This window comes from Lissotriton vulgaris, chromosome 6 (assembly GCF_964263255.1).
Source record: "Lissotriton vulgaris chromosome 6, aLisVul1.2, whole genome shotgun sequence".
NCBI classification, from domain to species: Eukaryota; Metazoa; Chordata; class Amphibia; order Caudata; family Salamandridae; genus Lissotriton; species Lissotriton vulgaris.
In genome coordinates, this window is record NC_141694.1 from 1641714035 (window position 1) to 1642290750 (window position 576716).

Sequence of the window (576716 nt, forward strand, 5' to 3'; positions counted from 1 at the left end):
TCTCACAGACGCCTTCTCAACATTCCATGGAACAGATAACGTGGGGTGGGAGGAGGAGGGGGTTTGGAACATACCATTAACAGATGGCAAAATAGATAAGATTACAAAACATCTCCCTCTGTACGGGATAAACAATTTATATGATAGGTCCTCCAGAGAGGAAACATTTTAAGCAACTTAAGTTACATAGTCTTTCTGCCAACTAGGTGGCTGACGCATCCTGGTCACTCTGGTTCCCTGACTGTCCGCTGAATTACCATCCTGGTTTTCCTCGCCAATGTCCATTGGCACACACACATCGGGGCAGGCACTTACATTGTCTATGCTCCATGTGCTTCCGTCTTCCAGCACCAGCGAGTTATTGTTCACTCTCTGTATCCTTACAGGTTTTGAGAAAGAGGACACTTTTGCTCGTCCTACAGCAGGTCTTTTGACCACTACCCATTGTCCAACAGAGAACTTCCTGAAAGTGGTTCCCCATTTCTGGTCATATTTGGTTTTGTACTCCCTTTGATGTAGTTCCACTTTGTCTTTCACAGACATCCTGTCCACCCACACTGGACTGCCCCCATTCAACCAGTTGGGGTTGAGTTTAGATCCTGGGTTTCTCCCCTTTAGGGAAACAAATGGGGATACTCCTGTCACAGCATTCGGGAGGAATGATACGACCATAGTGTTTTCCTAACTGTCTCCTCTACAGGTTCACGCATTGTAACTGCCATTTGAATAGAGTTCTTCACAATCCTGTTCACCCTTTCCACCATACCATTAGCTTTAGGACAGTAAAAAGGTGTTCTTATGTGTGATATGGCTAATTCTGACAAGAACTTTTTCATAACCTCTGACGTAAATTGGACCCCATTGTCTGTAACCAAGGTGCTGGGGATACCTTCTGTAGCAAACACTTCCTTCAGGAATTCTACCATATCCTGTGTGGTTATTGAGGGGACGAACTTAGTACTGATCCAATGAGAATGGTAATCTACAATTACAAACATAAACCTCTGGTTGGCATTGAGTAAATTCATAGGTCCTATTATGTCAATCCCCAGCTTGTCCCATGGTTTACTTGGAACTTCTACTGGAATGAGGGGGGCCTTATGTACCACTTTAGATTTGTCACTTCTACCACACGCTTCACAGTCTTTTACCATGCTCTCCACCAATCCATCCATACCTGGAAACCAATAGTGTTGTCTCACTTTACTCTTCGTCATGCTCCTTCCCGGGTGACCCTCATGTGCTAACACAATGATCCTGTTTCTCATGCCACCCGGGGGAATGACCTTGTTCCCTCTCCAAATCTGACCATTCATGCTGGATATTTCATTCCTCACTGTCCAGTATGGTTTGAGGTTTTCAGCTAACTCACTGTTGTGCTCAGGCCACCCTTCCTCAACCAACTTCCTCAGTTCCTTTAACACCGGGTCACTTTGGGATTCACTCTCCCATTCCTCCTTACTGATAGCTGGATGTTCCACTGCAAGAATGGCTTCGTCTGGTGGTTCAACCACATTGTCTACTCCTTGTATAGGCAATCTAGACATGCAATCTGCAATGGTATTTTTCTCTCCAGCCACATAACACATTGAAAAATTGTACCCTTGTAATGCCAATATCCATTTGGCAATACGCGGAGTGGCCCTCTCTATGTTCTTGGTGGAAAATAATGGGATTAACGGTTGATGGTCAGACCTTAGTGTGACGGGGATACCCCACAGAAAGAATTTAAAGTGGTTTATGGCCCAATAGCACGCCAGGGCCTCTCGTTCGATAGTAGAGTAATTAGACTCTGGGTCCTTCAGTGTCCTGGAAGCGAAAGCGATTACTCTCTCGCATCCCCCAATCCTTTGAGTGAGGGATGCCCCTAGGCCCTTACTACTAGCATCTGTAGTCAGCGTGGTTTTTTCATTAGGATCAAACATCCCCAAAGTGGGTGCTTTTGCGATGGCTGACTTAATATACATGAACTCCTTTTTGCACTCCTCATTCCAACCAAAGGTACTACCCTTTTTCAAAAGCTCCCTCATGTTGCTTGTGTGGCTAGAAAAATTTTCAACGAACTTACTCATGTACTCAACTAATCCCAAGAAGGATCTGAGCTCCTCTTTGGTTGACGGAGCGGGTGCCAGCGATACTGCATCTACCAGGCTGGTTTTTGGTTTTATTCCCTCGCCTGATATGGTATGCCCCAAGTAAGTCACAGATTTGACCCCTATCTTGCACTTGTCCTTTTGTGTGGTAAAACCAGCCTTACTCAATTTGCACAAGACTTCTCTTAGGATAGAGTTGTGTTCACTCTCTGAGTCTCCATAAATCAGTATATCGTCCTGAAAGCATAGGACCTTACTGAGGTCTTCCAGGATATGTTGCATGATGCGTTGGAAAACCGCCGCCGCGGACGCCAACCCGAAAGGCATACGATTATACTGGTATGCTCCGAATGGCGTAATGAAAGAAGTGAGGCTTTTGGACTCCGGATGAAGAGCAACCTGGTGGTATGCCGCCGAGAGGTCCAACACACTGAAAAATTTCACCCCCTTTATCACACTAAGCATCTCGTTTATTCTGGGGAGAGGATGCCTCTCTACCCAGATGTTGGCATTAAGATCCCTGAGATCCACACATAACCGAATCCCTTTTCCACCACCTTTCGAAGCTACTACAATGGGGGCGAGCCACTCAGAACTCTCAATTTTTTCAATCACCCCCATTGACTCCAATTTTCCTAGTTCTTTCTGCAGGGAGTCTCTCACCACCAATGGCACTGATCTAGCTCTATGTACCGTGGGCTTGCAATTTTTTTTCAATTTTATTTTATGAAGGAATCCTTTTAATAACCCCAACTCACTGGAAAATACCTCAGGAAATTCCTCACACACCTCATTGCCAATACTAGGTTGATCTATCAGGTATACGGGTTCTGAGGCATTGGGGTCTAATTTTATACCTAGGTTCTTTTGATGTTTCCACCCCAGTAAACATGAACCTTTCTTTGTTAGATACACTTTACCCACAGTGGCTCTCTCTTTGAATCGGATGTGCATAATGATCATTCCCACCAATGGTATAGTGTCATGATTGTAACCTCCTGGGTTGATGTCTGGGGGCAACACTTCATAATCTTTGTCCACAGACCTGGTTTTAAATGTAGTTTCGTTTATAAGTGTGTATGGTGAACACGAGTCCGCAAATACATTATAAGCTACATTATCAAGCATGATCTCACATTCTGGGTAGCTACATTCTGCATTCTCAAGCAATTCATTAACCATGAATACAATGTCCCCCCTTGGCTCCTCATCATCCCAAATCATATGGGTCACTTCTTTTTTCATATCATGACACACCTTGGTGAAATGTCCCTTTTTGTTGCACTTCTTGCACATGGCACCCCTTGCTGGACATTTTACACTATTGGCAAGATGATTAGGATTACCACAACGGAAACATTTCATCTTTTGGGGCTCGTCCTTCAGGATTGAACTTCCTTTTTGTACATATTTGCCCTTGTCTTGCCATTTGGACACTTTCAGTACTTCCTCTTCACACACCTGTTTCACCTCAACTGCCTCTTTCATTTCATTCATGCAGAATGCCGTGTGTTCGATGCTTTTTGCTATATCTACTGCTTGCTTCAAATCGGGGGCATCGGCAAGCAATTTCTCTTGTATTTTCCTATCTGAAGTGCATCTGACCAACTGGTCTCTGATCAGAGAATCGGTGAGGTTACCAAAATCACAGGTGGAAGACAACCCTCTTGAGGAAATATAAATTTTTGGTCATGTTATGTTCCCTAGCGCGTACCCCACCAACTCCATGTAACAGCTTAAAGTACATGTAACTTCCCTCCTGTGTCAGCTATGAAGACGCAAATACATTTGCGTCCAACGTTAACTTGTCCTCTTTCAGATCCACCCTGAATGGATTAAATGGTCCATTCCTAAGTATGCTATGCCACCGTCTTTTTGAAGTGTACTTTATATGTTTTTCTGCTCTGGCAAAGTAGGCCCTGAATTTCTGCCATCGAGCCTATTTTCTGGCTTTTGTCTCTGACAGCCTCTGCCCAGGCTGCCTCTGTACCCGTGAACTCTGACTTACTTCCAGCGCGGCCCCTCGCGCTCAGCTCAGCCTGTTTTCTGCCAAGACTGACTATAACCTTCGAGTTATCTGTTCCGCTCCTCAAGAATGCATTCCTGCCTACTAGCTTCAGTAAACATCCTCCCCAGCTGCAGAGCCAAAGGGCCGACCCGTCTCAGTGCAAGTAATTCATAGCTTCTGTTACCATGCTTCCATGGAAGGCCCCGTGCCCCCACGCTTCTCATGCAGACACTTAGGCGCTTATACACGCATCCACAGTTAGCATAGAATAGTTTCTGCCCTAGAGACCTTTCCGCCCAGATAATATGGTTCCTAAACATCAAATATCAGATATGATAGAAGTACAAGTTGATCTGACATGCCAGACTTCTGTCTCTTTCCGTCAGTGTAAATGTCAAGTCCCCTGCACCCTCCAGCTTCACGTCATTCACACGTCATGCAGCTGCGCGCGCATCCAAGCTTCCGATTTCTGCTGACATTGCAACAATTCTGTTAGTGCCACCCCTTTGTGACACCTATCTGTGACGTTTCTAGCACACACCTCCAGTTCACGCCTAGTTCACGCCTCTTGGTTACGTACCAGTACCACGTGTATACTGTTATCTTGTCTTCTCTCAACTGTTACGCCTCCTGCACTGTTGCTTATGATATGAATTAAGTATATAAGCTATGTATTGTCAATAAAATGCAGCGCGCTCTATCCCTTCTGACACCCCTGTGGTGGTCAGAATCAGATATCCTGGTCATGACCATTCCTTTTTAAGGAATAAAACCCCTAAGAACTCTAACACCACGGACTCTGGTTTTTTCTTTCCGATCTGAGTTATTATTGATTAAGTACTTACCTGCATAGAAATTAAGAGAGTAAATTAATTATTTACGTCATTTTGGCGCCCGAATAGGGACCCCTCCCCCACCTCACGCGCCGGTTGGCGCATTGCAAGCTCTGTCCCCTGCCATCAGTTAGATGGAACCTACGCGTACCGGCAGGATTTCCTGCATCTCCCTCTGACCCACGGAGGTGACGAAGACTGCGATCAGTGCCCAGACGAGGCGGTGAGGAGTGCGGAGGATCCCGACCAGAGCCTAGCCGAAAGAAGCAAGGTCCGAGGTGTCAAGAGGCCCACCAGGTTTCCGAAGTTTTCCGAAGTTTTCCGAAGTACCGAGTCGAGTCCAGTCGAGTTTTCCGAGGCCTTCTGTTTCCGTGCTTCCCGGTGAGTACCATTGCTGGGACGTATCTAGACGGGTTTGGGTACACAAGTCCGGTCTGCACTGTTTTTAGGCAGTGTATCTGTACTGTTTAGCAGTATATCTAGTATTCTGAATTTCTGAATTTCTGCACTGTTATACCAGTGTATCTGTATTGTTTAGCAGTACATCCAGTATAGAGGGTAGTCATCTATGTCTCAAATGTCTTTTCATGTGATTAATGTCGTGGTATGAATGTGACCGTTTAAATGTGCATTATTGTGTTTCTCGTATAAACTAGCTGTAACCAGTATTAAGGAGTAAGGATTGAGTATTCAGTAATAAGTAAACAAGATGCCGTTTTTCAACAAGTTAAAGCAGATAGGAACTAGGAAAGGGATACTGGAGGAAGAAATTCCTATCCCCCCTAGGGACACTCCAGGTAACTTTATGTATCATAAACATGGCATAGATGCCATATTGTATCTAGACTTATGGGCCGACTATACCAAGCATCTAGACGAAAGATACAGATGGCCCACTACCGGAACATGGGATGCCGAGTGCATCATGAAGGTAGAAGAAGCATTATGGAAAAAGAAAGCTAGACAATCTCTGAAAGACGCCATAGAATTTTGGCGTAAGGAATCACATAAGCGTGCTGAGAAAGCACTCCGTAGAGAAGACAGACTTAAAGAATCAGAAAAAGCCCAAGAAAACGAATTAGTTATTGAAGGGATCCGAGTAAAAACAGAACAAATAGACCGTGCCCGAAACAATGTCGTAAACGGTATGTATCTCGCGGCTGAGGGTTCACCTGAGGCCCTATCAGAAATACCGAAAAACTTACCGCCACCATTAGTTCCAACTAAAGTAATGCATAAGACTACTAAAGACATATTCCTAAATTCTTATCTAGAGGATGTAGCACCAGCTTACACCAATTTGCCTGTTCGTGCCCTGCCTCCTGACAGGGACGGGGGTGGCACTCCGCCCCCAGATCATGTTCCGCCGGTACCGCGACAGACCTCCCCCGCTCCGCCAGCCCCGCCACTTCCCGCACCCAAAATTGACCTACCGAAGCAAGGCCTACCTGATCCTACTAAACGACAAATTCAAGTTCAGATCCAGACTCCGCAGGGAGATAATGCCCAAGCATCCGCTTCAGGAGGTGCGACCGCGGGTCTTCGGACCCCGCCATTAACACCCAGATTCAATCTCAGGGACATGCAGAGTCCTCTCACGTTCAAGTCTCCTCGTCTTGACGCACTCAGAGAAAACATTTCCGTTTGTAGATATGATCCAGTACCCGGTAAAAACGATCTAATGATATTGGCATCACTACGGTTAAGATCTGCCACTGATATCTTGCTATGCTATGTAGGGATGAAGGACCGTCTAGATAGAATATATGAGTTTGTTCAGACAGGGAAAGACCCTGACAGTATCAAGGATGCAATGGAGAAACAGAAGGTGGACATTCAAGCACAGATACTACGATTTTTCATAAATTGTTTAATAAGAGAACGAGACAGGCCCGGAACAGATCAAAGTGAATTAGATGCACTGAACAAGTGGGGTCAAAATATAGCCGATGGAAAACATGACAGGGGGGCTTGCATAGCCAGTATGTACAAGAAAATTAGAAAAGCAGTGATAACGGTACACCAGAAAGGGAAAGACAAAGCTTCCTCCGAGGAGGAAGAAGAACTTGAAGAACCAGAACGAGCTACAGATACTATAGCATATGTAGGTAAGGGAACTTACCTTAGGAAGGGCATCCGTCAGGAAAACAAGAGAGTTTTTCTCTCTGCTTTAACAAACCCGAATTCTTCTGAACACCAGTTCCAGGAGACCGATAAAAGACTACGAGAAAGAATGGGGTACCATGTACTCAATTCGATGGATGAACAAGAACTAGCCCGGTCAGCCATCTTATGGGCCGAAAATCCAGACATATATAATGATGATACCTTAGCACAGACGTTTCTAAACCTTTCCCCAGACGAACAGAAATTAGCAGGTGTATACATGATTCAGCACCTCCTCACGAAATACAGAAATAAACATTCCGATCCAGGTCCCTTACACGAAACATTAGAAGCACTACTCATGGATAGATGGAGAGGTTTCAGTACCAAGTTAATACAAATAATTCTAGAACAACGACATAAATATAACACCTTCATAAGCTCTGAATATGTTCCCGCCCCACCTCCAGAAAGGAAAACGTACCACATGCAATGCGGGAGTGGCATTGAAAGTCAGAACCCCTTACGGGAAGTACACCCAGTTATGGGTGCGGATCACGCCTTGAAACGCGTATATGTGCACACGCCACTGACTAAGTTAGAACTGTTAGAAATGAAGAAACTAGTTCCGTGTCATGATAAAGACCCTGCAGGTTTTCACAGAGAGCTTAAAGACATGTTACTGATGGGGGATTACACGTATGATGATATCATGAAAATGTTGAAGGTGCTGTTGCCCACGGGCATTTACGAGAAATTAAAGGAAAAAGAATGGGAGGTGGGGGACACAAAGATTGCATGGGCAGAAATAGAAGACGAAGAAAGCAAACGGGTCCCAGGGGTAGGCCTTGGGGACAAGACTAAAGCATTACCCGGATTAATAGTACAGGTTCTGCCAAGATTGTTGACAACTAGAAAGGAAGATTGGGACGCCATCTCGTCCTGTAAACAGAAACATGATGAAGATACTAGTGACTTCTATTCAAGATTCGAGAAATGTTTCATTATGAATAGTGGCCTACAACCAAGCAGCGAATCATATCCACACCTTTTTGTATCAAAACTAGTCGAGAACTCCCTACCATTAGTTAAAAATAGAGTGTACAAAGTTGAAAGTACTTGGCAGGCAAATACGCCATCCCAGATGTTACAAATGTTACAGTATCATCAGAACAGAATTAGAGAAGAACAAGATCAGGAACAGAAACGTATGAAAGACACAAAGATGAAAATGTTAGTAGCTCAGACGGTCCCAGCCGACGGACAGAGAAAAGGTGGGACCCAGACAAGTCACACTACAGCTCCCGTTAAAGGGACATGTAATTACTGTAAACAGCCAGGTCATTACGTACATGAATGCCCAGTCCTGAAACATAACATAGCAACAGGTAAAACTAAAGAAAGACCGCATCCGCCTAGACAAAACCAGGTCCAGCAACAGACCTCACAAAATGTACAGCCAATGCAGAATACACAGCCTATGCATGCTCCATCCCATACAGCACAGACAGTAGCAGGACCACAGCCCATTGCCGCGACTCAGCAAGTTTCGCAACAGATGTACCAGTATGCCCAATCTGCATATCCAGATTACCCCCGATATACATGAAACAGCCTAGAGAGGGAAGGTGGTTTGCCTCTTATTGAAATTCCTGTAGATCAAGAAGGTCCTTATGTACACAGTCACGTATTGGGAAAAGACAGAAAGTTTTTAATTGACACAGGGGCAAGCCGCACCACAATCAGTCATAATGAAGTCCCAGGGGCACCCCTCTCAGGCTCACAGAATGTTTCCCTTGGATTTTCAGGACAGCCTATTGTAAATGAAGTATCGGAACCAGTACCCTTGGCTGTGGGTCCATTATCACGAGTTACAGATTTGTTACTTACGAACTCATGCCCAGAAAACCTGTTAGGAATTAAAACTCTGAAGGCTCTAGGAGCTATAATATGCTGTTCCCCGGAGGGAGTTAGACTCTTTCTACGGGATTTCAAGGGTCATTATGTTTTACGAGAATTTGATGTCAGATTGAAAAATGTACCAGATCACCTATGGGCAAAAGGCCCAGCTGACGTAGGTTGTATGCATATCACTCCATACCGTGTTACACTCAAGACAGGAGTTGTTCTACCCAGAATCAGACAATACAAGTTACCACCCGATGCTGTAGTGGCTTTACTGAAAATTGTTGAAGAGCTTATTGCCCAGGGAGTGGTCGTAGAGACCGACTCCAATATCTGTAATTCACCCATCATTCCAATTCTTAAACGTACTGACCCCAATGCACCGCCAGTATATCGGCTGGTGATTGATCTTCGAGAATTGAACAAATGCATTGTACCACAGTACCCTGTGGTCCCCGATATCTCTTCCCTATTGACTGCTATTGATTCAGAAGCAACGTTCTTTACTGTAATTGATCTCAAGAACGCTTTCTTCAGTGTACCTATTGATCCGGAGAGCCAATATCTCTTCGGATTCAGTTTAAATGGACGAAGTTTCAAATTTTCCCGCGCACCTCAAGGATTCACAGAAAGCCCCAGCATCTATAGTCAAGCACTGAAAAGACAACTAGATTGTATTCAAATGCCAGTTAACACCGCTTTACTGCAATACGTCGATGATCTACTGATCACCGCACGAAGTGAGCCCGAATGTGAACAAGCATCACTGACAGTTTTACATTTCCTGGCCGACAAGGGACACAAGGTGTCTCCTTCGAAGCTACAATTCTGTGTTCAGCAAGTTGTATACTTGGGTCACTTGCTGTCCAAAGTGGGGAGACAGCTCACTCCCGATCGCATTCAGTTAATTGTAAACATGCCACGACCCCAGACACAAAAGGAAGTGCGGGCCTTTATAGGCCTCACCTCGTACTGCAGACAATGGATTCCTCAATATGCATTTCTAGCTAAACCACTCATCCAGTTAACGACGCAGGAGGCAGCAACTTCGACTGCCCTCCCTTGGACTCAGGAACACACACAAGCCTTTGAGGAATTAAAGAAAGCACTATGTCAAGCACCAGTTTTAGCGACACCATGTTACAACAAACCGTTTACACTTTTTGTTACAGAACGTGACGGTACAGCATTGTCTGTCCTCACTCAAGATCAGGCAGGTTCACATAAGCCTTGCGCTTATTTTTCAAGTACATTGGATTCCGTAGCCCAGGCACTCCCTGCATGCTTAAAGTCAGTAGCTGCAACAGCGTTAGCAATAAGACAAAGTGATTCAATTGTTTTAGGACATCAGTTAACAGTACAAGTACCACACTCTGTAGAGGTTCTTTTAAACAGGACCCAAACTCAGCACCTGACTATAGCACGACTGACAGGTTACGAATTAACACTATTCCAGCCACACATAGAAATCAGACGCTGCAGCATCCTGAACCCAGCAACACTGTTACCTACAATTATGACAGATCCAGCTCCACATGATTGCATAGAGATCATTAATGCTGTAACAAAGCCCCGACGAGACTTAACAGATGTTCCGTTGACAAATCCTGACCTGACACTTTATGTGGATGGTTCATGTATGCGAACAAGTACAGGAGAGTTAGTGGCCGCGTATGCAGTGACCACTGAAACTGAAGTTAAAGAAACACATCGTATTGATACACTGTCTGCTCAAGCGGCAGAGCTCATCGCTCTGATCCGAGCCTGTATTCTAGCCAAGAACAGAAATGTCAACATATACACTGATTCCCGTTATGCGTTCGGAGTTGTACACGACTTCGGCATGTTATGGCAAGAACGAGGTTTCCTGACCTCTCACGGTGCCAAGATCCAACATGGTCCCCTCATTCAAGCACTGTTAGAAGCAATACATCTGCCTTCAGGAATATCCGTCATGAAGTGTAAAGCACATACTAAAGTCACAGATTCTGTTTCCCAGGGTAACGACCTGGCAGACCAGACAGCAAAACATACAGCATCGACTCACACTCAGACAATTGATACGACAAAGACAACAGGACCGACACACTGCATGACAGTCAGGGATCCCACACTAGATGTTATCGACATTCAGACACATGCTACTCCAGAAGAAATAAAGAAATGGATTGAACAAGGAGGGATCCAAACAGATCAAGGTTGGGTGACGAAGGGAAAATCTACATGGTTTCTCCCTGACTCTATGGTTCAAGTCATGATAAATACAGCACATAGCCCAGCACACCTAGGAGAAAAAGCGATGTTAGACAGTTTACAAAATCTTTGGAACAATAAACACTTACGAGCAGCAGCGAAACAGAAAGTGCGTACTTGCATGATCTGTTGTCAGTTCAATCCAGGTAAAAGCGTCCCTGTAGAGCAAGGTGGATTTCATCCTCCCGATCACCCTTTTGAAGTCCTCCAGATGGATTATATCCAGATGGACCGTTGTCGAGGATTTAAATATGTTCTCGTAGTTGTCTGTGCTCTGTCCCGCTGGACCGAAGCATACCCAGTCCCAGATTACACTGCTCCGACCACTGCCAAGCAGCTGGTTCGTGAATTCTTCCCACGATACGGCTTGCCTCGTGTCGTGTATTCAGATAACGGTCAGCCATTCTCATCTGCATTAATGAAAGAAGTTTCTTTATTACTGGGATACCAGTGGAAATTCCATTGTGTCCGACATCCTGAAGCCGCAGGCCTGGTAGAAAGGCATAACCAGACACTAAAGATACGCCTTGCAAAAATATGTCAGGAGAAAGGGGTCGACTGGATAGTCGCCCTGCCAGTGGCACTATTCTACATGAGAATGGTTGCCCATTCGAGATCAGGGCTATCCCCGTACGAGGTGGTCTTTGGCAAACCACCGAATATGTGGGGGACGCCCATTCTGAAAAAGATTACTGATGTTGATTGTAACATGTTAACAGATTACCTTGCCTCCTTGATGTCTGCACTCCAATCATGTCGTTCACAGGTTGCCGCAGCCTTCCCTGACAACACTGATGTAAAGCCACATGACGTCCGTCCTGGGGACCTCGTATTAGTACGCAACTTTGATAGAAAGAGTCCGTTGGAGCCCCGCTGGAAATCGCCGAAGACCGTCCTTCTCACCACGAGGACCGCCGTGAAGATCGAAGGGAGAAAGGGGTGGGTTCACACGAGTCATGTGAAAAAAATTTTTGGACTGAAACCTGATCGAGACTCGTCCACCCCCACCAAAGACTGTGAAGAGCCAAAAGACTTTTCAGAAACTGAACGAGAAAAAACTCCCCAAGAAGAGTACCGTATGAAACTCCGATCTAGCAAGTCAGACAGTTTAATTGTTTAAGTCCTCCCCTAGGTGAATCGGTTAAATAGTTTCTGACATGTATCCCCTAGATCGAGATAGAGAGAGAGAGAGAGAAGCCAAGAAACGTACATACTGTAAATCACTTCGTAGTCACTGTATAGTGACACTATTAATCATGTTTATTCTGAGTATTTTAACTATTGTTGCTAGCATCCTTTTACCTATCTACTACCCTATTTTCAAGCGTGAACAATCTGCTTACAATGTTTCTGCTGAACACACTTTTAGTGAGTTACCTCCACACGAACTTTCCTACAGACTTGCGCTGCGCAACAACACATTTATTAGTATGCTACACCATTCTCATCAAACTAACAATGCTACAGATTGCTGGATATGTGGCCGACTCCCTCCCTACCAGAATTACAAGGGAGCTCTGCCCCTCTTTCCGTACCCATTCACTCACAATGGCTCTTGCGGTGCATGGTTTAAAATAATTAATTCCTTAGATCCTGATATTGCTGTTTTCGATGGGGGCTGGGTTTGGGGAAACCTGAACTTAGTCCTGCTCGACGTCTGTTACCCTGATAAGGAGGGACTCCCCACTAGAATAGGAACTGATCTAGAAAATGAAGTATATGGATTAGGTGATTATACAATTAGCCTTATGATTCTTACTGTTGAATCCGAAGACGCACCTGTTATACCTACTATGTCAGTATTGCCAGTCACTGGTGAATTATGTATCAGGAAGAAAGGTTCAGTACATTTAGGTCATAGTAAATGCACTACTGTGGTCGAATTCAGCGATCATGGAAAATCGTCCTTTAAAGCTATTAGTCATTCTTACTTTGTTTGTGGTCATACCGCATACATACGTCTACCTCCAGATTGGGATGGTACCTGTTACATTGCATTCCTTCTGCCACCTGTTTTCCTAGCTCCCCCTGATTACCATAGAAATACCAATCTAGTAAAGAATAGACCCAGAAGAGATATCCCACTTGTCGACTACACAGAAACGGCATGGGAACAGTACACCGATTTTAATAAAGGATTCTTTTTCTTTTTAGGACCTGTTCAGAATAGTAAATTAATACGTAGATTAACTAGAACGCTTGAAGCAGTAGTGAATGAAACTGCCTCCGCCTTAGGTAACTTAACAGAAGAACAGTCCGCCATGCGGGTTGTTGTCCTTCAGAACCGTCTTGTTATTGACGTCATCTTGGCAGATAGAGGTGGAGCTTGTAAGGTCATCGGGTCAAGTTGCTGTGTTTTCATACCACAAAATGCACCATCTGTATATCAAGCTATTACCCGTCTCCATAAAATTGCAAATCAGATACACCAGAATCCAGGCACCTGGACTTGGTCCGGTTGGTTCTGGACAACGTTAACCGCTTGGGGATGGAAGATCCTATCCTTCCTAGGCATTGGCCTAGTCCTAGTATTCAGTTGCTGCCTGTGCCTGCAGTGTGGGCCAGCGATTTGTGGACTATGTGCCACCTCTTGTATTGAACATTCCAGTTTTCTCTCAAAACGTAAACGAAAGAAAGAAGAACAAATGATGTTACAAGAACAAACTGATCGATTCATGAGGATCGAGATTTCATGAAGGGTCCGTAGGGAACAAGGAGGGAATGAGGAAATATAAATTTTTGGTCATGTTATGTTCCCTAGCGCGTACCCCACCGACTCCATGTAACAGCTTAAAGTACATGTAACTTCCCTCCTGTGTCAGCTATGAAGACGCAAATACATTTGCGTCCAACGTTAACTTGTCCTCTTTCAGATCCACCCTGAATGGATTAAATGGTCCATTCCTAAGTATGCTATGCCACCGTCTTTTTGAAGTGTACTTTATATGTTTTTCTGCTCTGGCAAAGTAGGCCCTGAATTTCTGCCATCAAGCCTATTTTCTGGCTTTTGACTCTGACAGCCTCTGCCCAGGCTGCCTCTGTACCCGTGAACTCTGACTTACTTCCAGCGCGGCCCCTCGCGCTCAGCTCAGCCTGTTTTCTGCCAAGACTGACTATAACCTTCGAGTTATCTGTTCCGCTCCTCGAGAATGCATTCCTGCCTACTAGCTTCAGTAAACATCCTCCCCAGCTGCAGAGCCAAAGGGCCGACCCGTCTCAGTGCAAGTAATTCACAGCTTCTGTTACCATGCTTCCATGGAAGGCCCCGTGCCCCCACGCTTCTCATGCAGACACTTAGGCGCTTATACACGCATCCACAGTTAGCATAGAATAGTTTCTGCCCTAGAGACCTTTCCGCCCAGATAATATGGTTCCTAAACATCAAATATCAGATATGATAGAAGTACAAGTTGATCTGACATGCCAGACATCTGTCTCTTTCCGTCAGTGTAAATGTCAAGTCCCCTGCACCCTCCAGCTTCACGTCATTCACACGTCATGCAGCTGCGCGCGCATCCAAGCTTCCGATTTCTGCTGACATTGCAACAATTCTGTTAGTGCCACCCCTTTGTGACACCTATCTGTGACGTTTCTAGCACACACCTCCAGTTCACGCCTAGTTCACGCCTCTTGGTTACGTACCAGTACCACGTGTATACTGTTATCTTGTCTTCTCTCAACTGTTACGCCTCCTGCACTGTTGCTTATGATATGAATTAAGTATATAAGCTATGTATTGTCAATAAAATGCAGCGCGCTCTATCCCTTCTGACACCCCTGTGGTGGTCAGAATCAGATATCCTGGTCATGACCATTCCTTTTTAAGGAATAAAACCCCTAAGAACTCTAACACCACGGACTCTGGTTTTTTCTTTCCGATCTGAGTTATTATTGATTAAGTACTTACCTGCATAGAAATTAAGAGAGTAAATTAATTATTTACGTCACTCTAAGGACTGCTATGTAATTCACCACCCTTTCTTGTTTCCCTTGAGACCTTGAAAAGAATTTATGTCGCTCCAATACAACATTAATTTTCTTACCAAACTGCACTTCTAATTTCTTCAAGGCAATAAGGTACACATCTGGTGGAGCATCACCTTCTCCCCCTCCACCACTGCTTTCAATCTCAATTTCCGGTAAATTATCATACATTTCTCTGGCATGCTTGCCCAAATTGTGTAACAATATGTGCAATTTCCTTACAGATGAAAATCTATTGCCACCAATAGCTATCAAATAAGATTCAAAAATCCTCTCCCAATTCTTCCATGGAGTGAGTGGTTCCCCATCATCATTGAGAAAGGGAGGGGGTTGTGACATCGACATTGCTGTAGCCATATTACTAACTCTTTAATGCTTTAGCTCACCCCCGTACAATACTAAGCTAGGATGGCACAAAAATGAGAGGATTGAACACCACCTGTGCTAACACCTCAACATATACAACTCTTTCAAGGATAACATTTAAGGATTAATGCTTGAAGAATATCAACAAAGTCAAAAGGAGCACCCACGAGTCTCATGTAACTGTGCCTATCCGTATGTGATGTGAAAGTTCCTTGGATGTAGGATGTAAGCTGTGCCTGTCAGCGTGATCAAAACAGCAGGCTCCTGAACTGCATGGTAATTCAATACCGTGTGATACTCCAATACTACATCTGTGCTTATCAGCGTGATGCACAACAAACAACTCTGACAAGCTTCAAAGACGTAAGCTGTGCCTGTCAGCGTGATCAAAACAACAAGCTCCTGAACCACATGGTAATTCAATGCCGTGTGATACTCCAATGGGCTTTCACTCATGTAATGATGCTGGGTTCTCGTTCCCCTTGGCTTCCCTCGAAGGATCTGTCTATTCGCCAGGTGCTATAGCGTTCCTCACGCACATAACCTATGTGCCAGCATCCTCTAGAAACGTAGATACCTCAGCACCTCACACAACTGATGGCAACACTGATTACCGTCAATGCACAATATCAGAAGCGCTCGCCCTGCAGTAACGGCTGTTGACACAGGGTGGCGTCAGGGTTGCAATTTCAGCTGACTGATATCCTGAAGGAAACTTCACGTCACTGTCACACACGGGAGATTGTGAAAGGAACACAGCCGTTTAGACTTTATGCCGGCATCGTGATCTGGTGAATAACCACGAACACGGATAAGTCCTTTATTCAGACAATTCCCTCAGACAGTTCGTGAAGCGGCCGATGCGCCAATATCAAAAGCGCAAGCCTCAAGTTACACACGCCTTCAGATTCCCTCAGACAGTTCATAGAGCGGCCGATGCGCAGTTGTCAAAAGCGCCGGCCTCAGTCACAAACGCCTTCAGAACAATGAGAAAGTAAACCACTTCAGGAGCCGAGTGCGGAGCACAGCGGAAAGGATTTAAACGCGCTTAGGCTCTGATACTACTCGCTAGCGAAACACAGTTTGCGCATCCCTTGAAGACTCACGGTTACTTTTCACTGAAGCGTCGTGGTTCACGGCAGTGCTGAATAAACGGGGGAAGACCCGGACCTGCCCCCCGCGCAGCCCCGTCGCCAATTTGTTAGAATAATACACAGCCACACGTTGATGAAGAAGTGCTGGTTTATTCACGTCCGGTCTCATGCACTCCGCTCACCTCAGTGAACGTTCTCTCACAGACGCCTTCTCAACATTCCATGGAACAGATAACGTGGGGTGGGAGGAGGAGGGGGTTTGGAACATACCATTAACAGATGGCAAATTAGATAAGATTACAACACATATATCATCCTTTCATCTCTGATCTTGACACCCCTAACTTGGAAGTTACAATACTGGGAGCTGAGTGGGTTACCCATTTCACAGGCATATTTTAACCTACTGAAAGTGAGATGCTTCAAAATAGGGTTTTAAATTCCTTCCTTCAGCCAGCCACAACCCCAGCACCTGTTGAAATCCTTAGATAGATAATGTGCCCCTGGAAAAGCACCAGGCCTGGATGAGGTCCCAGTTAACAATTTTAAATCAAATATTGGTTTATGGGGTCCTGTATTAACAAATGTCTTATGAAGTGCCATGGAGGGGAAAATCTCTGGGTCATGGAGATCGGCCACCTTTGTCCCCATTTTCAAAAAGAAGACAAACTATGCCCACCTGTTATAGGCCAATTTCCTTAATTTGTGCAACAGCAAAATTCTTGGTAGGTGACCCTTGCCCAAATTGAGACATAGGCAGAAGAGAACAAGGTTTTAACTCCCATCCAGTATGGGTTCAGGCCCGGTATAGGGACTGTTGAACAAATATTAAATTTAAATCTGATTACCAGGAAATACTTGAGGGGTAAAGGGGGCACCATTAACATGGCGTACATTGACCTATAAAGCACTTTTGATTTAGTCAATAGGGACTAATTATGGGAGGTTATGGAGAAAATTGGGTTAAACCAAATCTGCTCACCCTAATAAAACACTTACACAATGACCTTGAAGTTTAGTTCTGATATGGCCCACTAGTGGAATTATCGTCTTAAAAAAAGTCTGTGAAAGGTGTTAGACAAGGATGTATTTTAGCACGTTTTTTGTTTTTGGTCTGTATCAATGGTATTACAGAACTTCGTCACAGGCGGGTGTGGACTTTCCAAAGATATGAGATCAATCTGTGCCCATACCTTTATACTCAGATGATGCGTTCCTCATTGTTCGCATCTCGAATGCACTGCAGAAGTTGTTAGATATTTTCACTGAGTATATTAAAGGCCTGGACTTGATAGTGAATTATTTAAAATCAGATCCCATGACATGCGAGCCACTAGGCACGAAATTCATATACTTTAAAATGGGGGACAAACTAATGATTTTAGCTTCATAGGTATTGTTTATAGCTCATCCTTAGGTTGAAATCACACCTTATGAAAGCACAAATAATGGGTAGGAATATGGAGGATATTTTTATCTTTGCAAGTTCATTAAGACATAAACCTTTGGCAGAGATGATAGCCCTGTATAAATCAAAATGCTTCACCTCTGTCATATATGGGGCAGGGGTATCAAAAAACAGACAAACATCAATATATTGAAAATGGTTTCAAACACAGAATGCTTGCAGTACCAAAAATACTGCAAATGTTGTATGTCATGAAGAGTTGGTCCTTCCCTATACATATGACCAAATAAAAATGACACCACTCATCTGGTTGATTAAGTGTTGGCAAAACCCAGAGGCAGAGTTATTTCGAGCTTGTATGTTAGACTGTTCAGCCTTCGATAATCTGAATACAATACCGTGGTTGATGTATGTAAAATCAGGGCCCTTATTTATGAGGCCTTGCGTCAGTTTTGCTCCGCCGGTGCGTCACTTTTTGTGACACACCAGCGGCGTAAAACATGCGCCTTGTTGCGCCATATTTAAAAAGTGACGCATCTTGGTAGATGCGTCACTTTTTAAACCCCTGCGCCACATTATACTTGCGTCAGGTATAATGTATGCAGAGGGGGCGTTCCCCCTCAAAAAGCCTCGTAATAGTGACGCAGTGAAATCTATGAGATTTCACTGCGTCACTTTTCGGATGCTGTTGCGTCAAAATCTTGCGGCTGCCTCACAGCAGGCGTAAGACTGACGCAAGCCCTTTCACCTGGGGCTTTCTCCATGTGAAAGGACGCATTGCTGGAGTTGCGTCACTTTTGTGACACACTCCAGCAATGCGTCACTTTTGCGCTTACAGATACGTCAGAAATACTGACGTATCTGTAAGTCCTTGCGACATGATGCGTCATACATAAAATATGACGCATCATTTTTGTCGCAAGGAGTGCGCAGTGAAAAGTGACGCATCGCTGTTTTCACGCAGCGATGCGTCACTTTTCATAAATGAGGCCCCTGGTCTTTACAAATTGGCCTAATAGAAATGTTCAAATCCCTTAATCATCTTCCACCGAATGCTAAGATGATCGTGAAATCCAAGTATGTCAGACATTGTTTGGAGGAAAGGTTATGAGACACTTTGGATATGAAAACAGTTGAATGTTACTTGTTAATCTCTACATTTAAATTAATTAAACCATATTTTCGATTGATTGAGAATGTACATCTTCTACTACTTTTTCCTTTTATCATACTTCAGATTTAACTTAATTCACTTTAAATTTGTTTTTCTGTTACAATGCGCTTGACAGCGGGAATTACCCCCATGCCATTGTGATAATGCCACCAAACAAAGCACATCACATTATCTTATTTTGTCCACTTTATTCAGGTCCAAGAAGTACCTTTCTGATTCCTTTGTTGCACCAGGTAGATATTTGGCAATACCGGTCAGCAATGACATTTTTGCAAAAAACTTATCACAATAGACAGGTGCGATGCAATGTTAAATTTTTATTAGGAGTGCGATCTGGATTTTAACTGAGGCCTTCTTTTAAATGAGAATTATACTCTCTTCTGATTTTCAGAGGTGTCATTTAATGTAATATTTTATTTGTTTTAATGGCTGCTACTGTCTTTTATTTAGACGTATTCATGTTATATGTTATGTGCTTTTTATGGCAACTTGCCACAATATAGATGCATTGACTGATTGACAGACTCACCATCCATATTCTCCGCTCTTGACCTCTCCTAACTTTAAAGCATGCATCTAAACCCTTGCTACAGGATTTCAATCAGTGATGGTTTCCCCTCCTGTCAGTCTGCAAGCCCGTAAACCCTGACATTCTCAAATACAATAGGAAGCGTGTTTGCATTATGAACTTTGAGAAACAATAGGAAGAGATTTTACTTCGTGAAGTCCTTGCCAAACATCTTATGAAGGACTTTTAAATTGTGAACTTTATGACACATATCCTAGGAAGAGGTTTTACATTGCTTACTCAGGCAAATGCAATAAGGAGGGGTTGGCAACTCTGGAAAATGTAATAGGAAAGGATTTTACAATGTAAACCTTCTGGCAACTTCAGTACGAAGACATTTGACATTATGAACTCTGACAATCACAGTAAAAAATATTGTTAAATTATGAACTCTGAGAAATGCAACAGAAAGTCGTTTTCCTCTGCCAAATACATGATTTGAGGGCCACAGGATATGAAAATCATATTGAACATATATGTATACCATAAGTGACCATATAAATAAGCAGTATGGTGTCATGCAAAAGAATTAGATAATATAGCATACACCTTCATAGCAATGGCGAAACATAGTAGTTACATATATTGTCATAATAGGTTAAATTCACGGAGGATCAAATGAAAATGATGAGGCATCTAGGGATTTCCAGAGCTTCCGGTGAGTCTTACGCCATGGAGAGGAGTGAAGAGCCGGGTTGACTGCACCTCTTAAGAAGGACAGCCCTTCCTGGCAAATTCTAAAAGACACGTCTTTAGCATTTTTCCATTTGCACAATATGACTTCACAGGCTAAGGTGAGCAAGAGGTCGATCAAGTGTCGATCGTTATCATTGACCAGTGCTGGAACAAGGACGCCTAATAAAATATATGAGAACTCCCCGGGAGGATGGGTGTTGAAAATGTGACCTATACATTTGTAAACTTTGTCCCAATATACCTGTAGTGTGGGGCAGGTGAAGAGCATTTGAGCGAGATCACCAACAGTAGAGTTACACTTCCACCATGTCGGACAGTCGTTTAGGCAAAGTTTGAAACGTTTTACCGGAGTCCAATGTGACCTATTGAGTAACATGTATTTAGTCTGTGATAGAATAGGGGATATTTTATTCGAGAAGGCCTTGCTATATATGTTATCCCATTCAAATGAGATATTAGTGGAATTAGGTTCGGATTCCCATTTGACCTTGTTTTGTTTATGCATTTTCCTTGGATTAGGTAATAGGAGTTTGTATATTCTGGAGATGGTGTGACCTGCTCTTAGCATTAGTGACAATTGAGACACTAATGACGGATCAAAGGGTTTAATAGAGCGTACAGAGAGGAGAGCTTTCAATTTTAAATCCATGGGGGTTAGGTTTTGTTGGCTCTGAAGGACTGACAGAGGTATCGGGTTGGGCCCTGTATAGAGGTCTTTTACTAGGTTTATTCCTTTTTGGGACCAGAGCTCCCAGTAGAGGGGTAATCTTTTAGTATTAAGGAGAACATATCGTGAGTGAGGAAGGTGGGAGAGGTCCATGGTGAGGAGGGCAGATAAAGGTATTTTTTTCTAGGAGTGACCTTTATAAATCCAGCTAAACTGGAGTATAGTCCGAATGTTCGGTCAGCCAGTTTGCTCCTTGCTTGCAGAGTAAAGCCGTTATTTCCTAAAGTTAGGAAGACCCAGACCGCCTTTTTCTTTAGATGGCTGTAGCTTACTCAGTGATATTCTGGGTTTCTTACCCTGCCAGAGGATCGTGTTGAAGAGCTTACAGACCTTGTCCAGAAAAACAGAGGAGAAAGCCATTGGAAGCATACTAGCTAGATAATTAGCCAAAGGAGTCACCATCATTTTCAGAGTTTCGGCCCTGCCCCACCATCAGAGATATTTAGGGAACCACCCTTCCAATAATGTGGATATCTTTTTGTATACTAAGGTTTCATTAGTGTGAAGGGTTGAGATCAGATCTTTATCGAAGTCAAGGCCCAGATATTTTAAACATTTGGGTTGCCATGAAAGGCCAAAGTCTCCCATAATCTCTTTGCTTCTGAGGTTTTTTAGGAGTTTTACTTCAGTCTTATCTTTGTTTAGCTTACATATGGATACCCTAGAGAAGCTTTCTATCGAGGACATGAGAGCAGGGATAGCCTTATCTGCTTCTTCAGAAATCACTAAAACATCGGCGTAAGCGGTAATCTTGACTGTATAATCATTAAAGTGGACCCCTGATATACGCTCATTGTTCCTAATGTGATATAAGAACGGCTCAATAGCGAGTAAAGCGAGTAAAAATAGTGAGGGAGAGAGGGGGCAGCCCTGTCTAGTACCCTGTTGGACATTACCATGCGCGTGAAATTTTCGCCTAGCCCAAATTTATTCAGTGCTGCTTTTAGATATGTCCAATCAACTTTGTCGAATGCTTTTTCAGCATCGAGCGTGATGGCTACTATAGGCGAGTTGGTAAGTTTAGCCTTTTCCAAGACTTGGGCTAGGACCCTGGTATTATCGCTAGATAGTCTATTCTTTAAATATCCAACCTGTGATGGGTGAATAAGTTTTGGCAGGAATTTTTGTAGACGGTTAGCCAGAATCATTGCAAAAAGCTTACAATCTAGGTTGAGGGAGATCGGCCTGTAATTTTTGGGTAGTGTCGGGTTGTTCCCGTCTTTAGGCAATACTGCAATGATAGCTTCAGCTAATGTTCCTATGACGTTGCCTGCCTCACTAAATTGGTGGAACAGATGTAAAAGTGGTGGAACTAAAAGCGACGGGAAACACTTATAAAATTTTGCTCTAAACCCATCGGGTCCAGGGGCCTTCCCACATTTAAGTGATTTAATTGACTTATCAATTTCCAGGGTGGGTATTGGGCTGTTGAGTTCTGACTGCTCTGAATCTGAAAGGGCTGGGAGGTCGCACCTTGAAATAATCCTGAATTTTAATGTTGTCTACATCTTTATTTTTAGAATATAAGGTATTATAAAAATCTTTAAAAATTTCGGTAATCTTGTCTGGGTCAGAATGGACTACACCATTGTGATCTTTTATGCTATTAATCGTGTACTTCAAATTTTAAGTATGCAGCTAGGTTTTTGCCTGCGTTATTTGATTCACAGAGCCTGAACTTCCTGTACTTATTAAGCCATATTCCAGCTCTATTACTTATTATTTTATTATACTCATACTTTTTGTTCACTAGTTTGTTTATTGTTGACACATCTCTAGATGCTAGGGTTGAGATTTCATTTTCTAATTAGTCAAGTATTCCTTATTTATGACTGACCTAATTTTAATAATTTCACCCCTAATGGTGCTTTTCAGAGCCTCCCAGCGGGTTAGTTCAGAAATGTCCATCCTTTTATTGTTCAGGAGGTTTGCATTTTCTATGATTTTCCTATGTTGTTCCCTCTCTAACATTACATCATTCAGTCTTCAAAGGGACTGACGAGTGGTCGGTTTTACATTAGATATAAATAGGGAGATACAGGAGTGATCTGATACCACCCTGGGTTCAATTGACTTCTCTACGATTCTAGCAGTGGCATTACTGGTAATAAATAGGTAGTCAATACATGTGCACATGGGGAGGGGCCCCACTGGCTCTGAAGGGAGCAAGAAAATGCCAGAAAAAACATGGGAACAAGGAAATGCCTTTGCAGAAATGTAGTTCAATTATGTTCATGGAGGACTGAATTTTAAGGCATCATACTTGTCCTATATATATATATATATATATATATATATATATATATATATATATATATATATATATATATATATATATATATATATATATATATATATATATATATATATATATATGTGTATGTATGTATGTATGTATATATGTGTATGTATGTATGTATGTATATATATATATGTATGTATGTATGTATATATATATATATATATGTATGTATATATATGTATATATGTATGTATATATATGTATATATATATATATGTATGTATATATATATATGAAATACAAGGTCCTCCTCGAATTTCGCAGCGTTTCAGGCAGCAGCGCACGCCGGCAAACGAGGGAGACGGACCACAGGAATCAGCAAGGATGGTTTACTGTTGCAACCACTCAGAGAACAGCTACGCGTTTCAGGCTAACTCGCCCTTGTTCACACTGCAACATTACAACACACGAAATGCTCATTTTATATTTGCTCAACTGTGTGTACATATATATACATATACACACCCTTTTAGTGATGTACAAACGATACAGCCGTCTTTAAACCGTTAATTTATGATAGTGTAGGACTTCTGTAAAGGCCATGAATATTTTCTTCCATGAATTTATGATATCTCTAAATGGTGATATGACTTTGACCTCCAATAAACATTTGCACTAGGGCGGAGCAGAACTCCACGAAATTCCACAGAGTTTTTATGCAGTTCCATGGAATTCCACATAGTACGACTCCGTAAGCTTCGCCCACCCCTAGGTCTGATGCCGCCTGTTCTTTGGCTCACAAACAGATTTAAAGGCAGTACTTAAAACTTCACCACGTAATACCTCAAATGTCAAAAAGGCTAGGTAAGAGTACAAGACTGATGTGGAGAAAAAGAAGAGGGCAAGAAGGGATGAGGCCTGGGAAGAGTTAGGCCCATGGCTCATCATTACGGGATATTGCTAGGTTCTGGGACGTCATATTGTTAGAATAATACACAGCCACACGTTGATGAAGAAGTGCTGGTTTATTCACGTCCGGTCTCATGCACTCCGCTCACCTCAGTGAACGTTCTCTCACAGATGCCTTCTCAACATTCCATGGAACAGATAACGTGGGGTGGGAGGAGGAGGGGGTTTGGAACATACCATTAACAGATGGCAAATTAGATAAGATTACAACACATCTCCCTCTGTACGGGATAAACAATTTATATGATAGGTCCTCCAGAGAGGAAACATTTTAAGCAACTTAAGTTACATAGTCTTTCTGCCAACTAGGTGGCTGACGCATCCTGGTCACTCTGGTTCCCTGACTGTCCGCTGAATTACCATCCTGGTTTTCCTCGCCAATGGCCATTGGCACACACACATCGGGGCAGGCACTTACATTGTCTATGCTCCATGTGCTTCCGTCTTCCAGCACCAGCGAGTTATTGTTCACTCTCTGTATCCTTACAGGTTTTGAGAAAGAGGACACTTTTGCTCGTCCTACAGCAGGTCTTTTGACCACTACCCATTGTCCAACAGAGAACTTCCTGAAAGTGGTTCCCCATTTCTGGTCATATTTGGTTTTGTACTCCCTTTGATGTAGTTCCACTTTGTCTTTCACAGACATCCTGTCCACCCACACTGGACTGCCCCCATTCAACCAGTTGGGGTTGAGTTTAGATCCTGGGTTTCTCCCCTTTAGGGAAACAAACGGGGATACTCCTGTCACAGCATTCGGGAGGAATGATACGACCATAGTGTTTTCCTAACTGTCTCCTCTACAGGTTCACGCATTGTAACTGCCATTTGAATAGAGTTCTTCACAATCCTGTTCGCCCTTTCCACCATACCATTAGCTTTAGGACAGTAAAAAGGTGTTCTTATGTGTGATATGGCTAATTCTGACAAGAACTTTTTCATAACCTCTGACGTAAATTGGACCCCATTGTCTGTAACCAAGGTGCTGGGGATACCTTCTGTAGCAAACACTTCCTTCAGGAATTCTACCATATCCTGTGTGGTTATTGAGGGGACGAACTTAGTACTGATCCAATGAGAATGGTAATCTATAATTACAAACATAAACCTCTGGTTGGCATTGAGTAAATTCATAGGACCTATTATGTCAATCCCCAACTTGTCCCATGGTTTACTTGGAACTTCTACTGGAATGAGGGGGGCCTTATGTACCACTTTAGATTTGTCACTTCTACCACACGCTTCACAGTCTTTTACCATGCTCTCCACCAATCCATCCATACCTGGAAACCAATAGTGTTGTCTCACTTTACTCTTCGTCATGCTCCTTCCCGGGTGACCCTCATGTGCTAACACAATGATCCTGTTTCTCATGCCACCCGGGGGAATGACCTTGTTCCCTCTCCAAATCTGACCATTCATGCTGGATATTTCATTCCTCACTGTCCAGTATGGTTTGAGGTTTTCAGCTAACTCACTGTTGTGCTCAGGCCACCCTTCCTCAACCAACTTCCTCAGTTCCTTTAACACCGGGTCACTTTGGGATTCACTCTCCCATTCCTCCTTACTGATAGCTGGATGTTCCACTGCAAGAATGGCTTCGTCTGGTGGTTCAACCACATTGTCTACTCCTTGTATAGGCAATCTAGACATGCAATCTGCAATGGTATTTTTCTCTCCAGCCACATAACACATTGAAAAATTGTACCCTTGTAATGCCAATATCCATTTGGCAATACGCGGAGTGGCCCTCTCTATGTTCTTGGTGGAAAATAATGGGATTAACGGTTGATGGTCAGACCTTAGTGTGAAGGGGATACCCCACAGAAAGAATTTAAAGTGGTTTATGGCCCAATAGCACGCCAGGGCCTCTCGTTCGATAGTAGAGTAATTAGACTCTGGGTCCTTCAGTGTGCTGGAAGCGAAAGCGATTACTCTCTCACATCCCCCAATCCTTTGAGTGAGGGATGCCCCTAGGCCCTTACTACTAGCATCTGTAGTCAGCGTGGTTTTTTCATTAGGATCAAACATCCCCAAAGTGGGTGCTTTTGCGATGGCTGACTTAATATACATGAACTCCTTTTTGCACTCCTCATTCCAACCGAAGGTACTACCCTTTTTCAAAAGCTCCCTCATGTTGCTTGTGTGGCTAGAAAAATTTTCAACGAACTTACTCATGTACTCAACTAATCCCAAGAAGGATCTGAGCTCCTCTTTGGTTGACGGAGCGGGTGCCAGCGATACTGCATCTACCAGGCTGGTTTTTGGTTTTATTCCCTCGCCTGATATGGTATGCCCCAAGTAAGTCACAGATTTGACCCCTATCTTGCACTTGTCCTTTTGTGTGGTAAAACCAGCCTTACTCAATTTGCACAAGACTTCTCTTAGGATACAGTTGTGTTCACTCTCTGAGTCTCCATAAATCAGTATATCGTCCTGAAAGCATAGGACCTTACTGAGGTCTTCCAGGATATGTTGCATGATGCGTTGGAAAACCGCCGCCGCGGACGCCAACCCGAAAGGCATACGATTATACTGGTATGCTCCGAATGGCGTAATGAAAGAAGTGAGGCTTTTGGACTCCGGATGAAGAGCAACCTGGTGGTATGCCGCCGAGAGGTCCAACACACTGAAAAATTTCGCCCCCTTTATCACACTAAGCATCTCGTTTATTCTGGGGAGAGGATGCCTCTCTACCCAGATGTTGGCATTAAGATCCCTGAGATCCACACATAACCGAATCCCTTTTCCACCACCTTTCGAAGCTACTACAATGGGGGCGAGCCACTCAGAACTCTCAATTTTTTCAATCACCCCCATTGACTCCAATTTTCCTAGTTCTTTCTGCAGGGAGTCTCTCACCACCAATGGCACTGATCTAGCTCTATGTACCGTGGGCTTGCAATTTTTTTTCAATTTTATTTTATGAAGGAATCCTTTTAATAACCCCAACTCACTGGAAAATACCTCAGGAAATTCCTCACACACCTCATTGCCAATACTAGGTTGATCTATCAGGTATACGGGTTCTGAGGCATTGGGGTCTAATTTTATACCTAGGTCCTTTTGATGTTTCCACCCCAGTAAACATGAACCTTTCTTTGTTAGATACACTTTACCCACAGTGGCTCTCTCTTTGAATCGGATGTGCATAATGATCATTCCCACCAATGGTATAGTGTCATGATTGTAACCTCCTGGGTTGATGTCTGGGGGCAACACTTCATAATCTTTGTCCACAGACCTGGTTTTAAATGTAGTTTCGTTTATAAGTGTGTATGGTGAACACGAGTCCGCAAATACATTATAAGCTACATTATCAAGCATGATCTCACATTCTGGGTAGCTACATTCTGCATTCTCAAGCAATTCATTAACCATGAATACAATGTCCCCCCTTGGCTCCTCATCATCCCAAATCATATGGGTCACTTCTTTTTTCATATCATGACACACCTTGGTGAAATGTCCCTTTTTGTTGCACTTCTTGCACATGGCACCCCTTGCTGGACATTTTACACTATTGGCAAGATGATTAGGATTACCACAACGGAAACATTTCATCTTTTGGGGCTCGTCCTTCAGGATTGAACTTCCTTTTTGTACATATTTGCCCTTGTCTTGCCATTTGGACACTTTCAGTACTTCCTCTTCACACACCTGTTTCACCTCAACTGCCTCTTTCATTTCATTCATGCAGAATGCCGTGTGTTCGATGCTTTTTGCTATATCTACTGCTTGCTTCAAATCGGGGGCATCGGCAAGCAATTTCTCTTGTATTTTCCTATCTGAAGTGCATCTGACCAACTGGTCTCTGATCAGAGAATCGGTGAGGTTACCAAAATCACAGGTGGAAGACAACCCTCTAAGGACTGCTATGTAATTCACCACCCTTTCTTGTTTCCCTTGAGACCTTGAAAAGAATTTATGTCGCTCCAATACAACATTAATTTTCTTACCAAACTGCACTTCTAATTTCTTCAAGGCAATAAGGTACACATCTGGTGGAGCATCACCTTCTCCCCCTCCACCACTGCTTTCAATCTCAATTTCCGGTAAATTATCATACATTTCTCTGGCATGCTTGCCCAAATTGTGTAACAATATGTGCAATTTCCTTACAGATGAAAATCTATTGCCACCAATAGCTATCAAATAAGATTCAAAAATCCTCTCCCAATTCTTCCATGGAGTGAGTGGTTCCCCATCATCATTGAGAAAGGGAGGGGGTTGTGACATCGACATTGCTGTAGCCATATTACTAACTCTTTAATGCTTTAGCTCACCCCCGTACAATACTAAGCTAGGATGGCACAAAAATGAGAGGATTGAACACCACCTGTGCTAACACCTCAACATATACAACTCTTTCAAGGATAACATTTAAGGATTAATGCTTGAAGAATATCAACAAAGTCAAAAGGAGCACCCACGAGTCTCATGTAACTGTGCCTATCCGTATGTGATGTGAAAGTTCCTTGGATGTAGGATGTAAGCTGTGCCTGTCAGCGTGATCAAAACAACAGGCTCCTGAACTGCATGGTAATTCAATACCGTGTGATACTCCAATACTACATCTGTGCTTATCAGCGTGATGCACAACGAACAACTCTGACAAGCTTCAAAGACGTAAGCTGTGCCTGTCAGCGTGATCAAAACAACAAGCTCCTGAACCACATGGTAATTCAATGCCGTGTGATACTCCAATGGGCTTTCACTCATGTAATGATGCTGGGTTCTCGTTCCCCTTGGCTTCCCTCGAAGGATCTGTCTATTCGCCAGGTGCTATAGCGTTCCTCACGCACATAACCTATGTGCCAGCATCCTCTAGAAACGTAGATACCTCAGCACCTCACACAACTGATGGCAACACTGATTACCGTCAATGCACAATATCAGAAGCGCTCGCCCTGCAGTAACGGCTGTTGACACAGGGTGGCGTCAGGGTTGCAATTTCAGCTGACTGATATCCTGAAGGAAACTTCACGTCACTGTCACACACGGGAGATTGTGAAAGGAACACAGCCGTTTAGACTTTATGCCGGCATCGTGATCTGGTGAATAACCACGAACACGGATAAGTCCTTTATTCAGACAATTCCCTCAGACAGTTCGTGAAGCGGCCGATGCGCCAATATCAAAAGCGCAAGCCTCAAGTTACACACGCCTTCAGATTCCCTCAGACAGTTCATAGAGCGGCCGATGCGCAGTTGTCAAAAGCGCCGGCCTCAGTCACAAACGCCTTCAGAACACTGAGAAAGTAAACCACTTCAGGAGCCGAGTGCGGAGCACAGCGGAAAGGATTTAAACGCGCTTAGGCTCTGATACTACTCGCTAGCGAAACACAGTTTGCGCATCCCTTGAAGACTCACGGTTACTTTTCACTGAAGCGTCGTGGTTCACGGCAGTGCTGGATAAACGGGGGAAGACCGGACCTGCCCCCCGCGCAGCCCCGTCGCCAATTTGTTAGAATAATACACAGCCACACGTTGATGAAGAAGTGCTGGTTTATTCACGTCCGGTCTCATGCACTCCGCTCACCTCAGTGAACGTTCTCTCACAGACGCCTTCTCAACATTCCATGGAACAGATAACGTGGGGTGGGAGGAGGAGGGGGTTTGGAACATACCATTAACAGATGGCAAATTAGATAAGATTACAACACATATATCATCCTTTCATCTCTGATCTTGACACCCCTAACTTGGAAGTTACAATACTGGGAGCTGAGTGGGTTACCCATTTCACAGGCATATTTTAACCTACTGAAAGTGAGATGCTTTAAAATAGGGTTTTAAATTCCTTCCTTCAGCCAGCCACAACCCCAGCACCTGTTGAAATCCTTAGATAGATAATGTGCCCCTGGAAAAGCACCAGGCCTGGATGAGGTCCCAGTTAACAATTTTAAATCAAATATTGGTTTATGGGGTCCTGTATTAACAAATGTCTTATGAAGTGCCATGGAGGGGAAAATCTCTGGGTCATGGAGATCGGCCACCTTTGTTCCCATTTTCAAAAAGAAGACAAACTATGCCCACCTGTTATAGGCCAATTTCCTTAATTTGTGCAACAGCAAAATTCTTGGTAGGTGACCCTTGCCCAAATTGAGACATAGGCAGAAGAGAACAAGGTTTTAACTCCCATCCAGTATGGGTTCAGGCCCGGTATAGGGACTGTTGAACAAATATTAAATTTAAATCTGATTACCAGGAAATACTTGAGGGGTAAAGGGGGCACCATTAACATGGCGTACATTGACCTATAAAGCACTTTTGATTTAGTCAATAGGGACTAATTATGGGAGGTTATGGAGAAAATTGGGTTAAACCAAATCTGCTCACCCTAATAAAACACTTACACAATGACCTTGAAGTTTAGTTCTGATATGGCCCACTAGTGGAATTATCGTCTTAAAAAAAGTCTGTGAAAGGTGTTAGACAAGGATGTATTTTAGCACGTTTTTTGTTTTTGGTCTGTATCAATGGTATTACAGAACTTCGTCACAGGCGGGTGTGGACTTTCCAAAGATATGAGATCAATCTGTGCCCATACCTTTATACTCAGATGATGCGTTCCTCATTGTTCGCATCTCGAATGCACTGCAGAAGTTGTTAGATATTTTCACTGAGTATATTAAAGGCCTGGACTTGATAGTGAATTATTTAAAATCAGATCCCATGACATGCGAGCCACTAGGCACGAAATTCATATACTTTAAAATGGGGGACAAACTAATGATTTTAGCTTCATAGGTATTGTTTATAGCTCATCCTTAGGTTGAAATCACACCTTATGAAAGCACAAATAATGGGTAGGAATATGGAGGATATTTTTATCTTTGCAAGTTCATTAAGACATAAACCTTTGGCAGAGATGATAGCCCTGTATAAATCAAAATGCTTCACCTCTGTCATATATGGGGCAGGGGTATCAAAAAACAGACAAACATCAATATATTGAAAATGGTTTCAAACACAGAATGCTTGCAGTACCAAAAATACTGCAAATGTTGTATGTCATGAAGAGTTGGTCCTTCCCTATACATATGACCAAATAAAAATTACACCACTCATCTGGTTGATTAAGTGTTGGCAAAACCCAGAGGCAGAGTTATTTCGAGCTTGTATGTTAGACTGTTCAGCCTTCGATAATCTGAATACAATACCGTGGTTGATGTATGTAAAATCAGGGCCCTTATTTATGAGGCCTTGCGTCAGTTTTGCTCCGCCGGTGCGTCACTTTTTGTGACACACCAGCGGCGTAAAACATGCGCCTTGTTGCGCCATATTTAAAAAGTGACGCATCTAGGTAGATGCGTCACTTTTTAAACCCCTGCGCCACATTATACTTGCGTCAGGTATAATGTATGCAGAGGGGGCGTTCCCCCTCAAAAAGCCTCGTAATAGTGACGCAGTGAAATCTATGAGATTTCACTGCGTCACTTTTCGGATGCTGTTGCGTCAAAATCTTGCGGCTGCCTCACAGCAGGCGTAAGACTGACGCAAGCCCTTTCACATGGGGCTTTCTCCATGTGAAAGGACGCATTGCTGGAGTTGCGTCACTTTTGTGACACACTCCAGCAATGCGTCACTTTTGCGCTTACAGATACGTCAGAAATACTGACGTATCTGTAAGTCCTTGCGACATGATGCGTCATACATTAAATATGACGCATCATTTTTGTCGCAAGGAGTGCGCAGTGAAAAGTGACGCATCGCTGTTTTCACGCAGCGATGCGTCACTTTTCATAAATGAGGCCCCTGGTCTTTACAAATTGGCCTAATAGAAATGTTCAAATCCCTTAATCATCTTCCACCGAATGCTAAGATGATCGTGAAATCCAAGTATGTCAGACATTGTTTGGAGGAAAGGTTATGAGGCACTTTGGATATGAAAACAGTTGAATGTTACTTGTAAATCTCTACATTTAAATTAATTAAACCATATTTTCGATTGATTGAGAATGTACATCTTCTACTACTTTTTCCTTTTATCATACTTCAGATTTAACTTAATTCACTTTAAATTTGTTTTTCTGTTACAATGCGCTTGACAGCGGGAATTACCCCCATGCCATTGTGATAATGCCACCAAACAAAGCACATCACATTATCTTATTTTGTCCACTTTATTCAGGTCCAAGAAGTACCTTTCTGATTCCTTTGTTGCACCAGGTAGATATTTGGCAATACCGGTCAGCAATGACATTTTTGCAAAAAACTTATCACAATAGACAGGTGCGATGCAATGTTAAATTTTTATTAGGAGTGCGATCTGGATTTTAACTGAGGCCTTCTTTTAAATGAGAATTATACTCTCTTCTGATTTTCAGAGGTGTCATTTAATGTAATATTTTATTTGTTTTAATGGCCGCTACTGTCTTTTATTTAGACGTATTCATGTTATATGTTATGTGCTTTTTATGGCAACTTGCCACAATATAGATGCATTGACTGATTGACAGACTCACCATCCATATTCTCCGCTCTTGACCTCTCCTAACTTTAAAGCATGCATCTAAACCCTTGCTACAGGATTTCAATCAGTGATGGTTTCCCCTCCTGTCAGTCTGCAAGCCCGTAAACCCTGACATTCTCAAATACAATAGGAAGCGTGTTTGCATTATGAACTTTGAGAAACAATAGGAAGAGATTTTACTTCGTGAAGTCCTTGCCAAACATCTTATGAAGGACTTTTAAATTGTGAACTTTATGACACATATCCTAGGAAGAGGTTTTACATTGCTTACTCAGGCAAATGCAATAAGGAGGGGTTGGCAACTCTGGAAAATGTAATAGGAAAGGATTTTACAATGTAAACCTTCTGGCAACTTCAGTACGAAGACATTTGACATTATGAACTCTGACAATCACAGTAAAAAATATTGTTAAATTATGAACTCTGAGAAATGCAACAGAAAGTCGTTTTCCTCTGCCAAATACATGATTTGAGGGCCACAGGATATGAAAATAATATTGAACATATATGTATACCATAAGTGACCATATAAATAAGCAGTATGGTGTCATGCAAAAGAATTAGATAATATAGCATACACCTTCATAGCAATGGCGAAACATAGTAGTTACAAATATTGTCATAATAGGTTAAATTCACGGAGGATCAAATGAAAATGATGAGGCATCTAGGGATTTCCAGAGCTTCCGGTGAGTCTTACGCCATGGAGAGGAGTGAAGAGCCGGGTTGACTGCACCTCTTAAGAAGGACAGCCCTTCCTGGCAAATTCTAAAAGACACGTCTTTAGCATTTTTCCATTTGCACAATATGACTTCACAGGCTAAGGTGAGCAAGAGGTCGATCAAGTGTCGATCGTTATCATTGACCAGTGCTGGAACAAGGACGCCTAATAAAATATATGAGAACTCCCCGGGAGGATGGGTGTTGAAAATGTGACCTATACATTTGTAAACTTTGTCCCAATATACCTGTAGTGTGGGGCAGGTGAAGAGCATTTGAGCGAGATCACCAACAGTAGAGTTACAGTTCCACCATGTCGGACAGTCGTTTAGGCAAAGTTTGAAACGTTTTACCGGAGTCCAATGTGACCTATTGAGTAACATGTATTTAGTCTGTGATAGAATAGGGGATATTTTATTCGAGAAGGCCTTGCTATATATGTTATCCCATTCAAATGAGATATTAGTGGAATTAGGTTCGGATTCCCATTTGACCTTGTTTTGTTTATGCATTTTCCTTGGATTAGGTAATAGGAGTTTGTATATTCTGGAGATGGTGTGACCTGCTCTTAGCATTAGTGACAATTGAGACACTAATGATGGATCAAAGGGTTTAATAGAGCGTACAGAGAGGAGAGCTTTCAATTTTAAATCCATGGGGGTTAGGTTTTGTTGGCTCTGAAGGACTGACAGAGGTATCGGGTTGGGCCCTGTATAGAGGTCTTTTACTAGGTTTATTCCTTTTTGGGACCAGAGCTCCCAGTAGAGGGGTAATCTTTTAGTATTAAGGAGAACATATCGTGAGTGAGGAAGGTGGGAGAGGTCCATGGTGAGGAGGGCAGATAAAGGTATTTTTTTCTAGGAGTGACCTTTATAAATCCAGCTAAACTGGAGTATAGTCCGAATGTTCGGTCAGCCAGTTTGCTCCTTGCTTGCAGAGTAAAGCCGTTATTTCCTAAAGTTAGGAAGACCCAGACCGCCTTTTTCTTTAGATGGCTGTAGCTTACTCAGTGATATTCTGGGTTTCTTACCCTGCCAGAGGATCGTGTTGAAGAGCTTACAGACCTTGTCCAGAAAAACAGAGGAGAAAGCCATTGGAAGCATACTAGCTAGATAATTAGCCAAAGGAGTCACCATCATTTTCAGAGTTTCGGCCCTGCCCCACCATCAGAGATATTTAGGGAACCACCCTTCCAATAATGTGGATATCTTTTTGTATACTAAGGTTTCATTAGTGTGAAGGGTTGAGATCAGATCTTTATCGAAGTCAAGGCCCAGATATTTTAAACATTTGGGTTGCCATGAAAGGCCAAAGTCTCCCATAATCTCTTTGCTTCTGAGGTTTTTTAGGAGTTTTACTTCAGTCTTATCTTTGTTTAGCTTACATATGGATACCCTAGAGAAGCTTTCTATCGAGGACATGAGAGCAGGGATAGCCTTATCTGCTTCTTCAGAAATCACTAAAACATCGGCGTAAGCGGTAATCTTGACTGTATAATCATTAAAGTGGACCCCTGATATACGCTCATTGTTCCTAATGTGATATAAGAACGGCTCAATAGCGAGTAAATCGAGTAAAAATAGTGAGGGAGAGAGGGGGCAGCCCTGTCTAGTACCCTGTTGGACATTACCATGCGCGTGAAATTTTCGCCTAGCCCAAATTTATTCAGTGCTGCTTCTAGATATGTCCAATCAACTTTGTCGAATGCTTTTTCAGCATCGAGCGTGATGGCTACTATAGGCGAGTTGGTAAGTTTAGCCTTTTCCAAGACTTGGGCTAGGACCCTGGTATTATCGCTAGATAGTCTATTCTTTAAATATCCAACCTGTGATGGGTGAATAAGTTTTGGCAGGAATTTTTGTAGACGGTTAGCCAGAATCATTGCAAAAAGCTTACAATCTAGGTTGAGGGAGATCGGCCTGTAATTTTTGGGTAGTGTCGGGTTGTTCCCGTCTTTAGGCAATACTGCAATGATAGCTTCAGCTAATGTTCCTATGACGTTGCCTGCCTCACTAAATTGGTGGAACAGATGTAAAAGTGGTGGAACTAAAAGCGACGGGAAACACTTATAAAATTTTGCTCTAAACCCATCGGGTCCAGGGGCCTTCCCACATTTAAGTGATTTAATTGACTTATCAATTTCCAGGGTGGGTATTGGGCTGTTGAGTTCTGACTGCTCTGAATCTGAAAGGGCTGGGAGGTCGCACCTTGAAATAATCCTGAATTTTAATGTTGTCTACATCTTTATTTTTAGAATATAAGGTATTATAAAAATCTTTAAAAATTTCGGTAATCTTGTCTGGGTCAGAATGGACTACCAAAACACATACAGTAAGGGGGACCCGTGGGCAGTTTAATGACCAGCTCCGAATACAAGCCCAACTAACAGTATTCACAACAGAGTACCAGAGGGTCAGTAATAAGATAGGCTAGTTAAAGAAGACAGAACAGGTGTAGCGCTCCCACTGTCCATATGATTACGGGGCAAATGCTAAAAAATATATATATATATCTATGCCAGATCAAGATCAGTATCTGGTCTCTGGCTCCCATCAGTCACCACTCGGAACCGCCCTTCATCATTTGGGGCCCCGAGGACCAACACTGTACCAGATCTTGGTATATTAACAGAAAGAGAGGATCTTCCTGTTAGTCTGTATGTGTTGGTGTTATGGTTGAAACCATATGTGTTGGTGGAGTAACTGATAGGGTTGGAGAGAAATCTAATGTGCAGTGCAAGAAAAAACCAGAAAAAGAATTAGGGTGAAATAAAATTGGTTTAAGGAGCAGAAAATAATTTAATGGGGTATAACTCCTAGCACCAATGTTAAAAAATAGCTCAGACAGGGTGAATTTATAACCTGTCTAGTGGTGTGACGTGGTCGACATGTTTCAGCAAACCTGGCTATTGGCCTTGCTTTCTTCAGGACCTATTAATTACAGCTACTGCAAACAAAGAAACCCAACGTGACAAATAAGTAAAAAGGTAAAATGTAGTGTAGGAACGACACAGAAAAGTCACCTGAACCTCCAGGTTGTGTCTGTTCCAGACCTCTTCATACACTCAGCGGTGGGCTGAAATAAAAAGCATGGCGTGAGCTAATCCCCCCATACCTGTCTTCAACAAACCTATCTGATATACCTCGTGCAATTTATCCACATAGGTGTAGTCCAAAACTTGGACTCTGAACAGGCACACTGACCAAGTTTTAGTAAAAACGTGAAAAATGAAACATTTCAAGTCTCACAGAGTACCCCTTACCTGATTAGTAAGAAGTATACACCTCACCTCGCCTGGCTGCGGCTCAGGACTGGTGAAGCACCGCTCTATAAAAGGGGGTGAATAAATTCAAAGACAAGAATCATTCACCATGTAGTGCCTGAACTTGATCAATGAGAGCACTAATCATAGCTGGATGTTAGCAAATAATGGGGAGTGGTAGAGATGTCATAGCCGTTTTTACATAGAATGCATCTAATTTACAAATTATCTGTCGTTGCAAGGCCCAATTATTAAGTGTGCAAAGCCAGGTAGTGTGTGGCAGTAGGTATCACATAACCGCTTGACCATAGAGTGTATTCAATGTTGTAGGACTCAAATGCCAGAAGCGCTTGTATCAGAGCGTGAGACCCTCAGAGGTCCAAGGTTTCTAGGAGCAATACTGCGTTCCCCATGGACTACAGAACTGTGAACGCGTGGGAAAACGAGGACCCGATGGACCCGTTTACCAACGGCTTAACTGCTTAGAAACACGAGCTGAGGCTCTAATAAATGCGCGCTGTTGCCCAGGAAGCGTAACGCGCACTCACCTGTCCCTCGGTACTTCCTCGCGGCATCTGTGCCGTCTGGGGAGGTACCGGCGGAGTGTTTACAAAATGATTATATAGCGCGTGCCCTCATTGGTCCATTGCGCTCACGTGACGCGCCAAACAGAGCGTCACGCGTCCGTAATGAAACGGGGCCCCTGATAGGGGCAGCGTCCCGGCTAGGTAACCAATGGCGAGCCTAGTCGAGGACAATAATAACATAGAGCTTGATCCCTCGGTACCGTAAAGGAGTTTAAACAGCTCAAAACGGAGCGCAGCAGTTAACATTACTCGTTTATCAGGATAACCACCGTAGCGAGGACCTTGATCTAAATAAGAATATAAAGATGATCAGGATAATACCAGAGCTCGCAATATGAGGGGTCTGACAGGATGCGCAGTCACCCCGGAGTAATATCTATGGGATGAGACAAGTGTCATATAAGCCTCAAGAACGTCCACTGGCCTAGAGTAGCATATAATGGCCATGAGGGCATATTTGACAAAGTCTGATCACTATGCTGAGTCAGATACACAACACTGGGATGACTCAAAACGAGGACCAGGGGATATCATCATTCAACCCCGTTCGGTCAGTCCCCAACCTTAGTACCCATTTCTGTTCCTTCTTGTGTAAGAAATCGCTCACATTGGTGATATGGGATGGAATGAATGGTTTCTCCAAAACTGTCCATTTGAAGGACGTGGGTGTATGATTCTGCGTGATGAAATGATTAGTGAGTTTGGTGGCCTGTCTCCTGCAATTAATAGTACTTCTGTGCTCAGATAGCCGCACCTTTATTTTGCGGGTGGTCATCCCGACATACCTGAGTTGACAAGGGCAGGTTATGAGATAGATTAACTTGTCGCTATTACAGTTCGTGAACTTCAGTTGTTTCCAGGGTTTAGAAGTCCCGATGTCTATCTCATTCGTCCTGGATGTTTAGGCACATGATTGGCAAGTGCCACACGGGTGGTGGCCAGACACAGGGGGTAGATCCCAAAGGGTGCCTACAGCTCTAGGGGTCTCACCGGGGGGTCTGGTGTGTACCATCCTATCCCGCAGATTGGGACCCCTTTTGAAGGAGAACAGTGGTTGTGGAATAGAATGTGGGCCTGAGTTCAAGATGGGCCAGCGTTTCTTAACCGCTTTCTTAATACTGTGGGACAGTGTGCCAAAGGTGTGTACAAAGGTTAGCCTCTCAAGGGGTGCTTTGGGAATAGTAGGTTCTAACAGTGCTTCCCTATTGTTGTTCCTGGCACGTTTCAAAGCTCGATGTACCAAGCGGGGTGGGTATTTCCTTGCAACAAGCTGGCTTTTGAGTGCAGTGGAATGCGTTCCGAAGGCAATGTCAGTGGAGCAGTTTCTTTGGACTCGCAGGAACTGTCCAAACGGAAGATTGTCCCGCAAGGACTTAGGATGGTGACTGTCATATAACAACAGAGAGTTTCTGGACATAGGCTTTCTGTACAGCTCGGATTCCAAACCCGTAGACGTGGCTTTAATCAAGAGATCCAGAAAGGCTAGCTTGTCTTCGCCAATCTCAATGGTGAAACGTAAAAAAGCATTCCTGCTATTCAACCAACCAAGGAAGTCTTGACAGCTGTCTTTGGAGCCCCGCCACACCACCAGGATGTCATCAATGTATCGTCTCCATGTTCTTATCTGATCACGATAAGGATTGGACTCATTGAGGACAAACCGCTGTTCGAAATAATGCACGTAGAGGTTTGCCAAGCTGGGGGCATAAACGCTCCCCATGCTTGTTCCAGACACTTGTAAATAGATGTTGTCTTCGAACTGGAAGAAGTTCTTCTTCATGGCTAGAGTGGCACAAGCCATGATAAAATGTATCGGAGTGATGGTATCTCTCTCGGTAGTGTCCAGTAGTGAATGAATGACCTCCAGGGTTTCGTCCTGGGGTATAGAGGTGTATAACGCCTCTACATCAAACGAGACCAAAAGGTCCGTGTTGATGTCAAAATCGAGATCAGGTAATATGCGTAAGACATCGGTTGTGTCCTTGAGGTAAGTTGGCATAGTTTGGACCATAGGGCGTAGAAAGTGGTCGACAAACGTGGATAAGGGTTCCAGAACGGACCCTATGCCCGAGATGATAGGTCTACCTGGTGGTGGGCGTTTCTCCTTATGTACTTTAGGTAGGTAGTAGGTAGTATATAAAAGTAGTAGTAGGTACTTTTATATACTACCTAAAGTACATAAGGAGAAACGCCCACCACCAGGTAGACCTATCATCTCGGGCATAGGGTCCGTTCTGGAACCCTTATCCACGTTTGTCGACCACTTTCTACGCCCTATGGTCCAAACTATGCCAACTTACCTCAAGGACACAACCGATGTCTTACGCATATTACCTGATCTCGATTTTGACATCAACACGGACCTTTTGGTCTCGTTTGATGTAGAGGCGTTATACACCTCTATACCCCAGGACGAAACCCTGGAGGTCATTCATTCACTACTGGACACTACCGAGAGAGATACCATCACTCCGATACATTTTATCATGGCTTGTGCCACTCTAGCCATGAAGAAGAACTTCTTCCAGTTCGAAGACAACATCTATTTACAAGTGTCTGGAACAAGCATGGGGAGCGTTTATACCCCCAGCTTGGCAAACCTCTACGTGCATTATTTCGAACAGCGGTTTGTCCTCAATGAGTCCAATCCTTATCGTGATCAGATAAGAACATGGAGACGATACATTGATGACATCCTGGTGGTGTGGCGGGGCTCCAAAGACAGCTGTCAAGACTTCCTTGGTTGGTTGAATAGCAGGAATGCTTTTTTACGTTTCACCATTGAGATTGGCGAAGACAAGCTAGCCTTTCTGGATCTCTTGATTAAAGCCACGTCTACGGGTTTGGAATCCGAGCTGTACAGAAAGCCTATGTCCAGAAACTCTCTGTTGTTATATGACAGTCACCATCCTAAGTCCTTGCGGGACAATCTTCCGTTTGGACAGTTCCTGCGAGTCCAAAGAAACTGCTCCACTGACATTGCCTTCGGAACGCATTCCACTGCACTCAAAAGCCAGCTTGTTGCAAGGAAATACCCACCCCGCTTGGTACATCGAGCTTTGAAACGTGCCAGGAACAACAATAGGGAAGCACTGTTAGAACCTACTATTCCCAAAGCACCCCTTGAGAGGCTAACCTTTGTACACACCTTTGGCACACTGTCCCACAGTATTAAGAAAGCGGTTAAGAAACGCTGGCCCATCTTGAACTCAGGCCCACATTCTATTCCACAACCACTGTTCTCCTTCAAAAGGGGTCCCAATCTGCGGGATAGGATGGTACACACCAGACCCCCCGGTGAGACCCCTAGAGCTGTAGGCACCCTTTGGGATCTACCCCCTGTGTCTGGCCACCACCCGTGTGGCACTTGCCAATCATGTGCCTAAACATCCAGGACGAATGAGATAGACATCGGGACTTCTAAACCCTGGAAACAACTGAAGTTCACGAACTGTAATAGCGACAAGTTAATCTATCTCATAACCTGCCCTTGTCAACTCAGGTATGTCGGGATGACCACCCGCAAAATAAAGGTGCGGCTATCTGAGCACAGAAGTACTATTAATTGCAGGAGACAGGCCACCAAACTCACTAATCATTTCATCACGCAGAATCATACACCCACGTCCTTCAAATGGACAGTTTTGGAGAAACCATTCATTCCATCCCATATCACCAATGTGAGCGATTTCTTACACAAGAAGGAACAGAAATGGGTACTAAGGTTGGGGACTGACCGAACGGGGTTGAATGATGATATCCCCTGGTCCTCGTTTTGAGTCATCCCAGTGTTGTGTATCTGACTCAGCATAGTGATCAGACTTTGTCAAATATGCCCTCATGGCCATTATATGCTACTCTAGGCCAGTGGACGTTCTTGAGGCTTATATGACACTTGTCTCATCCCATAGATATTACTCCGGGGTGACTGCGCATCCTGTCAGACCCCTCATATTGCGAGCTCTGGTATTATCCTGATCATCTTTATATTCTTATTTAGATCAAGGTCCTCGCTACGGTGGTTATCCTGATAAACGAGTAATGTTAACTGCTGCGCTCCGTTTTGAGCTGTTTAAACTCCTTTACGGTACCGAGGGATCAAGCTCTATGTTATTATTGTCCTCGACTAGGCTCGCCATTGGTTACCTAGCCGGGACGCTGCCCCTATCAGGGGCCCCGTTTCATTACGGACGCGTGACGCTCTGTTTGGCGCGTCACGTGAGCGCAATGGACCAATGAGGGCACGCGCTATATAATCATTTTGTAAACACTCCGCCGGTACCTCCCCAGACGGCACAGATGCCGCGAGGAAGTACCGAGGGACAGGTGAGTGCGCGTTACGCTTCCTGGGCAACAGCGCGCATTTATTAGAGCCTCAGCTCGTGTTTCTAAGCAGTTAAGCCGTTGGTAAACGGGTCCATCGGGTCCTCGTTTTCCCACGCGTTCACAGTTCTGTAGTCCATGGGGAACGCAGTATTGCTCCTAGAAACCTTGGACCTCTGAGGGTCTCACGCTCTGATACAAGCGCTTCTGGCATTTGAGTCCTACAACATTGAATACACTCTATGGTCAAGCGGTTATGTGATACCTACTGCCACACACTACCTGGCTTTGCACACTTAATAATTGGGCCTTGCAACGACAGATAATTTGTAAATTAGATGCATTCTATGTAAAAACGGCTATGACATCTCTACCACTCCCCATTATTTGCTAACATCCAGCTATGATTAGTGCTCTCATTGATCAAGTTCAGGCACTACATGGTGAATGATTCTTGTCTTTGAATTTATTCACCCCCTTTTATAGAGCGGTGCTTCACCAGTCCTGAGCCGCAGCCAGGCGAGGTGAGGTGTATACTTCTTACTAATCAGGTAAGGGGTACTCTGTGAGACTTGAAATGTTTCATTTTTCACGTTTTTACTAAAACTTGGTCAGTGTGCCTGTTCAGAGTCCAAGTTTTGGACTACACCTATGTGGATAAATTGCACGAGGTATATCAGATAGGTTTGTTGAAGACAGGTATGGGGGGATTAGCTCACGCCATGCTTTTTATTTCAGCCCACCGCTGAGTGTATGAAGAGGTCTGGAACAGACACAACCTGGAGGTTCAGGTGACTTTTCTGTGTCGTTCCTACACTACATTTTACCTTTTTACTTATTTGTCACGTTGGGTTTCTTTGTTTGCAGTAGCTGTAATTAATAGGTCCTGAAGAAAGCAAGGCCAATAGCCAGGTTTGCTGAAACATGTCGACCACGTCACACCACTAGACAGGTTATAAATTCACCCTGTCTGAGCTATTTTTTAACATTGGTGCTAGGAGTTATACCCCATTAAATTATTTTCTGCTCCTTAAACCAATTTTATTTCACCCTAATTCTTTTTCTGTTTTTTTCTTGCACTGCACATTAGATTTCTCTCCAACCCTATCAGTTACTCCACCAACACATATGGTTTCAACCATAACACCAACACATACAGACTAACAGGAAGATCCTCTCTTTCTGTTAATATACCAAGATCTGGTACAGTGTTGGTCCTCGGGGCCCCAAATGATGAAGGGCGGTTCCGAGTGGTGACTGATGGGAGCCAGAGACCAGATACTGATCTTGATCTGGCATAGATATATATATATATATTTTAGCATTTGCCCCGTAATCATATGGACAGTGGGAGCGCTACACCTGTTCTGTCTTCTTTAACTAGCCTATCTTATTACTGACCCTCTGGTACTCTGTTGTGAATTCAGAATGGACTACACCATTGTGATCTTTTATGCTATTAATCGTGTACTTCAAATTTTAAGTATGCAGCTAGGTTTTTGCCTGCGTTATTTGATTCACAGAGCCTGAACTTCCTGTACTTATTAAGCCATATTCCAGCTCTATTACCTATTATTTTATTATACTCATACTTTTTGTTCACTAGTTTGTTTATTGTTGACACATCTCTAGATGCTAGGGTTGAGATTTCATTTTCTAATTAGTCAAGTATTCCTTATTTATGACTGACCTAATTTTAATAATTTCACCCCTAATGGTGCTTTTCAGAGCCTCCCAGCGGGTTAGTTCAGAAATGTCCATCCTTTTATTGTTCAGGAGGTTTGCATTTTCTATGATTTTCCTATGTTGTTCCCTCTCTAACATTACATCATTCAGTCTCCAAAGGGACTGACGAGTGGTCGGTTTTACATTAGATATAAATAGGGAGATACAGGAGTGATCTGATACCACCCTGGGTTCAATTGACTTCTCTACGATTCTAGCAGTGGCATTACTGGTAATAAATAGGTAGTCAATACATGTGTAGGAATTGTGAGGTGGTGAGTAAAAGGAGTATTCTCTAACAGTGGGGTTTTGTAATCTCCGGGAATCCAGCAGATTGAAGCGGGAACAGAGGTTAGTAAAGGCTTTATGGGAGATGTTACTGCAAAAAGCACACCGTGAGTCCCTGTCTAGAGCTGGGTCGAAAGGCAGATTAAAATCTCCTGCCAGGCTATGCATAGCCGAATCTGGGATAGTCTCGATCTGTTTAGATAGGTCATTCCAGAAGTCTAATTCGATAGCGTAGATGTTGGTGAATAAGAATTCTGTGTTGTCCTTGATCAATTTAGTCGTGACTGAACTCCCATTAGTATCGGTCGTGTGTGCTCCTATTTCAATGTTTGATTTTTTCTCTATTAGGGTCAGAACACCATTTTTCTTGCCCACCGCCTCAGACCCAGCAAATTCCTTGTAAAATCTATTTAAGTGTATTGAACTGTTTGGCATCAACATTTATTTCTTGTAAAAGGACAATGTCCCCTTTCTGTCTCTGGAGGTAGTCCAGAATCTTCCTCCGCTTAACCAGGTGATTAATATCAGGCTCTGCTTTCCAGCCTCTTCGGGGCTGTGCTGAGAGTCCAATACCTGCCCCTTCTGAACTACCCCAAAGTCCGAATGCAATGATACAGACAACCGAGACAGTTCAGCCGGCGCGGGAAAGGAAGGGGACAGCGGGGAAGGAGATCTGAAATGACAAAGAACAGGGAATTAGATCACCCCACCTCCCTGAATCTATAAATGTCACCTTCTTTCTGTCCCTTACGAGAAAAACCCAAATGTGAGGAGGCTATACCTGTAAAGGAAAATACAAAGGACCAAATCCAATGGAGACAGTGGCTTGAAGAGGTATCAGGAACTATACCCAACTGTGAAGACAAAACAATACACATTCAAGGTCCTCTGATAGGTAGAAGCAATTCCAGGCTATCATGCGTGAGGTTGTAATACACATACCATTTACTATGCAACAAATCTCTTTGTATGGGTACTTCACTGTTCCAATACTTCAATACCCCTCATGTCTCCTGAATAAACGAGATAAGTAAATATTAATGAACCCTGCATGTAGAAGGAATCCACAAAGAGAATACAGGAGTGCAGGTTCCTTTAGCACCTTGTAAATACTTCACACAATGGAGTATCTTCCCCCTGTTAACTTGAACACACAATAGTTCTGAATACTCAGGCTCCGTTTAGCTGGACTGCGAGGCTCAGTGTTACTCTCACACGTATGAGTCCTATCGCACCACTCTTCTCCTCTTTGTAACAAAGTACCTGGTATTTACAATATTGGGCAAAAGCAGTTATCGCAGGGTTTTGCCACACACACAAGGGTCTCTATCCCTGTGGCCGAAGTTGCCCAAACAAACGCTCCGGTATCTCTACTGACTGCCTGAGATACCTGTGTTTCTCTCAGCCGAGAGAAACCACCAAGACGACACAGCAGGCAGGGTGCGCTGTTGGGATCGGTGGAACCAACGCCTCGCACCCCCAATAGAACAAGTTACTCACGGTCACGAAGGACTTGGGAAACAAGTCAGGAATCCTACCGCTACTTGTTCCTGAACCAAGAACGCCTCCACAGAAACTAATTATCGGCGTTTCCCTGCCGCTTGCAGCAGCCCTTTATTTCCTGGTTTGCGCGCGCATCTCACGTTGTTGCGTGACGTATGCACGGCATGCCGGGAAATGTAGTCTTTGATGCTGAAGGCCCGTTTTTGCCGATGTCCCCCCATCACCGACGCCGCAGAACTTGACAATTAAGGCATTTGACGTTAAGTGAAAGTATTTTCAGGTTATTCAGAGTGGAAATTCCTGAGGGGCTATTGGGTGTAGTGTGTGACATCATAAGTATATGATAAATATGATCCAACTAAACCAATGCCACTGCTGTACTTTAAATAGCAATGGTGGTGCTAACAGTTTATAAAGCGAAGGGCCCTCCTACCAATTCAAATTATAACATCTGACAACCCATGTATAAAGTAGCTCATCAGTTTAGTTTTTGGAAACAAAGAGACGAGGCAAAAACGGAAACTGTATTTTAAAATTCTATTTGTGGAAGAAACATATTTGCTTGGTTATCAGGTATTAGGTGCCAAATGTTAAGTTAGAAAGCTTACCAACGGGATAGCCCCCAGGTTGTAAGGAGTTGGTACAGTTTAGGCATGCAGGATGCCGATGTATTTATACTGAGTGCAGTATTGAAAGCTCCATGTGCACATTAGTGTGTCTAGCTAGAAGATCTCCGATTGGGCCATATAGTATATAGTATCTCTATAGAAAAATAAAAAATAGCTGCGTGAGGCAAGCTTTCACTTTAGCCTGCTGCTTGATAGCAAGTTGTGAAAGGCAATATAGAGTTAGAACTAGCTCTAAAATCATTCTAAAATTGTTAGGAGTTTCTGAAAGGAGCCAGTGCTATCAGCTAGGTGTGTTAAGAAATATTAAAGACATAATATTGATATTGTAAAAAAATGAACTTGGCATACAAACCTTTACTAAAAGGACAGTGGACCTGTGTTACCCAGATCTCATGATGGATATGAATGACATTTTTTGATTTGGATTTGAAGAAGTCTGGAAGGATACCATTGAGAGAGCCTTGGTATGTGAGGTATTCTGTGGTTAATAATGATATTACAAATGTCGAACTGAAAGAATAAGACCCTTCAGTATACATTAAAGTGAGATGACTCATGGCAGGAGTGATTAATTGAATTAAGATTTAATAAATTAGCTCTGCAGTGTTTTTATGCTGGTATACTTTGTATAGGAATCCTGTGAGATGACAACATTAAATCACATGTGTTATCAAAAGAGACTGTGTGAGAGGGGATTCCCTTCTCATATATGCGCTTAGATTTTGCAGCCAATGCTTCCAGGAGTAAAGCAGTAAGGGGTTGACCAGCTTTTCTGGTCAGAGCCTGCCTTTTACCTGTTGCACCATCCTCGTACTCCGGTAGTATGAGAAACACTTAGAGAAACACCTTAGTGAGTGTAACACATAGCCTGGATTACACTCCTTTTTAACCTGCACTACACTCTATTTTAAAAAGGTCCTGAGGAAAGCCAGATTTAGTTTAAGGCATTGCCTGAAACATGTCGACCAACTGATGGATGTAGGAGGTAGTAACTCGCCTCCCTTAAACATCCCCAAGCCTTATTTTAACCGCTGACGGGGGCCCAGTTATTAAAATTTAATTCACCCTCTGGTACTGGGACCCTCGCCAAGCCGTTTTAACTCACACTTCACACCTCACACTGCACTCTCAGTAAAATACCAGCTACGCTGTAATCAGGCGTCACAGCACACCCGGGACACATTAGGTGTCACTGGGTGGGCCAGATGATGAAGCATGCCACCAACCAGATTGGTGGGTGAGGGCTTCATGAACTCACCAACGAGGTGCCACTGCTGTCCAGTGCCAAAGTGCAAGTGCTCCCTATGGTAAATTGATATATGGATTAGTGATTCAATCATTGGTTGGTTTGGTTTTCTTGTAAGACTCTAGTACAGTGCACTGAGTGTGCCCAGGGCTTGTAAACCAAATGCTGCTGGTGGGCTTGCAGCACTGGTTATGCCACCCACAGAAGCAGCCTGTAAAAGTGTGTCTCAGGTCTGCCATTGCAGAGCTTGTGTGCAGTTTGGTACTGCCATGTTGACTGGGCAAGTGCACCCACTTGCCAGTCCCTATACCTTCCCTTTTCTGCATATTAGTCAACCCTATGGTAGGCCCAAAAGCAGGGTGCATTGTAGGTAACAGGTAGGACAAGCCCTGATGTGTGTGGCATGTCCTAATAGTGAATTACAGCCATTTTCGTTTTTCACTATTGCAAGGCTACCTGTTCCCCATAGGCCAGAATGGGCAGTTTGATTATTACATCTTATAATCCTAACTGACTCGGGGAACTAGGTAGAAATTCGAGTTTAGTATGCCTGAACTCAGAATGATAAAATGCATCTTTTAGGGAAGTTAGTTTTAATATTCTGTGTTTGAAAATACCACTTTTAGAAAGTAGGTATTTTCTTGTCTAAATATCCAAGCCTGCCCCTGCTAGGTTGTGCATTCCATGTCTGGAGTTTGAGTACCAGGGGCTGGGGGATTCCAGGAGACAGGGTGAGTCAGCACAGGGCTGAATAGGGAGATCTGCATGTAGATGGGAGGGAGGAGTTTCACCTGGGACCTGAATAGGACTGTGCCTTCCCTCCACAATGCTGCCTCCACCTTATGTGATGCAGCTGATGTCCCTGCCCTGCAATGTGAAAGGAAAGAAGGAGTCATGTAAACGGAGTGCTCCAGGACTGACAAGAACTGGTTTGGACTAGGCAAAGGCCTCTCTGCCATCAGAGAACAAAGAGAAACTGTGTATAAAAGAGGGGACCCAGACCCCAGAACTTTAGATCACTTGTGGGAAACAAGAAGAAACCTTTGCTGAGGAGAGGAACCAGAGAGACTGAGGAGAGACTATCCCTAAGCTGAAGTGTTGCTTGGGGGATTGGCCTGCACTGGTTGCTTGACTGCCAAAGAAAGGAGAGAGGAACTTTGTGTGTACTTTCATCAACTTGTGAAGGATCTCCAAGGGCTTGAGAAAGAGCCTTCCTCCTGCTGAAGTGTCAGGCACAACAGACTTCACCCACCAGCTCCCCAAGGGTTCTTTGGAAGTGCCTGCAGTTGTGTTGGGCTTTCTGAGGGACTGTGTGTCGCAAGGAGTTGGAAGAGCGACTCATGAAGGAGAAGCGTGTCGCCGATCTGCCACAGTCGTTTCACAATGCAAAATCGCCTTGCATCGCCGGAAAAGAGGATCGACGTCGCAGTAGATGCCACCGCATAATCTGAGAAGCGTGTCGCAGCCGCATCGCTGGGAAAGTGTGTTGCCGCTGCAAGCTGTCGCATCATTGCCGAAGCACTTCGCATCGCCGAAGAGGATAGACGTCTCATCAGACGCCGCCGCATCATCGGGAAGCGTGTTGCAGGGCCTGTCGCGGCTCAGAAGAGTCGTGGAGTCGCCACACGGCTGTCGGGCTTGCACGCATCGTGTCGCATCCAAGAGAAGACGCCATCTTTGTTTCATTGCACCAGATCTTCATCGCATCACGGCGTTGCGGGCCGCTTCACCACGGAAGCGCAGTAAGAAACCGACGCATCATCTCCCCTCGCTGAGAAAAACCAACGCATCCCCTACGCATCAGTAGGAACCCGACCCATCACCGTTCTTGTGTGTAAGGAACTGATACCTCACCTTCCCTGCAACTTTCGTTGTATAGCCTTACGCATTCTAAGGTACATTGACTCAAAGTGTTGCATTTTACATCTTAAGAGAACTAAGCTAATTTTACAGTTTTTAAAGTACAGCATTGTGGGTTTTTGTCGTTTGTGGTCTTGCGTTAAGTCTATATAAAAATACTAATTTTTATACTACAACTTGTATGGTGTCTATCTGTAGTGTTGTCACTGGGTTACTGTATGTGTTCACAAATGCTTTACACACTGCCTCCGAGGTAAGCTCGTGCCAAGCTATCAAGGGGGTCAGCAGGGGATATTTTAGGAGTGTACAAAGGTACCTACCTCTGCCAACTAGAGACCCACAAATCTAACAACATAACAGTGAAAATACACTAGGTTACAAAAATAAGCTTGATTTATTGAACAAAGCAAGACCAAAACTAGAAAAATCCAAGTAGTACTGGAGCTATGTATTTTGAACGATCAAATTGAAATATTGTGCTTAAAAGTTGTTAGCGCTTAAAGTCAAGCTGACTGCGATGGTGCTTAGATCATATACAGAAGTCACGCAGGCCTGCTGAAAACAATACCTTTCCAGAGGATATGTAGACATCGAGGAGCAACTGCATCGATTCTGAGCCACAGACAGGTCCTGTGTCGTTGTCGAGCCCCTTTACAAGGATTGCACTGCGTTGTCAATGAGTCTCCCAGTCGGGATCCACGACGTCGTCAAGCCCCCTTATGATGAAGATACTGCATCATTGTCGAGCCTCTCAGTTCGGTTCTGCGTCATCATAGAACCACTTACGGTGAAGAATCTGTGTCATCGTTGAGTCATGCTGTCAACACTGTTGAGTCTCTATAGAAACACTTCATCGGCATCGAAGGCCAATGCATTAGTTTTGGATTTTGTCAGAAAGCAGCTGCAGTAGTCCTCTTGAAGGCACATGATGTGATTGGCCCATCTTTGTAGGGCAGGACTCACAGTTGGCAGAGTCCAGCGGCTGAAGCAGCCTTGAATGAAATTTATGATGTTTGTGAAACTTCAGAACAGTAGGCAAGCCAGAAAGCCCTTGGAGTCACTTGGTTCTGGGGATGTAAAGAGTCAGGTCCAATCTCCAATCCTTCTCACCACCAGACAAGGGGGGCAGTCGGGCAAGCATGGCAGAGCAGGAGTCCAGCACATCCAGCATAGTCTAACCAAGTGACAGTCCTTTTAGCAGCACAGCAGTCCTTCTTGGCAGAGTGTCCTCAGGTCCAGAGTGTACTGAGTTGCGGCTGTCAGGAGTAACGTACTTACATCCAGTTGCGCCTTTCAAGTGGGGGAGACTTCAAGAGATGCTTTTGAAGTCCACAAGGTCCTTGCCCTTCCTTCCCAGGCTCCAGACTTACTACAAGGGGTTATGCAGCTCTTTGTGTGGGGACAGGTACAGTCCTAGTCAGGTGCAAGTGTCAACTCCTCCCTCCAACATAGCCCATGGGCCTTCAGGATGTGAATGTCACACCTCAGCTCCCTTTGTATGTGACTGTATAGAGGGAATGCATACAGTGCAGCTGGCACCCCAGGTGTGTATTAAGAGACAGGGAGAGGAGCAGAAAAAGAAAATGCCAACATTCTAAAAGTGCAAAAAGAACAATCAATCAATTTGTAAAGTGCTCTACTCACCCGTGAGGGTCTCAAGGCGCTGAAAGGAGGGGGGGGGGTCGCTACTGCTCGAATAGCCAGGTTTTGAGGTGTTTCCTGAAGGTGGGATGGTCCTGGGTCACGCGTAGGTGTGCGGGGAGGGAGTTCCATGTCTTGGCTGCCAGGTAGGAGAACGATCTTCCTCTGGTGGTGGTTCTGCGAATTTGAGGGACGGTGGCAAGGGCGAGGCTGGTGGAGCGGAGCTGGCGGGTGGGAGTGTAGAATGACAGGTGGTTGTTGAGGTACTTGGGGCCAGAGTCGTGGAACGCTTTGTGTGCGTGGGTGAGCAGCCTGAACGTGATCCTCATGCTGATGGGGAGCCAGTGCAAGTTTCTTAGGTGGGCAGATATGTGGCTGTGGTGAGAGATGTCGAGGACGAGTCGTGCGGAGGAGTTCTGTATGCGTTGAAGGCGTTTCTGAAGTTTGGCTGTGGTTCCTGCGTACAGGGCGTTTCCGTAGTCCAGCTGGCTGGTGACGAGGGCCTGGGTGACCGTCTTTCTGGTTTCGGTGGAGATCCACCAGAAGATATTTCGGAGCATGCGCAGGGTGTTGAAACATGAGGACGAGACTGCATTGACTTGCTTGGTCTTCGTGAAGGTGAAGTCCAGGATGAATCCCAGGTTGCGTGCGTGGTCCATGGGTATCTGTGTGGTGCCCAGCATCGTGGGCCACCAGGAGTCGTCCCAGGCGAATGGGGATTGTCCGAGGATGAGGACTTCCGTCTTGTCCGAGTTGAGCTTCAGACGGCTGAACTACATCCATTCTGCGACATCTTTCATTCCGTCCTGGAAGTTGGCTTTGGCGGTGAGGGGGTCTTTGGTGAGGGAGAGTATCAGTTGGGTGTCGTCGGCGTAAGAGATGATGTTGATGTTGTGTTTGCGTGCGATGGCGGCGAGGGGGCTCATGAAGATGTTGAAGAGGGTAGGGCTGAGTGAGGAGTCCTGTGGTACGCCGCAGATGATCTTGGAGGCCTTGGAGCGGAAGGGTGGGAGGCGGACTCTCTGGGTTCTGTCGGAGAGGAACAATGTGATCCAGTCTAGGGCCTTTCCTTGGATCCCAGTGTTGTAGAGGCGGGTTATTAGGGTGCGGTGGCAGACGGTGTCAAAGGCTGCCGAGAGGTCGAGGAGGATGAGGGCGGCTGTCTCTCCGTTGTCCATCAGGGTCCTGATGTCATCGGTGGCTGCGATGAGGGCGGTCTCGGTGCTGTGGTTGGCTCGGAATTCGGACTGGGATGGGTCGAGTTGTTTTCTTCGAGGAATGCTGTCAGCTGTTTGTTGACGGTCTTCTCGATGACTTTAGCCGGGAAGGGGAGGAGAGAGATGGGGCGGAAGTTCTTGAGGTCTGTGGGGTCCACTGTTGGTTTCTTCAGTAGGGCGTTGATTTCTGCGTGTTTCCAGCTTTCAGGGAATGTGGCTGACGTGAGGGAGTTGTTAAAGACGTTCCGGAGGTGGGGTGCGATGATGGTGTCGGCTTTGTTGAAGATATGATGAGGGCATGGGTCGAAGGGGGAGCCGGAGTGGATGCTATTCATGACGCGGGTGGTGTCTTCAGTGCTGATGGCGGTCCATGCGTTGAGGGTGGGGGTCGTTGGTTTGGTGGTTGGAGGCGGGGTCTGGGGTCCGAAGCTGTTGTGTATGTCTGTGATCTTGCGGTAGAAGAATGTGGCAAGGGAGTTGCAGAGGTCTTGTGACGGTGAGATGTCGTTGTGCTTGGCGCTGGGATTGGAGAGCTCTTTGGCGATGCTGAAGAGTTCCTTGCTGTTGTGGTCGTTGTTGTCCAGCCGCTCTTTGAATGATGTCCTTTTGGTGGTGCGGATCATCTGGTGGTATTCGCGGGTGGCGCTCTTGAGGGCTGTCATGTTTTCTTGTGTCTGCTTGTGGCGCCAGGCTTTTTCGAGGGTTCTGCACAATTTCTTTGCGATTTTGAGGGCGTCTGTGAACCATGCGGTTTTTCTGTTGCTAGTCTTGCCTGTGGGGGGTTTCTTCAGAAGGGCGAGGTCGTCCGCGCAGTTGGTGATCCACTGTGCGAGGTTGTGCGCTGCGTCGTTGGTGTCAGGGGTGTCGGTAGGTGGGTTCTGGCTCAGCGATGCGGTCAGTTGGTCTGTGGTGACTTTGCTCTAGCTTCTGCGGGGGTCTGTGGTGTCTGGTGGTGGGAGGTGTCTTTTTGAAGGTGAAGTGGATGCAGCTGTGGTTGGTCCAGTGTAGTCCGGAGGAGTGGCTGAAGGAGACGTGGTTGCTGGCGGAAAAGATGGGGTAGTGTGTGGCCGGCGAGGTGGGTGGGCGTGTCCACCAGTTGCTTGAGTCCGAGGTTGGCGAGGTTGTCGAGCAGGGTGGTGGTGTTGCTGTCGTCGTTTTTCTCCAGGTGGAAGTTCAGGTCCCCTAGGAGGATGTACTCTGCAGAGGCTAGGGCGTGCGGGCTGATGAAGTCGGCGATGGTCTCGCTGAATTGTGTTCGTGGGCCCGGGGTTGGGTAGATGAGGGTTCCTCTGAGGGTGGTCTGGGGGTCGGTGTGGATCTGGAAGTGTAGGTGTTCGGCGGCGGTGAGTGTGTCTTCGGCATTGGTCGTGACGCTGATGATGTTCCTGTAAAAGATGGTGGCGACTCCTCCGGTTTTTTTGACCCGGTCCTTCCGGGTGATTTTGTAGCCGTCCGGGAGGGCTATGGCGATGACGGGGGCCGAGGAGGCGTTCATCCAGGTTTCCGTGAGGAAGGCGACGTCTGGAGCTGTCGTGTCGAGGAGTTCCCAGAGTTCAACGGCATGTTTGTGGACGGAGCGGGTGTTGAGCAAGATGCACTTGAGGTGGTTGTTTTTGTTGTTGCTGTGTTTGGTGGGTGGGGTGCAGGTACGGAGGCTGGTGAATTTGCAGGCTTGGCAGGTGAAGGGTCCATGGGTGCGCTTTGGGATGGCTTGGTAGCAGGCGGGTGGTCGTCCGGTGTTGAGTGCGTTGAGGGCGGCGGAGACGTATCTTAGTCGGGCAGCTTGGCCTCGGCGGGGGCCAGGGGTTCTGGCGCTGGGCGCGGTCCAGGCATGGACGGGCGCTGATGGGCTTGCCTTTGGTGCGCCTGCGGCGCGGCAGCGGCACTCCCGCTGAGAAGACGCGCAGTGGCCTCCATTAAGAAAGGGCGAGGGAGGGAGGAGCAGGTGGGAGGGGAAGCGGGGATCCAATCAGGCACGGGGGCGGGGCCGCAGGGGAGGCAGCGGCAGGAGCGGGAGGCGGGAGAAAAAACAGCAGGAAAGTAGAGGCAGCAAGGGGGCACCAAGGGTGGGGGAGCGACCTGGCCTGTGACCAGGGTTGAGGGTCGCTCCCTTAGTGCGCTGCGCCCTCCCTTAAGAAGGGGCGAGGGAGGAGCAGGTGAGAGGGGGAGCAGGGGTCCAATCAGGCACGGGGGCGGGGCCGCAGGGGAGGCAGCGGCGGGAGGTGGGAGAAAAAACAGCGGGAAAGTAGAGGCAGCAAGGGGGCAGCAAGGGTGGTGCTGACGTGGTGGGGGAGCGACCTGGCCTGTGACCAGGGTCTAGGGTCGTTCCCTTAGTGCGCAGCGCCCTCCCTTAAGAAGGGGCGAGGGAGGGAGGAGCAGGTGGGGGTCCAATCAGTCGTGGGGGGCAGGGCCGCAGGGGAGGCAGCGGCGGGAGAAAAACGGCAGGAAAGTAGAGGCAGCAAGGGGGCAGCAAGGGTGGTGCTGACGTGGTGGGGGAGCAACCTGGCCTGTGACTAGGGTCGAGCAGGTGGGAGGTGGAGCGGAGGACTAATCAGGCGCGGGGGCAGGGCCGTAGGGGAGGCAGCGGCAGGAGCGGGAGGCAGCAGAAAAAACGCCGGGAAAGTAGAGGCAGCAAGGGTGGTGCTGACGCGGTGGGGGATCGACCTGGCCTGTGACCAGGGTTGAGGGTCGCTCCCTTAGTGCACAGTGCCCTCCCTTAGGAAGGGGCGAGGGAGGGAGGAGCAGGTGGGAGGGGCAGCGGGGGTCCAATCAGGCACGGGGGCGGGGCCGCAGGGGAGGCAGCGGTGGGAGAAAAAACGGTGGGAAAGTAGAGGCAGCAAGGGGGCAGCAAGGGTGATGCTGACGCGGTGGGGAGCGACCTGGCCTGTCACCAACAATTGATGGAGGGAATGCTGAACAATGTCAATAATTCAACCCCACCATAGAGAGATCTGGGCCTATATCCATTGTTTTTTTGTTCACCCTGCCATTCCAGTTTAGACCCAGCCATATGCAAATCAGACTCGACTCTGCTCCCCATGGAAACAGTTCAGCCTGAACTGCCAGGCCATGTCCTCCCTGGACCGAAAAAAAGCATTCTGGTTCCTGTTTCATCAGCCAGGCATGCTTGAATCCAGTGGCACAGTGAGCACGGAACCCATGTAGGGCAACAAATGCAAAAAGAACAATTAATGGACGGAATGCTGTACAGTGTCAAACAGTCACCCCCAGTACAGAGATCTGGGCCTATATCTATCATTGTATTGCTCACCATGCCATTCCAATTTAAACACAGCCATATGCAAATCAGTCTTGACCTTGCTCCCCTTGGGAACAATCGAACCTGAATTGCCAGGCCAGGTCCTCTGTACCAAAAGCAAGCATCCTTGGACCAGTTTTGGAGCATCAACCCTCATTAGCCAGGCAGCTTGAATCCAGTGGCACAGTGAGCACTGGACCCACGTCTGGGCATACCCTTCCCACTTAGGGCGACAAATGCAAAAAGAACAATTGATGGACAGAATGCTGAACAATGTCAAACATTCACCCCCAGTCCAGATATCTTGGTCTATATCCATTGTGTATTTTTGCTCACCATGCCATTCCAGTTTAGACCCAGCTATATGCAAAATAGTTTTAACCCTGCTCCCCATGGGAACAGTCTAGCCCAAACTGCCAGGCCAGGTCTTCCCCGGACCTGAAACAAGCTTCCTAGGACCAGTTTCAGGGTACCACTTCTCATCAGCCAGGCTAGCTTGAATCCAGTGGCTCAATGAGGACGCGATCCACATCTGGGCAAACCCTTCCCACTTAGGGCGACAAATGCAAAAAGAACAATTAATGTACGCAATACTGAACAATGTCAAACTTTCACCCCCCAGTACAGAGATCTGGGCCGATATCCATGGTTTCTTTGCTCAACATGCCATTCTAGTTTAGACCCAGCCATATGCAAATCAGTCTTGTTTAAGGATTCCTGCCACAGCTCACCTCTTTTTGCTATCATAGTATACCGGCATGACCCATATCATTCCTCCCAACACCTATAAATAAAAAAACATCTTGTACCCTGAATTTCGCCCATATTAAATGCTGTTGGTAATAGCTAGCTGCAGCCGGTGTTCCCCAGTTTGTTTCAAAAGGCTTAATAGCTTTTGCAAATGTTTCACCATGCATATGCAAGGTCAGGTTTCAGGCGCCAGGGAAACATCCAATAAATCCACCAGAATAAGTATCAAGGAAACGGCATATATGACCTCAGCGTGAACCTTCTGGAAGACAGTCCTCGTCAAATTAATCCCCTGCACCTGTTCCCCGTTATAAACATTTAGAATGTGACCTTTATGAACGTTCTAAAGCAGTCTTATTTAAAGACCATCCACACTCCTCCCCTTCACTTAGCCTCTTCGTCTGCCACTTACCTGTTTACCGGCTTCCAGGACTCTGTCTTGCCAGCTAACTCGATCCTCCCACTTCGACCTTACCACAAAGAACGCCCTGCTTTAGTCTCACACCTGGATGGAAAAAAAAACAAGAAGAAAAGGAGAGACTTATTAACAGACTTGATATTACTACGTGCTGAGCCCAGTCGCAACATCATTTTGCCAATTAAGGTAACCACTGTTGTTGTTCAAATTGTACATACTGTTGGGAGGGCTCTGCCATAGAGGACTTGGGTGAAGCTAACCCCATCCAAATTTCCTTGTGGGTTTAATGCTGAAATCCTACTCACTACAGTTTTGAAGATTTTAATAAAGGAGACGCTATGGACAATCTAATTGAAAACAAAACAACAAAACTAAGGGTTGGTTGAGATTTGGAAAGTTTTCGTGAGGTGATGCCTTAAGAAATAGAGATAATAGTAGACTAAGGCATTATTATTTATTTGTTTATAGGTACCATATCTGCTGGTATTATTCATCAGAATGGTGTGAATGCCTGCTTCAGTGTTGCTGTATACGAGCCAGAGCATCTTCGACTCTACACGTTTCCTCCATCCCAACCCTCTTCCAACTGCGATTTGCCATCAGTGCAGTGTCTCCTGTAAACTGATGGCAAGTCTTGGGAGGATTCAGGCACTAGCATCGGCGCCCCATTGAAAACATCTAGGATCCAGGCAGATGGCTTATGATGTCTTGACCCTGCTCCCCATGTGAACAGTTCAGCCTTAACTGCCAGGCCCAGCCCTCCCTGGACCAGTTTCAGGGTATCACCCCTCATCAGCCAGGCTAGTTTGAAGCCAGTGGCACAGTGAGTACAGAACCCACGTCTGGGTACACCATTCTCACTTAGGGTGACAAATGCAAAAAGAAGGACTTATGGATCGAATTCTGAGCAATATTCACACATAAAGGGTGCTGAGGTGTGAACATTCACCCCAGTACAGATATCTGTTCCTATATCCATTGTTTTGTTGCTCACCATGCCATTCCAGTTTATACCCACCCATATGCAAATCAGCCTTGATCCTGCTACCCACAGGGATAGTCCAGCCCGTACTGCCAAGCCAAGTCCTTTTTGCAACCTACTAAAAATGGCATTTTCAGATTTACAATTTAAAATCTGACTTTACCATAAGTTTTGATTTTAAATTTTGAGTCCAGAGACACCAAACTCGAAATTTCTGTTTTGTTCCAATTGAAAATCACACTTATAAGATGCAACAAGGCAATCCTAACGTTAACCTATGGGCCAGATAGGCTTGCAGTAATAAAAAACAAATATAAGAGTTTTTCACTACCTGGTCATGAAAAAGTACATGTCCAACTTTTTACTGCACCCTGCTCTTGCATAAGCTCAAGCAAAATATATGCACAAGTGAACACATACGTATACATTTACAAATCCTTACTACGCATTCTTACTTAGTACGGATGCTAGTTACAAACAAAAACTTAATTCAAGGAGCAATCCGAAAAAAAGGTAGTTGTCCAGTCCACACTTGAGGAACGAAAACAACCCTCCACAAACTACAAAAAGTATGTAATCAAATTTTTATATATCAGTCATGGTCTGTGGGACTCCTCCATGCTGTAGGGTTGAGGCGTTTCGGCTCATTAATTCGGGCCTCATTAGGACAAGGGCAAAAGGAATACAATGCCTACAAAATAACATGCAAATAAATATCATCTCTATTGCATAACTTCAATGACAATGCAAAAAGAATATACATGACAAATCAGTATCTCACTTTAACAGGCCACCAAGGGTGCAAGGCAAATAACACCAACCACAGTGATGTATTAAGAAAAAGAAAGTGACAAAATAATGTTTCAAAACTGTAAATACGAAAATGTGTCTCGTATAAAGAAATTACAGCTTAAAAACATATACCAGTGTATACTCCGTAAGCACTAGCCACCAGTGTCTGATAAAAAGAACCAAGTATCCCCCAACCCAGATAGATGGCCAAAACAAGTATAAAACTCTACCTTTTCTTTTTCTCCGCAAAGATTCAACACTTCATATAAATACTATTGGAAAATTCTCCGCTGAGATGTCTGAATAATAGTTCAAGTTCAAGTTCGGGCATTTATATAGCGCACTTCTCACCCAGAGGGTCTCAAGGCGCTTGGGGAAGGGGTTCATTATTTGTCGAATAGCCAGGTTTTAAGTTCTTTTCTGAAGGAGATGTGGTTTTGAGTAAGGCGGAGGTGGGTGGGGAGTGAGTTCCAGGTCTTGGCAGCCAGGAAGGAGAAGGATCTGCCACCCATGGTGGATTTTTTTCTGTAATTTTCCTGTGATTCCGGCGTATAGTGTGTTACCATAATCCAGTCGGCTCGTGACCAGTGCGTGGGTGACAGTCTTTCTTGTCTCGAGGGGGATCCAGCGGATGATCTTTTTGAGAATGCGAAGTACGTTGAAGCAGGAGGATGAGACTGCGTTGACTTGTCTGGACATCGAGAGAGAGGAGTCTAGGATGAAGCCAAGGTTACGTGCGTGAACTGTGGGTGTGGGTGCTGTGCCCAGAGCGGAAGGCCACTAAGAGTCGTCCCAGGCAGAGGGGGAAGATCCTAGGATGAGCACCTCCGTTTTGTCTGAGTTTAGTTTTAGGCGGCTATGTTTCATCCATTCGGCTACTTCTTTCATGCCTTCGTGAAGATTGGTTTTGGCGGTGTTAGGGTCTTTGGTGAGGGAAAGGATTAATTGGGTGTCGTCGGCGTAGGAGATGATGTTGAGGTTGTGTTGGCGAGCGATGGATGCGAGTGGGCTCATGTAAACGTTGAAGAGGGTGGGACTGAGTGATGATCCTTGTGGTACTCCACAGATGACTTCAGTGGCCTCTGAGTTGAATGGGGGAAGTCGGACTCTTTGAGTTCTCCCGGCGAGGAACGAGGTGATCCAGCCCAAGGCTTTTCCTTGTATGCCGATGTTGTTGAGGCTTTGTGTAAGGGTGCTGTGGCAGACTGTGTCGAAAGCGGCGGAGAGGTCGAGTAGAATGAGGGCCACTGTTTCTCCGTTATCCAGTAGTGTTCGGATGTCGTCTGTCGCTGCAATGAGGGCGGTTTCGGTGCTGTGTTTGGCTCGAAAACCGGATTGAGATGGATCGAGGGATTTGTTGGATTCAAGGAAGGCGGCGAGCTGGCTGTTGACGGCTTTCTCAATGACTTTGGTGGGGAAAGGGAGGAGGGATATGGGTCGGTAGTTTTTGAGTTCAGAGGGGTCTGCTGTGGGTTTTTTCAGGAGGGTGCTGAGTTCGGCGTGTTTCCAGCTTTCTGGGAAGGTGGCAGAGTTGAACGAGCAGTTGATGACATCACGGAGATGGGGTGCGATGATGGAGTCAGCTTTGTTGAAGATGTGGTGGGGCAGGGGTCGGTTGGCGAGCCAGAGTGGATTGAGTTCATTAGGCGGATGGTGTCTTCAGTGGTGATTGGGTTCCAGGCGCTAAGGTTGTTAGTTGGCGGAGTAGGATCTGAGGGGGGTGGGGAGGGTTGATCGCTGGGAGTGTTCTCGAAGCTGTTGTGGATGTCGGCAATTTTGTTGTAGAAGAAGGAGGATAACGCATCGCAGAGGTCTTGGGAGGGAGTGATGTTGTTAGATGCTGCAGTGGGGTTGGTGAATTCTTTGACGATGTTGAAAAGTTCCTTGCTGTTGTGGGTGTTGTTGTCGAGACGATCCTTGAATGCTGATTTCTTGGCGGATCGAATCAGTTGGTGGTGTTTGCGGGTGGCTGCCTTGAGGGTGGCCATGTTGTCGGTGGTTGGGTTTTTTCTCCATGTTTTCTCCAGGGAGCGGCATAGTTTCTTGGATTTTTTAAGGTCATCATTGAACCAGGGAGCCTTTTTGCTGGCTGATTTTATCTGGTGCTTTTACAGGGGTGCTAATTCGTCAGCGCTGTGGGTGATCCATTGCTTGAGATTGGTGGCCGCTTGGTTTGGGTCCAATGAGAGGGTGGGAGGGTTTTGGTTGAGTGATGTGAGGAGTTGGTCGGAGGTGATTTTGTTCCAGTATCTCCGAGGAATAGGTTGTGGGCGGTTGTGGGTCAGGGTGGTTTTGTAGCTGAAGTGAACACAGCTGTGGTCCGTCCAATGGAGAGCTGTGGTGCGATCGAAGGAAATGTGCTTGCTGGAGGTGAAGATAGGGTCAAGCGTGTGTCCGGCTACATGGGTGGAGGTGTCAACAAGTTCTTTGAGTCCGAGATTGGCCAGGTTGTCCAGGAGGGTGGAGGTGTTGCTGTCGTGTTTGTTTTCAAGGTGGTAGTTGAGGTCTCCTAAAATAATGTAGTTCTCGGAGGCGAGGGCATGTGGGCTAACGAAGTCAGTGATGTCATCGCTGAATTGAGTGCGGGTTCCTGGGGGCCTGTAGATGAGGGTGCCTCTAAGTGTGGTCCTAGGGTCGGTGTGGATCTGAAAGTGGAGATGTTCTGCGGTTGCAAGATTATCGTCGGAGCTGGTTGTGATTTTGATGGTGTTCCTACGGATGATGGCGAGGCCTCCTCCTGTTTGGTTGGTGCGGTCTTTTCGGATAATCTTCTAGGCGTCCCGTATGGCTATGGCGATGTCGGGTGCTGATGATGTGTTCATCCATGTTTCTGTAAGGAAGGCGATGTCCGGTGACGCAGTGTCGAGTAGGTCCCAGAGTGTAGTTGCGTGTCTGTGGACCGAGCGGGTGTTCAGCAGGATGCACTTCAGGCGGTTAGAGTCGGAGCTGTGTATGGAGGGTGTGGATTTGGTGAGGTTCCTGAAGCAGTTGAACTTGCAGGAGAAGCAGGCGAATGGGCCGTGGGTACGTCCTGGGGTTGTCTTCGCAGCATTGTGGTGTGCGTCCGGGGTTGAGGGCGAGGAGAGTTGCGGCATCATATGAGAATCTAGTGGATTGGGTGCGGCGGGGACCAGGGGGTCTGGCGCTGGGAGCGGTCCAGGCGCGGACGGGCGTAGATGGGCTTACCTTTGGCGCACCTTCGGCGCGAATGGGGCGCGACCGCTGCGCGTGAACGCTGCACGCAAATGCATCTGTCATAAGTGGAGAAGTGGAGGGGGAGGGAGGGTCAGCAGGGAGGCGGGATCGGGCGGAGAGGACGGGTTCCGAGGCACAAACAACAAACAAAATGGCATCCAAGTGAAATTGGCAACAGGATGGGGCACACCGAGTGAATGGCGACTTAAACACACTCAGTATGTATTAAAAAACACTTGACAATGCGTTTAGCACTCAAGCGCTATTCTAAGTAGCAGCTAGCAGAGACAACAGCTGGGCTTGCGCATGTAAAACCAGGATAGTGCTAAAATCGGCAAAGCGCTATTATTAAATAATATACACACGCTTGGGGCTTCTATTAATTCAGCGCTATGACAAGCAGCAAAGTATTACAAAACGAGTATCACAGAGCAAAGCAGCGAGTTCAGCAACAAAAAATTCTCTGAATAAGATGGTGCCAAGAGTCCAAAACTACTGGTCTGTATTGCGACCAGCCTGTAATATGAAGCGTTTCAACACTGCTCAGTGAGTGGTGCTAATTTCAAACATCTATCCAGTAGGGGAATGCTACACAAACACAAGCATGGACAATAATTAAACCACAGTCCTGGATTGCTCTTTCAGTGCTGAAGATCAAAAGGGGAGGCCAATTGTATCTACTTACCCGAACACTCAGAAATAATTATTTACAGCTGCTCTCCTTGCACTGTGATACTACAATATCATACACGCAGAAGTAAGGTTGCCAAGATTACTAAAACCTTCGGACTGCGTCCGAGGTGCCAGGAATCTGGTCACATGGTGCAAACGGACGTCTGCATATGTGCTATTGAAGTAGCACATTCTCTAGGGTCTAAACAAAAAAAGGAGGACTACAGGATCGTAGAGCAACTTTCTCAAATATACGTACATAATGGAATAGAAAGATTACAGTGGCTAGAAAAAGAGGTGAAAATTCTTTCTAACACTGCTTGGTCCTACACTAAGGGTGCAAAAAGGAAAAAATTATGAATAAAAATATATATTTTAAAAAAGAAACAAAAGAAAAATAGAGCCATCTCCCGTCAAGTCACCCAAGGCAGGCAGTCTAAGTAAATCAAGTAGCATTTAATTTACAGGCCCTGGGCACATTTGGTGCACTTCACTAGGGACTTCAAAGTAATTTAAATATGCCAATTGTGGATAAGCCAATACTACTGTGTTTAGGGAGAGAGCACATGCATTTAGCACTAGTTAGCTGCGGTAAAGTGCCCAGAATAGTAAAGTCAATAAAAATAAATTCAGCAAAAAGAGGATGAGGGAGGCAAATATTTTGGGGGTGACTCTGCAGAAAGGGCCATTTCCAACACATTCCAACAACCATGATATGCTTTACCAGCATGATCTCGAAGACAAACAGGTTCTAGAAACAATTTAAGCCCAGATAAGCTCCTTTGCTGCAAAGGTTCTTACCCGCATTTTAAGAGGCTATGTTGCACTAACAACCCCATTATATTGCAGCCAGACATGTCTTATTGGATAACTTACCATCCCCCACACTAAAGTGAGCAGAGAGCCCCTTCAGTCTGTGCAGCCTAGGCAACTTCATCTGTATCTGCAATTCCATACTACCATGGCTTATGTACCCGATCTTATTTGTTTCAGGTAGGACAGACTCATGGGTTTTGTGCAGGCCTGCTAGGCTATGACTATCAGCATGTGCTCCTGATAACTTTACTGGCCCTACATTCAACCTACAGACAAAGGTCTGTGTGTGGAGACCCAGGCTTGACTCCTCCCCCACACCAGCTCACGTGAATTCTCAGGAGAGAATAATACCCAAAGGAAACAATCCTACAAAGTCCCATTTCACAGTGTCCTCAGCTACTTCATAGTCAAGTGGGCCATGTGTATTCATTTATGGAACATTGGATGAGTGTGGCTTTTGGCCACTGAAGGTGTGCTCACTAGCTCTGGTGTTTAAGTCAGAGAGCTACAGGTGGTTGTCCTTGGTTTCAGACAGTATTGTTGGGTGACAAGCATACTTACAGTAATATCTTATTCTAATCCTCAGAACTGGACAAGATCAGCAGAGAGGGTGTTGATGAGCACCAGAGAGCTCCAGATGCTTCCAGGGGCTGAGAGACCCTGCTATCCACTCTGGCCTATTTGGCTGGTGAAAGTGAGAGCGCTCCAGTTAAACTAAGTGTTATTAAGCCATTAATCCACCATGATGTATTCACATCATTAATTAAATGGAGCTTTCATCCCAGTCAGGGGTTTGCAGGATGGACATAAGAGTTCCCCTGAAGAGAAGAAGGTATTTAGAAAATGTTTGGGACAGTTCTGTTTATTTACTGATGGGTGTTTATGAAATGACTCTTTTACTGCTTCTAAACTGTTGAATGGTGTCTGGGCAGAAAATGTCCAATGTAATATTGCAAAGTTTCACCTGTCACTGTTGCTGGGATTCTGCTCAGGAGCAGAACTATGCTTGGGACCATAAAATGTCGGCAGTATCTATGAGCCCAAGTCTGATTAGCTATAGTGCCTAACCTTTCCAGAGAAACAAGTGAGTTGGCACCCCAGAACACAACACTCTACCAGGATACACCCTTCCACTCGCTCACTCGTACTTGTCCATCATAAGATAAACAAGAGACACAAAGGAAGTTTAGAATATTTATTTAAACTATAGTGTCCTAAGATGCAGTGTTTGCTCCACAATTAGAAACTAAATGGTTAGCAAAAATATTGCTTGCATGGGTAACAAACCATATACCATAAAAAAAGCCCTGTCATGTTACAGGACAGATTAGCATAAATGCCTGCCCCTTTCCTACTGAAGCTAAATGATTATATACCAAAGATCTCTGGGATTTGTAGGGGACCTAGTACCTTAGCATACATAGATAGACGTTCTACATCTCAGCTCATTGGGTAATCTTGCCTCAGGACCTTTGCTCAGTGGGTGCATTTTAGAACTCTTTCCTCAGTTATAGGACAACATGTTTGCTCTAAAACAGAAGCAGCATTCTCATGTTATGTCTAGGTGCTAGTGTCTGACCAGAGAGAACAACAAGGGACATTGTTGTTTGACCTTGTCTATGGTGTTCAGATTAAATCCCAGGAAAAGGGCAGAACATGAAAACATATGCAGTTTCTGTGTGAAGATACAATGTGGCACAAAAGTGAGCATGCTTATGTAGTAATGTGTGCTAAAGAAATGCATCCTACAACGCTTACAACTAGGCTAAGATAGGGAAAACAACAATGGGCCATGCAGGAAACACACAACACCCTCCCGTTGGCCAGGTTAATAGCTCAATAAAAAATACTAAATAAAATAAATATAATTAGAAGGTAAACAAACTCAAAGTGCAATTTGAGAAGAAGACATGCTGGAAACAATAACGGCAATGACAATTTAGAAAAATATTCAAATCATGGTGTTTCAAAGGAATCTGTTGTGTCACTCGCCAATTCAAAGGCTTAGGACTCCATGAAGTGTATATCATGATTGGTCAACAGTCCAAGTCACGAGCTCCAGAGAAGAAACTTGATCTAAGATCTCAGCTGATGCTGAGCTGAGAGAGTCACCGGGCAGCCTGCAACCATGTTAGTAGAATCGGTTTCCTTTGACTCATGTGACGATACACATAGTTCCTCAAAGGTGAGTGTCTCGAACTTTGCATTGTTTAAAAGTTGCAAATCTAAAGGACAGGTCTGAAAATGGGTCAAAATGGGACTCATCAGCAGTCCAAGTAGCAAGTGTCTGCGAAGCCAGGCAAATATCCGGTGCCCATTCAAAGGGGCACCAGACCAGAGATAGCGAAAAACAGGTTGCACACAGGTAAACTAAGCAGGCCGGAATGTTAAGGATCAATTAAGATCCTGTTCTAGCAGTAGAAATATTCCAAAGATCTGAAGAATATGCTCACCGTAGTGTTGGAGCAGTTCTAGTTCCAGTGGGCCTGCTAATGGAATATTGTGGTGATCTAGTTTCATTACATCATTACTCCTTGTCATTAGGATCTAGAATGTTTTATGTCATTCCAGGTACAATGTTTCTATGTTTCACAGTTACTTGGGGACTGTGGCATTTATCTACTAATATCTCACTACAAATATCTATTGTGGAAAAGCAGGAACAGGATGGAATCCTCCGAATACACTATAAAAAATGGTGCGGATAAAATCTGGGATTACTCTCAAGATAGTTTGGAATCAACTAACAAGGACAGTGTTTACAATCTTTAAAAAAAGAGGGCGAGGCAGGCCGTACTAAAAAGTGGATGCACTAATTCTCCGAAATACAGAGGAAAGGTTGTATTTAACAACAAGGTATTTTACTGGAGGTTCTAGCCACATGCAAATGTAATGTTTTGTGAGCAGATGTGAGAGCTACTTCTTGTTGGAGCAATAATGCTTTGAGTCTGCTTAGCTTGTTGAAGTCTGCCTTCAAAGTTGGAATGGAAGGCCACAACAAGCTAACTATGATCCCATGTGGGTGGGGAAACAAGACATTGTTGCAGTAAGTGACTAACTGGGAAATATATAAACTATTCGGTACTCCAGCTTGCATTCCACAACAATCTTGATCACTAAGCATTAAATAACTCCCATTAAAGAGTGCTGTGATAAAGGGGAGAATTGTGGGAATCTGAATTCCTTTTAAATAACAGGCCAAATTGGGCGCTGAAATTTTACAGGCACCATGGATTTTCATGTTTACAAATGAGTGAATGTCCAACAGTAGAGCTGCATTCATCGCCAGTACTAAAATTGTCCTTGTTTGCACATTCACAACGATATGTAAAAGGCAGTGACCATAATTCATTAATGAAGCTGGTTCCAAGGGGTTCATATCTACCTGCAGGGAAATGTTTCATGCAAGCTGTGAAATTAAATGTTTAGATAGGCAGAGAAATAACTATGGGCCCGATGTAGGTGGCCAATACCGGTCGGAAACGGACGAATTCGGCCGTTTCCGACCGGTATTTGGCCTTTTGAGATGTAGGGGACCTTTTTTTCTCCGATTCGGTATTTTACTGATTCGGTAAAATTACCGATTCGGAAAAATACCGAATCAGTAAGTTTACCGATTTTAAATAATCTGGATGTAGGTGGGACTACTTTCAGTCCCACAGGCCCTTCAGATTCGGTATTTTAACACCCAATCCAATTGGGTGTTAAAATACCGAATCCAGGTGTGCATGCACATGTGTACATGCACACCTATGCCATGTGACAGACAGACATGCCCTTAGGGCATGTCTGTGTGCCACATGGCACACAAGCCAGTATTGGGGGTGCTAGAGGGTGTCAAAGTGACACCCCCTGCACCCTTGCAGAAATTGGTAATTACCGAATCAGTAAATACCGATTCGGTAATGCACATTGATTCCTATGGGCTTCAAGGCCCATAGGAATCAATGGGGGATACCGATTCGGTATTTACAGAATCGGTAAATACCGAATCTTACAGATTCGGTATTTACCGATTCTGAAATACCCACATCTCCCCCCCTCCAATTTACCACTTCTTAAATACCGAATCGGTATGATTCGGTATTTAAGAAGTGGTAAATTGGAGTTTACCTACATCGGGCCCTATGTGTATTAACCACACAGCCCAAGGAGTTTCGGCTATAGTGAATGGAAGTTTCTTTTTTTTTTTTAAATGTAGCATTGTGTAGGTTGCGCCTTTCATGACTATCAATTGTTGTGTGTGATGATGAATTAAAAGGCAGAAATAAATCACTGTAATTTTAAGTAATGTCATGGAACACATCAATTTGAGAGTTTTAAGTGTTTGGCTAAACTGCATATTAGACCGTGCCCATGATACAGTGTTGGCATGTCAGTCTGTACAATATTGATAACAGACAACAAAATGTTGTTTAGATTGTAAATACAAGATGACAACGTATTAATACTATTATCAACAGCAGCAAGCACTTTATCCAAATTATCTTGCTCAATTGGTCTTAAACATGCAGCACCTTCCATCTGGGATATTTAACAGATTTCATTGTCTGTAGCATATATAAATCTTTTAGAAAGTAGAGATTTGTGACCTAAAAGTAAATCTGATAAATTCATGTCTTCGGACAGGAGGGAAAGATGTTGCTTCATTGCAGACAGTATGGAATGAAGCAACCATTGTTGATATCAATTCTACCAAATAGATGGTAATACCAGAATGTGTTGACTGAGTTTATCGGGGATCAGGTCTCTGATTTGAATCCAGGTGTGGAATTAAGAAAGCGAGCGTGGCAACCATTACTGTCTACTGGGCACAACAACCACCCGGCAGGACTTGAAAATGAGGAATTAAATGTACCATTCTGCCCCATGTATTTAATTGTTCTTCTGTGTAATTTGTGAATCTCTGGCAGTTATCAAAGCAGGCAATAGCGGGAATTGTTGGTGTGTTCATTTCTTTAATTGTTGCCAATCCCAGACAGGTTGTCTGCTGCATCATTCATTTTGTTGAAGAAAATTATTTGTGTGGGAATTAAACAGGCTAAAAATAATGTTTCCGTTCCCTGAACGTGCCAAGATTTGGTTTCCCAAAACAACTTCAAATCAATGGTGTCCTTCCAGTAATCATAGCCTTTAAAGGCTAACTGGTTGAGAACGAAGCTGTAAATATGACATTAGTTTGAGTGAACATATATTTTTGGGTGGGGTAGCAACTAATTTGAAATATGGTGCAGGATCCGAAGTATCATATCCTGTAAAATATGCGATTTCGTTGTTTTTGCTTTTTGAAACTCCTTTGTGGGCGAGTTGGACAATGTTCCGATTGTGTATAATTAAATGTGGATGCTGACCACTGGCTCTGTGCAGAAAATTATGTCCTCAACAATGATAACGGAGCATATCTGCATGGTTAGCAGAATTAAGATATAGGTCCTCTAATTCAGAAACAGTATAATACTCTGTTAGGCCTGGCACCATTGGTGTGGGTCTCCTCTGCATTTTCCCTTTTACCTCCTGTATTTTTGCTCTGTGTTGGACTTAGTTTTGCTGGTCTAGATGCTTAGGCACTTAGCCACTGCTGTTCAGTGCCAAAGTGCAAGCACTCCCTTTTAAAATTGTTGTTATGGATTAGTGATTCCATGATTGGATCCTAGTACAGTGCTCTGTGTGTGCCCAGGGCCTGTTAATCAAATGCTGCTGGTGTGCTGCATTACTGATTATGCCACCCACAGAAGCAGCCTGTAAAAGGCGACTCTGGCCTGCCATTGCAGAGCCTGTGTGCAGTCTAGTACTGCCATGTCGACTTGGCAAGTGCACCCACTTGCCAGGCCCTAACCTTCCCTTTTCATACATGTCAGTCACCCCTAAGGTAGGCCCAAGGTACCCCTGTGGGCAGGATGCAGTGTATGTGAAAGGTAGGACATGCCCTGGTGTGTGTGGCATGTCCTGATAGTGAATTACTGCCAATTTCGTTTTTCACTATTGCAAGGCTACCTGTTCCCGTAGAATGGGGAGTTTGTTTATAACATCTTATAAACATAACTGGCCGTGGGAACATGGTAGGAAATTAAAGTTTAGTATGCCGAAACTCAGAATGTTGAGATGCATCTTTTAGTGAGGTTGATTTTTAAATTCTGTTAGAAAATACCACTTTTAGAAATGTGGCCTTTTCTTGCCTTACCATCGAGTGTGCCTCTGCTAGGGTTGTGTACTGCATGTCTGACTTTTTGGATGACAGGCGCTGGAGAGGGGCAGTGACTCCAGACATCTGACGAGTCAGGGTTGGGCTGAATAGACCTGGGCTGTATTTAGAGTGGGCGGAAGAGAATTCTTTTCACCTGAATGGGCCTGGTGTGCCTTCAACAATGCTGTCTTCACCTCCTGCCAGGAAGGTGCACTAGTGAGGACAGAAGTGGTTTAGTTTGGGTATGGACCTGCAGTGGCTAACTGCTGCCAAGGAAAGGAGAAAAGAACTTTGCTGTTTGCTTTGTCACCTGTTTGAGGAAAAGATCTCCAAGGGCTTGAAATTGAGCTTGCCTTGTGTTCAGAGACACAAAGACTTAATTTCTTCTGTCTCTCTGCATCTAGAACTGCTGTTTCAACTGCCACAGAAGGAAATTTCAACACTGACTAGCGACGCAGAAACCTGTATCGAAGCCGTGGGCACCGCTAGTGAAGAGCACGACGCACCGTCCCGACTTGCACCGTGGGCCCAACGCCTGCTGATGCTGCGCTGCATCCACTCTGAAGCGGTCACAGAGGCCGCTGCCTGCATCGGATCCGAGGACACCACTCATGAGGTCCATGATGCATCGTCCCGACTAGCAATGCCGCCTGACTCCACTGACGTTGGTGCTTCATCAATGCAGAGCCGATGCTCGACGTGGGTAACTCCCGAATCCATCGACACAGCGCCGTCGTAAGAAACCGACGCCTCACCGCCACCGTGATGTCACCTCCCCAACACAGTAAGGATCCGACGCCTCACCTCCCCTGCACCGGAGTAAGGAACCAAGGCTTCACCTTCCCCAGGGATGTAAGCAACCAACACCGACCGGCACCAATGAAGCATCACCTCCGATGTCGTGCACCTTCTTTGCTTTCATCAATCCCAAGGTACTGTTCTTTGAAGGTCTGCTTGACTCCGTGCCCGACTATATATGAATGACATGGCAAGGGGTATCCTTATTAGGACATGGGTGGAGTTCGTGGAGTTCCTCTATGAGGAACTTCACAAAGTGACAAAAACTCCACGGACGTCCGCAAGCAGTGGAGTGCAGTGCAAACTGCCATTTGCGCTGATCTTCCTGCTGCTCGGGTAGAAATTCTACACTAGCGGCAACTTGCGCTCACCAACTTACCGTTGACAAGCACAAGCGGGGATAAACTGTGCTGCACTATGCAGAGCGGAGTTTTCTGCACTCCGCGAGCGCGAACAGAGCAGAGTTCACCGCCCAGGCCTAATCCTTATCCCAACCAGTATGGTTACGATAAAGTGCAGGGGCCAATACAAGAGCCCATTCAGATGCATAAGCTTGTTTGACCTGGTGAGGGACAAGGTCTGAAAAAGAAGGGAGAAGTACATCCTCACCTTGGGAGGATTCAAGAACAAAAGGTGGGGTCCAATCGACCTCCACCAGTATGTCAGAAGATGTAGTTCAGTTATCCAAAGTATTGCTTTGATCGTGTGCTTAACGTCACCTTCAATTTGAGTATCCAAGTGATATAGTCTGTCCAGACTACGCGGGTGTTCGCTCTTCAACCGTAATAGATGTTTCAGTTGCTTTTACTACCAGAAAATGGTGAAGAGTCCGGTCTATTATAATGACTTCTGCCAAGCTGTCAAGGAGAGTCACCACCCAACTCTTGTTCATGAGGAGGGTGCTCACCATCTGTGGTATATTTAGCAACTAAAGCAGCAACTTTCTTTTTCTGAAAAGGGGGTTTGTATGGAGGAGGGCTGTCCTCCTTTATCTTCATGTCAGATGAGCGTTGTATCTCCCTTTTGTATGCAAGCGTAGACAATGCATGCGCTGTCTGGAAGACCTCTTGTAGTAGGAAAGAACTGGAAAGGAGTTATGGCCCGCCTGCTTGCTTCCCTCCTATTGGTTTAATGCCTTTTCCCTCCTCTTTGCCGCCTCCTTAATGGTTAAACGGTGGATACCTCACTTCTGTTTAATGAACAGCAGCACCAACCTACAGTTACTCTCTGCCTGCATTGTTCATCTGTTCCTCAGACGTACTCTTTTTCCTGTTTTTGGTGTGCAACGATCATGACACCCTTCAAGGACTATTATGCTCATAAAATTTTATAATCACGGGCTCCACGCTATATGTTTTACCACAGCACCCACTTTTGTCTTGTTTATCACCATGGGGCCCTTCACGGACAGCCATGAGCATACCTTTAATGCACACAGGCACTGCGCTGTATGCTTTAGCACGGCGCCCATATCCAGGCTATCGCTGGGCGCCACTCATTTTCGATGCTCCATATTCAGCAGTCAAAGTAGCCAGAGACAGCTGCAGGGCACAGGCTGATGGAGGTGATTTTCCCTCACCACTCGATTGCTTGTTTTCTATTTATTTACTCTTTTTTTCTTACATTGGCAGCACCCGTGCTTTGCCTTTTAACATGTTAAGCTAAAGCGTGGATGCTTTACACACCAGTTTTCATTAAATAAAAATCTTGCACTTTGGTTTCATTTTAGTTACAACTCGGATCAGTAATTGAAAAGAAAATAAATATTTGCAGCACCCGTGCTTTATCTTTAAACATACTAAGCTAAAACTCAGGTGGCGCGATTTCTTCAAAAGAAATAGCAAAAACATATGTTTTTTTCTATTTCTTTACTTTTGCAACAATCACGGGACCCGCGATTGTAACAAAAGTAAACATAGAAACAAAAAGCATGCAGCCACCCTGTTTTTCTATTTGTTTCATCTTGTTAAAATTGTGGCACCTGCACTTTACCTCTAAACATGTTAGGCTAAAGCCCGGGTGACGTGATTGCTGCAAAAGTAAAGAAAGACATTTCTTCTATCTCTTTACTTTTTCAGCAATCGCGGCACCCGCACTTTAGCTTAACATGTTTAAAGGTAAAGCGCTGGTGCCGTGAATAACTTTTTTCTTTTTAATTATTGATCCAAGTTGTAACTAAAATGAAACCAAAGTTCAAAAACGTTTTTTTAACGAAAACTGGTGTGGGGGAAGCAACAAGCGGTGAGGATGGATGGTTACTGTAGAACATCTTCCAAACTTCATACATTATATGAAGACGAACATACTTTGGAAATGCTGTTTCAGAAAATGGCTACTGGAAAGAATCCAAAAGCAAAGTCTGAAGCATGGTTTAAATAATCCAATGTCTGTAGCGTATGCTTCAACTTCCAAACATTTCACATTCACGGAACTGAATGAAATGGAATACCTTCCCCTTGGCAAGAGCAAGTGAAGAGGAGAAGCGTGCAGCTCACTGTAAGCTTTTCATTCTACCAATACAAACAGCCTGTGATCTGTGGTGCACTCTCACTACCACAAACTGTTTACCTTATGCTAATACTACGGTCCGAGGTGTAGCTACAGTGAGCCGGACACCCACAGTGCAAGTCAAAGTAATATAGCAATTTGATTGGGCTTGTCACATTCTATGAGGAAACAGGTCATTGGAAATACTATTTTATCTTTGCTGGCTCAGGAGCTAATTTTCTCATTCTGAAATTGTTCTTTGAACATTTCTTCTTTTGATGAAATCGAACAGAATACCTACTAGTTCCTGATTTTTCTGTATTTTTTAATTTGGTTTATGAATGAGCCCTTGACAGTGGAATTATTGTCTATTAAAACATGATTTATTTGTTATTCTTAATTGTCAGCCTCTGTTTCAACGTACACATCTAAGGTAAAGCTCCTCTTTCAGAAAAAGCGCGTAATCCACTTACATTTAGTAGCTGAAATGATGGTCATTAAAGTCGGTCATACCATACCGCGTATGCACCACAACACCATTTTGTACGTCCTCAATAAACATTCACTGTGCAATGGAAATTCCTCTTAAGTTGTCCCTGAGCCTATGAGCTAATATTTTTCATCAGACCAAGCGTTACATTGGCTATTGCTTTGTTCCAGTGAGCATTAAGCATTAGCAGTTATTTTAATAGGACAGAAGTGTCCTATGTCGACAAGACAGTTTTGGCACAGTGTTAAAAGTGTTTAAGTTTGGATTATCCCTCAGTGTGATTAACAGGTGTTTATTGTTCCCGACTCAGTGGTACTCATTTTATCTTCCTCAGGAGGATGAACGCTTGCCGGTTGCAGTCCTATACCAAAATAAGTCTGGCCTGCAGGAAGCAAAGGCAACTCAGTAAAGGGAGGGAAGCTAAGCTCTTAGTTTAGCTGACCATGCACAAGCAACAGTTGTAAAAGTACGGCGTCTATTTCTTAAATAGATTAACAACTCCAATTGCTCTAACTTTTGACAATGTGAGAGCTATTGCATTGCAAATGCGTGTAGCTTCATGTACTCTTCTTGCCTGCAGTCAGATCAACCTCCTTTGTCTTACTGCTGATCAGACAATTCCACAAAGGAACAAGGGGAACGTGTATCAGGACCCTGTTACCTGTATTAAGTGTTTATTTTAGTGCAATCCCAAAAATTGTATTGTATTTCAGAGGTCTCCCAGGATGGAGAACCTCCTACCTTTCTGTTGTTTAGATTCATGCCATGGGTTTTTAGCAAACTCACGGGTTGGTCTGGTATCCTTCTCAGAGCTCTGTTTGCCAAGTGATGGTACTGAAGTTCTGGTTCCCAAACTATTGCGTCCTAAAGATGTATGAACATTAGCAATGATACCTGGCACCTCACGTTCACTTCTGTATAGCCAAAGACGCTGCTTCACCTTTAGCATTAGAAAGAATAATTTCAGACACAGCAGGAAAGTTACCCATAGGTTTCATCCTCAAATCGAGGGCAGAACCGGCTACATGCTCATTCTGTATTTGTTTAAGGATGTTTCAATAGAACGGCCATCAAGGGAGTCGCATGACCAAGAGTGTATACTGTGGCAAATAAAGTCCCCACGTATTGCTGTCAGCTGGAGTGGGAACCAGTCCAGTGGGTAGGCACATGGTTAAAATTCTGTGCTTGTCTTGTGGTCCCACAAAGGGAAACACAGCTTCAAGTTGATTGATTTTTTTGCGCAATCCAAAACTGTATTTCCTCACGATTAGTGGTCAGTTTGCCCATAACCGAATGAATAACAGGACTTAATATAGGTGCTGTGGAAAAATGAGCTTGCGCATGCAGCCCAAGTCTATTTGGACCAGCTAGTAATGTATCTGAAATAAATAAAGTCAGACCTCGATATAGGACGACAAGAGCATTATACAAACCATGGGTTTGCACTAGATTTAAGTTACCTAAATGTGGACATGGTGTATATCCAGCCAATGATGGCCAAGTGGTCCCATCATTATTGAGAGGACCAATTGGAACAGGCCAAGGCCCATGGGGAAGGGCACAGTTAAACCAAGTCTGGTTTTCCCAGACTGTAAGAGAAATTTAAACAGGTGCTTAAGATCAATATGCTGCAAAAGTCTGGGATATAGTTTATACATAAAAAGTGTTAGTGTTAGCATCCACAGCTGTAAATGTGACCCAGGAATATAAAACCTCAAAGTGGAATGCAGCATCCGCTTCCACAACAATTATACGAGCTCCCGCAATAGGGACTCCATGTTGTTGTAAATGGGCATAGACTTCTGGGAGCCTGGGGCCGCAAATGCAATGGGTTGAGCCATAAGTAATTTATAATAGATTAAAAATGTAGCGCAAACAGGGTATATAAACCTTTTTATATCCAAACTTGAGAAACTATGAACTAGGTGTTACTTAAAAACTGGAGGTTCCACAACACCACGGATGTCTCCAATACAAAGGTAGGAGAGTATTGTGGACAATCAAAAGCACGACTCAACGTTCCTGCAAGTAAGTGCCTGACCAAAATGTTGGCCGCGCCATGTTGCTGGTATTCTGCCCAGGAACAGAACTATGCTTGGGACCATAGAACATTGGACTGTAGGAACTGAGTCACCATACTACCTCAATATCAATGAGCCCGACTCAGAGTAGCCATAGTACCTCATTTGCCCTCCTAACCTTTTCACAGAAACAATGAATTCTCCCTCAAGAACACAACACTCTTACTTATCCACAATTAGATAAACACGAAGGAAGTTTAGACTATTTAGTTAAACTATCCTGCCCTAAATATTTGCCCCACAATTAGAAACAAAATGATTAGCAAAAATAATGCTAGCATGGTTAACAAACCATATACCATAAAATGCCCTGTCATGTAATAAAACAGATTAGCCTAAACCCCCCCTTTCCTACTGGAGCCAAAGCTTTTATTTCAAAGATCTCTGGGATTAATGGTGGACCGCATACCTTACAGACATAGATGGATGTTCTAAATCTCAGCTAATGTGGTAATCTTCCCTCACGACCTTCGCTTAGTGTGTGCATTTTTAGACCTCCTGTCCTCAGTTATAGGGCAAGACATGTTTGCTCACAAACAGCAGCTACATTCTCATATTATGTGTCTGACCAGAGAGAATAACAAAGGGCATTGCTGTTTGACCTGGTCTGTGGTTTTCAGACTAAATCCTAGCAAAAGAATATGAAAACATATGCCGGTTCTGTGTAAAAATACAATGTGGCAGAAAAACGAGCGTGTTTATGTAGTAATATGTGCAAAAAGAAATGCGGATTACAATGTGTACAACTAGGCTATCATAGGCAGAAATGACAATGGGGCACGCAGGAAACACACAGCACCACTGCTTAGCCATGCAGCTGAAAAATCACTGACAAGTCTTCCTGACCATAAGTCCACATTACTATTGCCAACCAATCCAAGAATCCAGATGCATGCCAAACTAACTTTAACTAAGTGTATCCTCTTTTCCACCTGGAATAAGAAGAAGACCCTTTTAGCTGGAAGACTCAGATGGTTTTCGGATTGAGATAATGATTCAGGGTTCAATTGAAAGTGAATGGGACTATCTTTGATAAGTTTTCAGTTTGGTATTAACAAGCTGTCCTGACAGTTGATTGCTGGGCAACACACTGGTTTACTTAGTGAGTTTGGCTATGAGTAATGGGCTCTTGCTCATGTGTTGGACCGCAGGGACATAACTTTAATTCATCTTACAAAAGTAGAGATTAGTTTGACCTGGCTTACTGCGGCTTGGTGTCAACAACCACCCTTGCAGTCCACTGGATTGACGCTCACTCACAGGTTGGAATAATTGCCCAAACTGTCAGTCTGCCACTGAAAGTCTTTTGCATGAGTTCAGAAGACTGACCAGCATGTCTTAGTTCCACCTAGTGACTCACATTCTTGCTGCATGATTCCTTGTGGTGCAGGACAGTACCACACTCAAAGTTTGACGTGTGGAACATCTTCATCACAGTACACCCTTGGCTACAGTGAGGGGATACTGCCCTCTCCTACATCAATACCAAGAGCAGCAATAGGCCTCCACACCTTGCTATATTTTTAGTGCACCAGTCTGTGCATGGGGCTTTGGATTTTTTCCCAGTAATTGATTATTGAAGTAAGTTTCACACTGATTTAGTCTTACAAGTCACTTGCACAGAGCTCCGTTTAATTGACCTGGGCCATCCCAGAATAACCAGTTGCCACTAGGTGGGACATTCTCATGCATTTAGGAGCAACATAGGCTGAGTATCCCTACTCGGAAACATTATTTCTTTGCAGGGGTTTCCAAACCAGAACTCACAGCCTTCGTGGCATATGGCCCCAAGAGCACACTCCGCACTGAGAGACTACTGTCACTTAGCGGGCCATATTATCTCTATAACTGCGGGACAGAAAAGGCATATCTTGGCATTGTGAAAGTTTGGGTGTCATAGATTATTGCACTTGATTCAACGAAATGTAAATGTCTCTGGATTATAAACATTGCACCAAACTTGCTTGCACGAGTACTCGGGTGAATATAAGAAACCTAAACAGCACACAGCTGAATACAGTTCTTGCTGGCCGAGTCCCCAGGTCCCATTCAAGGGCTTTTTTATGGCGCACCCCCGCCCCGTTACAGCTCCAGATTGGTTGATATTTAATTACAGGCTGCCTGTATGAAGGCTTGGTTGCTTAGAGTGTAATAATGGAGGCTTTGGCTGACAGTGGAAAAAAGCATGCAGCAACACATGGACTGCTTTATGAAAAGAAAACTAGATCATTGATGTTGTTTGGCTTGTTGGTTGCAGTCTAAATAATGAGATCATACAATTTATTTGGACAGATGTTCCTGCTGCCAGCTCGGATTCCACATTCTCCTCAAAGATACACAAACACTGTGGGACTTGTGGTTGAGAGGCGGAGGCTGAAAACGGAGATGGATGGACTCAGGTGAGGCATGCTTTCATACCACGTGCACTTACTGCAACTCTAAATGACGGAAATAGGACCCACAATGCTAATATCTGGGAGGATCATATAAGCTACTTGTATGGATCCCCGTCAGTAGTCAAGACTTCATCCAAGGACATCCCAAAGGAATCGATCTCCAGGTAAAACTGAGGGTGAAGTAGGAGGTAGGCACTACGAAAACAGCAGAACCCTACCATGGCACCCAGTAGGTGTTCAACATTGTTCTCTTTCACCATGGTGTTGCTTGAACAGAAAGAGACATCAGCATGCCTTAAACAAATGAGGAGTAATGGAGTGCCGGGTCCAAACCGCTTGCCAAACACCAAAACACTTACAGGCCAACTTATGGTCACTGGTGTTGACTCCCTCTAATATAAAGTCATCTTGAACAAGACTGTTGCAGAGTCATGGTAAGGAAGTATCATGCAGTCTAGCTATAAGAGCGGCACACCAGAATCACCCACAAATGATAGATTAATTGCTCTAACAGACTTAGAGGCATAAGGTTTTGCCTCTTGCCTCCTAGAGGAGCTAGAAGCCTGGGCAGCTGCAGCACATTTTATTCCACTGAATTGAACTGGATTTCGCTAGGGCCTGTCGATTACTTCTAACTTGCTTGCCCGGACGCTCCTAGCCGAGTTATGTTATGTTATGTTATGTTATGTTATGTTATAACGTTTTATTGAGCGCGAACAGCTGCCCCAGCAACGAGGCGTCCCGGCGCTGAACTATAACGATAACCTGAGGGGGGAGAAGGAAAGGAAGGGCTGTAAGAGATTAAGATGGGGAGAATAGAAATGTTTTGATTGCTTTGCCTGCCTTATCAATGAAATACAAACGTTACATCTGTCTCATTGATTTAAAGGCAGTCTTTGACACCGTTCCCAGGGATTTGCTATGGCAAAAGTTAGCCACAGGTGGTGCCCACCAAAACTTCTGGACATCATAATATGTTATGTTATGTTATATGGGCTTGTATAGCGCACAGCTGCCCCAGCCAAGGGGCGTCCCGGCGCTTACTGTAAGAGACGTGAACAGAGGGAGGGGTCAGGAGAAGGAAGGAGACTAGCAAAAGAGGTGAGTTTTTATCGCTTTCCTAAAGGACTTCAGGTCCTGTATCCCTCTGATAGGGTCAGGGAGGTCGTTCCAGAGCTTTGCGGCCAGGTACTTGAAGGAACGGCCGCCCATCCTGGATAATTTGATACGAGGTACTGTTGCCAGATTTTGGCCTTCTGAGCGTAACGTACGTCGGGGAACGTAGTTAGACAGGAGGGGGCTGAGCATGGGTGGAGAAGCCATTTTTAGAATTTTAAATGCTAGGCACAGTGTTTTGAAATTAATTAGTTTCTCCATTGGGAGCCAGTGGAGTTTAGTGAGAGTACTGGTTACATTTATATATAATACACTTTTATATGAACACTTGGGTTCAGATGAAGATGGGGGATGAAATTAAGGGTGTGCTGTAAATTCTGCTCCGTGGATGGAGTTAGAGTTTTGTTGCTCTTTGTTCCGCTTGGAGCACAGAGTACAACTAAAACTCCACCCATGCTGCGTAGCGCAGTTAGCTGGCACACGCCCACCTCATACAACCACACCTACGGAATATAGAGCTGCACAATTGGCTGGGAGGGTGAAAGAGCCTATTAAGTGTTCCGGGCTGCCTGGGACTATAGCACTCACCCTGCTGTAGTCAGGGCAGGAGCCTGCAGGGAGCTGCACATTTAGGAAAAGGGGAGTGAGCTGCCCAGGCAATGTATTGGGCCAGATTGCAGTGAGACAACAGATTTTACTTGCTTTTGTCAGTCAGAATACTTTATTTCGATAAATCAATATAATAAAAAGACAATAGTACTACACAGAATTTACATGATATACAGTTACAATAATTGTACACACTAAAAACAGAATTAATTTATACAAAGTTGACTTTACACAATGAAAATATCAAACTTTTTTAAAAAAACTTTAAAATTCATAAACATTTCATAAAATTTCCTACAATAAGATCATAATGTAAAAAATTTAAAAGGATCTTTCAATATTTAAAATGGATCTTTCATTTTAATTACCCTAAACTGCTATTTCGTATTGCGAATAGTTATACCAGATTTCATCTCAGTTCATTTCTATACATTTACGGGTTCTCATTCATGTTCTTCTTTTTAATCCTGACTGCACCCACTAAAAAACTAGCAACGTGGAAGATAATCCTAGGGGTCTGTAATAATTGCAGATACAAAAGTGCAGGCTTAACATGTAGAAACCCAGCCTCCTTTAAAATAGGGACCAAAAATGTTAACCTTAATTCCGTATAATGACCACAGAACATCAGGAAATGCATTGTGTTCTGGGTAGAAAAGTTGTCACAGGATCACTGAGTTGCATTTTCAGGGGTACTCCAGTTAGGGAAATATCAGAGGTTCAAATGAATCATATTAAAACGGAATCGGGTTAAAAGAAACCTATGATATGAGCGATTCACTAATTTAAGATAGATTTCAGGTCCTTGTTGACTGGATATGATAAGATTGGTCCTCACAGTAGGTTCTCAACTCCAATTCTACCCTTTCCAAACTTATCATATGTCTCATTGCACCCTTGATTAGTGCAATGTCCTTTGATGTTATTGTCTCTGGTGAGAAAAAAAGCTCTGGTCTCCCTAGCTTGACAAAACTGTTTTTAATGTATGTCAGCCACTAAATCTTATTATTATTGTCTAGGTGTAGACAATCTTTCAGAATAATATGATTCAGGGGGATTTCCTGATTTAACCAGGTGTTCATCCAGGATATTAAAGGGGCCATTTTTATCCTATCTGAAATAAAGCCTTCCCCAAGTTCGGTGTGGATAGTATATGAGGGAGTAGACTGTGGCACTGAGAGGACAGATCTCAAAAATTTATTTTCAGCAGTCTGCAGACAATCCAGGGAACGATATCCCCAGATTGAACTACCATAAGTGGCCACTGCGAGGCATTTAGCTTTGTAAATTTTCATTAAAGCTACTATGGGCCTTGCCCCAATCGTTTGGAAAAACCCTGGAGAGCAGAGGTAGTTCTTGCGAGGGAAATGTTTCTATTTTTTAACTGCGGTCCCCAGTTCCCTCTTTCATCAAACGTTATCCCCAAATAGGGGAATGTAGTAACTCTGCAGAGTTCTTCTTTTCCACAGGTGAATATTTTAGAGTACTTCTTCCTAGAACACTTTCCCATGATCATGATCTGGGACTTCTTAGCATTAATTTTAAGATCCAAGGAACCCATAAAATTCTCATAAACATCCAGCAGGCGTTGTAATCCAACCCCGGTCCGCAAAAGGACAGAGTCATCCGCGTAGAGGAGAACTGGAATACCAAGTTCTCCTACACACGGGATGTCAAGGGTGGCCTCCTTTAGTACAGGTTCCAAAGCGTTTATGTATATCGTAAAAAGAAGGGGAGCCAGGATGCACCCTTGCCTCACCCCCCTCTCTGAGTTAAAATGGGTGGTGCATCGGCCCTCCGTGGTGACCTTGACGGAGGCTAACAATCCAGAATGTAAATCAGCCAAAAGGTTAACTAGGGCCCTGTCAAGACCAATATTAAGTAAAATTTTCCACAGCTTTGACCGATTTACAAGGTCAAAAGCTGACGAGAGGTCCATGAACCCCAAGTACATGGACCCCTTCTTGGCCATAGTGTATTTATTCAGGAGCAGGTGTAAGTTAAGACATTGGTCTAGAGTACTCCTTTTTGGTCTAAACCCATATTGCACATTGGACAAGACCCCTTTTTCATTCACCCATTCATTCAAGTTAAACAAAATGACCAGCCCCAAAATTTTAACAGAGGAGTCAATTATTGAGATGGGTCTATAACAAGAGGGGTCCTGCCTGTTTCCCTTCTTGAAGACTGGGATAATGATTGATTTTTTCCACGAGGCCGGAATGTTATCCTGGTTTAAAGCATTAAAAACATTACACAAAATCTTTGACCAGAATTTCGGTGCGCATTTAAATACGTCTGCAGGGACCCCATCGGGGCCAGGAGCCTTATTTTTTAGGGTCAGATCTATCGCTTTTTCCACTTCTGAGACCTCGAAGGTTACATTGGAACCCTCGATTGGAACCCTCGATTCTAAGAGGGATGTCCCCCATTTGTGTATGATTGCTAGGGTCGGAGTATATTTTTCCAAAATGTTTTATCCATCCCTCATCTGGAATGTTATCCTCAAGTGGGGAATTCTCCTCACCCGAGAATAACGGTTGGTTTACTATTTTCCAGAACAGACCGCTATTTTTTAGGGTATCCGGGGCAAGTAGTTGGTCCCATGCTTCATCTTTTAGCTCTTTTCTCCTGTCTAAGATAGCTTTCTTATACGCAGATCTTGAGCTAACTATTTGAGCTCGATCTTTAGGTGTGCCTTCAGGGCCCTAAGGGCCCTAAGTAGGGCCCCATGTGCCTTAGAGCATGTTTTATTAAACCATCTCGTGCCATAATGCGTCTTCTGTCTTAAGCATATAAGTAAACTTTTATTTATTTCCCTGCAGATATTGTCAAAAGCAAAAACCCCCTCTTGATTTCGTCTCGTTTGCTAAACATACGGCCACCTCGTCCTCAACTTTGTCCAATACCTCTACTAGGAAGGTTTCAGGGACTATGTTTGACCATTTTAGCCTGCGTCCTTGGTCTTTAACAGTCACATTTAGTCCACCCTTGTGTGACACCGTTTTCATGGAAAATATGTCCATAGACATTATCTCCATGAACACCGGGTTATGATCACTGAAGACCGAGACCTCCGTTTTATATATTAAAACTTTACACAACAGAAAGGAAGACTTGCTTTTGGTATTCCTGGTTCAGGATGACCTGCTGAGACCCTTGCACCCTGCACCACGTGACTGCTGCACAACCCAGAGTCTGGAGTGGCTGAACATCTTGTCGCAAGATCCAACCTTCCCATGTGATGAGCATGGTTTACCACCACCCCTTCCTGGCACCACAAGGACTGGACTTCCTTCTTCCCTCCCTTGGCGCTGCCCCATGGCGGGACAGCTATCTCTCTGCCGGGTACCCTTACTTCGCCTATAATGGAGCCGCTGGTGTGGGCAGCTGAAGCAGGAAAGCCTTTTTCCACTCTGAGTTATCAGGTGGCCACGCACCTCTGGCCGCTCAAGGAGGCGATGGACAACGAACCCAAGGTGCAACTGGTAGCCAAGGATTTGGGGACCAGTTCCACAAATGGTGCTCAGAGATGGTGGGTGTCTGCTCAGATCTAATTTTTCTTTCAGTTCTCCCAGTGCCTGCACTCCAACCCTGCACTGTACTGCAATTGGCTTATCCACCCACTTCCCTAAACACAACTAGTAAATATGTGACCTGCATTTGGGGAATTGTTTTCTCCTCTCCTTAGCTAAGCCAGCAGTTAATAGGAGTATAAATTATGAAATAGGTATCACACAACTCTGTAATTCAGACAAAATGTCTTCTGAGGGCATCACATGTCAAAACAAAGGTAATGGTGTCCTCCTTATTGAGTAGCATTAAGTAGGGTAATAGAATAATCACAGTTGTAAAATGAAGTGCTATATTAAACAATTCCTTTTTAATAATATTAGACGTTTAACCCATAGTTGCATGTTCTGGGGCTTTATATTTGAACTTCTGCAGTTTGCGTTTACTCAGGACGAGTATTTTATGGCTATATTATCTTCTGCCCTTGTTTTCAGTCGACATACCATCTAAAATTGTTTGCAGGCAGTTTTAAAAACGTGCTCCTTAGGGTGCAGCGTGTGAAATAAAATACATTATTCTCAGCGTTTTCATTACGTTATTATGATTGCATTGCCTATTTTCAATAGTGCCAGGGCCGGCTCTAGGCTCATGGTGGCCCTGTGCAGGGAGCGTAGGTGGGGGCCCCGGAAGAGGGGGTCCGGACCCTCATGGACATCGATTCGCCAAAATGTTATGGGTGACAAAAGCGACATGTCACTCCCTTTCACACCCAGTGACATCACAGGCGTGTCTAACCTTGGACTTTCGACAGCCTCTTATTTACTGCTTGAGGTGTTATGGAAAGAGCAAGAAATGGAGACAACAGAAAAGTAAACAAAGCTCTATGGGCCCTCTTTAGTTTCTGTTCTCTCTGTCAGTCAGTCTCTCTCTCTGTCAGTCTCTCTCTCTGTCAGTCTCTCTCTCTGTCAGTCTATCTCTCTCTGACAGTCTCTCTCTCAGCCAGTAAGTCTCCCAGTCTCTCTCTCTCTCTCTCTTAGTCTCTCTCTCTGTCAGCCAGTCTCGCTCTCTCCCAGTCAGTCTCTCTCTCTCCCAGTCAGTCAGTCTCTCTCAGTCAGTCATTCTCTCTCTACCTCAGTCAGTCTCTCTCTCTCTCTCCCTGTCAGTCCCCCTCTCAGTCAGTCTCTCTCTCTCTCTGTCAGTCTCTCTGTCAGTCAGTCTCTCTCAGTCAGTCAGTCTCTCTCGCAGTCAATCAGTCTATCTCTCTCAGTCAGTCAGTCTCTGCCTCTCTCTCTGTCTCTCTCTCTGTCAGTCAGTATCTCTCTACCTCAGTCAGTCAGTATCTCTCTACCTCAGTCAGTCTCTCTCTCTGCCAGTCAGTCTCACTCTCAATCAGTCTCTCTCTCTCTGTTAGTCAGTCAGTCACTCTCTTAGTCAGCCAATCTTGCTCTCTCTCTCTCTGTCAGTTTCCTAGCCAGTCAGTCTCTCAGTCAGTCAGTATTCAGTCTCTGAGTCAGTCAGTCAGTCAGTCTCTCTCTCTCTCAACTCTCTCTCTCTCTCCATTCTCTCTCTCAACTCTGTCCACTCCATCTCCACTGTCTCTCCACTCTCTCTCCACTGTCTCTCTCTCCACTTTCTCTCTCTCTACTCTCTCTCCACTCTCTCTCCACTATCTCCCTCCACTGTCTCCCTCCACTCTCTCTACTCTCCCTCCACTCTCCCCCACTCTCTCCCCACTCTCTCTCTCCACTCTCTCCATCCTCTCTCCCTTCACACTCTCTCTCTACTTTCTCTCCACTCTCTCTTTCTCTCCGCTCTCTCTCTCCCTCTCTCTCTACACTCTCTCACTCCACTCTCTCACTCTCTCTCTCACTCTCTGTCTCACTCTCTTTCCACCCTCTATCTACTCTCTCCACCCTCTTTCTACTCTCTCTCCACTCCCTCTTCACTCTCTCTCCACTCTCTCCACACTCTCTCTCTGCACTGTCTCCTCCACTGTCTCCCTCCACTCTCTCCCTCCACTCTACCTCCACTCTCTCTCCACTCTCTATGCACTCTCTCTCCTCAATCTCTTCTCTCTCTCTCTCCACTCTCCACTCTCTCTCTCTTCTACCTCTCTCTCCACTGTCTCCTCCACTGTCTCCCTCCACTCTCTCTCCACTCCCTCTCCACTGTCTCTCCACTCCCTCTCCACTCTCTATCTCCTGTCTCTCTCCTCTCTCTCTCTCCACTCTCTCTCTCTCCTCTCTCTCTCTCCACTCTCTCTCTCTCTCCACTCTCTCTCTCCAATCTCTCTCTCCACTCTCTCTCTCCACTGTCTCTCTCTCCACTTTCTCTCTCTCTCTCCACTGTCTAGCTCCACTCCCTCCACTCTCTCTCTCTCTCTCTCTCTCTCTCTCTCTACACTCTCTCTCTCTCTTCACTCTCTCTCTCTTCACTGTCTCTCTCACCACTTTCTCTCTCTCTCTACTCTCTATCCACTGTCTAGCTCCACTTTCTCTCCACTCTCTCTCTCTACTCTTTCTCCACTCTCTCTCTCTACTCTCTCTCCACTCTCTCTCTCCACTATCTCTCTCCCTCCACTCTCTCTCCCTCCACTCTCTCTCCCTCCACTCTCTATCTACTCTCTCTCCACTCTCTCTCTACTCTCTCTCCACTGTATTTCTCTCCACTCTCTCTCCACTGTCTCCCTCCACTCTCTTGCTCACCCTCTCCACTGTCTCTATGCTCTTTCCACTCTCTCTCTCTCCACTGTCTAGCTCCACTCTCTCTCCACTCTCTCTCTCTCTCTACTCTCTCTCCACTCTCTCTCTCTCTACTCTCTCTCCACGCTCTCTCTCCACTCTCCACTCTCTCTCTACACCCTCTCTCCCTCCACTCTCTCTCTCTACTCTCTCCACTCTCTCTCTCCACCCTCTCTCTCCACTCTCTCTCTACTCTCGCTCCACTGTCTTTCTCTCCACTTTCTCTACTTTCTCTACTCTCTCTCCACTCTCTCTCCACTGACTCTCTCTCTCTACTCTCTCGCTACTCTCTCTCTCCACTCTCTCTATACTCTCTCTCCACTGCCTCACTCCACTCTTTCTCCACTCTCTCTCCACTCTCTCTCTCCACCCTCTCTCTCCACCCTCACTCTCTCTCCACTCTCTCTCTACTCTCGCTCTCTACTCTCGCTCTCTACTCTCTCTCTCCACACTCTCTCTCCACTCTCTCTCTCTCCACTCTCTCCCACTCTCTCTCACAAAGTAGTGTGCGTTCCATGAGCATCCGCAGAAATGTTTCCGGGGGGGGGGCACATTTTTAACTTCATCTCCATCCCTCTGCCTTGCAGCACCCTTCTCGCCCTCCCCCTTGCACCCTTCTCCCCCTCCCCCTTGCACCCTTCTCCACCTCCGCCTTGCACCCTTTTCTACCTTGCACCATTCTCCCCTCTGCCTTGCACCCTTCTCCCCTCTGCCTTGCACCCTTCTCCTCTCTGCCTTGCACCCTTCTCCCCTCTGCCTTGCACCCTTCTCCCCTCTGCCTTGCAGCACCCTTCTCGCCCTCCCCCTTGCACCCTTCTCCCCCTCCCCCTTGCACCCTTCTCCACCTCCGCCTTGCACCCTTTTCTACCTTGCACCATTCTCCCCTCTGCCTTGCACCCTTCTCCCCTCTGCCTTGCACCCTTCTCCTCTCTGCCTTGCACCCTTCTCCCCTCTGCCTTGCACCCTTCTCCCATCTGCCTTGCACCCTTCTCCCCTCTGCCTTGCACCCTTCTCCCCTCTGCCTTGCACCCTTCTCCTCTCTGCCTTGCACCCTTCTCCCCTCTGCCTTGCACCCTTCTCCTCTCTGCCTTGCAGCCTTCTCTACCATGCACCCTTCTCCTCTCTGCCTTGCACCCTTCTCCTCTCTGCCTTGCACCCTTCTCCTCTCCACCTTGCACCCTTCTCCCCTCCGCCTTGCACCCTTCTCCCCCGCCCGTTGCACCATTCTCCCCTCTTCCTTGCACCCTTCTCCTCTCCACCTTGCACCCTTCTCCTCTCTGCCTTGCACCCTTCTCCCTTCTACCTTGCACCCTTCTCCCCTCCGCCTTGCACCCTTCTCCTCTCTGCCTTGCGCCCTTCTCCTCTCTGCCTTGCGCCCTTCTCCCCTCTGCCTTGCACCCTTCTCCTCTCTGCCTTGCGCCCTTCTCCCCTCTGCCTTGCACCCTTCTCCTCTCTGCCTTGCACCCTTCTCCCCTCTGCCTTGCACCCTTCTCCTCTCTGCCTTGCATCCTTCTCCCCTCTGCCTTGCACCCTTTTCCCCTCCACCTTGCACCCTTCTCCCCTCCGCCTTGCACCCTTCTCCCCCTCCCCGTTGCACCATTCTCCCCTCTTCCTTGCACCCTTCTCCCCTCTGCCTTTCACCCTTCTCCTCTCTGCCTTGCACCCTTCTCCCCTCTGCCTTGCACCTTCTCCCCTCTGCCTTGCACCCTTCTCCTCTCTGCCTTGCACCCTTCTCCCCTCTGCCTTGCACCCTTCTCCCCTCCGCCTTGCACCCTTCTCCTCTCTGCCTTGCATCCTACTCCCCTCTGCCTTGCACCCTTCTCCTCTCTGCCTTGCACCCTTCTCCTCTCTGCCTTGCAACCTTCTACCCTCTGCCTTGCAACCTTCTCCCCTCTGCCTTGCACCCTTCTCTACCGTGCACCCTTTCTACTCTCTGCCTTGCACCCTTCTCCCCTCTGCCTTGCACCCTTCTCCCCTCCGCCTTGCTCCCTTCTCTACTTTGCACCCTTCTCTACCTTGCACCCTTCTCCTCTCTGCCTTCCACCTTTCTCCCCTCTGCCTTGCACCCTTCTCCTCTCTGCCGTGCACCCTTCTCCTCTCTGCCTTGCGCCCTTCTCCTCTCTGCCTTGCGCCCTTCTCCTCTCTGCCTTGCGCCCTTCTCCCCTCTGCCTTGCACCCTTCTCCCCTCTGCCTTGCACCCTTCTCCCCTCTGCCTTGCACCCTTCTCCCCCTCCGCCTGGACTCCAAAACGTAAGCTGATCACTTTCTTCAAACAAAATAATTTTGACCTAATTGACAAGCTTTTTATTTTTAGTAAATGCATGGCAGGTGCTCTACTATCAGTGTGCAGTTTTCATCCAGTATCCATATGTACTCTGGCTATACAAGGAAAGTGCCACCATCCCAAGCTAAGGATACACACTAAATACTAAGAACTACCAACAATATATCGGCCAAACAAGGGTGGGCAGAGAGCACATCACCCTCACATGCATTCATGTTTTAATGAGGATGCTTTTCTCTCACAATAAAATTAATGTTTGTACAAATGCCATTTTGACACCTCTATGTGCTGTACATAACGATTGTCACTGTAACTCAGCTTACCGAACTCAGAGGGAAGGTTGACTTGGTACACCGAGAGAATAACAAATGACTCGGAGGACTTAAACAGATGTCAGGGTGAGCGTGAAACGGACTACAATAAAGCAAGCAATTAAAATTGTATTTTGTTTAAAAGAACCATGACTTGTCGGAAAACACAGTTTCTATTATGTATAAAAGTTCCTAAAAATGTCACAGTGATTACAAACTATATTACACAGGCACGTATGTTGGAGAAAGGACCTACAGGCTGTCTGAACAGAGATCAGATAATCTTCCCTTACTTGCAGGCCCGTTATCCCATTCCACCGAGACCTCTGTTTCACCTTTCAACAATAAAAATACACTTACTCACTGTCTCGTTCCTTGTCCCAAACTTGGTGGCTGAGGAAGTGCTTCTGCATCTGGAGCGTTCTTTCTAATAATTATAATTCACCATGGGCCAACCTGTGCACAATCACATAGCAGAACACTGCGTCTTCGCCACATTCCAGCATGCCAGCTCTCCACATTTACCGAGGCCCACTCAAGAGGGGTGTGCAAATCGCTTTCACTTTCGCAATGTTAGACATGCGTAGTCGAGCCGGCTAAAATCATCCAGAAAATGTAAGCATGCTTTTAAAATGCTGATGTGGAAACAGAGCCAGCTTCAACATTGTAATTGTGTCTTTAGATAACTTGTAGGGGAGGCAGGGAAGCAGTTTTTTTTAAGGGTGCCACAATCACATTAAGAGGTCCCCAGCCCATGTAGGCCCCCAAACCCTGACAACCCCTCACCCCTCACAGACAGCCCTGGCCTCCTCCCTTCTCAAAGGAATAGTGCCCTGAGGAGAATGCACCATCCTAGGGCCCCCACCCCCGCCTCTTTCCGGGCCTGGCTCGTGGCTTTGACTGAAGAGAAACAATGGAAGTTGATACTTTGTTTCTCTTCAGTCAAAGGTCAGCAGCGCCGCGAGGAGCTCCTAGGAGCAGGCTGCCGGCAGCAGCAGCTGCTTTAGAGAGAGAGACACAGCTCTCTACCGGAGGGCTCAGCTGAGGGGCCCCCTTTAACTACTGGAGACTGCCAAATCCTGCCAGGGGGTGCCAGTGATCCTTCTGATCTGATCCTCGTCGTGGCGGCCCCCGGGGTTTGGCGGCCCTGTGCAGGTGCACAGTTTGCACATGCCTAGGGCCGGCCCTGATAGTGCAAATGCAAATGTGCTGCGCTGAGGCCCCTGGCTGACAGTTCTGAGATACATATAAAAATACAGGCCTAAGTCTAATTTACTCCTCCAGATTGCAGAACTCCACAGAATCTGAGTTTTTCGGTCACCCCGTAGAATTCCGCTGAGTAAAACTCTGCGAGCCCCGCCCAGGCCTAGATGAAACATCTCCCATCCAGAGAATGGAACCACCAAACAGTTTAAACAGAGGCGTGTTTTCGGTCTTTTTATACATCTCTTTATGGCAGACCTCAATCAACTTTTGGAAACATCTAATTCTCACCCTCCTAAACTGTCTAACAATCCCTTAAAATACCTTCAATATGCAGATGATACAGTTTTACTTAGTCAAATACGTATAGGTTTGCAACAATTAATCAACTCTTTTGATCAATATACATTAGCCAACTATCTTGAAATTAATATTACAAAAACTATAGTCATGTCAAATGGAATATTGCCATTCAGATCACAGTCCGGGTACTCAAGAAGGAAACTAAATGAAACAGTTAAAAGCTGTAAGTACCTTTGCATCCTGTTCGACAAACAAGTTGCATCAGAAGCCACTTTGATTTACTCAGGGATAAAGCTTCTACTAACACCTTTAAGGCTCTTCATGACAAACTGGCATGGTCATCTTATGCTCACCTTGTGAATATAATGTCATCTTAATTCCAGCCCTAATTTATGGCTCGTTTATTTTTTGAGGGAAAGATGCCAAATTATTGGACCTGCGACAGTTGTAGGCAGTAAAATCATTCTTTAGGTTTCCAACAGATATTGGCCATGCCCAGATTCGACCAGAGTTTGGTCTTCGAAGGCAGGATCTAGCTCACCATGCAGCATTCTTGAACCACTCTTATTCTCTGGCCTCATCGGAAACGGGATCTCTTGCCAACATGTGCTGGTTAGCAATCACCAACTCTACCCATGCAGGCCAACACCAGATTATATGGTGCAGTGCTTCCTAACCTTAGGCCTAAGGAATCATTGGCCTGCTCAAATAACTGAAGCTTGCTTCAAGCGCAGTGTGAATCAATCAACACATTTTTTTCATTCCAATTGGTCAAAGGACCTATTGCAGCAGAAAAGCATGCCTGGTCACTTATCAATTCGTATGAAATGCTGGGCATCCAGCCTTTCCTTACCACACATTTTTCTCCATACATGTTAGATGCATTCCTGAGGCTAAGACTTGGTGTTTTTCCAACTAAGGAGGGGGCCCCAGTATGGATCCATGATTGGCCAAACAGTAAAAGCAGGCTTTATGGCTACAAGGAAATAAAACTACTGCATATAGTGTGTGTTTGTCCAAATCTATAAACTCTAGTCAGATTTTGCTGATACCCTTTTTCTCAGAAGCAGGGGTAAAGACTATGTCGGCAAGCTCTGACTTTATGTTTATCTGGTACATATATTCCACTCAACTTCCAGTTTGTCAACTTTTTGTCTGAGGCCCAAACAAAACTGTCAGTTTCAGAGCCACCACAGGAAGTGTTTTGCTTTACACTTTAACATGCTTCCTAGCTGAGGACTTTGCTGTTTATTCATTAATAGCCTACTAACTGAATTAATTATTTTCTAGGTCCTTTAAGTCACTGCAGTTTTTTGTTGAATTGGTGTTGTTTTAGGGAATATCATTAAATAGTATATACCTTAGCACATTTTCAACTGTTTTGTCAATGTTTTGCACATGTTTGTCTACCAAGCAACGTCTGGTTATAATTTAATGGGCTTAGAACTTTGAACTTCTGAAATCATTTGGTTTTATGAACTGCAGACAATTTGTACAATTTATTAACACCTTGGCTGCGGCGTGAATTCCACCGCGGTGCTGGACATTCCATTCTATATGCATTTGTTTTACATTTGTTCTACATACCTGTTGGGTTTGAACACTGAAGAACTGCACTTTGGACTCCAACGTTGCTCATAATAATGTTGCATATATGGTCATACCAGCTTCTAATGGACATTGTATTTTAAGGTATATTTTAAATGAGTCTGTGTTATTCATGTGATTGTAACGAATTTGATTAATCAAACAATAAATAGCTACACATACATATACTGCAGCTCCACCATTTTACATTATCAAATAAACAGCTAACCTCCATCTCGCCTCAGTAAAGAACTGTATCCCCCCCCTTTTCTTGGCTACGTAAAATGGAAGTCTGTGTTTGCAGCTTTCCCAGGATCAACAGTTTCTGAATGTATTTTCAGTTTTAAAATGATATAATATACAGTTTAATAATTTAAAACATTCACAATGTTCAGCTGAATACCATGAACACTAATGGCACGAGCATTAAAGTTTGTTGTGAGGTACTCAATGCTAAAAACGGCAGGGTAAAACTCCTGCAACCACTCCTCTCCAAAGGGAGTGTTATGTTATACATAATATACGTACGCACTCATGCTTTTACTCGGACCATCACAAGATATTTTCGAAAGACTGTTCTTGATGTTAACTAACTCAGTACGTACGCCAAGGTATGCAGCCCTCTGTGTACACACAGCAATTTGGTTCCCTCACGATATGCGCGAAACGAGCACCTTTCTTTAGCAGTATTTATACCCTGTCCCAAATGTTAAACACCTGTGATTCTACCGCGGTGCCTCGCATCGCGCAATAAGAACAATCCACACCTTAATATATTTAGAAAAAAAGGTCACTTTTATTAAGACAGTCAAAACAGATAATCCTTTTTACTTGAACTTGATAAGAGAGAAAGAACACATTTTACGAAATTTTCTCAAACATTTTTTCCCCAAATATATAACCAAAACATTTCCAACAATAAAACCCCCAATACTGTACAATCCCAACATTTTCTCTCTCCCTATTATATTTCCATAACCATTTTTCCCCCTACCCTCCCCCCACCCCCAGAAGGAAAGCATAAGCCTGCTCTAGACTATCCAGACCCCCCCACAAAGCACCTAAAACCTATAAACAACAAAAGGATCACTGAAAACTGTCTTAAAGTGACAAGATTTTTTTTTTAACAAAATAAATAAATCACAAAATTAAAAAGGAGGGAACCTTGGGTGGGATAAACAACGAAGCCACACTCCTCGAGACACCCTTCCTAGTGACGTCATTCCCGCCCGGCTCCTAAAACCACCTTCACCTAATCCCGCCCTCGACCACCGCCTTGCCCAATCACGCTAGGTGGATTGTTCCACCGCGCGAAACCCCCCAGGGGGACACCGGCTCGCGCCGAGGTCCCCCTGGGTCCCAGTCACATCATCTACACATAACGACAGACGCCATCTTATAAGGTGCAAAATCTTTCACTACCCAAATTTGTCATTTTCACCATTATTTAGCCAGGTTTTGAAATTCAATTATCGGATTGCTTATATCCCCGTGAGCGCAAAGCGCCCCTTATATCAGCCAGTAAGGCACCATATTTCAAAGTCGCAGATTTCTATTTAGACACATTATATAGCCCTTACTTACTCAGAGACGCTGTTGTTCAAAATCAGCAAACTATACCATAACAACTGAAAGCCTTGTCACTATCAAGTCCTGATAGGTTAACTCCCAAAAACGATACAAATCAATCTTTTGTCGCGTATCTCTTTCGAGTCGACATCGTTTTCTCTTGGAATTATGTGGCCATACCATTAAGTCGACTCAAGGTCTTGGTGTCTTATTATTCATTGTTATACCCACAGCTTCATCTGATCTCCACGTTCCTGGTTTTGTAACCACTCATAAAAAAAAGACAACATACAGCTATCTCTTATATTCATAAGCAGCCGATCGTGACGCTAGGGTACAGAGTTATCATTTCCTTCGCAAAGAGTTGGTAATAAGGTATCGGGTCATCAAAAGGCTATCACCCATCACTAGGTATCCTGTCCAATACATGGTTTATACACTTTGTTCTTTTGTATGAAAATGCATTCCTGTCTTACTTATAAGTCCAAAATATGGGCAATAAGATTTCTTTATTATCACCCCCTACTGATTATAAGCAAACACCACTAGTCAAATTCAACCATATTGAAACCACTTATCCTACATGTCATATTTTGATACATTGTACTTTTCAACATCAGTGATGATTCTAACTATTATCAGCAATCTTCAACATTTAACATCAAAGATATGGAACAGTCATTAGGATGTTTTACATGGCTGATCTGCAGAGAGCAATATCTAAGTTTATTTACCTTTTTACAAAAAGTGATGAAATGCTTTATTACAGTTGAGGCCAGATGTGACAGCTGTCAACCGACAAATCCACATTGCCTCGGTCTGTCTCAATAGAGTAGTTCTATCACCACCCCTTGCACTACCTTTCACTTGATCTAATGCATGAAATGTTATCCCTAGTTGATCTGGGTGTGCTGCCATTATATGCTAGGCTACTGGAGAAAGCTCATCTTTGTTTTTAATATCTCTCACGTGTTCTTGTATGCAGATTTTTAAACATCTAATGCTGCTCCCTACATAGATTCGGCTGCAAGCACACCTCAATACATAAACTACATGAGTCGTGTTGCAATTGATAAAAGAGAATATCCTGTACTCTTTTCTATTATTGTATTGGAAGCTAGTACATTTTTTGAGTCCCAGCTTACAAACACAGCAATTCCCACATGTATAGAAACTAAGTGGTTTTTCCGGTAGCCACGCTTGTAATGTCACCTTAGGTTCTCTAACATGGCTAGGGCACAACATATTCCTTAATGTTTTGGATTGCAAAAGGTGGTAGTTTTTATGTAAAATATTGTATATATGTCCACTATACATATTATATTCTGTGATGAATATAACTGGATCTCGAACACTCTCATCTGTCTTAGCAACTCTTGCCACAAGTGTGTCCTTTCTGTTTAATCTTTTTGCTTTTTCCTCAGCCTTTTTGAGGCAATTCCGGTTATATCCTCTTTTAAATCTGTTTGAATCCCTTTGATTGTCCTGTCAAAGTTTTATTTATTTTAGGTAATTATAAAGCGCGCAGCTACCCCAACAGGGTGTCCTGGCGCTAGTAGACAGACAGCAATTGGCGCAGGACAAGGACACACCTAATCCTGGCGGCAGAATAGCCAGGTCTTGAGAGATTGACGAAACTCAAGTTCCGAATGGATCAGGTGGAGGTGGGCAGGAGTTTGATCCATCGTTGGGTGGCACCCACCTCGAAAGATTTACCTCCCGATCCTCTCGTTTTTTAAAATCTGGGGGTGACAAGTAGATGCTTGGTGTTAGATGTAAAGCTCTAGAGTGATTGGCGGGCCGGGTCCTGTCTAAGGTAGGCTGGTCCTAGACCTTTAGCTGCCCGAAAGGCCAATGTCAGTGCTTTGAACTAGATTATTTTGGTTATGGGGAGCCAGTGCAGCTTCCGCAGGAAGGGGGCTATATGTTGTCTGAGCGAGACGCGGCAGACCAGGCGGTCTGCAGAATTTTGGACTGTCTGGAATCTGTGGCGCAGGCCCTCTGACAGACCCAGGTAAAGTCCATTCGCATAGTCTAGGTGCGATGTAATAAGTGCATGGACCACAGTTTTTCGAGTATCACTGGGCAGGTAGTCAATGAATTATTTTATCATTTTAATTTTGCTAAAGCAGGCGGCAGAGACTGTCTGAACCTGAGTGGCAAAGGACAGACAGTTGTCCCATCTGACGCCCAAGTTCCTGACCGACTCTTTGGGAAGAGGAGCAACACTCAATTCTTCTGGCCACCATTAGTTGGAGGCAAGGGGAGATGGTTGGTTAAAGAAAAAGACCTCTGTCTTGTCCACATTGAGTTTTAGAAAATTGCGGTCCATCCAGGTCGCAATATTCCTGAGACATTTTTTGAGAGGGTCAAAGGTGGCAGCGGATACATCATTATAGGTGAATAAAAGCTGTGTATCATCAGCGTAGGATGTTACTTTGATTCCCGATTTAGAGATCATTTCGGCCAACGGGGTGAGATATACATTAAAAAGAAGCGGACTTAATGCTGAATCCTGCGGGACACTCCATTTTACGGGTCTCACTGTGGACGTGTAGGGATGGGTTCCAACCTGCTGTTTGCAGTCTGAGAGGACGGAAGAAAACCAAGTCAATACTGTGCCCTGGACTCCTATGGACTTCAGGCGGTTCAGGAGGATGGGATGGGAGACGGTGTCGAATGCTGCAGACAAGTCTAACAGCACTAACACTGCTTTAGAGCTTCCATCTAAAGCCCATCAGTATTGAGTCAGCCATTTCAATAAGGGCTGACTCCGTACTGTAACCGGAGCGAAACCCAGATTGAGAGTCATAGAGAAGACCTCTGGACTTAATAAAACTGGCCAGTTGTTGATGGACCAGCTTCTCCAAAATCTTGGCTGGCGCAGGTAGTAGAGAAATGGGCCTATAATTACAAGGGGCCTCTGGTTAGCTTTTTTTTAGATGGGTACTAGGAATGCATGTTTCCACGCTGCCGGGTAGATACCGGACCTCAACGATGAGTTCCAAATAAGATTTAGATGGGGATTAAGAAGTCCTGCCAGGGCCTTATATTGTTTAGCTGGCAAGAGGTCGCCAGGTGAGCCAGACTTGCATTTTTGTAATTCCCGAAGAGAGATTTCCTCTGAAATTTCCGTAAATTCTGCGACTACCGATCAAGGGGTCTGTTCCACCATTTGTTCTTCAAAGATCTGGGGGTCGTCATGCAACTTGGAAAAGTATGTATAAATCAGTGCAATTTTATCTTCGAAAAATTCGGAGAGTTTGTTACATAGAACTTGTGAAGTAGGATGAGTAGGAGTCAGCGCCTGTGGATCGGTAAAGGATTTGACAATCTTAAAAATCTCTCTGGAAGTGTTGCTTGCATTATTAATCCTATCAGATAGAAAGGCTCTTTTGTTCTTTATAAGAAGTTTGCGGTATTCTTTGAGAGCTATAAGATAGTCAGCTTTGCTTTCTACAGAATATGTGAGTCTCCAGCTGCGTTCAAGAACCTTACAGGTGGACTTTTTTTCTCTAAGCTCTTCAGAGTACCAAGGAGCTGAGGAGGAGGATCTGGGGGATTTTACCAATTTCTGAGGTGCTAGGTAATCAAGAGCTTTTTGCCACTCACTCATTTAAATTCGAGATGCTAGACTCAACGGGGCCGGTTTAGAATCCTTCATGTAATTTGATAGTGATTCCGGGGCGATTTTGCGCCAGTTCCTCCCAAACTCCTTAGGGATCGAGGTGGCTTTATCAGTATGGGTCCATTGAAAATGAAAGGGGATAAGAAAATGATCAGACCAAATTACTGGCCAAGGAGCCTGGACCGTTATGTCGGAGAGATTAGAGCATATCAGATCCAGTGTGTGGCCAGCTTTATGTGTGGGGAGGGAAACTAATTGCGTGAGGTTGCATCCTGCCAGGGTGGCAATAAAGTTTGAGCTGTGTGGGCAGGATTCGTCGTCCACATGTAAGTTCAGATCCCCCAGTATTGTGAATTTTGCGTTCCAAATGCATGCTTGAGTGATATAATCAGCCAAGGCAGGCAAATGGGTCGGGCTAGAGTTAGGAGATCGATAGAGCAAGAGGCCGGAGCAGGAGATGGACACGGAAAGCTTGATGCAGAAAGAAAGGCCTTCTATACATTCAATCTGCTCAAAGTGAGGTGATGTGATCCCCCATTTAGTTTTGTAGATGATAGCCACACCGCTCCCCGGTTTCCCATTTTGCCTATTGACACACAGAATACCGTAGTATTTGGGAATAACCAATGTCAAAGTTGGATTAGTGTCATCGCGAAGTCAGATGAGAGGTCCCAATCGTTATCTTTGATGGACTGCACGATGTCAAGTGAGTGTTTAAGTGAGTGTTTAACCAAGGATCTACAATTTATTAACCCAGCTTTTAGAGATTAGGTCAAAGCAGAAGAGGAAGAGTGTATGGTATGGGGTGAGAGGCTTCTGCCCTGACTAGAATTATTTGAGAGAAACCACAATGCATGCATACATACATACTTAATCTCAACCTCTCCAAGTGTCTGTGCCGCGAGGTGTTGGCACCGATTAGGCCTAAGAGCAGTCATATCAGTATGGCTATAGGTGATGCTGCGAGGAGTAGGGGGATCGGGTGGCATCTCTGGCCCGATCGGTCGTGGACGGGCTTGCCTTTGGCGCGGTGCGCCCACTGCGTGCGTCCGCTGCAGTATGTACAATCTCAAGTCCAGGTACATGATCTCTTTTTTGGAGCTGCTGATGGTCAATTTGACATTAAAGATGTTATCCTTAAGGCACATAAAATACTGATTTAAAGATTCATCACTGCCCTTCCAAACTAGCAGGATGTCCTCAATATATCTGACGTAAAATAAAATGTTCTCAATCCAGTTCCGTGCCCCTGGGCCCCAGGCGTGCTCCATCTCGTAAAGCCCCATGAACAGGTTAGCGTATGATGGAGCAAACCTGGAGCCCATAGCAGTCCCCTGCTGTTGTAAGAACCATTTCTCACCAGGCATAAAAGCATTTTGTGACAGAATAAGATTTGCCATCTTCAACAACATTTGCGTGTGTTCCAAGTGGCAAGCATTCCTCTTGTACAAAAAGTAAGTAAGTGTGCGTACTCCCAGATTGATCTCTATACGTGTGTACAACCTCTCCACATCCATGGTCACGAATGTGAAGACATCAGTTTCCCACTGGAGATCTTCCAATTTGCAAAGCAGTTCTCTACTGTCCTTTATATAAGACGGGAGATTCCTAACAAAGGGTTGAAGAAAAGTATCTACATACTCCGCCAGATGTTCAGTAGGTCCTCCATTACCAGATATTATAGGTCGGCCCGGGGGGAAATATCCCCCCTTGTGTATTTTGGGGGAGTATATAGATGCATGGTTGTCTCGAGTTCTGTGCTAGGAGATACTTATATTCAACGTCATAGATCAGACCTGACTCCTTCCAATCTAACAATTTGACATTGATGTTTAGATTAGAGTTTAGCCTTTTGTAACAGCATTCCTGATTCAACTGTCGATCAATCTCAGAGACATAGTCTATATAGTCCATCAGAATTATATTTCCTCCCTTATCTGCTTTGCGGATTATGATATTGGAATTATCTTTCAAAGATTTCAAAAACATGTTCTCCTTGGTTAGATTTTACGTGCGTTTACAACTACTCTGGAAACCATGTGATTCCTCCAAGCGGTACAGATCTTGTGTGACTCTCTGCGAGAATTAATCTAATACAGAGTTGGTGTGATTAGGAGGTATGAATTTAGAAGTGCTTTGAAGACCACTATCTATCGTTGTATCTTCCATACCTGCCAAATTACGGGCAAAATCTATTAAGTTACTGGTATAACCTTCATCATTTAAAGTCGCTTCACATGTGACACATTAATGTCTGCAATGGTAAAGTCCGAATTATAAACAGTTCCCCGAGACACATTACATGTAGCCGGATGTTCTGCAAAGAACTGTTTTAATCGTAGTTTACGTACAAATTTGTAAAGGTCCAGGTGTACATTTTCCAAATATGGTTTCTCAGTTGGACAATAATTCAAACCTTTACACAATATTGCTACTTCTTCTTCACTCAAAATTATTGAAGATAAATTAATAACATTTAAGGCATTCGTATTAGTCTCCACATCTACACTGCCCACATCATGGTTCACAATCTCATTATTCACTTGTTTTGCCCATTCGCAATTCTTGCTTTTGAACCGGCCCGTGTGTTTTTTGCCACCCCGCCTTGTTCGTTTACTGGATTGTTCTTTTTGTTTCCAAGGCAGAAGCGCTGGACCTCACGCAAAAAAACAGATGGTTGGTCTAAATTGGCCGTGCTGGAACTGGGCACCTCACTTAGCTCACTTTCTATTGAGGAAAGAGACGGGGAACTAGATGATATATTCGTTTCCTTAGTTACACTATTGGGGACCTGTGTCAGTTGGTTAGTAAGATAGTCATACTTCCTGGCGAAAGTAAAAATACGCCCTCTCTCACAGTCCCCCTGGTCTCGTTCTATAACATAATTCTTCTGAATCACGTTGGTCAGATTTTTTCATTCATTTTCTTCTCCAAGGATATTATATCATCCCTGATCTTTTTCACCTTACGTTCTGAGTTCCTAATCAATATGTCCATCATCTTATAGGACGCATCGTACAGTCCATCCTACCACTCCCCTAGGTGGTCTGGGTCCAAATCCTCATAATTTGGGAAAATAAGAATCTGGAGACCCCGTGGGATTCTCCTATTGTCCAGATATTTCCTCAATGTCGCCCTGCCCCACCATTTGGCGAGTTCTTGCTTTTTTTAGTCTAACTGTACAAATTTGCTTTTTAGGCCTACAGTCCGTAGTGTCTTTGTAGCTGCCTGTGCAGCATTACTATCTTGTTTGCCAAATAAGTCTCCCAGTAGCTCCTCCCTATTGTTGTCAAAATCCATTTTATCAAATTGTATCGGGCTCTTGTGCGGAATGTGCTGGTAAGCTCAAAATTAAGGAAAAGAAACACTACAAGAGGTCAAAGCTGTGCGAGTCCAGCACCAAGTGTCGCGATTAGTTTGAGCCTGTCAGATCTACTCTAAAACCCTGTGCGTTAGGTCTGGGATGTGACCCACATACATCGCACCAACGGTGATTACAAAATCACCACTATCGAAAAAAAACAAATGGCCCCGCACCCGGTTACAACGGTCTGTATTAAATATATATGTCCTAGTACATCATATCTGAGCAAAAACACAATATATCAGTAAACAGCTTCCCAGACGAACAGATGGTCGCAATACTGGATTGTTATTAGTTTATTCCTTTTATTCAGAGGCACTGTATTCCTTTAAAACATCACACAATTGCTTGCCATCAACGCGTTTCATCCCTCATGGGACTTCTTCAGGGCTAAAAGCAATTTACAAAAATACAATATTTACACAATATATACAATAAAACATTCAATATACAAGAACAGTGCCATTCATTGTAATTCATTTTTAAGCTAAACACGTATTGCCTATTAGTCGCTGTCCTTATGAGACGCCACTCATACTCAATATTAAATCCACGGGAAGCTGTGCAGAACATCTTATGGTCATATTATCCTTACCATTTACATGAAAGGGAGGAGACTTATTCAGTGAACATACAATTATAGCACTTCATATTGTAGCTAGTATAATTAATTGTGTCTTACATCAAAAACTAGCCTCTATGTAAAAAACACCCAATGTTGGTCTTACTCAATTAGCATTAAGTTTAAAAATGATATGTGCATTTTATATCGTACCTTAATCAGAATTTGTGTCTGTGGATGTCATTTGACGGAAGTTCATGTCACATTTAAAAACAACAACGATCCAGAGACCATGTATCTATAAATAAACATTAAAAATATTCAAAATATCAGTGAGTGCTTATATGTACATAATAAAACAAAATTCAAAATTGGACCAATATCCAAATTGCTGATTCTATTAAACCTCAACATGAACAGAGAGGGTTAAGGACATCATACAAATTACAAATTCATTTAAGATGTCTTTGTACTTAGAGAGGAGTCTCAGAGTTACTTTGTAAGGATTCTATTCTGGTTCTGTCTCTTCTTATTATTTTAATAATTAGCCAAAAGTTCTCCCATTTTATTTTGACCCCCAGATTAAGGAGTACTGCTTTTCAATAAATAGGATGAAGCAGCATCCCTTGTTAGAAGTGAGTTCATCAATATGATTCTGTAAGAAAAACTCATTATTGGAGTGAAAGTAAGTATATTCCAATTTTTTTAAAATTTTGTTAAGTAGTTGATTGGATTGGGCATCCATAGATTTTTTTGTGTTTAAGATTTCTTTTGATTATAAAACCCCTATATGCTGCCTTAAAGGAGTCCCAAATCATTGCAAAAGAAGAGTTCGGTGTAGTGGTAATAATTCAGAAGCAAAGGTTCCAAACAAACTGGGTTATAAATTAAGGATCTAAAAGTAAGGAGTTATTAAAAAGCCATCTACCAGCTTGAGGTGAAAAGGGTATAATGTCAAGGTCTGCGCATACAGGTGCGTGATCTGATATTAAAATTGATCCTGTTTCAGACTAAAGGACATGTTGGGCCAAAGATTTATTTAGAAAAAGATAATCTATAAAGGATTGTGAGTGGTGAGGGATTGAATAAAAACAATATTCCTGTAGATCTGGGTGGCTTTATCGCCAAATATCACCTAATGAATTACACACTATTGTGGATTTAAATTGTGAATCCATTTCTGGTATGAACAAACTTGACTGTTGAATGTCTGTCCAGTATGGGATCATGAATTTGATTGTATTCACCACCAAATATATATTCATCATCACATAAAAGAAATTTATCAGGAATTTTGGTCCAACAGAGACTGGACCATACACATTAAAAATAGTTTAAGGTATGTTATCAATAAGGAGTTTAACAATAATACAATTCCTGATGAACTACTGTACCATCTGGTTTTTTTATGGCAAATAATCAGTGCTCCAGGTTTCCTCCTTAACGCTGGAGAAAAAACTAATTACTTACCTGTACAGTATGGTTCTCCAGTATTATCTTTCATAGATTCACATGCTTGTATTTTCCCCGTCGTCATGGTGGGAGTCTCCCGGTAATAGAATAACCATAGCAGTAGAAGAAAAAACTGCCTGGAAACAATAGAGTAGTGAAACAATAGGTAACCTCTCCTCCTCATTATGTGGCCCAAATACATCCAATAAGCTGCCAGCACCAGCCTACACCATTCCCAGCAGAGCCACCATACCTCCGATTTTTCCAACAGCCCAAGAGGGAGCTTTGTAAGAAACCAGAGATAAAAGGTGGTCTACCTATCAGAAACGGGGAGGTGGGCAGGCGCATGTGAATCTATGAAAGATAATACTGGAGAACCATAGTGTACAGGTAAGTAACTAGTTTTTTCTCCAGGATTCAATCTTTCATAGATTCACATGCTTGTATCAGAATAGAAAGCAGTCCTTTTTGCAAGAGTGTTTTTAGGCTAGACCCCCTTTTTTCTCTCAGGGCTGTGTGCCATACGCTTTTTTTTTTTAAAAGACTCATTGAGAATCTAAAGGCATGAAACACCAAAAGTCATTAAAAACGTTTGTGCATAAACAACCTTACAGAAAACAACTGTAAATTCATAAACATGTACCCTATTTAAAAAGAAGTCACAGAACTGCTTGTCTTGCTGCATCTGCTTTCCATGCTGTGTCCAGACAGTAATGTTTGGTGAATGTATGAACATTCGACCAAGTTGCTGCTCTGCATATGTCTGGAAGGGATACACCTGCGAGCAATGCAGATGACGTTGCCATTTTCCAGGTATCGTGAGCACGGACTTTCGTGTCGAGAGGTCTTCCTGCTTTCTCTTGACAGAAGACTATGGCGGATGCAATCCATCTAGAAATAGAGGATCTTGAAAGAGCCAAACCTTTCCTAGGCCCTGAGTAAGCAACAAACAATTGGTTTGATTTGCGAAAGGGTTTTGTCTTTTCAATGTAGAATTTTAGACATCTGCCTATGTCCGAAGTATGGAGAGCTTTTTCTGCCACTGTAGAAGGATTCTTGAAATATGTAGGCAGAATCACCGGTTCATTTAGATGAAAGGAAGAAGGTATTTTAGGAATAAAATTGGATTAGTTCTTAACAGCACCTTATCAGATCTGAATTGTATGAAGGGATCTTGTATTGAAAAGGCTTGAATTTCACCGACTCTCCTGGCTGATGTGAGTGCCAGGAGTAATGCTATTTTCCATGACAGGAATTGCAACTCTGATTTGTGGATTGGCTCCAAAAGGTGCTTTCATGAGTTGCGACAAGACCGTGTTGATCTGTCAAGGAGGTGGAGGACGTTTTATTGGAGGAAACTTTCTGAATAACCTTTTAAAAATTCTTTAATTAATCTTTGGGACCAAAGAGATGGACATCCTGGAGATCTTCGATATCTGGATATTGCTGCTAAATGGACTTTAATTGATGAATGCGAAAGTCCTGAACTGGCTAATTGCAGCAGATAAGGAAGGATTTGCTCAGGTGGAGAAGAAAAGGGATGCACCTTATGAGCAAGGCACCAATTACAGAATTGTTTCCATTTTGCAGTGTATGTCTTGTTAGTAGACCGTGCTGCAGAATTTTTCAATATTTTGCGACATTCCTGAGGGATATCTAGTGACTGGAATTCATGCTCAAAAGGTTCCAAGCCGACAATTTTAGAGAGGTCAATTGTGGGTGAAGTACTTGGCCTCTGTTATTGGAATCAACGTTTTGGTTATTGGAAACTGTACCCTTGGCTCCACTGACAATTGGAGAAGTTCTGTATACCAAAATTGTCTCAGCCAGGCTGGGGCTATTAGAATTATTTGGCAAGGTTCCGATCTCATCTTTCTCAATATTCTCGGAATTAGAGGAAAGGGAGGGAAGACATAAGCGAACATCCCTGTCCATCGGAGATGAAGAGCATTCCATCTCGAACCCTTCTGAGGGAACCTGCTGGCATAATGCTTGCATTTTTTGTTGTTCCGAGTTGCAAACAAGTCCAAACTTGGCTTGCCCCACAATTGGAAGATCCGATTCAGTTGGTCTTGATTTAACTCCCATTCGTGACAAATGTCGGAAGATCTGCTTAAAAGATCCGCTCTTGTATTGTCTATGCCCGGAACATGCTCCACTTGCAGAGCTATGTTGTGACGAAGAAGCCAAGTCCAAATTTTCTGAGCAAGTGCCGATAGTGGCTTTGATCTTGTGCCACCATGCTTTCGAAGGTAGAACATTGTAGCAGTGCTGTCTGTCCTTACTAAGACCGATGATCCTTGAATTCTGAGAAGAAAAGCCTGAAGGCCCAGGTAAACTGCTTTCAATTCCAAGAGATTGATGTGAAGTTTTGCCTCTTGAGGAGACCAAAGGCCTTGAATCTCTAGGTCTTGCAGGTGTGCTCCCCAACCTCGCAATGAAGCGTCTGATGTCATGATGTAACTTGGAGACTGAGGTTCGAATAACAGGCCCTTTGTCAGGTTGCACCTGATACCCCACCATGACATTGCTCGTTTGATTTGACAGGTTATGACCAGCTTGTCGTCAAAGGAACCTAGAGCTTGAACCCATTGTTTGTCTAGGGCCTCTTGCAGCGGTCTCATATGTAAACGGCAGTTGGGAATCAATGGGATACAAGAGGACATCATCCCCAGTAATGATTTGAAGATCCTGATGGAAGTTGACTTTTTTGATGCCAGAGATGCTGTCAGATGTAGGATTTTCGTTACGCGTTCCTCCGATGGAAACGCTTTTACTTCCTGAGTTTTTAATATTGCTCCGAGGAATTGCAGTGAACGTGTCGGGAGAAGAAATGATTTTTCTTTGTTTATCCGAAGGACCAATCTTTGAAAGAGGTCCATACAAATCTGTAAAGACTCTTGCGTTGCTTGGTACGATGGTCCTTTTATTAACCAGTCGTCCAAATAGGGAAAGATTTGGAGACCTTGCTGCCTTAGATGTGCTGCTATCGGAGCCATGCATTTTGTGAAAACTCTTGGGGCAGACTTCAGGCCGAAAGGCACTTTGAACTGGTAATGACGCCCGCCACCATGAATCGAAGATACTTTTTGTGCTTTGTGTGGATCGGAATATGGAAGTATGCATCCAACAGGTCTAGAGAGACCATGTAGTCTCCTTTGCGAAGCAAGAGAAGAATTTCCTGTAGGGACAGCATGTGGAATGAGATTTTCTTTATGTATTTGTTCAGATCTCAGAGGTCCAGTACCTGCCTCCATTTGGAAGATTGTCTCTTCTTTATTAGAAAGAAGTGCGAATAGAAGCCTGTCCCTTGCTGGCCTGTTGGGACTTCTTCTATCGCTCCTTTCTTCTATCGCTCCTTTCAATATGAGAGATAAAACCTCTGCTTTGAGTGCTGCAAGATGTTGTTGAGCTCTGCAGAGAGGTGGGCGATTTGGAGGTTTTTGTGAGAACTCCAGGGTGTGACCCTGTGTAATGATGTCTAATACCCATCTGTCCGATGTTATGGACTGCCAATGTGGTAGAAATTGATAAAGGTAATGGAACTGATCGATCTGAAACGGTGTCAGAGGCGCCTGAAGAAAATCACTGTCTACGACCAGAGTCTTGTTTTCCTCTGGCAGCAGATGTTCTCCTTCCTTGTTGAAAAGAAGTATTCGAAGATCGATACTGCTGGTTGGAGGAGTACTGACAGTACCCCTACTGATTGTAAGGTTGGTACCTATTAGACTGATAAGAGGAGCGTTGCTGAAAATGTCCTCTGGATCCTCTGCCGCGAAATGACTAGTAACGGCCTTGCTGCAATGATCCCAAAGATCTAGCAGTATTGGTATCTGCTTTTATTCCTTGGAGTGCCTCATCAATATGTTTACCAAAGAGGCTTTCGCCATCAAATGGCATGTCCAAGATTTTAGACTGGACTTCGGGTCTAAAGGAGGTTGACTTGAGCCACCCCGGTCTCCGTAGAGCTACCGCTCCAGCCATCTAACGGAAAGCTATAGATGCTATGTCCATTGCTACGTCTATGGACTCAGACGCTGCCCTGGCTCCATCCTGCAAGATCGTATTTGCTTCCTCTTTCTTATCCTCCGGGAGATGCAATAGAATTGGCGCGATGTCAGACCACATCTGTCTATTAAATCGGCTCAGAAGTGCAATTGCGTTGGCCGCTTTGATTGATGCTGCTGCCATGACTGCAAAGCGTTTGCCTATACCGTCCATTATCTTGCCCTCCTTATCAGGATGTGCCATGCATGTTTGCATCAGTTTTTTGGAGCGCTTTTGCACTGCTTGGGTCACAACCGAGTTTCTGGAGCGCAGTATTTCTTATCCAGCTTTCGTATTGAAGCTGGAACTGAAGCCGGATTTTATCAGCTTGATTCCTTCATCCCAGATATGCTGAATAATTGGGATAGATCTTACTGACTTCCTAGCCGACTCTTTGAAGTCATAAAGAAAGCAGTCACTTTCCTTAACCGGCACATTAAGTTGAAATCTCTTAGCAGCCTTTTCAATCAGATCATGAAAGCTGGCTATATCCTCTGGCGGAGAACTTGCTTGCGGTAATGAGGACACCAGGGAAGTTGGAACAATATATTGGTCCCATTCGTCCCCAATCACATCATCTTGAGGAATTTCCCCTTCCTCAGCTTGATCGTCATGATCTGAATCAGTTAAATCATCTCAAATTGTAATAACTTTTGGAACGTCCGTACATTGAACTGGAGGAGGTGAATGAACTAGAGGTGTTTCTCTCACAGGCTGAGACACATTTGCAGAGGCAGTCGTGGAGGCTGGAGCATTATCTTCCGGAAAGCGACGGTAATAACCGTCAATCATGTGCCTCAAGTCTGATATCAAAGAGACGGGCACTGACAGAGCCACTTCCTGAACAGATGGATTCACTTCCTCTTCACCCTCTTAGTGATAAGCTTGATGGAAGGACTCATACCGCTTCGGGCCTCTTACCGGGCGATCTTTAAAAAAAAAATGCTCTAGAACCTCTTGGAAGTCTTCCTCTTCAGAGTCCTGACTCTTAATATGAAGTTGCGAGGGACTATAGACAACTCCATTGGGACCTTCCTCCTCGGATTCCTGGCAATCCAGTATGGTAAATGGAAGCAGATGGGAAATCTTTGGTGTGGAAAACTCTCCTTTTTTGCTCGCAGACGAGCCCGTCGACGGAGCAATCCTTGTAATGGAAATGTAGGTTGAGGTCATCATCGTTGGAGATCCAACTGCTGGCACCGTCAACGATTTTCTCATCGTCGACGAGAGTCTGGCACTCACCGTCGACTGAGTCATAGTCGTCATCGTCGTCAACGAAGCTGTCGTCGTCGAGATAGTCATCGACGAGATCGTAGTCTGGGTCGTCGACTGCTTAGTCGACGATCTGACTGGAATTTCAGAAGATTTCGTCGACGGTAATGATGACGGAGCCTTCTTTTCTGAAGTAGGCTTGAGAGGAGTTGGAGGAAGAGAAGAAGAAGGTTCACCCTCCTTGATTTTTCCAGCTTTTTGTCTTTTCAAATCTCCTTTTTCCTCAGAGGACTCTCTCATGTTTTTTAGAGGTGTGTCCTTTGGCTTCCCCCTCAGAATCGGAGTCTGTTGATTTTTTCTTTTGAAGCCATAACAGGAGACGAGCTTCTCTATCCTTAGGGGGTTTTGGCAGAGAAGGTCCGGCAATATTTGCAGTCCTTAGGAACATGCTTGGGGTACAAGCGGTACAAGCATTCCTTATGTGGGTCCTCAGAAAATAATCTGGCCTTGCCACAGGACTTGCAAGCTCTGAAAAGTCTTCTTGGAGCCTTCAGACATTTTTAATGAAATAATCTTGACAAAATCAGTACCTTACTTTCAACTGTAGAAGGTCAAAAGTTCAGTAGAGAGAGAAAACTGAGCTGAGCTCAGGGAGACTCCTTCTCACACGAAAGCGGTTGGAAATCTGAGGTATGGTGCCTCTGCTGGGAATGGTGTACGCTGGTGCTGGCAGCTGATTGGCTGTAGTTTGGGCCACACAATGAGGAGGAGAGGTTACCTATTGTTTCACTACTCTATGGTTTCCAGGCAGTTTTTTCTTCTACTGCTATGGTTATTCTTTTACCGGGAGACTCCTACCATGATGACGGGGAAGATGCAAGCATGTGAATCTATGAAAGATTGAATAACTGAGCAGCCTCAAGCTCAGAAAGATGTGAATCCTGTGAATCCTGAAGCAATGCAATATCAGTTTTTAATTTAGCTAAATAAGATAACACCCTTTGCCTTTTAATAGGGTTACCTAACCCTTTAATTCTCCAAGTGGTAACCCGGAATATAAAACTAAAACAGTAGCATGACCAATCAATATGTCAATAGCAAGAAAAATTGATAACAAGATCAAATATTGAAAGGAATAAGAATACAACTTTGGCTTGGTGAGGAAAAGAAAGGAAACATGGATTACAAAATGGAGGATAGGAACGAAGGTAGAACCATATAAGGGAACAATATAAGTCATACAAATGACGACTTAAGCACATACCTACAAAACACAAAAACAAAAGGGAGGGTGGTGAGAGAGCGTAATTTGAATAAAAATTATGTATGAACCATATTTACAAGCATATCGCATAAACGTAGAATCTATAACGTGAGGTTAACACTTGTAGCGTAAAGTTAGCCGATGTAACATGAATAATAGGAAATGTATTTTGTATTCACTTTAGAATGTATTAGGATTTAGAAGGCCCGTATACATAGTGGGCTAATGTAGTAATGTGTAGAAATGCTTATGAACAGAAGAACGTGCAAAGTAGAATCCATGTACGTGTAATTATTAAACGGAGAAAGAAGACGACGAAAACGTAAAGCGAAGAATTGTGTCAAACATGTATAACACGGTGTAACGAACGAGAATATAAAAGTTGTATTTTATGTAAAATGTATTCACGTATAATCAAAGGATTTGCTAAATACGATTATATATAAATGTGTGTTAAAGGTTATAATGTGTAGAAGAGTTTGTAAGAATGTTAGGGAAGGTTTAGGTCATGTGTGATTTTAACCTAACTGACCAAGGGTTCGCAGGAGTGTAGTCCGCTGTATGTAATTTAGTGGGCTCACAGGAGTCGTGAATAGCTTGATCGAATGTGCGAGCCGAGAGTCAAAAGGTCTTGTTAGATTTAAGGTGACAATGTTGGACGAAGTTTATGGCCTAAACGTGATAGGAGACGCTTGGAATTTGAGTCTTGTTTTGAAATGACCATTCACAGGACCAAAGAAGGTTACGAATACAGTCGTAAAGAGTAGAGTTCTGCTGAGGTGATAGACTTTTGCTTGGAAAGTGTCAATTGGAATGTCAATGAAGTCACCAGCACGAAGACGAAGATGGCGCTGAGAAGAGGGGTCAACTTAACGGACGATGCGAAGAGATGAAGTAATGGAAAAACCCAAGATGTGTAAATGTACACGTGGTGGGCGTCACGGGGCGTTCCACCCATACTGTGATTGTGTATTTAGGGACAGCACCCCGGGGAGAAGATAGCAAAAGGCGAAGAGCTCAGAGCGCAAGAGAGCTAAGAGAGAACAGAGCGCGAGAGAGCAGTAGGCCGAGGACCCTTAGAGAGCGGATGGGTAGGCAGAGAGGGTACTGCTTCTCGATATAAGTTACCATTAAAGGCTAAGAGAGTTTGAACTTCTTTGGAAGTCAAACTGCTGACACCTTTTTTAGGTAAGGAACTTGTGAAGTAGGGATGTCACCTAGCATAGAGTAGGGACAGATTTAACTTGTTTATTCTTTCTTTAGATGACGCAACGGGACCACTTTATGCTTTAATCTGTAAATTCTGGAAATTGATAATGATCGCGTACTTGTTGATTATATCCTGAGAGGATTGTATATGCCTATAACTCTGATTTTATATAAAATCTTAAAACTTCATCAGTTGTAAGTGGTTCTTCAGAGTTGTGTCCGTTTATTGGGGTTAATTTGATCTATGCGGGGTTTTGTCTTTTACTCAATGACAGAAAACAATCGATCCAAATTTGACGAATGAGATAGGTATCAAAGTGATCAAAAAGGGTATCAAAATCTCATTCCCCGCAGTTGGTAGCAGAGAAAGATGGTTTTCTTCTTGAGGAAGACAACCTAGGTCAGGTCTAGATTACCCCAAGGTTCCTAGTCATCGACGACCAGAAGAAGAATCCCTGCCGAAGACGGTGCTGACGGTGCGTCAAGAGAAAAGCAGCAGAGTCGGTCGAGAGTGAGTATAAGGGTCATGCGTTGTAAGATTGCGGTGTTTTATGTTGTACTTGTGTTGTAATGTCAAGCGGAGTTGAATGCCTGTAGTGTGATTGAGGGAAGGTTGTGAGCGCGCGCAACCGGATAAAATCTTAAGTTCAAGGAGAGCTTGAGTGGTTCGGGTGTATCGAACACCCAGAGTAATTGTTCACCATTGTAAAGGGGGTCATGAGGTACCATTGATCGCCCGAAGGACCGATGATAGGGGGAGCGTAAGAGTGAGTGTATGAGTAACGGACGCTGGTCGTACGTTTACTGTGTGTAAGTAACCTATCAGTTAAGGCGAGCGTCTGACCGTGAGAGGAAAGACGTCTCGTCAGTTGAGGTGACAATTACAGTTAGACTGTGGCCGTACAGTCAGAGAAAAGTGATCCCTTGGACGGAAGTAGTCATTTTTCAGTGTATGAATGAGACGCATGCAAGACCGCGAGACGAGTTGAGAAAGGGGAACTGCTGCAGAGGGGACGAGTGACGTCAGCATAGAGCCGCGCTGAGATTGGTCGGTCAGTGTAGAGTCGCGCTGGGATAGGCTGATCAGCGAGAGCCGTGTAGGGATTGGTTGGTTGTCATCGGGACGTAAATAAGGAAGAGAAATAAGGAAAATCGTAGATTTCGAAAATGAAGTGCTTTAAGCGTTTAAGGGCGATCTTTAAGAGAGATAGAAGAAATTTGTATGCAGGAGAAGAAGCTCCACCAGAAGGCACACCAGCTTATCATATGGCAGTAAATGTAGGCTTACACTCGATACTATGGATCTCCGAGTGGAATAAGCTAACAGAAGGGAATAAGGAACTGACGTTTCCGAGATACGGAACGTTTAAGTTAGAAGTTTTGAACCAACTGAAAGCGGTAATGCTCGCAACGAGACCTCTACCGAGGCCAACACAGTTCGAAGCCCTTAGTGCATGGTTTAGAGCAGCACACGAAAAGAGCTTAAAGAGGCGCCAAGAAAGAGTGAGATGATCAGTAAAGGCAGTGCAGGATGCTAAATGGGACGATGAAGCTAAAAAGTGGAGGGTGCAAAAGATAGAAGCAGACAAACTGTTCACCATGATAGAGGCTACGGGAGAAAAGAAACCTCTAGAAGAAGATGAGGATAGCGAGCCAGATGAGGATCTGATAGAGAGGCTATTAACAGATAGACCACCTCCATACAACAGCGAAGTCGCAAGTCCCGTACTACAGCAAGGGGACGGAGCTAGATGGGGAGAATATAAATCGCTCCCAGTAACAGAGTGGGATCATAGGAAAGGTGACGAAGTGCCTCAAGCAAGTTCTGAACAGAGAGTAGTAGGAAGATTCGTGGTCCAGAAGGTACCAGAAACGCAGCATGTAAGGTCGTACCAATTTCCAGATGCTCTACAAGTACCTGTTACCATAGGTCCTATAGTATCAATCTACAACCCGGAGGGAGTCCAGCAGGAGGAACAGGTACAATGGGACAGGGAAAGGGCAGAGATGGAGAATAGGAATAGGACGATCAATTCCCAAAGGCAGTCGCTAGGACCAATGAGTCGGAGTACCCCATTAGATTCAGCAACGTGTCCCAGGATAGAACAAGGGGGTCAAAGAGGACAGATGGATTTGAGGGGACCGAAACCGAAATCCTATAAGGAATTAAGGGAATATTTGAGAGAATGGGATGCTGCCGAAGAGACTCAGAATAAAAGATTAGAAACAGAAGCAGAATGGAGAGATCAGGATAACAGGATTCTCTCGCACTGTGGAGCTGGCGAAAGCAGCCCGGAGTGGGAGAGAGGGAGTCAAGGAAGCAAAGGAGATACTTGCCATACCACCAGTGGCAGTAGGCAAGTGTGCGACGACAGGAATACAGGGTGTGGGGGAGTGCCTCGCGTTATCCTTAGTGAGGGAGAACGAAAGACGCAGGATTACCGAGATAGTTTCATGTGCACTCATCATGCCCCGGGAGAAAATGCGCGACATTGGAGTCACGAGAATATAGAGAGTCGCGAAACGTCTCGCCATACATCCGGTGATCACGGACGAGATCACGGGAACATGGAGGACCGTAAAGGACCCTTCATTTTATTGAGTGACACCAGACAGCAAGGGAATTTCAGTGGGTTAGAACAGAACGATGGATCCTATCTCGTATCTGGAGAAACTGAGCCGAGAAGACAGAACGTAGTGATGGGGGATAGAGCATTGTTCCACCATACCCCAAGGGAAGATGGAAAGGCTTGGGATCTAGAGAGGTGGGAACAAAGAGATGGAAGAAGAACTTCTCATAGCTCACCTGTGCGTAGGCGTAGGGCGCATAGTGGAGGCGAAAGGAACATACACGAACAACCTAGGACTGATGTACTGAGAGCTGAAATAAAAGCCAGACGGCTCGATGTAATGAGTTTAAAATCAGACTTGGATGAGATAATTGACGGCACAGTGGCAATAGAAAGGTTAGAGCTGTATGAACCAGATGAAATACTGTTTTTATCTAAGGATGTTACTCGAAAAGCAAGGGCAGCTCATGGAAAATTATCTGAATTAGCAGACAGGTATATGATAGACATGTCACGAACTAAAGCTTTACAAGCAAACCATAGGCTAAATTGCACGGATCAGGATCTAGATGAGCGTAGGACGATTGGGCTAAGAGTACACATAAGGGAACTAATCATGTGTATCAGAATATGGAGGGATCTGGATAGATGGGAGGAAAGATGGTCCAAGAGGGGAACCGTCAGAAGGAGTACACTTGCGAAGTCCCAGGATGGAGACCTAATGCGAATGGAAGCTTTCCCTTTGCGAGAAATCGCGAACGGAAACTACGTTCATGTGCCCTGGAGTAGGGGGGATTTAGCGGCCTTCACTAATTCCTTTCCAAAGTTGAGAGAGAATCCCGTGGAGTGGTACAAGCAGGTAGAGAGATTTGTGAAGATCTCTACGGTACTGTGGATCGATTTGAACACTCTGTTCGATATCGTAGTACCCGGAGATTTGTGGACGGCATGCAAACTTAGTATCGAATGGCCCACTTGTGAGCCTCCGAGGGATGCTCAGACGAACGGTCCATCAGATAGAGTCATGGAAAAGTACGAGAGAGTCATTGCATGGTTAAAAGAGAAAGTGCCTGTGCAAGACATAGACTGGGTTAAGATAGATCGAACAACTCAGGAGCCTAAAGAGACAGTTCACGAGTTCTATGAGAGATTGCTGAAAGCATTCAAACAGTACAGTGGTTTGGATGTGATGGATCCTAAAGACATAGGACAGTTTGTGTCGAAGTTCGTTCTGGGATTGAGACCAGACATAAGCTTAATGATACAACAGCACTTGATTTGTTGGCAAAATAAACCTTTAGATGAGATTCTGAGGTATGCGAGGTACTGTAGCGATGAAATAGATTCAAAGGCAAAGAAACTTAAGGAAAAGCTGATGTTGGTGCAAATGCAGTCAGTTGGAAAGGGTGGACAGCGACAACAGGGAACAGGAACACAAGGAAAGAAACAGAATACTCAAAACAGAGATGAGGAAGAAAGACCGAGACCGAGAATAGATATCGTGACACTGAAAAAGACAACGAGATGCCATCAGTGTAACGAGGTGGGACATTGGAGACGCGAGTGTCCTTATAATGTTGAGACAGGGGAATTAGAACAGGAGGAGGATGAGGTTCAGAACAACGTGGTTAAGGGAGCAGCAGTCCAGAAGGGAAGGTTTGTCAAAGGGGGGACTCAGACTCCTCGAGCCCCGTTTCCTCAACCGCCTCGCATTACAAATGGAGGGAAAACCTATAGACAAATGCCATTGTTCGTAGGAGGAGAAGAATGCTACTACGTTGATCCTCTTACAGGGCAACGAGTGAATAGGGAAGAAGACTGTACTCTAGGAGCAGCTCTGGAGGTAGATCAGAGAGGACCATACGTAGAAGCTGAAGTGGCTGGATGTCCTACGACCTTTTTGGTAGACACGGGGGCCACCCGATCCACATTGAGATCAGCGGTAGTCCCAGGTTTGCCAATGTCGGGAGAAAAGATTCAGGTGGTAGGAGTCGCAAACAGGAGAATGACAAATCCTTTAACAGAACCAGTGTCAGTGAAGATAGGGAATTACAGTGACGAACATCAGTTTGTGATCTGTGATTCTAGCCCTGTGTGTCTGTTAGGAAGAGATCTGTTGTGTAAATTGAATTGCACAATACATTGCACACCTGAAGGAGTAGAAGTGCAGACCAACGATGAGGATGCTGATTTTAAGGTTGTAAACTCGCAGGAATGCGTGGAACTATATCCTACCTTGACAGTGGAGAAGCTTCCACAGGACTTGAGGGAGAAAGTGTCAGCTGAGGTGTGGGATTTTACCGGAGAGGAAATAGGATTGATCAAAGGGGTAGAACCAGTAAAGATCCTGGTAAGACCCAATGCTGAGTATCCGAGAACACCACAATACAAGTTGACACCGGAGACTATTGCAGGAATAAAGCCTGTGATCGAGTCCATGATTAAACAGGGAATACTGAAGGAGATCGTGGGTAGTCCATGTAACTCCCCGATTATGGGTTTGCAGAAGCCTAGTGGGAAATACAGAATAGTGCAGGATCTTCGAAAGATTAATAATATCGTTGTCTCATGTTGTCCAGTGGTACCGAATCCATCAGTGATAGTGTTTCAGATACCGTTCCAAGCTAAATGGTTCACAGTGATAGACTTGTGCCAGGCTTTCTTTTCGATTCCTTTAGATGAGGAGAGCCAGTATTTGTTCGCTTTTAAGCTGGAAAATCGCGTTTTAACATGGTGTCGTATTCCCCAGGGGTATACAGAAAGCCCATCGATTTTTAACCAGCTGCTGAAGAAAAATCTTGAAAGTCTAGTACTGCCCAAGAACTCAGTTCTAGTCTAGTACATAGACGACCTCCTAGTTGCGTCAGAAACTGAGGAAGCTTGCAAGGTAGACACCATCACCTTACTAAATCACTTGGCCGAGAACGGACACAAGGTGTCTCCAAGTAAATTGCTATATTGTTTGACTGAAGTGCAATACTTGGGCCACAGGATTGAAAAGGGAAAACGGAAGGTGTCTCCAGACAGAATAGAGGCGATCATGAAAATGAACGCGCCTAAAACACAAAGAGAAGTCAGGATGTTTCTAGGCATGGTCGGTTATTGTCGGCAGTGGATAGCCAACTTTTCACTGAAGGCAAAACCTTTATTACAACTGACGCACAAAGGAGTGAGTGATCCGGTACCATGGGACAAGGATTGTTTGATGGCATTTTTGCAGCTGAGGGAGGACTTGTGTCGTGCCCCGGCTTTGGGAATGCCTGACTATGAAAAACCATTTTTGCTTTATTGCTGCGAAAGAGAGGGTTGCGCTTTAGCAGTTTTGGCCCAGATACACGGAGATGCGCGTAGGCCAGTTGCTTACTTTTCGGCTACATTAGACCCAGTAGCCGCAGCGTTGCCCGGATGTCTCAAATCCGTAGCTGCAACGGGTGTCAGCATTGAAAGGAGTGAAAGTGTGGTAATGGGACATCAGTTAGTGGTGTACGTACCGCATTCTGTGTAATTGTTAATGACCAGGACTAAGACTCAGCATCTGACGAATAGCAGGCTCACACGCTACGAGCAAGTCATATTGGCTGCCGAGAATGTGACCCTAAAGAGATGCTCCGTCTTGAATCCTGCTACGTTGATGCCACTTCCAAATGATATTGATGATGAAATTTGTACAGATCATGACTGCCTTGATGTGACTGAACTATGCACCAAACCGAGACCTGATATCGTAGATGAGCCATTGACTGACCCCGATGAAATTTTCTTTGTTGATGGTTCATGCGTAAGAGACGATATCGGTCAGCTGAGAGCAGCATATGCAGTTTGTACTATTACCAGAGTTGTGGAAGCCGCTTGCCTGGAAGGAGTACATTCCGCTCAGGTAGCTGAAATTATTGCTTTGACGCGTGCCTCTTTAGCAGGTAACAAAATTCGAGTCACCATATACACCGATAGCCAGTATGGTTTCGGGGTAGTTCACGATTAAGGGCAGTTATGGTCTCAAAGAGGTTACATGACCTCCTCGGGTTCTCCTATTAGGAATGGAGAATTCGTGAGACTATTGTTAGAGGCATTGCAAGGCCCGACAGCCATAGCTGTAGTCAAATGTGCCGCGCACACGAAGAATGTAGACTTTGTGTCGCAAGGAAATCATTATGCAGATGAAGTTGCACGTTACTGTGCAGAACAGGGATATTCTCACACCAATGTAGAAGTGGGGGGAATACAGCAAAGAACTGAATTGACAATGTTGTTAGACACTGTAGATACGTGGGACGAGTTAAAATGTGTTCAGGAAAATGCACCAGATGATGAGAAAAAGGGCTGGGAAACAGCTGGATGTACTAAAAGTGAGATGAACTTTTGGATCTCTGCAGATGGGAGAGCAGTTTTACCAAACAAACTTGTTAGTCCAATGACAAGGAAATTGCATGGATCAGCACACATAGGTAGAGATGCCATGGTGAGAGTATTCAGACAAACGTGGTTTAATCCAAAGTTTAGAGTAGCGGCAGAAGCAGTGTGTCAGCGTTGTGCAATCTGTCAGCAACTAAACGTGGGAAAGAGAACAACAGTTACTTTGAGTCACATAGGAAGGTCTGGGGGGCCTTTCAATAGGATGCAGTTGGATTTTATTGAAATGCCAAGGTGCAATAGACTCAGATACGTTTTAGTGATAGTCTGTATATTTTCTAGATGGGTCGAAGCTTATCCTACACGTAGGTGCGATACACTTACAGTAGCGAAATTGTTACTTAGAGAGTTGATACCGAGGTTCGGGTTGCCATCCTCTTTGGAATCGGACAGAGGAACTCATTTCAATAGCGAAATAGTGAAGATGCTATGTTCCGCTTTGAGTATCGATCAGAAGTTACACTGCAGCTATCGACCAGAAGCTTCAGGGATCGTAGAGCAAATCAACAGTACGATAAAGTCTAGACTCGTCAAAGTTTGCTCATCGACGTCTCTGAGTTGGCCTGATGCACTTCCATTGGTTCTGATGAGCATACGCAGCACACCAGACAGAAAAACAGGTCTCTCTCCACACGAAGTGCTAATGGGGAGAGCTATGAGATTGCCATCGGTTCCGACTGCAGCGTTGTTGAACATCACAGACGATTTGATCTTGGACTACTGCAAGGGACTATCTGATGCCATTAATTCTGTGTCCCTCCAGGTCCAGGCTGCAGAGGTTCCATCAGCACAAGACCTGTGCCATGACCTGTGTCCGGGGGACTGGGTCCTGGTGAAGAAGCACGTCAGGAAGAGCTGTCTAGACGTGCGCTGGCGAGGACCATTTCAAGTCATACTAGTTACGAACACTGCAGTAAAGTGTGGAGGCTTGCCCAACTGGATACACGCCTCACACACCCGAAGAGTTCCAGCACCTCTGGAAGAAACAGCTCCTCTCTCGGATGAGAATCCAGCAGAAAGCGGAGAAGCCACAGAGAGGGAAAGCCAAGCTGTAGAGGTGACCGAAGAGGCTGAGCCTGTGTCAGAGCAAGTTGACGACGGTCAGGACACCAGTGGGACCGAAGTCGTCTCGGAAGAAGAAAACAGCTGGGAGTTCGAGTCGGATACCGAACAAGCTGTAAGTGAACAAGAGACAAGTCCAAGGACAAGGAGCAGGAGGACAAGGAGCGACGAAGCTAGTTGGCCGGAGAGAAGGAGAAGGCCAAGCTTAAAAGCAAGTCAAGAGAGAACCCTTGTCCCGATTTCTGAAGAGTCGGATCAAGAAGAAGAAACTACAGATTCAGGATCTGAGAGTCCGAGAAGATCAAGAAGGGTACGTGTGCCCTGCAGAAGGTACGCCACCCCTGAATGGACTTATCTAGCAGATGTCTTGGGGACAGAAATCTGGGAGAGTGAGAGAAGTGAAGGTAATCGATCTCGATCCATTTGTGGCAGTGGAGATATGGATGTTGACGCCTGAACTCGAGACTGAGGGGTTACTGACTTTCACACTTCCCATACCCCCTTACCTGAGTCGGATCAAAGATCTAGTGCTAAATAGATTACAGTTTCCGACTTTTGGTCATCAAATACCACAAGAAGAAGAAAAAGTTGTACGTTTTGAACTATTGGAACATGTTAATAAAGCTGCAGGTACGAGAATAATTGTAGATGCATAAAGACTTTTGTGTTTAAGCTATAAAGAAGAAGATAACCTAGCGCCGAGTGGAAAGAAGAATAAAATTAGGGATTACATTTAGAGGACGGAGAAGGGTTAGGGTTGTCTGTTGCAAAGAGAAAAAAGACATTGTTGCGAAAAAGAGACTTTGTTGATTAAGAGCATTTTACAGACTGAGAAAGCAAACAGCAAACAAGGAACTGAAGAAGAAAACTTTTCCTCGCAAAGGAAGGAGTGACGCTGTTTGATAACATGGAGAACGGCAACCCAAACCGAAAAGCCAAATGCATAATAGGTACACTAATAGCAGTAGTAATTTTTCTCATAATTACAGTAGTAACCATATCATACATAGTAGGACATGAAAGTGAAAAAGAAACAACAGATGTAAAGCCTGTAACGACTATAAAACCTGCTCTTGTTGGGAAGAAGGAGGAGAGCAATGTCATCCGTGAAAAAGCGTTACTGGCAGATGAAGCTCGTAGGTTACACGTAGACGAGTCACAGGGAAATTTTAGATCAAATGCATATGCCAAACTATTGTATGAGTATATCGATGCCATGGAGGCCAAAGAATGTTATGTTTGTATGCAATTGCCGGCTTCCGTAGACGAAGGTATCAGATATCATCATCTCCCATTGACTTATGGGATAACATGTAGTTTACTGCTGAGTATATTTTATGGTAGAGAAGGATTCGAGTACTACTTTTCAAATTATGATTCGGTACTGCCTGAAGTCCCGAATTATAAACAAATCAACAAGTGGGACTATCACAAAAAGGAAGATAGATTAGCTAAGTTCTTTCTTCCTTGGGATACATTAGATACATCATACGCACGCAGAAATAATCTGACTTGCAAAGTGTCAGAGGTTGAGAAAAAGTTCATAGGACAAGTAGATGACCGATACAGAAGGCAGAAGATTTTAAAAATGTCAGGACAGTGGAAAACTGATTGGACTGAAGAAGAAAAGGCACATAAAAAGAAAGGTAGCAATGGTCCAATAGCTTTGGATAGAACGCAGAAAGGGAAGTTATGTTTAACTCGAAGCAAGACGTATTATGAAAGTGTATTTGTAGGTGAAGTAAATTGCGAACATGCTTTTCGTTTAGAGTACTATACGAAAGATTTTATGAAAGGGATGCAAGCGATTCCTAATGTACATTTTGTATGTGGAAGAAATGCCTATGTAAAACTGCCTGACAATTGGTATGGTTCGTGTTACTTGGCAATTGTCTTCCCCAAAATATATCATGCAAAGGATTTAGCGATCATAGAAGGAAAGGCTTCGATAAGAGCGAAAAGGGAAGTAGGTGATGCAGAAGTAGTTGGAGACATATTTGGAGCAATGTTTCCTATGTTAGGTTTAATACTTAACGATGTTAAGATCAGGAGACTAGCTACAGTTGTAGATAGATTATCTGCAAGTACTGCAAGGTCATTAATGCTAGTAGAAGGAGAGATGCAGTCGATTAGAGCAATGGTTCTTCAGAACCGTCTTGCTTTAGATGTTCTGCTAGCAAAAGAGGGCGGAGTCTGCAAGGCTTTGAAGGTCCAAGAATGTTGTACTTACATTCCAGACAATTCAAAACCACTTGAGAAGGTCATACGGAATATTACACGGATACATAAAGAAATCGAAGATTTAACAAAAGTAAATGTTTGGGAAAAAGTAGGCCATGGAGTAGGAAAGGTTGGGAGTTGGTTCGCCAATCTTGGTAAAAGCATTATATGGTACATATTAAAGCCTGTATTAATAGTATTGATTTGCATAATCACATTGTTAGGTTTAGTGAAATTGTATAAATGGTATAGGTCGAACAGGTTACAAGGGTCCATGAGAGAGCAGAAAAGGAGATTAGCTGCCTTACAAGACCAACAGTATAAAAGTTTAAGAGCTCTCGAAACGATAAAAAGAGGGAACCTTGTAACTAGTTCTGTGTAAAAGTGTTATTCAAATTGCATTTTAGTGATGACTCCTAAAAGTCATCAAAGGGGGGAACTGAGAGAGCGTAATTTGAATAAAAATTATGTATGAACCATATTTACAAGCATATCGCATAAACGTAGAATCTATAACGTGAGGTTAACACTTGTAGCGTAAAGTTAGCCGATGTAACATGAATAATAGGAAATGTATTTTGTATTCACTTTAGAATGTATTAGGATTTAGAAGGCCCGTATACATAGTGGGCTAATGTAGTAATGTGTAGAAATGCTTATGAACAGAAGAACGTGCAAAGTAGAATCCATGTACGTGTAATTATTAAACAGAGAAAGAAGACGACGAAAACGTAAAGCGAAGAATTGTGTCAAACATGTATAACAAGGTGTAACGAACGAGAATATAAAAGTTGTATTTTATGTAAAATGTATTCACGTATAATCAAAGGATTTGCTAAATACGATTATATATAAATGTGTGTTAAAGGTTATAATGTGTAGAAGAGTTTGTAAGAATGTTAGGGAAGGTTTAGGTCATGTGTGATTTTAACCTAACTGACCAAGGGTTCGCAGGAGTGTAGTCCGCTGTATGTAATTTAGTGGGCTCACAGGAGTCGTGAATAGCTTGATCGAATGTGCGAGCCGAGAGTCAAAAGGTCTTGTTAGATTTAAGGTGACAATGTTGGACGAAGTTTATGGCCTAAACGTGATAGGAGACGCTTGGAATTTGAGTCTTGTTTTGAAATGACCATTCACAGGACCAAAGAAGGTTACAAATACAGTCGTAAAGAGTAGAGTTCTGCTGAGGTGATAGACTTTTGCTTGGAAAGTGTCAATTGGAATGTCAATGAAGTCACCAGCACGAAGACGAAGATGGCGCCGAGAAGAGGGGTCAACTTAACGGACGATGCGAAGAGATGAAGTAATGGAAAAACCCAAGATGTGTAAATGTACACGTGGTGGGCGTCACGGGGCGTTCCACCCATACTGTGATTGTGTATTTAGGGACAGCACCCCGGGGAGAAGATAGCAAAAGGCGAAGAGCTCAGAGCGCAAGAGAGCTAAGAGACAACAGAGCGCGAGAGAGCAGTAGGCCGAGGACCCTTAGAGAGCGGATGGGTAGGCAGAGAGGGTACTGCTTCTCAATATAAGTTACCATTAAAGGCTAAGAGAGTTTGAACTTCTTTGGAAGTCAAACTGCTGACACCTTTTTTAGGTAAGGAACTTGTGAAGTAGGGATGTCACCTAGCATAGAGTAGGGACAGATTTAACTTGTTTATTCTTTCTTTAGATGACGCAACGGGACCACTTTATGCTTTAATCTGTAAATTCTGGAAATTGATATTGATCGCGTACTTGTTGATTATATCCTGAGAGGATTGTATATGCCTATAACTCTGATTTTATATAAAATCTTAAAACTTCATCAGTTGTAAGTGGTTCTTCAGAGTTGTGTCCGTTTATTGGGGTTAATTTGATCTATGCGGGGTTTTGTCTTTTACTCAATGACAGAAAACAATCGATCCAAATTTGACGAATGAGATAGGTATCAAAGTGATCAAAAAGGGTATCAAAATCTCATTCCCCGCAGTGGCAACACCAGAAGACGACGGCGACAGCACAGGAACTCCACAGTATGTCCGGGCAGTCTTCAATTTAATGAAAACATCAAATGCAGATGAGACTGCAGCACAGGAGACTGAAGCACAGGAGAATGTATAGAAACACTCCAAGTTATGAGAAGTTCTGAAGACACGAAACTGCATTGTCCATTTTGCCCTCAAGTAATTGAAAAAGAAAAGCTCATAAAAGTGTTGGAGTAATCTATATTACTGAAGCCATTAACATTATTAGTCACATCTTGCAAAAAGATATTCCACAGAGTGCAACAAAATGCTGAGGTAAAGAGGCTCCTTGGTCATGAAGAGCAGAGTGTTGTATTAGAAGTCAAGCCAAAAAGAAAAATCATTTGCAGACAAAGAAAAAAGGCAGAAATGGTAGAATTGGCTTTAAAACGTGAGCATGGTATATGCTTGCCACCTCATTAAAGAATGGAGTGCTATCGCCGCTCAAAATAGTGGGCATAGCCTTGCATGTGAGGAGAAAGCCCCAAGGGCACCCGCAGCTAGAAAACAATGCGTAGAGGAGTTATGTAAAACTCCAGCAGAACACCATGTCGTGAGGGACAGATGCCATATTGCCCTTACCCTCTCCAAGCACTGGAGCAATCACCGGATGATAAAGGGCTCGTTGTTCCTCAGGAGCTCAGCACTGCGCCGCCATCTTAGTCTGGCGCCACAACCATGCCCTCCATTTATGAAAGTCCTGTGTCACTTTTGCACTACATAAAGTGGTGCATGCGTGCACTAGTGTCTGCATAAAGATTTATGAAGCCAAGCAAAACCACCCTGCGTGTCTTTGAGTGGCTTCATAAATCATGAGTTGGGCGGCGCAGTTCAAACCTCTGAGTCGCCTTCCTCTGTACCTGGGAGGCATTCCGTGGTTGTTGTGGTGGGTTTTCCCATGCAACACTCACGCTCTGCCACATTTACAAAGTGATATGAACCTGGAGAAAGCATCAAATCCGTACACCTCCCAAAGTGAGGCATAACAAGGAGAAATATATTTATTTTTCTTTGTATTTTCATCATTCCATTCTGCAGCACACATAGAAAGTGGAAAACGCCTTGCAGGATTGTTTCCCTTTCCTTTCCTGCATAAAAACCCTGCATGTAACAGAGGCACCCTTGCTCCAGGGTGCAAGGATGCCTACATTGCCGCTAAGCTGCGAAAACGGAATCCGCGTAAGCGTAAATACAGTGCATTCCTGTCTTTTTCCTGTGCTGTGGGGCAGCACACCAAGGTGCCTTGCTGCACTGCCTTACGCCAAAATGTCATAAATGAGGCGCCACTTCCCCTGGGGCACTTGAACATTTTCTTCGAATGGAACAGTGCATTTTTTTGGTATTTAGAACATGACCTTCTTGTAAAACTGCAAGACAGATGTACACACAGCAGTTCAATCATATGATATTTATTTAAATTGTGCTAATGACATTTACATATTCTCATAGCATTTTCAACTTTATGGTAATAGAACAAATAATTTACATATTGTTCATATTGTTTGATACTACTAATAGATGGAATTAGAGTATAGCATTTGAATATAGGTCAATGTTGGATTCAGTTCATATGAATGTTTGGACACTTGCATCTTTTCATGATGTCTTGTCTGGATGGCTTGGTTGTCATAGGGGACTTTTGCCAGGGATAGGCTGGAATTCCACCAGTATAATTTGGAAGCAGCCTAGTGTTCTAACTCAAGCCAAAAGCGCTGTTGTGATTCCAAATAAGCTCAGGTGGTCTGGAGCAGATTTAAAGACTTCCAGCCTCATTGCTAACATGGCCATCATCGCCAAGTAGTATATATTTGTATTTTCTGCATTCATAGTTTTGTTTATCATCATTAATCTAATTTAAATGCACAAAATGAAAGTTCAATACGATGTCTTGGTCACAGGAAGCAACATTTTAGTCATTGGTGACTGGTATTTTCCAGCAATAATGTGCTTCAAGCACAGATGCTTTTCATTATGCTTAAGGATTTGCCACGTGAAATGCATTTTGAGTTATGAAGACTAGAGGTTGGCATATGCAGTACATTTTTTAAGTTATAATTGTATTAGAAAAAATCGTGCTGCAACCTGTAGACAAAAAGGAAATGACAATTGCTTTCTCTCACTCACACGTTTCAGAGCAATAAGTCTAGAATAAGCATAACATTATTTTGATGGCTTAGTACAGACGTTTCACATTAGCCCCACTCCCACTTTGAATCTATAAGTTCAGAGAGGCAGAGAGTGATAACTATGAATAGCTTTTATGTCATTAAGCCGGATAACGTATTTTGACGAATGGTTAATGATGAATGGTGTGTCAAGTTTCCTCCTATACATCACTTAACAACTTTGTTTTTTCTCTTTTTTCTCTTCCTAATAATAAAATCACACAGTAAAAACAGTTAATACAGCAACATATGCATTATATATGGGGACAGAAGAGCAGCCAAGGACCGTCCAACACTGTCATTTTCTCTTTGATTAACTATACACAGTCTACAAAAAACAGTAAAGATTGTTCTCTTGCTATGATCTGTTTTCTTTTAAATTATTTGTAAAGAGGACCTATCGCCTACTTTGTGCTTAGAAACTATTTTCCTTTTCCTTGAACCCCCTTTTGAATCTTACCCATTTTAAAATTCTTACGTTTTATTTATTATTATTTGTTTTAATTAATTATTCTCCATAGTGTTATCAGTACCCCACAGGGTCTTGTTGATACTTGAAAGGGACAAATATGCACATATGTAAACAGGACATGCTTTCTATTATAGTAATATATATTACCTACTGGCGGTCGCCAGTAGGCAATATATATTATAGGATCTATTTTCCATAGGAAATATGCAACATTCTATTTGGAATAACTTTGGCGCCGGTGTACGACTCGTCGTGAAATTTTCAAAACGTATGGCCCACTCCGGTCCGCTCCTATCCTGAAAGTCTTGAGCTGATTTGCCAAGCAGGGGCAGAGAAAAAAGGGGGGTCCCAAAACGTGTTTTCCCCATGCAATTTCCCATAGGAACTTTTAATCGCAGTTACAGCCCGAACTGCAGAACGAAATTACACCAAATTTGGCAGAGAGGTAGCCCTTGATTCAGAGTCATGCCTTTTGCTTAAATGGTGTAAATCCGTTCAGTAGTTCCTGAGAACATCAAAAGTAAAATCACATATATATATATCTATGGCCGCAGAGAATGCGCTCACCCTAAGTGCACCCTGCTGAGCAAGAGCTGTATTCTAATTGGCTGTCAACACTCCAAATCAGGAAGTGTTGGCAGCCATCTTGTGCCTCGGTAGAATCAAGGCACAAGAAACCTAAGAAAAAAACGTAAAAAAAACACGAAAAGGGGGCTGGGTGGAAACACCCTAGGCCTATTTTTTTTAAAGAAATCAGCAAAATCCGCGGAGGGAGCGCAGATGTTGGCAGTAAAAAAAATAACCTGAACCGCTGGCTCCCGTCTTTGATGCCAATTAGCCCCCGGGGAGGGCCAAATCTCAGGGTCATGTTAAAAATAAAGTGTGGTGGGGCCAATCCCCGCCCACTGCGCCAGGGACCATCACCCCCCCCCCCGGGCAAAAGCATGATTAATTGCAGAGTGGCACACAGCCCCCCAAGACCCGGGGACCGCCACCCCCGGGGCTCAACTTAATTGAGATTGCGGGAAGGCACACTGACCCCCCCCCCGCGCAGGTTCGGGGACCGCCACCCGAGGCTTTTTTTGAAAAAAAATACCCTGTGTTGGGGGGGCCCAAGCCCCCCCCAACATGCCCCAGTGACCGCCACCTCCCCGATACACAAAACATACAAATTGAGGGGTCTGTGACGGACTCCCCAGCCCCGAGGACCACCACCCCTGGGGCTTTGTAAAGTATGAAAGGGGGGCCGCACGGCCCCCCTCCTGGAGCCTGGTCATGGCCCTGGGGACCGCCACCTCCCAGGGCCGGCTCCTGCAGTATCCCGGGGTGCCCACTCGCATTGTCCTTGCAGCTCCCACCCTGTCATTGTAAACCGTTTTATTTCATTGAAGCGAGAGCAGTGAAACCTGCTCTTGCTTCAATAAAGCAAAGCAGATTGCTTTTCCACATGGGGAGCAGCATGTTAGCTGCTCCCCATGTGGAAAAGCAATGCCAGCTCCGCAGGAGGCAGGGGGCTGGCTGGGACTGTGGGGGAATTGGGGACCCCCCACGGTCCCCAATGGAGAGGGCAGCTCTGTGATGGTTACTGGATTTACCTAGTGGGCTAGTTGGACCCTAGGGACCCTCAGGATTGAAGGGGATTTATTTCCCCAAATTAAAACGCACCACAGGCCGTGTTTGCACAGGGGTGAAGGGAGGGGATGGTGTAGGAAAGTGGCTCTATATATACTGGACCCAAGTAAAAATCAGTCGAACTACGAATTCCGATTTACTCACCTGTTATCAGGAGATACCTCAGTACTGCATCTTTGAGCCCAGTACTGATCCTGAAAAGTAATTCTAACCGTACCTACCAGTAACTTGAATTTCCTTACATAGCATATCATTGCCTGCTTTTTGGTGAAAAATTGTCGATTTTTGAAACTTACATATATTCCCCTAAAATCTAAGCATGGGCTGAAAATGCGTTCCGCTCGTAGAATTTGCGGATTTTCCGTGATTCTCGCGAAATTGCGGTAAAATCCGCGAATCAGCAGGGACGAATTTTCAGCCAAGCACTTACAGGGTTACAGCAGCAGGTGCAAAAGTTGAAGCTAATTTTTTGTAACCTTTTACAAAAGGGTTACAAAGAAATTAACTACAACTTGGGCACCTGCTGCTATAAGCCTGTAAGTGCTTCCTTTGCAAAAACAACAGGTGATAGACCGAATGAGGATCAATGTCACACATTCAACCCAGTCAAAAGATCTGGGTCCTAATCCATCGTTTTTTTGCACTCCACACCACCCTGGGTTAGACAATGGCGATATGCAAATCAGCTCTGACCCTGTGCCCCATGGGAACAGTCCAGTCCGAACTACAAAAGCCATGTCCTTCCCAGAACGGAATCACGCATCCGAGGACCGGACCGGTTTCGAGGTAACACCTCTCATCAGCCCGGGCACAGGGTCAGAGCTGATTTTGACTGGGTTGAATGTGTGACATTGATCCACATTCGGTCCATCACCTGTTGTTTTTGCAATTACCGCTCTAAGTGTACTGGGGATGCCCAGACGTGGGTCCCAGGCACTCCACACCACTGGAGTCAAGCTAGCCGGGCTGATGAGAGGTGTTACCTCGAAACCGGTCCGGTCCTCGGATGCTTGATTCCGTTCTGGGAAGGACATGACTTTTGTAGTTCGGACTGGACTGTTCCCATGGGGCACAGGGTCAGAGCTGATTTGCATATCGCCATTGTCTAACCCGGGGTGGTGTGGAGTGCAAAAAAACGATGGATTAGGACCCAGATCTTTTGACTGGGTTGAATGTGTGACATTGATCCACATTCGGTCCATCACCTGTTGTTTTTGCAATTACCACTCTAAGTGTACTGGGGATGCCCAGACGTGGGTCCCAGGCACTCCACACCACTGGAGTCAAGCTAGCCGGGCTGATGAGAGGTGTTACCTCGAAACCGGTCCGGTCCTCGGATGCTTGATTCCGTTCTGGGAAGGACATGGCTTTTGTAGTTCGGACTGGACTGTTCCCATGGGGCACAGGGTCAGAGCTGATTTGCATATCGCCATTGTCTAACCCGGGGTGGTGTGGAGTGCAAAAAAACGATGGATTAGGACCCAGATCTTTTGACTGGGTTGAATGTGTGACATTGATCCACATTCGGTCCATCACCTGTTGTTTTTGCAATTACCGCTGTAAGTGCTTCCTGGCACCTCGTTGCCTACTTGCAACTATTCTCTGACCCTGCTCTGACCCCTGAAGCAGGGTCAGAGAATAGTTACAAGTAGGCAATGAGGCGCCTGTCACGAAAATTAAACCTCAACAGGAAGCACTGACAGATATAAAAACAAGCATTTGCAATGCAATAGGTCTCGCATTACTAAAGTTTGAGCTATTGGTCTTGTAAATGACATTTTTTTATTATGTGTTGGTTTTGAAAATAGCTAAATTAATAGCTGTCATTTACAATGCCAATAGTTATAACTTTCGCAAATGTGACACCTATAGCATTTGTAAGGCAACATGTTTTGTATTCACGTGACTTAGATGTATTGATATTATAAATTACAATGGCTTTTAATTTTTTTAAATAATACTTAAATAAAATTGATTTTAATTTATAATGGCAATAGCTTAAACTTTTGTAAATGACTTTTGTTAAGATTATGTTCAGTGTATTTTATTGTGACGAAAATCCAAGAACAGAAGTGAAACATTAACATCTTTTTATGACATTTGTAATAAAGCTTGAAACATTGAGAGAACATATTTGAACCAGTTGTTGTTGAATGGTTTGCGCAGATTGATGCTGGGGTGGCGCTGAGTGGTGCTGTGGTGATGCTGAGTGGTGCGGTGGTGGTGTGGTGGTGCTGAGTGATACTGGGATGGTGCTGAGTGATGCTGGGGTGGTGCTGAGTGATGCTGGGGTGGCCCTGAGTGGTGCTGAGGTGGCCCTGAGTGGTGCTGGGGTGGCCCTGAGTGGTGCTGGGGTGGCCCTGAGTGGTGCTGGGGTGGCGCTGAGTGGTGCTGTGGTGGCCCTGAGTGGTGCTGTGGTGGCCCTGAGTGGTGCTGTGGTGGCCCTGAGTGGTGCTGTGGTGGCCCTGAGTGGTGCTGTGGTGGCGCTGAGTGATGCTGTGGTGGCGCTGAGTGATGCTGTGGTGGCGCTGAGTGATGCTGTGGTGGCGCTGAGTGATGCTGTGGTGGCGCTGAGTGATGCTGTGGTGGTGCTGAGTGGTGCTGTGGTGGTGCTGAGTGGTGCTGTGGTGGTGCTGAGTGATGCTGGTGTAGCGCTGAGTCATGATATGTGATGCAGAGGGCAGAAAGGCACAAAAAGCAGTCTAACAGGAAAGAAGGGCAGAAAAACAAGGGAACAACGAGTCTAACAGAGGGCAGAGAGCAAGCGCGACGCAGCTCCAGCAATGCTCTGTGGGGCCCCATCTCCCCAATGCTGCGTCAAGCCTTGCGCCTGCTTCAAGCAGGCGCAGGGTTTTGACGCAGCATTGGCCTAAAAGTGACTGAGTGAAATCTTGTAGATTTCACTCAGCCACTTTTAGGAGGCGTTCCTGCGCAGGAACGCCCTACCCTGCACCGGAACGCCTCCTGATGGCGCAGGGCTGCACCAGAACGCCTCCTGATGGCGCAGGGCTTTACATCTGAGAGATGCGTCACTTTCTTAATACCCAGCACCATGGCGCATCTTGTGCTGCGTCACAAAAGTGACGCAACTGCGGCGCAAAAGAGGCGCAAGCGGCTTGTAAATCTGCCCCATAGTTCTTTTACTACACTGTAGCTGCGTAAAAGGCAAGAAGATGTGTCTCCAGTAACCATGTGGCACACATGGTCACTGGAGACACATCTTCTGGCCCTTTACACAGCTGCAGTGTAGTAAAAGCACTATACATTTACCCAATGAGGGAGCACTTACTGGATTAGCCAGTAGAAAGTACTCCAGGGCAAATCTAAAAAAAATCTGCGATTTCGCGGGAAAATTCGCAAATCTTTTTTGTGATTTCACGGGGAAATCCGCGAAATCGCGGAATGCGAATTCGCAAATTTTGCCCATGCTTACTAAAATCAGCCGAACTATGAATTCCAATTTACTCACCTGTTATCAGGAGAGACTTCAGTGCTGCATCTTTGAGTCCAATACTGAGCCTGAAAAGTAATTTATAACCGTACTAACCAGTAACTTGAATTTCCTTCCATAGGATATCATTGCCTGCTATATAAAATATATATATAAATATAATTCAAAAAATATAAACTAAAAAAATATATTAGAATTTCAATATTTTGAAACATTTTTTTCAATTTATATTAAAAATTTGTAATGTAATTCAAAAAATAAAATATCTAAAAATAAATAGTTTAAAAAAATGAAGTAAATCAGTATCAAAAAAAGAAATCTAACAATACATTTAAAAATTGTCATTTACAAAACCTTTGAAATTCACTGAAAAAACCATAGGTTTCAGACATTATCTAGTTAGGAATAAGCATTTAAAAAACCTTGTAAATTCACTGAAAAAAACGATAGGTTTTAGGGGTGTTATTGTTAGCTGAACATTTCATTGAAATTCCTCTGTTATTTTTAGTTGTACTAACTATAACTCGAGCGCCCGCAATCCACTGCTGATGATGTCACATATTACATCATTCATGACATGGTCAGTGACATCATTGATGACATCACAGATGACATCTCAAATGACATCACTGAGATGTCATCAGTGATGTCATCAATGATGTCACTGAACAGGTCATCATTGATGTAATATGTGACATCATCAGCAGTGGATTGCGGGCGCGCAAGTTATAGTTAGTTCAACTAACTATAACAGAGGAATTTCAATGGTTTTGTACGAGTGAAATGTTCGGCTAACTATAACACCCCTAAAACCTATGTTTTTTTTAGTGAATATATATATATAAATAATTAATGCTGTTCTCTATTGTATGTATGTGTGTATAGATGTGTATGTATAACAGCATGGTAACATACATAAACCATTCTGGTCTATTTAGTTTAAAAGCTACAGGTAGTATTCACCACTAGGGCAGCTTAAATATGTATTATTATTTGTATGTTTGAGGTCTTCAATAACGAATTATCCAGGACGTCAGATAGGACATTAACAATATGGTTATATGTTGAAATGTTTAAGGAGCAAAAGGGGTTTCAGGTGGGATGCGGAAGAGAGGTCCTGTTTTCATCTCCTGAGGAAAAGTTTTCCATATGTCTTATACAAAGGAGGTCCTAAGTGGAGCCTGTACTTGCTGCAGAGGTGTCTTTTCCTTCTCTTTGGATTAGTTTTTTTTTCATAAAACAAATGATCATTAAAGATTTCCGGGACGTGTTTATTTTTAGTCATCTTCATATAGCTGTTTACAACTAATTTTTCATATTTTCTTTTAGCCACCTGGAATCCTGTAGTTTATGATAATTAAGTTCTGAGAAGTTTAATTTAACACACATGCTGTCGGGTGCTATGAATAAAACAAACACGTAGCAACACCCACTCATCCCTAAAGAATTAATAAAATGTGCAATATGTAAACATGTAATTTATATTGAAACTGGCAATATCTTGCCTACGTATCAGTTTTTCGATTTTTCATTTTCTTTTACAAATTAAATTACGTAGATTTGCACAAGTGCTGGTGCCAATTTCAGATTACCTAGTTTGCAGTGGAACTGGATGTAACTAAGAATGTGCACCACCTAAAAGTGCAACAATGGCCACTTAATTTAAATATATCTAATCTCATAATTATACTCAGTTGTAGCATCACCATCAGTGCAACCTATATTTTCTGGTCCAGTCAACAGAATATGATACTGGGATGTGGATTGATGCTGCTGTTTTCTGACTCTGTGCCCTGGGACATTGCTAAACGGCTCTCCATGAAGGTGCTCTGACCCCTAAAACATGTTGAATTGGTTAACACCTATTTGGCACATTTAACTTTCCTATAAGTTCATTGCATATGGTGCCCAAAATACATGCATGGAAAGTTATATGTTACCTATAGACTATGATGTCATTCAATTGTGTGACCAGGCAAACATGACTCCAGGCCTGCCACTTCAGCAAGGCAGCTGCACCTTAATCCCGCCCCTCGACCTGCCAAAATAAACCCTTTTTACAGGAGAAAACCTTCCTTTTAAATATTAATGCCACCCCTATGTAGACCTTGAAGTCCTTCAGGCAGGGTTTATGGTATTTAAAAGTAGAACATTTAGAAATTTAAAATTAATTTAAAGTTAACATAATGTCCGTACGCCGAGTATACCCAAAATAAGTTTTGCTGGCCCATAAAGAAACACTGAGAAGCAATATTAGATGATACAGTTGCTATCTCAAGTTAGGTACCAGCTAGAAACATAATTCAAAGACCATTTTTAAATCATTTTTAAAAGCCCAATTTAACGACAATGTTGGATTTGTATTAAATATTAAGGAGCGGCACTTGTATAAATTGACCCTTTCCCTGCCTGAAGATCCTAAAGGCTCATTTGCATTAGACCCAGGTGGTGAAGAGCCCCGCTGAGGAGTCAAAAGAGCAAAGACAAAGGCCTGAGTCTGGAGATATGTTGTTCCTCTGGCAGGAAGACCAATTGAGTAGTGCCTAGGAAGCTTGTTTATTTAAAAGGGGCCTCCCTTGTCACGAACGGAGGCTAATGTAGCTCATACCTACACAGGCCCTCCCTTTTATCCTCCCAATCAGGCAGTCACCAAATCCAGTGGGGAGAGAGCTATATCCAGAACTGATGTGGAGTGACCAAGGACCTTATTGATTAAGGAGGGGCTAGGGGTCACCCTCCAATCACAAGCTAGTATCAGGCATAAATGTGGCATTCTCTGGCACCTTCTTCAGAACAATACAGGGCCTGTGGAAGACCAGAATACAGACTGTACATGTTATTTGAGTCCTATGATGCAATCTGAAGGTCTAGACCTGCTCTCACTGGTACCCAAGCCAAAGCAGTAGGGGCAGTTGGCTGACCTCCTGTGTAAGCATCAGTGTCACAACAAGCTGCAGGAGGCCTTTTCCCTAAGATTCTAGTTGACCAGTATCAACTAGACCTGACCTGGACGCGGCTGGTTGCCTCTGCTGGAGTGAGTCTTGACCTCCAAGTGCTGTTCTTGAGTTCCTGCGACCCTTGGCTGTGCCTAACTGGATGACATTTAACATCCCTGAAATCCTGGGATATCAAGCTCTCCAGAGGACTAGAACGTTTTTGGACTGCAAGACCATCAGAAGACAGGGGTAAACCTGCCACTAGGTAGAAGAAACATGTTTCCTCTCCCAGATCTTTTCTGCAGCAGCAAATCCAATTTAGCTGGACCTTACAGAGAAAGTATCCAGAATCAGGAGGACCTCAGCCTTGCCCCGCTGGAGGATTCAAAACTCCAAAAAGACTAATTCTGGAGAGAGGCAAAGGCACCAAAAGTGTATGGCTAGCATGATAACTTCCCTGGGCACGAATTACACATTTCCATGCTAAAACCAACAACTTCACCAGAACCTTGTCCAATGCTTGTCTGATATTGTCATACCATCTTCAAAAACAGTCTGCTGCCCTGCTATGCTGAAAGATTTTGACTTCCAGTGATAAGACTAAGCTCCATGAGAAAACCTCCGACCAGGTTGAACCTGGTTGGTGCATTTGACCAGCAGTCCATCACAGACTGAAATTACACCTAGGTCCCAGTCTCCTTTAACCGCTGACTACTATTGACACTTTGCACTTTTTTAGTACTATTTTTACTTAAAACCTTAAAATTCATAAATCTGGCTCTCCTTATTGGATTTTTGTTGATTGTGTGTCATTTTACTCATTAAATTATTCTCTATATTTATAACTGAAAGAGGAATTTTTATTGTGTTGTGTTTTCACCTTATTAAACCTTGTTGTTACTTCTAAATGCTTTACATGTTGATTAAGGTACGCCTGTCTGCTCGGTTCCATAGCTATTAAGTGCTTAACCCAGGTTTATATTTCTGAAACCTTTAACTGAAACAAAACGAGATAGTGCCCTCATTTTTTGTGGTTGACAACCATCCTCCCTAATTAATCACTCACTTTCTTGCCAGACTTGCATTGTTTTAACTTTGCCATAAACGTAAACATGGTGGACTTTTATGCACATTCTTGATTTCAATCTGGCTTGGAAAATGTTGCAACTTGATACTTCATTTAAAATGTGCTTTGCCAGAAAATGAGTGACCTTACCATACGCTCAACCAACAAATTGTCAGAAAACCTTTGATGAGCAAACAAGAACAGGCTTGAAGTAATATATGATATCTGAATCATCTATTACACATCAACCTCAGTTTGTTTTTCATGTATTCTCAGTATTTTGGCCCTAAATGAAAGGCCACCACCCTTTGGCACAGGCTGCATTCATAGTATGAATAAACAGCTACTAGAAGCTGCCTGTGATTATGGCAGCTCTGTTTGTCCTTTTGTTATGAGCTGTACCAAACAGGCAACATTGAGGTTTACAATTTCAGTGTTTCCCTGATTAATCCCTTTCGTCTCGTGTACAATTTAAGGAGAAATTCCAAGCGTAGAGAAAACTTTTTTTTTTAACAAACAATAGTGATGTGACCAAAATGGTTGTCACCCAAAAATGATAATTTTTTATTGTGCCACTACCATTAAACTGATTCAAAAAAATAGAAAAATGCCGCTGTTTTATATTGATTTTTTAAAAAATAAATGTAAAGCTGCATTTTCGCAAATCAGTGCACAATCCTAAGGAGACCAAACGGACTGGATGCTGGAGCAGTCATAGCACCAACCCCTTATAAGCAAACCAGTGCTTCTACATTTCAGATGTAGATAAGACACTACAATAGAACAAACTTTCCTACTCATAATTGATAAATGCAAGAAAGCTGTATATCAAGGTTGGTAACGTAAACATAATACTAATTCAAATACAGCTTCAATGCCCAGAAAAGAAAAAGTTAAGCAACTTTGCTCCTAAAGAGAAAGACGTCAAACAAAAAAATATGAAAATCACACAATCTGAAACAGAACTCTTCAGTCACTTCTTCTGTTGAGACTCACAAATACAAAAAAGTAAACACAAAAGCCCACCAACAGGGGAAACAGCATTTACAATGCTGACATTACATCGCAGTCCTATTACAACGCGGTCATTACAACGACTGCGTTGTTAGTACGCGATGCATTTACATTGCAAGTCATTACAATGACTTGCTCGAGAGGGCGCTCAGGAATTGGAAAGGAATTCCAACACCTTCCCTACTGTTGACAAACTGGAGTTGGAATAGTAAATAATACTATTCCTAATGTCCAGCGCGCCCCCTTCTGCAAGTCATTGTAATGACTTGCAATCTAAATGCATCGCGTAGTAACAACGCAATCTTTGTAATGACCGCGTTGTAAAAGCACGCGAAGTAATAGATCGTGTTGTAATGTACTATATTCCAAAAAGAACAATTGATGGACAGAATGCAGAACAATGTCATACATTCCCCCTAGTACAGAGATCTGGGCCTAAATCCATCGTTTTTGTTCTCACCATGCCATTTCAGTTTGGACGCAAATCAGTCTTGATCCTGCACCCAATGGGAACAGTCCAACCCGAACTGCCAGGCCAGGTCCACCTTGGACTGGAGACTAGCATCCTAGTTTCGGGCTTTCAGCCTTCATCAGCCAGGATAGCTTGACTCCAGTGGCAACGAGAGCACGGGATCCACGTCTGGGCATACCCGTCCGACTTGGGGTGACGAATACAAAAAGAACAACTGCTTGAAAAAAATGCAGAACAATGTCATAGATTCACCCCAGTACAGAGATTTGGGCCTAAATCCATAGTTTGTTTTGCTCACTTTGCCATTCCAGTTTGGAGCCAGCCATATGCAAATCAGTCTTGACCCTGCACCCAATGGGAGCAGTCGAGCCTGAACTGCCGGGCCAGGCCCTCCCTGGACTGGAAACAAGCATCCTAGGACCAGTTTCTGGTTTTCAGCTCTCTTCAGCCAGGATAGCTTGACTCCAGTGGCATGGAGAGCACAGGACTCTGAGTCTTGACCCTGAGCTAAAGAATGATGATGGATTCAACCCAGATCTGTGACTGGGGGTGAGTGTCTGAAAAGTTTCAGCGCTCCTTCCATCATCTCCTTGTGTTTGCTTTGTTTGCCCTAAGTCGTCAGGGTATGCCCAGACGTGGGTCCCTTGCTCACTTTGCCACTGGATTTAAGCTAGGCTGGCTGATGAAGGGTGTTTCCCAGAACCAGTCCTAGGATGCTTGTTTCCGGTTCAAGGAAGACCTGGCTTTGTAGTTCAGGCTGGACTGTTCCCATAAGGCACAGGGTCAAGACTGATTTGCATATAGCTGGATCTGAACTGAGGTGCTGAAGTGAGCTAAAGAATGATGATGGATTAAGCCCAGATCTGTGACTGGGGGTGAGTGTCTGAAAAGTTTCAGCGCTCAGTCCATCATCTCCTTGTCCTTGTGTTTGATATGTACTATATTCCACCAACAGTTCAAAATCATAGATTTATTTTACTTCATTTAACCCATATGTTATAGTTATATCTTACTACAAATAGCAGCAACCATTATGGCACATTTTATGCAATATTGTAAAGAAAATCAACTTCTGTTCAATTAAGGATAGATATATTGTTCAGAAAGTAAATTTAAATTGTTTGAATTGTTCCATTTCAAAATAGAAAGGAAAAGTAACCAATAATGATTTAATCTAAGCCATACAACTGAACACAACCAACCAGCCTCTGCATCAGAAATAAAAACAGTAGTGTAATTATTAAAAACACAAATCTACTTATTCCCACCTGTGCACTCTGCAGCTACCAGCCTTGTGCGGCACTGAGCTGGCCCTGGTGCTGTAAACCGTTCTCTGTGTGCAGGAGAGCCAAGGCAATGGGGAAAACTAGCATAGAGAACATCTGACCCCATTCAGATCACCCGGCTCAGCAAGGTGGCAAAGTAGAAAAGCTAGAGGAGTGTAGGATCAAGAGATGAGCCCAACGCTGCCCTCCTCCATCTTGGAGACTGAAACATTCTGGCTGATGGAGCCAACAGTGTTCTCCATGGTGAACCTGCGGCTCATCTACGGTCGGGCTAATTTTTTAAGACTGTCTCTACTGCCTCTAATACTATTGCCTGCCCGTTCCACCTGTTCGCACTGCCCAAGTCTCTCTGCATCAACGTCGTCAAGCAGCGCACCACAGTCTGGCCGACTCCAGTCTCACTCACTGCACCAAACCAATGACTACCTTTCCTTGATTTAGGAACTCCCCTACACAGCGAAGGTGCCTTCATGCACTACAGCACATGCTACCCCTATTCCCATAGTTGGTACACAGCATGAGCTCAAGAACAGACCCGGGCTCCAGCAAGCTGCCTTCACCCACCACCAACCGCCATTCTACCTCTATGGCCAGCACCAACTCGGGGATCCCTCTAGGCCCACTGCTTGTGAGTGTAACAGCACCCTGAAGGCCTGGCTGAATGAGCACTGCAAGAACCTGTGCTATGGCAAGAAGATCATTCTCAACAAATATGTAATATATATTTGTCCAACCCTAATCGCTTCAACATTTTCTAATATGTATTCTTGAGTGAATATGCAACTTGTACATATGTATCGGTAACTACAAGTATCTGTAGACATATCTACTCACTACCATTCTTTTTAAGTTTAGAGTTTGTATCTTTTATGTAATTCATGTACTTCATGTACCCTGAAGTCCTTATGTAATGTAACTGGTTCTATTCTAAAGCTCTCGGACACCTTTGGATAAAGAGTGTGCTATATAAAAACACATAAATACATACATTAATTTGACAGAAATAAACAGGGGAAATATTAAAACAGTGTAAATACACCCACCACTTTCACTCGTTCCCTAAGGTAACTATAACTTGAGACCTTGTAAAGCACTGCTACTTCTCCAACATATTACATCAGTAATGACATCTTGTATGGCATCACTCATTATATAACTGCAACATTTGCAATAAAATTTATATATATATATATATATATATATATATATATATATATATATATATATATATATATATATATATATTCACTGAAAAAACCATAGGTTTCACACCAGTTATAGTTAGCTGGAAATTTTACTGATATAAAACCATTGAAATTCCCATGTTATAGTTAGATGGACTCACTATAACTTGCGCGTGCAATGCACTGCTGATGACGTCACATATTACATCACTCATGACATGGTCAGTGACATCACTCATGACATCACTGATGACACCATCCAGTGAATGTGTGTCTTTCTGAAAAATAAATATATTTTATATATGTATATGTAAAAGTTGATGGAAGAATAAATGTTTAAATAAGTGTCTAAATGGATGATTTTTAAAAATTGATTGGTTAACTGGCTTAATAAGACATCATCAGCAGTGCATTGCACGCGCAAGTTATAATGAGTCCATCTAACTATAACGTGGGAATTTCAATGGTTTTATATCAGTAAAATTTCCAGCTAACTATAACTGGTGTGAAACCTATGGTTTTTTCAGTGAATTTAATAGGTTTTTTAAATGCTAATTCCTAACTATAACTGGTGTGAAACCTATGGTTTTTTCAGTGAATTTCATAGGTTTTTTAAATGCTAATTCCTTTGTATATCGAGTTTCTAACCTTTTTTTTTTTTTACAATTTGCTGTTTTTTTTTAAGTATTCATTTTTTTTATATAATTTTTTTCTTTTGCGCTCTGGGTGCGCGCTCCGGGAAGCTTTCAGCTAAGCTCTCCGGTAAGCTTTTCCGAGAGCTCATCTGAAAGCGCACCCAGAGCGCAACTGTCGTTCGTGAAAAAAAATATGAATGAAAAGTTAATAATAATGCAAAACATTTCGTACCATACAAATAAAATTAGTTTTTTTTAATAAGGAAAATGATTATGCATTTCTATAAAAGATTGATGACGTCACTTCGGCGCGCAACGTAAGTGCCCTCGGAAGCGCCTACGTTCGCGGCGCATAAACGCACGCAAAAGCGCCTACGATCGCGCCACGTTTGCGCCCCGGAAGCGCCTACGATCGCGCTGCGTAAACGCACCGGAAGTGCTCCGGAGCGCGCAGCGTAAACGCGTCGGGTCATGTGACCCTAAAATAACACTTTTCATTGGTTGCTAACAGTTTTTTTTTACAATGAATGAAATCCCCACCCATTTCCTTCACTTCTTCTTTCACTTTTGTGACTGAAAGACCTGCCTTTTTTGCTGCTCCATATTCCTGGATTAATCATGGCTGCCAGACCATCCAGCAGTGAAGATGACTCCAATGATTTCATTGATGAAGAGCCTCCTCAGCCGAAGGTCAAAGAACATTTCATCTGGAAATTTTTTAAGTTTCCAGCAGACCAGAAGAAGGTGAATGCACCAAAAGTAGAGTGCAGGATCTGCAAACAGGTCCTGTCACGGGGTAACCCCCAAAAAAAATACTCTTTTGGCAACTTCACCATGATTCGCCATGTGGAGAGGAGGCACCCCCAGAATTTTGCCCGGGAAAGTGTCAGGGCTCTGGCACAAGAGGTTCCCAGAGATGGGGCCTCTACATCAACAGGAGGAGCAACTTCTTCTGGAAGAGAACAATCACAGGAGCAGGTAGCAAACATACAACCTGCATTTAACCATGGGGTCGTCAGATGCAGATACTGCAATCAACTCCTCACCTATGGGGAGCAAAGTGTCCTGCTCATGGTTCGGGCATTGGAGAACCATCGCTGCCCTTCCCACCCCTAATTTTTTTCTTTTCTTTTTGCTCCTGTTGAGCAGTTTCTATTCCCTGTTTTTGTTCCTGTTCAGTTAAAAGAAGAAAACCAAAAGTTCTTTTCAGAACTACCTCCAATTCTCATCAAAGAGCTATATTCTTAAAAAATGAAGAGTAAGTGAAATATAGTGCATTGATAATTGAAAGGAGAATGAGTAAGAAAGAACAGAAAGGTATGAGAGGTGAAAGGAAGTGAAGTAGGAGGAATGAAAGAAGGTGAGTGTTAGAAAAGAAAGTTATGACACAGTGAATAAACTGGAGGCCTCATTTCTGAAAAGTGACGCATCGCTACGTGAAAACAGCGATGCGTCACTTTTCTGGACGCACTCCTTATGACATTCCAGATATGTCATATTTAATATATGACTAATCAATTCGCAAGGAGTTACAGATATGTCAGTATTTCTTCACATGGAAAAAGCACCATGTGAAAGGTTTGCTGTGAAGCAGGCGCAAGATTTTGGCGCAACAGCATCCTAAAAGTGACGCACTGCGTCATTATTACCAAGCTTTTTGCAAGGAACACCCCCTCTGCATGCATTATACCTGACACTATTTTTTAAAAAGTGACGCATCTAGGTACATGGGTCACTTTTTAAAACTCTGCGCCACATTGTATCTGCATCAGGTATAATGTATGCAGAGGGGGCAATCCCTCGCAAAAAGCTTGGTAATAACGACGTACTGAAATCTATGAGATTTCTCTGCGTCACTTTTAGGATGCTGTTGCGTCAAAATCTTGCGCCTGCCTCGCGTCACTTTCATGTTTACAGATATGTGAGAAATACTGACGTATCTGTAACTCCTTGCAACATGATTCGTCATACATTAAATATGACACATCTGGAATGTCATAAGGAGTGCGCACAGAAAAGTGACGCATAACACCAGCAGTGTAATAAAATGTGCCTCGTTGCACTATATTTAAAAAGTGACGCATCTAGATAGATGCGTCACTTTTTAAATATTGCATAACAATGCGCATTTTTTTACACCGCTGGTGCGTCACAAAAATTGACGCACAGGAGGCGCAAAACTAACAGCGCAAGGCCTTCATAAATATGGTCCTGGATTTTCCCCGTGCTTCGCCGGTGCGCGTACCATGCGCTTCCCCCGCGCAAAACGAAAAAATTTTTTTAATGCCCTGCAGGACCCTATTTTAGTCCCTACATCAAACCTAGGGGGTCAGAGGGGGTCTACTCTTCCCCCTTATGGTCATTTGCCCCTTTTTTTTTCAAACCCCTTGTGTCTCGATTTTACCGAGACACAAGATGGCGGCCGCTCCAGACTGTTTAGAATGTTTACAGACACCCAAGAGCCAATCAGCTTTCTGCGCGCAAGTCGCGTGTCGCGCCTGGAGCGCACTCCGGTGCCCGCACCGGAGAGCGCCTATAGATATATATATTTTTTTGAACCTAAATTACTCAAAATCCACTGAAGCACATATCTTGAGACATAGCAAAGGCACATCGGGCTACCAGTCCCTACAATTTTGCCAAGTTTGATGGAAATCCATTCAGCCGTTCGAGCTAAAAGTGAAATCGACCGCCCTATGGAAATTAACATGGGGAAAACGCGTTTTGGGACCCCCCTTTTATCTCGGCCCCCGCTTGACGTATCCCCCCCAAACTTTCAAGGAAGGACCGGAGCTCGAGGAGGCCATTTTCAGGAAATTTTCAGGCAGATTCGTCAACCGGTGCCAAAGTTATTCCAAATAGAATTTTGAGATTTAACATTGAAAAAAATCCTAACTATAACTACCTACTGGCGACCGCCAGTAGGTAATATATATATATATATATATATATATATATATATATATATATATATATATATATATATATATATATATATATATATATATATATATATATATATATATATATTCACTGAAAAAACCATAGGTTATAGACCATATATAGTTAGGGATTAGCATTTAAAAAACCTTATTTTATTTGCACAAAACCATTGAAATTCCATATATAGTTAGTTGCACTAACTATATATCGCGGACCCGCAATCCACTGCTAATGATGTCACATATTACATCATTCATGACATGGTCAGTGACATCACTGATGACATCACTGATGACATCTCAAATGACATCACTGATGACATCACTGATGACAACACCCAGTGACTGTATGTTTCTGTAAAGTTAAAATATGTCTTACATATTGAAGAATGAGTGGATGTATAAGTGTCTGGATGAAGGATTTAGTAGGTGCATGACTGACTGTATGAGAGAATGATTAAATGTGTCTCACTGAGTGCATGGGTTAGTGATTAAAGTGTCTTAATTTGGCAATCATTATTTATGTTCTTCTGTAAACTGCTGCATGTTTAAATCAGTAGCTATATCAGTAACTATATGGGTTATTGAATGGTTGCCCAAGTATTTGTATGGGAGACTGAGTATGTGTGTGGGTGGCTGGGAGGTGTATAACTCTGTGCATAGATGTGTGAGCAGTTGATTCCCTAGGTGTATGGCTTCAAAAGTGCATGTAGAAACAGCTGTATGGACAGTTGACTGTGTGCATGAGTATATTGGTTAGTGAATGGATATCTCAGTTCTACATGTCAAAGTAAGTACATATGTAAAACACACTCCATGTGAGAGTTGACATATATAAATAACTGAACATAAGACCCAGTGAATGTGAGAGTGGCTGTATGAATCATTGTGAACTTGTATCAAGGATTGTATAAGAGAGTAAATATGTGTTAGTATATGTTTGAATAAGTAAGGTGTGTATAACTGTATAGTTGAGGAAATGGAGGTGTGATTGATTCTTTGCATGACTGACTAGGTGTGTGAGTAACTCCATGGATGTGTGACAGTCTGTGAGTGCCTGTTTACACTGAGTGTATCTAAGGTTATATTAGAGTCTGAAGATGCATTATCACATAAATGATATCATCAGTGATGTAATCAGTAATGTCAAATGAGATGTCAGTGATGTCATCAGTGATGTCATTTGAGATGTCATCAGTGATGTCATCAGTGATGTCATTTGAGATGTCATCAGTGATGTCATCAGTGATGTCACTGACCATGTCATGAATGATGTAATATGTGACATCATTAGCAGTGGATTGCGGGTCCGCGATATATAGTTAGTGCAACTAACTATATATGGAATTTCAATGGTTTTGTGCAAATAAAATAAGGTTTTTTAAATGCTAATCCCTAACTATATATGGTCTATAACCTATGGTTTTTTCAGTGAATTTTCAAGGTTTTGTAAATGCAAATTCCTAACTATATATGGTCTATAACCTATGGTTTTTTCTGTGAATTTCATTGGTTTTTTAAAAGCTAATATCTATAGCTGTAAAATATATTCTTTATTAAGTGACGTATCACGTAGCCCGTGAGACGCCTCATGATGCATCGCATAACCGTGACGTATCGTCTCTGCAGCGCAAACCAAACCCAAAACATAAGCGCGCCAAAACACTCTTAAAGTTATATATATATTTTTTTAACCTTAATTAGACAAAATCCACACGTGCACATATCACAAACGTTCAAAAAACACAATATGTCGGACTCCCGTTACGCTGCCGGTTAGCTGCCCGGTTAACGTACCAGGAAGCACCTTTACCGCGAAAAATCACATTTTTTTTTTCACCCCCCAGGGAACTTTAATAGCCCCCTCATCAATCCTAGGGGTTCAGGAGGGGTCTGCCTTACCCCTTTCATTCATTTACACCTTTTTTCCACCTCTTGTCTCTCGATCCCACAGAGAGACAAGATGGCGGCCGCTCCAGACTGTTTACAATGATAACAGCCAATCAGCTTCTCCTCAGACTCCCGTTACACTGCCGGTTAGCTGCCCGGTTCGCGTACCAAGACGCGTCTCTACGGCGAAAAAATCGGATTTTTTTTTTTTCGGCCCAGCGTGGCTCTATAATATCCCCTCATCAATCCTAGGGGGTCAGAAGGGGTCTACCTTGCCCCTTTCCTTCATTTCCCCCTTTGTTTTGGCCTCCTCTTGTCTCTCGATCCTACCAAGAGACAAGATGGCGGCCGCTCCGAACTGTTTACAATGTTGACAGCCAATCAGCTACTCGTCAGACTCCCGTTACACTGCCGGTTAGCTTCCCGGTTAGACGCGTCTCTACGGCGAAAAAAACAGATTTTTTTTTTTTTTTTTTTTGGGCCCAGCGTGGCTCTATAATATCCCCTCATCAATCCTAGGGGGTCAGAAGGGGTCTACCTTGCCCCCTTTCCTTCATTTCCTCCTTTGTTTTGGCCTCCTCTTGTCTCTCGATCCTACCGAGAGACAAGATGGCGGCCGCACCAGACTGTTTAGAATGTTGACAGACACCGGAGAGCCAATCAGCTTCGCTTCGCAAAGTTCCGATAAGCGAAAAGTACGCGAACCGGATCGCTGCCCGGAGCGCTGTTACAGATATATATCTTGATTTAAACGTTAATTTCTCAAAATCCACTGAAGCACATATATTGAGACCTAGCAAAGGCACATCGGGCTAACAGTCCCTACAATTTTGCCAAGTTTCGTGCAAATCCATTCAGCCGTTCGAGCTAAAAGTGAGTCCAACCGCCCTATGGAAAACTCAATGTTAAAAACGCGTTTTGGGACCCCCCTTTTTTCTCAGCCCCCCCTTGACGAAACCCCCCCAAATTTCCAGGAGCTGCTCAGAAACAAAATGTGCCATTTTCCTGAAAATTTCAGCCGATTCCGTCCACAAACGCCAAAGTTATTAGACATAGAATTTTCAGAAATCCCATAGGGAAAAAATCCTAACTATATATACCTACTGGCGACCGCCAGTAGGTAATATATATATATATATATATATCATTCGGTTTTTCCCACAAAGGAAGGTTTTTCCTCATGCACTCCCGTGTGTTGAAATCAGGAAACCACACCGGGTTTGGAGTAAATTCACAATTTTCTTTTTTTATTAGTACAGCATCCAGCAAAACCCAACGCGTTTCGGTCTCTACCTGTGAGCAAGGTCTCCGTAGAGACCGAAACGCGTTGGGTTTTGCTGGATGCTGTACTAATAAAAAAAGAAAATTGCAAATTTACTCCAAACCCGGTGTGGTTTCCTGATTTCAACACACGGGAGTGCATGAGGAAAAACCTTCCTTTGTGGGAAAAACCGAATGATTTGATCGCAGCGGGTCCTGCTGCGCCTCGCGTGCACCGCCCTAGAGCGCCCGAGAGCCTCCGCATCTGGGCCAGACGGAATCGATATATATATATATATATATATATATATATATATATATATATATATATATATATATATATATACATATATATATATATCCTACTGGCGGTCCACAGTAGGTAGTTATAGTTAGGATTTTTTTCAATGCAAAATCTCAAAATTCTATTTGGAATAACTTTGGCGCCGGTTGACGAATCTACCTGAAAATTTCCTCAAATTTGCCTAGTTGAGCTCTGGTCCTTCCCTTAAAGTTTAGGGAGGATTCGTCAAACGGGGTCCGAGATAAAAGGGGGGTCCCAAAACGTGTTTTCCCCATGTTAAATTTCCATAGGCCAGTCAAACTCACTTTTAGCCCGAACGGCTGAATGGATTTCCACCAAACTTGGCAAAATTGTAGGGACTGGTAGCCCGATGTGCCTTTGCTATGTCTCAAGATATGTGCTCCAGTGGATTTTGAGTAATTTAGGTTAAAAAAATATATATATCTATGGCCGCGCCCCGGTACGTGCACCGGGGAGCGCAGCGGGCGCGACACGCGAGGTGCGCACGGAAAGCTGATTGGCTCTCGGGTGTCTGTAAACATTCCAAACAGTCCGGAGCGGCCGCCATCTTGTGTCTCGGTAGGATCGAGACACAAGAGGTGGCCAAAACAAAGGGGGAAAACACCATAAGGGGGCAGAGTAGACCCCCCTTGACACCCTAGGTTTGATGTGGGGGTTATAAAAGGGCCCCGCGGGGCAACATTTTTTTAAATTTTTTTTGATTTGCGCGGGGGGAGCGCCCGGTACGCGCACCAGGGAGAGGCCCATGGGGAAAGAAGAATGACAGAGTTTTAAAAAAATTTAGCCTTGATTTATAAATTGGAGGTAGTTCTAAAAAGAACTGTTTTTTTTCTTCTTTTTGTTGTTTTATATTTTTTTGTGTTTTATGAACATTTGTACTTTTTTTGGCTTTTATGAACTATTTTTTTTTGATATTTTTATGGGGAGAAACAAAAAACAGGGAATTGAAAATGGCTCAACTGGAGCAAAAAACAAAAAACGTAAAAAATTAGAGTTTTTTGGGGCAATTGTGATTGTCACCAGCAAGGATGATGAGCTTTACGCTCTTTTCCCCATAGGAGATCAGCTTGCCACAATGAATGCATGTAATTCTAAAAAATCTTCAAATCGTTGTTGAATACAAGGCATCGTCTCCGTTGTTTCTGGTCCCGATGGAGTGGGTTGCTTTCTTTTGGAGGTGGTCCTTGAAGACTGGGGGAGGTTACTGGCCAGTTCCCTGAACTCTGCAGCAGAATAGTTGTTTGGATGCTGGCGGGTCATATGCCTAATCATGGTATTGTTACCAAATGAATATTTTTGTTTGGGTTGCCCCTTGAGAGTTCCATGCCACAGATTAGGCAAGTTACCTTGGCCGCATTGACTTTTTTCTTGCCCTCTGGGATTGAAAAAAACTCCCATACAATGTGTGGTTTGGGCTGGTATGGGGTATTCTGTTCAGGCAGCCATCTTCTCCCCTCCTCCTCTTCCTCTTCCTCTTCCTCCTCCTCCTCCTCTTCTTGACCACCAATGTACTGTTGTGGTGGTCCTCTTGCTGGTGGTGGTGGTGGTGCAGATGCTCCAGCTGTTGCTGGTACAGTAGCCATTTGAAAGTACAAAATTGTTCTCTGTATTGTTGAAACAGGTCTTCCTCAGTCAAAGGACAAAGTCGGAATAAGGAAAAAAGGTGGGGTCTTTCATCATTTGGAAAAAAGAACTGTTCTGGACCAATGAGAAGTGTTATTTTCAGGTCACAAGACCAGGGATTTCATCATTATGGAACCAAAACTGTTCTGCACCAATAAAAAGTTATTTTCAGGTCACATGACCGACGCGCTTACGCGGCGCGCCCCCGGGCGCGTCGCGTAAGCGCGTCACATGTTTACGTTGCACGATCGTATTCGCTCGAGTGCTTCTGGGTGCGCTTACGCCGTGCGTATCACGTGGACGCGGCTACGAGATACGTCACAATGATGTTTTCGTTCGCGGCAATAGCGCTAACGGGACGCTCTTTTGGAGCGCGCCATGGGGAGCTTCAAAAGACTACTCTTTCTGGGGCGCTCACCGTGGCGCGCCCCAGGATCGCTCCAGGGTAAAAAAAAATATATATATATATATATATATACATTAAAAAAATTGTTTTCAATACAAATAAAATTTAGGATTCATTTATTTTCAAAAATATTACATTTTATAGCTATAGACATTTGCTATTAACAAAATTTTGAAATTCAAAAGGAAAAAACATAGGTTTGGGGCCTTATATAAAGTTAGGAATTAGCATTTAAAAAACCTATGAAATTCACTGAAAAAACCATAGGTTTTACACCAGTTATAGTTAGGAATTAGCATTTAAAAAACCTTTGAAATTCACTGAAAAAACCATAGGTTTCACACCAGTTATAGTTAGGAATTAGCATTTAGAAAACCTATTAAATTCACTGAAAAAACCATAGGTTTCACACCAGTTATAGTTAGCTGGAAGTTTTACTCGCATAAAACCATTGAAATTCCCACGTTATAGTTAGTTGGACTCACTATAACTTGCGCGTGCAATGCACTGCTGATGACGTCACATATTACATCACTCATGACATCACTGATGACAGCATCCTTGTGACAGAGTGACAGACCTCCTTTCGCTGTAATGTAACCCTTGAAACACATATTCAAAAATACAAACTAAAAATTTCAAAACAATGCAGATACCCATACCAGTTACAACAACAAAATCAATAATTCCAGCCTCTATATACACATCCACTCATTCACCAACAGTTCTATATAGTCACTCATACATGTACTCACTCATGACATGTAGTGATACACCTATACATCCTGTTACACACCAACAGTCACCCAAAAGTTACTCACACACACTCACACATACAAATAAACTATTGAACATCTATTTATTTGCATATACAGCTATACACACACTACCACTTTACTTCTAAGGAAACTTACACATACTCACTCTTAAACAATCACTTATAGAAACAAATACTAATTTAAACAGGAACTCTTACAATCCCTCACTCTCACATGTACTCACTTATATACATCAATATTCACATATACTAGATTAAAACATATATAGTTATTGATAAAGACACTACTGAGACAGTCATTCACTCACTAACATATACACACTCATCCACCCATACAGTCCTGCACATATGCTGTCTTCAAAACACATACAAACACAGAATCAGTCACTCATGCATCTATGTGCTAAGTAATACCGCCATCAAACCATATAGACACTCATACTGATATTAAAAAAAAATCGAATAACCCATATACATACACATGTAGCTACTCACCAACCCATGCAGCCACTTATACACAAAGTGAAACACTAATACATATAATTAAATATTTAAATATTACTCACTAATATTTATTTTTCAGAAAGACACACATTCACTGGATGGTGTCATCAGTGATGTCATGAGTGATGTCACTGACCATGTCATGAGTGATATAATATACGACGTCCTCAGCAGTGCATTGCACGCGCAAGTTACGGTGAGTCCAACTAACTATAACGTGGGTATTTCAATGGTTTTATGCGAGTAAAACTTCCAGCTAACTATAACTGGTGTGAAACCTATGTTTTTTTCAGTGAATATATATATATATATATATATATATATATATATATATATATATATATATATATATATATATATATATATATATTACCTACTGGCGTCTCGCCAGTAGGTATATATAGTTAGGATTTTTTGTCTATGGGACTTTTGAAAATTCTATGTCTAATAACTTTGGCGTTTGTGGACTGAATCAGCTGAAATTTTCAGGAAAATGGCACATTTTGTTTCTGAGCAGCCCCTGAAAATTTGGGGGGGTTTCGTCAAGGGGGGGCCGAGAAAAAAGGGGGGTCCCAAAACGCGTTTTTCCCATGTTAATTTCCATAGGGCCTTTGGCCTCACTTTTAGCTCGAACGGCTGAATGGATTTGCACGAAACTTGGCAAAATTGTAGGGACTGTTAGCCCGATGTGCCTTTGCTAGGTCTCAATATATGTACTCCAGTGGATTTTGAGAAATTAACGTTCAAAACAAGATATATATCTGTAACAGCGCTCCGGGCTGCGCTCCGGTCCGCTTACTTTTCGCGAAACGGAACTTTGCGATGCGAAGCTGATTGGCTCCCCGGTGTCTGTCAACATTCTAAACAGTCCTGAGCGGCCGCCATCTTATCTCTCGGTAGGATCGAGAGAGAAGAAGAGGTGAAAAACGAAGGGGGAATTTAATGAAAGGGGGCAAGGTATACCCCTCTTGACCCCCTAGGAATGTTGTTGGGGTTATTAAAAGGGTCCCGTGGGGAAAATAAAAAATAAAATTTTCACGGTAGAAGCGCTTCACGGGCCGCGAACTGGGCCGCAAACTGGTAGCGAAACGGGAATTCGCCATTTTGTGCTTCGTTTTAATTAAATTACTAGGTATAAGGGGGTGCGGGAGACGTATCCTAATCCCTTATGTTTTCTGAGGGTGGCCGAGGAGGCTCATATATGTTGATACATGTCTTCCAGCGGCAGTGCGTGTTTTTTTTTTGCTGCGTGACGTCTGTTAACGTTCGATTCGATGGAAATCAGGAAGTGTTGACCGCCAATTTGTCACTGCGATAAAATATTTTGTTATAAATGAATCCTTATTGATAAACATTGTCTGCGCCATCTTGCCTTTTTTCCAATGCCACAATTTTGTCGTGCACGGCAGCCATTTTAGATGCCAGGCCGGTCCCAGGCTATCACCTAGCCCTGCGGATGTAGTTTATGGCCCCAGCTGTAGAGAATCCAGACATGCCAACCCTCCCGATTCAGGCGTGAGACTACTGATTTCAGTGCTAGTCTCCCGCCTCCCGATTTCTGCAAGCAAAAACCCGGGGGCATATTACCAAGAACTAGCGATAATTTTTGTCTCTAACTTGTTTAGAGACAAAAATTATCGCCACACATCGGCGATTTTTATCGCAGATAAACCTTGCTATTAGCAAGGTTTATCGCAAATGCGATAAAAAACGGCCGCAATGCATGAATATCGCTGAAAAGTCAGCGATATTCATGCATTATCGAGCAAATGCTCTTAGCCATGTTATCCACCTCCCATTGGATAACATGGCTAAGAACTGCTCAGGGCAGGTGTTAGCTTTTTGAGATATTCGCGCTTAGCGCGAATATCTCCAAAAGTTGGTAATAGGAGATAGCGATGTTAGGGACTGTTTCCAGTCGCTAACATCTTGGCACGCCCACTTTGCATGTCATTAGTGATAAATATCACTGACATGCAAAGCGGGGCCCAAGATGGTCGCTATCTCCTTTTAGCTGTCACTAACTGGTGTTAGCGACAGCTTGGTAATAGGGAGATAATTTTATCTCCGCTTTCTTGGCTTTTAAAGCCAAAAAAGCGGAGATAAACCCCCTTGATAATATGCCCCACGATTCCTCGGGGGTTTCAGCTGACAAGGCTTGGTATTGTGTTACGTGGTAATTCTTCCAGGAAACGTCAGAGGGTCAATGCAGGGGTTCTAGAAGGGGCGATAAACCATTTAAGCCTAATGAACAAGCGCATGGTCTTTTAAAGATCTGTGAAGTACTCGGGGCGGCGGTGTGTGTGTGTCCTCTTTCAGGAGCGGGCGGGGGGGGGGGCACTGCCAGCAACTTGCCAGGCCAGGCAGTGTTCAACACTTGCATCACCCTTTCTCTGCCTGCTATTGCGCTCCATGCTTCGGAAAGGTAAGAAAAAGAACGTGCATTTGAGTTTGAAATGTCCGATCCTGTAGCAGTACACTTGCAAAGCCCACACATGACAATAATCCGATTCAAGGCCCCATTCACCCGATTTTTTAAAAATATATAGCACTCCAACAAAGTAGGATTATAAAACTTTATTAACTTTTAAATATAACGAACGGAACAAAAACTGTTTAAACATTTTTGACAAAAAAAAGCAACAATGGTCAGAAGCTGTCTTTTGTGCGAATAGTCCCAAGGCAGCACAACGTGCTGAGTTCTGGACGGCACCCAGGTGATGTCACCTGGGTGCCGCACTGGTTTTTGGGATCCTACAATGCAGCTCAGAAAAACAGCGTGGGGCGTCCCGGGTGGTGCGGGGGGAGGCCTCGTCAGTAGCGGTCTGTTGTGCGAATAGTCCCAAGGCAGCAGAACGCGCTGAGATGTGGATGGCACCCAGGTGATGTCCAGTAAACTGCCGCACTGGTTTTGGTATCCTACAATGCTGCTCCGAAAATTGGCGTGGGGCGGCCTGGGGGGGGGGCGTGGGGGAGGCGGCGTGAACGGGCCTACCCAGGTGGCGGCCATCCAGCTGAGTTGCGCCCGCTCTTGCGGCTACAGCGTCTCGCTCACCATGTAGTTGAGTTGCTCCCACTCTTGCAGTGCAGCAATAGGCGGCTGCCACAGGACTCTTAAAATGGCGGCCGGCTCTTCGGTTTTGGGCCTGGTCCACTAAAATGGCCCTGGGACACCTTGGAACTCGGACGCTTGCCTGCTAGGGCTTGGGCTCCATTCTCGAAAGCGTCCCCTCAGCCGTGAAGATTCTACAAAAGTCTTGGGGGCCCTCGACTCCTGCAGGCTTCCGGTGGGGAGCGGCTGCCATGATTGCTCGCGGAATGACCACGACGGAGACACGAGATGGTGGTGCTCTCATGCTGACGCCAGCTTCAGTCTGAATCATCCAGAAACAAGGTGGGGCTTTCATCGTTTGGGGAAAAAAAATGTTCTAAACCAATGAAAAGTGTTATTTTTAGGTCATATGACCAAGCCTTCCATCTTTAGGAAACCAAAAGTAAAATGAACCAATGAAAAGTTTTATAAACAAGTCACATGATCTGTTATGCGGCATAGGGCTACAAAAAGCGTAGAAAATCCGTTGGCACGTGAGGCGGCGTCAGTAGCGGACCGATGTGCGAATAGGCCGAAGGCAGCACAACGCGCCAAGATCCGGATGGCACCGAGGTTGTGTCCAGCAAGTTGCCGCACTGGTGTGGCCATCCTACAATGCTGCGCCGAAAGTCGGCGTGGGGTGCCCCGTTGGCTTATGAGGTGATGTCAGTAGTGGACCGATGTGTGAATAGGTCGGAACCAGCACAAGGCGCCAAGATCCGAATGGCAAGTCCTGGATGTTGAGTGCCATAGTTGAGAGTTCTGAGCAGTGCTTGTAAGACTATCTGAAGCTTATTTGCATCTGCTGCAGCTTCACTATTGCCCGAGGTGGTGTCCAGCAAATTGCCGCACTAGTGTGGCCATCCCACAATGCTGCGCCGAAAGACGGCGTGTCCAGCTGAGTTTCTCCCGCTCTTGCGGTACAGTGACTCGAACGCGCCGAGATCCGGATGGCACCGAGGTTGTGTCCAGCAAATTGCCGCACTGGTGTGGCCATCCTACAATGCTGCGCCGAAAGTCGGTGTGGGGTGCCCCGTTGCCTTATGAGGTGATGTCAGTAGTGGACCGATGTGTGAATAGGTCGGAACCAGCACAAGGCGCCAAGATCCGGATGGCAAGTCCTGGATGTTGAGTGCCATCGTTGAGAGTTCTGAGCAGTGCTTGTAAGACTGTCTGAAGCTTATTTGAACCTGCTGCAGCTTCACTATTGCCCTGGTGTGGCCAAAGATCGCCCATGACATAGGCGGCCGGCTCCCGAGGTCCGGCGGAACTTTTTTCCTTTTCCTTTCTGCTTCTTGTCCCACAATCCGTTTCACCTGAAGACACGACCAGGTCCCTGAATGTGTGCAGGGGGACACTATTGATTGAATGAAAATGGCGGCTTGACACAAAGCTGACTCAAGCGTTGCTGTTGATGCTATACAGACAAAAATTGGTTTTCAGTTTGTACATTCTTCAGGATTTTTTTTCCATCCAAGGCTGATTGAGAGTTTGTAGAAAAATGGCTTCAGATTTTCCACATATTACTCTTCAACATTCTTCCTAAATGTAACAATGTGAGACTCACTAGGAGAACGGCTGTTTATCTTTCCTTTCGAAATGCTGCCAACAATATTTTATGAATGGAAGACACCATCTTGTAGCATAAAGGGCCGAAAGGGGTTCTGGTCTGGTCGATGGTTGGTGGAGACATTTTTACTATATCTTGGACCTGCCCAGCCTCGCCCAAAATGGCGCCGGTATAAATGGGACTCGTAACTCCTTGTTGTGTACTGGTTGAACAACCTTGATATCACAAGATATGAATGCAGTTTTGATGCTCATGGCGGGCGGGGACGAGAATTGATTGAATATTTCGACATCCCTATTGATATTAAGTTCTGATGTGTTATTGATTACTGTACTATTGAAAGTTCGAATTAACGTCACCCATGGTACTTGCACGCAAATGTATATCTAGATAACTTTTTTGTAAGTGGCCCTGTCGTATTTTAATTACAAAATGTACGTCCACCGATTTCGCAACTGTTAGATACCTTAGTTCTTGCAACCTAATGGCTCGTTCGTTACGTTCCTCTATAATGTAAATGTCTCCTCATCATATACGATTTCAGTTTGCTCCGTGGCCGGCCCACGTGGTTATAGGCCCGTATTTGTATACTGACATTTTCACAATAAAGGTTTTTAAAACAAAACATGGTAGTAGTATTTACATTGGTAAAGTTTTTACTTTTAGTCACTGTTTTCGAATCAGTAAAAGGCAAGTGAAATAAAGCAGTCCAATTACATGACGGATAAAAGGTATAATATGTAGGAACGCAGTAAAGATAAATGGTCAAGGGCAGTTGTGTTTTCCACTCCTGCAACATAAAGTGATCGATAAGAATCTGATAATCAGGCGTATCGGCGACTAAGACAGCAGGCCGAGTCTCTTTTACTCAACGGCTCCGTCATGGAACGAAGAAACGCCCTTTTTCTCGAAAAAGGAATATATTTTACTTGCAGGACAGTTGAAATTTTTCCGGGAAAGTACATTAGCCTGGAATATTATAACATATATGTTATAAAAAAAAAGTTCGAAATCAATAAAAAGCGTATTTTTTAGGTCATATGACCAAGCTTTTCATTATTAAAATAACAAAAGTAAAATGAACCAATAAAAAGTTTTATTAACAAGTCACATGACCTGTTATGCTTACGTTACGCGCTGCGCGCCGCGCCCCGGATCACTTCCGGGTGCGCTAACGCGGCGTGTCATATAACGCATTACGCGACAACGTAGGTCAAGAATATAGTCAAAATGTCTCCACCAACCAGCGTTCGGAACACAACCCCTTTCAGCAGTCCAAAAAGTTCTGTAAAATGACAACAGAGGGGACAGGCAATAAGAACCATCAGTCAAAGAGGGGAGGGCAAGTTCTTCTCTACCGGGTCATGTTGGGGCGCTACCGGAACTGATCGAATTGGTAGTCTACAGTGTTTCTGGATGTTTCAGACTAAAGCTGGCGTCAGCATGAGAGCACTACCATCTCGTAGCTCCGTCGTGGCCATTCCACGAGCAGACATGGCAGCCGCTCCCCACCAGAAGCCTGCGGGAGTCGGTGGCCCCCAAGACTTTTGTAGAATCTTCACGGCTGAGGGGACGCTTTCGAGAATGGGACCCAAGCCCTATCAGGGAAGCGTCCGAAATCCAAGGTGTCCCAGGGCCATTTTAGTGGACCACGCCCAAATCTGAAGAGCCGGCCGCCATTTTGAGAGTCCTGTGGCAGCCGCCTATCGCTGCATCGCAAGAGCGGGAGCAACTCAACTACATGGTGAGCGAGACGCTGTAGTCGCAAGAGCGGGCGGTAAACAGCTGAATGGCGGAAGAGGCACAGTGTAGCAAAAGCGGGCGGAATGGCAACTAAAACGGTAAAGGGGCGCCCCACTACAGCGTGTCTTCAGGTCAAACGGATTGTGGGACAAGGTCCAGAATAGAAGAGTCATCAAAAGGCAAAAAGTTCCGCCGGACCCCGGGAGCCGGCCGCCTATGTCGGGGGCGATCTCAGGCTAAACCGGTGCTATAAGACTTGGGGAGGGGGTCGGAGCCAAGCGTCTTCTTCGAGTCAGTGCCATCACACCGCCCCTCGGGGGCCTCCGTCAAGCGGTTTAGGGAGGTACCATATCACATTGTTTTCAAATGCAGTCAGGTCCACAAACGACACTCACTTACTTTGAGAATAGTGAAGCTGCAGTAGGTGGAAATAAGCTTCAGACAGTGTTACAAGCGCTGCTCAGAACTCTGAACTATGGCACCCAACATCCAGAACTTATGCCATTTGAGAATGGCAGTGACATTGAAGCAACTCAGGGACCAAAACCATTAACGTACTTTCACGTATGAAAATCTTACTTGGGGAGGGGGCAGGAGCGAAGCGCCCCCTCCCAGTCCGCGCCACCACACTGTATGTTGAAAATCTGAAGCCATCGTTCTACAAACTCAACCAACCTTGGATGGAAAAATCTAGGAAAATGTACAAACTGAAAACCAGTTTTGGTCTGCATAGCATCAGTAGCAACGCTTGCTATCAGAGTGCATGAGTTTCATGCTCGATCGATTGAGCTAGCCGGATCGGGCAATAAAAAGTATAAAACAGTTATGTAAATAGTTATTTAATAAAATGTTTTACCCTGTTTCTTTGCTGGTGTGTTGTCTATATTTTTAATATTTGCATAGGGTTTGTCGTTATTTTGGGCGGGGTGGGTGACGGAGCCGAGCTGTCTTGCAGCCCTCATGGTGTGGAGCTCAGTTCATCTCACTATTTTCGTATTTCTCATGAAGGGTTGTTCCTAATATTTCTATTTTAGCGAGGTCAAAAAGAGATCCAATTAGTGGCCTACTGATTTTGCTCGATTAATTTTATTTTTTTACACGATTTTTCACTATCTGCAAAGACTAAACAGAGTATTGCGACTTTGTGCTTGTTTGTAAATAGAGAATGAACCAAAGAGAATCAATTGTAAAACAGTAAATGCTTGGATAACAATCAATCAAATGGAGAGACAAGCAGGCACGACGGATTACAGCGGGGGTAAAGGCCTGCTTTAACTACTCTTCACTATCTGCAAAGAGAGAGTACTACTAAGAGAAAAGAGGGGAGGGGGGCAGCGTTCAAAGCACATCAGCGTGCATAAACACGAAAAAGTTTTTACCTATCACGTACTTGACATTTTACAGCTTTTGATATTTGCTATTAAAAAACCAATGAAATTCACTGAAAAAACCATAGGTTATAGGCCATATATAGTTAGGAATTTGCATTTACAAAACCTTGAAAATTCACTGAAAAAAACATTGGTTATAGACCATATATAGTTAGGGATTAGCCTTTTCAAAATCTTATTTTACTCACACAAAACCATTGAAATTTCATATATAGTTAGTTCCACTAAATATATATCGCGCACCCGCAATCCACTGCTGATGATGTCACATATTACATCATTCATGACATGGTTAGTGACATCACTGATGACATCACTGATGACATCTCAAATGACATCACTGATGACATCTCAAATGACATCACTGATGACATCTCAAATGACATCACTGATAAAATCACTGATAACATCTCATTTGACATGACTGATCACATCACTGATATCATTCATGTGATAATACCATGAACCTCTTCAGACTCTAATATAACCTTAGATACAATCAGTGTAAACAGACAGTCAAAGACTGTCACTCATCCATGGAGTTACTCACACACCTAGTCAGTTATGCAAAAAATCAATCACACCTCCATTTTCTCAACTATACAGTTATACAAACCTTACTTATTCAAACATATACTAACACATATTTACTTTACTCTCTTATACAATCCCTGATACATGTTCACAATGATCCATACAGCCACTCACACATTCACTGGCTCTTATGCACAGTTATTTATATATGTCAACTCTCACATGTACTGTGTTTTACATATGTACTTACTTTGACATGTAGCACTGAGATATCCATTCACTCACTAATACACTCATGCACAGTCAACCGCCCATACAGCTGTTTCCACATGCACTTTTGAACCCATACATATAGTGAATCAACTACTCAAACATCTATGTACAGAGTCACACACCTCCCAGCCACCCATACACACACACTCAGTCTCCCATACAAATACTTGGACAACCAATCAATAACCCATACAGTTACTCATATAGCTACTGATCAACATATGTAGCAGTTTGTAGAACAACAGATATAATGATGCACAAATTAAAACAGTTTAGTCACTAACCCATGCACTCAGTGAGACACATTTAATCACTCACTCATACAGTCAGTCATGCACCTACTAAATCCTTCATCCAGACACTTATACATCCACTCATTCTTCAATATGTAAGACATATTTTAACTTTACAGAAACATACAGTCACTGGATGTTGTCATCAGTGATGTCATCAGTGATGTCATTTGAGATGTCATCAGTGATGTCATCAGTGATGTCACTAACCATGTCATGAATGATGTAATATGTGACATCATCAGCAGTGGATTGCGGGTGCGCGATATATAGTTAGTGGAACTAACTATATATGAAATTTCAATGGTTTTGTGTGAGTAAAATAAGGTTTTGAAAAGGCTAATCCCTAACTATATATGGTCTATAACCAATTTTTTTTTCAGTGAATTTTCAAGGTTTTGTAAATGCAAATTCCTAACTATATATGGCCTACAACCTACGGTTTTTTCAGTGAAATATATATATATATATATATATATATATATATATATATATATATATATATGTATATATATATCCACGAGAAAATGTCCCAAGCGGGGGGAGCGTTCTCTAGCTGGCGGCAAGGAGTGGGACAGACTCGCTATACTTTTCGAATCAAGATCCTCATCAAAGAAGACGCCGCGCACCACTTCAAGTTGGTTTAAGTGCTTTATTTTCTGCAGGTTTCTCCCACCTACGCTTTTCGGATTCTATTGGTGAAGTTTATACCAATACTGATCTGTTACCTCATATAATATGTAGGAAACAGTTTTAGATGACAGACAGTAAACAATTTGTTACAAGTTGTCCATTAGTTAAGTTTCTGGTTGAGTGCCTGATTATAACTTGACCCTATAAGCAAATGTAACTCAGACTCTTGGCATTTTGATAAATAAATAAAGTTTCACGATTCTGCTTTTCTACCACATTAATTCATACTGTGCATTGAGGATACATTGAATTTTAGGTCTTATACATGATTTTATAATTTTTTCTATATTTACACCAATATTTACCCTAATTGAATTGCATAGACTAACTTTGCTAACTCAAAGCATATCGATAATTGTTGAAAATCAACGGAACACTGCAATTGCCTACGACACCCACAATGCATCGTAAGTGAACATGTGGGCGTTTTTGTATAAATTCGCAAAACAAACAAGGGACTACTGTTTGTATACCGTGATCAGGGACTGGTAGAGTCCGAAACGCTTAGGTGGGAGAAACCTACAGAAAATAAAGCACTTAAACCAATATATATATATATATATATATATATATATATATATATATATATATATATATATATATATATATATATATATATATATAATTCACAGAAAAAAACATAGGTTATAGACCATATATTGTTAGGGATTAGCATTTACAAAACCTTATTTTACTCGCACAAAACCATTGAAATTCGCATATATAGTTAGTTGCACTAACTATATATCGCGCACCCGCAATCCACTGCTGATGATGTCACATATTACATCATTCATGACATGGTCAGTGACATCACTGATGACATCACTGATGACATCTCAAATGACATCACTGATGACATCACTGATGACATCTCAAATGACATCACTGATGACATCACTGTTGACAACTCAAATGACATCACTGATCACATCACTGATGACATCACTCATGTGATAATACAATGAACCTCTTCAGACTCTAATATAACCTTAGATACACTCGGTGTTAGCACACACTCACAGACTGTCACTCATCCATGGAGTTACTCACACACCTAATCAGTCATGCAAAGAATCAATCAAACCTCCATTTCCTCAACTATACAGTTATACACACCTTACTTATTCAAACATATACTAACACATATTTACTCTCTTATACAATCCCTGATACAAGCTCACAATGATCCATACAGCCACTCACACATTCACTGGCTCTTATGCACAGTTATTTATATATGTCAACTCTCACATGTACTGTGTTTTACATATATACTTACTTTGACATGTAGCACTGAGATATCCATTCACTCACCAATACACTCATGCACACAGTCAACTGTCCATACAGCTGTTTCCACCTGCACTTTTGAACCCATACATCTAGTGAATCAACTGCTCACACATCTATGCACAGAGTCATACACCTCCCAGCCACCCACACACATACTCAGTCTCCCATACAAATACTTGGGCAACCAATCAATAACCCATATAGTTACTCATATAGCTACTGATTTAAACATGCAGCAGTTTACAGAACAACAGACATAATGATGCACAAATTAAGACAGTTTAGTCACTAACCCATGCACCCAGTGAGACACATTTAATCATTTTCTCATACAGTCAGTCATGCACCTACTAAATCCTTCATCCAGACACTTATATATCCACTCATTCTTCAATATGTAAGACATAATTTAACTTTACAGAAACATACAGTCAGTGGATGATGTCATCAGTGATGTCATCAGTGATGTCATTTGAGATGTCATCAGTGATGTCACAGACCATGTCATGAATAATGTAATATGTGACATCATCAGTAGTGGATTGCGGGTGCGCGATATATAGTTAGTGCAACTAACTATATATGCGAATTTCAATGGTTTTGTGCGAGTAAAATAAGGTTTTGTAAATGCTAATCCCTAACTATATATGGTCTATAACCTATGGTTTTTTCAGTGAATTTTCAAGGTTTTGTAAATGCTAATTCCTAACTATATATGGTGTATAACCTATGGTTTTTTCAGTGAATTTCAATGGTTTTTTAACAGCAAATATCAAAAGATGTAAAATGTATTCTTTTTTTTTTCTTCACCAAAGTACGCTCCCCGGTTAGCTTACCAGTGCGCGTACCGAGCGCTCCCCCCGCGAAATTTGTAAATTTTTTTTCTTAATTTTTGCATGTATCAGCATCCTAATCCTCCCTCCGAAAACCTAGAGGGTCACAAAGTGTCTACCGTGTCCCCTTCTACCCATTCCGTACATTGTTTGTCCTCCATCTTATGTCTCAATTCTACCAATACACAAAATGGAGGACTCCCGTAACGCTGCGGGTTCGCGTACCGGGGAGCGCACCGGTAAGCGCTCGATAAAAAAAGGTGGGAAAGTAATTTACAGAAAAACCACTACAGACACTTTCATCAAATATAGAATAGCCCCTACTACATAGCAGTCCCTACCATTTCCCCAAATTTGATGGAATTTCATTGTGAAAATTATGCTGTAAGCCTGTTTAAATATCCTGAGGTAAATTACCTAACCAAAACACTTATGAAGTGTTAGAATTGACAACCAATCAAAATGCTACTTTCAATATCTTCTATTATTTTATGACATTTGATTGGTTATGTACCTGAATATATATAAAGAAAGAGAGACAAACACAGCCATTTTGACTACTACTTCTTGAAGTACATAGCAAGTACATTTCAACTGATAACTTGAAGTTCTATTTGAAAGGTAAGATGTTATTTTAAAAACTGAACTAAGTTCTGTACTGTAAGCTAATTAGGAAAACATTTTCTGATAGTTATATACTATCCCTCTGTAATACTTATAGAATAAAATAGACTTCTCTGTTTTAGTTATGGGTGGAGTTAGACTTGTCTTGTATAATTAAGAATTGACTTAGAGTTTATTTAATACATTTTTTGATATTTCTACTTCCAGTTTGATACCATACACTGCCCAACGAGAAAATCACTGTTTAAAAACCAAACTACCTGTCTGTACTTAAACCCAACAGTGCCCTATCTGTATATCAGAATTCTTTGATGAATCAATGGACATAGAACTTCTGCAATGTGTTGAAGCTGTGGATTTCTTAATTGAAAATGAGTCAAAATCTGACCAAGAATTATTAGAAGTTCTTTTTAATTTTGAAAATAATTCAGAATAATAAATTTATATACAACAATTAAAAAAAATTGAGACATTATTCATTTTTATATGTATTTTTTAAACTAGTAGCAAATTGATTTTAATGTAAAATCAGACTTTAAATATACTGTGCAACTTTAAGTTTGCTCATAGTTACTTCCTTTCTTCCACTATATCATCTCCAATGTGTATTTAACATCTCTTTATCATCTCCTGCCTCCATGGTATTTCTGCTTTCCTGACAGACTACGCTATGAGTTCCATATACCTCAATAACTTCTGAAACAACTTGCAAGATATCTACAAAGGAAACAATGTATTTTTATTTTTAGACTCTGCATTGGTACCTACATGTTGGTACTTAAATAAAATAAATAAAAAAAAAAAAAATAACAATCAATAAACATACAATATTTGAACATTCTTTCATCCTATTTTCCCAATATTACGCTTTCCGGACCGCTTCCCGGTTTACGTACCGAGCGCTCCCCCCGCAAAAAAAACGATAGGAAAATTATTATTTTTTAACCCCGCGAGGCCCTTTTAAAGCCCCCTCATCAAACTCAGGGGGTCAGGGAGGATGTACTCTGCCCCCTTATGCTCATTTCCCACTTTGTTTTTCCCACCTCTTGTGTCTCGATCCTACCAAGACACAAGATGGCGGCCGCTCTTGACTGTTTAGAATGTTTACAGACACCGGAAAGCCAATCAGCTTCGCTTCGCGAAGTTCTGTTACGCGTCAGGTACGCGAACGGGAGCGCTAACCGGAGCGCTGTCACAGATATATCTGTTTTTTAAAACGTTAATTTCTCAAAATCCACTGGAACACATATATTGAGACATAGCAAAGGCACGTCGGGCAAACCATATCTACAATTTTTCCAAGTTTTGTGTAAATCCATTCAGCCGTTCGAGCTAAAAGTGAGTCCAACCGCCCTATGGAAAACTCAATGTTAAAAATGCGTTTTGGGACCCCCTTTTTTCTCGGCCCCCCCCTTGACGAAACCCCCCCACATTTTCAAGGGCTGCTCAGAAACAAAATGTGCCATTTTCCTGAAAATTTCAGCCAATTCCGTCCACAAACGCCAAAGTTAATCGACATAGGATTTTTTTCCTATGGGATTTTTGAAAATTCTAACTATATATACCTACTGGCGACCGCCAGTAGGTAATATATATATATATATATATATATATATATATATATATATATATATATAAATCCACTCGTACAGAAAGTACAACGCACTCCTCACAGATGAAAATCGAACACAATGCCGTCTGCTTGGTCAAATCTTTGGTTTGACCAAGCAGACGGCATTGTGTCCGATTTTCATCTGTGTGGAGTGCGTTGTACTTTCTGTACGAGTGGATTTGCATATATTCGGGATCCTCCAAACCCGACCGCACCGCCAGCGAAGAGTCCCGGTTTCACATGGAGGAAGTGAAAAGTGAAATATATATATATATATATATATATATATATATATATATATATATGTATTCTTCAAACAAACTCCATTACTTGAGAAATAAAACTCACTGGTGCCGTAGCCTCGGTATAAGCGGTATTTATTTACAGCAATGGGTAGATCATTTCCTTCAGCCCTTTGTACAACGGCTGTCCACTTATGTGAAGGATACCAGTGATTTTTTGAAGATGCTGAAGGAAATTTAGTGGAAGAAAGGATACCTGATTATAAGTATGGAAGTGTGTAGTCTCTATACAAGCATTCCACCGGTGATTTTTTGAAGATGCTTAAGGAAATTTAGTGGAAGAAAGGATACCTACTTATAAGTATGGAAGTGTGTAGTCTCTATACAAGCATTCCACAAGATGCAGGAGTGGATGCTTGTAGACATTTTCTAAAAGGACGGTCTTTATCATGATATTGGAAATGATAACGATTTGATTGAAAAACAACGTTTTCCTTTTCAATAAAGTTTTATACAAACAGACCCAGGGGACGGCAATGGGAACCAGCTTTGCCCCCAGCTTTGCAGGTCTATACCTCGGCTTGTGGGAGGAGCAGGTTGTCCGGGACATCAGTCAATATCATGATCATGTCGTCCTCTGGGTACGGTACATTGACGACATATTCTGCATCTGGGATGGAAATCGAACACAGGCAGATGAAATTGTCCAGACACTGAACCAAAACTGATTGAATTTACAATTTGCAAGTGAGACTAGTGAAGAGAGAATGGAGTTCTTAGACCTTGAACTACAGATTGTGAATAATAAATTATGCAGTAAGCTACATAGAAAGAAAACTGCCACCAATAGTTTACTAGAAGCCCAAACCTGCCACCCTAAAAACCTTATAAATAGCATCCCTTTTGGGGAACTATTGCGTGCGAAACGCAACTGTAGTGCAGAGAAAGATTACGAAAAGGAGGAACTAGTTCTGATCACAAGATTTAAAGATCATGGCTATAGTTCAGCTTCTATCAAATCAGCAGTTGACAAAGTGAGTAAAATAAAAAGGGATGAAATGTTTAGTATAAAAGAACCTAAACAAACTAACAATGAGGTAAGATTTATAACTACATACCATAACCAGGCTTGGGCGGTACTTAGAAGTTTGAAAAAATTCTGGGAGGTCCTTAAAACATCTGAGGACTTAAATGATAACCTGGGGCTACATCCTTTGATGACATTCAGAAGGAACAAAGCATTGAAGGATACACTGATGACAAGTAGCATTAAGGAGACTAAAAAAAACTGAATCCTATACAAGGTTTTCTCACCTGCACAAAGTGCAAAGCATGCAGATATAGTCAAAACTGTAACACGGTAAAATAATGTAAAGATAAAGCAGCATTTAAGATCATGCGACACTTTACCTGGGATACTGAATATGCAGTGTACGCACTAACGTGCCCCTGCAATTTGTTTTACATTGGGAGTACCATCAACAGGGCCAAGTTGCGTATTCTTGAGCACCTACGTGCAATTACTAAAAATGATAAACAATACCCTGTTGCCCGCCATTTCAGTGCTAAACACAACCTGAACCAAAATCTCCTGAAGTTCTGTGTATTGCATTCAATACCACCAAGAGAAAGAGGCGGGAACCGTACACTAGAACTAGGGAAACTTGAATCAAAAATTATTAAATTTAATACACCGAGTCCCTTCTGTTTGAACCTTGATGAGATGTCGATACACCTGAGATGAAAGAAATAGTCCATAGTTCTACCCTTTTGTAACTGTTCTTCTTTTAAAGTTTTTAACAAGTTTTTGTTTATGTTTGATATAGGAGTTCAAAAGTTTTATAACACTTAGTATATTCTATTTTGTGGCAGAAATGAAGAACCTGAAGAATATGGTCGATTCTATATGAACACAATGATATTAGCTCACTTGAACATGATTGCAACACCATTGTTCGGGCAAAATATCGGACTAAACTGTAATTTAAACCCACTGTGGTTGAACAATTGAGTTTGAATAGTATAAAGATGCCTGCGAGTAACTTTATCATGCATTTGCCAAATTGCCCATTTTACAAGACCCTCTTGGGTAAAATGTGGATTGCTGTGAATATTGATTTACAAATTATTTTCGTTTATAATTTGAGAAATGTAAGTTCTATTTTTATTTAAAAATGACCAAGAATTATTTGGAAAGATTGTAAAATCATGTTGGATAGTATGTTTACTATATCTATTGTAACAAACGTAAATGAACTCTGCCCTGCTCTCTCTTCCAAATACCAAAGCGGATTGCTTTTCCACATGGGGAGCTGCATCTTCGCAACTCCCCATGTGGAATAGCGGAGCCGACAGAACCGTGGGAGATAGTGGGGACCCCCACGGTCCCCAATGGAGAGGGTCAGCCCTGGGGGATGGGGTCCCGGGGGCTATTAGTGGCCGGGGAGAAGGGCCACGCAGCCCCCCTCCTCAAATATGCAAAAAAATTAAAAAACAAAGGCCGGCCACGGGGGATGGGGTCCCCGGGCCATAAATGACCTAAGGAGGGGGCAAGGCAGCCCCTCTCCAAAAAGAAAAACAAAGTTAAAAAATGGCCATGCCCCAGGGAATGGGGTCCCTGGGGCAGATTATGGCCTCGGGAGGGGGGCTGCGCAGCCCCCTTCCCAATTTTTGTATTTAAAAAAAAGAATTGGGGGTAGGCCCTGGGGGATGGGGTCCCCAGAGCCAAGATTAAAAGGAAAAGGGGGGACCACACAGCCCAGCTGGTGCGTTTGAAGACGGGGAATGGATTCCCCTTGAATACTGGGGGTCCCTAGGGGCCAACTAGCCCACCAGGAACCTCCAGTATGCGCCAGGGGGCAGGGTTGCAGAGAGGTGTTCTGAGGCCACGCCCCTTTTTACACCTCTCTGCAACGTGGCTCTGTGGCACTTAATGGAGGTAGCTGGTGGGCTATTTGCACCCCAGGGTCCCTCAGGATTCAAGGGGGCTTAATCCGCCAACTTAAAATGCGCCACAGGGCGAGTTTTGCACAGTGGTGAAGGGAGGGGGAAGGGCCTGAGGTGACATGTGTGCTAACAAGCCCTATGGCGCGTTTTAAGTTGGGGAATTAATTCCTCTTCAATCCTGAAGTCCCCTGGGGGCCAACTAGACCACCAGGTACCTCCAATAAGCACCACAGAGCTGTGTTGCAAAAAGAGGCAAGGCCTCTGAACATCTCTCTGCAACACAGCTCCCTGGCGCATGTTGGAGGTACCTGGTGGGCTAGTTGGCCCCCAGGGACCCTCAGGATTGAAGAGGAATTAATTTCCCAACTTGAAATGCGCCAGAAGGCATATTTGCATACATGTCAGCTCAGGCCTTGCCCTCTTTCTTCACGATTGTGCAAGAGCGCCCTGTGGAGAGTTGCAAGTTGGGGAATTAATTCTCTTTCAATACCGAGGGTCCCTGAGGGCGAACTAGACCAACAGGTATGTCCAGTATGCACCCGGGAGCAGCGTTGCAGACAGGTGTGCAGAGGCCACGCTCCTTTTTACACCTCTCTGCAACGCAGTTCTGTGGCGCTTACTGGAGGTACCTAGATGGCTAGTTGGACCCTAGGGACCCTTAGGATTCAAGGGGACTTAATCACTCAAATTTGAACCGCCACAGTGCACGTTTAAAAGGTGGTGAAGGGAGGGGACGGGGCCTGAAGTGACATGTGCAAACACGTCCTGTGGCGCGTTTTAAGTTGGGGAAATAATTTCCCTTCAATCCAGAGGGACCCTGGGGGCCAACTAGCCCACCAGGTGCTTCCAGTAAGCGCCACTGCGCTGCATTGCAGAGAGGTGGTGCTGGCCGTGCCCCTCTTTACACCTGTTTGCAATGGCGCTTATTGGAGGTACTTAGAGGGCTAATTTAACTCTAGGAACCCAAGGGATTCAAGGGGACTTAATCCCCCAACTTAAAACGGCCACAGGGCTTGTTTACACAGTGGGGATGGGACGGGGCCTGAGGTGACATGTGTGAACATGCCCTGTGGCGCATTTTAAGTTGAGGAAATAATTCCCCTTCAATTTTGAGGGCCTATGGGGGCCAACTAGCCCACCAGCTGCTTCCAGTAACTGCCACTGCGCTGCGATGCAGAGAGGTGGTCCAGGCTGTGTCCCTTTTTACACCTCTGTGCATCGCAGCTCTGTGGCGCTTACTGGAGGTACCTAGTGGGCTAGTTCGACCCCAGGGACCCTCTGGATTTGAGGGGACCTAATCCCTCAACTTAAAATGTACCACAGTGCGTGTTTGCACACATGTGACCTCAGGCCCCCCCCTCCCTTCACCAGTGTGCAAATGCGCCCATGGCACGTTTTAAGTGGTAGTTTTAAACCCCCTGCCCTATTATATACTAGGGTCTTACAGAGGAGGTGATGCTAATCACAGGGAGACCCCAACGCATAGTCAAGTCAAAGATGCTTTATTCGAGTTTCTCATAAAACCAGATACAATCACAAATATAAAACATCGTTAAAAAAAGCACCAATACCTTCCAGAAACATTAATACATATATAACATTTTCATAAGATATACAGATAAAATAAAATACAGACGATCCCTGAGAGCAATAAAAACAATCAGTTGCCTAAAACCATCTGTCTGATAGTCCATGTCCATCCAAGATATTTAGCTGTAGCTATGACTAAAGGCAACAAAGTGCTAGTGCAAATAATTCTTAAGGCTACATCACTTCTAGTGGTACCTAGGTTTTTGCACACTGGAGTTAACCAAATGCGCCTGAGTTCAGCATAGGATTTACAAGCAAACAGGAAATTACCAATTGTTTCCTTGTTTGCTCCACAGGCTGGACAGTTGCTATTGGATGAACCCCCCCCACCTGCCCGTTAAAGACCTAAGGGGGAGAGCACCAGCTCTAGTTTGAAAAAAGAGCTTCCTGTTGCTTGTATCCCAATAAAGTTCTAGGCTGGGGTACAATTTAGCTTCTAAAAAAACTTCTGTCATAGAACCAGCCTTGGTGGCTCTCCAATTCCGGGTCGCCGCTAATTCCCAATACATTTCTTTTAAGGTTTTTTTACTTGGGAATGGGACACCTGCCGGGTCCATCCCAGAGTGGTTGGGGACCAAGATCACCCTGCATGGTCCTAAGGACTTTTAGCCAGCCTATTTCATGGAACACATCCGCTTTAATTATAGATTGAAATACCTCGGCATAATGATGGAGCTCAGGAGTGGTCCAGAGCCTCCTACAGTATAGAATTGGACGGAGTCTCGCTAGATCTACTACAGCCTTTCTACCCAGATCGTACCTGAGAGTAAAGGAGTGCTTTTGGGGAGACCTGTGATTGCCCTTAGAAACTTGTTTTCTGATATTTGTAATGACTCAAGCTTCTCGAAGCCCCACAACTCGGCACCATATAGTGCAGAGCTGAGGGCCTTGGCCTCGTAGACCTTCAGAGCTGGCTTAACTGGTTTAGTCCTAGATTTTCTGTGCTCTGAGCAAATAGCACCGGCCAATTGTCTATGCCTTAAGACTGCAATATTTATGTGCTGGGACCATTTAAAATATGGCTGAGATACCCGCCACCCCCTCTCAACACAATCCCCAAAGGAGGGAAACTGGAAACAGTTCTTGAAGTTTTTGGAAGAGGGAGGGAGTAACCCTCCCGGCCGTATTTATTAAAACAAAATTAAAACATTAAATCAACATTTTATATTATGTACAATTTCATTACCACATTGCGATGTTTGGCTAACCTTAACAGATTCTCTAATACAGAGGTTCTCCTAGCCGAACTAACATCCTACACACATTGACTTGAAATTATGAAATTGTACATCCTAACGTTTAAGGGCCAACGGCAAGGTCGTAACCGGTGTCAAGATCCCTAACCAGAAATACCCCCCCCACTTGTGAGGGGCGACAGCACTGAGGCGTACCTCAAGTGCAACTACCAATTTCCCTTTGACTTGACGGGGGCATCAATAAAACTCGACGCCACTTAAAGGTCGTTCGAGGACTCGTGTGAGGTATCTAGAAGGTAGCGTAGACCCCCCCCAAAAACCCCGCACAACTTACCACATCTGCCGTCGCAGACGTCACTGGCCCCGGGAAATTCCCCAGGAGGGGGCTGTAACCCCTCCTACACAGGAAGGGGCCTTGACCGCCTTTCCTTTTCTTTCGGCGACCCATCCTTAGAAGGGACCGCCTCCCCGTTGAGGGGCCAATGGCCACCTCTCCCGAGCGCTCCCATCCGTGTTGGGTGACGCCCACTCATAGGGATCTTCCAATTAGTGCTCACCGATCATGACCTTACCGCCCGACCAAAATAAATACGACAATGCTAACTAAATGACTAAACTAAATTTACAGTAGCAACTATACTTTCATTAAAAGTATGCTACCAATGAACACTAAAGCAGAATTTCTTTATTTGCAAAACGTACCACAAATCGACATTCTTTATTACATACTTAAAATCATCACGATAATACCACAACCTGTAAACGAAAATCAGAGTTGTCCATCAACTTTATTCAAAACCACTTGCTGTCATCAGGGGCTGGTGGGTGGGTCAAAATTGGCTCTTCGTTCCGTCTCGAGCTCACGTGCAGCGAGGAGGTGCAGCTTCAGAGCACAGGAACAAGAGGATGCCTTCCGGTCTTGCGTCCCCTTTTATCCGTCTTCAGGGCGGGCGTAAACCCGCCCCTGCCTGCCCCGAGGGCGTGGCCAGCCGCGTCAGTGTCTAGGCCGGCCCACTCTAGGGCGGGAAAAAGCGCGCCCCGGCTACGCCGCTTCGGGCATACCAGCCGAGACACGCCTCCCGCCCAAGATGGCTTCCCGGGGGGATCGTGGTACTCTGCCATACGTGCGGGGGGACCGAGTGGTCGCCCCTTTCCATTATCTGTTATAAAAAATACCTAGATACATAAAAGCTTTGACTATCTCTAGAGGGCGATCATTCATACTCAGCTTTGATCTAAATCCTCGATGGGGGTTGAAGGTCATTAACTTGGTTTTCACCACGTTGACTTCTAAGCCATGCACCCCACAAAAGTTATCAAAGATGAGTATTGCACGCTGCTGGCCGCTCGGAGTCTTAGATAAAATCAGGGTATCATCTGCAAACATTAAAATCGGTATCTTAGTACCAGCCAAAGAGGGGGCATCCACGATAGCAGACAACATGCGAGTCACTACACCGTTAATAAACAGGGAAAAAAGTGTGGGGGCCATTGAACATCCAACGCATAGTGTTCCCTAGTGTATGTAGGTGTTTTCACTGTATTCTAAGTGTCTTAACATAGCACTGGCTCTAGGACTGGTTAGTCAGAGTCAGTTACCACCAGTACCCGTCTGAAAAAGTTGAGGGTACAGGATGATTTTCAACAAGGCTTCTTTCTGCTCTTCTGTTTGTTCTTTCTGCACGTTTTCTTTCTTCCTGCACTTTTCTTCCTCTTTGTTGACTTCTGTTGCTTCTTTCTGCATTTTTTTCTTTCTGTGCGTTTCTTCACATGCTCTGTAGGCATAGTTAGAAATTAGCATTTAAAAAACCTTTGAAATTCACTGAAAAAAACATAGGTTTCAGGGGCATTCTATTTACCTGGACATTTCACTTGTACAAAACCATTGAAATGTCCCTGTTATAGTTAGTTCGGCTAACTATAACTCTGGCACCTGCAATGCACTTCTTATGATGTTGCATATTACATCACTCATGACATGGTCAGTGACATCCCTCATGACATCACTGATGACATGGAGTGATGTAAGATTCATTTTTAAATATAATTTAATATGGCGGGGAGGTGGGCGGCTGGCGGGTGTCGCGTAACGGAAATATGTGGAGAGGCACGGAGATTGGTTCAATCTCCGTGCCTCTCCGCGAAAGTCCATTACGCAACTTTCGCCCACCCCTAATTACAGCTTTGAAGTGGTAAAATATTAATTCCAACAGTATACTTCTTTAGTTATTATTTTGGCTGGGTGTACATGCAGAGAAGGCTCAGTACTGTAAGGGATACCTGAATTGTCATCTGAATATCAAAGGCTGCATGCTGAAAAGCTCCTGTACACGCACTACCTCCGATTCAAGTCCCCTTGCAGTGAACTTGCATGGATTTATTAGAAAGGGTGGACCTGCCTGGGACAGAACAACAGTACTAATTGACTACACCACTCGCTGCCAAGAAGCCCAGAACACCCTAGAGAAGTATTATAACAGTGGAACCAGGCTTAGAACCTTAGAAAAAGGTGACAATGTTCTTGTATTACAACCAACCGGTCAACCTTGAAGCTGAGGAATTGGGTTTGAATCTTGGCAGGGACATTAAACCTCCTGTGATTCTGGGAAAATCACTTACTCACCCTGTGCCTAATAAAATGAATGTGTTCATCTGTAACACAACTGTTGTTAATGTAAAGCACTCTGATACCTTCGGGTCGAGTTTGCGCTATATAAATCTAGAAAAATAAAATGTTGTTGGACCAGTGGCATAGACCATAAGAAGAGAAGAAGAAAGTAGGAAAAATGACTTATAAAATTTCCTAGCCCTGTAGAAAACCTACTTCCAAGTTGTAGCATATCAACATATTTAAATAAATGGAAACAACTGGGGGAAAATGTGAAAAACTGGAAGTGAATTGATAGGTGAGCGTCACTAACTCACAAGTCACAATTCAGGTTGACATGCATCCTGTACTGTCTCCGAATTCATGTGAGGACTGGATCCAGAAGCCTGATGTGACTCCATCAGGCTTCCGCAGACCTTTGATGGCTCATTCAAATGGTAGGATCAGTAGTCTCCATTCTCTTTCAGAAAACCTGATTGATTAATCACCAGATCATAACTAATGAAGAATTGAAACTCTGGATCAGGCCTTATTGTATCAATCAAGCTGTTATGCAACAGAATAAAAGCATTATACAGTTACAGGGGTTCTCCTATAGTGCTAGTGACAATATCTGATTGATAAATTCATAAAGTATCACCTTTCAGCAAATTAACAACATATTTGATTCTTATCCAATGCCTCAAATATACAGGCCTATTGAAAGATTGTCATCGGCAGAGTACAACAGCACCCTTGAACTCACAAAGGATTTTGATACCCTGGGGACCCCATCCTGCAGGGCAGTAATTTTTTTAAAGGGGACCAGCTACCCTCCCTGAGCCTCATTAGGCCCCTGGGATCCCATCTCCTGGGACCATATGTTGTTTTATTAAAGGGGCGGGGCCATGCATCTCCCCCCACCCCAAGCCTTCTCATGCCCAGAAGACCCCATCCCTGGGTCTGCCTATTTGTTTTTATATGAGTGGGCTGCATGGCACCCTCCCTGACCCTCATTAGGCCCTGGAGACCACATCCCCCTGGGATAAATAATTGTAAACCGTAAACTCCCCGAGTAGACAAAAAACTGCCTTCTCCATGTCCTAGGACTCTTCCAGTTTGCTTTATCATTTGGTTTACATGAGGCTTCAGCAACCTTTCAGTGAGTAATGGACAAGATCCTAACTCCACATCAAAACTATTCTTCAGCATCATATGATGTGCCGGTCTTACTCAACCTGAGAGTAGCATTTGTTCTGCTACAGAAAGTATTAGAAAAAAACACAGTTGATGGACAGAATGTAGAACAATGTCATACATTCACCCCAGTACAACTAGAGTTATGCATTTTCAGATTTCTTAGTGAAAGGTAGCATCTAAATGATCAAACCGGCAACTGCGGACATATAGTCGTATGAGACCAGGGCAAAGTAAAATGTTTTGGCTGGGTGCAATGGAGCACGGTTTGGATTGACGCAGTGGATTAAGCCCAATGTTCTCTTACCTTTGGATTTAGAAGAAATTATGTAGAAAAATGTCTGAAAATGTAAAGTTCAATGAGGCAAGGCAGCCGGGGGTGCCCAAGAGGAAGGTGTCATCGTCGGGGAGCTGCTGGACGAAGTAGTGATGGAGATTTCTACTTTCAGACTTTGTCACTTTTTAGAAAGTTGAAAATCTTCAGTGGGACAAAACTATAGCCCGTAGCTGATAAGAGCGCCATGTGGCTGGATACCTTTTCCGAAAGGAGCCGTTGAAGAGTTTTTGCTGCTGCAAAGAAGAACATTGTGGGAGCTAATGCAAAGACAGTACCTTGATTGGATTGGCAAGCAGGTAGGTCCCAGTCTCCTGTTGGCTCTCTGGGAGTTATTTGGTGGAAAATGTTCCAATTCCCAAATTTATGTTTTTGGGCTGTTTGGGTACCTTAAGCACCAATTCCAAGGATCTAGGAATGGTGGTGCACCACTAGGAGGGCAGAACTCACTTCAGGCAGGGACTAGGTACAGGTGAGTTTACGGTTGTTGGAGCCTGTGTCCCAATGATTCAGAACAGGCCAGCGAACTAGACCTTAAATCATAGTGTCGAGATAAAGCAACAAGGCAGGCATCAAACAAAAGGGCGGTCCTCTGAGGGTAGAAGGCAGGCTTCAATTCAGTTCACTTATAGAGCTCTATTTCTCTATTCCCAATCGAAAGTGAGCACTTCAATTAAATGTAATAAGGTAACCCAATGTTATCCTATGGAAGAGGTAGGCCTCACAGTAATGTACATCGAGTTTGGGAGTTTTTCTGTACCCAGGCATGTAATAATTAAAAATGACCCATCTTTTAAATACAATACACCCTGCCTTATGAGCGGTATAAGGCCTACCTTTGGGGCAAATTATATGCATTAAAAAAGGAGCTTTAGGCCTGACAAAGGGTTTATTTGTTCAGGTTGAATTGGCAGTTTAAAATTGCACACAGGCTGCAAAGGCAGACCTGAGACATTTTTAAAGGACTACTTAAGTGGGTGGCATGATATGTGCTGCAGGCCCACTAGTAGCATTTTATTTACAAGCCCTGAATACATGTTTTAGTAAAATTTACCAGGGCCTTGTAAGTAAATTAAATGTGCCATTTGGGTGTACGATGTTTAACACTTTTGCACTAGCTAGCAGTGGTAAAGTGCACAACAAAAATGTAATTTAGGAAAACAGGCAAGGAGAATTCAAAACGTTTGGGTTGGACTGTCTAGAGAGGGTCAAATGCAACATTTGGGATATAACTGGATGGTTTAATAATAGGTTGAAAAACTGTATACCCTTTCCTTGTACCAGGAAGAATGTTAGGGCATTTTCCATGGTTCACTTGTTACTCCTGTAGATTTATTTTCCATGTTTCTGCCTAGCAGCTTCCCTGACAGCCTTTTAGCAAAATTATCATATTATGGTATGACGCTACTGCCTTCTTAGTTCTAAAATACCTGTATTACAATGTCACAAATTGTAGACTGACAATCCAAGAATGTAGTGATGGAGAAAATCCCATTTTATTTACCATTAGAGGACCATTCAAAAATGAAACAGCACATACTACAATCGAAAAATTGTGCTTTGTTATAAAATGGGCAATTGGTGGAGTCCGGAATTATCTGTTAGGGTGACATATATATGACCTTACAGACAATGCTACTCTTACCTAGTTATCCGTTTTTAGCCCTTACCATTCTTGTTTTCTGTCAGACAACAGCCAGGATGGCTACAGGAAAATATTGATTTCCTCTCCATAGTTTCGGTCTCATCCATGACCCATTGTCGGGGTTTTATTGGTGATATGTCTAAAGGGACAGATTTCACACCACCAGAACATACATCCCTCACTAGACTGGGAAAATGTAGAAAAGAGGCGGTGAAGATATCCCAAAGCAAATTTGGGACAAACCATGCTATGGGTCATGGGAATAAAGATTGGGATATTTGTTTACCTGCTTCTCATGACTCAAGAAATCGGGAAAAAACGGCTGAGAAAAAGCTGACAAATTCGCTACTGCAACAGAGTAACATGTAATTCTGTTGGACCTGCGGCTCTCTTAGCAGATATTCTAGTGGTTCAAGGCCAAGGGGAAAGAATACAAAAACAAATGAAATGCGTGATTAATCTCAGGCACTAGCAATTACTCTGGGATGCATCCCATTCCACTGTTTTTGCCCACCATGCCAACTCAGATTAGACCCAGCCATGTGCAAGCCAGTCTTGGTTCTTCTCTAGTAGGGTAAAGGGGAAGACCTGGACCAAGGCCAGGTAGGGCATGCCCCCATGTCAGTTCTCTGATCAGGAAGAAGCCTTTTTGTTAACAGAAGTGGAGATGGGTACCTCTTTAGCAAAGATAGGAGTGTGCGGACGGGACTGAAGGAGCAGTCAATGGGCCCATTACGATGTCGGGCAGATTGCCCCCACCAGGCTGGTGGTAGCCACCGCCGGCCCGGCGGGGGCAATCCGCCCGACATACACTCCCGAATGCCCCCCCCCATATTAGTATGGCGGAGGGGACAGTGGCGGACGGAAAGACCGTCCGCCGCTTTTCCGCCCCGGTCGCCTTGTGGCCGGGGCGGAAAAGGATTAATATGGTGGCGGTGTCTCATAGACACCGCCAGCCATATTAGGATGGGGCAAACCGCATGCCGTTCCGTGGCGGAGATGCCCTGCGGGCCCCCAGAGTGAAGGAGGGGTGGGGGGTGCACACGGGGGTACCTGTGGTACGCCCCAGCATTTGCATAAACAAAGAGGCAGGCACCGCGCAGTGCCTGCCGCTTTGTTTATGCAAATGCGCACATTCATTTTTAACATTGTGGTGGGCAGTGCAGTGAGCACCGCCCGCCACAATGTTAAAAATGGAGGATGCGGCCGCTACTGTGGCGGGCGCATCCTAATGCAGACATCGGGTCCCCAGCCCTTGAGGCGAGCGGTTCCGTTTTCCGCAAGGGTGGCGGACAGGCAAAGCCTGCCCGCCATCCTAATGGGACCAAAGTTCGTACACATATCCTTCCCAAGGAACATACGGCAAGAGGAGTTAAATCACTGCCTTTAAAGATATGCAAGAGGGAAACCGCATTCAGTGAGTGGGATGAGATGAGGTGAAGGACATAAAGGGGCAGTTGGAAGGAACTGTTACAATTTGGAATGAGGTTAGAAATAATGTGATGGGAGTGAAAGTGTTTCCACTGATCCCAATCCTTTCAAGAAGACGCAGGATTCAAAAAAGGGACAAAGCACTTTGTCCCAATGCAGTAGCCATACAATAAATTAGACATTGATACAAAAAAAATGACTGAACAGGATTACAGTAACTTTAGCATAAACTAGATTTTTAACGAGAAAGCATGCTTTTTCTGATTTGCGTAAACCTGTTCAGCCTTTGTGTAGAAATTAAGGTTGAAATAATTGATATCTGGACGGTTCGTGCCTCGGAAGCCCAGAGGGAATCCCGCGGTAACTTAAATAAAAAAAAGTCCAGCATTTTAATTAGCCACAAAGGCTTCCCCCCCCCCCCCCCCCCCCCCCCCCCCATCTGCCAGTTTGGACAGTTTCACCACAATGTAACACATATTTTGGAGACTTTGTATGTCCCCAGCTTCAGAATTCTGAAGAATAAGATGGGAACATACAAACTCTACAAAATAAGTTGTACATTGTGGAGAAATTGTCCAGACGTGGGCACTTTAAATGGTGGGAGAGCACTTTATTAAAGAGATTCCAGTTTGGAAATAAAAAATACTAACACTTTCCTGCAGTTATGCCGGGACCTTTTTGTAGAGTGACTGGGGAGGATTTGTGGATTTATAGAATCGGTGGAACTAGCCCCGAAGAAAATCCGAGGACCACTTTTCGCTTTGTATGCAGATCAATAAACTACTACTTGCCCTGCATATAAATATATATTAACTACTGCCAATAACCAGTAGGTAGTTATAGAAGGACCAAAATATCCATAGGAAAAGCGTTTTTTGATTTGCCAATATCTTTGGTGCCGCTTGACGAATCTCCACAAAAGTTTCCCAGAACTTCCCCTTTTCGGTTCAGCTGCCGTGTTGAAAGTTTTTGAGCTGATCCGTCAAGCAGGGGCTTTAAAAAAAAGGGGGGATACCAAAACACATTTCCCCATGTTAACTTTATAGGGATATATTTTTTTTTTAACACGACTACAGCCCGAACTAATGAACAGTGTTACATCAAATTTGGCGGAAATCTTGAAGTTGGTCTAGAAAATGTGCTTTTTATGATGTGGTGTAAATCCGTTCTGTAGTTTTTCAGACATCTAACTTAAAAAAATAAAGAAATCTGGCTACGCGAGTCCTTGCAGTGGACCTGCGGATCATACTAAAATTTGATTGGCTGCCAACACTTCAATCAGGAAGGGCTGCCAGCCATCTTGGGACTCTGTTTGATGCCAAGTCCCAGAAAGAAAGTTAAAAATAAAGGAAAGGGGGCATGTTATGAATACCCTGACCCCCCAGATACGATGGAGGTCCTTCAGGTCCCATGCCGGGGATAAAAAGCGGGTGGATCTGCTGCAAATGTTTTTTTAAAAGCAAGCACAGGCTCCAGCGTTTACTTTAGACTAACCTCCGGTTGGGCGAGGTCCCGGAGGCATATATCGAATATGGGAAAGGGTGCACATTGCCCCCTCCTCATGCTATTCAAAAACCTAGGGACCGCCACCTTCCTGGGGCACTTTTAGTTATGGGCCCGCAACCCTGGGGATGGCCACCTCCCCAGGGCACTTTTAAATGATGAATGCGGGTGGGTCCACTTGGCCCACCTCAGGCCCGGGGGCTGGCACTTCCAGAGGCAAATTGAAATTATATTGGAGGGCCTCAGGAAGCCCCACAACCCTAGGGACCACCACCTCCCAGGGGCTAATTAAAACTATGTAGGGGGCCACACGGACCCCCCTGTCCTGGTGAGGTGTTTTTTTAATGTAAGTAATGTGGTTGAGGCTGTAGGGCCTCCCACACTACTCCGGGGACCGCCACCTCCCCTGGCACACATGAAAAATTAGGAGGCAAATTTGAACAGAGGAGTGGAGCCACGCGGCCCCCCCTCCAGGAGCCCTACATGGCCCTGAGGACTGCCACTCCCAGGGCTAGCTCCAGCAATATCCCAGGGTGCCCACCCCAGGACATTGCAGTTTGCTATGGCATGGCGGGAGCACTGAAAGCGGAACACTTTGCTTTTGCACACAGGGAGCTGCATGTCAGCAGCTCTGTGCCTAAAAGTAATTCTGGCTCCCACTCCCCTCCTGTTATCTCTAATAAGTTCCACAGAGCGGGATTGCTAAGAGGTCTTCGGAGGCCACGCACCCTTTCTCCACCACTCTGAAAATGCATCTTGGGGAGCACTACTGGTTGGGAGATGAAATCCACTTTACTCCTGAGGGACCTCCTATAAGTCCTATGCAGCAGGATTCCTGAGAGCTGGTCCGAGGCCCAGCCCCCTTTCTCCACCACTCTGCAAACGTGACTTCTAGTTAAAAAAACATAAAAATTCATTGAAAAACCAAAGGGTATTGGGACTGAATAGTTAGGAATTAGCATTTAAAACACCTTATAAATTTACTGGAAAAAAACAAAAGGTTACAGTGACCTAGTTAGGAAATTGAATTTTTTTTAAACGTAGAAATTGACTGAAAAAAACAAAGGCTACAGAGACGTTATTGTTAGGCTCAGTTTCACTCGTACCAAACAATAGAAATTCAGGAGTTATAGTTAGCTGAGCTAACTATAAATTGTGCCGCAATGCATTGCTTATGACCTCACATTACATCACTCATGACATGGTCAGCGACATCACTCATGACATCACTGACGTGTACCCCGCGATTTTTCCCCCCAAAAAATTGGGCCTTGGGGGTCCTTGTGGGACCCCCTGAGCTGGCCTAGGGGGTCAGGGTGTTTCTACCCTGCCCCCTTTTTGTGTTCTACACGTTTGTTTTTCTGATTTCTTGTGTCTCGGTCTACCAAGCCGAAGATGGCTGCCAACACTTCCTGGTTTGGAGTGTTGACAGCCAATGAGCATGCAGCTCGTGTTTGGAAAGGTACGCGTACGGTAAGCGCCTATAGATATATCTATGATTTTACTTTTGATTTTCTCAGGAACTACTGAACGGATTTACACCATTTAACAAAAAGCATGATCTGCGAACAGAACTCCACCTTTTTGCCAAATTTGGTGTAATTCCGTTCAGCCGTTCGGGCTGTAGCCCTGGCTAAAGGTCCTATGGAAATTGCATGAGGAAAACACATTTTGGGACCCCCCTTTTCGGGGGCCGAGAAAAAAGGGAGGTCCCAAAACATGTTTTCCTCATGCAATTTTCCATAGGGACCTTTAGCCAGGGCTACATCCCGAACGGCTGAACGGAATTACACGAAATTTGGCAGAGCGGTAGAGTTATGTTCGCAGATTGTGCTTTTTGTTAAATGGTGTAAATCTGTTCAGTAGTTTGAGAAAATTGCAAGTAAAATCATAGCGATATCTAGAGACTGAGTTCAGCACGCGCACTGAAATCTGTTATTACGAGCGCGAGCTGCATGCTGATTGGCTGTGAACTGTCTGTCAACACTCGAAACCAGGAAGTGTTGGCGGCATTCTTGTGCCTCGCTAGAACAGAGTCACAAGAAAACAGAAAAACAAAGTTGAGAAATAAGGGAAGGGGATAGGCTAGAGACATTCTGACCCTCTAGGCTTGCTCAGGGGGTCGTACATGGATGTTTAGGCTCTATTTTTAAATTTTATTTTTTAAAGAAAAATCGCAGCGTACGTGTATGGAAATACGTACAATTATGAGTAGGAGCTGCATGCTGATTGGCTGTCAATACTCCAAACCAGGAATTGTTGGCCGTCATGTTGTTTGTCGGGAGAGGAGAGTCACAAGAAAACAGAAAAAACAAAGTTGAGAAATAAGGAAACGGGGCAGGGTGGAAAGATTCTGAGGCTATAGTCTTGGTCAGGGGGTGGTACAAGGATCTTTAGGCTCAATTTTTATTTTGTTTAAATAAAAAATGGCGGGGTACTTGTGCAGTACTGGTACGCGGTGGAAAAGGTGAAAAAAAGTAGTACGTTTTATTCATTAGGTCTCGGGAGGGGGGGGCAAATTATGGGGGCAATTTTTTTGCATAATGGGGGCATGTAAGGTGCCCGAGCACTGGGGAACGACACGCCTCTGGTTTTATTTTGAAGTATGCGGGGGGGGGAACGGTCCTACTCCCCGCAGTCTCCTTGAGCGGCACCCCTGTTGTGGGAAGTAATCGATGACACCAGAATAGATGAAAGATGTATTTATTATGAATGTAACAAGGGCCCACAGGGAGCCAGAAGATAAGGGTGCATTCTCAACAACCCCTCTGGTCTTTTCTAAAAAAAAATATGTTTTGAGCTCTCTCTCTCCCCGTACACGTCGCGGGGAACACCACATTTCTGGGGCAGTGATAGGTAAAATGACCTTCCAGCTCCAGGTACCTGCATTATCTGGAGTTTTTTATTAATGTTGGGAGGGTGGGCTTGATAATACGTCTTAGTAAATTCCAATAGAAGCCTATGTTCTAGTGTTAACGTGGGCTTTTATGGGAAATACCAAGGCCGTATTATCATGGTCATTATCGCCGTTTTATCAGCAGTTTCTTGCCAATAAAACGGCGATAATTTTAACACCGGTCCTTGATAATATGCACCTAAGTTTACTGGTCAAACAAAAGAGCAATGGGCCATATTATCAACAAAAGGCGATACATTATCGTCGCTTTTATTGGCTGGAAACTGTCGATAAAGCGGCGATAATGGGCTTGATAATATGCCCTTGTGAATAATCATAGCAACCTAGGTTAACATCAGAACTTGGGCTGTTATGGGAATTTACAAGGGCCTATGGTTTTTATTAATGTTGGGAGAGTGGGCTTGATATTACGTCCTTTTTAATTGCCATAGAAGCCTATGTTCTGGTGTTAACATGGGCTTCTATGGGAAATAACAAGGCCGTATTATCATGGTCATAATCGCCGTTTTATCAGCAGTTTCTTGCCAATAAAACGGCGATAATTGTAACACCGGTCTTTGATAATATGCACCTAAGTTTACTGGTCAAAAAAAGAGCAATGAGTCATGATATCCACAAAAGGCGATACATAATCGTCGTTTTTATCCGCAGGAAACTGACGATAAAGCGGCGATAATGGGCTTCATAATATGCCCTTGTGAATAAACATAGGAGCCTACGTTAGTACCAGAATCTGGGTTGCTATGGGAAGTTACAAGGGCCTATTATCAAGCCTATTATCACCGCTTTATCAGCAGTTTCCTGTCGATAAAAGCGGCGATAATGTATCGCCTTTTGTTGATAAAATGCTCTTTCATTTCTATGATAGTATGTAAAGCTTTCCTTTCCTTTTGGTGTAGCAGTTGTACTCTCTTCGCATGCTCAGCGTCGTTTCGAAGCCCACGTTTTCTTTTTCTTCAAGTTCAACAAGCAAACCTTTCTTTGTATCAGTTAGTAAATCTGCCGCTTTCTTTTCCCGGTTCGTGTGTGTCATCCGCTCAATTATAACTATATTAGAACTGGAAAAATAACTTTGTTATAAACAAATTGTGAAATGGGTTCCAAAAGGTGTCCAATTGGTAATCGGTAAAAGAAAATTAGAATTTAGAATTATGTAGATGTGAGTAAATGAGCTAAAGCATTACCGGGCATATTATCTATAACGGCGATAAAATTATTGCTGTTTCAGCGGCAGGAAACTGCAGCTAAAGCGGCGACAATGGGCTTGATAATATGCTGTTGTGAATCCCCATAGCAGTGCAGGTTCTGGTGTTAAACTGGGCTACTATGGGAATTTAGAAGGGCATATTATCAAGCCCATTAACGCCGCTTTAGTGGCAGTTTCTTGCCGCTGAAACGGCGATAATTTTATTGCCGTTATTGATACTATGCCCCTACAAGTTTTGGTAACTCTACGGTTTTACGTGTGCAGTGTGACTCGTACATTCCAGTTCTGTTATAGTGCTGCGTTCAAGTAGTGTCTATATGGAAGTGCCTACTGCGTTACTAATGCCCGTTATGCCGAAATATTTCTAATGCATTCCTATAAAGGATTTGTAGATCTAGGCCTCTGTGCTTACCTTGCGGCAAATGCACATAAGCAAGTACACTTCACAACTTCACTTCAACAATTCTTCTACAAATCCAAGCAGACAGCAGTGTCTAAGTTTAAGAGAGAAAGAGAAATTATGTCACAGAGTGAGAGAGAAAGAGAAAACAACATTAAAACTGTGTCGCAGAGTCTGGAGTGAAGATTTTTTCCTTGCATCACTTTAACCATGTTAAAAGTGACTCAAAAGTGGTGTAATAAGGTTATAGATCTGTTTGTCAGACTGTTGTAACCTATCTGTTGTCATTGCTCGGAGGTAATTATAGAATTTAAAAAGAAGCTGCTGTACAGGAAGCACTCTGGGCCATAATATCAAGCCTTAGCGACAAAATTATCGCCACTTTATCGGCAGGAAAGAGTCGCTAAACTGGCGATAATTGGTTTGATAATATGCTCTATGGAATTCCAATCGAAGCTCATGTTAGATGTCCTTCACATCTAACATGAGCTTCGATTGGAATTCGATAGAGCAGATTATCAAACCCATTATCGCCACTTTCCTGCTGATAAAGTGGCGATAATTGTCGCCCAGGCTTGATAATATGGCCCTCTCTCGTTTCACAAATAAAGCTAACACTACAGTTTTATGAGTGCAGTGTACCTGGTATATTTCAGTTGTTATAGTGCCACATTCAAGTGGTGTCTATATGGAAGTGCCTACTGCCTTACTGACGCCCATTATGCCGACTTATTTCTAATGCATTCCTTTGGAGATCTAGGCTGCTGTGCTTACCTTGTATAAAAAGGTGCGGCCACCGGAGTTCACCACTCCACTTGAACTCTGCTTCTATACGTCAAAGTATATTCAATTAGTTGCAGAGAATTCCATTGCTGTTGATCGATAGGCCGTGGTAGCTTCTGAACGATGTTTGCTGAAGGAAACAAAAGGACATGTTGCATAACTACTATCAAAAGTGAATTTTTATGTGGGTTCCTAATATTCCGTAGTCAAGACTGTTGCAGGTCCAGCAAACCAAGGAAGATCAATAAGTTATAGAGGCCTGGGACGGCCTTGTGACGCTGAAAAAAAAAATACTATCATGGACGCAGAATTAATAATAATAATAGAGGCCTAAGCATGTGGCGTAGTACAGAAATACGACAAATGTATGCACACACAATTTTTAAGATTAGAGGTGTATAGGACCTCGTGACTTACAAAGAAATATTTCAATTATGCATGTACAATTTAAAACCATTGAGGGGTAGGAAAGCCATATGAAAAATAAAAAAAATAGTATTATGCATATACAATTTACAGTGGAGGCTGATGTTGTGACGTCTTCCCTTACCTTTGTTTTTGTCGTCTTTTGTCGTGTCTTGAAAGGCTGGTTCGCTGAGTCTGGGGTGTTTGACAGTCTGTGTGTTATTGCAGCAGAGGCAGGCAAAAGAGAGCGTGCTCACGTTTGTGCTGACGTTAGTGCCCGCATTATATGGGAACCGCGGGGGCTGACCAAACCAAGCTCTGGGCTGTTATTGGTAGCGTTTTTGCTGTCTGTAAGAATGATGGCCCTGGGGGACATCCCATTGGCTAATGTATTGGTTTCCAGGCTAAATAAAAGCAAGCATGTGTGGTGGTGGCATGTGTGTAGTGTGGGCCGGCGTGCACCACGCATGTGCAAGTATGAGTGTGTGCACTAACAATTAACAATAGAGAGAGATGGGGGCGGTGTTATAATGTACGCAGAGGCAGGCCCAGTATCGGATCTGCAATGAGTCAGCACTTCTAATCATTCTCCTTAGCGTGCCCTGAGCTCTGATTTGTCACTGAAAGGTGATCACACCATAGTTTGTACTGCTGATCATACTCAGCGTGTACCCGCGCATACAGTACGAATATGCTTTGACGTTACGCGTCGCATTAAAGCTTCGGTGTGACTTAATGTGCGGCATTCTGAATGCGAAAGGGGCAATGTTTCTACTTGGTTTAAAACATGTATGTGTTTAATGTACATACTAAGGACGGATGTTGCACGAGAACCCACCTGCTGCTACACCAAGCACATCAACTGCGGCAGCAGATTTTCAGCAAGCATTCCACACCCACATATTGATTCTGACTTTGCTAAAGTTAAAATTCTATGCATTTATTGCGATAAACTATTGTGTTATAGGGAACAGTCTATAGACTTGATGAAACGCAGGATGCAGGATCATTGCTGTCCTCGACATTAGTTGTTCTTTTTTTCGTTCTTTTGTTCCGCTTGGAATTTGTTGAGAAAACACAAAAAAAAATACAAAACAAAAAAAAAGTTCTTTTTAGAACTACCTTCACTGGTCAAAGAAAGAACTATATTTCTAGGTTAGTGTGTAAAAGTTTCTCAGAACGAATGTGTAGTTCATAAATGAATGAATGTATATATTACTGTGTTTAGTCCCTCAGGTGCGTCGTCCAAGAGCCCGTCGGCCCAAAGCTCAAGGGAACCATATTGTGTTTAGTCATCAATGGAGCGCACACCACTAGCCCCTCCTTCGGATCGCCCCTCGGGACTCTGGTACTTGCAGTTCTTTAGTGTATCACCCAGGTGGGTGCAAGTCGGTACTTGTAGGACTGATGAATCTCTAGACCTGATACATGTCCCGGGTTTTAGGGTATCGCCCAAGACATATCTCGGGTTTCGGGATATATTACTGTGCATGGAGAAAGTGAAAGTGCAGAACTATAAGGAACTGCTACAGCATAAATCTATAAGGTTTTTATCTATAGTATACTGTAATATACTGTAGTATATCCGAATCACTTGAATGTATCATATGTACATAAATATGTTACAAGTCTATGTTTCAATTTACGCTGCTGGTGTAAGTGCCTGGGTGAATTTGTAAGTCTAAGGGGTGGATTTACAATCCCCTTGTGCCTCTTTTACACAGCCGTTGTGTCACTTTTGTGACACAGCGGTGGTGCAAAAGTTGTGCCATGGTGTGTGGTATTAACAATGTGACGCATCTGGAGGGTGTATTACATTATAAAGCGCTGCGCCAGAAGAGGGTTTCTTGTGCAGAAGGGGGTGCAGCAAGGCCTCCTAAAAGTGACTGAGTGAAATGTATAACATTTCATTCAGTGACTTTTGCGCTTATATTGCTTCAAAACCTTGCACAGGCTTGAAGCAGGTGTAAGGATTGATACAGCATTGTGAGCATAGGGCCCTAAGAGAATTGCTGGAGCGGTGTTATACTTGCAACCGACATCAAGCAATAATTCTTCCAAAAATGACTTTCCAATTTAGTTTTGTTATTATTTTATAATAAGAAGAATATGAAATATAATCTAAAAAATAAAATATAAATATTTATATTAAAAACATAAGAACTTAGTATAAAAAGAAAGACATAATTAATACATTCATAAATTATCATTTACAAAACCTATGAAATTCACAGAAAAAAAACCATAGGTGTCACACACGTTATAGTTCGGAATTAGCATTTAAAAAACCATGCAAATTCATTGAAAAAACCATAGGTTTCACACGTTATAATTAGCTGAACATTTCTCATACAAAACCTTTGTAATTCCTCTGTTATAGTTAGCTCAGCTAACTATAACTTGCGTGCCCGCAGTGCACTGCTGATGACGTCACATATTAAATCACTCATGACATGGTCAGTGACATCACTCATGACATCACTGAGGAAATCTCAAATGACATCCCTGATGACATCGGCCAGCACCAGCAGCCGCACGAGCGCCCTGCCACCAAGGGCACATCCTCCCCGCTCGCCTACTGCTGAGCCCTTGCTCTTATTCCATCGTGGCGACCCCAAGGTATGCACTCCGTGCCACCGAACATACCACTTGGCATCACTGTAGCACCGGTTTTAATTGAGTTAATTGCTTCCTCCAGTTATCCCACTGGGACACCGCCCTTGAGCCTCCCCCTTGGCACACTGATGCCAATCCTTTTCATGGTAAGCACTTATTGTACTAGCTCTACTACTGTGCGCTCCCAGTTGGTTACCCGTGTTACGACACTCCACCCTTAAATTTTAGCACTTACGTTATCACTCATAACCACGCCATTCCCTCCACTCACTTACAAATTTGCGTCTTGCACCCCCAATCCCCGCGGGTCACGCGTTGTTTACGCTTAGATACAGCACCGACCGCTCTCGGGCGTCGTTCTCATGTCGGAATTGGCCACCTCACCTATTCAATGTATTACCATCTGCCCAGACATTCACTCACTACGAACCACGTGGACAATTTTTCACTCCCTGCCCCACACCAGCATATGACTCACGACGTAGGCACGACTCGATTCTTGGCCTTGCTATCACCCTTAACTGTTGACTGTATTACGGTCTCTTATAGGTTTAATTATATGTTGTCTTGCTGTCTCTCATAGACAAATTCTTCCTTTTCCTTCCCCTTTTACTGTATTCTGAAAGGTATAAATTGTTTCAAAAACACCAGGCAAATGTAATGATCTAGTCCTGATGATGATCCCGTTTTATCTATGAGCATGGGATCGAAACGTCGACAGTTGTAAATAGTACCACATAAAAATGTCTATTATGTCTCAGTATTGTGGTGGCTATTTTGGCTAAACTTGCTATAATTTAATTCTGAACGCAAGTTGCCACAGCTCAAAGAATTTACCTGTATTTCTGTATCATTCTTTGTTTTTTGTTCTGTTTAATTTGTACGTATTGTTCTCCCATTTCCCCACACTTCCCCCATGACGAAGGGTACAGGCTTGTGCCCCACTATTTATGTTTTTCGAAGTATCGGTTTTTGATCCCAAACATTGTAAAAATAAACTTCCTTGTCCGGCTGGACATTGGATCTATATAGCAACCCCACAAGGTATATATTCTATCTTCCTTTGTTAACCTACTATTTGCTTAGGACCATTATTTTACAAAGAACAATCAGCCAATTTTTTCGGGTCCCCTTGTTTGTTTAAATATTATCCTTGTGGCAGACCTCCTCTTACTGTAATTTAACCTTTGATACACACAATCAAAATAGAAACTAAAATGTTCAAAAAAATGGATACCAATTCCAGTTAGAACAACCTATTGAGTAATCCCAAAATCTACATACACACCCACTCATTCACCAACAGTTCTATATAGTCACTAATACATGTACTCCATCATATGTACTCATACACCTATATATCCTGTTATACACCGACACTCATCTATAAAGTTACTCACACACATACTCACACATGCAAATAAACTATCAAATATCCATTTACTTGCATATACAGCTATATACCCACCACTACACTAACTTCTACAGAATCGTAGACATACTTACTCTCTTACACAATCACTTATAGTAACACATTTATGTATACAGGAAGTCTTAGAATCTGTCGCTCTCAGATATACTCACTTATATACATCAATACATATGTTTTAAACTAGTATATTTGAGTAGTTACTCTTTTCAGACGGCCATTTGCTTGTTTTCTTTTCCGCGCCAGGATACTCTGGTAGTAATAGAGCGCGCTATAAAACAGCTAAAATAAAATAAATAAATAAATAAATACATAAAGATACTATTGAGACAGTCATTCACTCACTAACACACCCATACACATAGTCATTCACCCATACAGTCCTGCACACATACTGTCTTCAAAACACATACAAACAGCGAGTCAGTCATTCATGCATCTGTGCGCTAAGTAATACTCCCCACCGAACCGTACAAACACTCATTTTGGTAATCAAAAAAACAACTAATAACCCATATACACACTCATGTAGCTACTCACCAACCCATGCAGCCACGTATATACAAAGTGAGACACCGATACAGATATTTAAATATTTAAAGATCACTCGCTAGTACACCTATTCAGTAAGATATACTTAATAAGTCAGTTATACAAAGAATTTTACCAAAAAAACATCCATTTAGACACTTATTTACCCATTTATTCTTCCATCGACCTTTAGATATACATATATAAAAAAAATATCTTTCAGAAAGACACACATTCACTGGATAATGTCATCAGTGATGCCATCAGGGATGACATCTCAAATGACATCAGTGATGTCATGAATTATGTCAATGACCATGTCATGAGTGATGTAATATGTGATGTCATCAGCAGTGCATTGCGGGCGCGCAAGTTATAGTTAACTCAGCTAACTATAACGGAGGAATTTCAAAGGTTATGTATGAGAGAAATGATCAGCTAACTAGAACGTGTGTGAAACCTGTGTTTTTTTCAGTGAGATTTATATATTTATATATCTCCATCTATACTAATATAATAAAGAGAGCCCAAACCTTTGAGGCGGGTAATCTCAGGAACCACAGCACCCAATACAGCGTTGGAAATGGCAGTTGCAGCAGAAGGACATAGGTTATGCAGACGCCCACCATATACATCTAAAAGGTAAAAGAACCGTGCCAGCAAAGTAGTCCCTTGTGGGCGTGTCTGCTTTGTGCTGTGGGTGTGTGCTGGGGGCGTGTGGTACGTTCCGCCCTTTATGCCATGTCTCATATCGTGTGCTAATCCCACCATGCTCCCTTTGAATACCCCTGCACCCCATAATCATAACCCACCTTACTCCTTAAAATGCCCCAACACCCTTAAACACTAACCCATCTTAACCCTATAAATATACTCTGTACCCCCAAACCTAAACCCTAAAAATACCCCTGTACCCCAACACCAAAACATAGCCCTGAACCCTATACTACCCCTGTACGTCAAAACCCAAACCTACCCCTGAACCCTAAAAATATCCCTGTACCCCGAAACCCAAACCTAGCCCTGAAACCTAAAATACCCCTGTACCCCAAAACCCAAACCTAGCCCTGAACCCTTAAAATAACCCTGTACCCCTGAACCATTAAAATAACCCTGTACCCCTGAACTCAAACCTAACCCTAAAAATACCCCTGTACCTCAAAACCCAATCCTAGCCCTGAACCCTAAAAATAACCCTGTACCCAAAAACCCAAACCTACACCTGAACCCTAAAATAACCCTGTACCCCAAAACCCAAACCTACCCCTGAACCCAAACCTAACCCTGTACCCCAAAACCCAAACCTAACCCTAAAAATACCCCTGAACCTCAAAACCCAAACCTAGCCCTGAACCCTTAAAATACCCCCTATATAGATGTGTAGGATAAGTGGGCACTTTTCAGCAGGTGAACGTTCATTCAAATCCATCCTGGGGTACAGTTAAAGGGGGAGGGTGGTCAAAAACAGTGTGTTTTCAATGTTGACTCCCATAGATGTTTTCACTCTCTGCTACAGCCCCAACCGTAGAATGGAATTACCCCAAATTTCCAACCTGGCATAATACTTTACTCAGACTGGTGCTTTTTAGGTTTATTTTAAATATGGTAAATAGTTATGTTTGCTGTACATAAAGGTGGAGACTAGACTACAGAGGGTTACTCCGCTAAGGGGCCCATTAGTATCATGAGCGGATCGCCACCGCCCGTATGGCGGTGGAGATCCGCCCGTGATCCTACCCTGCCCGACACCCAAATCCCCCTGCCATATTACTATGGCGGGGGGCCGCGGCGGACGGAAAGACCATCCGACGCTTTTCTGCCCGGTCAAGGAGTTGAAAGGGTTTAATAGGTTGGCGGTGTCAATTCATGTTATAATGCAGGCGGGTACATGCCTTTCTGTGGCGGCAACGCCGCCATGGAAAGGCATGTGGTGTTAGACATTGGGGGCCCGTTGTGGGCCTCCAGGGACTCTGGGGGGTGCACAGCAGTTCCATGCACAACATGGCAGGCACCCCGCGGTGCCTGCCATGTTGTGCATAGAAGTGCACAACATGCCTTCCTGGCTTTGTGGCGGGCTGTGCTGGGTGCACCGCCCGCCACAATGACAGGAATGCAGGATGCGCCCACCACCATGGCGGGCGCATCCTAATTGCCCCCAGGGGACCCCCGCCCTTATGGCCAGGGGTCCCATTTACCGATAGGTCATCCTAATGGGGCCCTAAGTGTTTTTCTCTATCTGTACCATTAGTTTATTAACAATCAGCTTTCCTGTGTTTGAGAAATACACAATTTTACTGTCAGGTAGCAATTGATTTGTTTTGTTTCAGCGGGTATTGCATAATGGAAGGCATGAAAGCTTTTGTACTGAAATGAAGGGGCATTAGGAGTATCCTCTGATCCGAGAGAGGATGTGGAGCAAACAGAATGGCAGATACTGACTGTCCAATAAAGCCCTCTATTGTTGTCACAGTGTTGGAAGGCTCACATGAGTTTATGGTCCCTGGTATGGGTCGTGGACTCAAAATTGAATCCACAAATTTGATATAATGTTGTTAGCTTTTCTAAAATAATCCAGAAAAACACAATAAAAACATACAAGATCAAAGACCATGTGCAATGAACACTGTGTACATGAGGCAAGTTGAGGTTTCTGAGCCCAGAGCCTACTGCACACAGCCAAAGGCTGTGTTGATCTGGTTATGTGGAGTAGATCTGGTGCACAGTTGAGCCTGGTTGCGTGCAGGTGCTTTACATGAAGGCTGTATACTAGGTTGGGTGAAAGCCTTTCAGTAAACCTTCCTTTCTTTGAAAGTGGGCAAGTGATTTCTCCCATGGGTAGATGCTGTTTTGAGTGTTCATAGAGCCTGCTGTGTTCTGCTTAAGGGTGTCCTAGGGAAGCAGAATAAATGTGTGCCACGTCCTTAGTGGCACACATCTAAAAAGAAAACACAGAAAAGCTGGACAGTAGCTCCAATCCACCAGAGTCAATCTATGCCAGCATACCATCAGGGTTATCCATACATCCTCCTATCACTCATCAACCTACAATAAACACATAAACTTACTTTTAACTTGTGATAAAACTTGTAACTCTGCGCACTTTAGGGCACGGTAGAGCGGACCTAGCGCCCACGTGACCCGAGCACCGGCTGCCTTCGCCGCTGGACACGCCCACCTTGAGGCCACGCCCACTTCCCGCCCTTAAAAGCGCTGATACGCTAGCGCTCGAACAGAAGCTAAGACTCCTGAGGCGGAAGCCGGGAGAGGTCGCATTTGCTACTTTGCACAGATTGTTTTAAAACTTACTTTTAACTTGTGATAAAACTTGTAACTCTGCGCACTTTAGGGCACGGTAGAGCGGACCTAGCGCCCACGTGACCCGAGCACCGGCTGCCTTCGCCGCTGGACACGCCCACCTTGAGGCCACGCCCACTTCCCGCCCTTAAAAGCGCTGATACGCTAGCGCTCGAACAGAAGCTAAGACTCCTGAGGCGGAAGCCGGGAGAGGTCGCATTTGCTACTTTGCACAGATTGTTTTAAAACTTACTTTTAACTTGTGATAAAACTTGTAACTCTGCGCACTTTAGGGCACGGTAGAGCGGACCTAGCGCCCACGTGACCCGAGCACCGGCTGCCTTCGCCGCTGGACACGCCCACCTTGAGGCCACGCCCACTTCCCGCCTTACGGCCCACAAATATGTGTAACCCCAGAACGCGCAGCGGACGAGCGCAGCGGGCGCGCCGTTTGCGCGCCGAAGGCGCGCCTAAGGCAAGCCCGTCTGCGCCCGTCCGCGACCTGCCGGGACCCGGGACCACACACCCTGGCTCCCATGACGTCCATAGCGGGGCATACAGCTCAGCAGCCCTACATAGCATAGGTGGGACTGCCACTTCTCAGTGTTCCCACACTTTTGCTCCGTTAGAGCTACCCGATCGATGTCCAGGGTGCAAGCACACATTCCGCAAATCCCCGCCAGCCATAGCACTAACGTACCGTATGTACGTATTAAACTGCCGCTCTCTGCCCAAGCACAGCTTACAGATTGCCATGCTGCTTGAAGAACATAGGCCAGACGTGGTGTTTCTAACAGAAACGTGGCTTACCGGGCACTCTGAGCCGGACGTCGTTCAAGCCTTACCCGTAGGATATCATATCCTTAGAGTAGATAGACCGGTAGGAAGAGGCGGAGGGCTGGCAATCATTCTGAAGAACCAGTTCCGATGTCGCTCCACAGCAGAGACCATTCCTGAATGTGAGAGCTTAGCATTTCATATAGAGTTCAACGCGAACAACACTTTCTCCGGTACCCTGATCTACCGCCCACCAGAGCCTGTAAAAGAGTTTCACAGGCATCTTCCTGAGATTACAGCGGGAAGAATTTTGTCCGCTGCCAACTACACGATTTTAGGAGACCTTAACCTCCACTTTAATTCCCCTTCGGACCACATTGCCCAGGAACTACTAGAGGATCTGGAAGCCCTCCAACTGTCCCAACTGGTTTCTGCCCCGACCCATGAAAAGGGCAACTTACTTGACCCTATATTCAGCAACTGTCCGGATTTAACGGTTGATCAACCCATCCCCCTCCCGTGGTCGGACCACTTCCTAGTTCCATTCACCTGGGTCAAACACAAAACCCCCCAGCTCCCTCCCCAAGGTTCCTCTAGAAGGAACTGGTCCAAACTTTCACTGGAGGCCTGGCTACATAAACTAGACTCCACTTGCCCTTCACCCTGCCCGGATCCCAACGTGGCTAACTCCAACTACGAAAAATGGATTACCCAGTCGCTAGACTCGATTCTCCCGACCCACAAATCATCCTTTAACAGACTAAAGAAAACCGCCCCCTGGTTTTCCGACTCTCTCAGACAACTAAAACGCCTTTGCAGGCAACGAGAGCGAGCCTGGCGTTTAGACTTTCTTCCAGACAAAAAGGCCTCTTATAAAGAGGCGATTAAAGTCTATAGAGAGGGGATCAGAACAGCCCAGGCAACTTATTATTCTGAGAAAATTTTAGAAGCCAAATCTAAACCTAAAGAAATTTTCCAGATAATAAAGCATTGCTCCACTACCAGCACAGCACCTCCACCTAACAAAACCAAGGATCAATGTAACGAGCTTGCGGACTTCTTCCATAATAAAGTCACAAAAATTTACTCCACCTTTCCCACCTCAGACACTACTCTGGATGTATCCCTCGCCCACCCCCCTAGAACACCTCTGCACTCAGATCAGCCTGCTCTGGATCACTTTTTACCTCTGGATCTTGACACTTTAAGCAAAGTGGCAAAACAAGTAAAATCCGGTTCTCCCCGTGACCCTGCTCCTCCAGAAGTCCTCATGAAGGCAAGTATAGCTACTCTGCCTGTCATTCTGGATCTTCTAAATACCTCCATATCAGCATGCTCAGTCCCCACACCCTGGAAACAGGCTATGGTGAGGGCGCTGCTGAAGAAGCCCAGCCTGGACCCAGATGACCATGCTAGCTATCGTCCCATCTCTCTTCTCCCTTGGGCCAGCAAGGTATTAGAGAAACACATAAACACGCAGCTGGTCCAGTTCCTGGAGGACCACTCTCTCCTACACAAATCCCAGACCGGTTTTCGACCAAAACACGGTACTGAGACCGCCTTGCTGGCTGTCACCGAAGAGACTCGAAGGTTACTGGATCAGGGAGGATCAGTGGCAGTGATCCTCCTTGATCTAAGTGCGGCCTTCGATACGGTCAGCCACACCACCTTGCTGGACCGTCTCCATAACACCGGAGTCTCAGGTGACGCCTTAAGGTGGTTCGAATCCTTCCTGTCTGGGAGGTCGTTCCAGATTTTTGACGGAGAGATGGTGTCCTCGAGTAAACCCCTGAGCTGTGGAGTTCCACAGGGCTCCTCTCTAAGCCCTGTACTGTTCAACGTCTACATGGGGCCGCTGGCGGGTGTTGTCGAGCCATATGACATCAAAATTGTGTCATATGCCGACGACACCCAGCTGGTGGTCTCACTGGCCACTAAGAACAGTAGACACTCCGCAGCCGACCTTCTAAATTGCCTAGTGGATGTCAAGGGATGGATGTCCAACTCCTCCCTAAAACTCAACGGTGATAAGACGGAGCTTATGCTTCTAGGTCCTACCTCTCCCGTACCATTCACCTCATTGTGGCCCAGTGTTTTGGGCACTCCCCCCACCCCAAAGGACAGCGTTAAAAGCTTGGGGATATGGCTTGACAACAAACTCTCCTTTTCTATTCAAGCCAAAAAACTGTCCTCCACCTGCTTTGGCCTACTTAGGATCCTGAGGAAGGTCCTCCCGCTACTCCCCCTGGAGGCCAAAAAGGTGGCGGTACAAGGCCTTATCCAGTCTCGCCTGGACTCTAACAATGCTTTGTATCTAGGGGCACCAGAGATGACCTTCCGGAAATTACAGGTCATCCAAAATTGCGCAGCCCGCACCGTGTTGGAACTCCCGCGCAGTCAATCAGCCAGACCTGCTCTGAAAACTCTCCACTGGTTGCCAGTGAGGCAGAGAGTGACCTTCAAGGCGCTGTGCTTGGCGCACCGCGCCTTTTGGAGAACAGCCCCAGCCATCAATACTGACCTTATCACTCCTTATCAACCTAACAGGAACCTCAGGTCGACAGACGCGTTCCTCGCGGTTGTCCCCAGAGTGAAGCGAGCCAGGTCCGGGGGCAGGATGTTCTCCTTGAACACCGCCAAGCTCTGGAATGCTCTCCCCTTCTCACTTCGGTCTAACTCGGACTTACTCTCGTTCCGTAAAAGTCTGAAGACCCTGCTGTTCGTTAACTCCGATTCCCCCTAGATCCCCTCCAGGTACTCCTGCTTCTACTTAGCGCTTGGACGCTCTTGGGCAGCATCGCGCTCTATAAATGCTTTTACAATTACAATTACAATTACAATTACAATGGAGTCTGAAAATCGCAATGCCTGTCATCCAAGGATGGAGATTGACAATCTCAACTGGCAATCCATCAAGACTTATAAAGCCATGCTATCCACTATTAGAGACATGAAGACCCTTCTACTCTTATCTGAAAAATGCCTATCAAAATTGGATCTCCTACAGAAATCCACTCACGAAACACAGAATAAAGTAAAGTCTATCCCAATGGTAGGGGCAAACTGACTCTTCCGTCCTCGTGATCAACTTAGTTATCTAACAGACAATGAGATACAAACCCAATTGCTATCATATGAACCATCCCCCATTCCTCCAACTAAAGTAGATGAGCACAGTATTTGGTCAGTCCCAATGAACGCTTGCAGAACTGCAAATACTAGCAATAGAATGCTCAACCAGAACAACCTAAAAAATGTGTTAATAATTCCTGAAAAGCAAGACTCGCCAACGATCAAAACATAGAAACACATTTGGTGTATACTACTAAAATGCCGGTCAGCAAAGAAACATGTGTCAGACATAGGCAACCTCATACTAAACCAGGAAATTGATGTAACTATACTAACAGAAACATGGCTAGCTGACTCTTCTTCCCCATGTCTAGATCTACTAGTCCCCCCAAACTATTGCATTATGAGACTAGACAGGCCAATAAAAAAGGGGAAGGCATCGCCTGCATACATAGATCTGACATTGCCATTATGAAAATACAATCTGACACCATAGAGTCTTGTGAATATCGTGGTATGTCGTTAAGATCCTCTGACAATCAAAACTGCAAACTTCACACTTTCTACCACCCCCAGGAAAAAATACCAGGTTCATAGATCTTCTCACTCCAATGATATTTTCTTGAGAGACTTTAATCTTCATTGGGAGGATCATACTAATAATCATATCAATTCACTCAAAGCCTTCCTCAAAGATCAGTCGCTGGTCCAAGAAGGTCATCTACAAACCCACTCCAAAGGCTCTCCCTTAGACTGGATCATAGCTAAAGGAAAAGCTATCGATAAAATCATCCCCTGCGACTGGTCTGACCATCACATCATTACCTTCCAAATACCCTTCATGAAAAGCAAAGCCTCGTCACAACCAATAAAACACAGAAAAGTGATTCATGATTGATGACACTCAAGGGCTCAATATGGATAACATCACAGCACGCCGTGAGACAGAACTGCAACCTACTAGTAATATGGTGGATGTTAGTGACCTCACGGTGTTGTACAACAATAAATATCGAATAATATTGAAGACATACTCCAGTTAAAATTCAAAAGGATCCCTGACCAAGACAAAAACCTGTGGTTTAATGGTGCCCTCAATGAAGAAAGACGTTCACTAAGATCCACAGAGCGGAAACGGCGACAAAACCCTTCCTCACCCCATCTAATCCAACAAAGACAGGCCCGAAAAGCATACAATAAAAGCATTCTAAACTCATTAAAAGACTTTCAGGAAAGAACTGGATAATTTAAAAAAACAGACCAAGGACACTATTCGATCTGCTAAAAGATTAATCCAATAAAACGGCCAAATCTGCACCAACAACTAAAATAGAATATAAGCAGTGAAAACTTCTCCTCCTTCACTGCCAAAGCAAAATTGATGGAAGTGGAACTCCAAAAAGCTGCTGAATGCCTTTGGATCACTAAGAGCACCCCAGATGAGCATCAATCTCAACCAGAGCTGGAAACGCCTAAAAAAAAAAAAGTGCTGGACGGTCAGAATTCAAATTAATGATCTAGACATTACAAAGATCATCTCGTCCACTAAACCAAACAATCACTACAACGATCCTCTACTGGCAAAGTGTTGGTCTACAATAAAGCATATGCTCATACCCTCATGGACAAAGATTATTAACACTTCGCTAGCACAAGGCTCAATAACGGACTGGATAAAAACAGGGCAAGTCACTCCAATTCTAAATAAACCAACAGAGAACCCTGCTGACCTTAACAATTTCATATCAGTAATAAACATTCCCATGCTAGCCAAAGTCCTGGAAAAATGTGTACAACAATTGAGCCAACATATCTCGGGATTCAATCTGTTGAGTGAATTCAATCTGTTGAGTGACTTCCAATCAGGATTTAGAACAAACCATAGTACTGAAATATCAATTCTGCACATCTTGGATGACACTGTACTTTCCCTCGACCGCAAAGAAACCTGCCTTCTAATCCTGCTCGACCTTTCTTCCGCATTAAATATGGTAAACCATGCTAAAATACTAGATCGCATTAAAAATAGGATCAGATTAGATGGGACAGTCCTAAAATGGTTTAGTTCATTCTTAGAGAATAGATCGCAAAAATTTATAGTCAACCAAACATTATCAACTTCATCCAGTAATGCAATCGGAGTTCCTCAGGGCTCAACTCTATCCCCTGCGTTATTCAATCTGTACGTAGAGCCACTCACAAAAACCTCACAACAAGTAAACATTTTGTTCCACATGTACACAGATGACACACAGCTTACATCAAGATTACATCGGCAGAGGAGATAGATATCATGAACTAGGCACTAAAGAGAACCATCCATTGGCTAACCAGTAATCACCTGAAGTTCAACCCACATAAAACCGAATTCCTGTTGATTTACCCCAGAAAGAGCACTACAAACATTCTAGAATGGACCAAACTGATCACAGCACTAAACTGTACTCAGAGGATCGTCGATTTGACCACATCTTTGGGAATTGTACTAGGCAAAACTCTGAACATGTTATCACATATTAACATGATGGCAAAAAATGCCTGGATCCAGGTTACCTCAGAAAACTGAAACCACAAATCAGACCTAAAAACAGCAGTCCAGGCACTAGTAATATCAAGGAATGAGGGGGTTGTACAACTCTAGCAAGTCTCCCCAAGATCTCAACAGCCCCTCTGAAAGCCTGCCTCAATGCACCCAGAAGAATTGTAACCGGCTCCAGAAAATTTGACTGCATCACACCCCCCATCTGAAGGCACTTACCTGGCTGCCTTATGAAGCAAGAATACATCTGAAAATAGCATGTCTCACTCACAAAGCGATACATTACAAAACACCAGTGTACCTAGCCCAGAAAATCACACTATCAGGGGGATGCAGTGTCTCCCAGAGTCATGAATACCTACTATTGAAACTGGCCCGTGTCCGTAAGAAAAGAACTTATGTCTGAGCTTTCTCGGGTGCAGCCCCTAGAATTTGGAATGCTCTCCCCCCAACATTAGGAGAATGTCGTCCATCTCCACTTTTAAATATGAAGCCAAATCTTTTTATATGAGTAAATATCTCCCATAATCTCAGTCACTCCATTTTCATTGATCAGCCAAGATCATACAAATGCTAATTCTCATCGAACTTTAACCTTGTTGTTATGGTTCGTACATATGTATATTAAGCCTTAATGTTTTTCTCAAAAATAATGTACAACTACTGATTTTTGATGACTTGACTGGTAACAGAACCGTTTCTTGATATGTAAATGTAAAGCCCTCTGATACCCTACTCTGGGTCATGTTTGCGCTATATAAAAACACCAAATAAATAAATAAATACAATCTAGTACATGTCTCCAGAATTCTTTTGCCGCATTCATGCCTAATTAATATAGTGCTTGAACACCGACAAAAGGATTCTTCCTTTTCCATGAAAATGGAAGAACACCACATTGAGATTGCTTGGGAACCCGGAAAAGGTAATCAGTGAAGGGGTCCCGCAAATCCTAGCCTCTGCATGAATAAAATAAATATGCCATGGGAAATCAAAACTGACGCTAGCAGCTTTTGTGCTCCTTGTGTACTGTTCATAACATAAGCCTTTGTTCTCCTCATTAGAAGAGTTATCGATTTTCCACCTTTCATGTTGACTGTCTTCTGCTGAATCTTTTTTTTAGTTAAATATTTTTTATTTAAGATTAAAGGTAATAAAAAACAATACATTTGTCAAGCATAAAGAGTTAAACATATTACATAGTTGACAAACTTCTCAGTAGAGGAACCCCTTGGAAATCGTAAAAGATTATGAAATATAAAGCAACAAGTGGGAAATAGTAAGTGGATCGGTAATATATATCTGTATACATACTTTTTTACATAAAAGAAAAAAGGGAAAAAAAGAACAGATAGAACAAAGAAGAGAAAAAAGAGGGAAGGGAAGGAACTTACAAGATAGATTTAGGCAAATGATGAGTGTGAAGATAGAAAAGTAGTGAAAGGTAGCCAAAGTATATCAGATTTAATTTTTTGAGATATCAAAGAAGAGACAGTCAATAATCTATGTGCATCACAAATAAGATTCCACCAACTTAATATACATATTTTAGAATTATCTTTCCAACAAGTTAATATAACTTTAAAAGCAAGTGCAATAAAAAGATCAAATAGTACTGGTTTTGGAGAAAGGTTCTTAAAATCTGCAGACACAGGTCCAAGAAAAACATTTTGAATAGATGTAACATTGCATGAAAATTTAATTAAATCTTTTGACCAACCATATTTCTAAAACTCAGCCACTTTAAGAAAATAGTATAATAGGTGGGTTAAAGTACCATCAGAGGAGCGACATGACCAGCATTGGGGAGAGACAGTCGAATCTATTTTATGGATAAGAAAGGGGTAATAACCGCTCAAATGTACACAAAAAAATATATAGATTGAGTCATACTGGCAGCTTTAGAGGTAATAAATATTGTACGCCACAAATGATCCCATTTGTGAACATATAATCATAGAGAAAGGCCCGTCTCCCATAATAATTCAAACGAGGATTTATTTCTCATAGTGATAGGAGAAGACAGATGCTTATGTATGAGAGATGCTTTGGGGGTGGAATAATAAGTAAGATTGTATAATAGCGTCAAAAGAGTGAATGGGGTAGAATCAAATGAAAAATTATTGTTTCATAAAAAGGATTGAAGTACAGGTAATAATTGGTTATACTGCTGTGGGAAGGAATTAGGCAAGTTATACCGCTCTTGTAATTGAGCGTAAAACTGAGTTTCGAGAGAACAAATGATTAACATAAAAAATACCCATTCTTTCCAATATTTAAAATAAAATGATTTAGGACGAAATTTAATACATTTATTGTACCAAATAGAAGATGCAAGAAAAGATTGAAAAAGTCAGAACCCTGGGTAAATATTGTGTGTAGTAAATGTTGGGAGTATAAATGTACAATTAGAGATGAAAACAACATCATAAAATGAAAAATTATGACCTAAGGAGTGCTCAAAAGTAATTCATTGTAAAACAGGAGAGTCAGAGTAGTCTTTGGCCAGAGCATAAAATTGTCTAATTAAAAGGCAGTATGATATAACTTAAAGTTGGGTAAACGTACACCACCTTCAGTCTTTGGCCAAATTAGTTTGGATAAAGCAATACGGGTATGTTTGTTATTCCAAAGGAATTTAGTGCAAATAGAAGTATTTTCTGAGAAATAGTAATTAGGAATTTTAACAGGTAACTTAGAGAGCATAAAAAGCACAATCATCATTTTAATGGTATCCTATCTGCCCCACCAGGACAAAAATAAGGGAGACCAGGATGAAAATAAACTTTGAGGTTTATGTTTTAGGGTAGTAAAATTATGAGCAAGTGTCCTAGAAATGGTGGAAGAAAACCAGACACCCAAATACTTCATCTTAGAGGAGCACCATGCAAAGTTAGCATTATCAAACATGTAACGGTAACAGGAAGAGCTTAACTGTAAAATCGCAGTTTTAGAAAATGTAATTTGTAATCAGAGATAGCAGAGTATAAATCACTCTCTTGTAAAAACGGTTTTAGGGAAGTGAGGGGATTGGATATATAGAACAGAATGTCATCTGATGAAGCTGAGAGTTTGATTTCTAGAAAATTCTATTTAAATTCAGATATAATTACAGGATTACATTGAATGTGCTTAATGAAGGGCTCCAAGCAAAGGAGAAAAAGCAAAGGTGAAAGAGGACAACCTTGTCTAGTTCCTCTATATAAATTAAAATAGGGGGAGAAAGGGCCATTGACAAAAATACAGGCACAGGATTTAACATATAATAGTTTGATAAAGGAAAAAAACTTTGGGCCAAAATCAAATCAATGCAGAGTGGTAAACATAAATTGCCAATTTATACGATCAAAAGCTTTTTCAACATCAAGTCAGAGGGCAGCAAGAGGAGATGGATATTTTTCCCCAGAGGCAAAGACATTAGTGAACATTCTAGCATTATCAGAGGCAAACCTGCCTTTAATAAAAACCAACATGGTCAGGCTTAACAAGGTGGGGAACAACATCCTCCAAACAAGATGCCAGCATTTTAGCAAGAGTTTTACAATCATAGTTAATTAACGAAATTGGCCTATATGTTTTACAGATCGTAGGATCTTTATCCAGTTTAAGGATGACGCCAATAAGAGCATCCAAAAGGAAACACTGGCTTTAGAGCTAAGCAAAAAATAATTTAAAAGTTCTAATAATTTAGGGGCAAAAATAGAGCAAAAGGAGGAAATAAGTTAATTGGAGAAGCCATCTGGACCAGGAGCTTTGGCCTTTTTCAAAGACTTAATAGCATCGATAACTTCCCGAAGAGTAACATCTTTTTCAAGAGTTAAGAGTATCAGGAATAGAGGGGGGTTAGGGAGGTCACGAAAAAAGTCTTAAACTCGCACTCAGAAGGAGTTGTATCCTTTGTATATAAAAGTTAATGATAGGATTGGAAAGCAGTAACATTATCAGAGTTAGAAGACATTATAGTGTTGTTGTGTTCATTATGAATAGGAACAATATTTTTCAGTTCCAATTTGATTTTTAAAGAATTAGCCAACATTTTGCCAGTTTTATTTTGGCTACCATGATATTTAGGTTTAATTTTTAGGAGGACGCTGCAAGCATCAATCGTAGAAATCCTATTCAGGGCAGAATTGGCTTTAATCATTTCCAACAAGTTAGCGGAAGATTTGAAGGTGAAGTATGTATTCTCAAAAACTTTGAAATGTTGGAGAGCTGAAAGGTATTTAGAATCTAAAATTTTTCCTTTTAGCAGAGTAGGCAATAGTGAAGGCCCTAAAAGAAGCCTTGAAAGCATCCCAATTATTATAAACAGTAGGGTCTTTAGGGTGATTAAGTTGAAAAAAATCATTAATAAAAGGTAGTTGCTTCCAAAATAAAGGCTTGTTCGGATAGTAAGGAGTTATTAAATCGCCAATGTCCCGGTTTAGAAGTGTAAAGAGACATGTCAAAGGAGGGTAAAACAGGGGCATGGCAATTCCAGAGGAAGCAGGAAAAAAATCGAGACTCTCGCGTGTGTGAAGAAAATCACCGCCACAGCACCGTGATCCTTAAAAACATACCTCAGTGACACTTTTTGAATTTCCAGGTGCAGCGACGCCCAGGAGTTGCAATCCCCACCCCATTTAGTTAAGCTTTTGAATCCCAGATTAAAATGATTTACAAACTCGTGAAGAACATGTGGAAAATCCAAGTGTTGTGCATTACTGTGTTACTTCTCTTGCTCTCTACGAGCTATCTCTGGGATCATTGTTGAATCCGGTCTGTTTCCCCTCTGCGTTTATTTTTGTATTCACACAAAAATGCCAGGACGAATTTACAGCTGACAGACAATTCCTGAGAAAGCAGGAAATCCAAGACGGGAGCAGAGCGCTAGAAAATGGCTGCCTGCATGTGTGAAGGAAATCACTGTTGCGGCCTAAGTAAATCTTTTGGAAGTTTGAGGTGCCGCGACATACAGTAGTTGAAAACCTCAACGGGTGGAGAAAGGAATGGTAAAAGAAAGCTGAAAACAATGACGAAGCTTTGTGTTCACAACGGAGCTCAGCAGTCCGGCGCCATCTTGCTGCAGTGCTGAAGCCGCGCCCCCCCCCCCCATCCTTCTGCTGAATCTGGAGGAGAAATAGCTAGAAATTGAAGTTTTTATCTTACTATGCCAAATGCAGCTAGCACACCTGCATTAGTTGCACTGTAGTGATTCTGAGCCCATGACAGGTTTGATGAAAACATCTTGAAAATTGATATTTCTAAGAAATGTGTATCTCAGCACCAGATATGGTTGATTTATTATTGCTATGATAGGCATGTGAAATGTTAACACGTGCCTGAAACATGTGGGAGAAACAAAAATATGCATTCATTACATGGTATCACTTATTCTTATTCTAAGGTTTTATGTTCGAAAGACCATGAGACACCTTCATGGGTGATTTTACAGAGGCAGGAATGAAGAATACCATAACAAATGCCCAGTTCTCTCATCCGGAGATGAAGGGCTAGGAATTATTTTCGACGAGCATTAGCTGCATTGGAAATAGCTTGAGAAATGAATTGGTTATGACCAAACCAGACAACGTTTTTCCTTAGCAGTTTTCAAAACACGCATCAAGTCAGTGAATTCCAACAAGAGCTTTAGGATAGCACGCGTCTTAGTTGAATGGGGTTGAAGACGGCCAGAGAGATGTGCACATTGAATGTTAAGAGAAAGTGTAGATTGAAGGCCAAGAAGATCAGGTAAAAACTTCTTCAGGAAAGTCAGGACCTTAAAGGTTCTCAGGAAGACCGTAAAGGTGAAGATTGTTCCTTCTGTTTCGATGTTTAAGGTCCTCAGTATGTAATTTGAGATGTTTGATTCCTTATTCCAGCATAAGTATTTTAATAGTCATATCTTGAAGGTCACCAACACACTATTCCAACTCAGATATCTTGCCCTCCATGACAATCCAGCAGTCTTCAATTTGTTTTAGTTTTTCATTAGTTGGGCACATAAAAGGTTTAAGACCTCACACCCATCCAAAATAGTGTCTAAAACCTGATTATGGGACAACAGAATTGGAGAGGGAGGGACATTTTTTGCTCGCTTTGTTTTTGTACCAGAAGAAAGTGGTTTGGAAGATGTATGTGAGTCACTGGCCAGCTTGACAAAATGGATTGATTTTTATTTTAAAAGATCAAATCCTGCCCATGCACAAAAAAAACGGATTGTAGAGGTGTAAAAAGTTTAAAATAGAGTGATATATATAGAAATATCAACACAAATTATATCATTATATCATATTTTCACATATTTCACTGTCATTTCTGCATGTAGATTACATGGGAACTTCCTTAGTCATCTATCAATAAGTGGAGAAAGTTGAAATCTGGGCCAACCTGGAGTAAAGGGTCAATCCAGGAAAGACATACTTGAAGAAAAGTTGCCCAATAAACCTGAGGAGGCTGGATGTCAGCCTGTCCGTATGTAAGGAGAGGAGTTCTCCGCTACAGCACCAAGAGTTAAGGAGAGCACTTCAACAGCTGGAAATGGTGCACAAAATTACAGCTAACAGGCAATTCCAGAGGAAACAGGAAAAAAAACCAAGACTCTTGCGTGTGTGAAGAAAATCACCGCCAGCTACGTCCGGGCTGTGCCTTGTGGCGCTCTGTACTTTGTGGTGGCTTGGCCTTTATCGTAGAAACACATTCCTTGGTCTGTGTTACTTCTCTTGCTCTCTACTAGCTATCTCGGTGATCATTGTTGAATCTGGTGCCGCGACATCCAGGAGTTGAAAACCCCACCCCATTTAGTCAAGCTTTTGAATCCCAGATTAAAATGATTTACAAACTTGTGAAGAACTTGTGGAAAATCCTAGTGTTGTGCATTAGTAAAGTCAGATGAATTGTTGTAAAAATTCTGAAAAGAAACTACAAACTGATTTGGTGAGAAGGTGGAAAGATATCTGTAATAAACTTGCTAGGCCATGCAGTAATGAGCTACGTCCGGGCTGTGCCTTGTGGCGCTCTGTACTTTGTGGTGGCTTGGCCTTTATCGTAGAAACACATTCCTTGGTCTGTGTTACTTCTCTTGCTCTCTACTAGCTATCTCGGTGATCATTGTTGAATCCGGTCTGTTTCCCCTCTGCTTTCATTTTTGTATTCACACAAATATGCCAGGACGAATTTACAGTTGACAGAGAATTCTGAGAAAGCAGGAAATCCAAGACCGGAGCAGAGCGCTAGAAAATGGCTGCTCGCATGTGTGAAGGAAATCACTGTTGCGGCACCAGGAGCCCTGAAAACATACCCAAGTAAATATTTTGGAAGTTTGAGGTGCCACGACATACAGGAGTTGAAAACCTCAGCGGTGGAGAAAGGAATGGTAAAATAAGGCTGAAAACAATGACTAAGCTTTGTGTTCGCAACGGAGCTCAGCAGTCCGGCGCCATCTTGCTGCAGTGTTGAAGCCGCGCCCCCCCTTCTGCTGAATCTTGAGGAGAAATAGCTAGAAATTGAAGTTTTTATCTTACTATGCCAAATGCAGCTAGTACACCTGCATTAGTTGTACTGTAGCGAATCTTTGATTCTAAGCCCATGACAGGTTTGATGAAAACGTCTTGAAAATTAATATTTTTAAGAAATGTGTATCTCAGCACCAGATATGGTTGATTTATTATTGCTATGATAGGCATGTGAAATGTTAACACATGCCTGAAACATATGGGAGAAATAAAAATATGCATTCATTACATGGTATTACTTATTCCAAAGTTTTATGTTCTACCTAGCTTCTAATGCTACTTCTGATATTCCTGCCTTCATCATTCGACGTAGGAAAATGTTGGAAGTTACTTAACCTGTATTATTGGGTAAGGTGCATACATAGGAATGAGCTTTAACACCTTGGCTGCTAGTGATATTTTCCTCCTGTGCTGACTACTATGTTTTCCAATTGTTCATGATGAGCTCAGCTCGTCATGAGCACAGCTCAACTGTGCCTCATGACGAGCTGAGCTCTTCATGAGCAACGAAGGGGTTAAGAGATATATAGAATGAAAGGCTGCTGAGGAGATGCCACAGGCAGTGGAAACATATGAACTTTGGTATCCGTATACAATGGCCTTCAGTTTTTATTGCTTCCACCTGTTATTTCATGGACAGCCTGTACACAAACGAGCATAACGTGTTCCTGTTGCTTTTCAGATTCATTTAGAGACATTTGGACTGTGTGGTGGTCCAGTTTGCTGACTTCTTTCTATTATTCTCCACCACCCCTCCAAATCAACAAGACACTCTTTTTAGCACTTTCTTTCTTTACAACACAGAAGGTCTGTAACCTGGCAGTCACCTTCCATAACAAACTTTCTTTTGAACTTTAATTCAATGATGTTATTAAAGTCGATTTATATTTGGTATGCACCCGAGGGATATCCATCTTTTCATCCTTCCAAAATAATAGGCAAAACTAGTCGACACAGTGATGACGGGCCACATGTATCAACCAATTTTGCGTTCGCAAACTGGACGATTTGCAGAATTGGCCTGTTTGCGAATGCAAAAAAGGCTTTTTACATGTATCAAACCATATTTTGCAATTCAGTAACCTGTTACCAAATCACAAAATGGGTTTATGATTCAGTATTTGGAAGGGGCGTGTTTAGGGTGTTCCTTCCAAATAACAAATCCTAATGGTCTGTATGAATGTTTTGTGACCGTGAATGTGGTCGCAAATCATTCACATTTTACCACCTAATTCAAATAGGTGGTAACTCATTTGCAAATGGAATTCGGAATGGTTGTAAAAACATTTAAGAGAAGGCAGTGTTCCCAGGGACCACTGCCTGCCCTTTAAAATTTAAAGAAAAAGCTTTATTTTTTTAAAGAAAACGAACTGCATTTGAAAATTAAAATTGCTTTATATAAAAGCGATCATGGACATGGTGGTCTGCTGACCCCAGCAGGCCACCATCCCTGTGATTTTAGCAAATCCTACAGGGTCACAAATTGCGATCTCTCTCCTTAATATTAATGAGGTAGGTCAATTTACGACAAACTAGAAATAGGTATATGAAACTCATTGAGTTTCATACATTGGAAATTGCAATTACCTAATTGCGATTCTCAGAAAATTAGGTATTTGATACATGTGGCCCTATGTCTCTATCTGCAGACACATTATGACATCAACATAAGTCTCCTTGCAAAATTTGTCTGAAGATTTGTAAGAGCCCAAAACCTGGGTGTAAAACCTAACACAACATGTATTTGTAAAGTGCACCTTCACCAGTAGGCCTCTTGGCAGTTGTTAGAAATGGGATCTCTGGTTGGCTAAGGCTTGTTCCAAAGCCAGGCAGAGACCACCGCTCCAGTCAGTGCAAGGGAGTTACACGCCAAAGATAACCCACGCTCACCCCCTTGGTAGCTTGTCACAAGCAGTCAGGCTTATCCCGGAGGCCATGTGTAAAGCATTTGCGCACGCACACAGCAACAACATCCCAGGCACACTACAAAAGGAACTCCACACAAGGATACATCAAAAATAGCCTTTGTATTCTCATAACACATTAGAATATTAAACACATAATATACATGGTGCCACCTGGCACTGGGTCAAATCTACAAGGGATTATATACACCAGACAGGCCCACTGAACCACTGTCAGAACCATCACAAAGCGAACGTAGTACACACAGGCACACTCAGGAGGGCCGTCCGAATTCTCCCTGCATTTCCGTGCTATGTCCCGTACAGGGTGGCCTGGAATCTATGGTCTCTTCACCCGAGCCCCCTCCTGGGACTCGGCAATTCCGTGGGCATGAGGCTTCTCCCTTGAAAGCGGAAGGCCCGCCCGACATCAGGCAACACATTGCCTGACTTCCGGTTTTCCGCGTTCTCTGCGGCTCGGGCACGCAGCAGTGAATTCTTTCCGGCGGTAATGAGGGGTAGGCTCCCTCCTAAATTGAAATGTAAAGTGGGGTGGGCACCCTCATTTGAATTAAAGTAAAGCAGAGTGGGCACCCGCAATTTTGAATAGAAAAATAAGCATGGTGGGCACCCGCGATTGCAGAATCACTCTTGGTGGGCACCCGCAATCAAGGCATTACGGGGAAATCCATATCCTGGGGATTCCCTCGAAGACGATCGCAGCTCAGCACAGAGGCCCCTTCTCGCAATAAAGGGGCAAATTAAGTCACAGTGCTCCCAGGCACTAGAGGAAAAAGCACAAAGTCCCTTTAAGGTCCTGGAGGTCAGGAACAGAGCAGGCAAAGACCAAGGAAGGGGTTCAGGGGCAGAGCTGGGCCCAGGGGTCAGTACACTGGGCCCTCCAGCAGGGAGGCAGCCCCCATGGTGGTCCCTCCTGGGCCCCAACACCAGCAAGCTCCCTACGTCAGGAACAGAACAGGAACACTGAACAAATTCATGGGGACACAGCCCCTATATTTATATTAGCAACTCCCTTTGTGTCGCAGCACAGGGTTTAGGGATACCAGTTAGAACGGGTATAGGGGAGCTTTGGAGCACTTTGTTTTGCTCAGCTTCTCTCTCATTGGTCAGGTGAGGGCTCAGGGATTAGATGCACCACAGGGGGCGGAGCCGGCATTGTGGAGGGAAGGCACAGTCCTATTTAGGTCCCAGGTGCAACTCCTCCCTCCCATCTACATGCAGATCTCCCTATTCACCACTGGGCAGACTCCCCTCTTTCTCCTGGAGCCACCCACACCTCTCACCTCCTGTCAATCACAAGCAACTCACATCAGGCAGGCAGACACACGGGACACAGAAATGCCAACTTCTAAAAGTGGCATTTCTCCACCAGACACCATAAATCTGCACACACCATTGCGCAGTATTTATTCTCACGAGTTCACACATACTAAACTCGCCCCTGCACTCCTATCACACCAGGAATTACCATGGACACACATATCCCCCATGCATTCCTATGGTAAGGCAGCCCAATCCACCATACACACTCAGAGAGCGCCCGCACTTTACACTGGGCCACAGTGCTAAAGTGCGCAGAGGCCTAAAATCACTACCACTATGAGCTCAAGTCACAAAGTTCAGAGGTGAACCGGCCAAAACGGCCAAGTCCAACAGCAGTGGATAACAGATGTTTATTGTTACCCAGCTGTACTCATTTTATTGACCAGAGAAGGATGAAAGACTGAGTGGATCCACCGAAATTTTAACCTGTGTTATGTTATGTTATGTTATATTTACTTTTGTATAGCGCGCGGCTACTCAAAAAGAGTGTCCCGGCGCTTTGAGTGAGGAGGGCTACAGCACAATAACATAACACAGTTAAAAGAAGAAGAAGACCACAAGCAGAGAGGACACATAACAGCAAGGCGGCCTACTGGGTAAACAACCAGGTTTTGAGACCTTTTCTAAAAGCAAGTAGGCTGGTGGCTCCCCGGACCTTGAGGTCGAACACAGCCCCGTGCAGGGGATGCATTAGTCCACTAAGCCACCATCACTCCTATCACTGCTTTCTACTGGCCTCTCTTTAAGTATCGAGTTGACTTCAAAGCCCTCTCTACTCTCAAGCTAATCAATAGCCTTGAAATATTGACGGCTAGCCAGAAGCCTAAGGCAACCTACTTATTATACTCTCCATAAAACGCCATATAATCAATATAACAGATGTTTTATTGAAGGGCAAGGCTCTACTCTCTGCCACTTTTCCTCTTCTGAAACTCTGGCTTGAGTTCCAGAAGAGCGACAACATCAGTGTTGCACTAAAGCAACAAAACATTTTAATGTCCAGGAGCTACGTGTGTAGATAAATACATGAATAAAAGTGTGCTTCCACAACCACATCCACGAAGGCGAAATGGTCTAAGAAACGACGGTTTTCTTCTTGTGATAGAGGCTTTTCTGAAACTCACTGTGAAATGTTTGTATCTACATTTAATTTACAAACTTTTATTAGAGGATTGAAGAAAGATGTGTCTGGGAAATAAACATACTCTATGCCGGATGTTTTCTAATTTGAAGAACCTAATTGTCACATTCGGATTCACAACACTTTATATTCTGCTTGGTGTTAAACAACAAGGAAGACATTAAAAAGGGGTGTTGACAGCCTAATATACTTTAATTCGCAGAAGGAAGATGATAAAAAAAGATGCACCATGTTCTCGCTCAGTCTAATTAACACACAGTGTGCTAATTACGGTATAAAACCCATATGTGCAGCTAAGAGGATATGAAGCAAGCCCTTGTTAGTAGGTAATTAGTGGGGTGTAGACAGTTTTTTCTAAAACTTTATATATACATCTGTTATGATTGTAGTATAGGGGAGAAGCACTGCATACAGACTCCGATGTTTGCATCGGATGTTGCAGCTTGAAGGTGTGAATGTTACCTTCAGATGTAAAGTTTTTTTGTTGCAGCTGAATGCTTCCCCAGAAGAGGATTACAATTCGACCTCAAACTGGAGAGAATCCAGTCTGCCTATAATATAGCGATTGCATGTGGTCTAAAATTTATATTTTCGAATCTGTGCCATACTCGGTAGAATGAAAGAGTAATCAAGTTAGCCATATAAGGTGGTTTATTTTAGTGGATATCTTTGCTTGATCGATAAAATATGTAAATTGTATCCGTGCTTGTATAGATAGGTAATGTGAGTCTCTTAGAACAGGGGTGATATCACATTTCCTTTCGAGAAAATGAGTCTTGTGAGTGATTGGGTTTTTGGTTGAGTGGGGTGGAAGCCCTGCTCAAGCAACAGCCACAATCCCCGTTGGCGTGAACCACTGAAGTCATTAAATTAACCTGTGCTTAAGACTTTGGTAGCTTGGAACAAAAGCAGTCAGGCTTAACTTAGAGTTAATGTATAAAGCATGTATGCAGCACACAAACAGTTATAAAGTGAAGACACAACACAAGAAAAAGCACACATTGATATAGAAAAATAGTGTACATTTTTATAAAAATGATTTGACATCAAAACAATAAAAAAAATCAATTAGTAGAGTTATCCTTTTTTAAAGTTTACGGTAAAAAACGAGCACATAAATGGCAAAAGCAGCAACAGCGGACACCTAATCTCGCGAGGCTAGGTCAAAGTTGAAAAATATGGCAAACCACAGTGGAGCATGGATAAATATAAGAAGCTTATTGGGCCCGGTCAGTGCTTATCTTCGGATTTAGAAGAAGTTTCAACAAAAACTGTCTGAGGAGGTAAAGGACAGCAGGTCAAGGCTTCAGTCAGTATTCGGGGAGGAGGTGTCATCGTGGAGCCGCTGGACAAAGCCGTTTTCAAAATGTCTACATTCAGGCTTAGTCTCTTTTTCAGAAGTCGAAACACTCCAGTGGGACAAGGCTGGAGGCTGTAGCCGATGAGCGCTCCATGAGGTCGGGTACCCCCTCTGCAAAGGCGTGCTGAACAGGATTTGCTGATGTGGATAACAATGTAATGGGCACTGCTGCAAGGTCGGACCGACTAGTGGTGCACCTTGGACTGATAGACGTGCAGGTAGGTCCTGGTCTCTCGGTTCCTAGAGCAGTTTTTATCCCCAAAACATCTGAATCCCAAGTTTTAGATTTTGGTTATCTGGCACCTTTTGCCCCACTTCCAAGGGTCCAGAACTGGAGAAGAGCCACTTGGAAGGGCAGGACTCACTCAGGCTGGATTCAGTTTTTTGTCCCTGATTAGGAGGCCAGTATCCCATGGAGTCACTTTCGTAGCCCTTGTTTCAGGAAGTAGAACTTGACTCAAGCACTAGGGCAGGCTTTTGAGGGTTCAAGGTATGCTTCAGGCAGCAGGGCAGTCCTTCCAGGTGCAGCAAAGCAGTCTTATGAAGTACACAGCAGGTCACAGCAGCAAATGGTCTAATGAGAGTCCTTCTGCAGGTACAGAAAGTGAATTGAAGTGTGGGTCAGAGGGTCCTATTTTTATACCTGGTGCCTTCTTTGAAGTAGAAGTTTTTAGAGATTCCCTTTGAAGAGTGCTTGGAATTTCCCACCTCCCGGCGCTAGCTCCAGCATGGCTGCAGGCACAATGGATTACTGTGAAGTTCTTTGTGTGAAGACAGGCCACAACCCATTAACATGTAAGTGGGGCAGTGCCCTGCTCGGTCCCCCCATCCTGCCAGAGAGGGCCCACCTAGTCCCTCTATTGTGACACTGTCTCGGAGGATAACACAAAGGCCAACTGTCAATGGCAGCTACTCATGTGACCTAGAAAGAGGCTGCGGGCAACAAATGGTTAGGAGAAGAAAATGCCAACTTCCTAGCTTGTTTCTGGTCCAGGGAGGACCTGGCTTAGCAGTTTGAGCTGGACTGTTCCAATGAAGAGCAAGGTCAAGACTGATTTGCATATGGCTGGGTCCAAACTGGGGTGGCGTAGTGAGCAAAAGAACAGTGGATTTAACCCACATGTCTTGACTGGGGGTGACCGTTTGATTTATTCAGCATTCCTTCCATCATTTGTTGCTGCAGCAACTTTCTAGAAGTAGCATTTTCAAAATTGTGACTCGAAACCCACTACCATTTTAGAGAATTTTAAATTACAATTTCTCAGACACCAAACAGGACTTTCCTACCTGTTCCCAATTAAAAGTTAGCATCTTTAAAATGGAATAAGGTAATACAATGTTATCCTATGAAAGAGGTAGGCCTCACAAAAGAGAAAAAAGAGTTTCTCACGATCAGGACATGTAAAACCTAAAAAGTACATGTCTAACCTTTTACTTACAATGCTCCATGCTCAATGGGCTGTCTAGGGCCTAACTTAGGGGTGACTTATATGCAATAAAAGTGTAGTTTAAGGCTAGGCAAGGTTTATTTTTTGCCAAGTCGAATTGGCAGTATAAAACTGCATTCAGTGTGCAGTGGCAGACCTGAGACATGTTTTAAGGGACTACTTAAGTGGTGCTACATATCCACTAGTAGCATTTAATTTACAGGCCCAGGTTATATGGTATACTACTTTACTAGGCAGACCCTCTAGCATTTTGTGATTTCACGATCTGGGAAATTGTCGGAAAATCAGCTCAGGAGCATGATGTCCGTGATATTTATCTTCTGGCCTCAAAACGCCGGGACATCATGTTCCTAGCTTGCATTCGCTGCCTTCTTTGGCTGTGTGGATCTAGAGTTGTGCACGCCTCACAGAATGAAGGGAAAAGCAATGCTGTTGAAAGAAAGACGAGAAAACTTAAGTAGCTTTTCCAATGGCAAACTCTGTAAAGTGGCGCAAATGTGTTTGAGTGTGAATAAAACCAATCTGGCCACTTGGTCTAGTTTTATTTATTTGACGGAATAAAAAAAAAATAGGCGTTCTTTTTTTCTTCTGTCCCAAGGCTGCACTTTGGAAGGGAAAAATGTCCGAAAAGGATAACATTTTTAGCAAGTTGTATTTCTTTTCTCTTTTGGATCCACTTCACAGGGCAACAAATGAAGTAAAGGAGATGAAAAAGAAGGTAAGACCTGCTTTTTAAAGTCGTGTTTTACAGTAGATGAGGAGGATTGAGATAGTGACTGTTGGACTTGGCCCTTTTTGGCTAAAAGTTCCTTAAACTTGTTGCCTTTCTCCTAGACCTTTTTCTGATAATATTTTGCCGACTTAGATGCTTTGGGCACTTTGCCACTGCTGATCAGTGTCAAAGTGCAAGTGCTCCATGTATAAAGTGTTAGGGAAATTGGTTGTCCATAATTAGTATGTTTGCCTTACTAGTAAAGTCCCTAGTAAAGTGCACTATGTGTGCCAGGGCTGGTAATGCAAATGCTACTAGTGGGCCTGCAGCACTAATTGTGCCACCCACACAAGTAGCCCTAAGAAATGATCTCAGTACCTGCATGCAGTTTGTTACCTGCCTTGTTGTTCTGGCAAGTGCACCCACTTAACAGGCCGTAACTTCCTTTTTATGCACATCCTACAATCCCTATAGTAGACCCAATGTTTCCCCCTGGGCAGGGTGCAGTGTATGTGAAAGGTAGGACATGTACTGAGGTGTGTACCATGTCCTGACAGTGAAAAACTAAATTTGGCAGTATTTCACTGTTACAAGGCCATCTTGCCCAAAGGACAGCATGGGGAATGCTGTGTCCCATGTTTCCAGCCTATCTTCCCATAGGCATAAGATGGAGAGATGGAGTTTAGTGTGCCTCAATGCAGAATTTAAAAGCATATCTTTTTTTGAAGATGATTTTTTAATTTTGTGTTTAGAAACCACGCATTTAGAAGTGTTCAGTTTCTTGTCTTACACCATCCTGTCTGCCTCTGCCTGGTTGTGTATTGCCTGTCTGGGTTTGGATGCGACAGGGTCTGGGAAGAAACCTGACCCCAGGGAGGAGTAGGTGAGACAGCAACAGGCTGGCGTGCGTTTGATGTGGGGGGAGGAGTAGCCCCGCTGGATGTGAAAAGGGCTGTGTTGCTGCCACCAATGGATGGCTCCACCTCCTGCTGAGCATCTGGGCCCCAGACCCCTGACTATCAAAGGAAGTGTGTGCACTGGCAGAGATACCCAGGTCTGGTTTGGACCAGGGTCAGAGAGCCCCCTGAACACAAAGGCTTCAAAGGCATTTAGGGGTATAAATGTAAGAGCTGAAACCCCTGAACTCAAGACTGGAATCCATACTGAAAAAGGATTGAAACTACTTCGTGATCAAGAGGGACCTCTGCCAAAGCAGAACAGCTGAAAAGACTGAAAAGAAGGACTGCCCTTGCTGTGTGTTCTGGGGCTGGCCTGCAGTTTGCTGATCTGACTAAAGAGAGGACAAAGGACTTTGCAGTGTGCTGTGCCCCCCTGCTTGAGAGGACTTTGCTGTGTACTGTGTCCAGAAATAACTGGTCTTCAAGGGCCCGAGGAGAGCTGCTCCCCTGTGGTGGAAACTCAGGAACATAAAAGTTTTCAAGTGTGTCTCAGCGACGCTGTGTGCGTGTCTTTTTGCACGGCTGAGACTGCTGTGTGGTCCGTGGTGCGGTTTACGAGGTGCCCCATGACCGCACTGCCCCCGCAGCGTGAAACATCGTATAACCTGCTGCATTGCTATTTGTGGGCTGAGCTGTAATAGTAACTGAGGCTGTGAGTAAAGATCGCTGCCGCCGGCCCAAGCCGCAATGTTCTAAAGCTTTACTTGAAACTAGGGACCGTGTCTCAGCAACGCTTGGTGTGTGTGCTTTTTGCATGCCTGAGACTACCATGTGGTCCATGGTGCTATTTACAAGGTGCCCCGTGACCTCATTCCCCCGCAGCATGAAACATCATCCACACTGCTGCATCGCCGGCCCGAGTTATCATCGCAACTGAGGCTGGGAGCGAGGATCGCCGCCGCCGGCCCGAGCTGCAATGTGCTAAAGGATTTCTTGAAGCTAAGGAAGCTACAAGGTAAAAGGGATTGTGATTGTTCGTCAAAAGGAATCTGCCCTAGATCGTCACAGAAGGAAAAGGCAGCGCCGTAACCAGTCTGGCTACAGCACGACTAGCAACAGAGCTGCAACGTGATCGGGATGGCCCAGCGATACAGCGCACCCCCCCCAGGTAAGGCTTGGACTCCGGTCGGGAGCTGCAAGTGTGTGTGGCCTGGGGGATCTATGCAGGAGGAGTACAGGAGTGCTCCGATCTATCTCCCGCTGCGCCGTGTTAAACGTGCAGAGTCCTTGAGCGGCCTGTACCTGCCTAGCAGTACCGGAGCTGCCCCTTTAAGCTCACAACCATTCTCTCTGCTGTTGGGGCCTAGTGGCGCCAGAGTTGACCGTGCACATTGGTTTATAGCAGTATTCTTGCATTATGAACTGCCTGATTCTTGCATTACGAACCGCATTATTCTTGCATTACGAACTGCATTATATTTGCATTACGAACTGCCCGATTCTTGCATTACGAACCGCATTATTCTTACATTACGAACTGTCTGATTCTTGCATTAAGGACTGTCTGATTCTTGGATTATAAATTGCATTATTCCTGCGTTACGAACTGCATTATTCCTGGGTTACGAACTGCATTAGTAGGTGCATTTAGGACTGTCTTATTTCTAGGTTAAGAACTGCATAGCATTGCATTAGGACTGCACTAGAGGTCGTGCATTGCTCATTAATACCGCAAGAACCTACAAGCGATTGCTGGCCTAATAACTGGCAAAGTGAAATATAACGAATACGCATATGTTGGATTTCTATTGTTTTGTCTCATCTTATTCCTTTTTATGAAACTAGTGTGGTGTCCATTTGTTGTGCCATCACTGTGTTACTAGGAGTGTGGTTGCAAATGCTTTACACATTGCTTTGGAGATAAGCCTGGCTACTCGTGCCAAGCTACCATGGGGTGAGCAGGGGTTATCTAAGAGTGGGTCCCTCCTTACCCTGACTAGAAGCAAGGGTCCCTATTTGGACTAAGGTACCTACCTCAGCCAACTAGAGTCCCCATGTTCTAACAGTGACAGAATAAGGGTACAGAGAAAGAGAGAGAGCTGCCAGCGGCCTCAATGACAAATTGACACTTGTGCGCTGAAAGCGAATAGTATCACAGTAAGATCAAGGCTTTGTTTTGTGTCAGTGGCAAGCAGTGTTTAGGGTACATGTGGACATTGTGGCAGCTCTTTTAAGAGTTATTTGCATAAACCTGCCTCAGACTGCCCCTAAAATACACATGTGATACACCTCCTTCCCAAGACACCTGAGTGCTCTGTCTCTTAACCACTCTGTGTGTAAGTCTGTTGTCTCGTCTCCTGAGAGCACTGACTTGCAATTAGGGGGCGTGGCTTGCCTGGCTGCAAGATGGCCGCACCTTGAGTGGGCTCTGCCGGCCAAGCTTCTTAATGTGGAAGAATCTGCAAGGCATATGCATACCTCCTGCATCTAAACACGATTCCCCGACTCTGTGTGGCAAGGGGAAATCGCCTGATCCATCTTCTGCCTCTCTACCTGTGCTCCTCGTGTTCGGCGCTGGGCACACACGTCTGTTCGAGGGGGCCGCTCCCATTCCCACCGGAGCAGCACGGGCCCTGGGCGCCCCACGGGGACGGCGGGAGATCCTGTGTTCCTGAGCTGTGGGGACTGGTGAGTCGCGCTGTCCTGGGGGTTTGGGCTGGCGGTGTTGGGGGACATCATGCTGCACAGCCTGGCCTGGGGCTTCGCGGCCTAGTCACCGCCGTACTTTCTACCCTCCCCCCGGCCATGTGAGTTAGTGATCTTTGGTGCTCGGGCCCGGCGGCCGGAACCCCCCCGCCACCCGAGTCTCCTCGCCGGCGCTCTCCAAGCATGATGCACGTCCTTCGCTATCTCCTCAATAGGGCGCTTTGTGTGCTGGCTGCCTCTGCCCTTGTGCCTCCGGGCGTCCTTGCCGCACCCGTTCTACATTGCTGCCATTCCTGGTCTTCTGCTGATTAGCTGTTCGTACTGTGACTGGAGGCGTGGGGAGTCTTGCCTCTGCATCTTCCTGGTGGGGTCCCCTCGCACAGCTACCAGCGCCAGCCCAGTCTGCTCCTGTGATCCTGGGCCTGGGATCCTCGAACCTCTGTTGCTGCACTCTGGTCTGATGCGGCCTGATTTACGGGCCATGTCACCTTTATTGCTGGGGCCGGTGTGAAAATAATTACTGTTCCAACTCTCGCCCTGGTCCACCCAAGACATAAGGACGCCCGAAGCCTTGGGAGAGCTATCAGGTGTCCTCGCCTCGCCTGCACTCTAGCCAGTGCTGGAGGCTGGCGTGCTTCAACCTTGCTATATTGGAGGCTTCACAGGGCTGCTGGATCTTCACCTGCCTTGTGCTCCTCGCCTGCCTTGCTCTGGTGCCTGTTCCTTGGGGGGGTAGGGGATGAGGGAGGGGGGGGAGTTACACCTTTCCACTTAGCCCCTTTGTTTGCTTTGCTTCTTACCTGTGGGCTTGCAGCCTGGCGGGGCTGATCTCTGCTGGCGCCCTGATGACATGGTTCTGCTGCCTGCTCTTGGGGTTGGCACTATTGGCTTGTGCTCCAGCTCACCTCCCTACATAGACTGGAGGCTGCTGATTAAAGGCCATTGTTCAAACAACCCCCTCCTCGCCAGCTGCCCCCTGCGCTGCTCGGGGAGGAGGGTTGGAGGGGGGCACAGCCCCTGTCGTGCTATGGCTGCACAGCGTGGGAGCTCTGAACGTGTCCTTCCACTTGTCCCGCGTCATCGGCTGCTGTTGGACGGCGAGCCCCTGCCTTTGCTCGCTTCTCCTCCCCCTGTGCTGACCCAGGCCCGTCAGCTTGCCCTTCACTATGTGAAAATCGGACCCAAAACAGCCCAAGATAGCATTTGAGCTCAGAGATCCTCCCGTCAGGACGGAGCTGGCTCGGATGGTGCCGACTCTGCTGCTACAATGGACCCCCCCCGGAATTGCGACTCAGCTGGATCAACTCTCGGCTCGCCTGGACTCAGTGAACTCCCACGATAATCGCTTGCTCCATGTAAAGTCCAGGGTGTCAGACGCAGAGGATGCTGCTATCCCGGACCGGCAGAAATTGCTCCAGATTGACAAGATTCTGGCTGTAATTTGGGAGAAGAATGAGGATTTGGAGGACCGCTCCCGTTGGAGCAATCTTCGCATAACGGGCCTTCCGGAGTCAACCAACATCTCCAAAATGGAAGGCTTAATCGAGCAACTGATCAAAGAACTCTTCAGGGATGTTCTCAGCCCGCGCCCTGGTCCAGGACTGCCTCCCCGCCCCATTGTAGCTAAAATCTTGAATTACCGGGACCAGGACGCCATCCTTCGAGCTGCACGTGACAGGGGCACCATCAATCACCAGGGAAATACTCTCTCCTTTTACCCGGACTATACTCTCACTGGCCAGGCAGCCTGGAGGGATTTCCTCCCGGCCAAGCGTATCCTCCAGAAGCAAGATGTCTCGTACTCCTTGACCTACCCAGCGAAGCTGAGAGTCCGCCAAAGCGCCAAGACACTTTTTTTTCCAGACCCTAGGGAGGCCCTGACATTTGCCAAGAAACTTGAAAAAGAAGCCTGTTCCTCCCCTCCCAAGTCGCCACTTGATTGTGCTGATTGTCTGAGTGACAACGATTGAATGTGCGGACATTGTTTTTTCACTTTAAAATCTTGTTTTGTCTGATGCCGATTACTACCCAAGCTTGGCCACCCTTCTGTTCGGCAGGGGTGTTCACATAGCCCTGCCATGCCCTCACGAGATGAGTCCCAATGTTACTGCTGTTCTTGCCTTTCCTAATTGTGGGTCCGTGGGGTGGGTGGACTTCTCAGCCTAATTGGGGGGTTGAAGTGGGTGCGGGGTTGGTGAGTTTCCTATTGGGGGAGCGGCTGTACTTCGCTACTGTTTCTTTGTTAGTTATTGCTCTAATATGCCATGACTGTGACATTGCACTGTGCTCACTGTTTCTTTTCACCTCAAGTCTAATGTTATCCATGATTCATGACTGTACTGTTCCTTTGGCTCCATCTCCTGCATCCCTGTTGTGTCTGTCGGATCTGGATGCATGGGGCATCATCTACACATCCCAATGAGCCCTGTACTTAAGTCTCTTCTCCGCCACTGTTGGGCTAGCGCGGCCCTCCCACGGGGTCCTTCCAGCTGCCATCTCGACCGCACCGTGGCCTCCTACCCGCGATGCTCCCTTCCTGCGCTGTGTCATGTCACACCTGAGGCCTCCTACTCATGTCAGACACGGTCTGTTGGACTTGGAATGTCCGTGGTTTGAACGGCCAACGCAAGGCACTGTTGATTCACTCACACCTGCAGAGGCACCAGGTTGACATATGCTTTTTACAGGAGACACACCTGATGCCCAGTTCCCTCTCCGGAATCCAGGCGCGTTACTGGGATGAAATACACTATTCTACTTATTCTTCCTATGCTAGGGGGGTTTCTGTTCTAATATGCAGGGGTCTTCCCTGGCACACTGCCTAAACACACATAGATCCTGAGGGCAGGTGTGTAATTCTCCATGGTTCACTGTTGGCCCAGCCTGTGACGCTCGCTGCGGTCTACGACCCTAATTCTGACGACCCGGAATTCTTCCATCATGTATGGCACCTTATTTCCTCCTTTGGCCCTATTGCAGTTGTCTGGGGTGAGAATTTTAATGTCACCTTATCGGCAGCGCTTGATAGGTCTGGTTTTCATGTCTCTCACCCACACGCTACTTCAGCCCTCACCTCCATCCTAATTGATAACTCCCTTCACGATGCCTGGCACCACCTCCGGCCCGATGCCCGCGAGGGCACCTGTATGACCAGCGCGAGGGGCTGCTGGTCGCGCATTGACCTCCCCTGGTGTCCTGGTCTGGCTCACCGATGCAACACATATGGCGCGCACCTACTCCAACCATGGGCCGGTCCAGATCCGCCTTCATCAGCCCCACTCCCCGCAGCGTGCTTTCACTTGGCGTCTCCCACCAAATGCCCTTGGTGACACAGTGTTTTGCGCAGACATCCAAACTGCTATCGTTAACTATTTCGAAATTAACAAGGGATCCGTGGAATAGTCTTCCATACTATGGGAAGGTTTTAAGACAGTAATTCGGAATGAATGTATCTCCAAAACAAGCTGGCGTTCTAAACTCCTTCCGATCTACTCTAGCTAAGCTTGAGAAACAGATAAAAGATCTGGATTCCACCCAGGCTGCGCACCCCAGCCCTGTTACTTAGCACTAATTTGTCAAAAATATACAGAGTTTTCAGAAGAGGCGGATCATGAGCTCTCCTTTTTAGGCCATGAGAGCCAGGCGTGCCGCTTCGGGGAGTATGATCGCCCGGGGCACACTCTGGCCAACCTTCTTCGCCCCCCGCACGCTGCTTCCTATGTTATGGCCCTAATTGACAAAGGTCCGTCCAGAACTATCACCACGGACCAGATTAAGTCCCGTTTTTTAGATTTCTACTCACAGCTATATACTGCAGGCAGCTCCCAACCCGCGAGGCCTTTGATCAATACTTCGATTCCATCTCGTTGGTCTGGCTCGAGGATTACCACCGGGAATTTTAAGACATACCCTTCACCAGAGAGGAAATACTCGCTGCCATCAGCGGTCTACCTGGGGACAAGGCTCCTGGCCTTGATGGCCTACCGGCCTTGTTCTACAAATTGTATGCAGACCTCCTAGAGCCGCACTTGGCGGCAATGCATAATGAATCTTTTGACAACTGACTTTTCCTGCAGTCTCTCCAGGAGGCTTTAATTACTCTGCTCCTCAAACCCGACAAGCCGGCTGACCATCGCGATTCTTACCACTCCCTCTTCAATAAACATTGATAAAATCTTCGCCAAACTGATCGCCTCCCGCCTTTTGCTCCTCATGCCACTTATTGCTCTCCCAGACCAATCTGGAATTATTCCCGGCAGAGCTACGTCGCATAACCACCGGACAATCTTCTCAGTTCTACACCAAATCAATCCTAACCTCCATGCGGTGGCCGCTCTGCTGGACGCCACAAATGCGTTCGATACGATTGAGTGGCCCTTTCTGTTCTACCTTTTACCCCGTATGGGCTTCAGCAAAATATTTATCCGAAAGATTATGCTCCTTTACACCGCCCCATCGGCTCGCTTACACTTTAATGGTCAGATTACCGACCCCATCAGTATCAATCGCGGCACCCGGCAGGGCTGTCCATTATCGCCTATGCTTTTTGCCATCGCAATGGAACCCCTAGCTGCTAGGCTCCGGCAGCACCATACTCCTAGGGAATAGGATTCTCGGCCCGCTTCCTTCTCGTCTCCATGTATGCAGACGAAGTTACGTTGTACGTCCGCCACCCCCAGGACAAACTTATCCCCCTGGTCAGAGAAATCATACGCTTTGGTGGTCTTTCCGGAATACAAGTGAATTGGAGTAAGTGTGTTGTTTCCCTTGACTGATGCCACGGCTCCGTTTGCACCCGATTTCCCGTTTGTGTGGGCTTCTGGCCCCATGCGCTTCTAAGGCATCTGGCTGAGTAGGGAGTTGGATGAACTGTGGAGATCAAACTTTGGCTGTGCTGTGGATTGGTTGGAATCCAAGATTCCCACATGGAGTTGGCTCCAATTGTCTCTGGCTGGCCGGATCACCATCGCCAAGATGGTGGTCCTGCCAAAATTCCTTTACTTTTTTCTTAATGTCCCGATCCCTCTCACCACTCATTTTTTTCGCAAACTGTCCTCCCTAATCATTTCACTTGTCTGGGCGGGTAAACAGCCATGGGTGGCATATGATATCCTTACCCTCCCCATGTCTGCCGGTGGTCTGGGTGCATCGGATTTTAAGATATATGCCCTGTACACACAAGCCAGCTTTCTGCATTTTTGGATTCATCCCACCCCCTACCAGCCTCATGTTGCCGTTGAAGCAGATATAGCCACCCCCTGGCCTCTGTCTATGGCACTGTTTGTGCCGGCAGTGCAACCTCGGGCAGAGGTGAATACAGTTGAGGTGTTGCGCTGGGCCTGGTCCGGCCTTCGCTGGCTTTCCGATCTCCCCTTACTATCAGGTAATGCCATGCCAATAGTGAACCACCCTGATCCCCCCCGCTTCAGCCTTCTGGTATCCCTAAGCATGTGACACGTCTGAGTCTATGGACGTTGGCGGACCAGTACCCCGGAGACTCGTTTTACCTCCTCCCATCCTCCTCAGGCACGCTGGACACGCTACTATTCTACCAGCTGCGTTCCATCTGTCGGACATTGCATTCCACATTCCCCCAGCCCCCTCCCTCCATGCCGGCCCTTGACTTTGTGTATGCATCCCCGACCTCACATAAATTAGATACCAAATTATACACGCTCACACTAATGTCTACTTCCATTTCCACCGACCGCGCGTGGGAGGCTTGGGGGGCTGATCTTGGCATTGACATTGCGCAGGCTGACTGGCTCTACTGCTGTGACCAGACAAAGAAGCTGTCACATAATTACTGGCTCCGTCTGATACACTTCAAGTTCCTGCATAGGATATATCGCACCCCTGCTCAGCTCCACAAGCTTGGGCTCATTCCCAATGACACCTGCATGCGCTGCGACGCCCCTGCGGCTGATTACGCACATCTGGCATGTTTGTGCCCCAGGGTTAACAGTTGGCTGGAGGACGCCTCTAGGTGTCAGACTATTGTCGGAGTTTGGGGCCCTCAGGTGACTTACCTCCATTCCTGTTCCTCTCCCAGCGGCGGCGCCTCTCCTGCGCTGCCCGCTGGCACCTCGCCCGCGGCGGCCGCGGGTGCTGTCCGGTGACCGTCTCCCCATCTTTGGATTAAGTCCAATCCTGTGTCCCTCATCTTTAATAATAGTGTGGTGCTGGAGTCCCCCCTGTGTGGAGGGCCCCCGAAGTCTTGATGCCTGTGTAATACGCCTTAGCTCTCATTGTCTCTTGTAAGGAACAGCTGACTGGTTTATGTATGTTTGACTTGGCTTCCAATGTGTCGATTTGTGCTTATCTGCTGCTGGGTGTACTGTACCTGACTTGTAATGTCTCAAATGTTTTTGAAAAAAAAAGAAAATTTCAATTAGATGGAGCTGTTTATTGCACCCATATGTTTCAATATTAGTTTATAATGTAAAGCCTGTAGCAAAAACGTTTAATGAACTAGCCACATAATAGAGAAACAACCTGTGTTTGTTCTCCAAATCAGCACAGTTGACAATTTGGATAAAAATGCAGGCAGCAAGTGACTTGTATATTCCTTTAATATTATCTAGGTATTCTTAGGTCACAATGCAGCAAACTATCACCAAAGTCCCCCTGGCTGCAGAAGGTGAGCCATACCTGAAGAAAATGAACGACTAGATATTATAAAACATTTCAGACACTTAAGGAAATGTATCTAACCGCTCAACCTGAATAGAAATAGGTTTAGTGAAGGACCCTGAAACCTTCAACTGTTGAAATCCTTCTGTCTTTGCCACATCACCGGAAGGTCATTGAATGGCAGACTCTAGAATGAGTCTGAGAATCAGATGGGATCATTTTGGTGCAGCGTAATTTAGGCTCCACCCTCCATCATGGCACTGATCAACATTTCGGTGGTCCATCATGTATTTTGACCATTAGCGAGTCCACTTAGAGTGATTTGTGTTTTCCTTGACACACATTTCCATTCAGAGCAACAGGGTCTGCTTGCAAGTAGGTGGGTCCAAATTAGACCAGTAACCACAGATGAGGGTAACTACAATACTCTCCAATCACATTATATAGAGACCAGGGTCGGACTGGGACAGAAAATAGGCCAAGGCACCAAAAAAAAAAGTGGCCCTATTAGTCCATCAGGTTGCTAAAAAAGTGTCCGACATCGGCAAATAGGGCAGTCTTGAACTTTCAGTAACACAATAGGTGTGCTGTAAGGTTTGCAAGCAATTGTATTTACTGCAAGTAACGTTTGCAAAAATACAGCATCCACAATACAGTGAAGGTGCAAATTTTATAACAAATACAATCACACAACTGCTCTCGGAGCCCCAAACCCTTGGCATACTACAAGTCAAATAAAAGAATGGGTCTATTTGTGAAATCTAACAAGTAAGAGACCTGGTGAAGAAGTGGAAGGGTAATATAAGGTAATCGCAGGGCAGCTCCTGAAAAACCCTGACCTTGGCTTTTGCACATGGTGGGAATATCAAAACTTGGCGCCCTACCGGAGATGGCGCTTGAGCATGGAACTGTGAGCCGCAAGTCAGCACAATGCCACAAAACAGAATGACTAGCAACCCTGTGCTATCGTGCTTAGCTTAACTTATGATCCACAATGTTACCAAAAACAAGAATATAGCAGACAAACACTCTCAGACACTTTAAACATGCCAGTATCAAAGTGGATTACTCTGCTAAACAAGGTTCCGTTGATTTAAGGCTGAGAAGGAATGATTACAAGTAAAATAGAGTGCCACAATAATGCTGAAAAATTTCCAATTTTGTGCTGAAAAAAGTATTTGCAAATCTATGCAGGAATATCCTGGGGGTCTGACTAGGGACTTCTAAATAAATAAAATATGCAAATCAGGTGTAAGCAAAAATTACCATGTTTCAGGAAATGAGAACTTTAGCATTGTCCTAAGGCCAACAAAAACAAATTCAGCAAACATAGGAGAAGTGAAGGCAAAACTTTTGGGGATGACGCTGCAGAGAGGGCCATGTCCAACAAGCCTCAATAAGCCATTTGAAGACTTTGAAGCAATACAAGACCTGTTTTCCTTCAAACAATCATAGCAAGCTTTATGGAGAATATGTAAAGACTGCTCTGGCACTGAAAGCAGTAATAGTAAGTTACCACTAAGAGTCGTGCTGAGTATCAGTGATGCACATCACAACCAAGGACTAAAAATGGCTTAATTAAGTAGGACAGGTTACCTGCAAATCACTTTCACTCTCTGCTAGGCCATCTTGCTCAGCTCCAGCCTTCACATGGTCACAATGTTTACTGATACTTCGTTTGCTCTCATCATTACAGCTGACAACCCGGAAGAAATAGGGTTGTTAGTTGAGAGACATGGGAGTCCCACTCAGGCAACAACCACAATCCTTGGAGTGAACCACAAAAGCCATCCAACCCTATGGTAAATTGGTACAATATTAGTCAGGCTTAAATCTAAGGCTATGTATAAAGTCTTAATGCAGCACACAAACAGTAATAAAGTAAAAACGCAATGCAAGAAAAATAGAGTTGTTTTTAATCAATAAAATAATATTAGAGTGACAAAAATCCAATGATTATAAACTGAGATATTGGATTTCAAAGTTTTAAATGAAAATAGCTACAAGAAACGGAAATCGCCAATCGCTGTAAATAGACTGGGGAAAGTAACAAATTTAGGCTGACTAATCAAAACCAAGTCCGGGGCACATGTATAGGTATACAGTTAGTACGTTTGTAGTGTTCAATTAGTACAGAAATCAAAAGATATCGACACCGGTAGTTCCATATATTGAACAATGTTTATGCAAGTTTCATCAAAGCAAAACGCCAGCCGCCAGGCGTTTTGTCAACAGGTAGTTAGTTACTTGTGACTCTTCGGGGCCGGGAGCAATACAAAATTAATAATCACACCTATGGTCAAGATTCTCAAAAGAGAGTGTCAAACATTTTACAGCGAAATCAGTTGGGTGGCATCACAAGACACCCAATTGTCCGTGGAAATCCTATTGAAACTTATTTAAAACCAAGGACAACAGATAAGCCAAGAAAATTGAAGAAAATGAATGGTGACATAAAATAATTGCTAGGCAATACGTTCAATCAAAAAGTAAAAATCTGTGAGTCTGAAGCCATAACGAGAAACTCATGGGGTGATTGTTTACTGAAGGCGAGCATGTTGATCAAAAGACCCAGTGAACGTTTCAAACGGCCGGTGACATACGATAATGGTACATGCTAAAACAAAAACATGAAATACCCACATGGTTTCAAAACAACCTGCAATTGGAACCACATTTCGTTGAAAGAATGTTAAAACAGAAATGCGTGTATTTGCAAAAAATCGGACCAGTTAACAATAAAAAAGGAGTTTTAAAACCACATCCAGAGCCGCACTGCATGGAGTCCAATAGTGAAGGCTGCCGGTTGAAGCAGAGCCGTCGCAGTGAAGTGCAAGAGGGTGAGAGAAAAGGAACGAACAGAACAACATGCACGGGAGGGAGGTAATTGGAGAAAATAAAAGGGGGATTAAGAAGCATTACCTGATATTGCGCTTAGGGTGACCAACTGGCATTGGTGCAAATTCAGGACAGTGAGTGTAAAAATTCAGGACAAAGGGTCAAAATTCAGGACACAAATTCAGGACAGGAGGTCAAAATTCAGGACAAAACTTCAGGACAATAGGTACGTTTTACAGACACATCAGAGGTCGCGCAATAGTATATAAGTAAGCCCAGCCATTTCCAAACATATTCAACCATTTGCAAACCTATCCATCATGTATCCTTCCATCTATCATTTCACTCATCCATCCCTTCATCCATCCCCTCATCCAGCCTTTCACTCATCCTCAATTATCCATCCATCCATCCATCCATCCACCCTATCCATCTGCACACTTATCCATCCACTCTTCATCCCATCCATCCATTCTCATCCATTCAGCAATTTACCCTTTCACCAATCCAGCCATCCTTTCACTTACTAATCCTTCCACCCATCCACTATTTTAGTCATCCATCCATCCTCCCTTTCTCTCTCCATCGACCCTTTCACTTAGCCATCCTTCCTTCCATCCATCCATCCACCCACCCATCCATCCATCTACTCATCAACTCATGAATCCATCCATTGACCCTATCACTCATCCATCTATTATTTCACTCCTTCAAACATCTATTCATCCTTTTGTCCATCTATCCTCCCTTTCACTCACTCATCCATCCTTACATCCACCCTTTCACTCATACGTCCATTCATTCACCCTTGCACTTATCAATCCATCAATCCATCCATCATTTCACTCATCCACCTACCCACCCATCATCCACCCAACCATCCACCCACCCACCCACCATCCACCCACCCACTCATCCATCCTTTCACCCACCCACCATCCAATCCCCTGATCCATCTTTTTACCCACCCACTCATCCATCCATCCATCCTTTCACCCACCCATTCATCATCCATCCATCCTTTCACCCACCCACTCATCATCGATCCATCCTTTCACCCACCCACTCATCATCCATCCATCCTTTCACCCACAGACTCTCCATCCATCAATCCTTTCACCCACCCATCATCCATCCACCCATCCTTCTCCTCATCCATCCATCCTTCCCCTCCATCCATCCATTCATCCATCCTTCCCCTCATCCATCCATCCATCCTTCCCCTCCATCCATCCATCCTTCCCCTCATCCATCCTTCCCCCTCCATCTATCCATCCATCCTTCTCCTCATCCATCATCCTTCCCCCTCATCCATCTTTCCCCTCATCCATCATCCAGCTACCCTTCCACCCATACATCACGCTATTTACATTTTCTCTCCATCCTTCCCCTTACTCATCAATCCATCCATCCTCTCTCATTATCCATTTATTCAATCTTTCATTCATCCATTCACCCTTTCACTAATTCATCCAGCCATTCACCCATCCCTTCACTTACTTACTCGCCGACCTTTCCATATTAATTTTGAGCTGAGCCCTTTTGAGAAGAGGCCCATCAAGAACTTCACCCTCGCTGCAGGGGCCGTCCCAGGACTGGGACAGAAGCCACCCAGGGCGGAGACAGGATCCACCACATGGGGGGACAAGAGCCATCACAGGTGGGGGTGGACTGGAGCCACAACATGGGGGGACAGGAGCCATCACAGGCGGGGGTGGACTGGAGCCATCACATGGGGGGACAGGAGCCATCACAGGCGGGGTGGACTGGAGCCACCACATGGGGGGACAGGAGCCATCACAGGCGGGGTGGACTGGAGCCACCACATGGGGGGACAGGAGCCATCACAGGCGGGGGTGGACTGGAGCCACCACATGGGGGGACAGGAGCCATCACAGGCGGGGGTGGACAGGAGCCACCACATGGGGGGACAGGAGCCATCACTGAGGGGAGGGCAGGAGCCATCACAGGAGAGGGAACAGGATCCACCAGGGTGGGCACAGGGGTGGGAATGCAGTATTCTAGTATCATCTTGGGCTCCTCGCCCCCTCCTGCACAAGACAACGAGAAGACAGGCTCTCTGTCCACAATGCCATCCCCCACTGTGATGTACAGTACTTACAGGAGATACTCTAAGAGAACTGATTGTCCTCCATACTTTGTCAATCAGTGTGGGTGCGATTGTGCCATTTCTTTATTTTCTTACATTATAGACTGCATGTTTGAAGAACCGAGGTTTGCTTACAATTTAGTGGCAGTAATTACGCTCTGTGAAGAGAACCCTGTGCTGCCTCGGTGTAATCAGGGGTGTAATCTGGCCGAGTCTTGGATGTTTGGGGCCCTGGGTAGAAATGGAACGTGTGAGCCCCCCTCTAAATAGCAGAGACATGACACATTCAGGGCTGTTTGCATGTGAATAGATGTCGATGCTCCTGAAGCTTCAGCCGCTCCCTCTCAGTCACCTTCGAAGCACCTCTTAACAGGTCATCAAGGGCTGGAGGTGTGAGGGTTGCCATCCCGCTGTGCCTCTCCATTGCTGCTGAGTATCTGAGGAGCTTCGGTGCAGCATCGGAGTGAAGAAGGGAGGTGGGTGCAAGCTGTGCCGGCTTTAGGGTGAGGCAACCAGTGCCCTGTTAAAATGACGGACAAATGGCGTCCGTTAGAGATTCCTTCACGGACAACAGACAGACGGCCAAAATTACGGGCTGTCTGTGAAATTTACGGACGGTTGGTCACCCTAATTCCGCTAGGAGTACGTTATCTGATGTGAAGAGAAAGAGAAATGGCACGTAATAAGAGTGAGGCGCTCAGGAAGAGGGCAAGTGTAAATACAAGGAGCACGAAGTGATAGAAACATTAATGAACAAAACGTAGTGTTCGGGCTAAAAGCACTCACCGAAAGACCGGTGATAATTCTGACCTGGTCAACGGATATTAACAGGGCCGGATTGGCAAGGTGGGCATTCGGGAATGGGCCTTAGGGCCGGTGCCTCAGTGCCCTCTGTGGGACTTTTTTTCTCCCCTGTCCCAGTCCACAGACAGTGGACTAGGAAAGGGGAGAAAAAAAAACGGCCCAGGGAGGGCACGAGACAGACAGAGAAAATGAAAGCAGCCTCGCTGTGCGGCCGGACAGCGATTGTCAGCTGTGGACTCTCCTTCACCCCTGCCCTGCCAAGCAATCAAGCTGAGGCTGGGCTGGGGAGGGGTGATTGTTTGCAAGAACCGGCCTCCCTAGGGGCCAGGTGTTTCTCAGGCCTTTGAGCCATTTTCATCTCGGCCCCCCTGGGGCCCATGCAGCCCAGAAACGGTGTTAATCTTAGCACCTCGCCCACAGCCCTTCACATTCAGGGCATAGTGGACGAGGAAGAATGGGTCTTGCTGTGGGGGCCAGTTTATGTTTGGAATTTTTTTATTTTATTTATTTATTTATTTATGCAATTTTATATAGCGCATACTTTACCCGAAGGTGTCAGAGCGCTTCACACAAGGAACAGCAATAATACATGAGGAGAAAAATTACAAGTGGACAAATTACAAAAGCAAATGTTAAGTTACATGAATCAAAAGTGACAATAGTGAGCAACCAAAATACATGAGGTAGCAATCGATACATTACAGGAGGAAAAAGTGATATGTGTGCAGGTTACAAAAGCGTACAAAGTACAAGTAAGGGTATAATACTGCAATAAATGGCAGACACTCCAGCACAAGAACAAACGTTACATAGGCAATGGTGGCACTTGTGCAAGTATCTAAAGCAAACAAAAGTGAGAGGTAGCATACAGTGTGATACCAGAGAAAAGTGGCGTGTGCAAGTTACAAAAGGGTACCATACACAGGTACAAGGATAATACTGCAATAAATGGCAAACACTCCAACCACAAGAACACACTGGGAAGGCACTTCCCATGCACCAGCTTCACCTCAGCCTCCCCCCTGGCTACCTGGCTACCTTGGATGACCCAGAAAGCTGTGTTTTGTGCTCCCCTGCCAGGACATTTTCCCGAGGCCTGGAGGGCTGATTAATTTACTAATTGCAGGGGCCTTACCTCTGTTCATGTTCTCCTGAGCTGAAGGTCTGGGGAGGGCTAAGTAGGTTAGTAATAGCAGGGGCTTTGCTGCTTTTCAGGTGCTACTGTGCTGGAGGGCTGGAATAATTTTGTGACAGAAAGGGGCCTTGCTATTTTTTTTAGTTGCTCAGCATGTAGGCCATTGGCACCTTTGCCCTGTGTCCTGTGCAAGAACAGTATCCTCCCACTTTCATTCCTTGTCTGTGCAAATAGTGTTTCATGAAAGGGCACGCCCCTTGAATGTGGGCCACGCCCCTTAAATATGGGCCACGCCTCTTGAATGTGGGCCACTTTTTTCGTCAGTGCCCGGGCCGAATTGTGATCCCAATCCGACCCTGGGTATTAATGCGAGCGAAAGGTGTGTAGGTCGAAATGATCGGGAATCACACGGGCGGGTGCGTCCGTGTTCGGCGGGGCCTGAAAAGAAGGAGGCGCTTGAATCAGCACTAACGTTTCTCTATAAGGGTAGGGGGAAGGGTGTGCGTAGTACCTGTATAGAGCAGGGTTCAGCCTGTGCGAGTCTCGTCGCAGGTTTACGGGAGAAATGGTGAGACAGAAAGTGAATTTTTATTGGCACATGAAGCCATGACTTGAGCGCTAAGACTAGAGCGCTAACTTCCGTGCGTGAAAGTGAACACGGAAGTGGTGTTGGGGGCTACTGGTGACTATTCTAGTTGTGGTGAAGTAGAAAGGAAAGAAAGTCAAAAAACCTAAATCCTATTTTTAAGGACAGTGAGAATCACGAGTAAAAAAACTAATTTTAAAAGTAACTTGACAATCTAATAGTCGGTTGTAGAATAACGATTACATAGGTAAATAGTATCTTGTAGTGCTATGCTGGTAATACAACATCCCTACGAGAATGCTAGTGCATATGCAAAATATTTTTCAGTATTAATATAAAGGGCAACACAAAGATCTGATCGTAATGATAAAATAGTATGAAGGTATTGGCAATCAATTAACAACACAATGTTCGAAGGATAGTGTTGTACATAGAAATAAGATGTACAGGCAGGAACTTTGGTGTAAGTTTAGGAGTTTATTCACAGCACAGAAAACAGAAGAACAAACCACCATCTGGCCAAGCTCCAACTGTCTCTACCAGAATGCCCCTTAGAACATCAGAGGGTAATACATAGGCAAAGTTCCAATAAAAGACATAGAGAAAAGACCAACCCATAAATAGGCAAAATCATATTTACAACACACCTCCCTCCCATAAATCAATAAAATAAAAACAAGAAAACAAAACGATTAACAAATATAATCACCCATGTAAGCAGGTGGATGACGGGAGCGGGAACTTCTCACAATTGTTCTCACATTTGTACTTATAGAATTGTCATGGTTAGAAACATAGTCATGAGTTGAAGAACCAATACCTTGAGAACTTTCACAGCCAGAAGCATCACCACTACCCACTTCCCTCCTTGCAGCAGACTGCAAAGAATCATTTGAAACAATTTGGGTAGAAAGCATATATCCATTACTGCTAACACAAGGGTTAGAAACAGGATTTCCAGGTACAACATCAGAATGTCTTCGATACAGTGCAACCCTTCGAAAATTCCATTTCTCCCCATTCTCAAGGACAATAAAATGAGGAAAAATTGCATAACAGAAAAAGGACCTCTAAACTCCTTTAGCCCTTTAGAAAACCTTCCTGGTTTAACTTTGATAAAATCCCCACAGCAATTGGTAAAGAAAGACTATCACTGTTCACTTTGGAGGAAAGGTTCACAGTAAGATTTTTCAACCAAGATGGTATCAATTTCGTGACAGGAGGACGCCTTCGCATCAACTCAAACGGAGATTTCTCATCCTGTTTGTGAAGAGTAGAGCGATAGGCCCACACAAGCTCTTGAACTCTATCATCAGAAAAACATCCAAACTCACATGACATCTGAATAATGCCCTTCACAAGTCTATTGACTCTCTCGCACATACCATTTCCTCTAGGATTGTATAGGCTAGTTCTGCGATGACTTACCCCACAACCTTGCAAAAACACATTCATTTTGTTCGAAGTTAACTGTGTTCCATTATCAGTTATTAAGAATGAAGGAAAGCCTTCATCCACAAAAACACTTTTAAGAAAGTTAATTGTGGTATCAGTAGTAATTTCTCTTACAAAACGCACGGTTAGCCATTTAGAATAACAATCTATGACCACAATTGCGAATCGTTGGTTGAAAGGTAATTCATCCATGGGACCAATAAAGTCCAAACAAATTGTATGCCATGGCTTATCGAGATAGGAAATCTCACCAATATCTTGGGAACCCACAATATTTAACCTTTTTTCTCCCTCTTTGCAAAAACTGCACTGCACCACACATTTTACAGCATCCGCATCAATAGATGGCCACCAAACATTTTCTTTTACCCTACGTTGGGTAAACGTCTGGCCAAGGTGCCTTTCATGTGCCAAAGAAAGTATCTTGTGCCTCAATGAACAAGGAGGAATGAATCTATCACCCCTCATCAGAACATTGTTGTTAGAAAGAGATAACTCATCTAGTATTATGATGAAAGGACGGACAGAGGGTTCAACGGTGCTTTCTCTCCTGGACCCTTTTTTGATAAGATCAATGACGCTCCTTAGAATCAAATCATTCTCCATGCCCAATGACCACTCATCCCAAGTGAAAGAACCTGCACTCAGAAAAAGAACATCATCCATAAAGGCTATAGCACAATCATCTTGAGATTCGACCAAGCCACTGCATTGAACGGGAAGATGAGACAAACAATCTGCTTGTACATTCTTCCAACCCTGAACAAACTGCAATTCAAATTGAAAATCTTGAAGATGTGAAGCCAGTCTTGCCAACCTGGGTGACCCCTTACCTGTACCACCAGGAGCCAAAACATTGACTAAAGGTTTGTGATCAGAGCGTAACAGGAACTTATTTCCCCACAAATAGGTCCTGAATAATACGTACCCCAGACCGCAGCAAGAGCCTCACGCTCAATTACAGAATAGTTACATTCTGAAGAGGTTAGGGGTCTTGAAGCAAACGCTATTGTTTTTTTCCTCAGAGCCATGTCTCTGTAACAAGACAGCACCTAAGCCAATACAGGTTGCGTCCACCATTAAGATGGAAGAACATTTAATATCAAAAGGAGTTAGAACTTTATCAGAGGCTACTTCCTTCTTGGTCATAACAAAACAAGATTCATGCTCAGAAGTCCACGAAAATTTGACGCCCTTCTTCAACAAACCCCTTAAAGGAGCAGTTTTGAAGGAAAAGTCTTTAACAAATTTTGAACAAAATTCAATAAGGCCCATAAATGACCGCAACTGATCCTTATCAACAGGAGAGGGAGCCAACTCAATAGCTTCTAGTAAATTCCTCTTAGGTTTAACTCCATCGGCCGAAAGAGCAAAACCTAAATATTCAATTTCTTGTGACAAAAATGAACACTTTTCCTTCCGTAGTGTAAGGCCAGCCTCATCAATTCTACACAACACACGTTTGAGAATATTATTATGTTCTTCGATTGAATCGCCAAAGATTAATATGTCATCCTGGAAATATATAACCTTCTCTATGCCCTTAAAAACCTCTGACACCATTCGCTGAAAAACACTAGCTGCCGAAATCAGGCCAAAAGGCAATCTAGTAAACTGAAAAGTCCCTTCTCCAGTAATAAAAGCTGTAAGGTGCTTAGACTCATCGTGAAAACGAATCTGGTGATAAGCGTGTTTTAAGTCCAGTTTACTAAAAAAAATGTGCTCCTTTCAAAGTAGAGACCAGCTAACCAATATTAGGCAAAGGGAAAACATCCGCAACAACACACTTATTGAGAGATCTCAAATCCACACAAAATCTGATTTTATTATAAGGTTTTTGGGAAATAACAACGGGCGAAATCCAAGCTGATGCCTCAACAGGTTCGAGGCATCCACCTTGAAGCATCTCCTCTAAAACTTCTTTGACCTAATTTCTAACAGCAATCGGAACCCTCTGGCTTTATGTTGGACAGGGATCGCATCATCTTTTAGCAAAATTCTGCGAGTATACCCTTGTAATTCCCCCAAGTCATCCCTGAACACATTCTTGAAACTATGAAGAATGTCTTCAATATTAAGATCATCCACAACCGACACAGATTCATCAGCCCTTGGATTGATCTTAATGTGGAGATCAAATTGATGCATCCAACCTAAAATGGCTGGACCATCAGTTGAAACATATATATTTCCGTGAGTAGATCTGTTCTTAAAGCGAATCTCACCCTTGAAATACCCAAGTAAGCTAATCTTTTCGCCCTGATAACCTGTTGGACAAATATCAGAAGTTAATAAAGACTTATGACCCCACAACTGCTTAAGTAAAGACACAGGAATAATGGTCCATTTCGAACCACAATCAACCATTAAACTTATATCCCTGCTGTCAATAACAAAGTCGGCTTTGTGACATCTCTCTCTTATCTAGGCAAGACCCAATTATAGAGTCTTCAACAACAAGATTTTTGTTTACATCACGTTTTATGCCATGTTCCTCACTAACTACAGTCACTCTCGAACCCATTTTATTTTTGCACATTTTTGCAAAGTGACCAACTCTGCCACACTTCAAGCACTCTTTATTATTTGCAAAGCAGAACTTTGCGTCAGAACTATGAGTGTTACTTCCACACCTCAAACACACATTTGATTGCCACCTGTTCTGATTCTGACCCATATTTTTTTTTTGCATAACATACCCTTTTTTCCTAACAATTGCAACTGCCCCACTATCATTGTCACTATTATCACTACCATTTACAGATTTATGTGATACTTCTGCTACACCTGGTTCTAAGCCACTTTTCTGCAACTCTAACATGCATTTTTCTGATTCCTCTACTATTTTAGCCAGTTCAATAGCAACTTTTAGAGTTGGGTTTTTGGCTGCCCACAGCCTCTCCTGTATCTCGCGATTGTTACACTGAACAATCAGTTGGTCACGTATATGTTTACCAGTCATTTGGCCAAAGTTACACTTCACTGACAGCTCTCGCAACCGAGCCACAAAATGTCTCAAGTCTAGCAATCGGCTCCTTGAACTCATCTAGAGGAGATTGCGAACCAGAAGGTAGAACTTGAGGTAGGTACTTAAATACTCTTTGTCCTTCTTTCCCCAAGGTGGTCATTAAGAGCGCTTTTTTCCTTTTAAGAGAAAAATCTTCACCATCTAACGCCTCTATGTAGTTATTAAACATTACAATCCAATCTTCCCACGCTGTACTCGGATTGCCAGGTTCGCAGAGAAATGGAGGAGGCAAGGCCACATTTACTTGTTGAGACATGGTTGACAAATAATCTCACACAATAAAAAACATTGCGAGTTAAAGAATCACCACAAAAACAGACACACGCTTGTATAGAATGTTTAACAGTCAAAAGCGTGATTAACATTAATAGTAACAATTTTCTTACTTCTTTCTTTCTGAGATGCCCGCTTCAAGAAACATCAAACTATGACTTATACCTTTGAATTGTGTATCGATAAAACCGCCTCACTGTTTGCACAATTAAAACGAAATACAAAAGAAAACGGCAGTATAATCATGCTCAGTAAGAAAGTGGCTTCATTTCGACTTCCGATGTGCATGCGCAGTACGAACTTTGCTTCACTTCACCTTGAGATGTAAGGAGAAAAACAAAGATGGCCACCGACGTCTTGCTTCTAGCGTCACGACGTCACAAGGTCAGAAGTCAAACGCGGAGAAAGCTTCACTAGCGCGTAATGACTTCAGTTCTTTCAGAACACACTTTCCTGGATTCGCTGCCGTGACAACTGTTGCTACATATGCCAACTGACATAGGTCAATCCATCAGTTACATAGCAACGAAGATGACGCTCTATGAGTAAAGCACCAGGATCGTGCGTGCGCGAAGTAAGTTTCAACGCTCACCTTAATACTTCAAAAGCGTCATTAAACCATCCAAAGTTGTCCAAATCACTATGAAATGATCTGTAATTCATGGTTAAATCCATCAGGAATCGTAGCACGCTAAGGATTCTTTCTTGTTGTTTGATCTTTCCGTTTTCCGTTTTTCCTTTAAATTGTCCGCTGTGTCAATAATCACCAAACCGCTTGCCAGATTCCTCACAGGCTCCTCTTCGCCAAAATGTTGTACATAGAAATAAGATGTACAGGCAGAAACTTTGATGTATGTTTAGGAGTTTATTCCTAGCACAGAAAACAGAAGAACAAGCCACCATCTGGCCAAGCTCCAACTGTCTCTACCAGAATGCCCCTTAGAACATCAGAGGGTAATACATAGGCAAAGTTCCAATAAAAGACATAGAGAAAAGACCAACCCATAAATAAGCAAAATCATATTTACAACAGATAGATCCAGAAACACGGGTGAATATTGTAAACAGCTGTTGCTTGTGTAGGAAAATTAAATTTACATTTCATAGGAAGAGCGAAGCGAGCATGAAAAATTAAAAAGTAACACACAGTTAGAGCTAAAAAAACTAGTCAACATGTAAAGAGGGTATTGGTATCATAGGAAGGGAAAATAACGGAAAAAGCGAAACAACATAAATGAAGAATGTTATGCAGAAGCAGAGAATTTGGTAACGGGGATTTGTACAAAAATTGAAAAGGAAGAGTAAGACATTACGAAATGCTGTGGCTTGTGGCTAAAGAACATGAGTGCGTAGCCCCATTAGGTTAGGATGTGAAAACAAGGTCCAAAGCACGAGCAATGCCTCAAGTGCCCAGGAAGTATTGTAACCCATGATCAGTGTTCTGGCCATGTCCCACAGTGTGTAGGCGCATAATCCAGGTGGCCTCAAGACGTCTAAGTCTGAGTTCACGATTACCTCCCCTTATATTAGGTTGGGCAACATCAATTCCAAAGAATGAGAATCTTTTTTGAGCACCCTGCGAGGGGCATGAAGCAATATGTAGAGCCATAGGGTACCTGCGTCCTGTTGGTGCATGGCTTTGGCGTATTCACTTATGCGATCTTTCAGGGCCCTAATGGTGCTGCCAACATATTGGATTTTACAGGTGCATTCAAGAACATACACTACAAATTTAGTGTTACAGTTGATGTTCAAATTGATCTCATAGTGACGTTCGTGATGGCTAGTAAATCTCTTAACTCCATTTTGTGCCCATTTGCAGACCCCAAAACAACCGCATTTGTGAAAACCTTTGGCGTGTGGCGTGAGCCAAGTAGATGTTGTTGAAGAGTGTGGAACAGTGGGACTAAATCTGTTCCTCAAAGTCCTCCTACGCCTATATGTGATTAATGGCTTGGTTGTAATGCTCTCACTCAATGTTTTATCAGCCAGTAGGATGTTCCAATGTTTAATTAGGCTCTTTCTGATCAGAACGCTGAGGTCATTGTAATTGGTTATCAATCTGGTTGGTTGGGTTTGTGGTTCTTTGTGGGTTTTAGGTCGAATTGTACTGTCCCTGTTAGTCTTTTCAATTCTGGTTACAGCTTTGTTGATGGTATTTTGTTTATAACCTCTTTTGGAAAATCGGTTACTCATGTCTGACATGCAGTTATGGAATTCAGCTTCTTCACTGCAGTTCCTTCTCGCTCTCACGAGTTCTCCATAAGGGATTGACTCTATCTGATGGACAGGGTGGGAACTTTCATCATGAAGAATTGCATTGCACGCTGTTTCTTTTCAATAAAGTCTGCAGTGTAAAATGTTCTCTTTAACATATAGTTCTAAATCCAGGAAAGTAATGAGTGACGTGGTTTGACTGCAAGTGAATCTCATGTCCATGTCATTGGTGTTGAGGTGCTCACAGAAGGCATTCAGTTCCTCTTGTGTGCCTGCCCACAGGAGAAGACAGTCGTCGATGTAGCATCCCGTGTATACAATGGAATTGGACCAGTGTGAACCTCTCTTGCCCCAAATCCAAACTGCCTCTAATGTGCCCATGTAGAGGTTAGCAAAAAAAGGTGAGAACTTTGAGTCCATGGCCACACCTTTGGTTTGCTTGCACCATTTCTTATCATACATGAAGCAATTGTTATGAAGTATGATGTCCATCATGGATATTAACATATTAGTGTGCTGCCACAGAGTGGCTGGTCTGTTGTCCAAATATTGTGTCACAGCTTTAAGCCTATATCAGGTTTGATCAAGCTGTACAGCGACACCACATCCAGTGTTGCCATGATCATGCCTGTTTGCCAACGGACGTCACTAAGGATATCCAGAATATGCTTAGTGTCCTGGATAAATGACGGAAGATTTTTGACCATAGGGTTGAGAAATATGTTGATGTACTCCGCCAGTCTTTCCGTGGGTCCCCTTATACCAGAAACAATAGGTCTGCCAGGTGCAAAGGCTGATTTTTTGTGTATCTTTGGGAGTGTGTATAGCCAATGTGCAATGGGTCTATCTACTCTCATGTACAGGACTTCAATTTCAATTAGTAGACCTAAGGTGTGCCAGTCAGTCAGATGTTTGTTAATTAGAATAGCCAACACACTAGTAGGGTTATTTGCAAGAGGTTCATAGCAAGTGGAGTCATTATGTTGTGTAAGAATTTCATTATGGTATTCTGTCCTGTCCATTATAATGATGTTTCCGCCCTTGTTGGCCTCTCTTATGATTATGTCTTGATCTGAGATGAGGGTTCTGAGGGCCATGCGTTTGTTTCTTGAGATATTTTCTCTGCTTCTATGTTTTGGTTTGTCAAATTTTTTCTCGTATTTGTGAATATTTTCTAATACTAAATTGCAAAAGGTGTCTACAGGGTTGCCACCTGTTAGTGTGGGGGTCCATTTAGATTTAACTTTGAGACCACTAGCAATTGTCATGTCAGTGTCAATGTCAAGTTCATGTAATAGATGTTCAAGTGTGTAGGGGTGCTTGTCTAGGTCACTAAGTGTCATGAGCAGGTGAGTGTCTTTGATGTCTTTAATACTTTGGAAGGTAGGGAGGGTAATGTTGTCTAGGGTCATGGTGTTGGTGTTGGCTTTGTAGATACCAGAAAAATGTTTCCTAAGTTTCAGACCCCTAATGAATTTAACAAGTTCAATCTTAGTTCTAGAGAGGTCACCAGTTTCATGAGGATTAAAGTTGAGACCCTTGCTGAGTAGAGATCATATCTTCAGCTAATGTTTTGGATGAAAGATTGACAACCTGGACCTCTTCTATATTGGCTGTTATTCCCTTATATCCCCTGACCTTAACTTCACCTTGTAATTGTCTTTTACCAGATTTTTTCCCTCTACGGGTTTTCTTTCCTGTGTGCCCTGTCTTTGCTGTGTTCTGTTCCCTCTTATGAGGGTTTGAACCTCGCGTAAAAAATTGGAAGTTGTTGCTCCTCTCTGCAATTCGGATTCACTATCACTTGTGGCGAGGGTGTTTGAAGAAGAGGAGCTGGATGATATGGAGGATGTGTCTGGTCTCTCTTCTTTATCACTTCGTTTGGTGTTCTGGACAAGTTGATCGTATTTTCTAGCAAAAGTAAAGACGTGCCCTTCTTTGTAGTCAGCCTCATCTCTTTTTAACTGTCTACTCTTCCTATCTTTAATTTCGTTTTGGTGTCTACTAGGTACCTCTTTTAGAACTATATCATTTTTCTTGATGACTTCTTTGCGATCCAGATCTCATATTTCTAACTCTAGTTGTGCGATGTCGGATTGTATCTTTGTTACCTTGCATTCAGCGTTTTCAATTAAAATATAAATGAGCGTGTTCGAGTTTGCTGTTAGTGCCTCTTCCCATTTGCCTAACTAGTATTAAGACTATGATGGAGCACAGGTCGGGTAAATGGACCAGGTTAGTCTCACTGAAGAGTCACTTTCTCAAGTTTGGCGCAAAACATTTTGTTTGTGTTGAAGGAGGCCGCAAGGAGGCCACAAGGAGGAGGCTTTCGGCGCAAAGAGCAGGTCAAGACTTGCAGACTGATTGCTGTAGCAGAAAGAGCAGGTTGTTGCTGGAGCCGCGTTGGTTGACTGTTTTAGATGGTAATTTTTAGCATGAAATGCAGGTTTTGCATTGCTGGTCATCGCAGACAGTCTCTGTAAGCATGAGGAGCAGGCCTCACAGGGGCTTCCCTTTGGCGGTTGTCACGGCCAGCAGAGTTTCAGCATGAATAGGCCTGTTCAAGGTTGCGAAGTGACAAAACTTCAGAATTTTCACCTTTTTCTTTAGGAGGAGCTCTTACTCATGCCAGCCTAGGGTCCAGGATCGGGAGTGGGGCACCTCTCGGGGATTAGGACTCACTCCAGCAGAAAGACTGAGTCAGGTTCAGGAAGGTCCAGTCAGATCTGATTGTAGCTGTACTGTTAAGGGGAGACATCTGGAAGCTTGTTGAGTCCCTCATTTCATCCTTAAAGTCACACTGGGTAGCCTGGGATCGAGGCATGCAGGTCCAAACTTCTTTCTTTGGACAGTAAGGCTGTCTGTCAAGCAGCAGGGAAGTCTTTCTGGCAGCAGGGCAGTCCTTTTTCTTACTCTTCCTTATATCTAGGAATGTTTATATGAGTAGATCTCAGGGTCCTCTATTTATACCACATCCTAGCCTTTATGTGGAGGGAATTTCCTGTTCTACCCCCAAAACTGGTCCTGTTCTATTCTTACCCCTGCCCTGGTCCAGACTGTCTAGGGTGACAAAAGAGGATTTAAAATTACAATTCATATAAGTGTAAACATCCTTTGTCTATTTGCTCCCAATCTGAAGTAAGCATGTAAAACATGTGATAAGGTAACCCAGTGTTAATAAATAGGGGAGACAGACCTTACAACAGTAAAATAATGTATTTTAAGTACACATGTCCTACTTTTTAAATACAATGCACCCTGCCCTATGAGCCTTTAGGGCCTAACTTAGGCTTCACCTATTAGTATTAATAAATAAGGTTAAGGTCTGGCAGAAGGTTCAATTTAAAACTGCACTATAGGTTGCATTGGCAGGCCTGAGACATGTTTTATTAGGCTACTTGAATTGGTGGCCCACTGAGTGATGCTTCCCATAAGTAGCATTTAATTTACAGGCCCTGAGTACATGTAATGCCATATACTATAGACTTACAAGAAAATAACATGGACCAATCAGGTGTACGCCAATTGTTATCATGTTTTCAAGTGAGAACATATGTGCTTTAGCACTGTTAACAGAAGTAAAGTGCATAGAGTCCTAAAAGCTAACAAAAACATATTCAGCAAAGGAAGGGCAGAGGATGGCAAAAATCTGGATTGAACAAGCTGTTCAATCCAGATCCCATGAGGCACAGGGTCAGACTGATTTGCATATAGCCATGTCTGAACTGGGGTGGCAGAGTGGGCTAAAGAACGGTGATGGATTAAACCCAGATCTTTTGACTGGGTGTGAGTGTTTGATTGGTTCAGATGCTCCGTCCATTACCACCCCCTTTTGTACCGCTTTTGGCCGCCATAAGTGTGGCAGGGTACGCTGAGACGTGAGTCCCTTGCTCACTTTGCCTCTGGATTTAAGCAAGCCGGGCTGAAGATGGCTGGAATGCCAGAAACCGGTTCTCGGAAGCTTGTTTCCGGTCCAGGGAAGGCATGGTTTGGCAGTTCGGGCTTGACTGTTCCCATGAGGCACAGGGTCAGACTGATTTGCATGTAGCCATGTTTGAACTGGGGTGGCAGAGTGGGCTAAAGAAAGGTGATGGATTAAACCCAGATCTTTTGACTGGGTGTGAGTGTTTGATTGGTTCAGATGCTCCGTCCATTACCACCCCCTTTTGTACCGCAATGTAGTATAGGGAACACTGAAACGCAGCAATGCACAAATAAATACAGGAAACTAGGAACGTTAGAACGGCAACTGGAACCAGGATTGAAAGTATGTGGAAAGAACAACTAACTCTACACTGCTGGACATGGAATCTACATTCAGATGTGCCAGATTCTATATATGCAAAATAGGTTTCGGCAGCAGATTGGATGTAGCTTCAGATCAGGTTTTGGGCTCAAAAAGAGCTACAGCACCAAAATATATTAAAGAATCAGTCATCTGCTGCACACACAGAAGCAAAGAATTTGTCTTAAAGCAGAACATAAACCAATATCAGGTTTAAGCAGAGTCTCAGTAGATAATTGTGAACTAGGAGTACTGAGTTCACAGGGATTATATGACAGGGGCTTTAAGGGGAATCTTAGCTGCAGGCAATAAAAAACGCCCTAGGAATCATAGTTATGGCTCTATAATAAATGCACCAAAGGGACTTGGAGAGAGATAGTCTAGATAATACGAAAGGGGATGCGTGAAAAATTGCTCATACATGTCGTGAGGGGAACGGCTTCCTTACTCTTGGCACAGTCTTAGTCCCTGGTTCCTTTCAGCGCCGTGAGGGGAACGGCAGCCCGACCTTTTTCAGTACCGCCCTGCTCCTTTACACCAAACTACATCTCCCAGTAAGCAGAGCGTGGCGCCGTTGGAAGGTGTCATTGCAGGGTGCCTGAGGACTTGTAATTCAGCGCGGCCCTCCCGCAGTGCGGGATGCACACGAGCGTGCTCTGGCGCTGCCCGGGTGAAGCCCGGGCAAAGGGCGGGCTTGTCCGCACCCATCAGAGCCTGAAAGAGGCTGGACTGGGCCACCTCCCCAACATCCGCCAAATTGGTAAGCGCGAACAAGTGGGCAATGTGGAACAGGAGGGCTTAAACTAAAGTCCCAAAAAGACTCCCTCAATAATATCGTATCTGACCTCGGCAGTGGGAGCCTTGAACAAAGAGATTGCTAATGCCGAAAAGGAGTTGGGGCTGGGTACAAGTCAAATTTGCGGTGAGGGGCCTGTGGCAGCTGAACATCAATCATCTATCCCCGTACCATTGGAACCTGTGGTTTTCATTAATGCCTCAAATACAAGGAGGGAAGCTCAAACCCTTTAGACTGTTTTGCCAGAGATTGTTATTGCGGAGACCTCCTCTCTTGACAAGGACAGACCTATATATCGGGTACAAAGGGGTCCCTGAGGAGAAAAAGGGCATTAATAGAAATGCTGGTAAACGGCAAAAACATGTAACAAGAGGTCCCTCTAAACCGGCGTTTAAGTCAGATGAAAACATTGAATTGACTTTACCGAATCTGATAGAGGAGATTTTTAGTGAGCGGTTTGAGTCCATAAACATTGGTATGGCTAAAGATGTTGTTGACACTCTAAACACATTTGTTGGGGACCTCAAGAAGAAATGTCAGAGGTTGGACTCTTTTTTAATGGACCTAAAGCATACCACCGAAGTTATCCCAAAAGAGGGTTTGTTACCTAATCCTCCTGTAGTGAGAAGATCTAAATCTCAAGAGAAATATTTTTAGATAATCAACTACTTCAGCTCTCAGGAGGAGGGGTAAAATCTAATCTTGATGTTAGAGCGGGGGAAAACTAAAAATTAGCGAGGACTTGCCAAAATATCCATAGCCCAGACAACTTACAACTCACTGGCCGGACACTGTCAGTTATTGAGAAATGTGTACCCCAAACTAATAATGCAAGTTATAATGGCTGTGGAATTAATCTCCCACCAGAAGCCATCCCCTTGGTTGCGGTTCTTAATGGGGTTCCACATGTTAGGGACCCCGACAGTGAATCAACGGCGGCCCTGATACGTAAATCAAAACACTGGTGTGACCATTATTGTACTTGCCAATCCGAGATTTCTGCACATATTATAATGGCTAGGAGGGTGTCTTGGGTTGGAAACGGACCAAAACAGGTACCTGGTGACTGTATTATAGTCAATTTTAACAAACGGGATGTTGTAGACAGGCTGTTTCGGGATTCTTCCACAGTATATGGGGGTGACATTAGGGCATTTCCATTGGGTTTCTTCTACCCCCCTGTAAAAAACTCCACAAGTGGAGGGGAAAGAGTAAGGGGGGTGGATCTAAGGGGCTGTCCTCAGCCCTTAACATGCACCCATATTAGAAGAAGTGTCACGTTAGGTCTAGAGAATAAAGCCAGGAAGTTAAGCACACCTTCACATTTGGTTCCCCGTTTGCCGTTAATAGCTGAGGGAGATTTACTCCTCTCAAATACATTTTCACCTCTAGCTCAACTGGACGAGAATGATTGACTGAATGGGAAAGAGGGTGGTAATGCTGCATCCTGCCCGAAGGGTCCTATCACTATTGATACTGGTGTTGAAATTCCACGGAACTGTAGTATAATTAGTTGGAACATCGCAGGCCTGAGGTCAAAAAGAGATGGCCCCATATGGCTGCATTTTATTAAATCTAACAATATAATAACGCTACAGAAAACATGGGGGAAAACTTCTGGGTGGATGGGTTTAGGTCATTCTTTCAACCTGCTTGTTCTGCCGTAGCAGGAAGAGCTATAGGAGCTTTAGTGCTCCTCCTTTCCCTTAAACTAAATGGCTCTTTAAAAATGTTAGAGGTCGATTCTCCAAACTGCCTGGCAGTAGAAGTAACTGTCTTTAATCACTCAAAGTTACTATTGGTAAATTTTTATAATTCTGGGGAATCGGATTTCAGGAACCAGCACTTGTGTTTTCTTAAATCGTTTTTGGAAGAATATAGGTTAAAAACAATCCACTTCTTATTATATATTATTAATGGGCGATTTTAATGTACACCTTTGTGATTTAAATTGTCTTATTGATGACCACTTAGGACACAGTCACTCGGTGACTCCCCACTTTGAACATTCATCTCGGGTGGGAGGCCTTGGAGGATCTTTTGTCAGAAGCTGTTTTTTTTTAACCCGTTTTTTTTCAGCCATTCCGAGCGGTGTCCTATGTTTAAATCTAAGAATAAAGACACCATCATTGATTATATATTTTTGTCCTTGACGTCCGTGGACTGGGTCTTTTGTTGTAGTACTAAGTTTGAGTGGAGGGCGACCTTGTCCTTTTTCCCTCTGAGCTCCCATTGAGAATTTGACTATATATTTTTGTCCCCCAGGTGGTTAGATAAAGTAGTTTTTTATAACGCCAGGTTGTCACCTTACAGCGACCACAACTGTGTCATTTTAGTATTGGATAGCGGGGTTGGTATCTTGGCTTGGGGGGGAAAAACTGTGGAGTAAACTGTTTGGTAATATGTGACCAGGGGAGGATACCTTTTTTACTGATCTTTGTTTAACCCCTTGGCCGCGGCGGCAATTCCCCCGCAGTGCTAAGGAGGAGGGGGGCCGAGCGGCGCCGCCATGCTCGTGAGGGAACCACTCCTTCATGAGCCACGGGCGCGCTGTGCTTTTGACAGAGTGGTTCCATTATGGCCCGCCTGCTCAATTAAACCACTGCGCATGCGCGGAATTGATGCCGCATAGGCGGGGCACCCGCGCCGTGACGGAACCACTCCGTCATTAGCACAGCGCGTCTTTGGCTCGTGACGGAGTGGTTCCGTCACAAGCACGGAAGGGGTTAAAGGCTGAAGGGAAACTTGCTATGTGTGCGGACTCCTCTAACCCAAAGGATTTGATTCTTAAAGCTTTCGAGGGAATATGTAGTCAGATTGCAGTAGATCTAACGATTGGCACTAAGATTTAAGGGAACCGCGGTCCAAGGTGGTTCGACGATGCTTGCTCGAGAGCTCACTGTCTATTAATTTTAGCTCTGAAAAGTGTACCCTGACACAGGACACTGGTAGCGAGCCTTCGTAAGCTATAAGCTAGCAGTGCATTCCTGGAAAACAGAAATTAAGACAGAGGCCTTGAATGAACCTTTATCTGTAGAGATCTTAAAAGACAGCTCTAGATTCTTGTCCATTATAAACGCCTCCTTTTTTCTCTCCGTTGAGGACGAAGTGCAGGAGTGTAATATTACAGAGGCACAGCGGTTAGCTCACTTTGGGGCAATTTATGAGCCCACTGGAATACCGTCTCCTATTGCTAGTCCACCCCCGACAGGGAACAGTCTCTTTTGTGTTCAGTGAGGTGGATATTGAGGGAGCAATAAAGGAGACCTCGAGCAATAAAGCCCCTGGACCTGATTGGGTTCATGCAGATCTTTACAAATGTGAACCTAAATTTTGGTAAAAAATACTGGCTAATGTTTTTAATGCTTATGGTATGCATGGGTTCCCTGTATCCTGGAGCCATTCTATCATCATCCTGGTTTTCAAAAAAGGTCAGAGAGGGGACCCACGGTGCTATAGACCTATATCGCTGATTGATTTGGCGGTAAAAAGTTTGGGTACAGTGGTCTTAGCTAAAATTACAGACTGGGTTATTGAAAATAAGATTTCATCAGACTTGCAGTACAGCTTCAGGCAAGGCAGAAGCACTATGGATCAGTGCCTCAACTTGCACCTACTAATTAGCAAGTATACTGTGGCCAAGGAAGGCTCTCTGCACATGGCGTTTATAGATTTGTCCTCAGCCTTCGACCTGGTTAACAGGTCTAAGCTGTGGAGTATCCTGTTGGAAATGGGCATTGAGCCGTGTCTAGTTTATTTCTTGGCTGATCTCCATCGGGACCTTTATGCATCAGTTAGGATTTCCCAGGATGGCAAATGTACCGGATCTTTTAAATCTTAATGGGGCGTTCGCCAAGGGTGTATACTGGCGCCCTCATTGTTCACTCTTTATATTAATGCCCTGGATAAATCCTTAAGGGAGGCAAGCCTGGACATCCTGTGTGTAGGAGAGTATCTAACACCGGTCCTCCTGTACGCGGATGATGCCATCCTTTTAGCACGTACTGCGTTGGGTCTCCAGGAAACTCTTGGATGCAGTCTTTAGATTTGGTTGTGAATAATGGGAAGATACACTCCATGTTAACTGATAAAAAAGCTAGGAAAGCGAAATGATCCTTTTGTAATGGAGTAGAAGTGTCCAGGGTCACCTCCTTTATATACCTAGGGGTATTATACGATGACAAAGTCTCATGGGTTCCCTAAGATAAAGCTAAAAGACTGGCTGTCACCAGATCAATGACAGCTTTATTAGGGTTCGCTCAGCGCCTGGAGGCTAGGCCAGTAGAGGCCATCCTCAAGATATAAAGATCAAAGTGCCTGGCCATTGCTGCATATGGCTCCTCTATATGGGCGTAGTCACCTGGGATCTTTGCTCCACCCTCCGATGTCGATGCTGATGGCGGACGGCTGCTGGTGTTGCTGGCGTGTTGGCTTTTAGAACCTGTCCTGTCCTGCGGAAAGGAAAGCGGAGAAAGAAGCGGCACCTCGAGCCCTTTCTATCGGGCTCTTTCTATCGGGCTCTTTCTTTCGGGGATGCTGAAGCCGAGTCTGAAATAACTCGTGCGAGTTATTTTTTCTTTGAAAACAAGCCACGTAGCAGCTGTGAGCAGGTGAGCGGAGAGCCGGAGTGAAAGTCCGAGGCTCTCCGAGGAGTGGTATTTGCTGCAGACAACCTCGGATACCTTGCTGATGTCACACTGGGTTTTTTTTTTTCTCACTTCTTGCTTATTCACTGCTGACTCTGTTTCTGGCATCTCTGCGTTGGTCCCATGCTTAGGGGGAACGCATCCGAGGACATCTTCGTAAATTAGTGGTTAATGCCAGATATCTAAGAGAAAAAAAAAAAAAAACTTTAAAAACTATTGGTGCTATTGCCACAAAACCAACAGCTGTGTAGCTGCCTGTACTGGAGACGGCCCGCCTCCCTCCCTATAAGTATCCCGAGGCTCCTGATTCCATGTAACAGATAAAGGGAATCTTTAGGGAAAAGTGAAAAGTGAAAAGAACTTGGGAGGTATAAGGAGAAGAACACGAACCTTTGGGGGCACACTCCTGCTGTTGCTGTTTCCGGTGGGGATCATCCTCTTACCATACCCCCCTCAGCTGCCGCAGGTCTCCTTCGCGGCCGCTGAGCGAGGAGGGGCATACCGGCCCTCACAGACTCAGAGGACTACCCTACCCAGGCACCATAGCGGCGCGACACGCCGCACACGGACATCTCGCGCCAGGAGGCGCATTAAAGGCACTCCAGCCCCAGCGTCGCAGGATCGCGTGCGGGTCAGCGCCCGGGACTAAGCCCGGGCAAAGGGCGGGCCCTCTGTGGCCCTCGGAGACCCGAGAAGGACGGGACGGGGCCATCCCCCTTGTTCTCATGTCAAGATGAGGTAAAGAACACTTGCTTCTCTTTGGCGTATTATCCACTGACTTTGCCTTTGTCCTAGGACTTAAACCACAATATGACTTACAAGGGGGATAATACAACAATGCCCACTGCGACCTCACAAATAGTAGACGCAGACCAAGCGTCCTCGTGGTTAGATGAGCTAAACTTCCTATGCAAAACCACACACGTTTTAGTGGATTCACCGCTTCCTGTTGAAAGCTTATGTGCATCACCCGACATTGCCAGCTCTTTGCAACCCCTCCCATCATCTAAGCGAGATAACATTGAAAACACCCAAAGGCTCGCTATTCCTGATTACATGGGGAACCAACCTAAACCCCAAAAATTGTGCTCAAGCCCTAAACTTCCTGCCAGCAACCCCTCCATGATCGCTGAGACTGCTGAGAAACCACTTGTCCTAACACCTCCTATGCAGGTGGATCTATTATCTCTTATTGAACAACTGGTCAGCTCTATCATAACACCACTGTTTGAAAAAATAAACACACTAGGGGACAGGCTGACGGGACTGGAAGAAATCATCAAGTCCACCAAGTCCTCCTTGCCAGCTAACGTAAGTACCGTAATACCCAAATGTTCCGACCCATCTTTTACTTCGAAAGACCCAAAGCCAACCACGCAAGACAAAAGGGTCTTACCCCAACCGATAGTCTCCAATGTACCAGCCCCAATACTTCGCAGAACCTCCTCTATACCTACTCTCTCGCAACTCACTGCTCCTAGAGCACACTATAACAAAGTTACTTCCATCCAACTCCCCCCGGAGGCTGCTCCTTTTGTGTGTGTCCTCGCGGGAGTATCAGTACTTTCTCCAGGGAAAACCGAGAGACAACACAACTTGCTGAACAAGGTCAAATTTTGGCTGACCAACAATAGACCCTTGCCACCCAACCTTGTGGGTACAATCATGAGTGTTAGAAGGGTGGGCTGGCTGGGTTCCCTCCATAAAGATATCGTTGGTGACTTAGTTCTTGTTAGATTTAGGCAGAGACATATTGTCCCGTACCTGCATACCTGTGCACCCCAAGTGGGAAACAGACCAATCTCCGTCTGGGATTTGCACGATTTTTACCCCAGAATGTCGTGGTCCCCCACATCTAGTCCAAAGGCAGGGTGCAACATGTCAATGGGCAGAGGACTTCATGCATTGAGTGGCAGAAGTTTTCCTACTCATACCCATCAGGAATCATTGCTCTATAGTTCTAAGTACTGAAACCCCTAATAATTGTTGGTTGATCACATTTTGACCTGTGTATAGTACTCTATAACCAAGACTCTTACTCCCACGGGCTGGGCAAAAGTTTTTAACTTGCAGATATTATGTATTATTGTATGTATGCTTTTATTTTATAACTGTTTTAAACTGTACGCTTTTATGATTTTTGAATCAAAATCGAATAAAGCTATATTGATTGATTGATTTATTGATTGAACAACAGCCGGGGGTTCAGATAGCTGAAAATAGATTCTTTCGTAGCCTTCTGTCTGTCCCTCAATCGATATCTATCTATGCAATCCATCAGGAATTAGGGCAGGGCTACGTATCGGATATCATGAGTTTAGCTCCACTTTTGTGCTGTCTTAAAACCTGGCTCAATACAGAACTGACCTTGAATCATTTGTTTCTGCGAGATATCATCAATTTGGATAAAGCCAATGACACCAAGTGGTTGACATATGTGAAACTTATGGTTTTTAAAATAGGGCGGCCAGAATTATTTGAAACCCCTGAAGGGATCTGTAGGGAGGATGTGAAGTGGGTCAAAATGAATTTTTTTAAACACTCTAATGAAGGAACGGGAAGAGCTGGAGCTACAGAAACGATCAGCTAGGGCTCATTTTTTGATTAAAACCACCTTGTTAATTGAACCCTATCTGATAACTGTGACTAAGCTTTTTCATCGCTGGTTCCTGACTAGGTTCCATTTTAACTTGATCCACTTCTCGTTGGGTGATTTCCCGGGGTGGTGTAAACCAGAGGATGCGGATCCCTGCCATTTTGATAATTTCTCCGTACAGAACACTACATTTTATGATGTTCTGTGATTATTACAATAATATTAGGAGGATGTTTTTAATCCCTTTATTGAGTGGCAAGGGTTTTCTACAAGTCAGACCGGCTCTACTTTATCTCCAAATGTTGAGTAATCCCTGGGATATTATCAATGTCGCCTGTTTTCTTGAAGCTTCTGTCCGAATCAAGAAAAAAAGATGATCTGGTCTATATAGTGTATAAATCTCAATGGTACTGTTTTATGAATTTGTAATTTTTATATATTTCGCTCTTTTTAAATTATTACAGAATTATTGTATCACCCAGATTGTCTAAATGCTTTAAGGGATGTGCTTTTGTATCTGTTTTTAAAAAAATCAAATAAAGTGGGTAAATTGATTGATTGAAAGGCGAAAGAATAGGAATAGGGAAATGAGGAATTAAGTGTTCATTGAAACAGAGATAGATGAAAGGCACAACAGTGTTTATGATTGTGTTTTTGAAACTGTGAGTATTGTGAACAATAGGATAACCAGTGTTGCACCGCCAAGGTGTATTCTCTTCTGGTGTTGAGATAGGAAAGGGCTATAAGACTAGGATGCATCAGTATGGGTATGTGAACTTCGATACTTGAAAGAAAACTGTGGAGCAAACTCATGTTGTAATGAAGGCAACCTGTGAGCAAATTCAACAAGACACTAATTTATTTTATAGTCGACATTGCTGGAGTCCGGTATCTTAGCTTTCAAAGAAAGCGCGTTAAGATCCATTAGGGCGAGAGGGGTAGAGAACTGAGGAGAAATAGAAGATATTGGCTCAGATGATGATCGCTCTTTCGCTAGATCTAAGACTTGCGGTACTACTTTGAAGTAAGATCTTAATGATGGTGTTACCTTAGAGCCAAAATTAGCAGCAGCCTTGGTTCCCTTTCCTGCCTTACAGCCATTAGAATGTTTGGCTTTAACCTCGCCGCACAAGAACATAGAGGTTTTCTTTTTAGTTACACAGGAGCCAAGACCTAGTGTCGAAACCTTATCACTGTCTTTGGTCCGAATACAAGATCACTGTCTTTGTCTCCATTCACCTCCTTTATCTGAACGTGAGTTTTAGCCACGCGTCTGCCCTTTTTCCTTCCCGTATAAGGCACCGGCACGGCTGAAGCTGATAGAGAGCTGACCTCACCACTAAGGGTGGGCGTAAAATCCGTTTCGCGGACGAATTTGCGGATTTTCCGCGATTTCGCGATCCACGAATCTCGCGAAATTGCGGTAAAATCCGCGAATCAGCGGGGACGAATTTTCAGCCAAGCAAGGGTTACAGCAGCAGGTGCAAAAGTTGAACCTAATTTCTTTGTAACCTTTTACAAAAGGGTTACAAACAAATTAACTTCAACTTGGACACCTGCTGCTAATTGCTTCCTGGCGCCTCGTTGCCTACTTGCAACTATTCTCTGACCCTGCTCTGACCCTTGAAGCAGGGTCAGAGAATAGTTACAAGTAGGCAACGAGGCACCTGTCCAAGGAATTAAACCTCATCAGGAAGCACTTACAGATATAAAAAACAGGAAGAAGGGAGAGGATGGCAAATACACCCCTTTTGAGTTGTCAGGATGGGTTAAACTAAAAGAGACCTTTACAGCACAATTTTCATATGCATTTTACTAAAAATAAAAAGCTGTATGTTCTGTAGGGGCAACTCAGGAATCTGGCCCTTCAGAGATCCGCCTCTCTTTCTTTCTCTCGTTCTCTCTCTCCCTCTCTCTTTCCCTCTCTTTCTCTCTCTTTCTATCTATCTATCTATCTATCTATCTATCTATCTATCTATCTATCTATCTATCTATCTATCTCTCCTCCCTCTCCCATAAACGACTGCATGGGTAACTTCGCTATGCAAGCGGCTCGCGAAGACGCAAAAAGCCCAGCGAAACCGTAAAAAACCCCGCAAACACGCAAAAAACCCCGCGAACACGCAAAAAAAACAAAAATCTGCAAATTCGCACGAATTCGCGAATTTTGCAGATCCCGAATTCGCAAATTCGCGGATCGCGAATTCGCAAAATTCGCCCATGCTTACTCACCACACTCACCACGTTCACTTTGTGCCCCCGAATGCCGGTGAAATCGACTCTACAGCCTCCTCCGACTCCGTCCTGCTTGGGTCTCCTCCACCCTCAAAGGGCCCGGTAGCGCTACCGTGGGCACCCTGGAGGAGACTTCGAATCCTGCGCCCCCTACGAAGCTCCAGGGCTGCCAGACTCCAATGCCGCAGACCCGGCGACAGGCTCGGCAGCAGTCCCGGCTGAGAACCCAATGCAGAAAGACACTCCTCCACAATGCACATGGAGAGTGAGAAAAAAAAAGCCAACCGAGACATAAAAGGGAAAACAAAATAGAATAGGCAAGCCTCCAAACAAGCCTCCAAGCCTTCAGGCAGCACAGTGGACGGCTGTGGCGCCGAGACGCAAATACAGCAGCACGCCCTATGAAAAAAAAATAGTTATTAAAAATACACACAAATTGCGAGACCTGAAGACTTCATATAGAGGTAAATGATGTTTACAATACAAAGCGCATCTCTGGCATCTCTTGGTGTCAATCGTCAGGCGAAAAATTAATCATAACGGGAACCCGAGCTCGGAGCACCGTTATGGCCAATAGATTGGGGGGGTAGCGGCCGACATTATGCATCAAGACCAGAGAGGTTTTGTGAAGGGTCGACAACTTTATGAATTGACCTATGATCTTATAGGGGCTATCGATATGGCAACCACTGACTCTCTTCCCTTGGCTGTTCTTACGCTCGACGCTACCAAGGCCTTCGACAGGGTGAACTGGTCATACCTGTCGGGGGTCTTGGGTAAATTTAATATTGGAGATAGATTTCGCCGAGCAGTAAGATTACTTTACCAGAATCCATCAGCTTGCCTTTTGGTTAATGGAGATCTATCAGACCCATTTAACATAACAAGGGGAACACGTCAGGGCTGTCCTCTCTCCCATATCCTATTTGACCTATATATTGAACCCTTCGCCCAACAGCTTTTAGGTATAGGGGATGGGAGAAGAAGGTGGACCTGTACGCCGATGACATCCTGATTTTTTCTTCGGAACTACGTACAGCCCTTCCATCGGCCATTAAACTAGCCCAAGACTTTGGAGAAATTTCTGGTTATGAGGTTAATGCCTCTAAAACAGAGGTCATGGTTTGGAATGATAATGATATAGGGGCAGGGGTTCAGCCTAGTCCAAAATTGTGCTATCTCGGTCTTAATATAGTTCAGGATGTTAATAAAATTGCTTCATTGAACTTTTCCGCTGTAGCTAAAGATTGTCGTAGACTTATGCGATCATGGTCCTTGCTCCCTTTGTCTATCTGAGGAAGAGTAAACCTGATAAAGATGACCATCTTACCAAAAATTACTTTTTTGTTTAACACTATTCCTCTTTATTTTGAACCTTCGCTTTTGTCTAAATTACAGAGCGAAATTAGTTCTTTCATTTGGGATAAACACATACCTAGGATCGCCTGGAAAAAGCTTTGGTGTCGCAGAGAAAAAGGAGGCCTAGCAGCTCCAGACCTCCAACTATATGCATGGGCTTTTCAATTTTCCCACGCTTGTATGTTATTAAAAATGCCTACTGATTTTAGGACCGGTTGCATGTTTGGAGCTATGCTTAGAGGGGAATGTGCAGTACAGGTGGGTCTCCTGTTTAAATTTGGAGACCCCAAATTGTTTAAAAACATAAAACTGAACGTCTTGCAGGGAATGGCGAAAACTTGGGTTAAACTCAGGAGCTCCATAAGGTTGGGGTATTTTTCGAGTAGGTCACCGTTGTGGGATTCACCAGGTAGTCCAGGTTGGCTCACGGATAGTCTAGCTTTGCCTTTGAGAGAAGCGGGGTTGGAGGTTTGGGGCGATTTGTTTGTAGAAGGCTGTCTGTTACCTTGGGAATCTTTGAAAGATAGAATTGGGCCAAACCTTTCTAGGCTTAAATATCTTCAGATTGCCAGTTGGGCTCATTCACAGATCATTGTTAAGTGAAGATTCCCATTAGGAGGGGGTAGTCACCTAGAGTCCCTTCTTCCTGATAAAGCTCCAGCCAGAAAGGAGGTTTCGTTATGGTTTAACCGAATGTTAGATAAGATTGATGGCGAATTCCAACTGCCAGATCGGCTATGGGGGCCCTCCTTCGTCAACTGTGATTTGGAAAATTTGTGGCTTACATCCTTTAAGGTGCTGTGAGACATTGTTAAGCCAGCTTGGCTCTGGAGGAATCATCTCTTCACTCTCCATAGAGCCTACTATTCACCACAGAGGCTATCTAAATTTTCTAAGGACTCACCTGTGGCATGTGCTAGATGTGGTCTAATAGTTGCCTCGGACCTACACATGTTTTTTATTTGCCCCCTTTTGTCTCCCTTTTGGGACTCTATAAGTGCTTCACTCACGACATCTTTGGGTTTCCAAGTCTTGATAAAGCCCGGTTTCCATATCTTGATAAAGCCTGGTTAAAGATCTCCTTTTTTATTCCATCTTGTTGGCCAGGAGGAAAATTTGTAAAAAATGGAAGGATTCGACACCACCCTCCCTTCTCGACTGGCGGGCATCTGTATTGCAGGTGTCTAAGTTGGACTTGGCAAGATCTGGGAATCAAGATAAAAGAGCCTTTTGGCACCTCTTGAAGTGGGACCAACATTGAACTCGATGATGGGTTTTTCTTTTTTTTTTCCCCCATGGTCCAATGATTACGCTGCTTTGGTTTTTCTTCTCCCTTTCCTGTGCACCTATGTATACCGGTCCGGTCCTAGTTGTTGGTATATGATTGCAGCAATTGCACTCCTTAATGGTTTCTTGCTCGCGGGTTCGGGAGGCAGTGACACTACTGATTGGTGAGGCTGACCTAATGGTTGGCCGTCCCATCCAGTCTTACTGTGGCAGTATGTCGCTCTCTGTTGACCTTATCGTGTAAACTATGGTGGACAATGAGGGCCAAATGAAAAAAAAAAGACACTAATTTATGAATAAGGAACTTCTCTGTCTCCGCTTTTAAATGCTCGTCACTTAAGAAAACCATTGTCACATACCCTGAATCCGAGGTGTTTAATGATTCAAAGATGATAGGGACCCTGTGTCAATGCAACCATTCTTGGGAGGACATATCTTGGTACAAGTGGAGGCCAGGCTGGGTTTGATTCTAAGAAACCATTGGGGTATCAGTGTTACAGGTACAACAAAGTACAGAAGTACAATATAGAAACTTCTTCAAGCTCAAGGTACACCTTCCAAGCAAGTCAGTTGCATGCTGGAACTTTGCACAGCTAGGCAGCATCAGGGGGCCCTATATGGGATTCAGTTACATTTCGTCTGGCACAAGTGAGGATGATGGGCTTTTTCTCAACTCCATCCAGGATGGGTCCAGTGGGTGCCAGTGAAGGCAAAGATGAAGGGCAGCAAAACCTGCCCCTGTAGACAGTTTGCTGAGAGAGAGAGAGAGTCAAAAATCAACTGACCCTGACATGTAGAACGATTTTGGGCAACTTTCCTTCAGTCTCTGGTGAGGGCTAGCGAGAGCGTGTTGGTCCACTTGGTTGGGGTCTGTTAAGTCAATGGGATGCAACAGTCTTGGTCCAGGATTTGAGGAAACAGGAATAACTCAGTTTCATGTTCATTTGAACTGCCGTAGGGGCCACTCAGTACTGTTTAGATGTGGCTTTACAAAGTGCTGGAGTTGGGCTGCAGCTAACACACTGCCAATCAGCTCAGGTGCAGCCTTATGATTCAAAATCTGCCTAGTTAGGTTGGAATATGTTTTCCCTCCGCTAATGAATGCAGAGTTGAGCAGGCCTGCTCTCAGGATGCATTGCAGCCCTTGATAGATATGTGACATTAAACTCAGAGATAGCTTGATTAATTTCCTTTGGTGGGGAATCTTCCAGCTAGAGAGTTCCTGAAGTAGAAAGTGAGAGGGTGGTGTGTGCATGTTGTTTTTCTAAGCTGCGCCCATCCTCATTCTTTCACACACCTTTTGTAGAAAACGATGTTCACCTTCCGATGTGGGTAACAACCTCTCTTACATGTTTTGATGTTCATGATCCTCATTCCAAACAAATGAAATTACACAACATTTGCAATCATTTCAATTTGAAAAGAAAACAATAAGCCCAAAGGGCCTCCTGCTAGCAGAGATCCAAGAACTTTATTTTTTGAAGGAAGGTTACTTCTTCATAGGTGCAAAAGGGGCACCTTAAAACTAGGGAGTGTTATTTAGAGTTTGGTGGATGTGAAACAAACTAATGAATGAGGCCCATTGCACCAAGCTTGTGTCCTCAAATGGGGGTATTTTGAGCTTTGCCCGTAGATTGGGACGCTGGTGCCCAGAACAGATAATGGCATTATATGCCTCAATCAGTACAGCTAAGGCCTTGTATGGTGCTGAGATATGGGGCTTTAGGGACTGTAAGCAACTTCAACAGCATGAAGATAAATTCTTTCGGAGAATCTTAAAAGTCCCGCAAGCCATCCCTGCTGAAATTGCCCATGATGAATTAGGGATGCCATATATTTCTGATATTGTTAAACTAAGGCCAATTATGGCATGGATGAGAACTTGGACTAACCCGGAGGCAGCTCTGACCAGGGAAATAATTACAGACTGCTTACAAAGAGACAAGGCCCTACAAATCCCCTGGTTGAAATATGTGAAAGACTCTTTAACAAGTATTGACCAGGGCCAGCTTTTTAATGATCCCTCCTTGATTGTAAATAGTTGTAAAATGAAGGTAAAAAAATTGCTTTTAGAAAAATATGTCGCTGACAGAAGAAGTTGTGGCCTGGCAAAGAAATTACTAGCAGCCTATGACCTTGTAAGAAATGGAGGGGGAATGGAATCATATCTGTTTCTTATGTATAGCCAAAATGATCGGTTTTTAATGTGCTGTTTTAGGCTCAATTGGTTACCAAATATTTTAGCTTACCCTGCTGGTTTTACCGTATCAATTGAGCAGAAGGGTGCCTGCGGCTGCGACAATAGGTCTCCGCAGGACACCCTTCATTTTGTACTTTTATGTTCATTTTATAGTAACCCCAGACGATTGTTTTTGGTAGACATTTTAAAGAAACAGAAATTCCGCCAAGCAAGAACTGCATTGTTGTTTTTACAGAAAGCCACTGATCCCCACACCCTATGTGCCATTTTAAGCTTTTTAAAAGTAGCAGTACGATTGAGGAATACAAGAAATGAATTAGTGTTGTAAAATTATCCCTGCCCCGTGAATCATACCCTCTCTTCTCTATTGTTGTTTTTAACATGAAAAGTTCAGGAATGAAATCTAATGAAATTTTATGTAATGTGCTTTTATGAGGAATTTTTATTCTTCGAAATAAAGATTTACTGACTGACTGACATTAAACTCAGAGATAGCTTGATTAATTTCCTTTGGTGGGGAATCTTCCAGCTAGAGAGTTCCTGAAGTAGAAAGTGAGAGGGTGGTGTGTGCATGTTGTTTTTCTAAGCTGCGCCCATCCTCATTCTTTCACACACCTTTTGTAGAAAACGATGTTCACCTTCCGATGTGGGTAACAACCTCTCTTACGTGTTTTGATGTTCATGATCCTTATTCCAAACAAATGAAATTACACAACATTTGCAATCATTTCAATTTGAAAAGAAAACAATAAGCCCAAAGGGCCTCCTGCTAGCAGAGATCCAAGAACTTTATTTTTTGAAGGAAGGTTACTTCTTCATAGGTGCAAAAGGGGCACCTTAAAACTAGGGGATGTTATTTAGAGTTTGGTGGATGTGAAACAAATTAATGAATGACCCTTCCAGCCTGTTTAGATTGTATTGTTGGCTAAACACTCTAAATAGGGTGTACAGGATATCTGTCAATTTTTGGTGGATGTCACACATCTCATAAACTCCTATCATCCCCAATATCACTGCTCATCAAGCAAACCTTAAGATAGGTCCCTGGAGCTAAGGGGGTACCTCAAACTGAGCCGGATATTAAAAAGGAACTTCAAGAACAAGGGTCAAATTGGTGATCTTAGGACATTTGGACAGTCAACTGTAAGTCATGTCCTCTAATGACTATAACTCTACCTTGTATCATAGTTTCATAGTTTAACTTTCTGCTTTTACCGAGCTCCATAAGGACCACATTTGTGCATCCTTTTCCCTTGAGCTCTGTGCCTGTGTCTATCTAGTTCACACTGCAGGTTTTCATTTTTTGATGAGCGCGTCTATAAAACATGCTTCCTGTGCATTTCATATTTTTCTGGGACTTTTTCCCTTCAAACCAGGGATTAGTGGAATCTGGGACCCTTTTTGATTTGTTAAATGACTTGTTATGTTATGTTATGGTTTTTTTATTTGTACCGCGCACAGCTGCCCCCGCAAAGGGGCGTCATGGCGCTTTGACAAGGTCAACACAACACAACACCACAGAATATCAAGGGGACCATAGAACGCAGCAAGGAGGCTAACAAATAGAATAGTCTTGACGGCCCGTCTGAACTGAAGAAGATTGTCAATAACTCGGATATGCAGAGGGAGAGAATTCCACCAATTTGCCGCTAAAACTCGAAAGGAGCGGCCACCAGCTCTACTTAGTCTGAAAAGCTGAACCACAGCCAGATTTTGACCCAAGGATCTGAGGGCTCGCGAAGGGACATATGGTGTCAGCAAATTCTCCAAGATTTGGGGAGACGTACCCTTGAGAATTTTAAACGCAAGGCATAAAACCTTGAATTTAATCCTCTGGTGTACGGAAAGCCAGTGAAGAGAATGTAGAGTTTTAGCGACCGAGCAACGCCTTGGCAGACCTATCACTACTCTGGCTGCCGCATTTTGAACTCGCTGCAGTCGAGAAAGTTCAGATTGATTGATCCCCGCCAGAAGTGAATTGACATAGTCCAGCCGAGACAACACTGATGCTTGAACCACCAGCTGCCTAGTGGAAGCATTAAAGAATTTAAGGATTGGCCTGAGTCCTCTAATAATGCCATAGCAGGAAGCTGCCACCTTCCTGGTATGGCAGATGAAACCGAGGGACGGGTCAAGCATACCCCCAGATTCTTTATCTCCGTTGCTGGAGTTGGAGTCACACCCAATTCAGAAGGCCACCACTTGTCATTCCACAGTGCCGCCTGCTTACCGACCACCATAATCTCCGTCTTCTTGGTATTTAACTGGAGACAGTTGGAATTCATCCAGTTAGCCACCGCCTGTAAGCCATCACAGAACCTGAGGGCCTCCGTGTCTGAGTCCCCACTCAGCGTGACCGCCAGCTGCGTGTCATCTGCATATGAGACCATTGTCAGGCCCCAATGCTTGACGACCGCAGCCAGCGGCCTCACATAATGGTTAAATAGAGTGGGACTCAGCGATGACCCTTGTGGGACCCCCAGATCTAGCGGATAGATTTTAGACTTACCGGATGGGATCGCGACCTGGAATGACCTGTCAGCAAGAAAAGATCGAAACCAGCACAGGGCGGAGCCTGTAACCCCCACCTCCTCAAGTCGTTGAAGTAGAATCCTGTGCGAGACCGTGTCGAACACGGCACTAAGATCTAATAGCAATAGTGTCGCCGTTCGACCCGCATCAAGCACAGAACGCAGATGTTCGACCATAGAGAGTAGGGCCGTCTCCGTACTGTGGCCCGCACGGAACCCATTCTGGGTAGGGTCAAGAATGTTAGCCCTAGCTAGGTTGGTCTACCAGAATGGTGTGGTGTTCATGTGGGCCTCCGCGACTTTCGTAGCTTAAGGAAGTAACGAGATAGGACAGTAGTTCTAAGGCTTGAGAGGGTCCAGAGTTGACTTCTTCAGAATAGGTGTGACTACAGCCTGCTTCCATCTGGCGGGGAGTACCCCAGAGGAAAGCAATAGGTTAATCAAAGAAAGCACCGGAGTGTGACATGACGGCGATAGATTCTTAAGCTGGGCCGGTTTCAATGGATCTGCCGGAGATCCTGATTTAATTTTGAGGCTAAGAGAGTCAAAGGCCTCCATAGACAGGGGGGGCAGAATCGTAAGATATTCACTGTCTCTCAAATTACAACTGGCCCGCTCTAAAGTTGGGGATCCCGTCGGGAAGGTACAATAAATAGCTAGTACCTTGTCGCGAAAAAAAGAGGCCAGACCCTCACAGTGAGAGTCCGAACAAATTTCCACCCCCGTTGTCCTCTTCGTCATCAGATCTTTTAGCACCTTAAAAATCAGTTTTGAAGGGTTCGGGTTACTCTGAAACTCATGAGCATAGAAGGCTGCTCGTGCTCTACACACCACCCTGTGATATGCTTTAACCTTGGTAAGATAGTAGGCCTTCAAATCAGGGTCGTACTCTTTCCTCCATAGTCTCTCAGCCTGTCTACAAATTCTTTTGAGGGACGCTAAGGTGCTATCATACCATGGACTAGGCTCATTCCGACGACACTTGGACCACCTCATGGGGATCAAACAATCGAGGGCACCCGAGATCCACTCACAAAAGGAGTCATATCCATGATCAACCTCAGTGAAAGGGCCTAGAGGTGTCTCCTCAAGCAGGCGGTAAAAATCCTCCAGTTTTAGCTTGTTCCAATGTCGTTTGAGAACGAGCCTATCATGAGGTATGAAAGGAGATTCAGGTATAGGGCATGTCAATTTCACCAACATATGATCTGTCCCGACCAGTTGAGTGGGGCAACGAGCCCTAACTCCCTCAAGATTCGTAAAGAAAGGGTCAAGTATATGACCATCTCTGTGTGTAGGAGTGCTGACTAACTGAAAAAGCTGCAAGCCCTCTAAGTCAGCCAGAACGCCCTTAATAGATGGTAAGGACAGGCAATCAAGATGAAGGTTAAGATCTCCTATAACGTTAAAATTAGCACATCCTAGTGCCTCTGTACTAATAAGATCAGGGAGAGCAGCCCTGAAAGCCGAGTCGCAGCCCGGCGGGCGATAAATTAGCAAGCCCGAGAGGGTGAAATGGTGGCTGAACGAGATTTTAAAGCGAGCACTTTCACACCCTGGAAGTTTAGCAGCCTTCCACTCGCACGGGTAGCAGCTCTTGATGACCATGGCAATCCCCCCCTCCTAGTCACACGATTAAGGGTGAAGATGGAATAATCCGGTGGGATAGCCAAATTGAGTATAGAAGCATCCGAATCCTGCAGCCAAGTTTCGGTCAAGAAAAGTGCATCAGGAGAGTCATCTTTAAGAAGATCGTATATCTCCTGGTAGTGCTTTGTCATCGATCTGACGTTTAGACTGTAGATATTAAGTTTCCGTAATCCTACCTTACTTTTGTGTGGGGAAGAACACTCCAACGATCGAATAAGGGAAGGGGCATCTAGAGACCAAGCACCGCAACTGCAGCGAAAATGACCACATAGGGGGTCCACGGGCGGGAGATCGCAACGGGAAATCCGATCACGGATGGCCAGCAGATCAGCCAGTTGATAATTGATGGTAGGCAGAGTCATGATGGCCTGTCCAAGAGTCCTGCCGCAGCCCGCGCTTCCTTCGCGCTGACGGGCGCAGACGGGCAGGACTCTGGCACGACTCAGGCGCAGTGAAGGCGCGGCCGCTGTGCGATACCACTGCGCGTAGAAGGGAGCTTTAAATAGGCGTCCCTCAGGGCCTCTGGAGCGCTAGACCGCTCACAAATGGCACCCGCAGAAAATCGCAACCAGCCTAAGATGGCGCCCAAACTTCCCCAACTCAAGAACCGGACCCGCTAAACAGCGGTTTATTCTTCAATTTATTCATATCTCAAAATATGTCAAGGCATTTATATTAGAACTGGAAGTCAAATGGCAGAAAGTACACAAAATGTAATACACAATGAAAGGTAAAACAGTATAATAAAGTGCTAAAACCAAGGCAGATTCAATGTAAAAGCTGTATCCCGTTAACCATCACTAGATGATCGTGAAATTGGAGTTATTCTAAAAAGGAGAAAACACAACACAGTACGAATTCAGTTTGTAATAATGCAATGATTTAAAAAAATTCACAGACATATACTGCAATCACCAACCACTCCCAAACACAACACTTTAAATTATTGAATTTCCTGGGTGGCAGTGATCATATCAAATTTGATGGGAAATGTAGACTGGTTTGCTCAGTATATTCTTGGATTTAGTTGGCAAAGACAGCACAGCACATGCACTGCCTGTCACTCAGGCGCAAACGTTGAAGGCGCCGTTGATCTAGACTTTGCTCTATCAGCCTTTTAAATTTAGAGATGGAATGCTGCTACCTCACATGTATTTAACATACATGTTACCTTTACTAAGGACCTTACTCACAAAGGTAAACTTATATTTTTGTGTAAGTTAAAACATTTTTGCAATTCACAAACTCCGAGTTATTAGTAAGTTTACGACTCCAGAGACTTCTCAGACTGGATGGGGAACTCAACACATAAAAAGATAGGACAGGTTTATCTTTTTATGTAGTTATGTAGGGATTCTACGCCCGACTGCAGAGTTTCCACAGTTGTAAACTTGCTATTAACTCAGAGTTTGTGAATAGGAAAAGTATAGTAAACGTACACAAAAGTGTAAGTTTACCTTCGTGAATCAGGCCCATTCCTGCACCAGGCTTCTGTAACAAGTTGCACGAGTACTTCCATACAGAACACTCACCTGTAAGTAGCTCTTCTGTGTGCAGCATCACCTACTAAATTAGAAGCATTTGCTTGTCTGAATTAATATATTTACACCAACATTGAAAAGCGTGCATTTCAGACAAAAATGTATGTATTTTCAGAAATCATAAGCTGATGTTTGCAGAAAAATAGATGCATTTTAACTTTTATATGTGAGTAATAATGATGTGGCATTGGTGAGACGTGTTACCATTATTATAATTACTTTGGTGCCACGAGCATTGCAGCTGTGGCATTTATGTATTAACTATGTAAAGGCATTCCAAAGTGACACACCTTTTTCATGTTACTTCTCGCAGCCCTGCCTGATTGACTGAGATGATCATGCTGTTAATCTTGTTGATGTGGTTATGATTACACTAATAATATTAGTTGCTTGGTATGATTTTCATTGAAAATAACTAGCTCCTATTACAGAAAATGTTGTAGTCCCTGATCAACATTAACATTGTCCCTGGAAGACCTCTGCACACTCAAAAAAAAAAAAAAAAAAAAAGAAAAAACTATTTTCTGAAGTAATTTGCTCATACTGTTTTATATAATTTTCAGTTTTGGAATTTCATAGGTATTTTAGAGTATTCAACTATGGTTTGCAGTATTCCACTCAGTTTGCATTATCATTCATCAGCATGTGGTTGAAGCAAAGTCGTTTCTTTCCCATTATCTTAACAGTCCTCATTAACAGGCCTGCAGAGGCGATTTGTCAGTGTTATCTCACTTTAAGAGGATTCATTAGCTTTAACGTCAGGTGAAAGTGAGCTTTTTTCCACTGGTTTAGTCATAGGTGCATGGCCGATAGGAGAGGCATACATACAACTCTGTCTGCATCTGCTTACAAAATGCATTTAAGTTGGTGTGCTGACTCAAAAACTAATTTTAACAAGTTCAATTAAGTTAAAGTATTCACACCAGCAAATAGATGATAGTTTAGTTATATAGGCTAGTGAGTTAACTACTAAGGGAAACAAGTCAGTCTGCATGCTTATTGGCATACGTGAGGGCCGTGAGCTGTGAAAGCGGCCCAGTGTCACTTGCCAGACCTATAGCCAGTCTTGGGTTTTTTGGTTTATACATAAGGCTCCCAGTATAATATTTTATTTGATTTTTACAGATAAATACTGACTGAAAGCTAAATCAAGCCCTTAGGCTGTGGTAGCTTTGTAGCTTCCTCTAAAGTTTAAAGGTTTGAGGCAGTGTTGAGAGTGTGAATATGACTATTAAACTCCTTGGAAAAACTTTGGCCGTGAGCATTCAGTAGCCAGATGCCCATTTTGAAAACTTTCAAGGAGGTTCATCTCAGCATCTCTGACAAAAATAGAAGGCAGTGGTATGCATGCTGACTAGAAGAATTAAACCCCACGTTTTGTTTCAGAATCATTTTCAAAATCAGTTAAGTTGAAGTATGTTTTGTAAGTAAAGAGACAATTGCACCTCTGAAAAGGCCATTTCTAGGAGGTGTGATTTCGCTTTATATCGTTATTAGGCCACCAGACACCCTTGGAGATTAGGGACCTCATTACGAGCCCCGTGGAAGGGGGGGGGCAGTAGATTTAATATATTAAAGCAGGTCGTATCATCCAGAGAAGAATCACAGATGGAATTGGTTGCAGGATTCTCTGGTAATTCGTCAGTTCTCAGTGGGGAGACGGTACACAGACAAAATATCGAGTTTTAAATTTCGATATACAATTATATCGGAGATTAAATATCGATGGGACATAATATAGAAGGTAAGTAATATCGACAGTCTTAATATCGATATTAGTATGATATTAGTAATATCGAAGTTTTAAATATCGATGTCAATAATATCGAAATAAATAATTTAGGTGTTACTAATATCAATTTTTAAATACATTTTGTGTATATTATATTGTATTTATTATGTTTTATTATTTATTTTTAAAGTAATTTAATTAAATATTGTCTTTTAGTACTGTAGCGGGTTGTGGGTTTATAGGGGAATAGGGTGGGAAGTAATTTAATTATGTTAAATTAATTATTAATTAGTAGGAATTATTAATTAATTAATTTTTAATTAATTTTTAATTAATTTTAATTAATTGATTAATTGATAAATATGTTCTGTAGCGGGTTATGGGTTTATAGGGGAATAGGGTGGGAAGTAATTTAATAATAATTAATTAATATATGTTTGTAAATATTTTTAATTAATAATTAATTGGTAATTAATTAATATTAATTAGTTAATTAATATAATTTTGTACATATTTTTAATTATTAATTAGTTGGTAATTAATTAATATTAATTAGTTAATTACATTAATTAGAGTAATTTTTTTATATATATAAACTTTTGTTATTCTTAATTAATTAATTGGGAAAAAATAATATTAATTATTAAATTTAATTAATTACAGCTAATGTGCTAATATATTTACTTTATTGTTATTGTTAATTAATAATTAATTGGTAATTAAATAATAATAAATAATTGTGGGTAAAGGAGTTTTTTTAGGGTTCAGGGTCAGTTTTCAGTTTTTGGGTAAAGGGGTATTTTTAGGGTTCAGGGTCAGTTTTCAGTTCTTGGGTAAAGGGGTATTTTTAGGGTTCAGGGTCAGTTTTCAGTTTTTGGGTAAAGGGGTATTTTTAGGGTTCAGGGTCAGTTTTCAGTTTTTGGGTAAAGGGGTATTTTAGGGTTCGGGGTCAGTTTTCAGTTTTTGGGTAAAGGGGTATTTTTTGGGTTCAGGGTCAGTTTTCAGTTTTTGGGTAAAGGGGTATTTTTAGGGTTCAGGGTCAGTTTTCAGTTTTTGGGTAAAGGGGTATTTTTAGGGTTCAGGGTCAGTTTTCAGTTTTTAGGTAAAGGGGTATTTTTAGGGTTCAGGGTCAGTTTTGGGTTTTTGGGTAAAGGGGTATTTTTAGGGTTCAGGGTCAGTTTTGGGTTTTTGGGGTACAGTCGTACAGGGTAAAAATAAAATAAATGTAAATTAAATCAGTTAAATGAAATTAAAAAATATAAAATTACATTAAATTATTACGTTTTTAATTTATTTAAAATGTATATGTATTAGTTTTAAATTTTTAATTATGTTTTAATATTTTTATTTAATATTTGTAACATTATATGTATTTTATAATTATTTTTACATTATTATTAATACATTTAAAAAAACTATATTTTTAATTTCGATATTTTTGTACTACGATATTAATTTTTCGATATTTTTGTACTTACCTTGTTAGGGATAGGATTCCTATATTTTTGACTTCGATATTTTTGTTCCGATATTTTTGTATTTCGATATTTTTGATTTCGATATTTTGTCAGACATTCCAGGGAGAAATCCAGGTTACTCGTTGTGATGGCGTGAATCATACTGGTGGCAAGCTAGCAGATTGATGGAGAGATTCGAATGCAAGATAGACCTGTGGGTGGCTTGGCCCTGTGAGTCATTGCACAAGCTGAGGTATTGAAATTTGTTTTAAATAGCCTTAATGGAGTTTTCAAGTAATACATTGAAACATTAACTCCCCCCACAGGCAGGACATATTAGGTTTTAGGAATACCTCCATATGCTAATATGCGCAGGGCAACACTGAATGACTTGATACAGCTGTTCTTGGTTATCACCTACAGGCCCTCTCCAGCTTTGAGAAGCTGTTGGATGCTATTATATTGGTAGAGATGCAATGGCATGTGCTAGGTTTTTGGTGTATCTAGTACATAACATCTGGAGGCATCCTTCTGTGGTTAGACGATGTTGGAATCAAAGTGTTCCTCCACATACCCCAGATTTGTGTGCTTGTGTGGGGATCTGTAGGCTTTATAAATGTCCCTTTCAACTACTCAGCAGCAGTCCATACTCCTGAGTCATATACTGTAAGAGGGAAGCCCTGCACTCCAATGCTGTGTGATATGCCACTTAGAAATTAGGCATACCAGCCTAATAATGTGCTAATGCTTCTGGAGCCCCTATATCAAACTGCAATCCCAATAGAGCAAGGACAATTGGGCTGCCACACATAATTTAGAATATTCGATATCCAGAATGGTTGAATGCAAGGGCAGTACCAGTCAGCATCTGTTGCATGTATAGCAGGGATTCTGCATCAATATGAGAACATCGTCCACATATAAGGAGGGATATGCCTTTCTCCAGGGCCCCATTCTATCTGAAGCTCAGTAGGAGTGAACGTGTTCTAATTAATTCTGCTAGAAGCTCTATTATTCGGGCAAAGAGCAGGGGGAACAAAAGGCACCATTTTCTTGTACCCTGCTCTTTATTAAAGCATCACAACAGAACTCCCCCACTCTTCCCTGTGCCCAAGTGGCTTTTTTTTTAAATCGATAAGGGTCAGGGATCTTTACCCCTCAAACTCCTGGGCCTGAGCAAACACCAGCTGACGTCGTATGAGGCTATGTGTGGTTCGCCCTCCTAGTTTGAAGCCATTATGATCAAGTGGGATTACTTTAATGAGACAGTTTACTAGTATTTTGTTTAGCACCTTTGCTTCGGAGTTGATAAGGGGTATTGGCCTGTAGAGATTATTTGGCTTACAGGTACACCACCCGGTATCAAAATCACTGCTATTTTTGCCACATGTACATCACTGGATAGCGAGCCTGTTTGCATTGCTTTATTATGCATGGATGCAGGGGAAGTTAGAATAACACATTTCTTGAAAAGGTTCCTTGGAAAGACATTGGGGATGGATGTTTATTGGACTGCATGGCAGAGATCGCCTCTTTGATCTCCTCTAGTGTTATTGGTAAGTATGATTCCTCAAATTTAGAAAGGCTGAGGGTTTTAATTGGGAGGCCCACTATAAGGGGGCGAAGCTATTCGGTCTGTGGAGGAGGCCTGAGAGTGTATATTTAGGTACAGTAGTCTTCAAAAGCATTGGCTCTCTCCTGTGCTCTAGAGGCATCTCTGCCTGCCTTGTGCAGATACTGTGAATTAATATGGTCGACAGCTCTTAAATTACAAGCCAGAGCAACAGTTTCTCTGATTTGTCTCCCGAGTTTGCCATTGCTGACAAATGTCTCAGGTCCATGTGTGATGAGCTGCTCCAGTCCAGGTTTTATTTCTAGGACCTGGAGTTCTGGTGTTACAATGGAATACACAAGACTACAAGTCCCAGAATTCAAAGGAAAAATGTGGACTGGAGCAGCAAATCCTACTCAGATTTAGGAAAATTAGCAGGTCTTGATCTAAATCCAATCCAAGTGTCACTGGCTGTGTCTAGTATTAGGTATTTTAGTTGTGTTTGAGCAGTCTTCAGCATTCTTAAGGGGGTGTTGTCCCTGGATGTCTGGACATGCTGTTCAGGTTCCCTTATTTTCGTCTTGAGGGTTATGTTGTGTTAACGTTCTATATACTTCTCTTTGCTGTGAGACATACCCTTTCATTTATGACTGCCTTAAAGACATCATGCTGCAACGTTAATTAAAAAGTATATTAAAAAATGTATCATTCAAAAAACGTTTGTTATGTAGGACTCTCCCTGGGAGCTACCAATGTGAATATCAGATTCTAAATCTTGGAATTCACTGCTAAAATGGAGCAACCGTAATAAACAAATCATTCCCACTGTTGCTACGCGATAAAGGCTTTTAAGGCTGCTCTGGCAGGCTGTCAGGGAGCCTGCCAGTGCTGCACTCATTCTCTGCTCCGATACAGAGCAAGAACATTGCTTTGCGCGGGGAGGGTGGAGGAAAGCTCAGAGGCTGATGGGGAAGGGTGGTATTAGACCAGGATTTTTTTTTACTTATGTGGGCAAGAGATGGGTTGGGTTGAAAGAAGGATAGTGTGGGTGTGCTGCAGGACACCTTTTTGTTTTTAATCTGGGAAGGGAAGCACTTCTAAATACAGAGGGTAGGAGATGGTGGGTGCAGGGCCCCAGAAGGTATTTCCTAATACGGGGGAGGTAATGCAGAGGTGTGAAGATGCATACTTATTTTAGGGAGGGGCAGATGTGAGTGATCGTTAGAGGGTGGTGGACAGCTGGCAGGACACCAGCTGTCACAGGGGGCTGAGTTAGATGAGCCTATGTTATTTATGGGCTCACCTAACCCCCTGTTGAAAGGAGGGACCAATGATTTGGGTGTGCCACACATACCATCAAATTGTAGAGGGGTAACAGTTAATATGAAGGATGTTTTTCACCGAGAGGTTGTGAGTGACATCAAATAGACAACGAGAGCAAAGCTCAAGTTGTCAATGATGTCACTCAGAGTCCGAGGTGAAAAACACCCTCATTCTATATGTTATGTATGTCTGAATTTGGTTTTTCACGACTATAGTATGACAATATGTCTCCCACTGTTACTACAGCAAATAGGAAAGTGCTGACTTTCTTTGTGTTTCCCCAATTCAGTGGATCTCCAGAAACCTGAGTGAGGTGGCTGAGTGGTAACTCTGGTCTCAGCCTGATTTATGTGCCTCTTTTGGGTCTCCACGGACCCAAATGAGACAGGAGGTTGAGTGCAGTGCTCTTTCACTGCCAACTGCCCTATAGCCTGTCAAACAGGTGCCTCAGCAGGCCCACAGAGATATTAAAGCTGTGCTGACACTGCTCCCAGGAAGCTTAACAACACAGTTCTGTATTTCTGCTTCAAAGAGAGCCGGGAGAACAGCTTCTATGCAGGGAGGCAAGGGTGTGTGTGTGGGGGGGGGGTTAAAGGGAAGGGACGGGAGGGGAAGGGACCAAAGGTCGTTGGAATCGGTGGCACCATGTATTATGTTATAATATTTGGACACAGTGAAATTAAGGAGAAGATTGTGTTGGTTGGACCAGGACACCATGTGTTTTTAACTGAGGAGAGGAGGACGGTAAATGCTAAATATTGGGACCCTGGGTAGCAGAACACCAGGTGGGTTTTTTTATTTGGCAGAGGGTGGCTACGGTGAGAGGGGTGTGGAGGGTAGCTTGTACCAGATATGTTTTTTAACATTTTAAGGTGTAGAGAAGTGATGGCATGTTGGGTGAAGGTTACTGGCATCCTTGCCGTTATTTTGCCTTACTTTTTGCCTTCGGACCTCCTGTTTTGCTGACTTTAGGGTTCGGGGCACTTTGCCACTGATAAAGTGTATATACTATGTACTAAAAACAATGGTAATATTGGCTTATATTCAAAAGTTGCATATTTAATTTACTTGTAATCTCTAGTAAAGTGCACTATATGTGCCCTGGTCCTGTAAATTATATTCTACAAGTGGGCCTGCCGTTCTGTTTGTGCCACCCACTTCGATAGCCCTTTAAAAATGTCTCAGGCCTGCCACTGCAGAGCTTGTGAGTACAGTGTAAGCTGCCATTTCGACATGGCAAGTTATCCTTCTTTCCAGGGCAAAACCTTTTCTTTTATTACATATACATCACCACTAAGGTAGGCCCTATGCAGCCCTATGGGCAGGGTGCAATGCATTTGAAAGGTAGGGCATGTACTTTTGAGCTTTACATGTCTTGGTAGTGAAAAACTGCTACATTCGTTTTTCACTACTGCTGGTCTATCACTCCCATAGATTAACATTGGAATTGTCTTAAAACATCTTTTAAGTGTAATTTCCAATTTGGAAAAGATAAAGATTTGGAATTTGGTGTCTCTGGACTCACAATTTAAAATCAAAACTAAAAGCGAAGTTGGATTTTAAATAATAATTCTGAAATTGCAACTTTTAGAAAGTTGGCATTTTATTGCTCTTACCATTCTGTTCCTCTGCCTTTTAATGAACGTCTGGGTTGGGTGACAGCTGAGCTTTTTGCATTTCCTCTAGACAATCACACAAAGGGAGCTGGGGTGTTACATTTGCATCCTGATCTCCAGGCCGATGGGCCTACCTGAGGTAGACTGGGAGTGAAGAGCTGACTTGCACCTGAATAGGGCTGTGCCTGTCTCCACACAAAGAGCTGCGTTCCCTCCTGTAGTGAGTCTGGAGCCAGGGCAGGAAAGGCAGACACCTTGTTATCTTCAAAGGCCTCTTTGAAGTCTCCCCTACTACAAAGGCACATTTGGGGATAAGTACTGGACCCCTGACACCACCATAATCAGAACTGTCAGAATAGACTGCCTCTTTGCTAACTATGTTTACTGTGTTGGCTTACTGCCTGCTGATTGCTGTGCTTTAGGAGGGATGGCCACTTTTCTGCCTGCTTAGTTTTGTTGGACTGCTGCCTGTTGCTTCTTACCAAGGAGTGAGAAGGAATGGACCTGCTCTCGATACCCCTGCACCCAAGTTTCTGCAAGGGCTTGTTGGCTTGCCTCCTGTTCTCTAAAGTTTCAGGGTCTAAAATACTTTTGCAGGTCTGCTGATGCTGCTGGACTCTGCCATCTGTGAGTCCTACCTTTGTCTGAGATGCCCCCTCCAGTCCAGGGCCTCAGAAGTTGAATCTGTAGTTGTTTGTTCTGCAAAAATAAATGCAGTGGCCCCTTTGCGATGATCAGAACCGACGCAGATGCCCTTCGATGGAGAAGCTGTGCCAATTCAATGACAACGTGGGTCTTGACTGTGAAGTTTGACTCCAATGCATTGCTGAGCCTTTGACACCTACTGCGAGGCTTGACTTCCACGCATCGGCCAGACTCCGTGAATCAGAACTGATGCAGGGAGTCCCTGATGCTGAGGCTTGCTCAATACAAGGTACTTTTTCAGTGGGTCCTGTAGCCTGCCTACCCTCCATCGCAGTCGGCCTGAAACATTGGATTTACTCCAGTCTAGCATGACCTCAAGTAACCTTTTAGCACTATTGACTCCTAAGCACTGTTTTTGGATTTAATCTTTAAAAATTCATATCCTGAGTTCTACTTATTGGATGTTTGTCTTTTGGTCTTGTTTTAATCAGATACATATTCTATATTTATCTAAACTGGTGTGGAGTCTTTTGTGGTGTTTTAACTGTGTTACTGTAATTTGAGTGTTGCACAAATACTTCAAATGTTGCCTCTTAAGTTAAGCCTGACTGTTTGTGCCAAGCTACCGGAGAATGAGCACAGAGTAATGTAGTTTGTATATTTGACTTATTCTGACTAGGATTGTGGCTTCTACCTGGACAGGGTGTATACTCTGCTAACCAGAAACCTCAATTTCTAAAAGTTACCATGTGTAGTAGGGGGTATCTGGCAGATGCAAGTGTGTCCTTGCTGTGTAGCTGTTCTCCCATGACTTATCTCGATCCCTAGCAGAGTTGATGAGATGAAGGGAAGATGAACCAGAGGAGCCATACATAATTGGATGTTTTCAACCTGATTTATTGAGTGACAGCACAGAGCTCTCAAACTTTGTTTGTTATTGTTAGAAACGGGACCCTGGCTGGCCAAGACTCGCGTCGAGGTCAGTCAGGGATCACCATTTCTAAAGTCAGGGCAAGGGAGTCACACACCAAGGTAACCCCCGCTCACCCTCTAGGTAGCGTGGCGCGAGCAGTCTAGGCTAAACTTGGAGGCGGTATGAGTTAAGTATTTGCGCACGCACCCCAGCAACAACACCCAAGGCCCACCACAAAGAAAGACTCCACACAAGGATATATATAAAAAATAGCCTTTGTATTATAATAAACAAAACACATTAGATAACACACAAACTTTACAATGTGCCAGGGGCACGGGCAAAATTTACAAGGGGAATTATATACAGGACAGGGCCACATGGACCACTGTCAGGGGTAGGCACTTGTCAGAAAATAATACTGGTAGGTACACACTTATGACGTAAACATAGAATGATTAACACCAAAATTGTAAATGTAACACACATCCAGTAATCACTGGAAAAGTAAAGACCTCCTACGCAACCCTAAAACATTGTAGGAAATCACGCAGGTAACTAGGACCTTCTCATCAGGACCTAAGGAAGGAATACCAACACATAAGCACTTCACTCTTAGCAAAGGGAAGGAAACCTAAACATAAAATGGGACATCAACAATTGCACATGAGGTATTAAACACAGAGGTGCAGATTAGAACACATGCACAAGAATCACATAGCAAGAAATCACAATGCGCGGGGTGCACGTAGCAAAACACTCAAAAGGTCCCTCAGGCCAACTGGCCTCGAAAGGGGCGGAATGCCCTGAGTCTCAGTGTCAGGGGGTCTGCGCAGGCAGCACAAACCACAAGCCTAAACGTAGCAACTGTCCACTAAGTGCTGGACAGTTGTTGAACAGGACTGGGCAACATTGGAGCCAGGAGGGCTCAAGAACAAGGTGGGGAGACACAGTGTGGGAGCCTCGGGGCTAAAATCAACTAGCTGCCTGTGTCCCCCTAGAGCCTCTCAGGGCTCGCTAAGCAAATGCACAAGTGTAGAGCTTCAGCGCTCTCAGGATGATCAAAAATGCCCCAGAGCCTCTCTCAGGGCTCTAAATACGATGTGGGCAATGAGCCTCGCTGGGCTCGAAATGGATAAATGCCCTGAGCCACTCGGGGCTCTCAAGAACCAATGCGGGCTGGTGGAGCCTCTCGGACTCAAAGAACAGAATGGCCCCTCAGAGCCTTGCAGGCTCGCACAGCACAAATGGGGGGCGTTGGAGTCCCTCACGGGGGACTCAGGATCAAGAAAAATGCCCCCTGAAGCCATTGGGCTTCACACAGCAGTGCGCGCAAGATCGCGCTATGGGGGAGGGGCGGACACCGACAATGTGTCCCGACGCCCCTCTCCTCTGCAGGCACTCACCGGGTCTCTGGGTTGCAGGACGGCTCCTCGGCGGCTCGGCTGGGACCGCGGGCGGGCTCCCCTCCACTCGGGAGCCTCGAGGACGGAGCCGGCTGCTCCTCTCGCCTCCCGCCTAGACCTGTCTCTCCTGCACGCCGCCTGACTTCCGCTGGGGCCGCCAATAGCAGCGCGGCCCTGGGGGTCAGGAGGCGGGACTTCCGGGTCGCGGAAGGCAGCGGCCCGGGAACAGCTTCCAGTGATCCCGGGCTGCGGCGGTGATTTCTTGGTAATGCCGGGTGGGCACCGGCTCGTAATCAATAAAATAGCAGTGGGGCAATGCCGGGTGGGCACCGGCCTCAAAAATAAAGACAAAGCGAGGTGGCACTCGCGGCGCCAAAAATCGGCGAAATCGGCTCCAATGTCGGTGGGCACCGACAATGCAAATAAAGCGCTCCCAAGCGCTGAAGGTCGAGGCACAGCGCTCTTAAGCGCCAAGGGAAGCGCGCTCGGCGCTTAGAGGAAAATAAAGCGCGCCTAGCGCTATAATTAAAAAATCAGAGCGCCTCCAGGCACGGCAAAGCTACAGCAGGGTCTGGAGGCAGGCAGAGGGGCAAGGCAGGGCCAGAGCCAGCACACTGGGTCTCAAGGCAGGGAGACAGCCAAGTGGCGGTCCTCTTGGCTCCAGCAGCAGCGCCCTCTGGCAAGATCCTGGAAGAAAACCAAAGAAAGGACAAATTGTATGGGGACACAGCCCCTTCTTATACAGAAAAATCCCTTTGTCTCAGGGTTCAGGGTGGGGGAGAAACCAGTTGCAGCTGGTTCTTGAGTACCCTGTTTACCTCAACCACCCTCTCTATTCACTGGCAGGGCTAGGGACATCAGTCGCACTACAGGGGGTGGAGCCAGCATTGTCTGGGGAAAGTCCAGGCCCATCAGGGACCAGGTGCACTCCTCCCAAGCCATCAAGCATGCTAATCTCACACTCACCACCGGGCAGACCCATCCAGCCTTCCTGGAGCCAGGCTCACCAGCCAGCTCCAGCCAATCACACTGCAGACATATTTTACAGTAATATGCCAAGTCCTAGAAATGGCATTTCTACACATGACACACACATACCACATACACCATTGCGAAGCATTCATTCTCACGAACTCGCACATACCAAATTCGAATATGCACTCCCCACACATCAGGAACTACTAGGGACACAGACATTCCCCATGCATCCCTATGGGAGAGCAGGCCAGCCTAACTACCTGCACGCACTTTACTCTGGGACACAGAGAAAAAGTGCGCACAGACCAGAAAATCATCCACGCATATCACAGATCTAAAGCAAAAAGATTAGGGGTGAACCTGCCTTAAGGGCCAAGTCCAACAGTTATCTGTTTGGAGTCATTCAGAATCCCTGAGTGATAAACATCCCTGTAATTCACAGTTAGAACCCTATAATAACATATATTTCTTTATAATGTATAACTCTTTTATTTCGCACAGTAGATCATGTCACTCCATTAAGTAACACTTATGAAAAGTATGTTGGCCTGAAACAGCAATTTATTGTGTATACTGTAAACACAGCCAGTAATGGTATTAAATATGGAACAATTTTAAAGACTATCAAACCAGATGAGAGTGGGTGTTTGTATTGGGAACATCCTGAATGTCCCTTTATAGAGCTTGACCCATCATTGTACATGAAAGCATTATAATTTAAAAAGAAACTGAGAAGGGTAGATCTTACTGGAAGTGAGCTGTCCTTATCCATTATTCATCAGCTGCGGGCTTGGAAATACTTCGCTGAAGGTCTGCATGTATAGCTCAGTAATCAAGAGTTTACTAAAGCATTCCATTTGCAAAGACTTTGATTAAATAAGCACACATAATGCTCAACTACTTTATAGAGGCCAGTTAGAAAACAAATGGGGGTGCATGACTTAACAAAGTCCAGTAGGCCAAAGATATTTGAGAAACAGTCACTTCTTTGTTAGATCGGAATTTTTCTAAAATGTAAAATCATTTGAGACAGAGTAACAGCCAACGCGTTTCACTCCCAAGATGAGAGCTTCCTCAGGGCACAAAAGTGTATCTGCAATTAGTCAATTCCAAACATAAAGTCAATCAGTTAAATATAGCTGTTATTTCGGTCCAGGGCATCCGTGTTATATCTACAGTAGTGGAAAGCTTCAAGCTCAAATTCTTTGAAAACGCAGATTTGCTTCTGTTTAGCCGATTCGAGGTATCAAAAAGACAACAGTCAGAGTCTTTAGCGGTGCACAGACATAAATTCGTGTATATTCTCTTCAGACAGCAGACCAAAAACTTGAGTGTCACAATAGCTAGTAGTAATATGGGTAATATTATCCAAAGACGTGCACTTGCATTAAAGGCCCGGGTTGGTACCCTCCCGGTGCCGGTCCAAGGATAAAGTAAAACTTAAATGAGCCTGAAGTGTGTGCGATCCGAATGTTTTATATAATGCAGATGTCCATCCCTCCGAACCTGTATCGTCAGAGTCGCGAGGGTGTCCTAGCCAAATGTTCCTGTGGATGAAGATACTTTATCTCTCTCTTATGCTTCATTCGATTTTGTTTAAAATCATAAAAGCGTACAGTTAAAAAATACAATCATAATTAACAAGTACATACATATGAAGCACAGATTATCTACAGATTAAAAGTAAAAAACATAATAACATACTTTACAGGATTCATGTTAGCAGTTCTTCCATTACATCACTAGGAAAGTTAATAAGGGTTGCAGTGCTTGGGTCTATTGTGTGGTAGATCATAACTGTTAGGCACAGGAATACTACAACAATACGGTAAACAAACTCTTCTACCCAGCCTAGTACTAACCTCAGCCATTGGCCTGGGAGCAGGGATGTATGAGGTGCTTGGGTAAAAGTCGTGTAGATCCCAGGTAGATATGGGGCCATCACCTTCAGTAGGTGGCCAAGTTTGGAGGTATGGAACAATGTATCTACTTCTGAATCTAATTAATATCAAGTCACCGATAATATCTTTTTGAAGGGGACCTAGCCAACCCACTCTCCTCACGCTCATAATCCTGCCATCAAAATCATGGGGTAGGGGTCTATTTTTAGATAACCAAAACTGGACCTTATTTAACAAGTCTTGTTGTCTCTCTGATTTTCCCTTGTTCAGTTGCGGGACTCCTGAGAGGAGGCACACGAAAGGAGCGGCCTCTGGAGGTAAATGAATGCGAGAATCCCTGTTTCTCTCTACTTTAGGGACAGTATTATGCACTGTAGTGGGTTTAAGAGAGGCTTTGGGAGCATTTAAGGGCAAAGAAGTGAGAGCTGGTACTTGAGTTTGCGGTGCTATGTTTTGAGTGGTTAGTTTAGGCGCATTAGGAGGAGCAGTTGCCAAGGGATGGTTAGGTATAGTATCGTGGATAGGGGGTAACAGATTAAATTTGATTTTTTCCTCGATCCCTGTCAGTCTATCCCCCAAGGTGTTAATTTTGTCGATCAGGGGATGTATAATACATTTGATCAATTGTTCGATCATTGACACTAGAGCCATCTGTGAAGAGGGAGCTAAGTCGTCTAATTTTTTAGCCACCACTGGAATTGGGGTGTAGTTTGTAAGGGGCAGAGTTGACGTTGGAAACTCAATCTGTATTTTTTGTATTTTGGATAAGCTCTCATTATATTTATCCCCATCGTGCTTCCTTTTGATAGGTGTAGGCTGGGCGGGTGCTATGCGTTGGGTATTGGTTTTTGTGAATATGGGAAAGGGTTCCGGCACTCTCTCATTAGGGACTGACGGATTAATATTAGTTGGGGGGAGGGTAATCCTACAGGGGCATACCTAGTCTTACACAGACTTTTTAGTTCCTCCAACAGTGAGATGCTACACGCTATACTAGTTGTTTGTGAGGAGGATTGATTGCTAGTTGGGCTGTCTATAAGCTGGTCGGAAATGATATTATCAGTAACTCCACGCAGAGGAGGCAGCGTTTTATTAACATATTTATCTGGCATCCTCAGGCAAGAATCCGACCAAAGGGCTAGTTTATTGGCAACCCCTTTGTGGCTCATTATATTACTTAGAAGTGAATCAAAAGTATTGAGTTTAGTAGCCAAATACTACTGTCCAGTACAGCAATCAGTCACTTTACCTCCTCTTGTAAGACCAAGTGGCGTGGCCCGGCCCGTCCTGTACCGCGTGCGTCCCGCGCTGCGGGAACCGGATGTGGTAATATAGCCCGGTGAGCTGGGGCGGGCCTCCCCACAGGTGCAAGCACTCACGGGCTCCTGGTCCCTGGAGTCCTGTGCGGCGTGATCTTGCCAATAATGTCCCCTCAGTGGTGGCTCGGCAGGTGATGGTGGAACCCCTCCCGGGGCAGCAGCAACAGCAATGGAGAAGGTGCGGTGCGCGACGCGGGACCCGCGGCAGCAGGTCCGGCGAGCAGTTTTCAGCGCCCAGGGAGCTGGGGGCGGGCCTCCGCACAGGTGCAAGCACGCACGGGCTCCTGGTCCCTGGAGTCCCGTGCAGCATGATCTTGCCAATAATGTCCCCTCAGTGGCGGCTCGGCAGGTGATGGCAGAACCCCTCCCGGGGCAGCAGCAACAGCAATGGAGAAGGTGCGGTGCGCGACGCGGGACCCGCGGCAGCGGGTCCAGCGAGTAGTTTTCAGCGCCCGGTGAGCTGGGGGCGGGCCTCCGCACAGGTGCAAGCACGCACGGGCTCCTGGTCCCTGGAGTCCCGTGCGGCTTGATCTTGCCAATAATGTCCCCTCAGTGGCGGCTCGGCAGGTGATGGCAGAACCCCTCCCGGGGCAGCAGCAACAGCAATGGAGAAGGTGCGGTGCGCGACGCAGAGCATTGGCTCAACAGGCTCGACCCGGCACACCAAAGGCCAGCCCATCCGTGCCTGGACCACACCTAGTGCCAGGAACCCTGTCCTTCCGGATATCTGCTAGTACTCCACCGCAGATCTCTGAGCTCTGGACTCCAGACGCCCCAAGAACCACTTGCCCTCACAGAAATCTGTGTTACTCTCACCTTGACGAACAACACCAGATCACTCTGCAAACATGCCTCCAAAGTCTTGGACACCATCTCCACCCTTTCCCCAATATAACCTTCATCAACCCCTCTTCGGATCCCATCATAGCCACTGCAACACACAGTGGCTACAAGATGACACACGGAGACCACACCAGTAAACATGGAGGTGGCATTGCCATCGTCTACAAAGAATCAATCCGCTGCTCCACCACCAAAAACGGCATCACACCGATCATGGAGCACCTGAATTTCCAACGCCACAACAATGGCAAAACAACCATCAAAGGATCCCCTGCCTACGGATACCAAGAACCTTGCTCCAGTCTTTGCGACATCATCACAGACTTCATTGCCCTTCTCACCATCGAATCCATGCACTACTTCTTCCTCAGAGACATCAATTTACACCTGTACAACACCACAGACAAAAATTCGTCAGCCTCTTGGAACGGATGGACAGCATTGGCCTCACCCAGCTGATTACAGACCCACAAGCAGGACACCCACTGAACACTAAATTCACATCCCGCAGCGGAGTCAAATACAGTCATACCAGTCATACCACGGAGTTCACCTGTACTGACCACTCCATCGTCCACTTCACCATCACAGGACCACCACGCACCACCTCTACTCCTCCCAGCACCTCCTTCCGCAAGTGGATCAAAGTGACACATACCTAATGGACAGACGCCCCCCACACCACCCAGCCCTATGATGAAACCAACCTGTAACAGGCAGTCAAGAATTTCAACACCTGGATCTCTAATGCCGCAAACTGAGTTGCCCCCATCAAACCAACCAAAACCCACAGAGCAACCAAACAAGCCAGCCTAGACACACCGGAACTCATCTCAATGAGACGAAAAACTCAGCTGCAAACAACTGGAGAGAAGATGGCACACCAGCAGAGACAACACAGATCAAGCCACCTTCAGTCAGCCCTCAACAGATACCACCAACAACTCAAAGACACGAAAAAGGTTGCTCTTGCAGACCCCATTGAGGCTACCGCCAACCACACCAAGCAAATGTTCACCATGGTCAGAGAGTCCTCCTGCCAAACAGCCACAAGACCACAATCTCTCCATCACAGAAACTCTGCAACGCTTTTGCAAATCGTTCCCACAAGAAGATATCCACCTTCTACAGGAACTTCGAGCTCAAACCCATCAACCTCCTCAGCCTCCTCACTCCAACGGAAGCCATCCCATACCAACATCTCACCACATGGGGACAGGTCACAGCACCGGACACCACGACCATCATGAACTCCATCTACTCAGGAGCACCCACCGACCCCTACCCCCACTACCTCTTCAATCTAGAAGAGCAGCCATCAACTCACCAGCATCCTCAATGCATCTATCACCATAGCCACCTTTGTTGACCCATGCCGAGGTCAGACCTCTCCTCAAGAAACCCTCGACAGACACCAGTGAACTCCACAAGTACCACCCCATATAGCTGCTCCTGTTTTCTGCCAAAGTCCGTGAGAAGGCCTTCAACCCCCATCTCATCGAACACCTCAAGAAAAGCTACCTGCTAGACACCTCCCAATCTGGTTTCTGAGACGACCCTGATCACTGCCAAGCACAACATCTGTGCACTACTCGACAGAAGAGAATCCGCACTCCTGATCCTTCTTGACCTTTCTGCATGCCTAAGACACCGTTTCCCACCACACACTCATGAAGAGCCTGCAGCAGATCAGAATCAAGGGAGATGCACTCAGATGGATTGCATCATTCCTCATAGGATGCAGACAGAGAATCCGCCTACCCCCCTTCACCTCAGAACCCATGAGAACCATATGGGGCATCCTGCCAGGCTCATTCCTCAGTTCCACCCTCTTCAACGCCTATGACACCTGTAGCCAACAGCAGCAGAACTCACAATATCAACATCATATCCTACTCTGACAACACCAAGCTCATCCTCTTGCTCTCAGCAGACCCTACCACCACCATGACCAACTTCCACGACTGCATGAAGAACATTGCAGCCTGTATGAAGGACAACTGTCTGAAGCTCAGCACAGACAGACCAAAGTATTGATCTTTGGCAAACATGCCTCATTCTGGAGTAATATCTGGTGGTAGCTCAGACCCTCCCCAACACCAAAAGACTACACCTGCAATCTCAGCATCATCCTGGACAGCAAACTTACCATGAAACAGCAGATCAACACAGTCTCTTCTGCCTGCATCCACACTTTTCACCTGCTCCGAACAATATTCTAATGGCTCTGCACAAATGTAAGCTCTGCTCACTAGCCATCTGGATTATGGCAACACACTGCACACAGGAACCACCACCGAACTCATGGGAAGACTCCAGACGATACAGAATTCAGCGGCCAGGTTATTCCTCAACCTGCCCAAATGGACCCATCAGCCACCATCGGAGGAGCTACCACTTGCTTCCCATCCAGAAAAGATGCCAATTCTATTATATTATTATATTAAATTGGTTTTTACTTTTAGCAAATTTTTTATTGGTATTGATATTTAATTAATTTATATTAATATATTAAATATTTACTTTCCATACTGTTAAGCTCACTAGAGTGGGAATAGTATTTTTTAACCCTACGCTATCCAACTCTTTCCCTACTGTTGCACTCTCTGGAGTGTGAATAGTAATTTTAACCTCTACGCTATCCAACGCTTTCCCTACTGTTACACTCTCTGGAGAGAGACTAGTAATTTTTACTCTCCCGCTATCCAATGCTTTCCCTACTGTTGCACTCACTGGAGTGGGAATAGTAATTTTTACTCCTACGCTATCCAACGCTTTCCCTACTGTTGCACTCACTGGAGTGGGAATAGTAATTTTTACCCCTACGCTATCCAACGCTTTACCTACTGTTGCACTCTCTGGAGTGGGAATAGTAATTTTTACCCCTATGCTATCCAACGCTTTCCCTACTCTTGCACTCACTTGAGTGGGAATAGTAATTTTACCACTACGGTATCCAACGCTTTTCCTACTGTTGCACTCACTGGAGTGGGATTAGTAATTTTTACCCCTACGCTATCCAACGCTTTCCCTACTGTTGCACTCTCTGGAGTGGGAATAGTAATTTTTACCCCTACGCTATCCAACGCTTTCCCTACTGTTGCACTTTCTGGAGTGGGAATAGTAATTTTTACCCCTACGCTATCCAACGCTTTCCCCTACTGTTGCACTCACCGGAGTGGGAATAGTAATTTTTACCCCCACGCTATCCAACGCTTTCCCTACTGTTGCACTCACTGGAGTGGGAATAGTAATATTTACCCCTACGCTATCCAATGCTTTCCCTGCTGTTGCACTCACTGGAGTGGTAATAGTACATTTTACCCTCCCGCTATCCTATGGTAAAAATGTTGTATGTTTTATTATTAATATCATGTGAATATATATATATATATATATATATATATGTTTTAAAAAATAAAATTGTATGGTTTTGTTTAGCTTAAATTATTATTTTATAATTTTAAGGTTATTTAAGTATTTTTAAGTATGCTTTAGTTAATTATTTTTAATATTTCATTTATTTTAAATTACTTTTAAGACATTTACAAAAATACGATATTTTGCCTAACTATATTATTTTTAAACGATATTTTTGATTCGATATTTTTGCACTTACCTATTTGTAGATAGAAATTCGATATTTTTGTAGTCGATATTTTATCCTCGATATTTTAGTATGTCTATATTTTTGTACTCGATAATATTACAGTGATCCTCCCTGGATACTGCTGTGATGCAGTCTCTTGAGTGTGTGGTTGGGATATGGTGGCAAACGCTGTGCTGTGCAGAGGTCGAGTAGGATCAGGGCTGTCGATTCTCCCTTGTCAAGGAGGGTGTGGATGTCATCAGTGGTGGCGATCAGGGTGGTCTTGGTGCTGTGGGTGGCATGGAAACCAGATTTGAAGTCATCGACTAGGTTGTTTCTCTGCAGGTGTTCAGTGAGTTGCTGGTTGATGTCTTTCACAAGCACTTTAGTGAGGAAAGGGTGCAGCAAGATTGGGTGGTAGTTCTGGAGTTCACTGATGTCAGCTGAGGATTTCTTGAGGAGAGGTCTGACTTCGGTGTGTTTCCGAGGTCAATGGTTGGCGGCTTGAAGTTCCTGTAGATGGTGGATTTCTTGTGGTGGAAGTGGTTCCAAAGAGGGTCGGATAGTTCCTGTGAAGAAGGGATCATGTTCTTGGTCACCGGTGGGCAGGAGTACTCTCTAATGATGCAGAAGAATTCCTTTGTGTGGGTGATGCTTGCTTCAATGCAGGCATATTTTTTCAGTTCTTTGAGTCGTTGGTGGTAATTGTTGAGGGCTAACTTGAAGGTGGCTCGGTCTGTGGTGTTTCTCCCTGGGCATCATCTTCTTTACAGTTGTTTGCAGCTTCAATTCAATGTCCTATGTTCTGGTGTGTGCGAGCTGGCATGTTGGATGGATCTTCAGGTCTTGGCTGGTTTGATGAGGGCTACATGGTTGGTGGTGTTGTTGATCCAGGTGGTGAAGATCTGGACTGCTTGTTCCAAGTTGGATGCGGCAAGGTGGTATTGTAGGCGTTCTTTTATTGGGTCTCTCTCACTTTGTTCCAGCTGCGGAAGGAGGTCTTGGGGGGGCTGGTGGCAGTGTACGGCGATCCTGCGATGGTGAAGTGGATGATGGAGGGGTCGGTCAAGATTAGTTCTGTGGCATGGCTGAATATTACTCTGTCGCTGGCCTTGAAGTTCAGTTCAAGTGTGTGTCCTGCTCTGTGTGTGGGGTCTCTGACCAGTTGGGCGAGGCCAACGTTACCCAAGTATTCCATGAGGTTGGCGGGGTTTGTGTCAGTGGGTCCTCTAGGTAGAAGTTAAAGACTCCGGGGAAGATGTAGTGCTTGGATTCGATGGCTAGTGAGGCGATGAAGTTGGTAATGGCATTGCAGAAGCCGCTGCACGGTGCATGGTCCTGGAGTCTGTAGAGGAGCATGCCTCTGATGGTCGTTCTGTCATTGGTGTGGAGTTGGAAGTTGAAGTTTTTCATGATCAATTGGTCTTGTCTTCGGAGGTGGTGTAGCGGATTGTTTCTTTTTGAATGCCGTGGATGTCGCCTCCATGTTTGTTGGTGCCGTTCCGTGCATCATATTATAGCCATTAGGCATTTTGGTGGCGATGCCAAGGGTGGAGGAGGGTTTGTAAATCATGTTGGCCGATGATGGTGTCCCAGACTTCGGTGCCGTGTTTGAAGAGAGATCGGGCATTGAGAAGGAGGCAGCAAAATGGTCAGCGAAATGGGAGTGTTGCAGGTTTCTGTGAGGGGGGGCGGTCCTTCATTGCTGGTGAAGAGACAGCTGTGGCAGGTGAATGGTCCTACCGTTGGTTAAAGAGTTCGGATGCAGCAGTCTTTAGTGCGGGATCTGGGGTCCAGGTTTCGGGAGTTCTGCAACAGAGTACCTGTGGGTGGCTGAATGGTTAGGGCTCCTGGTGCTGGCCAGGGTCCAGGCTGCAGTATGCACACGAACTTTGTACATATGACTTGCATAGACAACTTAGCATGTTGAAGTTGTTGTTTACAATATATACACCTCCCACTGTGTGATGAAACTGCCATTTTCACTGAGCATTGAAGATCTGTGTTAGACTTAGTCATAGTAATTGCTTCCAGACATACACCATATTGCATAATAAACATTTTGGGAATGCTTCTTTGTGTCCTGCTGCATGTTCTGAAGAGTGTGCATGTCTCTGTACATGTATCTGTATTACATGAAAGTGTCATGGTTTAGTCAGCCAGCACTTTACCTGGCCTGAACACCTGCCGTAAGCTTCTCAGCTGCACTCTATTATGTAGAGTAGCTATGACGCCTGCAAGGTTTTAAAGAGACATTTGAATGTCAGAGTGTTTACGCATGACACACTATAAAGTAAGTGTATACGTTATGTAAATGTTGTTAGTTTTAGTGAATCACATATAGGTTCCCCTTTTATTGTCTTTGCTTGCAGCATACAAAAAGTGTGTTAGAGCATCAACCCAAATAGGGCGGATTGTCAGAAGTAATGTAAGATGTTGGGGTATTGGTTGAGGGGGGTGAAAACACCACTCAAGCAAAGACCACAATCCTTGTCAGGGTGAACCATAAAAGGTACTGAATTAGCCTGTGCTTAACTTTCTGGTAGCTAAGCACAAACACTGTCAGGCAAACCTAGAAGCAATATGTCAAGTATTTTTACAGGACACACAGTCATAAAGTTCTAACACAACATAAGAAAAATCCCAAACCAGTTTTAGAAAACAGAGTAATAGTTAATTAATAAGATTGCACCAAAATAAATTAAATCCAATTAGTAGAACCAGAGTGATACATTTTTAAAGCTTAGTACAAAATAGTTCCTAAAAAATAAAGGTGCCAACAACGGGTTTCTGGTCCCACAAGACAGATGCAAAGTCAAAATGTATGGCTGCTGTGATGAATCATGGGTCCGATACATGAGGAGGATTGTGCTCGGTCTTGGCTTACCTTTCGAACTGAAGGAAATTTTCCTGAGAAAGTAGAGTTCGGTGAGGCAGGGTAGCAGATGGTGTCCCAGGAGGAGTTGTTGTCTTTGGGTAGCCACTGGACAGAGTTGCAGTGAAGCTTTTCACCTTCAGACTTTTTACTTTTTTTGAAGTCGAAATATCCAGCACGATAAAGCTGGAGGCTGTAGCCAACAAGGACTCCTCAATTCCAGAACTTTCGACAAGGAGTCCAGCTGAATAAGATTAACTACTGCGGTGAACAACGTCCCGGGAGCTCCCACAAAGTCAGGCCATCTGGCAATGCACCTTGGGCTGATCAACTGTAGTGTACACCCCAGTCTGCTGGTAGTTCTCAGGGCATTTTTTTGTGAAAAGAAATCTAAGTCCCAGGTTTTAATATTAGGCAGGAGCAGCACCTTTTATATCACTTCCACAGGTCCAGGACCCGAGGGCACCACTGAGGGGGTTAGGACTCAATCCAGCTGAGGCCAGGTGAAGAGTTCAATGACTCTAGAGCTTCTTATGTCCCTGTAGCTCACAAAGGAAGCAAGGCAACTAGTTCTTGCAGTCACTTCTGGTTCTCCTGGGCTCAAGGAGATGGTCTTTAAAGCAGCAAGGCAGGCCTTTAAGTATCAGTACAGTTCTCTGGTAGCAGCTGGGCAGTCCCCTGGTAGTCCAGGTGGCACTTTTGGATTCTTCCACAGGTCCAGGAGTGTACTGAAGAGGTATTCTGAGGGTCCATTATTTATACCTGGTGCGAGGCTTGGAAGTTGGAGGCATCCTGAGCTATCCCCACATCTGGTTCTAGAAAGTTTTTCCCTACCCCTTTGAAGGCTTCAAGAAGTCTGGGTAACAAATTGCTGTTTCAGGTTCCTTCGTGTGTGCTGTAGGCACACACGAAGGAACCTGAGGTGTAAGCCATTCAACCAGGATGGCCCATCCTGCCTTTAACCAGTACCCTCTGTCTCACTGTCAGGAATGCACAAACCACAACTGCATACCATTCACAGTTATGTGACCCAGGTCTGGCAGCAAGCACCAAATGGTTAGAGCAGCAACATTCCAGCTTTCTTTCTAAAAGTGGCGTGTTCAGAATGGTGACTTAAAATAAAACTTTACTGGGTGAGGGTGGAACACCCTGACCCCCACGATTACAAAGCCTATCCTCAACCAGATGCATGTTTGCTCCATTGGTGTTTTCCATTGCTGCACATTTTTGCATGATGTGTACTGCTTAGGTCTGGGTGGGTAGGGGATATAGTAGCTATTGTGGGTTGGGGAATAATGTTGGACTTAGCTGGATCAGCCCTTTGCTTTAAGTCAAGGGTACAAATTTGTGTCAAATTCCTGAAGATATTTGTCTGCACCAAAATTTGTGATGACTCTGCAATCTGCAATGTGTGCCATGTTTCTTTCAACCAAAATCCTAAATAAATTTGTTAAAAAAAACAATCTGACTTTACCATTAAAGAGGATTTTAAATTACAATCATGAGTACAAAACATGATAAGTCATCCTGCTCCCAATAAAACGATAGCACTTATTACATTGAATAAGGAAACCCAATGTTATCCGGTAGAGAGAGAGAGAGGCCTTTCAGTAGAGTACCATCAATTTGTGTTTTTTTTACTCCCAGTACAAGTAAATCTTAAACCCACATGCCCCACTTTTAAAACACAATGTCCTATGGGCCTTCAGGGCCTACATTAGTAGTGATTAACATGTATTAAAAAGGAAGGTGGAGAACTTGCAAAAGGAATTGTTTGCCAAGTCGAATTGGCATTTTAAAACTGCACTAGAGGGTGCAGTGACAGGTCTGTGACACGTTTTAAAGTGCTACTTTAGTAGGTAGCACAATTAGTGCTGTAGGCCAACTAGAAACATTTTATCTACAGGCCCTAGTAGCATGTAGTACAGTTTACGAGCCACTTATAAGTAAATTAAATGTATCAATCTGGTGTAAGCCAGTTGTAGAATGTTTTTAGGGAGAGAGCACAAGCATTTTATTACTGGTTAGTGGTGATAAAGTGCACAGTACTAAAATAAACTAAATACATTCAGCTAATCAGAAGGGGTGAAGGCTAAAGGTTTGGGCGAAGACTCCACCAAGGATGGCAAATCTAACATGTGCTTGGACTGATGGCCCAATGTCTGATTGGCTGTCAGTTAAGCTTCCACAGCAGATCCAGTAGGTGCTCCACCAGCAGTAACATGATGGTTTGCTTGTCTCTAAGTTGAGTAAGTAAGCTGACAGTTTGGCAGACAGAGTAGTCAGTCCACCAAACTATAAATAACACCACCAATCCATCTAATTTGAGGATACGGTGTAATGGCAGAGCTGCCCGTTTTGGAACTGGCGAACAAGGTTCGAGTCCGAGATTCGGCTCAACATCATGTGATTCTGGCAAATCTCTTCATCTTCCCGTGCCTAAAAAGAAAATAAATTGTTACAAAAACAGGGGTTGACCCAGTACAGTCAAAGGACCCGGGTATTCAATAGTATAGACAACAGTTGGTCCTTGACACAAATATGAACATTGAAATATTTCTAGCATTCGTTGAATCCTTCTTCTTTAAAAAAAGACTGAATCTATGTCGTTAGAATAAAAAGTGATAATCGCCCATCTATACACAATATCTTACAGTAAGTGCCAAAAGAAAAACCTTCAGAACTGAGAAAAATCCAATCCAATCAGGTCAATCTATTTAATGTACAATATACCGAAATTTCAAAAATCAACACATCTTGATACATATATTTACAATAGCAATAAAACATTAGATATGCTCTGTTTCCAAAGAAAAACGTGCACAGAGAAAGAGTAAAGAATGTGCTCAAGTGAATGATCAGAATGATCGGAAGAACATAGTGTGAGTCATTTATATACAATGAGAATGAGCCTGCCCTAGATTATGCTTGTAAAAAATGTACTTCTTTTTTACTCGCTGGTAAAATATATACAATTCCGCAGTCCTTAGTTTGCACAAATGGCAAAGGGATTCTTGGAAAAGGGGGCACGGGACAGGGGTCAATAGGTGCAGGCTCCCAAGGGGGGGGATGTCGTCAACGTTTCGACCCAAACAAATAACGGGTGGTTTTAAATCCTCAACAACGGGTCTTCATCAGGACGTGATGATGGGGGAAGGGGTATGCTTTCAAAGTGCACGTCGATTAAGAATTAATTTCTTGGGGCACCTGTAATGATAAATGGAAGACGGGGCTAAATATCACTAGGTTATGTACCATGGGTCCATAAATGAGGAACATAAAGAAAAGCACTCACCCTTTAGTGGTGCATCAATGTCGGTGCGACGTTTGGTCCGCACTCGCAATTAGGTAGTTCACAACTAATTACTGTGAAAAAAGAAGAAAAGGGAAGGGTAGCCATTAGTGCTACTCGGGTAATTCCTCTTCCATTTGCTTTGTCCACAAGAGAGAATATTATACCATTATGTAAGAGTGACTCTCTCACTTGCAAAACGTGGCATCTCATTAAGTAACATTTAGTAAGTTACCGCTTAGTAGGTGTTAGAAAGAAGACCCATGGGGCTTTTAATCAATCCAAAAATCAAGTATTCAAGGCAATGAGGCTGTGTAATCAGTCACATTATCAAGTCACAGGCTTATAGGTATATATACTCACCCACCGCGTTGGTTCGGTGATATTCCCCAATAAAATAAGGAAATCTTGACTTCACACAGGGCTAAAGGAAAAAGGGTCAAGAAAACGTCTGTTAGACGTTGAGGCTACAGAGGTGTAAAACCGCCATAGGTCCCCCGTGGTAGATAGTAATGGTGGGATGTCACCTACCCGGTATCGCTATGTCTGAAGCGCTGTTTGAGAACTCCTCCGCTCGGTACTGCCGCCCGGCTTTCCGCTGCACTTCGCGTTTAGGAATGCGGAAGCAAAACCAGCGCGGTCTTGGTTACCCGGCAACCAACGTTCTTACGTCATGCGCTGGCTCCGTCTGTCAGCCGAGAGTATGCGGCGTCCCTACGGTTGCTAGGAGACCAATGTATGTCTCCTTAATTTAGCTAAATGTGCTTGAAATGGCAGCGTAACGTGGTTACGATATTGCCAACAGTCAGCGGACATCTTGAAATTGCCCGTGTCATAAGAAAAGCATAGTCCACCTTGTAGTGCGTAACTAATCCCGTTAATTAGATAACGTGCAAGGTACCATAGCGTAATGGAGGCTTGTACAGTCGTTGTTTCCTTATTCTAAACCATAAGTGGGTAGTAGATATGGAATATGCTTATGTCCCAAATCCCAACACGCATCAAGGATATAGCGTTATATTCTGATTAGAGCAGCAGCAGTTAGAAGAAAAGGGACAGCACAGTGACCTGGATAAACAATATGTCACATCCATCATAATGATATAGTACCAAGTTATTAAAAATTGCACATACAAATACATTGACATCATATGTGTGGCATCTATATGACAAAATGATCATGGTAACCAGTCAAAGCATACATATCACAACATGATCATGGTAAACAGTCAAAGCATACATATCAATCAAAGTGTGTTACACATAGAAAGATAAGTCAGCCATTATAAAGTGTCGCCATCTGTCTTGTTATTTCCTCATATTCATTGAGGCCTTTGTTTACAGTGTCGAACGTGTGCATCCATTTGCACTCTCGTACATTTAGACAGTTGGCGAAGTTGCCCCCTCTTGCGTTGACCGTCACCTTCTCCAAAACCCACCATTTTAAACTTTCAGGTGAATGGCCAAATTTTAAAAAATGTTCCACGAGTGGAGCTCCTTGCACCTTGCACCGAATTCTACTACAGTGCTGTAGGATTCTGGTTTTGACTTTTTGTATTGTTTGACCTATGTACCAGAAGTCACAGGGGCAAGCAATGACATATATGACCCCAGTAGAATTACAATTAGTATGTTGCTTCATGACGTGCGTGTAGTTGTTATGGGTACATAATTTAAGTTCCTCTGTCAATTGGCATGCTTTGCATGAGCCACATTTGTGGTGGCCTAGTACCGGAGGCGTGTTCCATAGTGTGGATTGGGAGTCCCTGGTTATGTTAGGTAGTAGTGATCGAACCCCATAGTCCCTAATACTTCTCCCCCTATGTTTGCCTTTAAGAAGGGGAGAAGTATTAGGGACTATGTGGTTCGATCACTACTACCTAACATAACCAGGGACTCCCAATCCACACTATGGAACACGCCTCTGGTGCTCATGTAAAGTGTTCCAGTGCCTTTGAGCCAAGTGTATGCTATATAAAACTGAAAAAAAGGCTATCTGCACCTTGAGGTAAACAGCCTCTTCAATCTAACTACCCAAAACTAAATATGTAATCTAATTTTTCATTAATCGTAACGCGTATTATGGCCCCATATTGCCATCTTGGGGTTTTGGTGACATTGCAAAACCGCAGAGCCTCGAGCCAAGTTGATTATACTGTAATTTGTAACCCTCAGTGGCAATATTGCAGCATAATATGCAATTATTGGTTTGTATTTTTCATATTAGATTCATTTGCTTGAATACAAATGTTTTCTAAAGGAATGATGCTGATATGTGCTGGACTGTTTTATACAGATTGAAAATTGCACTTTTTTGTAAAAAGAATCTATTGAATGGTATTGCTATTCCCTGAGTGCAACATGTCCTTTTTTTCTATATACGTATCTAGATTGCAAAATTCCTGTTATTCCGGGCATAGTGTTCGCGTTCAAGCACATTTTCATGTGTATTTTGTCTCCCTGGAGAACTATACTCAACCCTCTGCAGCACAAACCCTTTGGGCTTTGGCTGCCTGTTCACAGCACCACAGTATAATTGTGGGGGAAATTATTGTCTGCAAGCGATATAAGCATTTGTATGTACAAGATATTTCAAATTTTGTATATGCTTCATGGATGCAAAGCCTTTACTATTAGGATAAGAGCTCTAGGAATATCAGTTAGCTGTACGCTCAGATTTCATTACTGACAGTAAGTTCAATATAGAAACGTACACATTTTGTAAAATGTAACAATTTGTGGCTGTTAATAACATTTCTAGAATGCTCCTGTAATATATGCAAATTATGTCAAAAAATGTAAGCTAGATCAGTGATTGCTTTCAAAATTAAATGTGCCCAAATAATGTTTGAAAAAAGGGTGAAAGTCACAGTTTTTTTGCACTGTCAGGCAATCTTTAAAAGACAGCTTTAAATACATTTCTTTTGAAACGTCAGTTAATAAAAGAGTGTTGGATGCACACCAGTATGATAAAAAAAATATTTATGGAGAATCGGATTAGCCACAAAGATCAACTTTAAATCAACATATTAAAAAACAGAGTCCCTGTCTTAAAGAAAGTCACAAAAAACACTCATTGTTATATGGCAAGAAATTGGGACATATTTATGATTTTCAGGGATTTGCATGAGCAAATATACAATTCTATGTTTGCTCGTGCATAAATCTAAATCTGCAGAGCAAGTGAAAATTCACTTGTTAAAACTTTTTTCTTCAGGTGATAAATATTTTCCTGCTTGGGGAAATGTCTTTCTAGTGGAAACGGATCCCATGACACCCTTGAAAAAAAAACGTTTACTCTTGCTCTTGTCACGAGTTAATTTCTGACTTTTGCAGGGGAGCAATGGGTTGGAGAGGAGTTGGGGAATACCCTTAGACATAATTGTGAATACGCATAAACAAAGCATTCTAGCCCTGGGACTACTATTTCTATTATGCTTCCAGACCCAAGTAGATTTGTTCCTATAAACATCTTGATGCTAGTCAGTCCTTTCTGAGACCAAAACCAACCTTTGCACATGTAAGCCAAGATTACATGCATAAATAGTGTTGAGAATTGGTCTCATAACATGTTGTGGTAGATTTACTAAATTATAAAGCAATTAAGCACAGCAACCAAAAGTTGCGGCACTGTGTTGAATGAGGGTAGAGGGCAGTGCATGTCTGCTGAATATGCTGTTCTCCTCCTCTCCACTGCCATGCACGCAAGCTGCCTGGTGCAATGAACAAATGGGCATGCGTGATGTCTAGCATGGGTTTTGTATGGGAAGGATACTAGTCCAGTACAAAATCCTATGCCTAGACACATTTTAAAACATTTCTCACATTGGTTGTATGCTGTGCCGTGCAGAATGCATGAAAGCATTATGTGAAAGATTAGGAGAAATAAGTATATTTCTCTGAATTTGCACCTGCCTCAAATAGGTGTTGTTTTTATGCCAATCCCATTGTAACAGTTTTAGTATATAGGGCTCCGCATCAAAAACTATAGGTGGTTATGATGGAACGCCCAAGTACCACCCACGAAATGCCCCTTTAACACAAAGTAGCATAAAACAGCATAGATCTCTATTTGCACTTTAAAAAGGGCACTTTGCCAACACAAGAAAGTCTTGCACTGGAAAGTAAATACCCCATCACGACATTGTGTCACTTTGCATCACTTTGAATGACTTTTCGGTGGTGCAACGTCTGGAGAAATCTGTCCCTTTGACTTTATAACACTTTGCAGATTTCAAATGTAAAATAGCCATTGATTCAGATTTAAGTATACGCTCTCAATAATGGCAGAGGTGTGAGCTGAGGCACAGTGAAATTAGGCGATTTTCGCAAGAATTATACAATTTGGTCTAATGGAGAAGATCAGACTGTGAGTGGTCTCATTAAGCCTCAGTTGACAACATAGGTACTGGAGTACATGTGGAATCTGAATTGATAAACAGCAACAGTTTGTGAAAATCAGTGAATGATTAAAAGTAAATTTGCCAGAGCAGATCACAAGATGCTTCCACAGAAACTAAAGAAGTTAAGTGAGCTATGGTACAATTGGAACACAGATGTATCATGTCATCTGTAAATAGAACCGCTGCAAAGCAAAAGAGCTGGCAAATTCAGAGCCTCACTGTGATCAAAACCTGGCCTAAATAGAGCCCATTGATAAAGCGAGCCTTTCACTATTGAAAGATTTGAAATGAATAGAACCCACATATGTTCACAGTGCGATATAGTTAGAATCATGGCTTAATCAAAGCATTGTTAGAATCCAAACCTCTACATAATATGAAAGTGTAACATCAGAGCAGACAATGGAAAAACTGTTCCCCTAGCAGAAAACCTGTTTTTACCTAAATAAAGAGAAGGCTATAATTTCAGATCCCATTCTTCTGAATATTCTATTCTGGAAATGCGGGTTATCTTTTAAGCTGATATTCATTATCCTACATGTATTTAGTGCACTGATGGACTTTCACATAGACAAATATGCCATCCCTGAACATTTTAAAGCTTGGTTTAAAATATTTATATTAAACAGTTTCTAAAAATTTACAACAAAGAGTAAACCGTTATTGAGGTACTGATGTCTACAATACATTTCTTGTAAATATCTTCCATCTCTCCTGCACCAGAAGAAGCCGGTGGCCAATTACCTAATGGAGGTCCTGTGACATTAAGTTGGAACTCGCCTCCATCCTTCCTTGGTCACAAAATTCCTCAGTGACTTGTATCCAGACAGAGAACATCAGCTTGTGCTTTATTCCATGTAACATGCATTGAAGGCCTACAGCTTGTATGGGTTGGAAAGAGACTCGTCATATCCCTGGTTTACAGGTCAAACAACTTTGGAGAGAATTAGTGGTCTTCTGTACTGCCCTTCTGAAAGTTCACCAAAAAAGAATGAAACTCCTAGTAAGACAACAGTCACAATCATTCAAACCTGTTGCATGCAAATACCTCACAGAGAGAGCCAACTCTAAGCTTTCAGGACTCTGTTTTTCCTTTTCAGTGTCCCCTTTTCCAGCCCTGCTTTTGCAGCAAAACACATTCTCTCTTATCCCTTTTCACTGGAGATCTTAAGCCCTGGCAAAAACATTCCCATCTTCATCATCATAAAATCTGTATTTGGTTGTACTTGGCAACCATAAAATAGCAAAATACATAACCATAAAACATAAAGATAAAACACATGTGCATAAAATACAACATAGAGGTATAAAAAAACATGTTAAAAGAAAGAACGTCAAATGCATTAACACATTGCTCAGTCAGGTCTTGAATGCCTAGAGGCCATGATTGCACATGAAAACACACCACAGTAAATAACACATGTTCATTGGGGAGCAATTGTAAATACATAAGAGAAGGTCCTACTTGGTTAAAGTTTAAAGTCCTCAGCAGTGGTAACAAGAACCATTTTCTGGACCAACTGTAGTATTTGAAAAACATAACAAAATGTAAGGTGTCCTGCGGAGACCTATTGTTGCAGCCGCGGAGCAACCAATTGCCCGAGTGCACCCATCCACAGGGTGTGGCCAGGAGATTCTGTCATTGGCTTAGCATCTCCTGGTCAAAGAAACCGGTTTTGCCTGCTAGACACCTGTGCTAATAAGGGCCCCATGCCCTCAACAGACTTTAAGAGCATGTTTCCCCTTACTAGCGGTTTTGTCAGTTCATCCACTTCTCTAGTTAATGTTACCTGCTCAAGGTACAACTCTAATGCTTTTAAAGTTTCGTGGAAAATACCGGAACTTTCGGCACATTTGGTCTTACTTGACATTCAAGAAACTAATTGTCTCAATAAGGACCTTATTACTATTCTGTTTGCATGCGCAAGATTAGTTATAGCCAGGACATGGATTTCTAAGGAACCTCCAAACGTAGCTGAGTGGCTTGCTTTGGTTAGCGAAGTTAGAATTATGGAACTCACACTAGCTAAACATAGAGGCCCAAAAGCCCTTGTCAGAAAAGAAAGGATTTGGAAACAATTTTTTGAAGTATAAGAAATGGGGATTGCTTGCTAAAGTATATTATGTGTTTTTTTGTTGTTTTTTTTATTTAATTAAATTTTTCCTTTTTTAACCACTTAACAAGCACTAAATTGTCTTCATACCCCTTCTTTCTTTCATTTTTCTTATCCTTGTTTCTTACTTTAAAATGAAAATCAAAGTTAACCCTATGTCAATACAGTATTATTGAATTTGTATACTTGAATTATTATGGTATATGTCTTATCTTGCAATAATAAAAAAAGTTCCAAAAAAAAAAAAAAGTTTCGTGGAAATAGGGAGTGGAGTGTCAAGTAAGTATCCACTCTCCCGAGTGCAGCAAATGCTGACTTAACATAGGCTAACCAGGGAATTCTGTGCACGCCTTCAAGGGACAATCAATCAGAGAGGATCAGTCTGTTACGCAAAAGATCCTCCCTGGTCCAGACGTTTACCCAGCAGAGGAGAGGGCGGAGAGCGACTAGATCAGCCAGAAACCTGGTTCCAAGTTCAACGTGCACTGATGGAGCCAGGTTACATTGCAGGGCCTGACAAGTCACCTTAAGATTTTTTTCTGCCACTTGGATTATATCAGCCTTCCAATAACCCCAAATCACACTGCCATACCGAGCTTGGGACACACACTTAGCATCGTAAATCTTGAGCAATTCATGCGGGGACCAGGAGCTCAACCTACGAACAAAACTAGCCACAGCACCACTAGTTTTGACAAGCTCTGCTCTCTTCCCCTCCAACAGAGGCTGCCAGTTGTTCTTGGCGTAAAATAACACCCCTAGGTAGGGAAAGGCTGAAACGTTACCCAGAGTGAGGTGGCAACAGTGGGTTGACTACTTTGGAGGGGTCTACAATTTTGGTGAGGTGGCAGAGGGTGAGGATACAGTAGCCAAATATCAGGGGCTGGCACCTGTAGTTTATACCCTCGAGGAAGTAGTCATGGGCATAAATGCTCTAAGCAGGAAGAAGGCCCCTGGCCCTGACCATGAGGCACAGGGTCAGACTGATTTGCATATGGCCATGTCTGAACTGGGGTGGCGGAGTGAGCTAAAGAACGGTGATGGATTAAACCCAGATCAGTTGACTGGGGGTGAGTGTTTGTATGGTCAACGCTCCGTCCATCATCCTCTTTGGTTTATCTTTGTTCGCCCTAAGTTGGCAGGGTATGCTCAGACGTGAGTCCCTTTCTCACTTTGCCACTGGATTCAAGCAAGCCCGGCTGAAAACGGCTGTAATGTCAGAAACCGGTCCTGGGAGCTTGATTATGGTCCAGGGAAGACATGGCTTGGCAGATCGGGCTGGACTGTTCCCATGAGGCACAGGGTCAGACTGATTTGCATATGGCCATGTCTGAACTGGGGTGGCGGAGTGAGCTAAAGAACGGTGATGGATTAAACCCAGATCAGTTGACTGGGGGTGAGTGTTTGTATTGTCAACGCTCTGTCCATCATCCTCTTTGGTTTTTCTTTGTTCGCCCTAAGTTGGCAGGGTATGCTCAGGCATGAGTCCCTTGCTCACTTTGCCAGTGGATTCAAGCAAGCCCGGCTGAAGACGCTGTAATGCCAGAAACCGGTCCTGGGAAGCTTGAATCCGGTCCAGGGAAGAATTGGCTTGGCAGTTCGGGCTGGACTGTTCCCATGAGGCACAGGGCCAGACTGATTGTATTGTCAACGCCCCATCCATCATCCTCTTTGGTTTTTCTGACCAGATTCCGTCAGACCTTATGATGGTTGACAATCATTTGTGGGACCCTCTATTGACCATATCCTAAATGTAGCAGCACATTGTGGGGTTACGCCCTCATGGTCAATGGTGAGGATCGTGCCTGTGTGCAAGAAGGATGATAAAGATAACCCCGCCCCATCTCATTGATTGAAACTGTTGTAAATGTACCTTTGGAGTGTCATAATTAATAGACTGATGGCCTGGTCAGATGCAAATGATATCTTCACTGACAACTAATATGACTTTAGGCCAGGGAGGCCCACATCTGACCAATATTTGAATCTTTACTTAATTATAAATAAGTATACTGCAGCCTGGCCTGAATCCCTCCATTTGGCATTCATGGACCTCACGTCCACAACCGAAAGAGTAAACTGTGCTAAATTGTCGGCCTTGTTGCTTGAGTTAGGAGTGTAGACCAACAAAGAGGCCTTGTTGGCAGATATGCACTCTGTCACTGTGGAATCTGAGCGTTTTTCGCACGGTGTAGCAGGAACTGTCCCTTCTCTCTAATATATGGCCTATTTACTACCCTTCAAAAAGGAGAACAGGCTCCCTTCTCACTAGCCTCCCAGGTTAATTCCAACAGGGTTTGTTTATGATGAGCTACTGCCTGTATGTGGGCCTGCTTTCTGGCTGCAAAGAGACTTCTGTCTCCTGGGACCTACTTCAGGACCGCCTTCAGCTGCCGAATGCACTTAGAGCAAGCCTTATCAAACCATTTTGGATTTTGCCTGCCCACGTGGTTTGAGGGTACGGTCAATAATTCCTTGACTTTACATACAATACCCTGAAATTATACAAACGACCTGGTTATGTGTATAGAGATTTTGGCGCCTCTAGGTTGAATTACACTAATTGTATGTATTTTCACTTTTGGATTAACAGCACTTAAAGGTGTGGAGAACCACTTAACTCCACAAGGCAAGAGCACAACTCTATAAAACATAAATTCTTCTCCCAAGCACACGTTTTTAAGTTAAGTCAAGGTTTTCCTATTATTAGCAAACATATACAATAATGTGATGACAAAATATACATAATTTATTTTTTGTATTTATAGCCACACTTTATTCAGGTGTTTCCAGCAACCGCCAACACGTGTTTCGTTGCTATCGGGTTTGATTCCGCGACTTCCTCAAGGCTATAATGTCCAAGTATATGATTTGTAAATGTGGTGATACTTCCGACCTACAAAGGGGTTCTATGGGTTATTATGGTCGTTCATAAAAATAATTCCTTTGATTTTCCAATCCAAGTTATCCACCATATAGTTTGTCTGTCTTAATTTAGAAGCAGAGTGCTGCAAGGATTCCAAAATTCAGCATACACCGTGAGAGGTATACAAGCTGTGTATGCTGAATTTTGGAATCATAATAACCCATAGAACCCCTTTGTAGGTCGGAAGTATCACCCAGGGAAACCTTGACATGACCTAAAAACTTGTGCTTGGGAGTAGAATTTATCAATACCCTCAAATGCTTGCAGAACATCCTTATTGAGGGCAACTTCATCGAGACAGGTGGCTATCTCCTGGGCCGTGTTAGATAAAATGGAACCTTGAAGGTACGCTGGACCTACTGGGGTCCACTTAAGGTCACCTACCCTAAAGGGAAGAGCCCATTAAGAGACCCACCGACTGTGATCGAGTGGGATCCATGAATCCCTCAAGATCTAAAAACAGGGGATTATGGTGACTAAATGGGCCGTGAATTATGTTAAAGTCAGCAATACACAAAGAATAGGGGCACAGACACAATGATAAATTCAGTGATAGAGGCGCAGCCACTTTCCTTAAAGGTTAAAAGAAGAATAGGGTTAGATGAATTAACCAACTTGTCCAGGGCAAGCACCAGCTTGTGGGATTCAAGAATCATGCCGACCTTCAATCCTTCCTTAGAATAAACAAAGTGAAGCCCCTCTGACACCATACACCTGGGCTTGGTAGAGTCAGTCAATAATGGGCAGTTACAAAAGTGCCAATTAAAATCCCAACCGGTCATTATCAACTCCTGGTTCACCCCCACCCCCTTTCCCAACCAGGGATGAACTTAAACTTTGGAGACTGGAAACCCCTTCTTGTCCTCTTCTGGCATTGCAAAAATTCCCCCAAATCATAGGAGATGCGCCCTGTGCAGATAACATGAGCCCCTGTAAACTGCTGTATTCCACGACAAATCAACAGCCTGCTGACTTTGCTCCTCTGCCACAAAGTTAATCAGTCCCCCGCTGGCCCTACTTTCAGCCGAGGGAACTGCTGGTAAAAATAATTTCTTGTAGACTTCAATGAAAAGTCTATTATTCACCTTCCACGTTTCCTGCAGACAGATGATCTGATAAGATTGATCAAAGTTCCCCCAATTTTGATCAGTAAACATTGATGAGACACGGACACTGACTTTAGATACTTTGAGTTCATTCTCGGGGTCACTACAAGGGGGATAATAAATTGGGTGTAGGCCTGGTGGGCTTTGAGGTAACTTCAAAGGAGTTAGCAGGCGGGAGGGTGTTGATGAAGGTTGATAAGTAGATCCCAGTCAGTCACACGACTCAAGGCTAATTAAGGGGGCACATCGATTTGAGAGGTTCAGCACCAGGGGCTGCCCACTAGGCTGGCGACCACAAATATAACAGGCCTGCATTAGCTAGCCTTAAGGGCTATCGAAGCTGCAAACCTTCTAAGGTTTATAGAATAATCCCATACTAAAATGCCGTGCTGATCATGAGACCTACAGGAGGATAGTGTAGCCAAGGCATGTGCCACAATCCCAGGTTTTTTAAAAACCACCATGCAGTCCCCATTCCATTCCAATTTTTGCATTCCATACCCACCTAACTAACCCTGTGAACCATGGTGATTGAGTCAGCAATACCTGCCCATGCATGGAAATGCTGATAGAGCCTTGTTTTTTTAACTGTTGTAAGAGCTCAGGGGCAGAATTTGATTGGGTGCAACATTCCCCAGAACCACAACATATGGGATATCCTCAGGTGGTAAGTTAAGTATATCCCCAGTGTACGGTAAGCGGGGTGAGACAGTAGATCTGTGGGGGTTCTCCCTGTTGGGGGCAACTAGAGTCGAGGGAACTGTGGGGCGTTCCTTAGGGCCCTTCCTGGGCCTGGAGGGGGGGGGGGAAATGCTATTATATCGGGTGTACCATGAGTAAAGACAGTGATATCCACTGTGACGTGAGCTCCAGAAGCAGCTGACTCTAGGGGGTAAATCTGTCTTGCCTGCAAATCCCTCTCTACATTGATTAGAGATAGAAGTTCTGATACTTTGGTCTCGATTGTTTCAAGATTGGCATCGCCGTGAGTTTGGAAATTAATTCCTTGCTAAAAGGGTCCCCCCTCCAAGACAGAATACATTGACGTAGGAGGGGGAACTGAATGGGTACTAGGACACCCTGAGCCTGCATTTGTCCCCCCCCTCCACTTCCTACTCAGCCTGAAAGAGCCTGAGGAAGTTGAATCATGAGCTAAGGCCCCAGAACCCCGTCCCAGTGATGGACGACTGACTAATGGTGACCCAATGTGATCCCTGACCCCCTTAACTCCCCCAATTAGTCACAGCACTCATCCCCTCCACCCTCCTGAGAGCCTCCACATGTGAGGGATGACTGGTTGGGGACTGAGGGGGGCTACCCCCTGTTGGCGATAGCCTTCTTTCCTCTAACTCAATTTCTTTGGACACCCTTGAGACTGCACATGTTAAGAATCCTTTGATGGCCGTGACCCATGGTGTTTTTCGGCTGTGAGAATGCCTTTACAGCAGGAACTTTCCTCTTGCCCATAATTGAGCCACTCAGGCGACACAGCCCCTGATAGGCAATGGCTCTTGAGGCTAAAGGGCCCTTCCATTAGCTTCCATATCAAGCCAACCCCACCAGCTCAAGCGCCCATGACACGACAATCCTCCTCCCTTACTAGCCCGGTCTACAGGCGCAAATGCTAGGGAGGTCTACTCAAAGCACTAACCCGAGGGTACAGAACAGGGCAAGAAGTGTTTGTTGGTCTTTACCACACTCCCCACACACCAGAAGCCAGTCCAGTGGGGGTCATTTCTGCACGTAATGGTGTTCTTGAGCCAGCACACATTTCTTCCAGTACATTATTCTGCCACGATATTGGGCCCACAGCACAGCAGAAAACAAACCCGGGAGGTAGGAAGAAAGAAAAGACCTGCCTCTTCCTGTCACTGATAGGTGCAGAACAGGCCTGCCCTGCCTCTTCCTGTCACTGATGGGTGCAGAACAGGCCTGCCCTGCCTCTTCCTGTCACTGATGGGTGCAGAACCGGCCTGCCCTTAAACCGGGCTTTACCCGTCCACAGCCCGCCCGCATTCCTCAGCATGCTTACTAGCACCTGATGGAATGCAGGTGCGACTTCAGGCAAGGATTCTGGGACTCGTAGTCCCCAGCAGCTGCCAGCAGCAGCTCTTTTCGCAGAGCATCCCACAGTGTCAGCGTGGCAAGGGGAGTTAACAGCCCCCTCGAATCAGGTCCTGTAGTGGCCGATTAAGCATGCTCCAGTAGCATGAATGCAGCGGAAGAGCTCCCGAACCACGGCACTGCGGCGCGCTTTAGTAGTGCCCAGGGCCGGCTCTAGGCATGTGCAAGCTGTGCACCTGCACAGGGCCACCAAACCCCAGGGGCCACCACGCCAATATATATCCTTAATATATTAATCCTCTGAGGATGGATACATATTTGCGTGGTGGCCCCTGGCAGGGATTTGGGGGCCTCCGGCTCTGTTCCACTACTAAACACCCTGACCCCCTCCCCTCTTTACTGGCCTGCACGCTTCGCCCCGCCCGGACCACCTCTTCCGGGCCCCCTACCTACACTCCTTGCCCAGGGCCACCATGAGCCTAGAGCCGGCCCTGTAGTGCCTGTGGAATGCATGTGGAGCTCCAGGTGCAACTCCAGGCAAGGATTATGGGACTCGCAGTCCCCTGTGGCTGCCAGTAGCAGTGGTTCTTCCTGCAGAGCGTCCCACAGTGTCAGCATGGCAAGAGGAGTTAACAACAGCCCCCTCGAATCCGGCCCTTTAGTGGTTGAATAAGCATGCCTCAGGAGCGAGAATGTAGTAAAACAGCTCCATTTTAGTTTAAAACCAACTGGGCCTCTGAAGGCGGTAAGACTGTGGTAAGCACAAACAGAAGTGAAAAAGGAGGAATCATCAGGCAGGTGTGCAAAGAGTGGTACACAGAAAGACTGCACTACGAAGAGAAATGTAAGAAGACGCTGGTCTGCAGTCTTCACCCGAGGATATTAGGGCAATGATGAAATTGAAAGTCATTCTTTAGAGGTATACATTGTATATGTCCAAAGTATGTCTACTTGAATATTCGAGGTAATCTATTTAAAATACCCTTTAGGTGTCCTGGCTATCAACCCACTTTTCTCATGCCAAAGTATTTTAAAATGGTCTTCCATTCTAAGGTCTAGCTAGAGACAGCTTTAGCTGTTTGGAGGGCTTCCACAATACACAGAGGAAGGTGCAATGAGTCACCCTGCGGAGCTGTTGCTTGTTGGAATTGTCACTCACATTTTCTATCATTCCACATTACATCCGCTGGAAGACAGACGTGTCAGTCATGAGGGGGTTGGCCTCTTTTCAGCAGCCAGCTACAGCCATTTGATTGGCTACTAGTTGTTCCAGCTCGTCTACGATAGTTGTTTTTTTCTGTTGACTTCCACTGCAGTGTAGCGATGGTCAGTTCCCTGCATTCAAGGCCGGACTGGCCACAGCGGGCACCGGGCAATCCCCCGGTGCGCCGCACGGGTGGGGGCGGTTTTGGGCCCCTGGGGGCCGTTCTTGTTACAGGGCCGTTTTTGCAGCATAGCTCCAAAATCGGCCCTGCACTTAATCGGCTGAAAACGACCCGGCAAAGAGCTCGGCGGCACCTCCAACACCACCTCCAGTGGGGAGGGGGGCCGGCCGAGCACTTTGCCAGGGCCGGTTGTGGTTCCCAGTCTGACCCTGCCTGCATTGGAATGGAAGTGCACTCATGTAGATTCATGATCTAAATCTCTTGGCTGCGGGGGAGGGGTTTATGCTTGGCAGATGCTGGCAGACACTTCACCTGCTAAGGAAGGAATAGGGTGACCAACTGTCTGTAAATTTCACGGACCGTCCGTGAATTGGATCTCATTTCTGTTGTCCATGATAATCCCTTTCACAGATGCCTTTTGGCCATAATTGTGGGCATTGGGGAACAGCATTGTTTCCCTGTGAGAGGCCTCAGTTCCCTGATGGGGCCGCACTCATCCTCTGAGCACAACAGCAGTCCCACCCCGCCCATTGTCAGTCTCTATGCCAGCTGATTGTCACATACAGAATGACAAGGGGCTGCATGTGGTGTGTGTTCTCCTCCTGCCCCAGTCTAGGGCAGGGCATTATGTCAGATGGAAGAAACGTACAAAAAGGCCCATGCTGCTACATGAGAATCCAGTTAAAGTAAAGAAGCCGGTGAAAGAAGATAAAAAGAAGGAGTTACAATTCTTTCAGAGCCTCATCATTTTAGAACTGATGCATTTTCAATATTATATTCAACAAAGCCATGTTTGTTGCTTTTTTATTTTATGCAACTAACAACTATTGACAATTCTAATAGTTCTGGCTTGTTGGAGGTGTGACTTTACTTGTTGTGTTATATATATTTGGATGCAAAGACAGAAACAGCAAAATACTAGTCGGGCTGCACAATATGCTAAGCACAGATGTGTAGCTTTGGTGTTTTAAGCCACACCCTTAATTACATCGAGACCCCCCCCAGTTTTTTCATCCCACTGAAAGCCCTGGAAACAACACCATGTCACAGTCACATCCCGTCCTGGCACTGTGCATCATGCATGACTTCCTCTTTTTCAGACAGTCTAAGTGCAGGGGTATTGTGAACCCTCCCTCATCCCACCCCTTGCTTTAGGAACCACAGTGAGGGTGGAGTTCTTGATGGGCCTCCTCTGTCTGCAACTCTGCAGACAAAGGCTCAGCTCATAATGTGAAAAGGTGGGTGAGTAAGTAAGTGAAGGGATGGGTGAATGACTGGATGGATTAGTGAAAGTATGAATGAAAGGGTGAATGGATAGATAATCAAAGAAAAGATGGATGGATGGATGAGTGAGTGAGTGGAAGGATGGATGAATGAGTGAGTGGAAGGAAGGATGGATGAAAGAAAAGGTAAATCGATGGATGTATGGGTGGAAGAGTAGATGGATGTGTAAAATGGTGCATGGATGAGTGAAAGGATGGATGGATGGATGGATGGATGAGTGAAATGATGGATGGCTTTATGAATTGATAAGTAAAAGGGTGAATGGATGGATGGATGAGTGAAAGGGTGGATGAAAGGATGGGTGAAAGTGAAAGGGAGGGTAGATGGACAAAAGAATGGAGAGATGAGTGAAGGAGCGAAAGGATGGATGGATGGATGAGAGAAAGGATGGATGAATGCGTGATAGGGTCAATGGATGGATTCATGAGTGGATGAGAAGATGCTTGGGTGGGTGTGTGAAAGGATCGATGGATAAGTGAAAGGGTATTGAAAGAGAAAGGGAGGGTGGATGGATGATTGAAAGGGTGAATAGGTGGAAGGATAAGTGACTGGGTGGATGGATGAGTAAGTGAAAGGATGGTTGAATCAGTGAAAGGGTAAATGGCTGGATGGATGAGTGAATAGATGGATGGGTGGGAGAGTGGATGGATGGGTGTATGGAGGGATTGGGTGAAAGGGTGGATGGATGGATAATGGATGGATGAGTGAAAGGGTGGATGGAGGGACGGATGAGTGAAATGATGGATGGAAGCATACATGATGGATAGGTTTGCAAATGGTTGAATATGTTTGGATATAGATGGGCACACAGATGGAAGGACAGAATGAATAGTGAAAGACTGGATGATGGATGAAAGAATGATTAAACCTTGTAGCCCCCATTGTCCTAAGTAACATTTCCTGTACATTGACTGTCACATTTATATGAGTCATTGTCTTTATATATTATATGTGCGATGTAACACACCCCAACACCCTGCCCTCCACACTTGGGATGAGTAACACTATAAAAGAAATTAAATACACATGAGAGAGGGTCTATGTGAAAATGAGGGGCACCATTGGTGGGTGGTAGCAAGGCCGGACTGGCCGGCCCAACCATCGGGTGTTTACCTGGGGGGATGGAAAGAGAGGGGAGTGGTTTTGTTGCTGGGGTCTGGCACTGCAAAGTTCCTTGTATATCTAGCAGTTTTCAGGCAACAATAAAAGTGGCTTCACTTATATTCAGGTTTGGCTCACCATTGTCTGGTGACTAATGTACCTGCTGGAGCAAGATGGGAGATTTGAATCACCTAAGGTAGCAAAAGGGGTTAATATGCCTGCTGCAAAGAATGTGTGCTATGCATATCAAAGAATGGTATTTTATGTGCAGATCTCAGTGGGTTACTACTTTTGTCACTAACATTCTTTTGTTACTGTGCAGTTCATAAGTTACATATGTAAACGAGCACAGTGAGCTATGAACTGCCATCAAAGAGCTGAATGCAAGCTGCATGGTACAGGTTACAATGTTATGTTATTTTCCTAGTCTTTCATTATCCTGATGTTGCTAAAAAGGTTTGTTAGGTTAGGAGTAAATTATTACCATTAAAGTTAACCCTAACCATGTTGTTATGTTCTGAATCTTGAGTTTGTGCTTCTTCAGACCAAGCAATCTTACAAAATGACTACCAGTATATGTGACACGTGTATCCTACACTTTGTAGTGCCTTTTGCCTTATTTAACATGTTCTATACACTGATTTACAAACGTATGGTTCATTGTCTCTGTATGTGTGTGTGATGTAAATCCAATATTTTATACTGTTTTGAGAAGGGCTATAAAACAAACGAAATACATGTGAGAGAGGGGCTGTGGAGAGATGAGAGGCACTGTTGGTGATAGTGAGAGAATCATTGAAGAGCCCCATCAAAGTTTGCCGTATCCTGGTGCACAGTAGAGTCATTATTTACTATGCTTTAGAAGCTAATGCAATTCATGTATAATGACAAACGTGTTGTAGAATGCACCATGTTTCCCCAAATTTTTTGGGGCGTGCGAAAACAAAGGCTGTAAGCTGTCAGTTTGTTTGTAACACACAACAACTTTTAAATATGTGTAAATACGCTGTGCAAATGTTTCAAAACTTACCAGCAGTTAGGAAGCCACAAATGGAACACTTGTTTGTAATTCAGAAGTGTGCTGGAAACAGAGTTTTAATAGGATCAAAACAATCAAGTAACTTTACTTGGTGATGTTCAAATGATACTTATTTGCTGAAGCCACATTTCCACACATTAGTATTTGTGCACTATACAGATTTACCCGTAAAACTGCATGATGGCATTTTGCTTCCATTTCAAAAGAACATGTTCTGTATGTAAAAGACAGTGCCTCCTTTCGCTCTACAATAATGCCCTAACAGTGTAAACAGTGTCTAGTGTGTAGCACACTTCTGTGCATCAATGAGAATCTGCAGTTTAAAGCTCATAGAAAGGAAACTGCCCAATCAGTATACTATTTTTTATATACAGGTAAAATAAGGAGGGCTGATACATGATATAGTAATGTCGACTCCTATCTAACCGCTCTGACCCACAATAATACCAAAATACTCAGCAGTCTGCAGCCAATTATAGCTCATGCAGGCTGGTTAATACTCCTTTTTCCTGCTTAATGCTCTTACCCTCATACAAGCCCTCTCGGCTATGGGTCTTATCCATCACTCTATACTATACCAGCCTATAACAGTCATCACCAGCTGAACGGAAATGGAATACCTGAAGCGATCTGACACAAAAAGCTGGCTACTTGGAGGACTGCTCTCTAGTCCAGCACTGCAGGCACTAGCTGCTCCTATGTGTGTCGCTTTACATCGTACAATGTCTATCCGAGCAGATCTTCCCACCCATTTCTCTCACCAAACATGCCTGCTTGGGCATGACGGGTAAACAAAATATTGGACTGGACAACACAGTCCAATAACCATATAAATAGAATTTTTTCCGAAATACCAAAAACAGACCTGCTCAGTTGTTCAAAGCTTTGGGCATACTGAAAAACCGTGAAGTGCACAATTGTCTCAACCTAATATAAACTTATTTTGACTTGTACTTCAGTGGTTGTCTATTTACTTACTTATATACTATTGCGCAAGATCCTCTGATGTGTCTGGGAAATTTAACTCTTGTTTCTAAGTTTTGCTCTGAATTTAATCTCCTGTCCTGAATTTTTGTCCTAAATTTTGACCCTTTACCCTGAATTTTTACACTCACCGTCCTGAATTTGCACCCATGCCAGTTGGTCACCATAGGATGCAAGCCCTTCTCCAGTCCGAGTGAATCCTGCCACAGTACCATAGTCGAGACCACTGTAAAAATGTGATTGTCCAACTGGGGCATTTTCTCCATAGTTATGGATTTACCACACTCACTGCAAATTCATCCTCTGTGGAATCATTTGCATTTTTTAATAAACAAAGAAATTATCGAATTTTCTCTTGGAGTGCACATTGACAGACACGTTCCAAAGGTTAACTGGACGACTTTAATGTGTTGATTTTTTTATTTGGATATTGAACGGGTACTAATGGGATGAAACATTCGCTCAGAAAATTGTAATGTCGCAATTTGATGGACTTGAGGGTAGGCTTTCATATGCAGAATGAAAAAGACTTGTTGGCATTCATAAATAATTTCAGAAAGGGGGAAATAATTCCTCCCTTCCCGTGAAAATGTTTTGCTTAAATATTTTTTCAAATTTCTGTAGCAACAAAAAAACAGCAGTAATTTCAAGAGACCACTCGTACTAGGGAAAATTCCCAATTTCTTTGAAGGTATGAGATTTGAATCTTAGAGTGCCTTTTAGTGGTATAATTGGCTGCCTTAGTGCACAGTGCAACAGTGAATGTCAGATATTTGATGGAGTGGTGATGATTCTTGGCTAAATATGGCAACATTGGTAATAAACCTGGAGGTGCCCCCCTCCTCAGCCTAATGCATGCTGTCGACATGCGTATACCAGTGGGATGATGGTTCCCACTTTTGGCTTAATGCTGGACCTGACACTATGGTGATAATATATGGCATGAAGGCGCTTATTTTCAGTACACTGTGTACCTAGATGCTATTTCCAGTGCTTAGTTTGTGAAAACAATAATTTCTGTGATCCAAAGATTTTTTTCTTCAGAAGCCAGCCACCAGTGCTGCCATATATTGGGGATTGCCAAAGGCCGTCTAGTCTTGCTGTCACCTGATCCCCATTTCATGCACTTTCGTACCCTTCCTTACCGTTTATCTCACTCTTGCAGGTTCTTTTTCAGCCCTGCTTTCTCCCTCTGCCAATGCTTTTCCGTCTTGTTTTTTACCTTTCTTTCTTTTTTCTGCCTTTCTGTCTCTCTTGTTCTGGGTGAAAGTCTGCTGACGAAATTTAAGTATCAGTCCCCAAAAATGACTGCTGGTGGGCCCCACCTGAAACCTCCAGCTCAAATTAAGCGCTGGGAAATTGCTTCTAACCAGCCTCATTCATTCATTCATTCATTGTTTTACGCACACACTCATCACCGTACCCATTCACCCATCCCTGCAGTCATACAGGGATGATTAGAGTGGCAGACCCAGATGCAGAGGTCTAGCCCGGGACCAGGGTTCAATTCCCCGCCTCGGCGGGTCTTGGGCTCAAAATTCCACAGACCTGATAATTCTCGCTTCAGTGCTTATTCCAGTCATGGGTCCCACTCTGCAACTCTGGGCAATAGCTTGCTTAATCTCCACAACGGCCCCCACAACGCTAAGGATGCCTTGCCTCCACCTTAGGGGTGCCCAGGAGTGGGCGCCTCACAGGGAAAGCCAGGATGGGTTCCACAGCGGTATTCGTACAAGCGCCTTGAGACCCTTGCGGGTGAGTAGTGCGCTATACAAGTATCAATTTACATTTACATATATCCCTGCACTTACAAGTTCATCAAAGCATGCATGCACGCGCTTACCAATGCCTGCAGGCCATTCTTCACCCATCAGTACAACCATGCAATACAAAGTCACTAATCAGTCAAGAACTACATTTAATCAAAAGGCCAGAATGGTTCACTTTGCCAAAGCTAGTTTACTTATATCATCATATAAAGTAACTGTTTTCATTTTTTTAGGCGCTAGAAGGTTGACGAATGCCATACTCTATGCTCATAAATTAGAGTCGTGCATCTGGCACTTGCCACTGTCTGCGAGTTTGTTAGCAGTCGAGTTTCTGCTGGTCTTGTCCTCAAAATTCCTGCAAAGTTATGTTCTGTCTAATGGAAAATGCGAGAGATGCTCTGAACTGAACTGCTACTGATTGTGTTTTGACAGGTACTACGTTGGAGAATCCACTGACGTCTTATTCGAAAAATGGTTTTACTGCGGGAACCTGGGGACACAACTTCTGCCAATAATTGAAGCGTAAGCATGGTATTTTCCCTCCAGAGGGTAACCGAGAAGGCTAGCACCTGTTCTGTGCTACACGCTGTAGGGTTTCTAATTAATTGGCATGAAAGTAGGTTGACAGCCCTTATTTCACTGTGATAAATGCATATGATTTTCCAACTCCCAAACGCCATCAGCTGGAACAGCACTAAGTAGGGGAAGGACACGTTTTGTAGCAATAAATCAGATCATGAGTACACAAATTGAAAAAAAAGTTATTTTAGGACAAGGAACAATTTTAATGAACTTTTTTTTACTCTTGTTTTTACCTGTTTTTATGGTTGACATTTTGCACGCACCGTCTGGATATTGGCAGTTGAAAATGATCTGAATTAGTTTAGCTTAACAGTGGCAATTGATGCGCAGTTAAAACAGAAGTTCAAATAGGCGCGCCGCATAAATATTGAAAAGTAGATGAAATGCACGCGAGCTCCCCAGAACTCAGTGTGATATTAAGAGTGGTATGGGTTGTGCTCGCTTCGGCAGCACATATACTAAAATTGAAAGAGTGGTATGGGTTCACAGGGCCCAATTTAGAGAGAGACTGTTGGGATACCCCATCACAAACGTGATGGAAACCCTGCCAGCTGTATGACAAGGGCATTATATCCTACCTTTGGGTCGGAATATCAGACCCGCCAAATTCTAAATCAGAACCACAGACTAAATGGTCTTTCATTTTAAGAGCCATGGGAGTCTTAGTTTGAGGGCAAACAAACTTTTTATTTTGTATGAAAGCAGGTGCACCCTTGGTTTTTTGTTAAAAACTGTTTGCCAGGAAAAAGCTATGGATTTGTTCGCAGGAAATAAGTACAACATTCCAATTTCCATACCTTAGATGAAGGGAAAAGGTGGTATTACTATGTTATTTCCCATTCTGAAGTGTACTACTCTGAACAATGGCGTAGCGTGGGGGGGTGGGGACAGGGGCAGTTGCCCCGGGAGAAAAATTCTTAGGAGATGCACAATTTGAAAAGAAAAAGATTCGCACTAGTAACTTTTTTTCTTTTAACATTTTGTGACAGGAAGTGCTAATGGCTCACGAGTTAGGGGGCACAATACTAGTCTTGCTACTGGTGCTAGCAGCCCACGCTACACCACTGACTCCAAATTATGCAGAAATAAATTCCCCCAAATTCTCGCCTGGGAAGAAAGAAGGTCATGGAATTAATGTTATATCAGTTGGCTCCAAGTCAGTTTTTGGGCTGAATGTGGTAACCTTGCCAAATTATTACCTGAACACCTAAAACTAAACCCAACATAATCTTGTTCCAGAGCGATTTAGAGACTTCCCTTCTCAAATTCGATCTTATAGACCTGCGCCCGCTGAGTTTATGTGTTGCTTTTCTGTCCTTGGAACTGTACTATTGCCACCTTCCTGCAGGGCTTATTGACACTTTATTCTACTTTAGTGTGTATCCATTTTTAGTTAGAAGTCCTCTGCTGCATGTGTGGTCCCCATGGTATAAGAAACTGTAATAAAATAAAATAAAATCTAGAAAGAAGGGAGGCAGTTGGCGGATCCTAGGAAATTGTCATTACAGCCAATCTCTCAATCATAATGCCAAAGACAGTATTTTGAACTTCTAGTAAATATGTCTCGGCATTCACCATGAATCTCTATTGCTGTTCATTTGGATTTGCTTTATTTAGGAGATGTTGTTCATGAGTAATGAGGGAAATAATAGGAGTCTTCAAGTTTAAAGAGGTGGTGCAAGCAGCATTATTGAACAAGTGTGACTGTACTCGGCATGGGACATCAGCCGTACCAGTAGTTAGATGCTGTCTTCTGTGTTAATTTGACCTAATTCATAGTTCCTTAGCGCCTCACAGTTTTAACCAATCCTAGCAAATTTCGAAAATCTTGATGCACAAAGTTTCAGGGACATTTAGTGTTATCTTCAGGGACACAATTAGTGTTCTCTTCAGAGAATATTCTCTCAAAGTAGGCGGTGCCAATGAGGTACCAACTGACTGTCAGTTATCTAGTAGAGTATGGTGCATGCAATGGCTAAGTCTACAAACAGTGTTCGACAAGAGTGACACCCTGAATATAGATATATTGCGAGTTGTTCTAGCACTATGAGGGCATGTGCAGTCCTTTGGTATCTGTTTCACTTCATATTTGTAAAGATTAAATTATAGGGTACATTATTCCATAAAATGCATCAAATCATAGTCTATTATTCATCCCCAGTTACTTTTGTAACACTTCCCACTTCTTTTCTGAGAATATTAAAAAAGAGTACCTGATTGGGACTGTTGGAAATGGTGGTCTCTAGTTGGCAGCGATAGGTACCTTTATCCAAATAGGGATCCTTCCTTCTAGTCAGGATAAACTTCTAAAATAAACCCTGCTCACCCCCTTGGTAGCTTGTCACAAGCAGACAGGCTTATCTCAGAGGCAGTGTCTAAAGCATTTGTAAACACATACAGTAATACAGTGAAAACACTACAAATGGACACCACACCAGTTTAGAAAAATAAGTAATCTTTATCTAAACCAAAATAAGACCAAATGACAAAAATCAACAATACAGTTATACAAATATGACTGTCAGATGGTAGAAATAGTTCAGTTCAAAGCAAGTTGCAGATGCAACACTTTTCACACAAAGTAGCTGGGATGTGTCACGCAATCAAGCAAAACAGGCTGCAGGGAAGGTGATGCTTCAGTTCCTTACACTCTGGGAATGTGATGTGTTGGTTCCTTGCTCCAAGAGAGGTGATCCGTCGGTTCCTTACTGCTGCGCAAGGGAGGTGATGCATTGGTTCCTTACCAGAGAGGAGGTGATGGGTCGGTTTCTTATTGGGTGGGGAGTTGATGCATCAGTTTCTTACTGCATCCCCCAACGATGCGACAAACTTGATGCCTCGATGCAGTGCGACGATCCGGGGCGATGCATAGATTCTTCCAGCTCCCAGCAGAAAACAGTCTCTAGTAGTCCAAAACAACAGCAGGCACATCTTTGCAGGTCAGAACGTCCAGAAAGGGGGTTCAGGGGAGCTGGGGGTGAAGTCTTTGTGTCCCTGAGAATTCAGAACAGGAGGCAAGCTCAGTTTCAAGCCCTTGGAAATCTTTTCTTCAAGCAGGTGGAAAAGCAAACAGCAAAGTCCTTTTTCTCCTTTCCTTGGCAGCATGCAGCCACTGCAGGCCAACCCCAGGCAACAAACAGCACTGGGGCAGTATTCCTACTCAGCTTATCTGGCTCTTCTCCTTGGCAAAGGTTCCTCTTGATTTTCCAGAAGTGAGCTAGATTTCTGGGGTCTGGGGCACTCTTTTTATGCCCAACAATTCTTTGCTCTCTAAAGGCAGAGAGTGTCTTTACCCAGCCAAAACCAGTTATGTGGGGCACTTTGCAAGTGCACAACAACCTCCATTTTCAGTGTGCGACCTGGCTCCAGACACACCACAGGGGGCGGAGTCATCATTATGGAAGGCAGGCACAGCCCTATTCTAGTGAAGGTGCTACTCCTCCCACCATTCCAAATGCTGACCAGGCCTATTCAGCCCAGTCCTGACTCATCAGACTTCTGGAGCCGCTGCCCATCTCCAGCCATACAAAAGCCAGACATGCAATACACAAACCTAGCAGAGGCGCACTGGATGGTGAGGCAAGAAAATACCTACTTCTAAAAGTGGTATTTTGAAACACAGGATGTAAAAATCACCCTCACTAAAAGATGCACTTTAACATTTTAAATTCAAGCACACTAAACTTTACTTTTATATCTTGTTCCCAGGGACAGTTATGTTTAAAAGATGTTATAAACACACATTTGCCCTTCTGTCCTATGGGAACAAATAGCCTTGCAATTGTGAAACACGAAATTGCCAGTATTTCACTATGAGGATATGCCACACACATCAGGGCTTGTCCTACCTTTCACATACAATGCACCCTGCCCACAGGTGGACCTTGGGCCTACCTTAGGGGTAACTAATATGTAGAAAAGGAAAGGTTTCAGTTGACATGGCAGTTCCAGACTGCACACAGGCTCTGCAATGACAGGTCCGAGTCACCTTTTACAAGCTGCTTCTGTGGGTGGCACAATCATTGCTGCAAGCCCACCAGCATTAACTATAATGGGGCGACCCGGTGTCCCTCAGAACCTGGGTATTGATATCAGAAAAAAGTGGTTCTGTCGGGCTGTAATCCATTACACAATTTACAAGAGAGAGCATATGCACTTTATTTATTTATTTATTTTATTTATTTATTTAGTTTCTTATATCGCGCCAGAATCGACCCTGACAGGGTATCTCCGCGCTTTGCAAGCCAGGATGGTAAAGAATGTACCTCTGTAGATGAGCTAGGGTCTCACTAGATGAGCTAAGGCCAATTATTCTTCCAGGAACAAGTTTGTTTTAAGCATTTTCCTGAAGGATAAGTGGTTGGTGTTTTGTCTGAGACTAAAGGGCAAGTTATTCCACAGGGTCGGCCCCACAAGGGAGAGGGCGCGGCCACCTTGTCTGGTCTTCTTAATGAGTGGGGATTTTAATAACAGTTGGTTACTTGATCGAAGAGAGCGATCTGGTTTATAGAGCTTGAATTTTTGGGCCAGGTATTTGGGGCCATCTCCAAAAAGGCATTTATGAACGGTGCAACAGATTTTAAACTTGATACGTTGCCGTATCGGTACCCAGTGGAGTTCTCTCAATAGGGGCTTGGAGGGGGTTCTTGTGGGAGCGTTCAGGATCAGTCTTGCCGCCGTATTCTGGACCACCTGTAGCCGGTTTAAGGCATCCTCATTAGCTAGTATCAGGAGCCCGTTACAGTAGTCTAACCGGCTTATCACCAGGGCCTGTACAAGAGTCTTTCTATACATATCGGGCAGGAGAGGGAAAACTCGCCTTAACAGGCCAATGGTGCGGAAACATGCTCCAGAGATTACATTTGCGTGCTCCTTTAAGGTTAAGTTTTGGTCTAACTTCACACCCAGGTTTTTAACAGTCAACTTTGGGGAGGGCACTGGTCCCAGGTCCAGAGGCCACCAGTCGGGAGACCAGAGTATAGTGGCTTTCCCAAAAAGCATTACCTCCGTCTTCCCGACATTGCATTGGAGGCAGTTGGAGGCCATCCAATTTGATACTGCCCTCATGCCCTCAGCAAAATTTTCCCTAACATTTGAGTTAAGAGAGTGGAAAGGGTAGAGAAGTTGGGTGATCTTTAGCCATGATCAGCAGTGGTAAAGTGCCCAGAGTCATAAAACCATCAACAACAGGTCAGAAAAAATACAGGAGGAAGGCAAAAACTTCTGGGATGACCCTGCAAAAAGGGCCAAGTCCAACAGAGACAACAGCTAATAAACATTTAATGAGGATTAGTGGGCACTCAGGGACTAATAACAGAAGAAATGCAAAAAGCACAGACCACAAAGAGTATGTGTTGCAAGGCTGCAGTCTGGAAATAACAGTCCTATCTTCCGTGAAGTATGCTATTATGTTCCCTTCTTTGTGCAGCGTCATGTTTAAACTAAGAGTGGCCATGTAATTGTTGTGTGGTGATACTAAACATGTCTGTTAGCAATATAAGATACAACCTTTGCAAAACTTCAGAGTAATGAAAATACAAAGACCTGAAAGAATTTACAATATTTTGGAGAAAAAGTGAACGTGTCAGTGGACGAGACAGAATTGAGAACTTTGCTTGCTTTGTTGGGCAGTTTGTACCATGCTGGGAAGAATATGGTGATACAAAAGGGGATGATGGACGGATAGTTTGAGCAAATCAAACACTCACCCCCAGTCAACCGGTCTGGGTTTAATCCATCACCATTCTTTAGCTCACTCAGCCACCCCAGTTCAGACATGGCCATATGCAAATCAGTCTGACCCTGTGCCTCATGGGAACAGTCCAGCCCGAACTGCCAAGCCATGCCTTCCCTGGACCGGAAACAAGCATCCTGGGACCGGTTTCGGATTCATAATCCTCATCAGCCAGACTATCTTGAATCCAGTGACCAAGTGAGCAAGGGACCAACGTCTGAGCATACACTGCCAATTTAGGGCGAACAAAGCGATACAAAAGGGGAAGATGGACGGAGCGTTTGAGCAAATCAAACACTAAATGTAAAATGTAAATTGATACTTGTATAGTGCACTACTCACCCGCAAGGGTCTCAAGGCGCTTGTACGAATACCGCTGTGGAACCCATCCTGACTTTCCCTGTGAGGCGTCCACTCCTGGGCACCCCCAAGGTGGAGGCCAGGCATCCTTAGCGTTGTGGGGGCCGTTGTGGAGATTAAGCAAGCTATTGCCCAGAGTTGCAGAGTGAGACTCCGTGATTGGAATAGGCACCGAGGCGAGAATTAACTGGTCCGTGAAATTTTGAGCCCAAGACCCGCCGAGGCGGGGAATTGAACCCTGGTCCCGGGCCAGACCTCTGCATTAGGGTTTAATCCATCACCATTCTTTAGCTCACTCAGCCACCCCAGTTCAGACATGGCCATATGCAAATCAGTCTGACCCTGTGCCTCATTGGAACAGTCCAGCCCGAACTGCCAAGCCACATCTTCCCTGGACCGGAAACAAGCATCCTGGGACCGGTTTCAGATTCATAATCCTCATCAGCCAGGCCATCTTGAATCCAGCGGCCAAGTGAGCAAGGGACTTACGTCTGAGCATACCCTGCCAACTTAGGGCGAAGAAAGCGAAACAATGGATTTAGACCCAGATCTCTGTACTGAGGTGAATGTATGACATTGTTCTGCATTCTCTCCATCAACTGTGTTTTTTGCATTTGTCACCCCGAGTGGGATGGGTATGCTCAGACGTGAGTCCCATGCTCCCCACACCACTGGAGTCAAGCTATCCTGGCTGAAGATGGCTGATAGCCAGAAACCGGTCCTAGGATGCTTTATTCCAGTCCAGGAAAGACATGGCTTGGCAGTTCGGGCTGGACTGTTCCCATGAGGCACAGGGTCAAGGCTGATTTGCATATTGCCATGTCTGAACTGGAGTGGTGTGGAATGCAGAAAAACGATGGATTTAGGCCCTCTCTGTACTGGGGTGAATGTATGACATTGTTCTGCATTCTGTCCATCAACTGTGGTTGTTGGAAAGAATATGGTGGCATAGGCAACAGCAATACACAAACGAAAACTGTATATCTTACTCACATGGACACACACTTATTGTGGCAGAAACACTTCAGCTGCATATGTCCACCCAGAAAATATGCATACACAAACATATACACATGGTGTCAAAAGGTCAAGGTACACAAGAACAGGTAAGGAAAGTACATAGTGGCACACATAGACTACACTATGGACATAAACATGCACACAAGAAACATACATAGGATACCACATGCAGAGACCACATGTACCAATAATTTACATTTGGTTACAAATACACACCAACCACACACATATTGGTGCAGTGACCTGTACTGCCAGGGAGAGTAATATGTTGACATGATAGTATACACTGTATTGATACTGTACACAAGTGAGAAGAAATAACTTTTCTGAACTTACTTAAAATTAGATGCTTTTTTCGCTTTGGAAACACCAGTTTGACTATTTTTTTTTTTATCCTCATTTGCCTGACCACCTCTTATTTAGCCTCCAACTGCCAACCACTCAATCTAGGTGCAGAGTTTCCTCTGCATCCTGTGCTCTATTAGGTGGAACTCGGCAATGGATGGCCAGAAGAGTATCGTGGAAAAAGACTCCAAACTTGAAGTTTTATTCAGTTGAACTAGCCATTCTGAGCCGACTGGGGGGGGCCTAGTTCTTGGAGTTTCAAGGCATAATCATAGGACCGGGGAAAAAACAAAAACAAAAAAAAAAAACAAAAAAAAAACCCCCGGTTATTGTCTCCAACGAACCAAAACGTCCCAAAAGATACGGCTACGCTCGCCGCCTGATCTCCTCAAATCAGTTTTAGAGGTTTTATAGGTTGCGTAGAGAGACGACAGCCAGTTTGCGTGGGTTGGTGCTGAATTTTCAATCCAAACCTTGCATATCTCTCTTCTTGCAAGCAGTATGGCAAAGAACAGAAATGTCCTAGCGTGGCCCTTTATATTATTGTCCCATCCAAATATAATCAAGGAGAGTGTGATGGAGATCGAAATATTAAGAATAGAGTCCAGAGTTGCTTTAACTTCATTCCAAAACTGTGATATGTTGGGGCATTCTTTGAACATATGGATATCTGAGGCTGCGATATGGCCACATTTGTTACATTTCTTCCCTGGGATAAATTTAGAAAGTTTTAGCGGTGTAAAATATGCACGGTGAATTGTAAAAAAATTATTACGTCTTAGCCATGCGGGTTTGACTCATTTATATAATAGGGTACAGGAATTCTGCCAGGTTTCGATGCTCTGGGCCCCCAGATCTGAGCCCCATAGTTGTTCCGGGAGGGTGAAATCTCCGTCTGTCTCTTCTAGCAGGCACCAGTACCACTTCGAGACCTCTTTACCCCCTGCAGGTTGCGCTACTAATTTCTCTTCAGTGATGCTATGCTTCCCTAGTGGTACGCCGGACCTGTTTGTTGCCTTAACCCAACTATCTAATTGTAGATACTTAAACCTCGAGAGCTCTATCCCCCGCTGCTCCCGCAAATCCTCCCAGGGCCTCAGAGAGTCACCTGTCAACACTTCTCCCCATGTTAGTATCCCTCCTGCTCTCAACGGAATAGTAAGCCTATCATCCCAGCAGGAAGGGAGCCCTGGGGATTCCCAGATGGGCGCAAGGTTAGAGTAGTATGACAAACCCAGGTTCCTCCTTATATGTGACCATAGCTTCGCTTGGGACATAAGAGTTTTTAATTTAACTTTCTTGAAGTATTTCTGTTCTCCAAACTTAAACATGTAGCCATTAGTTGGTAAGCCAGCACCAATCAGCATTGCCATGAACATGAGACCTATTGATGTATTAGATGGCACTTTTAAGAGCATTCTCGAATGGGATAGTTGGAATGCCCACGCATAGTATTGTAGATCGGGTAGGGATAGGCCCCCCTTTTCCCTCCTCCTCCTCAGCTTTTTCCAGGATATTCTTGCTGACTTATATCCCCATACGAAGGAGTTAAGCTCTCTCTGGCATTTCTCTAGCGCTGTTTTATCAAAGGCGAGGGGGATCGTGTTAAATAAGAAGGTAAACTTGGGAAGGATTGACATCTTTAACAGACTTACTCTGCCTAGGATAGTTAGTGGGAGATTAGACCAAGATTTTAAAGATTTTTTAGTTTCCTTAAGAATCCTCTCAAGGTTAACTTGGGCAATTTGGGCGATATCTTGCACTATCCGAATTCCCAAATATCTCATTGAGTTTGAAGTGTTTAACCGTAGGTTAGGTATGTTCCATGCCATTATGTCTGTTTTGGAGGCGTTTATCTCATACCCCCGAGATACGGCCGAAGTCTTCGGCTCTCTCGATGACTACTGGTAGAGCGATCTCCGGGTCTGAGGTAAAGACCAAGATGTCATCTGCGTACAAGGCTACCCGCTTTTCCCATTCCCCGAACCTAAAAGATGGAATAGAATCTTCTCGTCTGAGAACTTCCGCAAACGGTTCTATATATAGGTTGAAGAGGAGGGGGGAAAGCGGGCAGCCCTGTCTTGTGCCTCTAAAGATCCTGAACGATTCAGACAGTTTGCCATTTATTAGAAGCCGTGCTGTTGGCGATTTATATATAAGTTTTATTGTTCGACAGAGTTTCTCCCCTAAGTTGACCTTCTTTAAAACGTCGTTTAAATAGGGCCAGTTTACCCTGTCGAAAGCTTTAGCCGCGTCTAGGGTGAGGGTTGCCAGTGGGATAGAAAAAGCTGAGGCGATGTCGATTGCCCCCACTAGATCATATGTTAGGTCAGAGAGCTGGCGCCCTATAATGAATCCCTTCTGATCTTGATGGATTATTTCCCCCATTACTGATCCCAATCTAGCTGCTAGAATAGAGGCATATATCTTGTAGTCATTATTCAACAATGATATAGGGCGGTAAGACCCACATAGTGTTGGGTCTTTTCCAGGTTTTAAGATCAAGACTATAGTTGCCTCGCTCCATGATTGAGGTGGGTCATTACCGTCCTTCAAAATACCGTTGAAAAGGGCAGGGACAATTGTGTCGGCCAAGGCTCTATACAGTTCTCCGGGGAGTCCGTCAGGACCTGTAGCTTTGCCATGTTTTAGTGCGGATACGGCCTTTTTAACCTCTGTCTCTGAGATGTCCAATTCCACTGCCTCGCTTTGCGCTTGCGATAAATGTGGAAGAGATAACTTATCCAGCCATGACTTCCTTGCCTGTTGGTCATCTATAATGTCATCCCTATATATTTCCGCAAAAAACTGCGTAAAGGCAGTACTAATTCCTACATCTGATGACCTGAGCTGATTTTCCCCCGCGGCCATAATCCCTCTTATGTGGTTTTTTGCTTGGTCTGCTTTAACCCTCCAGGCTAAAATCTTACCTGCGGTTTCTCCGAATTCAAAACTGGACAATTTGCTCGCCTCCCATTTCTTTGAGACCCTTTCTTGTAGGACATCTTCTATCTGACTTTTGAGGTCTGACATATTTTTTTGATCTTGTAGTGAGCCAGTTGTGCCCCCAAGCCTTTGTTCAATTATCTCCAGCTCCTGTTCTAGGTTTTGGATTTTTGATAGATAGTTTTTCCTCATAAAGGAAGCTCTGTTGGTAATGCAACCTCTCAGGTATGCCTTAAGAGTTTCCCAAACTAAAGCGAGGGAGGTTGAGTGCAAATTACTATCTAAAAACATCCTAGCTTCGGAGTTGAGGTATGTCACTTCCTCCGGGACCAATAGAATAGTTCGATCGAATGCCCAGGAGGGATGTTTTTTTTGAGTTTGAAGTATTAAGGTAAAAGACAGAGCTGAATGATCGGATAGGTGAGAGGGTATATACTTAATACTGGCTATGGAGTTTTGGAGACAGTAGCTAAACAGGGCAAAATCTATTCGTGATGTATGTTTATATTTTAAATTCCTATAAGATACCCCTGGTTTAGTGCCTGCTCTTTCTCTCCATAGATCTGCCAGGCCCAGGTCCTCCATAATCCCTTTTAGAGTCTGTCTAGATTTTGAAGGGGGTTGACAGCTATACCTACTACTATTAGTGGTTTTATCTAATTTTGGGTTCAAAATAACGTTAAAGTCCCCTGTCCAAATTATGGGATCAGAGGTGGTTGTAAAATCGTTCCTTATTGTTTCCAAAAAAGATGGGTCATCAGTATTAGGACCATAATATCCAACTAAATTGTATTTCTGCCCATGTATAGAGAGGTTAACTATGAGCCATCTTCCACATTTGTCCTCTCTGAATTCAAGAATCCGCACATTAGCTGATTTTTTGCAAATTAAGAGAATTCCTCTTATATTTGCATTATGGTCAGTGCTTAAGAATACGTCAATCCATTTTTGCTTTTTTTAAATTGCATCTGCCTCGTTTTTTAAAAGATGTGATTCTTGGATAATGATGATCTGCGCCGGGGAATCGCGCAAATATTGAAAAATGCGTTCTCTTCTCCCCTGCACGCGCAGACCATTCACGTTCCAAGATAAAAAGAGTATCGATGTCATTTTTCCATCCCATTACTCACTTCCATTCCACATAGTTTAGTATTTATTGCTTTGTTTCTTTTAGTTATTTTATCTAAGGCGGTTGTACTGTTAAAAAAAAAATCTGTTTTAAAGGGCCAAGCTTCTGAGGATAATTTTGAATTTTTATGCTTTTGTGCCCCCCCCCACCCCTTTGGAGAACCCATCCTTACTTACTCCGGCCAGTTGATGGGCCGGTTTGCGCTGATCTGAGCTCTGCTCTCAACACGGAGTTGCACTCCTTAAAGTTATCTGTGAAAAAACATTGTTCTATCATGTGCATTCACCATCACCATCACCTTCCCCCTATTGATTTGTTATTTACTTTCTCCAGATAGTGTGGGTTTTATTTATTTGTTTATCTACACAAAAAGATTATTTATGAAATAGTGCAGTTTTTTTTTTTTTTTTCTTTCTTTCTTTCCCCCTTTTTTTTTAATCCTTTTTCTCCTCTTTTTATTTATATATGTATTTTTTTTTCTCTGTTCTTCATTCTTCCCCCCTCCCTCTCCCCTTTTTTTTGACTATTGTGCCCTTTGCAATAATGTTTGCTGCATACATCATCTTTTAACACAGTAAAATTGTCCTGCAAAATATGTACTTCACTGAAATCAGTTCCTGTTGTTCTCCTTCACATTGCTACGGTGAATATAAAGGTTACACAAAAATGTTAGCTTCAAGAGAACAAAATCCGCACACATTTTCCAGCATGGAATAAGGATGCAAACACGCTAGTAGCATGATTCTCACACAGTGAGTCATGCTTGGCTTAAGTGGGCTCTATTAGCATAAAAATTACTTGAGTTAAATAAAAAGTTTGCATGGGTGTTAGGTCAGGCATCCTTGGTGTGGTTCTCCTGATTTTTTGTTTCAGAACTCCTGTTTTGCTGACTTCATTTTTGCTGGTTTTAGGATTCATTGAAATTCATTGATAACTGTACAGCATTATAGCGATATCAGTAAGGGTTTAAGAGGGATGTCAAAGAGAGAGAGCTCTCGTGACACCAATGCTTGTACAACAATTAGGTTTGTATTGTTCAAGCAAAAATATAACATATATAATGTACACAATAAAACTCTGTTAGTGCGAAGTGTCCCAAGTTCATTTGTAAGAACCAAAAGAGACAGTTGAGTGATAATCAGTGAAGATATTTACAAGGTTTCAAACAATTATTCTCCAGGAAAGCGAATGTTTTGAAATGATATCATACAGAATATTACAGCAAACATATACAATCATAAGGTCTGTTTGAATGGTTTGCTTCCATTAATCGTCGACAGCATTTCCACCCGACTGGAATGTGGGGTCTCGTCAGGACCTATGATGTAGGGGAAATCTGAATTTCAAAAAGCTCATTGACGTGAGGGGTGAGGTGTGCCAACCATGTGTGCCAACAGAGAGTAAAAAAACATTTCTCACAGTGAACCCAGCCGGGTTCACCGATGGTGGTGAGAGATCACCGAACTCGGAGGTTAGAGTTCCACTGGATGGGTGTTAAACACAAGAAACCCACATTGGGGAGGTGATTTTAAAGTGGTGCCAAGGAAAATGCCTAGGGCACTTGCTACAGGTTCACCCTGTGTTGGACTTGGCCCATTTTCCCCCAAACCTTTTCGCTTTTCGCCCCCCTATTTTAGGACATCTCCCCCATTGTAGAAAGTGGTATAGGCCATGTGTGGTATGAGATGCCCTGGTTAATGCAAAAATGTACTGTAATGGTGTGTGCACTTATTAACCCCCCTCCCCCCCCCCATTGGAGAAATGTACCCTGGTGAAATTACGCATTTAAAATGGATGCCATGGCTGTGTGTGGTGCCACCTAACTGTAGTGAGTTAATGGTCTAGTTGTCTGGTAGTCTGGTACCCAGCCATCCCAGCATTTGGAGGGAAAGCCTGGCACCCAGGGTGCTCTACTCCTCCCCCTGAGCCAGTTAGAAATTGTTCCCCTGAGAATTTCTGAAGCTTCTGGCACTGCCTGGCAGGAGGGGGTGAGGGGCATATAAATTAGGGGGCTGTGCCACCATGTGCTGAGACAGAGCAGGGACAAGAACGTGAGGGGACCTGCTGCCAGGGGATACCGCCACTTGGGCCTGTATGCTGGACCCTGCACCTAACTAGAACCCCTCTGCTGTCCCCATGGCTAGTGGAAGCACCACTGCAGGAGTTCAGGATGCTGTGTAGGAGGAGGGCCACGCTACAGTGGAGGATTCTGAAAGCCTACCGCCCTGTTTTGATGAGTTCCCACTAACTGCTGACCTGGCCCAGTAGTGCCTGCTGCTCTGTTCCCTGGCCCCTGAGGAAGAAAGGAGTGCCAGCCTAGGTCCCTGAGGCTGATGGGACCTTGCGCCACCTGAGCGCGATATCTAAAAGCACCTGTAAAGGAAGGAGCACATTGGACTGGACCTCCCCAGGAGGTGAGAAGCGCTACCCTGGGGCTTGCTGCTGAGACTGTCTGCCCCTTAAGCGCCACAATCCTAAAGCGCTGTGCCTAGAAGAAGCACTGTGTGCCTGAAAACGCTGTGCCTAGAAGAAACGATGTGTGCCTGGAAGCGCTGTGCCTAGAAGAAGCACTGTGTCTGCTGAGCGCTGTAATTTCCTAGCGCTGAACCACTGAAGGCTGCTACCGCTGTATTTCCCAAGGCCATGTAGGGCCCTGCCTGCAAAGCGCCGTGAGCTGAAGGCGCAATCCAGCCTCTAAGCGCATGGCGTGCCAGGAGAATAGCGGGTGCCTACCCCGCGGTATGTTGCCATCGCACGAGATGACCGCACTCTTTTGCTAATCTGAAACGCCGCGGGAGCCTACCCCGCGTTGGTGCCTTAATTACCTCAGCGGGTACCCACCCGCATTGTCGCTGCCTGGAATCACCGCCGCGGCTCTAGGTGGAGATGAGGGCCGCCGTGGTTTTTGGTAAGGCCGCGCCAGGTCTGAGGTGTGCCGAGAGGTGTCGCCCAGCAAACTAGGTGCCGGCTGCGTCATTTGCCGTGCCCCCTAAAAGCCGCGCACTGAGTGGCTGCCCGCCCGAGAAGCAGGGAGAAGCCGGAAGAAGGTGTTGCGGGGCTCCCAGGTGTCGGGAGAGCCCCGTTCGCGGACAGCCCAGAGCCATCTAGACCGAGCAGGACGGGACCCTAGCCCCCTCCGCTGCAGAGGAGTACCGCGAGGACATCCGGAGCCGCATAGGAGGAGCCCCCCCCGCAGGAATCCTGGTGAGTGGGGCGGAGTTGGGAGTCTGCCGGAACCCCTCCGAGGTGGGAGGAGGCCTTCTGAAGAGCCGGAGGTATAGAGGGCAACGGGGCACACTATCGGTGTCCGCCCCCTCATGCCCGGGTGAGTGACAGGGGGGTTCTTGAAGGTCGGAGCAGCCCCGCCTTCCCTCCTTGACCTGAGACACCACCGGCTGCCCCGAGTGGTAGAGGGCAGCTGCGTTCTGTTTGCGGGGAGACACTGGGCATCACTTCCAGACCCCAGAGTCCCAGAGGGGACCCCAGCTCTACCGGAACTGGTGAACTCAGTCCAGCTGCCCCGCCGGACAGGGGGAAGCTGAAACGGTGGGCCCAGTGGAGTCAGGGACCCAGCGGACTTTGCCAGTTGGAGAGGCCCATTATCTCCCGCACAGAGGGCCGCAGGTATAGTGCCCCCAGTATCTAAGCCCATAGGGTACTCTAAAGGGTTATTGATGCCCCTGATGCTGGTGCCAATGTGGTTATGTTGATGGTACATGCCGCCATGTTACCTGTGTTCATGGTCCTGGGTTAGGCCCCCATGGTGACTGTGTTCATGCCCATGCAGGTCCCGGGCCTAGTGTTTACTTGTTACCGTTTGATGCATATTGTGCTTTTGAACCCTTGGTAATGGTTTCCCCTATGATGCAGATCCTGAGGGCTATGGTTATGCCAATAGAATATGCCTCCATGTTCCACTGCCTTGTACGCCATTGTTCTTTCCTTTTTTGCAGGAGACGCTAATGCAGGCCCCATTGTGCGTTATGCCTACTGCCTTCTTTTTATGCAGAATGCCTGCTGTTATGTGCCTACTGGTGTTCTATGCCATGTGATGTTGCTATATGTTTTTTTTCCTACAGCCTGGAAACTAATGGACTTACCTTTTTCTTCTTTTTCCCATTTTCCCTGTAAATAATCCCCCTGGGATACATTGCCCTTGCGCCAGTTAACGCCCCGAGGTGATTACTGTGTTTTACGTTTGCATCTTTAGTACAATATTAAAGTTATTATTTTTCAACCAAACCCGGTGTTGTGTCTCTTTTGGGGCTGTGCCTGGTGTGTCGTCTGTGGGTACTGCGTGGATGCTTCACACTTGTCCTCAGAAGTTTGGCCTGCCCGCTCTGCACCATGCTACCCCCCGTAGAACTGGTCATCCCATTTCTAACACCCTGCAATGAACAGTCGGATCCAGTCAGACTGTCTCATGCAATCGTAGAAAGTGCCTTAGGCATTTTCCTTGGCACCACTTTAAAATCACCTCCCCAACGTGGGTTTCTTGTGTTCAGCACGCATCCAGTGAAACTCTATCCTCCGAGTTCGGTGCTCTTTCACCACCATCAATGAACCCGGCTGGGTTCACTGTAAGTAATGTTTTTTTACTCTCTGTTGGGACACACGGTTGGCACACCTCACCCCCCACGGGAATGAGCATTTTGAAATTCAGATGTCCCCTACATCTTAGGTCCTGAAATGACCCCAACATTCCAGTCGGGTCGAAACGCCGTCGACGATTAATGGAAGTGAACCTTCACACAGCACTTGTGATTGTATATGTTTGCTGTAATATTCTGTATGATATCATTTCAAAGCGGTCGCTTTCATGGACAATAATTGTTTGAAACCTTGTAAATACCTTCACCGATTGTCACTCAACTGTCGCTTTTGGTTCTTACAAATGCACTTGGGACACTTTGCACTAACAGAGTTTTATTGTGTACATTATATATGTTATTTTTTTTTTAACAATACAAACTTATTTTGTTTTCAAGCATTGGTGTCACGAGCGCGCTCTCTTTGACTTCCCTCTTAAACCCTTACTGATATCGCTATTATGCTGTGTAGTTATCAATGAATTTCAATGTACTATTTCACTGGAACTGCTGTTTTCTATATAAAGTAAGCTCCCTGGTTCCTGAGTGAGTAGGGTTCCCTTGTTTTTCCTTTTCGGTTTTAGGATTCAGGCACCTCTGCAAACCAGTGATAAAGTGCATATGCTCTGTACTTAAAACATAGTAACATTGGCTTACCCTCAATTGGCATATTTAATTTACTTACAAGTCCCTAATAAAGTACACGTTATGTGCCCAGGGCCTGCAAATTAAATGCTGCTAGTGGGCCTGCAGCACAGATTGTGCATCCACTTCATTAGCCCTTTAAATATGGGTCAGGTCTGCCAGCCTGTGTGTGCAGTTTAAACTGCCATTGCGACCTGGCAAGCTAACCTACTTGTCAGGCCCCAATCTTTCCTTTTATTACACATGTCCCCCCTAAGGTAGGCCCTAGTAGCCATGTGGGCAAGGTGCAGTGTTTTTAAAGAGCGGAACATGTACTTTTGAGTTTTACATGTCCTGGTAGTGAAAACCTTCTGTGCTGCAGGAGACACTGTCACTTTGCTAACTGCTTTGTTGTGTTGGGCTGCTGCGGCTGATTGCTGTGTTGTAAGAGGGACTGCCATTTTATTGCCTGCTCTGCTGTGTTGGCCTGCTGCTTGCTTGCTGCTTCTTGCCTGGGAGTGATGAGGAGTAGAACTGCTCTCTATATTCTTGGACCCAAGTTTCTCAAATGGCTTGCTGACTTGTCCCCTGTTCTTGAAGTCTCAGGCAATCGAAAACTTCCTTCAACTCTGCTGGGCTCTACCATCTGTGTGCCCTCCCTTGCCTGAGGTGCTCCTCCAGTCCTGGTCCTCAGAAGTTGGTTCTGCGCTAAACTTTATGCACCGTCACCTTTACGCCAATCAGAACATATGCAGTGCCCTTTGATGCTGATGCAGTGCCGATCTGAGGACATCCTTAAGTGGCTCGACCTCGACTCAGGACCTGACTACACGGTTGGACAATGAGCCAATGCTTATCCGAGTTCCTGACTTTGCAGCTCGATGACGATGCAGCACCGATCCGAAGATACCACTACAAGGCTTGACTTCAACGCATCGACCAGACTGCGTGAATCGAAACCTATGCATCAAGTCTTTTTTGCATACGCTGGCTCCATCAAAGGTACTTTTTCTGTGGGCCCTGGATGGGTCCTGTAGCTGGCCTGCCCTCCATCTCGGTCGACCTGAACTTTGGATTTACCTCAGTCTAATGCGGCATCAAGTAACCTTTTAGTGATATTGACTTCTAAGCACTGTTTTTAGATGTCATCTTTACAAAACCATATCTCAAGTTCTACTTATTGGATTGTTGTCATTTTGGTCTTCTTGGACTCTGATAAATGTTCTCTATTTTCCTAAACTGGTGTAGAGTCTTTTTGTATTGCTTTCACTGTGATCCTATAACTAAAGTGTGCACAAATACTTTGCTCATTGCCTGTTAAATTAAGCCTGACTGCTCTCTGCCAAGCTACCAGAGGATGTGCACAGATTAATTAAGCCCCTTCCATGCTTTGGACAGCTCCCGTCCGACATCACGGTGAGCGTGTGCGCCGGAAGGCCCCCATCCGACATCACGGTGGGGGCGGAATGTGCGCCGTGGTGAAGCGGTTAAGTTGTCTACCTGGCTTACCCTCACTGGGATTGTGATCCCTACTTGAACAGGGTGCAAACCTCTAACAATGGGTAATAGTGAAGGAAAACCGGGAAACCTTGCATCCCTCTTAAAGTGTACAATCAGAAACTTTAAAAACCCTGTGGGATCGAAAGAAACAAAATGCACATCTATAGGAAATTGGGTTTAGAGGTGAGGCCGTGAAACCCTACTAAAGCAGCAGCCACAATCTCTGTCAGGGTGAAACTTAGACAAACCCCAAATTAACCTATGCTTAACCCTCTGGTAGCTTGGCACAAAGCAGTATGGCTTAATTTTCAGGCAATTTGTAAAGTATTTATGCAGCACTTCAAACAATATTACAGTGAAAACACAACACAAGAAAAATCTGTCACCACGTTAGAAGAATAGGGCAAAATATAATACAATATTTGACACCAAAATGACAAAAATCCAAACAGTAGAACCCGAGATATGCAATTTCAAAGATTTTAGGTAAGTAAAGCCCTTAAAAGTACAAAGCACCACTCACGGCTATCTGGTCATGCAAGACTGGGTAAAAGTCACAAGTGTAGGCTGACCACGATGGCTCGTGGGCCAGATACAGGGACCAGTTAAGTCCAGTCAAAAGACTTACCTTCAAAGTCCATCTCAAAGGGTTCCGTTCGCAGTGGAAGGGCTATGACCAGCAAAGAGAGCATCAAGGATGGTCATTGCTGTAGCACGAAGATCCTGTTAGGCGTCACTAATCGTGGTTGCTGGTGCATCGCATCGCAATTCGCATTGGCACTCTCAGCGAGCTTTCGATGCTGTAGCATGAAGTGCACATCTTGCGCTGCCCAGTATCGCTTGAAGAGTTGGTTTAACCGGGATTTAATGTTGGTGGGCGTTGCGGGCAGCAAGATATTGGAGTGAACAGACATGTTCAAGCTCACGAAGAGCCAAAACTTCAGGGGAGCTCCACAGAGTTCACACCAAGCAACCAGGACCTGAGGAGCACCATTTGGGGGTCAGGAACGCACTCCAGGAGAGGCAAGCAGGGCTATGGCAGGTCATGGTAGCAGGTCTATTGCAGGGAGTCCCTCAAGCTTGTTAAGTCCCTGTAGCTCAAAACAGAAGGGCTCAGGTAGGTCCAGTTGCAGGTCCAGGCAGCAGGTCAGCTGGGCAGTTGCAGGGAGCCTCCAGAGCTTGGTATGTGCCTGTAGCTCAAAATAGGAGGTCAGCTGGCTGTCCCTTGGTTCACTTCAGGCTGGGATGAAGGGCCCAGGTCCAGTCTTCCTTCTAAGCAAGCAGGGCATCAGGGAACAGAGCAGCAGAGTAGCAGGGCAGCAGGATGGCAGTCCTTCTGGCATCAAAGCAGCACGCCTTCTTCTGTAGTATCTACAGAAGGTCCAGGAGTGTACTGAAGAGGTGGATCTGGGGGTCCATTATTTATACCTGATGCCCACTTTGAAATAGTATAAGGTTCTCCCCCTGAGGTGTCAGGCATCCCCTTCACTCCTGTCATGGTCACAGCTTATCTTGGGACCAGGGCCGTTTCTGCCATTAGGCAGGACTAGGCGGCCGCCTAGGGCGGCAAAATGATGGGGGCGGCATTTTAGTCTGCACTGTGCAAGTGATTGAACTAGCGCACGCACCTGACCTGGCCTGTGGCCTGCTGATGTTTGCAATTGAATTGCATTTGCTGATGCTTGTTGTGTTGCCGAGCGGTGCGCGTGCGTGCACACCCTAGATTATTATGGCGTCACGTTTGTGTCTGTGTGTGTGTGTGTGTGTGAAGAAGAGAGCGGGGTGCGGGTCTGACTGTGGGACACACTAGTGGGTCCCCAGGGCCGTCAATCTTGTAGCGCTGGGATAGCGCTACCAATGACGGCCCTGGGGAACATTCTTGACCAATCCACGACCAGGGCTTCTACCAGGGAGGGCAGGCCAGTGACGGCGGTGACGCACGGCGCACCAGTGCCACCATCTCTCTCGATGCGTGCAGCGCGGGGGACGGTCTGTGTGTGTCGTGTCGGCACTGGCTGGGCCTGGCCTTGCGCCCCTTTGCCCATAATTAGTAACTGCACTGGTCTGCAGCTGCCACCTGCCAGCCAGTGCCACAACACAGGGAGTCTTTTCCTGGCCCTGGGTCTCCGTCCTGACTCCGCTCCGTCTCCCGACCGACCCACCCCAGCACCACGACTCACTCGGGGGCAAAACAGCATAGCCGCCCGTGGTCCATCTGGTCACTCAGGCCTGGCCGTGTGGTGGTCGACTGGTCGTGTCCTACGACGGTAAGCCGGCGCAGCGCAGGCAGCAAGCAAGGAAAGCAGCAGGTCACGAGTGACTGTCGCACTACACTAGCAGTCAATCAGTGCACGCACCGCCCGCCGGTGAGCAGGCCTGCCGGTGAGTCAGTCAGTCAGAAGGTCGCTGGGCCTGGCTGCCTGCGAAAATAAATGTAAACATATATATTTCGGATCCATCCAATTCGGATGCATTTGCATGCTGCAAAATCGAATATTATTAAATGAATCAATCATCTTAATATGTATTGTAATTGTCACTCACTATGTAATAATGTTCATCATCACTGACACTGACTCAGGCCTAATGCATGTTGTTTAAATGAGGCGGAGGCGGGCGGGTGACGGCCGGTAAGGTGAATCATTCATAATTATGTATCTGTTGTTATCTCCGCTCCGGCCTGACTCCGGACCGAGCCCGTCCTTAGTCACGGTCGGCTGGAGAGTGGCGCGCGAAAAAACACTGTCTGTCACTGTAGTCTGCCTGCCCTGCTGAATCTGGTCTACGGGCAGTGGACAGGTATACTGCACTTCTGAGACTAGAGAGAGGGAGGCTTGCTTTACTAGTACATTCTGACAGGCACATGACATCATCGATCTTTGCTCGTCCTAGGCAGCAACAGTGCCAAGGTGGGAAGAGAGGCTGTGGGAAGTTGAGGGGGGACATGCCATCAACTATACGATATTGTATGGGACTATACTATAATATCAGGAAATACCATATAATATTGTATATTTCTTTCATGATCTAGATGCATGCATCATAAAATTGTGTGCACAGTGCAGAACTTAAGAGCAGAGGACCCCAGGTGAGTAACTCATCCAGTGCACGGATTTCTGTGCTTGACGGAACTAGAAATCCTGTTTTCATAATGGGTTAAAGGGGGTGACAGGTCAAATAATACGGAAAAAACACGACTGGGTGAGCTACTCACACATAGCATGGGGAGCCTGTCAACACTGCCCCCGGGCATGAGAAGGACGCCTTGAGGATCACTGAGGGGGTGCATGTTAGGGGAACCACCATCTTCAAGTCATTAATGGGCAGTTTCCAGTCCTGATGTGATCACATAATGCATTCTAGTTCCTGGCAGACGTACTTTGCTTCTTTTTAAGTCATGGTAATAACTATTTCAGTCATTTATTTGTTTATTCATTCATTCATTTATTTATGTATTTATTTATTGTAATAACTATTTAAGTCATTGTAATAATTGTAATTGATGAAAATACTAGGCCTGGAAACTGTTCCTAAGGCGCTAAAGTGAGGTGCCCACCCTACATTTTGTGTATAGGGCCCTATAGGTTCCACTCGTCGCATGGACTCGCAGGGCTTCCCATGTGCACACACTTCTGATCTTCATGGGCACTGTACATACGCGGTTTACCTTGTTATTTATGCGTTTTTATATAGGGCAGACTTTACCCGAAGGTGTCAGAGCACTTCACAATAGGAACAGTATAAAAATGTGTACACATGTTTGCAAGGTTAATGCAAGTTATTTTATATCTAATGCATTTATTCTTCTAGCCTGGATGACGGGGGAGAGAGTGATGGTAGAAAAATGGAGGGGGTGGCAGCATTTTTCAATTCTCGCCTAGGGCGGCACAGCACCTAGAAACGTGCCTGCTTGGGACATGAAAGACTAGTGACAGAACCTATGTGAGTGTTTTTAGGCAGGGCGTTTGTGATGTGCAAGTTTGGTAGGTGACAGCTCCTCTCTCTCATTAAGGCAGAGTGGCCCATCCTGCCAACACCTATATTCCATTTGTCTCACTGTCTGGCAGCCATCTACAAACACCAACTACTAGCCACAATTAGTAACGTGACTCAGGGGTAGGCTACAGGCACCAAATGTTTAGCACAAGAAAATGCCAACTTTCTAAAAGTGGCAATTCCAGAACTGTGAGTTAAAATCCACTTTACAATTAAAGAGGGCTCCTAATTGCAATTCATTAGACTTATTTTTTGCTCCCAATGGAAAGTCATCACTTATTAAATGTAATAAGGAACCCCATTGTTATCCTAGGGGAGAGGTAGGCCTTGAAGTAGTGAAAAATGAATGTAATAGTTTTTCACTACAAGTACATGTAAAACTTAAAAGTCCAACTCTGTAAATACACTGCACCCTCCCCTATGGGCTATTTAGCACCTACCCCATGGGGGAAAAGTTTAGGCCTGGCAAAAGGTATATTTTGCCAGGTCAAAATGGCAGTTTAAAACTGCGTACATGCCGCAATGGCAGGAGTTTGAGACATGTTTGAAAAGCCCACTTAAGTGGGTTACACAATAAGTGCAGTGGGGCGCGCAATGACTTTGAGTCAGCACGCTACAGGGAGTCCAGTAGGCAACGCTTTAAAGATGTGACTCTGCATAAGGGGTCAAAACTTCGACATATTGGGTCCCTCCCAGATCATTGGTTGTTTGCCTGTTTGAACCCATTTGTCGATATCATTGGATGTCTGGGAAGCCTTTTTGTCTATGGGCGGGGACACTTGTACATATTGTAAATATCAATGATGTCTTATTTGTTGTAATGTTTGACTTCTCTATTTGCAGTTACACTGTGCTGTCATTGGAGAACCTGCATCATTTTGACTATCTATTTAATTTTACTCCCCACTGGATTCATGATATGTAACTTTAATATAAAACATTGACCATTGATACAATCACATGGATTATATTTTTATGTATTCCTATTTGGCCAATTGTGTTCATTACCAGCTATATATTGAATGATGTCTAGGGGACCATTGTTCTTTATGATTTTCCTTTTCCGTGTTCCTTGGAATACTGCTTGCCCAAATTTTGATGAATTATAAGCAGATCCAAAAGTAGCATTTAATTTACTTACCTTGGGTACATGTAGTGCCACTTTACTAGGCACTTACAAGTAAATTAAACAAGCCAATTGGGTGTAAGTCAATGTATTATGTTTAAATGAGAGAGCACAAAGAGTGACTGCTCCTCTGCTAAGGTGGAGGAGTGTCACCCCATTGCTTTTCAGCAGTATGAAGAACGACAAATTAAATGATAACAACACAATGTTGTTATCATTTTATTTTTCCATACTGAAACAGGTTTTGGTATGGGACGGGCTTGGCTGTAATCACAGCCAGCAAGGGGAGGAGGAAATGTGTGCAATTAAGTGCGCATGACGGTTTGGCCGCCCGTCTTGGGGCGACCAATCAGTTGTGCACCCTTAGCATGTTTTTCACCAGGCTGTAATACATTTCCCGGGTGGAGAACATGCACAGGGTCCCACTCCTCTTCTGAGGGCAGAACCTCGGTGCTCAGAACAAACATAATGCTGCAACGCACAGAGATGATGACGGACGAGAATCAGCCTATTTTTTTAAACACCGCCTACCCTGCCACCCTTGTTCAATATCAGCCGCCACTGAGAACAAGCATTTTAAGAGTGGTAAAGTGCGCAAAGTCCTAAAAATCAACAGAAAGTGGTTCAGAAAACAGGAGGGTGAAGACAAAAAGTTTGGGGGCAAACCTGCTGAAAGAACTAATTCCAACAACACCCATAACTATAAGTGTTTGAAAGTGTGACTATTGGAAATATTGTAAATGGTGTGTATGTACTACCAGTTCATGGATAAAAAGCATGAGAGGGAGGTTTACACTTATTTGTTACTAGTTCTTGCTGCTGATAGATTGCATATGCCTTATACTTATAGGTACACCTGATAAGCTGAAGAAGTGTGGCGCCGCGGCTGGGGCAACTGACTCCGGGATCGGAGGAGGGGGGGGGACGGGTCACGGTTCGATCCCTGGCACCGGCGGCAGATTAGCCCAGCACCATGAGACTCTGGGCAATAGCTTGCTTAATCTTTCAGACAGCCCCCAGCGCCTAGAGACCCTTACGGGTGATTGTGCGCTTTACAAATGTGGATTATTTATTCATATAAGCAGGTTGCTGAAAAGATTGCAAGTTTAAGTGCAGTGTACTTACCAGGTTAGCCCTTGCTTCTGTTGCTTTGCACTGAGCAAAAGATGTCTGCTAACTCTACATTTCATCTTGAATATTCGTTGTTGTACGTCGAAGGGGAATGGTAATGTATAATTGTATGGTGCATGTTGGAATTGGGGTAGCCTGGCCTAGGGCAAGACTAGCATATCAGAGGCACAGTGTAAAGGTTGCAGACCACCCAAAAGTAATTCCACGAAATAGCACTCAAAAAGAAAACACTACACCAAAAATGTGGGAAAATACGTACTGCTTTATAAAAATAATATATATATCTTGACTCTTTTGTGTTCAGAATACACCACTTAATACATTTCAGGTTGTCTTGGAATTAGCAAGTACTTCTTTTAAACTGCAAAGCAATTTACCACCTATTTACAACATTACAGTACATCTGTTATTAAATCAGTAATAACCACCAGCATTTATAGAATAGATAGATCACTTAACCAAAACTGGCAGGTAGCTCTTATTCTTACTTTTACTCAGTTAAGCATTTACTGTGCTCCGCTTACTTTATATCAATTCTAAACACAGCATTACATTAACATTTGGCCAAACAGCACCTGAATCACCTAAATCAGTAATAGCACTTTCAGAGTTGTTAAATTAATCATCAACATTGACAGTGCATTTAATCAGACTCCAGAAGTCAATGGATATGGTTAATATGCAGTACCAGTAACTTCCTCTTTCTAGCCCACAGTCACAGAGGGTTTCCTCAAGTTCCTCCCCACTTTATGGATTGCAGTAGAGGAGAAAAACAACAACAATTAATGAATCAGCATTTGATTGCAGGCTCGAGCGCCACCTTCCCCCTTTAGTTGACCTCCTTACTGTAGCGTGGAGACGATGCGGTCCCAGTCTCCACGCGTCGCTGTCACTTTAAGGCTCCTTTTGAAGTTCCCCCGCTCTCTCTCCTACTCGGGCCAGCTCCTCTGCTTTGGCACTCGAGCGGAGGGCAGGGCCGATGTCGCAATGCCCCCAAAGAGCCGCCGAGTCCCGAGCTCCCTCTCCCTACCAGCTCCTTTGCGTGGCGCGAGAGAAGAAGGAAAAGAGCGGGACACTCGCTCAGGCGGCAGCCGGTGCTTCTCTTCTGGAGATCGGCGGGGCCGCTAATCACTCCGTCATGCGCAGTAGCGCTCGCGCCCATATCTCCTCACTCTGCGCCCGCTCCTAGGAAGGACGCACTACTCCTGGGCCTGCTCGGTCCTAGGCCCCTCCTGAGGGAATAACTAAAGCTGACTGGGCATGCGCGATGGCGCCTTGGTGTAGCGTCTCGCCCAGGCTTTCCCTTGTTAACCGGGACTTCACTCGATAACGCGACTGGAACGCGGAAGGTGCCCCCGGGGTCCCGCTCTCAAAGGGAAGCCTTGACAAGCTTCACAGGCTCAGTGGATCCCGGGGGGGGGGGGGCGCTATCCCAGAGAACTTGGTACCTTCCACCAGGGTCTCCAGGGATCAGTCGACTGCAGGTCCGGCCAGGGCTCCTCAGGACACAAGCCTTCCCCAGCACCCAGGAAGGTAGGAACAGCGCTGGTTCGATTTTGTACCCAGTTCCCACTTCACAAAGTCCTTTTCCTTTTTAAGTCTGGATGGAGGCTGGGATATAGGGATGAGGGTTATTTTTCCTGAGTCTCGCTCACTGGGCAGAGGACTGCGCTTCGCAGCTTCACAGTCTCCTTCTCCTGTTCCCACCCCGCTAACATCAAGCTAGGGATTAGTCAGGCACCCAGGGTCTTCCTGAAACTTCCACAGCGGGGACAAGACAAGAACCCCAAAAGAGGAGTAGAGGAGTGGATTCACTAGGCTGCTTCCCTTCACAGGAGACCAACCCTCTCACTAGCCTTTTCCCCACCTTCTGAGATAGCCTATCCTCCAGCTGACTCTCACAGGTAGACAAAATGGCTGCCCCGCATTCCGCCTTATACAGGCTGCCCTTCAGTGGTCCAGAATGGACCAGAAGGTTCTGGAATGCCCTATGTTAGGCTATGGCCAAGTTCTGTTTGTGACAGTTGGGGCAGTTGGTGGCCACCATTTTAGGTGGTGCCAACTTTCCTGTCAGAACAGGCCTCTGGGCCTGAGGTAAAAGATTATGAGGGGGAGAAAGAACACCCATCCCCCTGGCCAACACCTACAAAAAGTCAGTAGACACAAAAATTAATAAGGGTATGAGGGGCAAAAAGGGGACAAAATAAATAAAAATTAGGAGGGACTTCGCCAAAAAGCCAGACAGGTCTAACAGTGCACAAGACTGGTATCTGAACTCCCAGATCTTGTTACCATTACAGCTGGTGCTTTCTGTCCCTTGGCCCTGGGCAACAACTGCTAGGCATCCACTGCATATCCAGGATACTCTCTTTGAAACACATTCTGACTGCGGCTGTCTCACTCTGTAGGATAACCCCTAGGCTTGTTCACATTACTGTCCATTTTGCTGACTCTAATCTGGGATGCACAGGTCATGTACTCTAAAAAGAAGTGGTAACAGTTCAACTACATCCACTCCTATGGCAGCCCTGTCTTAGTCAGACAGCAGAGACATGGTTTGGAGAAACCTCTCATTCTGACATTATGGATGTAGTTCCAGAATCATTTCCCATGCTAAGACTGGATCTCATACCAGGGCTTGGTGGTAGTTAGGAACCATCTTTAATACAAACATAAAATCCTGACAGTGTCCATCTACTTATATTGATGTTTATGAACATGTGGCAGTGCATCTTCGGGCTTCACATGCTGAATCCTTACTTTTTGTTTTCTTCTGTTCTTCAAATTCAGGTTCCGACTCTAAACCAGTACTTATTGACCTCTGCCTATCTCTAGTACAATCTAGCTCTAAAATGGCAGGGCACATTGATTTCAAAATATGGTTTGGAGACGACAAGGATACATCGGCTATTTAAGTGGCCACATATTTAGAAGATATTGGTTCAATACATGGCTCTCAGCCAGCCACCCAAGAAAAGGGACATTTCCTAAAATGAATGTAGACCATGGTTAAAAGTACAGGGAAGATAAATATTTCCCATTTGGCTAGGTCAGACCCTCATCCGCACACCTTCGGTCAAAGGGAGAAAAGCTGTCAAACAGATATGCAAAAATAAAGATGATCCTTTATGACTTACAACCCTAAAAAATAAATTTTAGATATTCTGGATTCAGGTTCTCTATAGGGAAGATGTGAAATGACCACCTGGTACTAGAGCTGGGGACACGGTACATGGACTCGCCTTTTACTAATAATTATGCTGTGTTTAAACTCTTAAATCACAAGAGAAAGATCTCCTAAATCTCACACATAGTTCACAAAGGAATTAACACCTTACAAATGCATGTAGGGAAATTGGAACAGCAATAGCATAAGGATCCTTCTGATACTCTCAGCTCTGAACAACACACCGGCCAAAAAATCCTATAAGTGAGACTTACAGAATGCAAATAGAGTGTGCTGTGACCAACGAATACAGGAACTAAAAGTGTTTTGTGATCCCAAAAGCACTGCATATTCAATCTTAGAGGCCAGTTTATTGGTGTGTCTCAGTCCCAAAAAATTTTGGGGACAAGAGTGAGCTTATCTGTGCCAAGACTGCAGATCCTGTAGTTATAAGTACAGCAGTGGACTCAGTTGCATCGAAAGGGACTTTACTGCACTCATATAACTCTCTTGTGCATTTAAATTTAATAAACATGTCACATGAGGAAACCATTTCTTTTAAGTTGGCTTTGAAACTGACTATCATCGTTCTCAAATGAGCAATCAGTGCTATGGTGAGATGAGCTCATGTATTCAAATCATAGTAAATTGATCACTGAAGGAAGTCGTAATCCCTGCTTCGATAAAGCAGTCTTGGATCACCCCTCTTCTGAGGAAAGATGGTGGCCATGTTTAGTTGCCGTCCAACTATTGAGGCAGTTAAAAGATTCCATGGTTGTTAAAACCTTTATCAAAAGTGGGCACGGTACAACTTTAGGATTATATTCTGGCATTCTTAGGATAGACAATCTAGTTTCTGCGCACATAGAGGCACAGAAGCTGCTTCGACTGATGTTGATCATCGATTTAGATCTCATAGGTTCTGGGCACCCAGCTCTGCTGAAGTACCTGGATCTCTCTGTGGTCTTTTGCCAACCTTGACCACCCTAAGCTATTAGAAATACTTGCAAGGGTTGCAGGATTATGTGAAGGACCTTAGTTGGGTGGTCTCCTTTTTACCTGATTGATCATCTATGGGTGCCATGGATCAGTGTCAGGCTGATCCCATGACATTTAACTGTTGGGTTCCACATGAATCATGACTCTCTCACTTCTCTTTCATGTATATGCACAACCCTTGCATGAATGTCTGACTAATATTCATGTGACCTTTCACTGCTATAAAAATGATACTCAGGAGGTCTGATCTATAGACGATAGTTCAAATGGCAGACTGTATCAAAAGTATTGAGGTTTTTCATATGTGGATGGAGGCAAACTAGCAAGTTCATAATGCTGATAAAACTGAATTTTTACTGATTTGTACTGATCACTAAATGAAACTTAACAAGTTGAATATATTTTGTTTCTTGTTGCTTTGTCGGAGGTGGAAATAAAGCACGAAGTATAAACCTAGCAGTAGTTTTCGATGAACAGGTGGCAATGGATGGACAAGTCAAACAGATAATACATTTTTCAAATTAACAGATTTGGCCCACATGCATCATTGTGACATTTTGCACTTCCTAATTTGCGCAAAATAAGGAATCGCAAATTAAGAAGTGCAAAATGCTATGCATCATTATTTTCGGTATTCATTTGTGATTCGGTAAAAATCGCAATTTTTACCGAATCCCAAATGAATACCGAATTCTTACGTTAATTTTCGCAATTCCCATTGATTCCTATGGGCCAAAAGGCCCATAGGAGTCAATGGGAATTGCGAGTGGCACTTAGAAAATTTCATGGGTGCAGGGGGGGGTCCAAAGGACCCCCCCATGCACCCCTGAAATGTATTTTTCGCATCATGTTTCACACACACATGTCCTAAGGACATGTGTGTGTGAAACATGAATGTTGAAAAAAAAACATTTAAAGCATTTTAAACACTTTTTCCAAATTTACCGAGTGGTTCAACCACTCGGTAAATTTGGAACCCTAATTGCGAATTTCCACTTGTCAAAGTAATGATGCATTGCTTTTAAGAAGTCGCACATCTGCGACTTCTTAAAAGCACCCGCAATTTTAGAACTCGCAACAATGTTGCGAATTCTAAAATTGCTTCATGCATCCCAAAAAGCACTTTTGCATTCGCAAACGGCCGATTTTAAGGAATCGCACCGTTTGCGAATGAAAAAGTGCTTGATGCATGTGGGCCTAAGCTCTTATTAAAAACCGAACAGGCTTACTATTGCAAGAGAAAATATTTTGCTCCAAAAAAGATAACAGTAATTTTCTGTTAGCTGGTATTTTGCAAACCAATTTAAAAAAGCTGCAAGTTCTACAGACGTCTGCTGTGAGAGCACTTCTTAATCCTCCCAACCCCATGCATATTTCTGAGGCCTGCTGTAGTCTTTGGTGGTTTCTAGTAGCCCCCAGGATTTTGTTTAAAACCTTACTTACGACACCCAGCTGATCCACTCCCTCACCAACGAGGCCACAATTGTCAGAAACTATTTCCATGATAGGCAGAAGGCCGTCGCCACCTGGATGAGAGACAGCTGCCTCAAGCTCAACTTGGACAAGACTGAAATCCTCATCCTGGGGCCCAACACCTCTGCTTGGGAAGGCCCCTGGTGGCTCGCCATGTTATTACCCCCAGACACCACGGACTATGCATGAAAATTTGGCATCATACTGAACTCTTTGCTCACCATGAACTGACAGATCAACGCCATCCCCACATCATGCTTCCACACTCTACGCCTGCTACGAAAGACCTTCTGATGGTTCCCCACTGAGGCCAGAAAGACAGTCGGCCATGCACTCATCAGCAGCAGCTTCGATTACGGCAACGCACTCTGTGCTGGCGTCACCCAGAAACTCCTCAGCAAACTACAGAACGTTCAAAACGTGGCAGCCAGACTGGTTCTCAACATCCCCCGTAGCAGCCACATCTCCGAACACCTACGAGAACTCCACTGGCTCCCAGACAAAAGAAGAGTCAGCTTCAAGCTCCTTGCATATGCCTACAAAGCCCTCCATGACTCCGAATCAGAATACCTGAACCACCACTTTTCATTCCATGTACCCACCAGACACCTCCGCTCCTCCCAATTACCCCTTGCTGCCATCCCTCGGATCCACAAGACCCAGACCGGAGGAAGATCCTTTTCGTACCTCACCGCCAAACCCTGGAACACCCTGCCTCTCCTCCGCAGGCTATCCCAATCGCTAACCCAATTCAGGAAGGATCTAAAGACCTGGCTCTTCGACTGAACTGCATCACCCAGACGGACCTGCAGCCCCCGTGCCTTGAGACCCTCACACGTGAGTAGTCGCACTTAGAAGTACTGATCGATTAATTGACCTGAATATACAAACCTTTTTTGACAAAGCCCCTCTACACATAAAAGAGATACTCATATTGTTCTAGCAGATTTCTCAGATCTGCTGGGAAGTAGTCATTAATTCCACTGAAATGTACTAGGAATGAAGCTGGAGGGAACATTCCTTCCACCATTGCCTGCCGCTTGCAGAAGCTGCCACTACAACAAACGCAACAACTTTTTCCATCTCAGGTCTTTAGTGTAATGTAAGGATTGACATGATATGGTATATGATATGATATGAAGTGAAGTGATGTAATGTGATGTGATGCTGCACCTTACAGCAGTACCTGACCATAACATGAGTGCATGTACATCTTTAATCTGCGACACCAATGTAATGTACTGGTGCAGTGGCAGAAGTCCATCCGTCATGTAAGATGCTTGAATTCCTCTCCGAGCACCAACCATTAAGATTAATAAATGGTATACTATATATTTTCTATATGAATTTCATCTCTAGGCTACAGACTGTTTTACTAATCACTTTGCTGAAGAAGGTACATAGATTTACATTTTCCTATTTGTAATCCCTGGAGCTTAGAACCCTGATGAGTAGTCATGTGCATTTCATGTATCAGTGTTGCATAAACGTTGTGGGTAGGTCAAACTGTGTTAGACCCAGTCCACATTTTCATTTGACTTTACATTTTGTGTCATTTAAGGTTTTTCACCTCAGAGCAGCATAAAACCGGCAAGCCAAATCCAGGTAATGTCATTGCATTGCTTATACATTTCCACCAAGTTAAAGTGCGTATTAATTTGCAGGAATTTGCATCCATTTGACCCTCAGCAGAGACACAGTGAATCTAAATTAATACTGTATGGTGGTGTAATGTGGTCAAATACTACTTCAAAGTCAATATATGTTGCCTCACCCGTACAGGTGCATGCCTACAGAATGCCGGAATAAGATATACCTTGAGAAAGTATCATGTCCACATGCGTTGAATTAGTAGTCCATAGGTACAGACCATTACCAATGTCTTCTATTGGGAATGTTGCTTAACTAGACTCATGAAGGGGCGCATGTCTAGTGCTTAAGGTATGGCTAGCAGAAACTGGGGCCCTGGCTTTTATTGGCAGCTTCCATTTGAATTGATTTTCTTCCATAGTGTATGCATGTATCCAATTGCTAACTTTGTGGACATTCTACAGCATGTATTAACACCTGGACTACAGACAGGTTTTGGCCTCCCGAAGATGAGAGACCAAGCAATTCCTCTTAGCCAAGGCTGAAAATGTCCTCTAATTTATGCAACGTTTTTAATGATTATTGTCAGAATAAAAATGAATAGTAAGGTAGCAAAAGCTAATGACTAAAGGAATGCAGTAATTCTTCTCCTGGACTAAGCCTTAATTGTAGACAACGCATAAAATGTGCTAACAATTCAAATTCATTTTATTTTTGTTTTATTTTCTAAACAATATTTCCGGTCAGCATTTCAAATATTTAGTTGTATTCAGTTCATTCCACAAGCACAAGCATTCCCTGCCAAAACCACCACGCGATCTTTCTTGCAGGGTGTCACAGGAATGCTCCACAGTGGAAACACACGCCGTGTTAATCAATCACTTAAATGACTAATTCTGGCGTCTGTTAGGATTATTAGTTTACACCACCACATAATTTCTCAACCTATGACGAATATCCCTTCTCAATTTAAGTCTGACTTGAAAAAATAAACTGGGAATTATGCACAGAAATATTGTTTTTAATGAAAAGTTGAAAATAAAATGAATTTAAATTTTCACTAAATTTGAACTGGTGGAGAGGATTTTTACTTAAGAAGAAGCAATGTTTTTTCAGTGGTTGCAATACCCACAATAGTAGGCAAAGACCCAGGTTGAAGTATGGTGTGAAATAAACAGGAGACGTGGATAATTTGCTTTTTGAGGAAACTGCATCAAAACCTTCCCTGTGCTTAGAAGATGACTATCTGCGGATGGTATTCCTTTATGAACTATGAAGAATTTGGATTTTCTGTGACTGGTTTAGATATCTGTGATTGACATAGAAGCACACTGCATACTGGCAATGCATTCCAATGAACGAAGAAGAGCGCCTTGCACATGTAAAACAATTTTAAAAATGGACTCCAATTGCCTGTCTTCTCTCATTCCCATGTCCATCATGCATAGATAGGTAAGTCACAGGATAGACAGTTATTTTACCCTGTCTGCACTTCCTCCTTTTTTCCCAATTTCTGAAATTATTTCTCCAATTTGTTTCCTCATCCTTTTGAGTTTCTCTCTAAACTTTATAACTGTATCACTAAAGTGTGATAATCTATGATGGATTTGTTAGGCCCTCGCCCATCCTCAGGTGTTAATATTCTCAATCCCATACTGTAAATCCCTTCCAGACTACTGGGCCCCGAATTTCTTAGACTGGTGTTGCCTTTAAGGCACATACGCTTCACTTTCCTGTGCCTGGTCTAGATCTTGTAGAACGCCTTTATTTTTGAGACTCATGCTTGTGATAGGGGCACTTGCCTGACTCCTGCAGCTGGGAATTGACTTGTTCTTTTTGTCAAACATATGTCTTTACTCTAAATCTGCAAAGCTGTCAGGTGTCCTCATGCCATGTGTGTTACACAAAAGGGGGTTGGACCCATGTAGTCACGGGGACCTGGGCGTTATGTAGTACATATAAAAGGGGGTCCCCGTAAGGATAGTGTATTGAAAACATACACAGAAACAAAATTAACAGAGAAACAGTTAAACAGACATAGATAACAGTTTGAGATTTGATAAATGTGATTTATTATCAAAACACAGCGTGATTGCTGATAACAATGAATGAATTCACTGATGCAAATTAACAAGCCCCGAAAGGAAGGGAAGGGAGGAAGTGCTCAGGGAAGTGAAAGAAATTAAGGAGTATCACAGATAGTATAAAAGGGAAACATCCAAATTCAATAACAGTACAAAACAATCACAATACAACTGCCAAAAAGTAAGGCAAGATTCAAAACATAGTCAATACATCATATTCAACGGTCACAGCTGATTGCTTAATGAATCGGGGGTGTGCCGGAATCTCAAAAGAAGAAAAGTCGACGTTTCGACCCCTTTACGTAGGCTAATTAAAGTCCTTAGACGGGGTCTTCATCAGGACGACATACTGGAGAGGTGGGAGGGAAGGGGCAGATCTGTGTGAGGAATAGTAAGACTTTAATACATTATAAGGACGACCACAGTTCATCCTATCTATTAAGGGAGAAGTTTAAATTAATTACCATGGGGTACGGCCCGGCTGGGCTCTGTACCGATTAAGGCTGCCACACCAAAGAGTCGGGGTCAGTCCAACAAGATGGTAACATCAACTACAGAGGAGACAAATGTAACTGTAAGGTAATGTAATGGGTAATATGCTGTCCTAAAGGGTTGGGTATCACTCAGGCTCATGAGGGAACAATGTCGGGTATTACCTTTAAATGCTGTTTGGTTGCCTGTCAAAGATATCTTTAAAACCAGGAATTAATTAATAAATACGGCGCTGGTTCGATCTCCAATAATCAACTGGAAGGAGAGAGTAGATAACTAAGTAAAACATGCATAGTAAATTCCACTTAGTTTATGAGTACACAACGAGCGAGTCTCGTGTTTAAAATATAGAAGTTGCTAATACTCACACAAAAATATAAGCACTCTAATTAGTCAATCTCCGTCAGGTCAAAGGAACGGAGTTGAAAACACACTGGTTTAGGCAAAGCGAGGTTACGCCAGCGGCGCTCGCGTATTAGTTCTAAAAATAAAGGATACATTTGTTTCGCTTTAGAGTCGAGCAGAAACCGCTCGACTCCATCAGTTACCGCCTGTTACCCGGTGACCCCTCGCGGGAACTGGCCACCACTATCCTGAGAGTCACACAGAAAGGACTGGACACCGGTTTCCTGAACAAACAAGAATTCGAGTTCCTCAACCAGAAGTTTCCGAGACTGGCCACAATTTATACTCTTCCAAAGGTGCACAAGAACCTCAACCAACCCCCAGGACGCCCAATTGTATCTGGCTGCGGATCACTATTGGAACCCCTGTGCCAATATGTGGATTACTTTCTTAAACCTATTGCTCTCAACACCAAGGCTTATCTACGAGACACCACACAGGTGATCAACCTGATAGACGAAAGACCCTTTGACTCCCAAAAGACATTTTTAGTCACTTGTGATATTATATCACTCTACACCAGCATCCCACAGCAAGATGCTTTGGAAGTAATGCGAGAGGCACTCGATACCCGAATTGCACCTGTTCAAGTTCCCACACAATTTATTATTGAACTATTGGAGATTGCCATGATGCATAATTTCTTCATTTTCCAAGACGATTTTTATTTACAGACTAAGGGGGTAGCCATGGGGGCTACCTTTGCTCCGAATTTGGCAATAATCTATATGGATCACTTTGAACATCAGCATATCTTTCCAGCAACTAATCCTTTCAAAGCCCATCTGGCACTTTGGGTCAGATATATTGATGACGTTCTGTGCATCTGGGAGGGTAATCAAGACCAACTTCAAATTTTTCATGATTGGCTAAACACACGGAACCCACATATCCAATTCACGATGGAATCTAGCAACACGACCATACCCTTCCTAGACATCTCGATTTATGTAGAATCCGATCATCTTCAAACAACTTTGTTCAGAAAGCCAACAGAGCGCAACTCTCTACTACAATATCAGAGTCATCATCCAAGGGGGCTTAAGGACAACTTGCCGGTGGGACAATTCCTACGGATTCGGAGAAATTGTTCCACAAGAACCAACTATCTGAAAGAGTCGGAGATCCTAAGTCAACGCCTCATCTCACAAGGCTATCCTTCCAGGATGGTAAAACGTGCCAGAAAACGAGCCTGGTATAATCCCCGGGACTCACTACTCAATCCCGAAAATTTACCGCGTGGAACAACTGAGCGTGTCATCTGTGTAACTACTTTTTCAACACGGAGTAATGACATTAAAAAGATCATCAATCACAACTGGCCGATAGTGGCTGAGGTCATCAACCAAACTGAGTTACCCCTCCACTCCTTCAAAAGAGCCAAGAACTTAAGAGACATGGTGGTCCACTCCTACCTAGAACCAGCAAGCCAACCAACTTTAACTTCACTCTAGAACTTGCCCCCGTTGCTCGGCCACCACAGATGTGGTTCCTGCACCGCCTGTGATTCAACCATCCAGACTAAAACTTTCGACCATGGAGGTAGAACGTACCAGCTCAAACATTACACGAACTGTAACTCGGCCGGAGTCATATATATCATTCGGTGCCCATGTAGCCTCTTATATGTAGGCCAAACCCAGCAAAAAATCAAATCAAGGATCTCTTCCCATTGTAGCAGAGTAAGATGTAAGGTGACAGGGGCCCCTTTGGTTGACCATTGGTTAACGGCAGGACACTCAGTCACAGACCTACGCTGGCTTGTGATTGAAAAGGTTACCTTAGGGAGAAGAGGAGGGAACTTCCCAGCAATACTAAACACACGTGAGTCCAAATGGATGTCCCTTCTGGACTCCATTAACAATGGCCTGAATGAACAGGACAGCAGTTTAGCACAGTTAGCAGCCCTTGGACAGCGTTAATCCACCTCCGACTGGCATCCACTTACTCCTGATTGACTGAGCCGCAATAAATTGTGGTCGGGTTTATCCTCCTGTGTTTGAGATACACCGGCTATTTTTCTTTCAATAAACGATGTCACCCATAATTGAAATATGCCGTTTAGCATAAGTTTAATTCTTAATTGCGCCCTTCATATTGGGCCCTCTGGTCTTCATCCTCCTGTGTGAGAGATGCACTAGAGTTTGTTATTTATGCTATAGAATTTTCGCCTTGACCACTTGTGCTTAAAGTCATGTAATGCTGTTTAGTATAAGTTTAATTTTCAATTGCGCCCTTCATATTGGGCCCTCTGGTCTTCATCCTCCTGTGTGAGAGATGCACTAGAGTTTGTTATTTATGCTATAGAATTTCCACCCTGACCACTTGTGCTTATAGTCATGTGATTCCCTCCCGAGTACAGATTGGCAATAGACTGATTTCCTAACTATCGATCGTCAATTAACTGCGGTCTGGCTTTATCCTTCTGCGTGTGAGATTCACCAGTTAACACATTTGTTCATAAGTAATGCCTTCTATAAATATGCCATGAGATCTGAGCTGGTTTTATTAATTGCGCCCTCATTCTTGGGCCCCTGGGTCTTCATCCTCCTGTGTGAGAGATGCACCGGGGCCGCTGTTACTATTGTAATACATTTCACAATATTTCTAACAATCTAACTTTGAGTCAGAGCGAGCTCCGCTGAGTAACTCGTTTATTTCTATGACTCACTTCCCACGTGACCACTCCGCTAAACTCCGCATTCACGCTAGTGCGGAGTTCATGTCCACTTCGTGACACACCACGCTGCATCTCTTGCTGTGAGTAATCCTCCCTTTTTTGCTACTTTTCCAACTAAACTGTGCCAAGACCGTAGCCCTTAGTCGACACAATTGTATCTTTGCCTGCAGGTTTCACAAATAGACGCCGGAGATTCATCCCCGCGTTCCGAGACGGCGCTGCCGGCTCCGACTCTTTGTGAGTAATTTAGAATCGCATTATTAGGCAAGCACACGACTTTGTTTCTGCTCGACTCTAAAGCGAAACAAATGTATCCTTTATTTTTAGAACTAATACGCGAGCGCCGCTGGCGTAACCTCGCTTTGCCTAAACCAGTGTGTTTTCAACTCCGTTCCTTTGACCTGACGGAGATTGACTAATTAGAGTGCTTATATTTTTGTGTGAGTATTAGCAACTTCTATATTTTAAACACGAGACTCGCTCGTTGTGTACTCATAAACTAAGTGGAATTTACTATGCATGTTTTACTTAGTTATCTACTCTCTCCTTCCAGTTGATTATTGGAGATCGAACCAGCGCCGTATTTATTAATTAATTCCTGGTTTTAAAGATATCTTTGACAGGCAACCAAACAGCATTTAAAGGTAATACCCGACATTGTTCCCTCATGAGCCTGAGTGATACCCAACCCTTTAGGACAGCATATTACCCATTACCTTACCTTACAGTTACATTTGTCTCCTCTGTAGTTGATGTTACCATCTTGTTGGACTGACCCCGACTCTTTGGTGTGGCAGCCTTAATCGGTACAGAGCCCAGCCGGGCCGTACCCCATGGTAATTAATTTAAACTTCTCCCTTAATAGATAGGATGAACTGTGGTCGTCCTTATAATGTATTAAAGTCTTACTATTCCTCACACAGATCTGCCCCTTCCCTCCCACCTCTCCAGTATGTCGTCCTGATGAAGACCCCGTCTAAGGACTTTAATTAGCCTACGTAAAGGGGTCGAAACGTCGACTTTTCTTCTTTTGAGATTCCGGCACACCCCCGATTCATTAAGCAATCAGCTGTGACCGTTGAATATGATGTATTGACTATGTTTTGAATCTTGCCTTACTTTTTGGCAGTTGTATTGTGATTGTTTTGTACTGTTATTGAATTTGGATGTTTCCCTTTTATACTATCTGTGATACTCCTTAATTTCTTTCACTTCCCTGAGCACTTCCTCCCTTCCCTTCCTTTCGGGGCTTGTTAATTTGCATCAGTGAATTCATTCATTTTTATCAGCAATCACGCTGCGTTTTGATAATAAATCACATTTATCAAATCTCAAACTGTTATCTATGTCTGTTTAACTGTTTCTCTGTTAATTTTGTTTCTGTGTATGTTTTCAATACACTATCCTTACGGGGACCCCCTTTTATATGTACTCATGCCATGTGTGACACCCGTATCCACTGCAGACTGCCTGCCAACAGCATATTCTCTCTCTCTCACACTCTCTCTCTCTCTCTCTCGCTCTCTCTCTCTCTCTTTCCTTCAACTTGTTCCTGTTCTTCGTTGTACACTCCCCTCTCCTTGCTGACTGGCAGCTGGTGCACTTTGAAAGTGATGGGGCACAGGACTAAACCATCAATTTCCCCGAGCAAGCGAGGGAGCTGTAGCAGAGAGTTATACAGGAGCATTCTCTTACTGAGAAAATAAGTTAAATGGTGCATTTTTCAGCACAATTTCTTAAACAAATTAACAAAAAAGCAATCGTTTTGCAGACATCTGGCACCAAATGCGACCCAATGCACCAAGTAAGAGAGTATTGCTCAAGATGCAGTCCCATTGGCATACATAAGCGGGGGAATATGGCTGTGGCGGAAGTACCAATGGCAGGATTTGAGGTGCAATGACAAAGCTGTGCAGTCGATGGCAGTTTCGAAATCATATGTGATGCTGCAGGTTAGCTTTGCAATGCACAAGAGAGGGAGAGAGAGGGCTTGAACACGTGTGTTTATGTGTTTTATTTTTGCAATTTTATATGCAACGAATTCGACCAAAATGTATTGGTGAGCTTTACATGGGCACCAGTTACATTACACAAGGTCACATTATGTTTTTATAGTCATGGGGGTTAACTGGTTTCCCAGAATCAGAATCAAACCTTCTTCAGCAGTGCCAGTGGTGCCAGGTGTAACCGTAACATTTGTGTGCTTGTGTCTCAAGTGTGTTTGTGTGAGGGGGGGGGAATATCCCAGACTTCCCATAAAGGAAGTAAATTGTTCTCCAATCTGGTTCACAGAACTCTTTCAAGTTGGAGAATGCCCTGACTGGGATTAGCATGCCCAAAAACCTAAAACTGAACATATAAGCTGAAACATCCCACTAGATTGTTGAACATCTTCGGACGTGGACCCTTGTGGGCCTGCCTGTCTCATTCTAACTAAAAACAGTCCTGAATATTCATGCTGAAAATCTGCTGGCCTGGTGTGCTGGTGACATTGTCAGCTCAGAAGCTCTCACCCAGCCCAAGAAGCTCAGGGATGAGGAACCAGCACCATGAATCCGTCTCTACCCCAAGCTAGAGACTGGAGGGCTTACCCATGAAATAACCTTTCAAGTGAGGGTGACCAGAGGGGTGATTAATCCCAGAGTGCACACTCCTTTTCTGCTCCAATTTATATTGTTTTCTTCTTTGGCAGGACCTTGAGGTGGTGCAGTGATCCAACACCTGGTTTATCTGTCAGCTAATTAGAACGATAGGCCTGTGTGTCCTGCTAGCTAGCTGGAACAAGAGAGGGTTGAGTGGCCTTATAGAAGGCCTCGTGTCTGCGGGCATAACAGTTCTGATAACAGTGGTCCGCCCAATTCAACACAAAGGTTGGTCCACCTGAGCAGACAGTGACACCAACACTAAATCCAGGCTGCAGACTTACCTCTCTGCACGCAATTAATACATTTTCCGAGCACTGAAACACTGCCAGTTTGCCATGCAGGTTAACAGGTAGATGGTTTCCAGTTAACCTGCTTTGTGTCTGCATTGTTTTAGAAGTTTGAGAACAGGAGGGTAGAGAACAGTAAATAAGTAAATATTACTGAGTCTTAACAAAGTAGCTTCATATTGTCAGAGGGTAGTGATCTTTCATTTTACAGCACATTGATCATTAATTTTTTGCTAGTATTGCTTAAAATTACCAACATATCTCTAACTGCATTGTTGTTCTATTTTGCTTTTCGTTTTGAGGATTGCTTTTATGTTCCGAATTATCTGGTGCTCATGAATTGTTTTATAGTGTGCACACCCAGGGTCCCTGGTTTTACTACTATGTTGCCATGCATAGCCATCTGCTTATGTAGTGTATTTGTTTGTGGTTCTAAGATTTGAAATATATTGAGTTACTGTGAAAGTACCTTTGAGTTATTATCTTAGAGTTAATACACCGTGTTCTACAATGTACCCTCAACTCCAGCTGGAGATTCCCATCTTTATTATTAAGACATGATTGTATTGTGTTGTTCCCAAATGCGCCCTACACCACCACTGGGAGGCCTGCGAGGTCCACCTGGAAGCATAAGAGACAGGCACCTTCTTAAAACAGTCACTCGATGGCTTCATATGGCCCCCGGTGAAATCCATCTTCTTTGGCTGTAAGGTAGTAAAGATGAAAAATTAACAATATGGGTGACTAGGGAAGAGAAGGGCGAACAAGAAGAGAGAACGCTATAATCTATGTCATCCTCTAATCCTCCCCCAGCTTGAAATGCAAGACTTGGATGCCACTACTGCCTTAGGGCCATATCTGCTACTGAGGTTCTCAGACACGTTTTACACTGGATGAAACAAGCTTTCCAAGTTGTTCTGCTTTACAGTACATAACCTATGTGTCTTCACTATATCCAGGCCTAATGCTACATGCCTTCTGTACCTGTAACAGGCCCTCAACAATACAGGATTGTCACAAATTGATGAGCCGTGTCTGAATGACGAAAGAGACAGAAGGGTACCAATCCACTAATCAGCAAAACCCCACTCTACTAAAAAAAAACTGCACCACATCCAACTGTGTTCCCCCTATGTAGCCCCAGTGCCAAGGGTTCTATTCAGAAGTCACAGTGTTTTTGCCAAATGCCATTATCTACGAATTCAAAGTATTTCTGTTCTTTAAAAATCTTGCACGAAAATCTAGTATTTCCATAAAACATTTTTTTTGTATTGAACGTGTGGCTAATTCCGTCGCAGTTAGTCCTAAATTCATACTTGGGGTCAAACCACCTCACAATCAAGCCTTGCAGCAAAACTTGGTTTTACATTCTAAGCTCGGATTGGCGCACACATATCAATGCATTTGTAAGGATTGATAGTCCAGGTGCTGTAGTGCAGCACCTGGACTATTGGATTTACCTGAGAAATGCCATGCACCACGCTCCTTTCTCCCCTTCTTCCTCTTAGCCTAAGATCACTGTTTTGCAACTAAATCTTTTTTAGAGTTTAGCAGATCCTAGATTACTTCCCAAAAACAATGAGATCTCATAAGACTTTGAGAGTCTGCAAGTTTAGCAGTAGGAACCCTACATTACCATCTCTATAAATTAGCAAGTTATCTATTTACATAGAAAGAAGATCATTAGCGGACACAACTTCAACTAGATCTCTTCCTGGACTGACATAACTACTGCAGTTGAAATGCTAGGAAATTCAATGAGAGTTTTAGGTGCATGGACCACAGACACTGAAAGACCTGTGTGATGGACAGTCCTGGCAATCACAGACAATGCATTGAACAGTTCACATGTGTGCTTGGAAGGAGTGTTGCCTCCATCCATACATCCATATGTAGCGCTACTCTGCAACTAAAGGACAGATGCAATGTAGCTCACACTACATGGCCAGTTTTAAAGTTGCTCACACTACATGTCCAGTTTTCAAACCTCCAAATAGACTTAAATACGCAGATCAGGGTTGCTTGACCGCTGCACAGCCATTACCCAAGACACTCACTCTTTATCAGATATGGGGCATTCCATTGCTAAACCTTGGTTGCTTCACCCCACACGCCCTGCCTGTCCTTGACCACCAAATAGGCAATCATTCCTTGGTCATGGTTGCTCACCAACTACCAGCCCATCGGGCCCTAGAATGCCATCTAAGCAGACCTGTAAAAGTATTCCTCAGACTGCACTGACAACACCTCCAGAAACCCAGTCCTGGGCACCACAAGTATATATTTCCAGAAAGGAGCACTCCATGCCTGCTCCAAATTATGAATGCCTATTAATTTGCTGATCCATGCACAGTGGCCTTGCTCGGATGCTCGCAAGGATGAATAGGTAATGAGGACACATTCAGGCCACCGTGTCACACCCTATTATCCATTCCCAAACCATTTGCTTCAGGTCACCGAAACAACAAATAAAAAGATTGCAAGTCATCAGAGATGAATTAGGAGGATACTCCATGGATGGAAAAGTATAGCCTATCTTAGGCCCCAACTGTTCTTCTCCCTCAAGGCCCTGGGACCTGGCCAGTCCAGTATCTGTTTCCTGTTCTTAACTAAAGTTGCCCCAACCTTCCATGGGTGTAAAATAGAGTTGATATCCTGAAATCAATGTTTCTAATGAGGCTACTGAGCATATCATAGTAATAACACCTCTCATACCTTTTTTGTCCCCCATGACAATATCTTTCTTAGTGGAGAAACTGATTTCCCATTCTTTCACAGCAAAATGGTCGCAATCTACAAATACTTCGACCCCCAACTACCCATTGCCAGCATCCACAGCCTCCACAAATTCACCGACCCCCACTCAAACCCTAGGATTACAACCTGGGACAAACTTATCACCCGGATCACCTCCACCATCATGGGCTCCTTCCACTCAGGAGCACTGAGGGACCCTTGCCCCCACCACATGTTTAACCTGGGGAACAGCACCATCAGCATGGAACTCGCCCCCATCTTCAACTCCTTCATCTCTTCTACCACCTTCCTAAAGGAATGGAACCATTCAAGAGTTAAACTACTTCTCAAAAAGCCATCCACAGACCTGGAAGAGCTCAGGATCTACCGGCCCATCTCTCTGCTCCCTTTTCTTGCCAAAGTTCTGGAAAAAGCTATCAATCCCCAACTCACCAACCACCTAGAGAACAGCAACATACTGGACCCATCCCAATCTGAATAGTGTGCAAATCACAGCACAGAAACCGCCTTAATCACAGCCCCGGATGACATCTGAGCTCTTCTGAACAAGGAGAAGCCACAGTCCTGATCCTCCTTGACCTCTTGGCTGCCTTCGACACCGTATTCCAATACACCCTCCTAAAATGATTCCACCAGATGGGGATCCAAGGAGAAGCCCTCAAATAGATCTCATCCTTCCTCACCAGAGGAACACAGAGTGTCTGCCTACCCCCTACACCTTGGGCCTAAAGGACATCATCTGCGGCGTCCCAAAAGGGTCCTTACTAAGCTCTACCCTGTTCAACACCTATATGGCCCCTCTGGGCACACTGGTCAGGACATATGGTATGAACATCATATCATACGCGGATGACACTCAGCTAGCTCATCCTCTCCCTATTCAAAAGCCCAGCTAACACCAAGGCCAACTTCCACCTGTTCATGACCAGTGTCACCAGCTGGATGCAAAACAACTGACTCAACCTCAACTCTGACAGAACGGAGGTACTCATCTTTGGGAGCAACACATCCATGTGGGATGACTCATAGTGGCCAGTACAGCTGGGAACTTCACGTACACTCACAGAACATGCCAGGAACCTAGGTATCACACTAGACAGCAAACTAAGTATTGAAAAAAAGATAAGAGCAGTATCATGAGCCTGCTTTCTCACTTTCTGCATGCTCTGGAAAATCCTCAAGTGGCTCCCCACTGACACCAGATGCACCGTCACCCAAGCCCTCCTCACCAACTACCTGGACTACGGAAATACCTTCTATGTGGGTGTCAACTTGCAGCTGCTACACAGACTTCAAACCATTCAGAACTCAGCCGCAAGGCTCGTCCTCGCCCTCCTAAGTCAGGCCCACATCATCCCTCACCTCAAAGCACGTCGCTGGCTCCTCATACACAAAAGGTGCCCATTCAAGATGCTAACCCACGCCTACAGGGCCTTGCACAACCAAAGACCAGCCTACATCAACCACATGTTGAAATACCACCAACCCCTCAGACAATTGCGCTCTGCCTCCCTCTCCCTAGCCCACACTACCCGCCTCTGCCAAAGCAGAAGTGGTGGCCTCTCCGGCTCCTACCTGGCCACCTAGGCTTGGAAAGGCCTCCCCCGCCGGAACTCACCTCCCTGTAGCACTAGCAATTCAGAAATGGTCTGAAAACCCGACTGTTGGACTAATATAAACCCAGCAGCAGCAACCACCAGTGCCTGGATACCATCACGGGTGATAATAGCAGTGGTTTACAAATCCAGATTGATTGATTAACCACCATTAAAGATGGTGGCGCACCCTCCTCAAACTGACCCAAAGACTCACTTATTCCTTCATTGACAGGAATACCTTTGTATGGGTTTCCATGGTAGGACACTGTCTGCATGATTTATGTAAAGACATAAAAATCTCCAAGTTTGTGGATGTTTGCATGCTCTTGCAGTTTGCCACAACAGGAATACTCATAACAACAACCTAAACGTGCCAATTTGGCCATGCCACTATATTGGCGGCATCCACTTTAGGAATGTAAAATTCAACCAATCCTGAGACTTGGAAACTAGGTTCTGGATTTCATGTTTCTTAGGGCCATTCGTTTAATAAAGAAGCTCTTACTAGGTGCACAAATGCTTTACAAAATGAGGGCCTAAAAAGGAAGGCAAAATCCTGGTGTTGGGATGGAAAAGTCCCTTGCATGGTGATGGAGTTGTTCGCCTGCAGGGAGTGCCCCAGCTACAGTGATATTTGGATCCTTGGTAATGATTTATGCTCATTAGCGAACATGGATCCCCCATGTGTGCAATGACCTAGGCCTGTCTCACAGACTGTGGTCTGCTTAGAATGGGATAGCCACCCAAAGCATGATGCTCAGGATGTGTAAGGCTACTGCCTTCACCTACCAGCCCATCGGGCTCAAGAATGCTATCTAGGCCTATCCAAATATCCCTCACACTGCACCTACAGAAACCCAGGCCAAAGCACCACGACGATATATTTCCATCCAGGAGCACTCCATGCTTGCTGCAATTTATGAGTGCCCATAAATTTGCTGATCCATGAACAGTAGCCTTGCTCGGAGCTGGAGTTAAGTAGCGCAAGCATGGTGGTGGCAGCATACCATGGGGCATATTAGCTAGGAAGTGGCGGAGAGAGGCGTTAACCTTCTTGGCTTAACACCTCTCTCCGCCACTTCGGAAACGCAAGCCTGCACCATATTATCAAGGATATGGTGCAGCTTCGCGTTTCCCCCTGCAATGGCACTGAGTTTAACAACCTAGCACCAATGCAGGCACCCTTGCACCAGAGTGCAAGGGTGGCTGCGAGGAGGGAGGTTTGTTTATGTACAGGAAGTAGTCCCTTCCTGCACATAAACAAATCTAAAATGCCAGTTTGTAACGTACATGTGTGCTGCTTCATACAGCAATCAATCAATCAATCAAAGACATTTATAGAGCGCACTACTTACCCGTAGGGTCTCAAGTTTCAAAATGGCATTTAAAAAAAAGGTTTGTTTATGTACAGGAAGGGACACCCTCCTGTACATAAACAAACCATGGCGTTTTGCATTTTTCCATGTGTGCTGCACAAGGCAGCACACACGGAAAAAGCAAAAAAGGGGAGAAATTAAGCATTTCTCCTCTTTTTGCCATCTTAAGTTCGGCACTGCCATCTATTATCGCCTCTTTTTTTAATAGGTGGCAGCGTCAAATTCAATGGGTGTTGCGGTGGAACGCCCACTGCAACACCCACTGCATGCCCCTTTCACGCTAAATTTAGCTTTAAGCCACGTTAAGTGGCTTAACGCTGCCTTGATAATAGGGAGCTGACCCTACCGCCACCACAACGTCACAAAAAGTGACGTTGTGGTGGCGATAGGGGCTTGATAATATGCCCCAATGTCTTTAGTAATCAGTGGAGAGAACACTTGTCATGAGAGTGGTGCCTTCTAGCCCAACGTAGTAAGGTTCTGCTGCTGTGTGCTTAACTCGACCCCTGGCCTGCAAGGAGTTGTGTGGGCAGCGCGAGCATGTACGTACTCCTGAGATTTAGTACAGTGAACGAGAAATATTGCAAGTAGTTGTGTGTCCACATGAGTATGTACATGTGCCTGAGAAATGGTACAGTGCAGGAGAAATAGCATGAGCAGCTGAGTATTTGCTTTAGGATTTGTGTATTCCTGTGGGAAGGTTCAGCATATAGGAGATACATCATGATGTGGCATGAGCGCACTAGTATGTACGTGTGCCTTGGAAGAGGTACAGTACAGCAGAGCCTATGAGCATCTAAATGTGTGTGCGTGCCGTGGAGTGTGTGTGCTTGTGAAAAAGCACAATACACAGAAGTCACTGGGTTCCACTTTGGTAGAACCAGGGCTTGCTGAAGATGCAGGGAGAGGTGGATGTTTACTTACAACAGAATTGTGAATTGTTGCATTTCTATGAACTGGGTAGGACACACACCAGAGGAAGGAAGAGCCAGGCTCTTCAGTGCACTTCAATAGGAGCTCTTTGATACTGAATGGAGGTCGCTGGTCAAAGAGCTCTGGGCACATCTAAAGGAGATGGGGCTAATAGGAGAAACAAAAGAAGTAGGGTTGAGTCCTTTGGTACCCTTTTGAAGCACATATCATTAAGGCTGACCTCTAGGTGTGAACCCCTATTCACTTCCTTGACCTGTGTTTGGGGCAAGATTTGAGACTGCCCTGTTGTGATAGACTACTCTCTGGAGGAAGAGCACAACAAAGGAGTGAGCACTCCAAAGTGTGCAACTGCCAGAACACTAATTACAAGTGTGTCTTGAAATGAGTAATAAAAAGAGGAGTTTGAGATTTCCAAATTGTAAACTGAAGGTGTACATCAGCTTGGAGAAGCTCAGCACAAGTCCTGCCTGTTGTGCCCAGGCTTGGGGATTAAGAGTCTACTACTCTCCCATGCTGGGTGAGGGGACATCACCCAGGAGAATCAAAAAGAGTTACCTCGACCCTGTAGCACCAGCTTCTGTCTGACCCAGGACTGTGAGGTAAAGGAGATCTTTTCGAGCGAGTCTGGTCCTTTGGGACTGCCACACTGATTGGGCTGCCAGCCCATGTACCAAAGTCTGTGACCCCCTTATCAAGTGAGAGCCACTTTGAAGAGTAAGGGTTATTGCCCTGTGTATTCTGCTGTGAGTCTACCTGCATGTAAGGCATTAGAGTTCATGTGGGAGGAAGAGGGCTGTCATCCTGGCCTCACAGGTAGTTGAGAAGACACTAAGGGCCGTGACCCATGGAGAGTAAGAGCAACAACTTCAACTCCCCCGTCCCGGAGCATCTAGACCCCAGGAAAGACTTACCTCATTTAGAGGAATGCCGAGAATGATGGCCACCAGTACTGCAGCTTCCTGCTATCTAGGCACAACAGGGCTGTTAAGGGGCGTCTGGGTACTCTGAACCGCCAGTCTGGGAGAGCGGGTAAGATTGACCAATGGGCCGCCAGGCTTTGGGGAGCTTGCTCTCCATTGATGCTCTCCAGCATGGGGACTTGGGGAGCTTATTAAAAAGCTCCCATAGAACATCTGAGATTTTAATGCCTTAGCAGACTTAGCTTGGATGTTGTCAAATGTGAATGGGGAATAGCCATCAGCCATAAACAGGAGAGCAGGACCGAAAAGCTGACCTGGGTAACGCTAGTGGACTTGCCTCAAGAAGACTGTGCATTTTGTTTGTAGTGTGGTCTATTGTAATTTTTGTTAGTAGATATATACACCTTTTTACACAAAAACAAGTATTCACTGGACAATAATTTATTGGGATGAGCTGGAAGTATTTTTTATTTGTGAGCCTGTGCGTGCCCTACACCTACCTCCTCACTGAGAAGCCTTGAAAAAGAGTGAAGGGGTCCATGGTACAGTTGCTCAGAGTCCCTAGTAGGCTGGGCCCCAGGCCGTCAGGGGTGAAAGGTCTTAACCACCATGGTTGGGCCCAGGAATTCCTACTTGCCCAGTGGCCCTCTGAAAGGTGTTCTGACACCTGGAATAGAATGCATGAAAAGTCTTTTTACCACAACCATTTGACCTGACTATCTTGCCAGAAATCAAACACCATTTGGTATACAGATTCTTCTTTAGCATAGTATATGTTTCATTACAATTAGGAATTAAATATAAGTCGTTTGATTTTATTTCAAATGTTGCTTCGATGAACTGTGTTATTTAATGGCATGAATCTAAAAGATGTCTTCTGAGGTTTGATTGACACCAGGTAATCCTGTGTAATTTGGCTTCCTAAGGACGGGCCTTGATTTACCCATCTGCTCTAATCTTCAAGCATCTGAAACCAGTTTTACACCGGAAAATGTGTCTGTTCGTTGATAGTTGGACTAATATTACAGATGTGAAGGAGTATGCACCGTACATATTAAGACCGGAGTATATGACCCTCCTCTTGTTTTATTGCAGAAGAACTTTTAAAGGAGACCCCTTTCCCGTTCAATACCACAAAAGTCGAGGAGCCATTTTCCTTCAAGAGCTGGATAGATAGTCATCGAAAAGAATTACTTCAAAAGAAGTCCTTAAATATATTTGAAAACAAGTATGAAACTAAGGTATGAACGTCTTTGTTTTATTTTCTAAGCCTATCAAATGCATGCTTCATAAGTACATACGCTGTGAACACATCCCCATTTCTGGGTTTTACCCGAAGACTTTGGGTCGGATAAAAGTCCTGCCCCAACGAGATCAAGTCAACCACGCTTCATTCGATTTCTTTTTAGATAATCAAAAGCACACAATATCACACATCATCACAATAAAAAAACAGAATTTTAAGACATCATATATAAAATCCATTCAGGTAGTTTAAATTGTCTACTTGATTTCATACTCGTTATTAAGGAAACGTTTTAGAAGTTCACATTAAAATAGTTTTTCTAGACGTAAGTGCACTTTTTAAAAACATTGATAAAATTCGTACAAAATGTTCATTTCCTAAAAATTGTAGGGCTATAAATGCAGGGCGGCATTGCCTAAGATCTATTTTGATTTTATGCCTCGTTACAGTAAGGTTTGGGACAGAGCACCCATCTGTATAGTTGGGGTCTACGGCTTTGGTCTGAAGCATGGTTATTATAAAAGTGTTTGAGCCTGGTTTGAGCAGTGAGTAACACACATGGTGCAGATAAATACTTAGCACTTTAAACACGTTTAGTGCTTGCATAGTATTGCGCATTGCTATTTCAAAACGTATGCATTTCAAATCACCAATAACATCAAACCTGCATCACATGACTTGTCGCCCAAAGAAAACAACACACAAACACTCCACTTGAAATGCAAAAACGTGTACGAGAACAAATGCTGTACAATTACAAAACAAAAACGGACCGGAATATGTAAAAAGAGTTCTCTGCCAAAGAAGAATCCTAATCAGCTTCATAGGCGCCACAGGCCTGTTGATGCTTGCACCATCTCTTCTCTACGTCTTCTTGTGATGCTAGTGACCAGGACCTGGCAGAGATTGTTTAAAGAATCAAGTAAACTGCTATGTAGCAGTAAACTCTGTGCTGAAATGCAGGGTTGTGTGATGGAACCATGCATGTAATTACCACGCATGCCGGTTCAACGCTGTCTAAACAATGCAAGTCTTAACCACGCATATGTCTTTACAACAAAATATGCATTGTTAAGGCATGTATGGCAAAGACGAAGGCGTGGTTAAGACTTATGAGATGAGTGTAACCCCCTACCCTTGCCACCTACCCTGAGCCCAAAAACACCCTCAGGTCAGAGTTCTACCCTGATCCCTGCCCCCTGCCCCCGGCCCTGAGCCTTGAAACGGCCTGAAGCCCCTGCCCTGAGACCTAAAACTACCCCTTCCCTCCTGAAAACTAACTCCTTCCTCCCCGAACACTAAAAAATTCCATGCCCCAGCCCTAAAAAGTACCATTATCCCTGCCCCTCCTGTCCTGAGCTCTATAACGACCCCGAAATCCCTGCCCTGAGACCTAAAACTACCCCATCCCTCTTGAAAACCAACCCCTTCCCCTCCGAGCCCTAAAAGCTACCCCGCCCGAGCCCTAAAAAGTACCCCAACCCCCCTGAGCCCTAAAAACTTCCCGACCCCTCAAGCCCTAAAAACTACCTGACCACCCTCCCCTGAGCCCTAGAAATGACTCCAACCCCCTGAGCCCTTAAAACTTCCCCAACCCCCACAGCCCTGAAAAAAACTCTGACCCCATCCCTCCACCCTCCAAAACTAAGCCCTGTCCCACTTCTCTCACCACATCCTCTCCCAATCCTTCTTCTTCCTGGGCCCACCCATTCCAGCAGCTAGAACGTGCACTGCCCTAACCACACATATGCGTGGTAAGGCAAGTGTGGTTGTGCTTGGATTCGAACATGCATGGCTGAGCCACCATTATTTCGACCGTATCCCGAAATGTAGTGATCCCTGCTGCTTGGCGAATCTTCGTAAGGCAGTCGGGTTCTTGCATCAGAAAGTTGTGCCAGGAGTTAGCTCTGTAGAAAGATAACTTCATTTAGGTGAAAGCCTCCATGGTGCTTCTCCCTTCCTAGAGGGACTGGATCTCGTTTATAAACATGGAAAGCAGCTAGGGCACAAACGTGAATTTTCAAGTGTTTTGGGTATATTTACATGTTGGTCCATTGGTGACTCTATCTGTTAGTTATGTATCTAGGCAAATAGTGACCTAGATGCATTTTTCTGTTTCCTCTTCATGTTTTGCATCATCTTCCTGTTTTCTTACTCAAGCCATGTCTATGGAAACTTTCACTGGCTTGCACATTAGAGGAGTTAAAAATATGGATCCTCTCTGCTCTTTAATGGTCCCAAACCCAATGAAAAACAGAGCCACAATATTCTCCTGATACTGTATGCATAAATTGGTGGAGAGACACCACTTACCTGCAAACGCCGCCACCGCCGAGAGTCGTTAAGGGGGCAGAGAAATCCCTTCTGGACAAACGCCGACACCGCCAAGAGTCACCGGAACACCTGACTCCGCTCCGCCGCTCCGGGGGACCACAACTCCCGGCAGGCCTCGCGGCGGCGCGTTCTGAGCGACACGGAAGGCGCCAGTGAGCGCCAAAGGACCGGATAAAGCCGGCTGCACCCCGGCAGAGCGGGGGAGAGACACCACTTACCTGCAAACGCCGCCACCGCTGAGAGTCGTTAAGGGGGCAGAGAAATCCCTTCTGGACAAACGCCGACACCGCCAAGAGTCACCGGAACACCTGACTCCGCGCCGCCGCTCCGGGGGACCACAACTCCGGGCAGGCCTCGCGGCGGCGCGTTCTGAGCGACGCGGAAGGCGCCAGTGAGCGCCAAAGGACCGGATAAAGCCGGCTGCACCCCGGCAGAGCGGGGGAGAGACACCACTTACCTGCAAACGCCGCCACCGCCGAGAGTCGTTAAGGGGGCAGAGAAATCCCTTCTGGACAAACGCCGACACCGCCAAGAGTCACCGGAACACCTGACTCCGCGCCGCCGCTCCGGGGGACCACAACTCCCGGCAGGCCTCGCGGCGGCGCGTTCTGAGCGATGCGGAAGCCGCCAGTGAGCGCCAAAGGACCGGATAAAGCCGGCTGTACCCCCGCGTCGCGGGACGCGAGCGGGACGCCCGGGGCTAAGCCCGGGCAAAGGGCGGGCCCTCTACGGCCCTCATCGGCAGGAGGAGGCAGGGGCAGGGCCAGAAACACTGCTCGAGGTACACGAGGCATCCTACTGACCAAGTAAGACTGTTTTGTTGGCAATAGCCCTCTGTGTGTTTTTAGGAGTTCAGGCACCTTGTTATATTCACTACTATGTCTAAAAAGGGATCTGCACCACCAGCTAATACTATGAAGAACTATTTGGTGCAAACAGTGGAAAAAATTAACCTACAGAGGAGAGAATCCTTGGGACTGAGTCAGTCACCTGACTTACACTGCTTGTCCCCTTCTCTAACCCCTTCACCTGAGGATTCAGTGTCCTTGCAGACTTTCTCTGATGCTTGTTTTAACTGTACCACAACGCAGGAATCCGGCTCCATAAATGGCAATGTACTATCTGGATCTGGTCCTGAGGTTCTTATAGTGGACCTTGGAAATAAATCTGACAGTGATGAGGATCAGGAAATTCATGCAACCCCTACGGATGAAGATACTTCAATCACTGAACAACCTTCTCGCTCGGATTCTGGGAAAACTAAAAACCCGCCTAGGCGGGGGGGGACTAAGATCTGGGACCAGGAGGAAGAGGGTAAACACCCCAAAATCTCCCCATAAGGAAGCCGGAGGGGGAAGTGCCAAGTCTAATGTCAGCCTTGATGAGGACTTGTTTGACAGACTTGCAGAGTTAATAGATATGAAAATTAAATCCATTGTTAAACCATTGCTCTCTAAAATTGACAAATTACAATCTGAAGTTAAAAAACTGGGAGGGCAGATGAACAAACTTACTGAGGGTGTTGACAATGTTATGACGTTAGCGTCAAACTTGGGTAATAACAGTAGGGAAGTTGACAATCAAGAGGGGGATAATATAGTTGACGCCCCAAATAATCCACCACCCCAGCTTCCTGACCAAAAAATTAGTGGTTCTAATATTAATAGAGGGGACGGTCCTTTAACGGTTGAGATACCCCCTGCACATGCTCATCCAACCGACCCTCTTCAATTTATAGTTGAAGCATCTCCTGTTGTTCTAGTACTGGCTAAAGTACCACCTTTAGAAGCCGGTACTGAAGAATCCCCTTCCTCCCTGTCTAATAAAGCCTTACAGTGGCTTACAACTAACATGAGATTAGCTCCAGGCGGGGGGGTCAACAGCTAGCTCAAGAAATTAAAACCGCTAAAAGGGTTTCATGGCTGGGTAACCGCCCCAAAAAATTTAAGGGGGATTGTGTGGCAGTAAGCTTTTCACACTCAGGTGTGCTACCCAATATCCTCATTAACTTACTTCCGCCACAACGCAGGCAGGGTTCTGTTGTACCATTAACCTTGAAATTCTTTTATGGTGAGCAACAGAATGTTACATACCCTAAAACACCAGCCTTTGGATGGGATTCTAATTCTGATTCAAACCACAGATGGGGTCGTGAACATACTCGCAATCTTGTAAATCAATCAGTACCCCAAGGTTTTCAGAATCCTTTTGCTCAACTCCTCTTACTGTCTAATCGTTTTGCACCCTTATCCTTTTTGGATCATAATGACTGACTCCAGCCAGAACATTCTGGGCAGACTGGGAATAATGTGCCTGTTCTTAGCATACTTACTTGGAACATTGCAGGTATTAAGACTAAAGCAGACAATGTAACATGGTTAAATTTTATATCCAAGTACGACATTATCGCTTTACAGGAAACCTGGGAAACAAACAATAGTTTTTCTCTTGATGGCTACAGTTACTTTTGTATCCCTGCTGTGGTTAGCACAGCAGGAAGAGCGAAGGGAGGCCTGATAATCCTCTTTAAACTTGACATCAAAGGTAGCCTCAAGAAATGTGACTCAGGATCTGAGCATTGTCTTATCGTCGAAGTGTCTCGTGCGGAATCTCCCAACATTTTGTTTATTAATTTTTATAACTCCAATGCTGCTGACTGTACATCATATAGTCTAGGTAGATTGGATGATTTTCTGTCAGTCTATAGCGAAGATGTTAATGCATTTGAAATCATCTTCCTAGGGGATTTTAATATACACCCTTGCTTACTTTTGTGTGTTTGCGATGACACAGAATCCCCTCCTAATTGTGCAATGGTCCATCTTGAGCATAACAAACAGGGGGGTTGTCTAGAAAACTTCCTCGCAAGATGGAACCTATATGAATCCAGTTGTGGGGAGGGGGGGTCAGGGCCCCTACTTTTAAGGGCTCAGACAATGGCTCTATCATTGATTATATCTTTATTTCTGCATGTTTTTTTATTCAAAGTTTTAATGTATAGAACTGTGGTATCCGCCTTTAGTAACCATAATCCAGTTTCTTTGGATCTAGTAGTGAGTGAACTCTTAGGGCGAAACCATGGTCCTTGTCATAAAGATAGTTCACTTAAAGTTAAGGACCAGGGACGTAGACTGAAATGGGATAGTATAATCCCAGAACCCTTTGTTCAAGAAGTTCTATTAGAGGCAGAGGAAGAGGTCGGAGTGTGTCTATCCAGTGAAGCTAATGATGGGGAAGTGATCCTTGCATTTGGCAGCATATGTAGCAAGATAAACAGCAGGCTCTCTGTGATCAGTAAACCCTAGTTGAAACCTCTTAAAAGATGGTTTGATCACAGATGCTCCAAAGCACATTCTGCATTGCTCATTGCTCTCAAAACCGATCCAAAAGATCGGGACCTCATCAGAACAAGTAGAGCTCTATACAAAAAGGCCATTGCAGAAAGGAAAAAACAGCTTAAAGATGAAGCCTGGGCACAACTCACAGATCCAGCCATAATAAAAAATAGTGGAGAGTTCTGGAGGATTGTTAACCAACCCCTTCTTACAGGGGAGGATAACTCCCCCCTAGAATCTAACATCCCAGATGAGGGTTGGATTAAACACTTCAGAGACATTTACTCAGACCATTATCATGCAGAGAATAGGGCACAGAAAGCGTCTACTATTTCATCAGGTAATTATTTGCACTTTGAAGTTGAGGAAGTTTTATCTGCTATTGATTGTACCCTGACTAAAAAGGCACCGGGACCAGATGGTGTTCCTGCTGATGCCTTTAAATGCTTCCCTAACTTCTGGTCAAGACTGCTTTGCAGGGTCTTCAATACTTTAAACCGTGACAATATTCCTAAGTCATGGAAAACATCAATAATTATTCCTGTTTTTAAAAAAGGAAATAGGCTGGACCCTGCATGTTATAGGCCAATTTCACTGATAGACTCCTCAGTCAAGATTCTAGGGAGAGTCATATTAGTGAAATTGAATGAATGGGCTGCAGAGAACAACATCCTGAGTAATGTGCAATATGGGTTTAGACCCAAGAGAAGTACCCTGGACCAGTGTCTCAACCTCCACCTGTTGATTGAGAAATATACCAGGGCTAAGGATGGGTCCATGTACCTTGGGTTCATGGACCTTTCCTCTGCATTTGATATGGTCAACAGAACTAAGCTCTGGGGAAAATTACTTGACATGGGCCTGGACAGACCCATAGTCAATTTATTGGCTGACCTCCATTCTGGCCTTACTGCCAAAATTAGAGTATCTACTAATGGAAGGTGCACAGATGTTTTTGCCTCTGAAAGGGGAGTCAGACAGGGCTGCATACTGGCACCACTGTTGTTCACGCTATACGTGAACGCTCTGGAGCCTGCCCTCAGGGGCGTTACAAGCGACATCCCACGTGCAGGGGAACAGGGCATACCAGTTCTCCTTTACGCGGACGATGCGGTTCTTCTTGCTCGAACCGGGGTGGGGCTCCAACGACTCCTGGACGCCTTTGAATCCTTTATGGGTTCCCTTGACCTGAAAATAAATGTGAAAAAATCGCAGGTTATGCTCATGGGCCTGGCCTCAAGGAAATCTTTCCACAAAACCTTTTTCTGTGGCCAAGAAAAGCTTGTCCGCGTCACCTCTTTTCCCTACCTGGGGATCACCTTTGATGAGAAAGGTAGTTGGGGTCCCCACGTAAAAAGCAGAGCAGCCATGTTGGCCAGAACTTCCGCTGCCCTCCATGGGTTTTCTAAAAAACTGGGGGGTAGGCCAATTGCAGCTGTCAGTAAAATATACAAAGCTAAATGCATTTCAGTTGCATCATATAGTGGCTCATTGTGGGGTCATAGGGGAGTCGATCCCATACAGACAATGGAAAATACATTTTTTAGATCTGTTTTGGGCGTCCCACAGTCAACCCCGTCCTATACCGTCCATATGGAACTAGGGGAAGGCTACATCGCAGATTTGATTAAAATTGCACCCTTAATCGCCTGGCTTAGGATGTGGCTTAATACAGAAATCCCCCTAAATCATACCATAATGAGGGACTGTTTGACCCTAGATAATGTACATAGGATTAGGTGGTTGATGTATATCAAGGATAGTTTTTCCAGGTTGGGGAGGCCTGAATTATAGTCTGTCATTGACTCTATAACATCCAAAGACATTGTTTACACCAAGGTGGCTATGAAGGAGCTCCTATCCCTGGAGAGGGAAGAAACCGAGCTGAAGAAACCCTGTGTCAGGGCCAGTCTATTGTTGGCTATACCTAATGGTCCTGACAGTTACCTCAATGTGGTGACCCATCCCTACCACAGGTTTATTTTAACTCGTTTTCGATTTAATTTGATTCATTTTAACTTGGGTTTTTACCCTGTGTGGAGCACCCCTGAAAAGGCACCGCCCTGTTCTTGCGATCATTTCTCTGAGCAAAGTACAATGCATTTTATAATGTTCTGTAGTTATTACAATGAAGCTCGGAAGTTGTTTCTTGTACCTATACTCAAGGAAGCAGGATTTATTCTAGTCAGACCTGCTCTTATTTACTTGCAAATGTTACAAACTCCCAGGATTATGTTTCACGTAGCTAGTTTCCTGGTGAGAGCTATAAGAAGCAGGAACATCAGACTTAAAAATGTGCCTACCTCCTTATGTAGTTCAGACCTGCACACTAATTAGTCTGGCTGCTGGTGATTATCGGTCAAGGATCTTAGAACACATTATAACAGGGCGAGTAGTCACCCTTTTCTAATACCCAGATGGGGACACACCTAGGAAATTTTTTAAACCTTTTCGCACTTTAGCACCTTGCACTTTAGCACTTTGCACTTTGTATTAATCTTTTACTTATGAAATGTAACATGGTGTATGATGATTTTTAACATGTTAACACTAAAATGCTTTTTAACTGTTTTTATTCATTGTATTTGTTGCTTGTGATTTTATGCCATTGTCTTTGTATGATATTAAGTTATCGCAATAAAGTATTTTGACTGACTGACTGGCATAAATTGGTTTGTTATGATGATCTGTTAGAATGCTAATTGGTAAACCAGGACCTATATATGTGGATGTATCTATGAGAGAGCTTAATATAATGGAAACCTTACTACAAAGGGCCCGATTCACAAATTGCTTTTTGTAGTAGATAAAGTATTACTCCAATAGTACTACTCACATAATACATACATAGAACAGTTCACAACCCTTCAGCAGAAGCCCTCAGCCCCTGACTCTCCTGCCTTCTCTGTACAGATATCTTGGCAACATTGGCAGAGATTAATTCACACATAAGTGCACAATTTAGTTATATTTATAAATATGTGTATATTTATCTTTGTGAATAATGCCCATGGTAACAAAAAAGGCGAGGGATAGTGGGAGTGAGAACCACTGGAGGAAGTTGTACAGTGGTCTTTAATTCTTTGTTAGCATGGTGGTTGCTTGATGACAATAGGTTGCTGGGCATTCAAATTCTAGTAAATAATTCCAGATTGAATCTATTTAAAATGGGATGCTCTATGTTTTAGGCTGTGGTATATGGACCAGGAACAAGCGATGGAGTCAACACGGAAGTGGACATATGGATATGGCAGTTGGTATGTAATATTTCAAAATGTGCAACAAAAACAATGGAGGGATTTGCATGTTTCTGCTGGTAAGCCAGCAGCACCAACAAAAGTTCCCTTGAAACATATTTCCATATCTGTGTGCTGAAGGTGGCTGGTTTCTGGATACATCACCTAAAGGGAGTTACTAGTAGTATCTTTATGACTGCAAAGTATCCGCACATAAAAAGATAGGGCAGTCCTATCTTTTTATGCGAGGCGACTCGTCAGTTGTAAAAAAACAACTAGTAAAATACCTTTGTGAATAGCAAACAATTGTGAACTTACACAAAGGTGTAAGTTTATCTTTGTGAATCAGGCCCAAAATGTGCCTCTATACTACAGTAGCAAATTGACCACGAAGATGGCCCATTCGTGTACAGGTTAGCTCAAACCAGACCCATGCACAAAGTAGTCCTGTGTATGTATAGTTATAGGGCAAGAGTATGGAAACACATCACATGTCATTCTGTTTTCCCAAGTAGCATGTTTCTGTGTAGAGAAAGGCAGAACTGCAAATTATGTTTTCTGAAATTTAATAAAAAAGTATGCTCACCTGGACCAGCAATCAAGGATCCAGTCTACCATTTACAAAAGGGTTTCAGGATACACATCACCAAAATGTAATAATTAGTAATAAATGGCATGGCACAATAACAATTCTGTAATAATTTTGTGGGACATACGTATTTCACTCTATTGCTATAAAGATACAGTGCTGAATTTAAGAAAAAACCTCGTACATTGACATCCTTTTCAAGGGGAGATTTATGAATTTTGGAAGTGCAATTACATTTCCATTAGAGTTCTTGGAAAGCTGCATCATTCACTGGTTTGCAGATGAAGTGAAAGGTATGTTAAGTGACAGTCCAATTTGCTCTTGCCCTAATGGTGAATTGTTTGCAAAGTACACCTCTGCATTAGAGAAAGGCGGCCTGGTGTGGAAATGCACATTTATTTAATCACTTTTTTGGGCAGTGGGTAAAACATTTTTGGTGGAGTATATATATATATGTATATATTTATATGTATATATATATATATATATATATATATATATATATATATATATATATATATATATATATATATATATATATATATATAGTAAAAGTTTCCATAGTAAAATGCGTTTTTTGTTTTGCCAATAACTTTGAACTTTGAAGTCGCTTGACGAATCTCCACAAAATTGTCACAAAGCTTCCTCTTTTTAGTGCAGCTGCTGTGTTGAAAGTTTTGGGGGGGTCTCAAAACGCGTTTTTCCCACGTTAAGTCTCTGGGGATTTTTCATTTTCTGAACAGGACTACAGCCCGAACTGCTGAACGGACTTACCCCAAATTTGGCAGAAAGCCCGACGTCGGTCCAGAAAGCATGGATATGGTGTAAATCCATTCAGTAGTTTCTGAGATATCTATCTTTAAAAAATATAGATATCTAGAGACTCAAGTCCATGCAGTGGACTCGCGAATCCTACTAAAATTTGGTTGGCTGTTAACACTTCATCCTGGAAGTGTTGGCAGCGTCCCAGAATTATTTGTTTTTTTTTAAAAGTCAAGGGAGCAGGACTACCCTGATCCCCAGATATGGAAGTGAATCTGTGGCAACATTTGAAAAAAAAAGCAATTGTGGCTCTCTCACTTGCTTTGGAATAACCCCCGGGTGGGTCAGGTCCTGGCTGCGAAAAGTTAATAAAGGAGGGGCGGCTCATGGGCCCCCCTTCAAGGCTTTTGTTACACCCCGGGGACCACCACTTCCCAGGGGCATATACATCAATTAAAAACAAGGCCACACCACTCCCACGCTGCCCCGGGGACTGCCCTCTCCCCAGGACAGTTGTATGCAAATACAGTGGGACCGCTCAGGTCTCGGGGACAGCTACCTTCCTTTGGCATAAACATTATTATTTTTAAAAAACGATGTGGGTGGAAGCCCTACAACCTCCCCTACAGCCCCGGGGGAATGCCACCTCCTGTGGCTAAAATAAATATTAATGCATGGGGGGCTCCGGCCCCCCTGCGCAACCTGGGGACCGCCACCTCCCCAGGAAAAAATACAATAATAAACGGGGTCTGTTGTGGACCCCCGGGGACTACCATCTCCCTGGGGCTTACTTAGCAAAGGAGCGGGCCGTTTGGCCCCCCTCGTGGAGTCCTACATGGCCCTGGGGACTGCCACCCCCGGGACTGGCTCCAGCAATGACCCTGGGTGCCCACCCTGGGACATATCAAACAAGTGCTATACTTTCAGCATGCAAGAGCACAAAATGCTCTTGCTTGCTGAAAGCAGAGCAAGTGTCTGTTTTCCTGCCTGCTGTGAAGTGAGCAGGGAAACAGACACTTTGCTTGGGGGCCCTGGGAGCAGCTCCCTAGGTCCCAAAGCAATGCCGGTTCCCACAGAAGGCCAGGAGCTGGCAGGACCCGCAGGGACCTTCGTGCACCCCCCCCACAGTCCCTAACGGAGAGGCCAGTCCCATGGAAATGAGGTCCCCAGGGCCAAAATCGACCTGTGGAGGGGGGCCGCGCTGCTTCTCTTCCATCTTTGTTTTTATTTTTTTTAAAAGTGGCATGCCACAGATGAATGGGGCCCTCACAATTGCAAGAAAATATATATTTTTTAAAAAGGTCTGGCCCTGGGGGATGGGGTCCCTGGGCCCGAAATCGGCCTCAGTAGGGGGGTCCAGGGAAAGGGGACCATCTGCCCCCCTTCCTATAAAAGATTTAAAAAGCCAGTAACTTGCCAAAGGTCCCGCCCCCTTTCTCCACTACTCTGCAAACGTGCCTCCTGGAGCAAGTTATAGTTAGCTCAGCTCACTATACCTGCTGAACTTCTCTGTAACCTTTGTTTTTTTCAGTGAATTTCCAAGATTTTTTAAATTCCACTTCCTAACTATAATGTCCCTGTAAGCATCAGTTTTTTTCTGAGAATATATATATATACATATACATATATTTTAAGGTCCACAAACTGCCACTTGCAGGGTGCACTCATATTAGGCGTTCATAGGGTCAGGGAAGGTCTTTCACACAGCCTGCGCCCGCAGCACCTGACGCGTTTCTGGCTCCGCCCTTCATCAGCGGTTTGCTGCAACAAAGAAGTGCCAACACGTGACTTGCCAATAAATACCCTTTACTTTTGCTTACAATCAAACTCAGGTGAGTATCAACAATGTATCCTGGGATTGGTAGTCCAAATCAAACTCAAGTGAGCTGGCAGCACTTCCTTGTTCAATAAAGTTTATCTTACACCGGTGTGTCAAAGGTGGCTTCCCCCATTCTGCCACTCGCCTGGTAGTCCCGTTGTGCTATCACCAAAGACAGCCACGGAACCGCATTTTGTGCGGCGGTGCTCCCCCCCGACCTGGCTGGCCGGAATAGATTAAGGTCCACAAACTGCCACTTGCAGGGTGCACTCACATTAGGCGTTCATAGGGTCAGGGAAGGTCTTTCACACAGCCTGCGCCCGCAGCACCTGATGCGTTTCTGGCTCCGCCCTTCATCAGAGGTTTGCTGCAACAAAGAAGTGCCAACACGTGACTTGCCAATAAATACCCTTTACTTTTGCTTACAATCAAACTCAGGTGAGTATCAACAATGTATCCTGGGATTGGTAGTCCAAATCAAACTCAAGTGAGCTGGCAGCACTTCCTTGTTCAATAAAGTTTATCTTACACAGGTGTGTCAAAGGTGGCTTCCCCCATTCTGCCACTCGCCTGGTAGTCCCGTTGTGCTATCACCAAAGACAGCCACGGAACCGCATGTTGTGCGGCGGTGCTCCCCCCCGACCTGGCTGGCCGGAATAGATTAAGGTCCACAAACTGCCACTTGCAGGGTGCACTCACATTAGGCGTTCATAGGGTCAGGGAAGGTCTTTCACACAGCTTGCGCCCGCAGCACCTGGCGCGTTTCTGGCTCCGCCCTTCATCAGAGGTTTGCTGCAACAAAGAAGTGCCAACACGTGACTTGCCAATAAATACCCTTTACTTTTGCTTACAATCAAACTCAGGTGAGTATCAACAATGTATCCTGGGATTGGTAGTCCAAATCAAACTCAAGTGAGCTGGCAGCACTTCCTTGTTCAATAAAGTTTATCTTACACGGGTGTGTCAAAGGTGGCTTCCCCCATTCTGCCACTTGCCTGGTAGTCCCGTTGTGCTATCACCAAAGACAGCCACAGAACCGCATGTTGTGCGGCGGTGCTTCCCCCCGACCTGGCTGGCCGGAATAGATTAAGGTCCACATACTGCCACTTGCAGGGTGCACTCACAATAGGCGTTTATAGGGTCAGGGAAGGTCTTTCACACAGCCTGCGCCCGCAGCACCTGACGCGTTTCTGGCTCCGCCCTTCATCAGAGGTTTGCTGCAACAAAGAAGTGCCAACACGTGACTTGCCAATAAATACCATTTACTTTTGCTTACAATCAAACTCAGGTGAGTATCAACAATGTATCCTGGGATTGGTGCTAATGTGAGTGCACCCTGCAAGTGGCAGTTTGTGGACCTTAACATATATATATATATATATATATATATATAAATATATGTATATATATATATATATATATATATATATATATATATATATATATACACATATATATATTAGATTTTAAAAAACAGTATTACAATATGCAGCTGTCTGAATTAGAAAATTAATTTAAAAAAACCTTTATCTGGGGCATAAACAAGGGAAAACAATTTGATGAGTTGTATCTGCCCAAAAGCAACAACCACACAAATTATTTTACGCAGTCTCCCAACCCTGTTCACCAAGAACAAGATCACATCATACTGGGAAATTGTTTTTGGTTCAAAGTGGTGCATCAGTTTTTTCATTGGTTTGGTAGTTCTAGCATTTACTGTTATACTTTCCTGAGTTACAGTGGTTCAGACCAAAGTCTTTGAATGCATAAGTGCTATGTTTGTTTCCATCCTTCAAAAACATTTACCTCACTGGGTTTTGGTACACCTAGCCCATACTTCCCAGGTCAGAAAGTGAAAATGTGCATGCTTTGCAGGAGGTATGCGAGAGCTGTAGGTTTTGAGAATGCATGTGTTTTTTGGAATCACGTTCCAAGGATCACGTACGGGTTCACTTGACATCAGGAAACTAGGAAAAAGTAGGAAAAGTTAAGTAGGGCATTCATAAGATGCAATTATAAGAAAAAAGCTTACATTATTTCGAACTCTGAGGAAGGGTACGATTTGGGTTACTGAATTCGATAATAAAGATAATTTTGGAAGAAATTTGACAGGAGACTCCTTCAGAGGTCATATTTACCTCTGGAATATCCGTCACCGGGCAGCTTAGTACAGGTCATTGGACAGTCTCAGCCCAAGAAGGTTTCCCATGTTTGAGTCAAGGTGGTGGAGAAGTGCGGCGTCAGTGGGAACTGTGCAGCGGGGGTACAAAATCAGTTCCTCTTTCAGTTGACTAAATCATGGATGAAATGATGTTTAGGGCATCCTGCTTGTGACATGTGTTGGGGTACTCAGAGTTCTTAACTAATCTCATCCAATGAGCATTCTCATTGAGCAGTGTTGGTTGAAAGCATCATTCACTCTGGGGAGGAGGACCTCCAATCCTAAAATAGAATACTTTCCTCTCCTGGACTCCTGAAATCACCTTCAATGGAACTTTTCAAGCGCTGTGTAACACAGGGCAATAGAAATACAGCTTCTTCAGTTTTGCCCATTTGAGGTGGGCCAGAAAATGTACCTGACCATGGGCTAGATGTATCAAGCCGTTTGCGATTCGCAAAGGCCGGAATTCGCAGAATTCGGGCCTTTGTGAATCGCAAACGTTCTTTTTGCATGTTTTGACATGTAACAAAAATTCGCTAAATAAGGAATCGCAAAAATTTGCAATTCCTTATTTTGCATAAGCATTTAAGGAATCACAATTTTGTGATTCCTTAAATGCTATGTATGTAGCATTTTGGAATTGCGAATTTAGGTTAAGAAATCGCAAATTACCACCAACTTGTAGTTGGTGGTAATTTGCAAATTCTTTTAAAAATGCACAATTTGGCATTTGTGAAGGTGGCATGTGACACACATACATACGCATAGGGCATGTATGTGCGCCATATGCACACACATGTAAATTTTAGGGGTGCAGCAGGGTGTCCTTGAGACACCCCTGCACCCTTGAAATTATTCTCAATTTGCGATTAGCAAATTGCGATTTGCAAATTGAGAATTATTTCACAATCATTTCTATGGGCCTCCTGGCATGGAATGAATGGGAAATTATTCCTTAATTGCAAATTCCCAAATTGCGATTTCGCAAATAAGGAAGAATAAGAAATCGCTAAAAAATTGTGATTTTCTACATACATCCCATTTTGCGATTTCTTCATAGCGATTCCTTAAAAATCGCTATTTAGAAATCGCAAAAGGGTATGTTGATACATCTACCCCCAAGCTAGAAGCATTAGCAAAAGGATTTGGGAAAAATATTGCTGTGATTCGTCCAGGAATTTAGGTTCCCTCTAGCCTTCCAGATATTAGTGAACAACCAGTGATTGGCATTACAGATGGAAAGTATGTTTTGCTGAAAAAATATCTTTCCTTTTAATATTTTTTTTAATCTAATTTTCACTTTTTTCATTCTTTGCCTATGAACATTACTTGTAAGTACATAGAGGATCATCTAATTTAGAAAGCTTGTGTTATTGGACATTTTAGCATTGCTCCCTCATTCTCAACCAGTAACTATTTGGCTAAGGATACTGACACCTTTGTGAAGAACTATTACTGCAGGTTTCTCTCAAATACAGTTGATCCTTCTGCAGATTATTTTCGCTTTTCTTTCCTCGCCAAATATACTACTTTTTGGTTAAAAATATATCTGATACAAAATAATGGAAAAATCGATTTGGATATTGCATCATTTGTTTTTAACACATGCTAATCAAGCGAAATCTTATTTTCTGACCTTTCCAGTATCAGTTAACATTCTTAATAATTTTTCCATGCTGTAAAAAGCAGGGGAATAGTGCTCGAAACCAGCAGGGAGTAGCTCATTCATCTGGCATCTCGGCTTACTTGTTTTTAGCCCGTTTTTTTTTCAATTCATACGAATAGTGAACAATAAGCTACTATTCCCATTGGTATTATGAAAAAATACTGTTCCTCTCTTCTCACAACGAGGTTTCAAGCAGCAATCTGAGGCAGCCAATGATATTGGTGTAATAGTTGGTGCACATGCATGGCGATGCTTGCACAAGTCATCAAACTGATCATGTAGTGCTAGCAAAGGCAGAGCCCTCGCCTCGGAGACCTGCAACCAGTCGCGGCCGGCATGACTCATGGTCGGGAGGGTGAGTCATGGGGGGGAGGGGTAATTAATTTTTTTCTTAAATATGTAATTAAATGTAGCTTCCCTGCCGGACCAGTACTGCGTCTTCTCTGCTCTCCAGAAACAGGAAGCAGAAGCAGGGAGCCAGGCTCCCTCCCTTCCCTAAGCCAATCAGAATGCAGCAAGCAGTGTTGTGATTGGTTGGAACACTGCACAGCCAGCTGCTTATGGGGAGGCCTTTTTCTCCATGTAGGCTGCATTGCAGAATGCATGGAGAAGGGTAGAGTGTGCATGACTGGTTTGGGCGGCCCCAGGGGGCCGACCACACAGTCTTTGCGCACTCAGGAGTGAGCAGGCCCACCACTCCTCCCCTGCCCTGCTCTCAGAGAAGACCCACCCACCTGCCCGCAACCAAACATAAAATGGTAATAACGGAAAGTTATTACCATTTTATGATTCTGCTTCTCGCACTGCGAGAAGCAGTGGGCCAACCCTACTCTGCCCTATTGGAGGAGCCGCCCCAGCCTGCAACACCTCAGTCCCCCCCCATTTGTAATGTACTGGACACTTTGGGTTTAAAATTTGCTGTGCCTGGGACAATATTCCAATCAGCCTTGTACACCATTTTTCCAAACTTGACACAGAGTTAGGACGTGTGGGGTGAATCTGGGAGGGAACTGTGTGTTTGCCTTCATTCTCAAGGGTCAAAGGAGTACCAGGAGCTGACGAATGAATATGTTTCTTCTTCTGGCGCAAACCCCCTGCAACTCGTGTGGGGCCATCTTTTTCTTCCTTTGTCCATCCTTTAGGGGGGGAGACAGAGCAACCTTGGATGAGCGGGGACAGCTGTCAACTGGGCAGGACCTCAAGGAAATGTGCCCTTCTCCATGGGCTCCTGGGGAAGCCCTATCATGTACAACTTCATTACGCACCTTTTCCAATAACTTTCATACTGTCAAGAACCTGAAATGTGCAAGAGTGTTAGTGCTCTACATCCCACAGTCCTTCCCACTCAAATCTGTAGTACTAAGGTCAGCAAACAATACCATCTTTCCTTACACCAATGTTGGACTCTAATGTTGGGCCAGAAACATTGGTGTTTCTGGCCCTGCAGAAACACCAATGTTTCTGCAGGGCCACTCCAGATTTTGACCTTCTTATGCTGAACCTGTTTATGTTGGCTTTTAGGACTTTGGGTGCTTTACTCCTGCAAACCAGAAGTAAAGTGCTTGTGCCTCCCCATGTATACATGTGTTTGGTACATTTGATTTACTCATAAGTCCCTAGTAAATGGTACTAGATGCACCAAGAGCCTGTAAATTAAATGCAACTATAAGACTGAAGCACTCATTGTGCCACCCATTAAAGTATCACTGTAAACCATGTCTCAGGTCTGCCACTGCAGCTTGTATTGCAGTTTTAAAGTGTCATTTCAACCTGTCAAAATAAACCTTTTGCCAGCCCTAAGGAATTGTTTTTAATATTTATGTCAACCCTAAGATTGGTCCTAAAAGCACAAAGGGTAGGGTGCATGGCATTTTAAAAAGTAGGACGTTTTAAAGTCCAGACAGTGAAAAACTCCTAACATCTTGTTTCACCGTTGCAAGGCTGTCTGTACCATAGACTAACACTGGGTTACCTTAATACACTTTAGTGATAACTTTAGTTTGGGAATAAATAGGGAGATGCTTCTTCCACGCAGTGAAATCGTAATTAAAACCCTCTTCAATGACCAAGTCAATTTTTTAGTTACTATTCTGAAAAAGCTACTTTTAGATAATTGACATTTTTCTGCCTAAGCAAAAGTTGCCTTTCTGCCTGCGTCTAGGGTCACATGACTGTGAATGGCTCTCATATGGTGTTTTCATCTCCTGAGCATAATGTTCTGGGACTTGTACTGTTTGCCTGCCTGAGTTTCAAAGGGAACCTTCCTCACTTGGAAAGGCTCCCTGCTCTGCCACTGACAAACGCAGCCCAAACCTAGATCTACTTGTCCCTTGTTACCCTAGACAATCTGGAGCAAAACCTAGGAAAGAGGGAAGGATAGACGAAGGGGGCATTCATCAACCCCAAGTGGCACCTCCAGAACATCTCATCAGATCACTCTTAGACCTATAGAAGTTTCAGAAGGACTTCAGGTCCAAGAACGAAGGCTCAACCTGCTTGCCTTGATCCTAGGCTCCCCAGAAGTGACTCTGTGGGTCTTTTGGCTGTCTACCTGTCGGAGCTACAGGGATACAGCAATTTTACAGGGGGCTCCCTCTACCTGCCCAGCTGACCAGCACCACATGGGCTTCCCTGAACCCTGCTGCTGGCGTCTGCTGAAGTGTGTCCTAATCCCCAAGAGGTGACCCCTTTGTCCTTGACCCTTGGCCAGGTGAAGATCCTCATGACCGTGAATGGACTCATTGGCATTGCCCGATGATTATACACATTGTCCACTTACGCAAATCTCCAGCAATGGCCTACCCTTTGTGCCAAAGAGAAATTGTCCACAATGCCTGACCCTTGCCTAAAGCAGACAATCATCTCTTCGCATTGGCCGCCAACGTAAAGCTCAGCTGCAGCTCCCCACATGAACTTGGCTCAGAAAAGGAAACATGGAAGGTAAAACTTTACACTGGTATGAACCTGGTCCCCGTATCCAACCCTCGTTCCATCAGTCTGCCTTAACTTGTGACTGGACCCGCTAAAGTGCTACCAGATAACCGCAATAGTCGCTGTGTGCTTTATGGCACTATTTTTACCTAGAAACTTTAAAAATTCACTTTGGCTCTATTGATTGGATTTTTTTCATGTTGGTGTTATTTTATTTATTAAAATTAACTTTTTTTCCAAATTGGTTTAGAAATGTTGTGTTTTCATGTTATTACTGTTTGAGTGCTGCATAAATACTTCACACAGTGCCTCCAAGTTAAGCCTGACTGATTTTTTGCCAAGCAACCAGAGGTTTATGTAGAGACTTTTGTGGTTTATCCTGACAAGGATTATATTGATCATTCGAGCTGGACTTTTCAACTAATAACCCACTTTAATTAAACCAATAATCATAAAAGTCATTAAAACCTCGCCTGGTTAGTTAAACTTAGTGGTTTACTGAGGGGGTCACCTATAGTGTATGGCCAGCATCAACACCAACATTTTGTTACTATCATATTGTAGGTAATTCGTGGTGTTAGGGGTCCCAAATAGCATATAGGGCATGCATGACAGAATGCTGCACCTGGAAGAATTGAGGTAATTTATATTTACATATGGTGGGCCCAATAGCGCATTTTGAAAAAGTAAAGGTCGAGTCAGGGTAAACATCAGGATTTATTGACTTGCCCTTTGAAAATGCATGAATATTTAATGACTGCCTTTTCAGAGCCTAGCTTTTTTAGCAAATATGTGTGAAATATTTGTTTGAAAGTGCAGTATTTGATGACTTTTAATTCAAACATTTCTCATAGGGAGAATTAATGCTCTCAAGCCCCCCCGAAACCCCGAAAATCTACTCGAAGTCGGACTTCTTCGCTTCTGGAATTTATGGAAAAATATGCCCTGCCACTTTCAAAGATCACCAGCCACCACTGCTCAGTCAAAGCCCACCACGTGTGTTAATAGACATTACACACTCTCTTGCATGCTGCATAGCATACGTCGTCAGTGAAATTCCGCTGTAGTTGACCACTACTGCCACTAGATGGCAAGCAAGTATTTAGTCATGTATCTAGCGCTCGGGTCTTGCTTGTGTAATCATTGCGCCTCACAATGGCATGCAAAACCGGCCCAGTCTCGGCGGCATATTCTTTAAAAAACGTGATGTAATATTGAGAGCTCTGAAATAGTAAATACGTTAGGCTGACATTTGCGTCACATAACGACCTATAATCTGCCGAGAAAGCTTAACTCTTTAGCACTGATCACAAACCGTGGATTTATTTGATTGAGAGCCAGCACGAACATCTATATTTGCATGTTGAATTAAAACATGCATACTTCGTATTGATCAAGTACATGTATTCCATGCATGTCCCTCTCTGAAATGTATTCCATTACTTTGGTGGTATTCGCATGGTTTGCATTCTCCATTCAAGAGAAATAATCCCCGAGCAAGCACTGTTAGCAGGCCAGAGCACAGCATGTGTCGCTAAGTAAAGTAATGAACACAAATAGCGCGATTAGGCAGAGTAATGGCTTTACAAATTGTATTGCTCCAGCAGAGTCTGATAAACTGATGTGATGCACGTCTGGCAGTCAGTGATTCAGTGCAGTATGCTCCCACTTAATAGATCAGCCATGCCAAGCAACAGTCAATATAATATTAATTGAACGAATTTGCTAGGTATTGACTAGTATGCAAGTTGCTGAAATTCACTAGTAGTCCTGCTTTAATATTGTCAAGTTTCTAAAGTATCTTACAGTATGCGATGGTTGACTGGACGGTAGTGGAAAAGACAAAAATCCCAATACGCATTGGCAGAGAGAATGGGTTTTGCTTGTATTTTCAGTTGTGAGCCAGACCTATTGGCTTTCGTAATGTGCATAGTTGACTAATTATCTAAAGTGCCAATGCCTTGCCTGGATGCTTGTATGGTGTGTGGTGAATGTTTTGATTGCTTTAATGAAAAGTCTATTTACCTTGATTTTCTCAAATTAAATAAATGTGTTCTACTTCCTTCTGTGTAAGTCAAGCAATTCGTATTTGTATTCAGTCTTATTTGAACACTTTGCATTACTGAGTTAATTTCTTCATCAATCTTCATAGTCCCTGTTTCGCTCCTGGAATGCAGTTTGGGCCTACATTATTCATTGGCAGCAGAAGCAACAGACACTGGCAAAGCCAATAGGACTCAATACTTTTTCTTCTCTTACATAGGCGCAGGGAATATGCGGACATCCTTAGTAGGGTTCTATGACAATATATCCAGAACTAAAATATGAATTGACATGAACATCCCTAAAGAATATTGTTTATCCAAATAGTATGTATTTAGTAGTGGCTAACCACTGACACACAAAGCACCATGATGATGATGTATTGTGTGGCTATGGTTGGGGACTAATACATATCACTGCATAAACAACACGTGAAGTGAAGTGCAGCCTTTATCTTTTGGTGGACAATAATTACAGGGCATGGTTCCGCCCTGCTCGCCGGCACCAACCTTGAGAGCGCTGTAATTGGAACTCATTTGGTGAATTATAATTATATATATATATATATATATATATATATATATATATATATATATATATTTATAACCAAAATTGTATTTTGTGCGCTCTCAGGACAATGAAACTCCGTACAGATGATATTCCGCAAGAATATTTATTACACTACGCGTTTTGACTGCGTCCGCAGCCTTGCTCACGTGTAAAGTGTACAAAAGGTGTGGTAACTTTTAAAATATGGTGAGTTGTACAAACATAAAAGAGGGACAACCAAAACAAACGTGTTGTTACTGGCAGCCATGTTATCGTGGCAAAAATATCAATGTTGTAAATACATGGGAAACATAAGCGCCTTGCTGTGATAAATGCTCACACTACAATAACTTGACAATCTCATGAGTTCAGTCAAAATGTAAATAAATAAGCTGTCAAAAGTTGATGTCATCAGTGATGTCATTCGAGATTTCATCAGTGATGTCATGAGTGAGGTTACTGACCATGTCATGAGTGATGTAATATATGACGTCATCAGCAGTGCATTCCAGGCGCGCAAGTTATAGTTAGCTGAACTAACTATAAAAGGGGAATTTCTATGGTTTTGTACGAGTGAAATGTCAAACTAACTATAACGCCCATGAAACCTTTGTTTTTTTTAGTGAATTTCTAAGGTTTTTTCAAATGCTAATTGCTAACTACGACGTGCTTAAAACCTATGTTTTTTTCAGTGCATTTCTAAGGTTTTTTAAATGCTAATTTCTAACTATAACGTGCCTGTAACCTATGTTTTTTTCAGTGAATTTCAAAGGTTTTTTAAATGCTAGTTTATAACTATGTCTACAGAGGTAGGACATGTGATGAAAGAAGAAACAATGCACATAAAGATAAAAAAAGAAATGCAGAAAGAAGCAACTGAAGTCCACAAAGACAAAGAAAAGTGCAGGAAGAAGAAGAGATGTACAGACAGAACCAACAGAAAAGCAGAAAGTCCTCCTGTGCCCACAACTTTTCCAGACGGGTACTGGTGGTAACTGAATCTGACTAACCAGGCCTAGAGCCAGTGCTATGATAAAAGACACTTAGAATGCAGTGAAAACACCTACACACACAAGGGAACACGATGTGTTGGGGTACCTCTCTGCAACACTGTGCAGTGGTGCTTACTGGAAGCACCTGGTGGGCTAATTGGCCCCCAGGGGCCCTCAGGATTGAAGGGGAATTATTTCCCCAACCTAAAACGCGCCACAGAGCGTGTTTGCACACGTCAACTCAACCCTCGTCCCCTCCTTTCACCACTGTGTAAACATGCCCTGTGGCCGTTTTAAGTTGGGAGATTAAGTCCCCTTGAATCCTGAGGGTCCCTAGGGTCAAACTAGCTGACTAGGTACCTCCAGTAAGTGCCACAGAGATGCGTTCCAGAGAGGTGTAAAAAGGGGCATGGCCTAAACCACCTCTCTGCAACGCAGCGCAGTGGCGCTTACTGGAAGCACCTGGTGGGCTAGTTGGCCTCCAGGGGCCCTCAGTATTGAAGGGGAATTATTTCCCCAACTTAAAATGCGCCACAGGGGGTGTTTGCACACGTCACCTCAGGCCCCGTCCCCTCCCTTCACCACTGTGTAAACATGCATGTGGTCATTTTAAGGTGGGAGATTAAGTCCCCATATATCCTGAGGGTCCCTAGGGTCCAACTAGCCCACTAGGTACCTCCAGTAAGCGCCACATAGCTGCGTTGCAGAGAGGTGTAAAAAGGGGCGTGGCCTCTGAACACCTCTCTGCAACGCAGCACCCTGGCGCATACTGAAGGTACCTGGTGGGCAAGTTGGCCCCCAGGGATCCTCAGTTTTGAAGGGGAATTCATTCCCCAACTTACAACTCTCCAGGGGGTGTGTTTGCACAGTGGTGAAGGAAGGGGGTTAGTCTTAAATCCTGAGAGTCCCTGGGGGCCAATTAGCCCACCAGGTACCTCCAGTACGCCCCTTTTTACAACACACTGAAACGAAGCTCTGTGGCACTTTTCGGAGGTACCTGATGGGCAAGTTGGCCCCCAGGGGTCCTCAGGATTGAAAGGGAATTAATTCCCCAAACTAAAACGCACGTTTTAAGTTGGGGAATTAAAATAAAAAATAAATGCGATTGTTCGTAGGCCCTGCCCCTCTTAGCAACACTCTGCAAATGTGCCCTGAGGCGTGTTTTAAGTTGGGGAATTAATTCCCCTTCAGTACTGGGGGTCCCTGGTGTCCAACTAGCCCACCAGGTACCTCCAGTAAGTGCCACAGAGCTGTGTTGCAGAGAGGTGTAAAAAGGGGTGTTGCTGGACCACCTCTCTGCAACGCAGCCCTGTTGCACTTACTAGAAGTACCTGATGGGCTAGTTGGCCTCCAGGGACCCCCAGTATTGATGGGGAATTAATTCCCCAACTTAAAACACGCCACAGGGCACATTTGCAGAGTGTTGCTAAGAGGGGCAGGGCCTACGAACAATCGCATTTATTTTTTATTTTATTTTTTTGTAAAGGGGGCTGACCCCCAATTTAAAAAAAAAAGAAAATTTATTTGCCGGAGGGGGGCCACGTGGGTCCCCCTCCCATGGCATATTCCGGGCACGGGGACCCCATCCCCCGGGGCATAGCATGGTTTTTTTTATTACTATGGAGGGGGGCTGCGCGGCTCCCCTCCTCAGGCCATTTATGGCCCCAGGGACCCCAACCCCCGCGGCCGGCCTTTGCATTATTATTATTATTTTTTTTTTAATTATTTTTGGCGAGGGGGACCCCATCCCCCGGGGCCTGGACACCTCGTTGGGGACCGAGGGGGGTATCTCTATTCCCCCACAGTCCCTGCCGGCTCCCCACATCCTGCGGGAGCCGGCATTGCTTTTCCACATGGGGAGCTGCTGACATGTTGCTCCTCGTGTGGAATAGCAATGTGGTTTGGAGTTTGGAAGCGAGAGCAGGTTTCCTGCTCTCTCTTCCAAAATCAAAACCACAGTTTGCTATGGCAGGGTGGGAGCCGCAAGGCTCACACCATGGCATAGCAAACAGCAGTGTACCGGGTGTGGGCACCTTGGGACACTGCAGGAGCCGGCGCTGGGGGGGTTGCGGTTCCCAGGGCCATCACAGTTTCCAGCAGGTGGGCCGCACCGCCCCCTCCCATGACATTGGCAAAGCCACGGGGAGGTCATGGTCCCCAGGGCTCAGGGATCCATAACAGACCCCCCAATTTATATAATTAGTCCCCCGCGGAGATGGTGGTCCCCGGAGCGGGTGGGGGGGGCTCGAGCCACACCAGACACAGATATATCTTTTTTTTAAAAGCCCCGGGGGTTGTAGTCCTCAGGGCAGGGGGGCGTGGGCCCCTGCAAAATATCCAATAAAAGCCCCTGGGGTGGTGGTCCCTGGGGCTTGTGGGGCCTTGAAGCCCCCCCCCACACGATCCCCGGGGCTGCGGGGGCCTGCCTGGGCCCCTGCAATTCAATTTAACCTGCTCCAGGACTTGTCCACCGGGGGCTAAATAATAAGGAAGCGCAGGAGTCTGCGCTTCCTTTTTTTAAAATTTTCGGCCGCAATTCGCTCTAGGTGCGCAAATCTCTCCGAATTTAAGGTGGTCAGTGTGTTTCTACCCTGGCCCCTTTTCTTTTTTTCCGCCTTTTTTTCTGTCTTCTTGTGTCTCGGTTCAACTGAGGCACAAGATGGTTTCCAACACTTCCTGGTTTGGAGTGTTGACAATTAGCATGAAGCTCGTGATCGGGAGGGTGCGCGGATCCACTGGGCCTCTTATAGCGATATTTTTTTATTTTGATTTTCTCAGCGACTACTGAATGGATTTACACCATTTAACAAAAAGAGTTATTTCTGAACCAAGGGCTACCTTTTTGCCAAATTTGGTGTAATTGCGTTCAGCAGTTCAGGCTGTAGCCGTGTCTAAAATTTCCTATGGAGAAACACGTTTGGGGATCCCCCTTTTTTCTCGGCCCCCGCTTGCCGAATCACCCCAAAACTTTCAGGATAGGAGCTGACTGGAGCGCCCCACAAGTTTTTAAAATTTCACGAAGATTCTTGATCTGGCAACAAAGTTATTGGGAATAGAATGTTGCGATTTTCTTATGGAAATTAGGTCCTAAGTATAATTACCTACCGGCTACCGCCAGTAGGTAATACATATATTGCAGTCCATAGTATCGCCAAACTCACGCTGGAGGGGCGGTAGCAGTCGGGGACCGCCGCACCATAAGTCCGACCGCAATATTACAGGTAGGGGGTTAAACCTCCATGGGACTGCCGCAGTCGCCAGGGATTCACGTACGCTGGCATTGGTGCGGTAGTCTTGAGGCCACAATATGGTTGGTGGTGCTGTTGCAGCCCCACCAAGCATATTATGAGTTTCCTCACCGCCAGCGGTCTCATGGCAGTTCTCACGCCATAAAACTGCTAGTGGTGAGGAAATAAAGGTGGCCCTACAGGGCCTCCTCTTGCCACTATGCATCGGGGTGCATGCAGGGGGCAGTTGTTGTGTCCCCTGGGTGCATGCACCTCTGTTACTGCATGGCATGGAATGCACAGTCCATGCTGTGCAGGAACATGCATTGGCAGTCCATATGAGCCTTTTTACTGCACCACCATGGGACCGCCATGCCACCTGCCCGCCCGATTACAAAATAACTCGTAATCTGGCAGGTGGGCGGCTGTGAGGTTTGTCGTTATGGTAGTGGGAGTGGTTCAGTGGCATGTCAGCCCGTGCCCACACCACTAAACTCATAATTAGGCCCATTGTATCAGTAGGGAAAGTGTTGGGCTTCGGATCAGATAGATTTACTATTCCTATTCCAGTTTAGGTAGCAGAAGAGAAAGCATTGGACTTCATATGTGTTAGATTTACTATTCCAACTTCAATCGAAACAACAGTGTTGGACTTCGGAAAGGTTAGATATACTATTTGCACTACAAATTACTCAGCGGTAGATAAAGCATTGGACTTCGGAGCGCTTGGACTTACTATTCCTACTCCAATCTAAGCAACAGTAAGACCAGTGTTGGACTTCGGAAGAGTTACATTTACTAATTTCCTCCACTCTAAGCAACAGTGGGAATAGTTTTGGATTTTGGAGGGGATACATACACTATTGCTACTCCTGTCTAAGCACCAGTACAAAGAGTGTTCAATTTCAGAGGGGTTAGATTTACTATTCCAACTCCAGTCTAAACAACAGTATGTAAAGTGTTGGACTTCAATGGGGTTGAATTTATTATTTCCACTCCAGTTTAAGCAACAGTAGTGAAGGTGTTGGATTTCGAAGGAACTAAATTTACTCTTCTTACTCCAATGCATGCAACAGTTGCGAAAGTTATGTACTTCGGAAGGATTTCATTTATCATTCCAACTCATATTCATTCTGTAGCAAACATTTTAATACCTACCAACTTATTTTCTTTAATTTATATTTTACATAAAAAAATGTATAGTAGATAAATATATAAAATTAGAAATTATATATTTTTTTTAAATAACACTTTTAATTAGGCAAAATTAAATTCACTTCCCTCCATATAACAGACAAAAGGCCACAAGTAAACAAGAATAGCAAATTGGGCAATATTGAAATGAAAATGGTAATTTAATAAACCAAATATAAGTAAAGAAATATAAATATATTTTGCAAACATTATTGAGCATGTATACCAATAAATAAATAAATAATTCAGATAAAATAAAAAGTGACAATAAATAAGCAATTACAATTATACATACCTAATTATCAATCAAACAATCTACTAGGGTTAACAAATAATTAGTCATGGGCGAATTTTGCAAATTTGCGATCCGCAAAATTTGCGAGTTCGTGCAAATTTGCGGATTTTTTTACTTTTGCGTGTTCGCGGGGCGCTCTGCGTGTTCGCGGGGCGCTTTGCGTGTTCGCGTTTTTTTTTTGCCTGGTAATCACTGCCACCCTCTCGTTTTTTATGCCCTTCTGCCCTCTGTACCACTCGTTTCTGTGCCCTTCTGCCCTCTTCCCCACTCATCTTTTGTCCCCTTCTGCCCTCTGTCCCACTTTTGTGCCCTTCTGCACTCAGCCCCACTTAGAATGGCGCCGGCAAGCTGCCAGCACCATTCTAAAATAGCTACAAAGAGCTTCATATGAAGCACTAATAGATAAAGTAAAGCAGGTGCTCGAGTTGAAGGTCAAATTAAGTTACACAATCATTAATCACCCCAAGTTTGGGGTGATTAATGATTGTGTAACTGAATTTGAGCTTCAACTCGAGCACCTGCTTTACTTTATCTATTAGAGCTTCCTGTTGAAGCTGACTTTTGTAACTATTTTAGAATGGCTCTTGCAGCTTGCCGGCGCCATTCTAAAAGAGTTACAAAAGTCATCTTGAACTTTTGACCCAATCCGTTCCTCTCGCGGATTTTGCGGTAAATTCGCGAATCTCGAGGATTGCGAATTTACCGAAAATCAGCAAAATCCGCGTGCGGAACGGATTTTCTGCCCATGCTTACAAATAATTAATATATATAATTTCAAGACATACCCAATACAGTCCCATACAAATACAACAACCAACTACTGTATAAACATTAACATAATATTATGATTTATAAATTAAACTCAAATAAATAAAGCAATTTAAAACATATTAGTCAATTAAATATGTAATTTACAATAAAAATACATTAACATTTCATTAATTATAACTTAATTACCTTTCCACCCTATTCACTTCATATACTCAATAGCTGATAAAATATAACTGACTGAACACATTTTAAATTGAAATATACATTCAAAGGAAGAAATTCAACTTAAATCACTGTAATGACCTGAAATTCCTGTATTTCTGTCTAGAAGCTCTGGGCTTCTGCCAACTATCAGGACATTACGTGCACCATCCCTTCCCAGAATGCTTAAAAACACCACAATTTTAGAATACCTGTCTGAGAAAAGGAATAATACTAACAACTAGAGACACTAAAGCTACTATAGATCATAGGTCTATGTATAGCAACATCTTCCAACAAATCAGCAACACCTTCCGGTGAATCAACGCCCATATGCACGAGCAACACACCCTGGTGCGAATCAACAATGCACCCTGGTGCGAATTAATAACGCCTTACGACGAACAACGCGCATCTACATGAGCAACGCACCCTGGTGCGAATTAACAACGCCTTCCGATGAATAACGTGCATCTATGCGAGCAACGCACCCTAGTGCGAATTAGCAACACCCTCTGGTGAATCAACCTTGTCAAGGCGATGTCTCTCTCTAGACATCTTCCCCACTCCCTGGTGTGGGGTCAACCTTGTCAAGCGGTGCCTCTCTCTAGACACCCTCCCTACACCCTGGTGTAGGGTCAACCTTGTCGGGCGAGAATTTCTCTTTGGGGTTCCCTACTGCACCCTGGTGCAGTTCTCAACCTTGTCAGGGCGGTGTCCCCCTCTACACACCTTCCTGCACCCTGGTGCAGGATCAATACTCACCTTTGCAACTAGGCTGGGGTACAAGAATCAGAATCAAATTTACACTTCCCGTTTTGGCAGTGTTACAACCTCCCTCTTCAGCAATTACCTGCAAGAAGGGTAACTTACCATCCTTCTATGGGACAGCACTTGGTACAAAAAGATTCTAACCTCCCATTCCAAAGACCACAGACAAATTATGATCTGGGGTCTATTTATTATACAATGATCACAAAATAACAAGGAAAGAAATAACTAATGTTCTTTATTACACAATGATAGAATGACAAGGAAAGATATAACTAATGAGCAATCACCAACACATACATACATATAGGAAGCTGAAAAGGAAAAGTGGTTAAGCATAAACAGGTATAATGAAAACATTCTTAGAACAACTCACCATATTATTAGGCATCTGTAAGCTGGAGAAGGGTCCAACTCTCTGTCCCTCTCTGGTTGGGTCAGGACTCTCTGTTCCACAAACACGACTGCACGTTTGCACCGTGAAGTTTCACCAGACCATCAAAGCCGCCAGACCATCGTCTCACAGATCATCAATTCATCTCACCCTCACTTGGACCCGCTTTCACTAATATAGAACCTAGCCCTTTCTCGAAGCTTCTGAAAGAACCCGACTACCGCTCTCATGGGATTCCTGTACCTCCTCGTACCAGGTCCACAACAGCAGCTGGCCAAGCGTTTGTTATGGCTCCGGCACAGAGAGAGCAGATTCCTCCGATAAGAACCGGTCCGTGCTGGTTCATTACTGGCGAATAACACGTTAAAAATCAATATCGCCTTTCACCTAAAGAGACTCAGCAAGATGGTGTCAGAAAAAATCATGGCTTCGCTCGAGCACAGGCCTTTAGGCCCGAAAAGGAGCAAAAACAGTGTATAAGACAGCATAAGGTTGTCAAAGTCCATAGGCAAGCTCTGCAAATAGGTGGGATAAGAGTTGAAACTACATCAAATACTGAGATGGTGGTGGGCAATGGTCATAACCAAGCCAATCTGTACCGGGATCTCAGTCATTACATTCCACCCTTGACCAATGTACAACACCATCGAAAGTATAAGATAATCAGGTTGGACGTAGATCAATAGTAGAATAATAGGAAGCATAACTAACAGATCTAGTAATAACACTTGGACGGAACATAACTAAAAGGGATGGAATACATTGAATAAAACAACAAACAACAATGAGGAAACATATTACTAGAAATAAACCACCCAATATAGGACGAAGCAAATGCAAATTTGGTAACCACCCAAAAAGCCAATCAAACCACCCTTGATCTAAATGTTGTCGTATTTCTCGGGACAAATCATGTAATACATTGATATGGTGCTGGATGGACTTAGTATGGCCAGAAAGATTAAAGCAGCAAAGCCCTTCAAAATCAGAACATCCATGATCATGCTTTAAAAGTAAATAGTCAATAGCAGCTCTATTTTGCAGTATAGCATGACGCTCACCCTGCGCATCTAAGAGAAATTCAGATAAAACAGTTAAAGTATGGTTAAGTGACTTAACCATCAGGCAGGCTAGTTTGCTAATAGCTCGGAAATGGTAGATCGATAGTCCAGGGATACCTACAAGGGAGGCAGCTTAACTAATATATTCAGTTTTGGACAGGAGATGAAGATCAGAATCACATGTTTCAGTCAATGGGGGTGCTTCACATACAGTCCGAGAATGTATAGGGAGAGTCGAAGAAAATATCGGTATACTCAATCGGGATGAAGCACATGGGCCATCAGAAATGTTGCAGGAATATAGGATCTTGATATGTTACCAAATGAAAGAAGCCATCCAGGGGGCAGCAACACATTATAATAATGACTAGGAGTCAAGATGATACGTTTGCACTTCATAAAATTACGGACTGAAAAGCACATATCAGGGGCTACGTTCCCTCTAGGGCGCACCTGCCCTGACGTCAATGTGCACCGCCTCGCGTGTAGCGCGCACACAGGACGTCCCGCGAGAGAGGCGAGCGACGCAAACATCAGGCACTTTTGGGTGCGGGGGTGGCTGGGGGGGCTTGTGGTTATGTGTGAGCGCGGGGCAGACTGTGGCCTTTTGTTTAAGTATTGCTGTTAATCAGAGCCCCTTCACGGGCTCCGATTAACAGCAATACTTAAACAAAAGGCCACAGTCTGCCCCGCGTTTACTAACAAAGGTGTAGTCAGTTTCCAAACACAGAGCGTCCTTTAGCACACGCTGGGTTTGGAAACTGACTACGCTTTTGTTAGTAAACGCGGGCAAGACTGTAGCCTTTTGTTGAAGTATTGCTGTTAATCGGAGCCCATGAAGGGGCTCTGATTAACAGCAATACTTAAACAAAAGGCCACGGCGGCTGGGGAAACGAGCGGGACAGAAGGCAAAAGGGGCAGAAAGGCAAAAAAAAGCAAGTGGGACACCGGGCAGAAAGGCACCAAAAATGAGTGGGACAGAGGACAGAAAGGCACAAAAAATGAGCGGGACAGAGGGCAGAAAGGCACAAAAAACGAGTTGTCATAGGGCAGAAGGGCACCAAAAATGACTGGGAAAGAGGGCAGAAGGGCACCAAAAACGAGTGGGACAGAGGGCAGAAGGGCACCAAAAACAAGGGAAAAACGAGTGGGACAGAGGGCAGAAGGGCACCAAAAACAAGGGAAAAACTAGTGGGACAGAGGGCAGAAGGGCACCAAAAACGAGTGGGACAGAGGGCAGAAGGGCACCAAAAACAAGGGGAAAACGAGTGGGACAGAGGGCAGAAGGGCACCAAAAATGAGTGGGACAGAGGGCAGAAGGGCTCCAAAAACGAGTGGGACAGAGGGCAGAAGGGCACCAAAAACAAGGGAAAAACGAGTGGGACAGAGGGCACCAAAAACGAGTGGGACAGAGGGCAGAAGGGCACCAAAAACGAGTGGGAGAGAGGGCAGAAGGGCACCAAAAACAAGGGCAAAATGAGTGGAACACAGGACAGAAAGGCACAAAACGAGTGGGATAGAGGGCAGAAGGGCACCACAAACAAGGGAAAAACGAGTGGAGCACAGGACAGAAAGGTACAAAACGAGTGGGACAGAGGGCAGAAGGGCACCAAAAACGAGTGGGACAGAGGGCAGAAGGGCACTAAAAACAAGGGAAAAATGAGTGGGACAGAGGGCAGAAGGGCACCAAAAATGAGTGGGACAGAGGGCAGAAGGGCACCAAAAACACGGGAAAAACGAGTGGAACACAGGACAGAAAGGCACAAAATGAGTGGGACAGAGAGCAGAAGTGCACCAAAAACGAGTAGGACAGAGGGCAGAAGGGCACTAAAAATTAGTGAAAAATGAGTGGAACAGAGGGCAGAAAGGCACAAAAAAAATGAGGGAAAAACGAGTGGCACAGAGGGCAGAAAGGCACAAAAAAACGAGTTGAACAGAGGGCAGAAGGGCACAAAAACGAGGGAAAAACAAGTGGAACAGAGGACAGAAAGGCACAAAAAACGAGTGGAACAGTGGGCAAAAAGGCAAAAAACCGAGGGAAAAACGAGTGGAACAGAAGGCAAAAGGGGCAAAAAAACGAGTGGCACAGAGGGCAGACGGGCACAAAAATGAATGGCACGGAGGCAAAATACAGAATACAGAAATATAGGGGCAGCTAAGAACAGAAGGCAGAATAGGCAGAGAGGCATGGGGCAGCGAGGGGAACAGAATGGAAAACTGGGCAGAGACACGGGCAGCAAGGGGTACAGAAGGAAAGAACGGGCTGAAAGGACGGGGACAGCGAGGGGAACAGAGGGAAGAAAAAGGGGCACAGACCACATACAGGCAGCGGAGAAGACAGACAACAGCAGTCAGAGACACAACAATGAAAATACAGGCAATACAATAAATTTGCAAACTGCCCTTAAGACCCTTATTGTGGCTCTTTATGTGTGAAAATGCAGTATCTTTTCACTTTTTAAAGTAAATGTTTTGAGTGCCATTTGGCGCAGCAGACACGTGCGGTCTGGTTCCTGGCGCACATAGCTATGGTTGCAGCGCACAGAGACCCTCCACTGCCGCACACAGAGGAAAAAAATTAGAGGGAACATTAATCAGGGGTACGACTGAAATATAATCTTTTTACATATTGGATAAAAGTCAAAACGTTCTTCATTTTGGTCTGCACACATTTTCCAATAAGTTTGGGATCACAAGTAAAATTATAGCAAGTATTTCCTTCAGAAACATTAAAGGTGGAGATAGCAAAGGTCCAGTTCAGTTAGTACTTGGCACGAAACGCAGTAATCATATGTGTTAAAGTCACTGGAAATTAAGTCAGGATTGGTCTCTGTGATGTTGAAAAAATGCAATAGAACAGCTGTCGGAGTTGGGACCGATACAAAGCAGGTTGACAGGAGGTCGGAGACGGACCTCATCGGTGACATGCAGAAAGCAGAAGAATTTGTTAGCCGATGTTACCGAGATGTCCAAATGTTGACATTAGTATCCTGCGCTGCGTCTTCGGACGGTCAGTTGAGTTTGGAATTTCCACAGCTCTCCCAGGCCTCCGATGTACCAGGCTGACAGGAGTCCAACGATGACACATCCTGCAGCAGCAGTCCATACAATGATCTACAAAGAAAAGGAGTCAATTCAATTCAATTCAATTTTATTATGATTTGGAATTCCGAATAATTCCACATAACATTACAATTAAACATTAATTCATATAAGACAATATTATAAGCCCGAAAGATTACACCCTGCAATTATCCTAGATTACACACAGTACATAATACATTTTTTCAATAAACCCTTAACATTAGTTACGAAAAAATACTCTAAAAAACCAATTTTCCTAAAATTACCTTCTCCCTGAAGGGACTAATCTCTGTTAATCATTGAATATGTCACTCAGGGGTACTGAATTCTTATAATCGTTATCTGGAAAGGAACACTAATTGTTGACTTCCTAATTTATTAAAACAATCTAATCTAATATAAAATTACATTTTAGAAGCATATAGTTAAGAAATTGAGTATGGTTCATCCAATACACGGTTGCAATTAAAACATTACTTGTGTCGGGGACAGAAAACAGTGTTAACAACAGATGATTTTGTAAAGTGCTACTGAAGGTGCAAGTGTATTAAGATAAAGTGCTAGTGCATAGATGCCCTAATTCTGGACAAAGACCAGAATGATTAACTAGCGTCAATATAGCCAAAATAAATCGGAACTTGCATACAAAAGTTAAATAGCAAACAAAATTAAATTTGACAAACACACTAATAAATGGTTGTTACTTATCGTATGTTACAACAAATTAAGGATGTTTAAAATGCTCAAAAAGGTGCTAAAACAAGGGAAATTATACAAGGTAATATATAATCCACTGACCACCCTACTTATTAATTTCTAATAGACATTTAACATTTTTTTAAAGTAGCAGAAAATCTTAAAACATATCTGTTCTGACGGGGGATACAGAAGAAGCTTGCGTGCCTGTTCTGCTGTTAAAATATTATAATGTAAAAAACTATGCCTTCGAAATTTGCGAAGTATTGAACTAAGTGCTGGGCACACAATCAAAACATGATTGAAGTCTTGGATGCCACCATTGCATAAATCACAAAGTCTTTCATTTTTGGGGATACCCTTCCAAGCTCCTGTTACTATCCTCAACGGTAACACATTCATTCTGAGGAGTAGAATCACTCTGCGTACTCCATGTTTCAGGTTCCAAAGAATGTACGGTTGAGGACTTTTAGTAAGTGAGCTCTCGGCTAAGCAGTCCAGTCTGCCATTCTCTCTGCATATTTTCAGATCTCTTTCTCGTGAGATCGCGTATATGGTTTTTTTAATTAATTGCTTTAAAACGGTTTTGTTTAAAGCTGTTGCCCCAACTAAATCTAAACCAAAAATGCTTAAAGCTTTTAAATAAGTTCTAAAAATTACACTTTTACACAATAGATTATCCAAAATTTCCTTGTGCAATGCTAGCCTTAATAGATTTTTTTGACCATTTATCAAGGCGTTACACCATCTTAAAGACCCCGCCAATGACAAAATGTACTTTGAGAGAAGGCCAAATTCGAGCCTAAGAGCCGCGATTGATGCAGCGTGACTCAAGTTACATATTTGACGCCAAGTTTTACCTTCCACTTCCTCGAACTTAGCCCACTCACATTCGTCAATTGTTTCACATGCGTAATTCAAGGTCGCTGGAATCTTTATTTTGTACACTGCAATAGTATGTGAAAAATGTCTTTTCCCGCATTGCTTATACAAGCGGTTAATTGCTGATGCTTGTGAAATAGCTTTAAATTTGCAGTGATCTAAATGTCTGTTAGCGGAGCACCTATTTGTAAAATAAAAATCCTAAATAAGGGTAAAATGTCACTATTTCCATATTTTCATCCCCCAAAAATCATTTCAGATTTGGTCTAACCTTACAGCCTTTCTGACTAAAAATCATTACCTTACTCTTAGAAGTCTTTATTTAAAAAAAATATTCATTAGTGTACCTGACCAACTCCGTCAAACGTCTTTGCAACCCAATTGGGGTTAGGTCCATGATGATAGCGTCGTCAGCATACAACAAACAACTTAATTTTAAATCTCCCACTTGTGGAGGGTCCCCTTTACTCTCCCCTACCCGGCTTGGAAGGTCATTTATGTAGATTGATAAGAGGAAAGGGACCATAGGCATCCCTGCTTCAACCCGTTATGGGTGGGGATTTTCTTTGATAGACCTAGGGTCCCCCCTAACAGAACTTGAGTCCAGGTAGAAGAGTGGAGAGCAATTATTACTCTTAGCAAATTCCCTGGGATCCCCATCCTTATCAATTTCCTCCACAGCGTCCCCCTATCTACCCTATCAAACGCTGTGGAGAAGTCAATGAAAGCTGTATACAGCGGAAGCCTCCAAGCTATAGGATATTTATCTATTAGGGTTTGTAAGACAGAGATATTGTCTAGAGTGACACTATTCTTCCGAAAACCAGAAGGTTCAAGGGGAATTAAATTATTACCAAATACCCACTCTTGCAGGTGGACAAGGATGCTTTTTGCAAAAACTTTTTCCCGTTGCGTCCAGAAGGGAGAATTGCCTATAGCTTGCGGGAGAGTTTTTAGGGCCTTTCTTATATAGAGGTACTATTATACTGCCCTTCCAGGAATTAGGGATATCCCCAAACTTATAACAATGGACGAACAGCGGATGTAACATCATTGCCCAATCGCCACAGTCCTTTTTTATTATGGCTTCAGGGACATCATCCGGCCCCATTGCCCCGGAGTATCTCGCCCCCTTGATGTATCCCTCAAGATGGTGCTTCTACCTTTTCTACCGAAAAAGTTGACTTGTTAAACCCCTCATCCCCGGCATCTAAGGGATTCGGGGCATACAATAGGGATATATAAGTAGACCATTCAATTTCAGAGATCAACATGGGCTGGGATTTTACTCTACTGTCGCAATATTTGGCAATCAATGCCCAGTACTTTCTACTAACCCCCAAGAGTGCCACTTCTCGAAGGTTAACCCATTTTCCGTCCTCAGTGGCCCTACGATCAGCAGCTTTTTTCCTTTTCTGGACCTGTTTTAATCTGTGTATCTCTTTTTGTCTTGACGCCCATGGGTCTAAAAATTGGGATCTGATCAATCTATTTATCTTATTATTAAGAAATTTAATTTCATTAGGAGGTATTACTTTGGGGGTGGCGTTATCACCTTTCATCTTTCTTCCCAACTTTCTGACAGCAGTCATGACTCTTTCATATCTCACGATCAGGTTCTCCCAGGTTAAACTGAACGCAATGTTCTTAAGTACCCAATAAAGATTCAGAAGATTCTTATGTGACCAACAAGTAGGTCCATTACTTCGAGAATATGTCACTATCTCATTCCGCTGATTCCATAGTTCAGGTTTCTCGAGGATTAAAGCTATCTTGATAGCCAATATGTTGTGGTCACTCAAATTAGTAGGAAGAACCTTAAACTGGGAGAATGCCCCGAACAGTTGAAATGACACTGCCATGTAATCGAGGAGGGAATTGCCATGTGACCCGTGAAAGGTGAGAGCTGCAGGTGAGTCCTCTGGGAATCTGCCATTTAATACTATAAGGTCAAGGTTTCTTAAATTTTGCAACAGTAAAAGGCCACATTTATCAGATCTTAAATTGGAAGGGAATATTGCCTCTGGTAAAAACCAAACCTCCTCCAGGTTCAGATTGGAAAAGGATGTGATTGAGCTAATATTAATCTTGGCATTAAAATCTCCTACCATCAGGATACGCACTCTTTCATCATTGCTACATAACTTTTGCACAAAAGTGCAAATCGACCAGTGGGGTGGACGCCTTCCCAGGAGGGATATATACATTTACCACATACAGAAATGTTGCACATCCCAGGTTGTCTTGTTCCAATTTTAACTTTGCACAGATACAGCAATTTGAAGGATGAATAAATATCTCAGGGACCCATACTAACTCACAACTTAGCAGAATGGCTAATCCTCCACTTGCATGCCCCTTTATATATTTTTTTGCTGCACTACAAAACACGTAGTAGTTATCTAACTGAAATTCATCAATTGCCCACGTCTCTTGGAGGCAGATTATTTTGGGGTCTAGGTGTGCTAAGGAAATAAGCTTAGAATGGTCATTTCCTAGCCTCGCCATATTCCAAGACACGACTGTTCCTAGTAGGCTACCTACGCTCTGTGGGGATAGTGTTAGTAGATTTATCCCCATTCAAGGCACCTGCAATCCAGTTCTATTTTGACACCTCATCTCCACTATCAATGCCAAAAACCTCATGAACCTAGGGTGCTACTACCTTTATTTTTTTTACACCCGATCCCCTCCCAACTGTAATTTCCAAATCCTCAAATTTAGTGGTCATATTTTCACCCTCATGGACATTTGATCCTATCCCTTGCCAAAAATTAGAAGTTTTGAAACGCTGCAACAGAGTACCCTGGGATGCGGGCAGACAATAACATCTATTCCTCTTTTCCTAAAGCCATCCACATTTGCTAACACGAGGGAAGACACCACCCCTGATGAAAAGATTGCTTTGGTGACATGAGGTTTGTGCCTCCAATCTAAAAAGGACTAGTTCGATATCTTTAGAGGAAATTTACTTTAGATCCTCTATTTCCGATAGGATTCCAAGTAGGGCCCTTCTATTCAGTGCCATTGGCTCGGCATCAAAAAGAGGGATAAAAATTAAAGCATTATTCACATGTCCAGTACCTAGCTCTAGGGGCCTCAATACATCCGTATCGTAAGGGCTCCTCGTGAAATCAGTGGATTTACCCCCTTTATTGTTGTTAACCGATGTAGACATATTACGACTAACTCCCCCACCATTACTTACATCAGGCTTCATGAAAATCGGAGCGGGACCCACTGAATCACATGCGGTCCCACTTAGTTCTGTACTCGGGCTGGTACAAAGATTTTTATATTATCCTCCGCTGCTCCTATGCTGCTCTCCAGATTAGAATCCCTTCTTTTCCTGGCCTCACCCAACCCATTTTAATTCTGGGAGATACTAGCCCTACTAGTCAAACTAATTGCTGGGGTATGTTATCTTGCTCCTCAGCTATAGTCGAATTCATCCTCTGTTTAGCTACCGTTGATGTGTTATTTTCATCATCAGGAGCGAAATTAGAATGATCGGATAGTACTAAGCTTTGGAACCGCAGCTTTCTCTGCTTACGTTTTGGGAACCGGCGATTTTTCCACTTCTTTTTCCTCCTACACTGGTTTTTAACACTTCCCTCGCTTACTAATAAATGTCCCCCCCCCCCCACAGATGCTTCTAAAATTTTAATTATTTCAGATGATCCATGAGGTTTGGGTTTATTGCACTTGCTCATGTTAAAGATTGGGAAAACACGCACTGTATCTATCACTGGAAAGCCTTTTACATTTACACTTTTCCCCTCAGTGGGGTCCATTGTAGAGTCATTAACAGTAGTTTGGGATGGGCTTGGAGTTAGATTTCTTCCAGGCATCAAACATCCAACGTCCACCAACTGATTATTTGGTTCCTCTAACCCTAGGCCATTAGCAGCTTCATGAATACTGCCATTAATTTGACAAAGATTATTAAGTATAGGGGAGGAACACTTTGTACATACTTGGCTATGTTGTTTAAGATCTAAAACCCCTCCCAAAATGGGCGTTAAGACTTTGAGGATATGATCCGAGTTAAAGGCACTCTTCTCCAGCAGGGACAGAATTGCAGCTAAAAAAAATTCCAATTTAGTGAATGTATACGTTAGCCCCCCTGATACTGCAATCTCATTTTTTGACAATGAAAACGCAGAATTCTCTACCTGGATATCAGGGGGCATCGTTAAATCATGAAAATATGATGTCAAAGAGAATTTAGTAGGAGTACTGCTATACATAATTGGCATGTGTAAGTGAGTTCCTGCTTGGGGAGACAATATTTCCTTATTCGGATGGGGGTCTATAACCAGATATTGAGCACCTGATATTTCTAACTGCTTCAGTCGTTCTGCGTTCTTTTCCAGTTGAATGGCAATATCCGGAAGAGTGAGGTCTTCTGATTTTGCCTGCCCATTAAGTTCACTATGGACTTTCTGACGTTCACTTTTAGGAGAAAAATCGCTTCTTTTTATTGATGATGAGCAGTCTGGTAAACTCCTTTGAGATACACTTACATTGTCATGTACTTTTTCAAAAGGGGTTATCAAATCTGCTAGTGGAGAAAGAAGGGTGACGTCCTCACTTTCGCCGCCCTTACTCTGCGTGGGAACTGCCACCTCTTTCCTAGATAGGGCCAATTCCATCTCCAAACCCGAATTTTTTTCCACCCCTTCTTGATATGATACAACAGCTTGACTTACGATAGAAGGGGGATGCTACATTGCCTACATCCCCATTAGGTTTCTGTATTATTATTACAGGAAAGAGGGCTTCTGGTCTTATTAAATGGCTATCTACTCCATTCTCAGCTATTATTTCGGAGTCCATTATCACCTCCATTGAATTATCCTCATTTCCCACAGCTCCAAGATCTTCGTTGTTTTCCGCTGTTGCGCTCTTAAACCTTTCTTCCCTTTTTAGAGAACATTGATGTATTGATGGGTATGATTTTAAAAGTGATAGATGAGCACCAATTCTACGTCTACGGATTAATTATTGAGGTTTTGGGGGACTCCACGAATTCTTGTCACTCTTATCACTATGGTTAATGGCTTCTAGAGGATTTACAGATTTTACTTTAGACTGGGAACACAGTTTTACCATGGCAAAAGAGGTTATCACCACTTAAACTTGAGGTTCCTCCAGCTAAAGATGTGACAAGGCTAACAGGAGAGAGCAATTCATTCGCTCCAAGAAAAAGGATAACTGAATAATAACTGAAAGAAGAGAAATACTGCCTCAGGAAAGATTTTACGTGGCGTTATATCCGACACAGAGTATTCCTCAGATAGCACCCAGATACCTCCGAAGACCCCCACGGCTCTTCACATTACACCCTACCCGAGGCCTGGGCGATTCAGCGGTAGCCCAATCAGTGCTGCACGCCGACCCCCGTCTGGCAACTGGGGCTATGGTGACTATGATGACCGTGGAAGATTTCTCGGGTCGAAATGACCACTCGGAGATTAGAAATAAAACCAACACACACCACCCTAAATATTGTACAGGACTTATATCAAGATTGTATCTGAAATTAGTCAATAGTTACTCCCAGTGTCCAAAACAGTCAAGGCAAGGACGCCTGAGACACCAAAGTCCAAGTTCAAGGTTTAAGGACCAAAATCCAAGGTCCACAGGTCCACGATCCACAATCCACACGGACGATCAAAAAGAAGATATAGAACTGATGCAAACCACTGCAGAACCACTGACACAGGTCCACGGCAGACCTGAGGTGATCAAGGCAAGTCACCAGCCGCAGCACAATATAGCACAGTGGGGATAGCACTGAGAAGGCGAGTGAGGAATGAGGTCTCTCGGGTCTCTCTTCACCCAACGTGGACCGCAGCCTGCTGGCCAAGCACCGCAGGCTTGCCTCGGGTCGCACTTCACCCGACGCGGTCCGCCAACCGCTGGGCAAGCACCCGCCAAGCTTCCGCTGCTGCAACGGGGGGGGTGGGGGTTTAACGTATTTACAGGGGTTGCGGATTGTGAGTTGCGGAGAAACAGATTACGGGCGAAGATTTTTCTTGATGAGCCCGCTACACTCCACACCGCTGCTACTGCCGCTCACAAGCTCCTCCTCCTACTAACCGGAACCCAATACTCCAGTCCAATCATCCAATCATCCAATTATTTTTTACCCAATTTTAATCAATAAGTGGGTGAATGACTTCTGAGGAGATGGAGGTTTGCTGTATGCTGTATAGTAGTTAGTAGGATTTTCAAACTTATATTTTACTTTAAGAAGGCTGTTAATGGCTCGTTATCAAATCTAAGCTTTTCTCAGCTCCCGAGTCACAGGTCACAACTGTCAGCATTAGAAAAGTGAAGTCAGGAGATAATCTGAGGTCGGGGTCGGGTTACCACGGCATGGCAAGACGACACTCGTGGCACCCACAGTACTTACGGCACTCGTGCCCCCCCCCGGCAACTCGTTGCAGCTCCTGATCTCCTGCGGCGCTCTTGAAGCTATTCTACTCTTCCGCAGTGTTTGCAGCTCCGGCACTGCCCGAGGCACTCGCGACCCCCGCCTTCACTCTCGCATCCGCCTTCGCCTTCACTCGCCGACGCCTACAATCACGGCAACCACAGCACTATGACACAAGCACTTTCACCCACGAACAAAGCTCGCCCTCATTGCTCGGGGGAACGGGGGCCTGGTGTTAGGTGCTGGGTAGAGCAAAGTCCCACTTAGACTTGCCGCGGCACCACTGCTGACACGGCCGCCGCCGCCTCTTCTCTTTGATCAGCTCGCTCTGGCAACTGGTAGGTCAGAAGGACACAGCTCTCAATCAGCCGCTCTCGAATCAGCCGCCACCGACGCTGCCCCGACTTTCACTACCAGCTGCTCCCAACACAGCACAGCACGGCTCGGTCCTTGGCCCTCAGGCGTGCAGGTATCTCGGCGCCATTTCTAAGTTTCCTCAGTTTCTCACAATGTCGGGTCCCGGAGGCTCTCGGCTCGGCACTCGGAACTCAGCGCCGCCACAGACTTCCTCTGACTCCCTCTGACTTTAGGTAATGTCGGCGCTGACGGGCCGCTGCTCCTCCTTGCCTCCCTGCCTCCCTGCTGCTGCCTCGGCTGCGGGAGCGGAGCGGTGCGGCCCCGGAGCAATGTGGTATGGCCCAGTGCTGTGGGGGGAACTAGCGGAGAACCAGCGGAGTCAGTTGCTAACTGCCGGTTGATGGCTGCGGCTGTGACTCCCGGTCCCTGTTTCCCTGGCTCCCGGCGTCCCACACCCGGCTCTCTGCGAACACTTTCAGCTGTTGCTGCTCAGCGGCCTCTGCGGTCTCTGCCTTGCGCTTTGCTCCTTTTCAGAAAATTCAATTAACGAAAAAGAGTCAGAAACAGGTATTACTCATTCTCGAAGATAACATTCATCAGCTGGGACACAGTCCCATTTTTCCTGTCCAGGTCTCATCACTAAAATGGTATTGTCTTTGCCAACGGCTATAATTTCCGCCTGTTTAGGGGGTTGATTGGGCGATTGCACCCACACTCTGGCTCCTGGATTTTTATCAGTTGAGCCAAAACCTCCTTCTCCAAGTACAGTTACCAGCGTTGGGGCCGTCCCTTTTTGCAACACTCCACTGAAGACAGGCATTATGAGAAATTGAGCAAAACGGTCTGCAGTCCATATAGGCAAATCTGAGTGACCACTATTCAAGAGGATGACTTTAATCTCTCCCTGATAGTCATGATTGATGATACCTCCTAAGACCTGGATACCCTTCAGGGCCAAACCAGAACGGGGGCCAATCCATCCGAAATGTCTGGACGGCATTTGAATACCCAATCCGGTCTCAATGAGAACAATATCATGGCATTTCAATAAAACAGGTCTTAATAGCATGAAAATCAAGTCCAGCAGATCCAGGTGTAGCTCTATGAGGAGCCAAAGCACCAAGAGTGATTTCCCAATACATAACAGTACTTTTAGCTGTGTGAGATTGAACATTTACAGGGGGTATTAACATTCTAATCAAGGGGGTTTCAGAATTGAAAAGAGGGTGATTATTCAAAATCAATAAAGCATCATTCAGATGGTCTCTCCAATTACGCAAAGAGCCATCAGACCGTTTGCGCAACTGGTCTTTCAGCAATACATGTATCCGCTCAATCAAACCTGCAGCTTGTGGGTAATAGGGTACATGAAAAATCCATTCAATGTTATGCAGAGCACAATATTCTTGCATCAATCTACCTTTAAAATGTGATCTGTTGTCTGATTTGACCTGTAATGGGGTACCGTAGTACAATGTAAGCAAATCCAAAGTTTTGATCGTATTTAATTGGGTAGCATGTTTATAAGGGGCAGCAAGTAAATTGCCAGAAAAGGAATCCACTACAGTGCATATGTATTGACAATTCTTATTCATGGGCAAATGGACCCACATAATCTATTTGCCAAATCTGTGCAGGCGACTTACCTCGGTGTAACTGACCTCTCACTATTTGGGCAACTTCTTGTTGCCGAGAATACTGACAAATGGGGCATTGCAAAAAAACAGTTTTGGTAACATCTAATGGAATGCATATTCCTCTATCTGCAGCCCACCTGCTAGTAATTTTCTCTCCAAAGTGTCTTGCTTTTTGGTGCACCCACCTCGCCAGACCCATGATATTGGAATCTTGCATATCCACCTCCGCCTCAGAGATCTTAGACTTTTCATCTGCAATAACGTTTAAAAGACTATCAATGGAATCTATAGAAGTGTGAGCATCAACATGAAAGACTGTAACACTACTTTGGGATAACAAACTCCGAATCTCTTTCCACAATTCTTTACCCCACAACTCCTTCAAGTTAATTTTCCAATCGAGATTATACCATGTAGGGAGCCACACTGCCAAACTATTTGCAATTGACCAAGAATCGGTATAAAGATGACAAGTACCTGGCAGTTCTTGTTTCAGGCTTGATAAACAGCATACACTTCAGCGAATTGACTACTCTTTCCTACACCAGTGGTACTCAACAACTTCTTTGTGACAGGGTTGTACGAGACTGCATTCCAATGCCTCTTTGCTCCTATGTACCTCACCGAACCATCCATAAACCATACATGTATTCTATCCTCCACGGAGAGATCACTAAATGGGTTACCCCACCGTACAGGGGATTCCAGTACTACAGGTACGAAGCAATCACTTTCCATCTCTTCGATTGGCGCCTGCGCCACCTGCGCTACCTGCGCCACCTGCTGATGCAACATCGCAGTTCCCTTAGGACCCACACGAGCCCTGTCCTGTATGTACCATTTCCACATGATGATACTAGCTTCTTGTGCGTGTCCAGTTCTATAAGTTTTAGGGGAGCTTACCACCCACTGCATAATAGGAATCTCAGGTCTTAAAGCTACATCGTGCCCTAGCCTTAGCTGTTCTGTATCCACCAAAGCCCAATAACATGCAAGTAGCTGTTTCTCAAAGGGTGTATAACGCTCACCAGCATCAGGTAATTTCTTGGTCTAAAAACTTAAAGGTACTTTCATTCTGCCTTGTTTATACCACAAACTCCAATTTGCATAAGAACATTGCACAGTCACGTTTAAATCGACAGCACCATCGCCCACTGGCCACAAATCTAAAGCATGTTGAATCGCCTCTTTCGCCAGCTCAAACTCGGTCTGCTGTGCCTCACCCCACTCAAACACATGCTTTTTACGTGTAACCTTGTACAAGGGGGGCCAAAATCTGACTCAAATGGGGGACCTGTTGTCTCCAGAATCCAAACAAACCAATAAAAATCTGGGTTTCTTTCTTATTCCGGGGTACAGCAAACTCTTTAATTTTCCGCTTCACTTGTGGAATCGCTTCTCGATTTCCCTCATGCCATTGTGTACCTAGGAATTTCACACTCTGCGATGGACCTTGCGATTTGTCAGGATTAATTTCCCATCATCTACTTTGCAAATGAGTTACAATTTGATCTAGCTGACATTGGACTTGTTCCTGTGTTTCACCTTGAATCATAATATCATCAATATAATGACAAATCTGTACTTCTGAGCTCAAAGGTACTTAATCTAAATGCTCCGGCACCAGCCGGTGACAGATCGTTGGACTATGTAAATAGCCCTGGGGCAAACTTCGAAATGTGATTTGTCTGCGATTCCACGTAAAACTGAATTGTTCCTGACATTCGGGGACAATGGGAATGGAAAAGAAAGCATGAGCAATATCAATAGTTGCATACCATGTTTCTGGGTGTCTTTGAACTTTTTCTATTAAAGTAATAATATCGGGCGCAGCAACGGTCAAAGAAGGTGTATGCTTGTTCAATTCGCGATAATCAACTGTCATACGCCAAGAATTATCACTTCTGCACACGGGCCACACAGGATTGTTCAAAGCAGAAGTAATCGGAATTACAACCCTGGCATCCATCAGATCTTGGTAGTAGCACTGATTTCATCATGCTCACCTGGGATTCGATACTGTTTCATTGAAATAACTTTGGTCGCTTGGGGCAATTTCACAGGAGGAATTTTTAAACGTCCTACTCTCACAGGTTTAGTTGAAATATAATTCTTTAAACCAAACTGATAATAACCATCACTCAAATGTAAGGTCATTCCTTTCAAAATGTCAATACCAATTATGTATTCAGAAAGGGGCACCACTAGCACACTATATTCTCTTTTTGGTATTTTCCCTATTCTCAGCTGGACGTTCGTTTGCACTGCTGGGGTCTATTTACCACCCAATCCGGTGATAGTAAAATACTGTCCTTTAAACTTCTTGGGATTCCAATAGATCAAAGTGGCCTACGCGTCTGTATCTACCAATGCCCGGGCCCGTTGCACATTACGATGCCTCCCAAAAATTTCTATGTCTACCTTTGGTCTATAATCTTTAAGAGCCCAATTTTGTACCGTAGCTTGACCTATTTCCTAGTCAGTTTTGCCTTTGTCAGACGCCCAAGACAGATCGGGATACAGACTCTCATATCGTTTGGGTAAAATCTCTTGCTTGTACACTCTCTCATCATAAAATGGGTTCTTTCCGCTTCGATAGGATTGTGACCTACGATCGGGATGTTTTTCTCGTTCATCTCTCACTCTCCACTCTGGAGATTTACCTCTTTCGTCTCTATCTTTATGTTCAATATATTCCTCTCTCCCTCTCTCTCTCTCTCTCGAAATGTCCTAAACTTGGGATATACTTCTCTCTCTCGTCTATCTTGATAATCCCAGAATTCATCTTTTCTCCCTCTATGGCGATCTTTGTCACCACATCCATCTGAATCTCTTCGGTCATGATCTCATTTGTTAACTCTCCTGCTCCCTTTCTTCCTATCTAGACCTCGCTTTCGAAACATATCCCATAACTTAGCAGTAGCCAATCCGTCAATCTCTGCCACACCCATCCCATCCTTAAGTAGGACAAGAAACATATCTCGTCTACTCAGTCGGTTATTGTCTGTACGAACTTCGGATCTAGATGGTCTGTCTGCCTTCATCCATTCTCCTAGCTCACCTAACTCGCGAACCTCTTCGATCACCTCAGCCAATGAATTTCCTGTTTGATTAATTAACAATGTCATCATCACCTGCTTATAAGCAGGGGGAGCAGTATGAATGATCTTGTTTCTTACAGAAGTATTAAGCACTCCCTCCATTAATCTGTGTGCAACATCTAAGAAAATAAAGGTTTTCATCACCTCCTCTTTCAATCTCTGTGTTGCGTCTCTCAGTGTATACCATGGTTTTTCATTTACTGGCCAGTATGATTAAGTTGGATATTTATGACTACAGCCAGCCACAGCCAGTTGCAACAAACTAATTTGCTTGTCACCCTCATAACGTCTGAAATGTTCTTGAACAGTTGGGTCTGTGCTTAACGTGCAGAACTTCACTGCATCGCCACGGTCTAACATTATGCCTGCAGCACCCAAATCAAAAATTTTAACCATCCAAGTAAGTAAACTCTCACCAGATTTCTGCCGAAACCTGTCTAAAATGTAATTGATTTCTTGTTGCATAAAGTCCTCTATGCTATCAAGAGGTATTCCATGAGGATGGTTAGGACCACCCTGCAATTTTCTTTGATGAATCGGTTGCGCCTGCACTTTCCTGCGCACTTCTGTTTTGTCTTCACTTTGACCTTTAACAGACTCTGCTCTGTTATTTTCCTCCTCACCTGATCCTGAAAACTCTGAAAAGTCCCAAATATTTCCATCCCACTTTTCAGGATCCCAATCAAGTCCTGCCTTTGCAATAGCTAGACGTACCTTCCTGGTGTTAACTCTGCCTCGTCTATGTCTGTACTTGTATTTAGCGATACGCACTGCAGCTTTTTCTGCAACACTCTGATAAGTTTCCAACATTCTGAGAGCAATTTGTTCTGACATCTCAACAGCGTATTCGCATTTTTCACTTCTACATACTGCTCTTCCAATTCTTTACACTCACGTTGTATTTTCACAAATTTTTCATGCACTAATCTATAAGCATTTATCAAAATCCATTCTCTTTGTCCTAATATAGGAAGCTCCTCTCCCCTCTCTAACGGCACTTTCTGTAAGCATGATACTACCTGAGCCGGTTCAGCCTCAAGCAAACACGAGTTCCAATTTTCACTCAAACCCGTCGAATTAGCCCACTCATGAGCCAATACTCCATATGGAGTTGATTCCCATCCAGGAATCTCTACAGGTAATTGAAATTCAGTCTTTGTTTTCCTAGAAAACATAATGTACCTTTTCTTTAAAATTCAATTCCGCAATTGTCACGACGCCAAAAAGTTATCGATTTTCCCTGCACACTTTCCACCCGACGATCCTGTGAGTCACGCCGCCAAGATGTAATGACCTGAAAATCCAATATTTCTGCCTAGAAGCTCTAGGCTTCTGCCAACTATTAGGACATTATGTGCACAATCCCTTCCCAGAATGTTAAAAAAACACCACGCTTTTAGAATACCTGTCTGAGAAAGGAATAATACTAACAACTAGAGACACTAAAGCTACTATAGATCATAGCTCTGAGGGTATGTATAGCAACCTTCCGGTGAATCAACGCCCATATGCACGAGCAACACACCCTGGTGCGAATCAACAACGCACCCTGGTGCGAATTAGCAACGCCTTATGACGAACAACGCACATCTACGTGAGCAACGCACCCTGGTACGAATTAACAAGGCCTTCGGATGAACAACGCGCATCTACGCGAGCAACGCACCCTGGTGCGAATTAGCAACACCCCCTGGTGTGGGTTCAACCTTGTCGGGTGGTGCCTCTCTCTAGACACCTTCCCTACACCCTGGCGGAGGGTCAACTTTGTCGGGCGAGAATCTCTCTTTGGGATTCCCTACTGCAACCGGGTGCAGTTCTCAACCTTGTCAGAGCGGTGTCCCCCTCTAGACACCTTCCTTCACCCTGTTGCAGGATCAATACTCACCCTTGCAACTAGGCTGGGGTTCAGGAATCAGAATCAAATTTACATTTCCCAATTTAGCAGTGTTACAACCTCCGTCTTCAACAATTACCTGCAAGAAGGGTAACTTACCATCCTTCTATGCGACAGCACTTGGCACAAGAAAGATTCTAACCTCCCATTCCAAAGAACACAGACAAATTATGATCTGGGGTCTATTTATTATACAATGATCACAAAATGACAAGGAAAAAAATAACTAATGCTCTTTATTACACAATGATAGAATGACAAGGAAATAAATAACTAATGAGCAATCACCAACACATACATACATATAGGAAGCTGAAAAGGAAAAGTGGTTAAGCATAAACAGGTATAATGAAAACATTCTTAGAACACCTCACCATATTATTAGGCATCTGTGCGCTGAGAAGGGTCCAACTCTCTGTCCCTCTCTGGTTGGGTCAGGACTCTCTGTTCCACAAACACAACTGCACGTCTGCCCCGTGAAGTTTCACCAGACCATCAAAGCCGCCAGACCATCATCTCACAGACCATCAATTCATCTCACCCTCACTTGGACCCGCTTTCACTAATATAGAACCTAGCCCTTTTCTCGAAGCTTCTGGAAGAACCCGCCTACCTCTCTCATGGGATTCCTGTACCTCCTCTTACCAGGTCCACAACAGCAGCTGGTGAAGCGTTTGTTATGGCTCCGGCGCGGAGAGAGCCCATTCCTCCGATAAGAGACGTGCCGTGCTGGTTCACTACTAGCGAATAACACGTTATAAATCAAATATCGCCTATCACCTAAAGAGACTCAGCAAGATGGTGTCAGAAAAGAACATGACTTCGCTCGAGAACAGGCCTTTAGGCCCGAAAAGGAGCAAAAACGGTGTATAAGACAGCAAAGGTCAAAGTCTATAGGCAAGCCCTGCAAGTAAGTGGAATAAGAGTCGAAACTACATCACGTACTGAGATGGTGGTGGGCAATAGTCATAATCAAGCCAATCAGTACCGGGATCCCAGTCATTACAATCACTAAAATAACAACAAAACTATTAACATAATTAATAATCAATGACATATCTTATGAACAGTAAAAACTTAAGATTCTAATTTAATTAACTATAATTAAATTACCTTCCGACTCAATTCCCTTACACTCCCAACAACCAGCTACTACATTGTGAATTACTAATTATATTCATATAAAATTAAATTACATAGCATGCACTGCATTGCCAAATGCAATGCAGTGTGCGCAACGAAATTAGTTTTATTTATTTATATGTTTACTTACCTGTATTTGGCCATATTTGTAAGTTTACTACCCCCAATCCTGCATCTCCCCCACCCCACATCACCGCCCGGCAGCACTCCCACCACCGACCGCTACTGCTGCTATTTACAATTCAAAATTATATCTCAAAAATTGTATTTCTGAGCTCATTATCATACTGTTTTGAGTGAGCAATTCGCCATAGCAAAGATTCCGAAAAAATATAAAAAAACGTATAAATCATATTTCTAAACACTAGGAGCACATATTGCTAACTGAATATCTTAAGATCATAATCAATAACAGGCTAAAGGGAGGTTCACAGCCCGCATGGATGTCCAACTTTTCATCTGTATTCAGACCCCGTGGAACCTTCGTTTGCAGATCAATAATGTATCTTGATTCTAATCTGCGGAGGCGGAGTTCTCTATTTCCCCTTCTTTCATTGGGTGGAATGTGATCAATACAAAAATATCATAGATGATTTCTATTAATGGAGTGCGATTGGGCAATGAGCCCTTGGAATGCGATAAGTCGGATCCTTTCTCTCAAAAGCTTGAGCATGTTCAAGGATGTGTTTCTTGGTGGGATGGATTGTACTTCCTATATACAAAAGGTTACATGGGCAGGAAAAGCAGTATACACAGTATGGAGTGTTACAAGTGAGAAACGTATTTATTTTTCTCACATTGTTCGACCCAGGTATTTTATAGGTTGATATTTACCTGCTGTGTTTGCACACCTTACAATATGTGCAGGGGTAAAAAACAGTCAGATCACTTATACGTGGATTCTTTTTGCTGCTGTTCAGGTGGCTTTGGGTTAGGCTGTTCCTTAGTGATTTACTTCTCCTATAGGTGATTTTAGGATAGTTAGATAAGTTCCTCCTTATTATTGAGACAGTTTTCAAAATATGCCAGTTACATAATATCATTGTGGAAATATTTTGACCTTTGGCAGAAAAAGTCATGATTAATCTGAACTCTGGGTCATCTGGATTTTCTGTCCCTTAGTAGTAGCTTCCTAGGAATTCTGTCAACTCTTTTCAGGGCTGATTGCAATTTGTTCTCTGAGTATCCTTGTCTCTTAAATCTCTGAGAGCTCTAAGGCCGATCTTTCAACATCTGACTGTCTGGTACAATTCCTTTTTAATCTTAGAAATTCTTCATAGGGTATTCTTTTATTTAGAGGTGCCGGATTACTGCTACTAGCCTCTAAAATTGGTTTTACAGCTGTTGGTTTACGGAAAAGGGAGTACAAATGGTATCATCTGCTATAAATACTTTTAGATCTAAAAAGTTCACTTCTGTGGCACTTATGTCCCCACTAAAGTGTAGATTCACCTCATTATTATTAAGGATAGCAATGTATTCTTCTGCCTCCTGTTTTGATCCTTTCCATTAGATAAACTGGTAATCTATATAGCGGTGTCACCCTACTATACAGGAAACCCATTTTTGGTGATTATCCTCCGAGGCAACCTGCTTCTCTCACCAGCCCACAGATAAATGTGCGTAGCTGGAGGCAAAGCAGGTTCCCATGGCCATACCTTTCAGTTGTATTGACAATTGTTGTTGGAAAAGAAACATTTTGTTATAGAGGCAACATTTTGAAAATTCGATCAACATTTGGATATGTTCAGCTAGGTGTAGAGATCCGCCCTTTAGAAAGTATTCAATTGCCTCAATGCCATGAGTATGGTCTATACTTGTGTATAAACTTGTTATATCCAAGACTATCATCAGCATGTCCGGTTCCCAACTGATATTGGAGATAATTCAAAATAAGTCAGTAGTATCTGGGACATGGGACGACCATGTCTTCACGAGGGTGGCCAGAAAAACATCATCAAATTGAGATAAATGCTCGGTCAGGCTACCAATAGGTGAAATAATTGGGTGGTCCGGGGGTTTGCTTGCATACATATGAATTCTTGGCAAATGATAAAATGTTGGTAAAATTGGATATGCACAATTCAAAAAGCTTGTACCCTCATTATCAAGCATCCCACGAGTAGACCACTTTCGTATCAGTTCATGATGATCATTGATACTCTCAATATATCTCTCTATCATGATTTTAACATAATTTGTTGTGTCGGACAATTGGCGCAATGCCTCCATAACGTAATAGTCTCTATTCAGCAGGACAATGTTGCCCCCCTTATCTAATGGTTTGCATACAATTATTGTGTCTTCTTGAATTCTCTTAATTGCCTTCCTTTGTTCATCAGAGAAATTAGAATTTATGTGATTTCCTCTTGTTCATTTTGATTTTTTCATTCTCAGTTGTTGCAGTTCGAGTGTCACTGCTTCTTCAAAAGCATCAATAGTATCAATTGGGGATGAACGTAGATTTCAGCTTGAGGCCTGATTTCACATGTTTTTGGTTAATCCCAAAGCTTTAAATCTCCTGTGTCTCTGAGACAGATGCCTCATCTGCTAATATCCGTAAAAAGTCTAGGTCATCAGCCGTTAATTCATCCATCCTCGTTTGCATGATTTTTGAGGATAACATTTGTGATACATTTAGTGCGCATTGTAATTTGAAAAAGTTTTACAATTTTAGTTTCCGTGTGAGCAAAAAAAGGTCAATCCGTGATTGTGTATATTCAAACTTTTGTGTGGGGCAAAACGTGAGTCCCTTTTTTAATGTTCATTTGTCAGTTTTTTATTGTTTCCTAGGCATCAGGTGTATAATTGTTAGTTCATCAATATCTCTTACTTCTTGGTACCCCTCTTGCTTCTTGTCTGTGAGGCAATACCCGCACTTGCTGAAGCCTCCTCGTCTTGTTTTTCTCTTCTTTGTTGGTTTCTCTGTTCTGGGGATTTGCCTAGTTCTACCCTCTGCCAGGTGTGTCACATTAATTTAAATTCCTTGTTACAAAGGGAACGTGAAGGGGTCTGTTCTGACCCTTCCTCTCCTGATTGTTCAGCATCAGTCATAATATCTGATTCTGATGTTTTTTGTTTTCAAATCCAGCTGCCAGCAATGAGTTCCCTGATCCATTTCGCCATATGAAAAGCCATGATCACAGCTGAGCGAGTTTACGATGCACTTTAATCACAATAAGCATGTGACCACAGGATAATTCCAATATTCCCACAATGCACCATAATGTCAATATGTTAGAAATGGGGTAACCAATTCTACGGGGTAGCATGGTACAGAGCGGGCAGGCCATACTCCTGAGGACATGTGTGAAGCATCCACGCAGTACGCACAGACGACACACCAGGCACAGCACAAAAAGAGACACAACACCAGTTTTGGTTAAAAAGGAATAACTCTAGTATTGCGTCCAATTTGCAAAGGCACACACAGTAATCACAATGTTGCACAAACTAGCGCCAGGACAGTATATACACAGGGATTATTTACACGGGTGAGGGAAAAAGAAGAAAAAAGTAAGTCCATTAGTTTCCAGGCTGAAATAAATAGAGCGTTATCAATTGACATGAAACATCAGCGCAATCATTTGCCCTAAAACCTCGTAGCAGGACGTCCAGCACTAACATCAGTCATAGACTTAAATCCAGGGGCAGGAAACACAGTGCATATAAACAAAGAGAAATGGCATAGAATATCAGTAGGCCTATAACGGCAGGTATTCAGCATAGGAATAAAACATTAGGCATAGCACACATTAGGATCTGCATTAGCGTCTCCTGCAAAAAGGAACATTAAGCACCCAGCATTACCCTTAGGCATCAACATTAGGCAGGAATCCATCAACATAAACCCCAGGGGCATCTCACATGTTTGCATGGACCCGGAGTCTCTTTCCTAAACACAACCCCATAGGCACATAGGCATCAACAGGGGGTAGGCGGGCAACCATTAGCATAAACACGTGGGCTACCTGGGCGTCACAAGGGCATATTCAGCACAGGTACACAGTGGGCTCAGAAACATTAGCATAAATTGTCATTAACATCGGGCACCACGGTATAGGCTGAACACAGGAGCCTAATACAACATCTGGCAACTTGTCATTGGGGAAGCATACGTAAACCACTCCTGTAAAACACAGGCAACATTGCATGGTTCAGGCATAGCACCCACATTGGCCTAAGCAGGTGCAGTAAAAGAACACAGCACTTCATGGGTCATTCTGAGATGGAACATTATACCCAGGCTCAGGGATGGATCATTGGAGCTCATGAGCCCTTACTTGTATGGCCCTTCCAGAACAGGAACACAATTGGCATAACACCCTCCCCTATCCAGGGGTCACTATAAGCACAACACTTCAGTTATTACCATTAACGCCCTGCTCACAGGCCTGAGTTCCTTGTCCCTGGGCTCTAGGCCTTCAGCAGCCTAACAGGGGCCAACGGGCCCAATCACAGTCTCTGGTGGAGGAGGGGGGGTCACAGGGCTGCCTCATGAAATTTGCAGGCTTCCCCGCAGCCCACCTACTCCAACGATTCTGCCCCCTCCCCTGGGGTGCATCTGTACGGCCGATTCCCACGCCGGATCCCACCACGAGTCCCTGGGGCTTCAGGTGCAGACAACGCACCTCGACCAGCCCCCGCCAGTTGAATCCCCCAGCCCCACTCACCGTGCTCTCCGGGGCTCTGCTCCTTTTCTCGGCAGGATGGCCGGCAGGCGTGGGGCTTCCCTTTCCCACCGGTAGCCCAGCGGTCAGTTCGCAGCACCTTCTCGGAGGAGGTGGGGTAGGCTCCCGCTCCCCTTGGGCTTCCTCTGGCCCTGTTCCGGTCGCGCAGGCAGTCCCCCCATGTCACGGCTGATCTCCTGGCTCCTCCGGCCGGCGGGGTAGGCTCCCACTTGGAGTCTTCCTGCTTCCTCCACGGCGGGGCGGGTCTTTCGGCGGCCTCCCGGCCAGGCAACCAATCGGTGCACGGCATTTAGGGGGTGCGGCCGATGATGCGGCCAGCACCCAGGTTGCCGGGCGACACTTCCCGGCGCACCTCAGGCCTGGCACGGCCTTACCAACAACCACGGCGGCCCACCCTTGGCGTCCCAATGTGGGGAAGGCAGCCACTGCAGGTTAAAGACGATCGGAGGCGGCCATCACGCAGCCTCCTGTCAGATTATCACCCAACCTGCCCGACACAGCAGAAGCGAGGATAAGCCCAATCCCCTACCCTCACTCCGACCGCGGTTCGCTAAGTCTGTAACAGCGAACCTGCTATCTGAGCACAGGGAGAGGGTGGGAAAAAACAAAAGAGGGAGGGAAGACCCAATGAACCTCGTCCGGTATCTGCCTGCTCAATTCTCACAATGGAATATAGACTGACTTCAGTGATCTACATAAGGTGACAAAAAGACAAGAACAAAGGAGCAACATGAAACTCCAAATAGTCAGTCTCTCATAGAATATGAATAAAAAATAAACCAACACCGTATCTATCTTACCGGTAATATTCTGGAATCCGTCTTTTATCTTAGTCTTGTGATATGTAGGCAAATAGGCAACAGGTACCAATATGAAAAACAAAACAAGGACTCCCAAAAAAGGAACAAAAGGGGAAAAAAGTCAGTCGACATAAAAAACCACTTGACAGAATGCTATGTATAGCCAAAGATCCTCTGATAAACCAAAAACCCGAAATAATGTGGCCACTAAAATGAAATGCCTAAAAAACGCTGGAAGAACGCTAACTCAGTGAAAGTGTCCAAAATACACACAACGAGAGAGCGGCTACTCAAGTCCAGGAAATGCCGCTCCCGGAATTCACTGCTGCCGCTTCTGTACTCAGCCGCATACGGAAGGTTATGGAAGTAGATTATCCAGCATCTCCTCTCTTCACAAGGACACAAAAAGAAGGCACAGTTCCTCAAAGAAGAACGACTGGGCCGCAGGGATCAGCCCGAACACAGCATTGCAAAGTCTGCAGTCCCGACAGTCGAAATCGAAATCGGATAATTGAAGGTACAAAATCCAGAGCACACTCGGAGACAAGGAAGGGAACCCACTCTAGATGACAATATGACCGAAAAAAGAAACCAAGCAAGGAATCCCGGTACATGCTCCAATATAAGGCACTCTGATAGGGAGGAGCCATACCAGCTTATACTGTGTAGAATGATACATGTTTATAGAGAGAGGACAGGAGGAGAAGGAGGTAGGAAAAACCCAGCTATTTCTCAACACCTCCCTACTTTTCAGCTCCCGGACCGCTGCGATGAATTCCGGCCATCAAACTCCTCCGCTTCAAGGCGCTTGCACGCAGACACAGTCTCAGCGCCCACCCATGGGTCTCCGGGCGGTGATCGTGAGTTGCTCCTTGCGCGGGGTAGTCTCCTGTCAGTTTCAGATGGCACAAAAAGGCAGCATTATACGGGGTGGGCACCCGTTTCCTCACTCTCTCCTCTGGCAACCCCCAGGCAGCAGCGGTGATCTTGGACAGCACACACCCGGGGTAGGCACCCACTTATATTTATATTAGCACCAGGAGCAGCATCTTCAGCAATAGTGCTTCACCAGCACAGCGCTTGATTTAACACAACGTGGGGACATACCAGCAGCCCCTTCCACGTAGCGATTAGGCAGGTCGGCCTCAGCTCCTCTTCTTTGGGGCTTGAGATATAGCGCTTGACAGGTTCAGTTCCCCTTGGCACAGACCTTAGGGGATTGCCCAATTCTTTTAACACAGTGCTTAGGGGGGCATACAATCCCAGTAGCAAGCCTCATGGGCCTCAGGGTAATGCTTCTCACCTCCTGGGGGGGTTCAGTCCAAGGTGCTCCTTCCTTTCCAGGTACTTTTAGGTACAGCACTTGCGTGGCGCAAGGTCCCAGTAGCCTCAGAGATCTAGGCTGGCATTCCTTCCTCAGGGGCCAAGGGGCAGAGCAGCAGGGCCTACTGGGCCAGGTCAGCAGTTAGTGGGAACTCATCAAAACAGGGCGGTAGGCTTTCACCATCCTCCACTGTAGCGTAGCCCTCCTCCTATACAGCAGCCTGAACTTCTTCAGTGGGGCTTCCACTAGCCCTGGGGACAGCAGAGGGGTTTTAGTTAGGTGCAGGGTCCAGCACACAGGCCCAAGTGGCGGTATCCCCTGGCAGCAGGTCGCCTCACGTTCCTGTCCCTGCTCTGTCTCAGCACATGGTGGCACAGCCCCCTTATTTATATCCCCCTCACCCCACCTCCCAGACAGTGCCAGAGGCTTCTGGAATTCTCAGGGGAACTAGTTCTAACTGGTTCAGGGGGAGGAGTAGAGCACCCTGGGTGCCAGGCTTTCCCTCCAAACACATAGCCTTGGTATCCATTTTAAAAATTAGCAGTTCACCAGGGTACATTTTCCTGATGGGGGATTGACAAGTGCTCACACCATTGCATTACATGTAACATGTCGTCTCACACCACACATGGCCTATACAGTAATCTTTACCATGGGGGAGACATCCTAAACAGGGGGGTGAAAAGCAAAAAATTTGGGGGAAAAGGGACCAAGTCCAACACAATGTAATATTGAAGACAGTGACTTTCAATTATTATGCTTGATATCCTCAAAATCGCACAGTCTTCTGCTTGTACATGTGTAAAAATGTAAGAGTCATTCATATTTTCAAAATTATATTCTCTATATTGCTCCACTCCTGCTGCCATGTACAATCCATATTTCTTTAAAATGCACAGTTCTGTTCAAGTTGGCAGGAAGCAAAAATTCTCTTCCTCTCCCTCTCTCACCTCCAAGAATCATTATCATGAAAATCCTTGTAATCTCACGCAGGCAGGCAGGACATGCTCCCCAATTCAAGTCCAACCAAAATCTCTCCATGCCTGTTTTGAAGTCGCCCTGCAGGGATGGTGGCTCCCATCACTTGGAGAGTTTTTTGTTGGATATATATAGATGTATATAGTCAATGTATATATAGTCAATGAAAGCGATTTCTAATACAACTATATTGAACTAAACAATAGTGAATATGATAATATTAAAACTAATACTATATATGAGAGAAAAAAACAATATACTTATGTGAGATATTCCGTTTCACAATGTTTTGGTAGGGCTGATATTTTTGACACAATGTTCATGTCACACAATATTTTCCTTCAGTATTTGTGCCTTTCGACCTGTAGTAGCCATCTTAGAACTGGTTTATAAAGCCATTAAAATTTAAAGATACAGACAGGTGGATTTCTTGAAATGGTCAAATAATTATTTTAAGTCGGCCAGCCACCGAAAGGTCAGTGAGGACCAAAAATGTGAACAGATAAGTAAAAACCAAAGGGTTAAGGAGCCAAGATGTTGGGTGGGATGTGACAAGGTGGCGAAGGGGCAGATGGGAAAGGAGAAAAGAGAGATAAAGAGGGAAAGAAAATAGTCCCTCTCATGGACTGAAAACAAGCAAGGTCTGACAACAGCTGTAGGATATATAATTGTGAATGACATGAGTTTTCATTTTTTTTCTAAACCAGTGGGCTGATTTGCAAAACACAAACTGTGATTAAGATGTGAAGCGTAGGGGTGGGCAGCTGGTACAGCGAGAGGCAAACTGGCTCACATGGTTTCTTGATAGAGATTCACATACGTGTGTGTAGCAGCATATGCCACCTACTAAACTATGAAAGGAAGTGAATTAGAATTTTACATTTTTCCTTCTAAAGTCAGAATTCTGAACAGCTAGTGACATAGAAGAAAAACATGTTGCTGTCTTTAATGTAATAGAAATCGCACACTGAGTGCTAAAAAGTCATAGTCTGGGTCAAAGGTGATATTAAGAAGGCATTTCTTCATAACAAATCTCAACTTCTGTCACGTGGCCCATAGTGACATTGTCGTTATTCATTAAGTTAGCATGAGCACGTTGCAGCTTGAGTGCTGCTTTTGTGCATGTTACTACACGTCTTTTATTTTTGAAATATTTCAATGACTCTTTTCACATGAGAACTCATCACTGTGTTCACTTTCTGCGTGTTCTTGGGATTTTTACTGAACATTCTGTGCAAGGTCAAACAACATTATACAGAGCAGAGAGCTGAGAGGATCTGCAGGCACAGCTGGCTGCTTGTGATGCCATGCTGTTGGTCCCGCCCAACTGCTGAGCTATTGTCATGCCTCCCTGCCATTCTTGCAGAAGTTGATCACCCTCCAGGATCCTGGCCATGGAATTCCCTCAAATAAGATGGCTCATGCATGGTGAAGTTCATGTGGCAGCATCCTACAAGAGGATATTTAAATAAGAATGTAAAAGTATTATCCAGTGAGGGAATCCCTATATTTAAGCTAGCAGTTGCATCCTCATGCTGATACAATGACCATCTTGTCTTAGGGGTTTACTCTTCAAATGTAATGTGTTTCTGAATACTATAAAAAAACGCATAGTGAACTTCATCACTAAGTATCCTCTGTGCTTCTTTCTGCCACCCTTCCTTGGAATAAGAAGGACTGCGTGTCAGCAATGCTACAGTATTTGCATGTTTGTAAGGGACTATTTTTGTCCTCATCACAATGCATATTGTAATGGTGATAATGTAAACATCCGAAAAATAAAGTGGGCTGACTGAAACATGAAGGATATCTCCTCAATATCTATCTCATGTGCAGGCTTTGCAAGGTGGCGTACTCCTCAGATCTTCCTCGGGTATTTACTCAACTTTTTGATTAAATAATTAATTGTGGGTTTATATAGCGCTAGGAATCGACTCCTGCAGGAGTATCTCCACGCTTTGACCGCTGGGGAACCCGTCCTGGCTCACCCTGAGAGATGGTCCCTAATGGGTATCCCTAAGGTGCGACCAAGCATCCCTGGCGTCTGGGGGGGCCGTTGTGAAGATGAGGCAAGCTAATGCCCAGAGTTGCCGAGTGTGGTCCCTGACTGGAGTAGGCACCGAGGCGAGAATTATCGAGCCCGCTGACCATGGTCCACGACCCTGCCGCGTCGGGAATCGAACCCTGGTCCCGGGCCGTCCTCTGCTTACGGGTCTGCCGCCTCTAACCAGTGAGCCACACCACTTCACTTTGCTAAGGTTGGGAGAACAACTCATAATTGCAGTGGAGACGTGCTTCTATCACGTACCTAGGGTACCGGTGTTGGGGACATCCTTCACATTTGAGGGGCTTTGCAAGGTGTGTATGCTTCGGTCGTGTCAGTTCCTGACACACATGATGCTTCAGGCGGTGAAAGGTAGTGTTTGAGGTGACCCGGTGGTTGAGCCGCTGCCAGCACTCTTTTCCATATACTGCTGATGTGGAGTTTCACGAGACACAGGATCACAATATGCACAGAGTATTGGGTCATAAGGTGGAACTGGTACTGCATGGCCACTGGTCCTGATGGAGGCAGGACTTACAGATCGACCTGCCAGGTAAGGATTGGTCCCAAATCCTGAGCCGCATCCCTCAGGTTTAAAGAAATGCACACCTTAAAGTTTAAGGACGATGGACTTAATTAAGGTGAATAGTTTAAGGCTTAAACTATTCACCTTAATTAAGTCCATCGTACTTATTTGACCCAAATATGGCTGTCTAGGATGTTCGGCACCGCTTCAGATAAATGTCTCAGGTACGACTTCGACTACACAGACTTTTATCACCTGATGTGGTGATGCTCCACATTGTGGTCATTTTGGATCGAAGTCTGAGATTATCTCACATACATAACGAGCAGACGCCACATTAAGAACCCAAAGATAAGCTTCCTGGGCCTTATGCCCCACTCCAAGATGGCCAAGGCAAGGAGCAAGTTAATCGACCTGGCTCTCGCATTAGAGAAACAAGCGATTATGACGAATGGAAGAGTGGCTTCTCCATCTCCCATACCTGCATATAGATTTGACATCTATTGGTGGCTTTGTGCTGAAGGCGATGTGATACAACTGGAAAACAATGCCAGAGCACTAGACACAGATCTACAGCTGTGTGACTGTCCTTCCCAACTTTCACAGCATTACTAAGCACACACTCTTTCTGTGGCAACTGTTAGACACTGTACTACTCTTTCCTAAGGTGCCCATTACTGGTGATGCTCCGTTGTGCCTTCCACACCACTAGTAGGGCTGCTTGGCCGCCTTTCCCATGCTGGAAGATTTTTATTTTCATCATGTTCTACTGTAACCCACATAGCATGTAAAGCAGTATGTTATGCGTTATTCATCTGTGCACAACATGACATGGGCCTTGGTAGCCCTGTTTGCTATGTATCATGGTTGATAAATGTATGCACTACACACGGTGGTTGAATATGTACTAAATGGCAGAACAGCACCCAGCTTATGTGTTATTTAGAAACTATTGCTCTTCACTCACATTGGATTAGAGCAGCCTGGGAATGCAGTTCTCCAAGGGCGTTAAGTGGTAGTACCAGATGTAGTGACCTGCTGGTCACTGTTCTAGTCTTTGCTGTGCCAGCCACTCCCCGAGGGCTGGCTTACACTCCACCCCTCACCCATCCAACACAGGAGTCACAGCTCAAGTGACCCTGGTAATAAAAGGGCTGGGCGCACGGGACATGGGCAGGTACCAATGACTATATTCCAGTGTCTGTGTCCTTATTCTATATAGATGGGGGCCTAGGGCTCCAACACAATACAGCCTAGGGTTGTGGAAGCCATGTTAGTCACTCACTTCCTATTTTAATGGCAAGCCCCAAGTCCTAGTCTGCAATGGCGTAACAAGCCCCGGGAGGCCCCATCTGGTACTTTGCATGGACGTCGGTCCCCTGGCCTGATAGCTACTGGCTGCATCCATAGCTTGGGGGACCTCCTCCATATACTTTGTGGGGGGCTGAAGTTTCGGCACACCACTGCTTGTCTGTCCCGTTGCAAGGGTGGGAAGAGTGCCTTGTCAGATTCCGATTTTAAAAATAAGGGCATTCCAAACTACGTACACAAAACTATGATAATGCTTATTTGCAACAAAAAAAAACACTATTTAAATATGTACCAGCTACTGCACCATAGTGCGTAGGGTATGATATATTACAGGGTACAGTAGCCCACAAAAAACATATCAAATGCAAAATATCACACCATAAAGTATGCCATATGAGGGAAGCTGTACGTAAATGTTTTTGATTAAGTTTGTAAAGCCCCACACAGTACTAGTATCAGTGGGCTTGGAAAAAATACTTTTTAAAATCTAGTAATTTGAGCTGACTTCCTGTCATTCTAGGAGGGCGAATCCATTGTGACTGTTAATGGTAAATCCCAGACACTGATGGCGAATGACAGTCTTCTCATTCCGGAGGAATCACTGTGAGTATGGAGGACATTTTAGGCAAAAGCTTACATTTTTACCAGATTAAATATAGCATATTGTCAGTATTAACATTCCTATGTCTATTGATAGGTGCAAGTTGAATGTGCTCAATTTCCAGTAGGCTTAACTACCTGAAAACCTGTTTCCTCTCACACAAAATTGTATCCTCCTTAAGTGCATTGCTGAGGTTGGGCAGTTAGCTATCTAGTTGTCTGTATATTATTGGCTGAGTTCTGTACGGTGACTGGCCTGTCATTGCCCGCAACAGACTTTTCACTCACCTCAGCTGAGCCGGACGGTGGACCTTTTGTATTAGTACTCGTCCGACCGACCCTGCATGCATCTCTGCCTCTGCTCTGCCATGACTGTGCACTGGCCCCTCCAGTTAAAGCCGGTATTTGCACGCATGATCGAGGGAGGCACCAAAGGCGGGCATTAGCAAAGTAATCAAACGTAACTACCGCGCTTGCCCTGCCTTTGCGCCCAGAGACAGTAAAAGGATACACTGTTAAGTACATTCACGTGACCTCTCCATGTCACGTGAATGCCAATCCACTGGCTGCGCGGTACTGGCCCGTTGAGGCAGCGTTTATAATTTATTTGGGTACACTGACTGATAGTAGTATCAGTCAGTGTACCCAAATAAATTATAAACGCTGCCTCAACGGGCCAGTACCACACGGCCGCGGCCGCCCTCAAAATAGTGCCGCCTGGGGCGGACCGCCCCCCTCGCCCCCCCCTAGCTACGCTGGTGTGACTGGGTCATTTATGATTTAGGGGCATATGTATAAAGCCCTTTTCACGTTTGCAAACAGGCCGATTCTCAGAATCGGACCGTTTGCAAACGGGAAAAGGCCTTTTGGGATGTATCATCCCAATAGGGCATCACAAAATAGGGAATCGCAAAATTTGTGATTCCCTATTTTGAGAAAGCATTTAAGGAATCACAAATTGCGATTCCTTAAATGCGATGTAACAAGCACCCAAGTTGTGTGATTTCTCCTTAAGAAATCGCAAATTACGCCCAACTTTAAGTTTGTGATATTTTGCGATTTCTTTGAAAAATGCACTTTTTGGCATTTTTCAAAGTGCCATGTGGCGCACATACATGCCCTTAGGGCATGTATGTGCGCCACATGCGCACACATGCTCATTTCAGGGGTGCAACAGGGTGTACTTATGACACCCTTGCACCCTTGAAATTATTCTTAATTTGCGATTCTCTAATTACGAATCGCACATCGAGAATGTCTTCCCATTCATTCCTATGGGCCCATAGGAATGAATGGGAAATTATTCCTTAATTGCAATTCGCAATTTGCAAATCACAATTAAGGAATGCCAAGGAATCGCTAACTATTTGCAAATTTTTTATTACATCTCGTTTGCGATTCTCAAATAGCGATTCTCAAAAAATCGCTATTTGAGAATTGCAAATAGAGTATTTGATACATATGCCCTTTAGTCACTTGTTATAATCTGTAGTGTGTGTGTGCTTGCAGGGCCTACCGCGAGCATAGCACAGTTGCAGCAGCCAGGGAAAAAGCACTGAAACACTGGATACAGAGTAAAGACTTCACCCTAAGTGGTTGGCAGACCTACTATTTTTACCTGAGGCTCACCCAGCCGTGGGGTTTGTTGCACCCGTGGGGAAGCCAAACCGCTAACTCACTACTTCCCTCCCAACCTTAACGCCTTTGACAAGAGGAGCAAATGCTTGTCTTTCAATCAGGAGATGGGTGGAGGATATGGAGGTTGTGAGTATCAGTGGTGAGATCTTGTGTTACATTCGGATGACTCTGCTTCAAGGGTTGAAAATTATTGGGGTATTGGGTTCTACCTGGAAGGGGAAGGCGAACGAGGTTCACCATTGATGCCTGCTGGGGTCAGTGTCAGCTGTACTTCAGCTGATTCCTCGTTATAGGTGGTCTATTTTTCATACTGGGTTCCCAGGGACTGGTCTGTAGCAGCTGTCAAACTGGCCTTCTTGAGTCACAGGTTGTCTTCTACTTTGTCTCTCAAATAGAATGGGATGTGGTGGTGTCTTAGGACTATGGACTTGACGCTGTTGTTAATGTGAAGTTTGATGGTTTAGTCTTTCAGGAAACCCAAGCCCTCAAATACATGATTATATTCCTGGATGAGTTGATCCACTTGACTTCTATGGATATGGTTGGTGAATACAGTGGGCCCGATTCACAGAATGAACTTAAGACTCAATCCTAAACTTACTACTATTTTGGTATTCACAGAATGCACTTACTACTTTTGGCATTCATAGAATGCACTTACTACTTTTGGTATTCACAGAATTAACTTACTACTTTTGGTATTCACAGAAGTTAGGATTTTGTCTTACGTTTGTCTTAAGACAAACTTAAGACAGACTTAAGTTAGGATTTTGTCTTAAGTCTGTCTTAAGTCTGTCTTAAGTTTGTCTTAAGACAAACTTAAGACAAAATCCTAACTTCTGTGAATACCAAAAGTAGTAAATTCATTCTGTGAATGCCAAAAGTTGTAAGTGCATTCTGTGAATACCAAAATAGTAGTAAGTTTAGGGTTGAGTCTTAAGTTCATTCTGTGAATCGGGCCCACTGAGTCTGAGTTCTTCAGCGGTGTGACAGCTAAGCAGCGTGTCCCCTTTCTTTCTTTTGACAAATAATGTTGCCTTAACTTCTTGGCCCCTGTGCTGGATATGTTCCTCTAAAACCCCTTCAAGCAGAACCGGTGTGTTGCTACTGTGGACAAAGATTTTTGTATTGCAAAGACTGTGAAACTGGTCTATGTCCATTACATTGACAGAGGTCCCTGTGTCAATGATTTCAGGTATAGTGTGGCCGTTGATAGTGATGCAACAGGCCTGTTGTGGCCTAACACTTCTAGGCTTATTCAGTAGAATAAATATGAAATACAACTTCATCATCATCTGTGTCTTCCTGTCTTCCATAATCTAAGGGTGTCCAGCGGGCTGGGATGGGTCCTCCCATCCCCTCCAGTTGAATGTCACTCTGAATGATTGGGTATGTGCCATCCCTCGATGTACCTTGGCAAGGCTGTGGCATAGTCAGGCGAAATAGCTGCTTCTCCGGCACTAGAGCATGTCTTTTCTTGGGCTTGACACTGTGTTACTGGGTGAGCTGTCCGTTCACAATAATCACAGGTGTGGCCCCTTTGGGGATATTTGGGTGGGTGGCTGTGGGGCAGGCACAAAAGTTTTTGTCAATGGCTACTGTCTTGATGTGTGCTTCAGGGTCCTTAGGTGTTGTGATTGTGGTCCTGGCCAACGCTTCTTGTGTGCGCTCTGCTTGGCTCTTGAAAAGTTTGTGGTTTCTTGCTAGAACTAGGATGTAGTCTAGTGTGTTACCAGGATCCCTTAGGATAAGACCTCAAATGACACTGGATTGACACCGCTAGATAATCTAAGCCCTGACCTCTTTCTGCTGGTCATCATCAATACAGGTGCTTGCCAGTTTGCGAAGCCTCGCTTAGAAAACGGATGTATGACTTAACGACCGCGATGTAACAGCATCGCGATGTACTGACTGTGATATTAAGGATGTTTCCCTTAGAAAACATCAATGGACTCATTATCATGTTGTCTGGCTTGTCGTAGTGTGAATCTTTCAAAGTCCGATTGATCTGAGGATCAAAGTGTGCAGTCAGGGTCACCACGATCTCCTCATAGTCATTGACATCCCAGTGTTTTTCTGGTTAAAAAATAATTTTAAGGTCCCTTACCAAGCACAGCGTAACAGCTGAGATTGTTTAACACCTGGTTCTCTTTCTCATGTGGTGCAGAAGAAGTTGGTCAGCCGGGATCAGCCACGTCTTCCAGCAGGCAGCGGCAGACACAGTGTCAACAAGTTTATTGAAGGGCGGCCAGCCCTAAGGTAAACCTGGGTGCCATGTGCTGGAGCTGGAGAAACAGCCGGTGATGCATCATTTACAGGAAGTGTAGCAGCATGGCTGGGTCCTGCCTGGGCCTGCAACATCATTCTGGGCTGCTCTTTGAGGCAAGGTGATGCATGGCCTAAGCTGGCACCAAGGATGCACTGTAGAACAGTTGAAGGCTGCCAGCGTAGGTGGAGACCAGGACCAAACTCACCTGCACTGAAGCGAAGGCAGGCAAAATAGAAAATGAGCTTGCAGGCACAGCGCTCTGTGCGCAGTATGATGTACCCTCCCGGGCATATGCTGTGTGTAGGTCTTGTTCACTCCATGCATTGTGGCTGGAGGTGCCATCTGGAGAGAACACATGGGCAGGCAGGAGGTGCTCCTGGACCAGTGGTGTGATGGTGGCCAGCCCCACGCCTCGCAAGCAATGCAGGAGAAAGATAGGCAGCCGCGTTGCCTGCAGGAGTGGCAGCATGATCTTTCTGGGTGGGGCTTACCTGTCACTGAGCTGCTGCAGGGAAAACTGCCCACCTGACCAGTGAGCGAGTCCAGTGTGAGGTGTCGGGTGCCAAGGCAGCCCTTGGTGAGGGTGCATGGGAGGGGACCTTTGTTGCCAATGTAGTGTGAGTGCGTTTGTGGTGCCTGCCGCAAGGAAGGCACTGCAGGAGCTGCCGGGGACAGGGCACTATCACACTGGATACAGAGTACAGACTCCACCATGAGTGGTTGGCAGTCCCTTTATTTATCCCTGATGCCGCTTCTGGCTTAAGGTGAGTGTTATGGCCTTGGAGAGCTGGACCACTAACCCACTAGAGTAATCATTCTTCATCTGGCAGATTCTATGTTTTGTTGATGTTGTGCCTTGAAGCTTGAATTTAACTTACAGTTTAGGACTGTATAAAAAACAAACAAAATAATTAGCAGCTAAGTGGGTTTCTCCCTCTCTCTTGTAATCAATCTCAACACCATTATTCACTTATATGCAGCTTTACTAACATTTCACGGAACACAGCGCAGTAGGGAAAGTTGCTGCACTGGGAGAAAGGGAGTCATCAGAAATGTGGCATATTTACAAAGGATGGTGCATTTCTGCTGCTTCCTTGCAATGGAGCACTGTGGTGCATGGTGCAAACATTAAAATCAGTATTGTTTTTGTGCAGGGTGGGATGCCTGGCTGCACAAAAACAATACTTAAAGTAATTTACCTTTTTCTATGTGTGATGCAGAATGCTTCACACATACAGGGCCGGACTGGCCATAGCGGGCACCGGGCTATTCCCCGGTGCGCGGCACGGGTGGGGGCCGGTTTTGTTACAGGGCCGTTTTTGCAGCATAGCTGCAAAATCCGCCCTGTAACAAAATTGACTGAAAACAGGCCCCGTCAAAGAGCTCGGCGACACCTCCAACCCCCCCCCCCCCCACCCCCCCTTCCCCCTGAGTGGGGAAACGGGGGCGGCCGAACACTTTGCCAGGGCCAGTTGTGGTTCCCAGTCCGGCCCTGCACACATAGGTAAAGGAAGTTACCTGGAGAAATAAAGCAATTTCTCCTTGTTACGCCTGGGTCTGGGAGGAATACTATTTTGACATATTCCCAGGTTTACAACTCTTGGTAAATCTGTGAATGCAACAAAATCCATGGGTGGATCCATGGAACATCTGACACTCCGCCCATGGATGGCCTAACTGCCGCAAGGTAACGTGAGGAAGCATAATGTGCTGCATTCCTTTGCCTTGGATTTACTAAACTACGCAGAGCCATGCCAGGTGGCTTTGCCAGGCTTAGTGGATTCTAGTTAAGAGCTTGCGTGGCCTTGCGGCACCTTGTGTGTGAAGCAAGGGCAACGCAAACCCTCAGGAAATGTTGGCCTTCCTGTCTGCGTTAATTGAAACCAAGGTTACTTGAGCAATGCCTCCGTGATGTAGATTATGACAAATCTTATTGGACACATTACTGGCAACATTTTAAATGGTGGGCATTATAGATGAAAACATTGAGGAGAAAACAAGATAGACAGAGGCAACAACACAACTATACATATATTTAATCCCTTAACGGGTCCCAATAAAAAGAAAAGCAAGTTTTCATCTACCACAGGCCCAATCTTCATTGAGTTCTATGTTGTTTCAGTTTTAAAATCCTCTTGAGGATCCGAAGTGTTTCCATGCCTGGTTCTAATTTTTTCTTTTTCCATTCAATAGATCAGTTTGCCCTTTTAAGGTACTTATTGGCTGAATAAAACAGAATCTTAATTTTTTTTTATTTTTCAACCATGTTAGACTAAGTATTTACCATTTGTCGTATTTTCTACAGATATCATATTTAACAAAGTGAAGTGCCTTTTTAATAGAATGCCACGCAGTCACCTTGCTGCACTGCATTACAGGCAAAGGGCAGGAATGCACCATATTTAAGGCAATACTGCGCATTCCTGCCTTTTCCCTTGCACTGACGCTCTTTTGGTAGCCTAGACCCAACGCAGTCGCCTGCATTGCTTGCAAGATTGGTTTTTTTGCAGAAAGAGACACCTTCTTGCACAAAAAAACGCAATCCTTGTATGTGAGCTGCAGAATGTAGCAAACATAAAAAGAGGAAGAAACAAGGAGAAGTACAGATATTTCTCCTCTTTACGCCTCACCTGAGAAAGTGTATCTTTTTGATGAGTTCCCAGGTCTACCACTTTTGGTAAATTTGGGAATGTGTCAAAAACCATGGGAGTTGCATGGGAACACCTGGCAATGCCCATAAAACGCCTATCATAGGTCAGGGTAAGGCACTGCAGTGATTTGCACTGTGTTGCCTTACTCCAGATTTATGGAGCCCCTCATGGCCACGCAAAGTTGCCTCACTTGGCTTCATAAATCTCATGTAAGGTTTGCGTCACTCTTGCACCACATTGCGTGGTGCAAGAGTGCTGCAAACCAGCTCATTAATAGGTCCCTGAATGTTTGAAAGAGGTATTAGAAAGACTCGTTTACAGGAAGAATATCTGGAGCGCAAAAGTTGATGTTCTAGAAAAACCTACATTCATATTCAGTTAGCCAAGGCCATTGAAACTATATATACCTATACACATAAGATATCCTCATTGTTTACCTTTTAGGCACCCTGCTTTAGAACTTCAGTGAGTCCTATATTCCTGTATCAGCCCTCGACTGACATTGTAAAATTTCTTTAACTCTTCATGCAGTGGTGCAACGAAACTAGAGGGGCCCCCCAGCAAAGTATATGGAGGGGGACCCCCTTGCTCTAGACTCAGTCAGGAGCTGTCAGCCCAGGGGCCCACAGCCTGCGCAAAGTGCCGATATTGGCCCCCTGGGGCTGTGACAACGTCATTCAGATCATACTGGTAGTAGAAATGACTGCTGATGCGTCATGCCATCTGATGTTTACAAGAAAGCCTATTGTTTACTAAAAAGTACACCTGTTTAATGTGTTTGTTGGTTGTGAGCTTCCAGATCCTGCAAAACAATACGCTATTTTTAGGATAGGCAGGATAGAAATGTAAATGTATCCTCGGGCGTGCTAGAGGGCACGTACACAAGATGGCTGTACTGCTATGAGGCTCCGACGGCACAGGAGCAAGGAAGATCGTTATCCTGTCCCATGACCAGCCGTGCTAGACCCTAATACTGGCTGCACCACCCTGAATAACAGTGGACTGCCAGGACCGACTTCGAGGGCTGCCTTGTCGTCCATGCTGGCTGCGAGAGCCGAGGGCCTCCCTGGACAGAGACTACGAGTCGTGGACCAAGACAATGCTGCGAGACCACGGTGATGAAGAGGCCTGTAGCTGCTGAGATCGTGTTCTGGTGTCGTGACCGACCACTGGGATAGAAGAGGTGGGGAGTAAGGTGGGAGGCCTGTGACGCTGAGCAGCAGCACCCAACTGGTGATCTAAGTTGCTATCGCCCTGAGTGAGAAAGACCTGGAACAGGAGACAGGCTGTCCCGGCAGAGGAGAGCTGAAAATCGAGCTACTTGTGGCCTACTCATGGGGTGCCTTGGAGGCTAGTGGCGCCTTTGCAGTGCTGCGCAACATAAACTGCATTCTCGACCAGTGTACAAATCGAGGCTCATGTATTCTGCTGAGAACCACTGAGCCCCTGGACTGTGCAATGTGGGACTGAGTGAGCGATCCAAGGGGGGCAGAGTTAACAGAGTGTATCAGAGACCTATCCCTACTGGATGACACTTACACACGTGGTTGACTGTGCCTCGTATATGGAGTAGAGGTGCCCAGTGTTGCTGGTAGCTAGAGTCTTTAGGACAACAGAAGGCGGCGGTCGCCAACTGCTGATAGAGACCATCTTTTTTGACGCTGGGAGTGGAGACCTTGACCTGGCCCTTCCTCCTCTGCAGACTAGAGATACATGTTAGTGTCTGTAAGTAAGGAGGAAGTGTATCTGGGAGCAGCTAACAGACTGTGTTGAAACCACTGGAAGCTCTGCAGCACCGTTGGTGTTTGGCTATGGGCAGAACCAAGGGAAAACAAGCCAGGCTGCAATCCGTACCCTGTAAAAGCCCAAGATCACAACAAGAAGACAAGGATCAAAACATGGCAGGACAATCCATCAATGCCTCAGCAATACCTCACAGGTAAAATTCTTCCTGATGACCATGAAGCAGAGTCTTACCTCAATTGAGACTAAAATGGACTCTATGTGTACCCACATGGATTTCTTTGCCCAGAAGCTGCAAAAGCACGGCAGTCGGATTGAGGAAGCGGAACACATAATCTCAGAACTGGAGGATACATCTGCTAGCAGGAAGGAGCAGCAAATGCATATGGAGCACCCCATGAAAGAAATCGCCACCAGAAACAAAGATTTAGAAGCACGGTCAAGGCGCAATTAAATGCATTTTAGGTTTACCAGAGATAGCAAACATGGGGCGGATGAAAGACTACACTGAACGTATGCTGAGTGCAATTTTCAGAGTCAATGCCTTCTTCTCACAATTGGTGACTGAGAGAGCACATTGCTCCCTGGGGGCCCGGCCTCCACAGAGTGCAACTCCTAGGCCCATCATCACTAGACTCCTCAATTATAGTGATTGAGATGTCGCCCTCCGCCTAGCAAGGGAAAAGCGACAACTTGTGTTTAAAGGTTACACCATGGCAATATATTCCGACTTCACTATGGCAGTCCAGGACACCAGGAGGAAATTCGTACTGGTGAATAGAAAGCTGCAACAGGTGTACAGCGACTATACTATACTATACTCGCAAGTCTTTGGATCACTCATCTGGGAAAACAAAATGTTTTCACAATCCGGCAGCATGTGGAGGGCTTCTTGAAATGTGCCCACCGTGGCCCGATGGGGTGAGACGCACTCTCACCCCATCGAGCATGCGCTCATTTCCAAAGTCTGAGCCGGCATAGCAGAGCCCTGTGAATTGACCGTAGAAGGGAGGCCTTGGCTTCCGTGACAAACTTTGCACCATGGCACTATTGATGGCTGATGTTGGTTTTACTCTCCATCGCCCCGGTGGAGAACAAACTGAATGACATTACTTGGTGTGGACAGGTGGTTAATGGAGGCATAGATCCTTGCGATGGTTCACTGGGACCACTGTAAGACCACACCCAGGCATCCCCTCCATTTACAGAGAGGGGAGCACTGTTGCGCCTTCTGGTGCTACCCCATGAGGAGATCCCTACTAGTTTTCTTAAGGTTCTATATTCCCCTTAATATCTATTTCCTTTTGATATTACTTTACACTTCTACCTTTATCGCTCTCTCTCTCACTCGCTTTGCTCTTCTCTTAGGATGGTAGGAGGAGGGGGGATACTGCACAATGTTTACTGGAGAGACACTCCTGTAAGTGATTGATATTTTAGAAAAGTGACGCAATGGCGGCGCAAAAGTATTGCAAGGGGCTCATAAATAAGCCCCTACATTTTTTTGCCCAGGATTTTTACTTATGCTTACCATCCATTGTGCCCTCAGTGTCCACGATCTTTGATAATCTGTTCTGTGGATTGAGTCTAAACTAGTTGCGATACTTCCCTTATCGACCATCTACTGCAGTAAGGCTAATGTCTGGTTGTGAATCTTACGTCACCACTCATTGTTGAAACAAATGTCAGTCTGGTATCTGGTTACACTGACAGTGACAGCAATGTCTCAACATTTGTTGGTTATATTCATTGTGGTGGGGTGGTACTTTGACTCCGACAAATTTGGGAATCCCATGACGGGGCTCCAGGAGAGATCAGGAGTTCATTTCATTACTTGGTACGTTTGAGGGCTGGGAAATCCATGTAAATGCATACAGATTTTAGCTTTTTTAGACAGATATACTATGCACATCACTATGTTGCACGAGACACATCTCAGCCCACTAGCATCTCCTGCCTTTGCTTTCCTCTGGACAGGACACAGATGTTTTGCTTCCTACTCAATATATGCCAGAGGCACAGCAATTCTGATTAAAAAAAACACTCAGTATGTGGCTGTGGGGTCCCTCCAAGACACTCTGAGCCACTTCAGCATTATGTGGGGAAAACTAGCAACACATTATGTTACCTTGGTTTCCTGGTATGGTCCTAACACTGATAACCCGGCTTTCTTCAACACTCTATGCAGTAAAGTGATGGACATAGGGTCTACACATGTGATATGGGGAGGGGATCTCGACATAGTGATAGAACCAACCTGCGATAGATCACATTCCCAATACAATCATTACACCGCCGCCAGTGCTGGGTGCAGAGCATCATTGAGACACCTTCCTCCTACCCTAAAGAAGGCCCTCATTACTCGATGGTGCATTCCACATGGTCGAGGCTCGACTGTTTGATTGTATCCATAGGCTTGGGCCCCTGGGTGTGTCTTGCACATACTCCAATCACTCCCCTGTGATGATGATATTGACTCCTCCTACTAACAACACACCTTATTTAGTTGTATGGCTTTTCCCGATGACATAGTTGGATGCCCCATTTAGAGAAGAGGTTGGACAGGAGATAAAAAACTTTTTAAACACAACTTGTGTTCAGTTCCACAACTAGCAACTGTATGGGGAGGCCTTCAAGGTCACCATATAGGGGATTTGCATTGCGACAGGAGGAGTGACACACGCCATTCGAAGTACCCTTAGTCGGATTGAGGTTGACCTCAAATGCCTTGAGAAAGAATTAGTAGACTTCCCCACAGGGCATGAACAAGCCACCCTTCGGGATAAAATGACCAAATATTGAGATACTGCAGAACATGAATGTTTGTTTCTGGGCAAATTCTTTTGTGCCCATAGATACGCTGAGCGGGAGAGGCCTAGGAAAGTGCTGGCAGATCAGATCTGCAAGCCCCGTTTCTCCAACTATGTGCTTGAATTCAGGACTCGCACGCCGTAACACAAAGTGATACACCCGATATTATTTAAACATTCAAGTCATTCTATTCCTCTCTTTACAATACACGAAGGCAACAACCACTTACACTTGTCCCATATCTGGAAGAGATATCACTGGGCTGGCTGGGAGTGGCACAAAAAGAATTTCTACCCACCTAATTGAGGAGGATAACATCAGAACTGCTGATGAGATCTGGTAGTGCTCCGGGCACAGATGGCCTCCCGGCTGAATTTTACAAAACACACCTAGACTTCTTGATCCTAATACTTAAAAAGGTGTACGAGGAGGCCAAAGAAACAGGCATCCTTTCCCCGACGATGCAGGATGCAGTGATCAATTCCTTATTTATTTATTTTTTTTGAAAACCTTTATTTAACATTTGCAATCAAATACAGACACGGGCCTACAACCCCCCAGGGCTGGCCGCTAAGCATTTCAATACGTTATTACAATCCAACTTCAGACCCAGCCTCCCTGGGGAGCATAGGAACTCCATCCACAAAGCACATCGGTTGCAAAGGCAGTTCAATTCGGAAACAGGATAAGAGGTTTTCATTTTACATATAATAAGTTGAAAGGATCAGGTGTCGTACAGTGTCTCGGATCACAAAAGGGGGCGAGCAAAAGAACAACGTGTCCAAAATAAGTTCGCTATCATGTAGGTCAGCGGCGTTAAGACATACGACATCAGGATAAGTAGCACATCATTATTCATCTACGCCATCATTATTGTCCGCCCCACAGCACCAAAACCTCAGAAAAGTCAAGGTACAGATGTAGAAACAAGGATGTAAGGAAAGCCGAACCCACTACACTAACCCGGAAACGGAAAAGGAAGAAAGGGCGAGAAAGGAGAAGGAAGAAAGAGGCCATAGAACAAAAATAAAAACGAAACACCCACCCCCACACCCCCCCCCCCCACCCTGCACCCCTGCTGATGACTACGGCCACCCCCCTCGCAGCGTGCCTGTCACCCAGTAACCAGAACCCGAAATATAGTAGAAAGGGAAAGAAAGGAAAAGGCAAAGAATCCCACACAATGAGGGAAATCGGAGGAGGGCCTAGTTCTACGGGCTCCCGGTTCAATTGAAACTCGTCCTAGTATTTCACTGTCGAGCATTGCATTATATAGCACACAAAATATAAGATCAAACTTTTATCTTCAAAAGCTACACCCAAGTTAGAATAATTGTGGGCACGTTATTCAAATGTAGGCTGTACATTTTAGGCTGGAGGATCAATCTACTTATGACTTGTTCACATGCCCCCCGTAGATGTTCCTCTGTGCTAAGAAAGTACCTGGCAGCCATCAAATGATAAATCATTCTGCTTACGTTCCTGACATCAGACAGTATCATAATTTGCGCGAGACTGTCACCATTAATCATCCTCCAAACATGTCATTATCCGGGCAGTATAACAGGGAACCTACCCACAACTGATCTCTATGGCTAAACATCCTCTGTCAGAACAAATTTCACAGTGTAGTTCTAGATGAAAAAGATCATTTCCATGCATCTTTCCCTTATTTGTAGTGCTAAGGTTTGTTAACCTCCAAACTAATAAGGCATCAGTGACTTAAAGATGTTTACTCACTACGGGCCTCATTTATGAAGAGTGTGGCGTGGCATTGCCGCGATAAAACAGCGATGCAACACTTTTCACTGTGCCCTCCTTGCGATAACATGGATGTGCCCTATTTACTGAACGGCGTTCCATGTCACAAGGAATGACAGATGCGTCAGGAATCCTGACGTCTCTGACGGCACAAAACTCACACATTGCTGGAGTTGTGTCGTAAGCATGATGCAACTCCAACAATGCAAGGGGAGGCCTATACACATTGAACTACGTCACCCTTACGCCTGAGGCAGGCGTAAGGTTTAGGCCATTGGTCATGTAAAATTAGAGTAACCTCAAAAACCCTATGCACATGTGAGTCTTGCGGTATATATGGTTCATCCGCCCCGCATATGGGTTGATGGCAGTTATCATCGGTTACTCTAAATTCGTGATATTGCCAGCCTCAACCTGAGGCACCTCTGGCGTATAGTGCAGTGTCCAGAGAAGCAGGAAAAAGGTGTGTCAAAGGAAAAAGGGTATAGAAAAAACCAAAAGTGGGATTTAAAAACTGAAAAATCACCCTAGGTGAATTTATTTAATGGTGTGATTAATCAGGTTATTAAAAAGGTCTATTACTACTAGGTTGATCGGGTAACTAGATCATAGTAGTAGAAAAAAACATTTATTACACAAACGTCGACATGTTTCTGCTCTGTCGGCCCGCAGGGGTCTATAGAGCATTCGTCAGGACTAACTACAAATGGACATACAATGTTCGAAATTACTCACACCTCTTTGTGTAGTATTGCATTTATACCCTGTACACTTTGTAGGGTTGTAACTCCTCCGTTTTCTGAAAAGAGAAGGGAGAAAACATCGAGAAAGACACACTCTTTATATTCAATCCTAATTTAGGCTAATACCACGAGTAGAATAACATTATTATTCATAGCTACAATCAGGCATATTCGTCTCTAAAAATAAGGAGGGTTAAGGAACTGGTTAGAGCTTATCGCGCTGTTGAAATGGAAGTGTATATACATTGCCAGCATCTTGCGTTAGAGGTGATAGAAAGTTATAGTGCACGCTGGCCAGCGTGCACTATAACTTTCTATCACCTCTAACGCAAGATGCTGGCAATGTATATACACTTCCATTTCAACAGCGCGATAAGCTCTAACCAGTTCCTTAACCCTCCTTATTTTTAGAGACGAATATGCCTGATTGTAGCTATGAATAATAATGTTATTCTACTCGTGGTATTAGCCTAAATTAGGATTGAATATAAAGAGTGTGTCTTTCTCGATGTTTTCTCCCTTCTCTTTTCAGAAAACGGAGGAGTTACAACCCTACAAAGTGTACAGGGTATAAATGCAATACTACACAAAGAGGTGTGAGTAATTTCGAACATTGTATGTCCATTTGTAGTTAGTCCTGACGAATGCTCTATAGACCCCTGCGGGCCGACAGAGCAGAAACATGTCGACGTTTGTGTAATAAATGTTTTTTTCTACTACTATGATCTAGTTACCCGATCAACCTAGTAGTAATAGACCTTTTTAATAACCTGATTAATCACACCATTAAATAAATTCACCTAGGGTGATTTTTCAGTTTTTAAATCCCACTTTTGGTTTTTTCTATACCCTTTTTCCTTTGACACACCTTTTTCCTGCTTCTCTGGACACTGCACTATACGCCAGAGGTGCCTCAGGTTGAGGCTGGCAATATCACGAATTTAGAGTAACCGATGATAACTGCCATCAACCCATATGCGGGGCGGATGAACCATATATACCGCAAGACTCACATGTGCATAGGGTTTTTGAGGTTACTCTAATTTTACATGACCAATGGCCTAGTGTTACAAGTGTCTGTTTCCATTTTGATAAACCTCGTACTCTCCCTGGGGAACGAAACAGACCTTTAAAAGCCCTAGTCCCTCCCCATTGATTGTTTGAGGCGTAAGGTTTAGACACAGTGGCGTCCTAGAAGTTGTACAGTGAAATCTAATAAATGTAACTGCACCTCTTCTATGAGGCTTTCTTGTGGGGGAATGCCCACCCTGCATATATTATACCTGACGCAGGTAGAATGTGGCGCAGGGATTTACAGAGTGATGCATCTGCTTAGAAGCGTCACTTTGCAAATATTGTGCAATGTGGCGCAGTGTTTACGCTGCTGCTGCACCACTAAAAGTGACGCAATGGCGGCTCAAAAGTGATGCAAGGGGCTCATAAATAAGCCCCTACATTTTTTTCCCAGGATTTTTTTACATATGCCTACCATCCATTGTGCCCTCAGTGTCCTCAATCTTTGATAATCTGTTCTGTGGATTGAGTCTAAACTAGTTGCTATACTTCCCTTATCGACCATCTACTGCAGTAAGGCTAGTGTCTGTTTGTGAATCTTACATCACCACTCATTGTTGAAACAATTTTCAGTCTGGTCTCGCTTACACTTACATTGACAGCAATGGCTCAACATTTGTTGCCACGTCGCTCTTACTCCTAACGGTTTCCATGCACATAACCCTCTGCCTGCCAGAGCGCCAGTCTTAGGTAGTTGCAAGCATCTACTTGTGAGCCTTTGTCAATTCCAGTGCGCCAATCTCTATTGGGTTATCTACTCACCTACAATTAACACAGGCTAATATTGTTCCCATGCCATACATGTCCATCCTAGGCCAGCTTCAAGCCATGTTTGTTACTGAGTTGTTCAACCAACTGCTCAGCAATGTCAGGGATTCGGCCAAGTTCTTCATGTAAGGAAATGACTCCTTTTGCATGATCACCCCCTAAGGTTGGGTCTGATGCTGCTGGTTTTTCAACACTGAGGGGCTTATTTTTAAGCCCATTGCGCTGTCAGTGCATCACTTTTTGTGATGCTCCGGTGGCGCAGGAGCCTGCTCCCTATTTACCAGGCAGCACTAAACCCCATCTTTTGGCCTAATGCTCCCTCATAAATATTGTTCCCTTTAACACAGTTTTCTGCATTAAAGGGGCATACAATGGGTGATGCTGGGGGCGTTCCCAGCAACATTGATGGATTCTTGACACTGCCCCAGGTCTACGAGAAATCGTAAGTCTGAGGCAGTGCCAAAAATGTAAGCCTCCCATGGGGAGGCACAACGAGGAGAAATATTTGTATTTCTCCTCGTTTTTCATTTTTCTATGTGTGCTGCTTCTGCAGCACACATAGAAAGAGGAAAAAGCTTCTTGTGATTGTTTTGCCTTCTTGCACAAAATATTCATCCTCGCAATGTAGAAGTGCCTGCATTGCTGCACGTTAGTCCATTGTGCACTAGAGCAGGGAAAAAGATAAGGCACGTTCCTGCCCTTTTCTTTTGCTGTAAGGCAGTGCAGCAGGAAACCTGCGGCTCAAACCTAGAGCAAAACCTCATAAATGAGGCCAGAGAGTGCACTGAGACCTGCTAACCAGACCTCTGTGCAAGTGCTCTAATCCTTCACAAAGTGTATATTGAATTGGCTTCTCCCAATTGGCAAGTTAACTTGCTTATAAGTCCCGAGTATATGGTACCAGGTGTACCCAAAGCATGTAAATTATAGTGTCCAACCACAGCTGCAGCACTAATTGTACCACCCTGAGTGTGACAAGGAACATCATGACTCAGAGCCTGCCACTGCAGATTGGAAGAGCAGTATTAAAACTGTTCTCTTCAGCCGTGATTCCTCGATGCAACAATTCTTGCGGCAGTGAAAAGCTCTGCATGCGTTTTCACAGTGGCACAGCGATGCATGGAAATTCTTCTTGCGCTGTGAAAATGCATTGGAAAAAGAGCCGCAAGAAGAGCGTTGCGTCAAATTTTGCAGTTCTTCAACTTTCTTCTTTCTTCCAGCTCCCACACAACAACAACCTCCAGAGGCCCAAACTGGCACAGGCACCTTCTGGAAGGTCAGAACTCACAGCAGCAGAGTTCACAGGGAGCTGGGGGTGAAGCCGGAATTCTGGAGTGGAACCGGGTGCAGCAGCTAGTGGCACTAAGACCACCGGGCTAGCACAGGGGCTGCTGGAGGGCTCTATCACCCCTGATGCCAACATCTTGAAAACTTCTTCCTTAATGCTAGCCCTGACTTTGTCAGGTACCCTGTAAAATTTCAGATTTATGGGTAGACTGTCCCCATTGTCCACATCATGAACACACCAAGTGGTGATTCCTGGAGTGAGGGAGAACAGGGAGGTGAACGGGCCCAGCACCTGGCGACAGTCCCTCTGCTGCTCTGGGGTCAGGGTAGGAGAGACGTTTATCCCAACCACTGACCCATCATGTTCCTTTGTTGTCAGGAGGTCAGGAAGAGGCTCGCTCTCCTCCACCATTCCATCATCTGTCGTAAGGAGCATAGTCACCTCAGACCTCTCAAAGTTCACATGGAGGACCTGCCAAAGGTTCCTGGGAGTCTGCAAGTTGACCAAGTAGGTCACCTCACTCTTGCACTCCACCTACTCATATGGACCAGTCCACCTATCTTGGAGCACACAAGGTTTCACTGGTGCCATAACTCACACTTTTTGGCTAGGTTAACATTCGACAAGAGTGGCATTCTGGTCATACCATCTATTCATTTCTTCCTAGCTGGCTGTCAGGTTTGACTGAGCAAGTTTCCTGATGTGTTGAGTCTGGTTTCTGAAGGCCAGTACATAGCTGAACACATCTTGGGGGGGTCTCACCAAGAGTGTTCTCCCAAACCTCCTTCACCAGACTCAGAGGTCCTGTCACAGGGTGCCCCTACAGCAGTTCAAAGGGGTTATTGCCTAAGGAATTCTGCGATACCTCCCTGTATGCAAACAACAGGCATGGTAAAAAGACGTCCAACTTCCATCTCATGGGTTCTGCAAGTCCCTTTATCATGCCCATCAGGGTTCGGTTGAATCTCTCAACCAACCCATTGCCTTGAGGATGGTAAGGAGTGGTAAACTTGTATGTCACACCACATTCTTCCCACAAAGATGTCATGTACTTCAAAATTAAGTTTGTACCAAGATCAGAAACCGCCTGTCTGGGGAACACCACATGGTAAAAGATCCCCATCAATGCACGGCCTACCATGGGGACTGGGATTATCCTGAGAGAGACAGCTTCCGGGTACTGGGTAGCTTGGTCCACAAAGACCAATATAAACTTGTTGCCTAAGGCTGTCTTTGGTTCCAGTGGCCCCACAATATCAATGCCCACCCACTCAAAGGGGGTGCTCACCACAGGAAAGGGTTGGAGGGGAGCCTACACTTCCCTCCACTCTTGCCACTTGCTGGCAAGTCTGACAAGACCTACAATGTGTACCAACATGCCTTCTCAATTAGGGCCAGTAAAAGTGAAAGACAAGCCTCTGATAGGTCTTGCGCACCCCAAATGTCCTGCTAAAGGCACATCATGAGCCATACCCAGTGTGAAGGCCCTGTAGCACTTGGATTCCACCAGAACACGGGCTGCACCAGGCTCAGCGACCTTAGGCTCACTATACAACAATCAATTTTCCCAATAAATCAGATGTAATCCAGACTGATCACCTGCTGTTTGGTCTAAAGCCTGTTGCCGCAAACCAACAAGAGCAGGGTATTTAATCTGCACCTTGCAGAAATCCTCCTTGGAGGGGCCCCTTTCCTGCTGCCACCTCCACAGGCCCAAACTGGCATAGGCACCTCCTGGAAGGTCAGAACTCACAGCAGCAGAGTTCACGGGGAGTTGTGAGTGAAGCTGGAATTCTGGAGTGGAACCGGGTGCAGCAGATTTTGGCCCTAAAACCACTGGGCTAGCCCAGGGGCTGCTGGAGGACTCTATCACCCCTGATGCCAACATCTTAGGAACTTCTTCCTTGATGCTAGCCCTGACTTTGTCAGCTACCCTATAAAATTTCTGATTTATGGATAGACTGTCCCCAGTGTCCACATCATGAACACACCAAGTGGTGATTCCTGGAGACATGGAGAACAGGGAAGCTAACTGTCACAGCACCTGATGACAGTCCCTCTCTTGCTCTGGGGTCAGTGTAGGAGAGAGGGTTATCCCATCCACTGACCCATCATGTTCCTTTGCTGACAGGAGGTCAGGAAGAGGCTCACTCTCCTACTCCATTCCATCATCTGTCGCAAGGAGCATAGTCACCTCAGACCTCTAAAGGTAGGGTTTCTGGTGGTTTACATGCAGGACCCGCAAAGGGATCCTGGGAGTCTGCAAGTTGACCAAGTAGGTCACTTCACTCTTGCACTCCACCACCTCATATGGACCAGTCCACTTATCTTGGAGCACACAAGGCTTCACTGGTGCCATCACCCACACTTTTTGGCCAGGCTGAAACTTAATGAGAGTAGCATTCTGGTCATACTATCATTTAATTTCTTCCTGGCTGGCTTCCAGGTTCCCCTGAGCAAGTTTCCTGAAGCGTTGAGTCTGGTTTCTGAAGGCCAGTACATAGCTGAACATATCTTGGGGGGTCTTAGAAGGAGTTTTTTCTCCCAAACCCTCCTTACCCAGATTCAGTGGTCCTCTCACAGGGTGCCCCTACAGCAATTCAAAGGGGCTAAAGCATAAGGAATTCTGTGGTACCTCCCTGTATGCAAACAGGCATGGTAAAAATACATCCCACTTCCATTTCATGGGTTCTGGAAGACCCTTTATCATGCCCTTCAGGGTTCGGTTGAATCTCTCAAACAACCTATTACCTTGAGGATAGTAAGGGGTGGTGACCTTGTATGTCATACCACACTCCTCTCACAAAAATGTCATGTACCATGGTCAGAGATGGCCTCTCTTGGAAACCCCACACAGTAATAGATCCCCATCAATGCATGGCCCACCACGGGGCTGTGATTGTCCTGAGAGGGACAGCTTCTGGGTACTGGGTGGCATGGTCCACCAAGACCAAGATAAACTTGTTGCCTAAGGCTGTCTTGGGCTCTAGTTACCTCACAATATCAATGCCCAAAGGGGGTGTTCACCACAGGAAAGGGTTGGAGGGGAGCCTTACACTTCCCTCCAATCTTGCCACTTGCCCGGGAAGTCTGACAAGACTTACAGTGTGTATCAACGTACTTTTTCATTTAGGGCCAGTAAAAGTGAGTGACAAGCCTCTGATAGTGGCTCGGGTTTCACCAGTACACAGGCTGCACCGGGCTCAGAGACCTTAGACTCACTATACAACAATCCATTTTCCAAATAAATCAGATGTTATCCAGACTGATCACAGGCTGCATACCAGGCAGCAGGTGATCAGTCTGGATAACATCTGATTTATTTGGAAAATGGATTGTTGTATAGTGAGTTGGTATGCAGCCTGTTGCTGCAAACCAACAAGAGTAGGGCATTCCATCTGCGCTTTGCAGAAATCCTCCCTGGAGGGACCCTCTTACTGCAGCCACCTCCAGAGGCCCAAACTGGCACAGGCACCTCCTGGAAGGTCAGAACTCACAGCAGCATATTTCAGGGCGAGTTGGGGGTGAAGTCTTTGTGTCACTGAGACATCAGAACAGGAAGCCAGCACACAGAGGCCCTTGGAGATGTCCTTTAAGCAGGGGACACAGCACACTGCAAAGTCCTTATCCTTTGCTTGGCAGAAACAGCAAATGCAGACCAACCCCTAACAGCACACAGCAAAGGGATACTACTTCCCCTCAGTCTCTCCAGCTCTTCTCTTTGCCAAAAGGTCCTCTTGAATTCCAGGCATGATATAAAAGTTTAGGGTCAATCAATCAATCAATCAATCAAAGCATTTATATAGCGCACTACTCACCCGGAGGGTCTCAAGGCGCTAGGGGAGGGGGGGTCCACTACTGCTCGAACAGCCAGGTCTTGAGTTGCTTCATGAAGGCGAGGTGGTCCTGGGTCAGGCGGAGGTGGGTCGGGAGGGAGTTCCAAGTCTTGGTGGCCAGATAGGAGAAGGACCTTCCCCCTCTGGTGGCTCTTCGGAAGCGGGGGACGGCGGCGAGGGCGTGGCCGGTCGATCGAAGCTGGCGTGTGGGAGCGTAGAAGTTGAGGCGGCTGTTGAGGTATCCCGGGCCTTGGTTGTGTAGGGCTTTGTGTGCGTGGGTGAGGAGACGGAAGGTGATTCTCTTGTTGACCGGGAGCCAGTGCAGGTCTCTCAGGTGTCCGGAGATGTGGCTGCGACGGGGGATGTCCAGGATGAGTCGTGCTGAGGCGTTCTGGATCCGCTGGAGTCTCTTCTGGAGTTTGGCGGTGGTACCGGCTTAGAGGGAGTTGCCGTAGTCCAGACGGCTGGTGACGAGGGCCTGGGTGACCGTCATCCTGGTCTCGGTGGGAATCCGCCGGAAGATCTTACGTAGCATGCGCAGGATGTTGAAGCACGACGAGGAGACGGCGTTGATTTGTCTGGTCATGGAGAGGGAGGAGTCCAGGATGAAGCCCAGGTTGCGTCCGTGGTCTGTTGGTTTGGGTGCGCTGCCCAGGGCGGGGGGCCACCAGGAGTCGTCCCAGGCAGAGGGTGAAGATCCCAGGATGAGGACTTCCGTCTTGTCCGAGTTCAGTTTCAGGCGGCTGTTCATCATCCACTTGGCTACGTCTGTCATCCCTTCGTGTAGGTTGGCTCTGGCGGTGGCGGGGTCGTTGGTGAGGGAGAGGATCAGCTGGGTGTCGTAGGAGATGATGTTGAGGTTGTGTTGGCGTGCGATGGCTGCGAGGGGGCTCATGTAGACGTTGAAGAGGGTTGGGCTGAGCGAGGAGCCTTGAGGAACGCCGCATATGACTTCGGTGGCTTCTGATCTGAACGGGGGGAGGCGGACTCTCTGTGTCCTTCCGGCGAGGAAGGAGATGATCCACTCCAGTGCCTTCTCCTGGATTCCGACGTTGCTGAGGCGCTGCACTAGGGTACGGTGGCAGACAGTGTCGAAAGCCGTGGAGAGGTCTCGGAGGATGAGGGCCGCTGTTTCTCCGTTGTCGAGCAGGGCTCGGATGTCATCGGTGGCTGCGATCAGGGCGGTCTCGGTGCTGTGGTTGGCCCGGAAGCCAGACTGCGAGAGGTCGAGGGATCCGTTCGTCTCGAGGAAGGCGGCCAGCTGCTTGTTGACGGTCTTCTCAATGACTTTTGCAGGAAACGGGAGCAGTGAGATGGGGCGGTAGTTCTTGAGGTCGGTGGGGTCGGCTGATGGCTTCTTTAGTAGAGCGCTGAGTTCGGCGTGCTTCCAGCTCTCCGGGAAGGCAGCGGTATCGAAGGAGGTGTTGATGATGTCCCGCAGGTGGGGTGCGATGACAGTGTCGGCCTTGTTGAAGACGTGGTGAGGGCAGGGGTCGGTCGGAGATCCGGAGTGGATGGAGTTCATCGTGTGGACGGTGTCTTCGGTGCTGATCATAGTCCAGGCGCGGAGGGTGGTGGTGGGGGGCGGTGGTTCGGTCGTGGCGTGCGTCGGTTGAGTGTTGAAGCTGTTGTGTATGTCCGCGATCTTGTTGTAGAAGTAGGAGGCGAGGGAGTTGCAGAGGTCTTGTGAAGGGGTGATGTCGTTGTTTCCGGCATTAGGGTTGGAGAGGTCTTTAACGATGTTGAGGAATTCCTTGCTGTTGTGTGCGTTGTTGTCCAGTCGTTCCTTGAATGCAGTTTTCTTGGTGGCGTGAACCAGTTGGTGGTGTTTTCGGGTGGCGAGCTTGAGGGCAGTCATGTTGTCCGGTGTTGGGTCTCTGCGCCAGGCTTTCTCGAGGGCTCGGCAGTTCCTCTTGGAGCTCTTGAGTTCGTCGGTGAACCATGGGGCTTTCTTGCTGCCGGGTCTGCTAGGCGGGGTCCTCAGAGGGGCGAGGTCGTCTGCGCAGTTGCTGATCCACTTTGTGAGGTTGGTGGCCGCCTGGCTGGGGTTCGTTGCGCCGGTGGTAGGGTTCTTGCTCAGGGAAGTTGCGAGCTGGTCGGCTGTGATCTTGTTCCAGCTTCTGCGTGAAACCTGTTGCTGGTGGTGGTGGATCGTGGTCCTTCTGAAGCTGAAGTGGACGCAGCTGTGGTCCGTCCAGTGGAGTCCGGTGGCGTGGCTGAAGGTGATGTCCTTGCTGGATGAGAACATGGGGTCGAGAGTGTGTCTGGCGTAGTGGGTGGGGGTGGTCACCAGCTGCTTGAGTCCGAGTTACTAGGGTCTGGGCCCCAATATTTATACTACAAAATCCTTTGTTCTCTGGTGGCAGAGAAGCCTTGTGCTCAGTCAAAACCAGTTCTGTCCTCTCTGGTGCAGCTTCCTGGCAAGAGGTTGAGATATCATTGTGGAAGGCATACCAGACCCATTTAGGTGAAAGGAGATCTCCTCCCCCTACTCTAAATGCAGCACTGGTATATTCATCCCAGACATGACTCATACAGACTCTCTGGATCCACTGCACATCCCAGCCCCTGTCACTCCAAAGCCAGACAGTCAGTGCGCATCCTAGCAGAGGCACACTAGATGGCTAAGCATGAAAATCCCTACTTTCTAAAAGTGGTATTTTCAAACACAGAATGTGAAAATCACACTCACTAAAAGATGCATTTTAACATTCTGAGTTCAGGCATACTAAACTTTATTTTCTTACCTTGTTACAAGGGGTAGTTATGCCTATATGATGCTATAAACAAACTCCCAACTCCATCCTATAGGAACAGGTAGCCTTGCAATAGTGAAAAAAGAAAGTGGCAGTAGTTCACTGTCAGGACGTGCCACACACACCAGGGCATGTCCTACCTTACTCATATACTGCACCCTGCCTACCGGGGTACCTAAGGCCTACCTTAGGGGTGACGAACATGTAAGAAAAGGTAAGGTTCGGGCCGGGCAGGTGGGTGCACTTGCCAGGTTGATACGGCAGTTAACAAATAGCATGCAAGCACTGCAGTGACATCTTTTCAGGGCTACTCATGTGAGTGGCACAGTCAGTGCTACAGGCCCACAAATAGCATTTAATTTACCAGCCCTGGCACACTTAGTGTACTTTACTAGGGTCCTACTAGTAAATCAAATATGCCAATCAGGGAGTACCAATTATAGTAACAATTTACACAGGTAGCACTTGCACTTTGACACTGATCAGCAGTGGCCAAAGCACTTGGCCAGCAAAAACAAAATCCAGCACAGAATAAAAAATACAGGTGGTAGAGGCAAAAAGTCAGGGGAAACCACACCTGGTCTAACACCAACCATGAAAAAAAGAAGAAAAAAGTATGAGAGATATACTTTGATATGTCCTAACAGTAAAACCCCCAAATTGTCATTTTTACTGTGGAAAGGCTAGTAGCCCCATTGACAAGTACAGAGTTACAGGCTGGCATCTAAGTCCTGCTAACTTTGAATGAGACTACTAAAGTGGGTATCACATTAATCATGACTTCAAACCCGAGTTAATGCCCAACTCAAACTTAATGTCACTTATAAGGAAATGCAACTTTTGGAATGTTGCCACACTGTTTCCCAGTTTCTCCAGTGGCCATTCACAGATGTTGACCACCAGACAGCCTTCGCCCTCCTGGCGAGGAGCTTGAATGACTCCCAAGTAGAGGAACAATAAAAGATGCCTGCTTCAGAGAGAGGTCCTCACATGAAGCCACACAGGGTGTTGGCCCAAAAGGCAAACTTCCAAAGAGAAGCTACCTTTGATGGGCAAATGGCAACCAAACTGGAGAAGGGCTTCTCCTTTGCTTAGGTAGCTGGGCTGTTGCTTAACCGGTTTGTCCGTGGGCTTGTAGCCCACAAGCTATTCACATGAAGAGAAGGGTTAAAAAAAATTGAGAGTGGGCAGAATAGTGCACTTTGGGATAGCTGGTTACCCCACATTGCCAGAGATCATCATAAGGTGGAAGGGAACCTGGTAGCCTATTAGCAATTGACCTTTTTTTTCGGAGTTTTATGTAGCGCAAACTGGTACCATAAGTATCAGAGCACTTTACATGAGCACCAGTTGTGTTACAGATGGACACATAATTTTATGTTAGGCACAGGGAGATTAAGTGATTTGCCCAGAATACCAGGATGTTGAGCGTCGTTACAGAGACTCAAACCTAGTTCCCCAGATTCAAGGTCAACTGCCCAGACTACAGACCGCCCTTCTGATACCTGGACCTTGTAAAGGAGGCTGAACCAACTGCTGGACTGCACCTGCTGCTCCTTGGGCTAGCAGAGAAAGGACTGTGTCTGTGGTGCCTGGCTCATGGAAAGTCGCTCCAGACCCCAGACAGAAAAGGTGTACTCCCTGTTTCAGCACAAGGGCTATAAAAGCTGACATAGCCAGTCCTGGTCAGTCAATAGCCTCATTCATCGAATCACCTCTGACCAGCGATGTGCAGCCAAGAAGACCACTTCTTGATGCTCAAAAGTTGCATCCAAGTCTGCCGGACCTGGTGGAGTCACCAGAGTTCAGTTTTGTAGCAAAACATGGAACTAGCCCTCACCAAAGGAAAGCCCTGGACCTGTTGTGACTGAAAACTTATAGTTCAGTCATAACTGGACCAAAGAGGACTTCAACAAACACCAATACATGTGCCCAATGTCGAGCCACCTGAACCGTGGATCGAGGAATAACCTCGGAAAGCCCCTTGTCGATCGCACCTCACCCACAGCATCCTAAGCATCCTGTATCCTCAGCATCAGGACCACTCTATTGAAGTCTATAGCGGTCCATACATAAAGTGTGGAACTGGGTTTCAGACTTCTTTAATGACCATGGAACTGTCCTAGTACTCCTTATTGACCCCTCTAGCTTTCTCTCTGGTGGAACTGGTGACCCAGTCCGGACTGATTAGTCAAATATAACACTTTAAACGTTTTAGAAAGTTTCCTAAATGTAGGTTTACCAATGTTTGTTTGTGTTTTTAAGTAAAAGACTAAGATTTATGTTTTACATAAAATCTATATCTCCAGAACCCCCCAGTGGATTTTGTTTATCTTTGTGTCTAAAAATTCATAAAATATTATTTTTATTATTTGGTGTCAGATTTCTTTCTTATTTTTTTGTATATTGTGGCTAAATATTTTACACTTGTTCCTTTGTTTAAGTCTTGCTGCTCAAGACCACAGCTACCCAGGGATGAGTTAGACATTTCACAAACATGCCTCACTGGACCCAAGAAGGTTTTGTGAGCGTGTTACATGTGAGGTCTCACAACCACACTGTATAACACACCACAATTCTCACACATCTCTGCTCTCCTTTCTTGGCAGCCCCAATTAGATAAGGAGCTAAAATATTTCTAAGCACTGAAATTGAAGTTCGTACTTAGCTTTTTTATCCTTATCTTGAATGTGTTTAATCAGTATCTTGTCTCAAAAGCTGCAGCCATATGGTATCTCTTGATTCTAACTTACATTTTCCCCACCTTCTATTACAAAGGACAACATTTACATTAGACTCCTTGAAACCAGGCAGGCTAATTTCACCACCTGCATATCCAAACAACCCCCTCTCTGTCATCCAGTATTCTGGTTACTCACAGTTTCCTTTCCTGCGGGAGTTTCATAATTAGATCCTCCTAAAAGCTATCTATCCCCTCACCAGAGTCAATTTACATGTCTCCCCTTTATTTTACAGAACTTTTCTGGCACTTCAAAATTATCTCTCTTATCTTTGCTAGCATCATTGCATTTCTCTTTATCCTTTATAATAAAGTTAATTATCAATCATCAAGTTCTGGCATAGTATGTCCACAATCATATAACGCAAGGTGATCTTCTTTCATCATTGTCATCTGCCTTAGAACCCTTGGAAAACAGGAGTTCTTTGACTTGGCAAACAATTGAGCTATGTCTTGTAGGCTAAAATCACTCTCCAATCAGTAGAGGGCCACCCACCTGACATGCTTTTGCTTAGAGTGGGCCCCTCAGCTTCTGGCCACTGCCTATTTCCTTCAGTTCCTGATGGGGGCACAGACACTTCCTGAAGTTGAGAACCACTAATGGTTCCATTATTTGGTTCCTTGTTTCAGCGGAATCCCATCCTGGGTTGCAGTACCTCTGAGAGCCACATTAAGTACCCTTACAACTGGCTATGAAGCAGGCCCATTTTTATTGCTGCTACCTGACCTTTCCATGAATCCCATTTCCATATGAGAATATCCAGTGGCTATCTTGCCACATGATGACATACTGGGAAACACTCAAGACTGCCTTTCACGTTTATTTCAATCCTGTCTTCAATGTGCACAGTATAATCATTTACAATCACCTGCACCATTGTCTCACCCATTGACAGACAACCAAAAAGTAACTCAACATTTCTTGTCACGTCCCAGGATGGTTTGACGTCAATGTGTACATTGAAAGCTGTGTGACGAGGCAATCCGGACGATTTAGTGCTATCCAGGCTGAGGCTCTGCTGCTGTGATAGCTTTTCTGGAATTCTTCTATCTCATTCCCCTGATGTATTACCTTTGCTCCATAATGACCATTTAACAAGTGATGGAGCATGATCAACTTTGTAGGCCACTTTAGGATCATATTTACTTCTATTTGTGGTTTTTAAAAAACACCTTTCCTCTATTCATATGTGCCTCTACAAAACAGTAATAGAGTACTTGGACTACAAGGAAATACAAAATCGGAGATCCACAGACAATTTGTGTCCAGGCTACTTGCAGAAAACAAATAAATGACCCACTTGCTCCTTAAAAAATAAAAATCAAGCAATGAAAACATATTTCTCAAATGCTATTAATAAAGTGCTAATATTCTAGTATATTCATTAAACGTTCTACTTCAAAAAATATTTCTTTGTTAAAGGTAGTATCAAGTTACATAGTTCAACATTAATGTTATTAGCAAGAATGAGGTCCCTAGCAACTTATAATATGTACATGTGCATATATATGTTTGAGCTGCAAGTGAGGTCATTGACAGTGTGCAACAAATTCAGAATATTCAAATTAACAAGTAAGTGTATGTGCGCATGTGTGTGTGTGCGTGCTTGCGTGTGTGTTTGGTATAAGTCATATAAAGATATCAAATAACATAACATTCGGGGAGATGTATTCCACCTGAGAATTGTCAATGGCAGCAAATGGGCTATAGGTAACCATCGGTAACCAAAAAAAAGATCCATTGGAGAAATAGAAGGGTTGGAAAATACACTTAGGGATTGTGTATTGTGACATAAATGTGTTTATACAGGGGTCTAAGCATTCAGTTTTAGGTCCTTTTTTAGATAATGATTGATTGGGAACTCAAATATTGTTACTCTTTTACAGTAGGGGTTCCAGGCTTTTGCGTCAATAAGGGTTCATTACTGGCAAGATATGCACCCACAAGGGTTCAAGTGGAGGAGATTTAATATCAAGTATGTTCTGGTAAACATTATTATTCCAACAACAGTGCCATACTAGTAATCTGAGCAAATGTAGGCCTCAGAGTTGCAAAAGTGCAGGTTACCAAGACTTTTAATTCGTTCAAGGCCGAGATTTATCTGAAAGTGATGCCTATCCTACAACAGTTACCGGTTTACTTGAAAATGTTGCAACCATAGTTTTCCTCTATCTGTTATTCGGGTGGGTCTCAGACAGGGACAGCGATTTTAGCTTCATTTTAGGAAGACCAAAGAGTAGGGCCTTGCCACACCAAAGTGTGAGAGACTTGGGGCCTTATTACAAGTTCAGCAGTCCGACCAGCAAAGACCATGTCCATGCTCGCTAAGAGACTGCTGCACCTGTGGCTTTCCGAATGCCGTATTATGAGTTTCCAAAGGGGCGGAGGTGTGGCAGTGGTAGTCTTGCAGCAGTGTTCAATGTATTTCCATATATATCGATGCCTGTGTGTACATTCCGACTGCATATGTGTTGAATACACAACAAATGCATTATATTTGTGGAAAATTGCCACCTACCCATTGCCGGAGTCAGACCCACATGTTGGAAGTCCAGGTAATGGGTACATGGTACCAAAGCACTTATCTATAATTCACCTAAGATGGTGTCGTATTTCTTGGGGTGAAGATGCTTCTGTGTAGGGGGGACCTGGAGAAACGGATCCAAGTGAAAATCTGTTGGGAAGAACTGGAAAGGGATGAGTATGTACCCCAAATCCTTTGTTCCCACTGACTTTTAGGCGGCGGTCTGACCACCACAGTCGGCTTATCAGGAGGTCAACTCATAATACGAATATAGGTGTTGCAACTTTGTACCGCCCAATGGAGGATGCCTCACAACTAGACGCCAACAGTTGGCGTTGTGCTGGAAGTGGCAGCAGTCCAGCCACAGTCTTTGCTCTTCCAATCTGCCCAACTCGTAATCTGGCGGATAGCTCATTGCTGTCAGACCACTGCCACCGGGAACTCATAATAAGTCCCATAGACTTTTGCTCTGAAGTTAATTTCTCGGTCAGGATCATACTGGGATAAAATCAATAGGCCTGGGCTTCAAAACTAAAGTAGCCCCTGTTAGACCTGGCACCATTGGCGTGGGTCTCCCTTCCATATTTTGCTGTTTTCTCCTCTTTTTTTGCTGGTATTAGATGCTCTGGGCGCTGTGCCACTGCCATTCAGTGCCACAAAGCGAATGCTCCCTGTGTAAATGTAACTGTGAATTGGTATATCCCTGATTGGCTTATTTGGGTTAGCTGTTAGTCCCTAGTAGTGTGGGCTGTGTGTGCCCAGGGCTGGTAACCCAAATGCTGCTGGTGGGCTTGCAGCGCTGGTTTGCGCCACCCATAGAAGCAGCTTGTAAATGGTACCTCAGACCTACCACTGCAGTGTCTGTGTCCAGCCCAGAACTGCCATCTTGGCTGTGAAGTGCCCACACTTCCCAGCCCCTGAACCTTCCCTTAGCATCATGTCAGTCACCCCTATGGTAGGTGCATTGTATGTGTAAGGCAGGACATGGCTTGATATGTGTAGCATGTCCTGGTGCCCTCCATTTTGTTGTTCACTGAAGCACAGCTACCTGTTCTCCATAGGTTAGAATGGGCAGTCTGGCTATTACATCTTATAGTCCTAACTGTCCCATCGAACATGGTAGAAATTCGAGTTTAGTATGCCTGAGCTAAAAATAATAAAATACATATTTTAGCAAAGTAGGTTTTAATATTCTGTGTTTGAAAATGCCACTTTTAGAAAGTAGGTATTTTCTTGCCAAGGCCCTCCCGTATGCTCTGCTGTTATGTGTATTGGCTGTCTAGGTTTAGAGGGGAAAGGCAGGCTGAGTCAGACCTGGGTTGAATAGAGAGATCTGCGTTGAGTATTGGGGAGGGGTAGCTCCTTGTCCTGAATAGGGCGGTGCCTGGCAAGGTGAATGCTGGCTCCACCTCCCACTGTGCGTCTGACGGCAGACCCCCTCTTTCTGAAAGGAAGGATGCAGCCTGGTAATCAAAGTGCTCTAGGACTGAGCAGAACTGGTTTTGGCTGGGTTCAGTGACTAGTGACTTTTTAGAACAAAGACTTTTGGGGTATAAATATCTGTGCCCAAACCCCTGTATTTTGTATTGCTCCTGGATGTCAAGAAGAACCTCTGTCCGTTTCACTGAAGGACTCTGCAGGAGAGGACTATCCTTGTGCTTGTGTGCTATTTCTTGGATTGGCCTGCAGTAGTTTCCCCGGGACTTGGAAGAAGAGGGAAAAGGACTTTTGAGAGAACTTTTATTTTTCTACAGCAATCACCCAAGGGCTAGAAGAGAGCTAGCCTCCTGCTGGAGTCACATGCACATCTGACTCCCCCACCAGCCTCCTGATTCCTCCCTGCGAGAATTTCTATCTGAAGGTGAGGCCCCTGTGAGTTCCAGGGCTTCTAGTTCTACTCCAGAGAATAGAGTGCTGAAATTGTCGCTAACGCCAGTTTGAGAGCCGCCACAGCTGAACAGCGTAAGAAAAATCCTCGCACCGCTGCCGCCAAGGGCTCGCAAACCCAAGATCCTCGCATCGCACGCTGGCGGGCCACAAAGTGCTCACTACCCCCAGAGATCGTCACATCACCCGTTTGCTGGCTGTCGAGTGCTCGCTAATCCTGGATCATCGCATCGAGATCAACGCATCATGCAGTGCGGGTGCCGTGCGTCCGCCATTTTCATCGCATCGCACCCAGATCGTCGATTCCTCGCGGGGCGGCATTTTCTTTCATCGCAACAAGGTCGCACACGCAAGCAGACCAGCGCATCATTCTCCCTTGCGGCAAGGATTCACCGCATCGCTGGCCTAGTGTGAAGAAGTCTGTCGCTTTGTCCTGCACGCACCCGCAGATCGGCCCATCGTCCTCCCTTGCGGCAAGGATTCAACGCATCGCCGGCCTCGCATGAGGAAAATCATCGCTACAGCCCATTTGCGAAATTTTTCTTGTTTTGCTACGAAATCCAGGTACTTTGTAAGTAAGAGGGTCGCAGAGACCACTGCTTTGAACTGAACCCCTATTTGAACACTTTGAACTATTTTTACAGCCTTTCAAGAGTAATCCTATGTTTAAGTATCGTGGCTTTTTAATGTTATTGGTCTCGTGTTAAGTCTATATATAAAGATACTTATTTTTTATAACTACTTGTGTGGTGTCCCTTTGTAGTGTTCCTCACTGTGTTACTGCGCTTTGCACACTGCCTCTGAGATAAGGCTAGCTGTTCCTGCTACTTTACCGCAGGGTTGAGCAGGGGTTATCAAAAGGTGTAGCCCCCTTACTCTGACTTAGGAAGAAGGGTCCCTACTTGGACAGTGGCCAGCCATTGCCAGCTAAAGACCCCCATTTCTAACATCCCCTAATTGCGAATCTCATAGCTAAAAAAGTGGCCACATTTGGGGCACAAGTTTTAAACTTGTAAAGACAAGTTCTGTGTGTGTTTTGCAAAGATATGGGTGACTGCAGGATTTGCTTTTGGTATCAGCTGGGAGATGAACCAATCCAAGTTGATTTTGAAGACCCAACATTGAATTTGTGATTCTCTCTTTCAAAAGGCAAACCAGGGGAATTTCTGGAACATTTGTAGTGTAATCTGCACAGACTCAAAACATGCATAATATCCGTCATATATCAAGTAATGGACATGTAAACCACTTAAGTGATACATTTTGTGTTGTTGTGCAGACGGTACTAGGGTTGCTACAGGGCTCCCATAAGGGGTAGTTTGAGCCAGTCTACCTCCCTCTCCAGAGAGCAGATCATGGTTCTTTTCAAAAGAATGACTAGGGGCCCACATACAAATTGTAGCTAGTATGCCAGCCTAATTGGGTTTTTTCATGCGTGCACTCATACCAGATCTTTTGGGGGCGTAAGCAGGATTTGCAAGGTGCGGTTTCAGACTACTTCAAACTTTGCTAGAGCCCACTCTGTGCATGTATGGATGGACATGTAATATTTGTAGGTACATATTACACTTTAGTGTCTGATGGTACTATGGTCAAACTTGTTCCTTCTTGGAACGATTTATATTTAGACCTGCTTTGGACCAAGGCTTTGCACCCGATCATCACACAAAAACGGGGCATTGGAGTCTTAGGTATATTTTGGCACTGTTGATGCACACCTTTTGTGCTGCTTTCTCATGCTGGTGGTTTTCTGATGCAAACAATCCCCATAGAAGACATAACTTGCATTGAACTTGCAATCAGCATGGTATTAATAATGTTTCTGTGCTAAAGTCCTTCTGTGCCTGGGTCTTAAGGATGCTTCATGTTATTGTTTCACACCATTGGCTTAAAATGCATGTCTTGACAATTCTATTGTACCCCATTCCAGTTGTGCATTTATATTGCAGGGCACAACTTTAACTCTACCTCTTGTTTCCCATTTGTACAGGTATCACTGGAAAAGAGGAGAAGGATGCGTTGCTTTCCACATCACCCAGAATCCTGCACAGAAGGCACCCTATGCAGAACAGTAAAAAGATATATCGAAACACAAGAGCAACCCATACGTCCCTCTGAACTGGGTAATAGCTAATCAGCTTCAGCACAATCATTCACAAGGAACTCATTTTAAACAAGGTTTTTTCAATTTAGCAACTTGGGCAAAGGCCTAAAGTGGCAATGATACAGTGTCCCCTTGATTCTTTAACTGGAGAAAAGTAGCCCCAAAAAATATTTGTAACACTCACTTCAGCCGAAGTGGGTGATATTTTTATGCAATACAACATTCCTAGTAAAAGCATACACTCTCAAAACACAACATATATTGATACTATTTACAAACTTATAAAAGAAATAAGGGAAAGTGACTTTTTTTTTTAAATAATCACCTTGTGTTTTATCACATGTCGGTTATGGTCACTTCACTAGGGTCATATAAGTCACTTTCCCTTATTTATTTTTTAATTATGTAAATAGTATCAATATATGCTGTGATTTGTAAGTGTATGCTCAAGAATCAAGGAAACACTGAAATCTACAAATTCATTTGAACAGATTGATTGCGTCATTCTCATTTTAGGACTTTGATCGAGTCATTGCAAAAAATCAGATATTTGCTAACGTGAAAAAGTCTTGTTTAAAATGAGTTTTTTGTGAATGATTGTGCTGAAGCTGATGAACAGTAAAGAGAGTCAGGACAATTACGCATCTTTGAATCTGAAACAAAATTATTATCACTCGCAGTATATAGCCTGCATGCATCATGCACACGAGCACGATTTACAGTATCCTTTGTGTTTCCATATCTGTGTCAGAGGGTTGGCATAGATCACCTTCTTCTATGTAACTATACGTTGTGTTTTACAAGACAGATGACTTAAATAAACTATTCAGTGCAGGGATACTTGTAGTGTAGTCTGGAATAATCTTTTAAATTGACAACCGACATCAGTTTTCTGAATATTGGATGCACTTTTCCAAAGTGTACTAATATCTTTTTTTGGCATTATTTCACAAGAGTAAATACATGGACTTTCAAGACAATTCTCAGTTCAGAACGACTCATACAAGTGGTATTATTTAAACCTACTGTATATATCCTTATACTTTTGGACGGATGATTACTTTTGCACAAATAAAATCTGCTATTTTATCTAAGTGGGCATTCTAAAAAAATATACATGCTTTGTGTTTTTTTTTAAGATGCTAAATTGTATACTCAGTCACAGCTCAATCGTATGCAACGCAATTTAGCCGGTGAATGCAAATGACCTAGTTCTAATCCATTGCGTTTTTTTATGTATTGCATGAGTGATGTTTCAGAGAAATATTTTGCAGCAAGCTAAATATTTGATTTACATTTTGTAAAGTGCGGCGAATGTTCCTGGACATCTTGGCGCTGCCTTATACCTCAAGGAGAGAAAGCTGTCTCAGAGTCAACCTAATATCTGACCTACAGACGAGGTGTGAACAGACACGTTTTTAACAAATTTGAAAAGGCAAGCAAATTAGGGAGGTGTCTCAGGTGCCATGGCAACTGATTCCAAAGCTGAGAAGTGACGTAAGAAAACCTTTGCACCCCCTCCGCCCTACTCTAAAACAAACGAATATGCAAACAGAGCAAAATAAATAGAGATAGTCATGCTTAAACAGACCAACACACCAACACACCTACCATGGCCCAAACACATAGAGTAAAAGAAAAATAGGAACCCCTGGTCACAGACCTATAGGCACCAATACCCATACACCACTTGACAAGCAGTCACCCATACATACAGGCCAAGAAAGATGTTATGTTGTTTCCGTGTTTATTATTTTAGTCTGCTCAAATGCCATTTCAAAGTGCTAGAACTAACAAGACAGTGGAAAGATGGGAAGAGTGGGATTGAGAAAGGAGCCTTTTGAATGCATTTATTTTTACCAAAAACCATGTTGCAACTGGTAGTACTTCTTTGGTGTCTGGTAATCGAGGAGTACGTGAAGGAGGAAGACTGAGAAGAGAAGAGCAAGAGAGGGTAGCATTATACATCGGAGGCAGAGATTATGAGCAGTCGAAGTATGATGGAGAGTTAGGAATGTTTTATAATGTGTCTTAGTCTGTTTTCTCTTTCTACCTTATGTGTCATGTCACTTCTTGGAAAGTGGGGTCTATGACATACTTCACTTAAAATGTTCCTGATGTTCCTGATTCTTCCTTCGAAGCTGATAGCTTCAGAATGGTACATGGTTAGGGGCCAAGGTATGGCAGTCAGAGCCAGATAACCTTGTCTACAAACCAACACAAAGAAGCTGACAAACATAGACATCCATATGCACCACAGAGGGTCGAGAGGAAAAAAGAAAAACCCAACCTCCCAATCCATAACACACAACAAATCAGGATTAATGAATAAAGAAATAGTCACCATATTTGACCTGCTGATTAAGAATTAATGACCTCACCTGCATGACGTTGCAGGCTTCATCATAGGACATACCTCACACCCAACGCATTAAGAGACAGGCTTCCTTAAGGCAGGAAAGAAATCACATAACATTTCCCAACAAATGTAGTACAAAGGAAACAAAGGTAATGAATAAAATAACACTAAAAAACAGCATACAACTGTTCAAAGTATGAGGAGAATTCCTAAATAAAATGTCTAGAAAATACCCACCCAAAATGAAAAATTCAAAGGTATTCAGCTAAATGTGGTAGAAGGGGTCCTAGATATCATATGTGGCTGACTGGTAACGAAGTAGGAATTGGTCAAGGCTGCATATTATCCTCACTCAAGCACTTTGGAAGACCGGTTCCTTTTGTTGCTGACCAGTGATGGAGCGAGGTTTGGGTATGGGTAAATGTTTCATCTCATTCAACAGTTTTACTGTGAAACTTTTTCAGAGCTCCAAATACATTAGTTGGGCAAGGTAGAAAGCTGTAGACAAAGAGGATTACAAGAAGTGAGACACCTTTTTTTGTGATCTGGCAGATATCACATAATTTGCATTAAAAAGGCTCAAATTGATTTAATCGTGGAAAAAATGGCTGCTGAAGAGGTGATTTTCAGGTAAATTTGACACCTTGTTTGAGGGTAAAGCACATGCAGTGGGCGGGGTGTAGCAGCCCCAGCGCCCAGAAATGTATATATGCCATCAGTTTGGTCACCCAAAAAAGCCTCAGGGAGACTACACAAAAATGGCAGCTTTCTTCAATATCCTAGTATTAGACCAGTCACAGGCCTTGAATAGCACCATGCTCTGATATCCCAATGCCGAGAAATTTACAGAGGTTTTATGTTGCACCTCTCTGTAAACCTGCCCTGAGTACCATTATCAAAAGGCATATGCTTGTTTTAAAAAGTAAATAATATATATAAAGGTTCCGGGTCTCTGTCCCATATTCTGTTCTTCTCAATCACTTTACTTTCCTGTCATCTTGCATTTCTTTCTCTCTTCGTCGCTATCTTTGTTTCTGGCTTTAGCTCTTATCACTCTATTCTCCTCTCTGTCATTACCTCCCCATTTTTAAGTTTTGCTAGAGCCAGCGCCTGCGCTAGCCAGGCGAGACATTAAGTAAGCATGTTTTTAAAGTGCTTACAAAAGGGCTTTTGCGGCCACCAGCTTGCTCTTACGTGCACAAGAGCGCGCGCTGATCTCTTTCACTTTCAAAAACTTGGCCACGTCCCTTACCAAACGCCCTGCCCACTCTGCCTTCAATGCGGCTAAGCAGAAAGACAGAATGTATGGCCTGGTCCCAAAGGTCACCAGGACTCTAACACGCACTACAATAAATTCAAATTCTCCAATAATACATTTAAATCCAGTTTTATCAAAACATCAAAGATAAAGCATCACAATTTCATATTGTAATCATTCATTGTTATTTATATAGGTAACAATTATATTTCCATTGCATCATCGTGCATTCAAATCATACTACATAGTAAATACAATAAAAACCCAATGCATTTCGGGGCTGAAGCCCCTTCGTCAGGGGTCTGTTTGAAGGAAAGAAAAAGAAAAAGAAAAGGAAACTCAGTTACTTTTGATTCTTGTGAAGATTATGAAACTACTACGGCTTATTAATTTAACGGTTCTGACCACGAATGTAGGGTGACACGACAAATCCTATATTAGGTGATTTTATTGTGTGGCAACGGTACATCTAAAGAAAAAAATTATTTAGGTATCGTGTTATTTTTTGAAACTATGTGTGAAAAAATACCGGTGTGTTTAATTATTAGAATCAGTTTACCTGAGTCTTTCTTGCATAAAGAGTATCTTGAAAAAGAAATGTTATGTTTGCAGTCACTTGAGAAAAATACCAAACTAGATCTTACTAACCACGCAATCGCGTTGTTTTTCAAAAAACATTTGCTCACCTGTGAGTATTCTTTTGGGCGCGAAAATAAAATCCTGCATGAATCAAAAAAATACGAATTCTAATGAGCTTTGTTTCATGCGTTTTGAAGGTTCTACTTTCAAAGTTCTCATGGATTATAGATGAGATTTTTACCTGCGAGCCTCCTGAGCAGTATATTGGTCTCGCTACTTAGTTATATGCGTTCAGCTGTAAATAAAAGGATAAACGCATTCAGAAGCCTACTCTTGATTTTAAAAGCGGTACGATGCACGTAAATACTTGCTCGAAGTATTTTGGGCTTACCGTTTACGTGAACCCTCTTCCTTAGATGCGGCGTCCTGAACCGAGTGTGTCGACCGGAACTAACCCTAGCAATATTAGTCCTATCTTTATTGTTTGCTCACTGCTACACGATGTGCAACCATAAACAAAGGACTTATTTATGCTGCATTACATGGTCGCCATTAATAAATGGTGAGGATTAGCTGTTTCCTAGTGATGTGGACTTATTACGCGGTGTGCGGTGTTTTAGTGTGGTGCCACTCAAAAAGTGATGGAATATTTATGTGCATAAAACATAAGTAGAACAACGAAAAAATGAATGGATGAAGTTTAGGCAATCTAAATATGAACACAAATAATAATAAACATTACTCTGCTGGCATATTCCTGCCTATTTACAATCTCACACATATGAAAAATACCCATTTTGAACTCTTATGTCGCTGCATGTGTTTTATGTGTGTTTAACGAAATATGAGTTAGTGTATTGTTGTGTCATGTGTATATACATTTACATATCACTGTGGGTTCGAGTCCCTCGAGGGTCATGTTACTCGAGTTTTACAAAAAAGAAATCATTTCCATTTTGTCATTTAACCCATACGGGGTAAGTGTTTGCAATTTACGTATCCAAAAGGCTTCCCTCTGGTGAAGGATCTTCGCATTATCCTGTCCTAGTCGCTGTGGGATAAGTTTGATGATTTGAAATCTCATTTGGGCTATTGTATGCCCTATTTCCATCCAATGTATAGCCAACGGGGAGGTGTAGTTCTTATTAAGAATCTGACTTTTGTGCTCAGAAAGTCGCAATTTCAATTTCCTGTCAGTTTTCCCAACGTACAATAGTCCGCAGGGACATTTAATTGAATAGACTACATGCTCTGAATTACAATCGGTGGTGTGTCTAAGTTGAATTCTTTCACCCGTGCGTGGATGTAATAGGATATTGCCCGGTATCACATTATTGCAATTCTTGCAGTTGAAGCATCGTGTTGTGCCTTTGTAAGTTTCTTGTTGTTGAATAATCCCGTCATTTCTTGTTGGTTTGTTTAGTAATTCCTTCAGATTCTGCGCTCTTTTATAAGCGAATAAGGGTTTGTCAATGAACAATGTTCCAAAATCTTTCTCAACTAGCAAGATCTCCCATCTCCTCTGTAATTATTCTTTTTATATCTCTCAATGCTGCCGAGTATTTCGATACAAAAACCATCCTCTTGCTGACTGTTTTAGGTTTTTTCTGCAAAAGTTCTGTCCTAGGTATTGTCTTGATTTTCTCAATTTGCACTTCTAGCAGTTTGTTGGGGTATCCCCTATCCAAATATCTTTGTTTCTGTTCTTCCAAACTTTTCTCACATTTTATATTGTCAGATGATATCCTTTTTATCCTCATAAACTGTGATATGGGAAGGTTATTGATTAGGTTAGCCGGATGAAAACTTCCATATAGCAATGCTGTATTTTTATCAGTTGTCTTTTTGTATAATCTTGTTTGAATTGAATCATTCACTATTTCTACCATAACATCAAAAAATGGTAGAGATGTGGTACTGATGTTGTGCATAAACTGAATACTTGGGTTTGCTAAATTCAAACTTTTGATGTTTTTCAACAGTTCTGAAGCAGACTGTTTCCAAATTATAAAGATGTCATCTATGTACGGTTTATAGTACACGATTCCTTCTTGCCAAGTGCAATCCTCAAGGATATAGTCCAATTCGAATTTTGCCATAAAGATATTGGAATATATGCATGCACCAGGAAATCCCATTGCTGTTCCGGTGAGTTGGGTGTAATATTCATCTAGCCATGAAAAATAGCTATTCTCCAAACAGAATTCCAATAGTTGCATAACCAGGTATTTTAGTTCTTCTGGTTTATCAGTTCTCAATAGAGCCCATTCCATGGCTTCCAATCCTTGTTTGTGAGGGATCGACGTGTACAAAGATACCACGTCTATAGTACATAGCGTCCATTCCGTGCACCCTTCAGTTGTGATGGTTGAAAGGCTTCTGAGGAAATCTGATGTATCTTCCAGATATGTTGGCCATTCTTGGATAAATGGTTGCATCTGAGCATCAATGTAGATTCCTAAGTTCTCAAAGATTGATGAACATCCAGATACTATAGGTCTGATCGGGGGATTCTTTACATTTTTGTGTACTTTTGGTAGAAAATATATCCTTGGTCTTCTAGGATAAATTTGTCTTAGGTAACGTCTAGTCGTGTTGTTGATCCAACCCAATTCTTCTGCTTTTTCTAAAATTTTATCCAAAGTTTAGGAAATTTCCACCGTTGGGTCTTTTTCAAGTTTGGCATAAGTATTCACATCTTGAACATGTTCATTGCCCTTTTGTATGTAAAAATGAGAATCCATTATGACCAATCCTTCGCCTTTGTCCGCCTTTTGGATCACAATGGTAATATTTTTTGCCAATGTCTGTAGAGCGCTGTGCTCTGCTCTTGTCAGATTGTTCCGCTTTCTCCTGTATTGAATTTTGCTCATATCAGCTTTGACCAAAGTCTCAAATGTATCAAGGCTTTTGTGAGAGACCGGTGCTAAGAAATTGCTTTTAGGTTTAAATTGCTTCTCTGTGTTGTCTGCTGTGTCAATGGGATTCAGTAGTGTGAAGAAATGTTTTAATCGTAAGATCCTCATGAATTTAAAGAATGCTACTTCTGTCTCTAGTTCATTAGTATGGTACATGCTTACGAAAGTTGTCCCTTTATTTAACAATCTTTCTTCAAATTTAGACAAGGGATATTTCGAGATGTTAATTACGAGGTTTTGGTTTGGCTCCGTAATCCCGTTTTCTTCGCTAATTCTTTTTCTTTTTCCTTTTCCTTTTCCTCTTCGCGTCTTTTGTCGCTCGGTTGAGTGGATGATAGGTCCGGTGGTTTGCTTTGGGCTTGACGCTTCTCTAAAAAAGCATTGGATGAAGATGCGAATACTGTATCCGTTACGATGGATGATTGTGGACCTGGTTTCCGACACTGTTGCTGGGCAATAGGTTGCCTGGAAGTACTTGCATCACTATCTGAGACCACACTTTCTTCGGATGAAGCTTCTTGTTGTTTTCTACCGGTGTATCTTCTTGTTGCATAAATCTCTGCCCAAGTGTAAGCTTCATTCAGCTTATAGTCAATAGAGTCGCGTTTGAATTTGCGCAATTTTGTTTCCTGAAGCTCCTTTCCATACTTGTCTAGTCTTACTTCTATTTCTTCTAGGAATTTAGTCCATGGTTCTTCTTTCATTTTTGCAGACAATTCTTTCTTTACGTTGTATATTTCTTCTTCTAGATCTCTTATTGTCTTTGCAAGCTCTTCAATTAACAATAGTATCAAATCTAGTGAGCATTTAATCAGTATCTCAAACCATTTTCCCATAAATTGAGGGTTGTTGTTTAATCTGTAGAGCATTGGACTAATAGCCAGTCTGAGACCTTTGGGATTCGTTTCAAATGGTGATATTATATCAGTGTTGACGCGTGCAAGCGCTGGTTTAGTTCACGCATCGTTAAATATTCTAGTGGTATAAGCTGTTGCGCAACAGAACCTCCTTGGGCATCAAAAGTCTTTGTTTCCTTAATAAGTTTATATATTTGGGTTGCTTCATCTGTTGTATACACTTTAGTGTTCGCTCTATTGTCCGTGATTGCAGCAATTGAATCAAAAGACATTATGGCTTTGGTGCTAGTGCCCGTCGTTTGCAGTAGGGATGAAACAATGAATGTATGCGGGTGCTGCACTCTGCTTAATCAGTGGTTAAGGTATTCACACGGTATGTGTGCTGCGTTAGATTAGTGCCTGCTCACTGTTCTATGATAGAATGTATGGCCTGGTCCCAAAGGTCACCAGGACTCTAACACGCACTACAATAAATTCAAATTCTCCAATAATACATTTAAATCCAGTTTTATCAAAACATCAAAGATAAAGCATCACAATTTCATATTGTAATCATTCATTGTTATTTATATAGTAAATAATTATGTTTCCATTGCATCATCGTGCATTCAAATCATACTACATAGTAAATACAATAAAAACCCAATGCATTTCGGGGCTGATTACAATATGAAATTGTGATGCTTTATCTTTGATGTTTTGATAAAACTAAATTTAAATGTATTATTGGAGAATTTGAATTTATTGTAGTGCGTGTCCTGGTGACCTTTGGGACCAGGCCATACATTCTATCATATAACAGTGAGCAGGCACTAATCTAACGCAGCACACATACCGTGTGAACACCATAACCACTGATTAAGTAGAGTGCAGCACCCGCATACATTCATTGTTTCATCCCTACTGCAAACGACGGGCACTAGCACCAAAGCCAAAATGTCTTTTGATTCAATTGCTGCAATCACGGACAATAGAGCGAACACTAAAGTGTATACAACAGATGAAGCAACCCAAATATATAAACTTATTAAGGAAAAAAAGACTTGAGATGCCCAAGGAGGTTCTGTTGCGCAACAGCTTAAACAACTAGAATATTTAATGAGGCGTGAACTAAATCAGCGGTTGCACGCGTCAACACTGATACAATATCACCGTGTGAAACGAATCCCTATAGGTCTCAGACTGGCTATTCGTCCAATGCTCTACAGACTAAACAACAATCCTCAATTTATGGAAAAATGGTTTGAGATACTGAATAAATGCTCACTAGATTTGATACTATTGTTAATTGAAGAGCTTGCAAAGACAATAAGAGATCTAGAAGAAGAAATATTCAACGTAAAGAAAGAATTGTCTGCAAAAATGGAAGAAGAACCATGGACTAAATTCCTAGAAGAAATAGAAGTAAGACTAGACAAGTAAGGAAAGGAGCTTCAGGAAACAAAATTGCGCAAATTCAAAAGCGACACTATTGACTATAAGCTGCATGAAGCTAACACTTGGGCGGAGATTTATGCAACAAGAAGATACACCGGTAGAAAACAACAAGCAGCTTCATCCGAAGAAAGTGTGGTTCCAGGCAACCTATTGCCCAGCAACAGCGTCGGAAACCAGGTCCACAAACATCCATCGTAACGGATACAGTATCCGCATCTTCATCCAATGCTTTTTTAGAGAAGGGTCAAGCCCAAAGCAAACCACCGGACCTATCATCCACTCAACAGAGCGACAAAAGACGCGAAGAGGAAAAGGAAAAGGAAAAAGAAAACGAATTAGCGAAGAAAACGGGATTACGGAGCCAAACCAAAACCTCGTAATTAACATCTCGAAATATCCCTAGTCTAAATTTGAAGAAAGATTGTTAAATAAAGGGACAACTTTCGTAAGCACGTACCACACTAATGAACTAAAGACAGAAGTAGCATTCTTTAAATTCATGAGGATCTTACGATTAAAACATTTCTTCACAATACTGAATCCCATTGACACAGCAGACAACACAGAGAAGCAATTTAAACCTAAAAGCAATTTCTTCGCACCGGTCTCTCACAAAAGCCTTGATACATTTGAGACTTTGGTCAAAGCTGATATGAGCAAAATTCCATACAGGAGAAAGCGGAACAATCTGACAAGAGCAGAGCACAGCACTCTACAGACATTGGCAAAAAATAATACCATTGTGATCCAAAAGGCGGACAAAGGCGGAGGATTAGTCATAATGGATTCTAATTTTTACATACAAAAGGGCAATGAATATGTTCAAGATGCGAATACTTATGCCAAACTTGAAAAAGACCCAATGGTGGAAATTTCCCAAACTTTGGATAACATTTTAGAAAAAGCAGAAGAATTGGGTTGGATCAACAACACGACTAGACGTTACCTAAGACAAATTTATCATAGAAGACCAAGGTTATATTTTCTACCAAAAGTACACAAAAATTTAAAGAATCCCCCGATCGGACCTATAGTATCTGGATGTTCATCAATCTTTGAGAACTTAGGAATCTACATTGATGCTCAGATGCAACCATTTATCGAACAATGGCCAACATATCTGGAAGATACATCGGATTTCCTCAGAAGCCTTTCAACCACCACAACTGAAGGGTGCACGGAATGGACGCTATGTACTATAGACGTGGCATCTTTGTACACATCGATCCCTCACAAACAAGGATTGGAAGCCATGGAATGGGCTCTATTGAGAACTGATAAACCAGAAGAACTAAAATACCTGGTTATGCAACTATTGGAATTCTGATTGGAGAATAGCTATTTTTCATGGCTAGATGAATATTACACCCAACTCACCGGAACAGCAATGGGATTTCCTGGTGCATGTATATATGCCAATATCTTTATGGATAAAATTCGAATTGGACTATATCCTTGAGGATTGCACTTGGCAAGAAGGAATCGTGTACTATAAACGGTACAAAGATGACATCTTTATAATTTGGAAACGGTCTGCTTCAGAAATGCTGAAAAACATCAAAAGTTTGAATTTAGCAAACCCAAGAATTCAGTTTACGCACAACATCAGTACCACATCTCTACCATTTTTGGATGTTATGGTAGAAATAGTGAATGATTCAATTCAAACAAGATTATACAAAAAGACAACTGATAAAAATACAGCATTGCTATATGGAAGTTTTCATCCGGATAACCTATTCAATAACCTTCCCATATCACAGTTTATGAGGATAAAAAGGATATCATCTGACAATGTAAAATGTGAGAAAAGTTTGGAAGAACAGAAACATAGATATTTGGATAGGGGATACCCCAAAAAACTGCTAGAAGCACAAATTGAGAAAATCAAGACAATACCTAGGACAGAACTTTGGCAGAAAAAACCTAAAACAGTCAGCAAGAGGATGGTTTTTGTATCGAAATACTCGGCAGCATTGAGAGATATAAAATCAATAATCCAGAGGAGATGGGAGATCTTGCAAGTTGAGAAAGACTTTGGAACATTGTTCATTGAAAAACCCTTATTCGCTTATAAAAGAGCGCAGAATCTGAAGGAATAACTAAACAAACCAACAAGAAATGAGGGGATTATTCAACAACAAGAAACTTGCAAAGGCACAACACCATGCTTCAACTGCAAGAATTTCAATAATGTGATACCGGTAAATATCCTATTACATCCACGCACGGGTGAAAGAATTCAACTTAGACACACCACCGATTGTAATTCAGAGCATGTAGTCTATTCAATTAAATGTCCCTGCGGACTATTGTACGTTGGGAAAACTGACAGGAAATTGAAATTGCGACTTTCTGAGCACAAAAGTCGGATTCGTAATAAGAACTACACCTCCCCGTTGGCTATACATTGGATGGAAATAGGGCATACAATAGCCCAAATGAGATTTCAAATCATCAAACTCATCCCACGGCGACTAGGACAGGATAATGCGAGGATCCTTCTCCAGAGGGAAACCTTTTGGATACGTAAATTGCAAACACTGACCCCGTATGGGTTAAATGACAAAATGGAAATGATTTGTTTTTTGTAAAACTCGAGTAACATGACCCTCGAGGGATTCAAACCCACAGTGATATGTACATGTATATACACATGACACAACAATACACTAACTCATATATCGTTAAACACACATAAAACACATGTAGTGACATAAGAGTTCAAAATGGGTATTTTTCATATGTGTGAGATTGTAAATAGGCAGGAATATGCCAGCAGAGTAATGTTTATTATTATTTGTTTTCATATTTACATTTCCTAAACTTCATCCATTCATTTTTTCGTTGTTCTACTTATGTTTTATGCACATAAATATTCCATCACTCTTTGAGTGGCACCACACTAAAACACTGCACACCGCGTAATAAGTCCACATCACTAGGAAACAGCTAATCCTCACCAATTATTAAAGGCGACCATGTAATGCAGCATAAATAAGTCCTTCGTTTATGGTTACACATCGTGTAGCAGTGAGCAAACAATAAAGGTAGGACTAATATTGCTAGGGTTAGTTCCGGTCGACACACTCGGTTCAGGACGCCGCATCTAAGGAAGAGGGTTCACGTTAACGGTAAGCCCGAAATACTTCGAGCAAGTATTTATGTGCATCGTACCGCTTTTTAAATCAAGATTAGGCTTCTGAATGCGTTTATCCTTTTATTTACAGCCGAACGCATATAACGAAGAAGCGAGACCAATATACTGTTCAGGAGGCTCGCAGGTAAAAATCTCATCTATAATCCATGAGAACTTTGAAAGTAGATCCTTCAAAACGCATGAAACAAAGCTCATTAGAATTCGTATTTTTTTGATTCATGCAGGATTTTATTTTCGCGCCCAAAAGAATACTCACAGGTGAGCAAATGTTTTTTGAAAAACAACGCGTTTGCGTGGTTAGTAAGATCTAGTTTGGTATTTTCCTCAAGTGACTGCAAACATAACATTTCTTTTGCAGATACTCTTTATGCAAGAAAGACTCAGGTAAGCTGATTCTAATAATTAAACACACCGGTATTTTTTCACACATAGTTTCAAAAAATAACACGATACCTAAATAATTTTTTTCTTTAGATGTACCGTTGCCACACAATAAAATCACCTAATATAGGATTTGTCGTGTCACCCTACATTCGTAGTAAGAACCGTTAAATTAATAAGCCGTAGTAGTTTCATAATCTTCACAAGAATCAAAAGTAACTGAGTTTCCTTTTCTTTTTCTTTCCTTCAAACAGACCCCTGACGAAGGGGCTTCAGCCCCGAAATGCATTGGGTTTTTATTGTATTTACTATGTAGTATGATTTGAATGCACGCTGATGCAATGGAAACATAATTGTTTACTATATAAATAACAATGAATGATTACAATATGAAATTGTGATGATTTATCTTTGATGTTTTGATAAAACTGGATTGAAATGTATTATTGGAGAATTTGAATTTATTGTTGTGCGTGTTAGAGTCCTGGTGACCTTTGGGACCAGGCCATACATTCTATCATATAACAGTGAGCAGGCACTAATCTAATGCAGCACACATACCGTGTGAACACCATAACCACTGATTAAGTAGAGTGCAGCACCCGCATACATTCATTGTTTCATCCCTACTGCAAACGACGGGCACTAGCGCCAAAGCCAAAATGCCTTTTGATTCAATTGCTGCAATCACGGACAATAGAGCGAACACTAAAGTGTATATAACAAATGAAGCAACCCAAATATATAAACTTACTAAGGAAACAAAGACTTTTGATGCCAAAGGAGGTTCTGTTGCGAAACAGCTTAAACAACTAGAATATTTAACGGGGCGTGAAGTAAACCAGCGCATGCACGCGTCAACACTGATACAATATCACCGTGTGAAACGAATCCCAAGAGGTCTCAGACTGGCTATTCGTCCAATGCTCTACAGACTAAACAACAACCCTCAATTTATGGAAAAATGGTTTGAGATACTGAATAAATGCTCACTAGATTTGATAGTATTGTTAATTGAAGAGCTTGCAAAGACAATAAGAGATCTAGAAGAAGAAATATTCAACGTAAAGAAAGAATCGTCTGCAAAAATGGAAGAAGAACCATGGACTAAATTCCTAGGAGAAATAGAAGTAAGACTAGAGAAGTATGGAAAGTAGCTTCAGGAAACAAAATTGCGCAAATTCAAACGCGACACTATTGACTATAAGCTGAATGAAGCTTACACTTGGGCGGAGATTTATGCGACAAGAAGATACACCGGTAGAAAACAACAAGCAGCTTCATCTGAAGAAAGTGTGGTCTCAGATAGTGATGCAAGTACTTCCAGGCAACCTATTGCCCAGCAACAGCATCGGAAACCAGGTCCACAAACATCCATCGTAACGGATACAGTATCCGCATCTTCACCCAATGCTTTTTTAGAGAAGGGTCAAGCCCAAAGCAAACCACCGAACCTATCATCCACTCAACCGAGCGACAAAAGACGCGAAGAGGAAAAGGAAAAGGAAAAAGAAAAAGAATTAGCAAAGAAAACGGGATTACGGAGCCAAACCAAAACCTCGTAATTAACATCTCGAAATATCCCTTGTCTAAATTGGAAGAAAGATTGTTAAATAAAGGGACAACTTTCGTAAGCACGTACCACACTAATGAACTAGAGACAGAAGTAGCATTCTTTAAATTCATGAGGATCTTACGATTAAAACATTTCTTCACAATACTGAATCCCATTGACACAGCAGACAACACAGAGAAGCAATTTAAACCTAAAAGCAATTTCTTAGCACCGGTCTCTCACAAAAGCCTTGATACATTTGAGACTTTGGTCAAAGCTGATATGAGCAAAATTCAATACAGGAGAAAGCTGAACAATCTGACAAGAGCAGAGCACAGCGCTCTACAGAAATTGGCAAAAAATAATACCATTGTGATCCAAAAGGCGGACAAAGGCGGAGGATTAGTCATAATGGATTCTGATTTTTACATACAAAAGGGCAATGAACATGTTCAAGATGTGAATACTTATGCCAAACTTGAAAAAGACTCAACGGTGGAAATTTCCCAAACTTTGGATAAAATTTTAGAAAAAGCAGAACAATTGGGTTGGATCAACAACACGACTACACGTTACCTAAGACAAATTTATCCTAGAAGACCAAGGATATATTTTCTACCAAAAGTACACAAAAATTTAAAGAATCCCCCGATCAGACCTATAGTATCTGGATGTTCATCAATCTTTGAGAACTTAGGAATCTACATTGATGCTCAGATGCAACCATTTATCCAAGAATGGCCAACATATCTGGAAGATACATCGGATTTCCTCAGAAGCCTTTCAACCATCACAACTGAAGGGTGCATGGAATGGACGCTATGTACTATAGACGTGGCATCTTTGTACACGTCGATCCCTCACAAACGAGGATTGGAAGCTATGGAATGGGCTCTATTGAGAACTGATAAACCAGAAGAACTAAAATACCTGGTTATGCAACTATTGGAATTCTGTTTGGAGAATAGCTATTTTTCATGACTAGATGAATATTACACCCAACTCACCGGAACAGCAATGGGATTTCCTGGTGCATGTAAATATGCCAATATCTTTTTTTTTTAGTTAAACTTTTTATTTGCAGACATACAGATGATGCAATCAGCATTGGCACAGTTCCATAAACAGTAGGATGTAAGCATCAAGATTATCACTTGTAATACAATGGCCACCACACCTTGTACTTCTACAGCTCTCATTGAATCTCATCCCACGGAACACAGTAAAAGTCAATCATATGTAGTCCTTCAGTACAAAAACAAGATCCCTGTTCCGGCCATTCTGATATCTGCAATATTTTCTTTTTTTCCTTTTGTTTTGTTTCTTCCAACAGTTCCCATTTCCAACTATCAACACCTCCCCCCTCCCCCACCCCACGAGAACTCAGTGAAGTGGCTTAAACTGCCACTCCTATAGTAACTTAACTGTGCAGTCATATAGCAGTGTTTCCATGTGTCCTTCCCTTACCTCCCCCCTCATCCCTATATGCCAATATCTTTATGGCAAAATTCGAATTGGACTATATCCTTGAGGATTGCACTTGGCAAGAAGGAATCCTGTACTATAAACGGTACATAGATGACATCTTTATAATTTGGAAACGGTCTGCTTCAGAACTGTTGAAAAACATCAAAAGTTTTAATTTAGCAAACCCAAGAATTCAGTTTACGCACAACATCAGTACCACATCTCTACCATTTTTGGATGTTATGGTAGAAATAGTGAATGATTCAATTCAAACAAGATTATACAAAAAGACAACTGATAAAAATACAGCATTGCTATATGGAAGTTTTCAACCGGCTAACCTAATCAATAATCTTCCCATATCACAGTTTATGAGGATAAAAAGGACATCATCTTACAATGTAAAATGTGAGAAAAGTTTGAAAGAACAGAAACAAAGATATTTGGATAGTGGATACCCTAAAAAACTGCTAGAAGCGCAAATTGAGAAAATCAAGACAATACCTAGGACAGAACTTTTGCAGAAAAAACCTAAAACAGTCAGCAAGAGGATGGTTTTTGTATCGAAATACTCGACAGCATCGAGAGATATAAAAAGAATAATCCAGAGGAGATGGGAGATCTTGCAAGTTGAGAAAGACTATGGAACATTGTTCATTGACAAACCCTTATTCGCTTTTAAAAGAGCGCAGAATCTGAAGGAATTACTAAACAAACCAACAAGAAATGAGGGGATTAATCAACAACAAGAAACTTACAAAGGCACAACACGATGCTTCAACTGCAAGAATTGCAATAATGTGATACCGGGCAATATCCTATTACATCCACGCACGGGTGAAAGAATTCAACTTAGACACACCACCGATTGTAATTCAGAGCATGTAGTCTATTCAATTAAATGTCCCTGCGGACTATTGTACGTTGGGAAAACTGAAAGGAAAGTGAAATTGCGACTTTCTGAGCACAAAAGTCGGATTCGTGATAAGAACTACACCTCCCCTTTGGCTATACATTGGATGGTAATAGGGCATACAATAGCCCAAATGGGATTTCAAATCATCGAACCTATCCCACAGCGACTAGGACAGGATAATGCGAAGATCCATCCCCAGAGGGAAGCCTTTTGGATACGTAAATTGCAAACACTGACCCCGTATGGGTTAAATGACAAAATGGAAATGATTTGTTTTTTGTAAAACTCGAGTAACATGACCCTCGAGGGACTCAAACCCACAGTGATATGTACATGTATATACACATGACACAACAATACACTAACTCATATTTCGTTAAACACACATAAAACACATGTAGTGACATAAGAGTTCAATATGGGTATTTTTCATATGTATGAGATTGTAAATAGGCAGGAATATGCCAGCAGAGTAATGTTTATTATTATTTGTGTTCATATTTAGATTGCCTAAACTTCATCCATTCATTTTTTCGTTGTTCTACTTATGTTTTATGCACATAAATATTCCATCACTTTTTGAGTGGCACCACACTAAAACACCGCATACCGAGTAATAAGTCCACATCACTAGGAAACAGCTAATCCTCACCATTTATTAATGGCGACCATGTAATGCAGCATAAATAAGTCCTTTGTTTATGGTTACCCATCGTGTAGCAGTGAGAGCAAACAATAAAGATAGGACTAATATTGCTAGGGTTAGTTCCGGTTGACACACTCGGTTCAGGACGCCACATCTAAGGAAGAGGGTTCATGTAAACGGTAAGCCCGAAATACTTCGAGCAAGTATTTACGGGCATCGTACCGCTTTTAAAATCAAGAGTAGGCTTCTGAATGCGTTTATCCTTTTATTTACAGCCGAATGCATATAACGAAGTAGCGAGACCAATATACTGCTCAGGAGGCTCGCAGGTAAAAATCTCATCAATAATCCATGAGAACTTTGAAAGTAGATCCTTCAAAACGCATGAAACAAAGCTCATTAGAATTCGTATTTTTTTGATTCATGCAGGATTTTATTTTCGCGCTCCAAAGAATACTCACAGGTGAGCAAATGTTTTTTGAAAAACAACTCGTTTGCGTGGTTAGTAAGATCTAGTTTGGTATTTTTCTCAAGTGACTGCAAACATAACATTTCTTTTGCAGATACTCTTTATGCAAGAAAGACTCAGGTAAACTGATTCTAATAATTAAACACACCGGTATTTTTTCACACATAGTTTCAAAAAATAACACGATACCTAAATAATTTTTTTCTTTAGATGTACCGTTGCCACACAATAAAATCACCTAATATAGGATTTGTCGTGTCACCCTACATTCGTGGTAAGAACCGTTAAATTAATAAGCCGTAGTTGTTTCATAATCTTCACAAGCATCAAAAGTAACTGAGTTTCCTTTTCTTTTTCTTTCCTTCAAACAGACCCCTGACGAAGGGGCTTCAGCCCCGAAATGCATTGGGTTTTTATAGTATTTACTATGTAGTATGATTTGAATGCACGCTGATGCAATGGAAACATAATTGTTGACTATATAAATAACAATGAATGATTACAATATGAAATTGTGATGCTTTATCTTTGATGTTTTGATAAAACTGGATTTAAATGTATTATTGGAGAATTTGAATTTATTGTAGTGCGTGTTAGAGTCCTGGTGACCTTTGGGACCAGGCCATACATTCTATCATATAACAGTGAGCAGGCACTAATCTAACGCAGCACACATACCGTGTGGACACCATAACCACTGATTAAGTAGAGTGCAGCACCCGCATACATTCATTAAGCAGAAAGACAGGCATTTAAAAAACCATTTCCTATGCAGATCGCGGTTCCACTGTTAAGCGCGATTCGTTCAGCTTCCGCGGCTTCAGACCGCTTCCTTGCCGTTTCAAAAGGGCATCTATTTTCCAGATCCAGTTGCCGCCCTTCTTGCCTGTGTTTTGGGTGTGATTGTTGTTTTAAAAATTATAAACGGACAGAAGAGCGACAAATACAGCAACTTTCCTCCCGGACCGAGGCTGCTGCCAATCATCGGTAACCTGTACACCTCAACCTGAAAAGACCTTATCTGACCTTACTCGAGGTGAGCAAACGAGACGACGTTTCATTACCATACAGATGTCATTACAGTTAAATATCTGCGTCATAGGCTCAAATTTCACCTACGTTGATAGAAGTTAGTTTTACTCGTGGGTACACAAAGAAGGAGGGTGGGCGTTACCAAACCTAACTTCTCCTCCCCTCACTTTCAGTGCACAGAAAACAGCAATAAATAAGGGGTGAGGATGTGCCGGTGGGGGACCAGGTTCAAGTCTCGGCTTTGTCTCAACATCCTGTGATTCTGGGCAAATCTCCCATCGCCTTCAATAAAACATGATTGTGTCCTTCTGGAATGGCACTGGTGCTCAAATACCTTCTGGACGAGTTTGCGCTATAAACTGTAAAATTAAAGTATTTATTGTACTGCAGCTATTTATATGTCACAGACGTCTTTAGATGAGATCACCTGTGGGTCATAGCTAACAAAAAAATTCAAGCTTTGCTAAAGCAAAAAAGCCATAGGTTTTTTACCCACATGTTCTTCTTCACTAACTACAAGTTTGTGTGCGTGGATGGGTAGGTTTGTGACTACAATGAACTAATGGCTTGAAGAATGGAGGGACCACGCGTGGGTGCATTGATGTAAAAGGGAGAGCTGAGTGCATACTGTAAAAAAAGACGTGGGCATGTTAGCAGAGCATTCACAAACTTTTAAAGGGCTGGGGCAAATACTAGCTACAGGGGCTGACTCAGAGAATTCACCCAGGCTTCAACTTCACCAAATTCAGTGACCCAGGAAATATTTTTTCTTACTGTGTTTCCTTTCAGTGACCATCTCTTTTGAGTGCATCTTGAAGTAATTCAGTTCACGCGATGCACTCAGCACGAACAACTCGCAGTTTTTTTGCTCCTTTTATACCAGTAATTAAGGCTTAGTAAAGGAGGCACTCGACAACTGACCTGCCTTTTGGACCACTAATGAAGTTTTCATCTTGGCAGAAGGGGGAAAGTATGGGATTTCCATCCAGTAGCCTCTCAACATGCCCAGATATAACAACAAACATTGACATTGCCAACTGGTCCGCCTTTGGGACCTGCTGCATAACTAAATACTTATAAGGTCCCAAAGGCGAGCCCTATTGGCTATGTCAATGCTTGTTTTATTTATCGACATCCCTCTGCGGCTCTCTATTCATCCTGGTCAAGTATCTCACACCACAAACAGGAGCAAACTTTATCCCCATAGGCTCACATTATAATCGTAGCCTTAACACTGATTTGAGTTGAAAAATGTGTTTCAAGGTAAATCGGTGGTATAAGTCTTGCAGCATTACTGCATGCAGAGATGATTCTGTGAATAGTTCCAGATAATCAAACTTGGTGGAATTAGTCGTGGAATTCAAGACTATCATGCTGAAATCCCTGATTTCCACGTTATTCTACACTATTTGTTAGTGGTCCAAAAACTAGTGTGGAATCATTCAGCAATACTGCAACCAAATGCCATTACTCTACATATTAGTAAATCAGGGTGTGGTATTACCATCTCACAATTACCACAGACATTGTAAAGCAAGTCTAAATGCTATGGGTTTTAACCCCCTGTGTTAAGCTTTTTTTGTGCATTTTGTTATAGCTGAGAATTATGCCTTCATAACACTCGGCCCATCGTAACAATAGTTCCATCATTTATTTTTACCCAGATGGACGTACAAATGTCAAACGATGGGTAAGAAAATGTTTCCCCAAATTTATGTGAGGGTAGCTCTACAAATTGTGAGCAAAAGCAAATGTTGAAGTATCCCCCATTTCAACACTCCCACTGATTAATATGAATTCCACAACAGTCAGGAAAGGCCAAAGATCACAACCACGTCAGTGCACAAAGAGAACAGGAAAATATTGAGATGATGTCAATGGTAGCTGGTGCTGTTTTTGACTCAAGGGTTAGCGAACACCAGGCAAACTTTTTCAAATTCATGCATTTTTGACAACTAGAGACATGGTGGATGTGACTTGCCTGGATCTATACACGTTTTCTTACTCTGAATAACATGCTAATTTTAAACTATGGGTAAATAAATCACAATTACCGAATATATATGTGATGGAAAACCCTTGCAAATGTCCTATCATCCTTTCTTTCCACAGCTCCCCTGATAAAAATGCGACCACAGATGTGTGTGCATGCCTCCTCCTCTATAGGAGGGGTGTAGCCTAACGCTGATGGAGTAAGAAGCTCTATCCGGAGCTCCTCGCGGCCGAGCTTCATCTGGCGCTATCCTAAGCCCTTGCAACCTTGCAGGAGCACAAATACACTGCTGGGCACCGTTAGAAAGGACACTGTCTAGCTGGGCGTGGCTCCGACAACTGTACACCCTGAAACACCTAAATGTAAATGTAAATGTAAAGTCCATTTATAACGCGCTAGCAATCGCTCCAAGGAGCATCTCGGCACCAATATAGGCGATGGCGGGCCTGGATGGCAGGGCTCTGACCTGCGATGGCGCAGGGAGACATATGCAGTTGAGGCCCATTGAAGCTTGAGGCGAGCAGGGCTACATGAAAAGATAGTGCGACTCACCTTGAAGGAGTGCGGTGCCACGAACGAACGAAGGTTGGAGTGGAGAGAACCTAGGTCCAGGGAGTGCGGCCCGCAACCTAGAGGAGCTAAGCACCGCTGCACGTCTGGGATGTGGGGGCTGTGGGGGATTGCTGAACTGGTGATGGGCGCAGTACATCGCTCGGAGAGCTGCCGAAGGTTTCGGGGCATTATAAACAAGCATTTACAATGCAATGGTTTCACCTTTAGAAAAGTTAGAGCTGTTGGCATTGTAAATGACAAAATTTGTATTTATGTGTTGGTTTTGTCATTTACATTGCCATTAGCTTAATCTCTCGCAATGTGAGACCTATTGTACCCTACGGACGAGCTCAGCAGACAGCAATTACTACCACACACACACCCAGAGCCACACACACACCCAGAGCCACACACACACCCAGAGCTCCACACACACCCAGAGCCCCCCCACACACACACACCCAGAGCCCCACACACACACACACCCAGAGCCCCACACACACACACCAACCCAGAGCCCCACACACACACACCCATCCAGAGCCCCACAAACACACACACCTGATAGAGCGCGCAGGTCACCCGGCTCAGAGTTTACCAGATTTTCACTCACTTGGGCCCATGACGTGATTTCTAAATACAATTTTGTAAGTCGGGTGATTTTACACGCCACTATCAGTATTCTATGTGTGTTTCCTGTAACACTATTACCATGGTACCTGACTTACCACAGGCATTTACTCCTCCTGATGGATCAGGAGCTGTCGAGGACAGGTGATTATTCTTCTAAAACACTTAGTCTATTCACATAACATCAATGGTACCTTTTCTGAATGACCACAGACACCTGAGGCGTTTTAAAATCTTTATATAAGAATGTAAAGTTTAAAGTGACAAAAGTATAAGGCAATTGCTGATAAAAACATCAAAAAGCAGAATTACAAAGATTATGTAGCTGTGAATGAGGGACAACACCATTGGGGGCAATTGGGTTTTTCTATAGGGTAAGGGTAACAGGGAACATGCTATTCAGTTAGGCTTAAACTAAGGACGGTAAATTCAAAAAACATTAGTTGGTGAAGTTCTATAGCCTATAAGTGATTCAAACCCTAATCTTAGTCTATCTAACTTAGATCCTAAATATTCATCACACTTTATTTAAGCAAAAACAGTTTCGATATGCCCTACAGGGAAGGGAAAAAGTGGAACATGCTAACAATCAATTTGCAAATGCATCAGTGGAGAGATCAGAGAGAAATATCATGGGCATAGAGGCTTTATTAAAGAGCAGGAAGGAAAGGATAGTAGACGGACACCCACAGGTATATTTACCTAGGATAGGAATGAGGACTAATCCTGGCCACGGGTCAGCTTCGGGAGAGGACGAGGACAAGGACCCTCAAGGATTTAGGATGCCAGTGGGTGAGCAGGTACAGCTCACGGAAAATCAGGACAGGATACCCCTCAGGATTTGGGTCAGGACTTGGCTGGGCTCACCAACGGGCACGACCGACACCTGCAGCTTCGGATGCAACGCCTGCGCTACCCCTTCACTGCACGGAATCCGCCAGTAACCCCGATTGGGTTCTCGAATCTCCCAGCAAAGTGCTTCTCCAGCACGTAGGACTATTTCCACCCCTTGGAGTTTGTGGAAAATTTCGGACAGAGCGCTCCGCAGCTCTCTGTATCAATCACCTATAGAGTCGTGGGGTCGGTGACAGGTCAGCTATTCGGACAAGTCGGACAATTTTCCCTATCTAACTAGGCTAGATATACCCTTTTTGGGTCCCCAGACCACCCACAAATGTTGCAAGTGACAGGGTCCCAACTTACGATTGGTCAGGAGAGGTGGTTAGGTCATAGCCACCACCTAAAATTCTAGGTTCCCATACTTAATATTATTTTTCAGTACCCACCCCTTTCATTCCAGTTCCCAGGGTATGTGAAAGGTGTAAAACAATAGAGCACACATAAGAATATACATTTGTAACAATTTCTTGGTACAGCCGGACTCTCTTCTCAGTGCATGGAAGATGTTCTCAGGCGCATTTCAGCTTCAGGAGCCAGCTGGCTTGGGCTTGCTTCTGCGCGGTTCGGCTTTTCCCTCATCACGTGACAGGGTCGGAACGGGTTTCAATATGGAGTTTATCCCCTCACCCAGGCCCATGGATGCGTGGTACATGAAAAGTAAGCGAAAACAAATTAATAACACAGAAAAATAGAATACACTGTACACCATGATATTCTGCACTGCACCCCTTACTTCAAATAACTATAGCGATTAATGATTATGCAGAAATAGATAGAAATGCAAAGCAGCGTAGGCAAGCAGGTCGCATGGTTAGAAATAAGCGGCCATGTCAGCTACAATGCGCATGAGCGAACTTCTCCCTCCAAATCTGCGAGTGCGTCACATCACATGGGTATGACCGACGCATGCGCAGACTGAATTTATGCGAAACGGCAATTCTGTAGTATGCAAGCGGTGTTACGGTTAGTAAACACATATGCAAGCATCTCTAGGACACCCGCGTGTACTGTAAAAGTGTAATATTAATGACGAACAGGAGTGTTTAGTACTATTACAAGTTAACGAGGTGCATGAGAAGGAGCAAGTCGCTTCAAGTGCGAATTCTCACTCCATCAATCCCCTCTTTGATGATATTTACTATCATCACTATTAATGGAAACAGATGCCAACTTCATTTTTCTCACATCTCACTCATCTCTATCTCAACAAATTTATTGTTAAGCCGTTTTTCAGCATCTTTATTGGGATGGGAACCTTTAGCCTTCTTATAGATCTGGCTCCTTAATTCCTCTAATTCGAGTTCATCAATATTTCTTTTGACTCCTCTTTTATTCACCGTGTACTTTTTTCTACACTTTTGACATTTGCAGCAAATTATTATAATGAACACAATCAGACTAATTCCAGCTATTGGCATCAGTATCTTTCCCACTAGACTGCGGCCTATGTTAGTAAACCAACTACCTACTGAAGAGAGACCATCAGTCAGTCTTTTCCAGGCACTGTCAACCTCCAATGGTTTAAGTTCTTTTTCCAAATTAGTTATGTTCTGTACATATTTCTTAATTTCTACGCTTTTATCTGGAATGTAAGTGCAACAATGTTGCGCCTTCAGCATTCTACAGACCCCGCCCTCTTTCGCCAATAAGGTATCAAGAGCAAGGTGATTTTGTAAAACCATCGATCTGATCGCAACCATTTCAGTATTAATCAGAAGAAATCCAGCAGCAGTGTCAGTTGACAACCAATCCACTACTGTAGACAATTTGCAGATGCGGTGAGTATTCAGAACTACCCCCATTCCAGGTATCAGTGCACTAAATATATCACCTATAATTTCTCTTACACTCTCACGTCTACTACGCACTAAGCCATTAGTGTCTTCATTGCTTCCAGCAGCGTTATTCACATGGTATATTTTCGGGAAGACAATGCCAAAATAGCAGCTTCCATACCAGTGATCCGGCAATTTGAAATAAGCCTTGTTTCCACATATATAATAAATTCCGGGAAACACAGGTTCTGACCCATTTTTGAAACCCCAACCTCCAATTACCTTGTAATTATGTTCGCATTCACTGGAACCGATGAATACATTGTTATAGTAACTAGTCTTTTCTCTATGAAGACAGAGTTTCCCTTTTCGTTCAAAATCCAACAACAGCGCAGGATTTGCTTCGCCATTTGAGGTGCCCTCCATGTTTTCAGCCCATTTAGGAGTTTTCTGTCTCTTATCACTGGCCCTTCTTTGGAAACTCTCCCTTCTATTTTCTGCCATTTTCAAGAACATTTTCTCTTGCTCATGTAATGAACAAGTCAAATTATCTCTGCGAGCTTCATTTAAGTCTATGTCACCTATAGTCAGAAAGTATTCTCCCATGTAACGAGTCACCTCATTTCTGACATGCACAATATTCAGGTGCCCCCGAATAGGCAGTTCAGAAAAAATCACGTCAGTGTTTGAATAATAGTACTGTAAAGTGCTTCTATAAAATAAGCTTGCTAATATACTACAGGAAATTCCATAGGTCAGCGGTAAGTGATGGTAGGTCATGCCTTCAGCTACAGAAGTAGGTAGCTTCATGCACACGTAACAATCCTCTATTTCCATAGCTTCTACGTAATGCACTAAAAGATTTGCAAAGACATTTAAATGTGATCGGTTTCTCATGTGGTGAAAATGTAGTCCCTCCTCATCTGGTGCTTCTAAGTCAGGTCGTGTTTGTCTCAGGCTGACTGAATTGTCACGTCTTTCTACACTTTGTGGTGTTTCTTCAGTATGTACAACTTCTGAATCTGGGGTCATCGGTTTAGTAGGGTACAGGTTAGTATCTTTACTAATCATAAAAGGTATAAAGACTGTTAGTCCTATCCATACTACTATAACTATTGCTACACTGCATAAGCATATATTACAGCAAGTTTTACAACAATTCCCTCTAGGTTTTCCATTTACATTTGAATCAGACATTTTTGCTTACAGGTGGCTTTCCAACCCCTCTTTGTTTCTTCTTGCAAGAGGCTCACGCAGTTTCACTTTTCAAGGTGGGTCTTCTACCTCAGAGCTCCGATCCTCGATCGAATCCTGATCGCTTCTGTCACTTTCTTCAGGATCGTCAATCTCTTCCAACACCAAAAAGGTCCATTCAGGACTCCGATAGTTTTTATTTAGTTTCTTTGCTCTGGTACTGCGTCTAGTTTGCTGAGCTCCGTCTCTTTGTCTATCACTAGCAGCTCTTTTTCGGTCTTCTAGTTTTTCTTCTACAGTTTTCAGTCTTAGTTTCAGTCTTTTTATATATTTTGGCCTTTCCTTTTTCTTGAGCCTTTTAGTGGTCGAGGAAACTTGGCCTTCCTCGTGACCTCTCTTGTTTTCACTCCGTTGTGGCACTATTGTTTTGGCAGTGTCCTTTTCCCTTCCTGTCTGACTAGTTCCAGGTCTTTCATTAGTTTCTTTTGCCTGGTTTCTACGCTGGCCTTGTTCAGGTATACTTTGTATTTGATCTTGATTTTCAACCGATTTGGGCTCTGCTTCCTGAACACGTTCGTCTACTTCTATCTGTTCCTGTTCATGCACTTTGACCCCTTCATTTTCTTCCGCATGAACTTCAGCTTTAATTACTATCTGTCCCTTTCCAGTTTCTGGAGTCTCTGGAGGAGTGTCGATGACTTGGTCTGTCCCTACTTGGCCTATCTCCTGATCAGGTCTGATGTGATTCTCGATAACCTGACCTTCTTCTTCTAATCCTGTCTCACCCTCACTATCCACACTCTCTATCTAGGTAGGAATATTTTCTGGTTCTTATTGGATCAAGAATCAGGTCGTCGGCTGGAAACCACTCTTCTTGACTGGTGCTCGGTAGTATTACGTCAGCTAGATCTGGACCCTCATCTGGAGTCTCCTCAGCTGTACCACCTTCAGCCTCAGCCGCCTCTTCTTCAGCTACCTTCTTGGTATGGCTAGCATGAATCCACTTCGGTACTCCAGCACACTTTACCGCAGTGGTAGTTGCAAGGATTACTTGCCTCCGTTTCCCCCACTTTGGTCCAAGGCAACTCTTCCGGGTGTGTTTCTTCAACACCACCCAATCTCCAGGTCTCAGTTTATGGGCTGGAGTGGTTGGCCATTCGTCAGCAGTCTCTCCAATCTGGTGAGAGATAGAACGCACTTGGTCACCCAGCTGCCTGCAGTATTCTAGTACCAAATCATCAGAAATACTCAGCAGTTTGTGTCCAGGTACCCATGCCTGTCGCATCACTCTTCCCATTAGTACTTCATGGGGGCTCAGGCCTGTCTTTCGGTTTGGGATGCTCCTCAATCCCATCAAGACAAGGGGCAAAGCTTCTATCCAGTTCAATTTTGTGGAATCACACATTTTGGCCAATCTTGACTTTATAGTGCCATTTACTTGTTCGACTATTCCAGAAGCCTCTGGACGATATGCACAGTGCAGTTTAGGCTCAATTTTGAATGCCGTATAAAGTTCCTTTAAGATTTCGTTGGCAAAGTGCCCACCCCTGTCTGTTTCAATTGTCTCTGGAAAACCGAATCTAGGTATTAGCTCTCTGAGTAACAACTTAGCACTGTAATGGCATCGTTTTTCTTTGCTGGGTATGCTTCCACCCACCTTGAGAATAGGCAAACTATTACCAAGACATATCTGTATCCTTTACACATGGGCATCTGTATAAAATCTGCCTGTAGTCTGACAAAGGGGCCTTCTGCCTTTCCAATGGTGCTTTGCTCTACCACAGTCCTCTTTCCTGCATTGAACTGCTGACACACTAGGCACCTCTGACAGAGCATATCCGCGATATTTCTGAATTTTGAATTGTAGAACACTTTGCCAAACACACGGCACATTGCATCCCTTCCAATATGGGTATCTCCATGAATCATCCGCACCATTGGGGCAGCCATACTGTCTGGCAATACAGGCACACCGGTCTTATCAACCATGATACCATCCCTTTCCCTGAGCTGGCATTACTCAGTCTCCCATCTGGCTTTTTCATCCTCGTCTGCTGCCTGCTGCAACTCTCTCAGTTCCTTCCAGGAAGATACATTCTCAAACACCATAAGTTGGCAGCTGTTTCCGCCCCCCCATAATTTAATTTTCAGGGAAATTTTGTACCGGCCGCAGTACTGGGCAATTTGGTCAGCGTATCTGTTCCCGGCTGTCACATCGTCATTACCTGATTTGTGAGCAGCACATTTGACTACTGCCAATTCTGTGGGCAATTGGATTGCTTCCAATAGGGTTTGCACCACTTTTCCATTTCTGATAGGGGTACCTGAGGAAGTCATGAATTCTCTTTGCAACCATAGCTGGCCGAAGTCATGAACAACCCTGTAACCGTATTGACTGTCAGTGTATACGGTTACTCGCTTATTTTTCCCTTGTTTGCAGGCTCTGGCCAATGCGATTAACTCAGCCACTTGGGCTGATTTAACTTCACTTAAATATGATGCCTCTAGGGTCGTTTCCAGTGTGACTACAGCATAGGCAGCACTCAACCCACCATCCTCATGTCTCAAGCAGGATCCATCCACAAACACCACTAGGTCTTCAATGGGAAGGGCCGTTTCTTTTATATCAGGACGAGGTTTTGTACTAAACTCAGTTAGGTCAATGCAATTATGCTCCATCTCACCCTCCATTTCTGCATTTTGGGTGAGGGGCAACAGCGTTGCAGGGTTTAAAATGTTGCATCGGGAAATTATTACATTCTCTGCACCAATAAGGATTCTCTCATACTTAGTCAGTCGACTAGGAGTGAGATACTGGGTCTTGGTTCGGGTTAACAGAATCACAACTGAATGTGGAACATAAACCGGTACAGGATGTCCCATGACTATGTTTTCACTCTGTTCCAGACTCGTGCATGTGGCAGCTACTGCCTTCAGACACCCAGGAAGCCCAGCAGCCACTGGGTCCAGATTGGCTGAAAAGTAGGCCACAGGACGTCTAGTCAGCCCGTGTTCTTGGGTTAGGACTGAGAGAGCACAATTGTCTCGTGTATCACAGAATAACTCAAAGTTCTTGGAGTAGTCAGGCATTCCTAGTGCAGGAGCAGAGCACAGACAGTTTCGCAATTTTATCCAAGCTGTCATGCTTTCATCATCCCAACTAACTGGATCGTCCGCCCCTTTCTTGGTCATTTTTATCAGAGGTTTGGCTAGAACAGCAAATCCCACAATCCATTGTCTGCAGTATCCCACAACTCCTAGGAACATTCTGACTTCTTTCTGGGTTCTTGGCAATTCCATATCTTGAATTATTCTAATTCTTTCTGAAGTAACCTTTCTGATTCCTTTCTCTATTTGGTGTCCCAGATACTTTACTGAGTTCTTACAAAACTGTAATTTGTCAGGTGATACTTTATGGCCTCCCCTGCCCAAATGATTCAGCAGGGCGATGGTATCAGTAACACAGTCACTTTGACTTTTAGACGCCACCAGAAGGTCGTCTATGTACTGAACCAGGACAGACTCCTTTGGTAGGACTAAGGATTCAAGGCATCTTTTTAGGATCTGATTAAAGATTGAGGGGCTTTCTGTGTACCCCTGGGGGACACGATTCCAGACATAGACATGACTGTCAAATTCAAACGAGAAAAGAAATTTGCTGTCTGGATGCAATGGGATGGAAAAGAATGCGTGGCACAGATCTATGACAGTGAACCATTCTGCATTCCAAGGAATCTGATACAGGATCACAGCAGGGTTTGGCACAATGGGACAACAAGGTACAACAATTTGGTTTACCTTTCGCAGGTCCTGCACTACCCTGTACTTTCCGCTAGGCTTCTTAATTCCAATTATGGGCGAATTCAAGGACTGCTCAATACTTCCTGTATTATGTTTGCCTCCAATAGTCTGTTTATTTCAAGTGCGACTCCAGCTTTCACCTCCGCACTCATCTTATACTGTCTAGTTTTCGGGTAGGTGGCATTGGGTTTAATGGCTATTCTAACTGGGTCCACATTTGCCATTAATCCTAAATCTCTCCCGGTGAAATCCCACACCTCCGGTATCACCTTTTGTTGGAGTTCTTCAGGTAAGTCATGAATGGTTAGAGTTTTAACTGCTGTATCAGGCCTTAACAACATTAATTTGTACAGGCCATCTTCATCTGGGGTCTGAATTTCAACGCCCTTTGGGGTGCAAAAGATGGTACAGTTCATTTTGCACAACAAATCACGTCCCAGTAGATTTACTGGGCTGGAATCGCAGACCACAAATCTGTGCATTTCTTTGAAATTTCCTATAGAAATCTCCATGGGTTCAGTTACAGGAGTGCTAATTATCTGATTTGATACGCCCACTACTTGGATTGCTTCTCCCGAGAGGGGTAGGTTAGGAACGTCCGCTGTTCTCACAATCGAACGGGTAGCACCAGTGTCGAACAGAAAGGTGACATCATTTCCTTCAACCTTTCCTTCAATGTATGGCCCTGACTGGTCTACCGGTAGGGATGCGCCAAGCACGTACTCCCCTTCCTCCCCCCTCAGGCCCCGTCAGTAAGGTTCATCACAGAGGAATGTATCATTTAACAGGAACTGTGAGGTTGCCTGATTTCTCTCATTCGGTCCTTCCCACACTTCAACCCTCTCATTCTGTTGAGCCTGATTCTTATAATTAGGTCTAGGAGCTCTAGGCAATGGAGGTGGATTTACCTGTTGCTGATTCTTTCGTGGCCCCTCTTTCTGCACCTGTGGATTTAAACCATTTATGGGGGCATTACCAGCCTGTAAATGTGGACACTCGTCTCTCCAGTGCCCTATCTGCCCGCACCCGTGACAGGGGAACTTCTTCCTAGCCTCCTCTTTACTCATTTTAACTCGAGGTTTCCCCCCCCCCCCCCCCAGAGTTAGTGTTCGGAGCATTGCTATTCATTTTATTTAACTGCTTCTCTTGTTGCTCAGCCAATTTTACCTGTGCCCACATTACTTTCTCCTTCAGGGCCTTCTTTTTGTTCTCCATTTCATCCTCACAGTACTTGGCGTACTTGAGGACATCATCTATGGGCTTTCCCTGCCAACAGATTTTATTATCTCTAATCCACTGTGATATTTCCGGTCTCAATCCTAACACAAACCGGTAAATGAAATGAGTCATGTCCTTCATCTCAATATTATCGATGCCACTGTAGGTCTTAAATACCTGCAATAGCCTCTCATAATAAGAGTGAGCTGTCTCATTATGGTCCTGGGTAGTTCTATCTATTTGAGTCCAATCTGTTTCCTTTGCTGGCACCTTGTCTTTTAAATATTGTATGACTTGATCATATTTTCTCATTACATCTGGGGAAGGAGCTCCAGTTTGGGAGTCTCTTGGTAATTCTTCACTGGGCCATTTAATGGCTACCTTGCAATCAGTCCATAAATCTACGGGAACTACAATGTCAAAGAACCCATTCAGGTCCTTCAGGAGACATTTTTGGACTTTCACAAACCGCTCCACCTGTCTATACCACTCCACTGGCTTCTCCCTTAATCTTGGGAAATCGTTGGTAAACGACACAATGTCATGTCGGGACCACGGACATGTACATATTTCCCACCTGGCACTTCCCTCATGGGATACAGTTTGTCTGTTGGACCTACTTCTTTCAACACAAATTCAGAAGCCTTCGGTTTTGCCCTACTGTCTTCTTTTTTCTTTGCCCACCTGGCTTTCCATTTATCCAGATCTCCCCATTTCTGCAGAATGTTCAGCAATTCCGTTATCTGAGTTTTCTTTCCTGACACATTCATGTTTTCTAAATCCTTATCTGAGAATTCTGCCCTATAAGGTTTCTGCAGGACTTTGGATCGACTCACATCAATCCCCATGTCCGCAGCAGCGTCCATTAGTTTTTCATGGAGCACTCTAGTATTCCGGGTGAGACTCTTGCTGATGAACAGCAACTCTTCTTCGTTAAGAGTATTTAATCTGTCTAATCCTACATTTCCGGCCATTAATTCCTCCATTTCTACCCTTAGCCGGTAAATGTCCAATGGTTTGGGCGGGGAAGTTTCTCGGTGCATTTCTTTAGTCCATCTATCTAGTTCCTCTGGAGTTACCACAGTGGCACTCCGGATCCCTGATGTTGTTTCAATTAGGACTTCCCTGGCCTTAGCCTGACTCCCTGATCGAGCTTCACTGGTACTTGGCTCCCTTATGGGTAAATCCATCAGGGAGATTACGGACTCACATTCGCTCGCCTGGTCATCAACGATGAGTGGCTCTTTCCTGGGGGGTGCTGGCATGGGAGTAATGACTGGAGTTTTAGGACTAGCCTGCCTATCCCCATAGAGGGGTATAGCAGGACCGATAGTTACAGGGATTGTCAGGGCATCAGGACTGGGATGTATCTGAGCTATAGTCTGAATCAGATCATTTCGTTGCTTAATCAGGGCATCTCTTTCCCTTTCTTGTAAAACTCTTTCTGACGAATTATCATGCAGTATTTGAGGTACCAAAGGAGGGTATATATTCGGGGCAGTGGGGATGGCTGACCCTGGTCTATCCTCACCAAAAGGTCGGTAATTTGGGACTGCTGTACTAGGTCTGCAAAAATCATCACTATTGCTGGGTTTATTACAAATACCAGCTACATCTGTCTCGCTTGCCCTTCTACTTCTGGCATGGTAGAGAAAAGGATTTTTCGAACTTAGTGTTCCTGACACTTCAGCATAAGGAGGTGGATTTTTCATCAATAAATCCTCCAGATATTCATCCTCCGAATCCCCCATGGCCATCAGATGTCGACTTTTCTCTGTCTTTTTCCCACCTGCTTGTTCGGTTACCCCGAACATTGGAAACAGTCCCTCAACCATCATATTCTGTCTCCATTGCTTCATCTTCTGCTCCTTTGTTTCCCGATGTAATTTAGGATGCCTCAATTTCCCATTCCTCTAAAGCTTCATACTGCGTTAGTCTGGGTCGGGGGTGTAATTCATTCATCCGGGTTCTTAAGTTAAACAAGATTCTACCATTAAAAGTACCATCGAGGGGAAAAGCTAGGACTCTATCCTCTTCAGTGTATTTTACCCAATTTTCTAACCACACACAAGTATGGTACCCTTTATCAAACATCATGAATGAGGCGGGAGTATTAGGAGGGGGAATGATCACACCCTCTCTCGTTCGAATGGGCTTGTCTTTCTTGAAATAATTCTTTATCTTTTCGGCGATAGACATTTTTCTCTTAACTCCGTACATATTGTGAGGTCTACCTCTGCTCATCAATTCCTTATGACAACCTAGATTCCTGGGATCAGGCAAGAATTCAGGGTACCACATACACCTCTCGAAACAGCCTACAAGCTCGGTTCGGAAAATGTTGTTTACCTTTGGGTTTCCAATGCTAGTGCGTCTTTCAACTTTCAACAACCAATCAGCACTGAGATTTCAAAATCTGTCAGCCAATGGGTGCGCGGCCCCTTTCTGAGACGCGGTCTCACTCTGCGGCGCTCACCCCTCCCTTACAACTCTAACTTCGCTACACACCCGCTGGCTCAACCAATACCAGTGCGGCACGGAGTGACGTCAGCGCAGCCTTGCGACCGACTTCCTCCTTTACAAGGTAACGGAAACTTTGAATTTTTCTTAAAGTGCGAGTGCAGATTTGAGTTAATAACGTAAAACCTTTGCCACTGTGCTTGAGGGTTTTAGAAAGAAAGAGAGTTTTTCTTTTACTGCAAGTAAACCACTTTTGTCTACTTTTCATTCACTACGGATAGATCCCTTGCGCCTATCCTTTTCACACAAGCAAAATAGAGAACCTGCTACTCTTTTGACTAATTCACTTCTTTCCGGGATATATACTAAGTCATTTTTCACCAATGTCCTCCCTTGCTGCCACTCAAGCTCCAAGAACCTATTACTCCTGCCGTCTGTGACCCTTACTAGGTGATATCACAACGGAAGTTTCACCACGGTTTTGGTAGCTAACATTTATACTTCAATGAATTTTGAAAAGAAGGAAAACCTGATTAGCGCTTCCAGTTCTGCCTAACCATGCACTAATCCCTCCCTTAGCCAGTGACCTTACAGCCAAGTGGATTCTACTCACCACTTGCTATTTCTTTTCCCCGGGGATCCCCACAACATAAAACAATCACTCACAATTGGTTAGTAATATACTCAATATTGCATGAAATATAATAAGCTTATTCTTTAACATTTAAATGAAACAACAATCCTTTTTTATAGCAGCATATATATATATATAAAATCAGCAGCACAATTTAACTTTTCACGGTTCGACAGTAACTTTCTTATCTACCTATCCTAACTAGTCCTAACCATCATTCTGCTACCAGAAAATACTGATAGAGCGCGCAGGTCACCCGGCTCAGAGTTTACCAGATTTTCACTCACTTGGGCCCATGACGTGATTTCTAAATACAATTTTGTAAGTCGGGTGATTTTACACGCCACTATCAGTATTCTATGTGTGTTTCCTGTAACACTATTACCATGGTACCTGACTTACCACAGGCACTTACTCCTCCTGATGGATCAGGAGCTGTTGAGGACAGGTGATTATTCTTCTAAAACACTTAGTCTATTCACATTTGGAATTTGGAATTTGGAATGGTATTTCTAAAGCGCAGACGGTCGCTCCGGAAGGAGCATCATGGCGCTATGAGTCCTGTTTCCAAGTCACAGAGTGAAGTGAGGGAGGCTAGATGGCAGCTTTGGACCAGTCGTCGGGAAGCTTGAAGATCCAGGTTTTGAGGAGCTTCCGGAATGGCTTTTCGACTGTTTGAAGCCTGAGATGCCTTGGCATACTATTCCAGGCTTTAATAGCTAAGGTGCTTAGAGTTTTGCCGCCTTTAGATTTCAGGTTGAATTTAGAGGGGGTCATGAGGTTATCTTGTGAAGATCTGAGGGAGCGGCACGGAGTATAATGGGGGAAGCGTCTAATCAAGTAGGAAGGACCGGATTTGTTGAAGGCTCGGAAGGCTACAATGAGAATCTTGAAGAGGATTCTCTTGTGCAAGGGGAGCCAGTGTAAGGCTTTAAGGGCTGCGGAGATTGAAGATTTTCGTGGAAGTTTTAAGACAAGCCGGGCGGCAGTGTGCAAGACACTTTGTAGTTTGGCGAGAGTGGACTTTTTGGTCCCTGCCATGAGTCCATTGCAGTAGTCCACACGGGAGAGTATGAGGGCTACCGCCACCGTTTTTCTTGAGTCAAGCGGGAGGAAATCAAAGAATTTCCTTAAGGACTTTATTATGCCGAAGCATTTTCCCGCTGTGGTCGAAGCATGGAGATCGAAGGAGAGCTCGGAGTCGAAGAGGACCCCGAGGTTCCTGGCTGATGAAACAGTTTGTGGTGGAGCTGCAGAGTTGTCCGGCCACCACAGAGCAGGGCAGAAAGAGGCATTTTTTCCGATGGGAAGAATCTCGGTTTTATTTGAGTTGCAGCGCAGATGATTGGTGTCCATCCATTGGAAGACTGCTGTAAGGCAGTGTTTCAGATTGAGCTCTGCCGTGTTAGAATTGTCGTCTAGGGGGATGATCAACTGAGTATCGTCGGCATAGGAGGTGACGGTTATGCCGAACGATTCAATGAGGGTAAGAAGAGGGATAAGATAGATATTGAAGAGGAGGGGACTCAGAATGGAACCCTGAGGGACTCCACAGGACACCTTTTTCTCATTGGAATGATAGGGGCCAAGGGTGACGGTTTGGTACCTGTCACTGAGGAAAGAACTAATCCAGGATAGGGCAGAGTTGGTGACACCGATGTCCAAGAGTCTATTGATCAAAATGGAGTGGGAAATGGTGTCGAAAGCTGCCGTGAGGTCAAGAAGGATCAAAATGGCCTTCTTCCTTTGATCTTGAAGGATTTTGATGGTATCGGTCAGTTCGATCAGGGCCGTCTCAGTGGAATGTTTCGACCGGAAACCGGATTGCTGGGGATGAAGTAAGTTATGTGAATCCAGGAAGGTCTTAAGCTCCTTGTGGACCAACTGTTCCGTTATTTTACCTAGTGCGGGTAGCAGGGTAATCGGGCGGAGGTTAGTCAGGTCAGAGGGGGATTTGTTCGACTTTTTCATGAGTGGCTTGACCACCCCTTTTTTCCAAGAGCGGGGAACAGAGCCGGATGAGAGGGATTGGTTGATTATTGCATTGATGGAGGGGTTGACATCATCAATGATGAGGTGCAGGATCTTAGGTGGACAGGGGTCAGAGGGGGAGCCAGATTTGCAGGAGAGGATCGCTTCTCTGGTCGGAGACTGGAGTAAAGCTTTTGAGACTATTGGCAGGCGGGTAAGACTGGTCCGGGTCTGGGGGTGAAAGAACAGGGGGAGGGGGGGGAAAGTTTTTGTGGATGGAGGTGATTTTGTCATCAAAGTAGTCGGAGATTTTGTCACAAAGTTCTTGAGATGGGGGGATTTCCGGTTGAAGAGCTTTTGGTTTGGTAAAGGATTTTACTATTGCAAAGAGGGTTTTTTGCTTTTGGCTAGCATCCTTAATGGCGTTGACGTAGTAGGTTTTTTTAGCTGATTTAATGGATGAGAGATAGATTTTCCTCTGTAGGATGTAATTCCTGCGGTCGCCGTTATCATAGGTTCTACGCCATTTCCGTTCCGCTTTTCTACAAAGGAGGTGAGCGGCAGTTAGGTCCGGCGTATACCAGGGGGCCTTGTTTTTAGCTGTCTTCGAGGCCCTGTCCTGTTTGAGGGGAGGGCATCGACTCGAAATGTCATGAGAAAGCCATTTATTGAGACACGTTGCGTCTCTGTCGATGTCACCCGAGGGGGAAGGGGCATTAGATGGGGAAAGAGGATGAAGGATGAGGTTTTTCTGGACAGTATTCCAGTTGATGGGGTGGGCGAGATGGCGCGTACGTTTACTGCAGGTAGGGGGGTGGCGGCTGGAAATATGAAAGGGGATTAGACAATGATCAGTCCAGATTTGAGGTATGGGGGATAGGGAGGAGAGGGACGGGAAGTTTGAACAGATACCGTCCAAGGTATGACCAAGGGAGTGTGTGGAAAGTTTGACGCTTTGTTGTAGATTGAAGATGTCCAACGACTGCAGAAAGTTTCTGGTGTGCGGGTCGGCTGTGGATTCAAGATGTAGGTTGAAATCTCCCAGGAGGGTAAAGTGTGGGTAGCGGAGAAGGAAGCTTCCAAGAGCGTCGTCTAGCGAGTCTAAAAATTTTGCTGCGTTACCAGGTGGACGATAGATCAGGCCACCGGTGAAGGAGAGCGTTTGGCTGAGCTTTATGCAAAAACCTATGCCTTCTGCCTCGGTGAGAGGATCAAGGCAGAAGGTGTGACAGTTGAAGGTGTTCCTAAGGATAATTGCAACACCTCCTCCTCTGCCTTTCTGTCTATCCTGTCTATGGAAGGAGTAGCCCGGGGGGAGGGCAGTAGCAATGTCTGGGTTACTGTCTTCAGTGAGCCAGGTCTCAGTGATCATGAAACAGTCCAGATCGTGGTCAATGATGAGATCGTGGATGTCCTGACTGTGTTTACACATTGACCTGGCGTTTATCAGGGCACCTGTAAAGAGAGGTCGCAAGATTTTGGGGGATGTTGGCCGTTCGGCTTCTAGGTTGAGGGTCCAGTGACATTTGGTGCAGCTGGTGGAGACAAGTACTGTGGATAGATCAAATTTGCAGGGGCAGTCGGGCTCGCCTCGGAGTTGGTGGAGGTCGTTAGAAGCGTACCTGAGGACTGGAGGAATTTAGGCAGGGGTTCCGGCGTCTGGCGCGGTCTTAGCGCGGACGGGCGCAGACGGGCTTGCCTTAGGCGCGCCTTCGGCGCGCAAACGGCGCTCCCGCTGCGCTCGTCCGCTGCGCTTCCTATGCATGCACATTTCTAGGGGGAGTGGGCGTGGCCTCTAGTGGGCGTGGTCGGCGAGCGCGCCAGGTGCAATGGCGGCCGCTTTGTCAAGATAATAGCGCGACAGCGTCAACAGCGCTGTGAATTAAAAAGAGGCTTTTTTACTGTTTGTGTCTGGAACAGTAATAAAGGTGAAGCAGGTTATTCAGTGACACCACACAAAGTTAAAAGACGATGCAAACAGAGTTTGTTTAGTACCTCCAGCTCCCGGCTTCCGCCTCAGGACTGGGTCAGGAGTAGAAACGTTGCGCTGAAGGTCAGCGTTTATATATGCTTAAAAGGGGGCGTGGCCTCTAGTGGGCGTGGTCGGCGAGCGCGCCAGGTGCAATGGCGGCCGCTTTGTCAAGATAATAGCGCGACAGCATCAACAGCGCTGTGAATTAAAAAGAGGCTTTTTTACTGTTTGTGTCTGGAACAGTAATAAAGGTGAAGCAGGTTATTCAGTGACACCACACAAAGTTAAAAGACGATGCAAACAGAGTTTGTTTAGTACCTCCAGCTCCCGGCTTCCGCCTCAGGACTGGGTCAGGAGTAGAAACGTTGCGCTGAAGGTCAGCGTTTATATATGCTTAAAAGGGGGCGTGGCCTCTAGTGGGCGTGGTCGGCGAGCGCGCCAGGTGCAATGGCGGCTGCTTTGTCAAGATAATAGCGCGACAGCGTCAACAGCGCTGTGAATTAAAAAGAGGCTTTTTTACTGTTTGTGTCTGGAACAGTAATAAAGGTGAAGCAGGTTATTCAGTGACACCACACAAAGTTAAAAGACGATGCAAACAGAGTTTGTTTAGTACCTCCAGCTCCCGGCTTCCGCCTCAGGACTGGGTCAGGAGTAGAAACGTTGCGCTGAAGGTCAGCGTTTATATATGCTTAAAAGGGGGCGTGGCCTCTAGTGGGCGTGGTCGGCGAGCGCGCCAGGTGCAATGGCGGCCGCTTTGTCAAGATAATCGCGCGACAGCGTCAACAGCGCTGTGAATTAAAAAGAGGCTTTTTTACTGTCTGTGTCTGGAACAGTAATAAAGGTGAAGCAGGTTATTCAGTGACACCACACAAAGTTAAAAGACGATGCAAACAGAGTTTGTTTAGTACCTCCAGCTCCCGGCTTCCGCCTCAGGACTGGGTCAGGAGTAGCATAACATCAATGGTACCTTTTCTGAATGACCACAGACACCTGAGGCGTTTTAAAATCTTTATATAAGAATGTAAAGTTTAAAGTGACAAAAGTATAAGGTAAATGCTGATAAAAACATCAAAAAGCAGAATCACAAAGATTATGTAGCTGTGAATGAGGGACAACACCATTGGGGGCAATTGGGTTTTTCTATAGGGTAAGGGTAACAGGGAACATGCTATTCAGTTAGGCTTAAACTAAGGACGGTAAATTCAAAACACATTAGTTGGTGAAGTTCTATAGCCTATAAGTGATTCAAACCCTAATCTTAGTCTATCTAACTTAGATCCTAAATATTCATCACACTTTATTTAAGCAAAAACTGTTTCGATATGCCCTACAGGGAAGGGAAAAAGTGGAACATGCTAACAATCAATTTGCAAATGCATCAGTGGAGAGATCAGAGAGAAATATCATGGGCATAGAGGCTTTATTAAAGAGCAGGAAGGAAAGGATAGTAGACGGACACCCAGAGGTATATTTACCTAGGATAGGAATGAGGACTAACCCTGGCCACGGGTCAGCTTCGGGAGAGGACGAGGACAAGGACCCTCAAGGATTTAGGATGCCAGTGGGTGAGCAGGTACAGCTCACGGAAAATCAGGACAGGATACCCCTCAGGATTTGGGTCAGGACTGGGCTGGGCTCACCAACGGGCACGACCAACACCTGCAGCTTCGGATGCAACGCCTGCGCTACCCCTTCACTGCACGGAATCCGCCAGTAACCCCGATTGGGTTCTCGAATCTCCCAGCAAAGTGCTTCGCCAGCACTTAGGACTATTTCCACCCCTTGGAGTTTGTGGAAAATTTCGGACAGAGCGCTCCGCAGCTCTCTGTATCAATCACCTATAGAGTCGTGGGGTCGGTGACAGGTCAGCTATTCGGACAAGTCGGACAATTTTCCCTAACTAACTAGGCTAGATATACCCTTTTTGGGTCCCCAGACCACCCACAAATTTTGCAAGTGACAGGGTCCCAACTTACGATTGGTCAGGAGAGGTGGTTAGGTCATAGCCACCACCTAAAATTCTAGGTTCCCATACTTAATATTTATTTTTCAGTACCCACCCCTTGCATTCCAGTTCCCAGGGTATGTGAAAGGTGTAAAACAATAGAGCACACATAGGAATATACATTTGTAACAATTTCTTGGTACAGCCGGACTCTCTTCTCAGTGCATGGAAGATGTTCTCAGGCGCATTTCAGCTTCAGGAGCCAGCTGGCTTGGGCTTGCTTCTGCGCGGTTCGGCTTTTCCCTCATCACGTGACAGGGTCGGAACGGGTTTCAATATGGAGTTTATCCCCTCACCCAGACCCATGGATGCGTGGTACATGAAAAGTAAGCGAAAACAAATTAGTAACACAGAAAAATAGAATACACTGTACACCATGATATTCTGCACTGCACCCCTTACTTCAAATAACTATAGTGATTAATGATTATGCAGGAATAGATAGAAATGCAAAGCAGCGTAGGCAATCAGGTCGCATGGTTAGAAATAAGCGGCCATGTCAGCTACAATGCGCATGAGCAAACTTCTCCCTCCAAATCTGCGAGTGCGTCACATCACATGGGTATGACCGACACATGCGCAGACTGAATTTATGCGAAGCGGCCATTCTGTAGTATGCAAGCGGTGTTACGGTTAGTAAACACATATGCAAGCATCTCTAGGACACCCGCGTGTACTGTAAAAGTGTAATATTAATGACGAACAGGAGTGTTTAGTACTATTACAAGTTAACGAGGTTCATGAGAAGGAGCAAGTCGCTTCAAGTGCGAATTCTCACTCCATCACACCCACCCAGAACCTCACACACCCACCCAGAGCCACACACACCCACCCTGACCCCCCCCACACACACACACACCATGCAAAACCTAAAAAGTATAACAAATGAAAATGCAGAAGGAATAGGCAATATACAAAATGTACAACCTCTTTTTACAAACTACTGTAGCAGAACCACAACAGTGCTAACCTGAACATTACACAAAAAGTACAGTCTATTCTACGGACTGAAAATCACTTTAAATGCTTTCGACTGTCTCATGGAAAGAATATAAGAAGTGTGCACACAAAATCATAAATTGAAGGAAAGCAACGTTGGGCTGTTCTTTAAAAAAGTATGGGAGGCTCCATGCATGCATCTGTGTTGTCTGCGGCCAATGTGTGTTGTAATAGCAGGGGATCATCCAGCCGTGTCGAACGGAATCTAGGCACTGCTCGGCGAGGGAGGGAGACCAGCTAGGCAGAAAGATGCTATTGCGTCTGAGTGTCTTGTGAGCACCATCACTGTACCAAGCAAGGACCACCGGAAGAGAGGCCCAGTGCCCCTTCGTCAACGGGTCTCAAGCTTGCAACTGCAGCTCTGCGGGGCTGATGGTAGCCAGCAGCTGCCACAACAGACACCAAGTCAAACAACTCCCTTTCTTCCCTGCTACCCGCTTCAATGCGAAGTGGACGCATTTGCTACCTTTACATTGGGGTAGGACGGGCCCACGGACAGCGGGAGGGGGGCGGGTGAACGGGATCATGGACAGCGGGAGGGGGGGTTAACAGGCACACGGAGGCGAAACCTAAAAACGTAAAACAAACAAACAGACAACATGGACGCTTGCAACTGCAGCTCTGTGGGGCTGATGGTAGCCAGCAGCTGCCACAACAGACACCAAGTCAAACAACTCCCTTTCTTCCCTGCTTCCCGCTTCAATGCGAAGTGGACGCATTTGCTACCTTTTCATTGGGGTAGGACGGGCCCACAGACAGCGGGAGGGGGGCGGGTGAATGGGCTCACTGACAGCGGGAGGGGGGCGGGTTGTTATTGTTATTGTTATTGTTAGGTGTACTTGTAAAGCGCAACATTCATCCTACAAGGATATCACGGCGCTGCAAAGAAATGAGCAGTAAAAACCTAGGCAGTTACCTGGGACTTATTGATTATTCTGATGTAGGGAATAGTGTGGTTTTTAGTTTTTTCTTAAAGGTTGGGTAGGAGTCCGTGAGTCGGAGGTTGATGGGTAGATCATTCCAACATTTCGCAGCAATGTGTGAAAAAACTATTCCGCCCATCCTGGATAGCTTGATCCGAGTGGTGGCTGCTTTGGCTGAGGCTTGTGAACGTAAGTTCCGTGCTGGAGCATAGAACTTAATTCTATTCCGTAGAATATAAGGGCCAGTATTGTAAATTGTTTTATGGGCAATGCATAGCATTTTGAACATGGCTCTTTGCCTCATGGGCATCCAGTGTAAGGCTCTCAGGCAACTTGTGGCTGAGTCGTACTTCTTCTTATTGCATACAGCCTTTGCTGCGGCATTCTGGACCAGTTGTAGTTTTCTAAATAAGTAGTCCGACATACCTACAAATAGAGAATTGCCATAATCCAGCCTGCTAACTAGTAACGACTGGACTAGGGTCTGTCTGCATTCCAGCGGGATCCAGGGGAAGACCCGTTTCAGCCTTTTTAGAATGGCAAATCCCTTGCCACATATTGAGGAGACATGGCATTTCATTGATAGAGTGGTGTCCATCTGAATTCCTAAATTTCTAGCAGACGATGTGGGATTGGGTGGAGAACCTAAAGAAGTTGGCCACCAGGTGTTATCCCAGAGCTGTTTGGCCCCACCAAAAAGGAGAATTTCTGACTTGTCAGCGTTCAGTTTTAAATAATGGCCGTGCATCCAGTTGGATAGCTCTGACAGGCAGTTTTGCAGTCTACTTTTGGCGTCGTTTTCTCCATTTAGGGTAACCATCAGCTGAGTATCGTCAGCGTAGGAGCAGATATTAATGCCCCATTTCTTGCCGATCGACGCCAATGAGGAGACATATACATTGAACAATGTTGGGCTCAATGTAGCCCCTTGGGGAACTCCATATTTAATCTTTCGAGGGGAAGAGGTAAAGTTGCCTAAACAAATAGACTGGGATCTATTAGACAGAAAGGAATCCAGCCAGTTTAGGGCTTTACCTTGTATTCCTTTTGCGGCAAGTATGTGAATTAACAGTTTATGGAACACGGTATCAAATGCCGCTGATAAATCGAGGAGTATCAGGGCGACCGTTTTGCCTTTATCGACCTGCATCCGAATATCGTCCATTACAGCCAGGAGCGTTGTCTCTGTGCTGTTATTGGATCTAAAACCTGTTTGGGAAACATCTAGAAGATTGTTGGTTTCTAGATAACTTGACACTTGTTTTGTTACCAGTCTTTCTAAAACCTTGGATAAAAAGGGGAGCTGTGAGATGGGGCGCTAGTTGGCTGGGTCGTTTATGTCCGCGCCCGCCTTTTTTAGTAATGGAATAACCGCCGATTTTTTCCAAACTTCTGGGAAAACAGCTTGCTCTAAGGACCGGTTAAGAACTTTTGTGACTGCGGGGCCAATTATGGGAGTCAGTTGAGAAAAAATAAAGTGTGGGCAAACATCCCATGGCGAGCCAGATTTAATTTCTGACATGGCTTTAGTGACCTCGTCTTCTGAAAATGGGCCAAAGGTAGAGCAGTTGGCTTGCAAAGTAGGGTCCATCCGATACTCCACAGGGGCCTGGGTGTTGTTTGTAAAAGAGGCATATATTTGATCAATTTTATCACAAAAAAAGTCACTAATTTTTGTGCAGTTCTCTTGTGATAGCGTCAAGTTGGATGTAAGACTAGGAGGATTACAAAGTTCTTTTACTATTTTAAAAAGCTCCTTGGACGAATTTTTATTCTCTAGAATTTTTTGAGAGAGGTAGTCTTTCTTTGCTTTGCGTATCGCGGTATGGTAAATTTTCAACTGATGTTTGTAAGTCGCTCTGTCTTCGGCGTTTCTACTTATTCTCCATTTATGCTCCAGAGAGGTGCATTTTCTTTTTTCAGTTTTTAGGTCTGGGCCATACCACTTCTCAGAGATTTTCGGTTTTGATCGATTGATTGCGCGAGTCCGTGAACAGAGGTCGAGTGCTTTCTCTATGTTGTCTCGTAATAGGCAAATTTCTTCTTCACATGTCGTTTCAGAGTTGGAAAAAAAGGAAAAATCTTCCTTGAATTTTTCCAAAGTAAATTTGCTCCAACATTTAGTGGAGTTAGCCGACTGGGCTAACGATCTGTTGGTTTTTAAAGGTAGGTTTAAGATAAAATCTATCCTATAATGGTCCGTCCATGTCAGAGGGGTTATATTTGTAATGTTAGTCTTCGATATGTTAGTAAATATGAGATCTAACATGTGCCCCGCTCTGTGTGTGGGGTGAGCTATTTTCTGCGATAATTGTAAGATTTCCATGTCTGTGGCAAGTCGTTTAGTTAGGGAATTATCAGCTAGCTCGAAATGAACATTGAAGTCTCCGATGACTATAATGTTTTTATGGTTAAGACAAAATGGAAGGATTTGCTCAAGGAGTTGGGTGCTAAAGTCAATTGAACTATTTGGGGGATTGTAGATGATTGCACATCCGAGGATAACCTGAGTATTGATGGAGATGGAGATGATTAACACTTCGTGTTTGCCTAGTTGGGTGACTGTTTCTTGGCGACATGAAAAGCTAACTTTAAATACCATGGCCACTCCACCTCCTCTCTTAATTTGTCGATTTAGATTAATGATTTTATACCCAATAGGTAGGGCTGCAGAGATATCCGGGGTGTTGTGCTCACCGAGCCAAGTTTCCAAAATGAAAGCAAAATCAGGTCTGCTATCCTGTAATATGTCCCATATTTCAATAGAGTGTTTGGGGAGGGACCTTGCATTGACATAGATGCATGTATAATCCTGTGTAGGAGTGACTTCAGATGAGGGTGGCTCCGAGTGGTTACAATTCCATCTACAGTAACGACAGCTAAAGGGGCCCATGGTGTGGGAGGGTCCAACTTTAGCACAAAGGGAGGATGATAAAGGAGTATAAAGATTAATCAGCTCTCCACGCGAGTATACAAGCGCAGGTTCGCCTGGTCTATCTGTAGTTGGAGAGACAGAGGTTGTGGCCCCTGGTCCCGGCGTGTCGCGGACGGGCGCAGGCGGGCTCGCCTTTGGCTAGCCTTCAGCGCGCATTCGTCGCGCCCGCTGCGCTTCCTGTAAGGACACATCTTTTATATGAAGAATGGATGGAGGGGTGTGTCTCTATGCAGGGGGCGTGACCTTCAATCGGCCAATGGCGATTCAGTTTTAGCTCCAGTCACCCACCAGCGTCAGCTGTTAGGGCGCTGAGCGAGGAGCGATGGCAGAAGTCGTTCGATTTAAAATAAGTTAGAAACACAATTAAGATACAGTCTAAAACAACATCAGAGGTTCCTACTCCCGGCTGTGCCTCAGGAGAAACTGCAATACAAAGCGCAGCGATCGTATTCAGCGCGCGCTTTTGTAATGCAGAGGGGCGTGTCTCTATGCAGGGGGCGTGACCTTCAATCGGCCAATGGCGATTCAGTTTTAGCTCCAGTCACTCGCCCGCGTCAGCTGTTAGGGCGCTGAGCGAGGAGCGATGGCAGAAGTCGTTCAATTTAAAATAGGTTAGAAACACAATTAAAATACAGTCTAAAACAACATCAGAGGTTCCTACTCCCGGCTGTGCCTCAGGAGAAACTGCAATACAAAGCGCAGCGCTCGTATTCAGCGCGCGCTTTTGTAATGCAGAGGGGCGTGTCTCTATGCAGGGGGCGTGACCTTCAATCGGCCAATGGCGATTCAGTTTTAGCTCCAGTCACTCGCCCGCGTCAGCTGTTAGGGCGCTGAGCGAGGAGCGATGGCAGAAGTCGTTCAATTTAAAATAGGTTAGAAACACAATTAAAATACAGTCTAAAACAACATCAGAGGTTCCTACTCCCGGCTGTGCCTCAGGAGAAACTGCAATACAAAGCGCAGCGCTCGTATTCAGCGCGCGCTTTTGTAATGCAGAGGGGCGTGTCTCTATGCAGGGGGCGTGACCTTTAATCGGCCAATGGCGATTCAGTTTTAGCTCCAGTCACCCGCCCGCGTCAGCTGTTAGGGCGCTGAGCGAGGAGCGATGGCAGAAGTCGTTCGATTTAAAATAGGTTAGAAACACAATTAAAATACAGTCTAAAACAACATCAGAGGTTCCTACTGTCGGCTGTGCCTCAGGAGAAACTGCAATACAAAGCGCAGCGCTCGTATTCAGCGCGCGCTTTTGTAATGCAGAGGGGTGTGTCTCTATGCAGGGGGCGTGACCTTCAATCGGGCAATGGCGATTCAGTTTTAGCTCCAGTTACCCGCCCGCGTCAGCTGTTAGGGCGCTGAGCGAGGAGCGATGGCAGAAGTCGTTCGATTTAAAATACGTTAGAAACACAATTAAAATACAGTCTAAAACAACATCAGAGGTTCCTACTCCCGGCTGTGCCTCAGGAGAAACTGCAATACAAAGCGCAGCGCTCGTATTCAGCGCGCGCTTTTGTAATGCAGAGGGGCGTGTCTCTATGCAGGGGGCGTGACCTTCAATCGGCCAATGGCGATTCAGTTTTAGCTCCAGTCACTCGCCCGCGTCAGCTGTTAGGGCGCTGAGCGAGGAGCAATGGCAGAAGTCGTTCAATTTAAAATAGGTTAGAAACACAATTAAAATACAGTCTAAAACAACATCAGAGGTTCCTACTCCCGGCTGTGCCTCAGGAGAAACTGCAATACAAAGCGCAGCGCTCGTATTCAGCGCGCGCTTTTGTAATGCAGAGGGGCGTGTCTCTATGCAGGGGTTAACAGGCACACGGAGGTGAAACCTAAAAATGTAAAACAAACAAACAGACAACGTGTGACGGGATAGACGAGACAGGATACACGCACAAACACAGCAACAAGACACACAAAGGGGAGACGACATAAGACGGGATACACGAGACTAGTAAAAGACGAGCCAAAATAAATCTCAAATGAAAAAAATATCTGTTACAAGCATACTGTGCAAACACAAACATTCACAACACGGAGCCAAATTATTAACAAAATGCTGCTTACCTGATCGAAAATAACAACAACTTCCTGGCAACGTAAATCTCGCCGACCACTCCGGCTAAAGGCACTTCCAAAAAGACGAAAACATCACGGGAGAAAAAAAAAACCACACGCCCTCAGCCGCATGGCGTAAGAAAAGGGGCAGGATGAGAAAAACCTCGCCGGAACGCCCACGAATCGCCTCAGACCATGACGGACAGATCTCACTTCCAATGGCTAGCCTCCATTTATGGAGCTAGCCAATGGAAGTGAGAGGCGTGACAAAGGCACCATACTCTTCTCAAAAGTTTTCGCCTGCGCGATCGCTGCTGCGCAGCGGACGTCAGGCGAAACCTAAAAAATGATGTTAATTGTACCAAAGGCAATCTCCGAGCCTGTGGATTTATAAGGTCTTTGACAATGGATTATTATTATTATTACTATTATTGCATTTATTGAGCGCACAGCTACCCGGAGGTTTCCCGGCGCTTGCATTGGGAACCCGTCCTGGCTTTTCCCTGTGAGATAGCCCCTACAGGGCATCCCCAAGGTGAAAGCCAGGCATCCCGCCGCAGGGGGGCCGTTGTGGAGATTAAGCAAGCTTAATGCCCAGAGTTGCAGAGTGAGAACCCATGATTAGAGCAGGCACCGAAGCGAGAATTATCGAGTCCGTGGACATTTGAGCTCAAGACCCTGCCGCGTCGGGAATTGAACCCTGGTCCCGGGTCTGACCTCAGCTTCCGGGTCTGCCTGCTCTACACCGTGAGCCACACTTCTCCACATGCAGAGGGTTTCTGCACAAGGGCTTCTGGGAGCTGTAGTCCACAGGGCAGTAGAAGCCGAATGTTCATATATCTACTACTAAAATTATATAGCACCATTGCTTCTGAAAGAAAATGTAGGCAAATATGGTCAAAATGTAAGATTTTTTAAATTAATTTAAATTAAGGAAAGTGCAAATGTCTCTAAAGTGTATTGGTCATAAAGTCAGTTGTATGTGCCGCTACAAAAGAGAAATACAAATTCATGAACGCAACAGCCCGTATATGCTGATGGTCTGTTTACCCTGAAGGAATAAAGGAAGCGGCAGGTTGGATATTAAAGTGTGCGCCGACGGACCGCTACACGATTGTGGTCTATTCTGCCTAGGTCAGGAGCAACCACCGGCAGGACTGCGGAAATCAAGTCAAGTCAAGTCAAGTCAATAGATTTATATAGCGCGCTACATACCCAGAGGGTCTCAAGGCACTTGAAGAAGGGTGGTGAAATACTTGTCGAATATCCACATTTTAAGTTGCTTTCTGAATGCTAGGTGGTTCTGAGTAAGGCGAAGGTGGGTGGGAAGTGAGTTCCAGGTTTTAGCTGCCAGGTAGGAGAAGGATCTACCTCCCATGGTGGTTTTGTTGATGCGAGGTACAGTGGCAAGGGCCTGGTTGGAGGATCGTAGCTGGCGGGAGGGGGTGTAGAAGGACAGTCGTGTGTTGAGGCATTCGGGTCCGATTTCGTAGAGTGCTTTGTGTGCGTGGGTTAGGAGGCGGAAAGTAATCCTCTTATTGACGGGGAGCCAGTGGAGGTTTTTCAGGTGACCAGAGATGTGTTCTTAACGCGGGATGTCTAATATGAGCCTGGCTGACGCGTTCTGGATGCGTTGGAGTTTTTTCTGGAGTTTTGCGGTAGTGCCGGCGTAGAGGGTTATTCCGTAGTCCAGGCGGCTCGTGACCAGTGCGTGGGTGACCGTTTTTCTAGTTTCGGTGGGGATCCAGCGAAATGTTTTTTTGAGCATGCGAAGAATGTTGAAGCAAGATGAAGAAACGGCGTTGACTTGTCTGTTCATCGAGAGTGAGGAATCCAGGATGACGCCCAGGTTACGTGCGTGATCCGTCGGGATGGGTGCTTTTCCAAGGGTCTCTGGCCACCAAGAGTCATCCCAGGCGGAGGGGGAGGTGCCTAGGATGAGGACTTCTGTTTTATCTGAGTTCAGTTTCAGACGGCTGTGCTTCATCCATTCGGCTACTTCTTTCATTCCTTCATGCAGGTTGGTTTTGGCAGTGTTAGGGTCTCTGGTGAGTGATAGGATCAGTTGAGTGTCATCGGCGTAGGAGATGATGTTGAGGTTGTGTTGGCGTGCGATGACCGCCAGGGGGCTCATGTATATGTTGAAGAGGGTGGGGCTGAGTGAAGATCCTTGTGGTACGCCGCAGATGACTTCAGTGGCCTCTGACTTGAATGGTGGAAGGCGGACTCTCTGGGTTCTTCCGGTGAGGAACGAGGTGATCCATTCCAGTGCCTTTCCTTGTATTCCGACGTTTTTGAGGCGCTGTAAAAGGGTGCTATGACAGACTGTGTCGAAGGCTGCGGAGAGGTCGAGGAGGATGAGGGCGACTGTGTCTCCATTGTCCAGTAGAGTTCGAATGTCGTCTGTTGCTGCGATGAGGGCGGTTTCAGTGCTGTGCTTGGCTCGGAAGCCGGACTGTGAGGAGTCGAGGGATTTGTTGGTTTCGAGGAAGGCTGCGAGCTGGTTGTTGACCGCTTTCTCAATGACTTTGGCCGGGAATGGAAGGAGTGAGATAGGGCGGTAGTTTTTGAGTTCGGAGGGGTCAGCTGTGGGTTTCTTCAGGAGGGCGCTGAGTTCGGCATGTTTCCAGCTTTCCGGGAAGGTTGCGGAGTTGAGGGAGCAGTTGATGACGTCTCAGAGGTGCGGTGCTATAATGGAGTCTGCTTTGTTGAAGATGTGGTGAGGGCATGGGTCTGTGGGGGACCCTGAGTGGATAGAGTTCATCAGACGGATGGTGTCCTCAGTGGAGATTGGGTTCCAGTCGTTGAGGATGTTCAAGGGGGGTGGGGGTCCTGCAGAGGGTTGGGTGGGTTGGTGTTCGGGTCGGTTGTCGAAGCTGTTGTGGATGTCTGCAATTTTGTTGTGGAAGAATGAGGCTAGGGAGTCGCAGAGGGCTTGAGAGGGGGTTATGTCGTTGGAGTTGGCTGAGGGGTTGGTAAATTCCTTGACGATGTTGAATAATTCCTTGCTGTTGTGGGCGTTGCTATCTAGTCGGTCCTTGAAAGCGGCTTTCTTGGCGTTCCGGATCAGTTGGTGGTGTATGCGGGTGGCGTTTTTGAAGGCGTCCTTGGTGCTGGTGTTTGAGTCTTTTTTCCAGGTCTTCTCAAGGGAGCGACAGAGTTTCTTGGATTTCTTAAGGTCATCGTTGAACCAGGAGGCCTTTTTGCTGCCTAGTTTGATTTGTCGTTTTTTCAGTGGTGCTAGGATGTCGGCGCTGTTGGATAACCATTGGGTGAGGTTGGTGGCTGCTTGGTCGGGGTTTGAGGAGTGGGCGGGGGGGTTTTGAAGAAGCAATGAGGAGATCTGGTCGATGGTGATTTTGTTCCAGTTTCTTCGTAGAGTGGGTTGGGGGTGGTTGTTGGATGTGGGCTTGTTGTAGGTAAAGTGAACGCAGCTGTGGTCCGTCCAGAGGAGAGTTGTGGTGTGGCTGAAGGAGACATGTTTGCTGGAGGTGAAGATAGGGTTGAGTGTGTGACCGGCGATGTGGGTGGGGGTAGTGACAAGTTGTTTAAGTCCGAGGTTGGCGAGGTTGTCCAAAAGGGTGTTGGTGTTGCGGTCGTTGTTCTTTTCAAGGTGAAAGTAGAAGTCTCCCAAAAGGATGTAATCCTCGGAGGGGAGCGCGTGTGGAGTGATGAATTCCGTGATGTCTTCACTAAATTGTGCGCGGGGTCCTGGTGGCCTGTAAAGGAGGGTGCCTCTGAGTGTGGTCGATGTGGATCTGGAAGTGAAGGTGTTCGGTGTTGGCGAGATTGACGTCTGAGCTGGTTGAGATGCGGATGGAGTTCTTATGGACGATAGCGATGCCTCCTCCTGTTCGGCCGGTACCCCCTCCCTCTTCACCCCCACCTCCCGGCTGCGGCTTGGCGAATTAACTTACGCATTTAAATAACATTTGCAATAGGGGCAAATTGAATAGAAATAAACCTCCCTTACCTGTCCAGCGCAGATGCCACACCTCTTTCCCAGGCATTTACGAGTGAGCACGGGGTAGGAGAAAGGCAACACAGACAACGGGGAGCAACCAAAGGGAATAGTGACAACGGGGGCGGGAAAAAAAGACAACACGGCTAACGTGGGCGGGAGCTAAGGAAATACGGACAACTGAAAGGGGAAAGAAGAGAGGCAGCAGAAAGTACGGCGGGAGGGGGGTGGGAAGAAAGACAACATGGTGATACCAGCATTGTACCAAAAGTAGTGGAAGGACATTAATAAAGCTATTAAACTGTACTGGGTCTACACTTCAAAGACACGAAGGAGAAAAATAAAATCACATGCATTAACCAATGAGAAACAAGTTGGTTAGGGTGGTGGTGGGCAGAATGGAGTTTAATGTGGTGAGCTGGCTAGGGTGGTAGTGGTGGTCATTAGAATGGTGGCTAGAGTGGGAGTGGTGGTGGTAGTTAGGATGAGGGTGCAGTGTAAGCAAACACTACAACTTTCCCCAGGCGGCTATGCAGCACTCACAAAAGCGTGTACATCTTTTATAAAGAGAAGTGTGTGAGGGAAAGCCTCTAAACAGGTGTGCGGTGGAGAACCGCATCATTTGTGTGCCATATGAAACATCACGCACATCGCAACATCCCAACTGTGCCCGGGCAGGGATGCAGCACATCACAATGCGTGCACATCTATTGTAAAGAGAAGTGTGGGATGGGAGGCCTCTAAACAAGTGTGCAGTGAAGAGATGCATCCGTGTGTAACATGAAAGATCATGACTGTGCAATGCAGACAAACGCTGCTTTTGATGTGAACATTCACAAAGGTGTGCAGTGGAGAGAAGCATCTATGTGTAATGTTAAAAATCACAATGAGTGTGCAGTGCAGACAAATCCTACTATATAATATGAAACATCCAAAGTATTGGGCAGTGTAAACACAAACCTCAGCTGTGCACCGGCAGGTATGCAGCATGGCAAGGCATGCACATCTTTGATAAAGAGAAGTGTGTGAAGTGAGGCCTTTAAGCAAGGGTGCAGTGAGTGGAGAGATGTATCTGTGCATAACGTGAGACATCACAACGAGTGTGTAGTGCAGACAGACACTGTGATGTAAAACTTCACAAAAGTGTGCAATGTAGACAAACACATTTAAATAATGTGAAACTTCAAAATAAGTGTGCAGTGCAAAGAAGCCCATGTATTGGATGTGAAACATTACAAACACACATGTGTAAAGTGACACTTAAACAAGCTTCAATTGCAGACACCTATGTTTAACAAGAAACTTTTAAAGAAGTGTGATTTGTAAAGGTGGAGGTGAGTAACTAGACGGTTAAAAAAGCGCTTTGAAGTAGCCAGAACTGGGCGGTTCATAGAGATTTTTTTCTCACTAAAGGGAGGGGAGAAGAACAATGTGCGCGAGGGAGCCGACAAACACAGCACAGCGCTAGTGAAAGCGATGTAAACAAGAGACGCAAAGGTGTTAGAAAAGAGAGGAGGAAACGGTGAAAACAAATGGCCCTCACCATGGCGCCAAAGGATTTATTGTGTGATGTTATACAGCTCGGACTTGGCTCGTGAGCATCAGAGCGCTTTACAGTGGGACCAGAATATTATGTCACTGTCACATGTGATTCCCAATTACAAACGGACCGAATCAAAACAATGACATAATGCATACCATAGACAGTTTAAGACTGTTTAGAAAGTACGTTGAGGGGTGGGAGAGGACCGGAAACATTACCCCAGAGTCTGTCGAAAGGAAGAGCTTCGAGTTCAAAGCATTATCCGCCTGATTCATCAAGCTTTTTTGCGCTCGCAAAGGGCCAGATTCTGAGAATCTGGCCCTTTGCGAGAGCGATTTTTGCATTTGGGATTCAGCATTCCAAATGTAAAAATCGCTAATTGCGATCTCGCAATTTTGCGAGGAATTACATTTAAGGAATCTCTATTTGAGATTCCTTAAATGCAATTCATCATCCTATTTTTTTTTGCGAATTCGCAATTTCTAGGCGCAATTTACCGCGAGGTCAGACCTCGTGTTAAATTGCGAAAACTCAGAAAAATGCATTTACATGCGTTTTTCTGAGTTGCATGTTACACGCACACATGTCCTTTGGACATGTGTGTGTGCAACACCTGTGTAAAATTTCATTTGAGGGGTGCTACAGGGTGTCCTGTGGACACCCCTGGCACCCTTCAAATCACTATCTTATTTGCGATTAGCAAATTGCTAATCGCAAATAAGGAACACTCCCCATTCATTCCTATGGGCCTTTTGGCCCATAGGAATGAATGGGGAGTTATTCCTTATTTGCGATTAGCAATTAGCTAATCGCAAATAAGGAATTGTAAGGAATCGCATTTTTTTTGCATATTCCTACATGAATCCCGTTTTGCGAGTCCTTAATAGCGATTCGCTATGAATCGCTATTAGAGCCTCGCAAAACAGGAGCATGATGAATCAGGCGGTATGCACTTTAGTTTATTTGTACATTTTACAGGAACCCTAGAGCTTCTTATGTAAAGCCCTTGATTCGTAATTTTAAACACTGTGGACCCACTCTCACATACTTATAAACACAGAATGCGTGAGCTCGGGGGTAAACACACAGCTCACCACAGCAACCGGCACACGGACAGCGGGAGGGGGGACGGCACACGGACAGCGGGAGGGGGGACAGCACACGGACAGGGGGAGGGGGGACGGAGGAAGGCAGGACAGCAGCAAGCACTCACCAGAGGTCGGGGCAAATGACAAAATAAAAGGCGGCCCAAAAAAAAAAAAGTAAACACCCATCGCCGCAATGATGTTGTCAAAGGGGCAGGATGAGAAAAATCGCCGGGAACGCCCACCAATCGCCTCGCTGAAAGACGGACGCCTCTCCCTTCCAATGGCTAACCTCCATTTATGGAGCTAGCCAATGGAACAGAGAGGCGGGACTTTTGTCCATACTAGTAAACAAAAGTTTTTGCCTTGCGCGAAAGTCTGCTTGCGCAGCTTTCGGCGAGGCGAAACCTAAAAATGGGGTTACCAAGTAAAGTCATAGGACCTGGGTATTGGTCGATACAGAAAAACAATGGTCCTAGACTAACGTAGCACAAATTTAAAGTCACAGCATTGAATGGCTGAAAATATATATATATCCAATAAGGCACATACAGTGTTATAGGCAATATAAAAATGAGTAATCCTCAAGGCCACTAAGATAATGATTGATAACACAGTTTTTATTCAATCATACTCAGAATTTTTCAAAAGACACACAATTACTCAAAAAATGATATACAATGTTATATCCACAAGGCTATCATCAAAAAGGAGGGGATGTGTGAAAGATCAGTTATAAGTGGGGCTCACCAAAGGATGTGTCAGGTGAGTAACCAATAGTAGATCAATCCTAGATAGGTTTAAATAAATATTAAATCCTGTAAATGTATCAGGCTGTGCGAACGTTTCCCAGTACTGTGGATAAACATACAAGAGTACGATTAGACAAAACGATTTGGAGGCATGGAAAATGAATGGAACAGCCAAATGACTGAGGCTGACTCACCCGCTGTGTGGAGAGATGGCGTGGGGGTGTTGTGTGGTAGGAGTCATTAGTTTCATAAATCTGTCAGAAAGGAACGATAAAGTAAAATGACCGTGGCCGTCAGGGCTGCACGCTAGTGGTGACAAATGCTAAAACCCGTCTGGGTTTGAAATTACCTTGGTAAGTGAAAATCTCAGGTGCTTCAAACAGCGCGCCGCATCCGTCGGCCTCGCTGATGGAAAGACAGAATGGCGGTTTCAGACGGTTTAAAAACGACGTGCACGTACGGGAAACCGGGTGCTCAGGCTGTGGCGTGATGCGCTTGTGGAAGTTAAACAGTGGTCCCTTACAAGCAATAATTTAAATTAATGAATATAGACAGAATCGTTGCTATATTTGAAATTGACGTACCCAGCCGGGCAGAGGTCTGAATGTTTACTTCAAGTCAATAAAAAACTATTCACACACAATATACAAGAGGGGGCACAGTCCTGTACCCAGCTTATCACACAGAAGGTAGCAAGACAGGGGGAACAGTTACAGGGAAACAAACAAAAGGGCTTAGGCAACAGCATAATGTTCTGTAAACTTGTTAATTGCACAGTTTAAATATAAGACAGAACATTATTTACACCATCACACTTTTACAGGGCATATAAATCATTCCTTGTGTGTAAGGTGCACATAGTTGTCGACGGCGTTTCGATCCGTTTACCACAATTAACGGATCTCATCAGGACATGTAATGTATGCCTAAGAGTATCCCAGCCTCATTTGCCCAAGGGTTAAGCCAGCAATTCCAGGATGGAAATTGGTCTGCTCATGTGGGATCCGGGAAAAGTTGTTGCTCGTAGTGAAAGATGTCAGTCACGGTACATCTAGCGATGGGAGTGATGTCAGATGGTGAACCAGAATCAAAAATAGCAATCAGCCAGCGTGCGTCCCGGCAGCCACATTCAGCAGTTGGAGGGACGATTAGGAGTGTTTGGTACAATCACCAGTAATCACGTGCAGTGCTGCTCAATCGCGGGTGCCGGTAGCCTCACCTTAACCCTTGGGCAAATGAGGCTGGGATACTATAATACCATAATACGAAATACATATTACATAGAAAAACAATGGGATATGAAAACAAAGTACATTAACAATATACAGCAAACATCAATGTTAAAAAATCAGCAGTGTATGATGGAGAACATACACTGATGTCTCTAGTCATGACGGAAAACTTACACAAAGAGGTCTCTAGTCATATCTCAGAATTGGTATCTAATGTCAACAGCGTCATATGACAAGTGTCAATGGAAGGGCGGGCCTAAGGATCCCTTGGGCCTGCACAGATATAGGGTGTGTAGAGGAGGTGTACCTGAACATTGTTGAGGATGCCTATTTGTTTAGAGATTTCCTCATGCTCATTGAGACCCCTGTTCACAGTGTCAAAATGTGGATCCATTTACACTCACGGACATTCATAGTGTTGGCAAAGTTCCCACCTCGTGGGTTGGTCTGTACTTTTTCTAAGACCCACCACCTTAGACTCTCGGCCGAGTGTCCAAAGGTGGTGAAATGTTGTACCAAAGGTGCACCTTGTGTGCCGCACCGGATCCTGCTGCAATGCTGCAGGATGCAACACTTTACTTTTAGCACCGTTTGTCCTATGTACAGGAAATCACACAGGCATACTATGGCGTAGATGACTCCAGCTGAATTGCAGTTGGTATGCTGCCTTCATGTGTGAGTGTAGGTATTGTTAGGTGCAATTCTTAAGTTCCTTGGTTAGGGGGCAAACCTTACATGACCCACATTTGTAGTGACCCAGGGTGGATGGGATGTTTCATATGGTTGTATGATTCTCTCCGGTCTTTTTTGGTAATAGTGATTTCACCACAAAGTCTTTACCTTTTTTAAAAGCATGCATTGGGGGATCCACAATGCCAATTTCGTCTGCCAACAGGTGCCAATGTTGGTTGACAATCTTCCTCACCTTACTGCTTTTGGTACAGAATGTAGTGGCACACACAATCCTTTCATTACTAAATCTGTTTTTCTCTTGGGTTCTAAAAGGAACTTCCGGTGACAGAACCAGGCTCGTTTTTGTCCCCTCTTAAGCAGACTTTTCGGGTATCCTCTCTAACTGAGGCATTCCATCAGGCCTGCTGACTCCACGAAAAAGTCCTCTTTCTTACTACAATTCCTACGCAACCTTAGGAACTGGCCAAATGGCAAATTGTCCCTAAGGTTGCGTGGATGGTGGCTGGAATAACCCAGGAGGGTGTTCCTCTCACTTGGTTTTCTATAGAGGGTAGTGTCGAGTTTAAACCCCTCCTCCTTGATAAAGATGTCAAGGAAATGTATAACCATTTTGTCTGATTCCAGTGAGAACTAGATATTATGTGATCGATTGTTGAGCCAGGTATGGAATTTCTGCAGTTGTTGGTCATTTCCCTTCCATATCATTAAAACATCATCGATATAGCGAGGTCCCTGGGCAAGCTGGGAGCCTAAGCAGAGAGAGAGGAATGAATAACCAACTAGGGGAATAGGCAGATTCGGCATGAGCAATCCCCCACAGGGCCGGCGCCCCACTCTTGTAAATCAGCATCATACATGGAACAGTCTTTAGATACCCATAACATTTCAGTGGGAGAGACCCCACAACCTAGCTAAAGTAACGGAAGGCGACCACTTGCAGGTCAGCTATATATACCAGAGGGGTTTGCGCCCATACCCCAGATCTCTGAATAATGGTGAAGCCAAACAGATGAAAAGACCCAGAGCAGGAGGAGTAGACTACGGATGTGGCTGGGGAGTCTTCCTCAGTTGCCCCAGCGGCAGTAAAACCTACTAAAGAAGCACATGACAAGACGGCCTAGCGCCCGTTGTCAATGTTGAACATTGATTACAAGATTCTAAGACAAATCCTCACCACCAGACTATTGCCCCTCATGACTATGCTGGTACATGAGGACCAAGCGGACTTTATTCCAACTCGTAGCACAGCTGGAGATATTAGATGCCTCCTTTACATCATGGAGGCACATTGTGTGAACCAAGCGGCGGCAATACATTTTGCTGTCGACGTAGACAAAGCATTTGACAGCCTACAGTGGACATATTTGTACGAAGTTATGGTGAACATGGGGATGGGGGAAAGGTTTATAAAATGGACAAGGCTGCTATACAATGATCTTATGGCCAGAGTACATATGGGGGGATCATCTCGCAGAGATGTCCCGTAGAATGGGGCACTAGACAGGGGTGTCCCCTCTTCCCCTACTATACCCCTTGGCAATGGAACCTCTCGTGCAGGCAACAAGAATAGGACTTAGAAATCGGGGATTGCAGGTAGGGCAAGTATACCATCACATAGCGCTCTTTGTGGACGATCTGCTGTTGTTTTTAGCTGGGAAAGACGAGGGTTTGGCAGGAGCCCGGACGCTGCTGGGAAGATTTGGAGCCATCTTGGGGCTCAATGTGAGCTGGCAAAAGTCATGAACCTTTCCAGTGAGACAGGTGGGGTGCCCCCCGGAGGGCCTGGGAGGCTTGTAGTGGGAACCTATCTGTCTACCGTATCTGGGAGTTCGCTTCTATCACACCTGGTCGGACCTATACAAGGGCAACATAGGGAGGGCTGTGCGGGGATTGAGGGTATCTATAGACTTCTGGTGGACCTTGCCTCTCTCTGAAGCTATCAAAAACAAATTGCCAGCAAGGGATTTGTTTCACACTCTCATTAGCAGCATTGGGGATCTCTATTTTAAAGAGTTTTAGATCCTGGCTGTAAACATCAGTTGCTGTGTTATATTTAAAAAGTCCAATTATTTGAGGCAGCACAAAAATCACAATGTAAGGCTACCACACTAGCCAAACAATAAAGAGAAGCAACACAAACGGATTATGTATCAAAATTGTTATTATTTTGAAGCAATTATAAGGGTTATTCATCAGTTATTAGAATGAAGCATAAAAAATTCTAATGTACAAGGAAAGCATTCATTGGTCCAACAGTACAAGAGAATATGTCCCAGCTGTTACATATAGTACAATGACTACTACTAAATTTGACTACTACTAAATTTGCAGTAAGACACTGAACACAAGGTGTCAACAATAGCAGGAGTGGACGTGAAGGTCGACGTTTCGGTCTTATCAAGATTAATCACAAGACCATCATCAGGACGAATTGTTGGGTATGAGCCAATGACCCTTGTAAAAGAAAGAAGGGAAGCCCGCTATAACCAATAGTCACGTTTGGAGGATTTCATTGGTTTGATTTCATTAGTAGCAGGTTTTCACTGAACAACTTCAATGAGGTTTCAGGATCGAGATACTTCGTCTCTAGATCACCGTTATATTCATGGAAAATCCCTAGAATATTCGCTTGTCTGTTCTCTAAGGTCGGAAAAGACGTGCTTCTGCCGGTCAATTCATCATCTCTCCGTGAATTGACCGGCAGAAGCACAATGTCACTCGCAAATTACAGGACTTAGCTTTTCTGCTGGCTAAACAGTAGATATCCAGGAACTGGAAATCAGTGAGGGGTCCATAAGTGCCTACTTGGAAGGTGGAATTACTAAAATTGGCAGAATCTGAAGGAAGAATTTTGATGAGAGAAGCCAAGAGAGGCCTGAGACACATAGCTGTAGCCAGTACCTGGGAGACTATCTTGCATGAGCTAACACATATGGGTTCAGAGAACCAGGAAGCGGAAGAAGGGGATGAATAGAGCAGGTCCTTACTCCATGGGCGAGATGATAAGAATGAGGAAGAGATACCCTTGATGCTGTCACTCGATCTGCACCCGATTGAAATTGGCAGTGTCATAACGATTTCTATCACTCCATATTGGACATTGGCTGGGGGATGCACACAGGCCTACATGCTACGCACACGCACATCAGAGTTTCTGTGGAGAGCTGGCAGGGTGGGAGGGAGAGGGAGTTTGGGCTTTTTATTCTATTGTTGTTGATTTGCTAACCAGCTGAGATGTTAGTTGAAGAGAACAGTAATGTAAATTATGTCAACAGGCACGCCCAATACTGCTGAAATGTAATGAGAATAATATGAAGGCCTAATAAAATATGTTGAAAAAAATACTTTTCATAGAGGAAACACTCCATTACCATTTCAAAACTTTATTCGATTCAATACAGAGAATCATAAAAGTAAAAGTACATTTACAAACAGTTTAAAATTAATTTTGAAAGACAGTTTTACAGTTTATGGCACTATAAAATTCATTAGCAGATGGAGTCACAAAACCATATTTTTACTTTCAATTAGTTGATTCGGGGAGGTACATAGTTCATTGTGCTAGGGTGTTTTTAAAAAACAAGTAAAAAGAGGATCACGATGCAACAGTATAAGGTTTACATATCAAGTGGTCAGTTTCTTGGGGCAAGATTTAGCCATACCGTTTTCTAATCAGGAGTGACACTCGTATAAAATTCAACATTGCACAACAGACTGCAGGGGATGACAGGGATAATAAGAAATCATAACCCTCTTTATAATGGCATGGTTGTTTTCCCTTGAGAATCGGTTTGATAAACCTGATTCTCGGGTCTTTATATAAGGGACAAAAAAGAACAAGATGCATTGTGTTTTGGCTATCTTTGTTGTTACAGATACAAGGGGGCAGTTTCTCACACCAGCCCCTCTGTATAGGAAATGCAAAAAGAAAATGCAAGGTGTGTAGCCTAAATCTTGTCAAATAGAAATGCCATTGCACATGATTTGTGAAGGTCAAATAAAACTGGTGCTGTAAGGCAGCCTTAGGGGCATAGGGACTGTCCAGGGAGTTTACGATCGATGATTTCCAATAATTTGTTTTAATTACATTTTTAATATCTCCCTGTATATTTTCAGGGTTGTCAAAGGTATCACCCAAGCCTATTTTATGGAACATTTCGTTTACATAGGATAGCCAGGGGATTTGATTCATGTTTGACAATTTTAGACAGTCCTGGAGGATGTCTTTAGTAAGCTGGAGATCCTCCGATAACCATATTTTGCCCCATAGCAATAAAGGCGAAAGACGAATGATGTCACTCACATAGCTTAAACCTATTTCATTGTGGGCAAATCTGTTTGAGGAGCCTGGTGGAATGGCCAATACACGTTTTAGAAATTTGTTTTCCATAATCTGTATCGTGTCAGGGCTATCTGTCCCCCAAACCCCTGCAATCTGTCCCCCAAACCCTCAAAATCACAACCATTTTAAGAGATCGGAGAACATGGAGACAGTTGGATGTCAGCTGGCTGCACGCAGTGGGTGAAATATTTCTGCCTGATCTGTCCCTACTAGGGTTATGAAATGCACACTGCGTGCCATGCTCCATTTTGCTGAGGCAGCAATTCAGCAACCAACTGGATAATCAAGCTTTCTGGTACAAAGTGAATCACTCAGTTTCCTCCACCCACCATCCACTGGATGGCTTCCTAAGACTTGGCAAATTTCTCATTGGCTTCTACCCACTACATCAGTGGACAAAATTAGGGGGTATAGAGAAGCTGACCCCTACGCTAGAGAGGAGCTCTACCATCCATTTCTTTCGTCTGTGGAGTCTAGGACTTCTTCCCGCACCCACAGCGAAAATTGAGAGGAAAATCTCTTAGACAACCGCTCATTGCCAGGCAATGTCTGGGGTTATTTTATGTTTTGCTGTTGGACTGTGAGATTTTTAGTGGTGTTGACAAATTGTTTCAACCAAAAAAGGGTGAAGTTCCATAAACGTATGGGATTCCAGCACCCGCACTATGGGTCTGGACGGGACACTGTGTTTACAACGCAGACAGAACTACGAAGTGCCATTACAACGCTGGCACTACAGCAAAGCTTTGTTACCACGTGTTCCATTACAACGCAAGTTGTAACAATGACTTGCTTTAGGTAACGCATTGTTGGATTTGAAATCCCACACTTTCCTTACTGCTGCACAGATTGGAGTTGGAATAGTAAAATATACTGTTCCAAAAGTCTAGCTCTTTCCTAAGGCAAGTCTTTGTAATGACTTGGGTTATAATGTAGCTTGTGGTAATGACGTGTTCATTGTAATACCCGCGTTGCAAAGGCATGCGTTGTAAAAGCATGCATGAATATTTCAGACATTAAGTCTGGACCCGTCTGGTCATCTAAGCTCGCTCTTATTAGGAGCACAAACCCTCACCCACCAATGGTCATGCTTCAACATCAGGCTGTGCTCTTCGTTTGGATGGAGCTTCAATGATCAACAGGCCCCTTGTGGGAGCACTTTGCCAGTGCGATTTTCGTATCTCCTCTAGGCCAGGAATGTGCTGACCATTAGTCTTGTTAAAACATGAATCAAAAGGAATTACACACAATATTTAGATTCGTATGTACATTTAAAATTAGCTAAAGATCCCCTCTATACCTATCTTATTCACGGGGTGTCTTTCAATGGTTAAAAAACAATAAATGGATTATTGGAAAAGTTGTAGTTCCTAGAACTCTTTAATTCTGGTCAATGTGTTTCATGCATTGTTTGTCCATCCACGGATCAAAGGCATTTCATCAAAGCCTACTTAAAACTTATCTACTTAAGTAGGCAAAAAGGTTATTTGTGTGATATTGTCCTACCAGTTATACTGTATTGGTGTCACCTGTCAACTGACATCCAGTCATGTCCAGCATGATGGTAGACGGGCAGGCCAGTGGCAGAGACTACTAGAAGGTCAAATGACCAGCGGACAGTCAAAGATTCTGTCATTCACAAAGGGCCCTTTAACTTTCTGATTAGGGTCATCAACGCAGTATAAAAGAAATACATACATATTGTGTTTGCATACATCAAACAAAATATGACCCAAGCAGGTTCCATACAAGTCCTTCTCCTCCTGTCAGGCACAGTGTTCCACAGACCTGAAGCTGAGAAGAGATTTCCAATTTGTGCCAATGTGGTTCAGTCAGAGTCATTGTCAGAATGCCACTGGCTCTTTCTTAACTGAGAGTGCAGAGCACAACAGTTGGTTGGGATGAATGGCTGCGAGAGAGGTAAGGAAGGCTGACAGTGCATAATGTATTGTGCAGTCAAAATATTTGGACAAGACATGAACGGGGATTTCCAATGGTGATCGAGAACAGACCAGAATAACATGCATTCTTTTTACATTTTAGATAGGGAGGGAAGCAGGCTGGTAAGAAAGGTGGTTGAGGATGGCCGGTATATTTTTTATAGATTTGTAGTTATTGGGCTGAGGGTGATAATTGCTCTGTGTATTCGCTAACTAGCAGTAGCGGCCTGTGGTGGGAGTGCTGCCGGGATGCTGGCGCTGTGCATCGCCAAATGCGATGCAGGGCACGCAACTAAATTCGTTTTATTTATTTGTTTATGTACTTACCTCTGTGCGGCCGTATTCCAGAGTTTACTACCCCCTACCCTGTCCCTCACCCACCCCACGTAAACGTCCCGGCAGTACTCCCACCAAGGGTCGCTACAGCTTACCAGTGGTGCTCATCTGGGGGAATGAGCAACAAAAGACTGTGCACTGGTATTTATCAATAGCAGTAATTTCACACCATGGGGATCAAAATAAAATCATAAACAATAACCTTGTTATTGATCATTACTCATCTATGATTCTATATTTACACCACTACCATTAAAGGGCAGTTAAATAAAGTGACTAAGGGGTACAGTCCTCTTTATACTAATAACCCCAACTGACCATCCTAACCCCTTTGTTGAATTTCAAAATCTCATACATTTTGCTGTTTCAAATTTTTTCCTTTGCAGGTTACACTTGCATGGGTCCTAATGTTCCAGGGAATGGTTAGTAAAATTACTTTCAAACAAGAATGATAATGCTCATAAACATTATACCACAGAGGGAAGGAAACTGAAAAGCTTTTATCTTCCTAAATAAATTACTTATATTTATCTAGAGACAGTTCTAATCAGCAGCATAGCAGGCACAGCAATTTGAACACTAAGATTTGAAGATTTAGCCCCGCTGTAAAAATCAGATCAAGTGCTTTGTTATTGTGCTTTCACCTCAGTATAATTGAAAAGTAAACCTTGTGCTTAAATTTAAGGAAACTTTTTAAGTGCAATTAAAGTAAATCTTACACTGATTATACAACGTTTGCCTGGAATTTATTTGAAATGCATATACATTTGTTAAATAAAAACACCTCTATCCAACTGATAGAGGGAGAGCACTCCTTCAAAATCTTTGTAACATATCTTAAAGCACACAAAGCAGAGGTGTGTAATGTCATGAAAGTTAGCAATGATGGAACCCTCTTGGCTTCTGATGGACTCGGTAGAACTGTGATGTAATTGTTAGAGTGTAGTGAAGAGAATGCAGGTTTTGAATGGGGAGTTCGTGGTTACATGCAGATGAATAAAGACATGTTATGCTAAACTCTGTGTGTGGTGTAGTCCTTGGCAGGTACCCAGGCTGAGGAGGATGCTACATGGTGCAGCAATGATCTCTTCACAGGGTGTGAGGCCCACAAACCTACATACGCAGACTTAGACAAAGGAAGACCACAGCTCTCCACCCATCTAACCCAATGTTAGAATTGAAGGTCTCTTGTTGGCACAGGTAGGTACTTGTGACAAGCAGGGACCCTGTACTCTACTCAGGGCAAGGGAATTACTCTCTCAAAATAACCCCTGCTCACCCTCTAGGCGGCGCGGCGCGAGCAGTCAAGACTTATTTCAGAGGCGATGTAAGTTAAGCAGGGGGAACAGCATTTCAACGCAACTTTGACCACGCACTACCTTTACCACGCAACTTTTACAACGCAAGTCGTTACAACGACTTGCGCTGGGGTGGCACTGTAGGATAGGGAATAGTTTCATTTACTATCCAAAACATTCCCTACTATCCACTGGGACTGGAGTTGGAATAGTAAATTAAACTATTCACTATCCAGCGCCCCCCAACGCAAGTCGTTGTAACGACTTGCGTTGTAAAAGTTGCGTGGTAAAGGCATGCGTTGTAAAAGCATGTGTAGTAACGACATACATCCGTTAAGCAGTTTTGACCACATACAATAACCCAGTGACAACGCTACAAATGGACACCACACAGGTTTTATATAAAAAATAAGTATATTTTATCTAGAGTTATCACAAGACCAATAAACGACAAAAAGAATCCACAGTACTATTAGGTTTCCAGAGTTCAGGTTAAAAAAGCTTAATTCAACGTTCTGTGCGAGTCGGTAGCCTTGTCCGGCTACAGCGTTGCTCAAAGGAACACAGAGTCTAGCCTATCTAGCAGGCTGCGTCGGTATGGGCCCACTCAATGGTCGACAGATTCAGTCACAGTACCTTAAATGTGCGAGCCAGTTCCGGTGATCGGCGCGGTGCAGAAAGGAAGCGTTGCAGGACGCGTTGTCCCTCAATCCGGTGCAGGCAGTGGCCCGTTTGCAGAGTTGGTGCATCCAAGGCTTGCGTTGCAGGGTGAGACGGTGCTTCGATGCGGTGCTTGCAGTTTGCGGTGTGGCAAACAAGTCGGAGTTTGGGAGCTGGCGTCGGTCAGTCCAGACAGGGGTGCGAGTCGGTGTCGCGATTGCAAGCGGCGCTACTACAGTCGCGCACCACTAACCTGTTAAATCTGGTCAGCAGGAACGATGTGATGAAAGTCTTCCTGACTTGTCTGGATACCACACCCAGTGGCGTCGTTGAGAGCACCTTCTGAATGGGTATTGCGAGAAGCCGGAAGGATAAGGCGTAGGGGATAAACGGAGTGAAGGATGTGGTCCTCTGGGTCTGAATCCGAGGAATCCTCAGTGGAGGGACGTACTGCAGCGTGGAGAGACAAATGACAGGTATAAGTACCTATTCCCCAAATGTACACTTCCTTCCCCTGGCCCCGAGCTATGGCACTTACCAAGGAACAACTCAATAGCACTTTAAAGGAAAACAGTTAGTTCCTCTTTCCACAAAGACAGGCAAGACGATGAGAAAGTTATTCGTCACTTTCTCTAAGTGTCAGAGGTCCTAAATCAAGGCTTTACCCCTTGAAATGTGGAAAAGTATTATCCTCCGTTTATATTGTTTTCTCAATACTGCTTGAGAAACAAAAGAATGTGTTGTGGCGCTCTCGACCAAGATAATCACTAAGGCTCTTGGTACTAAAGACTGCACACCAGGATACTTGCGGGAAACTCGGGCGAACAATATTCAAGGAGAAAGAAGAACGATCCCGTTCTTCTAGAGTTATACTTGCGGTTGGTCGGAAGTTGCTTCACTCCTCTGACCACGCTGGCTCTTGATCGGAAAAAGGCTTGCAAAAGGGCTGACCACCCTGGCTCTTGATCGGCGGGGATTTCCTTTCACTGAACACGCAGGCTCTTGATCGGCGGTGATTTCCTTTCACCTACTCCGGCGGGGAACACCATCCGCCTCAACCAAAACCACGAAAACAATTGTCAAGTGCCGACCTGTTTCCAAGGCGGGGTTATATAGGTACAGCCTTCTTTCCTGCTCTCCAGAGCTGCATGGCCTTCTGGGACTTGTAGTGCGAAGGGAGTAATCGCGCTTTTTGTCCTTTCCTTCTTTCCTTCGCTGTGGCTGTGAGAGCGATCACGACAGTCGGGCAGTGCGTCGCAAAGCGTGCGAGGCGGTGCCCAACTCCGGTGCGATCACAGGACTCTAAGTCAGCAGCAGTGACCGTGTCGGTCAGACCAGTTCGATTCGGTGTAGCGAGTCGTTGCACTTCACAGTGTCCTTCTAGTCGCGGTGCAGGCTACGGCTCGTTGACGGAGTCGGTGAGCGCAGAGCTTGCGTTGTTCGAGGGGGACGTTGCTTGGTGCTGTGCCTACAGGACACCGGGCCGGTCGTGAGAGTCGGTCACAGCTCCCTGCCTCTGTAGCCACTTGTTTCCAGCAGCAATTCACAAACACTGGTGAAGTCCACTGGTCATGGGACTTCGGTCAGGGGGCAAGCTCTCTTCCAAGCCCTTAGAGATCTTTGCACAAGTTGAAAGAAAAGTCCAAAGTTCTTTTTCCTCTCTTTTGGTAGTCAGGCAACCACTGCAGGCCAATCCCCCAAGCAGCACTTCAGCTTGGGAATAGTCTCTCCTCAGTTTCTTCAGGTTCCTTCTCCTCATCATTGGTTTCGTCTTGTAAGTCCTGAAGTGATCAAATTTCATGGGATCAGGGTCCCATTACTTATACCCCTAAATCCTTTGTTCTCTGAGGGGAGAGAGGCCTGTGCCCAGTTCAAGCCAGTTCTGAAGTACTCTGTTTACCAGACTTCTCCTTTCCTTTCACCACGCAGGGCAGGCACATAAGACGCCCCACAGGAGGTGGAGCTAGCATTGTGGAAGGCAAGTACAGTCCAGGAGCACTTTGTTGACAGTCTTCCTTCTCTTCTTTCAGTGTGCAGGACAGAGACATCAGACACACCACAGGGGGTGAAGCCAGCATTGTAGAGGGAAGGCCCAGCCCTATTCAGGTCCAAGGAGCAACTCCTCCCTCCCATCTCGATGCAGATCTCCTTATTCACCAATGGGCTGCCCCAGCCTGTCTCCTGGAATTCCCCAGCCCTGTCACACACAAACCCAGACAAGGAATACACAACCTTGCAGAGGCAGGCTCAAATTGTTAGGCAAGCAAATACCTACTTTCTAAAAGTGGTCTTTGCAAACGCAGATTATTAAAATAAACTTTACTAAAAGATGTGCTTTATTATTCTGAGTCCAGGCACACTAAACTCGAATTTCCACCATGTTCTCTGAGTCTGCTAGGATTATAAAGTGTAATAATTCTAACAGCCCATTCTGGCCTATGGAGAACAGGTAGAATTGCAATAGTAAAAAACGAAAATGGCTGTAATTCACTATTAGGACATGCCACACACATCAGGGCGTGTCCTACCTTATACTTACAATGCACCCTACCCTTGGGTCTACCATAGGGGTGACTAATATGAAGAAAAGGGAAGGTTTAGGGACTGGCAAGTGGGTGCACTTGCCCAGTCAGCATGACAGTACCAGACTGCACGTAGGCTCTGCAATGGCAGACCTTAGACACATTTTACAATGCCACTTCTGTGGGTGGCACAACCAGTGCTGCAAGCCCACTAGCAGCATTTCGATTTACACGCCCTGGGCACACTCAGTGCACTGTACACACAGTAAACCCACTGGCCCACCACAAATGGACACCAGTCGTATAGTTGTATCAAAAATACGTATACTTTATATAAAAGATAGATTCAAGCAGGATTATCACAAGACCAAATAACGTTCAGTAATTTGAGTTCACCAGAATACAATAGGCAAACTTAGTCTTTCAATGTTCATTGTTTAGCAAGGTACGATGACAGGGAAATAAGAACATTGCGGACCCTGGATCCGATATGAACTCGAGACGGAGTTCAAGTGTACCTTGCTGGTGGAAGTCCGAGACGTTTCATGCTAATTGTGAGGGCGGACCCCGAACGAGGCCGACGGTTCTCCAGAGGATCTCTCCGGCTCAGTCCCCCTCGAGGAGCGAGGTGGAGGAGCTAGACTGTGAGACTGCTCCTCAGAGAATTCCTTCCTGGAGGGACCCCCTTCTTGCTGCCAATGGGTCAGCTCAGGCAAGTTTCCCAGTTCGGCGATCTGTTCCCCGGTAGGCTCCAGGGCATCCCCCTCGAGGTCTGCCTCCTCCTGGGCCGTGGGAACTTCGGGGACCGGCTGTCCGCGCCCCCGGTGCTTCCTCTCTAAGGCCGGTCCCTGGGCCTCTCCTTCAGCCTCCAGGACCTCTTCGACACCCCTACTGGCTGCCATGGACCGCGTGGTCACGCACGCCCAGTCGGGTACACCCATCATCCGCAGATGAGCCGTTTTCTCCACCTTTCCGCAAGGGGAGTTCTCCAAATCGTTCCCTAGCAGGCAATCTACAGGTATGGAGGTACTCACAACAACTTGAAGAGTACCTGAGCCCCCCCCCCACTCAAAGGGAACCTGAGCCAGAGGTCAGAGGCAACGTGACCCAGGTCGCCCCACCTAGATGGGCCCTCTATGAACAGGTTTACCTGTCAGGGCCCTGGTTGATTTCAGGGGTAGTGGAGGCTGAGAACCTTTCCCTTGGTTCCCTTGGGGATTACTTTGGGGACCTTTGTAGAATCCTTTCTGTTTTCCCTTGTCCCCCCCACTCTTCTGCTGGGGACCCTGCCCACCTTTGGCTGAGTCTCCCACTGGACCCTTGTGGACTCTGGTGCTGATCCAGCGGTCCGCTTCCTCAGCAAGCTTCCTCAGGTTGGACAGCTTGATATCGATCAGGTGCTGGCGTAACTCAGGAAAACAATTATCCGACAAGTGCTCCCATGCCATCAAATCAAGCAGGCCTTGAAAATCATTTACCTTACTGCCCTTCACCCAACCATCCATCGCTCTGCAGAAAAAGATCACATACTCCACATACGTACCCCCTTGAATCTTCACACACTTTCTAAACCGCTGTCAGTACATTTCAGGAGTTAACCCAAATCGATTCATCAGGGCATCTTTCATGTGTGGATAGGAGATGGATTCTTCAGAAGGAAGATCAAGCAGGGTATCCCACCCCTCGGTCAGGAACCGTCCCAACAACCCCGCTCCCCAGTCTTTCTCAGGGACCCGGTGGGAAGAAATGGCTACCTCATAGGCTCGGAACCACTGCCCTATGTAATTTCCCTTAAAATACTCCTTCACCACATCTTTTGGTACGTAGACCCTTGACTCTACCTGGGCTGGCGTTGTGCTGCCACCAGGAGCTGCGTCCAAGCTCTTTGCTTTCAGCTCCAATTCTTTCAGGCGGATCTCGTGCTCCAGCTGGAGCCTTTTCTCCTCCATGGCCATCTGACCTTTCGATCTGGCCATCTCCACTTCATGCGCTCTGGTTGCGGCCCTGTCTGCCAGCTCTTCTGGCGACGGGCCCCCTAGCACTTCAATGAGGCTATCGGGTGGATCCACTACCACCTTATTTTCGGGCTCTCTGGACTCTTTCCAGGCTCTCAGTTCCGTGATGCGCTGGGCTCGGGTTTTGCAATTTGCTTGAGAAACTCAGAACTTTTTGCATAGGGCTCTCAAGTGCTCGGCTTTGCACTTTTCCAGCCCTTCCCAGTCAACATCGTCGATTCCAGAGATAACAGAGAGTGCTCTTGAGGAAAGTGAACAAGGCATGGTTTTGGAGATTGGAGATCTGTCGGCAAGAATGTAATCTGGTTGCGGTATTGATCTTCTCTCACTATGTGGTGATCAGTAATTCACTGTATATGAATCATAAATGCAAATCCGAAATCCTCACCGCCGGTACCAATGTTGGAACCGGAGGTCTCTGGTTGGCACAGGTATGCACTTGTGACAAGCAAGGACCCTCAGCTCCATGTCAGGGCAAGGGAACTACTCCTTCGAATAACCCCTGCTCACCCTCTAGGCAGTGTGGCGCGAGCAGACAAGGCTAATCCTCAGGGCGATAGTAAGTTAAGCATTCATGATCACACACAGTAAACCCACTGACCCACCACAAATGGACACCAGTTGTATAGTTGTATCAAAAATACGTATACTTTATATAAAAGATAGATTCAAGCAGGATTATCACAAGACCAAATAACATTCAGTAATTTGAGTTCACCAGATTACAATAGGCAAACTTAGCCTTTCAATGTTTGTTGTTTAGCAAGGTACGATGACAGGGAAATAAGAACGTTGCGGACCCTGGATCCGATATGAACTCGAGACAGAGTTCAAGTGTACCTTGCTGGTGGAAGTCTGAGGCGTTTCAGGCGCTGCTACTTGTGAGGGCGGACCCTGAACGAGGCCGACGGTTTTCCAGAGGATCTCTCTGGCTCAGTCCCCCTCGAAGAGCGAGGTGGAGGAGCTAGACTGTGGAGGGTTGCGGCGATCCGGGATCGATGCAGCTCACGGGGCGAGGCGCTGTTCAGGCCTGCGGGACGTACTACTTCTTAGCACGCCTGGTCGTACTAATGGATCTGTGATGGGCGTCGAGTTATTGGGCAGACGGGTGCAGCACCAGGCTTCCGGTAACACGGTACAAGGAGGCCTTTCTTGAGGTGCGGCACGGGCCTTGGCATGCAGGAGCGCAAAGCGAGACAGTCGGGTACGTTACGATGTACGGACCGTCCGAGGCTATGGAATGCTCTCTGTGCAGATTCCGGCTGGAGAAGATGAGAGGTACACAGCGCGCTCCGTAAGCGGCGAGGTGATAGGAGAGCAGGCGGCCCGGCACTGAAGCGGAGAGCGACTCATGGATGAGCGGGGCTCTTTACGGCGGGGCGACCAAGCTCCGAGCTGTCACGACCTGGGAGGGGGCGAAGGCACCCAAGCCACTACTCTGGCGAGGGAATAAGAACTGAGGCCCAACAGCAGATGGGCACAAGCAGATAGAACCCAATGGTCCTGGGGTTCTGTTCATGGGGCAATCTCTCGATCAAGCCCTTGGAGATCATTTCAGGCACAAGTCTACAAAGTCCTCTCTGGTCCTTTCCTCTCCGTTCTCAGCAAGGCACCACTGCAGGCCAGTCCAACAGGATACAGACTGGTTTCCGTCCTTCAGCTTCTCTTGGTCCTTCTAGTCAGGCAGAGGTTCGTTGTGGTCAAAACTGGATCTGATTTGTACGGAGCGGAGCTCCTATATTTATACTGCGTTTCTTTTGTCTTTGCAGGCCAGGGGGCCTGAGCCTGGTTCAACCCGGTTCTGAAGTACTTTGTTGACAGGATGCTGCCGTCTTCTTTCAGGGTGCAGGGCAGAGACATCAGACGCTCCGCAGGAGGTGGAGCGAGCATTGTGGTGGTGGAGCACAACCCTATTCAGAGTCAAGGACTACTCCGCCCACCCATCCTGGTGTAAGCACCCCATTCACCACCTGGAGCACCCGACTATCCCTGGGAATCTCCCAGCCCTGTCACTCACACAAACCCAGACAGCAGATACACATCTTGGCAGAGGTGGGCTGAACAGTTAGGCGAGCAAAGGCTAACTTTCTAAAAGTAGCATTTGCAAACACAGGATATTAAAATAAACCTTACTAAAGGAAGTATTTTATTATTCTGAGTTCAGGCATACTAAACTCGACCTGCTACCGTGTTCCCTGAGCCTGCCGGGACTATAGCATGTAATAGCTCTGACAGCTCATCTGGCCTAAGAGAACAGGTAGCTCTTCAATAGTGAAGAACGAGAAAGGGCGGTAATTCACTACTAGGACATGCCACACTCTAGGCTTGTCCTACCTCACGCTTACAATGCACCCTGCCCGTAGGCCTACCAGAGGGGTGACTGATATGAAGGTGAGGGAAGGTTCTGGGACTGGCAAGTGTGGGCACTTGCACAGACAGCATGACAGTATGAGACTGTACGCGGGGTCAGCAATGGCGGACCAGAGACATATCTTACGAGGCTGCTTCTGTGGGTGGCGCAACCGGCGCTGCAGGCCCACTAGCAGCATTTGTATCTACAAGCCCCGGCACGCCTCGTGCACTTTACTGGGGACTGACAGTAAACCAAATAATCCAATCGTGGAAATCAATTACACATACACTTTACATTGGGAGCACTTGCACTGCGGCACGGATCGGCCGTGGCGCAGTGCCCTGAGCATCGAACACCAGCAAAACATCTGAGGCACATCAGCAAAAAGTGGAAGGGAAACTCATGCCAAGGTGCCAGGTCTAACAACTAAAATTTATTTTGATTTCAGCAATTATTCTTTTTAGAAAACCATGGATGCTCAACACAAATGACCACTTGTTGAATTTGGACTTGGCCTTTTTGGCAAAAGTTCCCTAAACTTATTGCTTTCTCCCTAGACCGTTTTCCTGACATAGAATTCAGATGCTTTGGGTACTTTGCCACTGCTAATCAATGTCAAAGTACAAGTGTTCCCTATGAAAAGTGTAATGGTAATTGGTTGGCCATGATTGGTATTCTTGCCTTACTAGTAAAATCCCTAGGGATGTGCACTGTGTGTGCCAGGGCTAGTAATGCAAAGGTGCACGGAGAAGGGAATCCAGGCCTGTAGTGTAGGGCCTGCGCACAGTTTGCTAAGTTAGCATGTTGTCATGACATGTGCAACTACTAGTCAGGCCTTACTTTCTCTTTTGCATACACATTGGGCACCCCTTTGGTAGGTTCCGGGTAACCCCTGGGCAGGGTGCAGTGTAGGTAAAAGGCAGGACATATACTAAGGTGTGTGTTATGTCCTGACGGTGAAAAACGTTTTTCACTGCTGAAAGGCCATCCTGACATAGACCCAAATGGGGGAGGCTGAGTGTTGTGTTTGTTAGCCTAGTTTCCTGTAAGTTTATAATGGAGAGGTGAAGTTTAGTATGTATGAACTCACAGTGTCATGACACATCTTTCTATGAAAGGGATTTTGTCACTGTGTGTTCAGAAACCACACTTTAGAAAGTGGCTGAGTGTTGTGCTTAAGCATTTCTATGTGTCTCTGCTAAATGTGGATTGACTGTCTGGATCTGAGAGGTGAGAGGAGATGGGAGAGGTCTTGACACAGAGAGGGGTTGATATGGCACCAGGCAACCCTGCATCTGGAGGATAGGGATGGGAGAAGCCTGGGAGGTGAAAATGCCTGGGCTGGTGCTATGTAGCAATTGACCCATCTCCTGCTGAGTGATTAAGGATCCAGACCCCAAGTATCAGGTCACACTCGGAGGGAGACACCCAGAACTGATTTAGGAAAGGGTCAGGGACCCCTTAGCACAACAAACTTCAAAGATATTAAGGGGTATACCTATGAGGGCTGCAACCCCTGAATGTTGAAATAAAACAGAAATGGATTGAAACTGAAAAGTCTTGGACCCATTTTGTGGTCAACGAGGAACATCCGCTAAGGAAGGAGCAACTGAAGAGACTACTGGGGAAAGACCAATCCTTGCTTCGTGAGCTGGGGCTGGTCTGAAGTTTGCTGTTCTAACCAAGGAAGAGGCTGTTGGGACTGTGCTTGGAGGCGCTGGGTCCCCATGCTTGACGAAGACTGAGCTTTGTGCTGTGTCTTGAACCTCAAGGGCCCGAAGTGAGCTGGCTCCCTGTTTGGAAACACAGGAACATAAAAGTTTCCGGATAAGGCCCAAGCAACGCGGTGTGTGCGTGCTTTTACAGCTTGAGAGCCTAGGAAGTTGTGCCTTGTGATCGCGGGCACGCAGGAAGTAAACGGAGTCTTGGACGCACTGGGTGCGTGTCGTGGTGCAAGTCAAGGCATTGGTGAGGAGCATCTGTCGTTGTGTGCATCGAGGGAAAGAGGAGGCTCGGACACGCATGGTGCGTGTTGTGGTGCAAGCCAAGGTGTTGGTGAGGAGCACATGGTTGTTGTGTGCACCGGGAGAAAGAGCAGGCTAGGACGTGCATGTTGAGTGCCGTAGTGCAAGCCAAGGCATTGGTGAGCGCCTGGTTGTTGTGTGCACCGGGAGAAAGAGGTGGTTCGGACGCGCATGATGCTTGTCGTGGTGCAAGCCAAGGCGTTGGTGAGGAGCGCCTGGTTGTTGTGTGTACAAAGCGAAGAAGTGAGTCTGGGACGTGCAGGGTGCATGTCGAGGTGCAGTCAAGGCGTTGGCGAAGAGCGCCTGGTCGTGGTGTGAACTAAGCAAAGAGGTGAGACTCAGACACGCAGGGTGCGTGTTGAGGTGCAGCCAAGGCATTTGTGAAGAGCGCCTGGTTATTGTGGGCACCAGAGAAGAGGCGACTCTCAGATGCGTAGAGTGCGTGTCGATGTTCAACCAGAGGCGCTGGTGAGGAGTACCTGGGTAGTGTGTGCACCAAAATTGAAGTAAGTCTCTACAGTGCTGAGGGTGGGTTTCTGTGTCCACTGAGACCTCCGGAAGGAGGGCCAGGTCATTGGGCCCTCAGAGTGAAACAGTAGCGGCCCAGACCAGCAGCCTTGGAGGAGCTAATCCAGTGGCCCAAGCTCGCTGTGCCCATTGACGGAGTTCTGGATCAAGGCCCAAGTCGCTGGAGGAGGAGAGGAGAGTGGGGTTGCACCCCCCATGTAATATGGATCACCACTTGGGGTGGGGTGCAGGCCTGGAGGGTCACTCTCTCAGCCTCTCGCTTCTGTCAACTGCGCGAGCGTGTTGCTTCAGCTCGGATCTAGGCCTGTGCTGGCCAGGGGCGTAACACAGGCCCCCGCAGCCCATGCTGTGTGGGGCCCCTAGCTCCAAGGGGCCCCCTCGGCACTGAACTCTGGCTGGAAGAGCTCCGGATTGAGCCCGGAGGGGGCCCCCCTAAGTATCGTGCAGGGAGGCCCCCTCACTTTTCGTTAGGCCAGTGGTGCTCGCCCAAGGAGGGGCAGTACTGGGGCTGAAGTGAGAAGCGGTACTTCCGTGTCATCATTGATCCAGATTGGGAGCAACTGTTAATGGAGCACCTTAACTGTTGTATTACACTTTGCATTATTACTGCTAACAAACTATCAAACTGTCGTATGACGCCTGACCTTATTTGGGCCTGACAAAAAACATGCTTGGGGCACTATGCACTGCGTTATTTCTCCCTTGCAGCGTACATGATTGTAATGTGGAGTATTGCACTATTTCTTCATCACACAGTACCTGAGTATAACGTGGTGCCTCGCATTATTTCTTCATTGCACAGTACATGATTGTAGCGTGACACATTGCTTTGTTTCTTCCTTGCACAGGGCATGCTATCAGTGATACGCATTGCATTATTCCTTCTATTGCAAAGAATATGATTGTGGCGCTACTTATGGCATCGTTTCTCTATTGCACAGTACAGGGGAATATCGTTGCGCATTGCAGTATTTCATTTCTTTTGCAACGTGTGTGATTCTAGAAACTGATTCTGCCTAACCTTTTGGAAACAGTTAGAAGTTAGCTTAACTGTTGGTTAGAAGCGGTGGTTGGGATTAGAACCTACCAACCCACCGGAAGGAATGTTACCCATTATTATATGTTGGTTTTGTATTGTGTGGTCATATCGTATATCTTCTTATATAAAGATTATACTTGTTTGATAAAAATGTGAGTGGAGTCTATTTGTGGTGACATCATTAGGTCGCTGTGAGTGTGGTTGCACATACTGTACACTCGTGCCTTAGAGATAAGCCTGGCTGCTCGTGCCAAGCTACTAAGGGGGTAAGTAGGGCTATCTCAGAAGGTGTCCTTACTTAGCCTAACGTTGAAAAGAGAGGTTCATATCTCACACCTGGCGACAGCGGTGTGGGACAGGGACTCCAGCCTCCAGCATTTAGTGGCAGTGGTGAGGGATAAGGACCCCCACTTCCAACTACCACTATTTAAAAACTCACTATTTGGCACATTTAAAAAATACATAGGTTTCCTTCCTGTATGGTTTTCATAATTAGATTTTATCATATGGTTTGCTCCATGGTCGATACATGATAAAAAATCTTTATGAGCTGCAGCTCAGTTGTTGACTCTGGATTTCTCAAATTTATGAACAATGCGTAAATCTAGCATAGGTTTTGGATGGGAAGAGTGTCTTTCCAGTACGAAATACTACGCCAAGACACCTTTTTTAACTTTTCCTACTTTGTATGTGTGCTGTACAGTACAGCACACAAACGCCTGCTTTCAAATAGCATTCATTTTTTATGCAAAACCTTGTCTCAAATATTTGGTAGATAAAGTTTTGCCTCTAAAAGCATGGGTGGTTGAATGGGATTTCCCATGTAGTGCCCCTGAACGCTAAGCAACCTAAAGCAGCGGTTTGCGCTATTGGGCAATTTCTAGTGCAAAATGGAACGTTAATAACGAAAATCTAGCCTTAAATATCCCTGTACGGGAAGAGTCTGACAGACGTACTGCTTTTGTGACTTGGCCATTAGGTCAATAAGTTATAGATGAAAATGTAAGCTATTTTCATTTTTCATATTTTTTAAATTTAGTTTGATTTCAACAATTATGTTCTTTTGGAAAACCATGGGTGCTCAACACAAATGACCTCTTGCGAAATTTGGTCTTTTGTCTAGTTTTTTTTTATATGCATAGGTTTTTAACCACAAAAATAGGAAAAATATTACCACTTAGAAAAAAAGCAAAAACTATGGTAAAAATGTTTTTTTACAGCGATGTGTGTTCCTGAAAGCTAGCAAGATAGTGATATTACTACAGCAAACCTTACATTGATGCCATTGCATTTTTCCCATTTTTCTAAATACCTACAACTTTGCTATATTTTGGCTATTTTCTCAGTTCCTGCCAGGGCAATCCACAAACCCTTGCATCTTTACAATCTCCAATAGATGTTAATAAATGATTCAAATTTGGCTTGGGTACCTTTTAAAACTTCAGCTTGAATTACCCGAAACATCAAAATAGCCATGTAGCCTTACTGCTAGAGCCGTCGTTGATATTGAAGCTGGGGAACCGTGTTCGGTTCTCGGCAACAATGCACAACATCCAGAGATTCTGGGCAAATCACTTAATCCCCCGTGCCTAATAACAAGCGTTTGCAATGCAATAGGTCTCGCATTATTAAAGTTTGAGCTATCGGCATTGCTAAATATTGCAACACCGATCGCTCAAACTTTAAAAATGCAAGACCTATTGTATTGCAAATGCTTGTTTGTTTTGAGATGGGAGAGAGATAAGGGAACATCTGTTCCTAGCTGTAAAACTGTACCAATGCATTTGCAGCAGAGAAAGAAAGAGATGCATGGTTCCAGCCTGAACTCCCGAGTTGAGTTCCGGCAAAGCTTCAACATCCCTTTATCCTGGGCAAATCAAAAATCGCCCCATGCCTAAAAACGCGAATGGGATCTTGTGTAGTGTAGGTGTTGCTCATGTAAAGTGCTCCAATACATTTATTTAGAATTTTGTGGAATATAAATATTTCAAATAATCAAACAACAAACTTGGAATGAGAAGGGGGTAGTGTTGCTCGTACTAAATATGTACTACTTATCAGTATTTCGGTTTTGAAAGAGCTGACCCGTCTTTCACATCTTTATGCAAATTGTTACGGGCAGAGTGGTGGCCTTTGAAGCTGGGCAATCCTCTTTAATTGCAAAATAAAAAAATAAATGGCATTGTCATTTACAACTCCAGTGGCTCAAATTCTCACAAATGCGAGACCTACTGCATTGTAAATGCTAGTTCCAGTAGCACCCCAAGTTGAGTCTGACAACCCTACATACCTTTGGTCCCACTTGACCAATGTGAACCAGACTTGGGAGAAGTCACCATCCAAAATTCAAACTTTGAGATTTGTAGATTGGTTGAAGAGGTTACAAGTCAAAAGGGAATCTTAAATCTAGTGACATTTCCGAGTCAAATGGAAATCACGGAACCCAAAATCCTGTGTAAAAATGCCTTTCCTTGGTGAATATTAATTTGCTTGCTTTGTGAGCAAAAACCTTGTGTCCAGGGTGCACGCAGTAAAGCCGAAAACCTTTGAAAACAGAAGACAATCCTTCTCTTCCAACAGAAGTTCAGGATGCTGTATACAGTTGCTTTGTTACTTATTGAAAACGTTTGAAAACATCGCTGTTTGTAAACAAAACAATCAAAACAACACAGAACGCCCATGCCCTGGTTGGCCGAAATCACACACCGCCCAAAACACACACATGCCACAAGTCATGGTGGTTGAACAATTAATATACTCCAATGTTTGCAAGCATCAAACACAGCACAACTTAGAATTGACGAATCCGACACCTAGGCAGGCCCAACTGTCACACCTACAGCAAATACATACAAGACACAAGTTATATTCGGTCCAAAAATAAAGTATACTACAATGTGACTAACATAAACCATATTGACAAAGTTGGTGTGGGCGAAATTCACACAGCGGTGGGCCCAACTGTCCCCCTACTTCAGACACATACATGCCACAGGCTATGATGGGTTAAAAAAAACACAAGCCATGCTGTAGTGTAAGGTTCTTGAACATCCAACAAAACATATCAAGGAAGTTGGTTGTGGGAGAATCGCATGCTGTGGCTGTCCCAACTTCATATCTGCCACATACACACACACAACAGCCAAGTTGCTGTGGGTTAATAACAATAAACAAAACACAAAAAGTAAATGTAGGGCAGCCCCTGTGGGCCCACCTGACACACCTACAGGTCGCAAGTTATGATAGATTCAGTAATGTCAATGTACTAATATGCAAACCAAAAACATCAAACAAAGATGTTGGGAGTGAATCCCACACCTGGCAGCCCCACCCTCATGCTCACCACAAATACACACACACAGGTTAGGTTTTTTCAAACATAATACATACTTCTGTGTCCACAAACACCAAACAGAACCCATCAACAATTAATGGTGTGTTTTAAAAAACACTCATAAAACAGTTTTATGGCCTTTGGTTAAACATATGCTAATAGTGTGCACTAGCTTCGGAAAGAAATATCACTCAATAAGAAGTTAGCTGACAATATAAAAACAAAATATTATTAGAAAAAAAAGCCAGACATGCTGCATGATGTTTGCAAACATCTATGTGAGTAAAACAAGAAAGACAAGGAACATTAACAATCACTTCACTTTCACTTTCAATCTTTATTTCGGCATGAATACCATAAAAGAACAAATACATCAATACAATAAAACATTTCTTTTAAAAAATGCACAGCGTGCTATGTTAATACAATCAATTTTCATGTGGATATTAAGATTACATGCAGTTAGGTCAAGATGTTTAAAACATACATAATACTTGGTGAGAACATTTATGGGCAACATGGATAGAATTTCATTAATTAACCCTCAATTAATACTAAACAGCATTTTTGACATAACCACATTTTACAGTTTATAGCCCATCTTTCTTCTTAGGAAAAAAATACTGTGCAAAAATCTGCTTACGCTAAAGACAATAGGTTGACTGGTATTGGATAAAAGAATCCTTAAAGCCTGGGAACACGATCTTACACCTAAGGTTAAACATATAGGTTTAATCCATCTTTTTCTAGCCTGGACATATGCTGGGCAGAAAAAGAGGATATGTGATTCATTTTCTTTTTGGTTACATCCACATATGGTACACAGTTCATCTTCTGCATGATTCTCCGAGTTTACACCACCAGACCAACGGACTAGTGTTGAACCAATCTGAAGATTTCCATATCTGAACTTCATGAATAGGGTCTTTGCTAAGGGTGGTTCTATTTCATCAAGGAAAGTCTCGAAGGATGGATCATCTTTAAAGGTAAGAAACCTTGTTACGAGTGACCCATTTGAAGAAGCGTTTTTGATCATTTCCATAATGTACGACCAAAAACACTTTTTTACCATGGTTTTTGATTGGGACGAAAGTGAATCAGGGTGTTCCCAGTAATCCGACAAACCTAGTAAGGTAAGCCAGAATTTAATATGTTTAAACCAGGGTATCACCTTAAAGATGTCAAGCTCCATAATTTCTATTAACCCATCCTTGTATGCTTTCAGCTCGGGTACACACCACAACCTAATCCATAACAGTAAAGGACGTAGAATGATATGATGGTCCGTTCTACGAAAGTTTAGGTCGAGCTGGAGTGGGACCAACGGAGTACTTCTAGGGACTCTGACCAAACTTCGCAAGAAGTTATTGTCCAAGACCCTAAAAGTATCTTTAGACCCTGGGCCCCAGATTTCCGAGCCATATAGCACTGCAGGTTGGACCTTAAATTTAAAAAGTTCAACTGCAGGGGACACGGCCTTGCTTGTACTTTTGCCCTGCTCCCTAAGAATGGGTTTTACATTCTGGTTAAACATCATCTTGCATTTTTCCAATTGTGCTTTCCAAGTAAAATTGGAGTCCAGGGTTACGCCTAAATATCCAAAGTGTGGGACTGATTCCAATTTTAGTCCATTCAAAGTTAAACAACCCTTATCAGTTTTATTTGGATTTAAGACCATACATTTTGTTTTCTTCCCATTTATCTCCAATCCTTTCTTGATACAGTAATCATTAAAGGAATTTAAAAGGGCTTGGAGACCTTTTTTTGTCTGGGAGATTAAAATAGTATCGTCCGCAAACAATAGGGAGGTAACTTTTTCGCCATTCAACTTAGGGGAGTCATTTTTACATCCCTCCAAGTATGTAGGGATGTCATTCACGAATAGCGAGAACAAAGTGGGGGCCAGTACACACCCCTGGCGCACACCACGTTCAATTGGAATTTTTGGAGTTAATTCGCCCTTGGGGCCCCATCGTACTCTGGCAAAATTGCCTCTATGGAGTTCTTTTATTTGTGCTATCAGGGTGGGTGGCATCCCTACTAGGCTTAATGTTTCCCACAGTAAATTACGTGGGACTAAATCGAACGCCGCCCTTAAGTCGACAAACGCGACATATAGTTGTCCCTTTTTGATCTTGATATACTTCCAATAAAGGCAACAAAAGCGAAAAATTTGATCAATGGTACTCACTTTGGCTCTAAATCCTGCTTGATATCTAGACAAGATTGCCTTTTCCTCCAACCAATCGTTAACTCGGAATAGGATATGTCTTGAATAGATTTTTTGTAAAATATCCATAAGGCTTATTGGGCGATAATTTGAGGGATCCATCCTGTCGCCTTTCTTATATATTAAAACTATTTCAGCCCCCTTCCAACTCTCTGGGAAGTCTAGACTCCGGGATAGCTCGTTACACAGATGGTTAATGTATGGAGCCCAAATTTTTACTTCATGCTTGTATAAGTCTCCCGGAATCTTGTCTAGCCCAGGGGCTTTACCCGACTTAATCTGGGTAATTGCCACTTCTGTCTCACCTAAAGTAAAATCCAGGGTATCCCCCGGAATTGCCTTGCTTAGAGTTCTATCTAAAATGGGTGCCTCATATTCCTTATAAAGGTTAGAAAAGTGGTTTACCCATGTCTGTTCGTCTAGGTAGACGTCCTTGACCACTCTGCCTTGATGGTTTCCATTAGCTATCAGCCTCCAAAACGCTATGTTATCTCTAGTTTTTGCTGCATGCAGGAGATCTGCCCATTTTGCTTCTTCCCATGCCATTTTACATATCTTTTGGACCAGTTTATAATTATTCCTGGCTGACAGAATGTCTAAACGATCCTTTGATTTTATTGCGGTTAAGAGTGCCCTCTTGGTCTCCCTGCAGTCCCTATTATACCAGGGTTTACTATGGGGCAAATTTTGTAATTTTTGCTGCCCTTTCTTGGGCATCTTAGTGACTAGGGGTTTTAAGGCGTCAAAAATCAAAAAATTTTTGGTGTAGTTTCATGAAAAGACCACCACTCCCCTCCTTTAGGCTGTTATTTAAATATCCTCCAAAGATGCTAGCAAAAAGCTTATAGATTTCTACAATAATTTCACCATTATCCAATATTAGTGACCATTTGAGGGAACGTCTATTGTTGTTAATATGTATCTCATTTTGGTCACAATTGGTTGCTTCTCCAGTCGAGGGAAAAACTGAATCCCCTAATAGGGAGTCCTTGATCTGCAGAGCTAGAGGGAAATGGTCGCTTTCTAATCTTTCTATTACCTCCATGTCAAGGAGGAATTCCCAAGATGGCACCGAGGCAATAATGAAATCTATGTTGCTTTTATAGTTCCCTCTATAGAAGGTAGGCTTTTTCTTGGCATCTGAAGGTAACCGCCCATTGCACGCTCTAGTGCAATATTCCGCACATAACCTGTTCATTTGGAGGGCCTGGGGGCAGCATTTAACTGTTTTAATGTTGTCTAAAACAGGGATACCATTTGCCTCGTCTTCTTCTAAGAAGATGTCACTGAACCCCACAACAGGCTCAAAATTACAATTAAAATCCCCTGCCATGATCACATAATTCTCTCTAGTGTCTAAGTTACCCAGTAGGAGATCTAAATGGGTTAGTAAGGGAGATTCCTTTGAAATAGGTATTGGTCTGTTGTAGACGTTCACCAAATAAAGTTTTTTCCCTCTGGAAGCACTAATTTCCAAGATTAGTATATCAGGGGAATTGGTGTCCACAACTTCTATATTCACTTTTAGGTTAACCTTTACCCAAATCAACAACCCTCCCGAGGGTCTTCCACTTCTGGAGGGGATCGCACTAATACCATAGGAATTATAGCCTAGCCTGTGAGTGATTTCAACTGACCAGGTCTCTTGCATCATACAGAAATCAAAGGTATCAATGAAGCTTGACCATTCCGGGTCCCTTAAGTTTTTTGAAATCCCGGCTATGTTCCAGGAAACCAATTTGATAGTTTGCCATGGTTCCTGAATTGGATGCGTCAATACATCTCCCACCACCTCAGGCACTATAGTATGACATTCTTGGCTAGTTACATCAGATTCTAAGAACAAATCATTTTGTGGTAAAACACCTCCCCTTATTGTTGAGCTGTCCCCAATTTTAGGGACCAACACAGGTAATACGATTGCATCTTCCGAACAAATAGTTTCAATAATGGTAGCATCAGTTCTTTGAATACAGGGTTCACTCCCTATTCCCCCCCCCAACAGTTTAACATTCAACAATTCATTTCCATCCAACCCCTTAGGCTGCTGGCATCAATCACAGTCATCTAGACCGCTGAAAATGTCAAACCTGTTAATGGTTTCTAAAGGGGTAAAGGGCTTTAGGTGGTCCATTCTTCTATTGGGGTTATTTTGCCTTTGCGGGACATAGTTCCAACCAAAAGCTCCAGGTGCAGGTGGAGGATTTGGGGGATAAAAGGGCTCCATGGGATTAGGTCTAATAGGTGGTTGCATCATTTGTTGTGTATTGCCAGCCCTCTGCATAACTGGTGGATAAGTGCAGGATGTAATTTGGGATGTTGCATGGGAGGCTAGTTGTTGATGGGAGGGAAAAACCACAGACCTAGGATAGAAATATGTCAATGGCCTGGGTATAATATGTCAATGGCCTGGGTAGCCAACAATCAATATGACACTCGCTATTATAGGAGCCCTGAAAGTATAAAACCAAATGCAATTCCATGAAAAGGGTTAGGAGAAAGTGCAGATTTATCAACTATTAATACTGGGTAAAACAAACAAAAAAACAAGTCTTAATAATCACTAAGGTACATGCACTATGTACAGCAGCGCCACATGCACTACTTGCACAATAAATAACTTTTCTCTGTCCAACACCTGAATCTGATACCACTTCTTGCACCCAGCAAGAGTTCTCCTCATGCTTTACATCCAAGAACCACATAAAACACACAAAGGCCGCAGCCTGCTCCAGGACCCTTATGTCGGCTGAGAACCGCACAACAAATTGAGTTAGTAAACATATGGTAAAACGACCTATCTCGAGACCAACACCTCTATCACAGCAAACCAATCCCATCATACAAAAAGTTCCCAATCTCCAAAGCACCCCAGAGACCACAACTTACAACAGCCCACCACATTCTTACAGTTTCTGCTCCTTTCACCAGGTCACACATTAAGCGCCCATCTCTTTAACACCCACATGTCCCTACAACCACGAAGACCCTAAACAGCCATACTCCAAGCTCCCTACTTGCTGCTACCAGTAATTACACCAACCTTACACTGACCAGTCTGCTAAACGAGGTGATCTTTTTTTATCCTAAAAAACAACAAGACCGTACCTCATCAAACACTGTGCCTCCCTTCCGCACCGCTGCCCCTCACACACAAGTAAAGTCACTACCCAATCTGCACCCCCCAACACGACAAACCCTGTGTAATCCACTACTGCAGCGTGCATCAAACAAAGGATACCAGAACCGAGGCTTGAGCTGCTTCTTATTCTTCCGCCACATGTCGTCCACGCGCCGAGTCCTGCAGAGAAGGGGCAAACACAGAGCAGGCAACACGCAGCCGCCAGCAAGGAGCCGCGCGTAAGCTCACCCTCCCAGATTGCACTGCGATCAGAGGAAATGCGGCGAAGTGGAAAGTAAGAAGCAATGTTAAAGCAACAAATCAAACCGGCGCCAGCTGAAATATTATGCATGGCGCCCCACGCCATGTTGTTGTAATGAGGGAAGATTAACTCACACCCAGGGGTGTGACGGCAGGGAGGAGGAAGCTCAGGCAAGCTTATTAAAGAATGGAAGGGTTACAGCCTCTAAAGAATAAAGCGCGCCGTTCTATTTAGATATTCAATAAATAAAAGATATTATAAGGCGCATGTGTAATATGTAGTAAAGGTAAGCTGTTATGTAACTTTAAGGAATGTTTGGAATGTTCATGCTTGTATGTTCTAGATTAAGAATACCTCGTTAGAGTATGTTGTTGTATACATCATTCAAGGATTTATACTTTACCTGTGAAGTACTGGTCGTGTATCCTCTTATGAATAAATATACTTATTGAATATTGGAGTCTCCTTGGATTACTTCTGAGAACAACATACTACAGCATGTTTACAACAAGAAGTACAAGACTAGGCTGCTGGAGCAGCAGAGCCAGCGCGGATTCCTGTACATGCTGGAAGACCTAAGCCTACAGAAAAACAACGAGCGAGGGTGCGAACCAGGCGCCATGGAAAAAAAAAAACAAAGTAGTGCCTACATTCAATGATGCTGCGCAAGTTCACAGTAGTTGATCGCTGCTGCTTCCGCCAGAAACGGAAGAGAACAGAAATGACGTGACAGACCACCAGCCAACAGGGAGCACGTTAAGAGCAATGACAGATTTAATCAATGGTAAGTGAAGAGGCAAAGAGAAATACAATGGGTGGAGTTTAAATAGTAATGCTAATTACTTAATGCCTCGTAGAGGCAGCGCATGCGCTGCCCTATGCGAGACCTAAAAATGAATGAGTTCATCTGTAACGAAACTGGTGCTCATGTAAAGCGCTCTGATACCCGATGTCTCGGGTCTAGTTCACACTATATAAAAACTCTATTAAATAAAAAAAAAACCTTGGCATAGCCAATAGGTCTGGCCTTTCCGACCTTATTAGTGTTTTGCCATATTACCAATATTACCATTGACACAGAAAAGTCCCTTCTCTACTTCCTCAATGTGCACTCATTTAAAATATTGTGAGTGACATGCACATGTAACATGGTTATGTTAAGATAATTGAGCATATGGTGTAAACAAAGAGAATGATGCAGTAACTTCCCTTGAGGGCTGTGCTTATTATTGAGTGATTCAAAAAAAATATATATAGCCACAGGATAATAGAAAAGTACAACTGTAGAAATACATGAAATGTCGGTATAAGGTGTGAGTGTGTCCTACATGCAATGAAAAAAGAGTTCCAACTGTGAAAACAGAGAAAATGATATCACAACTTTCCGTATGAATTTAAATGGTCACAGCTTAACACGCTTCGAGTGTGAATGAACAGTCATGACAAACTCTCAAGCTGTGAGACCACACGCCCTGTGACAAAGATATATTTATCCCAAAACCACTAACTGTGTCTGCAATGGCGTGCTGTAAGCTTGTACCTCATTTGAGGAAAGCAAAGGTTTGAATGCCAACCACATCTGCCTTGCAAACGTTATCAACGTTATCATGTAACATGAAAATGGAACAGGTATTGCAAGTGAAGAAACAAACTCTCCGTACATGAGATGTTAAGGATGCATATCTATCTAAACGAAAATGAAAAAAGAAAAGCACACAGAGAGCCATATGAGTAAGTCTTCAATAACTGTCTGTGTTGAAGTGTTGAAATGGCCATAAAACATTGAATTTTAATTAAATGATTGAACCGAGAACAGGAATTTCTAAAACGAGTTTAAAAACTGCCTGTAGCTACCTAAAGGGAAAACTAATGAAGTCTAAAAGTCAGAACAAAAGATCCTGGATGACACAGTCAGTTAAAGACATGAAAAGAGTCTATAAATAGCTGTGTTTGATCCCTGTAAATGCCAACTTCCAAGAGACAACCTAATGAACGAAGAAAGACGAGCTACCTGAGTTTTGTGCGTGCTACATTAACCAAACAAGCTGCGAGGGGTGGGAGGTGTTGTGTGGGGGGGCAGGGCGGGGGGGCACGAGTAGATTAAGTGAAATGGAAACAGCGCCGTTCACCTGCGAGAAGCCAGGAGAGGGTGAAAAGGAAAAATAGTCTTCTCAAACAAAACATGTGGCCACTAGTGAAAAGATCCATGTAGCAAGGGCAGTAGCCAAGAGGGTAACAAAACAGGAACAAGGTGGAACAAATGTACCCTATTCACCTATGAAAACAAAAGCAATGGAAATTGTAAAGGCAGGCCAAGCAACCAATGAAAAACTTTGGGCATGTGTGGGCATGTTCAAGCCTCACAGATGAACACAGCCACAGAGCAAGCAGCGCATGCGCACTGACTCTAGGCTCAACCTAAAAAGGCTCAGGACTGTGACAGGAAATGCCTCAGTAGCTAGGGGGTTAAGAAATATCACAGTGTGTTTATATGCCTAATAGTTTGTTGAAGCATTCCTTTATTATTAGTACCCTCGATAGCGCGATAAGACGATTAGGACTACAGCCGCTTTACAGATATCAATGAAAACTCTCTTTTAAAAGACACGACCCTTTGCCACGACTTAACCGGCAAACAGACGTAAAATAGTGGTGCCGCCAATTGACGGTTTGACCAACATCTAATATCTGTTTGACTATATGCGACAGTTATTTATTCTTGGTCTTCAACAAACATTGTTCAACAATTACACCAGCTAAACTAATACAACAGGTTACAGTTCCACTGTATACCTATGTGGAACTACAGTCAACAATTTGTCCTGAAGATGATCTGATGGTTTTATTCCTTTGTCAGACCGAAACGTCGATTTCAACATCTATCTTTCTATCACATTGAGGGTTGAAATGGCATAGAGAAGTTGTCAACATAGTTTTTTGTATAGGTTACCTGACGCCACCTTACATACTATGTTTTGTTGCTTTTCCCTGATAAATTTTAAAATACATATATATTAAATATATGAATGTTTTTGGAATATACTCCGTTGCCCCGTGTATGATTCATGATTCATTGGATACATTGTGATCATTTTGTATTTTTACTTTGATTTATTCAATTTTTCACCTCTGTTCAGGGTGAGATTATAAATAATTGTCACAAAAGTTATTAAAACTTCAGATAAACAAAATCCCTTGTAGGTAAACCCCTTCTTGTCGTAAACTCACCACAAAAAAAGCCATTTTCCAAGGTGTATTCTGTGAAACATTACTTCAAGTCAAGTCAAACAAGCTTAATTCAGATCATACAAAATGTCCACAAAAGCATACTATACAAAAATACTAAAATCCATTCATATTTAAAAAAAGAAAAACACATCTGAATTAAAAACTTCAAGAGGCAAAGCTTCATTACATAGATTAAATAAGTGCAAATGCTAGACAGGTGTGCTTACATTACTTCATAATGCAGTCTTTCTAGGCGAGCAAGTTCATTCCTTTGTTTCATTGCCATCATTATATAACCAATTACTGAGTTACATTCTGAAGTTTTTCCCAAGTTTCGTAAATGATTAAACTCACTTTTGTAGGAAAACAGGCTGTTAATTTTAAAAATTGGACAGAGATACGTTTTCCTAATTTCTATATAAAACTTACAAAACAATAAAAAGTGAAGGGTACTTTGTTTAGACCTGCAATCACACGGACAATTTGATATGGTGGAACACCAATTACCCCTTTTAGGAAATGCAAATAAGAAACGTAAAGTGCTGGTTAGGTAGAATCTATCTTGTACATTGGTTACATAAACAAGGTATGGTTGTAAACCCGTAACCATAGGAACCTCAAGATAAGATATAACAGTTTTCTTAGAGTTTGAGGCCTCATATCTACGAGCCGTCCTTACACTCAAAAAACTCATTTTTAGTTCAACCTTACTGAAGTGTTGTACATCTACTGATTGAAAATCATTCACAGTTAAACTGCATTCTTCTAGAAGACTGGCAATATAGCTTAACCAGGGAATTTTTTTACAACCATCTTGAGACAAACAATCTAAAATAATATCCCTCGTGAAGTGAGTTTCTTCCCTGACCCAAACACGATGCCACAAATTTAAAGCAGCCATACTGATTATGTATATACGGAGTTCCAGTTTCCCTGTGCAAGATAATTGAAGGTGTAGCAACATTACTTATTTTATTTTTCCCTACATTTCTGGAATCTCAAGTGTGAGCCTGACTGTGTTTTCTTATTGACATCAGGGTGACCTGCCCCTAAGATGGCCACCCCAGAATCTCAAAAGCTGAGCCACAAGCGGCATTCTCAGAAGACTTTACGGTGGTATTCTTAGTTTGAGGCCATCCTGATGTCAGGTATCAGGTATCAGTTTTGCTTTATTCGACTTTGGTTTAAAATCATAAAAGCATACAGTTAAAACAGTCATAAAACAAAACATGTAGTAGCACAAAGTATGTACAAGTTCAGCCTGTGGGAATAATTTCATTATCGTTTACGTGCTTTTCACAGGCTTAGTATTCACAGATCTACCATTACATCAGATTGTTACTTACTAAAAGCAAGTTAATAGAACTTTCCATGCTTATAGCTATTGCACATTGATTAGAAGCGGAAAAGCTACTACCATTCAGTACACAGGCACTTCTACCCATCGAATAATTATACCCTGTCTTTGGTTTTGATAGAGGGGGGTATGACGCACTGGGGTAAAAGTCATGTAAATCCCAGGTGGATATAGGGCCGTCTCCTTCTTGGGGCTGCCAGGTTTGCAGGTACGGGACAACATGTCTGTTCCTAAATTTAACTAGCACTAGATCACCGGGAATGTCTTTTGGGAGAGAACCTAGCCAGCCCACCCTTCTGACACTCACTATTCTTCCATTAAGGTCGGTTGGCAGAGGTCTATTTTTTTGTTAACCAAAACATAACCTTGTTTAGTAGATCTTCTTGTCTTTCGACTTTTCCATAAGTGAGTGCTGGTACTCCCGAAAGGACATACACAAATGAGGCAGCCTCCGGTGGTAGGTGTATATAAGGTGCTTTATTAACCCCTTATACGCTGATGACGAGCTGGGCTCGTCATGGCGTAGCCTCCTCACACGCTGATGAGAGCCCAGCTCATCACGTAACATGCATTTTCGCAAATCTCAGCGTGCGAGCGGAATTCCGCTAGCGCGCATGAGGTTAAGCTCTGCTCTAGGAGCAGCATACTGTACTAATACGGGTTTAGAAGGGATCTTAGGAGCATTTGGGGCAGATGTGTGAAGGGCTAGTGGCTGAATTTGAACATTAATGTTTTTTGTAGTTGGCGTAGATAGTTCGGAGGCAGCAGGTGGCTGGGAACGGTTTGATGTTACAAAGTTTTTACTGGGTGGCAAGTTGGCCTTGATCATTTCTTCTAGTCCCGTCAGCCTGTCCCCTAGAGTGTTTAATTTTTCCACCAACGGCGATGTAATGGATTTAACCAGTAGTTCAATCTGAGACAGTAAAGCCAACTGGAAGGGAGGTGCTAGATGGTCTGGTTCTTCTGCAGCCTCTGAGGTTAAGGGGGAATTAGTGATGGACAGTGAGGGGCTTACAGACAGTTTTTGTAGCTTTGGGTGATTCCCATTGTGTTTATCCCCGTCTTGCTTCCTTTTAACGGATGAGACCTGGGGGAGTGATATACTTTGGGTATTAACTTTTTGAGGTAATAGCAGGCAGTCGTTAGGGGATAATGTACCTATACTATTTGCAGAACAGGGTCGGGCACTATTTTGTTCGAATCTCGGATCCACTGGGACATACCTAGTTTTACACAGAATATTTAATTCCTCTTCCAATGAGAGGCTTTGCGCAATACCTGCTGTTAGTGAAGGAGAATCTAGACTGAGTGTGCTATCTACGGACTGGCGAGAATTATTTTCACCTGTTTCACAAGGAATGGGCAGTATTATCCCATTTGGGTGGTGGTCTTGTGTCCCATGGCACGAACCCCTCTGAGGGATGGCTTTCCTGTTTACCCCCTTACGAGTCATAATGTGGCTTGGTTATGGGTGAGGTGTATATGGGTAACACCAAGCAGTGGCACAGTCAGGGAAATTAAAGTACAAAAGTTAAAGTCCATTAATAAAGTCAAATATTAGGTAAGCCACAAAGTATGGAGTCCAAGTCTCTTTACCTCCTCTTGTGGAAAAGCCAAGGGGGGTGGTCCGTCCCGTCCTCCTCAGGCCTCTGAGGGCCACAGAGGGCCCGCCCTTTGCCCGGACTTAGCCAAGCGTCGCCGTGACGCGGGGGCTCTGGCTGGACTTATGAGCACCTCCGGGGGCAGGACAGGGCGTGCGCGACTTCCGGTGCGTGGTGCACTGGGAATTGTAGTCAGGTAGGCTGGTGGTCCCCCACAGAAGCAGCGCGGGAAGGCTGCGGCGCTCCTAGCACCCTCCGGGACTCTCAGGTGAGTTCAGTGTGCCCCCCGCTCCCCTGGGGTTCTGGCTGGACGTATGAGCACCTCCGGGGGTGGGACAGGGCGTGCTCAACTTCCGGTCGTGTGGTGCACTGGGAATTGTAGTCAGGAAGGCTGGTGGTCCCCCACAGAAGCAGCGTGGAAAGGCTGCGGCGCTCCTAGCACCTTCCGAGACTCTCAGGTGAGTTCAGTGTGCCCCCCTGATGTCAACAAGAAAACCATCCCGGAAATAGACATTGGCGCTTTCACGCAGGTTGCAGGACGCCTCCAGGTGTTACACACGTTGCAGGATGCCTCCAGGTGTTCTATCAACATTGTGGTTTGAAGTGTTTTAGAATGCTACTTGTATGATACTTCATAAGTTCTTGCGGAGATTGTTTAATGGAAATAAACTACCAAGGTTAGAATTTTTTTCCACTGCTTGGAAAGGAGCTTTCAGTTAGAAGGCAAATACGTTTAAAGTTGTTAGGCATGGTAGAAGTGTTGTTGTCAGCCTCTTTAATCAATATAAGGAGTGGCATTTCTTAGCTTGGAAAACATTTTCACGGTTTCTTCCATTTTATTACACGCCTGCCCTAAGTGGGAAGCAACAATTGTGCAAATTAATTTGATCTGTTTTATTGCATAAAAACTAAATTGCTGTATTGTGGTAACCTTGCAATATCTAAAAGAGGAGCTCTAATACCTCAATATATCATTGCAACTGAGACTTTTATTAAGTATTTTGGACCGTATTAATTCTTGCAGTTTTTATATTGTTTCCGATTGCCTATAAGATTACATAAAATAAAACCATATATTGTAGTAAGAAAACATTTCTCCTCTTTCTTAAACTGAGACCGGTCAGCTGTAACTGTTCAGTGAACATGATGTTATGAAAGGGATCTGGGCAAATTATATTGCAATCGATTTTTAAACTCTAAGGCCCACATGCATCATTGCAAAAACCGGTATCAAACGGGCAGATTTTCAGAATCTACTCCTTTGCGACCGGTATTTCTACGTTTGGGATGCATCATCGCAAATGCAAAAATCGCAATTTAAGTAATCTCTAAATTGCAATTACTTAAATTGCCATTACATTTAAGGAATCACAAATTCAGATTCCTTAAATTCAATGCATTAAAGTTACAAATCTAGCGATTTCGCTAATAGGGGGCGCATTTTACCATGAAGTTGAACTTCATGGTAATTTGAAAAGACTTTAAAAGATGCACTAAAGTGCATTTTTCAAAGTTCCATTTTACACACACGTGCCCTTAGGGCATGTGTGTGTGCAAGATGTACTCATATGCAGATTTCAGGGGTGCAACAGGATGTCCGTTTGACACCCTGGCACCCTTGAAATTGCATTCTCAATTTGCGATTCTCTAATTGAGAATCGCAAATTGAGAATGTCTTCCCATAATTCCTATGGGCCTGTAGGCCCATAGGAATGAATGGGGAGGTATTCCTTAATTGCGACTCGCAAATTGCGACTCGCAATTAAAGAATGTTAGGAAATCTCTATTTTTCAAGCAATTTCTACATGCATAGCCTTTTGCTATTCCTTATTAGCGAATCCTTATTTTTCGCTAACAAGGAATCGCAAATGGCATTGTTTAAAAAATATATTTTTTTATTGCTTTTTCCAACAATACAAAAAATATAAAACAATAAATCATACGGACCTTTACACTACTGCATTCATCAATCCATTTTGTAAAGTACAAAACCTTTAAAACTCATACATTTCATTATACATCAGTTATTGAGATGTAACATTGGGTGTAGCTCATGTCATTAATTAGAAGGATGGGCATTCAAGTAACTCGTAAAATATTGCCAATAATCTTTGGGGCCGGATCTCGCAGGTAGTTCCTCCTCATACGTAAGCAAGGTATCATGACAGTAGGCCATGTCACATATCCAGTTCTTCCAAGTAGGGACAGTTTTGCTTTCCCAACACAAGGAGATCCTTCTTTTGGCCAACAGCCGGGCAATTAAACAAAATGTGCGCTTCAGAGCCCGTACATTTTCCAATATACCCAACAAACATGTACGTACATCGCAGATAATCTCAGTCTCTACCATTTCTGAAAATAACAAGACTACCTCCACCCAATATGCTTGTATTTGCACACAATCCCACGCTAAATGTATGAAATCTGTGCTGTCAGCCCCACATCGTTTGCAGTTTGCCTCAGCACGCAATCCATATTTATACAACCTCAGAGGTGTGTAATATGTTTGATGCAGGTATTTAAAATGCAGTATTCAGAGATTACCATTAGGAGTTAGCTTTGGGGTCACTGCTCAAACCTTGCTCCATTCATCCTCCGTGAGTGGATCGTCAAGGACTGTATTCCATCTCTCAGGTGCTCTGTCAGTTGTCATTCGCATCTCATTCTGTGTTGTCGTATACAATCGTGACACTAAATGTGAGGTGTTTGTAGAAGATATGATTAGTTGTAGGGTATCTAGCTGCTGCGGCTCCTCAGGGAAGCTGGTGTATAGTTTCTTGACTGCCCCTTGCAGCCTGTGGTAGGTGAATTGGAATCGGAGTGTCTGGTTTTTAATATATGACAAGTCCTGCGCCGTCTTAAACACCCCATTGCAATAAAGGTCGCCCATAGTGTTTATCCCTACTTGATGTAAGAGGTTCATTCCCTCTGCCTCATTTGTGACTGAAATCTCAGGGTGGTGGCATGATGGCAGTGCAGGGGCATATAAAGGCAATTTATCTGCCAGTTGACCCAATTTTTTCCATGCCTTAGCAGTGGTGTCAATTGTGTTGATGTCTTTTGCATGAAGAGGGGGACGATTGTGTGTTATAACAGAGGATAAGGGGACAGGTAAAGCGTCCCCCTCCTCCACTGCCGTGTGGGTCAGGTAGAGGATCGGATGATACCAATATATGGCGTATTGTGCTTGAGCACAAAGATAGTAGAGAAGAAAGTCCGGTACACACATTCCGCCTTTGGCGTATGGCAATGTTAATGCCCGCAGCTCTACCCGGGCCTGTTTCCCCGCCCATATCCACCTTAGTACGATCGTGGTAAGTCTTTTGAAAACCTCAGCTGGGGATTGTATTGGTATGTTGTTAAAAAGATAGAGGAGTTTAGGGAGAACCACCATCTTAACAATAGCGATCCGATCTGCAAGTGAGAGTGGTAATCGTATCCACCTACTGATTTTGTCATCCAGTGACAACAGTACCCTACCGTAATTTGTTCTTATGACCAATTCAGGGTCTCTATGAAACCAAACTCCTATGTACCTTATGGGATCATCCTGCCATTCCAGCGGTAATTCAGTGTTATGAGGTAACGTGGTGTCCGTCAGTGGGAGAATGGAAGATTTTAGCCAATTGATTGGAGCCCGGAATGCCGTCCAAGTTTAATATATTTATAAAGGAGAGGATCTAAATTTTGTTCGGGGTCTCGCACGTAAAGCAGCATATCATCCGCGTATAGTGAGATGTGCAATGGTCTGTTGGGGAATTGCAATGCTGAGTGCTTATGATTCTGCCGGAGCTTACACGCCAGCGGTTCCAGGGCAAGGGCAAATATTAAAGCGGATAGTGGACATCCTTGCTGTGTCCCTCTTTCTATGTGTATCGGGTCCGAGACATAACAATTAATTTGGATGCGTGCTGTAGGGCGTGTATATAGTAGTTGTACCCATTATATAAACATAGGTGGGACCCCCATCCTTTTTAATATCGTGAATAAATAAGGCCGATGGAATCGAATGCCTTAGCGGCATCAAGCATGACTGCCACTGCTTTGGTTGTGAGGATCAGGTAATGGGAAAGTGCAAAAAGTGTCCTCGTATTGTGTGTGGCAGACCTAGTTTGTATGAAACCTGACTGGTCCGGTAGGACCAGATAAGTCATAAGGGGCTGTAATCTATATGCCAATAATTTAGCTAACATTTTGGAATCAACGTTTATTAACGATAAGGGTCTGTAGGAGTCGCAGATTTCGTGTGGGGCAAGGAGATCCACATACTTTTTATAGAACTCCCCTGTAAACCCGTCGGGGCCTGGTGCCTTACCATTGGGCAACGAGTGTATAATCTCTGTTACCTCTTCCACCGTGATCGGTTGGCCTAGATACTCCCTCTGCTCATCACAGAGCCACGCTATGGCTACATCGTCTAAATATTCTAAAATTTCTTCAGACGTTGCCGTGGGTTGTGCGCGGTACAGTGTGCCATATGCTTGTACGAATCCCTGCAGTATTGCCTGAGTGTCTTCACGTGTACTGCCATCCTCGTTCCGAATCTGTATCACAATTGGAGACTTGCGGCCCTCACCTTTTTTAGTTGCCAATACTCTCCCAGCTCTGCCCCCCTCCCCAAAAGCCATGGCCCTGGGACCTTTATGAACATATTTAAGTTCATCCGTCGCAAAGGTTTGATGCTCCGTTAAGGCCTATCACAACTCCGCCAAGATGGCCTGATCTAGTGTCCTTTCATATTGGCGTTCAAGTGTGTGTAGCTTTGCTTCACACCGTGTCACCTGTGTGTGGATATCTTTGAGAATTCCAGCAGTTGTGCTGATGCATACTCCTCTCAGGGTAGCTTTAAAGGCCTCCCAGAGCAGAGATGGATCTTGTGTGGATGGTGCGTTGATGTGAAAATAGTCAGTTATTGCCTTGGCAATGGTGTCCACATACACTGGGTCAGTGAGGGCTTTAGCGTTGAATTTACACCTGTACGGTGGCGGTATATAGTGTGGCATTTGGAGAGACAGTAATATAGGATTGTGATCTGATAGGGTTTTAAGTATGTGTTTGATTTTCTCAGTCCATAGTAAAGTGTTGTTCGAGCCCAGTCAATAATCAATATGCGCCCAGCTACCAAATGAAGCAGATGAGTGCTTTGCCTCTCTAGATCCTGGGTGTTTCGTCCTCCATATATCATGCAACGTCAGATCAGCCATAATGTCCTGTACTTTGGTTCTAGCTTTCCTATGTGGCTCCACAGTGGGTCCTGATCTGTCTAATGTGTCATGTAATGTGAGGTTCAGATCCCCTCCCAAAATCAATGTATGGTCATGTGTTTCGTGCAAATGTTGCCATACCTCTTGATTAAAGTCTGGTGCGTCTATGTTAGGACCATAGGTATTGTTAATGGTAACCTTCTGTCCCCTGAGTTTCCCTGTTAAAACAATATATCTGCCTTGGAAATCCACCACCAGATTGTCCTTCGGGAAGCCGACCCCTTTTTTCACCAATATAGTCACCCCGCGTCAGTATGAAGAGTATGTGGAGTGATATATAGCTTCAGCCCAGTGGCTGCCTAGTTTACACTTTGTGGCAGAGTCTATGTGAGTTTCTTGCAGTAGCACTATATCTATCTGCCACCTATCAAAACATGCAAAGACCTGCCTGACCTTCTTGGGGTTCGCAAATCCACGTATGTTCCATGTTATTAAATTTAAATGCGCCCTTCCTGCGCTTTCCTGTGAGTTAGTCATCACTTATTAGTGACAGTGCGTCTTGTGACGTCGTGACTGACATTATCTCTCTCGCTTTCAAAATAAAACATTTCAATGTACGAGTCTTTCTCCCATCATTGCAACTCCAGTGGATTTCAGCAATGCGTCTCAAGTGATCAGGTCCCATGATCCGAACTAACCCCCAACCCCACCACCCCCCTCCCACTTCAGCAACCCAATTTTGCCTTACGCCATACCTCAACCGAAACAGTTTTAAACCCCAAAAACATTATGGGGAGCACCCACGTGAAGGTCCACCAAGGGCACACTACTTCATCCAATTGAATGGATGCGGACGGACCAGTATATTTTATGCGGAGTTTATCTTCCTGAACAGCATAATAGTAAAGAAAACAAACAAGAAAAAGACCTCTAGCATCTTACATGTTGTTAGTGGTCTTTTAACAATCAGGGCATCATTTAAACAATTATCTAACAATCAATTCCCTTGTAGTATATAGATTCAGGTGTCCTGTAATTCTGCATTAGTGACATGTGACCTTGTATTGTATAATAGCACATGAGTATCTGTGCTGCCAATCTGGCAGTTACCAACGTCTATGACTGTTTCTATTCATAATCGACCCTTGAGTACCAGACTTGTTATAATCTACAGTGTTCGCTCGATACCAGGGCCAATATAGTCAGATCGTCATGGCACCGTCTCATTTCCTCACCTAGCGTTCATTCACTTGACTGGCCTTGTATTTCAAGCTCAGATGATGGCGTTTACTGCCTTACATCCCAGCCTTTCATAGTCCCACAGTGCCATGCACTTACCAACCAAAATGTCTCAGCTATGCAGTCAACGTAATCCGCTGGATGCGACCATTGCAGTCAGATCCCAGTTTCTTGTCCTACTGTCCATCTTGCAGCCGTTGATTCTTGACCATCAGTCAGAATCATTTTGCGGAGAAGCGCGTTGTTTCTCTTTGCTCGTAATCTTCTTGAGGAAGTCATGAGCTGCTTTGGGTGTGGGGCAAATCGTTCATTTTCCCTCCCAGATGATCTTAAGGCGCGCCAGGTACAACATGGCATATTCGATCTGCAGATTTCACAACTTCGCTTTGACATTGGCGAAATCCTTTCGAGCCTGTTGCACTGCCATGGTGTAATCTGGATAGAATTCCAGCTGATTCCCCTGGTATGTGATTCGTTCTTTTTCTCGGGCCATCCGCAGTATATTATCAAGATCATGATAATTCAAGACCCGAGCAACAATTGGTCTGGGGATTGCTCCCGAGGGAGGTTTGGGTGCCAGAGATTTATGTGCGCGCTCAATTATAAATATCGGTGACAGGTTATCTTCACCAAATAATGTCCGACACATCTCCTCCACATAGGTCTCCATACGACCTGTGTTGGTTGTTTCTGGCACACCTGCTATGCACACATTATTTTGCCTTGACTGTGCCTCCAAATCCTCTGCCTTTGTTCTAATCACTTCCAGCACTTCACCCTCAACCGCCAAAATGCGGGTTCCAGCCGCATCCAACCTCTCCCCCTGTTTATCTATTTTTGCCGCCATGCTGTTTACTCTGCTAGTAAGATGATCTAGTTTGCCATTTAGATCCTGCAGGTTGGTCTGTATGACCTTCAGAACTGCTTCCATTCCGTAAGTCGATATCGCCTCCTCTGTATCTAAGAGAGACGTACCACCGAGGTTCGTTCTTCGTGATTCAAGGGATAGTTTTTGCTGCTGTTTGTCCGGCTTGCCCATTGTCAGCCAGTGTTGGAGGGCCACGCTTACCAGCTCTGATCACTGTCCCGCGGTATAGTGATTGCCTGATATGTGGAACCGTTGTTTGCTCAACTGCACAAGCAATGTACTCCCTGTATATGAGTTTTCTGTACCACCCTGTGCTGTGGGTTGTTGGCCGTGCGACAATGTCAGTTATCTCCAGGCCTCAAAGTTTTCACCATGTAATCTAGCCTTTTCGGTTGCTGCAACTAACCATGCGTTAATGTGGACCGTGAGTGTAGAAGCGTTAATCCACAGTTTGCTGTCCATTCCAGCGAAATGCACAGTTCTTATTAGTTCACTGTGCCCAATTATCCGCAAAAATCACGGGCAGCATCCTGGTGTCCTCATGCTATGTTTAGTATCACAGTCCACCTTTAGCATAGCAAACGACTGCCTTCTGGGTTAAGAACATGCAGGCGTTGGCGTGTTACTCTTGTCTTGGCCTCTCAATGTTTCTGGTACTGCTGTCGCCTCGCAGTATTGTAGTGCACCAGCCGCCATTTGCAATTACATTGCAGTGCCTTAGATGAGAGTGGTAATCGCTCCCCGTGCCTATGCGCCTATTAAGGTCATGGGGCCACAGTTCCCATCACATAATCCAGGCATAAATGTTATGTTTTTATGTCAGATGCGCTGTCTTTTACACCCAGCTAATGTTTTTGCTGGGTATTTGATCAGCCGCTGCAGAGTTTGCCCATCTGTGTTAATGCAATGTCTCTCTGTGTGTCATGGTGGCCGCTATATTATATCTGCGTACGCGCTGTGTCTTTCATAACCTCGCTTTCTCTCCCTGCTGTATATGCGCCACTTTCCGCTATTCCGGACCTCTATCTGGATCTTGTTAGGCCCTGGGGCACAAGGAGATTGGGGACACGCACTCTGCCACTAGGAGCGCCGCCGTACCTGGGTAACGGAGCTGTCTCACTGCTGGCTCCCGGGCGCCATTTTAGATGCGGTGCGTCTCATCGTTTGCCACAAGTCCTGGAGCACTTTTAGCCTTTTCGCAGGCACCGTACCCTCCGCTTTTCACACGACGGGTGCCCGCGATCTTCCGACGTTCATTTCCGGTCTTTTTGCTCGTCCTGCCGTCCGCTATGCCCTGGAATTCATATTCCGCTGAGGTCCGTCCGGCGGAGCTGACATCTTAGGCAGCCATCTCGCTGTGCTCCCCCTAGCGCCTCCGCAAATAGCATTGTTGATGCATGTGCCAGTAAATCAATGTCTAAGGTTGCCAAGCCTTCTGTACTATTGTTTGAAAGGTATTCAGCATTTCTACAACTTCCCAATAAATTACCATATTTTTCCCCTTCAATAGAATGACATCACAAGCGTTGCTCTCCTTAATGACCAGGAATGTTGACTGGTCCTACCTGATACTTATCCTTTTAATTAGCTTCCAGCATTATAAGGCTTGTTCAAATTATTTTTGCGGAATTCTCTCCTCCACGGCATCAATTAGCCAAAATGGAAGAGGCAGAGGAGGTGACATCACATACCCTTTGTCCCTGATGACATCACAAGATATGACATTATATGATTGTTGACATTGGTGGCATAACAGGAGGTGGTGACATGTGACCTTCAGCCCCGACCACTTGATAGAAAGTGCTCTCTCAGCTAAAGTGTAGGTTATCAAAATAGCAAATTATTACTAAAGCAAGTTAATACAATGGTGCAACTATGAAATGCCATTGGCACATTCCCATATAAAATGTACTATTCAAATTTTCTATTGTGCCCCTTTTGGAAGACCTTTACCAGCAGTTCTGCATTGAGTTCTACTGAGCAAAATTAACATTTTTGCAAGTTTGATAATCGTTATTATTTATTGTGGTGCATTTTAATGTAGTTGCTTTACACACTTCCCTGCACTGTAGCCCTCTGGATATTTACTGGTGGTCCATGTTACCATGCAATTTAGTTATTTGTTTGCGTTTTTAGACTGCTTTCTCACTTTGATCTATTGGCCCCTATGACGCCTGGTGTGGCAAGGATAGTGCCTGGCGTAGCAAAAGGCAGGAAAACCCTAAATGACGTCTATGATCTCTTCCCTTCACCCAGAGCCTTAAATAGACGGATGCTTGCAAGTACCGAGTAGCTGCACTTCTCATTTTTATCCTGCTGAGTAGCAGCACTGCTCGACTGCTGAGAAGAGCACTGTCTGGTACTCATGAAAGGTAGGCTCATTGGCTGCTAGAGCTGTTGAGCACTTTGCTGTCAGAGTGGAACATGTCTCTGATAGCCAAGGTGCTTCTGTAGCCCTGAGCTGATCCAAAGCTGAACTATTCAGCGTGGTCTCATTTGCATAATGTCCAGGTGTTGACCATCACAGTCTTTGACAGAGCAGGGTCCCTCAGGTCCTGTGCTGTCAATCACATACACACTATCATGTGCATTTGTGCAAACACAGGAGTCTAGGCAGCCCGCTGACAGGGGCATTTAAGAATGCTATGGGATTTGTGGAGTTAAATGGCTTTAATCCCACATGAGGGGCAAGTTTATTTTTCATTAGAACTGTATTTTATTGATTTCAAGCAAATTAGAAAATAACAAAGAAAAGCAGTGCTTGAATGCAGCGCTATACTTATTCTCACCAAAGTTACAGATCATATGCGGCTTGAAACATAAGCATTACATAATATTTGCGTGCGGGAACATCTACCAGCTCAGGCAACAATCAATGCAGTTTGTGTATGAAACAAGGACCACAAGTTGGTTCTCATACAAGGAAGAACAATTACACACTTGGTCATCAGAAATTTAGCGAAACAGATATCCATCGATACATACATACAAAAAGACCTCTGTTTCAGAGTGTTCTCAGAACTCGAATCACAGTCATCTTGAAACATACCAAGCAATTGAGTCCATAGCATTATCTCATCAGCTGCGCATTCATCCTTACGTGAAACTCACTTGTGGTGTTCTGCCACTCCCCATTCCAGTAGATCTCACTATCAATGGTCCATCAGTAGGACTCTAGTGCCCATCCACCCAATGGCCACATGTCATTTTGCCAATAAAAGGGCCAAGTGGGCTAGTCTGGAAGGATTTTTTTTGCCCCTTGGGTCACTCTACAACTCCCAACAAGAAGGCCCTCACCGCAGCCAGGTGCTCCCCTGCAGACCACCACCAGACCCTCCTCTCTCGATCATCAGATGTGTCCTGCCACAGAGGCGCTCCCACACCAGCCAGACCGGGCCACATGCAAAGGAGGAGAACCCCGCTCAGGCCCCCGCAGGCCAACCAATCCACAGCTCAGGCTGCCAGAGGTCTCCAGACCCGCCATGCGGAGCCCCGAGTAGCATCACCCAGAGGCGACACAGCAGCTCATCAGGTCTGATATTTGGGTACAGAGGTTTGTCAGGGGTCCACTGCACATATCGTTGGGCGTAACTACCCAAAATAAGGCCGGACCTGGAGGATAACCTGGGGTCGGTCGGGAGCCCCAAAGAAGTGCATCCTGTCAGCTATCTTGTGTGGCCATTCCCCCAAGGTGCATGTTAATTAAGACATCATGCAGTGCAGCAAGTCACAGTGCTGCACTGTGCTGTGTGACAGGGAAAGGGCAGGAATGTACCACAGAGTCCATCAGGAGCCTAAAGAGTTCCGTCATTGCTAACTCACACAACACTACATCTCCCCCTTTATTAAATAAAAAAATATTTTTTTAAACAAATATATACAATTATAACTCTTCAATGAATCTTCGTGGTGCTCTGATCACACATTTTGACCGTGCCTTTTTGAAACTCGGCACAGGCAGTAGAAGAGTCCATGATCTCCATTGGCAATGTAGGAATAACAGCAGTTGGGGAGTCTCCAATTGTCCTTTTGACCCAGTCTCTACATTGACATCAGTTGTTGACGACCGATGAGCCACATGTCAGAAATGCAAGGAATCTTGTGTGATAGAATTCCCAGGACATTGGGCAGTTACAATGTGTGCGTTGCTGGTCACAACCTGAAATGGCTCAACCTCAAAGAAAGCATCAGATTTCCATTTTCTAGGCTGACTGAAAGCGCTCTATCTCGTCTTGTGAACGTAATGTCCTTCGCATGTCGGTACTGATCTGCATAGGCTTTAATTTTACTTTTACGATCCAACCCCCAGATTCATCAAGAACACATTTTGCGATTCCTTAATAGCGAAAAATACCGATTCGCAATTAAGGAATAGCAAAATGCTATTCATCAAGACATCACTTAAAAAATTGCGATTTGTAATAATTCCATAATTGCGACTTGCAAATTGCGACTCGCAATTAAGGAATATCTCCCCATTCATTCCTATGGGATGAATGGGAAGACCATCTCAATTTGCTAATCGCAATTAGTGATTCGCAAATTGAGATTGCGATTTCAAGGGTGCAGGGGTGTCCAAAGGACACCCTGTTGCACCCCTGAAATTGATGTGTGCACTTATGTTGCGCACACACATGCCCTTAGGGCATGTGTGTGCGCAACATGAAACTTTGAAAAATGCTTTGGTGCATTTTTCAAAGTTTTTGCTATTTACCACGTAGTTAGACTTCGCGGTAAATAGCGGCCCCATATTGCGAATTCGCAATTTTAAAATGGTTCATGAATTGCATTTAAGAAATCTCAAATTGAGATTCCTTAAATGCAATTAATCGCAATTTAGAGATTTCTAGAATTGCGATTTCTGCATTTGGGATGAAGAATCCCAAATGCAAAAATAGCGCTCGCAAAGGGCCAGATTTTCAGAATCTGGCCCTTTGTGAGCCAATTTTAGTTTGATTAATCTGGCTGCAAGTCTCTTAAACAGGGTACTTTCTCAGTACTTGATCTTCTGTTGGTCCATTGAGGTAACCTGGTCAGGTAATCATGGCTCTCCCAAATATTAAAATTGCAGGGCTTTCACTTGTGGTGGAGTGAGGAGTTGAACCGAAATCTTGAAGCTTAATTAAAAAATGTTTTAAAGTTGTTTTTCTCTTATACAACACACTGAACAGCTTTCTTAAAAGTACTCATGAAATGTTTGACAAGGCCATTGGCCTGTTACCAAAGAGGTATGCTCTTCTGATGCTTCACATTAGGATGATTGAGAAAGTCTCTGAATTCTCAACTGTTGAAAGGTGGGCGGTTGTTAATATTTAAGGATTGCAGGAACACCCCATGTCATAAAGATGCCATCTAATCTCTCGATGACTCTTTCTTAAGTGGTGGATGAGAGATCTTCTATTAATGGAAAGAGGCAGTATTCATCGACAATCACCACTGTCAATGTGACCGAAGAATCCAATGGAAATTCGTTCCCATGATTGCTTTGGCAAATCTGACATGTTTAAGTGTGTTCAGCAGTTTTCGGTGAAAGGCAGATGCATAAATGACAGGCCTTGAACCCTCTTTCAACTCTCTCATTGATATGTGGAAACCAAACTATGTCTTGGAGAGCTCTTTTTGTGGCTACGATTCCACAATGCCCTTCATGGGCCACTTCAATTATCTGTAGTTGCAGACTCTCTAGAATAACAATTCTCCAACCTCCCAGGACAATGCCTTCTTGAGTAATGGACAGTTTGTCTTTCACATTTTTAAGTTTCTGGTCTTCACTGTCACTGGTAAGAGTTTGAGTGTGCTGGTTCCAAAACTGATGTGCAATAAGCTTTTTCAGTTTTAACATGTCACTATCTTGACTCATGGTAGTAACAATTTGTTCCACCAAAATGGCAGCTGGTGTGCTTGATTTCACAATGAAATTTATGTAGGCTTCAGCTGTCTTAGAAGGGGTACCATGGCTTAGTAGAGGCACTCGTAAGAAGTAGTCACAAGGGTTTTGATCTTTCCATGGACAATGCACAATTTTGTAATTGTATTCTTGTAGTCGTACACCCCAACATTCAATGCAAGGAGGCATCTTGGCCTTTGGGTTGGCAAAGGTGGTTTAAATAAATGCTTGATGATCTTTATTAAGCGTGAAAAGCTTTCCATATGAGAATAAATGGAAATGTTCACAAGCCCACACCACTGCTAAACTTTCTTTCTCAGGTTGTGAATAAGCTTGTTCGGTTTGGGACAAACTTCTGCTGACATAAGCCACAATATGTCTTCAAGCATTTGGCTGTCCGCTAAACTGTGCTAGGATTGTGCCTAAACCGATGGGGCTAGCATCAACAACAACATAGAATGAAGCTTTGGGTCAAAGTATGCCATTTCAGTAGTGTTCTTGGTAGCTTGTTTGATCGTCCTGAAACTTTGCTCGCATTTATGTGACCAATGAAATGAAACTCTCTTTTTTTCTCTCAACGGAGCACTTACATTGGCAAAGTCACATAGATATCGTTAAAAGTAACTGGCCATGCCAAAAACTAAATGTAACATGAAAACGTCTAGTGGGGGATTGGCTGCAGGGCCGTTTCTGGGTGTTTTACCGCCCTTGGCGAGAATTGAAAAATGCCACCCCCTTCCTTTTACTACCATCACTCTCTTCCCCTGTCATCCGGGTTACAAGACTTGTGGCCTGCAAAGGACAACAATGAGAAAAAAATAAGACAAACAAGGTGCCTCAGTGAACTAATGCATAAACAATTGTTTGTCGCTCCCTCATTAACATCATTTGATCTTGCTCAGATATAACAGTAAAAAAAGAACACCACAGTGGACCAAGCAATAAGCACCTCTACTTCAAAAGTCCCAAAAATGTTCAGTGTCATGTGCTGTTAAACCTCCGAGACCTGCTGTGGTTCGTTCTCACTGAATTCCCAGCTAGAACTTGAAAGAAAGACGTAGAGGCAGCACCAAAAATAAAGTAACTCACAAAGGCCAAGTGCTCTGAAAATAGGTTCTTCTTTTTATTGAGTTTTTTGGTTTAAGGGGTGCACAGGACAGCCAACGCGGTTCGCTCCCCACCTTGGGAGCTTCGTCAGGGCAGAGTCAACAGGATATTAAACCAGCAGTAGTTAACTGGTCCAGACCAAACAAGCAGATTATGGCTCAGTCGCAGTCCAAATAAACAAAAAGTAAACAAAAGTCAAAAAGGGGTGTCGCACGGATATTAGTGCAGGAACTGAGCGTAGTAAGGACCAGATCACGTAAGATGAGATTCCAGAGCAATGGAATATATTGAAGCAACATAAATCTGGGGTTCTTGAAAAAAATCGAAGAGACAAGGTCTTTCTTTGGATGACTTGGCAGACCAGGACGGGGGACTCGCGGTGCAGGAGATTCTGCCTTGAGTACGAGTGGGCTTGGGCCAGTGTAGGTTCTTTCTACATTTAATATATTTACAAATATCATTGTGTTGGACCCGGCCCGTTGGGCAGGTTCACCCCTAGACTTTTTGCTTTTTCCTAGCCTGTTTATGGAACCTGGTGTTGGTGATTTTAGGCCTCTGCGCACTTTTTCACTGTGGTACAGTGTGAAGTGCTTGAGCTCTCTGTGGTGAGTGACCTGCCCTCACATAGGAATGAATGGGGAATATGTATGCCCATGGTAGTTCCTGATGTGTGGGGAGTGCAGGGGCGAGTTTGGTATGTATGAACTCGTGAGAATGAATGCTGCAAAATGATGTATGCGGCATGACTGTGTCTAGTCTAGAAGTACTACTTTTGGAAGTTGGAATATTTGTGTAAGTTGGTGCTAGCGTGTGATTGGCTGGTGAGCCTGGCCCAGAGTGCCTGGGCCTGCTTGTGGATTGACTGTCTGGTTTGAGGATGACAATCAATCAATCAATCAGTGACACTTATAAAGCGCGCTACATACCCGTAGGGTCTCAAGGCGCTGGGGGGGGGGAGCCGCTACTGCTCGAACAGCCAGGTCTTCAGCTTCTTCCTGAAGGAGAGGTGGTCTTGGGTCAGGCGCAGGTCGGTCGGGAGGGAGTTCCAGGTCTTGGCGGCCAGGTAGGAGAAGGGCCTTCCTCCTGTAGTCGCTCTTCGGATGCGGGGGACGGCGGCGAGGGCGTGGTTGGCTGATCGGAGGTGGCGTTTGGGAGCGTAGAAGTTGACTCGGCTGTTGAGGTAGCTCGGGCCTTGGTCGTGTAGGGCTTTGTGTGCGTGGGTGAGGAGGCGGAAAGGTGATTCTTTTGTTGACGGGGAGCCAGTGAAGGTCTCTCAGATGTCCGGAGATGTGGCTGGTTCGTGGGATGTCGAGGATGAGTCTGGCTGAGGCGTTCTGGATCCGCTGGAGTCTCTTCTGGAGCTTGGCGGTGGTACCGGCGTAGAGGGCGTTGCCGTAGTCCAGTCGGCTGGTGACGAGGGCCTGGGTGACGGTCTTCCTGGTCTCGGTGGGGATCCACCAGAAGATCTTCCGTAGCATGCGTAGGATGTTGAAGCATGCCGAGGAGACGTTGTTGACTTGCCTGGTCATGGAGAGGGAGGAGTCCAGGATGAAGCCCAGGTTGCGTGCATGGTCTGTCGGTTTGGGTGCGGTGCCCAGGGCGGGAGGCCACCAGGAGTCGTCCCAGGCGGAGGGAGAGGAGCCCAGGATGAGGACCTCCGTCTTGTCCGAATTCAGTTTCAGGCGGCTGGTCGTCATCCACTCGGCTACCTCTTTCATCCCTTCGTGCAGGTTGGCTCTGGCGGCGGCGGGGTCGTTGGTCAGGGAGAGGATCAGCTGGGTGTCGTCGGCGTAGGAGATTATGCTGAGGTTGTGTTTGCGTACGATGGCCGCGAGGGGGCTCATGTAGACGTTGAAGAGGGTGGGGCTCAGAGATGATCCTTGGGGGACGCCGCAGATGACTTCGGTGGCCTCTGACTTGTACGGTGGTAGGCGGACTCTCTGTGTTCTCCCGTCGAGGAAGGAGATGATCCATTCCAGCGCCTTGTCCTGGATTCCGACGTTGCTGAGGCGCCGTACTAGGGTGCGGTGGCAGACCGTGTCGAATGCCGCGGAGAGGTCTAGGAGGATGAGGGCCGCTGTTTCTCCGTTGACAGGGGCTAGAGAGCCCAGGAGGTTGTCTGAAGTCAGCCCATGGATGAAAGGCAGCATCTGCTGCCAGGGAAGTGGGAGGAGATGGCACCTGATAGTGAAGGGCTGTGTCTGCCTAACTACAAAGCTGGCTCCACCTCCCGCTGGGCGACTGACACCTCTGTCCCTGATACTGAAGGGGACTTCCCTCTAAACCAGTCTAGCTGGTTCTCACACTGCCTGCTTCAAAGGACTTCAAAGGCTTTTCTGTGTATAAGAAGGGGCTGTGTCCCCTTCCAAAATGTTCTTGTTTTCAACTTGAATCTGCCAGGGGCATGCTGCTGCTGGGGCTCAGGGGAATCCCTGGGCCCTGCCCAGCTCCTGGACATCTGATGGACTTTCCCTGGGGGACCCTTTGCCTGTGGTCCCCTGCTGCAGACTACTGGGGACTTTTTGCTTGCTTTTGCCAAGGCTTATTCTAGCCTGGAAGTGCCTGGAGGACTTGGCTGCTGAGTGCCCCTGGGAGCGCTTTATTTTTAAACCCTTCTTGGTCCTTGTAGCGCTGGGGGAGTGCTGGATGTTGTCTCTAGCGCTTAAGAGCGCTTCATATTGCTGTAGCGCTTGGAACGCGCTGTATTTGGATTATAGCGCTTAAGAGCGCTTCTGCGGACTTGCCGCTTATTTGCCCGTTTCTATTTGAAGCCGGAGCCCACCCGGCATTACCTTCGTGGAATCACCGCCGCCGATCAGAGGCGCTGCGCCCGCCTCCCCACTGAGGGCCGCGCTGCCATTGGCGGCCCTCGAAACCGGAAGTCAGGCAGGCCCGGCCGTGACGAAGGCGGGGCCTGCCATGGGGCGGAAGTGAGGCGATGAAGGAGCATGGCGGCGCCGGTGTAAGCAGGACTCCCGTGTCTTGGGGAGAGCCCTGCTGGTGAACTGGGTGATGTTGCCGGTCTCCCGTGATTGAGAGGGAGACCGGAGAAGAGGAGAGCCCCGACGTGAAGGCAGAGAGCAGCTGAGCTTGCAGGCGGGGCTCCGTGGTAGAAGAGGAGCCCCGCGCTGCACAGAAGAAGAAGCCGCCGCCCGGAGGAGCCCCGCACAGGAGAGCCCGGTGAGTCGAAGGGCTGGGGGGCTCTGTGTGGGCCACTGTGAGTGCCTGCTGAAGGCACAGTGACGGGGAAGAGCGGCCCCACTTGGCAGTGGGCCGCTCCAGCATCTGGGGGCATTTTGTGAAGTGAGGCAGAAGAGAGGAGGGGCGCCGGGACACGTTGTCGGTGTCCGCCCCTCCAGAGGCGCAAGCTCGTGCTCCTTGTTCGTGGGGGGCCACGAGAGCTTCAAGGGCGGCCCCAACTGGCAGTGGGTCGCCCCAACATGTATGAGCCCAGAAAGGCTCAGAGGGGCCCTAATTTGTTTGAGAACCTGTTTGGCTCCAGAGAGGGCCACATTAGATAGAGGGGGCGTCGGGGCATATTGCCGGTGCCCTCCCCCTCCTGCCTCAGAGTGAGAGGGTTAGAGTCCGGTGAGGCTCATGGGGGCACCCTTGTTTTTAGAGCCTGAGAGCTCCAACGTTTGGCTATTTACAGTAGCAGAGCCTGCGTGGCTCCAACGTCTGGGGCATGTGTGATATGCCCAGAGCCTGTGTGGCTCAGGTGGCGCTGACTGTTCTAGGGGCTACTGAGAGCCCTGCCACAGCTTGTTAGTACACAGTTGCCTAGCACTTTGTGGGCAGCTGCCACGTTTAGGCTTTTTGTACCCTGTGACTGGCGCTGCATGGCAGCGCGCCCTGACATTGGACACAGGGCATCTGAGCCCCAACAAGGCCAGTTGGCCTAGGGACTGCCACAGGTGGTGGCCTATGTAAGTTATGCGCAATGTGATTCCTATGTTTTTAATAGTGATTGCCTACTGTGTGTTTTTGCGCTATTGTGTTGTTCTGGCACCGCTGAATGTTTAGTCATCGTGTGTCTTCTTGCGCTGCACCTCTGAATGTTTAGTCATCATGTGTCTTCTTGCGCTGCACCCCTGAATGTAATTTTATTGCATCATGTGCTTTATTCTTAACACCTCTGAATGTTTAGGCATCATGTGTTTCTCTTTATTACTCCTCTGAATGTAGGTTATTGCATCATGGGTAAGGTGTTCTTTTCCTAGACCCCTAAACGCTGAGTGATACTTAGGTGGTTGTCTTTTCTACTCCTCTGAATGTAGGTTTATTGCATCATGAGTAATGTATTCTTTCTTAGACCCCTAAATGCTGTGTGATACTTAGGTGGTTCTTCTTTCTTAGTACAGGTGGTCCTAGTAAGGTCCTGGTTCCTGTTACCAGTGGTTACTGGTTGTTATCTTTGATTATTATTTTATGTTACATTTATTCTTTATTCTAGAAGTGATTTTATATTCTACATTTTATCTAGAAGTACTATATCTGATTTTGACAGGCGCCCATGTGGCCCTGTCTGGTGTACATAATCCCTGTGAATATTGCCTGTGCCAGTTGGCACAATGTATATGTGTGATTTTATCTGATATGTTTTTACAATACAAAAGTTATTTTTATAATAACCTTGTGTGGAGTCTCTTTTGTGGTGTGCCTAGTATGTTGTTGCTGTTGTGCGCTGGCGCAAATACTTTACACATTGCCTCCGAGTTTAGCCTTACTGCTTGTGCCAAGCTACCAAGGGGGTGAGCAGAGGTTATCTTGGCGTGTGACTTCCTTGCCCTGACTGGAATGGTGGTTTCTGCCTGGCTTTGGCGTCAGCCTTAGCCTACCAGAAATAGCCAGTTCTAACACATAGCCACTGAGTTATGTATGTGGCATAGTTACCATCCTAATTATATATGTATACCTGCTATGTATTTTGTCACGTGTTTACTTCCGAGTTTTCAGCACGCTTTGTGTCATTTTACAGTTATTTTAGGAGGCTAAAAGTCAGTCACAGAAAATAGTTTCAATGAAAGAAAACGTTTTATAGAGTACATCTTTCTTGCAATAAAATCTGCGCATTTGCCCGTTGGTTGAGACCTCAGAGAAACAAGACGCCGAACGTGGTCTCTCATGACGTCCAATTGTAGAAGGCGCTACAAAATGTTTCCCCCTTTTGCCGCCCTTCGCCCTTTTGCCGCCCTAGGCGACCGCCTAGTCTTGCCTAATGGTAGACATGGCCCTGATTGGCCGTTGAGAGTGCTTGCAGTTTAAATGGATTGGGTATCATACCCCCATCAGAAAAGATATTGGCAAAGAATTTGAGCTATTTCGTAGAACTCACATTTCATTTATCGATATTCAAAGTCAAATCTGCCTCTGCACGTAAACGACACACTTGTGTGAGAACTTTATCTGTGTAGCTCTGAAAAGCATAATGTTATCACTGTAATCAAACGCATTCATGACAGGCTGTATGATACGTCTAATGACATTTTGAAACAGCTCAGCAGCTGATGACATACCAAAGCTTATGGCCCAAATTAGATCTTGACGGACGCATTATTCCATCACAATGGTGATGGATATCCACCTGCCGAAATATGATCCATAGGATATAATGGGATTTATATTTTGGCGGACAGGATATCCGTCACCTTTGTGACAGAGTAACACGTCCATCAAGATTTAAATCAGGCCCGTAGTCTTTTGTATTGGAACAGACCAATATATGAAGAAAATGTTGTAATGTACCTGCCAATCCTAGAGTTCCGAATGATGATATCCTTTATTCAAATCAATGCAAGAGAAGACCTCTGCACCTTTGTCAGTGATGTGTGAACCTAGATGTTGTTCTCGTCATTTGCCTTGTTCTCTTGGTGCATGTCAACGCAGATGCATACAGCTCCTTCATTGTCCTATTTGGGCACTACACCTATGAGAGAAACCCAGGGCATTGGACAAGTGGATGGTTCAATGATATCATGTTTGAGCAATGATTCAGGTTCTTTTTCAACAGCTTCCTGTAAATGAAAGGCAGATCGTCGGTGTCTGTGAGCAACAAGACCTACATCTTCATTAATATGTAATTGTTCTTTCCTTGTCTTGAGCTTTCCTAACTCATGAAATAATGAAGGAAACTGACTTACTATTTCATGATGAGCATGCACCTTTGTAGTTGAATGTCATCAGTCCCATATCAGCAGAGGTGCTGAAGCTGAGCAAACAGGGACTTAATGCTACACCTAGAAGTACATGAATGGGTGCTTGTACTTGCATTTTCTCATGTTTCAGTGTTGCTTCAAATGAACCTTGACTTGTTAATGGCTTCAATGCCGCCCATAAATACACTTTAGTTTTCAATCGCTTAAGTCTCGGCAACGGGTATAGTCAGTTGTACTTCTCCTCAGTCATTATGTTTATGACGCACCACTATCAATAATAAAGGCATTGGGCAACTGTTACTTTTAATATAATCTTCAGGCAGTATTTGAATGACTTTGGTGCTTTTTCATGTCAACATTTCTTGGACCTGTATTGTTATTCACAAGTGTCCGGTCCAACATGTGCAAATTTTTCTGAGGAAAACATTGACATTGCACAACCATCGTTTTCACTTTCACTTGATGTAGATATTGAAGAACTCTTTGATGATGATGTAGTTGACAATCAACTTCATTTGGTGTCAATTTGTGTCAATTGGTGTGGTTGCTTGGCCTTGTGGGCTTGTGTCCAGCGTGGCTTCTGAAGCATTCGGGCAGCCATTTTGACTTCGCGCAATGACACGCTCCAATTTTCATCTGCCGTGCATACATCACAAAATGAGTTGGGGGAATTGCGACTTCCCTCTTGGTTCCTTTGATGCATGTGGGCCGAAAACTTGGGAAGAGGATAAGGAAAGCTAGTACCAGAAGAGTATGGGGCCAATGCTTACGGGGTATGATAGATGGCATGACCATGACATGACAAGCACAAATGTATGATGTGCTACCTCCTTAGTGCATTGCTCACTGTTTTCCTCACTTGTGTGTATCTGTAAATATGTATGTTTAGACGTTAAAGCTGGAAGCATGGCACCTTTTTTGCACTCACTCTTAACTATGAAATCACAGCTCTCTTTACGGATAGAGTGGGCTGAGTTGACATGCAAAAATCCTGTTGTAAATCTTTACTCATAAGAGGTCAAACACATTGGCACCTACTGGTCTGAGTCTCGCAAATTAATAAACATGAGGGGGACACTGCATGGATTACTCTCCCCAAAGGCTTTTTTCAGAAAGGTATTTTGTCTGAGCCCTGAGTGCTTAAAGCCAAATACATTGCAGAAGAAAGCACCTTGCAAGATACGCCTAGGACGTGATAGTATTTGGCCACAACAGAATAAGTAATTACTCCAAAATAAACGTTAACCCATCAAATGTGAGGAGCATCCGTTGAGTATTTTGAGAAAGTAGACACAAAAGAAAAAAGTGCAAATTACATTCTCGTGTGTGTTGCATCTACATGACAAACCTAGCACGGGGTCCAAATTAATTAACATTACACAACATCTTTTTTATCCATGTTCATTTCACAACTGTTGCACTTGCCCTCTCTGCAGGGTCACCCCTAAACTTTTTGCCTTCACCCCTACTGTTTTCTGAACGTTTGTGTTGGGTTTGGGAATCTGCACATTCACCACTGCTTGTACTCGCTCCTTTAAACATAGTAACATTGGCTAATTCCGAATCAGCACATTAAATTTACCTTTAAGGTCCTATTAAAGTGGTAAAAGGTGTACCAATGGCATGTAAATTAAATGCTACTAATGAGCCTGCAGCACGGATTGCGCCACCCACTTAAAAAGCCTTTTAAAACATGTCTCAGGCCTGCCATTGCAGCCTGTGTATGCAGTTTTATACTGTCCTTTTGATCTGGCAAATACATTTTTCACCAGGCCTAAACTTTCCTTTTTAGCACATATAGGTCAGTGAGGTCACCCTCGTCGCCCTTAGGGTAAGTGCTACACAGTCCATAGGGCAGGTCGGGTGTATTTGGAAGTCAATCATTACTTTAGTCTGTTGTTCACCATAAAATTAACATATGCAACAACAGGTTAAGTAATAATAAGTACAACCACAATTTACAAATAAAGATCAAAAAAAGTCATTTCCAATTTTTGAAATATGAATCATCATATTTATACTGTAGATCAATTACCTCACTGTGTACCTATCTTGGTGACAAATGCAACAAATTACCCATCAACATTAAATCATCTAGATAATCCATAAGCATTTTAAAATATTAAATACAATCCAAAGTAAGAGATTAAGGCATTCAAAATATTTTGGCTCTGATTTACAAAGATTTTGCATTTGGTTTGTGTTACTTTTTTAATGCAGGATCAGCGCAAAATCTTTTTGGGGATTTACAAACTAACGCATTGGTGTTTGCTTTGTTTTTTTAGAAAACGTCCTGCTTTGCATTACTCTGAGTCTAGAGGGAGTTCATTGGGAAGCACATGGGCGTTCCTGTGATACCATCCATGTTTTTTGACACAAAACCGTATCTGCTAACAATAGTAGACAGGGTTTTGCACCAAAAATATATGCCACTTGAAAGCAGGGGCTAAAAGAAATAATGCTTTAATTTCTCCTTTCTTTTCCGACGTTGAATGTGTGCTGCTTTGTACAGCACACACACAATGTAGGAAAAGTTAAGTACAAAACGTATGGTAGAGTCACGCAGACACCATTTCACTAAGGTACAAATGTGTGTGGGTGGTGCTCGGCAGCATAATTCTGCGCCGGCACTAGGGAAGAGGAGGCTAGGGACATGTCTCTGAAGATATGGTGCTGTCCTTCTTTATCCATCTCACACAAATCAGCACAGCAACTTTGGGTGCTTTGCTGCCCTGCATGAGAGTTTTGTAACTCTGGGCCTTAATATGATCTGAGGTAAGAACACAGGACCAAAGTCCTTGGTCTAAGCACTAAAATAAGAGGTGCCAGATAAAAAGTTAAAGAACACAAACCACGAGATGACCGCTCGGCTACCTTCTTTTAAAAGGAAACTCCATATCCTTTCCAAGATTTTAAGGAGCAGCTTATATAACTAATTACTTCCCAACATCTGCAGACCCTATCTGCTGTAAATAAAACATTTCTACCTCTAAGGTTCTGATATTAACAGAGCGTAAAATCGTGTCTAAAAAGCGTGATATTCCTGTTCTATAAAGTGTGCAAAAAAGCATAAAATAAGTAGTGCTTTGTCGAGAGCGGTTATCACATGGGCAGTACAGAAGAGATGAAAACCATGCACCCGTGTTGTGGGAATGCTTGAAGGAAATATAATGTACCAGTACACAATCTAGTTAAAAATTATCTATATTATGGATACTCTTTAAAAATGAAATAGCGTTCCAAAGTATATTTGGAAGACAGTGCAAAATAATTAGCTGACTGTAAATGGTGTGCATTGACAATTCATTCTGTTTCTGTTTAAATCTTTATTCGACTATCAAAAGAGGTAGCCATAAAAGTACAATTACAATTACAATGCATTTAAAAAAGATAAGTTGAAAAGGCAGATACAATCACAATTACTAAAAACATTTAATTTCTTGTATTATATTAAGACTTATTTTCACATTAAATAGGCCTCAAAATAGACATGACAATTCAGGTGTTTTCGACTATATTCTGATATTTTTCCTCAAGTTAATTAATTTCAGTATGAACTGGGCAACCTGTAACATATCAGGGGTCTCCTAGTGTCACCAGGAATTTCATTGCTATTTTTTTGTGACCTAATATTATGCGTGACAAACAAGGGTTTGAGATAAAAACATATAAGATTCTGATAAAAGTTGCAAAATAACATAAAGTGCAATGTGCTCTGTTTACTTTTTATTATCGCACGGACAAGGTACCTCATCAGGCGGATAGATACCCATTTTAGGGAATGCTACAAGGTGATGAACAATGTCACATCTCAATCTTAATAGCACAAAGCGGTGCTGGGCATAGATCACATTGTACGATATGTACAAAGCAACGGTAGATTTATTCCTCTCTGCCTTAGATCTAAAATCTGACCTATATTATAAATAAGTGTCTCTCATCTCCTTCTTTGTGTAGGGCAATATTTTGGATGTCTCTGACCATACTGATGTTTTGCATAAATATTCTAAAGAGGAATTGATATATAGTAACCATTGAATATTTAATACATTGTGCAATTTAAGACAATCTAAAATAGATTTAGTAAAAGCAGTTTCTTCCCTTTTCCAGTTTGAGTCCCACAATAGCAGTGGTCTGGCCAATACGAGATCTTCTAAAAACTGGAGAGCCGCCTTGTGATGTGCAATTGTGTTTGGAGCAGATGTTGGTAAATATAACAAACATTTCAGAAACTAATTTTCTTGCATTTGCAGGGCCTTGCTATTTGCATGGCCCCAAAGCCCTGCCCCATAAAGAGCTATACTTGCCCCTTTAGCTTTATATATTGCTACTATCTCATTAGTTGGTCGATTTCCCAGTTTGGAAGAAATTGTAAAAACTTCCCTGAGTTGTCCTGCTCACTTTCGCTCTGGTGTTCAGAATGTGTTGCACCAAGAGCCATTGTACGCAAATAAATTGCCTAGATAACAAAAGGAGTTGACACTATTGATAGGGCTATCCTCAATAAAAAAAAGTTTGAGGGGTTTAGGTTTGGGCCCAAAGATCATGGTATATGTTTTGTATTTATTTATAACCATTTTCCTTTGTAACATTAAAGCTGAGAATACATCCATCAGTCTCTGGAGGCCTACTGGAATTCTTGCTAGTAACACAGCATCATCCGCATATAGTAAGATGGGTATTGGACGATCTGCCACCCTGGGGATACCGGCCTATATTGTCTGCAAATGGTTATCTATCCCATTGATAAATAGGGAAAATTGTATAGGTGCTAACACGCATCCTTGCCGGATCCCCTGCCCCACTTTGAATTTAGATGAACATTCCCCCTGGGGGCCAAAATGAACTTTGCTAGTTAGATTCTCATACAAATGGGAAAGAAACCCAACAATCACCCTTGGTGCTCCCATAGAGATTAGGATTGGCCAAAGTAAGTTATGATCTACCAGGGTAAAGCATACATATATAGTGCCTGCCTTTGACATAGTATACTTGCCGATAAGTAGCTCTAGGTTTATGCATTGCTCAATGGTCCCTAATCATTTTTTTAACCCAGACTTTGCCGGGCTTAAAACCAAGTACAGAGATGCCCATTCCTCGAGTCTTAACAACAGAACCCTGCTCATCACTTTTAAGGCAGTATCTAAGAGTGAGATTGGGCAATAATTTCTGGGATCCATTTTATCCCCTTTTTTAAAAATGGGTATGATGATCGATTCTCCCCATGACTTTGGGATTTTATCAATAGCAGCTGAATGAAACACTCTAGTTAGGATGGGGCAGATTTAAACACTTCGGCTGGAACACCAGCCGGTCCTGGGTTGCACCCACCAGCACTCGCCTGAATTGCCTGGAAGGCTTCCTCATTAGTGATATTCAGAGGGAGATTTCTTCCCTCTCCTATTAACCCTTCAGATGCTCTCATCATCTCCCCATTATTACAAAACAAATTCTGACAAATATTTCACCCACTTATCTGAAGAAACAAAAGAAAAGAATTCTGTGATGTTATCGCTCTTCAGAAAGGGAGAATTTACTGTGTCCCAAAAAAGTTTGTTATTCTTGGCTTTTGCAGAAATAACCAGGTTTTCCCACGCCTCTGCCTTGAGTATCCTTTTCCGGGCGGATATAGCTATTTTGTACTCATGCCGTAGGGTTTCGATGATAAATAAGTCTTGTGGTGATTTAGACAGGGTGTGCTTCAAACCCTGTAGGGCTTTAGTGCAAGAGCTGTTGAACCGCACCTTCTTTTTATTGCATAGAGGCCCAGGGTTCTTTGTTAAAAGTGATTTAATGGAATTTGTGACGATAGAACAATTCTCAGTTACTAATAGTGGAATAATTTCATCCTGGAGGCAGTATGTTATTTCCCTTTGATTCAAGACCACTATTTCCCTCATAATCAAGCATGGGTCAACACCCGACAATTTAATTCGAACACCATCAAAAACATTATGCCTTTTGCCTCAGAAGAAAAAAGACAGTTTTACAAAATTATCATCACTGAATAAAGGAGGTACGAAACTAAGGTTGCCACACATACAGATAGCAGGGGCAGATACAGAAAGAGGTGTGGTGCTGCTGATACGGCGATTGACTCTGGGGATCACGGTTTGATCCCCGGCACTGGCGGCAGAGTAGCCCAGCACCATGTGACTCTGGGCAATAGCTTGCTTAATCTTCCAGACGGCTCTCAGCGCCTAGAGACCCTTGCGGGTGATTGTGCGCTTTACAAATGTGGATTTATTATTATTATTATTATTTATTATACTAACACATGGTCTATAATGGAGTATAGGTTTCTCCCTATAAGAGTTGGGGCTAAATCCCAGTTTGGACCACTACTCTCCCAAAGAAGTTGAAAATTATATTTGACAATCATCTGATTAAGTGCGTCCCCATAGTCATTATGACAAAAGTGATCAGTACCCTCTCCCTCCTCATATATGTGACCACATGCCTTGTTGTTGGATACTCCGCATGCCTGTAGGTTAAAATCGAATGACCACAATAAAACATACTTCGTATTAAGTGGAGATAAAGGTTTTTCAGCCACGGTGAAGAGCTGCTACCACATTAGCTCTTGAAGAATCAAAAACATTATTGTAAAAGTTTACAATTATTAGGTATTTCGCTCCCTTTTTGCTTAACCACAACAGTTGTGCGTGGGGGTCCACATTTTCAACCTTTTTAACATTGAGGGAAATTTTATTGGAAATAAGTGTTTGTAGTCCCCCTTTTGCTCTTCCAACCTGTTATCTTATGGCTGCTAGGAAATTGGAGGAATATCCTTCCACATGTACCTGGCTAACACACCAGGTCTATTCTAGACATATAGGGCCAGATGTAGGTAATTCATATTTACAGACTCTTAAATACCGAATTTTACCGATTCGGTATTTAAGAGTCGGTAAATATGAAGGGGGGAGATGTAGGTATTACAGATTCTGTAAATACCGAATCGTTAAGATTCGGTATTTACCGAATCTGTAAATACCGAATCGGTATTGCCCATTGATTCCTATGGGCCTTAAAGCCCATAGGAATCAATGGGCAATACCGATTCTGTAATTACAGAATCGGTAAATACCGAATTTTGCAAGGGTGCAGGGGGTGTCACTTTGACACCCTCTGGCACCCCAAAAATAGACATGTGCGCCATGTGGCACACAGACATGCCCTAAGGGCATGTCTGTCTGTCACATGGCTAGGTGTGCATGCACACATGTGCATGCACACCTGAATTCGGTATTTTAACACCCAATTGGATTGGGTGGTAAAATACCGAATTTGTAGGGCCTTTGTGACTCAGAAGAGTCCCACCTACATCTGGGAATTATCAAATCGGTAAGAATACCGATTCGGTATTTTACAGATTCTGTAAATTTACCGATTCGGTAAATTTACAGAATCTGTAAAATCTGGCCCCCTACATCTCAAGATGCCAAATACCGGTCAGAAACGGCCGAGGCCGTTTCGGACCGGTATTTGCCACCTACATCGGGCCCATAATGTCATAGCTGGACATTGAATTAACCCAATCAATATTTGAGACCTTATTTGCTAGTCCATTAGTGATTGTGATTGATAGTCTTTATTTCCATATAAAAATATCATAAAAGCTTATAAAACACAGCATTGAAAACAATCAATTTCATAATTACATGAAAAGGGAAAAAAAGAAAGAAAGTGTTAAAAACAGTTTAAGACAAAAATTAAATTGACAAGGAAAGCCTTCTTACATGAATCAACCATGACCATTTTAAAAATTTTGACACAGCGCAAACAATCAAAGTGGATGTGTCAGACATTAAAATACGTAACGCCACTTTGTGCTGGCGGGTACCTAAGAGCCTACATAAGGGTTTAAGCCAGCGCCTCCTAGGTGCACAATAATCCGGACATTCGAAAAGAATGTGGGCTACCGACTCTACTCGAGTGGGGTAACGCGCACAGAAAGGAGAATGCTGGAAAGAGGATTTCCATCGGGCAACTAGTTCTCCTACTGGTAGGGTCCCCACTCTGAACTTAAAATACAGGGCACGGTCGAAAGGGATTGAAATCATATCTAAGTTAGGTTCATAAGCCACAACATCTTTGATCCTCACAAAGGCTACAGTGGAATTACAATGACATGGATCTAAAAATAATTTAGAAGAGACCCAATTCCAATACAATTTCTTGATCGTTGCTTTAGGTGGGGCAGTTCTCTGGGCCCATGCATCAGCCAGCCCTAACTCCACTAATAGCCATTTTACATCCCTCAAACATTTGATCCTGGACCAGCCTTCCATGGCCATTACCTCTAATAACACTTCTGCATAGACGGCTAGTTCGGCACCCGCCACAACCGTGCCCAAAGAAGCAGGGGGCGGAGTAGCGCTTGGTCCTTAATCGATCTGCAACCTAGATCCAATAACACGGGTACAGTAGGAGTACTCAACGGGAGAGCCATCAGATCTTTCAAAAATTTGCTCTCCGATTTTGCTAATGCATCCAGGTTGCAAGTGCCCCACAACTCCGCTCCGTAGAGGGCAGCACTAACCCCTCTAGCTTTATATATCTCCAGGACTGGGGCTATGGGTTTGCTTGTGGAGGAACGTTGTTCCTTAAGTAATACTCCACCCACCCTTTTGTGACTGAGAAGCATTTTTTTATATGTGGGTCCCAACTAAATGTGTCATTAAGGCGGATACCCAAATAGTTGAACTCGGATACCCTCTCCAGTGGCACAGAATTCAAAGTCGGAGGTCGCCCAGGGTTTTTAGGCGGATTCATAATCAAGTACTTAGTTTTATCCGTGTTGATTACCAGTCCTCTCAATGAACAAAACTCCTGAAAACTATTCAGGAGGCTTTGGAGGCCCATAGGGGACTTTGAGATGAGAAGAGTATCGTCTGCAAAAAGCAGTGTTGGGATCCGTTTGCCCGCCAGGGAAGGAGCATCCGAGGGATTCCTTAGCAAGTGCTCAATCACTCCATTCACATAAAGAGAGAACAGAGTGGGAGCTAGCGCACATCCCTGACCGACGCCCCTTCCCACGGGAATCCTATCAGTTTTTTCTCCATTCGTACCCCAGCGCACCTGCGCAAAATTGCCCGCATGTAATCTCACGAGGAGGGATGGGATATACGGAGGCAACCCTAATTCCAACAAAACCTTCCATAACTCCTCCCTTGGTACCAGGTCAAAGGCAGTCTTAAGGTCTATAAAGGCCAAGTACAGACTGCCTTTGCCCAGCACCATCACCTTCCAGTACAAGAGAGCCAGTCTGAAGGCCTGTTCGATAGTCCCAGTTCCAGAGCGAAATCCAGCTTGGAAGTCCGACAAGATGTTATTGTCGTCCACCCTTTGGAGCACCCTTCCCAAAATTACCTTCCCAGCCACTTTTTGGGTTGAGTCGACGAGACTTATTGGCCTATAGTTGGCTGGGTTATCCCGACAACCCTTTTTGAATATCGGGACAACCTCAGCCCCCTTCCAGGAATCAGGTACAGGCGCACCGCTATTAAAAGCGTTAAGCAATGATGAAACCAGCTTCCCCCACTCCTTGGTGTTTGCCCATAGCAAGTCGCCCGGAAACCCATCAGCCCCTGCCGCTTTTAGAGGCACCAGTGATTCAATTACACCTTCCACCTCTCTAGCAGTAAAGGGAACACCGTCAGTATCCCCTAAGCAATCAACCAGAGCAAAGGTGGTATGGGGAGCCACCTCAATAGGGGTATAGAGGGATGAGAAGTGGTTGAACCAATTTTGGGCAGGGATGTTGCACGTCATCAGAGTGCTGACCGGCCTGTCCCTAGAGCTTATAAGATTCCAGAAGCTTCTGGCATCCCAGCCCGTACTTGCTTCCATGAGATCCGCCCAGAACCTATCCTCCCATTCTCTCTTTGCTGCGATGGTAGTCTGGGAGTACTCTTCCTAGCCAGTCTAATTGCAGTCTGGGATTTGCTTTTAACAGCACTTATCAGGACATTTTTCTTCTCCCCGCATTTTTTATTATACCAACTCGGCGGCTTGGGCAACTTCTTGCACTTGCTAGTTCGGGAGGTCTTACTTGGGAGAATGAAAAGATCACTCAAAGCCTTGGTTGTGTCACAAAAAAGCGCTGTAACTTCCCCAGACAGAGAGGTCAACGAATCCAATTTAGACTGAGCTATTTCTAATAGTGCCCCAATAGCTAGCATTTTCTCTTCATCTATGATGAGCTTACTCCATTTCAAGCGGCTACCGCAATTTGAAGGATATACTTCCTGAGGGCTAGGTGCTAAGTGGGACAAATGCACCACCTGGTTTCCAGTCCACAAGGAACGGAGGGCAAGAGAGAGGAGGTTGCGGTCTCTCTCAACTGAAGGGATTACCTCCATGTCCTGCAGGAAACTCCAAAGTTTAATGTTAAGGAGAATATAATCTATCCTAGACGTGTGGTTGGCCCTGTTATAAGTATGGGCTTCAGAAGGATCTGACATCATCCTTCCATTAACAGCCCTAAGGCCAAATTCCATGTTTAAGGAGTTGATTTGAACCACCACTTGTGACCACCTCCTAATGGGAGGTATAGTTAGGACTGGTATCCCTCTCCTAATATCTTCATCGGCGGTTCCTAAGGTGTCTTCCAACCCCAGGGGCTCAAACGTACAATTTAGGTGCCCCGCGACTAGTACATGAGAACTAGTGGGACGCTGCCTAAGCAAGGTTTCCAACCCTGATACTATAGGTGACTGAGAGCCTCCCTTAGTGCCCCTGGCGTAGATATTAAAGATGTCCAAGATCAGCCCTCTCCGCGGTCCCTTAATGCATATACTCAGTAGATCGGGTGAATTTGACACATGCTGAGTAACTTGGCAGCCAAGTGAGATGGCAACCCATATAAGGAGGCCTCCTGAGGGGCGGCCCTTCCCCGAAAGGGGGGAGACTGCTTGTATAAAAAAGGATGAATAACCTACCTTGTGGCAAGGCTCCCTACTCCAATTTTCTTGGAAGATGCAAATAGGGTAGCCTTCCACAAGGGTATTCCAGTCGGGTAGAGCCAGCTTCCTCAAAATCCCCGCAACATTCCAGCTGAGAATCCTTAGGTCTAGATCCCCCACAGCTTGCTCCCTAAGCAGTTCATCACTGGATACCCCCTCTCTCTCATGGGATGTCCAAGGTGCACTTTCTCCTTGCTGAGTCCCGACATCCAAGTTAAAGTCCTGAACTAGGGGACTACGTGCAACTGGTGAAAGTAGCAGACTGGCGTTAGTTGGGCCTAGGGCATGAGGGTCTAACGCAGGTCCTGGGCTCGAGGGGAGGGGAACCACCCCCGGGTAAATATCATTTCAGTATCCTTGTATCCTCCCATATGGCCCTGACCATACAACTGGCTGATGTGGCAAGGGGATGAAATGATTCTCGGGAGGGGTAAGATTGTGCCTCCATCCCTCACCCCAATTAATACCGTATTGATTTCCTACTGATCTCGGGTAAAAGTAGGTCAGATCTACTACCCCAATACCTGCACCACTAGGCCCAGGATTCTGGTTGCATATTGTTTGGACAACCCTAACATCCTTGAAATTAACCACCACACAGTCTCCCTCAAATTGCTTGTGCCCATAGCCTACCCTTCTAACACCTAGGATCAGACCATCTAGTTCCCTAGGGAGAGGTCTATTTGTCCTTAACCAATGCATCGTTTTGTTTTTTAGCATTTGGTAGGATTCTTGCTGGTCAGCCTTCAAGAGTGGTACATTAGTAAGAATGGCGACATAGGGCTGACAGTCTGGTGGTAAGTTCACGGGTGGTATTCTGGGGGCTTCTTTAGGAGGGAGCGCGTCAAGCTGGGTAGCTGATGGAGGGTTAGGGCTGGGTCTTCTTGGTTGAACTAACTCAAGGCCTTTGCTAATACCAGAGTTTCTTAGACTAACAGGGCCATTTCTACCAGGGACCTCGGAATGCGCAAGCTTCTTAACAGGGAGAGTGCGGGCCTTTGGTGTGTTTGGATGATCTGTAACATCAGTCGTTGCCATCCCTGGGTTCCGAACACCCCCATTAGAGACCACAGCGTGCACAGCGCCAATGTTTGGCGCAGCCACCCCTTTAACCATTCCAGATGCAATGGATGGGCCCTGTGGTGATAGAGGGGGTCGCCCGGACAGCAGATTCCCCCCCTGGTCCATCCTCCCTAATTCTAGAATGTAACTTAATGAGAGATTTTATGGAGAAAAAGTTGTCCCGGGTCACTTGCTCAAACCTATCCAACCGCTCTGCCAGCCCTTTAACTCTCTCTAAGACCGGGATTAGTCCATTTACATTCCATATTGCAAATTCAAACCCTTCTATATGGGGAAGTTCCACTAAATGATTGATTGATACACTTTCAGGGATGCTAAGGTTAACATCACTGCAAATGATACTGCTTTAGTTACTACCAACCCATGGGTGGAGGGAGCCTGCATAATAGGTGTACAGACTTTTGGGGATTGCTGCTTTATCGGTTGTCTATGAAAATGTTTTTATCATACCCATGCTGGTGACCCCTAGAGTCGTCAGCACAACTTGACTCTATGCATTCATTTGTTATCGTCTAGTCTCCTTAGTACTTCATATCTGTTGGGCATAGCAAATTCCGGGACACAGGGCGGGTACAAGTTTTGGGTGGCCCTCTCTACTGGGAAGTGTGATAGATCTCTGTGGCATTGATCTAAGCCCCTCAGTTGACGGTAAAAAAGCCCAATGGGAGTATACTCATGTCTAGTATCTCAAACGGTAGTACCTCTATCTTTTTGAGGATACCACCAACAGTTCGAGGGCTTCTCAAATTAATTATGACGCAGTCTCCCCCCCCCAAGATTTTTTTCCAGAGACCCAATCCACCCAACTCTCCTTGTGAGCAAGATTTCTTATGCTCTACTAGGGGAAAATAAATGTCTGTTACTAAGCCAGTGAACGACCTTATTCGTCAGACATTCTGTGGTTTCCCTGACCCCGGGTTTCAGAGGGGGAACATTGACTAGATATGGACAACTAACGGGTGGCAAATTGATAGTGACTAGGTCTTGTGGGGGCATATCGATGTTGTTATTGGAGCTGTGTTGATTAGAACTTCTTTTATGTTGTACCCTAGGTTCACTCCTAGAAATTTTACTATTAGGTCTTCTATGTTTCTTCTCTGCATCACATCTATTCTGGGGCAAGTTGGGCCTTCAGGGTTTAGGTGCTGACCACCTAGGATCTTATTCGTACCAGTACCTATTGGTCCAAGGCTCTCGGCCTGTTGTATTCAAGTCCCCACGTTGACTTTTTTAATTCCTCCTCCACCCTACTTAGCCTTTCTGTAAGTGGGTTTTCTAGGTTACTAATAACAGATGTTAATTTGTCCCAAATTATTTTCCAAATGTGAGAGTCCATAGAATTTCGTCCATCATCACTCCCTCCCATTGGGATAAGTTCATCTGGAGTTCTAAGATCGGCAAGGCACTTTTTTATCCGTTTTGCTGCTGGTTGCTAGGCATTGACAATGCATTCAGTGTTACTGTTCAAACAATAAAGACCTGATTCTGGCTTTAGGAATTGCTCCAGCTGTATCACAATCAGTAAAAAGCTCACGAATACCCAGACACGTGAAGACATCTCTAACATTAGCTAGCCAAGACGGTTGGCCATAGTAACCAGGGGTATGCAATCTTTTGTTATTAATCTTGTAAAACCTGCCTCCTGTGATTGCCAATCTTGAGCATTTGCAACAAAAGAGACAGAATCTTCCAGGTAATCCAGCCCAGTCTCTGGCTAGCAAAAATATGTGGACGTGCTGGGCGGAACAGCTAGAGGTCTGCACAGGAAGCTGTTTTCCACCTTTTGCAGACTTTCAGAACCGGAATATCCCCAGACACCAGCTCCATAGAGACCAACCGTGATACAATTGGACTTAAAAGGAGCAGTAGCATTAAAGCAAAACACTTCCACCTCTCGGGAGAACTGCTGTGATCTAAGAGTCAATAGGGAGCCCAAAGTATGGTTGAAACCTTCACCAATTCCTTGTGCTGTACTCCGATCACAGACGTCAGCTAGGGTTGTTTACTGTTTACTTCCCATCTCATGCTGCCTCCTACTGGCTTACAGCAGAGTACAAAGTTCCCCAGGGAGCGTGTAACAGTGTGGAGCAAGGAGTTGGTATTGTAAATACCGTGGCTGCAAAAGAAGGGTTCCCTAGTCGGAACTTAGAGAGCCTCACACACCCAAAGTAATAGGCGTGGAACACACCCTTACTAGAGGGTGTCCGGTGTCATCATCGGCTCACTGCCCCTCGTCAGACCGGCGCTGCAATGTCTGACGGAGTCCCCAAAGGTACTCTTTTGACGGGGTTCTTTTGTTCCTTGCCGATGGTGGGTGTGGGTGAGGATGAAGAAAGGTGTAGTCAGTGCAATAGTGAGTGAAAGTAATAAAAAAGGTAATCAGTCCACTTCCAACTTTAATAACGTGGCTGATTCCTTAGTTAAAAGGGGTGGGAGGGGAGTTTAGAGACCGTAAAGGTATACAGAACAATAACTCTACCCCCTAGTGTGGTCAACATGTTTCTCGCCAAAAGGCGATTCGTCAGGACCTCAAAAAAAAGTACTACACAAAAACAAATGTGGACTCAATGCTCAATCTCTATGAAGAAAGCAAATACAACCTCG

At 44.3% G+C, this 576716-nt stretch overlaps 1 protein-coding gene across 1 annotated transcript; it reads left to right on the forward strand.

Annotated features, from left to right (window-relative positions):
- Positions 1 to 77091: 77091 nt before the first annotated feature.
- HAAO (3-hydroxyanthranilate 3,4-dioxygenase) lies at positions 77092 to 451202 on the forward strand. Its single transcript, XM_086925914.1, has 7 exons — positions 77092 to 77225; positions 307360 to 307449; positions 339209 to 339252; positions 356510 to 356655; positions 365518 to 365586; positions 418422 to 418504; positions 450982 to 451202. Exons 1-7 carry the CDS (start codon positions 77092 to 77094, stop codon positions 451064 to 451066), a joined length of 651 nt encoding a protein of 216 aa, XP_086782040.1. The 3' UTR covers positions 451067 to 451202.
- The last annotated feature ends 125514 nt before the right edge of the window (positions 451203 to 576716 follow it).

Coding starts and splice junctions, on each gene's coding strand:
- HAAO (XM_086925914.1), top strand. CDS start 77,092: ATGAGATCATACAATTTATTTGGACAGATGTTCCTGCTGCCAGCTCGG. Junction 77,226..307,359: donor ACGGAGATGGATGGACTCAG/GTGAGGCATGCT, acceptor GTGTTTTGACAG/GTACTACGTTGGAGAATCCA. Junction 339,253..356,509: donor AACCGGCAAGCCAAATCCAG/GTAATGTCATTG, acceptor GTTTTATTGCAG/AAGAACTTTTAAAGGAGACC.